At 49.1% G+C, this 536,621-nt stretch overlaps 5 protein-coding genes across 18 annotated transcripts; 1 reads left to right on the top strand and 4 right to left on the bottom strand.

The window, feature by feature from the left end:
- Window positions 1-21,494: 21,494 nt before the first annotated feature.
- On the bottom strand, window positions 21,495-33,293 carry SC5D (sterol-C5-desaturase). Of its 3 annotated transcripts, none has more exons than XM_077306140.1 (5): window positions 33,232-33,293; window positions 29,059-29,276; window positions 28,268-28,400; window positions 26,673-26,773; window positions 21,495-25,632 (listed from the first exon to the last, which is right to left on the bottom strand). In XM_077306140.1, the coding sequence occupies exons 2-5, from the start codon at window positions 29,266-29,268 to the stop codon at window positions 25,180-25,182; spliced, it is 897 nt and encodes a 298-aa protein (XP_077162255.1). In that variant the 5' UTR covers window positions 29,269-29,276; window positions 33,232-33,293; the 3' UTR covers window positions 21,495-25,179. The 3 variants fall into 3 exon arrangements, with proteins under 3 accessions (XP_077162255.1, XP_077162253.1, XP_077162254.1); XM_077306138.1 differs by having other exon boundaries at window positions 33,130-33,282; XM_077306139.1 differs by lacking the exon at window positions 33,232-33,293 and adding an exon at window positions 31,260-31,413.
- A 178-nt stretch (window positions 33,294-33,471) lies between these two features.
- Window positions 33,472-49,014, top strand: LOC143821782 (uncharacterized). 3 transcript variants are annotated; one of them, XM_077306142.1, is made up of 8 exons: window positions 33,472-33,525; window positions 36,037-36,137; window positions 36,605-36,672; window positions 37,450-37,636; window positions 44,053-44,170; window positions 46,432-46,544; window positions 47,627-47,710; window positions 48,059-49,014. In XM_077306142.1, the coding sequence occupies exons 2-8, from the start codon at window positions 36,111-36,113 to the stop codon at window positions 48,134-48,136; spliced, it is 675 nt and encodes a 224-aa protein (XP_077162257.1). In that variant the 5' UTR covers window positions 33,472-33,525; window positions 36,037-36,110; the 3' UTR covers window positions 48,137-49,014. The 3 variants fall into 3 exon arrangements, with proteins under 3 accessions (XP_077162257.1, XP_077162258.1, XP_077162256.1); XM_077306141.1 differs by having other exon boundaries at window positions 33,495-33,548; XM_077306143.1 differs by lacking the exon at window positions 36,037-36,137 and having other exon boundaries at window positions 33,475-33,548.
- An 864-nt stretch (window positions 49,015-49,878) lies between these two features.
- TECTA (tectorin alpha) lies at window positions 49,879-128,415 on the bottom strand. 4 transcript variants are annotated; one of them, XM_077306133.1, is made up of 24 exons: window positions 128,279-128,415; window positions 116,451-116,515; window positions 111,801-111,934; window positions 109,917-110,204; window positions 103,185-103,322; window positions 101,530-101,695; window positions 94,152-94,564; window positions 92,021-92,594; window positions 87,759-88,351; window positions 82,731-83,304; window positions 79,104-79,714; window positions 76,948-77,509; window positions 71,287-71,486; window positions 65,036-65,419; window positions 63,804-64,090; window positions 62,583-62,863; window positions 62,067-62,177; window positions 57,855-58,057; window positions 57,182-57,345; window positions 55,645-55,893; window positions 55,412-55,574; window positions 54,315-54,399; window positions 53,663-53,779; window positions 49,879-51,499 (listed from the first exon to the last, which is right to left on the bottom strand). In XM_077306133.1, exons 2-24 carry the CDS (start codon window positions 116,512-116,514, stop codon window positions 51,399-51,401), a joined length of 6,462 nt encoding a protein of 2,153 aa, XP_077162248.1. In that variant the 5' UTR covers window position 116,515; window positions 128,279-128,415; the 3' UTR covers window positions 49,879-51,398. The 4 variants fall into 4 exon arrangements, 3 of the variants coding, with proteins under 3 accessions (XP_077162248.1, XP_077162247.1, XP_077162249.1); XM_077306132.1 differs by lacking the exon at window positions 128,279-128,415 and adding an exon at window positions 118,648-128,114; XM_077306134.1 differs by lacking the exons at window positions 109,917-110,204; window positions 111,801-111,934; window positions 116,451-116,515; window positions 128,279-128,415 and adding an exon at window positions 106,409-106,610 and having other exon boundaries at window positions 49,880-51,499.
- On the bottom strand, window positions 128,271-153,887 carry TBCEL (tubulin folding cofactor E like). Of its 2 annotated transcripts, none has more exons than XM_077306136.1 (9): window positions 153,734-153,887; window positions 146,731-146,831; window positions 145,766-145,915; window positions 143,885-144,024; window positions 141,413-141,594; window positions 139,219-139,475; window positions 137,386-137,512; window positions 134,665-134,781; window positions 128,271-128,812 (listed from the first exon to the last, which is right to left on the bottom strand). In XM_077306136.1, exons 3-9 carry the CDS (start codon window positions 145,896-145,898, stop codon window positions 128,494-128,496), a joined length of 1,275 nt encoding a protein of 424 aa, XP_077162251.1. In that variant the 5' UTR covers window positions 145,899-145,915; window positions 146,731-146,831; window positions 153,734-153,887; the 3' UTR covers window positions 128,271-128,493. The 2 variants fall into 2 exon arrangements, with proteins under 2 accessions (XP_077162251.1, XP_077162252.1); XM_077306137.1 differs by lacking the exon at window positions 153,734-153,887 and adding an exon at window positions 153,529-153,676.
- A 13,948-nt stretch (window positions 153,888-167,835) lies between these two features.
- GRIK4 (glutamate ionotropic receptor kainate type subunit 4) lies at window positions 167,836-520,702 on the bottom strand. 6 transcript variants are annotated; one of them, XM_077305824.1, is made up of 21 exons: window positions 520,526-520,702; window positions 395,068-395,199; window positions 304,115-304,279; window positions 288,560-288,657; window positions 282,231-282,396; window positions 275,344-275,522; window positions 266,413-266,466; window positions 246,911-247,072; window positions 234,504-234,656; window positions 232,331-232,435; window positions 219,035-219,142; window positions 217,956-218,159; window positions 199,116-199,229; window positions 191,689-191,798; window positions 188,700-188,873; window positions 185,415-185,580; window positions 184,053-184,278; window positions 179,338-179,466; window positions 175,698-175,816; window positions 171,802-173,681; window positions 167,836-167,986 (listed from the first exon to the last, which is right to left on the bottom strand). In XM_077305824.1, exons 2-20 carry the CDS (start codon window positions 395,147-395,149, stop codon window positions 173,310-173,312), a joined length of 2,886 nt encoding a protein of 961 aa, XP_077161939.1. In that variant the 5' UTR covers window positions 395,150-395,199; window positions 520,526-520,702; the 3' UTR covers window positions 167,836-167,986; window positions 171,802-173,309. The 6 variants fall into 6 exon arrangements, with proteins under 6 accessions (XP_077161939.1, XP_077161940.1, XP_077161941.1 ...); XM_077305825.1 differs by lacking the exon at window positions 520,526-520,702 and adding an exon at window positions 441,341-441,543; XM_077305826.1 differs by lacking the exons at window positions 167,836-167,986; window positions 171,802-173,681 and having other exon boundaries at window positions 184,102-184,278.
- Window positions 520,703-536,621: the final 15,919 nt, after the last annotated feature.

Genomic DNA, 536,621 nt, shown 5'->3' with positions numbered 1-536,621 from the left:
CACTTCTTCAGGGGCCCAAAGACCAAGACTAACAGGCTTTGTGGCAGGGGGCGAGCTTTCGGGAGTTACACAGCTCACTTCTTCAAGTACAGTAACTGAAGAAGTGAGCAGTGATTCTCGCAAATCCTTTGTTGAGCATTTGTGCCCAAAATAACAGACTTTGGCCCGCTTTAGAGCATAAAGGGTGCTGGAACAGCTGCGGCTGTGTCATGCAGCAGTGTTCAGCGGCAATTTTGTTTTGTGGCTCAGTGGCAGGGCATCTGCTTGGCATTGCGGTGGGTCCCAGGTTCAATCCTCGGTGTCTCCAGTTAGAACACCAAACAGAAAGGGATGTGAAAGACCTCCGCCTGAGACCCTGGAAAGTTGCTACTGGTCCAAGTAGACCGTACTGCCCTTGATGGACCGAGGGCCTGATCCAATAGAAGGCAGTTTCATGGGCTCATTGTTCACAAGTGCTCTTTATCCCTTGCCACTTCAAGAGAGCCCTTGCACACAGGAGCATTCCATCGTAGATCCATCATAGATCAAATGAAGATCATCATCGATCAAACACAGAGCTGCCTTGTTGGTTTTCCAAATTGCCTCTTGCCCCTCTTCACTCCCTCCTCACACACTGCTCTGCACTTGTTCTTCCTGGGCCAAACAAGAGGTTGTTCCCAGCCAAACTGACCTTTCACTTCTCGCACTGAACCTGAAGCGTCTGTAAACATTCCGTGGCTTCCCCCAGTATTAACAGTTAAGAATGACCAGCTAGTGGGGGGGGGGGTATGGGTCCAGTAAGAGCCCAGGCACGGGGAGAGGGAGGGACATTTAAGGGGCTTGGGGAGAGGTGATAGGGCAGGATTTTAAAATCTCTGGAGATCTGAGGGTGATGCCAGAGGAAGGTACTGGTGGGGCCCATCCAGTCCACCCTTGGAAGCAGCTATTTTTTCCCCAGGGGGAACTGATCTATGTACTTTGAAGATCAGTTGTAATTCTGGGATATCTCCAGGCCTTACCAGGAGTCTCTGGCCCTACAGAAGGCTCTAGCTGGCACAAAGCTGCAAGTCCATTGAAGAGCAAACAGCCTTGCTTCCTCTCAGTGCAACCTTTCCACAGCGGCCTTCTGAAGACAGGGTCAGACCTGAAATGCAAATGCGCCTCCCCCGCCCGCGCATGATGTATGCGAACAGGCACTGGACTCCTCTGGCACTGAGAAGATGGATTTCCTGACCTTTGAGGAGGTTGCTGGTCTCCAGGCTTTGCGTGATAAAAGGATGGGGTAGAAGCCTGGCTTCTCCTTGGGTTAATGCAGCTGTCTTTTCCAGGGCCACGGGGGAATATTAACACTCCATGGCACATCCAGGTCTCAGTGCTATGCGAAGACACCGTTGAGCCGGCTGATAAAAGAGAAGAAGAGATAAGAGCTGTTTTTTTTCAAGCCTTGTTTGTTTGTTTGTTATATTTATATACCGCCCTCCCCAGGGGCTCAGGATGGTTTACGTAATAACATAAGAACAATACATGGAACAGTCTATAAAACATTTGAATAACCATGCAATAATAACTGATAATTGTAAACATATAACAGTATGGTAGTATAACCCATAAACCAGGGGTAGTCAAACTGCGGCCCTCCAGATGTCCATGGACTACAATTCCCAGAAGCATTTGCTGGCAGGGGCTTCTGGGAATTGTAGTCCATGGACATCTGGAGGGCCGCAGTTTGACTACCCCTGCCATAAACAATACAACAGTGCTTGCTTTTCACTACCTGGAATCCCAAAGCGGTTTACAGCCAACCTCCCTTCCTCTCACCAAAACAGGCACCCTGTCTGGGGGGTGGAGCCAAGAGAGCTCTCAGAGAAGTGCTCTGCAAGGACAGCTCTAGGAGAACTGGGACTGGGACAAGGTCACCCAGCTGGCGGCATGTGGAGGATTGGGGAATCAATCCCAGTTTTCCATATAAGAATCTGTCACCCTGAACCATTACACCATGCTGGTTATTTAAGGGATCCTCCCAACCTCTCTCCGATCTCTGAGAAACTGATCTCTGTCACCGGGAGATGAGCTTTAAAAGTGGTGGGTGGCATCTGTACCTCCCTCAGTATTTGGGGTCAGTTTGGTCGGCCCAAACAAAATGTTTTGCATGGGACAAAATAAATACTTCGTTAGAAGCCGTCTTTAGGGAAGGGCAAAGTTCTCCTTTTGCTTTCTGCAGGACCGATGCAACACTCAAGGTTAGCGCTCTTTGACCGAACACCTGCCAGCTCTCCACTCGAGATCGGCAGAAACCTTCCGCAAGGGAAACGGCATCTGTGCCAACATTAGACTTCCCACCTCCAAAGCGGGGAGCCCCAAACTCTGTAATTTGGAACAGCTTGAAATTGGTAACCAGCAATGCTGGCGTCGCTCTTCAATCCGCCCCCTTACCTTGCTCTCCTTTTGGGGGAGGTGGTAACCCCAGTCATGCCTTTCAGTTCATTCCCTGCAATATTCTTTACGCCCCCGGCTAGTGTCCGCCCCCACTGAGTGGGCTGCAATTACGGACCCTCCCAGTGACACTTTGGGTTGTTCGGAGTCCATCAGCAGAAATGTTTCTCCAGAGTATCAGGGGTCAGGGTGTTAAGGAGGGTCAGGGTGTTAAGGAGTTTTATGGTACGAGCAGGGAAGGACGGACGTTAGGGGCGGAGGAGAAGGGGCTGATCACTGATTCAATCATTTGGGTGATTTCCCATAGAAATTTTCTCCAAGTGTTGCTGTTTGCATAGCTGTGTGGGAGATTCACCTAGAAACCAAAGAGCTGGAGGGGAACTCAGGGGTCATCTAGTCCAGCCCGCTGCGCAGCGCAGGAAATACACAACTCCCACCCTCCTACTCTCTATCAGTGACCTCTGCTATAGGGCCAGAAGAAGGCAAAAAGTGAGACTGTATCACTTCAGACAGCTGGTGAGCAAATATTTAAAAAGAAAAGTCTAATATATTTTCTATGTAAGCTGTTCAGTGGTGACTTACAGTTAGGTGTAGCCCCAACAAATACTGGTATAGTGTTTCTTTTTGGAACACCACCCTCTAAGACAGGGGTAGTCAAAACTGCGGCCCTCCAGATGTCCATGGGCTATAATTCCTATGAGCCCCTGCCAGCATTTGCTGGCAGGAGCTCATGGGAATTGTAGTGCATGGACATCTGGAGGGCCGCAGTTTGTCTACCCCTGCTCTAAGATATGTAATATCTAAGAACACCACTCTGTAAAGGTAAAGGATCTATAAGATGACTATTCAAAATTTAAAGGTCAGAACCAGAACAAAAAACAAACAGAAGGGGGAAAGAAAAAACTTTCAGATCCAAACTGAACTAAGAACGAAAGCGTATCACCTTTCTTTGTAGTGGAATGATAAATTCTCTGTAGTTGCTCAGAGAACTTACAGATTATCTCGATAATGCTCACAGCAGTCCTGAAGGTCAGGTCCACATTATATGTGGGGAGCGGGGGTATAGTGGCTTCACAAGGGCCACCGAGCAAGGTGACGCCTGTGCTGACCTTCAGCCAAGGTCTTTCCCTCGCCATGCAGCACCAGCTGTAGTTTTTCGCGTGGGCCACGCTGCCTGCAAGCCGGAGAGGACAGCATCCAAAGGCCCCCAAGGAGCACCATTTTCAATCCGGTCCCCAATCAGCCTAAAGAGGCCATTTTTCTCTTTGCCGGAGGAGATTACGGAGACGTCTTTCAGGCGGCTCCTCCATCCCACAGTGCAAGCGAAGGGAGAGTGAACGCAAGAGTGATTGGGAGGTACATCTGGATCTCATCAGCAAAACGCAGCGTGAACTCAGAGCACCGAAGGTAAGGAGACTTTTAAAAAAGAAGTCTCCTGCCACATCATTTAATTGAAACAAATGCTTCGGACGGAGCACTGCAGTCGCTCAAGTAAGTTCAAATGCAGGGGGGCTTCCCCGCACTGGGGTGTGCAAAAGGGTAAGTGTATTATTTTGGTAAAGCAATTTAGAAGGGAGGGGAGAAACACCCTTTTTGGTACCGAGGGGTAGAACGGCCTCTTCTCTCCTTTCCTGCTGGGGGACCGGGCTGGCTGAAGGCAGGGCTATGTCCAGATGAAGAAACGGGATCGGTGTCAAAGTCACATTAACATAGGGAGCGGCCTTCTACTGAATCAGAGTCAATACTGTCTGCTCAGTTTGCAGGGGCAAACATCACCCACATCCTGGTCTTTTCAAACTGGACGGGGATTGAACCTGGGACCTGGTGCAAGCCAAACCGGATGATTGCTACTGAGTCACCAGTTTGGTGCAGTTGTTAAGAGCGATAGCCTCCAATCTGGAAAGCCATGTTTGATGCCTTGCTCTACCACATGTAGCTAGCTGGGCAACCTTGGGCTAGTCACAGTCCTGGTGGTGCTGTTCTCACATAACAGTACATTCAGAGCTCTCAGCCCCCGCCTACCTCCCACGATGTCTGCTGTAGGGAGAGGAAGGGGAGGTCATTGTAAGCCACCTTGAGACTGCTTTGCACAGTGAAAAGTGGGGTATAAAAACGAACTCTTCCCTTTCTTTTTCTCCTCCCCTTATTGAACACCTCAGCAGAAGAAAAAGATCCACTTTCCTAGTCTCTGTTTTGAAATCTGAATGCCACTTCAGAAGGTACTTCTATCTGCATCACCCTGTTGCTTCCCTTATGTCAAGTTTTAGACTTCAAGCTGGCAGCCACCGGGGCACAGAGGGAACCTGGCAATTCTAGGGACAGTCTTGCGCTGTGTACCAAGAGCTAGCAACAGAACAATTTCGGATTTAGAAGCTGGCAACGACATGGGGCACCTGGAAAAGGGCACATGCCATGAATCCAGCCCAGCCTGTAATGCCTGCTCGACCTGTACATTTGTCGTAGGCAGTGGGTACAAAGGCACTACTTTTACATCCATAACTTTAGGGGCCGCCGGGCCAGCTGTCTCCATCTAAATGCAAATTGCTTTGCAGCCATGTGTCTCTGCAATCGAAGTCAGATAGCGCATCAAATCTCGGGAAAAGCCCGTAACGCCACGATATGCAAAATCACGCTTTGCACTTCTTATTGCAAAGAAGCACACATCAACCCTCCCCCCCCGCGCAAAAAAAATGTCTTATTAGTTTGACGTATCTTAAATCCGCACTCAGCACTCACCCGGAGATTACTTCCCTTTGCCAGCGCCTTACTGTTGCTCTATTATGTTAATAATACGATCTCCAATGGGTGGGAAACAATCGAGCCCTTTGGTTTGCAAGCCAAGAAACCTTGGCAGGACCGTGCTGAAAAAGAAGATTAAATGGTAAACGGCGTGGCTAGTTTTGTGACCACCTTGTGAGATCTGGCAGGGTGAGAAAGAGAATGCGAGAGCTAATCTGGCGAGCCGGGTTTGATTCTGCGCTCCCCTACATGCAGCCAGCTGGGCGACCTTGGGCTCACCACAGCACTGATAAAGCTGTTCTGACTGAGCAGGAATATCAGGGCACTCTCAGCCTCACCCACCTCACAGGGTGTCTGTTGTGGGGAGAGGAAAGGGAAGGCAATTGTAAGCCGCTTTGAGACTCCTTCGGGTAGGGAAAGGCGGCATATAAGAACTCCTCCTCCTCCTCCTCCTCCTCTTCTTCAATGCAGGGTACAAAAAAACAGATCTTTTTACACTCCTCAGGCTCCACCCCCCCCCCCCCCAAAATAAACTTCAGATAGCTCCCCAACCCTGAGCTATGGAAGTAGGGTTGCCAACCTCCAGTTGAAGGCTGGAGCTCTCCCAGAATTACAACTAATTTCCAGACAACAGATTTTATTGTAAACCTCCACAAGCCGGCTTGGACCAGGAATAACTGTCAATCAGTCAGTCAATCAATTCCGCTAGAGACAATGACTGCTTTTTGAGGGGAACTCTAGGGCATCCTATCCCTGCATTTTCCTCCCTTCCCTTCTGCTCCGCAGACTCTGCCCTCCCCCTGGCTCCCCCCCCCCTCCAAGTCTCCGGGAATTTCTGAACTCAGAGCTGGCAAGCTTACAACTGAGACTAGCAAGCAATATCTCTGCAATATCAGATGCAAGGTCTTGAAGAGATCACGAGTTGCCGGTTCCCAGGACAACTTGAGGATGAGCGGTTTAGGAGCCAAAGCCCTTCCTGTTAAACACCACAGGAGGCCAGGACAGACCTGGGAAGCAACCAACACCTCTTGGAGGAAACTGGGGCAGCTTCATTCTTCTTTGTGTGTCGGATGGGTGGACGCTGCAGGAGATGAAGACATCTTTGTCCCTAATTTCAGCCTGCTCTTTTATGCCGTGATTTATGGGCTGCTCTCTATCGTCCAGGGAAACAAGAACAAATTTCTTGGCAGGCGCTAGGTCCTTTTGGCCCTCTCTTTTGCAAAGCAATTTAAGAATCCCTTCCAGCAGCTTCCCTTTCAGAAAGCAGGTGGATGGCTCTGTGTGATAATCAGCCTTGAGTTCCCCCCACCGCAATACAGTGTTACTCAGTGCAAAGCATTTACAGTAACTTATTGTGGTTTATCATGCCTTATGTTTGATCCTGGCCTCACTGGTACCATGGAACCAGGGGCTGGCACATGTGTGGTTCTGTAGTTCTGTGGCTGCACTAATTTGCAGTTTACAAGGCATACTTTTATGAATCAAGAAAGAGATGAATAGTTCAAATTGAAATACTGTTCTAGCTGTATTTACCATATTCAGATAGCTCTGCCAAAATTATTTGTAATTTGTTGGTTCATATTCCCAATACTTAGGGTCCATAGGAAAGTTGAGTTTTAGTATATTTTGCATTCTCCGAAGTATTTCCTTCCAGAATTTCTGGCTATTTTACAGGCCCACCACATCTATTTCTTGATATTTCCAGCGCTGTTCAATATAATTTTCATTCATCTTTTCAATGCCCTCAGGAATGATATACCATCTAAAAGTGTTTTGCACCAATTTTCTCCTAATGTCTAACTAGCTGTATGTCTAATTTGTTTATCCCGCATTGTGACATAGGTATTTGTTCTCTAAAAGTCCACATCCATCTGATCACATACTTTTTCACTTGTTCTTCTTCTGTTTCAGATTTAAGAAGTAATTTGTATATCCATTGTGGTAGATGATCTTTTGCTTTATAATCATCTGATACCCGGAATGCTAATTGCTACATGTCAGGATCTCATACTGAAAAGCGATCTGCCTCTTCAGAAAAAAGGGGGAAAAACCTCTAAAAAAATAGTTTATCAAAAATTGCAACTTGTCAGGAGCTAATACCTGGAATGCCACCTGCCTCTATTGGGGGGGGGGGGGGATAGATACCAGTTTGTCAGAAATGTCTACATGTAAGGATCTGATACCTGGAATATGATCTGGCTATTTAGAAACAAGCAGATTGACAGAATTTGGTGCACACCTGGAATGCTACCTGCCTATTCAGGGGGCTGGAAAAGGTCAAAAATTGCTGTTATCTTGACTGCTGTTTGCCTCTCCAAGAAAGACATAGCAAAACACAATCTCTTGGTTTTTTTTAAAGGTAGCCTTTCACATTCCTAAACCCACATGGACCGAAATGTTTATGAAGTACTTAGGGCAGTCTTATACGTCATCAAAAATTGCAACCTGGCAGGATTTCATATCTAAGAGTGCCCACTATTGGAAAATAATATCCGGGTGCTCTCCTGGGTGGGCCCCACCATCTGGGGAGGGGGGGGGGTGATCAAAGAGCACTGCTTCTCCATGGTGGGGCCTTGGCTGCAGAATGCCTGACCCGCCGCTTTCTACCTGAGATCCGGCCCATAAAGGGGAAAAGGTGGCTGTTTGTCCAGACATGGTGATGACAATGGGGTCTGAACATACAATTGTGCTGCATTTAGTTTGGGCTGCCCTTGCTGAGATTTGTTTGTGTGTTTTTAATTGCCTGTTGAAACCGTCATGCTGTGAATCTATGCTGCTGTTTTCTCCTTCTAGCCATCTGTTATAAGTTCTTTTAATACACGGCTATGCTATTTTTATCTTGCAGTATTATTGCTTTATTATGGTTCGTCCCTGTATTTTGAGGCTGTTCATGTAAGCTACTTCAAGCTTGGTTTCGGTCGGAAGGAAGGAAGGAAGGAAGGAAGGAAGAAAGGAAGGAAGGAAGGAAGGGAGGGAGGGGGGGAGGGAGGGGGGAAGGAAGGAAGGAAGGAAGGAAGGAGAGCTGTTTTTGAATACCCCACTTTCCACTACCCAAAAGAGGCTTGCAAATACCTTCCCCTTCTTCTTTTTACAACAGTCACCCTGTGAGGTAGATGAGGCCTAGAGAGCTCTAAGAAAGCTGCTCCAAGAGAACTATGACTAGCCCAAGGTCACCTAGCTGGCTGCATGTGGAGGCGTGGAGAATCAAACTTAGTTCTCCAGATTAAAGTCCTCCACTCTTAGCCCTTACACCACACTGGCTGTCACAGCTTTGTACCTGAAAACTGGGTCGGTGGGTAGATTAGAATGACAGACAGACAGAAGAAAGTGCCGTCAAGTCAAAGAAAACACGTGGCAACCTCATTAGGTTTTCGAAGCAAAAATTGCCTTCTTCTACAGACCCTTCCTTGGTGGTCTCCCCTCAATCCCTTCCAAGATCAGATGCAATTAGGCGACACTACGCTGCCTTCCCTCCCTCAAAGGTGGTGCTATAGAGGGGGGAGGGATTGGGGCCTTGCTGTTTTGAGCTGGGGAGGGTTTGATTAGCATGCCAAGCTGCCTCGAACCAAGAGGAAGGCCGGATGTAAGCGTGTCAATTCATAAATAAACAGATGAAAACCACACATCCTTCTTCAGACAACAGACCTCTGTCACCCTCACGAGAAGGATCCGTCTCGTAGCAGGAGGTAGCAGAAATCTTGCATCCTGTCAATCATTCTCCAAGAACCAGCAGGCATGAACGATGCGTGGCGATAACCCTCCTCCCTTCTCTGCTCCGCTGCAGCTGTCTAGCCGAGCCTTTGTGGCTTTTATGAAAAGGTTGCTTTGCCCTGGCAGCCATGCTGTATCATCCCAAACCATAATAAACGGTTTGTTTTTCAAATCCCAGTTCTCCTCTCCCTAAATAACCACAGGCATCTGAACGCAGGGAGCGCTAATTAGCTACTGCAGTTTCTGCTCTGGGAATCAGAGGATGCCAAGTTGTTAAGGAACTGCGGAAGGGCAGAATGATTCTACATCTGCCTGGTGGGTTAAGCAGGTAGCGATGCCATCCACGGCCCCCCACCTGAATCCACTTTCTGGGGAGTAAGCCCCGCTGAGCAATCGTGAGTGGGGTTTCTTGAGCAGCAGCCAAGATGCTTGTTGGAGCGTTGGGCCAGAAGAGAATTTTACTGACGCTAATTTTTGTAAATATTGAGAGTTATATCCACTTCTGGATATCGCGGGGGAAAGGGAGGGTCACTCCGGATCAATAATGTATGTTGCAGAGGGGAAATTTAAAGCACCCCAAATCAAAGTGGAAATCGAATTCAGTGTAGATGGCAGGGATTTATTCGAGCGGGCAGTGGGTAAAAATGCAGACTACACCCTTAATAAAATAAATCAGTCTGGCATGATCCGAACCTATCTGCCGATCAAATGCTCAGTCCAAGCCTGGGATTTCACCAGCAGCGATGTAAACACGTTTCCCCCTCCTGGAGGGCCTTGATTTGCTTCTCTTTCATCCAACATGAAAACGTTTAATAATTAAAGGAGTCCGCGACTCCCCCGGCAGCGCCGACAAACACAGACAACACCGGCTGCGAACCAGAGACAGAGAAGGCGGCCTTGAGGAGTCCCTCTAGACTCTCTGGTTACCGGACCTGTTCAGCCTAATCAGACCACAAGCATCACCGGTCGATGGCCCTCATCCACCTCCCGCCTCTGGTGTTTGGCACATGGAAAGCAGGGAGGCATCTGACCAGTTCCGCTCCGCACATTGCCCATGGCGCTGCTCCCTCCACGGGGAACCCTTTTATCCTGCACATGCAAAAGCTGACGATTCATTTAATTTATAAACTTACTGCCCCTCACTGTGACTTACTTACAAACCTTGCATGCCGCTTTCTGGCCAAAATCAGGACACAGATGCAGCTAAAAGTCAAAACACTGTAAGAACGTATCATAAGGCTGCCAGCTCTGAAAAATTCCTGCAGGGGATGGAGTCTGGAAAGGGCAGGATTTTGGAGGAGAAGGAGAGACCCAAGTGCCAGAGAGTCCATGCCTCAAAGCAGCCATTTCCTACAGGTGAAATTATCTTTGCAGTCTGGATTCTGGGGGATCTCTCACAGAGTTTTGTTTTTCTTGTTTGCATTGCCCACCTCTGTGACCTCTGTTTATGTCTCCCACCTGAAAGCTGGCAGCAGTAATATGATGTATGGTTAAGAGCAGAGAACGTGGTTTGATTCCCTTCTCCTCCACATTCAGCCAGCTGGGTTATCTTGGGCTAGTCACAGCCCTGATAGTGCTGTTCTGACTGAGCAGTGCTGTCAGAGTTCTCTCAGCTTCATCGACCTCCCAGGGTGTCTGCTAAGGGGAGAGGAAGGGAAGACGATGGTCAGCCGTTGTGAGACTTGAAGCAGTCACATCACCGTCTCTGTATTTTTATAAGATGTCCTCATTAAAGAAGTGTCATTTTGAGGGGCCACCTTGCTCAGGTTTTTGAACAATCAGCTACTTTGGGGAAGGGAATGGCACTCTAGATACGTTCAGAAGCATTTTGACATCCATTCTTTTAAACTAAAAAACGGTGTTCTTCTCAAGGCACTGTATATGCATATTTTTGACACCAACCAGGACCGGCCTGTGGCTATCGTTCATTCGGTAGAAGGTCCTTCAAAGGCACTTTAAAAGGCTTTTGAGGATATGAAAATGTGTTTAAAGGTAACAAATTCATTCCTTGGTCAAATGCGCAGGGAGCTGTCGCTGCAAGCCACCAATGCTCATTAAATAAATCTTTTAACGCTATTAGCTACACAAAAGACCGACCACAAGGTCAACTTTCCACCAGGGCCACAAAAATATTTCTTAAGCAGCAGCTTCCTACTGGGGCCCAATCCGGAGAACTTCGAATGTGCCTGGATCAAGTCTGAGGGGATCTGATGGGACAGGTATGCTTCTGTGTGTGTCCTGTAGTGTATTCCGTGTTCCTCTTGTTGTTGTGAGCAGTGCTGATCCCTCTGGCCAGAATTGACAAAGGATGGAAACCAAGCATCAATCTATTTCATTGGGCGAGGTAATTGAGGGAATGTCAAGGGACGTCCAGGTAACAGGGATGGGAAGAATCAAGAATTCCTTGAGCACAGCTCCTCCATCAAAGGCATGTCCTCTGGCCAACGTTTGCACAGTCTGTCTAATGCCATTCCCCCAGACAGATGAGAATGTCACTCCAGACACACCAGCGCTGCAGGCAGGTGAGAGGAAGGAGGAGGGGACAGCCTTTCTAGATTTGTCCTTGTGTCCTCTACACTCTGGAAAGGAGGAGGGGACAGCCTTTCTAGATTTGTCCTTGTGTCCTCTACACTCTGGAAAGGAGGATGGGACAGCCTTTCTAGATTTGTCCCTGTGTCTCCTCTATGTTCCGGATTGATTGCTGGGGAGGGCAGAGAGACCACTTATAACTCTTATCAGGAAAAAAAAATTGGAATAGGCTGCCTAAGGAGGTGGTGAGCTCCCCCTCACTGGCAGTCTTCAAGCAAACGTTGGATACACACTTTTCTGGGATGCTTTAGGATGCTCTGGGCTGATCCTGCGTTGAGCAGGGGGTTGGACTAGATGGCCTCTATGGCCCCTTCCAACTCTATGATTCAATGATTCTAAGCAAGGAAAGAAATATCTTTTTTCGTTTACACACGAGGAGGCACACTCAGGATTGAATCTTGGCTCTGGGCAGAACTGTGATTCTTGACTACTTTGCTTTTTGATTGTGAGATCTACGTCAGAAATTCATAGACAGACAGACAATCTTTAGTTATTTCCCAATTCATATGGTAGTGAAGGAGGGAGGGAGAATTTAATTGTTTAGACTCCGAAAGGTCACTGTTCTTCAGTTTTACCGAGTCCTATGTTTTGTTTTTTGAAACGATATGAGGCTGAGTGGAAAGGGAAGCTGTTCTATTCTCTCTGAATGATTGCCGGATTCATTCCAAGTCCTGCCCTGCAGAACCCACAAACGGAGGTTACACACTTCTCCGGCTTCTTCCCGGTCATCAATGTGTTTTTTGTTTCCTGGCACAGCAGCGACGCAGCCGGATAAACATGCTGGATTTAAGATTCTTTTCGAGAGACAAAAGGAACGTTGTTCACGGGGGAAATGTTTGCCTAATGCCAAGGTTGTGATTCTTAGCCTCAGACAAGCACACCGGACAAATAACACTGTTTCAATCCGCTCCATTTGCAAAAACTCTATGGTAGAATTGGCTTGTACCCTAGAACAGGCGTAGTCAACCTGCGGTCCTCCAGATGTTCACGGACTACAATTCCCATGAGCCCCTGCCAGCGTTTGCTGGCAGGGGCTCGTGGGAATTGTAGTCTGTGAACATCTGGAAGACCACAGGTTGACTACCCCTGCCCTAGAACAGCAGTTCTCACCCTTTGGGGGGGTTAAATGACCCTTTCACAGGGGTCGCAGCAGTGCAAACAGTTTGCCCGGGGCCAGGGGGGGGCGCCATCTACACAACATCCTTGTGGGGAAGATCAAGATAGAGCATTCATCTGTCTGGAGCAGCGGAAAAGAGCGAGATTGGCATGATGGGACAAGAGGCAGAACTCAACGGAGAAACCCTGAAAGAAAACCAATTCATATACAATCATGAACCATGGATCTTCATGCCGTTGGTCAGTTTTGGTTTAATTTCTGTGAAAGAACCCTTGCCTAATTTCATGGTTGGGGTCACCACAACAGAAGGAACTGTATTAAAGGGTCGTGACATTAGGAAGGTTGAGAACCACGGCCCTAGAACCTTCTCCCAAGTACTACAGCATCACCTAGACGTCACAGGTGTGAGGACGCCACTTCCTGCACCCTCCCTGCTACTGCCTGAGATGGATGCTGGGCAAGCGGGACCACTGGTTAGATCCAGCAGGGCTTTTCTGATGCCCCCCACCCCCATCTGCCAGCCCTAGCAATATTATCTGCTTTCCAACATAAGCCTATGCCTATTTACTCTGAAGTAACTCCCACTTGATTCAGTGCCGCTCACTCCCAAGCAATGGTGCATAGAATTTCAAGCTAAGATATGGGGGATCGGGGGGGGGGGCAAGAGACGGGAACGATTCATTCTAGGGAACGAAGGCTTTGATTAAATGAAGAGCGATCACTTGAGTGCGACACTCTGGCAATAAAACAACCCGCCAAAGCAAGGCTATAAATATTGCTGCCTTTAATCACACGTTCCGCCCCCACAATAAATTTGCTTTTCTTTCTAACATGTAAATATGGGAGGAAGATGTTCGCATTCCTAAGAGCCTGGAGGGGGAACCCGTCTTTCCCCCTATTCAAGGAGGAATTGTAAACCACAGCGGAAGCACATTGAGAAGATGCGGGCGGGATCCAAAATGCCTTTTTGCCAGGGGTAGTCAACCTGTGGTCCTCCAGATGTCCATGGACTACAATTCCCAGGAGCCCCTGCCAGCAAATGCTGGCAGGGGCTCATGGGAATTGTAGACCATGGACATCTGGAGGACCACAGGTTGACTACCCCTGTAGACTCTGTGGCTGTTTTCCAAGCAGGCATATCATTACAGAGTCCTCAGATGGGCTATCGGTGCCTGAGAATTAACCTGGCGTTGCCATGTTTGGCAAATGGTGGGATATTCTCATGGGTGGCTTGGTCTTAAAGTGAAGCAGTTGGTGGGTCGCCACCTTGTTCTGAAGTTGCAGAACAAAGTTTGAAACCAATGGCACCTTTAAGAGCAACCCAATTTTATTCCAGGCGTAAGCTTTCATGTGCATGCACACTCCTTCAAACAATGCAATGGAAGACCGCACAGATACGCTCTCTGGAAGACAGGTGGTCATGCCCAGAGCGGAGTGGCCAAAACTCTCAAGCACACCTGCCGAGACCAGCCCTCCTCTCCCTGTCCTGGCTTACTGGGGGCATCTTTTTGCAAAGCGGGGTCAGCTCTTCTCCCACCATAACTGCTTGGAATCAGCAGGAAGAAGGAGAAGGAAGGACAGGAAGACTTGCAATTGGTCCTGAATGGGGGGGTGCCTGCTCCCTATTGGGCACATATCCCCCATTGAGGGCCAATCCAGGTGAGTTTTACACCTTGTGTGTCATTGGGAACACACCCTTCTCATCCTCCACATCCGAGCCAAGACGCGCAAGTTACATCTACGCTTGAGAGAATATGTGCTTTAGGGGAAGAAATTACATGTAATAGACAATTTAGGAGATGAATAAAGGTACATGGCAAGGAGAGATAACAGGAAGGATTTTGACTTACTATAATTATTTTTATTTGGAAGCCTGATGTGAATAGAATTCAAATTAGATGGCGGATCTAAATAATATTTATTAATATGCATGGATGCTCTGTTCCGAAGAAATTATAAATTAAGATTGTTTTCCTCCAGTGCAAGAGTTGCTTTAACACCATATTTCACCACAGGCTCAGAAACAGAAAAATGTGTGACGAGCCAAATTTGCCTTGGGTCAAAGAGAAAAGGGTACGAAAAATCAAGTGTCTGCACAAGAGCGAGGCAGAAATGGGAGCCATGCTGTCAAGAAATCTGCAGTCATCCCTGCCTTAAAACCTACTCATTTGGGCAATGTCCTTTGTCACAATTACATGTTGGAGAACTCACTTAAACCGAGAAGATTAATCGGCTAAAGGACACTTAAGATGAAGGCCTTCCAGGAGTAACCTCTTTTTTTTTTTGGGGGGGGGGGGTTGTTAAAGAAAAAAAATTGGCTTTAATTTATTCCATCCAGTATCTCTCATTCTTCCTTGGACCTTTGACCCAGCTATTGATCTCAAGTTAATCTGCCAAGTGCCGTCCAAGTTGCCACACGTGCTGGGAGCCCATCGGGAGACTAGCAAGCAGGCGGCTTCCATAAAGACACAAGGTCGCTGGCGGGGCACGGTAAATATACCCGCCGCTGCTTCCTCGGCAGTCTCCCGGCAGCAAATCACCTCTGCTTACTGCAATGCAGCCCTTCCGCATGTTGTATTTCCTTGCAACGGAGAAAATGATAGGCTCCAACACATAATAAATATCCACCGCTGTTTTGGAACAGGCGCTCTGCTTGACTGGGGAGACTTTGCAGAAAGGTCATGCAAAATCTTTCGGGAGGGAAAGGGGCGGGGGAGAAAAAAAGGGATCTTCATGAGGTTGTTCTGCAACCAAGGCTGCAAGTCCAACCTTGAAAAAAAATCAGTAACAATTCAAGTATAAACTGGAGGACGTGTTGCGCCCAGAGGATTGCTTGCTAGGAATGTGTTCGTAGGCTCTGGACGGGGCCAGGAGATCTCCCATACGTTGCCTCTAGACCAGGGGTAGTCAACCTGTGGTCCTCCGGATGTCCATGGACTACAATTCCCATGAGCCCCTGCCAGCGGGCAGGGGCTCATGGGAATTGTAGTCCATGGACATCTGGAGGACCACAGGTTGACTACCCCTGCCCTAGACAACAGAAATCAGTCCCCGGGAGTAAAATGGATGCATTGGAGGTAAGCAAAATGTGGAATTTGGAATGTGGAAAGAGAGCGAGCAAAATGTGGAATTTGGAATGTGGAAAGAGAGCGAGCAAAATGTGGAATTTGCTGCCAGAGGATCTAGTGAGGGCCACAGGAATGGACTCCTTTAAAAAGGGCTTAGGTAGATTCATGGAGGAGAGGTCTAGCAGTGGTTACTAGCCAGGGTGACTAAGGAGAACCTCCACATTCAAAGACAGTCAGCCTCTGGATCTCAGCACCAGGCGGCGACTTCATGGGAAGGCTTCGGCTTCTCTGCCCTGCTGCGGGCCCTCCAGAGGAAGTGGTTGGCCACTGTGGGAGACGGGATGCTAGACTAGATGGTCTGATCCAGCAGGGCTCTTCTGATGTTCTTAAGCAGGGGTAGTCGAACTGCGGCCCTCCAGATGTCCATGGACTACAATTCCCAGGAGCCCCTGCCAGCATTCGCTGGCAGGGGCTCCTGGGAATTGTAGTCCATGGACATCTGGAGGGCCGCAGTTTGACTACCCCTGTTCTTAAGACTCTCAGTGGCAGGGGTAGGCAAACTGTGGCCCTCCAGATGTCCATGGACTACAATTCCCAGGAGCCCCTGCCAGCATTAACCACAGTTTGCCTACCCCTGCTCTATGGCATTATAGCCCCCTGAAGTTCTTCCCCTCTCCAAATCCCACCCTCCTGAGGCTCCGCCCCAATTATCTAGGACTTTCCCTACCCAAAACTGCCAACCCTAATTTTAAGTGGGACTTTTACTACTAGGCTACAGCAGGCCTTGTATTTCCAATCATTGTCACCCCATCTATGTTAGAGAAGGCATTTTCAGTGTGCTTTTGCAAGCTGGATTTTCCGGTGCAAAACAGGAAAATCTACTTCTAAAGTACATTGAAAGGGCACTAAACCAACCTGTGCAGAATGAGTAAGTCTAGCAAGAAGTCTTTTAGCAAACGAAGCAGCAGGAAGAAGAAAGCCCGGGACATTAAGAGGGCCCATTAAATGCTTAAAATGCATTTTATCTCAAAAGCTAATGAAATATCAGCTCAAATGCACATTTAATCACCAGCCAATAAACAGGGGGCAGCTAATGAGCGTTCGGCTAACTGGGCTGCATGATAAATGGAAGCAGGATAGGGAAGAAAGCAATAGAATTTTGCCCAGGTTGCTTCGGATGTCACTTTAATTCCGTTATGGGGCCATTAGAGGGACTGCCTGCCTATGCAAAGTTATGGTAATTATAGCCAGGTGCAATTAATATATTCTTTAAAAGGTCAGTTCAGAGGAAGTGCCAATTTGTCAGCCACAACAGGGAGAGTTGTGCTTCTTTCCTTGGGGCCTGCCATCTTGCAGGTCTCAAAGGGTCACCTGCACAGCATCAGCACATTAACTGCACAGGTCTGAAACCGCCCGTGTTGTCCCCTCCCCCCCTGCATGTGGCTTTTCCTTTACAGAATCTGATTCACGTCACTGCCTCCCTGCTGAGAAACGGCCCTCGACTTCCCAAACTGAAATCTTGGTGGCAGGAAGAGGATTCTGGGTTACACAAGCAGTCAGCCTCTAAGTGGGACCTGCATATCTCCCAGGATACTGTTGTGATCCCCAGCCTACAGAGATAGGTTCCTGGGGGGGGGGGGGAGGAGGAATGGCTGCTTCAGAGGGTGAACTCCTTAGTGTTACACCCTGCTGAGGATTACACCCTCCAACCGGCTTGCCTGTCTGTCCAGCAGGCAGCCAATCACCATGCTCCACTTGAGGGCTGGCAAACCTATGAGCAAGACACACCACACCGGAAGACAACGGAGATGCTTGAAGAGCAAGCAAACCAGGAAAAGGTTTAAACCCACTCAGAACACCAAGTCCCTGGATCTGACGGAAACTGCATTCTTTTTAAAAAGCCCAAATGCATTTGATGAAACAACTTGCAGGTTTTAGTATTGGGGAGAGGGGGGGGCTGGGTGCTTTTTTCCCATTTGGCCCCTGAGAAAACAGAAGGCCTCTTTTTTTCCTGATCTTTTGTTTTGAAAACAGACTCAAGGGCTCCCCCTTGTGCTCAACCTGCTTCTGATTAGGACCTAGATTCACCTTTTTATGAATCTGAGCCACTCATTAAAATAAATTAAAAGGAGATCTGCAATGCCTGAAGGGCAAACATAATGAAGCAAAACTTCTGCTTCAATAGATCCGTTCAGGGCCACGGGATTCCCTTTGGCCTTTGCTGCAACAGGCCAGCATGGCTACCCCCACTTGCATTTGAATGCATTAGGATACAGCGGGGATCTGCAACGTGGTCCCCATGTGCACCATGGTGCCTACCAATAACTCTCCAATAACTGGTTGACAAATTGCAGAGTAGTCTTAGAAAGTGGGTGGGGCCAGTTGTGCCTTTTGCCCAGCTAGGCTTTTGATTGGCCACTAGAGGTTTGATTGCCAGCAGCTGCCATCCTTGACCTCCGGGATGCAGTGGAAGTCCCTCACGGAAGTGACATGGTGCAGCCAGGAGAGGAAGGAGTGAGGGGAGAGGACAAGGCCACCAGGCTGCGTAGCTTGGCAGGATAAATTTGGAGTCCTTCCCTTGGCGGATGTTGGGGAGGCTCCATCCTGGACCACAAGGAAGCCCGGGTCCATATCATCCTTCTTGGCTACCACGGCCATGACGTTTTCAGAGTTTATGGGATAATCTGATTCTCCAGCTTTTCTCGCCCCCCCCCCCCTCTACCATGTCACAGCTGAATTATGGGGACCCTGTGGGGTTTTCAAAACAAGAGACATTCAGAGGTGGTTTCCCATTACGTCAAGAACCTGGATTTCCTCGCTGGTCTGCCATCCAAAATACCAGCTATGGCCCAACCTGCTTAGGTCCCGAGATCTGAGATCAGGCTGTCCAGGTCAGGGTAATCTAATGAATTCTATCTGCAACATTCAGGCATTCCCACCAGAGGAGGTAAAAAAATGGATAGAACAAAAGGAGAGAAAGGAACAGAATGTATGGGACATTTTCTTGGAAATGGCAAGCTTCCCTATGAACAAGCACCCAGGTCTTAAAAGTTGCATGGTTAAATATAAAACGGAAAGGAACTATTGTTTAAACTCAGCATGGTCCAAGATAGACAGAGCGGGCTTAAATATGAACACGATTGATGTTCTGACCTTCAATTCTACACGTTTGAAGGCAGGCATGCAGTCCTGAAGGCAGGCATGCAGTCCATCTGGAACGCCCGGCTTCTATTTTTAATGCCAGTGGTTTTATTTGGGGGCGGGGAAGATTAATTTAACTGCTGTGAAGCTAAGGGAAACATCATGGCTCGCTTCCGAGACAGAGCGCAATAAATCTTCAAAGCGCTGTGCAAACCTGAATTCGGTCTCGCATATGGACTGGTGCTTTGGGATTATATAATTAAGCCTGTAATCCTGCGGCTGCTTAATTGGGAGCAAGCCCCATCAAACTTTACTTCCAAGCAAACAGGCAGAGGGTCTTGGCGATACACAAGCTCCAAGCTTACCTTTCATCGTGAAATCTCTTCCAGAATTCCGGCCGTGTACAGTCTGGATCGTGTGTTTTGTTTTCCTAGTTCAGGAAGCCATTTTTATGTAAGGAAACTGTGATGAGCTGCTCCTGAAGATGCAAACACCTAAGCAAAACCTGTTTGAAGAGCTGTGACTCCTATGGTTGCCAATCCTGAAGCGGGGCTTGGTGATCTCCCAAAATTGCAACACAGACTACAGAACTCAGTTCTGGAGAAAACTGCTGCTCTGGCAATATGCCCTCCTGAGTTCCCTCCTCTCTCCAAAATCACGCGTCCTACCCACCGAATCTCCAGGAATTTCCCAACCCAGAGTTGGCACCCTTAGTGAGACCCAATGTGGCACCACGATATCCTCTGATATTTATCATTTATGAGTTTTGGGGTTAAATCCAGACGTTTCTTGAATTCACACATTACAATATTTATATTCCACCTTAACCGTGTGGCTCAAGGCTGCTTGCAGTTCCAAACATTGAAACCTCTCTTCAATAAGCACTGACAGTGTAAACCCCATTAAAACCCCTAATAAAGGACTTGTAACGCCTCTTAACCATTTCTGGGTACCCCTCTCCCACACATTTCTGTACAGTAAGATGAGCATATTCCACACCTTCCATAGGAAACTGAAACCTGTGACTTTTCCCCCCAACTCCCAGCATGCCTCCACTTCCTTGGGGCAAGGGTGTCTCAGGGTGTCTCAGAAGAGCGGGGGGGGGGGGTCACCTGCGCGTCCAGAAGGCACCCAGTCAAACTGAAGATGTTCAGTTCAGAACTTCCCCACAGTGAGATTTAACTCATCCCCATGGGCAGCCATTTTGTGTTGACATCCTCTACTGGTCCTCACATTTCCCAAAGAACCAACGGGTTCAAAAAGGTTGAAGGCCCATCTTAGACGCAGGCTGTGGGGCCTCCACATGTCCCACTTGCTCTCTGACCAAAGGACGACCATCAAAATAGGATGGTTTCAAAGTGGATACTGTATCAGAAAGAGGGACCTATCCTGAGGCAATACAATGAACTTAACACAATCCAATACAATACAAGAATAATCTCTCCTTATGTATTAAATAATATACAAATGGCTTTTTAATATTATAATTGGTTTAAAATAAGATATTAGACAGAGATCCATTGTTTTTGAAAATCAACTTTTGGAGAACTTTCCACTGAGGAAAGTTGTTTTCCACTGAAAACAGGCATTACCAGGATGCTCTTCCGGTAGAAGTCCCGAGAAATAAAGGAATAAGAAAAGGAAGACTACATAAGGAGCTATTACTCTTGGTTTTGATTGTATTAAGTTTAATGTATTGCCTCAGGATAGGTTTCTTTTTCCTGATACAGTATACTCTGACCAAAGCATGACTTTCAAGTGGCCACACCAAACACAGCTCACCAGCCATCTATTACAGCTGGGCAGAAGGTTGACAGACCAATATGCCTCATTCTCTCTCCAGAGGTAGTCAAACTGTGGACCTCCAGATGTCCATGGACTACAATTCCCATGAGCATTCGCTGGCAGGGGCTCCTGGGAATTGCAGTCCATGGACATCTGGAGGGCCGCAGTTTGACTACCCCTGCTCTAGGCCCAGGCAGGTCCAAAGAATCTGTGGTGGACCATTACACAGGGCCAGAGAGCCGTGATCAGGTTGGAAGAGAAGCCATGTAGACATGTGGGGCTGTGGCTCACAGGGAGAGAATCTGCTTGGCCTGCAGAAGTTCAGTCCTCAGCATTCCCAGCTTAAAAGGTCAGGTAGTAGGTGATGTGAAAGACTTGAGATCCTGGAACCTGAGAAGACAACACTGATCTTGATGCGCTAGGGGCCTGGTTCTGTAGAAAGCAGCTTCACGTGTTCAAAAACGCAAGCCCACCTATGCCATTGACTGATGGCAGGCAATCCACCAGCAAATCCATAGAGTCAGAGCCACCTGCCAGCATTGTCACAAGACAAATGATCCAGCCTTCAGCAGGAAGCTTAGGGGGACCTGTTATGTGGCTAGAAGGCAGACCTCCTAAGGAGTCCCCCAGATGCTATTTCAGCCTGCACCTGGGAAGAAAGAGGAGTTATAAATACATACAAATCTGCACATCTTGTGACCCATCAAGCCAGACATCTCCTACAGGAGCTTGGACTGCAAAAGAAAACAAAAGTGGGTGTGCAGGTTGCACAAAAACATCATTATGTTGCCTAGAGACACATCATCTCTTTGGAATAGCTCTTGAATCCCTGCTCCAGAGGAGTCGTCCTGATGTTCTGTCAAGAGACCCATTGTACTTTCAAGCGCAAAAATCTTTGCAAGACCATTCCTACAAAACCAGTCCACAGCCAATTCATTGGGAAGGTCATCTTTTTATTCCTTGTCACCAGGAAAACACACACGCACACACATATATTAGCATAAGTGAAAGATCAAAGAGGTCAACAGCTTTACATAAAAGCACTCAACAGCTTTCTTGGTTTTTGCTTGCACACACAGAGGTTCCGTCTTGTTCAGTTGCTGGAACCGACAGAATGCAAAGGCCCTGGAAAAAGGGGTGTGTGGGGGGCACCACCATACGAAGGGGGCAGCAGCAGACAGCTGGGGACAGGACGCTCCTTTCCCCTAACTCAGGGGTAGTCAAACTGCGGCCCTCCAGATGTCCATGGCCTACAATTCCCAGGAGCCCCTGCCAGCATTCGCTGGCAGGGGCTCCTGGGAATTGTAGTCCATGGACATCTGGAGGGCCGCAGTTTGACTACCCCTGCCCTAACTGAAGCTCACTTGCAGTGACCCAGCACCAAGACTAAAAGAGATACTTTGCCATTGCCTGACTTTGTGTGGTAACTCTGGATTCCTGGGGGAGGTCTGCCATCCAAATCTGGGCTGACTTGGCTCAGCCCCCGAGGTTGGGATAACCTGGGCCATCCACGTCAGGGAACATTGCACATAGTCAAGAACAAAGATAAATAGCATGCATTTGTTCCCCTCTTCCTAATCACATTCTGCTCATCCCCAAATCTGGCCTAGTGGACAAGTTTCCACGTCCGGTCTCCCTGCTTAGGAAAAGACTCAGCTACAGACGCTGTTTTTCCAGTGCCCAGCTTCAAGAATTCCTACACCTTTACACCACACGCATGTCATTGTACAAGATTTCTTTTTGCATCTTCAACTGAGGATATGGGAGCAGTTCTCCTTAGAACCTCCAGTTCCCCCAAGAGGCAAAAATTATTCATTATTCTGTGAGCAACAGCAACCGTATGAAACCCTGTGTTAACCCACCCATCCCAGCAAACTCCAAGCCTCCTCCCCACCCCCAGCTCTCTCCTTTTCTTTCAGTGGAAGCAGCCTGTGTATTTCCATGGTTTCTGGGCACAATAAGGGCTAGCATTCTTCAACACGAATTCTATCCCAAGACTGGACATGTCACTCAAGTACTGGGGGAAAACGGCAAATGTGACCATATAGGATCAGTCTTACAGCCCTCAAGTGTGAATTTCAGTCTCCTTGAGCAAGAGACTATTAATCTTAGGTTCTCACCCCAGTGGACACACACCTGTCAGTAGGAACTGTCACCCACCCTATGATTAATAGAGGCCTCTTGGTCAAAGGGACTGAATGAACATAAAGTATTACTACTGGATAGAGGGGACGCATCCTATAGAAAGTGAAGAATCCTCTTTGTAGGTCTCTTGTACTTGGGAAAGCCTGCCCCAGGAAGGACCCAAGGGAACTTACAGAACCTCTCAGTATGAATCAGCCAAGGTGCCTACGGTAGATTCTCAACTGGGGTAGAAAAAAGCTATTCCCCTCCTTTCCTGACCTCTTATCAGAGCGATTTGGCCTCAAAGCTACAACAGATATCTTTGTACCTTTATTATTATTATTATTATTAGATTTATTGTGTTCTGGATCCAAAGAAACCCCTTCAGTGCTACTCACTAGCTGATGCAAGTTTTCCGGACTGCATGGCCGTGGCCTGGTAGTTTTAGTCCCTGACGTGGTGGCACGGAGAGAGTTCCCTCTTGCTGGGTCCCAACTCCGAAGATACCAGCCCCACTCACTGGAGCACAGCCACACAACCCAGAAAAACCACAACCGCCAGTTGACTTTGACGATTCATAACACTTACTAGCATGCTAATTAGGACAGCATCAAAAGGTTTGCACTTTACAAAGAGAGACATTCTTCCTTCTTGGTAATCCATGGCAACCTTTAAAATCTGGAAGGTCAGCTGTACTCATACTCTGATCCTCTGAAAGCATTTACAAAGAAGGGCAGCTTTTCAATCCTATTTAAACAAAGACTATCTTGCAGGAGATAATTATAGGCAATTTTTTAGCAAGATAGATGGATATGTTGTGGAAGGGAACTTTGTTTTGCTGTCTTGCGGTGACCCCTGGTGGGGTTTTCAGAGACAATTTACCATTGCCTCCCTCCATGTCACTCCTTGGTGGTCGCCCATACAAGTACGGGATCACAGCTGACCTTACCGAGCTTCTAAGAACTGCTGAGATGGCACTAGCCTGGATTATCCAAGGCAGGGCAGGAGTGGAGCTTGCTACAATAATGAAAAGCACAGTATTGCCCAGCCACTGCATGCTGAATCTTATCTCCCCCTCCCCATACCTGGGATAAAAAAGTACCATCAAGGATTTGAAAAATCAGAGCGCCAAGGAGAACACGCAGAATCCTCACTGGCTGTAACATACCAGCAAGTGATTCTAAACTTGACATTACCTGATATGAAGATTGCCTACAGAAGATGTGACACAGTAAAAGCTCAACACGGTAGCCAACGGATCAAAACAATTAAGCATACGCCTTCCAATGTAAAATTCAGTTGGCAAAATGTTTCTTCCTTCTTCCTTACACAGACACACGCACGCAGACACACACACCCCACCCTCTTGGCAAAACAAGAGAGAGGTGCACAAGAAAAACCTTCATCTGAAAAAAAAAACCTTCATTATTCACCTGAAGCAAATCACGAGGCCTTCTCGCTAGAACAGACACACCTCCTATGGGAAGGCAAAGATCTCAAACTCTCCAGTGCAATTCTCTACAAGGCAGAGGCCAACAGCATTTCCCAAGGCCTAATAATAAAGACCTCTTTTCCAAAAGGACTGAGTTCCTATATTGGGTTTCTGTATTTTCCATGGTGATGCTTTTGAGTTGAGGACTAGAAGATAACCCTCAGCAAGGCTTAAGTCTGCAACGTCGACGACACCAGAAGCCGGGCCTGTCGAGATGTCACAATTCAAAAGCATGTCAGGCAAACTACCACCCTCTAGGCATCTGACATATACCCCCAAAAAACCCAGGGTATTTCAGTATTTTTTTTAAAAACCTTCCTTTGACAACAACCTACAAGACATCTGCAATATTTTTTTTTTGCTTCCCATAAAACCATTCCTTATATTTCTTTGCCTCAACAGACGTTTGGAAAAAAATGAGCTACCGGCTGCTACCGGCTTCACGCTGGTAATCCATCCTGTGTGCAAAAAAAGCCATTATCTTTTTATCCACCCCCCGCCTCCATTGTCCAAATATTCCTTTTTGCTTTACTCTAGGAAATGCAAGACCAACTCCATGTTAACGGCAGAGCAGACTGGCCAGTGTCTTCAGAGCAAATGCTGGTATTGCACGTGAGCTACTTCTAAGCGTGGGCTCCAGAGCTGAAGGGACACTTTGACGTTGTGCAAAGCAGCATGGGGAAGCTGACACAGGGCTTCTCGTCTCCTCCACTGGCAATGGCAGAACTCACCTGTCAGATTTTGGCTCCTATGCATCTTGGCAGATAAGGGAGGCATTCTGATGTGGAACATACTGTCATCATTAGTATGGATAGTCTATTGTTATCGGCATGGGAGGCATCTTAGTAACTTTTGCTTTACCATGCATGATCTATTGCATGACGTTGCAAAATTCTGTCCCTCAGCAAGATCGACAGTGCCAGAAGCCTCCCAGTGTCATCCAAAAAGTCAGTTCTACTTTGATGTAGTTCTTTCAAAAGTCTTGATTTAAGACTTTCTACCTATTTGTTCTTCAGGCTGTCTCCATTGTGCATCTTCTCATCCCCGCAACCATTTCTCACGCCTCTCAACTCGCTCTCTTTCAGCTTCTTCAGGTAGTCGTGTGGCCCCATCCCTTCGAAAGAGGACGGGTTTTTAAACGAGCCGCCGATTCTATCCCAGAGCGTGAAGTACTGGCCATAGTTGTAATCGAAATACAGGTGGTGGTCGGTGTGGTGAGCGGCCCCGTTGATGATGGGCTTTAGGGCATCGGGAACGCGGTAGTCCCCGTCGTGGATGGAGATTGTCCAGACATTGACGACGATGTAGAGGCCTAGGTAGGTCACCTTGTGCAGAGGGAAGAGGAACGGGTAGATGTGGTAAGGGAGGCTCTGAAGGAAGCCGTCCGCAGGGTGGAAAGCGTGGCTAGCAAATGGAGTGGGAATCTTCCACAAGTGATGAGGCTTGTGCAAGTGCTGTGGGAGAAGAGAGAATTAGTGCCTGGACTGAACATGGAAATGGATCAAGAGCTGATCCCAGGTGGCTACATGGGCAAAGTTTAGCAAACTAGAACTGGGGGGAAGAGGGGGAGATTCACAACCTCTAATGGGATAGTAAGAATTGTTCCTGGCTTGTGTGCGTGGGTGTCTTAAGCAGCACTAAATCATTTCTAACCCTATGAATTAACAATGTCCAAAGTGTCCTATCATTAACCACCGTTCTCAGGTCTTGCAAACTGAGTCAACCTGTTTTGTTGTCTTACTCTTCTCCTGCTGCCTTTATCTTTTCTTAGTGTTATGGTATGTTCCAGTACCTCCTATCTTCTCACAAAATTATCTGCAAGATCTTTATTTTACTGGCATGCAAAAAATGTTTATCATAATGTTGCCATGTACATTTTTACCTCTTAGGGTGCTGTACACAGCTCCAGGGTGGCATGAGTTGGGAAGAGATACAGAAACGGGGAAATAAGAGGAACAATAGGCTACAGCAGAACAATAGGCTACAGAAGGCCTGGAATATTTGGGAGTTTTAGTTCAGTAAAAGGAAAAGTAAAGGACAGCTAAAGGACAACAGAAATTTTTAGCTAAGGACTTTAAAAAATCATTTTATGCTGTTTTATGGTGTGCTTTCAGTTGCCGTAAAATTTTCTGAGTAAGGTCTCTTTAAATATATATATATATAATGTCATAACAATTGTTAATTAAAATTTTCAGACTTTGCAGGTCGCATTTGTTGATAAAAACTTAATTGCTTTAGATGATTAGCAAGTCTTTGCTATCGGCATCATCAATAATCCATTGTTATAAAAGCAATTAATGAGCATCCTAAGAAGGAAGCTCTATTTCTATCTGTTCTACATGGGGGACGCCTAGCTGCGCCATTAAGCTGGCGGAACTGGAATGGCCTCTTCTCTGCAAAGTAATTGTTTATTATAGAGTAAAAGTTTCCACACTTTTCTGGTAGAATAGCCTTTCTCGCCCAGCTGTTTTCATCAAACCCGGCTCACTCCTACCTTATAGATAAACCTATGGTGGAGAAATCGATGAATCCAGTAAATGCACATGTCGGTGAAGAAAAGAAAAGAGAGCATGCTGAAGATAACACCAAACCAACCTGTAAAGAGAAAAGAAAGCAACTGAACATAAGAGGATTGGGAGCAGGAAAAGAAGGACAGCTTTCAAACTTTTCGGAACATCTTCCAAAGCACGTTAAAAAAGCCAACAAAAAACCTCCATGCATCTATGTCAATGAAGAATAACTGGAATGCCAAACTAGGTCATTTACTACGAGTTCAAATCATGAGCCTTTCTGACACGTTCAGGGCACTTGGGCCACTGATTGAGATGCAGACACCAGTATGAGGGGAGGGAATAAAGCCCCACCCTAATTGAAAGTGACACTGGGGAGTTACTCTCTAGAACAGGTCCCCTAAGTTTCTGAGCCTGCAAACACCTTTGGAATTCTGGCACGGACAGGTGGGTGGCAGAACCAACAAAGTGGATTCACATACACTGACAAATCTATCTACCATCTGTTTGTCTGTCTTCTATCTATCAATCTACCTACTGTCATCACTTACCTAAAGGGTCTTTAAATCTATCTATTAGAACAAAAACATATAATATAAAAAACTAACTACTAAAATATGTGACTATCACCACAAACAAAGATTCAAATGGGTAGCCATGTTGGTCTGAAGTAGCACAATAAAATCAGAGTCCAGTAGCACCTTTAAGACTAATGAAGATTTATTCAAGGCGTGACCTTTCAAGTGCAAGCAGTCTTCTTCAGACTGGGTATAGCAAAAATGTATTTATTTTATTTTATTTATCATACTTCTATACCGCCCTCCCCGGAGGCTCAGGGCGGTTTAGTAAACTGTGTCACACATCCAAATACAACCATCAGGTGTACAACTAAATATAAACAGCTTAAATGTTTCCACTTGATCTTTTAATATCATGTAGTGCAAAGTAAATTCTGTATAATTTTATGAATGGTTTTGCATAACCCCCTTTTCTCTATCCCTTTTACATCTCTATTATATGCAAAAAACATTTGATAGTCTTTTAAAAAATCGGTGTGTTATAGTGGCCAGGCTGTTGGGCTTGGATAAGGGAGACCTGGTTTCAAACCCGTGCTATGAGGCCAAAAAGGTAATTTCAGACAGCAACTCTTGGTGTAGTGGTTTGAGACAGAAATTCTACGCAGCTTGGTGCAGTGGTTAGGAGTGGCGGTTTCTAATCTGGCAATCCCGGTTTAATTCCCTGCTCGTCCTCCACATGCAGCCAGCTGGGTGACCTTGGGCTCACCACGGCACTGATGAAGCTGTTCTGACTAAGCAGTAATCACAGGGTTCTCTCAGCCTCCCCTCCATCATAGGATGTCTGTTGTGATTGTCAGCCGCTTTGGGACTTCTTTGGGTAGAGAAAAGTGGCATATAAGAACCAACTCCTCCTTCTTCCTTTTGACCTACTCTATTGGGTTGTTGCAAGGGCAAAAATGGCTTTACCCCATATGCTATCCCAAATTCCTCAAAGAAAGGAAGACATAATTGGGAAAAGAAAGAGACTGGGATACAGCTGGTGTGCTAAATTATTTCCTTACCATAAGGAGAGTCTTCGATGTTATCATACAGCCTGCTGTAACCTCTCACTTCGGCAAAGAAGATCGCAATGGTGGGGATGCTGATCCAGGGCAGTGATTGGACACTGTATTTTATCTCACGTGCCACCTGATTCTAAAGACAAAAAACAGATCTTTCTTAGAACTCTGCACATTTAAAGTCCTCAAAGTAGTTTATACATACAGTAATTTGCCACTTTCATGCCTCTGAAAGGTATGTGTATTTATAAATATTCCTTATAACTATACTGATGTATTATTCTCACTGGATTTATAGACTACCTGTCTCTGCAAGTGTGTGGCTTACAAGTTAGATTAAAACATTCAAAATAACATTTTAAAACATCCCAAACCAACTTGGTTGGGCTTAAATGTGCCACTGAACTCAAAACTGTGTTCTAGCGTGGAAGACTCAGAATGACTATACTAGTCACAATCCAAAGAACTCTCTCCTGTGCAGGCATTGGGATAGTCTGGGACTCCCTCTACATTCTCCCGCTCTCCAAGCCCTTTATCAAGGGACCTTCTGGCATAGCACTTGATATAATGCAAGAAGCTGCATAGATGTGCACAACCAAGAAGTGGGATGTAAGACACAAGAATGCAATTGAGAGCAGTGAAGAGGCATTGGTAAAATGCTAAATTCTAACAATCCTTTCCCTAGGTATTGACTCTGCCCCAATTTCTGGTCTTCATCAAACAAGGATACTTCGGGTCAACAGACTTGAGAAATTAGAAAAGGAAGGCATCCCAGCTGTAAGCACGCTGCTCACCTCTAAAAACTGGGAATGTTTCTTCAGACTGTGATCAAATATGAAGTAGTAGCTGAGTGTGCCAAACAGAAAATAAATGGCAAGTCCACCGAGGTTTGTTATGATAAAGAGGCTGATAAGTTGTCGGAAAGCGTTCTCTTCTGGCCACCATGTTGGATAGACATAGGGCGTCAAAATGTAGCTGTCTGCGTAGTTCAGAACAAGGTCCATTGCAGCTTCTGGGGAAGATACATAAAGAAGAGAAGCAAAAACTTAGGATATTGTGAAGACAAACAAATTACTCGTGGCATAACTTTTGTGAGCCAGAGGCCATGTGGAGCATTGACCTGAGCACGCTGTTGCAAAATACAGGCAGAACTATGGCAGGGGAGGGAAGCAGAAAGGAGATTTAATTACAAAATGAGACCTGAACCAATCCATGAATAGATTTATTAGTATTACTCAGTAGCAATTAATGGGTTGGATACAACCATCCTCCAACAGCAGAGCCACCAATCTATCAGCTGGCAGTGTTGCGATCTGAGACACTGATGATGAAATATTTATTTCATTATGCAACCGAAAGATCAACTGGGCAGTTTTCCAAATCTTTGATGAAGTTTTTGAATGGACCGGCCTTCCCATTCAGACTGATGAAATTGAGTTACCACAGCTACTTCTGTAATGCTGACATAGTTCAAGCGTATCTGAAGCATCTGCAAATGAAATGCTCACCACAAATGATTCACTGAAAGGAGAGAGATCCAGAAGATCCAGAATCCAGGATCATATTTCAAGAATACAAAAAGTCCTACCTTTCTTCCAGTCCACTGCAACTACTTCATCAGTTACAAGTTTATCCAGTTGTAACTTGATACCTATTAGTGCGTTCTTTATGTTACAATAAAACAGAGCTCCAGGGGGCTTTCTCAATCAGGGTTTCATCAAACCCTGGGATTTCTTGAGAACCCTGGAAGGGTTTCCCAAATGGGTGGGAATTGTTTATATATTTTTAAAAACTATTAAACATTTATCGGGTGATAGGACCATATATGGCCACGTAGACTCACCACCCTTCCCAAACTGGCCAGTGGTGAGCCTGGATGGGGTGGAAAGGGAAGAGGCCCCAGGTGGGCACATACACAGTTCTGCTTCCCAACCATTTTCTGCATGATCACACTTCTGGGGTTTCGTGAAGCCTGAAGAATGTTTCAGGGTTTTCTCAATGATAAAAAGGTTGAGAAAGGCAGGTCTACTCAGCCTGGCGGCAGCTCTCAAAAATCTCAGGTCTTTCACGTCACCTGCTACCTGATCCTTTTAACTGGAGATCCTGGGGCTTGAACCTGGGACCTTTCATTTGCTAAACACAGGTTCTACCATTGAGCCATACAGGTATTTTATTTATATATATATGATGTTTACATATATAGGAAAAGTACATGATTGTCACATGTACTAAGTGCATATTTGTTCTGGATCTAACAAGTATAAGGAGAGGAGATAGGCCTGCCAGGTACCCCTAAGCCACTACTAGAGGGTGGAGCAAGGGGACGATGAAGCCCACAGTGGGGTACTATTTGATGCAATCTGCCTTCCAAAGCAGCCATTTTGTTTTCAGCGGAATTGAACTCTATTATCTGGAGATGAGCTACAGGTATCATGAACACATGAAGCTGCTTTCTACTGAATGAGAACATCAGTTCATCAAGGTCTGAATTGACTACTCTGACTGCCAAAAGCTCTCTCACATAACTTACTGCCCAGTTGCTTTAACTGAAAATGTTGAGGATCGAACCTGGTCCTTCTGCATGCCAAGCAGAAACTCTGCCACTGAGCAATGCCTTTGATGTTTACTGGCCACCTACGTTTGGCTTTTTACATGCATGGTGAAACTGCTTTTCATCTAGCCTTTTAAATACATTTTTTACCGAACTTTGGGTTTTCCTCCCTACCTCCTCAGTATGGTCTGCCATAAGTTTTATACTACTGATTTCACTATATATTATTTTAATGTTGGATATTTTATTACTGTTTTTTTAAGTGATATGTTTGTGACTTCCAAACCACTTTGGCCACCTCCAATATAAAAGATCAACAATTTGTTTCCAACGGACATTAGAACGTCCTGTTTTCACTACCAGTCTCAAATCTGCACACAAGTACCTACACCACTGGAAAGTAAACAAAAAAGGCGATATGAATCTAGAGCAAAGGTGCCTTACAATCTAGCTTCAAAGGCCACTGATACGGTGGTCAAGGTCTCCTCTGGCAGCTCTTCTGAGGAAGAAGAATTGCTGGAAGAAAGAGCTCAGACCACCCAGGCAGCATCTAATCAGCAGTCAGCCGAAACACCTGCAAGTGATAAGCTGCAGCTGGAAACAGAGGAGGAAAAAGACTTAAAGAGGTCTTGCATGAGAGAAGATTTGCAAGGCTAGCCTGGAAGCAGCTACAGTTATCTGACACTGAGTAGCCACATAACCAATGGCTAGGCAGTCAGCAGGCTGCATTTAAGCCAGCCTGGGGGAAAAGCCAAAATGGAAGCAACTGAGCATCATGCCAAGAAGCTGAAACCCTTTCTGGCCTTTCCTGTCAGAAACCTTGTTTGTGGGACTCTTTAGACTTTTCACCTTGCACTGGACCTCATGGCTATGTCTCTGGAATACTTCTGCCTGCCTTGTACTGGCTGCCAACTCCCGGACTGAATTTACAGCATCAACTTTGGACACTCCCTCCCAGCTACTTGTGCTCAGCTGTGATTACACAACTCTGACTCCATACAACCTTGGCTGCGGGAACCCAGGTTCTTGTTCCTTCCTTGAACTCAGATGTTGCCCAGCTAGAACTCTTCTCGAAAGCAGCCCTGTGCCGCAGGCCTGCCCTGCCAGCTCAATGGCGCTCAGATAGTGATTGGAAAAAGGGAATAACAATTTCAGAGTGGTTCTGTATGTCCTGAACTGATTTTTCCTTGGGAGAAAAAAAACCAAACTGTGGCTTTCTAAAAGAATGAGCTCATGTTTCATACCAGACCGGCCCCAGATTTAAAAACACTAAATAATCTTACTCCAATTTATTTTTCCTACCATCTTACAAAGCAAAATTTGAAACTTTCCCCTTCCACCAGCCTAAACCAGGAAACAACCCAATCCTTATTCTTCCTAAAAATTATTACATTTTTAATGTTTCTTTCCCTCGGGTGTCTTACAGAAATTTGTCCCTGTGAAAAATCCAGTACAAAGATTTTTTTAAAACTTTGTGGCATAAAATGCTGCAATCTGCAGCCTAGTCTTTTCGACGGATGACAAACTACTTTACTTTCGGTGGGCAAAAACAACAGGAAACTACATGAGAGAGACAGGATAGGCCATACTGATTTTGCTAATTAGATTTTAGAAGCAAAGAGGAGTCAGTCTCGGTTACTAGCTGGATGGGAGACCTCCAAGGAACACAAGGGTTGTGACACAGAGGCCAGTAATGGCAAACCGCCTCTAACCCTCTCTTGCCTTGAAAACCCTATCCGGTTGTAGGGCTGCCAGCGCTGGGTTGGGAAATACTTGGACCCTTTAGGGGAGGAGCCGGGAGTGGGCAGCATTTGGGCCATGGAGGGACCTCAGTGGGGTACAATGCTACGTACTCTAGAGCAGGGGAACTGAGCTCTGCCCCCGAAACATGAGCTATAAAACGGGGGCATGCCCACCTGGGGACTGGCCTGCAGGTGTGGCTGCCATCCATCAGGTACGACTCCACAGCCTCGCCTAAGCAGGAGCAAAAGGAGGGGGGGAGCAGGGTTGGGAAACACCTGGAGTTTTGGGAGGGGCACAATGCCACAGAGCCCACCCTCCAATTTCTGCAGGAGAACTGATCTCTGGGGGCAGGAGAGGCGCTGTCATTGCGGGGGCTTCCCACCTAGAGGCTGGCACAGCGCAGAGCCATTTTCTTCCGGGAGACCCCAGGGGAGCTCCCGCCGCCACCGGGAGGTTGGCAAGCATGGGAGGGGAAACAAGGAAGCCCAGCACCGTGCGCCTTTCTATAGCAGAGCCAGGTCTGGTCAGGTCTAGCGCGGCCCTTCCCGCCCCGCAGCCCTCGGCGCCCTACCTGCGGCCAGGTGATCCCCTCTCTCTCCCGCCCTTCGCAGGCACGCGCGAAGAAGAAACGGTGAAGCGATGGGCGTGTCCGCCTCAACGGCCAAACGCCTACCTCTAAGCCAATCGCCGAAGGGCAGGGCGGGGACGACGGGCCAAGCCGGCGTAGCCTGATGAGACGTCAGAGCCTTAGCAGGAGTCGCGCGACGCTGGCCTGTTGCGTGACGTGTATGCCGCGTGACTTGGAGGGGCCGGCTTCGATTGGAGGAGCTGGGCAAGGGGCGGGGGCCGGAGGGCCGGGGGTAAGGAGGGGGCGGGCGCGCGTCGCACGTCTGATCTTTTGATTGGAGGAGCGGCGGGGAAGGGCGGGGCCGCGTGTTGCCCGGGCAACGGTGAGGGAAGCTGTCAGGTGAGGCCGTTGGAAATTCTCAGGTAAAAATAGGGAAGGAGCGGGCCGGTTGCCTAGATACAGGTTAAAATATGGGACTCGACAATTTACACGTGCACGAGTCAGTAAATCTAGTTTGACTCCCCAAAAATCCTACCCGTTTCCCGAGGATTTTCGCTTCACAACAACCCTGCGAGGTAGGTCCGGCAGGGCGCGATTGGCTCAAGGTCCCCCAGTCACGACGCATTTGAAGCTGGGCCTCCTCCATCATATTGACCACTGTCATGTGAGTGAAGCGCTCTTCAAGGGCGAAGGCGGAGTGTAAATTGGAGGAAAGGTCACTTGGGAGGGTCAGGAGACGCACTGTTATCGTTAGAAGACGGGGAGGAATTGAAATGGCTCCTGCGGAAGGCTCAAGCAGCAGGTGCCAGAGCAGGATTAGAGCTGGAGGGCAACAAGATGAAAAGGCATGCCTACTGGGGAATGACATAACTTCCAGGCAGACGAAGAAGCAATTGAAATTGTGAAAAGTTTTTATTCTTTGGCTCCATATCAACCAGAAGGGAGACTGCATTCAAGAAACCAGGGGATTGACTTGTTGAAGCCCATCTGAAATCTTGCTTTGACCTGTTCTGCTTCCACCTTCAGCAGTAGTCATTTCAAGGGCAATTCTGCACCTGATACAAATAGTGAAATGCTTACCTTATGTAGACACCATATGTTTGGCATTTTGCACAACGTCACCAACCTTCTGTGTCCATCCAGCAAACCTCAAGCAACGTCTGCCATTTTAAAGCTCTAGTTGGGGAATCACATGAAATGGATTCCCCATCCTAAAAAGCACAAGCTACAGGAGAGCAGCCAGCAGGCCACATTCTAAAGAAATGTATGGAGGTGAAGAAGCACTATCTCTGCCTCCAATATCCCGCCCTGACATTAGCCTCCTTCTCCTGGGGACGGGTGTTTCTCTTAAAGAGCAAACTGCCTGAAGCAACGCATAGGCATTCAGTTGTTCAGGTGAAGCCAAAAAGATTTTCCTCCTAAAGTTGTCACACAAAGCATGCATCTCTAAAGTCCCCCCCCCAAAAAAAATCAGGAATGAGATTAATTTACTCATGATTCCATAAGGGGTGGCATTATAAAAAGCACTATGCACCCATGATTAGATGCATGGACATTTCAATGGAGAAGTTTACTTAAAAACAATTAGTGGGCATTGCAGGCCCTTAAAAACATTGTGAAAGGGGACTGGCTGCCTGGCTTGCTTGACAGGCGGAAGACAGTCGGGTCTCCCGCCATTTCAAGCAGCGCTTGCAGAGTGTAAAAAGTGTGAGAAGGTAGCAGATGCAAGCAAGATAGCCAGAAGATGAAGAATGGCCGGAGGCATGATAATTTTTAGCGCTATGCCATTTTGTTGGCATCACTGTTTTTTTCAATGTGCGGAAATGCTCCAAGTCTTCACTGTTTGCTAATGTGACATCTGTATATCTCATATTGTTTCTGTGCGATCCACCAATTTTCACTGCACATTTATCTAAATCGAATCCCATTTTCCTTATTTGTTCTATATATGGAGGATTGAAGAGATGGGGACATCAAATACATTCTTGTCTGGTATCTTTGTTAATTGGAAACCATTTTGTTTATCCATTGTCCTACAGTAGTAAAGTTTGGCTCTTTGACTGGAGCTTGTGCCCCTGCTTTGCTCTCTTGTCTTCCCCTTCTTGGGTTATTCACATTGTACAATATGTGATATCTTGGGAATACTGGCATGTGTCTTTCCACTCTTGCCAACAAAGTCTGATTCTTTCCTCCAGCTTCTTGAGTGACTCTTTCACAGGCCATTTACTATGTCCTTGTAATTAACTTGACTGCTTGAGTGCCCTAATTATTATTCCTCTCAATAAAGCCATATTTGATTTTTGCACACCCTCAGCACCTCTCCCACACATGTAAGGCGGCTTTTTTGTCTCTTTGTGTAGATCTTTTTATAACTATTTGCGTGTGTTATTGACCAGAGTGGGTGCATACCCTTAAAACTAATGCTGATATTTTAAGGGTTAAATGATTCAAATTCTCCACATAAAATTTTAAAATCATCAATTATATGAATACATATATTCCTTGCAAAATGATTAAAAACAATTTATAGACCCAGATGATAGCCTCAAAACTGAATAAAATTGTATAGTATTCTTGAACAAGGGCCATATGCGACCCTGACCATAGTCATTTTGGCCAAACGGCCTTCAGTAGTGAGTCCTGCAAATTACACATTATACAATTTCAACTGGATCCAACTTTCAGAAGTTATTGTTGATTAGTGCAAAGTCTGGAGCTACTGTGTAATGTGTTGTCATGTGCAGAACCTCTCTCTGGTTTACAACCAGGGTCATTAACAAGTAAAGGCACTCTCTAATTTATAGCTGGAGCCATCAACAATTCCTCCCCCTAGGAATTACAGTTCATTGGGTTAATTCTGGATGACCAATAACCAGGTTGAATTGGACTTTGTTTTTCTAATCCCTGTAGTAATTATTGACCTGGGATATCTGCTTCTGTGTTGGTGTCTTATTCCTTAAGATACTTGCGAAAGTGCTGCACTCATGGAACCCTTCAGGCTTTTTCGCAAGGTAATTGATAATTGCCTTCATTTTCTGCTCAGGGAATTCCCCCCCCCCCCCCCATGGTTGGCAGGATCCATTGGGAAGTCCTTCCAATGTCCTCTGAAAGGCAATGTTTTTTAAATCTGATGGATCTTTTTGCATTAGTTTGTATGTTTGTTGAAATTGTCTCAGTCTACTGAAGAATGAGACTGTTGCTATATGTACATTTCTCTCTTAGCTAGGACCCAAACCTGAGCCAGAGCTGAGAAGTCAACCTCCTGTTTTTTTCACCGTTGCTTAGCTAAAGAGCTCAGTGGAGACAGTACCTTCAAACACGGGAAAAGTGATTCATCAAAGATTAGGACTTCCATGCAGACCCAAATGTCTTTAGAGATTAACTATTATGACCCCCTGCATCAGAGCACATACATTATTAGACAAGGCTGCCCTTTAGATTTTATTGGAGATTTATGTACTTCCCCTCTATTATGCAGGGTCAGAGACTGCAACAACTGAAGTTTACTTGGAAGGAACCTTCAAAAGGTGAAAATGAAAAATCCAAGTGAGTAATTGAAAATGTCTTTTATTTACTTTGAGAATTATTGAACTGTTTTTCCCGTGCCAAATTGTAATTGATCTTATCTTTTGCGAGCTTGGCTGTCATCAGGCCCTTATGAAATATAAAATGATTTTTCCCCCTTTGCAAAATGAAACAAAGCACATATGTCAGAAAAGGCCATGTTCTTTGCCAGCGTTTCAATTACAGATGCTGAGGATCAAATCTGTCTGGAAGCAGATTTTGTTGCCTTAAGGTCCCTTACGTTCAGACACTCTGTTCTCCAGGCGACCCAACATGTGCCAAGAAATTAATGTGCCTGGTAATGCATATGATGGGAGAAGCCAGTTCTGTGATCTGGAAAAGCCCCGCCATGCTTTAGCTTCTCCCTTCTCCTTTGCAGCCTCTAATCGGGAATAGTGCTGGCCACTGGCCCTAGTTGCACAATAGGGAACCTGTAGAGACTTGCAATGGACAGCTCACTTCCCCCTGTTTCCCTCCCTCCCTATGCTATTTCCTCTTTCCCTTCCCTTCTCGGAGTCATCCCCATATTCTCACCTTTCCTTGCCTCTTTCTCCTTGATGGGCAGATGCATCCTTAATAGAAAGAGCATGTATTCAAGCAGTTGACAGGACAAATGGCAGACAGGGGAATGATATAAGCAGGCAGGAGAATGATGTAAGTCCCCGCTGGGAAGAAAAGCAGATATACACAAAGTAAATACAGTTTTAAAAAAATCATGGCTGAGATTTGATTTGCTTTGCTTGCTGTCTTGTTTCCCAGGCAAGAGGCCTCAGCAGACATGGAGAATTTCTGTCACTCATTAGCAGAAGCAGAAAGAGGTTTGTCTGCCAAAGGATCCAGAGGAACTGCGCAGGTGTTTGCCAGTGACTACCTAAACAGGGCTGTTGTTTTCAGCAGCGCAGATGAAATAGCGACTGGAGTGTTCCACCCAGCTCTGCCAGAACAAGTGAGTAACAAACAGTCTACTTGTAAATGCATGGGAGACAAAATGGTTATTGAAATATTTATCATTTCTATAAGAACCAGGTGTGACAACCCAGTCCTCTAAGGACCCATTCCCTTCTGGCATGAACTTCAGTGAGGGGGTTTACCTTGGAGTTGGTCCCAGTCACCACTCACCTCGGCAAGAAGCAAGTGTGCAGGGGGAACAAACAGAAGGAAAGGACTGCTGATTCCTTTGGGGGTTCGGTGCTCTTCCTGGAAAGTAGGGACCAGTTTGAGTTCAATGGTATCTTTGAGATCAACAAGGTTTTACTCAAGGTGTGAGCTTTTATGTACATGCACATTTTTTCAGAGAATGAAATGGAAAGGACAAGACCACATATATAAGGAGAGAGTAAATTAGCAGTAAGTTAGTAAGCAGCATCATGAAAATATTATTATACTGCATATTTGTTGGATGCTTAAGTGATTCAAAAGCCTTGCTAGAATAGCAATCTGTATAAGGTCATCAATCCTTAGGGTTCAGCTCCTGTTTGAAAACATAGTGGAGTGAATAAAAATGTCAAGTGATTAATGGGAGGGGGACGGAGGGCGAAGTGCTCTCCAGCTATACTTAGCCTCACCTTCTCCCTATCATGGAGTAGCAAAGGAGGAGGGGCCTGAAGCCGAGGCTTGGTGGGAAGAACATGGAAATGGGTCATACCCGCTCTCTTGTACCATAGCCTGTTAAATCAGGAGTGGGGAGGCCAATGAGGACAGCCCCATAATTCTCTCATGAAGCAAAGGGAGAAAGAGGTTCAGGAGATCTTAGTGTTTCCTCACATGCGAGGCCTGGGGTAAACAATAACGGGTGTGATATATTGACAGATGGAGGGGCACTGGGTCCTGTTTCTAACAAAATGTTATAACAATTCATCCACAAGATTTGGCCTGGTATCGGTCACTTGGCACTGTGTCTTTGCTCTGGCATTGCTTCGTAATTGCAGCTGGTTTCTCTCTCCCTTACGCACAGTATCTGTTGCTTTCCACTGTTTTATTAGAGTTTTCCCATGTATTTTTTCAGACTATCTTTGCAGTGATAGTCTGATCTTTCTCTGTGTGTGTGAGGGTTGTGTAATGTGTGAAGTATAATTCACAAATAAAAGGAAATTTGCTTAGCTTATGCTTGTCCAGCTCTGGATTATTCCCCCCCCCCCCCAGTTTGGTCCCAAATTACCTGTGGTTGCTCCTAGAAGAAAGCAAAGCTCAACTTTGCCTCCTTTATCCCTCAGCTCTCATTTCCCCCAAATCCAGTTTAAATGTAAATTGAAGGAAAGGTGATGTCTGCCTGGAAATTTTTAAACAGCTTTCAGTCTGGAGGTCTGTGCAGTCTGGTGAGGTCGGTCCCAAGGGACCTCCAACTGTGAAAACACACTGGGTGGCTGACAGGCTTGTGCCCTGTGACCATCTGCAATAGTTGATCAGAACGTTGAGACAGAGCGCACTAATGCAGCACATTCCATAGAACAAGGGGTCATTCACCTTGTAGATTAAATTGAAAAACTCTTTTTAGGAAGAAGCATGAGCAGTGGATGGGGGGGGGGGCGCAGAGGGAAGAAAGTGGGTTGTCTCAGTGCCAAAGGACCAAGATGTGACATTTTTGCCCTTCTGAGAGCAAATTTAATCGACATATCCTGAAGCGTTTCTCCCCATTCCCCTCTCTGGAGCTCTTTGGCCTCCAGCTGCAATTCCAGGTTTAATCTTAATTGCCATTAATAATGTGAATATCATTGCTTCTAATTGCTCCCCGAGAGCAGCAGGGGATTGCACATTCCCTCTGCTTGCTACCTAGAATAAGTTCACCTCTCCCGCTGCCCTCCACTGTCCGTTTGGCACAGATTCTCTTTGAGATTCACTTCACTGTTAAGGCACATCGCTCAGTCCGGCTCTGTCCCCCACATTCTAATTACTTGCAGAAAGACCAAAAGAAAGAAGGAAATTGCCATTACAGTCAGGTCCAATGCAGAGACCTGTCTTCATTTATTTGCCTATCAGGCAAAAGCGTATCAGCCTCCCCTCGTCTGCCAAGGCAATCTTGACAAACAAGCCTCTCTGCGTGGTCGTCAGCAAGGAGCTGCACTAAATAGCAATGCCCTTTTTGCCTTATTAGGAACCAAATCTATTACTATGCATGCTGAGTTTTCCCCTCCATGACAGGATGTAATCTATAAATCATGTGCCACAAGTGTTTACTCTGCCTGTCAATTCCTCTTCCTGGTGCCCAACCAAACCATTTTCCTTTTTAATATATCTCAGCATCAAAGTGGCATTTTAAGTTCTGTTTTTAAACTTGGCATATTTCAAAATTCCCCTGTTCAAAACTTGGCAGTGTGGGAACCTAGAATCTGAACCAAAATAAACTAAGTTTGCTGTCTAAACTTCTGTATGATGCTACATATGGTTAACACAACTTAAGTGCCTTCCCTGTGCAGTTGTTGTTCTTTTGGAATATCTGGGCTTGGCAGTGATGAAGGGAGTTGCTCAAACAGAAAACACCTAGGCTGGCGAGGGCAGCCATGAAGGAACTAGAAAAGATCCTTAAGTGGAAGGGTGCGTTGTTGGCGACCAAGATTAAGTTATTTCATGCCATAATATTTCCCATCACTATGGGTGTGAACAGACAATGAGGAAAGCTGATGGGAATTAAGTTCGTAGATTCATTTGAAAGGTGGTGTTGGAGAAGAGTTTAGGGATATCATGGACTGCCAAAAAGGAAAATCAGTAGATTCTAGGTTAAATCAACTCTGAACTCTTTTGGGAAGTGAAAATAATATATATATGAGGTTATAAAAAAAAAAGAGGGAGGGTGTTTTATATAATCATAGTGTAACTGATAAGTAATTTGATTTGAATTCATTGTAGATAAAATCAGAAGCCTCTCTTTTAAATATCAATTTTATGTTATGTTCTAAAATCTTTAATAAAAGTCATTTTTAAAAAGTTGAAATTATACTATATTATACCAGAAACCAGCGGCTGGGCAAACTTATTTACATGCCTCCAGCTACCACCTCAATCCTATCAAACAATCAATGTCTATAGCTAAGTTATACACTATAGTCACATCTGCTCCAACTCCTCAAACAGAGATACTCATTTGAAAGATCTGCAGGAGTCATTTTTGCAGCTACAATATCCTTCTGATATGGTAAGAAAGATAATTGGAAAGGCTGTACTAACTGTAGCACATGTAGCATGTGCTACAGCCCCTGTGCTTTGAGATCTAATTAAGGACAGATGGACTCACATTCTCGCTGTAGCTGAAGAAGTGAGCAATGATTCACCAAAGCTTTTGCCCTGCCACACCTATTGTTAGCCTTTAAGGTACTACTGATCTATTGCTCTTCTCTGTTGCTACAGACAGACTAGCACAGTGACCCATCTTGATCTATTAGTTAACATGACTAAACTGAGGCTATCATACTTTGGTCGTGTTGTGAAAAGACGGAATGCTAGGGAAAGTTGAAGGGAGACCCAGCAAGAGATGGAGTGATTGAGTCCACAACTCTTGTTTTCCAAGTCTTGAGCAGGACTTTATAATGGGACTAGTAAAAAAAAGCCCATTGTATTCTAAAGACAATGGGCGCTAGCAGGGGGGGGGAGAAATCAAGGGACTGGCGAGGGCTGGCTGAAGAAAGGTGGCTTACGGTCAAGAAGGCGACAGGGACGGCGGGAGGCTCCAGCGCAGCGGCTTCTTGGCGGCGGCCATCTTCTTTTCGCGGGGGTGTGTCCTTCGGCGGCGGGGACTCCGTGGGCGGCGGCTTTTGTGCGGCGTTGTGTCCTTCGGCTGCGGGGACTCCCTGGGCGGCAGCTCTTGCGAGGCGGTGCGTTCTTCGGCTGCGGGGACTCCCTGGGCGTTGGCTCTTTTGAAGCGGTGTGTCCTTCAGTCCGGGAGCAACTCCTTCGGCCGCGGGGACTCCCCGGGCGGCTGGTTTTGCGCGGCGTTGTGTCCTTCGGCGGCGGGGACTCCCAGCCCAGCGGCCCTTCGCGCCTCTCGCCGCGTCCAACCGCCGGGCAGGGAGTCCCCAGCAGCCGCGCTCCACGCGACTGGCAGGGACTCCCTTGAGGAGAGGCAGGCGGCTTCTTGGCGGCAGCCATCTTCTTTTCACAGTTGTATTTCCTTCGGCGGCGGGGACTCCCTGCCCGGCGGCTTGATGCGGCGAGAGGCGCTTTGCGCCTCTCGCCGCGTCAAGCCGCCGGGCAGGGAGCCCCCGGCAGCTGCGCTCCGCGCGACTGCCGGGGGCTCCCTCAGGCGTCAGTCCGGGAGCAACTGCGAGCCGCGCTCCACAGTTGCTGGGGCTCACGCGGCTCACAGTTGCTGGGGCTGGGAATCAGAGGGACCAATCGGCAGGCGCTTCGTCCGGACCCTTCCTCATCTCGGACACATCCCGCCCCAGAACCCCTTACTGTTTTATTTAGTCCGTGGCGCCTTTTATTTAGTCCGTGGCGCCCGCAGCGCCACGGGCGGTGTACAGATGTTTTGGAGGTCATTAAGTCATAGGGTTGCCATATATCTGAAGCAACTTGACGGCACTTAACAAGCGCATAGAGAAGTGGGAACAATAAAACAAGGCGTTGCAGGAGACAGAGCAACACCCCAGCTTTTTAAGCTACCTCGAAGTCTCCTTTTAATTTCCAAGACTTCATCAAAAGTACTTGGAAGAAATCACACTTTTCCTGCTTAGGAACTTGCTTTTCGAGGCAAAACAAACAAAAGAAACCAGATGATGAGCCATATGCCACTTTTCAGACCTGGTATGATTTTGTTTGTGCCAAGGAGCATGGAATAGTCACCATTCAGGAGAAGGAAATCAGTAAGTTGGAGTTGCAGGGATTTCTTGGGCTGGATCATAGTAGCTTTTCCACTGGAGTAAGAGGGAGTAGCTCTACCCTCATGTCATCTTTGCTGCGACTTCATCCCACATGACTTTTTTGTATCTCAGTCCCCACACAGCCTTTGGTAAAGGAAGGTCAGAAAGGGCCAACAGAAATGCTGGTAGGATCTAAGCTTCTGCCTCTGTCCCTCAGGTCACCCAGCTCAAGGACATAAATGGTTGAGGGGGCAAGTAGAACATAAGGCTGAGGAAGCAGAGTTCATTAACAATTTTACCCTGTGCCATTTGGTCTACCACGGATCATTGTCTCTTGTAAAGTCAGAACATTTGTTCAGATTCCTGGCAAGAAGCAAGCTGGTGCCCACAACGGCTAAACCATGGAGCAAAGGATTAGACCTGTATAAGAGGACAGTTAAATGCCTGCCACATCACAGTTAGATTTCTATTTATGTTAATTAGTGCTGATTATAGATTCAGTCAGACATAAGAACGTCTCAAGGTCATTGTATGAACTTGACTTTAGCTTGGAAGGAGTGAATAAGCCCCAGGTGTAAGCAGGTGTCTCCAGTTCTGGCCCCAGGGAAGGTCACACTGATCAGTGCAATCTCTATTGGGTTTGGGGGTTTTCTTTCTAAATTGTGCAAGGAACAGGCATATTTCTATAACCTATGGCAGGGATCCCTAGACTTTTGGAACCTGTGGGCATCTTTGGAGTTATGGTACAAGCTGAATGGCTGGTGTATTGGGTTGCCAACCTCCAGACAGTGGCTGGCGATCTCCTGCTCTTACATCTGATCTCCAGATAATCGAGATCAGCTTACCTGTAGAAAATGGCCACACTGTGGCATTATACCCTGCTGAACTCCCTCTCCTCTCCGAACTCCGCCTTCCTAAGAATCCACCTTTCAAATCTCCCAAGTATTTCCCAGCTCTGATCTGGCAATCCTACTGCTGTAGGAAGGTGCCGCCAACCACAAAATGGCCACCACAGGAGGCAGGGCCAACGACACAATTTAGTGAAGTTATACATAAAATCTAATAGCAGTTCCTCAGTGTTAATCTGTACAATCCATCAGAATCCCTGCTGGGCAAAAGCTCCTACCTGGCACCACCCACTTTCTGAAAATACATGGCAGAGACCAGGAATGGTGTTGGCAGGCTGCCCATGGCACCATGTTGGGGCCTTTCCGTTTTCAGCAAGTTGGACTGCCTGAGCTTGCATTTTGATTGCAGAGCCAGCGTGGTATAGTGGTTAAGAGCCGTGGCTTCTAATCTGGAGAGCTGGGTGGGATTCCTCACTTGTCCACATACAGCCAGCTGGGTGACCTTGGGCTAGTCACAACCTTGTTAGATGTGTTTTCACAGAACAGTTCTGTCAAGAGTTCTCTCGGCCCCATTGTCCTCACACAGTGTCTGTTGCGGGGAGAGGAAGGGAAGGTGATTGTAAGCTGCTTTGAGACTCCTTTGGGTAGTGAAAAGCAGTGTCCAGAACCCAGCTCTTTTCCTTAAGAAACATGACGTGGGTGTGTGTTTCTGTCTCCCACAGGTTGCGACTTTTGCTGCTAAACAACTTATTGACATAGTTCTTCTGGAGTGCTTGATAGGCAAGATGAGCTCACCAGGCCTGAGGTTTTTTGAGGAGCACTCAAGCATGGCTTTAGATAGTGAGTATTGAGCAGCAGGGAGGCGGCAGGAGGCCTGTAATTTGGGGGGAAAGCCACAGCATCCTCGGTTTATTTAAAGCCTGAACGTCTAAGAAGACTTGTGCAAGCCATTAAAAAAAAGGCCGGGGAAGATGCAGTCTTTGATTATGTTTCCCAGGAAGGTAGTAAAAACGCAAATGATCGCTAGGCTGGAATCTGAGGGATCTTGGGCACACCTGCTCCACAGCTATTTGAAATAGCTTATTAGCCAGCTGGCTCTCTGTAGATGCTGCTGTGGACAGGATTCGGCCTTCAGCATGGCAGCACAGGAGCGGGATGCCAGCTCTGGGCTGGGAAATACCTAGAGATTTGGGGAGGCGGGGGACCCCAGCAGGGAATGATGTCATGGATCTCCCCCTCCAAAGCGTCCATTTTTTCCAGGGGAACTGATCTTGGTCTGGAGATTAACTATAATAGGAGCTCTCCAGGTGCCACCGGGAGGCTGAGCAAACCAAAAAAACAAAGAGTCAAATCAGCTGTGATAAATGTTGCTGTTCATTCATAACAATGGCTGGAAACCTAACGGGTTTTTCAATTCAACCGGTATGGTTTACAGGCATTGTTTTGAATAAACAGCCACATTTATCATGGTTGATTTGGGAGCCTCACCTCAGTGTTTTGTTCCTTCGTTTGATCAACTTGCCAGTGAGTTGGACCATCCTACTGGAAGGTTGGCAACCCACTCTAAATACTGCTTAGTAAGTTAGAACCAAAATGTGCAGGATTTGGTTCTCCACTCATATACAATTGGGTCTTCTCACGTCTACAGATTCTCAGGAAGCCGGGGAGGGCAGTGATAGGGATCAGGGCCTGCAGTGTTGAGATGCAGGGAGGCTTTCCCTTTTTTAAAAAGGCTGTATCAAAATTGCTTAGCCTTTGGTAGAGGAAAAAAGACAGGCAAATTGAAAGGAATGAAATGTTGGCCTCTGCAACCAGCCATAGATTTGAGAGGATTCTGGGAAGTTTTTTCTGGGGGGGGGGGTAGGCAGGTGCATAATGTATTTAGTGAATTCTTTTTAAGCTTTGTTGAGGATCATTTGCTTGAAAAACGAAGTATACATTTTCATGAAAGGTACATAATGCACACATACACAAAGGTTTTTTTTGAGAAAACTGGATGATTTCAGGGATGCAAGCACATGTCATGAACCTTGCATTTCAAAGGCTCATCCGCTCTCATTCTCTTATCTCAAGGCTGTTCTCACTGGGAGCTCAGTCTAAATACCTGATGGCTGGTTGGGTTGTTTTGGCACCTTGTAGATCAAAGGAAACTGTATTGCTCTTTCTGTGTGAATTAATGATCCCATTGGAGGGGGAGATCCCCTCCCCTAGCTAAGGTATATATGCTTTGCAACCCCCTTCCTCAGTGTGTCAAGATTCCTGTCTAAGAGCTTATGCGATGTGCTGATCTTTGACCTGATTCTCCAAATAAAAACTTTTACTTAAAGCTTCATTCTGAAGCCCAAGAGTGATGTCTTTGGTGCGAATCTGCTGGGTCTCAACTGCTTGGTTCCTGACAGCACATGGATCGCTGGCTTCTTGCCCAGTTAAACGGCCCAAGACTCCAAATCCTCCGATGTTTAACTCCAACAGAAAACTGATTTTGCCAAAAATAAAACAAAAAAAAACACTCCCTCCTCCTTTCCTGTTCCTTAAATGAAGAGTAGGATTGCCAACTCTGGGTAGGGAAATGATTCAGAAGTTTTTTTGGGGGTGGGGGTGAGGGGCAGGGTATAATGCCATCAAGTCCACTCTCCAAAGCAGCCATTTTCCTCCAGGGAAACTGATCTCTGTTTGGAGAGGAGTTGTAATTCTGGGATTTCTCCAAGCCCAACCTGGCCATTGGCAACCCTAAATTTGAGGGTTCTGAATTTTGAGGGAAGTCAACAAGTTTGAAGGGAAGTACTCCCCTTCCCTTGCTTGTTAGTGGATTTTACTCTAAAGTGAAATTCAAATCAAATCAGGAGGTTCTGCCTGAGGTTAATTAAAAAACCTGCATAGAATTTCGGGGAAATTGAAAGAAGTTTTGATACGATTAGCAGACTCCTTCAGAAGGTATTCAATCACCCGGTAAGAAAATCCCTGAGTGCTGAGTTTTTCATAAAGTTGTATTGATTGATTTTTCAGCGGACAGAGGGTAATAAGAACATGTAACTCTTCACCTCACTCCTTTCTAACAACTTGCTGTACCTAAATCTCCCTCACCCACCTTTGCCTTCCAGGTTTGATGTTCGATATTCTTCTTTGGCAGTACTTTAGCATTCAGCACGGGCAGCAAGCTACCTTTGAAAACATCCCCCTGAGAGATTTCCATCTGAAAGCTTTTACCGAGGTGGTAAGTAGACCCATAATTTCTGATGTTGATTGTTTTGGCTGTCTTATAGCATCACTGCTCTGTAGCTGGGGTCGCCAAATTCCAGGTGGTCACTGAAGCTGTACTGGGATTACAACTGGATAGATTCAAATGAGTAGCTGTGTTGGTCTGAAGTAGCACAATAAGAGTCCAGTAGCACCTTTAAGACCAACAAAGATTTATTCAAGGCATGAGCTGAAGAGTGCTTGCACTTGAAAGCTCACTCCTTGAATAATTCTTCGTTGCTCTTAAAGGTGCTACTGGACTCTGATTTTATTGGGATTATAACTGATGGTCAATTAAATGCAATGCAGAAGTAGTATGGGCTATTTCTGCACTGTTGCTACAGTTTGATCACCTTATTTCCTAAATACCAAAATCAATGATCAAAATAAAGGTAGTTGCCCTTATGTGTCCTGGGATGGCCTTTTAAAGGAATTGCTTTTGTTCTTAGTCATTTCAAATGAAGCCATGTTACCATCAACATTCCAGCTAGCCTGAAGGAAAGAGATGTTGTTTTCTAAGAGCTTGTCGGCGCTGTTTCAGAATGGTGACTCTGGAGACCCGGGTGGCTCTCTGACACTCAAAGTTTGAATGCAATTTGCATTATTAGGAAGGAGAAGGAGATTGTATTGGGAAATTACTGTGAAAACGCAGGTTTGTAAGCTCTGTTGGGCAGTAGATGGCAGTAGAATAAGCAAGTTTAAATTCTCCTTGTAGTGCATGGCATCTTAAAGATGGATCTATCGGCAGGGTGATTTCTCTGGACTCTGGCATATTCGCTTGACCTTAATCTAATGGGATATCACTTTGTCTCAGATTATTCCAGTAGCTGCCACTCCTTTTGTTATGGAAACAACGGTGTGGTTCACATCAAATCAAATTCCCCACCCCCCCTCTATTTCCTTCTTTTTCTTCTGCAAAGCATGAAGCATTTGCAGCTTAACCTGTCTTTAGAAAGGCCTAGAGAAATGTTAAGCTTTTTGCTTTCCCAGGATCAGCTCCTGCCCTTATTTTTTCCCCTTTCCATCTAAATTTCGGGAGGGCTCCCTTGTGTGTTTCAGGCTTTAGATGTTATCTTGACTGAGCTAAATAAGCTGGCAGTAGAGGACATGGAAGATCTGCTGGAATATGAAACAGGAATTCAGGTAGACATTATATGTGCTTGTGGCAAGGGAGTGGCGTTCATCAGTGTCTGTGCTTGGGAACATTAAGAAATCTCATAGGGGTGTTACCCCCTCCACCAGTGATTCTGAAATCACATGGTCACAGAAGTACATGGCCATGTGCACATGATTCCTGTGGAGATGGGGAGGTGGGATTCAGCCTAAACATATCCAAGGGATATGACCTTGATTTGATCACAAAATCTAACGTCATACAGTTTCACGGCTACCCCAACAAAATGTTTTGACAGCCCCATTAATTAAATTGGAAAGGCTCTGTTTATGTGGGATAAAATCTTTTAATGTATTCAATTTCTGATCTGCTCACAGGAAGAAGAAGAGGTGCATCATCAGAAGCTTCAGAAAGCTGAACGAAAAGAAGACCTCTTAATATTTAGGGATTTTTGACATGCTTTTGTTTCATCTCAGGGAATGATACCCATGCAGAAGTGAGAACTTATTTACTGCAAGCACGTGGTGAACAGAGAGTTACCCAAGCTAGAGAGGGAACAGGAATGTTATGGAAAGAGCACGTGAAGTACTAATGAGAGTCAGTGTGGTGTAGTGATTAAGGATCAGCAGCTTCTAATCTGGAGAACTGGGTTTGATTCCTCACTCCTCCTACACCTGCAGCCAGCAGGATGACCTTGGACCAGTCAGTTTTCTCAGAGCTTTCTCAGCTCCACCAACCTCACAGGGTGTCTTGTCGTGGGGAGAGGAAAGGGAAGGTGATTGTGAGAGGTGATTGTAAGATTCCTCCAGGTATTAAATGACAGGGTGTGAAAAATCCCAGCTCTTCTCTCTTCTAACTGCAGAACTGGCCTTAATTGGCCAGATTGTAAAGGTGTGAACTAACTAGATCACCTTCACAATGAATAGGGTTGTCTGCTATTACAATTGATTTTCAGCTAATCGAGATCAGCTCCCTTGGAGAAAATGGCTGCTTTGGAGGGTGGGCTATATGTCATTGTGCTCTGCAGAGGTCCCTCCTCTCCCCCAACCCCTCCCTCCCCAGACTCCACCCTCGAAATCTCCAGGTATTTCCGAATGCAGAAGGCAATATTCCCTTTATTCTTAGATCATTCATTTGATGAGATGTGGGTGTAGAAATTCCTTTGTTTTGTTGCTCCAAGTGCAAGCCCCCAAATCTTTCCTGACATGCCATTCAATAGCAAATGCAATGTAGATAATGATGAATTATATCATGTTTCAAAACACAATTGGAATATTCTCTACGACTGGCTAGCTAGCCAGACACTGTTAAATCCTTGGTTACTGGCTAGATTTTTTAAAAAAAATTATTCTGGAAAACTTTCCTTTGTTTGTACCTTTTCCCTTGAGTTAAGCTTAGCCAAGCACAGATTGTTTCTTCCTGTCCTCCTTTAGACCAAGGTATGGGGTCATCTTCATTTTGAATCGGTTTGTACAAAGGCTGTCTGAACCTCACCTGACTTGAGGTCCTTATCTAGCTAGGCAGTAAAGGAAAATGCTCTTGACCTTGTCTTTTTCATAGTTTTTACTGTTTTCTAGACACATTCTGCACCTTCATGCTTCACTCAAAGTGCTGTTTATTATCTCTGAAGCTCTTAATGGCTACAGAACCATCTTGTCCCATAGGTTCCTGCCTGTTCTTTTTCCTTTTCACTTTTAATGCCACAGAAATGATTATTTCTTTTGTTTATTTTGCCTCAGCCGACTTATGTGGCTTTCAAGGCAAGAGAGGTGGTTGTGGTTGGCCATTGCCTGCCTCCTTGTCATGAACTTGGTATTCCTTGGTGGTCTCCCATGCAAATACTGACGAGAGTTGACCCTGCTTAGCTTCCGAGATCTTACAAGATGAGGCTACCCCGGATTATCTAAGGGCATTTCCTTTATAATGACTACTAATTTTTAAGTGCAATAGTACTCCTTTGGAATCTTTCATGTTCTGGATAGCCTTGCTGGTTACTAACCGGATAAGAGACTTAACAAAGGTGCCCTCAATGAACAACTTAATTCTTTGAAAGTCTTTCTAGGTGTGGGGTCTGTGGTTGGGTCATGAAAGTGGGAAGGGGCAGGGGTCCCCAGCATGACCTCCACCATCTCCACAAGGACCATGTAGGAAGAACTGGTCATCCTCAACTCCCTATGAGAAACAAGAACAAGCAAGAAATGAGATTCTTTGAACACCAGAGTTTTATTTAAGAATAAACCATGTTTAAATTATTTGGCTGAGTGTATAATAAAAGGGAACAGACGGCTCACCAAGACTGGATCGGGAGGGGGGGGGGGAAGACGAGTCTCAGCAGTCCGCCCCCACCCACTCCCACCCCTCAAATATGGAGCTATTTACCGAGTTAAAAGGCAACAAGTGAGCATAGCTAAAAGGCAGAGTAGCTCTGGATGAAACATGATCCCTCCTACACTAGAAACCTATATTGGCCACTTTAACTGAAATGGCTTCCTCCAAAGAATTCCTCGGAAGTGAAGTTGGTGAAGAAATAAGAATGTCTTTGCTAGAGATCCTATTCCCATCCTTGTGCCCAAATGACTGGTCTGGTTGCCCCGGGGAGATGGAATGGCTCGAATTCTGCAGCATGGCTGCGCTCCCCGCACAATAGCTCGGCCCCAGGTGGCCCCAGGGGCTCCTCTTTCACCGCAAATGTTCATAACGCCACAATACAAAGCTTGATTGTATGAGAATGTGCTTCTCCCAAATCCAAGCAGGGCTTCCAAAACCATGGAACCAAACCCAACTCTCAGTGCCAAAGCTATCTGAGCAGAGCTATTAGGCGGAATCAGACTGCCCCAAACTCAAGAACGGAATTGCTTGTTGTTTGCCGAGCTAGCTTTATTATAAAAACGTTGAAGTTGCAGAAGTTGCAGAGATGTTGCTGTGGTCACTGTACATTAAAGAGGTTGGGAAAGTCTCCCCTACCCACAAAAAAAACAAACAGTTTCAAGTGATCCCCCCCCCCCCCAAGACAAGGTTTCCCACATCCATCAGACTCTTTACACACACACACCCTGGCATGGATAGAAACTGTTAATGTTATTCTATTAAAAGGATTTTAAATTCCCTCTCCCCCCCCCCCCTTTTGCACGTGCAAGATTCATAGCAGCCACACAGAAGGGCGAAAACGGCTAGAGCGTGATCTAAATCCCAAACTCGAAGAGCCTTGAAAGCAGGCACAAATGAGTGATTTTAAAATTTCAGGACATCAGACTCGGAACTACTTCACCCCCCCCTCCCCCCACTTTTCTTCTTTTCTCCCAAGATCAGGCAACAAGCACACAAGTAGATAAGACGTGTTCCGCCCACACATAAACACCAAGAGTTGGTGGCGCTTTCTCTAAAAATGAAGGTCAGACAGGAGACCCAAAGGGGAAGATACAGGATCGACTATTGGTTATGTGTCAGTCACATCCCTGATGGCTTAGGTGAGTTTGGAGCCCTGTTAAGATTTGTTTTTTTCCTTCCAGATTTGGCTGCTAACGCCTCCTTTAGCGTGAAGACTGTTTAAAAACAGCCCGGCGACTCCAGCGCGGCTATAGGTTAAAAGAATGGTGGTGGTTGTAGATGGTGCTGATTGACAACAGTTCAGGTTTAGGGTTGCATGCGTTTTTATCCTACAGGGTCTTAGAAGGGTGAAAGTAAATTACAGTACTTGAGACAGAAGTCAGGAATGAATTATGAGGTTGGGTTTGATTTGTAGATGAAACACCATAACAATAGCTGGATAACAAGGAGTGGGAGCAGCCCAGCCTGAGGTCCAGTTGAAGAGCTGGTTGCTACAGAGAGAAAGAGAGAGAGACAAAGGGAGAGAAAACCCATTAACCACATTTGAAACAAGCAAAGTCTGCATTTCTTGTAAGATGGACCCAAGCTAGTACAGACGTTAACACAGGAGTCCAGCGGCACCTTCAAGACTAACAAAATTTATTCCAGCATAAGATTTTGTGAGTCAGAGCTCACTTCGTTAGATTACAGGAGCACATCAGGCCCGATTCGGAAACACACGACAAAAAGGTGCGGGGAAGGGGGAGATGTTACAAAGAGAGGCCAGCTCAGAACAAGATTCTGTCCCAAAAGGTTTTAAAAGTTTCACTTGGCATCGGCATGAAACACTTCCAAGCATCGGCTAATCAAATTATGAACTATATATTGTGGTAGGATGAGGCAGATAAAATATGAAGTTTACAAAGGTGTAGCTGAAGAAGGTAACCTCTGTATGAGGTGGGAAAACATGAGATGTTAGCACCTATAGGGAGCTCTGGAATCTAGTCCAAACTTTGGCACCCTTTGAAATAGTTGGTTGTGGTCCTTCCTGTCTCAACAGGGCTATCAGTTGTACTGATTCACTATCATCCCGTAGCACTATTGTACAGAAGATCCCAACCATTGTTTCTTCCTCAGTTTTGCGTTTGGTTTCCCAGTCAGGTACTAAAGAGTAGGATCAATATCCCCTTCCTACGTAATATAGTCATCTCACGTACAAAATAAGAATGTATGAAAACAGGAGTGTTGTGGAGAAGCCCCACACTAGAGCAGGAGGGGTGGGAATAACTCTTAAGAACGACTGAATGTTTCCGTTCTGGCCATGTACGTTACAACTAAGGTATGCTTTATTGATTAAAACAATCATGAACCGCCTTTCACAAAAGTGTTTCAAAGCGATATACATAAAAATCAAGATTGATTTTAAATCATCGAAACAAAATCAGATCCATTACACATCCGTAGTTACCTTAAACAAGAAGACCCAATCAACCATTAAGAAAAAGCTTGTTGGATTACGGCCCCCGTCTAAATATATGTAGAGAAGGTTGAGTCTGAATCTCAGCACTGTGTAATGCAGAAGCAATTATGAGAAAGAGCCCTAGATAGGACTGCCGTTGGGTAACTTCACACCCGTTGTTGAGTTGACAACGAGGAAGAGTGTGTATGGGGAGGGAGGAGATACTGTGGACCAGTGGCAGAGCATCTGCTTGGCATGCAGAAGGCCCCAGGTTCAGACTCTGACATCTCCAGTAGGGTTGGGTAGTGGGGTGATTGGCATCACGTAGTAGGTGATGTGAAAGACCTTGAGCTGAGACACTGGAGAGCTGCCAGCCAAAGAAGATGCTAGTGACCTCGATAGGCCAATGGTGTGACGCAAATTAAATATGGGTCATGGCTCAAGCCTTGAGCATCTGATTGTATCCAGATGCTCCCAGTTCAATTGCCAGCATCACTAGGTTGACTGGAGGTTTGAAATTGGGAAGCAGGCAATGTGAAAGACCTCCATCCAAGAACCTGGAGAGCTGCTGCCAGTCTGAACAGACAATACTGACCTTGAAGGGCCTTGACTGAAGTCTAAGGCAGCATCATGTGTGAGGAGCTCCTGAGAAGAATGTAATTTGCCTCTGCGCACATATTTTATTATCTCCTGTTGTTGCTGTTCCTTTCACTGTAGAGCCCACAAGACTCAGATTCAAATCTAAAAAGTCTTCAGTTAACCATCCTATCATCTGGTTTGCAAATTTTGTTTGTCATTATTTTCTATACATGTTCATGCAGGAAAAGGAGGCAGGCTGTCCTTAAAGCATTTTATGCATAAAGGGGGACAAGCTCAGTTGGGCACATACAGTCCAGGCAGTAAGGGACATGCTTTGCATTCAGAAGGTCCTGTGTTCAAACTTTTGGCCTCTTAAAAATGGAGCCAGAAAGCTGTTGCAACTCAAGATAGACTACGGAGGGCCAAATGGGCCAATGTTCAGACTCAATCTAAACCAGCTTTATGTGTCTAGAACAACATTGGGGGGTGGGTGAGAGGATGGAGAAGATACTGGCAAAACTACAATAAAAGAGAGGATTGTGTTTAAAAGGCATTTTTAAAAGGCGCGACATAGCTTATGGGCCATTCCTGGCTCTGAAGGCCCTTCCCATCCCAAGGGAGCGCTTTGATCGGTTACCTCTGCAGCTCTTGCCATCTTCCTGCAGCGTTCCCGTTACGCAGCTGCACAGTGGCCCATCCACTTGACTTGTGCATATTTGCTCACAGCCGCCATTGTCTTCACACCAATCTAGACCTATAAACGAAAAAAGGGACCTGTCCAGTGGGTGGGAGTTGACCCCGCAGGAGATGTCTAGACAATGCCGGGTACAAAATGCTTCACTGTTAAAGCCTCACTTGGCACATGTTGTTAGAACAAGCCAAAGCCAAAACTCCACACCACCTTCACCCCCTGAAGAATAAATGCTGTTCTTTTAAAACCTCAGAGGCCAGCAAGATTTCAGGATCTAAGCCAGGGGTAGTCAAACTGCGGCCCTCCAGATGTCCATGGACTACAATTCCCAGGAGCCCCCTGCCAGCCTTCGCTGGCAGGGGGCTCCAGGGAATTGTAGTCCATGGACATCTGGAGGGCCGCAGTTTGACTGCCCCTGATCTAAGCTTTTGAGAATCAAAACTCCCTTCATCAGAGTTTTGACTCTCAGAAGCTTATACCGTAACAATCCTGTTGGTCTTTAGGGTAAGAATGTAGGAAATTGGAACAAAAGAGGTTGAGAGGTTTAAAAATTATATCATCATAAAATATATACACATTTTGAAACCGCGTCACTTACGTTTCCTTCTGATCGGCCCCACAGAGATGATCTGCTCATTGGGATCTTTATAGTCACTGGCTCTCCTGCTGTTCTGCGGGCAGGTCTGGCCAAAAACAAAGGGAGGTTACCATGAGAAGAGTACGTTCCAGAGAACTTCAAAAACCAAATTGAAGTGATTGAAGGGCAAATCGTTCCAAAGTTAAGAACATAAGAGGAGCCCTCTTGGATCAGGCCATCGGCCCATCCAGTCCAAAATTCTGGGCCAAAACCCAGGTGCCATTAAGTGGTACACCAGCAGGGCCAGAACTCCAGAAGCCAGCACCAATAATACAGAGCACTGCCCCATTCAGAGTATTCCAACCACACCTTGGGGCTAATAGCCACTCATGGACTTCTGCTCCATATGTTTATCCAATCCCCTCTTGACTCTTTGGGTGAAGAGCTTTCTATCTGTTCTAAGCCTACTGCTCATTAATTTCATCTCATACCTATGAGTTCTTGTAAGAAAGAGAGAAAAATACTTATTTCTCAAGCATAATTTTGTAAATCTCTATCCAGTCACCCACTCAGTTGTCGTTTCTAACTTCTTTAACCTTTCTTTATAGGAAAGGTGTTCCATCTCCTTAATAATTTCAGTTGCCCTTTTCTGCACATTTTCCAAAACTATATCTTTTGAGGTGTGGTGACCAGAACTTCTAACATTATTCCAAATAAGGCCACACAGGTGCATTATGATACTGGCTGGTTTGTTTTCAGTCCTTTTCCTAATAATATGTTTTGAGAGGTCGCTACGGAGAAGACTACCACACCAGCACCTTCCCTCCCCAAGCCCCACATACTTCCCTATCAAGCAGGTACTCTCCTGTAAGACATTAATACACAGTGGGGGCTCATCTGAGGGTAGGTATTCCATAAACTCATACTCTAAGCCAGGGGTAGTCAAACTGCGGCCCTCCAGATGTCCATGGACTACAATTCCCAGGAGCCCCCTGCCAGCATTCGCTGGCAGGAGGATCCTGGGAACTGTAGTCCATGGACATCTGGAGGGCCGCAGTTTGACTACTCCTGCTCTAAGCCTCACACACCAATAAAAACCTGCACATTAGTCCACCTACTATTTTGCATGAGTATTTTTCGGAGTCGCACAACGAGACAGCACAGTGGAGGTGAACTTCATCATAATCCCCGATGAACTTGAATACTGTCACGTGGAAGCGGCAGGTCAGTGACACCGCATTCTCTTCGATCCCGATGGTGTTGTCCTTTAGATTCTGGCACCTGAAACACATGGTACAGCTGTGAGGAATTTGCAGTCACAAGCGATCAAGGGGGGAAAGAAGTCACTTACCCTTCTTCGATGATGAAATATCTGAGCTTATCGTTGCTATCCCGAGAGGGCGTGGCATAGCATTTGTTCAGCATGAGGATAAGGTGGGTGGCATCTGCCCCAAGGACGAAGACGCCAACGTAAAGGACATCCCGTGTGGTCAACACGACTTCCCCTTGCCTGTAAGGATGCTTGTAGGAGGAATTTTTGTACAGCGCCATCTTGGTGGTGAAGCTCCCTTCTTGCGTGGGCACTGTCAGATTAATTACGCTTAAAGGAGAAACAGAAGACTTCCACACAATGAACAGAAAGAACGGATGGAAAACCCACAGTTCAAGCACTCATTTGAAAAAAAACATCTAGTCTTGTTGGCTATGTGGAACCATTAGTGCAGTTTTTGGATCTGGCCCGTTTAATTAATGAGTGTAGGTGAACAAGGGCAAATTTGCCTTAAGTTTTCAGAGAGAGACATTAAATGTTCAAAGCAATTTTCTTTGGGGATTAATACGTGACCATTCAAAGGTGCTCATTGCAGCCCTAACTGGGGCAATACAGATGTGCTTTATAACATGGGCAGCAAATATCAAAGAAGCAAAGGAAGGATTTGCTAGACTGGAGGTCCCCAACAAGGTGCCTATAGGTACCATGGTGCCCAGCAACACCTTTCCTGGCAGCTGCCAAGTCCTTTTAGAAAGTGGGCAAGGCTAGGGCGGGCTTTTCCCTCTCAGGGCTTCTGATTCGCTGTGCAGATTAAACAGAATCCTGTTGAGTAGAACTTCTGCTTGAAATGTTGAAGAGTTACGATTACAATTGTATATAAACTCAATCCCTGATGTTTTATGGCTAGCCCACCTACTGTGGCAGCCATTTTGTGACTGGCACAGCTTCCTGTGGCAGCCATTTTGTGATGGTGCCCACCATCTTTTGTCAATTTTGCCCTTCTTTGACACTTTCTGGAGCTGAGCTGCTTTATAAGTCATTATAGGAGATGGAGCGGAAGAGAATGGTTACTGGTATTTCTCTGACTGCCCACCTTTTGAGAGTTCTGAGTAAAACATGAGGCATTTTAGGCTCCTTTATGAGGATTTCATATTGAGAATGAGGCAACACTGTCCTGTTGTTTCCTTTTTCTTCAGCTCCTCTTTTTTTTTTTTGCTTTCACAAAGCTTTGTTTGGGTGCAAATTCAGTTTCATCTCCACCCCTGAGTCAAAATCCTCACTTATACCCTATACTTAGGGAAGGCTTTGCAAACCTGGGAATCAGCCCTGAATCTTTATTCACAGAAAGACCATGTATGAACAGAGATCTCCCAGATTGCCCTTCCAGCAGCTTACTGCTAGTGCTGAGGTCTGTCAGCCACCAGATCCCCATGACATGGTTCCCATGATTTCATAATTGGGGATGACTCCAACATCAGTATTTCTGTGGTTCGGGACTTAGAAATCTGCCTTCTTCCAACGGGGGGGGGGGGGGGGTCAGAGAGATTTGGTTGCCTACATACAACCCACCACCAACTTACCTCTCCAAGTCCACCAATGAGCCGGGTGCATCCCTTACCTGAGCATAGGCCTAATGACGGAATCCAAAGATATTTTAATGTCAAGTTCATAGGCACAGGAGAACTCGACGTTAATAGTTCGATCACGGGTGATTATGTTTCCAGTGTTGTTAGCACTTTCAATCCAGACAGTATTTTTGTACATGATGTGGGTGCTGTTGGACTGTGCAGGGGCAAAAAGAGAGAGCAAAGAAGCGACATTTATACAAAAGAAAAGCAGGAGGGAGTGTCAAATAATGCCTGCACCCTCTTGAGTCTTGTCTCATGTATTCAATGCTATGCAGTTGCTTCTGACAACAAGAAATGGAGTCAAGCAAGGCTGTATCCTGGCCTCCCTACTATTCAGTTTCTTTGTAAATATCAGTTGTGATTTGAAGAGCCCAAACTTCCATACCCCACACATTGTGGACAGACATATTTCAATATGCTGATGGCCTAGCCAAGAGAATAGCCTGGCGATTAAACATGAAAAGACTGAAGTTATGATATATGCCACGAAGCCAAAACTCCATATTTGGAGGCTAAATGGGACTGAAATAGAGCAGGTCCAACAGTATAATCTTCCTAGTGTTATATTCCAGGCAAGACAGGCAAGATCTGCTCATCTTAATAACATTTCTTTGGGTGCCTGGAAAAGCTTGGGGGCCAACCGGAGCCCCCAGCTAATCTGACCTGCACTATGTTTCCGCAGTTGCCCTTGGTGTTATTGATCTGGAAGGAGATGAAATCTTCGCCTTCGATGCCAAGGCACTGGCGGTCGTTGACACGCACTCCTTCCCGTTCGAAGCCCAGCTGGAACAGCTTGCACTTGGAGATGGACACCTCCATCTGCGCGGCCTTGCAGGTCACCTCGGCATCCAGGATGTCATGCGTGTCTGCAAAGAGCATCGGGGTCATTGCGAGGGCAGCACGAGTTGGCACTTAGGAACGGGCAAAAGGAAGATCCTACTTGGCAAAGAGAATGCAAGTTTGGACACGGACTGCTCTCAATCAGTGTTTCCCAACCTGTGGCTCAGGACCCAAAAGCGGATCACAAAGCCTCTGAAACGGGTTTCAGGACCCTTCCTTTCCCATTGCTCTCGTTTGTATTTTGTACTCTGGAAACAGTCTCTTCCATGGCATGCCTCTTCAGAGAAGTGGGCACAGGAGCCAGCCAATCAATGACTGTTTCCATTGTGGAGAAAGAGACTAGGCCCGTAGAGCAACAGGGGAAGGGGGCTCTAGTGATGTCTAGTCATGTCAGAGGCTATCCGAACTTCTGAGAATGGCCACGTAGAAGAAGAGTCGATTTTTATGCCCCGCTTTTCGCTACCTGAATGAGTCATAAAAAAACGAAGAGTTGGTTTTTATGCTTCACTTTTCACTGCCTGGTGAGCAGCTTAAAATCACCTTCCCTTCCTCTCCCCACAACAGACACCCTGCGAGGTAGGTGAGGGTGAGAGAGCCCTGAGATTTCTGCTCGGCAGGGCTGTGATAAGCCCAAGGTCACCCAGCTGGTTGCATGTGGAGGAGTGGAGAAGTAAACCCGGCTCATCAGATTAGATGCCGCCGTACTTAACCACTACACCAAGCTGGCGTAACCCCTGGGGAGCTCCCATGTAACCCGAGGGTTCCTCAGAACCCTGTTTGGGAATCCCAGGTTTAGAAAGAGTAAAAGAGACCTCAGGTTCTTTTAGTGGAGCTCTGCTTGTGTAGACATCCCTCACAGGGTGTGCCACGGAGCATTTTAGGTGGTGGCAGTGTTTGAATTCAGAGGGGACCCTGCCCACCTTCCTTGCTTACCTTTCTGTTACCAGCTCTCTATTTCCCATCTGGGTCTTAAACTCAATTGGCTGTTTGACCAGCAATGTTACAGAAACTTATTGCTGTTCAATATTCATTAAAAACAAGCTACATTTAATTGCAGCAGCTATTTATATTGGCACATGTCTGATCAGTTACATATTATGCTCTTTAGAGAGGCATTTTTCTGGTTGACCATAGCTTGGTAAGCCTTTGTTTATTTTTTAGAGTTCTCAATTCTTTTAAATGGCAATACGGTTTCATTCAAGGTTTGTTCTATGTTGAGATTTTGGGTACAGGAGAAGTCTGTCAGGAGCATTTTGTTAGGGGAAACGGACTAATAAAATCAGCTTCCTGTCTAAATGACATTGAGCTGGCTCCTGTTCTGTTTCATCCTTCCAGCTCACCTAGGAAACTGCGTTGGTGAGAAAAATAATTAACACTTCTGTCATCCAAGAATGAGACACACAAACAGGGTGAACCATGCTCTCCTATATTCTGGGAAACCTAAGAACAATTATGGCTGTAGCATAGCCCTGAAACCACAGCGACTTCAAGCCAAGCAGGAGCACCCAAGATATTCAGTAACATCATCCCAACTATGAACAGTAGTGACAAGGATGTCCTTTCAAATTTGGGGACGATATTCCATGGCTCACCAAGAATGTTTGGAGTCTAGGGCTGGATTAAGACATGCTAAAGCTAAGTCCGAGGGTAGGTGGTGTGGTCTAGCCCAATACCATCAGATATTAGGAGCTAGAGAGAGTCAACCCTGGCTAGTACTTGGATGGGCAGCCTGCAAGGAAGACTGCAGGGGAAGGCAATGACAAATCACATCTGCTTCTCCCTTGTGCTAAAAAGCCCCCTGCTGGGGTGGCCATAAGTTGGTTGCAACTTGACAGCACTTTACACAGCCACACACAAAGCTGTGTCCAGTTCAAGAGGTTCCGTGGCATTTCCAAAAATATGTTTACTATTCTAACAACGACATTTAGTTTTTTAGAGAGCTGAGGCCAAATTGTAGCTTACATAGCTTCTGCAGGAATCCGCTTGGGTCGGCCTGACAATCTCCCCTGACTTCTCTCCCTCGAGATGTGAGACTGGGTTTTGCTATAGTTGCTTCCTCTGTTATGGAACAGCATCCTTCATGTGTTATATCCTAGCCTTCTTAGCTTCCGACAAAGCCTGGAAAATTCGGCTATCCTAGCAATCTTCTGCTGAATGTAATTGGATGGTGGTTGAGGCAGCTGAGGGGTTCTTTGGCTGTTAACATCTGTAAATTCTTGAGATCTATCCAGTGTTGATATTTACAGTTTAAAAAAATATTACAGAGGAAGCCTTAGAGTGGGTTTTTGTTTTTGCTATTTTCATATTCAAATGTAATATATAGTTGTTTTTGTTTTTAATGTATGATGTTAGCCTCTCTGAGTTTACTTTGGAAGAGCAGGCTAGAAATGTTGCAAATTAGTTAATATTCATGAGTTCCTGCCCGGTCACCTCAAAAATACTTGTGGGGAGGGGAGGATATACCAGGTTCAGGGGTCTAAAGCTGGTTTCTGAACTCCTTCTGATGAAACAGATGCCCTCCCCTTGTCACTCCAGAGCTGATGGACAGTTTGAAGTTCTATTACCACTGCCTGCGTACCGAGGCTACAAGCTATTGACGTTCGCAGACGGGAAGAGAACAAGAGCTGTGCAAAATTGATTTGGGATCTTTTTTTTAAATTTTTTTTAACGTATGCACATTTGTATGGAAATTAGACTAGGCCCTGGGGCTGAAGGCATGTTGAAAACAAGGCTGGGCAAAGCAATAGAAAATCCTGATACAGGAAACAATCCAGCACCAAGGCCCAAGGGACAAACTAGAGGAATTAATTGTCTCCCCCCCCCCCCGAGCTCCAAGGATCCGATCCCCCACTGATGTAAACTGGCATTTGCCAGAGCACACCGACAAATTTTGGCAAGGCACAGTCCTGAATTTCTGTGTCTGCCTGAAAATTCAGCTCCAAGCCTACGAAATCTCCATTTAACTCAGGCCCATCTGTAATACTGTTTCCACCATTTTCATGTCACATTATACATCAACAGTACCTTGCAAACAAAAATAACTTTAATGTCACAACACGCCTACAGAGCTGCGCCTAATCAAATGGCAGACAGGGAAAAGGTAAAGTGGTAGGAAAACGAGAATTGCATAAGACCGGGCAGAATTGACGGCATTACGATAAAAGAGTATCCTGGAAGAACTGTGTCTTCAGGCTCTCTACAGCCCCTTAAGAAAAGCACCAGGAAGATTAGAGAGCAGAAAGACAGGGGGGAACTGTTCCTCTGGGATTCTCTTTTTGTTGTAATGCTGTCAAGTTCTGCAGGGTCTCATGCCACGTTCCATCTGGCCTGGGTGAGACATTCTGCCCACTAGGGATGGTTACACCTGGTGGCGTTTGGAAGCTCAGTCCCTCGAGGGGCTCAGTATTAATTTTTATCATTCCCATTCTGTTCTCTCTGCCAAAAGCATTCAAGGCAGGTTATGGACAATATAAACAATGATGATGGCATAAAATATTCATATATTAAAATGGCACTAGTAAAACAGACATCACCTACTCCAGAACACTGAAACAACAGTGCCTTTCTCAGAAGCATCTGTGAGGAAATGCGTCTTTTTTCTTTGGAGGTTTGAAATGAGCAAAACCTTCACTCTTGAGAACAGGTAGGAAGGGGGGGGGGAGTCAGTTCCATTGCTTTGCAGACCTCAGCTTCATGCACATGCTAATAGGTCTAACTAGGGGACAATAGGAGGGTTCAGTCCCCCCCCCCCCCCGCCAAGCAGGGTTCAGACATTTGGGTGGTATATAATACTAGAGAGACATCATAAGCATATTTCTAGAGACTTTAGGAAAAGCCTCTCTGACCTGGTCTGATCTGGTCAGTGGGTGGGGAAAGGAGAAGCGCTAAATCTCAGAGGAGCAAAGAGGAAGGGCAGACAGAATTCTTAAAGGGGCACTTCAAGCCCTCTTAGTGGCTATGAATCGGCCTCTCAGCATCTTTCTTTGGCCCACCCTTTTTCCCAGCTCATTAAACCCGTGTGCTGCACCCACTTACTATTCCCGTAGGGTGGAGGTTCAATGCAGCCACACAGTTCTCCACCGTTGTCAACTTCGCACGTTCTGTTGGGACAATCTGCCCCGACACAGGGATCTTCAACCACTCCTGCTAAAAAGGAGACGGACAAAAGGCGACCAATTTATTTTAAGACCGGTGACCTCTGCTGCGGCTTGTCATGTACGTGTTCAGAGTTCAGCCCAAGAGAAGACTGGCGACTGCCCTCGATTACCGCCGCAGCACCCCCGAGAGGTGTAAATGCCTCTGTAGAGGGAGGTAGACATTACAGTTCCATTACATGCTGGATGTGTTGTGCACCTTGCACTTTGCTGAAAATGAGCACAATCTGCGGTGAATCAGCAGGCTGAATGTAGATGCTGCACAAAAGGCGTGTCGTGGCTTTTTCCCCTCTCTAAACTGCTCTAGTTTGCAAAATCATTTCCTTGATTTGGGGAGCCCCATTAGAGCGAGTCAGCAAACCCCTTGGGAGAACGGAACTAATCCTAGTTCACTTACAGCAATTCTCCTTCTCAATCCACTCGGTGCTGAGGATGCCGAAGGAACGGCAGGCCTCCCCGTAGGCCGCGAGGGAGCCGCAAAGCTGGTACTTCTTCTGGTTGTAGCAGCCGTCGAGGAAACACGATTCGTAAAAAGGCAGCGGGTCCAGCAGGCCGTAGCAGGGCTGGAAGAAGCCCTTCATGTCGGTCAGCTTCAGGCAGTAGTTGTCGTTCTGCAGGACCTGGATCTGAACGTTGTCGCAGTTGGCCGCGTAATGAGCGTACTGGAGCTCGTTGCAGCTGGAAAGGAGATTTCAAAACATTCGCTCAAGATGTGGGAAGGCAGTGGGGAGGAAGTGTGGGGATGAATTGGGTGTGAGCACTGCAGCCCCTGGCTCACGAACCCATCGAAACTCCACCACCCAGTGGCCAAAGGTAGTGGCTCAGTGGCCTCAAACCTCAGCAGCCCCAGTTACAGAAGGATCTCAGGTTCGAGTGGACCTCTGCCCTGGTGGTTGGAGAGCTGCTGTCACACAACAAAAGGGTGGCACAAGGGAAGACAGAACTAGAAGTCCAACAGCAATAGGCAGCTTTTTATATTTTGGTTCTAAGCACTCTCTGCCCACACCCGGCTGGGCCAGGGTAGCCCGATTTTATTAGATCTCAGAAGCTAAGCAGGGTGGACTCTACGTTAGTCCTTGGATGGGAGACCACCAAGAAAACCCTGGGTTGCTAGGCAGAGGCAAGCAACAGCAAACCACCTCTGAAATCTCTTGCATTGAAAACCCTATAGGGCAGGGGTAGTCAACCTGTGGTCCTCTAGATGTCCATGGACTACAATTCCCATGAGCAAATGCTGACAGGGGCTCATGGGAATTGTAGTCCATGGACATCTGGAGGACCACAGGTTGACTACCCCTGCTATAGGGTAAGTCCGCTTTGACTTGATGGCTCCATTTGTAAGCATTTGCACACTCTCTTCAGATTTTTCCTGTGCAGCCGTTCTAACCTGGAGGTCTACCCCCTTCCCTCTGTATTTTTTCCCCAAGTGAAAGCAAGGGTTGGAATCCTGTGGTCTCCAGATTATTGTAGAGGCTTTTGGTAAAAGATCGCAGAGAGATGAGTCTTTGCCCTTACCCCGGACAATAATGTATGAGCCACAACAGACTCATCCCTCAGGGACGGACAGTGAATGGCCTTGGGTTCCTTTCCCGCGTGTGACAGTTCACTCGCAGCTCACCTCTTCTGCATGCCGTTGGTCTTCCAGCTCTGTGCCAAGAACACACTGCTGACCACCGGCTTCCCTCGCAGGGTGACGTAATCATCCGTGCGGTCCCCGTTGAAATTCCCACAAAGGCCACAGACTTTATTGTGCAGCCTTTCGCCAATGCTGATTTTGATGACATTGAAGCCATTGTAGTGGATCTGGATATCAGGGCTCGTGTCGATGACCAGGAAACCCTCCATGCTGTATATTTTGGTTGACAAGCCAGTCACGAAGGGGACATTCACCTGGGTCCCATTCACCTAGTTAGGGAGATAAACAGATCTTAGAAGGAAGGGGAATTGGGAAGTCTCCATTCTGGAAGAACAAAGTCCCCCATCGGGACTCAACCACTGAAGGTTGCTCATCTGACAACCAGGACCTTAAACGTACTGATTTGGTTTCCTGGTGTTAGGTGTACTGCAAATTCAAAATACACCTATATTTTGGTTGTTGTGCAACAGCCATAGTTCAGTCTGAAAAAAAAAAGTAAGTTCTTTGCAAAAATAGTTTGTAAAAGACAGTTGGGGCCCTCATTGTGAAGAAAGGTAGACGGGGAAAGGGAGAAAGAGGGAGAGGGGGCGGAGAGAGAGAGAGAGAGAGAGAGAGAGAGAGAGAGAGAGAGAGAGAGAGAGAGAGAGAGAGAGAAGCAAGCAATGGAAAATCCCATGGCCGGAAGCAAGCACAGAAAGGCTTTTCCAGCCTCCCAGAGATGGAGACTTTTGGGGAAGGGTTGCCAACCCTGGGTTTAGAAATTCCAGGAGATCTGAGGTGGAGCCTGTGAAGGACAGAGCCTGAGGAGGGGGAGGAGCTCAGCAGGAATATGATCCCATCCAGGCCACCTTCTGCCATTTTCTTCAGGAAGCTAAGCACAGTTGGCCCCAATCAGCACTGGGATAGGAGACCAACAAGGAAGTCCAGGATCGCTACTACCCAGAGGCAGGCAATGGCAAGCCACCTTGGAATGTCTTTTGCTAGGAAAATGCAACTGCAGCAGGAAGATTCAGACTGCTGGCCACCTACTACCCCCAGAGTTCTCACTGCCCACCGGATCCCTCTAATGTCCTAAGGGGGGCTGCCGACCCACTTTGGAAACCCCTGTGCTAGATCCTCGGAATGTAGAATGCTCACGGTGGGACCTGCCAGCTACCTCCAGATGATATTTGAAAACCTCCTTAAAGTGGCACAACGAGACATCCGTGCTGTACCTTGACAGTGTTGCGATCACTAATAAGAATCTGCTCCTCGTTAATGTAGAAGTAAACAGGTGAGATGATTGTCAGGTTGGGGGAAGACCACTTATCAAAATTGATGATGAGCTGGAAGGAGACGTCGGGAAGTTTCTGGCAGATGGTGGAGAGGACGAAGGCGCAGTTAGCGGGGAAGTGGAGGAAGGCACCATCAAACGTGCGGAAGACTCCTCCGCCCGCCGCGATGCAGTAGGACGTCTTTGTGCTGAAGCATCCCCGGACTCCATTCCGGAGGGCGCACTCCTCGTCCGACTTGCACTGCCGGGGGTCGCACTGGATGAGGTTGCGGCGAAAGCAACGGCAGCGGCGTGTGCAGTCACTGCTCCAGAAGAGCTGTTTGGGCTGCAGGGGAGAAGCCAGGAAGAAAAGTGCTAGTTGCATGACTCCCCCAGGAGACGAAGCCCACAGCACATTCACTTGAAAATGCTTCAACAGGAGGCACAATGCATGTGCCATCCATCCCCAAACCACCCAAAGACATTATATACCCAGCTTCCAAAGTGATTTGATCCTAAGGAATGCTCAAAACATTCAACAACAACAACAAAATTTAATTAATACAACAGCAAATCCATAACATTTTAAAAATGCCAATTATAATCACCCTGGAACACCAGGATGTTGCTCCTTGAGGGATACAAAAGTCTCCAACAGCTTTTGAAATGAGTCAAGTGAAGCAGAAACATGAGATTCCAGAGGTGGGTGGTGACTACTGAGAAGACCCTGCTTTTGGTGGACAGGACACCTGTATTTACCCAGATTAAGGTTCTAAATGATGTAATCAACTTATTTTCGGGTGGGAAGGTTTACATGGTTGTCCATATGAAAACAATATGTTGAGATCACTGTCATATTTTGGCCGCCTGACCCTTTCCACCTAGAGAGAGGAGGACACCGTCTCCATAGTGTGCATGTTTCAGTATACATGCTTTCCCTGACCAGGTGTCTGTACCTGGGTCATGAAATATAAATTTGTAAAAGGCCTCTGGTTTATGAGAAGCAATGCTACAGACAGCATGACCCCCTATTTTGGTACATAAGAACATTGGAAGAACCCTGCTGGATCAGACCAGTGGTCCAACTAGTCCAGCATCACACAGTGGCCAACTAGTTCCACTGGAGGGCCAACAACAGGGCATAGAGGTCAAGACCTTCATGAGAACATCAGAAGAGCCCTGCTGGATCAGACCAATGACCCATCTAATTCAGCATCACATCTCACACAGTGGCCAAGTAGTTCTTCTGGAGGGACAACAAACAGGCTATAGAGGTCAAGACCTTCATAAGAACATCAGAAGAATCGTGCAGAATCAGATCAACAATCCATCTAGTCCAGAATTGCATCTCACACAGTGGCCAGCAAGCTCCCACAGAGGTCCAACAGGAGACCAGCAAGAGCCTGATTTCGGCTTTGTTCAAACACATCTGCTGAAAAGGAAGATGATGTAGAATGATGTCTTGATCAAGACAAGAGTTATTTCAGCCAGGAGAGGGCAGTCGTGGAGTACATATGCAAAGCAACTCATTCATTCTTGGCTAGCAATTGATCTTACAGCAGATGAGAGCCAATCCATTTTAGGGTGCCGTCATGCATCCTCAGTGAAATCCGTAGATTACAGACGGATGCTTCTATCTCCATAAACAGGCACCCATCCAAAAGCTATCCAGGATTATGGTTGCCTTTGGGAATGCAGTACTTTAGTGCATTGTTGGAAATGCCAGAAATTGCCCCTTCAGATATTCAATTCTATACTTGGTGGGGATTCATCATCATCATCATCGATTTTCAGCAGGTTAATTTCTCATGTGATGGGAATGGATACCCATTCATCTCTTGCTGCATCGGGTAATGACTTGTAGTCCTACCTGGATAGCCCAGGTGAGCCTGATCCTATCAGATCTCACAAGCTAAGCAGGACTGACCCTGGTGAGTATTTGGATTCGGAACACTAGGGGTTGTGGTGGCGAGGTAGGCAATGGCAAAACCACCTCTGAACACCCCTTGCCTGGCTGCCGGACGGTCCTCAGATCTCCTGGCTACACCACACATACATGCGATAAATAAATAATAGGGACTGAGCTACAGGAGAGCCAATTGTCCTTTCACTCAAGCACCATGTCCTGTCGTTCATTTGAGGGCCTGGTTCCTTAGGTTCTGTGGGACCCAGGGCATGGTTGAAAGGCAAAATGATGCAGTAGCCTTGCTAAACTTAGAGACCTCTGTTTCTATTCTACTCATGTCTGAGAGAGGGACCTTGACATGCTGTCTCTAAGATGCTTCTGGATTTGAGGCCAGGTGTTCTACTGCAGGCAAACACGACTAACCGCTGAAACTCTCTTGCTAAAGCTTGAATGAGAAGCAGATCCGGAAACCCAACATATACTCTGGAGTTCTAAGGGAGGAAGAAATGTAATAAAAATTATTATTATAGTCTCTAATCAAGCGTGGTGAGATAAGTCGCTGGACCTCTCTCCAGCTTAACGCAATGGAAGATAAAAGGAAACGAAAGAGCACCAAATGTCATATTCCAGAGACAAAGAATCTTTCCAGGAGATGTGCACGAAGGCCTAAAACAACCTCAGATTTCCTGCCGCTAATCTAGCAAGGATCAGAGTTTTATCCAGTACTCCCCCTTCCCATTTGGGCATGTTTCCGGCCAATCAAAAGGGTTGTGGCAAATTCTGAGCAGATTCTATTGGTCCGACACCAGCTTGTAAAAGTGAGGAGATGCAAAGTTACAGTTTCCACAGCAACCTCCTTCCTTCCTTCAGAGGAGAGCATTACAAATATCCTGTTGACCACCGAAGTGTACTCTGCAGAAGAGCACAAATTACATTCCACCCTTTCACTATCAGATTTATGGAATAATTGAGAGCATGAGCTGGCTCCTCCGTCGATAAGAGGCCCTGGCACCTCATTTTTAAAGGACGGGGGAAAGTGGAGAAACAGAGCTGGTAAACAAACCATTCTTCATGCAGCCATCTTGGAGCCTGGACTGGCGCAACAGATCCTTCCAACAACAAAAGAAATGGTTTGCATCTCAGAAACCATGAACATGCTGAAAGCTGCTTTCAGACAGCGAAACCCTTTTGCAACGAATCCTTCCCAGCGCTTCTCTGGCATTTAAGGTTGGCAGAGTTTAAATTTGCAAAGGAGGAGTGAAGAACCAGGCTGCTTAAAGAATAAATGAAGAGAAACCACTAGGCAAGGAGAGAAGAGAGTTCTCACTGGCTAGCTGCCTGTTGCCTGCCATCATTGGTTCTGGAGACAAGTAGGTGGAGGTGTGCTTAGAGAGCAAAGTGTCTCCTGTTGAGACAATCAGGAACAGATAATTTTAAAATCATCAGGAAGTTCCTATCTTATGCTAAATATGCATCTCCTGCAGGATGCCCCCTGGCTCAGGGACCCAACCTGGATAGGTCAAGATGCCTCCTGCAGGACACCCTTTATAGTCGGCTCAATTATGCACACTGCAGGTCTCATTCCAATATTTAAGACTTTTGTGTCGGGCCCCCCTCCCCCCCAAAAAAAATCAAACCAAGGGATGCTTCCTAAAATCACATCCTGCCCCCTTCCTAGATGATTGTCCTGTTCTTCCCACTTACTGTTTTCATTCTAAATTCAAGCTTTTGCTCTTCTCCTGAATTTATCACTTTCACGGAGAGTAAACGGCCTGAATTCTACAGCGGCTCTGGTGTAAGTAACAGGGAAGAATCTCCCCCTGGGTGTATGCAAATGGATGCCATAAAATGAAAGTTTAATTTTGTCGTATTTCCCTCCCAAAAAAGCGAGGCTGAAAGCATAGCCCTTATTACTGAGAATTTGTCATTACATTGTGAGAATTAAACTGATTAACGAGACACAATGCACAGAACTATAGCACTAAATACATTGCCGTGGTTCATTATTTCGGGATGGTACATGGAGATAATGGTGAAGAAAGCTGAAAAGATGGGAGCGGTGAAAACTAGCAAAGGAGAAGGGAGGGAGGGAGGCCTATAAGTTAGCTGCAAACTCCCCCCCCCCAAATTCCTTTGAAGAAACACAAGTTTGTTCCCCAGGGCATCGTGCTTACATCCTCCAAAATCCACCTATTAAGACAGCGTCGGCAGCAACAAATGGCTGACACGCAGCCTTCCATCTTCATCTCCTTGTTTGAAAAGCATTTACTATCCCAGGGGTAGTCAAACTGCGGCCCTCCAGATGTCCATGGACTACAATTCCCATGAGCCCCTGCCAGCAAATGCTGGCAGGGGCTCATGGGAAATGTAGTCCATGGATATCTGGAGGGCCGCAGTTTGACTACCCCTGTACTATCCAATCCCACCGGTGGCTCATAGACGAAAAACACACCATGATTTGTGTTGTGCGCTCTCCCATTCTACAGGTCTTGCTGCTGCCGCGGCCACCACTTGACAAATATAGATATAGATGAACTCCTCGAAGAAACCCTCATTGGGCCATGACAATCCTCAAGGTTCAGGACCGTTCACAGAGAGCATCGGAAACAGCGTTCGCTCAGAAAGGCCCTGATTTCTCCCCAAAGCTACTCAAAGTCCCGTGAAGGCAGATTTGGTTGCATTGCGGATTTGTTTCTGCCCGTTTTGAGATGACGTACACCTGTGCACAGCTTTTAAGGGTAAGAATTCACATTTTATTTTGAAGCACTCTCACACATTTTTTGACCTGGGTCTGTCTATAAAGGTAAAGGTATCCCCTGGGCAAGCACTGGGTCATGTCTGACCCTTGGGGTGACGCCCTCTAGCGTTTTCTTGGCAGACTCAATACGGGGTGGTTTGCCAGTGCCTTCCCCAGTCATCACTGTTTACCCCCCAGCAAGCAAGCTGGGTACTCATTTTACCGACCTCGGAAGGATGGAAGGCTGAGTCAACCTTGAGCCGGCTGCTGGGATCGAACTCCCAGCCTCATGGGCTGAGCTTTCAGACGGCTGCCTTACCACTCTGTGTCACAAGAGGCTCTTTTGGGTCTGTCTATACCGCCCCGTTAACAGAAAGAGGGTTCTAAGTGGCTTTAGAGAAAGAGAGTTGGACGCTCCCCTTTCATTTCAAAAGGAGTTCAGAGCTTTCCCGTTCAGTGTCACTTTCACAAAGGCGTTTGTATCAAAGGCATCATCAGAAATCACAAATTTGAGCAGAAATGTTGGGCATTCTCACCCCATACTGATGGGGATTTTGCCCACACAGCCCGCTCTCTAGGCCAGGCTTTCTCAACCAGAGTTTCGGGAATCCTTGGGGTTTCTTATTCTCCTGGGGTTTCTTGGCAGCCCTGGAAGGCTTTCCCGATTGAGTGGGAGTTAATTAATTTTAATGGATTTAAAAAAAATTGTTAAACATTTATTGGATGATATGACCATATATGGTCATGTCAACCACCACCACCCGTCCCAAAATGCCGAATGATAGACCTGGAGGGGGCGGGAAGGGGAGGGGCCCCAGGTAGAGATGTAAACAGCTAGGCTTCCCAACTATTCTGCATTCAAGAAATCCTTACAGGGCTGTAAAGAAACCCCATGGTTTCACAACCACCTGGTTGAGAAAGCCTGCTCTGGAGTGTCCAGTAGAAGAGAACGTTTTTTTCTACCCTGGTTTTCACTATTCAAAACCATTTACAAACATCTTTCCCCTCCTCTCCCCACAACACACAACCTATGAAGCAGGTGGGGCTGAGAGAGCTCTAAGAGAACTTCTCTACAAGAACAGTTCTAAGACAACTGGGACTAGCTCAGGGTCATTCAAGTCAGCTGCACATAGAGAAGGAGTGGGGAATCAAGCCCAGATTAGAGGCTGCTGGCCTTAACCACCATACCAGCTGCCTCTCTAATATATAATGGCCCTAGAAAAATGTCCTGCCTAGTATGAGTTCCAGTGAGGGTTGCCAACATCCTGGTGAGACCTGGATTGCAACGATCAGCTCCCCTGGACAAAATGGAAGCTTTGGTGAGTGGACTCCATGACGCTAGGCCTTGCCAAGGTCCATCCCCTTCCCAAGCTCTACCACAAATTCTCCAGGAGCTTCCCAACCAGGATTTGGCAACCTGAGTTGCACCTGTGTTTTGTTTTTGGGTATGTCACTGTGGCACAGCTAGCCTCATCTCCCATGCCCACTGCTGGCATCTCAGATGCATACCTCCCCAAAAGGCAGCCCTTCCCCCCCCCAAAGCCCCTTTAGGTTGGAAGCCACGCCTCACCTCGTAATATTTGCCGTCGGAGTAGCAGCCGCAGTTGTGTGGAAGAATGCAGCTCTTGCCATTGAGGACGTAGCCCGGGTCACACTGGCACCCTTCCACGCAGTAGTGGTTGCAGTCGCTTTTCAGTCGGATGGCGGCGCAGCGGGGCTGGCACACGCTCACGCAGCTCTCGTAGTGGCTGTTGGGAGGGCAGCTGACCGCTGGAACAAGAGAGGTCGGGCTTAGCCCTGGGTTCAAGTTTTCTTCATGCTGCTTTGGGATTAGACCCCCAGACCTGCTTGTGTCATGCTTCCCTTCCAACTCGGGGACCCAACCTGAATAGGCCACGCGAGTCGGATCCCGTCACTCCTCAGAAGCTAAGCAGGGTCGGTCCTGGGTCGTATTTGAAAAGGAGACCTCTAAGAGCTGTGATGCAGGGGGAGGGAATGGCTATACTTCACACAAGCCATATAGTAAATAAATAATCTTCTACCTGACTTGGATAGCCCAGATAAGCCCGATCCTGTCAAACCACAGAAGTTAAGTAGGGTCGGCCCTGGCTGGCACTTAGAAGGGAGACTTCCGTTATACCAGGGCCATGACACAGGGGCAGGCCCTGGCAGATCACCTCTGATCACCCACCCTCTCAGAGCAATATCATGGAGGGCCACCATGGTAAAGGGGGGAATCGATAAACTTGCCATTTTTCATTGGGGTGAAGAATCTGCCCCTCTATCTCTCTTTGCCCACCACTGCTCCTGTGGCCAGTGGGAGAGAAATTAGGTTTTAAAAATTGCCATCAGGCAGTGAGATAAGGACATTTCCAAGGAAAACTGGAAAGTGACTTAGTCCACTCTAGCAATTGCCAGAAACTTCATGGCTTGGCCATAGCGTTTCTGGTGATTCCTAGAGAGGCATGCCATCCCTTCCAAGTCACACCATTTATTGCTATCAACCCCCCCTCCCGACTCCTCCCAGTTACCATCTGGTGGCTAGCAACCCTAGGAATCAGAATAAACACCCCCTTCCCCGCATGCAGGGATCTTTTGGGGGGGCTCTAACCCATTATGTGTGCCCATGGGCAAGGGCACCTTTTTTGGGCTCCTTGGCCCATGAGTCAAGTTTTCAATCCGTTCCCCTGGCATTCCAAAGTAAACTGAGCAAATACTTCACTTCCATGCACTCCCCCCCCCCCAAAAAAAACCAATTGAGATCAAGTCCTTGAGATTAGGCAGCAAGGCTGATTTAGGCCATCAATTTGTGGGTAGAAAATGATCCCGATTTAATTTTTAAATCTTATTAGTGATGAAAATGACTTTTCAATTGATTTTGCCAGACGGCCCGTCTGCCAGGGAGGCTCTGCATCTTCATTTTACGAGGAGCGTAATTGAACAATACATTGTAATCCCATTGACAAGAGGGGCGACTCTCCCTAGAACAAACGGTAATCTTTCCCTCGCATGTTTGGGCTAATTAAATTTGCATTTGACAAATGAAGAGTGGCTGCTTTTCGGACAGGAGGTGCAACCTGCAACTTTCTAGAAAAGGGAAGACGGAGAAGAAGAGCTTCCTTTCATGAATCATCCCTCTTGCAGAGGGGTCTTCTACCTGACAGTGCTCCCTAAGGACTCTTGGTTTAAAGGCGCAAAGGGTTGGGCAACAAACGGAGTCTTGGAACTGCAATTAGCAAGTAATGGGATGAAGTCAGCCTTGAAGGGCTGTTGTTAAGCTCTTTAAGCAGCTGAGCGGTACCTGTGTGCTCACTAGTACATCAAGTGGTCAGAGGTGAGGTTGCATTGGAAAAATCCCAAGTACATGACCTGGGGATTCCTCTTATTTAAGATCGGCTCCTGCTCACTTCCTCTTTCTTCAGCATCCTCCATTGAGGCTTTCTGCTGATCTGTGAGATGTAGCCTGGCTGCAGCCTAGCCATAAAGGCTTGAAATGTGCTGCTTTTGTAACCATTCTTTAAGCTTTTGTACTCTGCTTCACTAAGGAAACTGAAGAAGATGCATATGATATATTTCTGTAAATAACCATGCTGTAAAGATTCTCTCTTTTCAACCTCAACATGCTGTGAGTCTGGATCTGTGCCTCATCCTCAAAGGTAACTAATAACTGCATGCGTTCAAAATGCTCTGTTACTCTGCAGCTCCAATTTTCTGGAGGGACCTAGGACCGAGTCTAGTCGGAAAGTCCCAACACAGAACAGACTTTCCTTGTGCTGCCTATGAACAAACTCAGCAGCTCTCGCTAAGACCATATTATTGCTTAAACCAACGGCCCACAGCCTTTGTTAGCCTGTGGGAACCTTTGGAATTCAGACCCCAGGTGATGGGCGCAATCCCAAAATGGCTGCCTCAGGAGCTGGAGCCACACACACGCCCCAAAAAAGTCTAAGCACAGGAAAGAAGGAGGATAATTTAAAACATACACTGGAGAAAATCAAGTGAGAGGGTAAAACCAACCCTGCGGTGGTAGGAGCCACCAAAGCAACCATATTCTTATCTGCACAGCTAATCAGATCTTCAATCTGAGTGCTCCACTAATTTCTGGAAACACTCAGAGGAGACCAAGTAAAGTGTCTGTGGGAACCATTCTGGGGGCCTCTGATTTAATCAGTGATTCAAAAACTAAATACCGTATTTGCCGGCGTATAAGACGACCCCCCAACATTTCCACTCAAAATATAGAGTTTGTTACATTACATTACAGTACTAGGGGCCACTATGGGCAGCTCTGTCTATCCCAACTGAAGTGCACCCGGCGTATAGGACGACCCCCCCACTTGGAGGCATGTTTTTCAGGGGGGGAAAGTAGTCTTGTACGCCAGCAAATACTGTACTTCACGACTTTGATCCACAGAAGGATGTGGATATGCGTGGAGAACACAAGTCAACATCGACTCAGAGCTGACAGGGGCTTTCAAACACAAGCAATGTCCACACCACGAACCCTCCAGGACAACAGGCCAGTTGTTAATAACCCGGGGGACAAACATGACCCTCCTGCCACTTGGAGAGACCCACGTCACTGCCTCCACCTTCCTAGCAACCAGGGCAAGGGCATCCCTCCAGGCAATGCTGTGGCAAGCTCGTAGCAATGAATCGAAGGAAATGCCAAAGACAGAAGGGGCTTCGGTGCCGAGTGCTTAAATATCTGTCAGATTTCGTGAGCAGCCAATAACTCATCCCCTTGCTGCTCCATTTCCTTTATGAAATTGGTGACATGAGAGATAATCTTCTGTGACTCCGGTACACATCTCTTTCATGTCGAGGTATTTGTCGAGCTATTCTTTTTCTCCTGTCTCCTCTTATCTGTGTCATTTTTATCCACTACTTTCCGTTTTGTCATTAGGTAGCCTAATCTGCGTCTCTCCGCCTCTTTTTCCTCTCCCTGGGAATCCTCAGGGCCTCCAATCTCTACCTTCCCCTCCCTTTGCTCATCAGAACCTCTCCAAAAGCTCAGCAGCTCACAACAATTCCCCACCTTCTTAACAAGCAGAAGTCTTCCTCAGACCCACTGAGAGTTTTGTAAAAAGGGAAGGACAATCATTCAAAGGGCAATCATGGCAGGACGCCAACCAGACAGACATAAAGGAGGTCCAAGGCAGAGTTTCAGAGAGAGGTCAGATGGCTCTCAGAGCGGTGAATGAACTGAACCCTGAAATCCCAAGGTTGGTTGTCAAGGCACTGGGCTGAAATGCGACTTTCTGAAACCAGGGCTGATTCTACACTTTATTTTTTCTGTTTGTGGATCCCGCTGAATTCAGATTGATTTGAACTTGGGTCTTCCTCTTCCCCTCCTCCCCAATTGAAGCAGAAAGTGTTCTGCACTCGACTGGGGAAGCTCAGAGAGGGGAGGGGAGCCAAGCACAGTAAGAATCTCCTTTCTTGAACTGGGCGGGGAGGAGGATTGGAGACAGCAGAGGAGGGGAGAAAAAACCAAGAGGCAAATCTCTTGTGAGAGAAGTTAGGGCTTCTGGAGCACGATCACTTTAAGACAAGCCTTGCAACCGGGAACCAGGAAGACTTTGAACTGACGCACTGGGCAATCAGGGAAGACTGCTTTGCTACCAGGCAGGGAAAAGGAAGTTAATTTGGAAAAAACAGGAGGCTGCACACTTATTGATAACGATTTTTCAAATATCGAGAGTTATATCCACTTCTAGATATCGCGGGGGAAAGGTAGGGTCACTCCGGATCAATAATGCATGTTGCAGAGAGAAAATTTAAAGTGCCCAAAATCAAAATGGAAATCAAGTTCAGTGTAGACGGCAGGGATTTATTCAGAGTGGGTAAAAAGCCCAGTGCAAAAGACACCCAAGAAAAGGACCAGCGCTGGGCACTGAAATTCGAAGAAGGATCTTGACAAGTGGGAGGGGTGGGTGGGTCAACATGATCATGTGTGGTCATCTCACCCAATAAATGTTTAACAAGCGAAAAAAACAGATTAAGAATTAATTCCCACCCATTCGGGAAACCCTTTCTGGGCCGTCAAGAAACCCCAGGGTTTCACAAAACCCCAGTTGAGAAAGCCTGCTTTAAATAAATAAAAAATATATTATTCTCGCATTCATTGCTTGGAATGTGTTTTGTATCCAGCAATTGTATATGGAATTCCTATACCTGCCTAAAACGCCTTTTTCCTTTTGTTTTAGGAGCTGGATCTGTCAGCCGTTAAACACTCAGTGGTTACAATGGTTATTTTTTATGCTGTAAACCAGGGGTAGTCAAACTGCGGCCCTCCAGATGTCCATGGACTACAATTCCCAGGAGCCCTTGCCAGCATTCGTTGACGAATGCTGGCAAGGGCTCCTGGGAATTGTAGTCCATGGACATCTGGAGGGCCGCAGTTTGACTACCCCTGCAACTTAGGGAGTTAAAACAATACATGGCACAAAGAACCACAGCCCAGGCATTTGCCTGCTGGGAACTCAACCTGGCCTACCAGGCCGGGCTGATGGGCATTGACTTCAAGACATGTCATCTTCCTGTCAAAAAACCGTAGGTCAGCCAGACCCAAAAGGAGTTCAGGAGGGAGGCACAAAGGAATAATTGTCATGGGTGGTCCTAGAACAGGAGGCTCCAAACTTTTTGGAATTCCGGCATGGCGTGGTGGGCTCAGCCACCAAACGGCCACTATACGATAGCTGCCAGCCTCGGGAGGCGGAGCAAGCCACAAAATGGCTGCCACAGCTTCCCTTCAAGTCACACTTTGAAGTGGCAGCTGTTGCCAAGGCAACATTAAAAAAAATCTGCACAGCCAATCCAATCTCCAAAGGCCAGTCAGAAGCCTTGGTGGACAAAACTCCACCTGGACCTGCTCATTATCTAAAGCACCCCTGGCAGGTGCTAGGAAAGGAATCTCAGGCCCCATGGCACCCAGTTAAGAGCGGTGGCTCCTAATCTGAAGAGCTGGGTTTGATTCCTCGCTCCTCCACAGGCTGGGTGACCTTGGGCTAGTCACAGTTTTGGTAGAGCTGTTCTCTCAGAGCAGTTCTGTTGGAACTCTCTCAGCCCCACCTGACTCACAGGGCGCCTGCTGTGGGGAGAGGAAAGGGAAGGCAAATGTAAGCCGCCCTGAGACTCCTTCGGGCAGTGAAAAGCAGGGTACCAAAACCAACTCTTCCCGTTGGGGACCCCTTGCCCTAGTGATTCAAAAACGAAAAGCTCTGCTCACAGCACGAGGTGAAGTTCCTCCAGCCTGTGACGGCGATCCCTTGCGTTTGGCAGGTGCTGGCGTAGTTCTGCAGCCAGCTGCAGGCCGTCTGCACCGCGCCCCCGTCGATGCAGGTGTCGAACAAGCAGTTCTTGTAGAAGAAGCTGGGGCTGACTTTGCTGTGGCACCTGGAGAAGACCCCGCTCTTGCTGGGGATCAAGCTGCAGAGCTGCTGGGGCTTCCAGAAGCCTTCCACCTTCCCACAGGTGGGGCATCGGTCGCCGCAGCCCACCTGACAGAAGGGGTCCCGTTTGGCCCAGCTGTGGCCGAACTCTTGGATGTTAGAGATGATGAGGCCTGTGGCGGTCTGGAGGTCGTCGCTGGGGTTGCCGTTGTATCTCCCGCAGAGGCCGTATGTGCGGTTCTGGAGGCCGCGCGGGATGGTGACGGAGAGGAAGGTCTTCCAGTCGTAGACCACCTTCAGGCCAAAGTCGGTCTCCACCACGATGTGGAACCCGAAGGCAAAGATGTTCACCTTCCCTTGGCCCAGCTTCAGCGGCAGGTAAAGGCGCTCGTTGTTGATCTGCGAAGGGATGAAAGGGAGGCCATCAAGGAGGGCCACAAGGTGGGGTGCCAATATCCAGGTGCTGCCTGGAGATCTCCCACTATTACAATTGACTTCCAGACGGCCAAGGTCAACTCTCCTGGAGAAAATAGCTGACTGGGAGGCTGGCTTTATGGCGTGATACTCTGCTTAGGCCCCTCCCCTCACCCATGCCCCTCCTCTATGGCGTTATACCCTGCTGAAGTCCCTTTCCGGGTATCTCCACCCTCCAGGTATCTCCACCCCTCTCCAGGTATTTCCCAACCCAGAGCTGGCAACTCTAGGCACACATCTTGAAAGCCAGTCCAGCGGGGTTAGCCGCCAAGCTCATATTAGAGCTTTGAGCGAGTCACCAATGCTCAGTCGGACTTAAATTATTCACCCGATATGGCTTTTGCTCTGCTCCGAGCTCCTCAGAGAAAGGATAAGGTGCATATGCAGTGAAATAAAAATGAAATATGACACTTCGCAAGGGGGAGACGAGGCCAATTTATGACAGTAAACTACGCGGGCCATAATTTTGGCTCCAGGCGGAGCTGGATTAAGCCCATGGAACTAAATATAGAGCGCATTCATTTTTGATGGCTGCCTTAAGTTATTTTGCCCACCTGACCAACTGGGGAAGTTGCAGCGCGCCAGTTTTAAGGCTGGCCGTCCCTAAAGGCTCTTGGTTTCGTGGCTCCAATGGACTCTCTATCCACAAACAGGAGGGGAGTCAAAGAGCAGCCAACCACAAAGGACTGCGGCAGCCTTGACTCCATGACTGGAGGGGAAATCCCAGGCATCTCCCGTCAAAAGGATTAGGCAGAGTGAGAGCCGGTGGGGTGTAGTGGTTAAGCTGGGTGGAGTCACAGTTCTCTTAGAACAGGGGTAGTCAAACTGCGGCCCTCCAGATGTCCATGGACTACAATTCCCAGGAGCCCTTGCCAGCATTCGCCAGCGAATGCTGGCAAGGGCTCCTGGGAATTGTAGTCCATGGACATCTGGAGGGCCGCATTTTGACTACCCCAGTCTTAGAACCATTCTCGGCCAGCCTGTAGTCAAATGGATAGCAAAGGGTTAACTGAAACACGATGAGGAGTGCAGGGAAACTCCACCCCCTCAATTTGTTTTTCCTCCCCCTTAGCCTTCAGTTCCTCTGTTAGTTGGAGTTGGTTTGCAATGAAGAACTTGTGTTCTGCAGCTCCTGCCAGCATGTAGATTGATTCCACCCTCCCATTACAAAAGAGCCATCCTGTTAGAACCCTCTCAGCCCCACCTACCTCCCAGTCTCTGTTGTGCGGAGAGGAAGGGGAAAGTGTTAGTAAGTTGGTTTGGGACTCCTTGGGATGGCCCAGGCTAACCCAGTCATGTCTCGGGCCAACGCCTGGTTAGTACTGGGATGGGATACTACCAAGGAAGCCCAGGGTTGTTACGCAGAGGCAGGCAATGGTGATCCACCTCCGTTCATCTCTTATCTTTAAAAACCCAATGGGGTCAACCATGCCACAACTCAACAGCTCTTTCCACCACCACTGCAGGTACAAGGCGGCCCCAGCAGCAGCAGCAGCAGCAGCAGCCACCGCCGGCTTACCAGAACGGTATGTTTGTAGGCCCTGTGGATGACGATGTTATAATTGAAGACGTCCACCTCCACCTGCTTCACCCACAAGGCCAGCGAAGGATCGCGGTCCTCGTTCTTGGCGGTGACGGTGAAATCCGGGAACGTCTCCGGCCTCTCGGACCGTTGCCGGGAGACGGTTGTGCAAAGGACCAGGGGGCAGCTGCTCTGGAAATCGAAGGCAAACCCATCGAAGGTCAAGTAATGGCCATAGCCGGAGACGATGCAGGAGGCGTCGGTGCGGAGCTGGCAGAAGTAGAGGCCGCTCTCTTCCAGGCAGTACTCGTCCTCCTTGCAGGGGACGCTTTCGCAGTGCACGCTGTTGTCGGAGCCGTTGCAGTAGCAGAAGTACTGGCAGTCGACGTCCACCCAGAAGGACTGGTTGGTGGCCAGCTGGTGCCCCTCGAAGACGCAGCCGCACTCGCTCCGAGGAATGCACTGGGTGTCCCGGAGGGCAAAGCCCTCATCGCACTGGCAGCCCTCCGTGCAGCTGTCCAGGCAGACGGGCCCCGCGCCCAGGCTCTCGCAGGTCTCCATGCAGGTCATGCACTCCTCGAAGTGGCTGTTTTCGGGGCAGGTGAGAGCTGAAGCAGAAGGGGGAGGGGAAGAAAATTGAGTAAGGAAGATCCAGCCCTGGCTTGGATTGACCAGGCTAACCCAATTTGGTCAGAACCCAGAAGTAGGGTCAGTCCTAGTCAGGACTTGGGTAGGAGGCCACCAATGAAGCTCAAGGTTGCTACACTGTGGCAGGCAATGACCAACCTCCTTGGCTCACTTCTGCTCTCGCCTGGACGGCCCAGGCTGGCCCAATCTGGCCAGATCTCAAAAGCTAAGCAGGGTCGACCTTGGCTAGTATTTGGATGGGAGGCCTCCAGGGTGGGGATGCGGAGGCAGGGAATGGCAAACCACCTCTGAGCAACTCTTGGCTTGAAAACGATGCAGGGTGTCTATAAAGAGGCCATGACTTGAAAGCAAAACCAAAAAAGAACGATCCAGCCCTTTTCCTGCCATGAGCAAACCCCTCTTGGTTGATAAGGTGGGGATTCTCTCTGTTTTCTAGGAAAGAGAACTTTACCTTTCAAGTTCGAACTAGTCCAATAAAGCAGCCATTTCATTAAACCCTAATGGCTCCAATTAGTTTATGAGCTCTCCACCTCCTTATTCTACATCAAGCAGACGGGAAGACAATTCCCAGGCGCTCCAAGTATTTCCCATCCTATCTCCTCTCTTCCTGATTGATCACCTTGGGTTGGAGAGAAAAACCACTAGAAGGGAGACCACCGCTGGCTGGAGAGAAAGGCCCAGCGACTGTCCACCACGCTCTCAGCACCTCAGCACAGAGAGATTCCCATCTTGTTGTGTCTTCCCTCTGAAGATGCCAGCCAGAGTTACCAGCAAAACATCCGGGACCAAAACGACCCAACCAGCACCTCAATGCCTTTGAAAGCCCTCCTGCAACCCGGAATTTCAAGGGCCGCTTGAGATGGCTGCCATCAGCAGCAGAAGGAATAGACTCAGCAGCAAACAAAGCAAAACATCCCCCCCACCCCCCACCTCTCAGGCAAATTAGTTTCTGATGTTCCACCACTTCAGCATCCACATGGCAATTTAAGAACCCTCCTGATGCAGCGGAAGAGAGCTCCCGAGGCCTCCCGAAAGACATTCTGTGAAATTACTTAACTGGGAGAGTAAGTGGAGAGGAGGACAATGCCGCTCTCCCATTACATTTGCATGTTTTTATATTAGCAAAGTGGCTATCGTTATTGCAGCCAAGGTTTGTGTGGAAGGAGGGTCTGGGTTTGGCAGAGATCTGTGTGTGTGCGGTGGAAATAGAGGAGCTTTCCAGGGCCTGCATCAGCATAGCCCAAGGTGGAGCACCTTCCAGGGATTCCGGAGGGGCCTGTGGACATTGAACCCCCCCCCCCACACACACACACCTCGCCCCTAGTGCACTCCCTCTACCACCTGTCCATGTGACCTTCCCTGCCCATTCTCTTGCAAGCGCTCCCATAGCCATGGTTCCAGCTTCCCACCATTGACTGGGAAGTCTGTGCGGGTGCTCACAGCAGTAACTTTCCTGGGATCCGCAGTAGCAACACTGCAAACTGCATGTACCACCTCCACATCGTGTTGTTGAGGAATCGGCACAGATGTGGGGCAGGTGGCTGCGGCAACAAGCAGTGGGAGGGCTTCCAAGAGGGGGAAGGAGGCCCAGTCAGGTGAGAGGGAGGGGCTCACTGGTGGTTGGGTGGAAAGGAAGAAGGAGGGTATGCAGGTGGCAGGCAGAATGGGGCCCTCGGGCACTGTCTGCCCAGGGGCCTCAAAACCTGGAACTGGCACTATTATTATTATTATTATAAAAGGTAAATGTAAAGGTATCCCCTGTGCAAGCACCGAGTCATGTCTGACCCTTGGGGTGACGCCCTCTAGCGTTTTCATGGCAGACTCAATACGGGGTGGTTTGCCAGTGCCTTCCCCAGTCATTACCGTTTACCCCCCAGCAAGCTGGGTACTCATTTTACCAACTTCGGAAGGATGGAAGGCTGAGCCAACCTTGAGCCGGCTGCTGGGATTGAACTCCCAGCCTCATGGGCAGAGCTTTCAGACTGCATGTCTGCTGCCTTACCACTCTGCGCCACAAAAGGCTCTATTATTATAATAGTAGTAGTAGTAATAAAATGATGATGATGGTGATGATGATGATAAAAGTTCTATTCTGCCTTGTCTCAACTGACTCAGGGCAGAATACAACACAGATTTAATTACATAAAATCTTAAAATACAGTTTAAAGCCTAACATAATTCAAAATCAGAAATAATTTCTCACATTGCCCTTAAAATCCTATCCAAGGATTGGGGAGGACATGATAATAAAGCCCCAAGAGAGCCTCGGGGGGGGGGGGGGTTGCAGATGCTGTGGCAGAGAGGTCTAGGAGATCAGATGCCAGCTCTTCCTGGATCTCAGCTGTAGGCTGGTCCTGCAGACCAGCTGTAGGTCCACATTTGGCAGAGCGTTCCACCAGGCTGCAGCCAGGGCCGAGAATGCCAGACTGATCTCTTTGCCTATGTGTAAAGTGCAGTCAAGCCACAGCTGACTTACGACGACCCCAGCACGGCACTTCCAAGGCAAGGGAGAAGCAGAGGTGAGTTGTCCTTGTCTTCCTATGCAGAGCCTTCCTTGGTGGTCTCCCTTCGAAGTACCGACCCTGCTTATCTTCCAGCTCCAGCAAGGAGCTTGCAAGGCAAGGGGGAAGCACAGGTGGTTTGTCATTGCCTTCCTCTGCAGAGCCTTCCTTGGTGGTCTCTCACCACCCAAGTGCCAAACGTGCTTAGCTTTTAAGATCTGATGAGATCTGGCTATCCCATACTGTCTTCTCCCCCAGAACTAGCACTATGCAAGGCATAAATCTAAGGGTAGCATCTAAAGGCCCAAACGCATGCAGTAGGATTTATAAGGCTGGCTCCTTAACCATGGCAGTCAGCTTATGGAGGAATGCAACGTGCAGAGTGCAGCAGGGAAACGATGTGGACCCTGAGCCCCAGGAGGCTGGGCTTAGCTCTAACGGCTTTGCTTTTAACAAAAGACCAGGTCAGACTTACGGCAAAAGCTGAAGCTCCTCCACTGGCCGATCTCCACTTCCGCATTTTTGCAGGCACTGGCGTAGCGAGCCACCGAGTCGCAGAGTTCTGACTGGTTCCCTCCGCTCTGGCACAAGCGGAAGAGGCACGTCCGGTAATAGGCGGACACGTTCACCACCGAGTGGCACTCCAGGAAAGAGCTGTTGGTCGGATCGTTGATGATGCCGCATTTCGAGCGGCTCCGGTAGTCTTTCAGCAGCTCCGAGTCGTTGTTGCAGGCCTTGAGGAGGTCGCCGCATTCCCCGTTGCAGATCTCGTCGAAGGTGGTCCAGCTGTCCAGGAACACCACCAGGTTGTCCGTGCACTTCCCGTTGGGCAGGCAAAACTCGTCACTGGCGTTCCCGTTGAAAAAACCACAAAGACCCCCGGTGCAGTTGAAGTAGATCGTCGAGAGACGGATCTCCATGATCCCGGAGTCTAGATACTGGATATTCACAAGTCCTTCAGATTCAACCACTGTGCCGTTTTTGCTCCGGTAGATTTCCAGTTGGCCAGAAGGGTGAAAATACGGCAATTCGGTTTTGTATCCATTGACCTACCAATGAAAGAAAAGAGTGAGAGAAGATGCCAAGAAGTGCTCTGCAAGCCCGTTATAATTCTCTCCTCTTGCTTTGGCTCACAAAGAATAAGCAGAGCTGAGGAGACAGAGGGCAGGTGAGGAAACAAGGAAGACGTGGCATGCGAGATACATTTTGCAGATATGTGGAAGTCGGATGTGACACAAGGACGGCTGAGAGCACTCGGGACCGTTTGCCACAATAGATTTGTCAAGTGGAGAAGAATCCAACTTCTTTGTGATCGAAGGACCTTTTTGTGCACTGTGCAGTGACCTTTCATCCGCTATTCATCTCCAAGGAGCTGTTCCCGGCTTCCTCACGAGCATATGGTGCATGTAAAGTACACAATTAAACATATAAAGCATTTTGCAAAAACATAAGAGCAACCCAGCTGGATTAGGTTCAAGGGTGTGGCAGGTGACAGTGGATGAGCGAGAGGGTGGTGAGCGTCCTGCATAGTGCAGGGGGTTGGACTAGATGACCCAGGAGGTCCCTTCCAACTCTATGAATCTGTGATTCTAGATCAAAGGTTCCTCTAAATTCAGCAACGTGTTTTTTTCCAATTGGGGCCAAAATCCAAAATACAAGTTGGGCAATGCCTGGTAGGAGGTGTTCTGTATTCTGGCCCTTAGTAAACCTACAAGCAGGCATAGAAAAGAAGACTCCCCCCCCCCCCCGGCATCTGTTCCTCAGGGGCAGACTGCCTCTGACCAGTGAGGTTCCATTTAGCTAACATAACAGGCATTGATAGCCATGCCTTCCACTGATCGATAGAATCCCCCCTTTTTACAAAGGCGCCTGAGCAAATATTGCCACTTTTGGGGGCAGTGAAGGCCAGAAATTAGATGCTGTGTGAAGCTGTCCTTTCTTTTTTCTGTCCTGAATCCCTGGTCCATCAGCCCCTCCTGTCTGAATCAGCCCAAATTCTCTGCATGGCTGCTCTTGTAATATGAGATGACTCACTCAAGAAAAGCAAGTCTCAAGCTGAGCAGAATGGAGGAGAAAGAGACTGATGCGGTCAGTCTGATGGGCCAGTGACCTTTGGGGGGGGGGGCTTCCTGAATGCAAAATGTAGCACTATGGTCCGCAGTGTAGCTAAAAGCAAGCCACCTAATTATCCCAAGGGAAATCTCATGGGATCTGTCTTCTCAGACACCAAAATCGACCCAAGGCAAAACGGAGCTTCAAAATAATGCACCAGGGGAGAGGTGAGCAGCTTCCTGAGTGATTCCAGTGAGTGTTTATGCTAAGCAAGTCAGCCAGACTTCCCCTTTTATACCTGGTGATCCTTGATCACAAGGGCCACCCTGCCATGGCTGGTAAGGACTTCAACACACAACACATGGGATAGAGAAACGCACACAGAACTGCCCGATACTGAATACAACCCTGAGTTCAGGTGTTCTCAACCAGGGTCTCGTGAAACCCTGGGGTATCTTGAGGACCCTGGGTGGATTTCCTGAATGGATGGGAGTTAATCAGTTTTTAATATATTTTTGAAATTTGTTGAACATTTATCTGGTGATATGCCTGTATATGATCATGTCAACTCATCCCCCCCACCTCAAAATGGCCAAGGATGGGCCTGGAGGGGGTGGGAAGGGGATGGGCCCCAGGTGGGCATGTTCACAGCTCTGCTTCCCAACCATATTCTGCACGGTCGTGCCATTTCTGGGGTTTTCTCAATGGCTGGAGAACATCTCAAGGTTTTCTCAATGACAAAATAGCTGAGAACGTCCATCAAGGTCAGTACTGTCTACTGAAGACTGGCAGCCAGGACTGAACCTGGGATCTTCAGCATGCAAAACAGAGGCTCTTCTGGTGGGCAAGAAGCACAGGTAACATCTCATCCTTGCTCTGTCTCATCCCAAAGGAATGAAGAGGTTACTTGTGAAACTTCCAACACATCCTGAGATTTGCAATTGCTCCATGGCAGCTTTTAGTACATGCAGTCTGAGCAGACAGTATGTTCTTTGATGGGTCAAAGGCCTCAAAACAGGGTCAAACATTGTAAGGACAGGCTAAAGAGATGGTGGCCAGTTGCCTTAGCCTGCAGGCCTCCACTGTAAACCTGCATTTACTGGAAAGGACAACTAGACCGTGGAGGTGCCTGAGACACAGCAGAGACAGAATTTAATTATTGAGGGTTTTTACAAGTTCTTTTTCACAGTAAAACACCTTTACAGGCATCAGGTTGGCTGGAAAGTGCCCCTGACGCTCTTAAAGTCTTCCCCCCTCTCTCCTGCTTTCTGCCATTGGTGATTAACATTCACACACCAGAATAAAGATCACGAGACCGGTAGAAAGGTGTCGTTGGTTCCAAAAAACGCTTGTAAAAAAAAAAGGTCAATTGGGTAGTGCAGACCCTGCGCGAAGCACCTCAGATTGCAGCCACCAGGGGGCAGTGACACCCTATTCACGGGAGCCAACTCTCCAGGCAAAGTTTAAACAAGGTGAAGCAACCCAGGAGGGGATCCGTTCCTAGAGCAGGGATTCCCAGCTAGGGATCCATGGACCCCCCCAGGACTTGTGGAGGGGGTCCACAGCCTTTCTGCCTTAATAGACTCAGCCACAAGTTAGGGAACTGGCTGCTTCCCTTGCTCCCTTTCCCGAGTGTGAGGTCCCTCATGGCTTATGCCCCTGCACGCCTACTCCTGCCTCAAATCGCTTCCTGTCCCTCCCTCAGCCATCCTTGAGCTGGCCTATTAATGCAGGTGGTGATGCCATTTCCGGTGACATGTCACTTCTGGGGGGTCTGGCAGGGAGGCATGGCCAGCCTGAAAAGTTATTTCAGGGGCTCTTCCGCAGTGAAAAGGATGAAAACGTTTGGCCAGGAGGATTGGAAGATGGCCCCTCCCAACCTCCATGCAGATTTTTTGTAGTTCTTCAAAAACCCGTGGATCTCGTTGGACTCTGCTGGCAGGGGCTCATGGTACTTGTAATCCATGGACATCTGGAGAGCCACCATTTGGCCATCCTTGCCATAGAGTCCACCTTCCAAAGTTTCCATTGGGGAAACTCTAGGGGAACTGATCTCTGTAGTCTGGAGACTGACAACCCTAATGCACATTCCTTCGAGGCATCATGCGTCCCCTATGGCCTCTTTGGATCATAACTGATCAAGCGAGCTAACTTACTCATGCTTGGAAGTCCTGCCACCTGGTGAAAGGAAATGGCAAAAACCTGTGGGCAAAAACAAGATTATGTCCACAGGCCACTGGCTAATGTAGCGTCAGGTCACCAGTAAAAAGCCATTTCAACTCTTGGGCAGGGGTAGTCAACCTGTGGTCCTCCAGATATTCATGGACTACAGTTCTCATGAGCCCCTGCCAGCGAACGCTGGCAGGGGCTCATGGGAATTGTAGTCCATGGACATCTGGAGGACCACAGGTTGACTACCCCTGATCTAGGGCCATCAGGCCATACCAGCATGATCACCTCTGTGCTAGAAGACATCCTACTCCAGCAGTTCTGAGACAACAAACTGTAGGGTTTGGGGGATGACAGAAGGATCAAAGCACCTTTCATGTAAAGATCACTATGGGAGATGTTTTCCTCTCTCTCTCTCTCTCAAAGCCTGAAGATTAAAACAAGAAACAACAGCACACAATCCCCCATCTTACATTCATCTGATTATTTTAACCCCTGGCAAACGTGGCTGTTTGATCACTTGCCTAAACTCTTTTCCCCGTCTTCCTTCTGCGTGTGTTGAGAGCATCCCAGAGCCGCACATCTGGGCAGACAATTTTAGCAGCAGCTGTAGCTCATGATAGACGCTGCCTTTCCTTCCTCAGATGGTGCTCGGTCTCAGCAGGATTAATTTATGAAAGGAACGAGCCTTCCCTTTTATTACCAGCAACCCAAGCGAAGACGTTCCACAAGAATACCCTTTTCTTTCGCTGGCTTCAGACTAATAATCACAGATTTTCTGCCTCCTCTGCACGCTACCTTGGTTTCTATCAGCATCTCTCTCGTCTTGATCTCCCATCGGAGATCTTGGGCCACTATCTTGATATAACGATGGGCATAAACCGTTGGAACTTTTGCCTGCGGACAGAACTTGACCTGTTAAAGCCCATGGGCATCTGGAATGACCTTGCATGGCCCTGATTAGCCTGAATTTGTCAAGGCTCAGAAACAAAGTAGGGTCGACCACGGGTAGTGCTCAGATAGGAGACCACCAAGGAAGTCCAAGGTCACTGTGCAAAGGCAGGCAATGACTAACCATCTCGACTCGTCTATTACCTTGAAAACCCTATGGGGTCGCCGTAAGTCAGCTACAACTTTTGACAGCGCTTTCTACCATCAGCTGGGCCCTGACTGCTGGTGCCTCTCAAGGGCCCAACCAAGAGTTCTGGATAACTTCAAATTGAGCCAATAAAGCATACAAGCCTTGTTCATAATCACCAGCCCTGATGCAAAGGAGGCCTACCTTGATCTCAGGGTTGTCTATGCCTCCTATCTTGACCTCCTGGCCGGCTACTTGGATCCTCAAGGCCCGCAGCCCATCAGCATTCAACTCGGACTTCTTTTTGCTGACGTCGATCTCCAAGAAGCCGGGTCTCTCCGGGCAGGTCTTGACCAGCGTGTACGAGTTGTCCGGGGGATACACGAACGTGGCGGCATCGAAAGTCTGCAGCACTTGATCCTGAGAGACCAGGCACAAGGTTTCCCGCTTGGGGTAGCAGCCTTGGTAGCCATTCTCCACGGCACAGACCTCCCCTTCCTGGCAGGTGGAGTTGAAGCAGCTGATCTCACCGCCCTCCTCGCACCAACACTGAAGGGTGCAGTCCAAAGTGGCCCAAAAGGACTCCCCAATGGAGTAGTATCTGCCGTCCACGTCACAGCCACACTGATGGACGGGAACGCAAATGTCCGTGCTGAGAACGTAGCCCTCGCTGCACTCGCAGCCCTCGGTGCAGGGGGTGGGGCAGGCCAGAGGAGCCGTGAGGTCGGAGCAGGTGGCCGGGCAGCTACTGGTGCACACGACGTAGTGGCTGAACTCTGGGCATTGCACAGCAGTCGCTAGAAGGAGAAAGCAGGCATACGAATGTTCACTTGTCATCTGCCAGGTCTCCCCCTTTGACAGCGAGATCCCCCAGGATGCTGTAATGCTTAGATTGTCAGACTGGGATTTGGGACAGTGGGGAATTTGAACCTGGCACCCTGAGATCTGCTGCGTTCGCTCAAGGGTCCCCAGCCTTTTTGAGTCTGTGGGCTCCTTTGGATGGTGGGTGCAACCACAAAATGGCTGCCGCATTAGCAGTTTCGGCCACAAAATGGCTGTCGCATTTGCAGAATTGGCCACAAGATGGCTGCTGAAGGAGGCGGAGCCACATACCCAGAGGAAGCCCAGGTATGGGGAGAAGGGGGTAATTAAAAATACACTGGGAAAGGGAATAATTCAAGCTCTGTGGTGGAAATGGCCTCTGAAGCAGAGTTATTTTAATCCACATAACTGATCCGATCTTCAACAGCTAATCAGAAGCCCTGCTCGGAAAGAGCCCCACCTCACCCCACCCACTTTCTCAAAACACCAACGGGCAACAAGAAAGGTGTGGGTCAGACCGACGGTGCCCACGAACACCACGTCGGGGGACCCCTGTTCTAACCCCTACACCATGCTAGTTTGGATAATCTGAACCAGGGGTAGTCAAACTGCGGCCCTCCAGATGTCCATGGACTACAATTCCCATGAGCCCCTGCCAGCAAACGCTGGCAGGGGCTTCTGGGAATTGTAGTCCATGGACATCTGGAGGGCCACGGTTTGACGACCCCTGATAACGGTACTTTTAATGGTTGTTTGGTGCCTTGTAAACGGAATGCAGAGCTGACTCTCTGCCCAGCGGAATGCTATTATCTGCCTGCAGGAGGGGGAGATTCACGCTGAGCCTCGTCACTTAGAAATAAACAGAAGTCCTTTGTTGTGAGAAAAGTCTGTGCCAGGTAGGCAAAGGCCAAGGAAGTGCTTCTAGCTAAGCTAGGATGGAGAGAAACTGTAGAAAGCACGTCCACGTGATTACCGCTGATGCATGATTCACACGCGCATGAGAATGAGATGGCCAAGAGGTGGCAGAGACTGTAGCACTTCAAAAGGCAGGTGGTAGTGTCCAGCTGGGAATGTTCCTTTGCGTAAGAAGAAGCCCTGTGCAATTAGAAAGCTAGCAGTCCAGTTCCCCTCTCTCAGAAGGACGTGTGGGCTTTCTATGGGCGGGGAGTTGTCACCGTGTTCATTGGAAGAAAGTGTCATCAAGATACAACCAACTTATGGTGAGATTGGGCAGGGCAGCTTTTCTCCCCTTTTTACCATATAAACATTTTTTAGGTTGCAAGAAACCCCTGAAGTGGCGCCCTCATGCAGAATACGATGGGGAAGCATAGCTATGTACACACCCACCCAGGGTCCCTCCCCTTCCCTCCCATCCAGGTCCACCATTGGCCATTTGGGGAGGGGGCAGGGTCCATGACCATATATGGTCATATCACCTGATAAATGTCTAATACATATATATATATATTAACTCCCACCCATTTCGGGAACACATTCCAGGACCGTCAAGCAACCCCAGGGTATCACAAAACCCTGGTTGAGAAAGCCCGGGGTAGGGTTTTCAAGACAAGAGGCCTTCCGAGGTGGTTAGCCACTGCCTGCCTCTGTGCAGGAAGCCTGGATGACCTTGGTGATCACCCCCTCAAGTGCTAACCAGGCCAACCTGGTTAGACGTGACAAGATAGCGCTGGTCTGTTTTGCTCCACCTGCAACCTGAAGTCCCTTTTGCCACTTCAGTCTCCCAGGTGGGTGAAGCAGGACGTAGCCATGGGTCCCCAACCTTTGTGAGCCTGCTGGCACCTTTGGTATTCTGGCACAGAGCGGTAGGCGGAGCCACAAAATGGCAGCATCTGCTGCCCAAGCAACATTTTTACAAATCTGCGCAGCCAATCAAATCTCCAATGACCAGTCAGAAGCCTTGGTGGAGAAAGGCCTCACCTGGATCTGCCTACTTGCTAAAAACACTCAGCGGGAAGCAAGAAAGGTGTCAACGGGCTCCATTTTGGGCCCCACGGCTTGCGACGGTGGTCTCCTCAGGGGAGAGACATTTTTATTTTAATGTTTTTAAGAAATGGAATCCAAAAGGCCATCTTAGCAACAAGAGCACAGACTGAGCAGATTCCGTTGGGACTCCAGATTCATAAAAGTTACCCCTGAGCGAGAGTTGCTCCAGACAGAGATCCTGGTAACAAAGCATCGTAGCCTCTTGCTCCAGTGCCAAAGGAGGAGGCAAGCAACGGAGGCCTCCGTTTAGCCTGGACAGTCAGGCGAACACAAAGCGTGTGGGTGACGCAGGCAAAGAGCAGGCCGCGGAGGGAGAAAGCGGCTCGGATGCGCTTGATTTATCGCAGCCCGAAATGTCGGCCGTAAATCACGCTGACTCTCCCTTGAATGGGGCACTTAAATTCCACTCCGCATTGGAGGGAGCAACAAGCTAAAAAGGGTTTTGGCTTCTGTTTGTCCCTTGCTCGCTCTCCCCTTAGTTACTTTCAAGTGTCCTTTTGTCCTTCTCAGATTGTAGGCCGGGAAGAGATGAATCACCTTTCAGGGTAACAATGCCTGTTGGAATCTTGGCCCTTCTGGCTTTTCTCTTCAATCCCCATAAAGCATTTTTATATACTTTCCCCCTTAATGGCTCAACAAGGTGGGGGTGTTTTTAAAGGCCCTGGAAACCATGCATATCACTCAGAAAGGACTTTGCAGAAAAGGCCTCATCCCCACCGCCCATCTCAGTACGTGAAACTATTGGCACGCTCACCCACTGGAAACCTTGTCTCTCCCTTGTCTGACGCAGTCCCGCTGGATCAGGCCAGAGCACCCTCTATTCCCAGCAGCCTCTTTCCAACAGTGCTCTGATGATAAATTGTGTATATATTTCTATATACCGTTTTACACCTAACCTTTGAGGTTCTCCCCTGATGGCCAGGTTGGGGCTTTGTTTCCCCTTTATGTTACTTGTTGCCTGTTTCCAGCAGCCTCTGGAAGGCTCGCCACCTGGGTCCAACAGCCTCCACGGCCATGAACACGCCATTTATGTAAACACTTCCAAGAGATTCGTCTAATTCTTCTCACTTCACTCAAGTTAGGGGCAGTCCGTTCGTTTCCTCCCCTTCCTTGTGTTAACCTCTCACTGTCTGCCATAGTGTGACTCCTACTGTAAGCTCCTTGGCTTACACCTGTCAGTGTTGCTCATGTCACCCCACAGAGGGCCACAGGTGTTCATATTGCTCCTTTTTCTCCCAAACAAGTCACGGATGACCTAAGGCAATCCCATAGAGTTTTCAAGGCATGGGAAACACTCAAGAGCTGGTTTGCCATCGAGGGCTGACCCTGCTTAGCCTCTGTGGTCCGACAAGATCACCCTAGCCTGGGCTATCCAGGTCTGGACACAGCAGCCATATTTTTTTATTATAATTAAGAGCCGTCAAATCGCAGCTGATTGATCCCAGAACCCCAGAGTTGGGAGGGGCCATACACGCCATCTAGCCCAACTCTTTGCTCCATGCAGGATCAGCCTGAAGCATCCATGGTAATCTCCTTAGGGCTTTCAAAGCAAGAGACGTTCAGAGGTGGTTTGCCATGGCCCATACCTCCTTGGAGTTCTCCCACCCAAATGCTAACCCCTCCCAAGGGGCCCCACTCACCACATCCCGTCTGTGTTCTCCAGTCCCCAATGGGGATCCCAAGGCCTTGGCAGGCCAAGGCGTAAGCTTGAATGGCCTGGCAGAGCCCTCCTGTGCCGTTGTCTCGGACGCTGCACAAGTCATAGACGCAACTGTGGACGAAAGCCGTGGGATCGACAATGGCGCTGCACTCTCCCAGGGGCCCCCCGGTCTTGTTGATGAAGCCACAGTGGTCCGAGCCGAAATAGAGCGCCTCCATGGCGGCGTCACAGAGGCTGCAGTTATCCAGGCAGCCGGACGAGCACTTCCATTCGGGATGATAGACGCGCCAGCTGTCTCCCAGATCCAGCACCGACGTGGCCGGCTTCCCGTCCGAGCGCAACACATCATCCTCCGGATTCTTGTTGTAGTTCCCGCAGAGCCCACAGGTGCCGTTGATGTAGGAGCCCGGAACGGAAATCGCAGCGTAATGCTCTCCATCGTAGGTCACCAAAAGGCCAAAATCAGTTTCTATGGCTGTTGACAGGCCGCTCTGGTAGATTTTTATGGCTCCCAGTTCCAAGAAGACAGGTAAAGACATGACCAGGTCGTCCACCTGGGGGAGAGGAACAAAATGCCTCTTGTTAAGAGGATGGGGAAGCAACATGGAAACAGCCAACATCTATGCATGTTATTGTTCCCAAGCATGCAAGGCAGATTAAGTAGGAGTTTTAACACAACAAAAACTGTTACTTCCACCCAAGTGTTTAAAATACAATACAATACAATAAATATGATTGGATCAGATTAGAACTTTGCTATTAAGGGGCCTTCGGTAACACTTGGCTGAATGTTTCTCTGATCTTGTTTTCAGGCCCCGAATAGAACTTTTAGCAGGGCTAAATGTGAAGGGGCTTAATTATTAGCACATTTGCCTTTCCCCTCAAGGCTATTCACTGACACTGTTTTCCTGAGCAGCTGCCACAGCAATTTCTAAAGCTTTCAATTTCTTTTTCCCCCACCCAGGTACAGATCAGTGACCACGGCTCCATTCAGGCACTTGGATATAAGACCCTGAAACTGGTCAGGAAATGCTGCCCTCATTCCTGATGGGCCTAGGCCTAGTCTGCACACATAGGATAATGCACTTTCAATGTGCTTTGGCAGCTGGATTTTCCTGTGCAGAACAGGAAAATCTACTTCTAAAGTGCATTGAAAGTGGATTATCTATTGTGTGCAGACTAGGCCCTACTTTCCCTACATTCTTGAAAGGCCTGGTTCGTTATGGGCTTACAGTTTGCTCTCCCTAGGTGTCCAAATTTATTTGTTTTTTAATGCGGCTGAAAATGTTTGCAAAAAGCAGGTGACACCGTTCGGGCTACCTAAATGAAGACAGACTCCCCAAATGTGTTGGAAGTGAAGGACTGGACAATGTTCTTTTGCACGGAACACTCCAATGCTTCAGAGTAGGCAGCAGAGCTAAGCTAGGCAGGTCAGTTTCCTGTATCCTCCTCTTGTCTGCTCTCCCGCTGTCCCTCTTCCATTTACCCAGAATGCTACTCTCAGGGCAGACCCTCCTCCAACCAAACTTGGTGCAGTGGTTAAAAGCAGTGGTCTCTAATCTGGAGAACCAGGTTTGATTCCCCACTCCTCCTCCACATGCTGCCAGCAGGATAACCTTGGGCCAGTCCCGGTTCTTTCAGAGCTCTCTCAGCCCCTCACAGGGTGTGTGTTGTGGGAAAAGGAAGGGCAGGTGATTATAAGCCCCTTTGAGACTCCTTCGGGTAGAGATCTTTCACATCTTCTGCTACCAGATCCTTTAACTGGAGATGCCAGGGATTGAACCTGGGATCTTCTGCATGCCGAGCAGATGATTTCCCAGCCGCTCCCCATCCTTGTGTGACTGAAGGTAAGCCCCGCATATGCATGAAAACATTTTAAAATAATACTTTCATTTTAAAAGACATCCTATTAAACAACTTCTATCGGACATTAGAATTATACATGAGCTCACTCCCAAATATTTCGTAGCCTTCCGTGCTGGCCATTTTGTGGTTGTGCCCACTGCCCAATTGTCAAAACTCCAAAGGTCGCCACCCATTCAAATAGCTAATTATTATTATTAGCTAACAAAAACAGGGTTCCTCCCCGTAAGGATGTTGTTGAATCTCACCATTATTTTCCCAAAGCTGCCTTTGGGGATGATTATCTTGTGCGAATAAACCTCCACGGCCACATCCTTCAGCCAAGAGACGGCCGAAGTGCCTCGATTGTCATTCTTGGCTTCCACGCTAAAGAAGGGCAGGTGGGATCCTGGCCAGCACTGCCTGGCAAGAAGGTAGGAGCAAGAACCCTGGAAGTGAAAGAGGAACCCGTCGAATGTGTGGTAGTGTGGGTCCCCAAAGACCACGCACGTGCTGCTCTCCACTGGCACGCACTGGTGGAACTTGTCCTTCGTCTCGCAGAGTTCGTACGGCCCGCAAGGCATCTCCTGGCAAAAGATTTCGTTGTTGAAATCCAGGCACCGGCATTTGGTGGAGCAGTTGGTGTTTTCCCAAAATATCTCCCCTTGTCGGAGAAACTGGCCTAAAAAGAAAGGGGGAGGGAAGTGCCACAAGGTGTTAATTTTTCTAAGCTCAGAACTCTACACGCAAAGCAGCACACACAAACCCTGACTGCTGTTCGTTCATCGTCTGGAAAATTCGCTGGGGCTTGAGAAAAACAACCATTGACTTTCGTGTTGATATTTTCTGAACTCCGAAGCATTTTGCCTATGTTGTCTTCCTCGGGAACCTCTTCTAGGGTTGCCAGCCGCCAGGTGGGGCTGGGAGATTTCCTGGTATTATAATTCAGGGCTAGTCAAACTGTGGCCCTCCAGATGTCCATGGACTACAATTCCCAGAAGCCCCTGCCAGCATTCGCTGGCAGAGGCTTCTGGGAATTGTAGTCCATGGACATCTGGAGGGCCACAGTTTGACTACCCCTGTTATAATTGGTTTCCAGACTACAGAGATTAGCTCGCCTGGAGAAAAGGGATGCTTTGGAAAGTGGGTTCTGTATCTGATTGAAGTCCCTCCCCTCCTCATGTACCACCACCCAAATCTGTGGGCATTTCCCCCAAGTTGGCAACCATATACTTCTGTATGAGGCCATATGCTCAGTCTTTCATGGCCATCTGAAAACAGAACAGCCGCTACAAAGCACAAGGCATTCTCTGAAGAGGCCCCCTTTACATAACATCATCCCAAATGTAACTTTCCATGGCCATTCTGGTTATTCCTTCAGGAGACTCCTTCAGAACGTTTTTATTCCAGCAAGCCAGCACTATAACTTTGTTAATGTCGAGTTTATTGCAGTTTCTTAGGGAGGTTCGGATGAATTCTGTTATGAGTTTAGGAATCAGAGGATTTCCTTGCTGTGTTACTTTAGCGGTCCTAGGGTTGCTAATTCCAGATGTGGAAACTCCTGGAGATTTGGGGGAGGAGGGAGTCTAGGAAGGGCAGGGTGCAGTGGGGATATGAGACTAGAGAATCCATCCTCCAAAGTAGCCATTTTCTCTGGGCCAACTGATCTCTGTAGCCACAAGTCCAGTTGTAATTCTGGGAGATTTCCAGGCCCCTCTGGGGTGCTGACAGCCCTAATCCATCCTGATGTCCACTCTGTGCGCTGCTTCCATTCCTCCTTTTCTTCTTCAGCTTGGAGAATTACTGAAAACATAATTCAAGAGGAGGAACAAATGCAACACCATTCTGTGCATTTCATTTGCATCTCCCTCCTCCCTGTGCTACAAACATATGCACTGATTAAACATAGCAAAGGTCCAATATTTATAGACACACATAAACACAAAAAACCATATCATAAGTAGATGACATCATAATTCTTTAATATAGGTCGGGTGTACATTTAAAGCCAGTTTCAGACACTGGATGGAATCACCTGACATCATTGCATAGAATTTTAGTGTTAGAATGAAACCATTAATGTTTGCTTACTGGCTGGCTGTCTTTTGTTTCATTTCTGTCCCAACCTCCATTCCTAGTACTAATCCTTGTGTTTTATTCCATGTACACACGTACCTTCCTCCTTTCAGAAAATCAGCTCAGGAATTCTAATTCATTCTCACTGAATTGTAAACAAGTGATTAAGCTCTTTGTATTTATTTTTGAGTCAGATCTGCATTCACCAATTCTGCGGTGTGTGTTGGGGTGTGTGTGTGTGTGTGTGCATATAGAAGAAACCCATTTCAAATCACTGTGCGTTGACCACAATTAAGCTGCAGCAAAGGTTTGTGGCACCTGCAAATTACTACATCCGTGCAGCCTGAGTTAACGTCTCAGAGATGCTAACACTGCCGTAGCAGAATTCTAATAACAATGGATGAGTTATGTGTGCAACTCAAGGGGCATTAATTTGCAATTGCTTAGTATGGCTCGTTTTCCCGCAATATGAATTAACGGTAATTAGACATCAAGGATCACAATCTGAGCAACAATGCTTTATTGCACTCGCAGGCTGCCGAATGTCACGTATGCTCGTAGGCTTCTGAATAAAACATTAGCCGGTAGAAATTGGAAAAGGCCTCTAAATTTCCTACCCAAGGGAAAGCATGGAATGGGGCCGTGAAGGACTCCTTCACGTGTTTTAGGAGTTGTTGCTCTGCAATAACATCATGAAGATATTCATTAGGACATGAATGTTATCTCAAGGCCTCCTGGCACTTGTCCAGTAAAATTTGTGGCCGGGGTCCACTGAGGAAGCAGTCACAAGTGAAACGCAGGCCTTACTGGTTTCTCATTGGGATTTGGAGTCCATTTCTACAGTCACACTCTTACAGTGTTGTGTTTGTGCTTTTAAAGCACTGAACTTTTTCCATATTGGGTAAACTCTTACTTAGTGGTGCTGTGCTACACAGTGGGTTTTATTCTTTTGTATAGCTGCAATCCACCGTGGACCCCATTTTGTATTGTTAGCCTCCAGGTAGTGGCTGGAAACTTCTTGGCATTCCAGCTGATCTTCAGGCGACAAAGACCAGTTCCTCTGGAGAAAACGGCCACTCTGGAAGGCAAACTCTGTGGAATAATACCCCACTGCAGGTCCTCCCCCAAACCCACCCACCTCAGGCTCCATCTCCAAAATCTCCAGGTATTTCCCAACCTGGAGCTGGCAACCCTGGCTGTAAAGTCAGAAACTGAGTAATGGAGGTGAGTGTGGTGGAATTTAATGTAAACATGCGACTAAAACAGGCAGAATGGGAAACCCTGCCTTGCCACGAAGTGCTTTGAAGCAATCATGCCTTCTTCCCATTTCTCCCTGCAAATTCTCTCTAGAGCAATCTGATCTCTCCCTGCAGTAAAACGGTGGGTTTTTCTTCCCTTCAAGAAGGTGACAGGAGGGCAACTGCGGAGTGTGGGAAGGAAGACAAGAATCCGGGAAGCTACGCATTGATATTCCGCGTGTGGATGTAATTTGTTTTATAAATAAAAGCGGCAGGGAGAATGCTTTTAGGACATTTGGTTTTCCTCTGCCGTTGCAATCCGAGGAACTCTGTCCAACTGGCTTAAAAGCTATGCTCCAGAGTACATGATGATTCACAGTATCGATTCTAGGATTTGCCAGAGAGAGATTTGCAACTGCTCACTTAGAGGGAACCCCAGAAAGGAGAAGAGCACTTTGGGCCGTAACGTGGTGGTGGCGGTGGCGGTGGCGGTGGTGGTTGGAAGCAGGGCGAGGCAGTGAAATGGCTCTGAGGACTGAACAGGAAGTGACTGAGGACTGAACAGGAAGTGATATCAGGAGATCTGGGGGTGGAGCTTCCTGACATTTCTTAAAGGGGAACAGCAGGCACGTGCCCTACATTGAATCACAGCCATGATGGGGGTGGGGGTGGGGGTCTGACTGTCCAGACTGTCCTGGGAAGGAAAAGGGGTAGGCATCCTATCTGGGGACCTTCTGCATGCCAACTAGATGCTTTACCATTGAACCCCAGCCTCATTTCATTTTGGCTTGCACCCTGGCTTGTAGCTACTTATTCTTCTAGCTTAGGCCGTAAACACTTGCAAGGTGGAGACGCATCTTTCTCTGGGCAATGGCCGGATTTTGATTGTGTTTGCGTTGGAATAGGCACGATCTGTGGTGGACACAATTCAACATCCTATGGAGCGTATCCTGCAGGCGCATCGGAGGAGATGTGTTGGTAGCAGCTTTAGATTAGGGACTTCCTGATGCTTTTCCAAATATTCTCCTCCGGAAGTCCCAGTTGGCTACGTTGGAGACTTCCTGCTCCTTGGAGCCCGCTTCCTCTCTGTGTTTCCTCCCCAACAGTTAGTCAGTTAGACAGGACTCTCTCTTTCTCCTTTACAATGTTGTTTCTCTTCTGAATAAAACAGTTTACTCTTCAAGCAGCCAGTGGTCAGTTCCTCCCTTACATATTTAAAGTCTGCCAACAGTCTGGGTGTCTCCGAAAGCTTTAGCTGTCAGTGTGGGTGTTTTTCTCGCTCCTGGCTTGCTGGCATCAACCACCTGCTCGCTTTGCTTGTATCCTGGTCCCATTTCCTCTTTGGGCAGACTTCTCATCTCATCCCTGGCCTACCAACTGACCCACCTGCAGGTCTCCCTCGGCACTTGGTTGTCTGTGGCCCAGCACTGACCCACACCAACCTACGTCTCAGTTCCTGAAGTCGGCAGGCGTCTGGCAGAGACTTGAAGTGAAAAGGTCTTGGGAGTGAGAGGAAGTCTACCTGGACATCTTTCCGTATTACATGTAAAGCCGTTAACGCTATAATCTCTATGCAGCCAGGTCCCTGCGGATTCACAAACACAGCTATACCGTGGCTTCATTGATGCTCACACAAATCTCACCCTGGAACGGGCACCGGTGTGTTTGTGTGTGTTTGAGTGTGTGGAGTGTGCATGCTCGAAGACATCTCTGATCCATAATTCACAAGTCGGGGAAAAATTGAGATCCAGCCAAAGCGTCTTTCAACGCGGACGGCCTTTCTGCCGGAATAGGCTGGCGGAACCTCTGGCCCATTATCAGCTGAGCACTGCGTTCGTGAAGGAGAAGGTTAATAGAATCCCATCACAGTGCCGGTATTTTCGAAATTTAATAGGGGAGGTTCTTTAAATCAGAAGAGGGGCCGCGGCGAAGAGAACAAAGGTTCCCTTTCCTCAGCTCTGTTAATTGCAAATTACAAGCCCATCGCCCAAACGTTTGCTCAGCTAACTGCAAATAATGGGAATAATTCGATCTCTCGGGGCCTTCCGCTCCAGACCTTCAAGTCTGTGACAGGAAGGCCTTCAAAGAGCAGGATCCAGCATCAAACCAGAGAGATGGGCACCCAAAAAGGGGAGAAGGTTGTTTTTGTTCATGTTGATCTTTCGCACATTGTTCTTTCGACGGCTCTGTGGGTCTTTAACATTTCTTTCTTATATTTGGTGATTGATTTCCAGCAGTTTCAGTGGGAAACATAATTCTTGCTACCATTTCCTGCTCCAGGATCCACTGGGAGTAAATTCTCAGGGATCGTGCCTTGTGCTAATGGGATCTTTTTTCCCAAGTTCAGGGCCCATGGGAGGAAAATTCCCAGGCAATTGAAACGCCCACGTGCAAAGCAGACATAGGGAGGCGTTTGGCAACCCCCACAAAAAAGAATGCTATAAAGTAGGGGGGCTTCGTATCTAAACTGGAGCTCAGGGCACCTCTCATTATCTCTGGGTTCTGCACCCCTCTGTCGTTTTCTCTACAAATCCCCCACACTGTGGCTGCTTTTCTCTGTGTGCACTAAGCACCATTCAGCTGTTTCCAACGTATGGCTCACAAGTTAACTATTCCTGAGAGCAAGTTGCCTGCTTTCCAGCCAGATCTGTACTCCCCAGCAAAGTGTGTCATCGGTTCTGTTTTCTTGGCCTTTTGGGTCCATTGTGCAAACTGCATTTCCCCCTCTTTGTTTTGTGCATGCAAATCCTTGCCCACTTGGGGAGCCCTTCCACACATCCCAAAAATCTGGCTCACAAAAAATGATGCCACCATTTATTTGTCTGCCTCGAACGAGCGCAAGGCTGTTCCTTGCTTCGCCCAACAGCCCCCTTACGGATTGTTAATTGTCTCCCAGAGATAAGGCCACAAGTGACGGGAAAAGGCAGATTACAGGTATTAAACGTGATCGATTTCTAATGTGGAAAGCTCTTAGGTGCCTTTTGTCCTGTGCTTCCTCGTGCGTTGATGAAAGCAAAGCGCTTTGGGCTAATTAATATTGCTAGCAACCACAACAACAAAAACATATTAATGAGTGATGATTGGAAGCCACTCACTCCTGAGGTTTCTACCTCCAGCTTCCAGATTCCGTTCCCAGAATTCAATCTGGAAAACCAGCCCAGTTAGACACGGAGCAGGGATGGATAGGCGTACCCTTTTCCAGATCTTTCTGGTTTTGTATGTCGTCACCCTGACCTAGATGGGTCCAGGGTAGGCCAATCTCATCAGATCTTGGAAGCTAAGCAGAGCAGACCCTGCTTAGTACTTGGATGTGGGACCTCCAAGGAAGTTCAGGGTAACTATGCAGAGTTAGGAAACGGCAAACTGCTTCTAAATGTCTTTTACACTGACCTAGTTGGCCCAGGCTAGCCTGATCTCACTGGATCTCAGAAACATAGAAATAAAGGCTCTCTTGGCCAGTTCCAAAGCAATGCATTAATCACTAAATCATGGGGCTGTCCCAAGAAAGCTGCTCTTTCATAGGTGATCTCTGTAGGTTAATGGTCCTCTGATTGAAGACGTTTATGGATTTAATCCAAGCATCAGGGTATCCCTGCAAAGGCCGCTCATGTTGCAAAGTGCATCAAAAGTTTGTGTGAAAGAATCATGGAATCATAGAATTGGAAGGGACCTCCTGGGACATCTAGTCCAACCCCCTGCACTATGCAGGACACTCACAACCCCATTGCTCATCCACTGTCACCTGCCACCCCCTTGAAGCTTCACAGAATCAGCCTCTCCGTCAGATGGCTCTCCAGCCTCTGTTTAAAAGTCTCCAAAGATGGAGAACCCACCACCTCCCGAGGAAGCCTGTTCCACTGAGGAACCACTCTAACTGTCAGGAACTTCTTCCAGAGGTTTAGACGAAATTTCTTTTGGATTAATTTCATCCCATTAATTTCATCCCGGGGCAAGAGAGAACAACTCTGCTCCATCCTCGATATGGCAGCCTTTTAAATACTTGGTTATCAGATCCCCTCTCAGTCATCTCCTCTCCAGGATAAACAGACCAAGCTCCCACAACCTTTCCTCCTACCTCTTGGTCTCCAAACCCCTCAACATCTTTGTTGCCCTCCTCTGTGCACTTTGTCTACATCCCTCTTCAACTGGAGTGCCCCAAACCGAGCCCTTGAAATTCTTAAGATGCTTTGTCTGAGTAAGAACGTCAACTTTCCAATTTACCAGACATTGACAGCGACAAGTTCAACATGTTTAAAAACTGGGTTGATTTTATACACGGCCCACATGTATCAGCTGAGGCAGTAAAGGAAGAAGTGTGTTGTGTGTGGCTTACCCCGGGCGCTGCATCCATTTGCCGGGTCAATTTCCCTCCCGTCAATTCGGAAGACCCAGCGGCCAGGCAGGTTAACGTTGGTCGTTTCTTCGATGTTGACGATTTCTCCGGTTCTGGAGCCAGGGATGCTGAAATAGTTGGTGTTGTTTCCACCGTTGAAGCCTGCCTGGAAGATGGAAACAGTGCAGAGTCGCTCAGAAGATGCAGTGGTGGCTCTCCATGTTGGAGGAAGCACCAAACCACTGAATTGTGGGTAGACATTCAGACTTTCAGTCTCTCTCGTCATTCTTGGCTGAAAGCCCTTCGACTGCAGTGTGCAGTGGAAAGAGAGACATCCTTTTCCTGTCCCTATTCCCAGCCCCCTGTTTCTTCCTAATAAGACGGTGAGGTCTTCCCAGGCTATGGGCAGGGGATGGGGGGTTAGGGCTGCCAGATCCAGGTTGGAAAACGCCTGGAGCTTTGGGGGTGGGGCCTGGGGAGGACAGGGATCTCAGTGGGGTATGATGTCATGAAGTCCGCCATCCAAAGCACCAGTATTGCCCATGGGAACTGATCTCTGTAGTCTGGAGTTGAGCAGGGGAATTATGCTGGCATCCGTCCTTCCCAACCCCATCTTCTCCATTCATCACGTAGGTCATTGCTGTAGGCCAAGCATGATAGTTTTGCAAAACCCTTCCCGGCCTCATGCTCCCAACTGAACGTGGGTTCCATATCCTGAGAAGAAGAGAAGGTATGCTTCCTTTCCCCTCGATCCAGAAGCTGCATTTGGGAGAGGGATGGAGGAAAAGAGAGGATGCCTCCACCTCTGGAATGCGGTCTGTCTGAGTGGAAGTTCAGGAAGCCTTCCCCCCACCCACATGAAGCTGCCCTCATTTCCCATGGGCAGGGGTCATGGCCAAAGTGTGGTTCTCCAGATGCCCATGTACTACAATTCCCATGAGCTCCTGCCAATCTGTGCTGGAGCATGGGAACTGTAGTCTATAGACACAGTTAGACCACTCCTGCCCTGGGGCTTTCTTCCCCCTCCCTTATACTCCACAAGGAATAATAAGATCAGGCGGTCTCAATCTGCTTAGGGTCCCCAGACGCAAAGAGATAAAACTGGCCTCAACCAGGGCCAGGGTGTTTTCATCCCTGGGCCTGGCCTGGTGGAGCGCTCTGCTTGACGAGATCAGGACGCTCCAGGATCTTAAACAATTCCAGGGGGCCTGCAAAACTGAGCTGTTCCATCAGGCCTATTACTGAGGCCAGGAAATAACATCCTGAGATCCTGGCCTCCCGATTAGAAACATCCACTGGCAGGAACCCCTCCAAACTGTGATCGATCCCCACAGGGAGACCAATAATAGAAGGTGGCTTTTATGCCGGATCTGCTGTTTGATTGTTTTATTGCTTACTATGTGCTTTTTAAAAATGCTAACAGAGATGGGGCGGTATGAAATATTTATACATTTATACAGAAGATCCCAGGTTCACTCCCCAGCGTCTCCCGTGAAATGGACTCTGGAAAACCAGTGCCCATCAGAGTAGAAGGAAACTTTGTGTGACCACCTCTCTGTGGAACAACATGGACATGCAAGGTGCCTGCTCTGGCCAACAAGCACTGACATGGTCCTGGAAGCAGATAACCCAAGGGGATGAGCTTCAGGTCTTACCTGAGCCATCACACCACCCAGACCAGTTAGAGGGTCTCCTCCACTCGCAGTCCCTGTGGTCCAGTTGATTTCCTCATAGTTAAACATGGCGAAGGAGGAAGTCCCATCGGTGGTCAGGACAGCCTGAAAGGTGTTCACCTGTCCAAAACAGAAAGCCTGGTTTAGTAAGGGATAAGCATTTGGCCAACCAAGGGTCGAGATGGTGACAGCAGCATCCAACGGATGAGTTTCTGGTTGGGCCAGGAGAGCCAAGGGCAACACAAGCAGGTTGAAGATGCAAGGAAGACTCGAACTCAGGAAGGATGAGCTAAAGGCAAGGCAAAGAAAGCAAAGCAAAGAGGCATGTTTGAGACTGGGGATTCCGCATCCTTTTAAAAGCACTGATAATTTAACCAATACTGATCACAGAATTCGGTCTGTTCCTAGTAAAGAAATCCCAGTTTCGAATGCGGGCCTACTTCTGAGGATCTGAAATAAAATCTATGTATCTATTTCCCAAGTGTGGCCCCCATCTGCAGATGCCTAAATCCACAGATCAGGGCCACACTTACCCATAACAGATTTTTTTTTTTTTGCAATCTTAGATGATTTCCCCCAAGTTTGCAGAAAAATCTGAAATCTTAAATAAAAATAAGAAATGGTGGTTAATCCCCCCCTCCATAAAATAGCATTCTTTGCACAAGCATAGAGAATACATCTCCCTCCAGTTGTTTCTAGCTTCACTGGGCCCAGAGGTGGTGGCATTACCAGGGAAAAAGAGCTGTTTTTTTTAACACTGTGCTTGTCACTCCCCAAAGTGGCTTACAAACACCTTTCCCTTCCTCTCCCCCCCAACACATACCCTGTGATATAGGTGGGGCTGAGAGACCTCTGAAAAAACTGTTCTGCAAGAACAGCACTAAGAGAACTGGGATTGGCCCAAGGTCACCCAGCTGGCTGCATGTGGAGGAGCGGGGAATCAAACCCAGTTCTCCAGATTACAGCCTGCCACTCTTTAACCACTCCAGCACGCTGGCTCTTTGGGGAGCTGCAGTAGGTCCAGCAGAGGTGGCACTGCAGCCTGTCATATGTGCTGGGTCCAGCCTGGGAGTGACGTTGGGCCTTTCAGCAGTGCAGTCTGAGAGTCACTCTGGGTCTGTCAAGAAAGCACAGGGGACCCAAATCTCACCAGTCCACAGTTGTGATGCACAAACTGAAATTTTGTTTTGTTGTTCACTGTGCTGGCAACTCAGCCGCGGAGGGACTGTTCACAAATTTACTCATGGATTTAACGACCTATAAAAGCTTCAATAACTAACAAACTATTCTTCCAACCTGAGTTTCCAAGTCAGTTTAATTTCAATCGGTGCAAACTGTAATTTATGAACTTCAAGGCAATACTGATTCAATACAGGTTCATCTGAGTCCATGGTTGTTTTTTAAAAAAATTAATACAATACCATCTTTACTGGTAATGCTGGGGGGAAAACTGGAAATGTAAACCATTGGAAGCAAGATTGAGTGAAGTGTTCATACCGTTCCAAAAATGCTCACCATCAATTCTCTTTACAGATTATTAGACTTCCTTTCTCTCCCCACCCCATTTCAAGGACAACTCCCCCTCCCACACACACAATTACACCCCATCCGTTCCCCCTTTCCTGCTTGTTCCAGAATATTCAAGGAGAATATACTGGAGAATCCATCCACACACCAACAGCGGCTGGTTCCCATGCAAGGACCTCCTCCGTGGTTTTATGCCTCTCATCTCCTACAGATGGCAGTACTTGAATAAGCATGGAAAATCCACAAGATATCTGCTTTCATCCTCGTCCCCACCACTGCATTTTTATCCAGCCTCACTTTATCTTATTTGGTCACCTTCCCTGTTCAAATGTTGTGTTCCTATAAGCGATGGCTTTGGTGAAATAATCCACAGGGCAGGGGTAGTCAAACTGCGGCCCTCCAGATGTCCATGGACTACAATTCCCAGGAGCCCCTGCCAGCGAATGCTGGCAGGGGCTTCTGGGAATTGTAGTCCATGGACATCTGGAGGGCCGCAGTTTGACTACCCCTGCCACAGGGTATCATGAATTGTGAAAATTCTACTCTCCAAGGTCAGCAAATGAGGGCCCCAGTTGGGCCAGGCCTGGGTCACCCTGGCCCAGAGATGACGTCATGTGGAACTGGGAATTTGCACTGCCCCCCGGACAAGTAGTGAGGCGGGGCAAATTTCCCAGTGTGGAAAAGTTCTAAGCTCCACGGCATGCAATGGGAGAAAGGAAACCTTCTCTGGAACCCGCCCAAGTCATACAGAACCTAGACTGGCTTTCCCACGGGCCCTTTTGCCACACATCGCCTTAAAGGAAGAAAACCGGCTGCAGCTAAACAACGCAATCATATTAAACAAACGTGGCTTAATATTCATGGGCCTAATGTGGTTGCAAGGAGCTCTCTGACAATCTATTTGATTTATCCCCATCATAGACCAGAAGATTGGCCTATCCATAATTTTGCAAGGTTAAAATGTGGCCATTTCCAGCAACCCATCTTGATTTCTTCCCCGCTGGGACTTGCCACGGCCCCTTGGGATGCAGTCGGGTCCCGACTGGCGAACCAATCAATGCCCGTAAAGCAGTTTTCAAGTCTCCTTGTGAAACTGAGAAGTTCAAAACATGAATCACCGAATATTAAAACGGTCCAATGGAGAATAGATCAAAAGGCAGCCGCGCACTCCGGCAGCTCCAGAGAAATAAATGCAGAGAGATTCCAATTTACATCAGGGCTCAGGATCTGGCCCACCGTCTGGAAAAGACCCAATTTCAAAGCAATTTTGGTGGCACCTTAACTTTCTTTTTATGGTCTCCCCATGACATGTGTTTTATGGAACCTACTATTTCAACCACTGTAAAAATAGGTCGGAGAGGCCGTTTTCTTCCCTCCCTTCCCACCGGCCCGGCTTCTTTAATTCCCCCGCCTTTAATGGAACGATTCAGCCAAGGATCAATTTGGCCCGATAAATCCACAAGGAACACTGGCAGGGGGACGGACGTCTCAACTCCTGAGGACTCTTTAAAGCCGGTTTATATTTTGGGGAGGGGAGAATTAGGAGGCCAGTTTTTACAGCCCATGATCAGCCTTTAATTTCCAGAGCAGTCGATACAGCTGCTGAAGCTTCCCTATCCAATTTTCGACATGGTGAGCACAAAGGCATTGAAGGTTGCCAACTCTGGCTTGGGAGATACCTGGAGCTTTTGAGGGTGGAGCCCCAGGAGGGCGGGATTTGGGCCATGACATCATAGAGTCCAAATTCCAAAGCAGCCATTTTTTTTCCGGGTCAACTGATCTCTGTCACCCGGAGAGCAGATGTAATGGTGAGCGATCTCCAGGGACCACCCGGAGGTCAGCAACTCAATTGAAACAGGCAGATGGAGGCACCCCCAGCCTGGCTTGGTGTCAACAAACACTGTAGCTGCAGCCGCCAATGAAACAATGTTATTTTAATCTGCACAGTGAGTCAGATCTTCAGTGGCCAATCAGAAGCCCCGCTTGGCCCTTCTCACTTTCTAGAAATTCTCGGGGGGGGGGGTGCCAAGAAAGGTGTCATCAGGGAGCCACACCTTCTCTGGCAGCCATATTAGTTACCACTGCTAAAGAGCCCGCCCTTCAAAGCTGCCATTTTATCCAGGGGAACCTGCCTCTGTAGTCGGGAGAACTGCTGAAATTCTGGCTCCACCTGGAGGTTGGCATGCCTAAACTAGGCCCTGACCTTGACCGCATGATTGTTGATCATAAGACACCATTCAAAGCGGAGGGAGGAGAAAGCGACCTTTTCGTCTGGGTGGGGCAGCAAAAACGGCTTGGCCTGGCTTGGCCAGCATAACAGATGCCAGTTTCATAAGGAGCCAAATATCTGATCTCAGAGGGGGGTCAAATAGCTGTGGTCCTTGGGCCAGCATCGGGGGAACAGAGCAGCCCCCCACCCGGGATACAGGAAACTGGCCCTCCCCGACCTGGGTCAGCCCTTTGGCCAATCCTGATCAATCCCCCTTTGACTGGTCTTCGATCGGCCCTGCGATAACGTTGCAAGCGATCGCTTTGATTTTGCTTTCCTTCTCTGCTTCTATGAATTCTGTTGGGATATGCATATTTTTGGAAGGCACCTGTCTGGCCCTCCCCCCCCCCCCCTTTGCTGAAATGGGCCCACCTCCTGTGCCCACTTCGATTAACATCACAGGGGAGTAATTCCATCTGTGCTTCTAATTAGGAGCCAAAAGAAGTTCTGGAAATCAGATCAGCCACTTGGGCCAAATTTTAGAAAAAAAACAAAACAAAACGGCCCCCTCTCTTTTCTCATCTGACAAAGCAGGTTTTTTAAGAAGAATGGACTTCAGCCAAAGATTAATTTATTGCGGCAGAGGGGACATTGAATGTTGGGGTTTTCTTGTGGGGAGGGGGAAGGGAGAAAAAAACTTCATTTATAGACGGTATCGGGAAGATCTCGCTTGGCTTCACTTAATATGCACCAGGGATCACTTTGGGAATTAAGTAGCTGAATTTACTATGACTGGGTCAAATAACATTCTCATACAGTAACTCCCAGCCCCCCCATAACATCTCCTCTCCCTCCTCTTTAAAGTGCATATAAAGCCTGCCCTTTTTATGACGCCTCTCTTCAATAGAACCCGCCCCCCCCAGGCTATTAAGAACAGAGGTGTGAATAGTGAAAATGCAAATGAGATGGAGCCAAGCGACAGAATCTGCTTTCCCAGGCCTCCGTACTAATTGACACACCGCAAACGAGAAAGCCAACGTGTTGGAAGCCGGCCGGCAGGAAAGGCAGCCAAGCCATATAGGAGAGATGCAACATGTGGGCGACCTTGTTCCCATGAGCCATTTGATCGGGCAGAACTCTAGAAGCATAATGGGAGGGGGGCTCTTTGAGAGCATAGAGAACAGCATTTCAAACTTCCGTGAAGAAACCCTGGGGAAGGGCCCTGTGGCTTGGTGGTAGGGCCTCTGCTCTGCATGCAGAAGGTCTCAGGTTCAATCCTTGGCATCTCTAGTAGAAAACTCTCAGGTGGCAGCTCTTAGGGGGGAACCTGGTTTTTTTTCTGCCTAAAATGCTGGAAAGCCACCGCCATTCGGAGGAGCCGACGCTGACCCACTGGCCTGACTTGGTTCAAGCGTCATGTATATACCTGAAGTGCAAACCTGAATGTCATTTTGCAGGTGAATCTTGTACACACAACACCCTTGAAGGGGCAAAGATAGCAATATCTTGGTAAGTAGGTGGTCAGTGTGCTACAGTGGTTAGAAAAGCCCTTCTCAACTTTGTTTCCATTAAGAAACCCCTCAAATATTCTTCAGGCTTTAAGAAACCCCAGAATTGGCTTGATTGTGCAGAATTTGGTTGGGAAGCAGAGCTGTGGACATGCCCACGTGGGGCCCCTCCCCTTTCCCCTCCAGGCCCATCATTGGCCATTTTGGGAGGGGGGGGTCGACATGACCGATAAATATTCAGCAAATTAAAAAAATATACAAAATCAATTAATTCCCATCCATTCAGGAAACCCTTCCAGGGCCCTCAAGAAACCCCAGGGTTTCCGGAAACCCTGGTTGAAAAAGCCCAGGATAGAGTGTTAGACTGGGATCTAGAAGGCCCAGGTTCAGATCTCTACTCCGCCACGCAAGCTTGCTGGGGGAATATACACCATTCATACTCTCAATCCAACCTACCTCGCAGGGTGGTTGTGAAGATAAAATATAGGAGAGGAGAAGGGGGAAGCCTCTTTGGGTCCCTATTGGAGGAAAAAGTGGGAGTAGACATGAAGTAAATCAATCAAACCTCAAATGGCAAAAGAGAACTTCAGAGATAATCAGCAGGCTCGCTAGGAAACGTTGAGGTTTTTCCAGGGCTGAAGGAACCAACGTCTTAAGAACCTACTCCAAAGCTGGACTGCTACAGGAAAAATATCTGGACCGTGCCCTTGGAGACCTCCAGAGCTGGCACACTGTGATGACGTCATTCCTAACAGGCGGTCCTCAGAGCCCTCAGTCTTTGCGGCACCGTTGGTGCCATAAAAGCGCTCCTCCCCGTCGCCACCCTTGCCCCATGTCACTCAGCATGATGCAGTCATCAGCATGAGACCAGGTTTTTGTAAGCACTGAGACAGCGTGGTCCCTTCCGGCCTCCTGCTGAATCTCTACGGAACAAACCTTGCTTGACAGAACTGCCCGGGCAAATGCCAGGATATTTTGAGAGAGGTGCATGGGGAAGGCAGAGATTTAAGAGAAAGTGACATCACTCTGGCGTGACACTCACAGGGGTAGTCAAACTGCGGCCCTCCAGATGTCCATGGACTACAATGCCCATGAGCCCCTGCCAGCATTCGCTGGCAGGGGCTCATGGGAATTGTAGTCCATGGACATCTGGAGGGCCGCAGTTTGACTACCCCTAGGAGCTTCCCCTACTGTCTTTGGTAGAGAGCATATTGACATAGGGATGCCAGCCTCCAGGTGAGGACCGGGGATCTCCCAGAATTACAGCTCATCTCCAGAAATACAGAGATCAGTCCTTCTGGAGGGGGTGGCTGTTTTGGCGGGAGGATTTTAGGATATTCCACCCTGCTTAACTTCTTCCCCTCCCCAACGCCTCCCTCCCTAAGCCCCACCCCCAAATCTCCAGGAATTTCCAAGCCCAGAGTTGGTAACCCTTGCGTCTGTGTTTTTACCCTGTCGCTTGGCTCTTACCGGGGTCGTGCTGCTGCCTCCGTAGAAGGTGACTTCTTCCCACGTGGCCACGAAAACCGAGACAGGCGTGAAAGCTGGCAGGTTCTTGAAATACTTGTGGACGTCTCTGGAGACTTTCTTGAGGAGAGCTGGGTCCGAGCTCTCTCGGTAATAGACTTCTCCTCGGATCCCGTTGTGGACGTCGGCCCAAAAGGGGGCAATGAACGCCCTCCCGTCGTTCAAGGGGAAGGACTCCGGCGTGAACTGGCTAACCAGGGCATTGAAGGATAGGACGCCATTGTTGTTGACCTACAGGAGAGAGGAGGAAGGCTTGACTTAAGTGGATGGGATCCTTGGCAGAAGGAAGGGGGGAACGTCAGCCTGGAATTATGCAGGCGCTGGAGCAGTCCAAGGGAGAAGCCGGGCCATGCAATTATGGGTTGTAAATAGCTCCATATATCTCGGCTTTGCTCTGCCCCTCATCTCACCCTGAAGCTGGGATGGAATTCCAATGGAAGACTCCACAGCAGAATGAAACCCCCTGGAAATTACCAGACGCTGCGTTCCGGTGGTTAAATGCCCACAGGCTAATTCAATCAGATGCGTAAATGAGTGAAAGAAAACACACGGGCATATTGTCACGCGCAAGAGATTCTGCACAATTTCTCCCTGCCTTGGGTAACTGGCCAGTCAGTCCTGGGTATCACTCACTAACCATACAGAAGCAAAACCGGGCTAGGCCGGGCTGTGCCTAAGTGGCAGAGCTTGCTTGGCATGAAGAAGATCCCATGTTCAATCCCTGGCATCTCCAGTTAATAGTACCAGGTAGGGTTTGTTTTGGGGGGGGGGGTTGTGGGAGGGGTTTTTGCTGCCAAGTCACAGCTGAGCTAGGGCAACCCCCTAGGGCAGGGGTAGTCAAACTGCGGCCCTCCAGATGTCCATGGACTACAATTCCCATGAGTGCTGGCGAATGCTGGCAGGGGCTCATGGGAATTGTAGTCCATGAACATCTGGAGGACTACAGGTTGACTACCCCTGGTCTACAATAATGATCTTGAGAGACCAAAAGTCTGGGAAACTCCTGCAGATGTGGAGATGTAGGAGGGGGGGGGAGGGAGGGACCTCGGTGGGGCACAGTGCCATAAATTCCATCCTCCAAGCTGTCCATGTTCTCCAGGGAACTGATCTCTGTCACCTGGAGATCAGATGAACTCCCAGGAGGTCCCTCTGGAGCCCTGGTCTGGAGATGAGCTGGATTCAGGCAGAGCCCCAGGTCCTGTCTAGAGGCTGCCCCCCCCTTCCGGAAAACCACACCTCCATTTGGGCTTTGACCCCCACAAGTTTTAAACAGCTGGGCTGTATTCTGTCCAGGCGGTTTGCTCTCCCCTCGACCCAGCCTTGGAAAGCTGGTCATCCTTCCCTTCCAAGCTCCCGCGCAGAAGATCGAGAAAACAGACAGCGTCTTTAACCCCCCGAAATCCCTGAAGCGGGAACAAAGTAATCCTTTATTTTCCTGCAGCTCCTTCCATATCCTTGTTTCCTGACATACAACAGGAATAATGTTCAGCCAGTCAAGGCCCCAAGTCTTGCTTCGGTGTTTAATCACCTGCAAAAAGCAATTTATTGCCTTTTATATCCCAGTCCTACGAACATTAGCCCATTAAATATACCTTTGACTTTCTTAATCATAAAACCTATCAGTTCATGAAATCGGAGAACTTGTCAGTGGGTTCCCGATAAATCTTCCGCACACGCCGGAGGAGAGCGGTGTTTAAAATGCAGGTGCTAATGGGGAGGAAATGAATAATACGACCCGGGGGTTGACAGAAGCCCGGGGCTACAGTCCTGAAGATCCGTTCTGCACACGGCGGCCAGCCTTTCCGATCGGAGCGGTCCGATACTTACGAAGACGGTCCTGTACGTGATGCCAAAGAAGATGATGGGGAACGAGAGCTTGACCTCTGGGGAACTTCCATCGTCCACCTTGGGGGTTTTGGTGTCGTTCTGCCAGTAGGGGTATAAAATGGCCCTGGAGAGAGCTGCAACGGGGACAAAATATATTCATGCTCTACCCAAAGAATAGTTTTTATACCCTGCTTTTCGCTACCCAAAGGAGTCTCAACGCAGCTCCCAAAGTATCCCAACATCCTGACAGAGCGGTTTCTCAGTGGAACAGGCTTCCTCGGGAGGTGGTGGGTTATCCATCTTTGGACATTTTTAAGCAGAGGCTGGAGAGCCATCTGACAGAGAGGCTGATTCTGTGAAGGTTCAAGGGGGTGGCAGGTGACAGTGGATGAGCGAGAGGGTTGTGAGTGTCCTGCATAGTGCAGGGGGTTGGACTAGATGACCCAGGAGGTCCCTTCCAGCTCTATGATTCTAAGTAGGTGAGGCTGAGAGAGAACTGCTCTGTGAGAACAGTTGGAAGAGAACTGTCACTGGTCCAAGGCCCCCCAGCTGTCTGCAGGGGGAGGGAAAGGGGGGAATCAAACCTCCCCTCCCCAAGCCCTGCCCTTTTGCCCTCAAAGTCTCCAGGTTTTCCCCAAATCACGGCTGGCAACCCTAAAAGCAGCCTTGAACTGGCAATACCAGGGGTTGAGCCTGGGTTCTTCTTCCATCAACAACAATACCTTGACACTTAAATGGCCCACATCTTTAAGCAAGCCAACCGTGGCTATAACATAAATTCAACAGATCTAGGGCAGCCAGGTAACCTTCCCACATGTTGACTTTTCACTTGAGGGAATCGGCCGTCTCCGGCAGAAAATAAATTCACTGTCCTCATTATATCCAATGAATGCAGACCTGAGCAAAACAATCCTTCCTCTGTTCGCGGCTCTGCGGCCCCAAAGAGCTTGTTTTCTAGCTTTCGGCCTACAACTTCTCCACCGGCTCTTCCTGGATCCGGGAAAGGCAGAGAACCTCTCCCCCCCCACACACACTGGCCTTCAGTCACTGCCTCGCCTCTCTGCTAGCACCAATTCCTTTAAGGCGGAACTTGGGGGAATTGGGTGAGAGGGGAGCCCCAGTTGCACCAGCTTCATCTGCGGAACAAACGCGGCCCCCAAAGAGTCACCGAATCAGCAGCTGCCTTTAGCTCCCAAGTTAAGCATGGTGTGGCTAGGAAGAATGGCAGTCTCTAATCTGGAGGAGTGGGTTTTATTCCCCATTCCTCCACATGCAGCCAGCTGGGTGGCCTTGGGCCAGTTCTTGCAGAACAGTTCTCTCAAAGCTCTCTCAGCTCAACCTACCCCACAGGGTTTCTGCTGTGGGAAGAAGAAGGGAATAATGTTTGTCAGCTGCTTTGGGGCTCCTCCGGGTAGTGAGAAAAGGGTGGCATATAAAAAAACAGCTCTTCTCTTTTAAAAATCACAATCAAGCTGGGATCCTTAGTAGCTATTTGATTCCCTTACGATTTTGAACCACTTATTTAAAGGACATCTATTTACTCATTGTTTTGGCTAATTAGAGAGATTTGGGGATGGATCCTGGGGAATGCAGGGGCTTCAGTGGGATATAAAGCTAAATAGTCCACCTTCTGGAGCAGCCCTTTCCTCCAGGGGAACTGATCTCTGTAGTCTGGAGATGAGCTGTAATTCCAGGGCATCCCCAGGTCCCACCTGGAGGGTGGCATCCCTATTTAACTACAACACTACCTGTTGCAATGCTTGTTGTAATCACCACCTTAACCACCCCCTTTTCTTGTTGATGGAGACCCCCCACGGCTTTTTGCTCTCTCCCAGAATGACAACTGATCTTCCAACAACAGGGGAGCACTCTATGGTATACCATAGTGTCTGGGAGATACGGAAGTCCTAGAGTGACATCATATCCCTCCTGAACTTCCCCTCCTCACCCAACTCCAACCTCCCACCTGATCTACCCCCCCTAGGAATTAAGCAGCCCTATAGGAACGATAGGCGCTTTGCCTGCGGATCAGAAAGTTTCCTTCCCGTAAGGAATGCAGTGACAACAAAGGGAAAGGAAATGTCCCACCCTCCTTCTCTGACATCAGCCTGGGAGGGAAGAAAATCTGCAAATGGGCATCTTCCTTCACCCCTCCATCGGCAACACAGCCCACTGGCCTTTGCTAAGGAAGCCTCCTTAGTAACTTTGGCCACAGCCCATTAAGAACATGTTGGCTAATGTACTTTCAATGCACTTTAGAGGTAGATTATCATCTTCTGCACAGCAAAAGCCAGCTGCAAAAGCACATCGAAGGTGCATTACCCAGTGTGTGCTTAATAGACCCTAGTGATTCTTTCAGAGCCTTAACTGACCTCACAGGATCATCATTAGGGTAAAAAGGACCTGGGAGGACACTGTAAGCCCTTCTGACTGTGACTTCTTCCAATCAATGGAAAAAGTTCACCTGTGTTTCCTTTTGCAAAAACACTAAATGGCATATCCTTATTAAGAGGCAGAGCACCCCGAGACTGCAATTTCAAAATTTTAAAAGCTGCATCCTGAACATAGGTACATAAAGCTTTCTGTGCAGTGCACAGCGGAGGGACGAGCACATGGCACAGCTGAGCCATAAAACAAAATACCTTTAGCATAGGGATGTAACAACTTTTAACGGCCGCAGCAAATCAATCTCACCAGGTACGGGAGGGGCCGATCGCCCAGCTGTTATGTATTGCTGAACTGTTACGGTATGGATCATCACTATGAAATTTAAACTTGTGAGACATTTGGGGGGGGGGGGGCTGGGGGACTCCCCAATCCAGCACTCCATCTGACTTTTTCCAATGCCATGTTTTAAGAGAACTCAGTCAGATGGCTGGTTCCCTAACTTGTGGCTGAGCCCATTAAGGTAGGAGGGGCAAGACCATGGACCCCTCTGAAGCTCCCACAGACACCCGTGGTCATAGAATCAGAGAATCCTAGAGTTGGAAGGGATCTCCAGGGTCATCTAGTCCAACCCCCCTGCACTATGCAAGATGCTCACAACTACCTGCCCACCCACAGTGACCCCAATTTCATGTCCAAGTGATCCCTCCACCAAAAACCTCCAGAATCCAGCCTGGCCTGGAGGAATTCATTTACCATCCCACAGTGGGGATCAGCAATTCCCTGGGTCTGCAAGGAAGGGCCACAAGAGACAAACCCTGGCATATCCCTTCCTGCCCGCCCACTGACAATCTGCCTAAATTCATAAAATCAGCATTTCTGTCAGATGATTATCCAGCCTCTGCTTTAAAATGTGCAAAGAAAGAGAACCCACCACGTCCTGAGGAAGCCTGTTCCACTGAGAAACCAGTCTGTCAGGAGATGAAAATTCTTTTCAGTTAATTTAAAACCCAGTGGTTCTGGCCCGACCCTCTGGGGCAACAGAATTCAACTCTTCTCCATCTTCTGTATGGCAGCCCCTCAAGTATTTGAAGATGGTTATCATGTCACCTCTTAGTTGCTGTTTCTCCAGGCTAAACAGACCCAGCTCCCTCAAGCTTTCCTCGTACGACTTGGTCTCCAAACCCCTCACCATCTTTGTTGCCCTCCTCTGGACACACTCCAGTTTCTCTACATCTTTCTTCAGTTGCGGTGCCCAAAACTGAACACACTACTCCAAATCAAACCAGAGTGGAGTAAAGGGGTAACATTACCACACGTGATCTGGGCACTATACTTGTTTTAATCCAGCCCAAAATCCCATTTCCTTTTTTAGCTACCAAGTCACACTGCGGACTCACGTTCAGAATATGGTCTACTAAGACCCCAGATCCTTTTCACACGTACTACTGCCGAGACAAGTCTCAGCCATCCTATAGTGATACATTTGATATTTCCTACCTAAATGCAGAACTTTGCATTTTTCACTATTCATTTTAGCCCAGTTTTCCAGTCTGTCAAGATCATCCTGTATCCTGATTCTGTCTTCTGGTGTTTTTGCTACTCCTCCCAGTTTAGTATCATCTGCAGATTTAATAAGCACCCACTCTATTCCTTCATCCAAATCATTTATGAATATGCTGAACCCCACAAGGCCCAGGACAGATCCCTGAGGCACCCCTCTCTTCACCCTTCTCCAAGAAGACGACAAGCCATTTACAAGCACCCTTTGGGTCTGATGTGTCAACCAGTTCTCAATCCACCTAACCATTATAGGATCCATACCTCATTTTACCAACTTGCCAATAAGAATATTGTGGGGAACCTTATGAAAAGCCCTACTGAAATCATGGACCCCTGGTTGGGAACGCCTGCTGGGAGGTTTCCAAGGCCAGAGATGTTCAGAGGTGGTTGGCCGTTCCCTGTCTTGGCATAAGAATCCTGGACTTCCTTGGGGGTCTCCCATCCAAACACGAACCAGGGCCGACCCTGCTTTAGCTCCCAAGATCTAACTTACTCCCAGGAAAAGGCACTTGAACAGTGTGATCCTGAGCATGTAGAAGCAGGCCCCACTTTCGTCCATAGGATTTACTGTCAGGTAAATGCACACAGGACTGCAGTCGCAGACGAGGAGCTCTTATTTATATACTCTGTATTCTTCTACGGCACTCTACTCAAGAGACTGAGATGCTTATATCACGTGTTGCATATGGGTGATCCACTAACCTTGCTGCTGTAAAATCATGATGATAAAAGAGACCCACGTCCTAAGGAATGATGGACAGCCCATCCTAAAGGGGAAACAAAGAAGAGTAACAAACAGCTGTCCTTGCGGAACAAGATCTAATATGTAAATTCCACATTAAAAGGTTAGATTGCCGGCAAATTGTTTGATTAGCCGGGATCGTTTGAAATTCGGGGAATTAAGCTCATTGTCTGTGTACACAAACACGAAATCTCTTAATTAGGAAGCAGTTAATGGCACGCTCTTGTTATCAAAAAAGTAAATTGCTCAGCTGACGTTGTTAGGGCTCAGTCTTTGGGGTGCGAGAACAGAAAACGCCTCCCAACTTTGCTCTTAATAGAATCGTTTGCAGAAACGGCTCCTGGGAAACAGTCAGTCCCTAATCATCCCAAACAGTTCCTTGGTGATCTCCATGCAAGAAAGCTTTCCGCCAAACCTGCTTTTCATTGTAAGGCGAAATTGAGAGCCAATTATCAACTGTGAGAGCTCTCATCTTTGGAAGATTTTCAACATTGCTTTAACTAATCCTTAAAAGAATTTTTTTCCCAGGGTACCAGCTGGCGAGACGATGAACACTTACCATTTATTGACTGGTAGGAGGGGGGGGAAGTATAAATATTGACACAGCTACCCGTCTTCCGCGTTAGACGGATATCAATTTTATAAGGGAGAGTTCCGTAGGGTGGGAGGGGGAGAGATAGATGAAGTGGCATACATTAGAGGGAAGTCTTAACAAGGCCTTTGAATTCCTTTCCTGCCTAGCGTCCCTCCATCTCGATTATTCAAATAAAAAGGGGCAAAATAGTTCTAAAAGAAATCACTCCCTAATTTCATTGTGGGGGTATGTTAAGCGCAGCCAAATTATGGCAACCTTAGAGGAATTTCGCGGCAAGAGACTAACAGAGGCGGCTTGCCAAAATGTGATTCCCTTCCTCTGAAATCCCTTCCTTTCTCCTTTTTATTCTGTCTGGGTCACATTTTATTTAGTTTTTGTCTCTGATCTGTCGCAGGGAATGGTGGTGTTGACTTATGCCCAAGATCATGTGCAGACCTCCCCATTCACTCCTATTTGGGGGAACAGCCCAGGGATGCACTGTTGACCCATCACTGAAGAATGATCCCCCCCCCCCCAGGTTCAAAGGTTTTTCAGTGTGGATCTGGGGGACAAGATGGAGCCATGGGTCATAATTAGGGTTTCTGCAGAAGATGTGAAATTGAGAATTAACGGATGTAATCACCAAGCCATGAGCCCAAGTGCTTTGAGGATAGCTGGGCGATACAAGAAGATATGGGCAAAGAAGAGAATCCTTGGTTGTCAGTCTTAGGCAAAACCTAGGAATGTTTAATAAAATCAGAGTTCACATGCTCTATAAAGCCTTCCCCGGAGTAGATTGGGGTTTTGCTCATGAATAAACATGCAGCGGATCAGACTTCTACCCAAATCCTAGAAAGCAATAAAATAGAACTTGGGCATAGATGTGCCCACTTTCTACGCCGAGATCTATATTGTTCTGCCTATCGAAAATGCAGGTGCGCTCGATACGTGTTGGGTATAATTATCCATCAGATGTAATCCCTAACTGATCCTTGGGGCACCAACAGTCGATCCGTGCCACGTGCAAACAACGGGATTGAAATACAGCTTCTGCCGTTTCCGCCCGTGAGCCTGGGCCGTCAATCATATTTTCTGAAATCTCCCTCTATAACTGAAGGTACTTAAAAATTGATTGCCCTCTAATGTTCTTTTCAAATCTGTATCGGCGAAGCCGTTTTGACAGACATTTTCATTTCCCTTTTATGAAGCAGAGAAAGAGATCTAATTATATATAAATGCACATTTCTTTCTATAGACGAAACCAGGATGTGATGCTGATCGAGCAAATTGCCATTTAATTATCAAAGCATTGCATCATTCCCATAAGACAGACACTTCCCCCCCCCCAATTCCATTTAGGGGTACGAGTCCTCTCCATCTCCCCCCCCCCTCCCCAGCTTCCTAACTGTTAAGACAAAGAATTTAAAGTTTGCTCCCCCCGACTGTCCTACAGCAGGACACGGAAATGAGCCACATAAGGATGCGGGCCAAAGACAGACGTTTACCGTTTTTAAACGAGAGCAAGGAAAACACAGACAACACAAAATATTTGTAATTAGGGACTATAAAAAAGGATCACCAACCTGGTATGTGGCAACACGGAGAACAGGAAATCTGAAATTTAAGACCCGGACTTTGATAAACCTGGGGCAAGTTATGTCAATGAAGGACACATGTCAAGAGCTTTTTGCCAGTTACTGATGCCGGCCGACGTCTCCTCTTTGGTCTTCCGAGTGACAAAGGCGAGAGTTTCCCTTACGGAGCCGTGCCAAGTTTTCAATTAGCAATAAATCCGCTTTTCCCCTTCTATTGATTAATGGCAAAGTCGGTTAATCAAAAAGCGTGCATCAGAATCTGGGCTGCGCACCGGGAACAGTTTCCCTCTCTCTCTCTCTTTCTCTCTCTCTCTCTTTCTGAAAAGTTAGACCTTCCAGGAGATTGGGGGGGGGGGGAGAGGAAGGGATATCAGGAACCAGGTATGTGGCTGTTTTGATCAGAATCACTTTACACGTAGGGGGGGGGAACCCTACAGAAGAGAAGGCACCCCCTTCCTCCTTTGTGTTAGCGAGGGAGGGTCTAGATAAGGTTACAGAATTAGCATTAAGCGGCATAGGAATTAAAGAGAGGGGAAAAAACAGTCACACATGAAGTACAAAGCTGCAGACCTTGGAAGCTCAGCTAAGCTACCGTCCCTTTGCTGTCTCTTGCATTTGGGCAGAGGCAAAGAAATGGGTGCAGGGCTTGCTCTTTTGTTGACTAAAGTTATACCTGTCGGACTTGCACGGCAAAGAGCAGTGTGGAGGGGTTTGCCTCCCATCTCTCCGCCTGACTCCAGGGAGTGGATTCCGGCTTGGCCTATGCATTTAACTGCATATAGACATCAAGCAGTGAAGCTTTGCACAGCCTGAGAAATAAAAAGCCATCACCGACATAACGTCCGTACAAGAAATGGTTGCTCAAGGGAGGCCTGCAGTGAGCGGCTAAAAAATCGGCACTCTCTTGTCTGAACTTTTCTTCCTAAGGTTTCGCATCTGGAAAGATCCTGCAAGTCAGACTTCCCTGAAAAGTTTGACCATCCTTTGATGAAACAAGAAGGAGCTCTTTGCTCGGGTAATTTCAAGCCAAGATTTCACGGCAACAGTCTAGTACGATGAATTATTTCCTCTTGCAGGAATCTGCCGGCTATAGGAAGACCCACTTCCCTGGATTTGCAGCTAGGCTCTGGGGGCATTTCGGTCCCTTGAATCCAGCAGGCCAGGTCTGCACAGCCAAACTAGGGTTCAGGACTAGACAGCACCGTCTTGTCATTCACAACGTCGTCCTGGCTTTGCTCAGGTCTTGCGAACTGAAGGCCAGGGCCACCTTGACGGAGTCCACGCCCCCATGTCAGGTCTTCCACTTTTCCTGCTGCCTTCACCTTTTCCTAGCAGTACTACTGTCTGTTCCATTGAGTCTGGTCTTCTCATCATGTGACCAGAGAGTATCAGGAAGAAAACAGCTAAAGTGCTGTCTTCCACCTTCTACCTGGAACCACCCTCACCCTGGAAAGAAATCCAAGTGACTTTCACCCTTAACATATTTGGATCGTGTCCCTACACTAGGTTAAGGCATCCCCCCCCATTATCATGGAGATTTTATTGTTTTATTTTGTAAATTCTATTTGTTGTGAGTCGCCTGGAGCCAGCTGTGCTGGAACTGGCGGCAAATAAAGACAGGCAGTCCCCAGAGAGCTGCGGCCAGCCTGACTGGACAATCCTTCCTCTGATCATGGACCAATGGTCCGACTCAGTAGGAGGCAGCTTCGTGTGTGTTCATGCATTTAAACAGGAAAACAGGGTGTTTTTTCCCCCCCTACTTGCAGAAAGGTCAGGAATGGATGCCCTAAGGGATCCTCCGGGACGTGGCTGAAGTTAAATCAAGCTCATCAGCCGGAACACGGCCCTTTGCCAGAGATTCTGGGTTCTCAGGTTTTGCCATAATGTGCCCACTGAAATCGTTAAAATGGGGCCCAAGCTGCTTAAATCTAACTCCGATGATTGCTCTGGCGGGAGACCAAATCTACCAAAAGATAAAGGACCCCTTTTCAGGTAAAAAGAGACGCAAGCAGTGCCTTGGGATTTGTCAAAGGATGAAATTAGCATCGGAGTTAATGTGGACCCAGAAGCCATCCCCAAAGTGGCTCTCTTCCAACTGATAGGATCAGGAAATAGTGGGAAACGGTTCACGTCTTCTTTGGCAAATCAGTACAGGATGGTGAGACGTCCACCTTGTTAGGGGACTGTTAGCATCAATAGGTTCGTGAGCTGAAGCAGTCTATGCTGCCGTTCGGTATCCTGCTTGCACTATGATGTCCACGGACTACAATCCCCCGGTGTCCCTGCTAGAAGCAAACTGGCAGGTGTTCCTGGGAAATCGTAGTCTACGGACATCTGACCTTGGGCCAGTCACTGTTCTCTCAGAGCTCTCTCAGCCTCACCTACCTCACAGGGGAGAGGAAGGGAAGGTGATTGTAAACTGTGCCGAGACACAGGAGGCATGCAATGTGACCTTGGCCTGGTTGCAGTTCTCTCAGAGCTCTCTCAGCCTCACCAGTCTCACAAGGTGTCTGTTGTAGGGAGAGGAAGGGAAGGTGATTGTAAGTCGCATTGAGACTCCTTTGGGTAGTAAAAAATGGGGTACAAAAGCCCACCTCTTCTCTTCAACTGGAAGGATCCAGCCCACATATCTGAAGTCTTCTTCAGAGGGTTACATGAAGCTGCCATATACTGAGTCCACCAAGGTCAGTATTGCCTACTATGACTGGCAGCAGCTCTCCAAGATCTCTGGCAGAGGGCTTTCACATCACCAAGCACCCAGTCCTTTTATCTAGAGTTGTCGGGGACGGAAGCTGGGACCTTCTGCGCACCTAGCAGATGGTCACCTTGAGTCATGGACCCTTTTCTTCATCTCTCCAGAACTTCCCAGGTATTGGGGCATCACAAAAGACGCGAGGCTATTTTGTGCTGCAGTGGCAAAACTCATGCATGCTCCTGACATCTGTCGGAGATTCCAGTGTTTTGAGAACGCCAGCTTTGAAGGAACAAGTTTCAAGCTACTATGGCTACAGATTTTTAAAATGTATTTTTGAACATGTACATTTTTGGCACAACTTGAAAGAAAGCTAGGCGCACCCAACTCCCATTGGAACCAATGGAATTTAAGAGCGCATGGTTATGCACATTAAGGACAAAATCAGCAAGCAAGAATATGCCTTTCTTCTGTCTATATCATTATGTTCCTTGTGTCCTCAAGGGCCTTGAAGCCCCACACCCTTTCCCTCCTGCCCTCCATTCTCTGTGGGCACAGCATGAAAATGAGTTTTATCCCCCCTCTCCCAACGAGCCGATGGGGATGGAGCCGAGAGACTCTGCCATCAGTGCTCTTTCTCGGGCAACTGAGGGCAAAGGATGGTGTTTTCACAGAGGCTGCCTCTGCTCCACAGCATTGTTGGCAGAGTTTAAATATGCAAAGGGAAGCGGTGCACCAAGCAGCTTAAAATAATGCAATAGTTTCATTAAGAGAAACAAGTTTTGTATAGAAAGAGAAGAGACCCCAGTCTTTTTCAACCTTTTGACCACACAGAGGAGGCCCCGAAATATTTTTTCAGGCTTTGAGGAGCCCCGAAAGTGAAGTCACGCCTCCTGACCACACCCCTAGAAGTGACATCATCACCCACGTGGATCTTTTAACTGGGGATGTCTGGAATGGTGCCTGGGACCTTCTGCATGTCTGGCATGTATTTTAAGTGTTTTTTTTTTAAACTCTTGTTTAATGATGTATATTTTTTGGAAAACAATTAATGTACTTTTATCCCGTACACTTTAAATTGTTAACCGCTTCGGCCGCCATTGTAAGGGCATAAAGTCGGGAGGCATTCATTACCACAACAGGGATGCCGCCAGCACTTTGGCTGAGTTTAAGCAATGGAAAGGCTGTCCCTTGAAGGAATGGTTCCTGTCGGCAGTAATGGTACCAGCTAGATACCAGGAAATCCCCCCCCCAGAGTAGTTACACTGCCTCAGGAGGTGGGGAGCTCCCCCTCACTGGCAGTCTTCAAGCAGCAGCTGGACAGATTCTTATCCTGGATGCTTGAGGCTGATCCCGCATTGAGCAGGGGGTGGGACTAGATGGCCTCTATGGGTCCTTGCCAACTCTATGCTTCCAGGGTTGTACCCTTCATTATTGTATCTAGCTTTGACCACAGCTGGCATACATTCGCTGTCAACACATTTCCCCAAATTGCAGCTCTCGTTGTTCAGAATGGCAATCCAGTGCTGGCCTTTGGGAGCGTACTTGCAGGCTGCCAGCTGCATGCCACAAGAGGAGTTCGGGAGAGGGACAGCTTCTCTTTCCACGGCTCGCTTTCTGTGCCCCCAGGGATCTTCAGCACTCCTCGCTTACTCCAATATTGGCCGATTTGTAATGATGGCAGAACTCCTGCTTTGGCTTAAGAGCCACTCTCTGGTTGGAAGGTTGAAACCGTGTGCACCGATTCCGACCCCCGTATTTGAAGTACTTTGGATAATTGCGTATACATTTATTTGCGAAATCTGTTTCACATACTTCTATTTTTTTATCCTGCCCTTCCTCTCCTTTGCCTGAAGCTACCTTCTCACCAACCCTGGGAGGTAAGCCAGGCAAAGAAAAAGCAGGGGAGACTTGAACGGTAAAATTCAAGATTTGAACCCAGAATGCCTAGCCTCAGTGTCCCTAAAATTTCTGAGCCTGCTAGCATGAGGGAATTTTGACCCAGGGTGAAGAGCTCAGCCACGCAAGGTTTAGCTGGTGCATGCATAACCCTGAGAGTAACTCTTCAACATTTCAGGCAGAAATTCTGCTGAACAGGATTCCTTTTAAAATGCACCTTTTGTTTTAAAATACTTTTGTCTTGCATGCACAAAAAAGAAGCAGCAAGCGAAGAAACCATCAACCGGCAGTGTTTACAGGCAGCTAACCTGATATCTGAGCAACCCCCCCCCCCCCGGCCAAGTTTCTACAAATACATGGCAGGCATTGTGGCACCCATGTCGGGAGCCCTCTCCCAACTCAATATTCTTAACCATTTACAGCCCATTGATCACCAATGGGTCTGACAGTAAGAATTACATACAGCGGCCTTGCAAGAGTTAGGTACATTTGCGATGCAACCTCAACACAGCGACTTTTATGGGTTTTATAACCGTTATAATTTTATTGTGTTTTTGTCGTGGTTCATTCGATCGCAAGAATCTTCGACTTCCGCAAGGCAGAAAGGCGGCGAATAAACGGTTTAAATAAATAAACTGAATATCTTTCTTTTTTAAAAAAAAGAGTTTGACATTGGGACGCATTGCCAGACTCTATTCCAAGTGACGGCCAACTCCGGATAAGCTGACGATTTCCTAGTCTGGTTTCCACGGTTCAGTGACTGTCCGATGCCACGAGCAGCAGCCACCTGCTAAGACTCTCAGGGACGACGGCTTCACAGACCCAACAGCCAAATGGCAAAATACGAACGCCACGCATACGGGCCTTGACAAAACCCAGCAGACGAGACCGGGTTTCATGTCCGGAGGACGCAGCCCGGGAAAACGACCCGGCGTTACACGCTTTGCAATGGCTGCAAACTATTTTGTGCAATTCCACAAACACATCCCAGCGAAGCACAGCAAGGAAGTATAAATAGGTTTGCCCTTTTGGGTGCATCCGATTAAAAATCAAATCAAATATACGTGCGTTGTGACAGAACACCGGCCGTGAAGTGGGTACCTTGGTCTTTGTGCGTACCAGGAAGGATTCCTCTGTGCCTTCAAAAGGAATCTCTGGAGCAGGGGTAGTCAAACTGCGGCCCTCCAGATGTCCATGGCAGGGGCTCATGGGGATTGTAGTCCATGGACATCTGGAGGACCGCAGTTTGACTACCCCTGCTCTGGACCAAGAAATAATAAACCTCTGGCAGATGTGCATTTCTAGCCAGATCGACGCGAGAAAGCCTATTTTTCCTACTGCCTTCTTCACCCCAGAGGAGTTTGTCCAGGACAGCAGGAACTCTGCACAATTACAGAAAACTAGGAATGAAGACCGATCAGTCAAGAAGCCTGCAGAGATAAGGAACAAGCTGACAAAGGCTCAATATGAAGACATTGATAAAGGAAATGAAACATTCTGGAGCCAGAACAAGCCCCGGGACCACACTCGTTTTCGGAGAAAATTCTTCCTCGGTGGCTCAATATGAAGCCTCTACACCATTTTCCACTAAGAGCCTCTTGTGGCGCAGAGTGGTAAGGCAGCAGACATGCAGTCTGAAAGCTCTGCCCATGAGGCTGGGAGTTCAATCCCAGCAGCCAGCTCAAGGTCGACTCAGCCTTCCATCCTTCCGAGGTCGGTAAAATGAGTACCCAGCGAACGCTGGCAGGGGCTCATGGGAATTGTAGTCCACAGACATCTGGAGGGCCGCAGTTTGACTGCCCCTGTGGTAGAGGCTTCATACTGAGCCAGTGAGGAAGAAATTTCTCCGAAAACAAGCACGGTACCAGGGCCCGTTCTGGCTCCGGAATTTTTCGTTTATTTTATTACCGTCTCCAATTACAGAAAACAGGTAGGATGCTCAGGCGTAGGCTTCCTAAACATGTCAGCGTTTGCTTGACCTCCACACCACAACCTTATGGAGCAGAAGAAAAACAGGTGGACCATCGCTGGAGAAATACCAGGAGGCAGAGGGATGAAAGGCCTGAGAGCTGGAGGCCTCGAGGTAGCCTGATCTCATCAGCTCTTAGAAGCAAAGCACGCCTCTGCTTAGTCCTTGGTCGGGAGGCCACCAAGGAAGACTCAGGCCAGTATGCAAAGGAAAGCAATGGCAAGCCGCCTCTGTTCAACCCTTGATGGGTTTTCGTAAGTCAACTGCAACTTCCTGGCTCTACCAACACTACAGGGGTGATGAACTTTCCCAGCAGTTACGGGCAGGAAACGGATCATACATAGCCCCTCCCATGGTGAACGGCGGAATAAGCTACGCATTGACGTTAACGCAGGTTGCAGAGTTGCAATTCCGGGGTGCGGAGTTCGCACAAGCCTGCGGAGATGCTGAGATGGCAACGTGGCATTCTCTTATGACATCAGAAACGTATTCAAAGATCTTCCAGGAATCCTTTGCAGACTTTAAATACGTGGGATAGTTCCTCCTATGAATCCAGCACCTGTGCTTTGGGCTGTCGCCAGCCACAGCAATTACAATAGTTCCTCAATTAACGCCTGTCACCACTGCATAAATATTAGGGGGAAGGGCAGTGGGAGGAGGGGAGAAATACTGCTTCTGACAATTCACTTGGCTGGGCCTTTTTGCTCAATTCAGTCCTCTGGCCCAGGCAGCCGGGCAGCTGCATGGCTGGTGCCATCTATACAGCATGTCCATTGATTAGTTAATAATTTAAACTATTGCACTACCTTATCTTCAATAAATCTTTGCTTCATAATAAAATAGCTTATTAACATGACCGTTTCCCCCATATTTCTTTTTGTGTAAATATACATATACACACACATCATACATAAAGCATTATGTTTCGGAGCTCCGCTGAGGGATAATTAAAGGAGCACTTTACTTCCCCTCTGGACGGGAAACCAAAGCGCCTGGGCTACACTACAGATTATAGCAGGGGTAGTCAAACTGCGGCCCTCCAGATGTCCATGGACTACAATTCCCATGAGCCCCTGCCAGCGAATGCTGGCAGGGGCTCATGGGAATTGTAGTCCATGGACATCTGGAGGGCCTCAGTTTGACTACCCCTGGCTTATAGGACCCAAAGTAATTTCAACCCATAGCCTGGGATGACTCCACAGATACACATAGAAGCATTTCTTACTTGGAGCCGGTGAATTCGTTTTTTAAACACGGGCTACTGTGTTCCACATGCAAGCCTTGATTTGCTCTATATTGCTCATCTGATTCTTTTTTAAAGGAATGTATGTAAACAGGGGTAGGGAGAGGATAAGCTTCACGTGACAGGGGTCATAATTTTATCTGACTTTCAACGGTACTATCTCTACTTTTAGCAAACAGGTGGTTGGGGGGGGGGGGGAGACACCATTTTCAGCAGAACTCCACTATCCTAAAAAGAGAGTAGAGCGCAAAATTACTGATTTTGTTTTCCATGCTGCAGACCTTAAGGAGGGGGGGAAAAAAACCCCACAACCAAATTCTTAAGAGGTACAAAAAAGGGAGCCCGTAGAGAACAGAAACATCGTGGGGAAGGGAGGGGATATGACCAAGGTCAGAAGTTCGTAGGTAACAAGATCCCTGTTTGGAAAAGATTTGTGTGCTCCATCTCTCTCTCTCTTAAAAAAAATATAAGGGTGCAAAACTGAGTAATCCTCCAGTTTTTAACATGTCGATCAGACATACAAGCAAGGCAGGGCAACGTGGCGGGAAAGCCTTACCTGACTTACTAAGCAGACGCAAAACAATTTCTTTCAAGTTGGTTTCACAGAAAAGCCAAAAAAAGTGATTCCGCTTTATAATGGTGGGAAAGGAAGGGGGTCTGTAAGAACCATGGGCAATTTTGCACCTCTTCTGGTGGTTTCGCTCAATAGCTGAGGCACCCTTTCCCCTGAACGAGGAGCCAAACCATACGCTGCCCTTCAAGGTTTATTTTTAAAGAAAGAAGCCCACTCAGGTTAGTGCGATGCCTTGGAAAGGGTCAGGACACCCCTCCTTTGTCTTTGCGCTGGGAGCGACTCAGTGTTCAAATCACGCTCCAGATGGAGAAGGGGAAACGTTTTAAAAACTATTCCTTGCAACATGGAGTGGCAGGAGCCTCATCATGCTGCTGTCTTGGATGCCCTGATTTTATAAGGAAAGGGATTCCAGCCCGCTTGAGTTTCGGCTTTAAAAAGTGCAAGGTACAAGCAAACAGCTGGAAGGGCTTTGACTTCCAGTGTGAATCCAGGCATCACAGGCGGCAGAGTTTCCCTACAAATAGCTGGGATGGTGATAAGGGGACCCCACCTACAACTCTGCTTTTTGGTTGTCAAAAGCAGGCCAAGCCCCTCTTAAGTGGGGCATGCCGCTCAGCTGCCAACACGAACTGGCCCATTGCACAAATGCCTACCCAAGCCACCTTTCTGCGATAAGCGTGGCCTCAAAGCTACCCTAGAAAGCTTGCCAGCTGCGAGAGTTAGGGCAGAAGCACTATGCTTGACTGGTGCGCCCTGGTCACTGTGCTTTGGAAGCTGCAGCTGTGTGAGATTCCGTGTCATCTGTTTGATCTCCTGGACCTCACTGAAATGCAGAAGTGCACAGACAGGATAGCCTGCAGACCTCCACTGAGGAGAACGGTGCTCACAGAACTCCCCGCCACCCCCTTCCTGGTCCTAACCTCAGAGAACAAAGACGCGACAGGCCACCCAGGTAAAAGACCAGCAACGAGGCTGTTTGAAATTGGAGTCCGACGGCCGACGGAACAAGAGCCACACAGGGTCTTTTTAACATGTACTCCATGTACGGATTTAAACTCCCTGAATGAGCGACTGTTAGTTACCTCCTTGGCTTTGAAGGTCTTTCGTGCTCGGTTAACAAGTATGCCGGAGAAGACAGGAGGGAATGTCAAGGCATTGGTGAAATCGTGGGGGTGGTGGGGAGGGAAGGATAAAGTTCACACACACACACACACACACACACACACACGCAAAGTCAGTTACCTCCTCCGAAATCATTGCCATCTGCACCAGATCCTGGGGAGCACCTCACAGATCCAGACCCGCTGCCCTAGGTTCAAGGAATTACCCAGCACTTAGATAAGATCAAACCAAACCTCTACTGACAAGCCAAAACGAACCGCCCCCCACGGAAGTCCTTGACGTGTGCATGAAATTGAGCAAACGTGGTCATGCACGCCCCTGAACACGAGAGCAGACTATTTGGCTTTGGAGTCCACGTAAATGATGTCTCCGTCTCGAATGCCGTAGGAGTGGAGTGCCCGCGAGTTGTACTTCATCTCCTCGGGCCCGAAGGGAGCTTCGTGGTCACAGTGGGTAACGAGCATGCTGCTGGTTGGCAGCTGGACCAACGCTTTCAACTGTTTCTTGAGTTCTGCTACCGTCTGATCCAGACGAACGGTCATCTCCTCCACCTGGTCCTTGAAGTGGACCTCCACTTTGGCGCTGCTCTGGGGCCGAAGGTCTACGACGGCCAGCTTCTCCAGCTTCCCGTATTTTGTGACTAGCTCATGATACCTAGGAAGGTGAGAGAGGAAAGAAAACACACACAGAGAACCTCAAACAGGAATTTGGCTTGCAAGAATTTAGGGAAGGCCCTTGACCTTATGCTTCCCCCTGTTATATAAACGTCAAGAAAACAATGTTGGGGGATTGTACGTACAAGTCATATCAAAGTTCTGGCCTCTGTGCCCAAAACATCCGTTGATTTACCATCAAATCTCATCGTTAAATTATCACCCCCCCCTCACTAGAGAGAAGGAAGTAACTTTTGGAACAGAATGATTTTCATCTGGTATACAGCCAAATTAGGATTTTAACATGAATGGTTATTTTTGATCGTTATGTTACTTTATTGTTGATATGATTTTGTTACTCTCCCTGAGCCTTCACAAAAGAGCAGGTCATAAATTTTAAAAATATTACTATTATCATCATCAACATTATTATGCCTTCGTGGGACAGATTCAAAGTCTACATATTGTCAAAAACAGACCCAGAGGAGGACCAGCCTATTGCAGCAAAAGCGAACAGTCTCAAGGTACCGAAAAACAAAACCAATTTTTCATGGATTCGACTCAACGAAAGCTTCTGCTGGAATGAACTGTACCAGCCTTTAAGACCGGCTTTCTCAGCAAGGGTTTCATCAAAACCTGCAGTTTCTTTATGGCCCTGGAAGGGTTTCCCAAATGGGTGGGAGTTAATATTTTAGGTATTTTTAAGATTTGTTAGACATTTATCGGGTGATCTGACCTGTATGGCCACGGTGGGAAGGGGGCAAGGGGCCGTGTCCACAGCTCTGCTTCCCAACCATATTCTGCTCAATTGCAGCACTCCTGAAGTTGCTTAAAGCCTGAAGAATATTTCAGGGGTCCCTCAATGGTTAAAAATGTGAGAAGGGCTGCTTTAAGGTGTCACAGGACCACTGTGCTGATGAAGCCCCCTACTATCACAGTTCAGATAGACTGCTCCTGCTGCTGCTCTAGAAATGACAGCTCAAAAAAAGCTGTCATGCAAAACTCTTTTCTGGTTACGACCCTCCAAACAGCAGCCACCAGCCACGGCCGCACGCATCTTCCAGTCTTCTCAACTCTGCTGGCAGGATTCAGCGAATGAACTTTTATTTGCTTTATTTATATCTCACTATCAATCCCAATGGGGAAACAAAGCAGCTTTACGTCACTCTGTTTTATCTTCCCCATGTGATGCAGGTTAGGCTGAGAGCGTGTGACTGGCCCAAGGTCACCCAGCAAGCTTCCACGGCACGAGTGGGGATTTTAACCTGGGTTTCCGAGATCCTGAAAGTGCTGCACTGTGCTAGGCTGCAGGCAGCATCAATGCAACCTGGCTACGAAGCCTCTCTGCCTGGCCGGCTGCCCTCACTAAGCCCCTAGGGCAGGGGTAGTCAAACTGCGGCCCTCCAGATGCCCATGGACTACAATTCCCATGAGCCCCTACCAGCATCCGCTGGCAGGGGCTCATGGGAATTGTAGTCCATGGACATCTGGAGGGCCGCAGTTTGACTACCCCTGCCCTAGGGGAAGAGCAACCATCTGCTTCCTCTCTTCTAGTATCTGGAGAACTGACAAATCCAGATATGAGAACATGACTTTAAGTCATTTTACATCCATGCTGTGCATGAAGGCAGACACCCAGTCACTGGGAATGCCGGGCTCGGGGCGGTCTTCACCAATGGAACCCTGGAAGCAGCAGAGGCATGAATGGCCTCCCCGACCTTCTAGAAATGCTCCTTTGCACAGCGCCCCAAGGGAAGAGATTTCTGTCTTTACTCCACCCCCAACCCAGGGCTTCCTTCCTTCCTCTCCTGCAGGTTTCTCTCCTATTAGGAACGAGAAGACAGCGTCTCTTCTGCTGGGCTGGGAAAGTGGCAAAAAGTCAATGCAAAGTACAAGGTAATTGAAATGACAAAGACGGAGAACGGCAGAGAGAAGGTAACATTTCAGAGTCTCTAGGCGCTGCCTGGGGCTGAAAGCTCCTTTTGTCTGCCATCGGACACTGCTGTGTCACTGCCCCCTGTCAGAGGATGATGGAGTCTGGCAACTGGGGAGGGAGCCCCCCCCCCTCCAGGGACTCATGTTAAATGTAGGAATGTTCCCTCAACAGCGAAGCCTCTGTCTGCCCGGAGCATGAGGTAACTGATGCAGTGCGCTGTGATTTCCCCGGCCACACGGACAAAACCGGCCTTCATTGGGGACGGAGCGCAGGCCGCCCGGGCCCTGATCCCACAATTAACACCGAGATCCGATCGGCGGGGGGGGGGGAGTGGGCACCGCATTGAGAAGACGGTAACATAATTTTCAGAAATGCCACGATGGTCAACGCTGGTTGAAGAAGAAGTGTTGGTCTTTATACCCCACTTCTCACAGCCCGAAGGAGCCTCAAAGTCAGTGGCTTCCATTTGCCTTCCCTTCCTCGCCCTGCAACAGACGACCTGTGAGATGGGGCTGAGAGAGCTCTGTGAGAATAGCTTCTAACAGGACTGTGAATAGCCAAGGTCACCCAGATGGCTGCAAATGGAGGAGCCAGGGATCAACCCTGGTTTGCCAAATGAGGAGGAGGAAAGGGAGACCCACTGATGCTGTTGTTTGCTCCTGTTGGAACATTCATATCTTATTTTAAATATTTCAAGTAGAAATTTGTTTAACATTGGCCGTGTTTTTAACCATGTGTGTTTTTACAGGTTGTTAACCATCCCAACACTGTGGCTAGAAAGGGTGGCCTCCAAATAAGAGAAATCAATAAGCTTTTGAGAGTCCAAGCTCCCTTGGTCAGATCTGACAAAAGGAGGTTTGGTTCCTGAAAGCTTACACCCCAAAGTTCTTCTGGGTCTCTAAGGTGCTAATGGATTTGAATCTAGCTGTACTTCCACACAGGGTGCTTTCAAAGACTAACAGGGTATTACGAGCTTCGGTGAGTCATGCATGGCTCACTTCTTTCATGAGGGGCTCTCAGTCACATAAGCTCCTCCTCTGACACTAATTTTGTTAGTCTCCACAGAGCTCCTGGACTCTTGCTGCTAGGGACCGATACTGCTACGGACCGATTCATCCGAGACGACCTATCTTGATCTATCTTCGAAGAGAATCTGTGACAGGTTACGCACTGCTCAGACAGAAGGGCTTGATGAACTGCGTTTTCTCCTCTTGCAGAGGCAATCTGGGAACTCTCCAGCAGCAAAGCAGGAGGGGAATTTCTGTGGGGAGGGAGATTCAGGGGATTGACGTGGGTCTGTTGAATCGAGACTGGGGAGACGTTTATGCTGATATGTGGGCTGCAGAGAGAAATGCGGGATCAAAAGCAGGTAGCGGGAAGGGGGAAACATCCTGCAGGTCCAACGCCAAACAGGAACCCAAAGCCCAAGATGTGGGACCTGAACTTGGCCATTTGGGATGCATCACTCAAACCCTATGCTGCACGGTCTGACGATAGCCTGAAACAGCACACGGGCTCCGTGGAGCGGAAAAGCAGCCTTCAATGACTGCACAAGTTTCCGGGGGACCCCGTACAGATGAGGGCGTCGGGACAAAGAGTCTATTGAGAAGCGAAGGGTAGGAGGGAGATGCAGCTCTGTTTGAAGGCTGCGGCCCGGGGCGAGGCCAGGCGCAAGCTCCCCTCCCCTTCTGAACACAACCCGTGCAGAAGGGTCGGAAGCAACTTGCGGGGAAGTAAACAAGACTTTTTTTTTTTCTTTTTGCAAAGGGAGTTGCAAAGATTCAATATTAAGCATTTCAGACCGGCACATGCGCTGTTGCTATGGCAACAGGGAATCTGCCACAATGCCCACTCTGGTTTCTAATACCGAGACCCCTCCCTGCACTTTCCGCGCCAGGTATTGCATCCACACGCACACACACACACACACACCACAAAAAGGCAATGCACAAATGCAGAGCAGAAGGCTCCCCTGTGCATTGAGGCTAATGGAAAGTATTATGTTCCCGGTGCACATCACAGGCAGAAACCCTTCAAAATCCACAAGCGGTTCTCAACTCATGAGACCTCCCCCCCAATCCCTACCCCCGTACCACAGGGCTGCAGAACACATAGGGTCCTTGTCAACTCAAGAGACCTTTCGCCCTAACAGGGCCGCAGAACACACAGGGCCTTTGTCAGCCTGTGAGACCTTTCCCCCCAACAGGCTGCAGAATACACAGGGCAACAGGGGCTCTTTTCAATGTCATTAGCTGCGAAAAAAATCCTCCTTTTTGTGCACCTCGCAAATCTTGAGCTGCTTCTCTTCTAGGGCTCGGGTAGTCAACCGGTGGTCCTCCAGATGTTCATGGACTACAATTCCCATGAGCCCCAGCCAGCGAATGCTGGCAGGGGCTCATGGGAATTGTAGTCCATGGACATCTGGAGGACCACCGGTTGACCACCCCTGTTCTAGGGTACGCTGATCTATCAATGCCATCTTCAGCACAAGACCGAAAGCCCCACATCCCAGCTCTTTGTTTTCCTCTATAGGTCATTCAGGCAGACTCAGAGAAGATGGCTGCCATGGTGGCCTCATGGTCAACTCTCTCCTTGAACCCTGTTTCCTTCTCCCAATTTCAAGTCAATCTCTGTCTCTTAGAAAAGGCTCTTCTTATGTAAGAACGGAAGGGAAGCCATGTTGTATCAGGCCAATGGCCCATCCAGTCCCACACTCTGTGTCACCCAGTGGCCAAAACCCAGGGGCCACCAGGAGGTCCACCAGCAGGGCCAGAACTCCAGAAGCCCTCCCACTCTTGCCCCCCAAGCACCAGGAATAGAACGTCGCTCCCTTAGCCAACTGTTTAGAGAGGTGACTGGAGGCATCCTCTAAGGAAGCAACTCTTGCCCTTTGACCTGGGGAGTGCTAGAGCTTCTGCTTGGCATGCTGACGGTCCTGGGCTCAAGCCCTGGCATCTCCAGGCAAAAGGAGAGGCATGTAAAGGTGGGGTGGGGGAGTACAACCGGCTAAACATTCCAGCCATTGGCCTGAAACTTGACTGATATCTTCTTGAAAAAAACTCCTCTGTGCACGAGAAACAAAAAATGGCTTACAGGCAACAAAGGCTGAAGATGGTCGGGTTTCGGCATGTAAATCTTTGCAACTTGAGGTTTCCCACAGGCAAAAAGAGATGGGGGAAGCTTTTATCCCGATGTAACCCTCCCTAGCAGCAGATGGCAAAAGGATTAGCCACTTAGCCTGGGTGCCAAAGGAAAAGATTAACACTGGCTGCTGAAGGATGCAGGCTTCTCGGCTGGCTAACCCGTGGGCGGAGATGGGAAGGGCAACGGCCTACCGCCAGGACCAGACCGAAGCAGAACTGAGATTCCCACCTCTCTCCCGAAGCTTGCTACGCAAAGGCCGATCGGTTTATCCCTTGCAAGTTCAGTCGTGGGAACGTTTCAAAGTCCTCGATCCTGACATCCCTAGTTGAGGCTTCACAGCGACATGGGGCTTAGTCTCTCAAGGCCAAAATGCACATTACTTGTGCTCCGAGTCAGGTCATGAGTCCCCGCCCTGACTCTCAATCACACACATAGGCAGGGAGTAACCTTCCGAAACCTTTCAGTTGCTCCGAGCAGCTCCAAGTGGCTGAGGGGGGGTGGGGACATCAGGACGTGTGGCTCCCAAGGAAGTGCTAAATTTCCCACCAACAAAAGCAGCATGGAAGAGAAGCCCGAAACCGCTCCTTTCCGCTTGCAGTGGCTGGAAATGTTCAGAGCAACTGTGGGGTTTGAAAGTTTAATCCCGGCACGTGCACGTGGCCGATAGTTGGGTCAGACACGCCTATCGTGTACCGTGGCCCTTGATCGCAGTGAAAACTGTCTCTTGGGAAAACCAGGTCCCTGGACCAGAGTTCTGGGCCAGGGCATCTCACCTGAAAGGGACCTCCTCCTGTGGAAAGTCCACGTAGTAGCGGATGAAAAACCTCTCAGAGTCCTCCCGTTCGCCTTCTGCAATGACGCTGCCGTTCAGTTTGGTGATTGATGGTAACCTGGGCAGACAACACAGAGGAGTGAGAAGGGGGGGGGGGAGAGAACCTTAAAAAAAAGTCCCCTCAAACTTAACAGCGATCAGCAAAATGAGAATTTCATTCCCATGAGACGTTCCCGTGGGATCAGATAACCCAAAGCGCAGCTCGCGAAAAGGAAAGCAAATTTCATCCCATTTCCTTGTAGAGGGGATTTGATTAAAAAATCCCCATGGCAACGTGAATATCAATTCCCCTCTCCATTCTTTAAAAACCCCTCGTTTCGGTGGCTTTTGGCAGCGCTTCATAAACACTGTCGTGTTAAAAAACCACCCCGGGGCTCAGGGCCACGTTCATTCGTTCGTTCATTCATTCATTCGTTCATTCATTCATTTAGATTTATATACCCCCCTCCCCGAAGGCTCAGACGTTCATGTCTTTCTCCTCCTCGATCGTATCCTTAAAAAGCACCTCGTAAGGTCCCCAAACCTTTTGAGCCTGCAAAGGCCTTTGGAAGCCCTAGGCGTAGCCACAAAACCGTCACCAAAAAACAGCGGCTCCAAGAGGCGAAGCCACCTACAAAATGGCAGCTGCTGGTAATCAGTTATTTATTTATCTTTATATTTATATACCGCCCCTACCAGCAATGCTGGCTTGTGGTGGTTTACATATATGTAACCAGCCACGTTCGGCAAAGATTGTTGTGCTGTGGCAGCCAAAAAAAATGGCCTAGCCAATCAAATCTCCAATGGCCAATCAGAAGCCTTGCTGGGCGAAAGCTCAATCTGGCCCTACCCGGTTTCTAAAACCCCTTGGTGGGTGCCAGGAAAGAGTTGGTAGGCAGGACGGCACCCACAGGCACTACAGTCGGCTTACACGTCTTGACTAGCACTGGCTCCCTTCATGGCTGAGTGGAGGTTTGAAGCGGGACCCCCCTTAAAGACTGCCTGCAATCCCATTGAAGGCTAGTCCTGCATACTATATAATTAACTTAAGTCTTAAGGCTCAGTCCATATAGAAATGCACACAATCTTCCTCCAGATCCAGTTAATACCCTCACATGGTCAACTAAGCAGGTTAGGTGCGGCTAAATCAGGGGTAGTCAACCTGTGGTCCTCTAGATGTCCATGGACTACAATTCCCATGAGCCCCTGCTAGCGTTTCCTGGCAGGGGCTCATGGGAATTGTAGTCCATGAACAACTGGAGGACCACAGGTTGACTACCCCTGGGCTAAATGACTTGCCCTAGAGCAGTGATTCTCAGCCTTCCTAATTCCGCGACCCTTTAATACCGTTCCTCATGTTGTGGTGACCCCAACCATAAAATTATGCCAGGGTTCTTTCACTGAAATTAAACTGAAACTGACCAATGGAATGAAGATGCATTATTCATGATTGCGTATAAATGGGTTCTTCCCCAGGGTTTCTCAGTTCAGTTCTGCCTCTTGTCCCACCATGCCGATCTCACTCTTTCCCGCTGCTCCAGACAGACGAATGCTCTATCTCGATCCACCCCGCGAGGCGCCCCCCACCCCGGCCAAGCTGCTTGCCTTGCCATGACCCCTGTGAAAGGGTCATTGGACCCCCAAAGGGGTCCTGACCCCCAGGTTGAGAACCACTTCCCTAGAGTGTACAATACAGGAAAAATACCGGTGGGTCTAGCAAGCAGCACAACGTCCATCTCTCGAGAACAGCTGTGTGAGATTTGGATGGGTGGGAAAAATAGGGGCGCTTACGGAATGTGCCCGCATGCAAGAGATTTCAAACGGCTTCACGGGGTCCTCCGATAACAAAAGTCTGCCTGTTATGGACTCTATTTCATAAAGAAGATGCCGTGTAGGCATTGCATCACGCAAATGCCTTTTAATGCCATAATTTATTAACTTAATTGTGCCTCTTTACTACATAATTATGCCTGGGCCGCAATTTTTGAGAAGTCTCGCTTTAACAGATACTCTTGGATTTGAGTCATTATGACAGTCAGATTCCCAACTGGCCAACAGATCACGCATGATTTAAGTTATGCAATTAGACCACCATTTATGCAGAGCGGCTGGAGCTGGAGCAACCTGATTTTCCCTACATATCTGAAAATAAACCATCTCTCGCTTCTGCCCGACACACCACCCTACGTTGAAGTAGACCCGTTAGAGCAGACCCATTGAAAGCTGTTGCCTTCCTCTCGTGCATCAAACTACAGACTGTGCTCACCAACTAACCGCTACCCCCCCCCACACTTGGAATCTTTCATAATCCTCCCCCCCCCCTCCCCCAAGCCTTCAAACCTTGTAATCCAAACAAGGCATATAGGAAAATTCGGACAAAGACGCTCAACTTGAACAAGGTGCAGTTTGGATTTGAGGGGAAAAGGGATGTGGCACCCGTGAATCCCCCTGTACAAACAGGAGACAGGCCAACCAATGGGGCAGACAGTGAAGGCCAAAAAGCAAGGAAGCCAGGAAAGACGGTCTCATCAAAGATCCTGCAAGCTAAAGACCCTCCCACAACATGGCGCCTTCCCTGCAGGGGTGCCTTCAGGATACGGACTTTCTCATAGTGCCCAAACTGAGCATCTTGAATTTAGACCCCACGCAAGCAGAGAATCGAAGCGGAGAGACGGCTCCTGACCTGGCTATGACGAGCTTCCTGCGCTCCTCATTGGTGTATGGCTGAAGGAGAGGGATGCCCAGCAGTCGCACTTCTTCGAGCTTGGGGAAAGAATTGAGCTTGTCTATGTCCGCCCAGCTCTGCAGACCTGCTTTAATGAAAGGAAGCAGCGGGAATCAAGCACACGCTAGACAAAACCAAACCGGTTGCAGGACTGTACAAGCACAGGGGAAATCAGTGGGTTATTGTTCCCATCAAACCCAAGGAGAATTGGGAGGCAGAGATGGCAATGCCCTCTCCAGCATGCCCATAGAGCAGGGGTAGTCAAACTGCGGCCCTCCAGGTGTCCATGGACTACAATTCCCAGGAGCCCCTGCCAGCGAATGCTGGCAGGGGCTCCTGGGAATTGTAGTCCATGGACATCTGGAGGGCTGCAGTTTGACTACCCCTGCCATAGAGGCTATAAAGAACTCTCAGTGACTGATAGCCTGACAGATTTGGGTACCAGAGGGAGAAAATCCAACACAGCATCCCATGGGGTGTGACTTCCCCATCTCCTATCTTCCATGCAGGTCTTGGCTGATATGCACAAGAAGCCAGCCCCAAGTAGAGCCAGAAGGGGCAGTCTGCTCCCCTGGCACAGTTCATCCTTGGGCTGCCTTCTGCAGTCTCTTTAAACTCTAAAGGGACTGCGGTAGAAGCCCGACAAACAGTTGAGAGAGAGATCCGCTGAGAGGTAGATCTGCACAAGAAGCCAGCCCCAAATAGAGCCGACAGGAACACTCTGCTCCCCCCAGCACAGCTTATCTTCCTGCTGCCTTCTGCAGTCTCTTTAAACTTTAAAGGGACTGCAGTAGGTGCCTGACAAACAGCTAAGAGGTAGATCCGCTGTTTTGGGACCGACCAGTAATTCCCAAAGATATACAGCAGGGGTCCCCAACCTGAGGCCCGTGGGCCGCATGTGGCCCCCAACCACTTTCTGTGCAGCCCTCCAACCTGACCCATACTGTTCTTCCTGCTGTTTTACTGCTGTTCATCCTGGCCCTTTCTTGCAAAAAAGACAATAGCAACATTATTTGTTTGGGTCTCCAGGGTTCTGCCTAAATAAGTATGTTAATAATTTTGTTCGATTTTGGTTTAAGATGTTGCCCTCCTTAGGGACTGGGCACGCTAATGTGGCCCCCGCATTCCAAAAGGTTGGGGACCCCTGATACAGGATTTTCTCGGGATTCCCCTACCCCAAAAAAGTTTTCCTGAGAAAACCTGGATACATTTAGGAAGCCAAAATATACACCCAATATACCAATAAGGTATTTCTCAGGTCTATTTGTGGCTGAGATAGATCCAAATACACACCCCTAGTCACAGGGGAACTCCTCGTAAGTGGCTGGATCCCATGGATCTGATCCGACAGCGACACACTTTCTGCTGGCGGAAATAGCCTTCCCTTTGAATCAGAGAAAGGCTTCTTCTGGAAGAGAAAGAAACCCCTCCACTATCTGAAAGGATCCGCATTATCCAGCCCTTCTTTAATAAAATCCTAGAGGTGGGACCTCATGGGTCATCTAGTCCAACCCCCCTGCACTATGCAGGACACTTACAACCCTGTTGCTCATCCACTGTCACCTGCCACCCCCTTGAACCATCACAGAATCAGCCTCTCTGTCAGATGCTTATCCAGCCTCTGTTTAAAAACCTCCAAAGACGGAGAACCCACCACCTCCCGAGGAACCGCTCTGACTGTCAGGAACTTCTTCCGGATGTTGAGACGGAATTGCTTCTGCATTAATTTCATCCCACTGGTTCTGGCCTGCCTTAGGTTTCCAGACACCCTTCCATTCAGCGGCACCTCACCTGACTTGTGCAGGCTGATGGATCTCAAGTTTGGGAACAGGCGTCGGAGGGAGTCTTCCGAGTCCTCGATGGTCGTCAGGTAGTTGTTGGCCAAGACGAGCGTGTCCAGCGATGGAAACATGACCCCCAGTTTCCTAATCTCAGGCCAGTCTTTGAGATCATTGTCAGTGATGTGGAGCAACTTGAGAGAGTGGCAACACACCGGAGAACAAGACACTGTTTTGTAGTCATTAAGGCACAGAAAGAGCTCCTCCAACCTGCGGGGAGAAAACAATTTAAAAGCCTCTTCTAGCTAGACTTTCAGGATGAGCCGGTTTACACGGACAGTGATTGAAAACATTTGGTCGCTGCCTTCTTTAGGGAGTTGCCGGCGGCTTGAGATGTTGATGAAACAGAAAATAAAATACATTTAAAAGTAACGTTTAAAATCAAACCTCGGGGCTGCTAGCAATCTTAACCAAACAGTTCTAAATAAAACTGTCTTCAACGGCCTCCTAAAGGTTGAAAGGAAGGGGAGTCGGACACACCTCCCTGGGGAGGTGGTTCCATCACTGTGGGGCTACCAACTAAAAGGCCCTCTTCTCATGTATCCCCCCAATGAACTTCTTTGATTGATGGGTCAGGGTGTTCTCTCCCTGTGATCCCAGTTCCCAGGCAAGCGCATCTGAGAGAAGACAGTCCTTCAGATTCTTATCCTTTGGATAAGTTGCCCATCCCCTTCCAAACTGTACCCCCTTTAGGTAACAGGTGTGAAGTCAGAAGGGTTAAAGATGGGGTGCTCTCGCTCGGGGTAGAACACCAGCTTTGCATGCAGAACTATCTCAGATTTCACCTGTTAAAGGACCTCAGATTGCAGGTAACCTTTCTCTGCTTGAGAACCTGGGGAGTGACCCTTTTTAAGCCTGTGGGCATGTTTGGAATCTTGACATCGCAAGGCTGGGCACAGCCACAAAACAGCGGCCAGAAAATGGCCGCTGCAGCTTCTCTTAAGACACCCAGGTAAGGTCCTTGTGCCGGGATGGCAGCTGCTGCCAAAGCAATGTTGTTCAAAATCTGCACAGCCAATGACCTTGCTTGGGCAAAAGCCCTACTTTCTCAAAACTTGGCTAGTGCCAAGAAAGGTGCCCACGGGCACCACTTTGGGGACTCCTGCAGTGGACCGTCCTGAGCTCGTTGAGCTGATAGTTGGGACTTCATTATACAGAGTTTGGCTGTTAAAAGGCATGCAAGAACGCTCCCCAATAAAACACTTCTAGGGCAAAGCAGTACATCAGGAATAAGGGTTCACCCAAATCCTCTTCCCAGCCCGTTAGAAGCAGGGGTTTTCTTGGAATGCTGCCCCATGGCACAGTGCCCCATGGCACAAGAGACAACTCAATGCATGTCGAAAAATGTCAGGAAGAACTGAAAGGAGGCAAAAGGCTGCTGCTGATTTGGAGCCTGTCCAGCCACTTTACAGCCAATATCTTACAAAAATGCAAGGCAATCTCCAAGGGGCGGTGGGCGGCCAAGCTTTCCTGCAGCCCTCCCCCCACCCCCACTGGTCTCCTTCAAAAGCCAACATCTCCATTAGCAGAGCATTTCACATCGATAACCGAGCGCAGCCCCAGAAGACGGCCCCAACACCGATACTGGGCTATCGCTGTCATCTGTCAACTTGACAAACTCGTGTAAATTTAGAAGATTGCGTCGGGGAGCTCCGCACGAGTACCCTGATAGGTCTGGCGTTATCACAGATTCGGAAATAGCATTGCCCGGAGGTAGCCTGAATCCTCTTACTTCAAACTTAGGCGAATGTGGGGGAGACGAGGTCACCGGTGGCGAAGAGACTGAATTACAAGTAAGAGAGCCCACAGTTGAAAGCCCAGTGCAGTGACAACCTCACTGGGTAACTTTAGACAAGCCATCGTCTCTTTCAAAAGCAGCTTCCTCATGCGTCTCCAACAGGGGGGCTCTGGGGGTCCAAAAAATATTCTTTGAAAGTCTGCATAGCCAATCAAATCTCCAATGGCCGATCAGTAGCCTTGCAGAGTGATATCCCCACCTAGCCCTGCCCACATTCTAAAAAACGCTTTGGAGGGTGCTGGGAAAGCCGTAGGGGGCCACCACGGTGCCCACAGGTACCACATGGGGGGGGTGGGCTGATGTATTTGGGATGTAACAGGCACCTGCTTGCCTGCCCTTCTGAGCTTACTCTGGTAATTCTTGGAGTATTATGTGGACTGTTTCCCAGGAAGCTTTGCTGTTGTTGAGCACGAGTTTGCGAACGCCAGCGAAAGATCCAGCACACGTCCTTTCTAAAACCGACAAATTCAGAGGGTTGGAACTGAGGTTTAGAAATTCCAGGTGGGGAACATTTGACACAATTTTACTGACCTGGGAGGGAAAAGGAAGAAGAAAATAAGAAAGAAAAGCATTATCAGGCGGCAATCAGATCTTCTCAAGTAATATTCTGTCATTTTGGAAAAAACAAAAACAAAAAACCCCGAAAGACGCAGCCGGGGTTTTCAGCCCGGCTCATTGAGTCGGAGAGCGATATGGATTCTAACAGCATTCGAGATAGCGATCTGTAATTCATACTGCAGCTATTTGCTGATCTAGATTGATTGGCTAATTGCTTGTTCACCTCAATGCTTCGTTTAATTACACGGGGAAGGGGGGGGGGAGAGCTTGATAAGGAAAAATGCTGACTGTTGGCAGCCTTCATTAGACACCCCCTCCCCATGAAAAAAACCAGTATCGGAAGCTAACATTTTTAAAGGGCTGCCTGGACTTGGAGCGATTCATCTTCCTGTAATTTTGAAAGAGTTGAGTCCCGTGGCTAGCAGAGAATTTTGATTGCTGGCATTCTTTTATGGATTTTCTTGGTTTGAGTTATATATATATAACTCATTATATTATATATATATAATATAAATATATTATTTATATAAAAAATAGGTTCGTCAGCCATCTTGTAGTCTCTGTCTGAAAACCATGAAGATCTGCCAGCAAGCAAAAGTCCACCCTTGATTCAAAATATTAACCACTTGCCCTTCCGGGATGGCAAAGAACAACCAAAATGAAAATCAGTTTCTCAGAACAATCGAGCTAAAAGTACGAGCCCTTGATGAAACAGGTAAGTAAATCCACCTGTATTGTAACTTCCACAACTGGGTAACACTGCAAGGTTAAGGACATAGTAACAGAGTAACAACCCTATGAATAAGGTACCCTGGAACAACATCTGCTCCCATTAGAATTATAGCGTTGGAAGAAGTAATCATAGAATCATAGAATCCTAGAGGGGGAAGGGGCCATACAGGCCATCTAGACCACCCCCCTGCTCAATGCAGGATCAGCCCTAAGCATCCTAACGCATCCTAAAGTCATCTAAAGCAACCCCATACTTCTCGCCTCAAGCATTCTCCAGCTTGCTGCCTGAAGACAGCCAGTGAGGGGGAGCTCACCACTTCCCTAAGCTACTTGTACTGCAAAAAAAGGAATTTATCAGGCCTGCTGCACTCAGTCAAGAACAGCCACCTGCCCGGTAATGTCGGGGGCATGGGGGTGGATCCAAGGCCCATCAGGTTCGCTGTCCCATCTCCAGCAGGGGCATAACCACAATAACAGTTCCCCATTTGCAGGCCCCAGTGATATACCGCCTCTGGATGTGGAGGTTTCATTTTGCTTTCATGACTGATAGACCAATCCTTCGTGGGTTTGTCACCCCTTTCCCCCTGCTTTTATTATCTGTCTCCCTATCTGAGGCGAGCTTAATCAGAACTGTAAGCCCACAGGCAGGTTTTGTTTGCGATCCCCTTCCGGATGCTGTCTCGCGTATTTTAGGTACCTGTTAAATAATGCACATCAACCGTTCTTAATCAACCATCTAACGGACTGTGGGCGGCCAGCTCAAATGAATCAAATGACCGGGCTCTGAAAAGCTTCTCCTTTCTCTCAAATGCGGTTTTGCAGCATGGAGCAGCCTGAATTTCTTCCAGGGTGGAAGGAATGGCGCAGCAGCAATTTAGCAATAGCTACCATGCAATTTATTTTATGTTATTTATAGTTTGCCTTTCTCACTGAGGCTCATGGAGGAATCAGAAAATCATAGAGTTGGGCCTCCAGGGTCCTCTTGTCCAACCATCTGCAGAATGCAGGAAATTCACTAGATCAGGGGTAGTCAACCTGTGGTCCTCCAGATGTCCATGGACTACAATTCCCATGAGCCCCTGCCAGCGTTTGCTGGCAGGGGCTCATGGGAATTGTAGTCCATGGACATTTGGAGGACCACAGGTTGACTACCCCTGCACTAGATGACCCAGGAGGTCCCTTCCAACTCTGTTGTTCTATGAAACTATTCTCAGAGAATATGGGAGCATTGCTAGAACAGCTGAAAGGAGCAGCCTATTGCAGGAGGCTCTCCAGTAGGGAACAATGTGTTGAAAGATGAAGACAAGGAAAGCAAGCCTTCTGAGGAGCAGGAGGGAGAAGCTGAAGCTCTGGGGAGGTTGGGAGAGATCCAAAAACTCCTAATGGAATAAGCACCACGTTTTTGGAGTGAGAAGCTTAAATCTGACCTCCTCTGGCACTAGAACCCGCTCAGAAGAGACAGATCTACCTACAAGCAAAGGCAGCCGTTCTTGCTGCCGTCCACAGCATGGGGTACCCGGGTCCCTTTTACCTCGTGCCAGTCTTCGAGTTTATTGTCAGAGAGATCCAGTTCGGACACGTGAGCGCAGAAGGCGGCAATCTCATTCTCATCCCCAGCGCAGGTAATTCCACAGCTGTTCAACACCAGCACGCTCGGGAGGTTGAGACGATCTGTAAAACAGGAAAGCCGCCGCATTATTTGTGGGCTGATTTCACGACAGCAGACACAAACGGCGCCCCTCCTTAGGTGAGCCGAAGAGGAAATCAGCCCCGGATGATCAAGAGACAAAGTTTTGGTCCTAACCTTTAAGGCCATCTGCAATTTGGGCCCTGTGTCTCTCCCAGTATGCCCCCCAAATTATGCTAAATTCATCAAATATTAACTTGTTGATGAGCCCCAGCCTGAAAGAGGATATTGTCTGGCCTCAACCAGGGTCGGGACCTTTTTCGTCATGGCCCCAACTGGGTGGAACGAGCTGCCAAATGAGACCCGGGCCCTGACAGAACTACCCAATTACGCAGGCCACTCTTTCGCCATGTGTCTGGTTGAGGCCAGAACAAACTGCTAGTCAGTACAAGTCTACAAAACCCACGGGCTTGTCCCCATTCACGTCCTGGCTATTCCCGCCGCTAAACTGAATACAAAGATGCAGTGCAGAACCTGGAGGTTGGATTGATAAACAGGTAAGAAGCGGAGCATTATATGGTTATATTATGGTTTTAATTGAGATTTCATGGTAATGAGTGCTGAAATATGTTGTGAACTGCCTAGAACCCGCTTGTGGGGACGGGCAGTTTATAAGACCACCACCACCAACAACAACAATATTCCTGGGCTGTTCTACCTCACCAGACGGATTGCTGAGTCACTGTCGATTCACACCTCATAGTGACAGCTTCAGGAGGGGAACCCACGTCGATTCACAGCAGAAGAGCTAGATTTGAATCCAGCAACACCTGAGAGATCTCTCCTGTTAGGCCCTGTGGCACGCATAGCAATATGACCACTGAGCATGTGAAAATGGCAAACTATTAAATTCGATTCCCTGTTGGGAAACTGCAGAAAGGACTTTAAAGAGGAGCAGCCCATCTATCGCTGCACACATCAGGTTATTTCAGCTACGGAGTTTCTGCAGATGCTGCCAGGGAGACAGGTGGAACATCCTTTTTACCTCTGATCTAGTCGCTCAAATGGAGACATGAGAAAGTAGCCTGGAAGTTTTTATTAAGGTGACTCTGTTGTGGTTAATTCTGAGTGACATACGGTGCTTTTTGTCCTTGACTGGCTCAACTTATTTCTGCTCCTTTCTGTCAGACTCCGTTATTGTCATTTCCACCCAAATAACTTTCTTGTTTTTCCCCTTTCGGGAAGGTTGTGATACAAATCAAACTGACAAGAATGTAAAACGACAGTGTATGGGAACACGTGTGAGGAGGAAGGCATAGAACAGTCTTTCTCAACTTTCGTACTGTTGAGAAACCCCTGAAACATTTGTCAGGCTTCACGAAACCCCAGAAGTGGTGCAATCGTGCAGAAAATCGTGCAGAAAATAGTTCGGAAGCATTGCTGTGTGCACACCCACCCAGGGCCCCTCCCCTCCCCCCCCCAGGCCCATCACTGGCCGTTTTGGGAGGGGTGGGTGGGTCATCAAGATCATAGATGGTCGTATCACCCGCCAAATGTTGAAACAATTTTTAAAAATATTTTAAAAATTAAGTCCCACCTATTTGGGCAACCCTTCCAGGGCCATCAAGAAACCCCAGGGTTTCACAAAACGCAGGTTGAGAAAGCGTGGCGTAGAAGAGTCTTTTACATTCAACTTTCATATAACTGGGTAAAAAAGGGAAATTCCCAGCAGAGTGCCTTGGAATGAGAGAAGCCACAGACAAACTTCTGCATATACAACAATACCTTTCATAGGTGACCCCTGAGGCGTTGCCGGGACGTGCACTCCCATCCCAGGACCTCGGCGATACGGGAAGTTCTCGGGGCTGTATTTCTCACAGAGAACTTGCATAAAACTCCTCCCGCTTGGCTGATCCATGGTCCCTTCCTGGGATTCTACAGTTGCAGAAACAGAAAAGCAACACCCGCAAAGGAGCTTGCTTCTGACATCCATACTTGGAAACATGAGCAGGTACCCACCCCCGATTAAGAATCTGCTATCCGTCTTTCCCAGCCTTTCCGGCTCTTGGATGCAGTGGCCCACAAACACACAGTCGGTTGACCCTGCATCTCTAGCAAGCTTCAGGCAGCCCTGAGCACTTATAATCTCCACCAGTGCATTATACCCTGCAAATCCACGTACTTCAGGAGGGCAGCAGAAGTCCGGACTCACAATTACGGGTTTAAATTCTGAGTGAAAAGGCACTGGCTGAATATTAGGACATTTTCTTTTATGGTAAAAGTACGGCAGTGCCCTTCACTTGCAGCCTTCAAGCAGCAGCTAGATGATTATTAGGGATGCTCAAGGCTGATCCTGCAACAACCAGGGGGTTGGACCAGATGGCCTGCATGGCCCCTTCCAACTCTACGGTTCTATGGTAATGAGCTGTGAGCCCCATGAACATTCCCAATATGAAAATTCCCATGAGCCCCTGCCAGCACATACTGGAAGGGGCTCATGGGAATTGTAGTCTATGGACATCTGGAACACCACAGTTTGGCTGCCCCTGTTATAGACCACAGTGACTTTCAGGGCATAAGGTTTTTAGAGTCAAAGCTTTGACAAAGGAAGCTTGAAAGTTTATACCCCCAAAACTTTGTTAATCTCTACGGTGCTCCCCGACTCGAATCAACCTGGGTACACCTGTGCAAGTCCCCCAACAAGCTATGTCAGACCTTCTCCCTCCTCCCAGTTGGAAATTGCCACTTACTGGTCTCTGCATCAGCACTCCCTAGGACAACAGTTTTGAATCTCCGGAGAATCAGCTCTTCATCATTTCAGAGGAGAAACATCTTATTTCCAGGTGACTCACTACAAAAGGAAGAAGAGGGAATATATTAACAAAGTATTACTCATAGAGACCAAGCCCCATGAGGAAAGGCTGAGGGACTTGGGAATGGTCAACCTGGAGAAGACAAGGTTGAGAGGGGACATGATGGCTCTCTTGAAGTCTCTGAAAGGTGGTCACTTGGAGGAGGGCAGAGGAAGTGCTGCTGTGGGCAGCAAGGATAGGTTTAAACCTACATGTAGAACCATACTGGCTAGATACACTGGCAAACTGTTCCAAGACAAGAAAAGCATTACTGTCCCTTTAACAGCAGCAAACCTTGGACAGCTCTGCAGAGCTCCTTGGGCATGCCTGGGAAGTTCATTCTTTTGCATTCCTCTTCTCAAATCCACTGCCCACTAGTATCCCACAGCCCTTGCCCAACCAGTGATGGACACAGAGTATGGAAGGAGACAATATAACTGGTCGTGAACTTCTGTTAGCATCCCTTACCAGTGAAACACAGTGCTAGAAGGGACTCCAAGGGTCATCTAGCCCAACCTCCTGCATGATGCAGGAAACTCACGCTACCTCCCCTCATTCTCCAATTGACTCCTGCTCTATTCCCAGAGGAAGGACCCCCCCCCCAAATAAATAAATAAAAACACCTTCGAGATCCCTGGGCCAATCCGGCCAGGAGGAAAATTCCTTCCTGACTTGAGTTCTGATCAGCATTACCCTGGCCATGTAAGAAAGGGCCACGAGAGCCAAACACTGGCTCATGCCAACCCCCCAACTCCCCCCAATCTGCTTATGTTTACAGAGTCAGCATTGCTGTTAGGTGTCCATCTAGCCTCTGCTTAAAAACCTCTGGTGGTGGGGGGGGGACGACACCACCTCTGGAGAAAGCTGGTTCCACTGAGGAACTGCTCTGCCAGCAAGCTCTTCCTAACATCCAAGTCCCCCCCCCCCCCCGTGCCATCTTTTTTCACATCTCTCCCCTATATCCTTTCACTGGCAACACCTGGGCAGCTGCCAACAGGCTTGCAACTCCCACCACTAAAGCCAAATCACCCCCTACCAAAGCTCCAGAAGCCTCTTTTGGGTCGCAGCAGCTGCACCTCCGTCTAGACAAACCGTCCAGCCTCCAGACCTGCTTTCTCTGCAGACTGAGGACCAGGACACCTTCGTGTCACATTCCACACCTGGTGATGCGCAACTGCTAATTACACAAAGGCAGGAAGAGTCGGATGCTCAGGCAGGCGGCACCCGCCACTTGGCCCAGCCGAGCCTTTGCCCTTGGCTAAGGAACTAATTTCTTGGTCTGGGAGACAATTCCGATGTTTGTCTGGAGTGTCATTAAGTCGCTTCAACCTGCTTTTAATGGCCAGCTACGGCTAGTTCTATGTTGAAGCTATAATGACGGTCTGCTCACTTCCCCACAGCCCAACCTCGGATTTAATCCCGGTTTGCGGGCATGAGAACAAGCCACGGTTTGGGGTTTAGATGTTAATCAGCGAGGGCCGTCCGCGAAAACGGAAGCCCCATTAATTTGACTGCGACAGATGAGGAGTCGAAGCGCGCTAGCCCCAGGATCGCCCCGGCCTCATCCCCATCGCGACAAACCAAGGGCGGTCATTACACCTGAATCGGCGGAGTTCACTTTAGTGCACATTTGCGCAAACAAGGCAGAAGAAGTGCTGTAAATTGAAGGGGGGAAAAAGTGGTGTGGAAGAGTTATTCAACATGAAAGGAGGATCGAGGTCAGACACCAACCGCCGCTGCTGAGATTCACGAAGGCATACGGTATCGATCCCACCGGCTTACTGAAGCAATTTAGTCTGGAAAACTCAGAAGACGATAAAGCCTCCGCACTGGGGAAGGGTAACCTTTTCGTGTGTCGGTTTCTCTCCGCTGAGAAGCAAAGTCGGCTGGAAGCCCCCTCTGCTCTGACACGCACAAATAGATCGTTCACGTCTTCAGTCTTACGGAGGGAAGCGCAGGGAGAAAACGCACCCACGCCAATGGAATCAGAAGCAAAGAGTCATGTCGTTTCTCCAAGATACAACTTAACGCTATCTAGGAGATTTTCTGGGTATTTGAAATCCATGTTCTTCTTCCCCAAAAGTCAAGGTTCAGTTAAAAGGAACGGAATGTTCTTAAGCAGACAGGGGAAGACGTGCCTCTGGCTCAATCAAACAGAGGTACTTCTCTGACATAACGCTGATAAAATGATTTTCTTTTTTTTTTTTTACATGAGCACGCATGAAACTGCCTCAGACCAAACCAGACCCTTGGCCCATCAGTCTCAGCATTATCCGCTTGGTCTAGTCAGACTGGCAGGAATTCTCCAGGCAGGGACAACTTTAATCGTGTTCCTATTACCTGGCCCTTTAACTGGAGAAGCCAGGGATTGAACCTGGGATGTTGTATGTCAAGCAGATGCTCTACCACTTCCTAAAGGACGGGTCTCTAGACCCCACCTGGAGGCTGGCAACTTATTCCCACTGCAGAAAAGGCAGGACATAAATGAAGCAAATAAATAACTTTGTTATCCAGAATCCTAGATACTGGACAGCGAAAAGAACAATAGAATGTGTATATGTTATGGCAGCAGCTTGAACAGGCCAGATGACTAGCCTGAGCTTGTCCAAGCTTGGAAGCTAAGCAAGGTTGGCCAGTTAGTACTTGGATGGGAGACGACTAAGGTTGCCATGCAGACGAAGGCAACGGCAAACCACCTCTGCTTGCCTCTCGCCTTGACAACCCCACGAGGGACTGCCATAAGTCAGCTGCAGCTTGGGAGCACTTAATTATTACACTTATATGTGTTGTGGGGCCCTAGAAACAGTAAGGACTGTTTAGTCCCACTGATGATGGGTTCAAAGGCAATCATTAACTTGCACCAAGAAAACTGATTCTTACATTCCAGCTCAATGAACTCAAGACTAGCTACAGAAATGCCTGCCACGGACTTCAGTACTTATGAGGATGAATGAGATAAAGACTTGGCACCTGCCCTGAACTTTGGCCAAGTTACAAGTTGGGCCAGGAATATCAACGCACTATACGGGTCCAGAAGGCTCCACGATTCCAAGGGATGAAATGATGAAGCTGAGAAGCGCCAACAGGAAGTCAAAGCCCAGAGTCCAATATCAAATGCATCTCAATTGCTTTCTTCCTGAGTGACTTGCCCTGCTCCAGAAAACAGCAAGGAATCCAGTATCATCTTAAAGACTAACACAATTTGTGGCAGGATATGAGCTTCCATGAGTCACTGCTCACTTCTCCTGCCACAGATTTCGTTAAAGGTGCCACTGGAGTCTTGCTCTTTTCTACTTCTACAGACAGACGAACACAGCTATCCATCTTGTAACCATGTCCTGGGCTCTGTGTTATTAAGTGCCTGATGCTCTGCCACCCTGGCTATGACAGCATTTGAGTGCTGTATAAACAATATATGAGATTTCATTTAATATCACAATCAACTAAGGAGGTGCAAGGATGATGGAAACATATAGATAATGCCATTTCTTTATCCAGCGGCGGATTCTAAGAGCAAGCAACTTTTGCTGAGTATTTTTGTGAGACACCGACCTTTAGTGACCGATACACAAATGGATGTTACTACCACCCCCCACAGAGGAAGACAACTGGGATGCACATAAACCTGGCTCAACTACATTCCTGGGTTTTGCTCAGTCCGGTGTGGAGCAAAATGAAGACACAAATTCCAGTGATGTAAGAATATAGGCATGGAGTTAACCAGCGACAGAATCCCAGTTTGTGGATTAAGCTTGGGTCAAACCACGGTTTAGAATGCCAATTTTTTTTTTGGGGGGGGGGGTGCAATTCTGATTAACCTGTATTCATATGTCACTGGAGACCAGAGTTCATTTTAAACCAGGGTTCTTTCATCCCTAAAACACAGACATGATTAGTCTTAGATTGAATCTGCAGGGCTGTTCTTCTGGTTCTTTTTCTTTGTGATGGAAGGACATCTTCTCAACGTGGCTTCCCATATCTGGAAACAACTGCTAGTCCATCTCTGCATCTGTACCCTACCCTGCTTCCCAAAAGCCCAAGGAGGCATATATGTCTCCCTGCAATATTTTATCCTCCCAATAATCTTGTGATTATTGGAGAAGGGAGAGGAAGGAGAAGGACTAGCCCAAGGGCACCAAATTTGTCCACCACAGAGTGGGGATTGGAATCTAAGCCTCTGAGATCCTAGTCCAACCTTCTAAACATAGCATCAGACTGTCACTCTCTAATTCTCTTGATCTAAGGACTGTACTATTAAATGCAGTTACAGTCAAAGCAGGCAGCTCGATATTTGTGTGTGTATGTTTGTTAAGTGTTGTCCGGTCACTTCTGACTCATGGTGATGTAATTAATTAATGACCTCCAAAACATCCTTTCCTCAACAGCCTTGTTTGGGGCTAGCTAAACTCAGGGCCCTCATGGCTTCCTTGATAGAGCAAATCTGTTGGGTCTTCCTCTTTTCCTTCTGTCTTCAACTTCTCCTGCCATGATTGTCTTTTCCAGCTACTCTTGTTTAGCTTTATCTAAACAGGCCCCTTAGAGGAAGCAATACTTCCTTGACGCTGTGATGGAATAGTAATGACAACCATGTGATTGATTACTACCAAAGGCAAGGAAAAAAAACATGCACACACACCAGTGGTGATCAATACCTACAGACTGGGGCCTTGTGGCCTTTTCATCTGGCCAGTGATGCACCATGGTTTTAAAACTAGTGCCTTGTTTCTGAAATGTTGTTACACCACACTGGAAACTGAAGTCCAGTTCAGCCATAGAAACACAGAACACAGCCTTGGTCAAATTGTGATCTGTCAGCCTCAGTTTCCCCTTTGCTAAAAGCAGGATGAGTGAGCTCCCTGGCAGGAGTATTGCGAAGTAACTGGCAACCAACAAAAGAGCAGCCATACTGAGTTTGTTTCCTAGGCACGGTTTAAAAGGGCTATGTGCTGTAACTGCACAAGTGTCAATTGAGAGGCCTTGTGCCGCAGCATGGCCAGGATATGCCAATGAAATAAGCATAGAGTTCAGCTCTTCCACTTCAGCCACATCCGCCTATGGTGAGAACATGTGCTGGCTAGGGGTCACAGTAATCACACATGTTCTTGGACTACACAGAGTTGTGTAGAACATGTATTTCTAGCAAGAGTCAGACCAGCTGCACTGTTTTAAGAAGTTATTAGAACAAGTAACTTCTGAATGGTACACACCTGGCATCCTCAGGGACATTTGGCTGCCATTGCTCAATGCCAGTGAGCTGACCCACACAGGCTTCCCACACTAAGGACTGTCTTGCTGGATGCAACCTCAGAGTTCCAGAAAGCTCATCATCCTGTTTCCTAGAGCTGCTAGCCACATACCTTCAGGAAAGTCCTTAAAACCCCTGCAAGACAGGCATTTTCACCAGGAAAATTGATCTCTGTAGTCTGGAGAGATGAGGGGTAATTGTAAGGAATTCCCTGGTCCCACCTGGAGGGTGCAATCCCTAGCTAGAAGACAGCTGAGCTCCTTAAGCTTTGCCACCAGTCTTCTAAAGATGAAGGATGGAGCTGTCTATCTGTCCCCCACCCCAGCATGGTGTAGTGCTTGATTAGGTTCTGGAAGACCCAGGTTCAAATCTCCACTTGATGCCATAGAAGCCTTAGGCCAGTCATACACCCTCCAACCAGCCTACCTCATAGGATTACTATGAGGATAAAATGGGTCTGCACTGGGGAATAAGAAGGATATAAATAGATTTAATAAATAACTAGACAATAAAACCTCACTCCCCTGTTTACTGTGTGAGTTAACCCCTGCCACTCCATACTGAGACATCAACTTCCTTCCAGCCACCCCCTGACTCGGACTGGGCAGAAGACTGATCTTCTACCACCTAGCCTTCCCTGTGTTGGACCCTGCAGGACTTCTCCTTAAGCCTTTCATCTCCACACTGAGCACAGCCAATTCATGGACCCAACTCCTCCTTCTCCTCTTCTATGTAAGGCACCAGTGTGGTATAGGACTTAAGCGTGGTGAAGTTGTTAAGCACGACGAGTATCTGGAAGACCTAAGTTCGAATCCCCAGCTTGTCCCATAGAAGCTTGCTGGCTCCGCTTGAGGCAGCCCCAGTCTCTCTGCCTCACCTACCTCACAGGGTTGTTTTGAGGTTAAAGCATCCAGGTACAACTGAATGAAACAAACAAATAAGCCACACACTCCCAGCCTCTCCTACCTCACAGGGCTGTTGCTGTGAGGTTAAAGCAGCGTGGGTAAAACTGTTTTAAGCCACTCTGGCCCGCGTTGGGAAGAAAGCACTTGGGGAATGCCCTTTCAGAGGGCTTTTGCGGCTGGCCTTTCCTGTGCGAAGCAGTCAGATCTGCTTCTCATGTGCATGGGACGAGCGTCTCCAAGGCGTGCGGAATGACAGGCGCAAACGAACGGGACAAACAAGCAAACAAATCAGCCACGCTCTCTCTGCCGCGCCTACCTCGCAGGGTCGTTGTTGCGAGGCCAGAGCACAGGGGGAAAGGACGCCTTCAGCCCACTGGGGAGAAGCCCAGGCGCAAACGAGGGGATGAAGCCGACCAATCAGGCGCCGCGCTTCCTCCATCCCCAGACCTCAGCCCCCCCCTCCCCGGCCTGAGGCCTAAGGCAGCCCCCTCCCCCGCCTGGAGCCCCCCTCCTGCCGCCCCCCCGCGACCCCTCCCAACTTCTCACCGAGCCCCGCGCTAGGCTCCCCGGCCAGCCGCCGCGTCCCGCATTGACCCGGAAATAGTTTGTAAAGGAGACGGTTGAACGGGGGGGGGAGAAAGAGAGAGGGAAGAGAAGGGGGTGAAAGAGCCAAACGTCACGTGACTTCCCCCAGCCCGCGCGGTCACGTGACGCCTCCCGGCGCCGAAGGGCGAAAGAGGCGCGCGGTTACCATGGAGACCGGGCTTCCGCGGCCGGGCCTGGCGCCGGTTCGCCTGCCCTCGTTTCCCGGCAGGCCTCGCGCCCGTGGGGCCGCTTCCCGCCGTCCTTCGCGCCCGCCTCTGAGGCGGCGCCGGCCTGGCCGCGGCTGCGCTTTGTGATGCCGCCTCCGGCCCGTTGGGGAGGGGAGGGAGGAAGGGAGGGGGGCGGAGAGGCGCGTCATCCGCGAGGCCTGCTGGGTCAGATCAAGGAAGGTCTAGTCCAGGGGTAGTCAAACTGCGGCCCTCCAGATGTCCATGGACTACAATTCCCATGAGCCCCTGCCAGCGTTTGCTGGCAGGGGTTCATGGGAATTGTAGTCCATGGACATCTGGAGGGCCAGCAACAGGCCAGGGAGGCCAAGACCTTCCTAAGGACATCAGAAGAGCCCTGCTGGGTCAGGCCCGTGGTCCACCCAGTCCAGCCTCCTGCCTCCCACAAAGGCCAACCAGTTCCTGTGGAGGGCCAAGGACACGGGACAGAGATTGCGGCCTTCATAAGAACGGGAGAAAAGCCCTGCTGGGTCTGACCAAGGTTGCCACCTAGGCCAGCATCGCATCTCGTACTACAGCCAGTCCGTTCCTATGGAGATCCAAGGACAGGGGGGGCCACCTAGGCCAGCATTGCATCTCACATGGTGGCCAACCAGCTCCTCTGGAGGGCTAACAACAGAAGAACCCTTTTGGATCAGACCAATGAGGGTCCATCTAGTCCAGGGGTAGTCAAACTGCGGTCCTCCAGATGTCCATGGACTACAATTCCCATGAGCCCCCTGCCAGCAAATGTCCCAATGACGGGACAGAGGTGGAGGCCCTCATAAGAACCTTAGAAGAGCCCTGCTGGATCAGACTAATAGTTCATCTAGTCCAGCATTCCATGTCACACAGGGGCCAACCAGTTCCTCAACGGCCAACAATGGGACAGGTTGAGGCCTTCCCCTGATAACATAAGAGGAGCCCTGCTGGATCACACTGGTGGTCCATTTATTGATTTGATCTAAAACCCACAGTCTCTGTCCAGCACCACAGTAGCACTGGCTACTGATCCCTGGCCTCAAGGAAGCATGTTTGGCCCCAACCAGGGCCAGGTAGTTCTCCGTCCTGATCCCCACCTGGTGGAATGAGCTCCCAGAAGAGATTTGGGCCCCGTCGGGTAATGCAGTTCCGTAGGGCCAGCAAAATGGAGCTCTTCCATTAGGCATTTGGTTGGGGTCAGCAACAATATCTTTTGTGCCCCAGAATCTCCTCCCATTCATACAGGCCCTCTCTGCAAGGCTGCGGGTGTAATATTAACTGTTGAAAAATGTTTACTGTTGCCAACATTGTTATTGTTGATGATATGTTATTGTTAATGTACAGGATTTATATTGTACTGTTAATAATTCACATTCCCTCTAAACTGTTATGTGCTGCAATGGAGGGTGGAATAGAAATGGAAAAATAAATAAACATTTCAAATCAATCAACTTTCTTCCTGTCAGCTTTCTTCACTTCTTAGCTTTCTTCGCTATCAGGCCCACACATAGTAACAGGCAATATTATGAATATTATTGTATGAATTATATATTATGGTATGGTATGAATTATCTTGATCTTTTGACATTTTCAGCTTTAACTTCATCATAGTCATTTCAAGTCTTCACTGTCTTCTGCCAGTAATGTGCTGTCATCTGCATAGCTCAAATTCTTAATGTTCTCACCACCAAATTTGATTCCATCATCTCTAAATCTAATCTAGATTGTTTTATGATATCTTCTGCATATGGATTGATCAGACAGGGAGTTAAATACATCCTTGTCTGACACTTTCGCCAATTGAAAACCATTCTGTTTCTGCATATTCTGCCCTAACTGTAGCTTCTCCACAGTACAGGTTGCACATCAAAAAGATCAGATGTTGTGGCACACCCATGTCCTTTAAAACCAACTATTTTTATGATCTACACAGTTCAAAGGTATGAAAGACAAACTGATTCTCTTCAACAGTTTCCTGCATGCTCCAGTAACCAATTTAAATTTGCAATATGATTTCTAGTGCCTCTTCCCTTCTGAATCCAAATTGAACATCTGGTGTTTCTCATTCCATATATAGTAACAGTTGTTACTCCAGTTTCAATGCTGTTGGGGGTGGACGGAGAAATCCTCGAAGAATAGCTCTTGAGCAGCAGCTGTAGTGGAAGGTGACATTGGCAGAGGATCTTTCATAAATAAATGGCACTTCCAGTTCAGCTAACCTGGTTAATAATGCACAGAGGAAGGCAATGGTCAACCACTTCTGATCATCTCTTACCTTGAAAACCCTTTGATGAGACAATTTATATGTATGCACACAACACATGGCTGATGCATGCCAGTATTATTTCAGTCACCCTCTTACATTTCTCTAGTTGATGTAATTCTGCAGTGCGTTCATGGAATACTTTCCACTTTTTGCCATTTGTGTATGGATTTCTATATTTTCAATACCATCTCTCTGATGGAAAATGTGGGCAATTTCATGGGCTTGATTACCTTCAGAGGAGAAACTACAAAATACTGGAAGACTTCTGGGCTGTTTATTTAGACATATGAAATGGAACAATTAGCAAGTTGCCGTGGGCAGTGAAAATGCAGGCATCCCCCTCCACCTGAGATTCTAACTACCATTTTCTTACTCCAAAGATTTACACTGGAGTAAATCTGCATTGGATTGCAAATTCAAATCTCAGTTTCATCTTCATATAGAGTCCTGGCTTGGGAGAGGAAGCAAACTCTGATTTGCCCAGGCACCTGTATCATCTTGGTGAACTTTTGGCAGAGTTCATCATGTATGACCATGGCTTTTCAAAACCTTCAGTCATGCTCCACCCGTGAAGAGAGAGAAGAGGTCCAATTAATGACTAATAAATTTACTGCAGCATAAACGTTTGTGAATCAGAGCCCTATGCTTTGTCAGATGTGCACGTGCATACACACAGGATCTGTGGGCTGCAGAATGACAATCTCTCTGGGACTTGACAAAAATTAAATCTGTAAAAAAAATAACACTAAAGTAAGATAAAGGTAATTGTCTTCAGTAAACTCCAGAATATAATATATAAATTCAGTTGTGCAAATTAACAGCGTTAATATTGTTTTGCCAGTGCCAAAGCAAAGGCAAACCAATTTTATCTTTGCCTTTCTCTATCGCTCACTAGAGAGCTGTTTTCACTTTTAAATTGTTTAATGGTTTGACTGCCTAATTTTAACTTAATTTTAACGGGTTTGAATGTACTTCTATAGGTATTTCATACACCACCCTGAGCCAGCTTGCCTGGAGGGCGGTGTGAAAATCTAATCAATCACCATCATAAACTCAAGCTTTTGCAGATCCACACAGTATTCATGTCCTGCAGGAGTGGAGATTTATTTCACTCTCTTCCAGGGGTGGGACGTTCATATGAGTAATACGGACGAAGAAATGCTCTCTTAAATGAAAAGTTATTTAAATCATCCAAATTTTCTTCAAAGCCATATTTGTCTTTTATCACTGCATACCAGGGAACAGTTTTTAGATCTGATAATACAAATACCACTGCGTAAATATGTCACACAATCTTTTCTTTCAATGCATTTTAGCAGCTGGTGGCTTAACCCCAAAAAACCAATTAACTGGAAAAACTATGGAAACAGTTCTTGACAACCAATAAGCCTGTATAGCAAGACCTGACTGTGATTGCTCATCAAACAAATCTCGAAAAGTCTGTCCTTGGGGAGTGAGTTTAGTTCATCCTAAAAGTTAAATACATAATTGATACATTCTCATTTCAACAGTAAAAGGTCTGTTTCTAATCTCAGTTGTACAGATGGCATTTCTCTAGGGTGCCTAATATTCTTTTCTAAAGTTATTAAGAAAACTCCCAGATTCTTTGTGCATTCGTAACTTGCTACTTTATAAAACTTGTGGATATAATATAAATCGAAGATTGGGTTTTTTTTTAGGATGGGTTTAATTTCTTTGCTCTAATGCAGCTGTTTTCAACATTTTGACCATGGAGGAACTCCTAAAATATTTTTCAAGAGTCAAGGAACTCCAAAAGTGGTGACATGCCACTTCAGAGACCTAGGTATGGAAATAACATGGAGGACCCAGCCCATCAATTGATTGATTATTTACCAAAGAGGCTAGGCCGGTAGATCAACAAGGAAAGTGGGCTTCAGTGATGCCTTGTGATGCCAGCAACCATCAGAACTTGGGGGGAAGGCGGCTTTCACGTAACCCCTATTAGAATCCCTGCTCTACTAGAATCTTATGATACCCAGAGCAGACAATTTTGCATTAGGTTTCACCTGTTTGCAGTGTAGTTTCTAACTGGCAGTAAAGGTTTGGCTCAATTTGTATCCTACACAAAAGAAGTGTAACCCATGAAGAGCCAAAGTCTGTAACTGTAAGATCCATTCTGTTTCATTATAGTTATTAGATTTATATTAACACCCCCCAATAGAAATCCGTCGGTCCGTGTTGGTTTTCCATAAAATGATGTACCAAAGATGTCCCAACTATTTTTGCCAAGTGTGTTGTGTCTATGTTCTTTATCCTCAAATAATGGCAACCATGGTAAGTGTTTCTGGGGCAGACTGCCCCTAAAATAAGTTAGCATATTGAGATGTGGGGTTGGAGAAGAATTTTACAGATTCTGTGGACTGCCAAAAAGACTGGTGGGTTCTAGATCCAATCACTCTTCCTGGAAGTTAAAATGACAAAACTGAGGCTATTTTGGTCATGTTCTGAGAAGACAAAAGTCTCGGGAAAAGACAGTCATGGTAGGCAAAGTTGAAGGCAGCTGGAAAAGAGGAAGACCCAACAGGGGATGGATGGTCTCAAGGATGCCCCGGCTCTCAGTTTGCAAGACCCGAATAAGGCTGTTAATGATGGGAGATTTTGCAGGCCGATTCAGAATGTTGACATTTGTCAGAAGCAACTTGATGGCGCCCCCCTCTCTTTCTCTCACCCACACACGCATGTGCGTACATGCACAAACACAATTTAATAAATTATGGAGAAGATCAGCTATTAAACTAGTTAAGCCCAGATGGTAATTTACATCTGCCTACCACTGGTGGGGGGGGAATCTGGTCTCACTATGTTGTGTTTTGGCAGAATCCCCTTAGGACATGGGATAGATGAAAACTGATTGTTTAACAAGCTCTCAAACGTCTCTTTAATTTGAAAAACAAATAAACGAGAAGCATGTTGAAATGACCATCCCAGGCTTAGTGTCAGGTCAGCCCAAGTCCCCCTGAGGCTGGCTTTACAGTTGCCACTCAAACTGCTTTCGTCTTTGAGCACGTGTGAAAAAACGGGAAAGATGGATGGAGATGTGTGACTGTTCAGGTTTGGATGTGTGAAAACCTGGAAACCCGTTTTAAATAATACTTCTATTGGGTTTCTAAGTCTGTCGATGAACAAGCAGGAAAGTTGAGTCACATTTTGGTCTTCCTGTTTATAGTGTACGTGTGGTTGGTTCTGGTCTAAGTTGACGGTGTGTGAACACAGTGCTAAGTTAAAAGAACCTTATGCCTTTTAACAGTGAATGACAGGGAGAATTTGAGCACACAGGTCTTGTCCTGAAATGGTGACAACAGTGGAGATGGGGAAAGTTTTGCCTGTTGAATTTTCACCCATCGTGCAGCTGCCAACAGCTGGAAATCCCTGCCAAGCACAGAAGCGGCTGGCTTATCAACAATACACCTTCGTTGATTATCGGTCTGTGACAACCTGTGAATTTTCTCATATACTCAAAATTATCAGCAGCAGAATTGACCTGCAGAGTTCTGAAGCCGGCATAACCATCCAGGCTGAGACCGTTAGCGGTTGCCTCACAGGAAAGAGGCAGAGAATAGGATGCAGGATGCTCGCTTTCCTGAACTTGCAACAAAAGGTAACTGCATCCTTGGTGTTCTTTGCTACGCAGAGGGGACTCACCTTCCTTCCACTGTCATTGTTTTTCTGCCCACACTTAACCTAAGTGGTGCAGCGGTGAAGAGTGGCAAACTCTAAATCTGGAGATCGGGATCGATTCCCCACTCCTCCTCATGCAGCCAGCCGGGTGATCTTGAGCTAGTTGCGGTTCTCTTACAGCTGTTCTCAGAAAGCAGTTCTGTTGGAGCTCTCTCAACCCCACCTACCTCACGGAGTGTCTGTTGTGGGGAGAGGAAGGGAGAGGTGTTAGTAAGTCACTTTGGGAATCCTCCAGGGAGTGAAAAGCGGGGTATAAAACTCCAGTTCTTTTTCTCTTCTTCAGCTGATGGACAGGCCGGCCAGGAACAGGGCAGGCAGAAGGAAACACTGGCTTGTGCTGTTATTGCCACTCCGGAATGCCTGCAAGCTTTGCTTGGCTGCTTTTAGAACTGGTCTTGTAAGCCTTTGTTTGGCCGCTGAAATATTCTAGGTTGTATACTAATACATATCAGATGTTGGAATCCCTGGGAATCATTACAGGATACTTCTTATTAAAGAAATTTTGTTTTGAAGATTGAAGACTCTCTGCTGGATTGAGCGATCTTGTGCCACCACCTAGGTGTCCCAGTGCCCTCTGGTTTGCTTATACCAGGGGTAGTCAAACTGCGGCCCTCCAGATGTCCATGGACTACAATTCCCAGGAGCCCTTGCCAGCATTCGCCAGCGAATGCTGGCAAGGGCTCCTGGGAATTGTAGTCCATGGACATCTGGAGGGCCGCAGTTTGACTACCCCTGGCTTATACTATAGTCAGGCAATCCGGATGATGTATTTCTGTTTTGTAGGTACTAATTGGTTTATCCTTGTTGCACAGAAGCCCACATGTTAACATGCCACCACGGAACTTCTCCACAAGGCTGACAAGGGGCTCGCGTACCAGCCGGGTGGGTAGTGGAGCGTGCTAATCGGAAAACGGCCTGCAAGGGGCAAAAGCGGTTTCCCCAGCTGGCAGCGCAACTGTTCGTTTCGGCCTTTGCCCGCTGCCTCGTGCTGCTCTAGATGAAGGGAGCTTGTAGCAAAAGACGCACCATCATGTTCCAGCTGTCACTTTTATAAAAGCCACAGCCGTGGTGCCTAGCCATGCAACAAGAGCGTGGCTTGCTGCCAGATGTGCGCAGTGCCACTTTCACACGCACTTCCTTGTTGTGAACAGCTAGCTTTGTGAAATATGTCTGGTGGGGCCTATAAGACAAGAAACTAGCTCGGTGTTCCCTAGTGGCCCTTCACCCCTGCTTTCAAAGGGTATTCTCAAACGCTAGCGCTTGAAGGCATCGTAATCTATGCGCACAGCTCCCTGCCTAGACTTAAAAAAAAAATTTCAGACAATAAAATTTTCTTTACGGCCATGTTTCTATAATGCTGGCATTATTCCTCTTTCTAAAATGTCCACTGCAAACAAGCAATGACCCAGTAATCTCCTGTTAAAAGGCACTTCATCTGCATTCCTCTGAAAGGCCTTTCTCGTCGTCTTTTCGGCGTTCCTTGGAGGTCATTGTGCCTGTTTGTATTTTTCTGGTTTCTGTTTCGCAGAGATAAAGAAGGCCGTTGCATTCAGAATGGGCGAGCAAGCCCTCCCACTCAGGCCCCACTCACTCAAGCCGCTCAGAATTGCCGAGACACAAACACTAAGGGGAGCTTATGATGTCCCATTAAGTGACATTTCAACAGAGCAGTTTTCTGTACCTCCCGCTCCCAGCATTTATGGACTAAATTGAAAAAGTCAGTGCTGTTTGTGAGAGATTTTGTTGGTCATAGATCTGGAGTTAGCGCGGTCTAGAGAATACAACGCTGAGTGTAGAAGAGGGACCTCCGACTTTGCATCTATGAAACGGGAATAGTAATGACTTACTGGCTTGAGTTGGGGTGAATGAACCAAATAAGGAATTTGTTTACAAATACCCTGATCAAATCCCTGACTTGTATAGCCCAGGAAAGCCCGATCCCATCAGATCTTGGAAGAAGAAGAAGAAGAAGAAGAAGAAGAAGAAGAAGAAGAGTTGGTTCTTATATGCCGCTTTTCTCTACCCAAAGGAGGCTCAAAGCACCTTCCCTTTCCTCTCCCCACAACAGATACCCTGTTATTTGGGTGAGGCTGAGAGAGCCCTCATATTACTGTAGAAGAGTTGGTTCTTCTATGCCACTTTTCTCTCATATTACTGTAGAAGAAGAGTTGGTTCTTCTATGCCACTTTTCTTTACCCGAAGGAGGCTCAAAGTGGCTTACGATCACCTTCCGATAAAACATTTTAAACTCGAGACTCCCCGCCCAATAGGAACACTATAGAAGCTATTGATAAGGTAAGATATAGGATGTTTTTAAGGATCTATATGTGACTCAGTTTTGCCTACTCTCACATCTCTACTTCTTGGTGTAGTGGTTAGGAGTGCAGACTTATAATCTGGCATGCTGGGTTCGATTCTGCACTCCCCCACATGCAGCCAGCTGGGTGACCTTGGGCTCGCCACAGCACTGATAAAGCTGTTCTGACCGAGCAGGAATATCAGGGCTCTCTCAGCCTCACCTCCCTCACAGGGGTGTCTGTTGTGGGGAGAGGAATGGGAAGGCAACTGTAAGCCGCTTTGAGCCTCCTTCGGGTAGAGAAAAGCAGCATAGAAGAACCAACTCTTCTTCTTCTTCTTGATGTCTTTAATAGTTTGTTCATAGCTATTATAGTTGAAGTCTTGTCTTCCTTTCTCCCCAACTTCCTTCTCTGCTTTTTTCCCTCCACAAACACTCTTCATTCCCCCTTCCTTCTCATCAGCTTACCCTGTATTCTCTTTATGCAGCTCATGTCTAGCAATATATTCCGGAGACTCTTTAAAAACACATCAGTCCATGCTGCGCCTTTCATTATCCCCTCTATGCATATCCTGATTCATATTCCATGCTATTCGAAGGTTTCAGGGCAGATCGCAAATTTCAAATTCTCTCTTTCTTGATGACTCAAATTTAAAATTAAAAAAATACTTGAAATGGCGGATGGGGAAACGATCGCGGACAAATACATGTATGCATCTTGGCAGATCCCATCTCTCTTCCCCTTGGAGATTATTTCTCAATTCTTCAAAGAGATCTAGATCTTTTCGCAAATCTCTCTTCCTTTCACTTAATTTAAACATTTTTGCCCATTTTCATGATTTAGTAATGAGAAGTGAAATTGGAGCTTTAATAAGCTTCAAGAGAAGGACTCTCTCACTTTGTTGGAGGATTAAGATAAGAGTGAAAGGTGAGAAAGTCCTCCATTAGCCATGCTGTTCTGACAGGGCAATCTCAATTGATCAGCGTTTGCAGCTTCCACGGGAGCTGGGAAAGTGGTCAGCCAGTGTATGTTTCGGGACGGGGCTTATGGTTCCGTAATACTGTCATTCAAAGTACATAGCAACAGCAGCAGATCTCTGACATCTCTCTGCTTCAAAACCCTTTTTGAATCTAGCCTCCCTTACAGCTTTGCTCAACTGACTATCAGGATGGGACTAAATGTCCTTCATTCTACCCATCCCATAATGGTTTTGTAGTTCTGATTCATCCGGTGTTCTATCCTACTTCCTTCCAGTGAATCACTGCTGAATTTTCTGCGAACTCCAATTGAATTCCACACGTTGCAATCCATCATACATCTAATTTTGAACCTGGTCCTTGTGCAGGTAGAGAATCTGAAAGAATGGAGCAAGGTGATTTGCAGGAAAATGTTCACCTTCTCCAAATTGAAAGGTGGGCTTAAATCAGGGTTTCTCAAGGTCATTCTCTTGATGACCCTGGATGGGCTTCCTGAACGGGCGGGCATTAATATTTATATTATTTTAAAAATGGTTAAACATTTATTGGGTGATGTGACCATATATGGCCATGTTGGCCCACCTTCACTCCCCAAATGGCCATTGATGGGCCTGGAGGGGTGGGAATGGGGGGGATGGGGGGGCGTGTACAAAACTATCCTTCCCAACCACGTTCTGCACAATTGTGCCCCTTGAAACCCGAGGGGGGGGTCGCTATTGTCTCCTTTGCAGAGCAGTTTTCGGACCAGAGCGACACCAATATTTTGCATTCCATGAAGTGGTGCCAATGTAGACACTGTTGCTTGCATTTCAGGATTCTCCCCAGGACCTCTGTGGCCAGCAGTCTAAAAACAAAAGCTGTCACAACAGATAAACAGTCGAGGAATCCATACGGGACCTGCATGTGCATGTAATTGTCCTAGTTCAGTCCTGCAAATGAGAACAGGAGTTTCTTTTCTGACTCTGCGCCTAGATGCAGTAGAGGCTACAGAATTCTCGAACAACAGCCCAATTTGAACAGATGAATCCGTCATCTTAGCATCCACCTGGGAATCAAAGCGATCTTTTTCTCTCCGAATTCATTTGCATTCCCGTTCGGCTTTGAAATAAATTACATCCAACCTCCGTTCGCTGAGAGCTAAGCCCGGAAAAGCTGCAGTGCTAAACTCATCAATGTTACCAAGGAGCGCTGACAAGCCCTGACGAGGAATGTTCTCTTCCCCAAATAAAGCAATAGACAGCTTCCAGAAGCCAATAGGACGTTAGAGAAACAAGGCCAGACCCCTCCCTAAGTGCAAATAAAGGGGGAGGAATACCTTATTTACATCATCTGGAGACCTGGTCTACATTGATTCCCTGCCACGTATCCTGCGTCTTAGTAGCTTGAATATTGGGTTCGATTCTTAGTATAAAAAAAACAAAATTAACCCCAAGCATCAAGCAGGGATCTGACGGCTCAAGGGAAGATTAGCAGATTGTTAGCAGTAAACTAAACATAATGAAATAAATACCATACTCAGCATCTGTGTGGGGCTTTTGGGCTGTTTAAAGTGTGTCACATTCATTATCCCTGTTCTCTTGATAACAATCCTGTAAGGCAGGGTCGATTTTTTTATGCCCTTATGGCAAATTATTTGCTGACATTACTTCAGCAAGTGTAGCCTTACTGGTTAGGCATTTGCTTTTGCACAATATTATGATTCATGGTTTAGGTCCCTTACCTCCTGTTTCTCTCTCCCCCCCCCCAAAACACACACACACACACACAGCTTCACGCTACAATGCCCAATGTGTGGAAAAGCCCATGGAGTCACCATAACTCTGAAGGGATTTGATGGCGCATAACACCATCTTTGGAAATTTTTTAACATCTGACAGAGAGGCTGATTCTGTGAAGATTCAAGGGTGTGGCAGGTGACAGTGGATGAGCGAGAGGGATGTGAGTGTCCTGCCTAGTGCAGGGGGTTGGACTAGATGACCCAGGAGGTCCCTTCCAACTCTATGATTCTATGAACACACACAGATATCATATGTTGTGGCTTTTGGGGGATACTGTATACAGTCCTGGTCACCATATTCAGAAAGGAGGTTGCAAAGCTGGAAACAGTACAGAAGAGGGCCATTAAGATGACAAAATGGTTGGAACCTCTTTTCTTTTAGGGTAGCCTGAAGAATCTGGAACTAAGGGGAGGCAGCATAAAAGGTAATGAAGTTATACGTAGGGTGAAGAGAGTGGGGACTTTTTATCCCTCTCCCCAAACTCAACGAATCATTAACATTTGCTGCCAGAGGATGTAGTAATGACTTTAATAGGGGTCTAGACAGAATTGTGGATAGGACTAACTGGCTATAAACTCTGGTGATTTAAGGGAATCTCCAAATTTGGAGGCAGAAAACCTCCCAATGCCAAGAGACAACATGAGGGGAAGGTCTTGAACTCTAGGCCCTGCTGTTGGCCCTCCAGAGGAACTAGCAGGCCACTGTGTGAGACAGGAGGCTGGACTAGATGGACCATCCCTGGTCTGACCCAGCAGGGATCTCCTGATGTCCTTAGGAAGGCCTCGGCCTCTCTGCCCTGTCGTTGGCCCTCCAGAGGAATTGGCTGGCCCCTGTGTGAGATGGGAGGCTGAACTAGATGGACCATCCCTGGTCTGACCCAGCAGGGCCCTTCTGATGTTCTTAGGAAGGCCTCGGCCTCTCTGCTCTGTCGTTGGCCCTCCAGCGGAGCTGGTTGGCCACTGTGTGAGATGGGAGGCTGGACTAGATGGACACTTGGTCTGATCCAACAGGGCTCTTCTTATATTCTTGCTAAGACCCCCGGTCTGCCGCATCCAATACTGTCTCCTCTGGGTCCAGTGTCTTTGTCCGCTTTTCAATATCTTCCATTCAAGATGGCAGAGGTTGAGTGTGAGACTTTATACATGCAAAGCATGTGCCATTCCTCTGCCCTACGGCTCTGCCCATAAATTTAAGTCCGGAACTAGGGAATTTGTAAGAATTATTCAGTGCTGCAAAAGGCTGGTACCTTAAAAAAAAAAGTTTGGAGTAAAATATAACACTGACACCTAGGCTAAGAGCTAGAGATATTTTTGAGCTCCGAAAGAGCCGGTGGCTGGCAGCTGCTGTGCCAAACATTAGGCCTTTTTGAGAAATCAATCTATCCACGTTGCTTGATGCTTTCAAAATATAGTCCATCATGTTGGATCTATCGCCTTCTAAGGAGATTTATGGCTCTTCGTGTTTTTCCATAACTGGCACACGTTCATGAGCATTGATTTGTTTCTGTACAAGAACTGAGTCAGATCTGAAGGGTTTCAGCTCCCCCCTCCCTTGCAGAAATGTTGCCCCGTTCTTACCAGGAAGTTCAAATAAAGCATTTGGTCTCTTCATCACGGTCTCTCTTATTTTTCCAGGCAGATCTGAGAAAAGCCTCATTCTTACTTTGTTTCTTAAATACACATCAAGAACCTTTGAACATTCAAAGTGCTTTCCGATCCACCGTCTGCCACTTCATTAGCCTTCGTGAAATTTCTGCAACATTTTCTTAGAAACGAATCCTCTTCACAGGGAACTGGAACTTTAGCAGTTGGTCCATTGCTCAGCATCTTGTCTCTCCCAGTGGCCATCCAGTACCTCTAGAAGTCCAACAACAGGGCACAGAGACTGAGGCCTTCTCTTGATGTGGTCTGCTGGATCTGGGATGCAGAGGCTGACTGCTTCTGAACATGGATATATTTGTAAATTTTGTCATGGAAAACAAAGACATACATACTTTCAAATTTTACAGATATGCCAAATGGTACAATTTTATATACTAACCAATTTTGCGTTGTCTTATTAGTAAAATTTGGATTTGATAGGAATAGGCTGCCTAAGGAGATGGTGAGCTCCCCCTCACTGGCAGTCTTCAAGCAAAGGTTGGATACACACTTTTCTTGGATGCTTTAGGATGCTTAGGGCTGGTCCTGCGTTGAGCAGAGGGTTGGACTACATGGCCTGTGTGGCCCTTTCCAACTCTATGATTCTATTCTATTTATTGAATATCTTACCTTTCTCCTCCAAATTTCTACACAGCCCCCCTCCCTAACAAGATGGGTATTGTGCATCTGTAGTTGGGACGATTGGTAGTGTGGAAGTTGGTGGAATGGTACTCAGCAAGTACTCTGTGTTTCTGATCCTTCCTCTCACTTGGTCTCCGATGTAGTAGCTACTTCCTGTTTGAGGTAGGGAACGGATACCGAAAAGAATTAAGGCCATTATGCTTTCAGCATTCTATCATTATGAAAATTCTGCTTCTAATTTCTCTTTTGTAGATAGAGAATTGAGGCTGTGAGACAGTGACATGACTGGGGCAATCCTGTCACTTGGAATGAAGGGATTTGAACCCGGATCTTGTAGCTTAAAGGTCACCGCTTGCTTCACCTAGCCCGACTGTTGTTAAAGTCCAAGAGAATCCCATGACCTTTCGCAATTACTTTGGTCTAGGTTTAGAGTCCGGTCCTAATTACAGAGTCAGATTCTCCGCTGGCATAAAACCAGTCAAGTCAAGAAGCCGCATGGCAGCCCCAGAGGACATGCTCTGAGTTTGCCGTCAAGGTCGTCGAAGTGAGCTGGTAGAAAAAGCGAACGAATTTCCCGTTAAAAGCAACTAAGCAGGGTAGGAAAGAAAGAAAGGCGCTTGTATGTCCTTTCACTGCGTGAAAAGACCATTGTGCTGTCCTTTCTTTAAAAAAAACATCAAAAAAATGGTCAAACGGTAGTTCTTCTGGCTAGAGGGGCTGACCTACATAGAGGATCAGTCCCACTTGCCTTGTTATTCCACTGATCTTTCTCTCTCCACATAAATTCTGAAACGATTCTAGGATGAGCTAATCGAACCAGAAATCTTAGTAACGGCACCCATGGAATTCAGAGGCAGCTCGCAGACCTTCATCAATATATTACCGCCTCCAGAAGTCAAGTCCTGGGCTGGATCCTAAGGGGAAAATAATATCCCTTTAGAGCTACTGCAAATTAACTGGCTTGGAAATCAAAACTCATAAAACATTCATTAGCACAACGAGCTCCGAGTATCTTAGTCATCATTTTGGAGTCTCACCTAACCTGCACGAGAGCCAAACTTGGCAGCCCCCCAGGATGGATATTCTAAGATGGAACACGGGAGAGAATTAGCTACAGAGGAATTTGAAATCCTCACTTTAGGAGCCTCTTGGGGTTCTTGGAAGCCAAAGGCTCGTAATGGACAGCAGGTGTGGCGAAACAATTAAAAGGAATAAAGCAATTATATTTGAATTGATCTAATCGCCTGCTCCCACTGGGATCTGGAGAGATATCTTACTAGAATTACCCCGTTTTATCAATAGGGAGGCATTCTGGGAAAGCGCATTTCAAACGACAAAACCATGAACTTCATTTGCATGTGAGTGAGGCCGGTCAAAGGAAAGAGGCCGCCAAAAACCCACTTCCCGACCGCCAGCGATCCGGCCGGTGGAGAAAGGGAATGGACCGGTTGTGGCATCAAAGGCGCTCTTCCTCACCTGCAAAGTGTGTTCTATTCATCCACAATTATTTTTTTCAAGGGGGGATTTGTTTGCATTTTATTGCAAAGATTGATTAAAATGGCAAACAAAGAGAAGAACTTGGATGGACTGAGCTGGGTGCAAAACGTTTTAGCCATGGGAAAGGAGGCCCAACAACATTATTATTATTATTGCAATATAATAAAGAGAGGAAAATGAGGACTCATTTGTAACTGTCTTCTTACCATCTCTGTGCATCGTGTTGCAAAGAATCCCTAGTTACCCTAGTGGCTCAGGCCTGGCCTCTCATTTGAGAATCAAAACCGTGTACTCCTTAGCTATGTTGCTGGTGTGGCCACTTCTTTGCTGTCCCTGCGCCTACGCTCTTGGTAGCAGCATGATGTGCAAAAATTAAGCATGATTTGTCTTGATGTGCAAAAACGTGAAGTGAGATAAAATAATGGAGGAAAGCCTCAGTGGATTAATCTCTGAACAACAGCACTATGTGGCACAAACCGCTCTACCGGCGGCTTATTTTCGGATTTCATTAACACTTCCCATCATCCCCGAAAGGGACCACTTGTCTGAATGCTGGATCGCAAACAGGCCACGTAGAAAACAATCAGCAGCTCACATTGCGGATGTGTCCAAGAGCCCTGTGGAGCACCCCGTACAGTTTGCCTCTGGTTTTGGATCAGTGACTACAAAATGGCTGGATGAAATCTTTGGTACTGGATAGTACCTTCTCCTGACTAAATGGCTGTTGAGAGCATTATGGTTATTGTTTCATGTATTGTTGATTAGTTTAATGTAAACCGCCCTGAGCCTTCGGGGAGGGCGGTATATAAATCTAAATAAATAAACAAACAAACAAACAAAAAACAAATAAATAGTCTCTGCCCCAGACCCACAGTCCTTGAATTCTATATAGGGTTGGCAAGGCCTCCCCTGTCCCCCAGTGGGACGAGGGAAGAGTTGAGTTGCCAGATCCAGGATGGTGAACTCCTGGAGATCTGGGGTGGTCAGGAACTTCGGTGGGGATCCTGCCGCAGAATCCACCCCCCAAAGCATCAGTTTTCTCCAGTGAAACTAAAGAGAGGCAGCATGGTGTAGTGGTCAGAGCAGCAGATTAGAGACCAAGCTTGATTCCCCACTCTTCCACATGCAGCCAGCTGCGTGAGCTTGGGCTAGTCACAGTTCTTAGGGCTGGTCGTACAGAGCAGTTCTCTTAGAGCTCTCTCAGCTCCACCTACCTCATATGTGGTGGGGAAAAGTAGGGAACGGTGTTTGTAAGCTACTTCAGGACACCTTCAGGTAGTGAAAAGCGAGGATGACCAGCTCCTCTTTCTCCTTCGGATTTCTGTAGTCTGGAGACGAGCTGTAATTCCACAGTATCCCCAGGTCCTACTGGCAGGATGGCACCTCTAATTCACCAGGAAGTAAACATGGAATGACCCTTTTCTCAGCACAAGATGCATTAAACCAGAGGGAAACACACAGATGAAGAACAAAACGTACCAGGGGAAAGTATATGCAGCTGCTAATATCAATAAAAAGTTAGAGGGGGAAAAAAGCAAACCAACAATAGCACAAACAAGTGATTTAAATTGATATGTGCCAGCAGAGCCAGCCTCCTACAGGGTTTGCCAGAGCTTTGAAGCTTTTCTTTGTTAGAAAGGGTTTCATTAGTTGCCTGACTTCTCTTTATTCACGCCTGTGAAAGGAAGTTCAGATTCAATTATTCATGGGAGCCTTTTCCCCCCTTGTGGGTAATTTGTAAATAAATATGAAAAGGCCTATGTTCTTTCAATGACTTCCCTTCTGCTCGAAATAACATGTTGGTCTTTGCACAAAAAGCCGTCACGCTCAGAAGGGTTCCCCTTGTTGCTGTCAGGAAGGTGGGACATGACACCAAACATTTGTAAGAACAAGAAGATACATTCGGAACTTTTTTTTTTTGGACAGCAATCTGTAGAACAGGGTTTCCCTGCCCCGGAAGTCAGAACTGTCAAGTTGGTTCTGCTATATTACCGGAAAACCCGGGACATGAAGCCTGCCGGGAAATGAAAAATTCACTTGTGAAGCCTAGTTTATCATTTACAGTGGTTGCGACTGAGTGGCACGGACTGGTGGTTGTAATGCGATGGGGCTAAAACACATCTCAGAAGTCACAGGGTTCTAGGGAAGAAATCTTGAGTCCAATTCTAGCAAGACAGATTCAGGTGGGTCGCATTTTGCTGGCAGGGGCTCGTGGGAATTGTAGTCCATGGACATCTGGAGGGCCGCAGTTTGACTACCCCTGGCCTAGAACAAAGTTTGAGTCCAGGAGCACTTGTAAGCTCTATGGAGGCCTGCCCTTGTCCTTGATCTGTAGACTCCAGCTGGTGCAAAATGCAGCTGCTGGGGTCCTTGCAGGAACACCGTGGAGGGCCTACATCCAGCCTGTGTTGAAGCAGCTACATTGGTTGCCATTTGTTGTCCGGATCCAGTTTAAGGTTTTGGTATTAACCTTCAAGGCCTTACATGGGTTGGGACCCACATACATGAGCAACCGCATATCGCCCTATGCCTCCCTCCAGGACCTTACACTCTATAGGTGATAATTTACTGGTCATTCCTGGGCCCAAAGAGGCACACCTGGACTCAATCAGGGCCAGGGCCTTTTCAGTCCTGGCCCTGACCTGGTGGGAATGAGCTCTCAGGTGAGCTGCGAAGATCAATGGGCCCCCCTGGTGTCTAGCTCCAACTTTCAGTATCTTGTCTCTCCTGCCTCCTCCCTCTGGAGGTAGGAGTTGGGGGCAGGAGTTGGGTTTTCTCCGCCATGTTGCTGGGTTGCTGGTTATTATATCAGTATTTCTTGTCCATTTTAATGGGGTTTTAATGGGAATTTTTTAAACTGGACACCTGTAACCTGCCACGAGCCTGCTTGGGAGTGGTGGGTAACAAATTAAATAACAACAACAACAACAACAATAAAAGAACAATAACAACAACAACAACAATATCGACCAGGTTTAATTCTGAGTTAAAGCTTTCTGTGCCCGCACACAAAGGTTTATACCCAGAATTAAACCTTGTTGGTCTTAAAAGAGCCACTGGACTTTGACTTCATTCTCGTGCTCTAGGGCAGGAGTTCTCAACTAGGGCTCCAAGAGAGCTCCCCAGTCTTTCCCCGATATCCTGCCTTAATGCTCGGCCAGAAGCTATTCTTGATATTGCAGTGAAAGCAGGAAACCGGCCCTTTCCATTGACCTGGGGGTGGCAGTCTCACCTGGGTTGATTATGCAGAACAGGAAACACCGTCGTAAGGTTGTGGGTAGCAGTGCTACAGTCCTCAGACCACTCTGCAAACTACTATGGCGTGAGCAGAAAGGATTTAATACGTTGCATTTGCCACAGGCAACTACAGGTATTTCCCCCCATGATCTCAGACACCGGCTACCTCTGAACGTCAAGGGTATGAAGGGAAAAGCCCTACATTTATAGAAAGACAAATTTTATTCAGTACATTCAAAAAACAAACAAACAACTCTGCCCTCCCCCAAACAGGATATCCTTAGACCGTATTTGTTCGTCACCCACCTTTTTGATCTTCTCCCTCTTATTTTACAATCAGAAATTGCATAGAAATCAGGAAATTAGACTCTCCCAGGGGAACCAACCCCCCCTCACATCTGCAGAGCTGCTGCTAAGAAGGATTTCCTGACCATTGACCAGCTCTGCCCTCTGAACCGTTTGAGAGAAACGCCCTGGACTTGTGCGTCCAAGGTCCTTCACCCAAGGGCATTGAGTAGCAAAGAGACCAGGCGTCAGATACAAGGCGTCGTCAAGATCAGGAGTTAGCTCCAGAGGGAATGACTAGTCTACTGGATCAGAAATGGATCTGTGGGACTGGTGGTGCTGGGCAGGGGCGGTTTGATGATACCTTGTTTTTAAATGACTGAGCCCATCACGGATACGAGTCTCCAGCGCTAAGATGGTGTCTGGAAGGTGACAACCTGGGTGTTAACTTCTGCCGCCCTCTGGTGGTGGGAGAAGGCAAACACCCCTGTCTTCCCCTCGACGTCTTCATGCCGTTCTCGAAACCTGGGTTGATGGCATGTGTGCACGCACACACAAAAATAAAAGGGAAGATGTTATTTTTTGTTCCCAGTCTGTTTCAAGGCCTCTGGTTCAACTGGTGCTAGTTGGTTTTTGGTATTTATATACTCCTTGAGCGGATTTCCAGTGCCTTCACCCATGATCCCCCCTCTTATCTGTCACCGTCCCCTTTGAGAACCTGTGAGTTTGGCCCGTGAACCCAGGTGATGCCAGACCCCTCTAGGTCTTGGAATGGGAAAACAACATCAATTACCCTTCCCCCCATCTCCAAAGAAACCCCCTCCTGCGAAGTCCATCCAGTGGCAACCTTGTCACCCAGTGTAGAATAGTGACTCTTCCCTACTGTGACTCTGGTGACATCCTCCAGGTAACCTTACCTATGCACCTCTCTGGTGTCTGTGTAGCAAGTGGCCAAGGAAGACCCCCTCCCCCTCCGGATGACGCCCGGCCAGAGGGGCTTCCTCCTGAGTGCTTCCGAATGTAGGCAGGTGAGACACTCTCGCATACAAGACAGGTAACAAACAGTTCCCGTGGGGCTCATCCCCCAGCCCAAAGCTTCGATCCGCCCTGGGGAAGCTGGGGAAACAGCTTTATTAATTTAAAAATAGTTCAACACTGTGTACAAGTCTCATGTTCTGTAAAATGGAACAATTAAGCTTCTGACGCCTCCCAACAAAGCTACTCGGGCTCACTGCTGTTTGTCACTTTCTCCCACTCCAAGCCCTCGTCACTCTGCGCGGGGGACCCGGGTCCAGGCCGCGGCCGGAGGCCTTGGAAACGCCGACATTCGGGGCACACCCTGATGTGGGTGCAGCCTCGAGCTACCAGGGCAGCCTCTTGGGCCAGTCTCTGCGCCAGCGGATCCGGGTCGCCCCCACCGCAGAGCTTGCCGTTGCTGAGCGTGGTGGTGGTGGTGGGGCGCGCTCTCCGCTCTTCCTGGATAACGGGGCGAGTTCGTATGACCCCCCCTCGCCTCCGACGAGGGTGGAAACTGTCCTTGCAGAGAATGATGCTCCGCAGCTCTGTCACCATCTCCTGACAGACGGACACCTAGAGCGAGGAGATAAGCGTAACGTGAGTTCCCGACAGCTGGGTCTTCAGCGTCAGCAGGCTTTCTAAGACCTCTCTGGTCTCAAAGCCTTTTAGAATAATAGAATCATAGAATCATAGAGTTGGAAGGGGCCATAGAGGCCATCTAGTCCAACCCCCTGCTCAACGCAGGATTAGCCCTAAGCATCCTAAAGCATCCAAGAAAAGTGTGCATCCAACCTTTGCTTGAAGACTGCCAGTGAGGGGGAGCTCACCACCTCCTTAGGCAGCCTATTCCACTGCTGAACTACTCTGACTGTGAAAAACTTTTTCCTGATATCTAGCCTATATCGTTGTACTTGAAGTTTAAACCCATTACTGCGTGTCCTCTCCTCTGCAGCCAGCAGAAACAGCATCCTGCCTTTTCCATTTGTTCAGTATCTCGGAATCTTTGGCCAATGTTTGCTCAGTGGGGATGGTGCTACACAGGTTCGATAGCGGATCGTTGCTCCGGACTCAGGCAAAACTTCTTATTTGCATTGGGAGTGAATTCTGTGTTGTCTTTTCAGAGCCCGGAATCAATCACCCCCTTCCCCTCGCCTCTTAAACCTCAGTACCACTTGGGCCTGCTTCTTACCGGAGAGGTAAAGCAGCGCCGCCACGTCATGCAAAACAATCACAAATAAATATGCAGGCGCCAAGGTGAGAGTTTTAGCCTGGCCTTCACTTGCCGGTTTCCTGAGCACAGAGCATTCGCGACAAGAAGATACACTCCGTCAGTATGAAATTGCACACACTCAAGCACAGTTCTATCATCTCGGTCGGGATGCGGAAACCTTGACTCTTTCACAAGCTCTACAGGCTGAGTAATGAAACGTACAGGGGCTCTACCCTGAGCTCTTTTGCTGTCCTCACTATTTCGTCTTGTGCGTGGTTTATGCCGCACAATTAAAAACAGGATTGGTTTGTCTTCTGCAAACAGAAATGCATCGAGTGATCTCACCAAAACAAGCGATTCACGATAACCCCATTTTCTCTGCAGGAAGTGAAAATTGCAGATGTCATATAAATATCAGCCCAGAAATGGGCAAAAGGAACACATTTCTCCATCAATTCAAAAACCAATAACGGGAAAAACATCATAGTGGCACTCCATGTAATCTCAGGAGTTGCATATAATGTCTTGTGGTGATCCTAATGTAAATAAATTGTTTCGTACTGATAGACCATATTTACTGCCTAGTGCTTCGTTTTCTACAAATCTGAACAAGAATGTTTGCGTTAAATTTCATCCTCTGCTTTCTGTAGTTTGATATCTTTTTGCTGTTCATTTTACTGCAATGGTTGCTATTTTCACTGATCTTTTTACTATTTCTTGATTGTTACCCATGGTTATTTATTCGTTGCCTTGTTGCCGTACTGGTCAATTGTTTAGCACAGGGGTAGTCAAACTGCAGCCCTCCAGATGTCCATGGACTACAATTCCCATGAGCCCCTGCCAGCAAATGCTGGCAGGGGCTCGTGGGAATTGTAGTCCATGGACATCTGGAGGGCCGCAGTTTGACTACCCCTGGTTAGCACCTTGAGCATTTGCAGGATACCACTATTTTACCCTATTTTTTTTCCTTATAGAGATGTGAAAACTGGCCCGTGAGATCTGTGAATAGCAGTAAATTAGCACACAAATGTCAGAGTGAACAAACAGATCTGAGAACTGAGTCTGAATCCAGATCTTTAATCCGATCTCAGCTACCATCACCCAGTTACTTCAACATCTGGAACCCTCAAAGAGCTCTACACTTCGCCACCTCCAACTGGCCGGTCATCCCTGGCCCCAAGGAAGCCCGCTTGACCTCAACCAGGGCCAGAGCTTTCTCCATCCTAGCCCCCACCTGGTGGAACGAGCTCCCGGAGGAGATCAGGGCCCCGACAAAACTTGAACAGCCAGGACTCAAAGTGACTGAAGAATAACCAAAGGCAAATTAATATAATTAACCAAGAAGAATTAGAATTCGCCCTCCCTGCAGGGGCTCTTACCTCTGAGTGTTCGGAATGACGAAGGCTCCACAAGAACTCCAGCATTGCCATAAAAATCGCTACGATTAAACCACAGATCAGAACCACAAAGATCCCACCTATATTCTCCATTCCCAGGCCTGCCAACAGAAAGAGCAACCAACGTTAATATGGCAGAGTTGATGTCTACGGAGCTGTTTGTAAACCGAATTACACCGGTGGTTCCATCTGGCCCTTTCCCCGTTCACTTTGGCTGGAAAACAGTTGTCTTCAGCTCCCCAGTTCAGGCTTAAGGAAATAAAGAGAAGGTGTCCTGGCCTTTCTCCCCTAGGACACTGGACCAGAGCTGGCTGGAACCAAAGCCAAGGCCTCCAACCTACACAAGATCATAGAATCATAGAGTTGGAAGGGGCCATACTGGCCATCTAGTCCAACCCCCTGCTCAACACAGGATCAGCCCAAAGCAGGATCATCTAATAGTGTTATACCTGTTTATAGTTGTCTCGGCTGATTGTGAGAAAAGGCTAGTCCCAGGATGTCCAACTGTTGTCAGCAAGCCATAGGGCCTTTCCTCCTAGGGATGCCAGCCTCCAGGTGGGGCCTGGGGATCCCCTGGAATTACAGCTTATCTCCAGGCAACAGGGATCAGTTTCTCTGGAGAAAATGACCACTTAGAAGGGGGACTTGTACTGCATTCTACCCCATTGAAGTCCCTCCTCTCTTCAAACCCCGCCCTCAGCAGGATCCATCCCTCTAGTCTCCTGGGTTTTCCCAACCTGGAGCTGGCAACCCAACACCCCCCTGCAGACCAGAACTTGTTGAATCGGTTACTACGGATTGTCCTGGGGTTCTCATGTAGGGCTATTTATCACCTGGGATGCCTATAAAATCTCTGTCCCCTTCCTCGGGAGCCGTAAATCACAGCATGAGAATCCAGGATATATTGACAATCTCTTCCCTGGCTCCCCCCCCCCCCCAAGCCATTGACATATTTTGTTTGTTGTTGCAAGCTTTGTTTGCTTATTTAATGGTGGGTCCTCTCTCTCTCTCTCTCTCTCTCTCTCTCTCTCTCTCTCTCTCTCTCTCTCATTGTTTCTGGCAGCCTCTGTGGGGCTCTCCAGCCATCGATCAATCACACCTTTGCAAGCAGACTTCCACCTGAATGACAAGTAAAGGCATCTTGGAGGGGGGGGGGACAGAGAACCAGGCAGCGTTTGCCAGAGGCAGGGCCTATATATCGTGTTCTCTGCCAAGCACCGGGGAGCCAGTAGTGAGAGCCAGCGTGGTGTCGTGGTTAAGAGCGGTGACTTCTAATTTGGAGAACTGGGCTTGATTCCCCACTCCTACTCCACATGCAGCCAGCTGGGTGACCTTAGGCCAGTTAGAGCTGCTCTCATAGAGCAGTTCTCTCAGAGCTCACTCAGCCTCGACCTGCTTCATGCATGTTTATTGTGGGGAGAGTAAGGGAAGGCAATTGTAATCCACTTTGGGTAAAGAAAAGTGAGGCATAAAAAAACAACAGGGGCTCATGGGAATTGTAGTCCATGGACATCTGGAGGGCTGCAGTTTGACTACCCCCTGACTAATCCCCTACCCCCCCCCACACACACACAAACACACAATGCACAAATCGGTCCTCCTACTGGGTTTTCTGCTTGGAATTTGTCAAGGCCTGCTCTCTGCTCTCCGCTGAGTGACAGCTCTCCATGTGGCGCCTCCTCCTCCTCCTCCTCCCTCTGCCGGTAGTCGGCTTTTCATAATTTATCAGTTTTATTTTCATCCCTTTGAAGCTCCCTTGTATGTTTGAGATGTCAAGATAAAGCAATTAGTGCTCTCCAGACACAAGTCTCCAGACGCCCGATGGATGCTGGCCGAGGGGAGGCACTCAAGGCGGCTCCAGGAATGCAATCCAGTCTGTGCGGGATTCGAGGCGAATTCCTGGACCTGGCTTTGAATGGGGTCTCAGAAGCAATAGGAGAGCAAAAGGAGAGCAGGCGAGACCTGGGCAGACCCTGGAATTACAGACTTCAGAGATCAGTTCCCCTGGAGAAAAGGGCTGCTTTGGAGGGGGGACTTTATGGAATTATATTCCACTGAGGTTTGGGTCCTCCCCAGGCCTCATCCCCTAAATACCTTTAGGAATTTCCCAACCTGGATCTCTAAATACAAGCCCCCATCCCCAGCTGTTGACCAGGGGGGGACCTGGCATCCCTCGTGTTTATTTATATATATATTTATTTATTTGGATTTTTATATCGCCCATTCTTTACAGCTCTGGGCGGTTTCCATGGAACATTGCATGAATTTACACGGAACATTATTTGTTATAGGAGAGTATTTCAGAACTTTTTGGGGAGAGATGCAAAGAGCTGGGAAGGAATCGTGATTTCCAACTTCTGTTGTCTTGAAAGGGCCCCCCTCTCAATTTTTCTACAAATTTCCATTCGGGGCCATTGGGCGGGGAATGCTTATTTCCCCCCCAAATGCCCGCCACGCAGATTCCTCTCCTCTCTCCCTGTGTCCCGATTTAAATTGTGTCACCCGCACAACTCCCCGTCGCTGGCTCCTTTCCTTGACGGGCATCACAGCGCAAACAGAAGGTGATCCTTCCAGCCAAGCCTGTTTGTTCTCGTCTTGTTTGCATTTCCAGGCGAAAGCCGCTCTCCTGGTTCATCTTCGTAGTGGAGACCACAAGCCCGCTTGGCTTTTATCCTGTGCTCTTGTAAGGGTTAAAAGGCCCTTCTCTCAGCCAGCAAACCTTTTAGCCTCCCTAGGAGGGGAGAAAAATGCTTTCCCGCTCCATTTCGGGACAAGTGCCAAAAATATTTAGCAGTAGCTTTGGGCTGGCAACAGTTCCTGGGGCGGAGACATCAGCCTAGCACTGTGCCTTTTAGAAGAGGAGGAGGAGGAGAAGCTGGTTCTTATATGCCGCTTTTCTCTTCCAGAAGGAGTCTCAGAGCAGCTTCCAATCGCCTTCCCTTCCTCTTCCCACAACAGGCACCCTGTGGGGTGGGTGAGTCTGAGAGAGCTCTGAGAGAATGGTGACTGGCCCAAGGTCACCCAGCTGGCTGCAGGTGGAGGAGGAGCGGGGAATCAAACCCGTCTCGCCGGATTAGAAGCTGCCGCTCTTAGCCCCTACCCCAAGCAGGCTCGTTTAGGGTTGTCTTTGCACACCTCTCCCACCAGGCCTCGTCCTTCAGCGCCTGCACTAGTATTAGAGTCTCTGGCTTTCCATTTCTAACCGTCCTTTAGAATGGGCCATTAGCCAGCAGCCACTTTCGATACAGCCCCCCCGTCCCCCCCCCCAAGAATCTCCGGATTTGGATGGTGTCCCTCAAGTATTCTCCTTCCTGCCGCAGCACCGTAGACATTCATTAGAAGCCCATTTTGCCATCCGTCCGTCCCACTATTTGTCATTTCGTTGTTTCCCCTCTCTTTGCCTCGGGCAAAAACACTCTGCGTGATGCACGGCAGCCCTGCCTCAGCTCTCCCCTCGCGTTATTAAGAAAGATATTTCAGCTTAGGAGGATTCTGAAATCCGAGTGCCGCAAGGGTGACGCGGCCCCGGAGCCTCCGCCGTTCTCGTTGGCGGCGGCTTCTGCAAGGGGCACCTCCGTCGATGGAGGGGTGTTACGGGCCAGGGGGCAGCCGCGGCTGGTACCTTTGGCTCGGTGGTCCTCCTCTTTGGGGCACTTGCCTCCTTCCCACCACTTGCGCTTCAAGATTTCGAGACGGTTGTTCTCTTGCAGCTGGAGAATGGCCAAATCAAACTCGTCACGGAAGACTGAACCTGCAAAGCCAAGAGAGATGATGGAGAGGGCGGCAGATGCGGCCCCTGCTCTCCGTTGAACATATATATATATATTAAAAATGATTCATATATGTTTGTGTGTGTGTGTGCGCACACACACACACATGCACAGTTTATTATAGAGCTGACATTTTCAATGGTGCACTTAACCGTTCCCATTTACATACACTTTTAAGTTTGTTTTTTACAAATGAGCAAGTCTGACGTGTGGTTTCTTGCTTTGTTCTGGCAGCACCCAGTTCACCCACAGGGTTGCCAGCTCCAGGTGGGGAGATATTTGGAGATTTTGGGGGCGGAGCCTGGGGAGGGCGGGGTTTGAAGAGAAAAGGGACTTCTGCCATCGAGTGCATCCGCCAAAATAGCCGTTTTCTCTGGGGGAACTGATCTCTGTCATCTGGAGGTCATCAAAGGTGGCAGTGCGGGAATCTCCAGCCACCACCTGGAGCTTGGCAACCCTTTTCACACATGCAGGAGAATGCGGCAGTAGAATGGAGGGACTATACCACTTGGGACTGAATATGGTGGGTTCCAGCTTTGCATAGGCTTCAATATCAAAACATTCATGCACATGGAAAACTAACAGAGCAGGAAGGGAGACTCCGGCTCCTCGGAGCTGGTTTTCTGTTTGTGGGGAGTTTTTACTATTCCCACATGTGATCCTCCACCTGCCACCTGAAGTTGTTCAGTCCAGTTTATCATTTCAGGTCCGTGTCTTCACACTACTCCCTTTCCTCCCTTGCTCAGAGGAAATCCGCTTAAATTTTGCCCTTTAAACTGTTTGCCCTTTAAACAATTTGCTTACCTTGACTGAGGAAATCTCATACCAGTAATCTCATACCAGTAATAACTGCATATATTCCCATTTCCTAAAGCGAATAGGTCACTTTAACCCGTTTTCCCATGAAAATATGACTTCTGCTTGTAGGGCCCAAAGAGAATTCGACAGCCAGTACGAATATTGGGCCCCCAGGCATGGCTCTCTTAGCAATAGGAACTAAGTAACGAGCTTTTTCTTTGGAGCTCTTAATTCTCCCTTGATGCATTTGCATTTATTTATTGATGTCCTGCTTTTCTCCTCAGTGGAGACTGCACGGCGGAGGTTCTTTGCTAAAGAATCTGTGGAAAGCTCAGGATTGAGATGGATGGGCTGGCACGGAAGATAAACTTTGGGGGAGGGGGTGGGTAGAAGGGCAATTTTATGTTGCAAAGAAACAGCCAGATGACGCCGAACTTTTTCCCAAGACAAGTCCCCCCCACCCAGCTCCAGGGTGGGCTCTGACAGAAAGCCCTACTTCAAGGGTGGCCAAACTGTGTCTCTCCAGATGTCCATGGACTACAATTCCCATGAGCCCCCTGGGCTCATGGGAATTATAGTCCATGGACAACTGGAGAGAGACAAAGTTTGGCCACCCTGCCCTACTTGTCGAAAAGTGTTTGGGGAAGAGAGGCATTTGTGATGGAAGAAGCCAAAACAGGGAATGTGTTCAGCACACACACACACACTCCCGGTCGCTTGTGTGCCCCTATTGCTTTGGGTTCTCCTTTCTTTTCCACGCGTTTTGCTCCCTCTAAAAGCTGCAGGCATTTATGCCAGACCTACAGCGATGTAATATAGAACCGACCACTAGAGGCAGCAAAACACACGCCGAAAGGAAAACCGGAAGTAACAGTGACACACCGGTGACGGAAATGAGAGTGTGAAAGAGCACAAGAGTTTCTGGCACAGCAGGTTACAGAACGCTGCTCTTTGTATAACATGATTGACCAGCTGCAAATAATTTCTTTTCAAAAGGTTGCTAGGTAGTCCTTGCTTTGCCTCCTCATCCTCCTTATTGCCTAGCACCTTACTGATTTTGGACTGCAGTTCCAAGAAGGCCCCAAAGGGTCTTATCGAGTCCAGAGAGCATCAAACCAGTCTGAATATTTCCATCCCGCTCCACCCCAAGCCCCTGTTCATATTCAGTCTCAATAAGACAAAATTAGTGTGAGAAAGGCAAAATTAAGAGCCTCATGTGGCACAGAGTGGTAAGGCAGCGACATGCTATCTGAAGCTCTGACCATGAGGCTGGGAGTTCGATCCCAGCAGCCGGCTCAAGGTTGACTCAGCCTTCCATCCTTCCGAGGTCGGTAAAATGAGTACCCAGCTTGCTGCTGGGGGGTAAAACACTAATGACTGGGGAAGGCACTGGCAAACCACCCTGTATTGAGTCTGCCATGAAAACGCTAGAGGGCGTCACCCCAAGGGTCAGGCATGACCCGGTGCTTGCAAATTTGGTGCTCACATTATGGACAACAGGAAAAAATGATTCTTGGTGACAAGAAACATTCAGAGTGTGGTTCATCCTGCCCCCCTCCAGTAGCTGGGAGCATCGTTCAGTTCTCAAGATTGATGCTCAGTTATGCAAATTAACAGAATCCTGTTAGGTCATTTAAGAGCGGAGCAGAGGTTAAAATAAAAAGACACACGGACTATCGATCTGTCGGCTTTGACTCTGAGCCTTTGAAACACTAACCCTCCTTCCCCCATGCACACTCAGGGTCATGAAAATATTAATTATTAAATTAATTAGCATTCATTTCAGCCGGGTTCACGCTGGCACCTTTCCTTATTGCTTGTGCTCCACAATACTTACTGGTTTAAGTTTCAGGGATGTAGCTGTGTTCACCTGTAGTAGAAGGGTGAAATCTGAGTCCGATAGCACCTTAAAGGCCAACAAGACTTCCAGGGTATAAGCCAGGGGTAGTCAAACTGCGGCCCTCCAGATGTCCATGGACTATAATTCCCATGAGCATTTTCTGGCAAGGGCTCATGGGAATTGTAGTCCATGGACATCTGGAGGGCCGCAGTTTGACTACCCCTGGTGTAAGCTGTAGAGACTCAGATCTGACAGAGGGAACTTTGGCTCTTGAAAGCATCAACCCTCAGAATTCTGTCGGTCTCTGAGGCAGAGAAACACATAGAGCAGAGGTCCACCTGTGGCTTTTTATTAGCCACAAGGTATAGATGGAACATTATACCTGGGGCAGCGATGTTCTGTTTTCTTGGAGGGCTTCAGGCATTCTCGCCCTGCTAGTGGACCTCCTGAGGGCAACTGGGTTTTGGCCACTGGGTGACACAGGGTGTTGAACTAGATGAGCCATTGGCCTGATTCAACGTGGCATCCCTTCTGTTCTTATTCCCTAGGTGCTACAGGACTTGAATCTAACTATTCTCACAGAAGCTCATTTGAATGAACAACCCATGTGGGTACAGCCCTTCCAGAAGGAGAGAATAGATCTTTAAAGGAAAGGAAATGCTTTTAAAGAGGGACACAGGTAGCCATCTGACAGAGAGGCTGATTCTGTGAAGGTCCAAGGGGGTGGCAGGTGACAGTGGATGAGCGATAGGGATGTGAGTGTCCTGCATAGTGCAGGGGGTTGGACTGGATGACCCACGAGGTCCCTTCCAACTCTATAATTCTATGATTCTAGATACAGCTGTATTTTCACAGTGGAGACAGTGCTGGCAGGCATTATCAGGGACAGCCAGGAGCAGAGGCCTCCCAGAACTTGAATCTAGCTCTCAAACTGGCTCAAAGAAGGGGCTTACAAGGGTTAGACATCTCAATTTCTTTGTCAAGATTCCCTTGAATGATTTGTATTTCTAATTGTATTCTGGCTTGCTATAGAGTACAGGTACTTTCCCTTGTTATTTTCTTTGTTTGCTGCTGATCACTTGAAGCTACTGCTACAGATGGTCCAATGGCTATTTAGGACCAACGTAACTTTGCTCAATCTGGCAATTTCCCAACTACTCTGCACTCAGATTCTACTCCTTCCCCCTCAAACAAGTCGAGCCTGCTTCTTTCCCCAGGGGAAGCCAGATTTGCAGCTGAAAGGGCAAGGATCTTTTTGGTGGTGGCCCCCGTCTCTGTAGAATGGGCTGCAGGCCCTGTACAGTTCCCCCGGGCAGTTTAGGTGGCAATGCTGCCTAGGCAGAATGGGTTTTATGGTGTTATCTGTCAGGAAATGTATTGAGTTGGTGTTCATTTACGTCTATGTCTTGACGAATTCTAGAATGAGGTTTGAGTCTAACAAAGTGATATTCAAGGTCCAAGTAACAGATCTGAAGAAGTGTGCAGGCACACAAAAGCTTATACCTTGAATGAAACTTTATCGGTCTCAAAAGTGTCTAAAGTTTGTCCTTCCGTTTCAGACCAACACGGTGACCCATCTGAATTTACCTTGGTGAGTCCTAAAATGTCTGCCTAGGCTTATACCAGGAAATCGCACAGTGCATCGTGAAGAAGCGGAATGGAATAAACAAATCTGGGTCGACCAAAGAGTAAACCAGGTACCAAAATGAGCGTCAACAGAATACTCTTAGGCCTTTCATCTGAGATGCCGCCCAAGGGAATGCGTTGAGGACGCATGGATCGGGCCACGTGATCCCTTTGAAGGCGAGTGGCACCCAGGCAGGGGCTGTGGGACGCAGCTGGCATCTGTTCTGAAAGCCTCTCAAACTATTCATGCTCTGCTCCTCCACAGACAGCCCGGAATAGCTAGAATTTTGCTTCACTGCCTACCGACGGGCATGCCAATCCCGTAGCCCTTGGTGTCCAGAAGGCCCCCGACCTGCGTGAGGTTGCAATTGCGCTGACGGTAATACTCGTTCATGGTGGACTCCAGCAGGAAGGCGTAGTTGGAGTTGAGCACGCGGGCGATCCCTTCTTCGGTGCTCTTGACAAAGACACTCGGCTGTTTGGAATACATGTAATTCCACATTCGCTGGTACGTCTGGTACCGGGAGTTCTGCAAAAGAGCAAAAGGGCGGCCAGGATGAGGTAAGTTCAGGCTCCAGGGGACAACGGCGGCTCTGGGCCGGAAACGGGAATTTGGGGCCTGAGGCACACGCCAGGGAGTGCTGAATCCTGGCTGAATCTTGCACCCGATCACTGAGTCATCCAGAAGTCCCAGGCAGCTTTAGACAGTGGGGTGGATGCGGCTATAAGATGGCTGCCACAAGAGGCACAAAATGGCTGCCACAACAGGTAGAGCCAGCCACAAAGTGACTGCTGGAGGCGGAGCTTACTTACATTCATACAGCCAAGATCATACAATAAACCATCAGAGGGGAAGGCAACATCCCTGGAGGCCACTGTGAGCTCCAATTATTGAGAGCCAGTGTGATACAGTTGAGAGCCAGCATGGAGTTGTGGGTAGAATAACAGAGTAGGATGGGGGGCAACCTAGGTTTGAATTCTCCAGTTTCTACCCTGAAAGGTCACTGGAGACCTTGGGCCTATCACAAACTCTTGGCCTGGCCTACCTTGCAGGGTTGTTGTTGTGGAGAGCAAGTGTATGGGGGAAGAACAGAGTTTTTACCTTTTTCTTTTTACCATTGAGAAACCCGTGAAACATTCTTCAGGCTTTGTGAAACCCCAGAAGTGGTGAGATCGTGCAGAATATGGTTGGGAAGCAGAGCTGTGGACACGCCCACCTGGGGCCCCTCCCCTTCCCACCCCTCCAGGCTCATCACTGGCCATTTGGGAGGGGTGGGTGGGTCAACACAACCATGTATGATCATATCATCCAATAAATGTTTAACACATTTAAAAATATATATTAAAAATAATTCCCACCCATTTAAGGTCCTTCAAGGCCCATCAAGAGACCCTAGGGGAGAATCTCCAGAGATTTCCCAACCCAGAGCTGGCAACCGACCCTATCCCAAGGCACCCCCAGTCTCAAATCTGTTGCAGAGCAACAGAGCGACTCTCTGGAACTGTGAGAACAAGGCTACCGATGGGTTATGCAATTGAAGTATAGGGCCATGTACATGAAATCTGATGCTCTGTTCCTGGTGCATGAGCAAGGTTGTACCCAGCTAGGCTGTTCGTTGCTGTCCCAGCACCGAGAGGCCCTTCAGCATTTTCCGGACAGCTCACCTGGAAAAAGGTCATGCTGGAGCCTCCGTGGATGGTGCCGTACTCAATGGCGGTCTGGTCTGCGAGGTCGTCAACGGATTCGATGGGCACATCCATGCGCTGCACAGTGAGGAAGGCGGCCAAGTTGGCCGTATAAGAGGATATGATGATCAGGGTGAAGGCCCACCTTGGGAGAAAGAGGCACAGTCAGAAGGAGGCTCGCCACGCATGGTTCGCTCCCCAGAAGAACCACCTCAACCCTCTTACAGAAACATGAACCAGGTTCTGAAAGATGGTGAGCCTGCACCGCCCAACAGGTTTCTGTGCAAAGCCTCCTTTGTGACCAGGAAGAGCAATGGCTTAAAGCAGGGATCTCTCCATCTACCTGAGCCGGTGGGCACCTTTGGAATTCTGGCTGTAGTTTAGGCCTGCACAAAAGGGGCTGTCGCAAAATGGCTGCTCCAGAAGGCGGAGCTAGCCACAAAATGGCTGCTGCAGCTTGCTGCAGCTTGGCTTTAGTCATGGAGTGCAGATCTTTGTGCTGTGGTGGCATCTGCTCCCAAAGCAACATTAAAAAAAAATCTCCAATAGCCAATCAGAAGACTTGCTGAGCAAAACCCCTTCTTGGCCTGCTCCAATTCCTAAAAGCTACTTGGTGGGCACCTGTAAAGGTCTTGGTGAGCACCATTTATTTATTTATCTATTTAGTTATTTAGTTTGTATACTGCCCATCTAGCAAAATGGCTCAGGACACCCACAGGAACGACTTGTGGGAACCTCTGTTTTAAAGGGGGAAAATCTTCGGCAGTGACTAATCTCCAGCTGTGAACGGAACACTCTGTAGCATGGGTTGTATTAGTTTTTTATTTTTTATTTATTTATTTTTATTTATCATACTTATATACCGCCCTCCCCGGAGGCTCAGGGCGGTTTACATCATAACAGAGAACAATACATAAAACAGTCTGTAACATGTATAACTGATAATTGTAACCAAAATAACAGCACAATATAACGGTATAACAATATAGTACTACAAACAGGTCCAGGGCTTATTGCTGGGATTAGTGCCCGAAGAGAACTGTAACGGGCCCAAGGTCACCCAGCTGGCTGCATGTGGAGGAGGAGCAGGGAATCAAACCCAGTTCTCCAGATTAGAGGCTGCTGCTCTTAAGCACGACACCACACTGGCTCTCTATGATGTAAGCCTCTTTTATTCCCACTGGGGGAAATACGGACAATGGATGAAATAAATAAATAAAATGAAGGATATTTGCATTTTGCAGCCAGAATTTTGCATAAAATATACATGTATTTGGACCCAGGGATTTGCCTGTTTACCCACTCTATCTAAAACCCTCTTAAAATCATAGAAACCAGGGTCATCAATCCAACCCCTTTTCTCTCTCTCTCTCACATCCATAAAAATGGCTTCAGAGGGTCAGGACCCCTTCAAAACAGTTTGTTTGTTTGTTTATGTTTGCATTTATTACCTGCCCTCTCCCCGGCAACTCAGGGCAGGTTTCAACAAAACAAAATACACAAAGAGGATAAAACAGAATGCAGCATTTAGCTAAATTAGTAAATTAAAACCATTAAACTATTACAACTATTGCCAAATTTTCTCTACTCTGCAAGCGGAATAAGAATAAGAATTGCCCGCCTCCTGAATCTCCGTTGCTTCTGCCCTTTTGAGATTAAAATCTACCACTAAAGGCTGCTGATTTGCTTTCAAGAGGTGGAGATGCCGAGATATCAGATTCACAACCAGATGCTGCATTAGCAGAGTTGGCTTGCTGGCGTTTGGAATACATAAAGCCGTACTTATAGTTTTGAAAACAGACAGAGCTGCTTGAGAGTAAATCAGAGACTTTGGAAAGCACTTCTCTGAGAGAGAAAGTTCACCCTGAGCAGCAAAACGGCACCTCTGCTGTTTTCGCATGAGAAAATTGCTTGTGGGGAAGGCAGGAGAGCTGCCTTCTTGCCTGTTTGGGCTCTTTCTTTCTTTCTTTCTTTCTTTCTTTCTTTCTTTCTTTCTTTCTTTCTTTCTTTCTTTCTTTCTTTCTTTCTTTCTTTCTTTCTTTCTTTCTTTCTTTCTTTCTTTCTTTCTTTCTTCCTTCCTTCCTTCCTTCCTTCCTTCCTTCCTTCCTTCCTTCCTTCCTTCCTTCCTTCCTTCCTTCCTTCCTTCCTTCCTTCCTTCCTTCCTTCCTTCCTTCCTTCCTTCCTTCCTTCCTTTTAGGAGCAGTTCCTCACACCTTCAGGGAACCCATTAAAACAGGTGCGAAAAACCCTCATGTGCAGCTTGGTTCTTAGTCCCAAGGAAAGTGAAAAATTCAGCAGGCCTCTTCATGCACCTTTTACAGGATCAGCCAAATACAGAGTCAGCATGGTTTACGGTAAGACTGCTGGACTACGGGTAGTGGAGACCTGAGTTCGAATCCCCACCCTGCCATTTAAAAAATCTAAACATTTATTAGCTGCCTTTCTTCCTTGCAGAGCTCAAGGAGGCTTAGAAACCCCGGTGAAACCCATAAAATAAAATATGTTACAAACATTGACCCACGGTTCTTCTGGAAGCTGTTCTGAGCTTCAAATACAAGAATAAATAAATGCAACAAAAACAAAGATTTAAAATCGCCATTTATCACTATGCTGGGGAGCTTGGTTTGCCAGTGCTGGGTTGCCAAATTCTTGGAGATTTCAGGGAGGGGGTGGAGCCTGGGGTGGGCGGAGTTTGGGGAGGGGAGGGACCTTGGTGTGGTATAATACCATAGACTCCACCTTCCAAAGTAGATGTTTTCTCCAGGGGGACTGATCTCTGCAACCCGGATGCTGGATGTACACCAGTGAAGCTGCCCTAACACTGAATCAAGTCAGTTTTGCCCACGCAGACTGGCAGCAGCTCTCCAGGTCTCAGGCAGAGCTCTTTCACATCACTTCCTGTCAGATCCTTTCAACTGGTGATGTCAGAGATGGATGCCCTCCCATCTCCTGCCTGGAGATCTCCAGCTGTTACCTGGAGACTGGGCAACCCTACGTGGAGCTCCGCGGACAATCCTGGGCCAGCCCCTTTGCTCCATTAGCCTAACCAACCTTTCGAAGGGATGGCGGCTACAAAACAGAGGAGGAAAGAGCCACGCAACGCCCCTGTGGATCAGCGGTTGAGATTTCCAGCAGCCCAGCAGTACCCGGGACATTGCTGATCTCGCTCTGCTCCAAGTCTCCAAAGCTGGTTGACGTTCCCGCGGGCCAAGCGGCGGCCAAACTCCACAGAAAGGAAGAAAGACGACGCAAGGGACGACTTACCAAACTCCACTGACGCAACGGGTGGACAGAGCCCGGGGGGCGATGGTGGAGCCCTGCTGCATGAACCCGCCGACGGGAAACCACAGGCTGTTGCCGAGGGAATACTGGTTGACCAGCAGGTTGCATCTCCCTTGGGAGCAAGGGTGGGGGCTGTACCACTCATAAGGTGTCAACCTGCACAGGGGAAAACACATCCGCTCCCATTAGGCCCGTGCATTAATAATACACGCAACTGGAAACTGCGTCAAGAAGGCCTCCAACTCTATGGGAGGTGGCGCTTCACTGCTGTCTAATCTGCAGCTTGTTCCAACAAAGGTGGGGAAGATACAGACCAGAGGTTAGGGAGAGTTCCGTTCTCCGTTCTCCCGTGCATGAGTGAATAATCTACTGTCGGGCTACAATTGGCTTATGGCAACCCCATAGGGCAGGGGGGGGGGGTCAAACTGTGGCCCTCCAGATGTCCATGGACTACAATTCCCATGAGCCCCTGCCAGCGAACGCTTACCAGGGCCGAATCTGTTTAGCTTTGAAGATGTGATGCAATTGGGCTAAACTGGGCTACCCTGACTGCTGCCCTTTGGGCAGGCCTGCATTACAGAGAGAGGGTAGTTCTTCACGCACATTTTAGGATTCTAGGTACGAATGTTTCGCTAGAGCAGGGGTAGTCAAACTGCGGCCCCCCAGATGTCCATGGACTACAATTCCCAGGAGCCCCTGCCAGCATTCGCTGGCAGGGGCTCCTGGGAATTGTAGTCCATGGACATCTGGAGGGCCGCAGTTTGACTACCCCTGTGCTGGAGCGATCGGCTGTTCTTGGGGCCACAGCAGTTCAAGGGCCACAGTCTGGGTGGGCCTCCCCACGCCTTCCCAGGGAAGCATCGGCCTGAGTCCCAAGGCGTCCTTACGCAGGAAAGCTTTAGAAAAAGTTTGAGGCCCGTGGTGGGATTATTTTGAAATTTCAACTCCGCTAAATAAAACCAATGCCAGGGGAGATTCTGTGACTCTCAGATAACTGTGCTTGAAAATAGTTCAGGGATTAGCCGAGATGTTTTCAGACATGGAATTTTATATGGCTTCTCCGTCCCTGCCGGGATCTTTAGGACTTCAAGAGAACTGTTATTTCTCTTGGGAGGGTCTTTCTTTTTGTGTGTGTGGAAGAGAGTTTCTCGCCGTTTTTTTTAATACAGTAAAAGGCCACCTGGGCTGAAGCACTCTGACAAATACATGGGGCGGGTGGGGGGCGGAGGGAGGTATCAGGACTCTTAGCGAGAAATGCCTGATCTGGCTGACATTGTTGGGCATTATCTGAAGCCATGTCTCCCCGGTGGCCCCAAAAGAGATCACACCTTTGGTTAAGCATCATGCTGGAGATGCACCGAGGGAAGCCATGCCTCAACGCAGATGGGGCATCGCTGTGTTATCGAGTGGCTTTTAAAAGCCGTGCATTACTGCCCGCGAACTCTATAACTCCAGCCGTGCCACGGGGCTCAAGGGATCGTCCGCTGACATTTTGTAACAGTTCTGCTGCTTTATAGCAATGTCACCACACCTGTAAATGGTATACAACACCCCCCCTGGGGCCTCTTCCACTTAAGGGATGAAGAATGCCACCGAATGTCAATTGAGCAGGACAAGAGATGTCCAGCTGATCCTCATTTGGGCAAAAGCTCTTCTTTTTAACCAGTGATGCCATGCAGTATTGTATTAATGTATTAATTTATTATTATTAATTTGGAATGGATTACACCAAAGGTTTAATACACAGTTAAACACATAAAAACACAGTTTTAAAAGATTCAGAAACCAGTATTCCCATGAATAAGTTTCTGGGATTGTTCAGTTTTTTAAATATCTAATATTACTCCTGGTGGGAAGAGGGGAGGAAGGAAGGGGGGGGACTCAAATGGATGTCCTACTTACAGTCTGTCCTTGTTATTCAAGGCTTTGATCAGGTGGGAATTTGTGTTTGTTGGTCTTTTTGTTTTTTAGCTTCTAGAGGGGACTTAAAAACTTATTCAGCTGTATCATTCTGACACATGAAGAAGGATCTAGTGCAGATGCAGACTGGAAATCTTTTGAAAATCCTTGGTTTATTCCTCCCCAACTCCAGCCAGTTGCTCCCCGCTCTACAACTTCTCCTTCCGTTTCAGTTACGGTGCCAGAACACAGCTTAGTTGTTCCGTACCACAGATCTGATGCCCAAACAGAGCTGTCTGTTTACACTTTATGGACATTAATCTCCCAAGATTTCCCTTTTTAAAGCTCCTTCTGCTTGTCGCCAGCCCAACTCAAATACGGAGTAATCTTACGGTTCAGTTTCTTGTATCCTGTCAATGTGTTCAGCGCATGTAAGACCAGGGAGTTTAGGCGTTTGCGTTTTACAGCAAGGACAAACTGTATTTTTGACATTATGACACCTTAGGGCAGGGGTGGGCAAACTGTGGCCCTCCAGATGTCCATGGACTACAATTCCCATGAGCCCCTGCCAGGAAATGCAGTTGGTTCTTATGTGCCACTTTTCTCTATCTGAAGGAGTCTCAAAGAGGCTTACAGCCGCCTTCCCTTTCCTCTCCCCACAACAGACACCCTGTGAGGGAGGGGAGGCTGAGAGAGCCCTGATATTCCTGCTCGGTCAGAACAGCTTTCTCAGTGCTGTGGTGAGCCCAAGGTCACCCAATGGGTTGCATGTGGAGGAGCAAGGAATCAAACCCAGGTTGTCAGATTAGAAGTCCGTGCTCCTAACCACTACACCAAGCAAGGCACTGGACATTATAACTTTCCCTCCCTTCTCTTCCAGCGGTCGAATGGAATGACACTGTAAACCTCTGGAATTTTCTACCCTGACTATTCTGAAATGCCCCCCTGGAGATCTCTCTCACCCCTGCACCATTGTGAGCGTTAGACTTTCCCATGCATTCTTAGCAGAGGGCAGTAGGTGGCACTGTGAGGATGGGGAAAGCATGGAGCCAGCAAAGGACGTTCTCCCTACCTGGCCACCAAGAAGAGGACACAGCTGACGGCGAGGTAGGCGAGGAGCATGAAGAGCCAGACACCGGGAGAAAAGGGGTCCAGGAAGGAGAAGTAGCCAGGCTTCCGCCCCTAAGACAGAGAAGAGGGAGGAAAAAGCTCAACACGGGGATTCTTGCTCAAAATCAAACCTTCCTCCTATGCAGTTACGAACTAAATGGCAGAATGACGGGGGGAGGCTCCCAGCATCTAGAGCAGGGAGAAGAGAACTGGATGGCACCTCTTTTGCCATCTTGGGTGCCTCTTAAGCGTGCCCGGCCAAACTCTTTGACAAAGCAATGGAGGTGGTTGGCGCCTTTCACACTGCTGTTGTCTCTTCACTGTTTTGCATTCATCCAGCTAAACCCTCTTCCAGAGGTGCCCACTGCCTGCACCCCACATCCACGTTGGCTTCCCAGCCCCCAGAGATTCTCTACCGCAGCCGAGCCTCAATACCTGCTGGAAAATTTGCTAGTCCGCAAGGCACCTGCGGTTTCCTCTGCTGGAACTGATGAGATCAGCCAGGGGGAGTGGGGGGGGAGGGCTAAAGAAGAGCCAGGAAGGGATACGGCATGGTAGTGAGACACATCCCTGCTCCTTCCCAGCTTATTTTTACGGGTGCCAGCTCTTGGTTGGGGAAAACTGGGAGACTTTGGGGATCGAGCCTGCAGGGGGCAGAGTTTGGGGAGGGGAAGGACTTCAGCGGGCTCCAAGGCCATACCGTCCACCCTCCAGAGCAGCCCTTTTCTCCAGGGGAGCTGATCTCTGTGGCCGAGAGATGAGCTGTAATTCCAGGGGATCACCAGGCTCCACCTGGAGGCTGGCATCCCTGCTTTCTTTCCACCATGTAGTGTAGATGGAAAGGAAGGCATGGAACCATGGTCAGGACTGCAAATGTTTTCCTTCTCCCCAGCATCTCACGTATGTTCCACTCTTTGAGTTGACACCTCGGACTTGGGAAATAGCTGTAAATTTGGGGGGGGGGGGCAGAGGCTAAGGAGGGTGGGGTTTGGGGAGGGACTTCAATGGGGCAGAGTGCCACCGAGCCCACCTTCCAAAGTGGCCACTTTCTTCAGGGGAACTGATCTCTTTTGCTCGGAGGTGAGCTGTAATCACAGATCTCCAGCTACCACCTGGAGGTTGGCAATCCTATTCCACTCTAGTCCAGATGAACCAATGGCCCAGGAAGGCCAGCTCCTTCCGGCTTCTAGTGTTGATGCTCAAGTTTCAAGCCCGTTTCCTCCTTATCCCTGTTAGTCAAAGGACAGCAGAGGCCGTAAAGCAGGGGTGGTCAACCTGTGGTCCTCCAGATGTCCATGGACTACAATTCCCATGAGCCCCTGCCAGCGAATGCTGGCAGGGGCTCATGGGAATTGTAGTCCATGGACATCTGGAGGACCACAGGTTGACTACCCCTGCGGTAAAGCATGTGGGAGCGATGTCTCCACAAGGCATGGACTCCACTGGCACAAAGATTCACGGAGGTTCTTTCAAGTTCATCATGCCGGTTAATTGGGGCAATGTCATCACCGTGCCCTCGTGCCTACCAACTCAGAGAGAGGCCCTGTCGGAACGCATGAGCCCTCTCTTAACTTGAGTAACCGTTAACGCCAAACCAATTGGACAAAGGAGAAATGGGATGTCAGAATGCAGTCAAGCGAGGGAGAAGGTGGAACATTTGACCAAGTTCTCAGTTCCTCCCTCCTCCTACCAGCAAACCTTCACTGTGTTACTGGTTTGGTCTTTGGAAATAATGCAAAATGGGCTTCAGCTTTCTGGGAAGGCAGCCCAGCCTTTCCCCTCTTGGCGGGGAAACAGGCGGAGGGACTTTCCTTCAGGAATAAGGGGATTGAATGAACAGGACCGTGGCCACTGCTCTGGTCAGGTGAAAATCTGACCTGGGGCAGGAGATCAAAGGCTCACGTTTTGTATTCAACTCTGGGTACCGAAGAAAGCAAAGTATGCAGCACATTCCATGGATGTACAACAGATCTGGCTCAATACCATTTTGGTTAAGAGAGATTATTTTACTCGATGCCATGTTACGGATTTAAAAAGGGCCTTTTCGGTCTTGGCCCGAATCTGGTGGAATGAGCTCCTGGAAGAACTCAGGACCCTGCTGGAGTTGTGAACTTTCCACAGAGACTGCAAGATGGAACTCTTCCGCCAGGTGTATGGTTGAGGCCAGGGTGGGGTCTTGGTGTTACCACCAGAGGATCCCCCTCCAACGTATGATTAGATCTGGTCCCTCACTCCCAGTGAGAGAGAACTTGACTCATTAGCGCAGGGGTAGTCAAACTGCAGCCCTCCAGATGTCCATGGACTACCATTCCCATGAGCCCCTGCCAGCAAACGCTGGCAGGGGCTCATGGGAATGGTAGTCCATGGACACCTGGAGGGCCGCAGTTTGACTACCCCTGCATTAGCTGAACGGGATGGGAGATTAGAACTCTTCATAGGAATAGATTGCCATCTGTTTAACATAATGTAAGGGGTGTTTTTAAGGGTTTTTCTGTATTTTATTACTGTTGTGAACCGCTGGAAGACTTTTTGGAGAGCGGCGGTATAGAAATGTAAAAATAAAATAAAATAAATTAAATTAAATGGGGATGGGTTTTATATTGTTGTATTGTGGGGTTTTATACTTATCCCCCCACAAGCCAGTTTGCTGAGAGCAGCGGGATATAAATTGAAAAATAAATAAATCTCAACAAAAGGAAGGGGACTACGTTCCTCCTTTAAAGAGAAGTAAGGTCTCCTATTCTTCCCCGGTTCTTATTTTAACTCTTCTTCCAGTGAACAGTCAAAGGGCTTGCAGCATGGAGGAAATGTTCATGTGAGCAAGACTCACATCCGCAGCAACTAGATTGCCAGGAAGAGGACGTGTGAGTGCTGAGTGCGAATTACAGCAAAGAGGCAGGGAAAGTCTGTAAAGCCACTCTCTCTCCCTGTTGAACTTCGCCTGTTGAAAACAGACACAGGCCGAGCACACCTGTCCAGATCCCAAACCTGATTGCTTTGCTCCAAAACAGGCCATCCGAAGGGGGAAAGAGAGGCCGGAGTCGTAACGTGGACACCTTCCTTTCGCTCTGCGAAGTTTGCCAGTCAGAGGCCCCATTAGGGCCCCGTGTCAGAAATCCGTCCTTGATTAAATCGCAAGCGAAATTGAGAAAAACGACAGGCCCATTTGAACCTGCCATATTTGGTTACTCGTGACGAGAAAGACGTGCGCGGGAGGGCAAATGGGTGGGCAGGCTGGAGGGGCACAGAGAAACGGCAGGAGCCACGGTTCTATTAAATATAAAACGTCACTCAAATCAGGACGGGATGGAGCTGAGGAGACGGAATTTATTTGTAGTTGTTTGTTAGGCAATGTTTGATCAGCACGGCCGGTTAACGCCACATCGGCTGCACTTCCCCACACGGAAATATGAACGTTTACATTAAAGCTGGGGTAGTCAAACTGCGTTCGCTGGCAGGGGCTCATGGGAATTGCAGTCCATGGACATCTGGAGGGCCGTAGTTTGACTACCCCTGGCTAGGAGCATGAATGATCAAGAATGATGGGAATTGCAGTACATGAACCTCTGGAGGACCACAGGTTGACTACCCCTGGTGCAGAATACAGGCAATGTCTCTCCGTCCTCATGACCCAGACATCTTCATTGCATTCGGGAAGAAGAAAACGTTGAAGGTCAACTACTGTGACGCACCTGGGTGGAACGCTGGATGGATGCTTCGGGGAGGGAGGGGAGGGTCTCATGCTATGAGCGCATAACAGCACACAACAATCCTACGGCGTGTGTGTGTGGAGATGGACACGTTGGTGCACGAAGGGAGGGAAATGTGGACAAAGGCTGGCTCTTGCAAAGCAGGGGCGGGAGGCCGGAACCTCTCCGATGAGCTCACTCATTGATCCTTAATTCCACACGTAGCGGAGGAAGCGGAATTTTAAGTAGCTTTTAATTACTTGTTTGTTCTTGGCAGTCAGATGGGGCAGCCACGGAGAGAGGGGGAGAGAGGGATGGGGGGGGGACGCGGGAGCTCTGTTTGTATTGCTGAGGAAGGCTGCCTCCTCTCACCAGCCACGGAGATCGCAGGGGCGGAAAGGGGGACGGCTCTAATTGTGGCAGCCGCTTGTGTTTGTGTTGCTGTTCAACTGACGGGGAGTCAAGAGTGCTTTCTCATCGCCCACGTAACAGATGGAGTGCGGGTTGCCATGCAGAGCAGGTAGACAGGCCGGGTGCCGGTCCCACTCAATTCCATGCGAGGATTCCGAACTCAGCTCCCCTCGGGAAGCACGTAAGACGTCCGGTGTGTGAGGGGGGTGTCATTTGGATGCCGCTGGAAGAGGATGGCCACTCTGGTGTGGGGGGCCATTTATTAAGCCCAAAGCACAAGAGCCATAAAAGTTCTGAGAAGCCATCATAATCCAGTGGGGACCTTTTTGTTTTTGTTTTTTTTAAACTTTGGTTCGTTTGCAAAAAGGGACTCGGATGTCCAGAGGAAATAATGAACAAATGTCTCCAGCATGGGGCGGTGTCAAGAGCAGCAGATTCTAAGTTGGAGGACCAGGTTCATTTCCCTGCTTCTCCACCACAAGCAGCCAGCTGGGTGACCTTGGGCTAGTCACAGTTCTCTCAGAGCTCTCTCAGCCCCACCTACCTCACAGGGTGTCTGCTGTGGGGAGAGGAAAAGGAAGGTGTTCTCTCAAGAGAATATTATTATAGATTAATGCTGTAAACCGCCCCGAGGCAGCAGGCCGGTAGGGGTGGTCTAGAAACCTGATAATAAAGAAACAAATTGAATGAAGGCCACCCGGGGTCTTCAAGGTAAGAGACGAACAAGGGTGGCTTGCCATTGCCTGCCTCTGCAGAGCAACCCTGGACGTCAGCGATGTCTCCCAGCCAATAGTAACCAGGGCTGACCCTGCTTAGCTTCTCATTGGGGATGATATTGGGTTAACCTGGGCCTTCTGGGTCAGGGCACAGACACTCAGAGGTGGTTTTGGCATTGCTGGTCTACTAGGAATGGAATTCCTTGACGGTCTCCCATCCAACTACTAATCAAGGCCAACTGTCCTTAGCTTCCAAGATCGGGCAAGATCAGACTAGCCTCGGCTATCCAGGTCAAGGCATAGATAAGCAGAGGTGGTTTGCCATTGCCTGTCTCTGCATGGTGACCCTGGACTTCCTCAGTGGTCTCCCATCCAAATCCTAACCAGGGCTGACCCTGCTTAGCTTCCAAGATGTTACAAGATCTGGCCAGCCTGGACCCTCCCAATCAGGGCAAATGAAGCTGTACTGGTGGGATCTCAGTTCTGCAGGTCCTTCCCCCCCCCCCAGTCACCATCTTCTTTTCTGTGCAAGGTAAGGTCCCTATAAAATGTGCATGGCAGACAGATATGCAACAGGTGTAGTTGTTCCTGACAAAGGAACACTGAAGGGGGAGGGATCATCTGAAAGGACCCCTCACTCTGCTTTGGGGAGCAGCACCGAGTCCAGTCCCGCAAGGAAGCCCAGCAATGAAGAACTCTCATTTACTTCCCGCCCCATCCATGAGAAGACCTCCACGTGCTCAGCCTTCCTTGGTCTACAGATCTAAGCGTGACAATCAAGGTAGCAACAGTCCATGGCCAACTCAACCCCCCCCCCCCGGCCTCTGAAACCCATAGGAATTATGCACACCTTCGATAATGCACTTTCAATGCACTTTCGAAGTAGATTATCCTGTTTTGCACAGGGATATCCGGCCGCAAAAGCACATTAAAAATGCATCATCCAATAATGGGCCCAGGCTGGAGAGCGCCCTCAGGCATGTCTCTGCTTTCTGCCTCTTCTTTTTTTGTATCTGCCTCTTCTGCTCCAAATAAACTTGCTTTCCGTATTGATCTCCCCCCCCCCCTGTGAACCAGGAAATTCCTGGCAGCTTTCTCACCTAAGCACAGGTCTGTTCAGGGGCAAAGACAGGATTAGTAGCCAAACATTTTGTGTTTGACAAGCATCCTGTACAGATCTGATACCGCAGAGGGGTTTGGGAGGGGGGGGGGCGAGCGGATTGTCAGGTGCAGCTCTAAGTCCAGGGCAGACGCTGCCGACAGACCTGCCTCCATTTCCCTTTCCTGACTGCAAACCTGCCCTTGTGGGCGTCACTCCTCAGATGCAGGTCTTCAGCTGCCTCCGCCCATGGGCCGTGCCTCTTCCCCACCGCCTGGCTTTCCTCATCAAAGTGCTTTTCATGCTGAAGCCCCCAGCATGTCCCCTTCAGGTGGTTTCAGATCTCAGACCACAGGGCTACAAAAGGACCCCTTCCAGTCGAGGGGCTGTGTCTGCCATGGGTGGACCATGAGCCTGTTCGCCATCTCAAGTTGTGGTTGTGTGTCATGTTTGAATGAGGGTTTTCCCCCCAATGTTTCCCATGTGGTGTTGCTATACTACTTTTTAATGTTGTCGTTTGCTAGCTGTAAATGAAGTCTCTGTAAATGGCGAGAAAGTCAGGATCGTAATGGTGCAGTGAATCCATCATTTCCTCGTTGACCAGGCTAACGACAATGCCTTTCAATCCATCTCCATGGAAAAAAAGGCATTCAAATTGCTGGAGAGAGATGGACAGACTGATCCAGAACATGCCGTGTGGCCATGAGGGATAAGAGGAACGAGATGTCTGCCATATGTGCTTCAAATGGAAGGAAGGGAGAAGGGGGAAATGTTCTCATAAATTCGTGCTCGCCGCTCCCTGGTTTTCAGTGAACGTTGGCATGTAAAGATTTTAACCTTTGGAATTCTGACAAAGGGCAGTGGGCAAAATCACAAAACGTCCGCCACAAGAAGCAGAGCCAATCACCAAATGGCTGCCACAGGAAGCAGAGCCAGTCACCAAATGGCTGCCACGGAAGCTGAGCCAATAACAAAATGGCAGCTATAGGAAGCAGCGCCAATAACAAAATGGCTGCTACAGGAAGCAGCACCAATAACAAAATGGCTGCCACAGGAAGCTGAGCCAATAACAAAATGGCTGCTACAGGAAGCAGCGCCAATAACAAAATGGCTGCCACAGGAAGCTGAGCCAACAACTAAATGGCTGCCACAGGAAGCAGCGCCAATAATAAGATGGCCACCACAGGAAGCTGAGCCAATTACAAAATGGCTGCCACAGGAAGCAGCGCCAATAACAAGATGACTGCCACAGGAAGCTCTAATAGCAATTCTTGGACATTTTATCCAAATGCTCTCCTTAACAGGATACTGTTTAATATGCATAGCCAGTCAGAATCCCTACCAGGAAAAATGCCCACCTCGCCTTCTAAAACCACTTGCAAGGTGCCAGCAGAGATATCAGCAGGTGCCATGATGCCCAGGGACACCTTCTTGGGGACCCCTGACATAAGGGGTTCTAAACGGCGCCTCTTACCATGTGAACTCGGTAGAGAATGCTGATCCCCAGAGTCATGAAGGGCTTTGAGAAATCAATCACTTTCTCTCGCTCCGCAGTAATTGTCAGCCCGGCCACTGCCAAATCTGCTTTCTGAAAAAAGAAATAAAGAAAGAAACACAGATAAACTCAAAAACTCTCCTCAGGTGAGTGTGGGGTGGAAGAAAGGGTGGAAGCACGTAAAGGGGAGGGGTCCCCATTAGCTATCAGGTATATTAGGTTGGGTGAGGAGTGCAAATGTGGGGGCCATTTCGCACGGCTTCAAAATAGCACAATGGTTGCTAATTGGAAACGCTACTAATTTGCCATAACCCACGACGTCGTAGACAATCTGCAACAATCCTGAAACCGACCCGCCAAAAGCGCTTCGTTGTGGCGCTTTCAGGGGAATCCAGAAAAGTGGATTCACCCTCCGGATACACTCCTGCAACCAATCTGCAACACTAGCGCTAAAGACCTGTGCGTTACCATTGTTGCTGGTTCTTCAAAGTCCCTCCCCCTGGCTCTCTCCTCCAAACTTCCGGCGAAGCGATCGCCATTTTTTTTTCTCCGAGCGAGCGGGGATAAACGCACCGGCGAGCCTCTTTCTGTTTAGAGGCTTCCCTGGCTTCAGTCCTTCACCTTTAGTCACTAAGCACAAACCACTTAAAAGCCCGTTTGCTGAAATAAAGTCCCTTTATTTTTTACACATAAATTCAGCCGAAAATCGGGCCCGTGAGAAGGGGGGGGGGAATTTTTTTTTATCACTCGAGGCAGCGTGCAAACGATCATACAATCAAACGACAGCTCACATTAGGCAGCTGGATGGGTCTCTCCGTAGCAACGAATCTACCTAGATTCGTTGCTATGGGTCTGTTTTTTTTTTTTAAAAACCTTTCTTAAAGGGAAAGGGGCTGTTTGGGAGCATGCTAACGGCTGCCCATTGGCTGCTTGACGGCCAGGGGCGGGACGAGCTTGGCAATAGCGCTTCCTTTCTAGCGATTTCTGCCGAGACCGGAAGCCTGTGGGAAACGCTAAAAAACGCAACTGATTCCACTACAAAGCCAGGTGTGCAAAACGACGAATTCCACTATTTTAAATGGCGATTTTTCATTCCGCAAACAATTTGCAACAAAGATCCCCGTGCGAAAAGGCCCTGGGTTTCCACGATACTGTTGATTTTTATTGTATTTTGTGATGTCTGGTTTTAATGGGGGTTTATTGGGTTTTTACGAAGGACTACTATAACCTGCCATGAGCCGCTCCGGGAGTGGCAGGAAGTAAATAAAATCATCATCATCATCATCGAGTCGCATGCTCCCATGGTCTTACCCCTTGTCGCCTTGAGCTGCCAAGGAGACCCATAACATCCACCTTCTATGGAGTCAGACTCTTGGCCTCTCAAGATCAGTCTTGTCTACTCTGACCATCAGGCACGTTCCAGGGATCCCGGGTGTCACGTCTAACCTAACCCTTTTTAAAAAGTTGTTAGGAAGCAAGAGTAGGGAAAAGCTTCTGCTTTCTTGCTTTTCTTAGGAGTTTTCTAAAAGGGGCTGTGGCTCAGAGGTGGAACCTCTGCTTGGCACGCAGAAGGTCCTGGGTTCAATCCCTGGCATCTCCAGGTAAAAAGATGATGCAACAGGTGATGTGAAAGGCCTCGGACTTTGGAGATCACCTGCCAGGCTGGGTAGACCATACTAACTTCGATGGACTAGTGATGTGATGCAGTATAAGTCAGCTTCATGTGCATTCAGAGCCTCTTGTGGCGCAGAGTGGTAAGGCAGCGATATGCTATCTGAAGCTGTCTGCCCATGAGGCTGGGAGTTCAATCCCAGCAGCCGGCTCAAGGTTGACTCAGCCTTCCGTCCTTCCGAGGTCGGTAAAATGAGTACCCAGCTTGCTGGGGGGTAAACGGTCATGACTGGGGAAGGCACTGGCAAACCACCCCGTATTGAGTCTGCCATGAAAACGCTGGAGAGCGTCACCCCAAGGGTCAGACATGACCCGGTGCTTGCACAGGGGATACCTTTACCTTTACCATGTGCATTCATGTGCAATAAGCGGGTGTTTGGTCTGAGCTAGCAGGACGGGTCTATCCTCAAACAGCACTTTTGTTCCATGGATAGAACATATCCCCAGGACTCAAAAAGATAAAGGAACATCACTAAGGGAATTGGACCCTTTCCTTCACGATGGTACATGTCTTGCAGTGCTACCACCAGTTCTGCCACCCCTTTCAGAGGAAAAGGTCACTGCAGGAGCATCCCCAAATAAACAAGATGCCCCCACCCTCAGCTCGCCCGCCGACGGAGGCGGAGACATTGTACTCTTAATGAGAAGTAAGAGCTGTCAACGGCGGGGATGCAAATTAAATTTTAAAAAAACTCTTTCCAATTTAATAATCATGTCACACGGATAAGGATTTTAATTTTAAATATGATTTTATTGCTATCGCTCTCTTCTAATGACTTGGAATTGCTTTCCTTAAAAAAAAAAAAAAAGCCCGAATGGCATCACGCCCTCTCTCTCCTTCGCTCATCAGAGTGACTTGCAAGGTACGCGGCAGCTGTAGCGTTTCGGAAAATGGCTTGTAAATAAGCTAACGTAGACTTTACGGCTCTTAGTTGCGTGAACTCCTTGCTGGAGGCAGGCTGGTAGAGGCCGTTAAAGGGATTTATCACTTAAGACAGGGGTAGTCAAACTGCGGCCCTCCAGATGTCCATGGACTACAATTCCCATGAGCCCCTGCCAGCGTTCGCTGGCAGGGGCTCCTGGGAATTGTAGTCCATGGACATCTGGAGGATCACAGGTTGACTACCCCTGACTTACGATTCATAACCTGAGTTGTAAATGTGACCTGTTAGAAATGTTGCACGTGCATCTTGCTGTGCCGTGGACCAGATCCTGCTCCTGTTGCAAGACTCTGATAAAACGACTGAGTCCATCCCGTGCTCACCGCAGCCTGCAAAAAACCCTTCGCCCCGTTATAAACGGCATTCGGAGAGAGCAGCTATAAAAACCAGGCGGTGGCACAGGAGAGAAAACAAAAGCATCGGCTTGTGGGGATGTCTCCTTTGCTGCCCCTCTTGGAAATAAAGGTAGAAGAAAATAAAAACTAGTCAAGGAGAAAGAAGCCGGAGGTACGTCAGGCTGGCGTTAGGGTCAAGGCCGCCGCAGTGTTTGAAAAATCTGAGCCAGTTGAAACTTCTGCCTCTATTCAAGATACTTTTGAGGCAGCGGCCGCTGCAGACGCCGACTGGGATTTTTGGCCTTTGAAATAGGACAAAGGCAGCTTGGCCAACAGACCAAAGAGATCTTGTGCACAAGTGGAATGACCCAATATATCCTGATGCTCTTAGCTTTAATTCTATATCAGTGCATTCTATATCCCTCCCAATCTTTTCGGCAAGTCAGAGAGACATACCCGCAAACTTTTGTTAAGATAACATTCTGCATAACAAATAGGGAAATGGATTGACTTCCTTGGACCCCCCAAGATGTGTCTGGGGAAGGCCTTAGACACAATAACTGGGGCAGCTTCCCCAAACCCCAGACTGTGGGGTCTGCAACCAGCCACACCCCCACATCTGGATTGGAAAGGAGAGGAAGAGCAGGCCATGGTCATGCTCACTTGCCCCTCCATGTCCCTTACTTGCTTGAGCCGGGGATGGGGAAGGGGAAGGGGAAGGGGGAAGCAGTTTGGTGGCAGCTGCTCTGGGGCCCCATCTTGGACCTCCGACCAGGGTCTCTGAATCATTAAGTCAGCCCCTAGTTTTACCGCTCCTCTTGGAATCCTCATCTTGGATCAAAATTGGTGCAAATAAATTTTCTTGTTATCCTTCGTTTCCAAGCAAGAAACGGTTTAGCTGGAGAAACAGTATGACAGTCCTCTCCCCTGACATTCTGAAAGGCTTCCTCCCGAGGTTCCGATTCCAGGTGTCAAATTAAATCCCTCTGAGCTCCTGTTTATTGAACAAACGGATCATCAGCTCACCTGTGACTGGAGATTAAAGGAACTATTTTTTTACGCATCCATTCCAGTGACAATGAAACATAAGCACCCATGCACACACACACACACACAGGCCCCACACAAAGAAATGCCCTTTCGTTCCCTTCCCTTCCCACACCAGTTAAAGATTCATAGAATCATTGAATCATAGAGTTGGACGGGACCTCGTGGGTCATCTAGTCCAACCCCCTGCACTATGCAGGACACTATGCAGGACTCAGATATGTCTTCTCCAGGTGAGGACTGATTGCTCCTGGGCAGGGTTAAAATGTCCGTATCCGACGCATCCTCGGCGGGAGCAGTTCAGAACGAGGCGCTGATACATGATAGCAGTTGCTAGAGTTTCCGTCAGCAGATATTTGGGTCTCGTTGTGGATTGCAAATGATATAAAATTCATTAAGGAAGCATGCGAGTGGAATCAAGCACACGAATGTCAGCAGGGCTCTTGGCTCCGACTGATTCACCGGCAGCTGTTAATTATGGGTGGGTGGGCCAAATTTAAGCACGGTCCTGCGCTGGGAAGGATTAAAACGGAAGCAGAGGTCCACATGGCGGAGAGCATGAATGGAGGCCGAGCAAATGTTCGGTCCTAAAAAGCTTCCTCCTGACTTCAAGAGGTCAGGCTGCACTTGGCTACCTGATGTCCTGCTTTGTCAAAAAGTGACCTCAGATTTTGTCTGCTTGTCGCGTATGCATGACATTTGGGGCAAATGTCCTATTTTGGGCAAATGTATATATCTGGAGCTTTAATTTGACACCTCGCCCTATTTGCAGAACTATCAGTGGCTGGAGACTGACATCTGTACAGCCACTTGAATTGTTTTTTTTTAAATGCATACAGATGTCACAACCGATTCAAAATGGCCCTGAATTTTAATGCAAAAGCTGTCCGGGAGATGAGAGGTCTGCGGCAGGTTGGCTAACACACATTGGCTGCCCATGGGATCTGGGGATCTGGAGCAGGGAGGCAGCCACTCGGAACAAGGGGATCTGCTGAGCCTTCCGCTATGCCTCCGGAAAAATTGGCTCTGAAAGGTCAGCAGGTCTAGTGGGGGAAGTCGTTGATATGTGTCCATCTGTCCTGGCTTGTGAGTTGCTACAAAGTCATGAATTTTTATTTATTGGCTCAAGGCTTTGCTGGAAATAGAGGAAGCTGCGAGGTCCCTTGGCCTCTGGCTTCAGAGGAGGGGGCTATGAGAGTTTTAGAGATACAGAGATGAGTACCCTAGCATCTTCTCTGCCTCTACTGTATGGCTACCCCTTTGATTTGAAGACAAAGGGCCATTCCGCACTCCTTCAAAATTGCACAATGGTTGCCAATTGAAATCGCTACTTATTTGCCGTTATGATACTCTTAGGCAGGGGTAGTCAACCTGCGGTCCTCCAGATGTCCATGGACTACAATTCCCATGAGCCCCTGCCAGCATTCGCTGGCAGAGGCTCATGGGAATTGTAGACCATGGACATCTGGAGGGCCGCAGTTTGACTACCCCTGCTCTTAGGGACCAAACTTCCTTCCTCGTTCTTTTATTTTCCGCTCTTGCACAAACTGACTCGTCTCCATTTTGGCATCTATCCTAGCTAGATAGACTAGATGAGGACTCTGTCTCCTATCGGAAATGCAGTCCCTGTAACGAACCACTTCTGTTCCTTAGAAAGGATAAAAATTCCCCGCTTGTTATGTTTCATCTTGCTTGCACACATAGGGGTTGTGTGGCTTCTGCTGTCGCCGTGAGCCATTCAGGCCCTTTGCTAAATATCAGGAATATTGGCCAAATGCTCCAACAGGTCTTGGATCCACGGACGTAATTATAAAGAAAAATAAAGTCAAGGGGGAAATTTCGAGAAACGGAAAGCATTTATAAGCAGCATCAGTCTCTCCACGGGGCTCCTAGGCAGAATGAGAAGAAAACGCTCTCTGCATCAGAGGCTCCCCGGACAGACTGCTGTCTGGAATTAAACGCATGACCCTACTTGGCTGTCGTTAAGTGCCAGCGTGGTCTCCAGTTCAGCACGCACAGTCAGACGATGCGCCAAGGCCGTTATTAACTGCGGAGGCCGAAGCTGAATCCCTCAAACTCGACAATTAAACAGTCTGGAAGCGAAGCTGCGAGGACAGCGTCCCACCGGAGGATCCTGCTACCGTGGGCAGACGAAGCGTATTCCCGGCTCTAATGGAGACGAAGGGCCTTTGACAGTAATTGAAGAAGGGCAGCCTTGGTGAGAGGAGACCTGCTAGATGCGACTCCTGCTGGATGCCATGCCACCCCCGGGGGGGCATGTTTCTGCGCCAGCCCCTTCAGCTGTTCGGGGGCTTCGTGCCAAGCGACAGAAACCAAACTCGCCCAAACACCTGGCTGGGTGGGAAAGATTCTTTCCCTGGAGGCTAGGCTCTCATCTGTCCCACCCATGCCGGGAACGACTAGCAAGAGAGGGGTGGGGAGAGCTCAGAGGAGCCCTGTGATTCCAGGTGTGCATCTCAGAAGCAGAGCTCTTTGTTAGGATGTGACATGTCCCCCCCCCCCCCCGCCTCATGCTGCAGGTGTGCCTTATAGGGGGCAATCAAAGAGACATGCCAGCTGCCTCTCTCTGGAGGAAGGCATAAGGGAATGAATCACTGCATTCCCCTTGTCTTCCTTTCCGTTGAACAGGTACGATGGGAATCGACAGCTGGTTGCTACCACTCCTTATTGCTGTGCATTATGCATTCTTCATGTGTTTTGTTTTAAGTATAGACCAGGGGTGGCCAAACGGTAGATTCTAGATGTCCGTGGACTACATTTCCCATGAGCCCCCATGGGGCCAAACTGTGGCTCTCCAAATGTCCGTGGACTACAATTTCCATGAGCCTCAATGGGGGCTCATGGGAATTGTAGTTCATGGACATCTGGAGAGCCTCCAGTTTGGCCACCCCTGGCATAGACCATCACTGCCTTTCCTTGGATGGGCCAGGTTCATCCAATCTCATAAGCTAACCAGGCTAGTACTTGTATGGGAGACCACCAGGGGAATCCAGGGGGGCAGTGGTAGACCACTCCTGTCCTACTCTCTTGCTTTGAAAACCTTCTGGGGTCACCATCATGCAGCTACAACTCAATGGAAACAAACAAGAACACTCAAGGAGAACTGGCAGAATGTGAACGGGCTTTTAGGTACCCGAATGCACACAGACCTTGACTGACGCCGATTTCATGGGTTTCCTAACTAAGCACGTGAATCTTCCTAGAATGGACGACAGATAAGCGAGGACAACAGATAACATCAGCCGCCACCCAAAACGTCATTGCAGGCTACCCTTTGCAAAGACCGACCGTCTCACCTCCCCTCTCCCCCTTTTTTCCTTGGTCATCCTTTCCCCTGGTGGGATCAAAGATCTAATTCCAACCTGCTGTTTTAATCCGAGCCGCCCTCCCCACTGGGAGTTGTGATGAGAATGAAAATGGCTGGATGGCTGGGAAAGATATCCGGCTTAAGGCTCAGCAAGGGGCCGAGAACTGAGCGCCGTCTCTCCCGGATGGTAAGTTTAGATTCCATCGAGGAAGCTCCTTCTGACTCTCACCATAGTGGATGCCAGGATCCCAACAGTGGTGTGCCTAGTCCATTGGGCCCCTGGGGCAGTTGGGCAGGGCTTGGTGATGCGGGGGTGATGTGGGACTTGGGGGCTGGGGACATGTCTTGCCTCTCAATCATGGGGGGATGTGGTGCGCCTTTCTCTCTTGGCCAGGTCCGCAATTCTGGTGGGGAAGGAGGCCCTGGATGGCTTGGCATGAAGGAGACTGCTCCCCGGTTTTCCCTCCACCTGAGAGACAGGCACAGCATGGTCCTGTGTTTTCCAGCCAGCTCTGAGCACTTTGGAACACCAGCTTCCCAAAGGTGGCCATGAGTCAGGAGTGACCCTTGTTGCCTCTGTGGTGTCCTCAGTCCCACCCCTCCCCACGGTGGCTGGCTGCTGCTCACTGGCATTGCTGAGAAGGAGGTGTTGGATGTGGCCAGCAGTGGGGGAGAGGGCAGCGGGGCAGTCCTCCTACGCTCCACCCAAGTGGCACCCCAGGCATGAGCCCTGGCTGCCCGACACCGGAACGCCATCAGTCCCCAATTTTTCCGATTTCTGTTCCCAGGTTCCAGATGAGAGGGGCTGTACAAATCACCCAGGAAGGGGTTGGAGCAATTTCATGAGCGGGGACAGGGGCTCCCTTGCCCCCTTCTGGAAAAAGAAACATGGCCAAAGTGTGCTGGAATAAAAATGCGCAGCTGTTATGTTGACAGAGCCTCGTGTTTCATTGACAGATGTGATCAGCAGGAACAAAGAGGAATGCAAAAGATAGAATCAACAATTATTTTCAAGCAGTACTTCCCTTTACCTAGAAAGGGAATCCTGCAAGGATCAAACGAACCCTCTCCCATGTCTTCCGGGCTCCTTGCATTCCATATTCATGACTTCACCTGCAAACCCCGAGTAACGAGATGGAAGAGCGCACCATGCTCGTGAAGGGGCTCGGACGTTTCCGGGGCCAGAGCTCCAAACTTTGATCACGCCGACTTGAGCTGAAGTATTCCAGAGGCATTCACAGTGATAGGAAGTAACTTATGCTAATGGATTTCTTGCCGATCTCCCCTCTGGATTCCGGTTTGTTTCAATTTATGCACGCAGAACTAAAAAGAAGAAGCCGATTCGTGGGAATCGGGGCTTGCTGAGTTCTGCAGAAAACACGGCGGGGTAATTAAAAGCCAGCTCTGCTGGAAAGAAGAGAGATCGTGGGGAGCGTTTTTTGTTATCTTGGCAAAGTTTGTTGCACCGGATAAACCAGGGGTAGTCAAACTGCGGCCCTCCAGATGTCCATGGACTACAATTCCCAGAAGCCCCTGCCAGCGAATGCTGGCAGGGGCTTCTGGGAATTGTAGTCCATGGACATCTGGAGGGCCGCAGTTTGACTATCCCTGGGATAAACTGTTTACACGGCGGGTTGTTTAAGGAAGAACCCTTTCCTATTATTTTCTCCTTCTTTAGCAGGCCAGGGGTGATTCTCTCACCTTTACCAGGCGGGGCAGAAAGCATTCACCCTAAGGTTCAAAGCCAAGGCTTCAAGACTTACCCGATGGTTTCCCTGGTTACTTGCCACCATGGAGGCTCCGGGGTTTAAGGGTGGACATTGCAGCAGGGAGAGCTACAGTGAGCCTCGACAAAAGATTCTGTTCAAAAGGCAGGTTGAGTCACTGGCAGGCAACTCCCAGCTAGCTGCCGATTGATCTCTGATCCTATAAAATTGCAGCCGCCTTCAGTCTGTAGAATGACTACTCAGCTCGGAATACGTGCGTTTTGTAATAGCTAACTCTAGATCTGAGGCTCTCGCGAAGGCAGTGAATTGCATTATAATCCTGCCTCTAGTCTCAAAGCAAATTTTAAGCGGTGAAGACTACATTGGGATTCAATAAAGTATGATATTTCACATTTCATCGCGGTTGTCTTTCAGGCACGTTATAATTTCCTGCGAGGCGCCAGCCTTCTTTGTTCTTGTAATGTGTCCTGCAACGGGACGGTCCCTCTCATTTGATTGCATTGTTGTGTTGGACGGGCTTGATCACGGCAAATGATTGGGCAGGGGCCCAACCAAAAGATGTTAATGTTTCTTAATAACTTCAAATGGTCCTCTAAATGGGCAACTGACTGGCAAGGGACAGACGCTGCTGAGATGCTAGAAAAAAACGAGAGGGTTGAAATCAGAAACAAGGAAACAGAGATGGCCATAGAAAGCAAGCAAGCAGAAAGTCTGTTGCCTGAGTTACTTGCAGCCATATTGGGGAAGGCCTTGGCCCAGAGAGCCTGTTCTTGTTACACCTCAGAGGCTAAGTAGGGTAGGTCATGGCTAGTATTTGGAAGGGTGGTCTCCAAGGAATATGAGGGTCATGACATGGAGGCAGGCAATGCCGAACCACCTCAGAGTGTCTATGCCCCTGAACCTTCCCCCAGGGGTCACCATAAATCAGCTGTGACTCGATGGCATCCCTAAAGAAAAGTGGGGCTGGGGTCCACATGTGTGGGGGCATGAGGGTATGGTCTCTGCAGGAGAGACCTGCAGAGACATGTGTCCCTGTGGAAGGCCATGTGAAGCTTGTGAGAGGACAAAGGGAGAGGACAGTTCCCAGGTTACGACAAAGAGAGGCATGCTATTGGGAACACTCTCCGGCATCTGGGTTCTGCTGACCGCTGTAAGAGTGCCTGTTTACTCCCACTATGCTCTGCTTGTAGCTACTATGAAGGTATTGGACGTCTCCTGTACTCTTCACTGAAGGAATGCTAAAAATAGTAAGGCTGCTCTTGGCATTTCTCACTGCTTGGGGAGCGTGTAACAGTTCGAGACATTTTTAAAGGACGTGTTTATTATGGGAGATCTCTGGCTAAGCTGTTGCCTTATCTATCAGAGCCTCCCTTCAGACTTTCTCTGGAAGGCGGGAAGGGCTGTGACTCAGTGGAAGAGCCTCTGCTTGGCATGCAGAAGGTCCCAGGTTCAATCTGCAGCATCTCCAGTTGAAAGGACCAGGCAGTAGGAGATGGGAATGTTGTTGGAGTGAGAGACTCAGCATGCCTGGATGTTGGGTGTGTTTGTGTGTGCTACATCCCTCTAAGTGAGTATAATTGTTATCTCCTTGCACAAGATGCCTCTTTTTGTCTTAACCTGGGAACTGCCCTCTGACCCTTCCTTTCTCTCTCCCTTTGTCCTCCCCCTCTTGCCCGTGGCTTTCCATAGAGACACACGCTTCTGCAGGTCTGTCCAGCAGGACAATCCTCTGATATGCCCACACACGTGATGCCAAACAAGCTGGCCATTTGGTACAGGGAAAGCACTCTTTAGATTTGCCTTGCCTCCTTCCTCTCGACTACAACTCGATTGCAAACTGGGGCTATTTGAATAAATGCACTTTCTTTGCAATATACTTCTCGGGAAATTTATTTACTGCACTCAGCATCACACTTATAGGACTGAGCAAAACTCTGCTATATTAATCACATGTCCCAGTAGGAAAAGCCTGAAACGCTGGAGACAAGCTGCTGGTGTGAGTGGGCAATACTCATCTGGATAGAGCCATCATTTGATTCCGGATAAGACGGCCTCATGTGTTCATTTGTTCGCCGTTGAGCTTTGACTTAAGTTCCACAAAGATCCATCCATGTCGTAAGGCGCACCTGAGCTGGAAGATGGGGCTGCCTAATATTGCATTTGCGAATAGTTTTATCAGCGGCCAAGCGGGCCTGCCATTTTTCACGGAGGACGTTTCCCCACTCAGAGCAAAGTACAGACCATTTGAAATCGATAGCCTTCGCAGAGCGGTGTCAATTTTGATGACAAATGCTTATGATTATCCAGCAAGAAATGTCGTAAAGGGTCATTTCCCCTTTTGCAGGGTTTTTTTTTTTTTTGGCTAATACAAACGACGTATTTAGGACAAAATGTCAGTTACAAATAATAGTTTCAGGCTCTTTGCATTTATGACCGTTAATTCTTCCAAAGTGAAAAGAAAAGAAAAGAAAAGAAGATTCTTCTACTTTGCCGATGTGTCTGTGTTGTGTCTGATTAAGGAACAAAGAACTACGGACTGCAGAGGAAGAGAACTGGGGAGCCATGCTTCCTTGGGACATCGGTGCTGGATCCGGATTGGGATCACAGTGTGCAGGATTGCCCCATTCCACCTTGCAGTTTCCCCATAAATGTCCCCCAAAGCCACCATGAGCCAGGGGCTGGATGTGTACTGACACAGCTCCAAGGCAACTGATCTAATCACAGCAAGCAGCAACTCTCCCAGGACTATCCAAGATGAGAAATATGGGATGGGGAGGCAAATCTAACCCCCTTTCCCTTGCCCATTGTGGTCTGCATGTGAACCAGGCACTTATGAACCTGGAAACCATGACACTCCCCAAATTATCTGAGCTGGAGATATTACTGCAAATAACAACATGTCTAGGTATGGTCTCCAATTGAGACAGCAGCAGGGACATGGGTGAGAACGTAGGGAGTGAACCCTCCCCCGTGCTGTTGTCCCCAAAAGATGCTCTCCAAGTTGCCTTGTTGCTTTCATCTTACAAAATGAAAAAAAAAATATGCAGGAGATCTGGCAATGACTTTGTCCTCAAGTCAAATGACTGCTTTAGCTTCTAAAATGGTTGCAGGAGTTCCTTGGAGAAAAGGTAAAATGGAATATGACTGGGGAAGGGGAGGGAGACAGTCTGTGGTTCCTTGCACCTGCTCCTGGGTGAGAGATGTCAGGCCAACCCTGCTCTCAGACCTTGGTTGTGCCAGACCTGGTTGGGTGCAGGGTGGTGGCAGAAGAGATTCTCCCCCTCCCAATCGTTGCTTAGCGCTCTGTATTCTGATACTACCAAACCAGCAAGGCCCAACTCTAGCTAGGTGACTGGATGCAGGGCCCTTCACCTTCTGCTGCCCCATTCTCCTTCTTTCACACAAATTAGGAAGGCCAGCGAGGTTACCCACAAGGGAAACTCTGCTCTTCCGTGTGCGTTTCTCACCCTGGCTCAGGGTGAAGCGTTCTAAGGTCACGGCATTCAGGGATTTGATCGACTGCGTTGGCTCTTCTTCAGAACGCCTCTTAAAATTCCTTGGCGCTTACCTATTTGCTGCTACTATTTCAGGGGGGGAATTTTAATCAGATATATTTTTAGAATTTTAATCTGCCGATCCTAATTAATTTTGAAAAAACTGCGGCAACTTCAGCGTTCATTCGCAGGGCTGTTTTCTGCTCCGTATCGATCGACGTTGCCCGTGCCCAGCCGTGTCCTTGGCAGCGGCCCATCCAAGCGCTCTGATGCAGGGGTCACAATTGTTCTCCATAACTGGGAGTTTGGCTATCAAGAGGAAAGGCTCACATTGAACGCGATATAGAAAGCACGGTCTGAGATGCGGTGCCAGTTTGCAGCTGGATGTCTCACAAGTTTTGTTGTTTTCAGAAAGTCCATAGGCCAGGGGTGGCCAAACGGTGGCTCGCCAGATGTCCATGTACTACAATACCCATGAGCCCCTGCCAGCATGCTGGCAGGGGCTCATGGGAATTGTAGTCCATGGACATCTGGTGAGCCGTAGTTTGGTCACTCCTGCCATAGGCCCTGCTTGGATCACTCTTAGCGGTAGAGGACTACCTAGGACAGCACTATAGCAGCTGGAAGGCCCTAGACTCCTGTGTAGCTTTGAAGGCGAGAGGTGTTCCGAGGTGGTTCGCCATCACTGGCCTCTGTGTTCATGAATCTGGTTTCCTTGGTGGTCTCTTATCCAACTACAATCCAGGCTGGCCCTGCTTATCTTCCTGCAAAAACCAAAATGTATAGGAACGGTTTCCAATTGAGACAGCAGCATAGACGCGGGTGAGCATGAAGAGAGTGAATCTCATGTCGCTGTCCCCAAAAGAGCTCTAAGTTGGCTCATTGTTTCTTTACTTTTAACCAGAAAGTGCTCATGTTTCAATAATGAAAGTGCTCAGTTCCAGTTGATCCGTACCATTCTTTGTGATCCGCTTGTTTGTTTGCAAGGCTATAGAGGGACTGACCCAAAAGAAAGCTATCCAGGATCATGGCAGGATTTGGTTCTGCAGGACCTGGGACAGCTCCTATGGAAGGCAGACTTTGCTCTCCAGGAGCTCAACCTAACCTGGGTTATCCAGGTCAGGGCAGACTACCTTGATGTTATCAGAACCTGGAAGCTAAACAGAGATGGTACAGCAGCTCTCCAGGCATATGTATTCAGAAAAGTTGTTTATGTTATGGATTGTTTCATGTATTGTTTATACGTTTTATGTAAACCGCCCTGATTCTCCGGGGAGGGTGGTATATAAATATAATGAATGAATGAATGAATGAATGAATGAATGAATGAATGAATATGCACAGAAGGGCAAGTCTGCCATCGCTTTGGCACTGTGAGTGGAGGAAGGGAAAACTTCCACAGTTCTTGGCAGGCATCCCAAGCTCACGATATCTGGAGAAGCTTAATGTTTTGCCTAGAGCTCTGTAATGCCTAAAGCTATCCCCGGTCCCTTACCCTCCTCTGCTCGGTTTATCAAAATTCATATGGTTTCTATTTTTCGCTTTGCTATGAATTTTAAACAGATCAGCCAACGGACGGGCGTGGAGCCCACCGTACCGTACCCAGTTGACAATAATGAGACAAGTGGCAGAGAGCAGAGCGAGCGAACATGAAAGCCGGCTTGTACTTTCATCACCTCGCCTACCCCCCACCCGCAAAACTCAGTTTCCTCTCTGTTCCCCTCGTACCTTGCTATTAACCTAGATTATTAGTTCCGTTACGGGAATCCAAATGGTGCCTCAGTAGACTGCCAATCACAAAGGGGCCCTTTCCCTCTGAGCGAAGCATCTCCAGTCTGGTGCTTGTTGCAGCCATGAGCAATAAATAACCTCTGTGATGCAGCCGAGGGTCGTTTGTTCCAAAGGCAGCCGTTTGCGTGCCAGCTAATTAAGTTACATGGCATTTGACAAAGCCACTTCTCAGTCTGGTTTCCTCTGTTGGGAAGATGAGTGATGGGCAACAGGTAAATTGAGCCTTTTTGGGAACTGCTTTCTGAAGAATCTCTTCCAAAGCATCCCTGGATTCCCAAGAACAGCAAGGGGGTTCACTGCTGACATCTCCTCACTGGATGTGGCGAGGAAGAGACATCGCTGAACGGAGCCAGATACTTAGGACCAAAGAGCAGCTAATAGAGCTAGAGCAGGATAAAGGAAGTGCTGTCACGCTGCTTGGGAAATTGAGTTGCTGCCCAGCCATGCTGGTTTCATGAAAAGTGTAGGATAAAATAGTGAGTGAGATGGGATGCCTAGTTCAGGTAGACCATCCTTCTCTCTGGCAAGCCTTACTGTCCAAGCAGGCCAATACCTTTTTTTGCTCTAACTTGGCTCATTGTTCCTTTACTTTTAACCAGAAAGTGCTCATTTTTTAAATACTGAAAGTGCCCAATTCCGACTGATCCACACTGTTCCTTGTGATCCGCTTGTTTATTGACAAGGTGACAGAGGGACTGACCCCAAGACAAAGCTATCCAGAATCATGGCAGGATTGATTTCTGCAGGACCTGGGACAGCTCCTACGGAAGGCAGATAAGACCAGGTTCCATCAAGAGGTCCACCAGCAGGGCCAGAACTTCAGAAGCCCTTCCACTGTTGCCCCACAAGCACCAAGAAGACAAAGCATCTCTGTCCCAGACTTGAGAACAAAATAGAAGCCATGTTGGACCAGGCCAACGGCCCATCCGGTCCAACTCTGTGTCACACAGTGCCCCAAACCCAGGGGCCATCAGGAGGTACACCAAGTGGGGCCAGAACTCCAGAAGCCCTCCCACTCTTGCCCTCTCAAGCACCAGGAATACAGAGCATCACTGCCCTGGACAGTAGTCCCCTGTTTCATATGTTTATCAAATATCCTCTTTGAGCCATCTGTGCTTGTAGCTGCCACCACTTTCTGTAGCAATGAATCCCGCATGTGAATGACTCTTTGGGCAAAGGAGGACTTCCTTTTATCTGTTCAAGCTGACTTCTCATTTCATTGAGTGCCCACGAGTTCTTGTCTTGTGAAAAAGGGAGCACTGATCTTTTTACTTTCTCTATTCAAAGCATAGTTTAGGAAATGGCTGCTTCTGAGCCCTGGTTCTCAGGGACTCTCAGGTATGATGTCCTTCGACCCTTAGAGGACCAAGAGTACCTCTTGGCCAGGCTCCTGAGAATCTGCCTTTCCATACGCTTCTTCCGAGCCTTTTCACAGCGGTGATAAGAAGGAACACAAAAGCACCACTATACTATTATTAATAATGAATAATAGGAGTGTCGTGGCTTTGCAGCTTCTCGAGATGTCCGTTGACAGCACAAGCAGGCTCCCTTTCATCCATCCTGAAATGCTGCTTAGGAGCCGGCTGATGTTTCCCAGGCCATTAGAAAGCAGAGCAGATCTGGGACGAGAGGCCAAAAGCTCAATTGCCTTTCTACCCAAAGGTGCCGTTCGGTCATCCGCAAATGGCCATTATGCCTCACTGCTCTGCCTTGAACGCAGGAGGGGGGCAGGGAGAGATTTGCGCAGGGTCAGTCAGACCAGCGCTGCTGATGAAAGCAGAGGCCTGTTCTCTCTAAAGCACGAGGCAAAGGAAAGGCTGCTCCTGCCCAAGGAGGAATAACACTTTGGGAACGCAGTGCCACCGAGGGTCATTCAGCCTGATCTGCCGGAGGATATTAAAAAGGTGCAGGGCCTTTGCAGCAGGGCATGCTTGGAACTCTGGCAGTCTCAGCGCATGCTGCCAAGTCAGATCTGGCTGTCACATGAGTCAGAAGAGCAGCACATGAAATTAAGCTTCTTCACGTAGTACCATAGAGCTGGAAGGGACCTCCTGGGTCATCTATTAGCATGATGCTGGCAGGGGCTTATGGGAATTGTAGTCTGTGGACATTTGGAGAGTCACAGTTTGGCCAGTTCTTCTAAAGATGCCATTTTCTCCAGGGGAGCTGATCCAGGGGAGCTAATTCAGAGTCCAGCTGTTATTCTGGAAGATCTCCACCTACTACTTTTGTAGAGATTTAGACTAGATGACCCTGGAGGTCCCCTTCCATCTCTATGATTCTATGTATCTGCTTGGAGACTGCCAACCCTAGCTCCTGTTCCAGGGAGTCACAACAGGATTTGAACAAATAATAATAATAAAAAAAAAACAACCTGACTTGGGAGATCGACATTCCTACTTGCTGAGCTCTCTGTGAACAGCTCTCTTGAGCCTGCTGACTGCCGTTTATCTCTTCCCAGTTATTTCTGCTTCCCTGCCTCCCTTCCCGTCCCCAGAATGGAACGTATCGCATTTTTCTTCCTTGGCAATAATCTGGCAAATCTCATTCTTGCCCTTGGCAAGTCAGGAATCAGCATGCAAAAGTTCCCCAGGAATCCACAGCTTGGAGAAAACATCAAGAGTTCTTGTGAAAATTATTGCCTCTGCTTTTTCTCACTTTTAGTCTAAAAGGAAACGTGGCCAGAAGGGAAACGTTGGCTTTTGGCCAACCCATTTCGACCAACGTTCTCTGTTGCCCAACGAATAAATAGGAGGATGCAAGGAGGGGAAATATTGCCCTATTTTTCAGCTCGGGTGGGTCGGGTGGTACGCATGTTTTCACGGCACGTCTTTCTACCGGCTCTGTGCTCCCCACTTGAAGTCTTTTCGATCATTCTAATTAGCACACCATATGAATCTCAGCCTGTTTCTTTCATCTGCTTCCCCACACAAAAGCCCGGCAAAGTAGAGAAGTGTTTGTAATTAACCCCGCACCGTGGCGGCCTGCGCTAATTGTTTCCTCCTAATTTTAATGCGTTTGGAATTTCTCTTTCAGGTAAAACGCTCAAGAGGTTTGAGTTTGGGTTTCGCTCTTTACAAAAAAATAAAAAATAAAAATCATGGGTTCCTACACGGCCAGGACGACGTTGGTTTTAGCGACACGTAAATTTCTCCAAGGTGATTTTTGTGTCCCATTCCTCCCAGGGCACAAAGCACCAGAGGGGGGACCGGTCCAAGAAAATGCTCCTTCGCCACCCACTTTTCTTAGAGCGTCTTACAAAACGAACCATAGGTCTCCAATGGACAGTGGGATCCCTGTGGTTTACCTTCCTTCCTCCTGCCTCCGCCTCACACCAGCAATTCAAGTCTCTCTTTCCCACCCGTTTCTTCTCTAACTAAGAAGAACCCCATCCGAAATGGCGGGCAGGATCATTTGTCTCTGTGAAGAGGCAAGGTGAAAGCACTTATCGCCGCAAACCCCCACGGCTACCACTTGACAGAGAGCTATGAAACGCAGCCCCTTTCTCCTTCCTTTTGTTCCCAGACATCACACGCTCCTTTGTGACTGTCCCTCCTCACTTCCACGCTGGCAAGAGCTATAGAAACCTATACCAACAGCCCGAGGCGTCCGCAAATATTTCGTTGACAAATAGCAACAATGGAAGGCCAGGCTGGCTCTCTGGCTGGTGTGCAGCTTTTTCTGAGAAGGCGCTGGGGTGGGAATAGGCCCTCTTGGAGGGGAGGGCTGTCCAGCGTTAGGGTTGCCAGCCTCCAGATGTGGACTGGAGATCTCACGGAATTACAATTTGCAGATGACAGAGATGACTTCCCCCCTGGAGTGGGGGGCGGATTACTGCTTTGGAGGGTGGAAGCAATAGCATTCTACCCCGCTGAGGTCCCTCCCCACATCCTGCCTTCCCCAAGCACCCCCCCCACCAAAATCTTCTTGAATTTCTCAGCTTGGAGCTGGCAACCCTACCAGCTGTGCCCCCTCCCACTAGTAGATGACGATCTAGTCCAGATCTAGTCCTAGCACATACAAGATACTCTCCCCTTCTCCAGAGGGGTGTTATGAGCATGGAAACAGTTGTGCCTGAACATCATCCTCAATCATCCACAATAGTCATTCATGCTCGGCATGGTCAGCGGCAAAAGGGAATGTGGTCGCCAAAGTATCCGCTTGCTCGACACAATCAAAGCCGATACAGGGAAGACCATGAATCAACTAGAAGAAGCAGTCAGAGACAGGGGCGCATGGCGGAGACTTTCCTAGAGAATCGCCAAGGGCCGGACACGACTGAACGGATGACATCATGATCATGTGATTCTGGTCCGCAGATAGGGTTTAGAGCAGGGGTAGTCAAACTGCGGCCCTCCAGATGTCCATGGACTACAATTCCCAGGAGCCCCTGCCAGCGTTCGCTGGCAGGGGCTCCTGGGAATTGTAGTCCATGGACATCTGGAGGGCCGCAGTTTGACTACCCCTGGTTTAGAGTGTACTCACCCGAGCAATCAGCTCCCCCACCATCCCGGTCCAGGTCCCGTTCGCCTCGGGTACTCCGTAGACTCCGTCGCCCACCAGATGGATCTTGTAGTTGAAGTGCAGGATCTCGGCCAGCTCCTCCAGCATGTCCACGCAGAAGCCCTGGTAGCGCTCGTTCCCTTCCAGCTCCTGATGGTTCCCCTTGAGCATTAAGTAAGGGTTTTCCTGCATCGAAACTGGGCAGCTGTCATTCTCATCTTAGGCATGGAGTTGCAACACCACTGCATTTAGCACAAATGGGAAAGCCAGGGTGGGGGACGGGATGGGATGACGGGGAATGGCCAGGAGGGGAAGAAAAGGAACCCGGAAACCATCCCCCCAAACTCTTCTCTCTTTTATGCTGGCCTAGATTCCGGGAAGAAGACCAACAATGTTTTCAGGGGGGGTAAGTTTTCAAGTGTCGAAGCTCTTTTTTGTGAGACACCTTTGGTATCTCCTAAGCTCATACTCCTAAAATCTTGTGCGTCTTTAAGGGGGCTACTGGACTGGCATCGAAATCCTCCATTGCCTGCCAACATGGCCACCCTCTGAAATGCTTTCATGTTGTCTGGGATGCAGCCATGGTGGACACACTCAAACTGGACTCGCCCCTTTTGTGGTGGGTTGAAATTATGCAAGTTCCATCCACTGATATCCATAATGGGAAACAACCCATCATGGGTTGGCTGGTCCACTCTGGCAGAGATGGGACAGGACGGGGAGAAGAGATTTAAAAAACATTTATTGGGTTCTCTTCTCATCTTCTCCATATCCCAACTGTTTTCATAAACAAAACAATGCCTGAAGAGGGATTTCAGGAACAACATGTTTCCACTCCTAGCCCTCCCTCTAGCCACTTGTAAACTCATCAAATATCAGCTCAGTCATGAGTATTTGTTGGCGTGCCATTAGTGACTTGGTCGCCCATTCTTCAAGGACTTGGTATCTATGCACAGGTTTAGAGTATGGTGATGAAGAAAGGTCAGGGTTAAAATCTGGGGGCCACCCTAAGAAACCCCCATAGAAAAAACATAGATCAGCATGTTCCCCCCCACGCTTACCAGGATGGTGGTGACAATCAGGGTGGTGTTGAAGAGGGTCTCCGAGACATTTGATGAGAAGAGTTGGTCGTCCATAGTAAGGCCTTTGGTAACATGCCAGTGACCGATCTGCAGGGGTGAAGGGAAGAGCAGATTCATGACATTTATTGAGCAAATTACTGCCTGAGTCTGCCATATGGCTGTGCTGGCTGACACTGATCAGGCCAGGACCATAAAAGTTGACTCCTGATGCTTCATGAGCTTTATGGCACACCCCAACGACATTATTTCAGAGAGAGGAATATTGGCTACCATTGGGCTTTGGCTTAGCCAACCAATGCAACCGTCTCGGCTCTAGTTGTGGGCCTCATTCCAAGGGGTGCGCAAAGGGGAGAGCTGGAGATGAAAGCTTTTGTGTGCAGGGCCTTGGGGGGGGGAAGTACCAAAGATTAGAAACCAGAGCTGCCTTACCTGCGCATCCTCTGAGAGGAACTCTGCACTGGCCCCAGCATACCTGGGATGCCTCCACTGACCCCGCAGTTGCATTTCAGCAATCTGCTTTGAAGCTCACTTCTTGAAGTCTTGTTCAGCCACTGCTTTTGCCTCCCCAATCCCCCATCCTCTAATGCTGCCGCCAGGAGATTAATTAACCCCTTCCAAAAGACACCATTCGGGCTAATCAACCCCAGCAATTCAACAAGGAGTCTAATCCTCCCTATCTAAGCTTCCATGTTATACGTATTAAAAGCAATTTACACTCTCCAGTGGAAATGGAATGGAGCCATAAATCCTTCCTGACAACACAGAAGGGTCTTGTTTTTTTCCCTGGGCATGATAGAAAATATCAAAAGGCCAAGGGAAGAAGGTATGGATTTCTAACTCTCACCGTTTGGATGGCGATCATTTAGTCTTAAGACGGAGCTTGGAAAGCTATTGTGCCCCTGGTTGATCTGACCCATTTCAACATCCCTCTGGGTTCGTACGCAAGGGGACATAATCAATTATGCTAGGCTGCCCAACGGTGAAGATGGCAAAAGCAGAACAGAGGCCCATGGAATGCGGCTCGATCTCACCCCCAGGGTTGTCATGTGATTGTGCATTACAATGAGTTTATTCAGGCCAAGCTAGATCCGACAGCATCCTTGTGGTGGCCACAAAGACACCACCGCCCCTTAGATGACTTTAAAATGGCCGTAGTGTCCTGGTGGGAGGCCACCATGTCGAGTTTGGCTCAAACTGTGAGCTGTTAAGAGAGCACAACTCCCAGGTCTCCCAAACACACCTGGTCAAGTTTTAAAGTGGAGCTAACTAGCTGCTTGGGTCCAGCTTCATAACATAAGAACCACTGAAGAGCCTCGCTGGATCAGATCAATAGTCCTTCTAGTCTAAGATCCTTTCTCCTACTGGGGTCAACCAGAACAAATTAGAGTCCAGTGGCTCCTTTAAGATCAACACATTTTTATTCAAGGAATGAGCTTTTGTGTGTACACACTTCCTCAGTTCCTCTGCCTGGCCAGCAACAGGGCATAAAGGCCAAGACATTCATAATACTCTGTTTAGTCAGTTTGGTGTAGTGGTTAGGAGTGCGGACTTCTAATCTGGCATGCTGGGTTCAGTTCTGCGCTCGCCCACATGCAGCCAGCTGGGTGACCTTGGGCTCGCCACGGCACTGATAAAGCTGTTCTGACCGGGCAGTGATATCAGGGCTTTCTCAGCCACACCCACCCCACAGGGTGTCTGTAGTGGGGAGAGGAATGGGAAGGCCGCTTTGAGCCTCCTTCGGGTAGGGAAAAGCGGCATATAAGAACCAACTCTTCTTCTTCTTCTCTTCTAGTCTAGCATCCCATCTCACATGGTGGCCAACCAGGACTTTTTGAGGGTCCAGAACAGGGCACAGAAGCTGAGGCCTTCATAAGAACCAACGGAGAGTCCTGCTGGATCGGATCCTGCATCCTGTCTTAGCGGCCAAGCAGTTTCTCTGGAGGGCCAATATAGGGTACAGTGGCCAATCCAGAGGCTGACTCGGCCACCATGGCTAGCAGCCATTGATAGACTCATTGAAGACTTCTGCCTCCAGACCCAAAGGAGCTGAACTGCTGGTGACCCTCCAGACCCCAGGAAGAAAGAAGAGCCTTTGGATCTTAGTTGCAGAGGGCAGCTGTTATCGGTCAGCAGTAGAGTAGCTAGATTCCAGTCCCTGAGCACCCGAGAGGCCAACAAAATTCCCACAGAAGCTGTCAAGGGTCAGAAACTCCCTAAGCCATTTCAAAAGCTTGCAGCCCCAAACTCTAGCGCTTTGGATCTTGCCTTTCCTAGACTTTTCACCATCTCTTTCTTATCTCTGCAGCTGGAGATAATGGAGGAGGGGGGGGGGAGAGAGAGACAAGTCTCCAGGGCTGTTAAAGCCCATTGAAACCACTTGTCTTGTGAGTACTTCATGCCAGTTAACTCACAGAACCCCATGAACGCCTTGGGAGATGGGGAAGGGCCGGGAGGCGCTGGCAAACGGAGAGAGACGGCCTGTCCCAGGAGCACGAGAGCCGGCGGGACGAAGCAAGTCTCAAGACAGCCGGCAGGCAACGTGCCTCAGCATCGGCAATGGGAAACATGCCTCGTGCGGGCAACTCAAATCAATTTACCTCGGCTGGTGCAAGTCTCCCGGCGCAAATGCTCTTTAGCCACTCCAGAGCCCACTTCAGTTTAATGCGCTAATCAGTTTAAGTGGAATCTAAACTAGTTTAAGTGAGCATGTAATAGAAAGGTGGTCTGGCACAGCTAGATTGGCGTTGGCCACGTGGGCACAAAGTTTTCAGATAAAGTTGAAAGGCACTCCTCTCCCACGGCAACTCCCGGACCTTGTCTTCAGCGGCCAATGGCGGATGATGTAGAAGAGCCGGGACAAAACGGCCTCGCTGTTCTCTAAGGCAGGAGTAGTCAAACTGCGGCCCTCCAGAGGTCCATGGACTACAATTCCCAGGAGCCCCTGCCAGCATTCGCTGGCAGGGGGCTCTTGGGAATTGTAGTCCATGGACATCTGGAGGGCCGCAGTTTGACTACCCCTGCTCTAAGGTTTCAGGGTATTAAAGAAGAGGAAGGGATTGTACTGCTGCTGGGCTGCCAGAGAAGGGTGTGTGTGACCATGTGAGTAATTCTTTCCCCCATTAAAAGTGCACTCCCCTCCAGCTGTTAGTAATGGCTGGAGGGGGGGGAACAGAAGCCCATGGGGAAATTCCAGATGGAATGGCACAGATTTTGTTTTCATACTGCAGTCTTTTTCTGCTCCTGCTGTTTTTAGAGGAGGCAATGGCATCTCAGGCAAGAGCTGGACCATGGTCCCAATCCAATTCAACCTTCTGCAGTTGCTTTTTCATAAGAACCTAAAGAGGCCTGCTGGATCAGGCCAGTGGTCTATCTAGCCCAGCATCCTGTCCCACATAGTGGCCAACCAGTTCCTCTGGATGGCCAACAATGGGGCGAGAGGCCAAGGCTCTGCCCTGATATTGCCTTCTGGCTCTGGGATCCAGAAGATTAATGAGCATTAAAGTCATCCCTTGGAGAGCATTAAGGCATTTGCCCACCTGCAGCTCATGGATGGGATAGAAAACCTTTGGGTTCTCCAGATGAAGTTTAACGAAAACAAGGTCCTTACCGAAAATGGTTTGAGCACTAAAAACCCGGGAATTGATCCCCTAAACAACAATATGTTTTATTCAAGGCGTGAGCTTTCGAGTGCAAGCACTCTTTCTCAGAAGAGTGCTTGCACTCGAATGCTGACACCTTGAATAAATCTTTGTTGGTCTTTAAGGTGCTACTGGAATTTGTTTTTATTGTGCTACTCCAGACCCACGCGGCTACTCATTTGAATCTAACACTATGTTTTGTTCATTTTGAAACAGAAGCTATTTGATTATACTATGAACATTTCTTATTTACATTTTTTGCCTCGCATGGACTCTTTTTTTTTTTTAACCCACCCGGAGGGTGGTAACCCGAGTCTTGAGTGGAACTGTTAGGGAAAAGGGATCACGCAGACTTGCTACGATTTTGTGATTGGCTTTATTAGCTGTTTTGGCAGGCAAAGGCTTCCCGACAGCTAAGTGAAGAGTTTACAGCTGAGTTGAATTCAAAGCTGAACTTTTGGCAGCCCCCTTGTACTCATCGCCATTATCCCACACCGCGGGGATGACCCGACCACAGAAACACTTGACTCTCATTTCTTTTCTTCTTCCCTAGATCCTCCAAGTATCCTAACCAGCCGCTTAGCAATCGATTAAGTTTAATTCTGACAATGTTCTAAGGTGGCAATTCCTTCCTCCCTTGCCGGTTATGCTGAAACTAATTGGCTGCCGCCCGAGTCACCAGTGCTGATGCGACCCCTGGGAGTTTGCTGGGGTCAGGGCTAAGTACGCCAATGCTGCAAGGTCACCCCGCCATAACGCGCTTGCAGTGGCTCGGAGATGACTCTCTTGATGGCACAGCGGTGATACTAATTGACTCCCACGGCCCTCGGATTCCGAATGCAGCCGAAAAAACAAAGGGGATGTACCATCTCTCCCAGGCCGGGAGCAAAAGGGGTCTCTGGTTGCATGGCAGACAACATTTCTGCCCACTGAGGTTTCTGAAGGGTGCCCTGGCCAGCAGACAGACAGTATAGAAATGGGTGGGTGGGTGGGTGGATGGATGGATAGATGGATAGATGGATGGATGGATGGATAGATGGATAGATGGATAGATAGATAGATAGATAGATAGATAGATAGATAGATAGATAGATAGATAGATAGATAGATAGATAGATAGATAGATAGATAGAGTGGGAAGACATAGAAATCATGCAGAACAGCCAGCTCTGTCTCTCATGTCTTTTCTTTCTTCTTTGCTCTGTTTGATTATTCCACTGCCTAGCTCTGAGTACAAAATTCATGGCACAAGGACTACCATTGTGGGAAATCAACAGGCAGGGCAGAAAGCAGATTCTACCTCCTGATTCCTATTCATTGCAGCTATCTCCAGCATAAGAGCCTAAGAGCAGCTGTGCTGGATCAGGTAGAAGGACTGTCATCCTGTTCGCCCCTGCAGCCAACCAGGCACTTCACCTGATGGTAGAAAATAGCAAAAGGAGGAGACAGACAAGTCTCCCTAGGAAAAGAGTTCATGTGCTTTGGGGCCATGTCTAAGAAGGCTCTGCCCCAGTTGGCCATCTATCCTGGTTGGGTGACTTCCTAAGGGAGCGGGGGGCTCAGCTTGAAAAGCCCCTTGGAAATCTGCATCCCCAAGGGCAAATGGAACCCGTGGACAGATGACGTCAAACCCTCCATGCCCTCCAGTCACAGAAGCATCGTCTCCCATCTTCCAAGCCGAACAGGTGCCCAATAGGCATACGCCTGCATGGGATGACTTGCGCTGGTACGGCTGTTCTGCCTGAAATGAAGTTAAATTTACTCTGAGCTTGTGGCACATTTATCATGCTGGCTCTTTTCTCCTTTCCTGGGAGGAGGTGGGGGGGGGGGTTGGAAGAGCAAGTATCATTTGCTTTTGAAGATCCTTGTCGTTGCTAATGCAAAAAGAGAGAGAGAGAGAGAACAGGAGGCAATCTGGCCAGCGGTGCCTTATCAGTCCAAGGTGTTAATCAGAAGGGATTAGCATCTTGCGCAAAAATGCTAATACGGATGTGACTGCAGAAATCCTGGCATGGAGCTGGCAAAGGACAATGGAAGTTCATTGTTTGGGGATGAGGGGCACTGATGTCTGGCGTGTTTTGATGCTTTCAGGGACAAACACAACCTTCAGACAAACTCTGGGATGTACAAATACGAATATGCTAGCCCAGCTGGGTGGAATATGCTGGCAGCAGAGACACAGGCCCTGATGGAGCTGCTACTATTACTATTACTATTACTATTACTATTACTATTACTATTACTATTACTATTACTATTACTATTACTATTACTATTACTATTACTATTACTATTACTATTACTATTACTATTACTATTACTATTACTATTACTATTACTATTACTATTACTATTAAGCGGCCTGTTGCGGGGAACAATAGTCTGAATAAATCCCCAATAAAACCTCAGACATAAAACACACAGATCTATAATCGCAAACAGGCTTCCTTGGGAGGTGGGGGGTTCTCCATCTTTGGAGATTTTTAAACAGAGGCTGGATAGCCATTTGATAGAGAGGCTGATTCTGTGAAGGCTCAAGGGGGTGGCAGATTAGAGTAGATGAGCAATAGGGTTGTGAGTATCCTGCATAGTGCAGGGGGTTGGACTAGATGACCCAGGAGGTCCCTTCCAACTCTATGATTCTATGATTCTAAATCAAGGAAAGATATGGAAAAAAAAACAATTCAACAATCAATCCATTCCCCCCACCAGCAATCTCACAGAGGGAGGAGGGAAGAGGGGGGCAGATAGAACCCGTAGCCGCCATGCACGTTGCTCTATCTTGGAACATACCGATGTTCTGCAAACTGGCGTTACCCCACCAGGCATATGGGCGAGGCCGGGACGCAGAGACAAACTGTACAAATCACCCAGGATGCCCCACACCACCCGCATATACTGAGATGGAGTGCTGTGATAAAATTTCGCTAAGATTTATTATTACAGTTTTCCTATTCTGATTTTAATGAATGCTCTGCTGCTGTAGGGAATTGGGTGCTTCCAGGTGCTCAAAGGGCCTTGGACAGCATTGCCGAAGGGGGCGAGGCCCTGCCAGGCAAGTTGCCCACAGCCCAAGAGGGAAGTCCCATTTCAGCCATGAAATCCCTTTTCCACAGTAGAAAAGAGATTTGCCAGCGTGGACCTCTTCCAAGCCGAGGCAAGGGAATGAGTCTGAATCTAGCAGTGAAGACGGAGCGTTTCCCTGACCGCTGGAGAAATCTCCTCCCACGGATGCTTCGCTTTCTTAGGCTAAATAAGAAGCCACGTTGGGACCCAGAGTATAAATATATTAAATATTAAATCAGTTAACACCGCAGGCTCCTCTGGCCGAGAGCGCCGAGGAGGAAGATGAAAAGCTTTAAGCGCCGCTAATTTGCTTGCCGGTTGAGGGCTGATTCTGCTTCAAGATGCACCAAATATTCCATCAAGGCTGATGACGGGGAAGGGCAAGGAAAGAGATCATCAGGGCAGGCAGAGTCTGTCTGGCCCTTCAGAAGTAGCCCCGGCGTCTCCAGCATCCCTGAGCAGCAGCTGGTTAATTCGCCCTGTGGGGTTGCCTCTGGGATCCATAAACCGCTATCCTTCTGCGGTGGGTTGAGCCAAACAGTTCTTCGGGATCTCTCTTTTAAAAGGATATTGCTGAAATTTATTGTAGGTCCGACCGGCAAAGAGGAAATGGACAAATAATCAGCTGCACTGGAGTCCCACGAATAAGGCTCAGGGGAAGGGAAGCTCTTGAACTCCTCCTGAATCCAGGGGAATTCCTTTGCACTTCTTCAAAGAGTTCATTAAGGTGTAGTGGTTAAGAGTGGTGGCTTCTAATTTGGAGAGCCGGGTTTGATTCCCCACTCTTTTACCGGCAGCCAGCTCGGTGATCTGTGGGCTAGTCACAGCCCTGATAGTGCTGTTCTCATAGAGCGGTCCTGTCAAGAGCCCATGCAGTGCAATGGCACTTGAAAGGCCGTGAAGTTGCAACACAAACCACTGTGTCACTTCTTTTCAAGTATTGTCCTCCACACCTGCTTCTCCAGGAGGCCATGCAAAAGATGCAAGATCAGAAGGGAAGTTGCTGTGCATATTCGGAGCACCTTTCAGCATTTAGCGAGGGCCAGCGTAGGATGGCGGTCAAGAGTGGCAGACTCTAATCCGGAGAACCCGGTTCGATTCCCCACTCCTCCTCTACATGCAGCCGGCTGGGTGACCTTGGGCCAGACTCAGTTCTCGCAGAGCTGTTCTTGCAGAACAGTTCTCTCAGGGGTGTCTCACCTACCTCATACGTTGTCTGTTGTGGGGAGAAGAAGGTGCTTTGTAAGCTACTTTGGCACTTCCTTGGGTAGTGAAAAGTGGGATATAATACCCAATGCTGCTTCTCTCCGAGTGGAATCCCCGCTTTGACCTCTATATCTGTTTTTTATCAAATGGGAGGATTTCTCATTTAAAAAAAAATACAATGCAAAACCTTTTGAACATGATGCTTCAGTGGGCGATATTTAAGTATCCATTGGGAACTTCCGAAAGAGAACAAATGTACTTTGTGCCGGGCGATTAGACACTCTCCGCGTGGAAAGTGGTAATGTACTTTCTCACTCCCTGCTGGTGTAATCTCAGCAGCTAGAAGACTCCGGGCACAGAGGAGAAGAACAAAAGGACACATCTTCGCAAGGAGGCAGAATCTACCCCCAGCCAAGCATGCATCTGGATTTCAAGGTGAGCAAAGCTAAAAAGCAGGGGGCCGTTTGGGAAAAAATATATTTTTTTCTGCCTCCTACCTGGAGAGCCAGTTTGGTGTAGTGGTTAGGAGTGCGGACTTCTAATCTGGCATGCCAGGTTCGATTCTGCGCTCCCCCACATGCAACCAGCTGGGTGACCTTGGGCTCGCCACGGCACTGATAAAACTGTTCTGACCGGGCAGTGATATCAGGGCTCTCTCAGCCTCACCCACCCCACAGGGTGTCTGTTGTGGGGAGAGGAATGGGAAAGCGACTGTAAGCCGCTTTGAGCCTCCTTTGGGTAGGGAAAAGTGGCATATAAGAACCAACTCTTCTTCTTCTTCTTCTTCTACCTTTCACAAAGCGCTTGGCCAGAGCTCCACTGAGCTCCCCTTCTTTTTGGCTAACCCATGAGAACCCACTCAGAACTGGATCTTGGCCCACCACAGAATGTCGGTTCTTGGATTCTATAATTCCTGACTATGAACTCCATATAAGAGAATAGGACTGGATATAGGGTGTGAAGCTTTACTTTTTATGACCTTTATAATACCTACTGGGCCTGCAAGAATATATGTGAGTATATAGTGTAAGAATATATGTAAGTATTGTTTATTTGACCACTGAAGAAGACCCTAGGGGTCAAAAAACCTCTGTTTATTGGTCACAGCATATGCATCCATCGATGTTAATATGTGGAACTGTATTTGCAACATTTTATTGACTGCTGTGAATGAGAATTTATGCTTTTAACGGTGTTTTAAATCAGATTTATGTGCAGTAGAAAATAAATAATGGTGTTTTATTTTAACCTCTTTTATGCTCAACCTCTGGGTTCCTAATGTGACTTTTCGGATTGGGGTTCTGTTCCCTTTTCGTTTTGCTCCAGTGAGCAAGGCTTTCAGCACCATGGACAGCTTTCCTGCTCAATCGCTCCTTGTTCATCCATGCCCAAACGGTCCAGTAAAATGCAACATGGGTCAGAACCACAAACCGATGAAGGCAAGGACTCTTGTAAGAAACAACAGCCACCCCATTCAGTGCCCTGAAGCTGCATCCGACTTGTAGTGTATTTGGTTTTATCCCTAACCTTTGTGCTTCTCACCTGTCCTCAAGGTTGGGTTTTTATTTCCCCTTGGGTCATTTGTTAGGTTTTGTGACCCCCTGCTTTGGGGTCAGGCAGTCCAAGAGCGCTCCTATGGGCGATTCCCTGTTGAATTGCAGCTGACTAATGGAGACCCCAGAGGGTTTCCATGACAAGAGATCAACAGAGGCAGCCTCCCATCCAAGTAGTAACCAGACCCTGCTTAGCTCCTGAGGTCTGGTGAGATCAGGCTAGCTTGGCCCATCCAGGTCAGGGCAAGGCATGATTTGCCATTGCCTGTCTCAGACTCTGGACTTCGTTGTTGGTCTCCCATCCAAGTACCCACCAGGCCCGACCCTGCTTAGCTTCCAAGATCTGACGACAGAGCATGCCTTACCACTGTTTTCACTCACAGGGGGTATAAATATAGAGGAGAACAGTTCTGAGCTCTACCTGTGTGGCCACACTTCCCACCTGGACATCTTTTTACCCTCTTCTCAGCTGCAGCTTAAAAATCTGTCCTCTTGTCTCCCTGCCTCGGGCTTTTGGCTCCTTTATTATTTATCAGCCGACTGCATTATTTAATTCACAGTAACCCGTAACTGCACGGCACAGAGCTGGTGTTTGTTCAGCCCTTTGAATATGTAAAGCATTCTAATGTGGTTATTAATAATTCGGCAGGCTCGAAAGGCTTCTAGGCTACAGCGGGAACGGAAAGTGACGGGCAGGCTGCCCCCTGCCTGATGTGCAGCCTTGGAAGGAAAACCCAAACAAGCAGGAAAGGGGTCAAGTCAAAATAACTGGAAGGCACTGGCAAGGGGCCAAGCTGTCCCCGTGATGGATAGCTTGTCTTTGATGCCGCTCGGTAATTAACAATGCATCGTAATTAATGAGCAAGCAAGACACTCAGGGTAGCAGTTGGAGACCTTGGCTACAGCCAGAGATGCTGGGGTTCAAATCCTTGAGAACCAGCATGGTGTAGTAGTGGTTAAGAGCGATGGGCTCTAATCTGGTTTTAATTACCCACTCTTCCACATGCAGCCAGCTGGGTGACCTTGGGCTAGTCAGAGTTCTCTTAGAGCTGTTCTCACAGAGCAGTTCTCTTGGAGCTCTCTCAGCCCCACCTCCCTCACAGGGTGCCTGTTGTGGAGAGAGGTGTGAGCTGCTTTGGGTCCTTCCTTCCTTCCTTCCTTCCTTCCTTCCTTCCTTCCTTCCTTCCTTCCTTCCTTCCTTCCTTCCCCTTCCTTCCTTCCTTCCTTCCTTCCTTCCTTCCTTCCTTCCTTCCTTCCTTCCTTCCTTCCTTCCTTCCTTCCTTCCTTCCCTTAGCCCTGAGTCCTATTCTCCTTCCTTCCTTCCTTCCTTCCTTCCTTCCTTCCTTCCTTCCTTCCTTCCTTCCTTCCTTCCTTCCTTCCCCTTCCTTCCTTCCTTCCTTCCTCCCTCCCTCCCTCCTGATGCTGCTGTTCATGGTCAGCGGGACAAGACGGTTAGATCGCCTTTGCCACTTGGACGGCCAGCCTGCAGCCTCCTGTAGGGATGGGAGGAAGAGGCTGTGCTTGCCTGTCTTGGAGCGAACGAAGAAATGCTGACAGCAACGGAGTTGGAGTTTCCGGGGAAAGTTGCTGCAACATTGCTGGAAGATGCTGCTGTCACTTTGGATTGATGTCGACATGAGTCGAGCGAGACAAGCCTTGCGTGGGGGCGCTTCCGTATTTCCTCCCCAGCTGGCTTGATGCAAGGGATAAAACCGGCCTGGCAGGGTGTTCCTCGCACACATGAAAAACACAAGAAGCCTCCTCATCCAGCATCACACCCTTGGCCCATCAGGAGTCGAGCATTGTCCACTCTGGCTGGTAGCAGCTCTCCAGGGTCTCTGGCAAAGGCCATTCACATCACCTGCTACCTGATCCTTTTACCTGGAGATGCCTCGATGAAACCTCAGACCTTTTGCATGCAAAGCAGGGGCTCTGCCACTGAGTCACAGCCCCCCCCCCTTTTTCTCCATCTTTACTCTCCGATCACAAAACCCTGGTTGAGAAAGCCTGGCTTAAGTGCATGGTCCGTGTTTCCTTTGTAGTTTAGTGGTCTGCAGAATTTCGGGCAAGTGTTTTTTGTTCCTGAGACACTGGGGCCTAGAAACTTGCTCTTTGCTGTAAAACAGGGGTAGTCAACCTGTGGTCCTCCAGATGTTCATGGACTACAATTCCCATGAGCCCCTGCCAGCAAACGCTGGCAGGGGCTCATGGGAATGGTAGTCCATGAACTTCTGGAGGACCACAGCTTGACTACCCCTGCTGTAAAACACAAGCTGAAAATGTAGAAGAAAACCACCATTGCACACTCTACTGATGGCCATGAAAACATTAAAAGATTCTCCGTTATCAGATTGCTGGTAGAATATTTTGGGGGGTGGGGGGGAGGACAATTTTCCTGCAGACAAGTATTATTTTTTTTTAATCGAGACTAGGCTTAAAAGATTATGGATGCGGCTGAAAATCTCATGCAACAGAGCAAATTCAATAATTTCACCCGACAAGCAACTCTCTGCAAGGCAGCCTTGTTAAGCCGGAAGGATAAAGAGCTTCCTGAAGAACAGGAAGCAAAAACGGACCGGTATGCAGGGCTGTCCTAGGCTGCTAATTCCACAGACGGCTGCTTAAGTTATGCACACAGAGAGTCTCTTGCAGAAAGCTTTGAAATGGAGGTGGGGGGGGGAGAGAAAAGGGGGGAAAAAATCTTGCTTTCTCTTTCTGAGCTGCCAAACAAACAGCCCAACTTGTCTCTGTCAACAAAAAGCAAAACCGACTTCTCTGCACTTGCTCCTTAGCCCTTAGCAACCGGCACTGAAACCTCCACAACCGCAAGTAGTTTTTCCCCTTTGGGGTGGCGAAATCCATTACAGCTGTGTGAACTGAACCTCTCCAGTTCACCAGCTGCTTAAAAGCTGAAGACTCCTGTGCTGGATTCAGCAGTAAAGCCCTTCACTTACTTAGGGCAGGAAAGTGGTGAACAGTGTGAGTCAAAAAGTCCCCACTTCACATCCCACTGCTGCAATTAACTGCCCAAGACTCGCTGTCTCTCTTTCAGCCAGGCTCCTTTCTGTGCCTCACAAGAACCCTGGGCAGGCATGCAGGCTTCTAGTGAGAAACAGAAACACGGCCAGGAGGCAATATCGGGGGAAGGCCTTGGTCTGTCCCTCCAGAGGAACCGGCTGGCCTCTGTGTGAGACAGGATGCTGGACTAGATGGACCACTGGTCTGATCCAGCAGGGCTCTTCTTAGGTTCTTATGAAGACCTGAGCCTCTCTGCCCTGTTTTTTACCCTTCAGAGGAATTGGTTGGCCTCTGTATGAGACAGGACGCTGGACTAGATGGACCACTGGTCTGATCCAGAAGGTCTCATGTTGTTATGAAGGCCTTGGTCTCTATGCCCTGTTGCTGGTCATTCAGAGGAATCGGCTGGCCATTATGGGAGACAGGACGTTGGACTAGATGGACCACTGGTCTGATCCAGCAGGGCTCTTCTGAGGTTCTTATGAAAGTCTCAGCCCCTGGTCATTCAGAGGAAGTGGTTGGCCACTGTGTGAGGCAAGATGCTGGACTAAATGGACCCTCCCTGGTCTGATCCAGCAGGGCTCTTCTGATGTTCTTATCAGGTGAGAGCCTCAACCTCTATGCCCTGTTTGTTTGACCTTCCAGAGCAACTGCTTGGCCCCCGCTTGAAGCATGATGCTGGGCTAGATGAATCACCGGTCTGCCCCAGCAGGACTGATCTGATGTTCTCCTCTGTATGGCAGGACCCCAAAGGACAAGCTGCACCCCACCAAAACATCAGGACGTCGCCTTACCTGTCTGAAGCCGTTCCGTGTGTACTGCAGGATTTTCAGGGCGTAGTTGGAACGCTGGCCTTTGCTGTTGAATTCTATGTGGCCGGTGAGACCTTCCAATTCTACCTGTCCAAGAGAGAATGAGTTGCAGCGCAAAAGAAGAAGAAGAAGAAGAAGAAGAAGAAGAAGAAGAAGAAGAAGAAGAAGAAGAAGAAGAAGAAGAAGAAGAAGAAGAAGAAGAAGAAGAAGAAGAAGAAGAGAGACGATTCCCCAGGCAGCCTCTAACAAAGCACCCATGGGCGCGTAAATGTGAGCCTTTGGAGAGGACGGTGTATAAATATAATAATAAATAATAATAAATAAATAAATAAAATAAAGCTGCCTAACACTGAATTCATCAAGGTCAGTATTGTCTGCTCAGACTGGCAGTGTCTCCTTGGGGATGCAGGTTAGAAGGTTTTCACATCACCTGCTAGCCAATCTTTTATAAAGGCCATGCTGACGATTGAACCTGCGACTTTCTGCAGGCCAAGCAGATGCCCTGCCACTAATTCAGGGCCCCTCTCCTAAAGGCTGCTGGTTAACAGCAAATTGGACTACCAACCATTCCTGCTGTGAGTCTGGAGTCATGTAACCGATTACTCCTTCACCTTTAACACTCCCTGCACATGGAAAGCTAGCATGTCAGGGAAAGAAGCAAGGACTTTGGTCATTGCAAACATTCTAAGGTCTCCCCTCCCGTTTTATCCTGCCATATCACAGCTGTCCATATAATAGATGATCACATCACCAGATAAATGTTGAACAAAGTTTTAAAATATCTAAGACAATAATTATCTCCCACCCCTTTGGGATAAGTCTCTGTCCAGCTGCTGCTTGAAAACCGCCAGTGTGGGGGGGAGCTCAGCACCAGCTTAGGTGGTCGATTCCACTGCTGAACTCTGCAAACAATTTTTTTCCTGATTCCTAACCAAGGCCATGCTACATGTCGTTAAAACCCTTCACTGCAGGTCCGATTCCCTGGTGCCCACAGAACCTGCTCCCTGCCCGCCTCCGGGTGAGTCAAAGCACCCTTCAATACGGTATCTGACTAAGGGAGCTCTAGCTCTCAAAAGCTGACGCCCCGAAAGTCCTGCAACCCAGCTGTGGCCAGATGCAAGGGTCCCATCGCCCTCCCCCTTTCCCTGGACTCTTGTCCTCTCCTTCGTTCCCCGCGCAAACCCTGACAACTCGTTTCTTTTGCCGTCACAGAGACCCACTCGGCCAAGGCGGGTGATTAATTGCGCTGCGTTAATTCCAGCCGTCTGGGGCCTGGGGAGGAAGGAAGCCTCAGCCGCACGGAGCACGTGGAGGCCCACCACGCCGTGTTAACACACAGCCATGTTGTGTAAAGGGCTGGCAAGCGCAGCGACACTCTTGCCGCTAATTGCTGTCAAAGCATGACACCACCGACAACCGCCCAACACAAAGAGCCAAGGAAAATGAGCAGGGAGAGAAGGGAAGTTTGGCAGTCACAGGGCTGGGGGGGAGGGCGGCCAGGCTGGGCTTGGGATGCTCTGGGAAGGGGGTACATCCCATAACATGATGCTCTGCCAAGCTTCAGGCCCTGCGGGACTTTAGAGCGTTCCGCAGGGCCTGTAAAACGGAGCTCTTCCGCCAGGTGGACAGTTGAGGCTGGGGCAGTGGGGGAAGATCAAATCCGCCCCCCCCCATGCTCCAACTTTGATTATTTTGTCTCTCCTCCCTCCTCCCTCTAGAGGTAGGGGTTGGGGGTTTTCCGTCATGTTGTGGACCGTTGGATTTACTGTGTTGGTACTTTTCTGTCCATTTTAATGGGGTTTTGATGGAGGTTTTTAACTGGACATTCTGTAACCTGGAATGAGCCTGGTTGGGAGTGGTGGGTAATAAATATCATCATCATCATCATCATCATCATCATCTTCATCATCATCATCATCATTATCCCTCTCCTCCCCAAATCCCACCTTCCCAAGCTCTATCCCCAAATCTCCCTGAATTTCTCAGGCTGAAGTTAGCACCCCTACCCCTAGCCCCTGCCATTAGCCAGGGGAGACCGAGCAAGACTATTGACCACTCTCTCTGACCCCTACCAGGCCGGCCCGGTTTGCCTCTGGAACCAGAAGCAAACCGGCCCGACGCCACAAGGCCGCATCGACATCCCGTCCTTTCTCACCATTCTCAGGTAGTTCATCAGGCTGGTGCCGTGTTGCCAGATCTGGGCGGAGCCGCAGGACAGGGGCTTCACGCCGATCTCCTGGCTCCGGTTCAGCTCCTGGACGGCGCTCACCACGGCATAGGCGGCGTCAAACAGCAAAGCAGAAGAAAGCTGTGGGTGCAGGAAGAGAGGGAGAAGCGAGAGGAAGGGTCATCAGGCAATCCGAGAGGGACAGAGGCGTCTGCTTATTATGGGTGGGCTTTGGTATTTCTCATCTGTGGACAGCAACCGGTGAGGGATGAGAAGGGACTTATTAGGTGCAGGGGGCAGGCCCAACCTCCATCGCCATTGATGTCGTGACGTCACTTCCGGTGTGGACTGGAAGTGATGCCATCACGTTGGAGGCCACCTGGCGACGCTCTGGTATTGGGGCAAAAACTCTATGGTGAAAATGGCTTCCGTCTTAGTTCTTTGCCAAAATACCAAAATGTCAGCCGGACATCGCTGATGTGTGGACAGCGCTTCTGGTCCAAGATATTGTGCTAGCAATGTAATCTGGGGGTTCCTTCTTGCTCCTGGTGAACTCACCCATCGGGGGCTGGACACCCTATCTGGGAAAGCACGAATCTTCAAAGGGAAGGCTCCCCCACTTTGTAGAATGGGACCATAGTTCTCGAGTCCTATCTCCTTATTTGCTCAGCTTAATTGGCATTATTTTAAAAAAACAGGAAACATGAAATACATTTAAAAAAAAATCCTTTCCAATTACAATACACCTGCTAGCAAATGGAAATGTTACTCATGGGGTGCTCAGAGAAGGTGACACAGAAATATTAGATCTGTCAACCCTTGGCAAAAATTTTTAATTGACTATGCTTAGGTTTTCCGAAATTCACAGATCAATTAAATGTAAATAAACGTACGCACTGCAAAAACCCTTTTGAAGATCCTGACGGGAGAAGAGAAGATTGCATTTTTAACTTTTGCATAATTTATTCTGTGTCTCTTAGTTCTGTGGGCAAGGGAAGGCTATGTGTGTCCTCCACCCAAGGCCTGATTCTGACAGCCGCAAACAGAGGACAGGATTACTTCCCAGGATTACAGTTCTTATGCTGGACACTCTGATGCGGTGCAAATAGAAGCTCTTTTCCAGCTGCTTCCGCAGAAACACTTAAGCCTTTCCTTTGATACACTTTATCTATTAATCTTGGCGATATCCAGAACTTTAATCACTGCATAATCGCTGCAGTTGAAGTGGTTTTTAATGACAAGTGAATATGGTGTTGAAGGCAGGTTTACCGTTTGCGCACCGATGTTTTAATAACTCCTTGAACGGCAACCTTGACATTATTTGAAAGTTGATATATCAACAATGGAGCCTTCATACAAGTCTATGAAACAAGACCGATAGGAGAGGAGTCCAACCATCCTCTCCTCCAGGGTAAACATTGTTGTGGCCGGCATGATTTCCCCAGCATCGAAGAGTGTTTGCATTCCCTTCTAAAGATTTGATTTAACCTTGCAGGGGGAATGCATTAAGCTTCTTTTAGAGATAAAGCTGTCTAATTGATATATGGATCACTCCCCCAAATCCTGCCTGATAGGCGATTCCCCAAGATTCTCACACAAAGAAACTTACAAGGGTTTCTTTTAATCTCTAAACCTCAGGGTTTTTCTGTAACATTGAGACAACTGCCCTTTCTTTCCAAATTGTTTTTTTCCCCCCAGTCGTTCTTCACACTGCATTAAATTTGTCAACCGACTTATTGCGTCTTTATTTCTGTCCCACTGAACACTGGACCGGAAAACAGAGATGCCACGGAGGCATCCGCCCTTGTCAATGAGTGTTCAACTCTCGTCCCTTGGTGAGTAATAAATCTATTAGCCCACGCTTAATCTTCAAATCTAAAAACATTGTGCAGCTCGCACAAAGGGGGAGCCTCCTAAAGCACCTTCTAAAATTAAATTCAGAGTCCTTAATAGAAAGTGCCAATGGAGATGGAGATAGACCCAGACTTAGGTACATTTCTGTATTTATCCCAGGATTTTCACAGCTGGGATGGTATTAAAGGCCGCCCAAGTAACCTTTGGCGCTTATGTTTATTGATCTAAGAAAAGGCCTCCAAAGGGACGTATGTCAACACTGGTCTCCACCAAAAACTGGCATTGAACTAATCCTGAGACATCTGTAAGCCAAGCCTCGAAATCTGTGTTGCCTCCTCATTCTACAGAAGGTTAGGAAGGGCAGGAAAAAACTGACAAAATAGGCTTATTTTAACCCCAGTGAATTTCCCCCCATCCAAATTAACATGGATGCCATCAGAAATTCACTGGCCATGAAATCCTAAGCAAAGCCCCCCTCTCCCTTCTAAGTCCACCAAAGCCAATGAGGTCTTAGGAAAACCCTGAAGGCCAATTGTAGCAAATGGAGGCAGTTGGCAATAACACCCCTTTCCTAAACTCTATGGTGGCCAAACTGTGGCTCTGTAGATGTCCATGGACTTCAATTCCCATGAGCCCCTGCCAACCCCGTTACTCAGCGAAAAAGAAACCTAGTCCCTTCTGCATGCCAAGCAGATACTCAACCAGCGAGTCACAGTTTCTGCCCATTCCCTTCTGAAATAACAGAGAGGCTTGACTCGGCTCTCTTTGTAGTGAGGAGGTAGCAGGTTTTTCCCCCTGCAAAATGCACATCCTGCAGGCGGGGGCAGCTTTCAAAACAGCTGTCTCCAACAGTACTAATTCTGTCCCTAGGGAGCTCCATGGCTGTGCCCACGGTTATGTAAACTTTACAAATTTACATGCATTTGACAATTTGCACACCCAGAGTTTGGTATCATTTTGCAGAAGCGGAATGTGTTTTTTTCTGCAAGACAGTAAAGGAATAGTCAAGGATGTTTGCAGATCTTGAGTTTCTGGACCTCAATCCTGGTTGACAGCTTCTCTGCAATAAAGAACCTACCAAGGAAAGGGAAGAAGAGGTGATACCAGAAGAAGGAGGGTTGACAACGTCCTGGTGCGCTCTGGAGACCTCCCAGAATCACCTCTCCAGACAGCTTCAAAAATGTACGGGAATTAAGATTTATTACGGACCAGTGAAGAAAAAAAAGGAACCCCTCCACATTGGATGAGTGGCTATTTCCTCCCAAGGGATGCCAGCCTCCAGGTGGGACCTGGGTTTCTCTGGGAATTACAACTCAACTCCAGACTGCAGAGATCAGTTCCCCTGGAGAAAAGGGCTGCTTTGGAGGGTGGGCTCCGTGGCTTTGTACTCTGCAGAGATCCCTTTTATTCCTCAGCTCGACCTGCAAAACTCAACCTGGATGAGAATACCCTATAGCAGGGGTAGTCAAACTGCGGCCCTCCAGATGTCCCTGGACTACAATTCCCATGAGCCCCTGCCAGCGAATGCTGGCAGGGGATCATGGAAATTGTAGTCCAGGGACATCTGGAGGGCCGCAGTTTGACTACCCCTGCCCTATAGCCATTCCCCACCAGTGCTCATGGGGGACCTAGTAACATTATTCCTTCTGCACAGGTGTGCCAGCTTTCCTCCAAACTGGCACAAGGGCATGAAACCTGTCGAGTGAAAGCTCAAATACGGAAGTCCCACTTTGGTGGTGAGCTGTTACGGAAGGCGAGATCAAACCAACATACCCCCAGGGAGCCCAAATTTGTTAATGCGCATCCGAAGCCTGGCTCGTCCTCGTTAATTGTCTCCAGTCTGTTTTTCATTTCCTCCTCTCTCCCCTGTGCACTTAACGATCTCTTATTAGCTACCATAAATGATGCTTGTAGATCTTAATGAAGCATGTGACACTATTGATGAGGGTATTTGACAGCAACCTCCAAACAGGTCCTGGGATTGCCGGAGAGGTTTTAATGTTTACAAATGTCTCTTTTTCTTTCTTTTTTTTTGGGGGGGGGGGAGATTGGATTGGATTAGACAAAAGCACCAAGGGTGATGTTCTCAGAAGCGCCATGAAGGTCACCAACATCTGATTCTAAGAGAGGGAAATGAGCTTTAGCAAATGAAGCAAAACTGGACTGCTGTTTAGAATCCAGTTCTAAAGAAGGATTCTCGCCCACCAGAGATTTCCTGCTATTTCAACTGATCTCCTGATGACCAAATGTCTGCTTGGGAAGGTAAACTCTATGCCATTGGAGACCTTCTCCTCCCCATATCCCACCCTCCTCAGGCTCCACCCCACCAAACCCAACCCAGAGCCAACCCTAAACCCAGAAACTCTTTCCCTTGGAAACTCAATTTTTGGCATTTTTGGTAGGTACAAGGAACAATTATCAAGGCTTATCTTGGATACCTTGGAAGTAATTTAACAAAAAACACCAAAATATTTTCAGAACTTTGGCAATACTTACATTTGAACAGCTAATAAGGACAATAGCATATGAATCTGCCTAGTGCTTAATCAGACCCTTGATCCATTAAGATCAGAACTGTCTACTCAGATTGGCAGCCCCTTTCTGGAGTCCCAGGAATTGGTCTTTTGCATCACCTCTTACCTGGTCCTTTCAACAGCAGATGCTAAGGACTGGACTGGGATTTGCTGCGTGCAAAGCAGAGGCTCCTCCCTTGAGTCCCAGCCCCTCCCTGCATAACCACGATAACAACCATCATTCCCTAACAGACTGCATTCCGCAGTTGTTCTGCAACTGGCTTTTACTGTGCGGAATGGAAAATTCACTTGCAAATGGTCACTGAAGTGGACTGAAGCGGCTTTATCTTGCCTGTGTGAGTGCCCAGTGTCTTCACCATAGCAGGAGCCCCTGTAACCCTGAGCTCTCCCGCTCCCTCCTCCAGTTTATCCTCACAACAGAACCATTCTGGCCTGAGGCCGCCCAGTGAGCTGCATGGGGGATTTGAACCGGGAACCTGCATCAGCCCAAGTCTGACAGTCAGCCAGCACATCATGCTGGCTCTTGCGGGGTCCTGAGCAACCCCTTTCTCCCAGTTCTAAGGTTACACATCCTTCTCCTAGTTTTAGGTCTCAGTTGCCCTCGGTCGTCCTGCCCAAAGGCAACCTGGGGAACATTTGGTGCTTTTTTCCTCCTTGTCAAGCCGCTCCCCAACCCCCCCTCCCGGCCTGCCACTGGCTGGAAGAACCACCCTAGTTTCGTTCTGGCTCATCAGCTTTTCAGATCATTTCAAGTCTCGGCTGAAAACAATATTTCCTACTTCTTCGAGGGTTCTTAATTGCCATCTCCCTCTGCCACTATTTATCTCGTAGCCTTATTTAACGCAATAAAAGCAATTTGGGATACAGATGACATGGAAGGCGCCAACTGCAGCCAATATGCCCGTGCAAAGGCTGCTCAAAGGTTCCACAGGGCTCTCCGTCTGCCAGCCGCCATGACAGACGCTCCCCTCTTTCCTTCCCCCGAACCTGAAATCAAATCTCCCCCCCCCTTTAGCATTCAAATCCGTTCCTTGACATTAATTGCCCTTCTGCAAATATTGTCTCATTTGTTCATTAGCGTATGTTCTTCCACTGTTGTGGGCTTTCGTTTTTCTTCATTGGTGGTTGTAAACAATGCTGAGAGTGCGGGGGGTGGGTCTCTTGCTCAAAGTTCCCTCTTCTCTTGGTCCGGCACCTGGGAGCTGAATCCAAGATCTTGGCAAAGGAACCAAACAGGCACCTTTCAAAAGAGCTCAGCTGCATTGTGGCTTGAAGATATGACTTCCCCTGGGAGGTGTTGCTAATGTGGTCAATGTCTCTCACCCAGCAACTTTGTGTTTTTAAGTCCCAGAGAAAGTGAGGGGGCTGGACTGGATGGCCCTTTATGGTCTCTTGTAGCTCTGTGTGATTCTGACCTAAGTTGAGGAATCTGGGCCATGCAGGTAGTCCTTGCCTGGAAATCAGTGGTGGGAAATGGCTTAACAATTTTTTTTCTTCAGGGGGAGCCTGAGGACGGTAGGGTTTGGGGGGGGGTGAGGATCTCAGTGGGGCCTGATACCACCCTCCAACGCAGCCATTTTATCCAGGGGAATTCATCAGGCTTCCTCGGGAGGACATTTTTGGACATTTTTAAGCAGAGGCTGGAGAGCCATCTGATGGAGAGGCTGATTCTGTGAAGGCTCAAGGGGGCGGCAGGTTAGAGTGGATGAGCGAGAGGGTTGAGAGTGTCCTGCCTAGTTCAGGGGGTTGGACTAGATGACCCAGGAGGTCCCTTCTATGATTCCCCTATGTCCTCTGGAGATTAGAGTTGTGATGCCAAGAATTCTCCAAACCCCAGGCTTAGAGAAAATCCCGTGAAAGGCAAAAAAGAAAAAGAATGAAAAATGAAAAATAGATGATCTTCTAGAACACAGTTTATTCTGACCAAAAACTCTTTTCAAACACCAGTGGAAGCGTGTTCAAACTGGTGAAACCTTCCAGAATGAGTTAGAGATGAGGGCTGCAGTCCCAGATGGGCACTTAACCCCATCAGGCCAGGGAACTACCACCCTCTCCGCAGCTCTGGGCTGCCTACCCGCCCCGCCCTCTGGCTTTGTCTGGCTTTTGGGCTGCCTGTTTAACCTTGTCTGGGCTGCCTGTTTAACCTCATCCGCTTGACCGCTTGTCTCCAGGCATTGAGTCGGAACCAAGACTTCTGCTCCGGCACGCTGAATCGGTGACATGCTGAGGCGGGAGTCATCCTTGGCGAGAGCTGCCTCCAGATGGTCCCTTCTCAGCAGCTTCATGTCGATGTTAAACGGCACCGGAGAGAGAAAACACCCGGCCTTTGGAACGGTCACATGCCAACCCCTTGGGCCCGAGCCAGCCATCCCCGAGAATAATCAGCAGATCATGCTCAGATTTAAACAATGATGGAAGCCTTTGGGAGCAGAATGGACCATTCGGATGGGTAACCTACGAGACAAGGACTCAGTCCCTCTACACCAGGGGTAGTCAAACTGCGGCCCTCCAGATGTCCATGGACTACAATTCCCAGGAGCCCCTGCCAGCGAACGCGGTGGGGAGATGGGGGGGGTGTTTCCGCCATGTTTTTGGTTTAGTGTACCTTATATATATATATTTTGTCCATTTTAATGGGGTTTTAATGGGGATTTTAACTGGATGTCGGCAAGGGAGTGGTGGTAAGGTAAAGGTAAAGGTAAAGGTATCCCCTGTGCAAGCACCGAGTCATGTCTGACCCTTGGGGTGACGCCCTCCAGCGTTTTCATGGCAGACTCAATACGGGGTGGTTTGCCAGTGCCTTCCCCAGTCATGACCGTTTACCCCCCAGCAAGCAAGCTGGGTACTCATTTTACCGACCTTGGAAGGATGGAAGGCTGAGTCAACCTTGAGCCGGCTGCTGGGATCGAACTCCCAGCCTCATGGGCAAAGCTTTCAGACGGCTGCCTTACCACTCTGCGCCACAAGAGGCTCTTTGGGAGTGGTGGGTAACAAATTAAATAATGATGATGGTGAGGAGGATGATGTCACTAGAAGGGCAAATGGTAAGCATGAAGTAGGTGAAACATAAAATTTACACCGGAATGATAACCCCCCTCGGGCCATACGGCAGATTCAGGACAAAACTGCTGAAGAACTCTCAAGGGCAGAAGTTTTGGAAAACACGTTTTTATCACCTCTGCAACAATGCTGCGCATCCCTTTGCCCATAAACCTCACACGCAGAATTAAAAGTGTCTCAATCTCATGGTACAATCAGGGTTTCTGTCAATGAAATAAACAGTTAATTACAAACATCTGCTTTAGCCTACCCTCTAATTACCTAATCTAGCCATCTGTAATTTTAATGATTTTCTCTGATTTCCTTTCTTTGCCATGTGATTAATGTGAACGGTGTGGTGAGCAAATGGCTCCCCTCCTTCCTTTTTGCAAACATGCGCTTCCATTTCATAGCGAGAAAAGCTTGAGGATTTCCTGTGTTTATGTGGCCTTCCTGGCAAACCCAGCTGTCGGGCATCAGTGCTCAGATTTCCCTGAGGTGGTTTGGCTCCCCGGAGGGAGACAAGCAAAGCCCCAGGTCTCCAGACAGACCGGCTCTTCCTCAAGATATGGCCTTGTTAAACGTCATTGGCACCAAGAGTCTGACAGGACGGAAACAGGGAACCATGCCCTGTGAGTCCATAACCACGGGTAGCAAATGGTCCCTCCCCACAACAGAAAACAATCTGCTCTGGGTGTTGCAGGGGATATTATGGTCCAGCTTCACACCGCAGCCTATGAATCAGCCACCACCTATCCAGGGGCCTCCAGGTGACTGTAGCAGCAGTGACCAAAATGGATAGCTACAGGCATTCACTGAGAGAGGGCCTCCCTTCTGGCCATTCCAATGCTGCCATCTGCTGCTGGACACTCACATTTGGTAGCGCTTGGTTTGTAACAGCAGCAAGGAACAAGACGACACACAACTCCTCTTCATTGCCTCTTTCTTAGTCCTCCCTGCTGTTAGCGGAAGGGTAATGCAATGCTGGGAATTCCATGCATTTTCCTACTTAAATGCAGTATCTGTACATTTGCCCCAACATGGCAAGCAGCAACTCCATGGGTCTATTTCACTGGCAGATCTTGAGAAATAGTCCAATCCCATGATTTTTACTGCAACAATTTCTGAAAAGATGAAAACTGTATTGTACAGCGGTTAAAAGAGTGTCAGACTCTAATCTGGATGCCACTCTGCAGAGTGGCCTGGGGGGGGGGGAATCTAGCTGCCCAAATCTGGGCCCATAACCTGTTGGCAGAATTTAAGAAATATTCCAATCCTAGCTTTGGCATTTGTTTTCAATGAACTTTACTGCGACAGGATTTGCAAGAAGGCCATAACTGACTATAGGTTACAAACACAACAGAAATGCCTTCAGAGTATAAGAACAAACACACTCCAACACAAAGCAAAGAGAGAAAACAACAAGAGGCAGGCTGAACTGCAAGAGGAAACATTCAATAAGCCCTGAACGACAGAGCAGGCACCACAGCTCCTCTAAGGGTAAAAGTGGACTAAACATCTCTTTCAGCAGTATTTACGTCAATTAGATTGATTCTGTTGTGCAGCCATGTTGGTACCAAGCAGCAGAACAAAGTTCGAGTCCAGCGGCACCTGGTGGTGGCGAGGAAAAGGTTAAAGCCCTTCCCCCCAGCAGCAGGGACTACCTCAGGGTTCCAAGGGCCTGCTGTCTAAAGCAGAGAAGATCCTTGGCGATCTATAAAGGGAACTCCGAAAACCATGTCTATTTGGACCCCTGGCAAATAAGCAGCAACACTGAGAAGCAGCAGCATTGGAAGGAGGCTTCCCTGCAGGTACTGGTAGCTATCAGTTGTGACAGCTGCTGCTACAGTCACCTGGAGGCTTGGAGAAGCATGTCTGCTCCACAGATCACTGAGTGGTTTTGTAACACCTGCTGTGCCCATGCCCAACGAAAGCAGCAACATCTCACAATGATAGGCGACCCCCCTCCGTCTTCCAATTTCACGTGGAGGCTTGAAATTTCAACTCGGGGTGACTAGAGCCCCCCACCCCCCTTCCCAGCTGGGATTCACTCGCTTCCCTCCTTTGGTTTCTCTCGGATCATCTTTTAATTTCACGGAACTTTGAGGAGAAAAACCAAAGGGGGAAAGGCCTCTCCCTGTTTTCGTGGTATTCAGGGAGACTACCCAGATTGGGAATCTTTTAATTATAATCCAGTAATTGTATACATTACACCAGGGGTAGTCAAACTGCGGCCCTCCAGATGTCCATGGACTACAATTCCCAGGAGCCCCTGGCTGCAGGTGGAGGAGCATGGAATCAAATCTGGCTCACCAAATCCGCTCTTAACCACTACACTATACTTTGGAAGGTGGACTCTATGGCATTATAACTCCTTAAGGTTCCTGTCCTCCATCCGCCCCCAAATTTCCAGGATTTTCCCTACCCCCATCCTCCTCGTGGCCAGGAGAAACCTGGCAACCCTTAGCAGGGTTTGGGGAGGGATCTGAACCAAAGAAGAGAAAAAGAACTGGTTCTTTATACCCACCTCTTCTCTACCTGAAAGGAGTCTTAGAGAGGCTTACATTCGCCTTCCCTTCCCACAACAGACACCCTTTGAGGGAGGTGGGGCCGAGAGATCTCTGAAGGAACTGTGACTCTCCCAAGGTCACCCAGCTGGCTGCATGTGGAGGAGGAGCAGGGAATCAAACCCCATTATCCAGATTACAGGATACCACTCCTAACCACTACACCACACTGGCTCTCGAGAGCAAGGGTAGTCAAACTGCGGCCTTCCAGATGTCCATGGACTACAATTCCCATGAGCCCCTGCCAGCGTTCGCTGGCAGGGGCTCCTGGGAATTGTAGTCCATGGACATCTGGAGGGCCGCAGTTTGACTACCCCTGCTCAAGAGCTTGCATTAGGGACACAGCATGTCTGGACAGCACGAGCACCTGCAGCATCGTCCTGAGCTGAAGGAGCGGGCAGACAGTGACGGAGGGAGGGTGGAAGCTTAGCCGAAGCACATGGCACGAGCAAGTGGCGGCAGCCTAGCATTAGCTGTGCCACCGGTGAGATGTCAAGCGTCCTTGGTATTTAAGGAGAGGGGAATGGTGACGCAAGCAGGGATCCTAATTTGTCCGCTTCTGGTCACTCTGACCTTTCACGTGAGCCGGAGGGACAGAGCGGGGCTCGTGGAGGTGGCTTACTGATGCATTAACATTTAGAGTTCAGTTTGGGAGCAAGCGTGTGCCTTTCATGTCCCTTTCCCATGCAAGGAAGAGTGTTTGCAGTCAAAGTTGTTTGGCTGCGCTGCTCCGGATCACTGCATTCTAGGGAAGACATGCTCCTTTCCCTCCACTCATGAAGGAAGCCCTCACTCGAGGGTTACTAACAAGGCCTTGAAGAGGCCGGAGCAGGAATACTCTTGAAAGGGGGTCATTAACAGGTGAATCCACAAAGCTGCCTTATACTGTATCACAGTGGTCCCCAACCTTTATTTGGCTGGGGACTGGCAGGGCGCCGGCCACGCCCGCGCTGCGCGCATGCGCAAAAGTGCCGCGCATGCGCGATTTCAGCCGCGCAGCACACAAGTGCACATGCGCGGCCGGGCCGCGCATGCACGATGCGCGGCACGGCCCTTATTCCCTCTCCCTGCCCTCCCGCAGTAAGAAGCTTCCAGGGCCGCAGGCTTGCGGCCTGGGAAGTTTCTTACTGCGGGCGGGGGGGCGGAGAGAGGGAACCGCGGCCCGGCGCCCTGGCCTTTGCAGCCCGGCAGCGGGCCCCGGACCGCAGGTTGGGGAAAACTGCTGTATCAGGCCATAAATCCCACAAGTTGCATACTGCCCCCTCCACCCACCAGCAGCAGCCCCTGGGAACTCAGAATGTAGAATCACTCAGGGCAGTGTCCCTTCCGATGATCTAAACCAGGGGTAGTCAAACTGCGGCCCTCCAGATGTCCATGGACTACACTTCCCAGGAGCCCCTGCCAGCGAATGCTGGCAGGGGCTACTGGGAATTGTAGTCCATGGACATCTGGAGGGCTGCAGTTTGACTACCCCTGATCTAAACTGAATTAATGCCATCCACAAGCCATAAAGGGAACCCAAGGTCCAATTAGATTGGTTCTCGAATTTTTCAGTAGGGTGACCCACAAGTCCAAATTCAATGGGTCCAAATTCAAGTCCAAATTCAATGGAATGCAGATTCCATCTGGTTAGCCACTGCAGACAATGGACTGCTCCACCAGATGGGTGCTCAGGGCATAGTTTGCCTAGAGCTCCCCCACTTTTCTGAGGAGAGCTCTAGGCAAACTATGACCTTAGCACCCATCCTTTCAGTACTGGCTTTTACAGCTTCCTTTACAAAGCTGCCAAAGGCTTAGGGGAGAAGCCCTCCAGATTCATGGGCATTTAAAAAAAACCAAAACACCACAATTTCACACTATTCAAGGCAATTAACAGCAACAGAAATCCACGTTCATGTCCAATACATCGGTCAGGAATGCAGTGCGCAAATCTTACAGATCAGGTGTCCCCAAAATCTGCAACCCGTGAGCACTTTAGGAATTCTGACACCAGAGTGGCGGGCACAGCCGCAAGACGGTGGCCACAAAGGAACGCTACAGGAAGTAGCTACTAGAGTGCTGTGGCTTATCTTCAGGAACGCCGTGAAGATCCTTGTGCTGCATTGGTAGCTACTGCCCAAGCAAGACTGGGAATGATCTGCAGAGCCAATCAAATCTCCAACGGCCAATCAGAGGCCTTACTCGGCAAAAGTCCCGTTTGGCCCAACAGGGGTCAGCAGGCACCCTGACACCCATGAGCACCATGTTGAGGACCTCTAATCGAGACTTTATCCAGAAAGATGCCTAAGAATCTAGATGCGTTGCCATTCCAGTCCCCTCTTTAAGTCTGACCCCTTCTTCCCTCCCAGTATGGGCTCTAACTGGGGAGAGGGAATAGGGCTGGGGAAATATTTCTACTTACCGCAGGCCCGGTAAACGGAACGTGGTCGCAGTTTTCTTGCCATGACTGGTTGAGGCTCTGTGCAAACTCTTGGAAGAAAGCATGGGACTGGTTGAAGATGGAGAACCCCAAGATGTTCACTCGGTCATCCAGAAGGCTGTCCAGTCGCTGGAGGGAAAACTCCTAAAGGAAGCCAAGAAAGGAGAATTAGGAGGCGCGGAGAGAGCTGCGTGCTCCTTGGCAGCTCATGGCGTGGATGAAGAGAGCGGATCTAAGGAACTGCAAGAACTGGCCGTCAGTGGAGCCCAGAAGGCGTCCAAATCTTATTTCAGTTTGCCCCACGAAACTTTTGCACTAAACATAGAGAGTTTCAGACAGCTCCTAGAACAACCTGCGAGCTTGAAGATAGCTCCCAACTCTATGATTCTATGATTCTTTCAAGATTCTTGAAAACTCAAGATTCTTGCCAACAGTGTTCTCCTCTCCTCCATTTCATACTCATAGCAACTCTGAGAGAGTCTGAGACTGGCCCAACATCACAAAGTCAGCGTCCATGGCAAAACAGGGACTTGAACCTGAATCTTCTGACACCATTCTGGCTAAGCTGCTGCCACAATCCAGAAAAAGAACAGACACCCCTCTGTGCATCGTCCTACCGTACCTCCAGTGGTGGTTGTGTTGGAATATAAGTTTTTGTAAGGAAAAATAATTAGTCCATGACCAAGGACATCATCTCCACACTTGCTGAATCTCTCTGTACATAATGAGCCAGTTTAGGAGGCCCCGAGACGGCCTTTTGCTGAACGAAAGTGCGGTTCCAGTTTGTTTCCTTCTCGGCAGGGTCTTTCCAGGGTTTCAGACAGAAAAGTATTTCCCAGCAACTTCTGATCCTTTTAATGGGATCTGAGCCTCGGGCTTTTGCTGCATCAGGGTTCCTGCCTGGGCCAACTTTCCCGGACAATGACATTGTCATCCATTTAACACCAAAGAAAGTAAATTCATACTCTGAACGGGGTAATTACGCTTTTTGTCAGGATCTCTAGATGAAAAAACCCCGAAAGAATAGCTACAGTTGGAACTCTAAGGGCTCTGTAAGAACAGCCTGACTGGGACTTCTCCAGCACATGCAGCGCTGAGGAGAACAAGATGAGACACGGGATTAAGTGGTAGTTTGGACACAATCGCATTATCATTAGGGAACGCAGAAATTGCCTGTGTGCTATTGATTCTGCTTGAATGATACTATCCTCCCTGCTTCCTGACAGGCGATCCTTTTTGCTGCGGTGTGCTGTCAACCTGAAGCAGGAGGGCAGGTGGCGAAGGGGACGCGGGCCCTGAGGAGATTTTTTGCACATGAAGAGTGCGGCAACAGTCTGGCCCGGAGGTGGTCTGCCCATTTCCCCACTGAGGGCTGCCAACCTCCAGGTGGGGCCTGGAGTTCTCCCAGAATCACGACGGATTCTCAGCCCGCTGAGAGCGGTTTCCTGGGAGGACATGGCAGCTTCAGAGAGCAGACTACATGGGGAGGGATGCTTAACCACCTTAACTTCCCCAGGTTGATCTTGAGAGCCAAAGAGCACATCTGGAGTCCCACTCACGGAGAACCAGTGTCACGCACAGAGCCCCAGACAGAGGCAAATCAGGGCAATCTGGGACTTCCAGCCAGGTACGCCCACTGCCTCTGCTCCCACAGCCACCAATGGCCTGCCCCTCTTGGACAGCAGAGCCGCCAGCCTCCAGGCAGGGGCTGAAGATCTCCCCGATTTAGAACTCATCTCCAGACAACAGAGATCTCCTTTAGAGGGTGGCCTAAAGGTAAAGGTAAAGGTATCCCCTGTGCAAGCACCGAGTCATGTCTGACCCTTGGGGTGACGCCCTCCAGCGTTTTCATGGCAAACTCAATACAGGGTGGTTTGCCAGTGCCTTCCCCAGTCATTACCGTTTACCCCCCAGCAAGCTGGGTACTCATTTTACCGACCTCGGAAGGATGGAAGGCTGAGTCAACCTTGAGCCGGCTGCTGGGATCGAACTCCCAGCCTCGTGGGCAAAGCTTTCAGACAGCTGCCTTACCACTCTGCGCCACAAGAGGCTCATTAGAGGGTGGCCTAACCAAGTTCATAAATATCTGGAGATCTGAGGGTGGAATTTAGGGAGTGGAAGGAACCTTAGTAGGGAACAACGTCACCGAGTTTGCCTTCCGAAGCTGTCATTTTATTTGTTTATTGGTTTATTAGTATGCTCTGAGGATACTAATTTGTTGGGGCCGTTTCAGTCCTGGCCCCAACCTGGTGGAATGAGCTCCCGGAGGAGCTGCAGGCCCTGTGGGAGCTTCCAGCATCCCACATCCCTGCAAAACAGAGCTCTTCCACCAGGTATGTGGTTGAGGCCGGTGTGGCAAGGAAGATCTGTATGACCCCCCTTCCAGGACAGAGCAATGTGCATGGCGGCTGGGGGTTCCATCTGCCCCCCTCTTTCCATCTCCTTCTATGAGATTTCTGGTGGGGGGGGAATGGATTGTGGTTTGATTTGTTTTTTCCGCCGTATCTCTCTTTTAGTTTGTGATTATGGATTTAGGTGTTTTTATGTCTGGGGTTTTAATGGGAGTTTTATTGGGGATTTTATCCAGACTACAGTAACCCACCACGAGCCACTTGGGAGTGGCGGTTAATAAACTGAAATATAATAATAATAATCATACTTCTGTACTACTCCTCATGACAGGTCATTTTGGGGCAGTCTACACATCAAACCAATAAAAATACAGCATAAAAACCCTTGATTATACAAAACTAAAATTACACCAAGAAAAAGATGGCGGCATAATTTCTACAACCCAGTAACTGTTCCAGCCAGACCAGTGTGGATGTCCCTATAATCCTGACCATCCGGGGCAGGTCATACATATGGGGAGGGATCCACACCATCCCTGGTGGTCAGAAACACACCAAGTCCCTCCGGTAGATTGGAACTCCCTCCCTGTTGTGCCGTCCCAAGCAGCGTCCGGGGGGGCTTGGTCGGAAAACTGGATCCGTCCTCCAGAACAGCCGAGCCACCTGTTTCGGGAACAGCCAAGCAGGTCTTGAGTGCCCTGCCCCCCCCCCCTTGGCCTGCGCTTTAAGCAGGCAGTTAAGTGTGTGGATTAAATAATAACATCACTTTGCGGAGATACGGCAGGGCTGTTTCCAAAGTGCCAGGCTGGCGTTATTAAATAATAGAACAGAGAGATGTTCCCTGGGAAACAGCACGCAGGAGGCACTACGGGGCCAAGTCTCTCTTTGGCAACCGCTGTTAGCAGCAGGGGGCCTGCCCTACACGCTCGCTTTTTCTTACACCCTCAGAAAAAAAACTCCCGAGAATGGCTTAAACCTCTGACACCTGGAGAGGTTCCTTTCCCATCAAGGCAGGGTGGAAATGCCTTTGCGGGACGGACAGAGAGCAGCCGGCAGCCTCGCCCACGGCCGCTTGTGACTCAGTGCCTAACTCTGATTCTCTTGAACGTACAAAAAGCGCCACATCTCTGCTCATTTGCTCAGCGCAAATATGAACGGAACGCATGCCGGGTGGATCATGGTGGGCTGACCCTGAATGGCGCGAGACTCACCTTGGTTATAGACGGCATGACCAAATTCTGCATGGTCAATGTAACTGATTTGGAAACTGATATTTAGAAGGTAGGGTCAGGTGGGTTGCCATGTTGGTTTGAAGCAGGAGAACGACGTCTGAGTCTAGGGGGCCCATTAAGACCCACAAAAGCTCATAGCCGGAATAAATTTTTGATGGTCTTATAGGTGCCTCCTGGAGACAAACTTTATCCTAATATCTTGAACAGCCTTTTTCGATCTTCTGACCATGGAGGAACCCTTGAAATATTCTTCAGGCTTCAAGGAACCCCAGAAGCGATGTCAGCTGGCCAGGCCTCCCTGCCGTGTCCACCGGAAGTGACGTCACCCATACGTCCCCCCCTGGAGGTGACCAGGGTTGGGAAGGACCAATAGGATAGAACAGAAGTGGATGCTTTAGGTCTGCTCTGTGTAGGGCCTGTAGAGCATCTGGGGAAATGGGCTCCAGTGATGTCTAGTGACATCTGTGGTTACCGAAATCTCTAGGAAAGGGTGCAGAATCCCCGGGGAGCTCTCAAGGAACCTCAGTGTGCTGGTGGGGGCATGACATTCAGGGCTCCAGAGAACCCTGGTTGGGAGTGATGGATTTAGAAGGTAACTAGTCTGCTTACAAAGGTGTGTGCGTGTGAATAACTAGGAAGGTAAGTGTGGCTTAGGGCCGGGGTAGTCAACCTGTGGTCCTCCAGATGTCCATGGACTGCAATTCCCATGAGCCCCTGCCAGAGAATGCTGGCAGGGGCTCATGGGAATTGTAGTCCATGGACATCTGGAGGACCACAGGTTGACTACCCCTGCCTTATGGTTTCAGCCATAGGTCCACCAGTCAGGTTACTCCAGCTCACTGGCCAGGTTGCACCAAGCTGATGCAGGATCTCTGGTTGTGGTTACACAGAGAGAGCTTCGCGCTGCTTGTCGCGACCCAAGGAAAAGCAGAAGCGTTGCCAAAGATTCCTGGGGAGGATCTCTCCGGCCTCTCAAAGTGCAGCTGCCCCCTGTTAATTACTTCTCTCTGAATGGCAAGGAAAGGCCAGGTTGCTATTGTGAGGCTACAGGCCCCAGCAAGCCAGCCCTTTTCGTGCCCATCGATTCGGCTGGCAAAGAGCCCTCCTCTTCCCCCCTCCAGGGTCGCAGATGCTCTCATCTTTTTGTGTGTGTGTGCGTGAGAGCCTTATCCCGGTTCTAATAACCCTGATCGCTTGCAAAGCCAAGAGGCAGCAGGGCAGCTCTCCGAGACAGGAAGCGAAAGGGTGCCAAGGTTTTGCTCGTTTTAATGTCTTGAGCGGCCGCATCCTTCCCCCCTCTGGTCCCCAACACACGCATGCAAGCTTACTTGTATCTTCTGTTAATTACTGCAAGAGCCTTATTGGATTTCCAGATCTGCTGCTGATTAACAACCTCCCGACGGCTTCCCAAATGCAGCCAACGCTGCTACAGAAGAGCGTCAAGGCCTGATTAGGGGACGGATCCAGCGCTGGAGAAAGCAAGGCCAGCTGCTGGGAAACAAGCCCTCCGCGTTCACAGAGCTTTTCTCCCGCCATCTGCACCGGCATTTTTGCTTTGGAGAGACGGACGAAAGAGCGGCTGGGAGAGGATCAAGAACGGCTCAGGTTTGGGATCCCCTATTCTGTCTACACCTCCAGCCAAATCCCCTTTATTCTCAATTAGGTGAAGGAGAATTGTCAAGCAAGCCGGAGAGTTGTTCCTCTGCAGCCGCAGCTTCCCCTGCCTCCTAGCCTTCTCCTGACCTCTCGCAAAGAGCTTTCAGAGTCTGGACCTGCCTTCCTTGTTGAAGCAGAAGAGAGGGCTTGCTCAGTCTGAGCTGGTTATTTACCTGCCCCCAAACCACCTTGCTGCAATGAAAGGACTGCATTAAAAGTGTATTGTTCAACAGATATTAAAGCACCTATAAACAGGGGTAGTCAAACTGCGGCCCTCCAGATGTCCATGGACTACAATTCCCAGGAGCCCCCTGCCAGCATTCGCTGGCAGGGGGCTCCTGGGAATTGTAGTCCATGGACATCTGGAGGGCTGCAGTTTGACTACTCCTGATATGTCTGGGGCAGGGATGCTCTGCCTTCTTGGTGCTTACGGGCAGCAGTGGGAGGGCTTCTGGAGTTCTGGCTTTGCTGGTGGACCTCCTGGTGGCCCCTGGGTTTTGGCCACTGGGTGACACACAGACAGCTGGACTGGATGCGCCACTGGCCTGATCCAGCATGGCTTCTCTTATGTTCTTACGTCTGGGGCAGGGATGCTCTGTCTTCTTGGTGCTTGGGAGGCAGCAGGGGGAGGGCTGCTTGGAATTCCGGCCCTTCATGGCCTGATCCCTCATATTTATCGAGCGGTGTAAACCCAGGCGATGGCTGTGCTTTTCAGACAGCCTTCTCTTCAACGTGCCATCTCTGTCTGACCACAATCAGGCCATGTTTTTACCTATGGCAAGATTAGACCCTTGAAATGGCTTACCGGAATAGGTGCAGGGGGCATAGCGATGCCGGCCTCCAGGTGGGACCCGGGGATCCCTCGGAATTACAGCTTATCGCCAGATTACAGAGATCAGTTCCCCTGGAGAAAATGGCTGCTCTGGAGCAAGCTTTCTCATTTTTTTTTTTTTTACTGTTGAAAAACCCTTGAAACATCCTTCAGGCTTCAAGAAACCCCAGAAGTGGTGTGATTGTGCAGAACATGGCTGGGAAGCCTACCTTGGGCCCCTCCCCTTCCCACCACCCCAGGCCCATCACTGGCCACTGGGGGTGGGTTGACAAGACCATCTACGGTCCTAGCACCAGATAAATGTTTAATAAATTTTAAAAACATATCAAAAATGAATTAACTCTCACCCATTTGGGAAACCCTTCCACAACCATCAGGAAACCCCAGGGTTTCACAAAACCCTGGTTGAAAAAGGCTCTATGGTATTTTGCCCCACTGAGTTCCCTGTCCATCCCCGAATCTCCAGAAGTTTTCCAACCTGGATCTCGCAATCCACTTCCCCATCCCCCACCCACCCCAGGAGGTCTCTGTGTGTGTGTGTGTGTCCGTCCTTTGCATTCAGGAACGTGTGTAAAATGGTCTTATTCCAAAACAGCATTTTGCTGAAGGCTAAATTGTGTTTCCCCAGATCTGGCTGCGTTCTTCTTATCTCCTTATCTTGCTAATCTGTTGTTTTCATTGTGTTTGCAGCTTGCTGCCCTGAGTCTAAGGCAATAAGGCAGGAAACAGATATTTTTAACATCATTTCTAGCCCACCTTTCCCTCCGAGACTCACGGTGGGTTACAAAACACAAGAAGCAAATTCACTCAGACGGCACGAGGCCGTCTAGTAAACAATGCAGTAGTGCTAGGATTGCAGAATTAGGAAGCGGTGCAAACAAAGAAGGGTCTCAGGCAACTAAAATCGGCTACGAAAGGACATTGCAGGGAAAAGGGAGGGGATGCGCACAACAAGCATAAAAAGACTGCAATCCTGTCCCTTACGGAAGTCATAATTACCAGCTCCAGGGTGGGATAAATCTGGAGACTCTGGGGGTGGAGCCTGCAGAAGGGGGGTTTGGGGAGAGGAGGATTTCAGTGGAGTATAAAGTCTCCAGGCATGGTAGAGAGAGATGTGCAAGCAGCCAAAATAGCCCAGAAGGGAGTATGCAAAACTGTAGTTACAGAACAGTGGCTGTGATGTCAGTACCCAGAAATCACTCACTCATAAGCCAAAGCCCGAAGTTGAAAGTCACAAGCCGAAGGTCAGTCAGGGAAGCAGGGGCTGGAGGCGTGGGGGTCCGGTAGGAAAGAGGTTGCCGGCACAATGGATTTCAGCCTCCCACCACTTTTTTCAGCCCGACACACAGCTAATAATGAACAGCTGCCTCAGCATCAGTCTGGACTCTGCAAAGAATCTCGGAGACCACTTGTGCCCCGTGCAGCTAGCCTCTTGCTCCTGCACCTTTCCTATAAGAAATGCTGCTTCTTACACTGTTGCTCTTTAGGCTCAGCAGATGAGGGTGGGAAGCCAGCTGCTGCTGGGGCTTCTGCCACAGGATGGGTGTCTAGAGTCTGGAGGGGCTGGGTGCTTGCGCCTGGTTGTGGCTCAGGTTCTGGGCTGGGGGCCCTGGGTAGTTCTGGTACTTCTGAGGCAGGGTCTCTTGGCCGTGGCTGAAGCAGAGGAGCTGGTCTGAGCTAGACTCTCATTACTGCCTCTTCCTCAGAGTCACGCAGGGTTGCAGCTGGCTGGCCCCTCTAAGCAGTCCTTTTCTCCAAGGGAACTGATCTCTGTTGCCTGGAGAGGAGCTGTATTTCCAGGGGATCCCCAGTCCCCACCTGGAGGCTGGCATTCCTAGGAGAAGAGTTCTATCAAGGAGATCCCCGATTGGTCTCTTCACTGACCCCAGAGATGCTCCAATCGCTTGAGGCACAACCATCAGCCGTCTCTCTGCGTTTACTAGCAGCGGAAAGCATTCCTTTGGGCGGTAACACCCTCCCTCCGCGAATCCAGTGGCCTTCAGGGTCTATAAATGCTAAACTGCTCAGTCAATTTATCACTCTTAGCTGCCTGGAAAACATTTTCATTTATTCATTAAACTATATAAGATTACCCTAAGTGCTTTATGGTGCTAAGGGGGGAAAATGTTTTGAGTACATTCATAACATGCTGTCTATCAATAATTGCATAATAAACCATGTATATGCAAAAATCAATTCCTCCTGTAAATAGGAAGTTGTCTGGATAATAAGATGCGGCCATATTTTCGGAGATGTTAGACGGTTACGGCCCTGATCTGGATTACCCAAGCTCACCTGATCTTGTCAGATCTTGGAAGCTAAGTTGGCCTTCCTCAGGATTTGGATGGGAGACCACCGAAGGAGTCCAGGATAGCAATACAGAAGCAGGCAGTCGTATGATCCTAGAGTTGGAAGGGGCCCTTTAAGCCATCTAGTCCCGCCCTTTGCTCAAGGCAGGATCTGCCTAAGCATCCATTTTAAATATCTGTCCAGCCGCTGCTTGAAGCTCATCACCTCCTTAGGCAGCCAATTCCACTGCTGAACTATTCAGACTGTGCCATGAATTTCCTCCTCATATTGAGCCAGTACCATTCTACATGTAGTTTAAACCCATTACTGTTTGTCCTCTTCTCTGCTGCCAACAGGAACCTTTCCCTGCCCTCCTCCAAGTGACCACCTTTCAAATATTTAAAGAGAGCCAACCTGTGCCTTCTCAACCTCCTCTTTTCCAGGCTGAACATTCCCAAGTCCCTCTGCCTTTCCTCTCAGGATTTGGTCCCCAGACCCTGGCTCATCCTTGTCGTTCTCCTTTGCCCCCCTCTCCATTTTGTCCACACCCTTTTTGAAGCGAGGCCTCCAGAACTGCACACAGGACTCCAGGTGGGCTTTGACGAAGGTGGCATACAGTGGGACTGTGATATCTTGTGATTTCGATGTGATGGGGTCGCCATAAATGAGCAGTGACTCAATGGCATTTTTTTAAAAGGTCATACGTAAAGGGGGGTGGGGGGTGGAATCCCAAACCTAATGAGAAATGATGGAATTAATTCTCTGATCACTTTTCAGAGTCATGCAAAATCTCTTGTGTTCCCTATTTGTCGTTTCAGGCACCTCTAGGCCCATGAAAAACCTTCATCGCCTCGCTCTACAATTTCCTCTCTGCACATTGTCTCGTGATTATTATAAATCAAGCATCAACGCAGTTACAACTTGCTTTATTCTAGGGCGTTCCTAGTCAGGGATTTCAGCTGAACTAAGTGTTTCAATTAAAACTTTTCATCACAGATACGAACCGACCGCTGCAGGCCAACAATAAAATGCACCCCAAGGCATACTTTCTCGGGAGTAAGGCCCACTGAATTCATTTCGACGTAAACACAAGGCAGGGCTGTGCCAAGAAGCTGCTGCACCGTGCAATCAATGCATGCTTCACCAGGACTAAATCTCACAGCGATGCAGTGAGAACGAGTCTCCAGCGCAGCATACCCAAGAATGCAAATTCAGCCTCTCATCGTTGGGAAAGGAAATAGCAGGCGATTGTGCCCAAGGTGGGGACAGTGTGTTTAGTGGGGAGTGCATCAGGGAGAAATGGGACTGCATGTTGAATGAGGTGAGGTGAAGTGGCCTGAGAGCTTGCGATGCAATGCTTCAGGTCCCCTGCAAAAGGCAGATCCTGTGACACGGCTTAAGACCGCTGCAGCTGAATCCTCTGAGTTCCCAGTCCTCTCCCATGTTTAGGGGTCAGGTTTACGGTTGAGGCCAAGGCTAACATCTATGCCCCCCCGGGACTCGGGACTTGGGATTGGGATTAGAGATGGGTACCACCAATACCCCCTTCTCCACCTGCTAGGAGGGGAAAAGGGTAGTGGATTAGCCAATCTTGCCGGGTTAGCTTGCTAACTAATAATTGCTGGACTGTAGTTGTTTTAATTGGATTTTAATGGATTTTATGGGGTTTTAGAATGTTGTAACCCGCCACGAGCCGCAAGGGAGTGGCGGGCAATAAATCGAATAATAATAATAATAATAATAATAATAATAATAATAATAATAATAATAATAATAATAATAATAAAATAATAATAATAATAATAATAATGTTTTGCAGTTGCAGTTTTGCATTGGACTGGTTTACACATGAGGCGGGGAGTGGGGGATCCTGAAACCAGGGGCTTCTCGGAAGGGCTCTTTCCCTCCAGTCACGAGCATGACCCCCCCCCTCCCCACTCCCCAATCTGGTTAAAAAAAAACGTCAGAGAAGGCTGCGAGATCCAGGCGATATGAACACGGCTCCTTCCCAGGACATCCTAAGAGAAATATATATACGATCCAGCGGAATGTCTAACTGCAGTTGAAATCCCCATTAAACAAAGAGAGAAGCTGTCAGAAGATGGACGGGTGATATATGTATATTTTAAAGGGGGAGGATATTAAAATAATGGGAGACGGGAGGAGCACATTATAGAGGAAAGATAACGGAAGGATTTTTGATGCTGAATAGCTTGTGGGAACATGGTTGATTGGCTAGCTCTACGGGGGAGGGAAGTGGCTCAGTGGCAGAGCATTTGCCTGGCATGCAGAAGGTCCCAGGTTCAATCCCCGGCATCTCCCGCTATAAGGACCAGGGGGTAGGCGATGAGAAAGACCTCAGCCAGAGAGCTTGCAGAGCTGCTGCAAGGATGAGTACACAATGCTGACCTTCATGGACCCAGGGTCTGACTCAGCAAGAGGGGACTTCATACATCCATGTTCAAAGGAAATGCCCATCATGGCACCCAAGCAGATCCTTCCCAGATGAATTACCTCCCAGCTTTTCCTCTCATTTTCCAAGGGTGAGAAACAGGGCACTCAAGAGAGTGGTCCCCACCCTGTCTTCTGGCAGCCCGTCCCACAAGTTCATTCTGCACTGGGGGAAGACGGATTTTCTTCACTTCAAGTGAACTTTCTGAGGTGCCCCAAGTTATAAAGTGATATGGGAGAGGAGGAGAAAAATTTCTCTGCAGCTGCTTTCTCTACCTGAGGGATAATTTTATTAGCCTCCACCGTGGCCTTCCATCTTCTTTCCCTGGAACAGAAAAGCCTCAAGCGCTTCAGTCTGCCCTCCCAGGGAAAGCGGTCCAGCCTCTCCGTCATTTTGGTTGCCCGTCGGGGCATATTTTCCAGCTCCATTAGACCCTTACACAGATTGGGGGAGCAGAAGCGCGTGCAGGGTACCAAACGTCCCTGGGCCACAGATGGAGGCAAAGGCATGACGATGCAAAACGATAGTCTTAATCATCCTCAGCACAGAATTTGCCCTTTTCTCTGCTGCCGCAGACTGACTCGACATCTTTTATCGAACTAGCAGCGGAAACTGCCACCGAGCCAAGAGATTTTCAGAGGTGGTTTGCCATTGCCTCCTTCGGCCTGCCCTTGGACTCCTATGGGGGTCTCCCATTCAAGGGCTGACTAGGGACAGCCCCGATCTGCTTCTGAGATCTGACACAGTCTGTGCCAACCGGGTCAGGAATGTATCGACTGCAGTTCCATTCATAGCCACCATTTTGGACCCCATCAGCGTCTGCACATGAAGATGCCCAGTGAGCCAGTTCTTCCTGTGATGTGGTGAGTCCCCAGTCCTGCAACTCTTCCCTTGTGGGCTCCTTCCCCCCATCCTCAGGAAGGGAAGAGGATGGAAAGGAGGTGGTGCATTATACTTGGGAAGCAGTGGCAAGGAGAACTCTCCCAAGCCTTACCTGGTGTCGTACAGATGTTAGGATGCAGCACAACTTTTGTGTCGAGAGGACAAACACCAAGCCAGTCCAAAGTTCAGGAGATCCGGCTCCTGCAGTTGACTAGGAAGCTTGGGGTCTTCCACAAGACCAAAACAAGGCTCCTCGTTGGGTCAGCACAATTACTTCCAAAGTATTTAGGTTGCTGGAAGATGGCTGAGGAGGCCCTTGGTTTTCTTTTCCCAAGAATCTGCAATTCTCATTCATTCATTCATTCATTCATTCATTCATTCATTCATTCATTCATTCATTCATTCATTCATTCATTCATTCATTCATTCATTCATTCATTCATTCATTCATTCTGCTTATATACTGCCATTCCTGGCCAGTCGGCTCAAATCGGTTCACTTCAATGTAAAAATACAGAATTATTTTTGATCGCCTAAAGGGCAGTTCACACAAAATCCTGATCTTCACACAAGAAGAGAAGAGCTATTTTTCTGTACCCTGCCTTTTAACTACCGAAATGAGTTTCAAAGCATCTTTCCCTTCCTCTTCCTACAACAGACACCCTGTGAGGTAGGTGGGGTTGGGAGAGCTCTGAGAGAACTGGGACACTCTGAGCCAAACATGCTCCAACAAACTGTTCTCACAACGCGGAAGGTTCTGCCTTGAGATAATTAACCTGCACGGCCTCATTCACACATGTAAACATGAGAGATTCTGCAGGGCTAGTAAAACACAGCTGTTCCACCAGGCCGAAAAACACAACTGATTTCAACCGGCCTCCCTATCAAAGGCCCAGTTATACCCCATCTGGGGGTTGGTCAAGCTTCTCTGCCCCATCTCGCCTTCCTTACCATTGTAGTCCCAGAATAGGCAATGCAGAATGGAACTTTGGCAGACTTTTAGATTTTTAATTATTTATCGCATACAATATTTATACGTATTTTATTCTTCTGTGCGTTTCATGATGATGTGCCCGAAGAGAAAGGGCGGGTAGCAACCACAAGAAAAACTGTACGGAGAAAATTCTACTTGGCTTTCCCAGTCCTTGGGTGTCGGAGAGACACCCCCTTCCCCGTACCCTGAAATGTAACCCGTGCAGGACCCCCACAGACGTTTGCACCGGGTTCCAGGGCAGCCATGAACTCATTCTGCCCCCGCTCCCGGGTGGAGACAGCTCCGATCGGCCCAGTCCTAACCTCCTGCCCGAGGTCTCCGTCTGTTTTTCTCAAGCTGCCTTTTCTCTCCGCTGAACTGTCTAATTAGTGGGATTTAAAGTCGCGATGAGTCACCGATCTTGATGGAAAGCAGCCAGCCTGGCATCTCTTCAGCGTGACGTCCCCAGATCCACAAGGATGCAGGGGGAAAGGAACTAATTTCCATCAAGTGCAACGAGGAGGTGGGGGGGGGGGGGGAGAGCAGGAAGAGGAGAGCGCTGGACAAGAATATGTTCCCAGCTGACCCTTCTTTGCCAATGTAATAAGCTCTCTCTGCTCTCCGAAGAGCTGGCCTTCATAACGTGCTCATGTGAGAGAGTCAACCCCACTCCTGCCTTTTCCGTCAAATGACTCCCCCCCCCCTCACCCCATCTCCTTTTCATTTAATATCCTTGCATTTAAATATACATCTCCTCTGCCCTCTTGGCACCCCCCCCCCCACCCAGAAGGCCTGGCTTGTGCAGCTCCCTCTCCCAGAAAGCCCCCTCATGCTGATTTTTATCTTTTCCTCCTGCTAAGACAGGATTGCAAAAAAAAAAAAAAGACCCTCAGAGGGTTCATTAGTGGCTTGATAATCCCTCCAGATTTATTAGTTTCAATGGCTCCTCTCCTATCTCGCTCTCCCTCATTTAAATATTACTAATTCCCTTAAATTTCTCTTCCGTCTGCTCCGTTTTGCAGCCACCATCTCCTCCCTCCCTCCCTCCCCTAATGGCCCCTGTCAGAAACGCAGGAAGTCTGAGGCGGGCCTTTAAATTAATCTATAAACCAGGGTGGAAAAGGGAGTGCATCGTCTTCTTTTTTTAAGCCCTAAGCTTTAAAGTGGCTTCATCGGGGGGGTCCGACATTTCATCCAGAGCAGGGTAGAAACCATCCCTGTCCGCAGACGCATGGAACTGTCGTCATTAATGCAAACTCTGCACGCGCTCAGAGGGAGTGGCTTCAAGCTAGGAATGGCGATTTGCTTGGAAAGACGTGAGCCACCCCCAGTCACATATCTCAAGAGCCTCAAACTAGGAACAAACCGCTTGGGATGCATATGATCCCCACCCCACCCCACCCCCAGGCCGCTGCATTAACAGCCTCAGGCCGAAACAGAATGCATCGCCTCAAGCCGGAAAGGTTGCTTTGGTTTATAATAGTGGTATATTCACAAGCAAGGCCAGGATACCCAGGAAGTTTAGGATTGCCAACCTCTAGGGCAGGGGTAGTCAACCTGTGGTCCTCCAGATGTTCATGGGCTACAATTCCCATGAGCCCCTGCCAGCATTCGCTGGCAGGGGCTCATGGGAATTGTAGTCCATGGACATCTGGAGGACCACTAGTTGACTACCCCTGCTCTAGGGGACACCTGCAGACTTCCTGCTGTTACAACTGGGCTCCAGTTGCCCAAGAGAAAATAGTGGCTCTGGAGGATGGGCTTGTCCTTGGGTTGCCAGCTGTGGGTTATGAAATTCCTGGAGATTTTAGGAGAACAGGATTCTGGGAAGGCAGAGACCTCAGTGGGGTGTGAGGCCATACGGCAGAGTAGTAAAAAGAGGGATTTAAAAAAAAACCAGCTTTTCTGTTTATGGTGAAGAGCAGTGGCCTGTAATTTGGGGAACCAGGATAATTCCCCCCCTCCTCCCCACAGCAGCCAGCTGGAGACCTTGGGCCAGTCACAGTTCTCTCAGAGCTCCTTCAGGCCCACCTCCCTCACAGGGTGTCTTGTTGTGGGGAGAGAAGGGGAAGGCAATTGTAAACTGCTTTGAGCCTCCTTTGTGTTGTATAAAAGTGAGGTACACAAAACCAGCTCTTCTTCTCCTCTTCCTTCTGCCCAGCTTCCAGCATTCTATTTATTTCACTGCCCTAACTTTGGATTACTGTTCTTTCTAGCTTTCTTCCATATGTTCCTGTCTCTAGACCACCCAAACGCACAGCATGCTCTCCGCTTCCCTGCGGAGCATGTAGACGTAGCCACACACACACACACACACCATAAATATTCACCGAAATTACAGAGCACCGTCAGGTTGGACAGCACCTCCAGTTAATCTCCCAGCCTGCCCCATGGCAGCGGAGGTTTCATTACCCCCAAACCTGCCTTTGTAAACAGGTGTCCGATCTCATCTATCCCACCTGGCCTCCACCTGGGGTTAGCATTAACCCTCCTGACTCCTTCAGGCAGGATGGAGGGAAATTAGTCTGATGCTCATCCTGGGCTTTTGGACACTGCTGCTTAAGCCCATTATGGTGCGTTTTAACTCTGAGCCACTGCAGGGGGCCGGATTTAACAATGTGGCTCCCCACTGAGGCGAACGGGAGCTGTAAAACGCAGTGCTTCTGTGGGTGGCGCTGAAAATGCCACTCTCAGATTCTTCCCAGTTCCACCCAGATGCGCGCTCTCTCTCTCTCTCTCTCTGGACATGGCAACACAGTGGGTGTACACAATGCAGCTCTTTCCTTTTTTGTGTGGCTTCACACCCTTCAAGTGACAACTGTTCCCATGAATGTACTGAAGTGCTCCGTAGAAGGATGCACATTGAAGTGTACGGGGTTGCCAGCTTTGGGTTGGAAAACCCTGGGATTTGCAGGTGGAGTCTAGGGTGGCAGGACTTAGGGAGGCCAGCCTCCAGGTGGGACCTGGGAATCACCCAGAATTGCAGCTCACCTCCAGAAGAGAAAGATCAGTTCCCCTGGAGAAAAGGGCCGCTTTGGAGGGAGGACCCCCACTGAGGTCCCTGTCCTCCCAGGCTGCACCCCCAAATCTTCAGAGTATCTCTAACCCTGGTGCAGGCAGTCCTACCTCCATCCCCCTGGTTTGGGAAGGGGCCACCACAGGATACAATGTCACATAGTCTTCCCTCCAAAGCAGTCATTTTCTCCAGGGGAACCGATCTTTGTTGCCCGGAGAACAATTATAACAGAGGGGGATCTGCAGGTGCTAACTGAAGGCTGTTAACCACATGGCTAGTCTAGGGCAGGGCAACCATGGCTCTCCTGATGTCCATGGGCTACAATTCACAGTTTGGCCACCCCTGGTCTAGGGGGTGTGTGCAGGGTCTAAATGTCTGGAAATCTGAGTAGATCCCAAGGGAGGTTTAGCCAGGAGATGCCGCTTGGCAGGATGTAATGCCGTGCTGGTCACCTTCCAAAGCGCCTTCTTCTCCAGAAGTGGAATAAATGCTTTGAATAACCAAACAATAAACAAATAAGTGATTTATGCCGTCTGGAGATCAGCTGTACATCTGGGGAATCTCCAGCCCTCCAGTGGAGGTTGGCAACTGCGTATGTGCAAACGGTCCAGTTAGACTTCACCGCACGCCTGCCGTTTTGAGACGTCTCCCTGCAAGTCTAGGAGTACAAGATAAGCGCAGGGGCCACTCACAGCTGCTGTCGACAGCCTCCGCTTAAGCCCTGCCTAATACAATTAAATCTGTCATTAAATTCTAATTCAGCATTTATCTGTGCAGCAACGAACCTATTAGCGATTGATAACGCCTTGTTTATAAGGCAGGAGAGCAATTGTGACTCCCATTAAAAGGCATTCTGCCATGGAAATATTGTCCCTGGCCATGAAATAATAATTATGATATATTTAACGTGAAAGACGTCAAAACGAAAAGAAAACCGCATCTCAGGAAATGGAACGCTCTGCTCCATTAACGGGCATTGGGCTGCCTAGGAATATACCGGCAGAGTGGTGGGGGCCGTGTCAGCAAAGGAGCACCTGGCCTAGAATGGGACACCTTGATCTTGCCTTCTGCCTCCTGAACTGGGGAGCGTGTCAGCCAGCGCCAGAGGTCCCCAAGAGGTCACTGACACCTTTCCTGGCACCTCCACCCCCCAGTGTTTTTGGAAAGTGGGTGGGGTTCTTGCCCTCCGGGGGAGTCTGACTGGCCACTGAAGATTTGATTGACTGTGCAAATCAGGACAAAATGGTCTCAGTAGCCGATGACTTCACTGTGTTGTTCTGTTCTCCTACACCTCCTTCTCAGGGGATTTTAATTACCCCTCTTCCCTCCTGCAACTGGGCTTTGCATGGTAAGGGCTCATGGGAATTGTAGTCCATGGACCTCTGCAGAGCCACAGTGTCTTTTTTCCAAAGCAGTCATTTTTTCCAAGGGGGGGGGGGGGAAACTGCTGGGAGATAAATTATTTTATTTATCATACTTTTGATAAATTATAATAGTGTAAGACCTTCAGGCCCCACCTGGAGGTTGGCAACCCATGCGGAGGGCCACACTCCATAGTTTTTGCCACACAGAGAAAACGGCCAGCGCAAAGCGGCCTTTCGGTTTTGGGGAGGGTGTGGGGAGGCGACAATCCAGAAGCCGTCCTGATGGATGGGCACGTTTGGTTTAATGGCTTTGAAGCACCGCAGATAAAACTGCCAAGGAAAGATTTTTTAAAAAATCATTTATGCGGCATAATGGAGCTATTGAGAAACCCACCCGAAGAGTCTCAGACGCGGAGGATTTGCCAATGGCAGGCGAAATTTCTCAGGAAAGTTAATTTCAAGAGGGGCAGGAAGGAAATTTGATTCAACGCCTTCCCAAAGCCAAACTTGAATTACACCATTAGAAAGCGAATGTCAATTTCAAAGAAGCCAGAAAGGGAAGTGTAGCTAATTCCCCTTTATTAACATCCTCCACCCACCCGCAGAAGACAGAGATCAACCTAATTTTTTTCTCCCCAAAAGCAGAAAGCCCCCACCTCCTACGCCCGTTGAAAAGGCGGCGGCTTTGTTAAACTAAAAGGAAGCTCCAAATGCAGTTGAAATCTCTACAAGGCAGGCAGCCGCACCAAATAGCCCTCTTAGTGTCAAAGCCCCAAATTACAACTGATTAGAAAAGTGCTGGGCTGGATCCAGACTGAGTCTTCCAAAGGCAGGAGGGAGCCTTCCTCTGTAGGACCGCCCACTCCCAGTACAGATGCCAACCTCCAGGGAGCTTGGAATCCCAGCTCATCTCCAGACTACAGAGATCAGCTGGGGAAAACGGATTCTTTGGAAGGTGGATTCTATGGCCTCATACCCCACTGAGGTCCTTGTCCCGCCCCCCCCCCCCCAGCCAACACCTCCGAATCTCCAGGAGTTTCCTAACCTGGAGATGGCAAATCCTGTAACCACAACATTTTGATCTAGGCTTGGGAATGAACCGTTGCAAACATGGATGCCATCAGTGTCCCTCCCCCCCTCCCGATATCCATATGAACAAGCGTGGGCAGTTGTGCAGACCTGCTGTTTAAGGGGGGAGGGGGAGAAATACCAGATCCTGAATGTGATTGTGGTACAGCCCACCAAACTATTTCCTATCTCTCATGCGAATGCGAACGTCGTGCTTTCCAGGGAGATGTGACGGAGCTCTTTGTACTCTCCCCGCCAGCGATGGATTGCACTGAAAGCTTGAGATGATTTGCACACCACTGCACCTACTTGACTACATATATTGTATTATTAGATGCTTCCTGTGTGTAACTCTGCCGTATGATAAATATATAGTCTGCAGATTAGCTGTAATTCTAAGGGAGCTCTGGGCGTCAACTGGAAATTGGCAACCCTATTCCTGCCACTGGTCTCCATCAAATTCTGGTCGTGGGACAACAGTACTCTGAGGAATGACACAGGGGGAGGCCTGCAGTGGGGAGGGAACCTGTCAATTCAGTCTGGTTCCAGCACATTCGATCCTGAAGTCATTGCTTTGATAAGAACAAGAACAAGCTGGATCCTGTTAATACCCCTCAACTTCTTGATGACAAAGAGCCCCCTGAACCTCACATGAGGATATATTTCACTTTCTGGTTGTGTTTTGTGGCATTCCGAAGAAAGGAAGTTTGGGCCAGGTCACAAGGAGAAGAAAAATATAAGAGCAATTTTTCCAGATCAGATGGAGGGCACTTACAGCCTCTGGAAAACCCACGAGCAAAGCATGAAGACTATTCATGTCCCCCTATTTGTCCTTTTGACCGGGATTCAAAGGTAGATTGCTTTCAAATATGGAGGCTTTATCGAGCTCTCAAGGCTATTAGCCCCCAGTAGCTTTATATTTCACACCTTTCTCTACTGTTTCTCTACTGTTATGGAAGCAAAAGTTAGCAGAGTCATTATTGCTTTACTCACCTTTTGCAATGACTTAAACAAAACCCCGGAATTGCTAGAAGATACTGCACATTTTAGAAACCCCCCCCCCCAAAAAAAAAATGATTATGAAAAACTGAATAGCATCAGAGAATCATAGAGCTGGAAGGGCCCGTAAAACTTGTCTCTGGGTGCATTTCATGGATCTCATCTTCGCTATTTCACAGCTGATCAAGCCTTTAAAAAGAATTACCAGTTTGCACCTCTGGAGACACCTCTGGATTTGCCTGCTCTCCCTCCTATTTGGAGGCACCGCCAGATGTGCCAGACGCCTCAGAGACCCTGAGACCTCTAGCAAGTCACCATTCATCAACAGAGCCCTTAGGCAAGGGTCGAGGCAGCTGAGAAAACGTCTTACCAGATTAGTGAAGATGTAGGTGTAATAAGCCGACGCCATTCCCAGTTCCGCTGCCTGCAGAAGACAGGAGGAGAGAGGTTAGAGGGGACAGAACAGCACTTGGCTCCATCCAAGACAAGACATCTGCCTGGAATAAACTTTTTGCGGGCTCTGAATGCAACCTGGGTGGAAGACAACGCCGGCTTCTGCTGTGAGCCCAATCCTTTCAACACTTAGGTAATGAACTGGTATTCCACTTGGGTTGCCAACCTCCAGGTGGTGGCTGCATATCTCCTGCCCTCACTATTGATCTCCTGGCAGCAAAGATCAGTGCATCACAAGAAAACAGCTGTTCTGGAAAAGGGACTCTATGCCATTATGGCCCCAAGCCCCGCCCTTCTTAGGCTCCACCCCCAAAACAGCCTGGCATTTCCCAACCCAGAGCTGGCAACCCCGTAGCAGGCCTCTCTCCTCAGTGGGGACCCCAAAGTGGCTTATACTGATTTCCTTGTCTCCTGTTTATCCTCACCACAACCCTGTGGGGTGGGGTGGGGTGGGCTGAGAGAGGTCGCCAGGCCCAAACTCACCCAGCATCCTGTGTAGCTGAGATCCATCCCTCTCTCCAAATCTCCAAGGATTTCCCAATCTGGAGGAGGCAGCCATAGTGGGGGAGGCAGAGTACTTGTGCTTCAGATTTAACTGTGCCTTCCACCACTAGGAAGATTCCTCCAAGGTTTCCAAAACAATTTAATCCATTGCCTAAGCTGTCAGAGCAATAAACACCTAATAACTGACTTCAAAGCAGGGGTCAGTAAGGGGGAGGGGCTGTGACTCAGTGATAGAGCACCTGCTGGGCATGCAGAAGGTCCCAGGTTCAATCCCCGGCATTTCCAGTTAAAAGGACGCAAATGACTTCTGCCTGAGATCCTGGAGAGCAGCTGCCAGTCTGAGCGGGCAATACTGACCTCGATGGACCAAGGGTCTGAGTCAGCATACGGCAGCTTCATGTGTTCAAGGATGCTCTCGGGCCCCTGGTAGGCTGAACTTTCTGGCAGCAGCCTGGGTTTTCTGCAGCCCAGGGTTAAATGGCTTTTTTGCCAGCCGAGAAGCTGTCGAAAAGACTGATTGTAATTGAGGAGGGCGGGTGTGCTTCTCTCTATTTAGGGGTTTGTCACCTGGATGGGGTTTTTTTTTTTAGTCCTGCCACGATGCAAGGCAACAATTTTAAACGTGCTACGCTTTGATGCATTAGCATATGCAAACGAGCAACACCTTCACCCACAACTGGGATGAGTTGGCAGCGCTGATCCGTTTGGTGTTTCCCTTTTGGTTCAGCAGCTTCCCACCACGTTAGGAAGTTGGGGGAAGCGAGAGAAAACACAGACAGGCCGGGGTTCCTGCAGAGGCGGAACGCCAGGAGCCCTCCCACTGCTGCTTCCTCCCAGCACCGAGAAGACAGAGTGTTACTAAAAGCCACTGAGGCATCTCATGGCAATGTACAAACAGCCCTGTTGAATCAGATGGACAGTTCATCTACTCCAGCATCCTGGACCCTGCTGTGGCCAAGCAGATGTTTTGGAAAGCCAGAAGCAGGATATAGAGGCCACATGCCCTCTTGAGCAGAGTTACACACTGATTTCAGTGGAATTTGAGCCAGGGATGTCAGAACATAGATGTGCTCTTCAGCTTTAATAGCCAAGCACCCTTGGAAGTCCTATCCTCCATAAATATGACTGATTCTCTCTGAAAGAATGGGGGGGGGAGACACCCAAGACTTTTCTTAATTGCAAGTAAGAAGGAAGCGTCACACGAAAAGGAAATCATAGAGTGGCCAATCTAGAAGCAAGCCATGGGTGCCAAAATTAGGTGTTCTTGGCAATCAAAGGGTCAGGAGCTCAATGAGACGCAGTAAGGCAGGAAGTTAGCTGGCTGCTTTTCCTGGACTCCTAGGTCTATTGTATTGGCTACCAAAGGCACTTGGACTCAAATGCAACAGGGCTCAAATGGCAATTAATAGCTTGGCTGGGTGATGGTATCAGGTTGAAAATGTTGAAAAGTTGCAGCAATGTACTCAGTTCTTTCAAACAACCAAAGCCAAGGGAGGCGATGTTCCCAGGTTGTTTCCAGGGATCAGGCAAGCACAGTGGTCTAGTCAAAGAAGGTTTTCAGACAGGGAAGTATCAGCATTTCAACGCACCTTGAGAGGTTTTATAGTTGAACACCAGCTGCTGCGATTCAGTCCTGCAACAACTCATCATCACTCTCTGCAGGTAGCTGATGTCTAGCCATAAGGCAAGTGCTTCTCCTTTTAGCCTGCAGCTCTGCTCTAAGCCTGAACCTTCACCTCTCTAATGGTGCAGGTGGTCCTGGAGGGATGGAAAGCGGCAGCTGGTTTCATCTGCTGGATCACAGCTGTGCGGTGGAGGTGACTCTGTGCAAGCTCCCCGCTGTATGTCTTGACATGCTCACACCCCCCTCCTCTTGTTTGCTCTGGACACGGAAAAGGGCCTGGAAATGGGTTTTTTTTCTCACAAGGGAGAAGCAGAATCGAAACTGGGAATATTTGACTAGAACCAACCCAACTGCAACATTCAGTCTTGTCCTGACTGGGAAACAGATAAGGTGGGGCGGAAGGCGGCCTCCTATGCATTTGGCAGAAAGGTCTGAAGATTAAGATTTTCTGTCAAAGCACCTTATTGACCAAGTCACAGGTTCCCTCTACTCCTGGGGATTTAGGAGGCAGGATATTATTGGTCTCCCAATGCAATTGCCTTAGAATGAAACAGCAGCGGTGAAGTTAGGGACGTTTTTGTGATTTATAATCCTCCAGGCGTATCAGGTTGCAACGGATGATCTTTGCTTAGAATGCAGTTCTACTAAACGTACTTTACATTATTGTTATGCTGCCTCGTAGCCAGGAATTGCAAACACAGCTAACAATGTAATCACTTTATAGAATCTGTCCAAAGAAGTAAACACAATGAAACCTGAATGATCCGTACAAACAACGGCACGGCCTTGTATTTTATTCAATGTTTTATCTACGCTTCTGTGCCACCTTGGGGGAGCCCAGCTTCTCTCAACTTTTTTTTCACCATTGAGAAACCCCTGAAATATTCTTCAAGCTTTGGGAAATCTCAGAAGTTTCATGATCATGCAGAATAGGGTTGGGAAGCACAGCTGTGGACACGTTTTCTCCAGGGGACCCGATCCCTTTAGCCTGGAGATTGTCTATAATTCTAGGGAGTCATAGGTCCAACTTGGGGATTGGCATCCTTTAAGACAGAGGTAGTCAAACTGCGGCCCTCCAGATGTCCGTGGACTACAATTCCCAGGAGCCCCTGCCAGTGCTGGCAGGGGCTCCTGGGAATTGCAGTCCACGGACATCTGGAGGGCCGCAGTTTGACTACCCCTGCTTTAAGGCCAGGAGAATGGGAACCGAAGGGTTGCTTGTGACAATGGCCACATTTCTTGAGATGACTTATCATCCACTTGGTGCATCAGGAAGTTCTCAAAGAGCACAGACCTATATTGAGCAGCTACACTTCACAGGTGGGTGTAGAGGCCGGGGCAGGAGGTGCTCAGTCTGGGTTGATCCTGACGCGGGGCAGAAGCCCCCCAGCACTCTCCATTCGGTCACAATCCCTCCTTTCCACTCTCTTCTCTCTCTCTGCCAAACCTGCTTGCAGCCTTCCCTGCAAAATTCAGCACCTGGTCTTTAGCGAGGGATGGGCAGGCCTGTGTGTTCTTCCTGCCAGCCTGCTTTGAAGTCTGCAGCTTTCCATTCCAGGGCAGGGAATCAAAAGAAAGCCCCAAAGCCCCCCTCCCCCCTCTGCGACCCTGGCCGTTCTCCACGCAGACACTGGCAGGTGGGACAGGCAAGACGGGGCTGTCAGTCAAGGAAGCAAGTCTGTGATGGGTAAATGACAGGAACTGAGAAGCCACTTTGGCAGTTTCGTTGTCTGAGAATGGCAGCGCCAGAGAAGAGAGCCTGGTTGGAGCTCTGCACATCAAACAGAGGCCATGATCGTGCTTGCTAAGGGGTGCCGGGAGGCGACTGGGCCAGAGCAAGGCACTGTGGCACCCAGAGATAAAATACAGGCGGTTTGGGTTGCCGGAGCTTCATCAGACTGTGAGACCAGGCCGAGGGCGAGGGACTGTCTCTGTGTCAGGACGGCCTCACGCTGTGTCATCTCAGCATGGCGGAGTCAGGAAAGAGAAACAACGCATGTTTGAGTGAACGGACGTGGGCAGGAGAGGAGCTACGACAGGCAGGTACCGGCTGAGGGGCGCCACAGAGTTGCCAGCTTCCAGGTGACCCCAAAAGAATTCCTGGCGGCCCAACAAAGTAGAAAAGAAGAAAAGAGGAATCGACAATGGCCGTGCAATGAAGTCTGTTGTTTATTGAAATTGATAAACAGGCATAAAGGCCAAATCGAGTTTCCGGAGTTACAAAATGTTTGTTTTCAAACACTTTGTCAGTATTTCCACTATCAGGATGGTCAGTTCATAGTCTGAGGAAGGGTGCTTGCACTCGAAAGCTCACGCCTTGAATAAATCTTGGTTGGTCTTAAAAGTGCTCATGGACTCTGATTTTGTTGTTCTTCAGTGGCATTACCTTTTAGAAGTAAAGTTCAAACGCTCTTACATTCATTATATTTCCCTCCCAGCATCCCCTCGGCCACAGGCCCTTCAGAGTCACGGAGGTCAGAGTGATGCACCCCACTGTAGTAAGACCCCTTCGAAAAATCGTTTTGGGCTTTCTCAACCAGGGTTTCGTGAAACCCTGGGGTTTCTTGATAGCCCTGGAGGGGTTTCCCCAAGAGGGTGGGAGTTAGTTATTTTTTAATATATATTTTCAAAATTTGTTAAACATTTATTGGCTGATATGACCATACCTGGTCATGTCGACCCCCCTCCCAAAATGGCCAATGATCTGCCTAGAGGAAGAGGCGGGCCCCCAGGTGGGCATGTCCATACCTCTGTTTCCCAGCCATGTTCTGCACGATCGGGCCGCTTCTGAGGCTTCTGTGAGCCTGAAGAATGTTTCAAGGGTTTCTCAATGGTAAAAAGGCTGAGAAAGGCTAGTTTAAAAGATACTCATAACTTTATTATAGCATTGCACATTCTAGCTAGTAAGTGCAGAAGGGGCGCTGTGTTTCTGTCACGGCTAAAATGTCTGGTTGCCCCTTAAAGCCTAAACCATTTAAATTCCAGACTAAGCTTTCATGGGTCATCAGAGGCATATTCCGGCACTGATTCTCAGCACCGAAAATCAACCTTCCCGGGCTAAGTTCCGGCTCACAATAGTCAAGGCTTGCTTCCCACTTTGTCGAATTGCGAGAAACCGCTCTGTGCTATTCGTCATCTTTGCCAAGTTTGCCGGCCTCCTTTGATCGCCCGGCTGAAAGCCCTGGAAATTCTGATCCTGAGACGTGGCTAGTTCTAAAAACGGAGATGAAATGTCATCCTGTATATACGTTTCCTGCTCATGTACCCCCACCTCCAAAATTGTACTGCTGTTCGGTTGTATAGGGATACAGCTTTCCCCCAAAAAGGATGAGAAATCCTTTCAATCCTTGACATCTTTATGTTGGTCACAGCAGGAGAATACCCCAGAGAAAGGAAGGGGAGAGGGGGACGGTGTCAAAAGAACCGCTGGTTGTGTAGCTGTGCTGCATTGCCATAGCAACAGGATGAAGGGAGAACCCTCAATAGTGAGAGAATTCATTCAGATCCTTTATTAACTCAGCAGAGAGAGAGAGAGAGGCAGGGGAAGGAAGAAACACCATGTTTTGGCTTTGGTTTCCTCACACCAGAGGCGAAACACTAAAGGTCAACACACAACATTTGTCCCTTAAACATACACACACACACAAACAGACCCAGTCAGCCACAGCTCGGGTAATGTTCGGACGTGCAATTAAAGCAGCGGTGGATGAGTTGTGTTAACATCCTGAAAACCTGTCTGATCTCTTGGAGAAGTGGGCCGCCTCTGTTTGCAGATGTATGTTTTGACCTTCGCCCGTGCCGAAAGAAGAGCCGTCTGCATCGGCAACTTTGGCCCAAATACAAAAACCTTTCTGGCGTGGCGTGCTCAGGAGGCCAGGGTTTCTATAAACAGATACTTTTTTACATTCCCCAAATGGCCCACTCCATCTTTGCGCCCCGGGAGAAAATCAGGCATTCGTCACTGTCAGAGAAAGGCTGGCAGAGACAGGGAAGGTGTGGCAGGGAACTCTCCCTCCGGCACTCAGGGGCAAACTACTCTTCTTAATTCTCGGAGAGACACCTGACGAAGCAGAGGGGCCAGTGAACTCATGGGGGAGCTGAAGAAAGAAAGAAAGAAAGAAAGAAAGAAAGAAAGAAAGAAAGAGAGAGAGAGAGAGAGAGAGAGAGAGAGAGAGAGAGAGAGAGAGAGAGAGAGAGAGAGAGAGAGAAAGAAAGAAAGAAAGAAAGAAAGAAAGAAAGAAAGAAAGAAAGAAAGAAAGAAAGAAAGAAAGAAAGAAAGAAAGAAAGAAAGAAAGAAAGAAAGAAAGAAAGAAAGAAGCATATCCTTCCTTGTCCTGCAAAGAGGGGGTGGAGGGAGCTGATAGAAAGAACTTTTGCTCCCTCTCCCCAAATACTAGATCAAAATCCCAAAATAATACAATGAACTGACTCTTCCGAATGCATAAAATCTCTATCATGTCACCACTTGGAGCGCCAGCGTGGTATATTGCTTAAGAGCAGTAACCTCTAATCTGTAGGTCAGGGTTGGATCCCCCACTTTGCCTCTATACACAGCCAGCTTGCGCCCGTCCCAGTTCTCTCAGAGCTCTCTCAGACTCACCTACTTCACAGGGTGCCTATTGTAGAGAGAGGGAAGGCGCTAGTAGGCTGCTTTGAGACTCCCCCTATTTAAAATAGTTCCCCTTCTTGCCTCGGATTGGTGAATTAGGTTTCTCCCTGTTCTTCTGAGAACAGTTAGCTAGTTCGCTTCCTCTCTCCAGCTAAGGCAGACAGACGGGTCCTTCTCTTTCCTATACAGCTTGTTCTCTTCTTCAGTAAATCGATTTTGTCCTTAATCAGCAAGTGCTCGGCTCCTATGCTCATTTAGACTCTGCCAACCGTTTGCAGTTCGGCCCCCAGGTCTCCAGGCAAGTTGTTATGCAGCACAACTGGATTTTGCATGCTGGCCCACTCTCCAAACCTCTCGCCTCTGCCTCTCGGTGACCTGGGAAGCAGACAAAACCTCTCTGCACCACCACGGCACGCTTATTGAACGACTAGCCTGCGCTCCCAGCATGGCGGTGAGGCTGCAGATCCAAAGTGTTGTTCATAAATTGTTAATATTGTTTCCTCTTCTAATGGACTGCCCGGGAACCTTGCCAAAAAACGAAATCCGAAGGGGCCCCACGGTTCAGACTCTCATATGTTGGGAACAGAGAGGCGGGGGAAGAACCCAAACATTTAAAGAAATCAATTAAACACGTAGGGAAAAAATAAAATAAAATGACCAGCTGCATAGGTAGAAGGCAAATAGCATTTTTGTGGGTTAAGGTTGCCAGTCTTCAGGTTTTGACTGGAGATCTTCTCTCATTACAACTGAAATCCAAGGACTTTTCTAATCTTTCTTCTAAGGCCACTGGCTATCACCACGTTCATAGCAACGGATTCCGTCATTTAATTTGTTGAAGAATCCTTTGGTTCTCAACCAGTTCCAAAGCTACTGCTGGAGGGAAGGGAGCAGGGTGTGGCCTGTTCCCATCGGATCTCAGAAACTAAGCTGGGGCCAGCTCTTGGACAGGAGACCATCAGGGAAGACCTCTGCAGAAGAAGTCAACCACCACTTTAGGATGGTTGCTTTAGGATGCTTAGGGCTGATCCTGCGTTGAGCAAGGGGTTGGACTAGATGACCTATATGGCCCTTCCAACTCTATGATTCTATGATTCTATGATTCTATCACTTGCCTTGAAGGCCTCTTGGCTTGGATTGTTGTGATATTCAATAATCCAGCCTTTCTCAACTTTTTCAGGGGTTGAGAAACCCCTGAAACGTTCTCCAGGGTTTGAGAAATGCCGGAAGTGGTGCAATCATGCAGAATATGGTTGGGAAGCAGAGCTGTGGACACGCCCACCTGAGACTCCTCCCCTTCCCACTCCTCCAGGCCCATCGTTGGCCACGGGGGGGGGGGAGGCAGGTTGATATGAACATTTATGGTCATAGATAGATGTTTAACACATTTTTAAAATATAGAACATTTGGGAAACCGAGAACCACCAGAAAACCCCAGGGTTTCACATAACCCTGGTTAAGAAAGCCTGCAATAATCCATGGCAGATTTTATGTGAGTAGGAGGATTCTAGATTCCGGAGTTGTTCTAGTCCAGGCATTACTCATGTCTGGAGACAAACCAGCTAGAAGAACAGCTGTGAAAGGCTCTGGGAAGCCTTGCTTTCCTTCCTTCGTTTATCTTGTATAAAGGCCGTAATGATTGTCCAAGAGGCCATCAACATCATCCAGAATAACTGCTGCATCTTACACGTTGCCCTAAGTCAGCTGCAACTTGACAGAACATCAGGGTTGCCAGCTGTGGCTTGGGAAATACCTGGAGACTTTGGGGGTGGAGCCAAGAGTGGGTGGAATTTGGCACAGGGAGGGGTCTAAGTGGAGTCTAATGCTCTGAAGCCCACTCTCCGAAGCAGCCCTTTTCTCCAGGGGAACTGATCTATGTTGCCTGGAGATGAGCTGTTTCCAGGGGATCCCCAGGCCCACCTGGAGGTTGGCATCATTAAGTCCACCCTCCAAAGCAGCCATTTTCTCCCGGGAAACTCATCTTTAGTCTGGAGATGAGCTATAATTCCACGGTGTTCCCCACAGCCCACAAACATGCCTGGGTGACCCCGAGGCCAGCTCTGTGAGGCATGAGCCCCACTTGAGTGAACGGAAGCCAATCCCCCACCACTTACCTTCTGGAGGATGATGTGGGACATGGAAGCATTGGCGTGCACGATAATGGTGGCCGTCTTGTCGTCCCTGATCTCCTTCAGCAGCGGCGTCGGGTCCCAGCTGTCGTCCAGCATCCGGACTGAGAGGGTTTCCTTGGAGATGAGAAACTGGCGGAGCAACTTCTCCAAGTTCAGAAGGCCTGTGGGCGAGAGAAACACGTCAAAACAGGACCTCCTTGGAACACGCCAGCTTCACCCCAGTGTCTCTATAGCCTTGGTAACCAGCACCAGGTAGTGGGCGTGGATATGGTAAGATGATAAGATGCTGCAGTATGAATACGGCCTGCATACAGAGCCCCTCTTTGACAGCACCTTGGTTGGTCATGGGGGATCAGGCTGCTGTCCTTAATGAGTCTGCCAGCTGGATCTTATCACGTCAGTCTAAGCCGGTCTACACTGGCTACCAATTTTGTTTCTGGACACAATTCAAGGTGCTGGTCTTGACCTTCAAAGCCATGTGGTTTGGGACCAAGACACCTAAAGGACTGCCTATTCCCTTATGACTACTAGAGTCCTGCTTCTCGTGCCTCCACTACTGAGGTTAGATGGGGGGGGGGTGCAACCCAAGACAGAACCTTCTTGTTCAAGGCACCAAAGCTCTGGAACTCATCTGTCCCCTTCTGTAGGCTGTAGCCATCTTCCACCAACAGATGAAGACTTTTATTTGTTTCCTTTGGCATTTCCTTTATCGTCTCTCTTTCCCAATCAATGTTGTTTTGATATCTTTGTACACGTTTTAACTCCTTCCCCCAAATCTCCCGGAATTTCCCAACTCAGAGCTGGCAGTTGTGACAGAACAATAACAACAACAAGACTAAGAAGAAGAAGAGTTGGTATTTATACCCCGCTTTTCACTACCCAAAGGAATCTCAAAGCAGCTTACAATTGCCTTCCCATCTTCTCCCCACAACCGCCACCATGTGAGGTAAGTGGGGCGGAGAGAGCCTGGGCAGCACTGCTCTGTGAGAACAGCACTATCAGCACTGTGACTGGCCCAAGGTCACCCAGCTGGCTGCACGTGGAGGAGCGGGGAACCAAACCCGGCTCGCCAGATTAGAAGCCACCGCTCCTAACCACTACACCAAGAAGGTGAGGATTAAAAGTTATTTTTTAATGCCTTGCTTTTCACTCCCCGAAGGAATCTGGCATCCTGGGTGGTTTCCAACCCAAACACTTACTCAGACCGACTCTGCTTCAGAGCTCTGATCAGATTGCGCTAAATCCTTTATCTGCTGCCACAAACTCAGCTCGACAATTGTGTGCAATGCCACGCCATTGCTAAAACGTCTCTGTCCAAAACCCTCTCCAAATCTATGCAAGAAGGCTTTCAGGTTCCGATAACCGGAACCCGGTCTCTGTGAGCCTTTCCTCCTCCGATCGATGGCTTCTGCAAGGGACAAGCTTGTTGCGCTGATTAACTCTCTGGCTGTTTAACTCTGGGGTAGGCCAACTGTGGCCCTCCAGATGTCCATGCACTACAATTCCCATGAGCCCCTGCCAGCTTGCTGGCAGGGGCTCATGGGCATTGTAGTCCATGGACATCTGGAGGGCCACAGTTGGCCTACCCCTGGTTTAACTGATTGAAGTCACAATTACAAAAACTTGCTACAGGTGACGGTTTGAGGAGGTTTAAGGAAAACAACTGTTTTTCTCCCATGACTAGCTCAGCAGATTATACCTTGTACTGACAGAGGCTCCCACGAAACCATCTCCCCCACCCCCTCCCACCCAGCCCAGCAATTTCCCCCTCCCCCCCAATAGCACAAAACCAGAATGGGAATGAAATCTGATTTAAAACCCACCATTTTTATTCAATGATAAATGGATTTGTGACTAACGACCGATCGATTTAAAGATCTCCGCCATAAATTAAAACTCTGCAGCCTTGGTGTGGTGGATTCTCCCCACCACCCTTTTTATTAGGAAGCGTCAGAATAAATCGGAAGAGGCTGGTTTCTACTGGGCCCCGATTCAAGGGGATGGCTGTAACCCCCCCCCCCCAGGTCTCCCAATGATTCATGGAAGGTCACAACAGTAATTCACACCAGGAGATAAGGATGCCAGCCTCCAGGGGAAACCTGGGGATCCCCCCAGTTCAACTTCAGGCAACGGAGATCAGCTCCCCTGGAGAACATGGCTGCTTAAAAGGCGAACTGTACGGCATTATCCCCCCCCCCCTGAAGTCCCTCCCCTCCCAAAATCCTACCCTCTGCAGGCTCCCCCTCCAAACTCAACAGGTTTCTCCGAACCTCCGATGGCAGTTCTATCTAAGATACTGGCCTCCCTTCCGGAGAACCCATCCACCCTACCTAACTCACTAACCTACAACATCTGCCCCCCCTCCCCCAGTGAGAGTCCATCTCGAATAACTGGAGGTGGATTTCAAACTGTTTTAATGACAGATCTGTTTGTTTAATGATTTACCCCACCGTCAGATGGTTCAAACTGCTGTGGAGCTGCCCTGAGCCTGAGGGGGAAGGGTGGTATATAAAAATAAAATGTATTTGCTAATTTTAAGTGACCCTATTTTTAAAAAAAGGAACTGAAGGTGAGGATGGGGGAGCAAAATGGAAGTGGTTTGCCAGCCCCTCCCTCCCAGTTTGCCACGTTCCCTGCTAACGCTTCACTTGGGGATTAATCTTTCTCTTGCAGCCTTCCGAAAGGCCCGGCATGGCCCGATGAGGGGAGGGATTGGGGGGGGGAGGCGGCTTCGGCGTCATTTCTGCTGTCAAAACAGCGCTTAGCCCCATTGCCTGATTGTGCGGGATGAAAGCTCCCCGTTGCTTCCATCTCTCTCCCCTTGAGCCTCAATTAAAAACATTTATTTGAAGGACAAAATTGTAAAAACAGCCATTTGGTTATCTCATCCTCATCCCCCCACCCCAGTCCCTGGGAAAGCATTTTACTATAAGGGGAGGAATTATGATTTCTCTGCCCCTGCCAAAGAAGCTATTACAAGATGACATACCCAGGATTTGTACCCCCACCCCTACCCCCAGCTCCAGGCATTTCTGTACCCTATGTGGCAACCCGAGTTCTTGGAAAGGGGCTTGCTTCTGATCTTTTCACCCTGTCTGATTCCTACAGCCAGTGGCCACCTCTCCTGTTGGCAGCTCCTTGGAAGCGGGATCCTGCCACACAACAATGACCAACTATGGGGCCCTGCCGTATTCTGCCGGCCAGTGCTATAAGGAATGGGCAAAGGAGCAGAGATTTACACTTTGTGAGAGCCATCCAGCCTCCAATGAGGCAGAAATTCCCTGTGGCGATTTCTGGCTTGATGTCTAAGCTCCCACCCCCCTACACCCCGCAAATAAAATTAGATCCCGTCCCTTAATTTTACAGCCCCGCGTTAACGAGGCAGTTTGGGAAGAATCACCTAGCCTGCTCAGAAGCTAGACGGAAAAGCAATTTGGAGAGATGGCCCATCAGAGCGTCTTCTTTCCTACTTGGACAATTGCCTGTTTCTAGCCCAAGGTCACCCAACTGGCTGCACGTGGAGGAGCGGGGAATCAAACCCGGCTCACCCAGTTAGAAACCTTTGCTCCTAACCACTACACCATTCAGCCGTTTTGTGGCTATGCCCACAAGCCTGTGTCAGAATTCCAGAAGTTTCTGCAGGCTCCAGAAGGCTGAGAAGCTCTGGATTACGGCAATGGCATTTGGGTTGACCCCAATTTCAAAATGTACTCAGTAGGTGCCCCTAATGAAAACAGGTATTCCATAAAATTGTCTTCTGCTGGATTGTTCCTGGGCCTCAAGTGTTCTTGGCAGCTTCTCCCTTCAAAGACAGCTGGGTGCAGTCTGGTGCTGATGGATATGCCACGAAACCCAACTAGTCACGAGAAGGGAGAGCAAGATGGGCAGGAGGGCTTGGAATTTCCCCTTCGCCGCTCAAGCGGAAGAGCGATCCCTGCCAAAACGCAGCCACCCCAGCCGAATCCCCCCCACCCACCCACCCACACAAGAAGAAAAAGGTCTCCTGTCGGAAGAGATCCCCGTCTGTTCCGACGACACAGGGCTGTGAAGTGCCCCGGTGCTGGCAGACGGAGGCGCTTCCAAGGGGCTGCTTTACAGGCAGAACATGAGCCAGGGCTTGTAGACGCCTCCCTGCAACTTTGAAGTGGCTCAGTGAAGACCACCGAGGAAGGAGAGGCAGGAGCAGACGTGGGCTGCATGAACAAGGGCGCCTTTGCCTGGTGCCATCGGAGACGGCGGAGAAACCAGCCGGAAGGAATCCCGCGCAAGCAGAGCATGAAGCGAAGGCCGGGCTGCATTTACTGAATGCCCTACCCCCCTCCTCCAATTAAATCCTGTGCTTAGGCCACCCGATTTTGCACGAAGAAGGAACAGTTTCTGGGATCCGAACAAATTATTCAGATTTGCATCAGCAAGCTGGCATCGCTGACGTTTGCAAATACCGCTGGAATCCTGCCAACAGCCCATGCAAATGCTCATTTCGGTGCCCTCTCGCTTCTAAGATTTGAGCAGTCTTCGTCAATGCGCATGCAAAGATCTCTTCTCCCCCAGAAGATCTAGAAACTTGCTGAATGTGAATTCCAGACATCAAGACTCCAGCAAACAAGTTCCGCCCTCGCCTGGTCTGCCTGCTGTCTGGTAAGAATCTACCTGTCATATCCGGATCGCTCCCTCCAGCTAAGGACAGCATACATAAGTTCCCCTTTCCCCATTTTATCCTCACCACAACCCTGTGATGTTGGTCAAACTGAAAGGATGTGATCAATCATGGAGCTTCTTGGAAGAATGTTTTGGAATCAGTGAGCCTGTGCCAAATGCCCCTGCCCTCCTGGAGAAAAAACAAACCAGGTTGGATGTTCTTAAAACACTACAGATGTTCCGTTAGGCAGGGGTAGTCAACCTGTGGTCCTCCAGATGTACATGGACTACAATTCCCATCAGCCCCTGCCAGCGTTTGCTGGCAGGGGCTCATGGGAATTGTAGTCCATGCACATCTGGAGGACCACAGGTTGACTACCCCTGCCGTTAGGGATGCCAGTCGCTAGGTGGGACTGGGGTCTCCTAGAATTACAGGTCATCTAAAAACCTCATTTTCTCCAGGAGCGTGCCCACTCCTAACTCCACCCCCAAAGTCTCCAGGTATTTCCCAACCCAGAGTTGGCAACTCTAAGATCTACATGAACCATGACTCTCCAGAGTCTACAGCAGTTCTCCCAGAGGGCGGAGGGCGGCTGATACCCTGTTGAGCTTCCTCCTGAGGCTCTATCCCTCCAAATCTCCAGAAATTTCCCAACCCAGAGGTGGCAACCCTAGCCACAGGGCTTCAGCCGGCCATCGGCCTCTAGGCATGTTTGTAGGAGTCAGACCCCTGTCAGACTGACAAGCCCTGAGAAATCACCAACTCCATCTTTTCTCCTTGTTGAAGAGAAAGACATTCCCCCATCTCTGCTGGCTGCACACTGAAATGTCTTTATCCCACAATGAATTGGCAATCAGGCCGCTGGGAAGAAGAGGACCGGGGACAAAAAGAGAAGATTATCCACAGCCCGAGGTAGTTGGTGCCTCGCAGGAGATGGGCCGTCCCACGGCGCGGCCCCTAATCAAGGCTTGCCGAGGGACGCCATCGTTGCTGCGGTGAGTGGAAGGTTCCCTCCTCCCCCGTCCTCCCCCGCCTGCCATCGGCTCATCCAGTCGTACCTGATTAAAGCAATCAAACCCGACTCAATTAACGGCTGGGTGCCGTGCTGTTTGAACAGCCATTTCGGTCCCTGAGATTTCCTCCGATCCGGGCAAATGAGGGATCACATTAGCAGAGGGTGGAAAGACCCAGAGGTGACGGCTGACCTGTCAGCACTTTTCCCGTGCTTGTGCGATGCATGCATATGTTGCTGCAGCAAATGCCAGTCCACCTGCAGAGCTGTTAATATTCTGGGCCAAACACACCCTCTGCTCCAAACCTCCAAAATGTGTACCCCAGGAAAATCTGTCCGCATGGCTATTTTGTTCTGCCTTGCCTTCAATATCAGTGCAGTTCCACCCGGGAGTTCCACCTGGCCACTGTGAGGGGAGGGGGAGAGGGTCACTAGCTCCGTGGATCAAGTGACGGTTCCTTCAACAATGGCTGAACCACCGCCTCCATCAGACACCCCCGGAATGTCCCTGAGGACAGGGACAGAATATCTCCTGGAGAAGGTTCCTAATCCTCTCATCGCCTGCTTTCATGAGCCACGATGGGCTGCGATCTAAGGGGCAAGGGGTCAACACTATCAAAGTCAGCAGCATCCTATCCACATCAGTTTGGGTGAGACCCTGAAGCTGTCAAAAATGACTCCTGGAAATGACCAAGGGGCCTCCAGTTCATTCATGTTAGCTATGGTTGAGTGGAGGCCATGGTGAAGTCCAAGAACTTTAAAAAGCTGTAAAAAAAACTCACTGCTAATATTCAACTGAGTACATTTTGATTGCCTTTCTTCCAGAGCTTATTCTTCTAAATAACTGATCTGGGCATAAGCTTGTGGATGCAATGGAGCCTGAAACCCCTTAAGCATTTGGCACGTGGTAATTACAAAAATGGTCCCCAATCAGAATCGCCTTTGGGGGCAAATCCCCATGTGTGATGCAGCCATGCTGGCCTCTGCTCTCACCTTCCAACTTTATCTTCCTAGAACAACTAGCACAACACAATTCAGGAGAAGTTGGGGGGCTGGACTGGATGGCCAACTTGGTGATCCCTTCCAGCTCTGTCTAATTCTGATTCCTCATCACAAAAATACACCTCAGCCACCACCACCTTGACCGGTCGATGCAATTCCTCTGGAAGGCTGCAGGGGGGGACATTGAGCTTTGGGCAGCCCGAGAGGGTCACTTACATTCCGCTTTGGCACAAATGAGGCAGGCAGTGGTGCAGTTGAAGAAGTTCAGGAGGCCAGCCACGGCCACGCTGATGTCGGTGTTGCTGGGGTGCAGGTTCAAGGTGGTGAATCGCTGGGACTGAAGCTTGATGAATTCTTCTGGGGCGACCTTGAAATGGGGCACCTAAAAGGACAGAAGGAAGAAAACCATCCCTGAGGGAAAACAGAACTGTTGACCCACCACTTGGTCCCAGAAGGTCAGGCCCAAACCGACAGGGTGAAATTAAACCAGAGTTTTCAGCTCAACATTCAATTCATTTATTTACGGTCCTTTGACCAGCAATCAGCTAAACATTAGGAATGAGTTCCTGGCAGTGAGGAAAAGAAGAGCTGGAATTTATATTGCGCTTATCATTACCTGGAGGAGCCTAAAAGCAGCTTACAATTGCCTTTCCTTACTCTCCCTGCAACAGACACCTTGTGAGGTAGGTGGGGCTGGGAGAACCCTGAAAGAACCGGGACTGGCCCAAGGTCAGCCAACTGGATACATGTGGAGGAGTGGGGAAGCAAACACCCATTAGAGTGGTTCCTTGGTGCAACAGGCTTCCTTGGGAGGTGGTGGGCTCTCCTTCTCTGGAGGTTTTTAAGCAGTGACAGCTGATAGCAGTGCTGATTCTATCACTCACTATGACAGGGCGGGCAGAAAGAGATGGACCTGTGACAGGGCGGGCAGAAAGAGATGGACCAGTTCCTGTGGCCCTTTCTTATACGCCCTGGGTAACGTGGTTTGACACTTGGGGGTCGATAGTGATTTTCCTCCAAGCCAGATTGGCCCAGGGATCCTGGAGGTCCTGAGAGCCAGCAGAGTTCACTTAAGAGTGACAGTCCCTTATCTGGAGAGCCAGGTTTGATGTCCTGCTCCTTCACATGCAGCCAGCTGGGTGACCCTGGGCCAGTCACAATTCTCTCAGAGCTCTCTGAGCCCCACTTGCCTCCCAGGACATCTGTTGTGGGGAGAGGAAGGGAAGACAACTGTCAGCTGCTTTGAGAATTCCGTCAGGTAATGAAAAGCAGGGTATAAATCAAACTCTACTCCTCCTCCTTTTGCCTCTCTCTGGATATAAAGTGGGGGTTATCGGTGTGTGTGTGTGTGTGGTATTTGTGAATTCCCAACATTACACAGAGGGTTGGACTAGATGACCATTAATGTCCCCTTCTAGCCCCATGTTTCCACGTTTCCCCTTGCAGATTTCAGCAATGTTGAACCTATTCTTGCCGCAGACTGAGTGGGACTGCTTAGGTTGCAGAATAGTCCCCTTTCTTTGGGGGGTGGCATGGCTGCAAAACCATCAAAGCCGAGATTCTTCCTTTGGTTATTTCCCCAAAAGGAGGAAAAGTACTCCGTGGCTGCCGGTTAGACTCACGCTCTGATATTTGCAGAGCAGGATCTGTTACAGTAAGGCTGGTTCTCCAGAGGGACCCCAGCCATGAGTCCTAATAATAGCTCATTTGCCTTTAATAAATCAAAACACAGGCAGGGGAGCCGGCCTGCTTCCCTGGGACGGACAGCCTGTTGGATAACCTGACTGGGGAGACACCAGTGACTTCTTCAAAGCCGATTTCCGGTGCTCTTGGGGAGCAGAACACCGTGGGAGGAAGATGAAAGGGAACAACTTGGATTGGGAGCGTTGTGGGATTGGAGCAAAAAGGAATCTTCCCCCTTTTTTTGCAAAGTGCACATTTTGGGAAGAAACAGAATGTGGCAAAGGGAAAACAGCTGGTTCTATTCCATTAGGAGAACATCAAGCCCTCTTTGCTTCCATTACGGGGACTTCCCACGCCGGCAACTGTGCTCCACTTGGGGGGGGGGGGGGAGAAGCTGTTAACCAGCTGCAATGGCGGCTTTATTGGCGGAGTCAGCAGCTTGGTTCGTAACAGGAAAGCTAAAGAGCAATCAGCCGCTCTCGGCCTCGATTCCACTCCATGTCGTTCCACCCTGGCTTGTTTAACAAGGAAGGCAGCAGGCTGTGAGCCTCCGGCAGATTCTTTTAACTACAGCAGACGGGGCACCCACAGGATGGCTTTGCTGATCCTTCCGTCGCACCAGATGGAATCTCCGCCTCAGTGTAACAGCTGCAGAGAGAGCAGAGGGAATAGGAGGGAGGACTCAGGGCCCGTCTCCTAGCCCCATGCTGGAATCCAGCATGACCTTGTGCATCCTTTGCTGCCTCTCTGCCTCCACTCCCAGCCTGCAACGAGAAAGTACACTTCTTCTCCCTTCCTGTCTAGCCCATACGAAACAGCTGTGGTGCTGAGCAACAAGTTGGGCCTCCGGGAGGAGGTTTTCAGAAGTGTTCTGCAAAATGTACAGCAGACAGCACAGGTTGACCTTGGGTCACTCGCAGTCCTGTTAGAGCTGTTCTCATAGAGCAGTTCTGTCAGAGCTCTCCGAGCGTCACCTACCTCGCAGGATGTCTGTTGTGGGGAGAGGAAAGGAAGGCAATAGTAAGCCGCTTTGAGACTCCTTTGGGTAGTGAAAATTGGAGTATAAAAACCAACTCTTCTTCTTTGGGGGTGCTCAGTGTGGGCGAGAGAACCACTGCCAACTCCAAATTTATAAAGGATTTATTAAAAGAACAAGGTTTATAAGCATGTCTTTGGCACAGCACAGAGTTAATCAAAAGAATCGAAATAAATTGCGTGAAATACAATCCTTTTGTCCCTCTGCTAAAACATACCCTATCTGATGTTAAATATGGAAGCAGAAGAAGCATTCTAGTAGAAGGTTGCTTTGATCTGAGTAGCTGTGAGTAGCCATCTTGGACATGTGCTGCCAGGTGAGTGCTGAACATGCAACAGGAACTTGGAGCCCCTTAAGTCTATTCTATATTTAGCACCAGATAGGGTATGTTTTAGAAGAGGGACAGAAGGATTGTGCTTCACACAGTTTCTTTTGACTGTTTTGCTTAAGAGGTTCCAAGTTCCTATTGCATGTTCAGCATTCACCTGGCAGCCAGATGGTCCAAGATAGCTGCTCACCTCTGCTCAAAACAGAGCAACCTCCTCCTTTCCCCATTTCAATGTATGGCCCTACCTTTTCTGGATCCTACTGCCCTCCAAGCCTAGTATGCAGTTGTTCCTGGGACATCCACACCTCCCAAATTCTCCTGCCGAAAGAGAGCCACACCAGCCTCTTTGACAGTACTGCATTCCGCGTCCAGAGCGAGATGAAATGCCACGTGTCCGAATCTGCAACCCAAATTGCCTGGCGAGTTCTCCCTATGACAGTGGCTGGCTTACAAAGGAGCACAAGCACTCGGTGATGGAAGAAATGAAAAATAGCGGAGATCAATGGACTGAGTTAAAAGTAAATTAGGACAAATAGAAGGAAGAGTTCCTAACGATGGGTGAGCTGACACTGAAGGATGTTCTCAGTCTGAGCCGGGCAGGCAGGCGGCCGGAAGCGGCGGCAGCAGGTTCGGCAGAGAAATGGGACAGAAACCAGGAGCCGGCAAAAGGGGGGTGAGATATTCCCAGCAGCAGGAAGGGCGGGGACCAGGTGTGGGGGCTGGCGGGGGGCATTCCTGGGGTCAGTAGGATGCCAATATGGAAGCCACAACATAGTCAGAGGCAGCTTGGCGCTTGACCAAGATCCTGCATTTTTCATCCAGGATCCCCTGCAGGGCTTAGAGCGGCCTGTCTAGCAAGACAGCGAGCGACGTTCATAAAGAAGGGCCGAACTTAGCTGACAGCAGCAGGTTGTGATTTCAGCAGCTCCCGTTGAGTCCTGCTGAGTAAAATATATTGGTTGCAATCAAGGAAACAGCTGAAGACTCTGTCCAAGTTATTGGAGACCCACCAATCAATTGGGAGAGACACCAGGAGAGGCTACGCATTGTGTCTCCGACCACAGACGGTACAAGGACGCCCTGTAGCCACCAGAGAGTATCTGTGATGTATCATTTCTGACAACCAAATGCCTCCCCAAGCCTCCGCCTCCTTTGAATGAGGTTTTATTCTTCTGGGCATCCCAAAAGGAATTAGTAATGCAGAAGTCTATTATACTTACAACTTACAAGGGACTATGAGCATAAAATATATACCAAAGCAACAGCCTAAGATATGCACAGAACAGGACAGCAATAAAAGTCTACCAGTTTCAGTTTTGACAGAGATGTAAATTGTTAAAGCATAATTTTTTCCCCACGCGTTGCAAATTTCACTGGCTTAAAGGAACAACAGTAGGAGAGATCGGTGGGAAGGACTTCAGAATGAGAAGCCTCAAGTGATTTGGGTCAAAAAAAAATCCACGTCCAACTCCAGAGGTTCTTCTAAAAGGACATCATCCCATGAAACCGGATGAAACGGCCCTGGTCATCATAGGACGGCCCATTCTGTACTGAGAGATGCTGGGGGCGGAGCCTCAGCAGGGTACCTGGAGATTTGGGGGTGGGTGGGGGTGGAGCCTTGAGTGGACCCTCCCCAATGTATCATCCCACAGAGTCCATTTCCCCCCTTCAACCTCTAGCCTGGAGATCTCCAGCATCCACCTTGAGGTTGGCAACTCTAACGGCCACACGTACAATGTGTATCAGCCACGTGGGGCTAGAAACATGCTTATTTTGCTTTCAAATGAAAGCAGGAAGCAGAATCCTGTGCCCACATTCTGCCCTCTTCCTGTGCCATCCTGGCCTAGAATGGAGCTCAAAATAAAACGAGAGTTTGAGTCTCAAACAAAAAGCCAAAAGCTTCATGGAAGGGACGGGCCAAAGGGAGATTTCCACTTCACCTGCCTCCCAGAAGGCAGTGAATGACAGCAGTTTGTTGGTGGATGCCTCCTGTGGACAGGCTGGCTTTCAGACAGACCAGGGGATCGGCGATGAGAGAGATGCCCCAGAGCCCTGCTAAACGGCAGAGAGACGGTCGGCAGGATTTAGGCAGATGAAATACGAGCACCAGGCTCCGTTTCCTGGGAACAGAGACGGATCAGAACGAGGCGGTGCGAAGTTTATAAAATATTAAACCCGGCTGCCACTTGGAAACAGATCAAATGGATTTTCTATTAAGCATAAAAACTCCAAAACAAAGGATGCTGCGAACTTTCAGAAGGGTCACGGCATTCCAGGGAGAAAGCTAATGGGGTTACCGGAGAGCGTGGGTGCAGGTTTTTAATCTTTTTTTTTATTATTATTATCACAGAGCCAAAACCGAGATCCGGGGCCGAACTGTGGAGAAAGCTTTCAGCGCGTGTTTTTACGAGAGCCGAAAAGCTCCTCTTCTTCAGCACCTGTCTGAGGAACGCGGAGAGAGGAGGATGAAAGTGAAGCCGATTGAGTCTGAACTCCTTGCATCTTCCCTTCTGTGACATCACCGCGTAAAATCAGTGGTGTCATGATGTCATCCTGTTTGCTATCTGATCCCTAATTGGCTGAGATTGCTCAGAAAGAAGAAAGCCAAGGCAGGAGGAGAACGGCAGCACTGGAGCTGCAGAAGCCGAGCGGAGAGGAAAAAGTGGATGAAAGGCGGGGATGGGGAGGGGCTGGTCACAGGTGCCTGTTGAGGAAGGCAAGGCAAATGTAAGCCACTTTCAGACTCCTTCGGGTAGTGAAAAGCAGGGTATAAAAAACAGCTTTTCTTATAGAGCTATAGAGTTGGAAGGGGCCATGCAGGCTCAATTCAGGATCAGTCTAAAGCAGGGGTAGTCAAACTGCGGCCCTCCAGATGTCCATGGACTACAATTCCCAGGAGCCCCTGCCAGTGAATGCTGGCAGGGGGCTCATGGGAATTGTAGTCCATGGACATCTGGAGGGCCGCAGTTTGACTACCCCTGGTCTAAAGCATCCATGGTAAGTATCTGTCTAGCCACTGCTTGAAGACCACTGGTGAGGAGGAGCTCTCCATCTCCTTAGGCAGCCCATTTCACTGTGTAACTCCTCTGACTGTGACCCCCCCCCCGGTATCTAAATGGGGCCATTCTACATGTCATTTAAACCGATTATTGAAGGTCCCATTCTCTGCTGCCAACAGAAACCACTCTCTGCCTCCTCCAAGTGACAACCTTTCACATACTTCCTGTCCCCTCTCAACCTCCTCTTCTCCAGGCTGAACATTCCCAAGCCCCTCAGCCTTTCCTCTCAGGATTTGGTCCCCAGGCCCCGGATCATCCTTGTCGCTCTCCTCTGCCCCCTCTCCATTTTGCTCATATCCTTTTTGAAGTGGGGCCTCCAGAACTGCCCGCGGGACTCCAGCTGTGGTCTCACCAATGCAGTCAGGGACGATGACTTCTTGATCACAGATCCCAGCACTCCCTTTGGAGGAAGCAATGTCTCCAGCACCCTTCCACTCACCTCTTTCTCTCCGCAGATATTGCTGATGATGGAGCTGGAAGCAGGGCTTGAAGATGGTCCCAGGACAGCTACCACCCCTTTCGGTAGGATCTGGCACACTGATGGTCCCCGCGGGAGAGCCAGCCGGAAGGAAAAGAAAGAAGAGTTACTGGTAGTCTTGATGAGAGCATAAGTATAGCCCTCTGGGTCGGATCACAGCCTCCCCTATTCCAATATCTTCTTCCCAACATTGGACAGAGAAAAGTCTCTGGGAAACAAATAAACTTGAATCCTGCTTTCTCTCTCTCTCAGGCTGATATACATAGCTCATTCCCCTTTTCACCACATCCCTGTGTGCTCACAGATAATCCAGTGATGACGGCCAGGCTAAAAGGTACCCGTGAGCTGGGTGGCCAAGTGAGGATCTGAACTTAAGTCACTCAAGGAGCAGTGCACTATGCTAGATTTTGTATTCAGAAGCACACTCATTTGGCATATTTATATTCCACAGAGCTCACTGGTGGAGGAGGGAAGTGACATCAAGGGGCAGCCAACTTCTGGCAACCCGCTGGGAAAATCGAGGAGAGCAAATGTAGAGCAGGGAGAAGCAAGCGCCACAGAAACCTCTAAGAAAAGTTTCTTATAAATCCAGCGAAATGGTTGCATGGAAAGAAAACCGCGACAGTCTCTCACTCCCCGTCTAGTTCTGACCTCCATCTGGCTTGAGAACTTGGGTGGTGTAGTGGTTAAGAACGGCGGCACCTAATCTGGCAAGCCAGGTTTGTTTCCCCGCTCCCCCACATGCAGCCAGCTGGGTGCCTTTGGGCCAGTCATGGCACAGATAAAGCTGTTCTGACCAAGCAGCAATATCAGGGCTCTCTCAGCCTCACCTCCTTCATAGGGTGTCTGTTGTGGGGAGAGGAAAGGGAGGGCAAATGTAAACCACTTTGAGACTCCTTCGGGGAGAGAAAAACAGCATGTAAAAAATCCACTCTTCTCCTTCATCTATGGTTAATGGATGATATTAACTGAGGAAATGACCCAGGTTGAAGCAACACACTGTGGAGGCCCTATCTGCATCCAGTTCCACTTTCTGTTCAAGGGCAGAGCTAAATTACAGCAGGGATTAACTATTTTTGGTCTCAGTTTCTTCGTACTGAGTTCACAAGCTACGTGCCGTAGGGCCTCATGTGATGTTAACCGGGCCCGACAGGAGATGTCCTCACAGTCCACAGGAGATGTTCTCACGCCAGAAACAACAAAATCCATCTTTCTCGTCCAATGACAAAATCTCAGATTCAGGGTGTGCACACAGCAACCATGCAGTTCAACCATCACCCAAGATCAACAGGGACCATTAGATCATCGAGATAGATTCTGCCAAGAGATGTGGAAGAATCAGAGATGATAGGTAGAGTGACCGGAAACTGGTGTGCAGCAAAGAACTGCTTCCGCAATAGAGATATTGTTCAGATTTGCATTCTTAAAGGGTTGCCTTTTCCCTTCACTGGCAGTCTTCAAGCAAAGGTTGGATACACACTTTTCTTGGATGCTTTAGGATGCTTTGGGCTGATCCTGTGTTGAGCAGGGGGTTGGACTCGATGGCCTGTATGGCCCCTTCCAACTCTAGGATTCTATGATTCATTTCCGCACTAAAATGTCCTTCTGGTGCAGTCTGGAATTGTCCCCTCACTTGCCCTACAGCAAAGGAATCCCCAGAAAAACAGATTTCATATTTTCAAGCAGGGTTGAACAGGATCTAATTTAGGGCAGCCCCATGCAGACATGTGGGCAACCAGGTTTTTCCCTGTGCCCAGCATCTTGAGTCATTTGGGAATGCCTCCGCGCTGTCTTCCCTCTTCCCTTTTTCCCCCTCCCTCCCTCCGTTCTGAAATATCTGCATTGTTTTTAAAAGGGGGGGGGGGTGACTGCATAACAACACTGTATCTAACTTTAAAAAAGCAGTCCTGCAGTCTTGCGCAGCATTGTCATGATGTTATACTGTTATAACGTTATTACCCAAGGTCTTTTTGGTTTTTTTAAAAAATATTACATTCAGGACAGTATGGGGGGAAGGAGATCATGGGTAGACAATGGTGAGATTAAGCGGTGCCATGAAAACAAATGTGCAAGCAGGTGCCATTTTGCCAACGACACATTTTTGGAAAAGGGGAACAGAGCAAAGCATGATGGGAGGCTGCCTCTGTCGGACTCGGTGTAGAAAGCATGTCACAATTTTCAGCCTGGGAGGAAAGCGGATGTCTCCAGGAGGTTTGGAATGCAAGAAACAGGAGAGGGTGGACCAAAAGTGACCTTGGGAAATCTAGAGGAGCCACAGACACAGAGGGTTTTAAAGGGGGGTTTAGACAGATTCATGGAGAACAGGCTTATCAGCGGTTACTAGCTTTGGTAATGAAATGGAAAAGCTGTAAACCTTTGAATTGCAGTGTCAGGATCCAGCATGAAGGGAAGGCCTTGACCCCTCTGCCCTTTTTTTGGCCAGCCTGAGGAACTGGTTGGCCAGTGTGTGAGATGGACCACTAGACTAGACAGACCACTTGTCTGCTCCAGAAGAGCTCTACCTACGTTCTTATAAAGGCCTTGGTCTGTAAACCCTGGGATGCTGGACTAGATGGACCACTAGTCTGGTGTTTTTATGAAGGCTGCGGTCTCTCTGCCCTGTTGTTGACCATCCAGAGGAACTGGTTACAAACTGTGAGACAGGATGCTGGACTAGATGGGCCATTGGTGTGATCTAGCAAGGCTCTTCCATTGAAGGCCTTGGCCTCTGTGCCCTGTCGTTGGCCAGCCTGAGGAACTGGTTGGCCAGTGTGTGAGACAGGATGCTGGGCCAGAGGGACCCCTGGTCTGACCCAGCAGGGCTCTTCTTATTATCTTATGGAATGAGGTTTCAGATACACACACACCGCTCTAACTTGACAGGACAGGACCTCCAGCTCTACATCAGTTAAATGACACCATCGCACTCTATCTACTGCCTTCTGCCAACTCCTCAATTGTCCACATCCCTCCTAAAGGAGAAGACAAGGAAACCGTGAGCAGAAGCCATGCCAACAGGATCATTCCTGCAGCAATGGGGCAGCTTCTCTGCCATTCTGAAGCTTTTTGGGGAAAGTTCCTGCAGCCGCAACATGCATTATTGAGAAATCACTGAAGAAAAGGCGACAATCTGCGTTGTCAGGAGATTTGGACATTATCATAATGGTTACTCTCAGTCTTTCTTTTTTTTTTAAGGCATGAATGTATAATGTAGCGGCACGAGGCGTTGCAGAGAGCCGGGACTCCTGAGAGTTATCTGCCATTCTGCCTATTAAGTCATCCTGCTTCTCCGTCCTGCCTCATAACGAGGGCGATAATGTGGCTTGAAGAAAGGAAGTCATGGAATTTGCAGAAGTTCTGAATAGAAATCCCTCTTGCCCGACAGCCCACTGACAGGATGAGAAGAAATGACTCCGGGCCGTCTCCCTCACGGTCTCCTCCCAAATGTATGACTTGTCTTTCCATCTGTCATTTTCAGACTCCGGATCGGAGGGACTTTGGCGCGGACAGTGGGGGGGAGGAGGGGAGCACTGCAAAAAGACAGCATCCGTGCGGTTATCAGGCCTAGGCATGTCCATGCTACCTCTCCTTCACTATTTCTGCTAAATGATACCCTCTCTGTTAGAAAAAAGCAACTGGGAATCTGCTAAACCAGATCTGAGCTGAACAATCCCAAGCAGAGTTTGACCTTTCTAACATCATTGACTCCAAGTGCCATACAAGACGATATTGCTGATTGGGTGGCCCCACATGCAATCAGCCGGGTGACCTTGGGCTCGCCGGAGCACTAAGAAAGCTGTTCTGACCGAGCAGGAATATCAGGGCTCTCTCAGCCTCACCTCCCTCACTGGGTGTCTGTTGTGGGGAGAGGGGTGATCTTGGGCTCGCCACAGCACTGATAAAGCTGTGCTGACCAAGCAGTTCTTTCAGAGCACTCTCATCCCCACCCACCTCACAGGGTGTCTGTTGTGGGGAGAGGAAAGGGAAGGTGACTATAAGCCACTTTGAGACTTCTTCGGCTAGAGAAAAGCGGCATATAAGAACCAACGCTTCTTCTTCTTCCAAGAGTGTCAGCCTCTGATCTGGAGAATCAGGTTTGATGCCCCACTCCTCCACATGCAGCCAGCTGGGTGACCTTGGGCCTGTCATGCTTCTCTCTCAGGCTCACCTCCCTCACAAGGCATCTGTTGTGGGGAGAGGAAGGGAAAGCGATTGTCGGCTGCTTTGAGACTCCTTTGTGTAGTAACAATAACGATACAAACCCCCAGGTCTTTTTCTCTTCTTCTTCTGAGGATGAGGAAATGGAAGAATTATGTCCTGCCCACCTGAGTTAGCTGGATTTAGAATTAGAGCCAGTGAAAGAGGCGTCAGGAAATGAGGAGTCAGGAAACGAAGAAAAGTAAAACAGAGATCAGTCTCCACCTGTGTCTCCTGAACGAGCTGAAGGCAGGAGATGTCAAGACAGTTTGACAGCTCAGGAAGGATGGAGAAGCACTCTTTTAATCGTTCAACAGCAATCAACACAAGCTGCTGAAACAGAGTCATTTCAGGAGCAGGAGTGACAAGCTATGGAGAAGCAACACCAGTGCTTCAGGAGCGAGTCAGCTAATAAGGCTGATAAAAGGGACATGTTGAGCTCATTGTGGAAGCTCCTTTGGTCCCCACCTCTCTGGGAGCTGATTCTCTCAGTGAACAGAGCATCGCCTTTCTTGCTGCCTTGCACCCTTGTCTTGCTAACTTACATTTGCTTTTCAGCTAAATCCCCAGACCCTATCACCAGTCTCGGCTCCCAAGGATTGAGCCCTGTACTTTCCTGTTCCCCTGTCGTTCAGATAGAACCTATGGCTCCCTGAGTCGGTACTGCCTTGTTGACTTTACTCTTGACTATTGTTTTTGGATTAACTGATTGTGATAACATCAACACATCCTGGATAGAGTAAAAAGCGCCAGACTCTGCCCCAAATCCGACATTTGCTTTGTTTGCCATCAGCTTGTTTGTGCATTCCGGAGGTTGTGTTTGGTTAACACCGGGCTGAGCCTTAAATGCGACATCGGGACTGCACAGTTCCTTCAGCTACAAATTATTTTCCAAAGAAGAAATGAAAGCCTGAGCAACTGTCAACCCTTCTCTCCCCCCCCTTCCCCCCCAGCTTCTTCAGACTGCTTTAAACTCTTGTTTTTTCTTCTATGCATGGAGATTTTCAAGTACCTGGGCCCCTCGTCTTGAATAGCCCTCTTTACTTAAAAGAATGCGAGAGATATGTCAGAAGTGTCTTCTGTTTAAGAAATCTCCGCCGTTCCCCCACAAACGCTGAGAGCTTTCCATTGTTCCTCAGAAGTATCAATCTCTGAAGTGAAACCATCTTTATTTAAGGGATGCTTTTGGAAGGGCGTCACTGAAGTCCTGAGGTTGGCCATGCACGCATCCATTCTTTGGCTCGCAAGGCAAAAGGAGGGGATCTGGTACGTGCCGCGTCACCTTTCGTCTCAATTTGGCAGCCGTGGAAGAGAAAAAGATGTTAGGAGAAGGGGGCAAGTAGCCATAGCAACGGAGTTCTAACAACCATCCGAAAGGACCAGAAGAAGAAGAAGAAGAAAAAATCGAGAGAAAAAGCTTCTCATTCACCGGGAGGAAAAACACCGGGAGGAATTAGGAGTACGGAAACTGAGACAAAGTGAAGGGGCCTCCGGCAAAGGATTAGTCCATGTTGAGAGAGACCGTCTTTGCTGGTAGCACAAGCTCCCTTTGATACCAGCTTCCCAGAGAGTTGCCGCACACCGAGGGAGATCCTGGCTTGGAGCTGTGCTCTTCATCCACCTCCCAGGCAAAACGTCTCCTCAGAGTCAATGCTTTTAGCTCACCTGTGATTCCCCCTCAGGTGGTACACGTGAGGGCCTGATCAATGTGGAGGATTCTGGGTAATGGGACACAGGTGTGCGAAAGGCTATAAGCTGTTTGTCAAAGGCTACCCTGCCGGGTTCCTCCTATCAAAGGCAGGCAACAGCAGGCCTTTTGAAATATTAATTAAAAAGGAACCGCTGCTATACCACATGTTCTGCTTGATACGCTACGCTATACACACCCGCCTCTGTTAGTGTTACAGCACAAACAGCACACGGCTGGACTTCCTAAATCCAAATTCCTAAACAGAAAAAAGGAGGGGGGGGGGCAGAAACCACCCTGAGCCTTATGGGAGGGCAGTATGGAAAATCAATCAATCAATCAATCAATCAATCAATCAATCAATCAATCAATCAAATAAATCCTACCTCTAGACCAGAGTTTCAGAAGGTCATCGTATTGGTCAGCGATAGAAGAGCTAGATTCAAGTTGCTCCTTCAAGACCAACAGGATTTTGGAGGTATACACCTTCAAGAGTCAAAGTTCTCTTTGTCAATCCGACTCGGGGAGCTTTGACTTTCGGAAGATTATACCTCAAAAATCTTGCTGTGTCCACACTGGCTAGGGTGGCCAGCCCTGCACGGGGAAATATGTGGAGATTTGTAGAGAGAGAACCTGGGCAGCAGAGGAATCTCAGCTGGCTAAAATGCCGTAGAGTCCACTCTTCAATGCAACCCTGGTCTCCAGCAGAACTAAACTCGGTCATCTGGAAATCAATTGTGAAAGCAGACCTTAGCATCGGCTCTTTGACTCCCGAATATCCGTTTTTCATAAAGAGTGCAGCGCAATCGAGCTCCTCTTAGGGGCCCTTCTGTGACCCCAGGGACCTGGATAATGGGCGCAAAGGCTCCCCCCCTATGAAATGGCTCCCCCCCCCCCAATTTTCAACTAGATTTCCCTCTAGTTCTGTATTGTGCTCTGTTAGGAGCGGGTGGCTTGATCTGTGTAGTCTACTCACATAATCCCTTCTGTTTCCCACTGCATATATGGACCAGAGCGACTTGGTTTTTGGAGGCAACCAAGACACTGCGGTTTATAACATTGTGGCAGTCTCCTTCAATGAAAGGCCTCTCTGCCCATCCTATCACGCCTGCCTAAACTGAGCCTCTTTGAAATATTATTTCTCCACCTTATAATTCAAGCCAGAAATCCTCCCTTTGTTTTTTCCGATGAAATGCCTCCAGGTGCTTATAATAAGAGCAGGAGGACAAAGGAGGATCCTAAAGAAAATGGACAATGCACAAAACCACAGGAGACAGACTGGTACCCAGGAAGAAAAGAGGGGGAGGGGAAACCGACATCCCAGAGAAGACAGCTGTTGGAGAAAGGTGTTGTAAACCAGGCAAACTGGGGCTTCTATAAAGAGCCTTAGGAAGTCAAACAGACAGGAAAGCTGAACTTTATCTCTGCCCCCATCAGTGACCTTTCTTTAACCAACCGTCATTTTAAATCACGGTCATTTACAGACCTATGATTTATTAAAATGTTTATATCCCATCTTTCCTTGTAGGTGGTTTGCAGTAATCGTTACAAACATTTTAAGTTTAAAAACCCGAATTAAATAGCAACCCCCCATCTCTCTCCCTTCTCCGCCTTATAAGATGTCTGCCGGTTCAAGCTCCCCCCAAAGGTCTGGAGAAACAGGCAGGCTGCCCAGGACGTCCCACAGATCTCCAAGAGCCCCCCCCCCCACCTCTTCAGGGAGCCCATTCGATGGAGAGGGTCCCATTCCACACACACTGGATAATGCAGTTTCCAAGTGCTTTTGCAGCTGGATTTTCCTGTGCAGAACAGGATCATCTACTTCTAAAGTGCATTAAAAGTGCATTGTCCAACCTGTGCAGAATGGGCCCTGGAGCCACCATGTACAAGGCCCAGGCTCCAAGCCATGTCAGATGGCCCACCCTGAGCGGCAGAAGCTGAACTCAGAAGCAGACTAATTGTTTGGGTCCAGTGGCACCTTTAAAACTGACAAAGTTTAGTTCTGACCCACACACAAAAGCTGACACCCAGAATCGAACTCTGTTGGTCTTAGGGTCTGCCCTACCAGGATCTGAACCCGGATTCTAAACGGTGGGTTTGTGGACCATTAAGGCGGTCGGTTCTGGGTCAGGAAATATCTGGAGACGTGGGGGGAGGAGACTTGGGGTGTGTGATTTGGGGACGTCAGAGCAGCCATTTTCTCTCTGGGAACTGGTCCCTGTCACCTGGAGGTCAGTTCTAACCCTGGGACATCTCAAGGGCCCAACACTATCCATAAACCATGGTTACATGTATGATTACAGACTCCCTGGCTTAATCCTGGCTTGCAGTTCGCCGTCACCCCCCTGGGCTACGGAGAGAAGAGCAGAAAAGGACTTGACCAGGTAAGCCAGAATTTTCCAGTTTCGCAAACCGTAGCTAAAATTATGTATCAGCTAAGCTCTCTACAGAGGCCTGCGGTGCCCCCCCCCCCCCCGCGACCCTCGAGGCCAGAGCTCTGGAAATTTTATGTTTTGGCTGAGCGAGACCAATTCTTCAGTGTCTAGTTGGCGTTAACAAATGCCAATTCCGTCACCTTTATGCCCCCCTTTCCCCCACCCTGTGTTATCACCTTCTCTCAGGTTCAGAGGAGTTCGGGAGGGTTTTATGGTAATGGGCAAAATGAGATCGGAAAGGGCCGAGAATCGCACTCGGATAATTTTATTTTGGAAGCAGATGACATCATATTTCTTCCCCCCCCCCCCGCCCCTGCAAATCTTACCCTTCAAATTGCTTTCAGCTGAAGGATACATTGGCGCCTTTCTGTATTTATATATTACGGCCATGGGGGAAAAAAAAGAAATTAATGAGAAAAGGGGGGAGGAAGAAATAGAAAAGGGAGAGGAGGAAGGGAGGAGCAGCGGGTGAGGGCAGAACAATTGTCTCATGGAACCCTCTCAAAATGCTAATTGTATGGAATACAAAATGTCACCATTCCGGATGGACGTAATTGTGAAAATACGAGATTCGGGGGGCTAGGAGTGATGCACAGGAGCAATTGAGAACGCCTGAAATCTGACAGTGGTATTAAAGATGACTCTGAAAGCCACTCTGGCAGAGGTTAAAGCAGCGAAATGGCTTGTATTAATATTGCATGCCATAACAAGCAATTGCGGGGGGCCAAAGGTGAAAAGACAGGGAAAGTGAGCAGATCCTTGGACGTTATGGATCTCATCTCTGGGATGAGCTGGAGGGAAGAGAACGAAGGGCAGCGGAGAGGGTCCTGCATGCCCAGTAGGGTTTCCTGAGCTCTCGCCAGACTTTTGGAAATCCCGTTTGCTCAGGCACAGCTCGCAGTCCTCTTCCAAAATACCTGGAGCAGGGGTAGTCAAACTGCGGCCCTCCAGATGTCCATGGACTACAATTCCCAGGAGCCCCCTGCCAGCAAATGCTGGCAGGGGGCTCCTGGGAATTGTAGTCCATGGACATCTGGAGGGCCACAGTTTGACTACCCCTGACCTGGAGAATGAGTGCAGAAGGAATGCTATCTGCTCTGGCTCCTGGTGGGAGAGGAGTCGTGAGGATGGGTCAGAGTGGTGATGGGGAAAGACTTGGGCTCAGCGGGAGAGCATTTGCTCAGCACACAGAAGGTCCCCGGTTCAATCCCCGGCATCTCCTCTTAGAAGAATTATGCCATAGATGCTGTGAAAATTCCTCTGGGGAGCTGCTGCCAGTTTGAGTACACAAGACCGACCTTGATGAATTGACAGTCCAATTCAGTATAAGAGAGCTTTGTATGAGTTTGGGCCCTGTTGGGCACCTGCAGGTTACGCCCTTTCCAAAATGGACCAGTTCCACCCCAGTCAATTACAAGGGAGCAGGAGAGAGTGGAAACCTGGGGTGTGTTGGGAGAATCCGGTCCTCGAACTGCTTGGTCAAGGGAGCCATCTCTGCTTTTACATTATCCTCGACCCCAGGGATCCACAACCTTTTTGAGCCAGCATGCACCTTGAAAATCTTACATGGTGTGGTGGGCGCAGGCACAAAATGGCCGTCATGAAATGGCTGCCACAGGAGGTGGAGCTCGCCACAAAAATGGCTGGGGCATATTAGCTCCTGTCAGACAGCGAAGATTCTTGTGCTGTGGTGGCTCAATTTCATTCATTCATTCATTCATTCATTCATTCATTCATTCATTCATTCATTCATTCATTCATTCATTCATTCATTCATATACCACCCTCCCCTGAGGCTCAGGGCAATATATATCTGCACAGCCAATTGAACCTCCAGTGGACAAAAAGAAAGCCCTCCTATGCCCCCCCCCTACTTCCCAAAAACCCTTGGTGGGCTACAGTGTATGCCATGAAGGGCAATAGTGTATGTAGGGTAGGACCCCCGCTTTTGCCCCCTTTACCATGCTCTCAATCACAGTAGAAGAAGAGAGCTGGTTTCTTGTGCCCCACTTTTAACTCCCTTTAGGAGTCTTAAATTGGCTTGCCACTGCCTTCCCCACAACAGAGCCTCCTGCGTGGTAGGTGGGACTGAGGGAGCTCTGAGAGAACTGTGACTGGCCCAAGGTCACCCAGATGGCTGCATGTGGAGTGGAGAATCAAACCCGGTGATCTAGATTTAGAGGCCACCACAATTAACTGCTACACCAAACTGACTCTCACATTTAGCTAATTTTTTTAAGTAGAAACAGCTGCCTCAAACATTAGAATCCTGTTAGAATCTTAGGAAAGGAGGGGCAGACCCCCCCTCACACACATCTACTGCAGGGGGGTGGAATATCCATTGCCCCATCCTGGCCACAGCCCCTGACAGGTAACCGATCTCCTTTCCCAACCTCAGCCACCTGCTGAATCCCCCCTCCTCTTTGCATGCTGTCTTCCGTAATGCTTATTTTTAAAAATTAAAAAACCCACTGACCTCAACGCACTTGGTGTGTTTTAAAATATCTAAATGCAATTGCCTATTGTATTCCCCATTGTGGGTCTTTCAGCTGTTATTGGTTTTTATATAGTTTATGGTTTTAATCAGGGAAAACTGTAAGCTGCCTGGGAAGTTTAATTCAGCCAAGGAAAGAGGGTGCAAATATTTTCAACTAAGCATCTGTTTCCCTGTATCCGCGTCCATCCGAGAGAGCAGAAGCATCGCTCTAAAGATGCTTCTCCAAGGCTGGCAGAAATGGGGGGGAGGGGGGATCACTGATTGCCTCGTTTTGCTGAGCCTTTATATAAAGTAGGATTTTAATGAAATAGCCAGACTAATTTCAGCGCAGGAACGGGAAAGAAGTTTTCTTGGGGCTTTTTTTTTTAAAAAGGAGAAGACGAAAGGAGATTAAAATGGATCCTTCTAGGGACAAAGTAATTGTTATACACATCGTACCCAAAGGCAAGATAATCATAATAAAAAGAAAGCTTACCTAATCGTCTAACTAGAAATCTTGAAAATATGTTCCCTTGGCCACGTTTACCTGCTGTTTGTGTTCCTGTTCCTAGAGGCTGAGGACTTCTAGGAGAAACCCCGGAAACATTCTTCAGGATTTGAGAAACCCCAGAAGTGGTGCAATTGTGCAGTATAGGATTGGGAAGCAAAGCTGTGGACACGCCCACCCAGGACCCCTCCCCTTCCCACCCCCTCCAGGCCCATCATTGGCCATCCTACATATTTGGGAAACCCTTCCAGGGCTGTCAAGAAACCCCTGGGTTCCATGAACCCCTGTTTGTGAAAGCCGATTCAAGCTGCTCAACTCTGGGTTGGCCTACTCTGCCTGGAGATTTTTGAGGAGGAGCCTGGGGGTGGTGGGGTTTGGGGGCGGAACCTGAGAAGGGCATAGTGCCATACAGCTCCCCACCAAAGCATCCATTTTCTCCAGGGCTCACCTGGAGCTCAATTGTAATAGTGTGAGTTCTCCAGGTGCTACCTGGAGGTTCGCAATCCTACTCAACCCCCTTGACTGTTTGGCCTTGAACAGGAACTACCGCTTGGGGCTAGTTGTGCTGCCGCTAGCCAGGGACATTCCTCCACCAGTAGGGTTGCCAATCCCCAGGTGGTGGCTGGAGAGCTCCCACTATAGCAACCCATCTCCCGGTGAAAGAGATCGGGAGGGAGGGGGGCATTTCCGCAAGAGCTTCCCCCTATCCTTTGGGCCATTTCTCAAGCGGAGAGGAAAGTTCAGAAAGGGGTGAAGGCATTTGTCTGTCCAAAACATGAATCAGAGGGCAGGAAACGCAGCCTTGCTTGACTTTCGTTCAGTGATATCATTACTGTGTCTGGTCGGGGCCGTAACACCATGACGTCACCATCGTGAATCAGTTAAGGAAGAAGAAAGCAGGGTGGGCATTTGGGGAGAGACGGTGCAAAAGCCGGAGGAGAAAGGGGGAAAGGAGCTGGGTCTGTTTAGCCTGGTGAGAAGTCAACTAAGAGGGGACAGGATAGCCAAATACTTGAAGGGCTGTCACGTAGAGAAGGGAGCGGAATTATTTTCTGTTGCCCCAGAGCAGGGGTAGTCAAACTGCGGCCCTCCAGATGTCCATGGACTACAATTCCCAGAAGCCCCTGCCAGCATTCACTGGCAGGGGCTTCTGGGAATTGTAGTTCATGGACATCTGGAGGGCCGCAGTTTGACTACCCCTGCCCCAGAGGGTCAGACCAGACCAGAACCGATGGGCTGAATTTCAAACAAATGAATTTTCGGCTAAACATCCGGAAGACGTTTCTGGCAGTTAGAGCGGTCGCTCAGTTCCTTTTGACCAAAGATGCCAGGAATTGAACTTGGACTTTCCGCCAAACAGATGCTTGTCCACTAAGCAGCCGATCTCCCCCTCAAGGTATTAAAATCTACTCCACTTTCACTTTGGAAGATACGTAAAGTCCCCCACCAAGTGACAGCTGACATGGCTGAGCCGTAGGGTTTTCGAGGGAAGAGACGTTCAGAGACGGCTTGCTGTTGCCTGCCTCTGTGCACTGCCTACCACAATATTCCCTTGTGGTCTCCCATCCAAATACAAGGCACAGTTGACCCTGCTTAGCTTCCGGGCTCCGAGGAGACTGGGCCAGCCTGGGCCTTCCCAGTTAGGGATGCAAAAACTCTAGTGCAGGGCTAGTCAAACTGTGGCCCTCCAGATGTCCATGGACTACAATTCCCATGAGCCCCTGCTGGCAGGGGCTCATGGGAATTGTAGTCCATGGACATCTGGAGGGCCACAGTTTGACTAGCCCTGCACTAGAGGCATATTCATGTGCTCATAGGGGCATTTCCCCATATAGTTAGGAATCCTGGGGAAAAACAACCACGTCTACAACTGCAAGGAGAGGGCCCGATGCACAGGCAAGCACTGCATGACTGTACGTCTGGGTGGAGCCTGCATGCGCAATGCTGGATCTTCCCCACATGCACATTCAGACTCAGCATAAAAAGGACTCTGACTTCCAGATTGGCAGCTTGCGGTACTCCGCATGGATCGGGCGGACGTCCTGAGGAAAGCAAGGAAGTCAGTTTGGGAAGCCACCTGCCGGTGGAGATTCGGGCCGTTCTCCTCGGCTGAGAACTCCGGCTCAAAGAGAAGTCCGCCAACGCTGATCCAGATTCCCAAGAGCCCCCCCCCCCCAATAAAGGCTTCAAAAGGCCCATCAACTCTGCGCTCAGGTTCCGAGCAGGGTTTAACAGCAGGCTAACCGGCGAACATATTTTAAAATCGCAGCCACTGTTCTAGTCTAGACGTGCTTGATGCGGCAAGACAAATTTGGTGATGGAAATGTCACGGTCTTTATTCATGTGCGTTGCGCAGACATAAAGAGGGATTCGGCTGGAGGGGGACGGGCCCCCTCAGAGGTCATTATCAAACCGCATGACACAGTCGGGCAGTTGCAGAGACCCCATGTCCTGCGGGCATAGACACAGCTCAAGAGCCGCGGAGCGACCTCTCCGACTCCGCTGCTGCCAGGGATGAGGCTTAACGTTGTGAGTAATCCCATTGGTTCCAATTTGGTTGCTTCTAGCAATAAACATGCCCAGGAAGGGCTGGGGGGAAAAGTCTAATTGGGATGAGACGTGGAAGGGGAAAACGGTGTGTGTGGCGCATGGATCTCAGATGATGCGCCTCAAGGGATGGGCCTTCTGCGCTTCAGATTTCTCGAATCCATGCATACCGAAAGCCCCCATGTTCTCATGCGCATGGGTCTGGGCTTTGGTCTTTGTGGACGTTTCACTGTTCGGCATTTGAGTGAGCCGGGTAGAGGACTTCTGCTTGACCTGGAACTCAACTGGCAGCCAATGTAGCTGCTGGAGGGCACATTGCATACAGGTCCTCCAGGGGGCATTCTGCACCAACTATAATTTCTGGGTCAAGGGAAGGCCTGCCTTGGTCCATATGCCACCAGAGAGCATCTATAAGAGTGACCAAGGCCGTTTTCACTCCATGGCCAGGTTGGAAGGCAGAACAGAATGGATCCAGAGCTGAAGTTTCCTCTGCGTATGCATGTCGAGCAGCTGCTCTGTCAGTGTGAGCTACATCTATCCCCATCACCAGTCTGTTCATTGCTGGCCATTCGGTTTACTAGCAACATTCTTCCAGATGTTTAGGAGTGGTTTGCAAGCCGTGCATGACAGGGACAGCCAGCCCCTGCTGTTGCATTGGTTGCATTCTGCCTCTGAATATGGAGACAGCCTCCTTGCCACAGGCAGCCGCCGCCGATAAGCCTGACGTTCATGAATTTATCGAATCCGTTATGGTTTAGAGCTAAAGCCATTCATGCTAGTGGCCATTCCAACAGCCTGGGGCAACAGGTTCCACAGGATGATGGTGCATTCTTGCCCATGGTTCCTTCGTGTTGGTGGAACATGTCCGGCTTGTCATGCCAGCACTGGTATCGGAAGGAACCGCAATGCGCATTTTAATTTATGATCAAGGCTTTGCTGGGTTCAGCCTTGACATTCATTTTCAGTGCCACGGAATCAGACCTGGAACAATAATAGATGAAACCCACCATTTGAGAACCCCATGAAACATTGTTTGGGCTTTGAGAACCCCCGGAAGTGGTGCAATTGTGCAGAATATATTTGGGAAGCAGGGCTGCGAACATGTCCACCCAGGGCCCCTCTCTTTCCCACCCCCTCCAGGCCCATCACTGAGAGAGTGAGCAAATGAGGAACTATATTCAGTGGCTTGGCCCCTAACCTATATGCATGGATTGTAAAAAAAATTTCAGCATGGACATGGAAAATGTACACCATACATAGAGAGAGCCCTGACCTGGCTAGCCTAAACTCGGCACATCTTGGAAGCTGAGCAAGGTCAGCCTTGGTCGGTATTTGGAAGTTCAGGCACCAGCAAACCACTCCCTCTGAATATCTCTTGCCATTAAAACCCTTAAGTCCCCTTAAGTCAGATGTGACTTGACCGTGTGTGCATGTAGAAGAATCATAGAATCATAGAGTTGGAAGGGGCCATACAGGCCATCTAGTCCAACCCCCTGCTCAACGCAGGATCAGCCCAAAGCATCTTAAAGCATCCTCAAATGTGTGTGCAGAAGGGCCCAGATGTGAGGGATCAAGGAACAGTTTCCAGAAGAGAAAGCATTAGCTGGAGCACTTCAAAAACGCTATACCGTGGGGGTCCCCACCCAGTCCCTAGAGAGGCACATACTGGTTTCCGCAGTCTCGTATTCACTGTCTCTCAGGAGTTCGAAGATGTCCACCTCGACTTTGGCTTTCCCCGCCCGCTCTGGAGCTCGGTTGATCCGGTTTTTGGCCAGCGTGATGGACAGCCTTTCCCCTCTGCTGCACTCCATGGGGTCGTCCAAAATGGCAGCTGCGAAAGAGGGAGGGGGAGAGAGAGAGAGAGAGAGAGAGAGGGAGAGAGAGAAGAAACAGAGTTGAAATGCAAACGAACAGGAAGCTTTTGCGGGCTTCAAGATGAGCAGGCCGGCCGATTCTGCTCTCGAACTGCCTTGCGGATGCTGACGGCTCCCTTCCAAATTGGCGCACGGAGCCCATCTGCCCGCTCCTGTCTGGGGCACTGCAGCAGGCTAGGAAGAGAGGCTGTGTTTTGTTGGCTCGTAGAAAACATGGGGCGGGGGCGGCGGGGGGAGGGGGAAGTGCAAAAGTTTTACAAACACCCAGCCGAAGTTTGACATTAATCTCAATGTTCGGTTGCATGCCAGGAAGGGATCCGCGTCGTCGTTTGTCAAGCCTTGTTAATAAAAGATGCTGCTCTTGACTATTCAATTTGAGCTGGAGGAAAGGGACAGGAAGGGCTTTCTCGGCGCATGAATTATTCTACTTGGTCATGCACGATAGACCCCCATTCTCTCTGGCAGCCATTAGAGCCCAGTGGACTTTGTGCAAAAAAGGGGGAGCTGAAAGTACTTTCTCCCTAGCCCCACGTTTCTCTAGCTGCTAGGGTTGCCAGCCTCCAGGGGCAGCCTGGAAATCTCCTGGAATGACAACTGATCTCCAGAGCACAGAGATCAGTTCACATAGACCAGTGGTTTTCAACCTTCCTAATGCCGTGATCCTTTAATTAATTAATTAATTAGATTTCTATACTGCCCTTCCATATGACTCAGGGCGGTTTACATACAACATCATAGGGGGATACGTGGAACAAGTCAACATACAACATAGTCAAATACAACAATAACAATCCAACAGTGGTTCTAAACAACACAACTTCAGTGATCCCAACAACAACAATTTAACAAGAACAGAGACTTATCGAAAAACCCCTGGTGAGGTCAGACTGGTTCAGGCCATGGAGGGGACGTCTGTGGGGGACCTGCGGTCGGTCTCAGGCAAATGCCTGATGGAGGAGCTCCCTTTTGCAGGCCCCGTGGAACTGTAGGGGTCCTTCGTGTTGAGGAGACCCCCAACCATAAAATTATGCAAGTGTTCTTTCACAGAAATTAAACCCAAACTGACCATTGTTCATGATTGTATATAAATTGTCCCCCCCCCCCGTGTTTCTCAGTTCAGTTGTGCCTCTTGTCCCACCATGCCGATCTCGCTCTTTTCTGCCTGCAGGAGTGGCAACAATGCCCCCCAGCCAAGCTGCTCACCTTGCCCCGACCCCTGTAAAAGGGTCATTTGACCCCCATCTACCCACCAGTAGAGCCTCTTGTGGCACAGAGTGGTAAGGCAGCCGTCTGAAAGCTTTGCCCATGAGGCTGGGAGTTCAATCCCAGCAGCCGGCTCAAGGTTGACTCAGCCTTCCATCCTTCCGAGGTCGGTAAAATGAGTACCCAGCTTGCTTGCTGGGGGGTAAACGGTCATGACTGGGGAAGGCACTGGCAAACCACCCCGTATTGAGTCTGCCATGAAAACGCTGGAGGGCGTCACCCCAAGGGTCAGACATGACCCGGTGCTTGCACAGGGGATACCTTTACCTACCCACCAGTACTTTCCCTAGTGGCTCTAGCAGCCAATCTGCCCCTGGCGGGGTGGGGCATCGCAGTTCAGATGGTGCTTTGAGCATTGCCCCCCATGCGCATCATCGGCCACCCGCTAGTAGCAAACCCAGCATTCCTTAAACAACTTGGGTACTGCAGAAATGCCGCAATGAAAATGACCAGGTCTCAGAGCAAGAGGATAAACAAAGTGGGTGCATATCGGGTGCCTGTATCTCCCTGCAGGCACGCACCGATCTCCCATTAAATTTAACAGCATCGGTGTGGATGAACCGAGAGGCGGCCAGATAAATGAGCCGATAACGCTTGTGCAGCTTCCCGGAGCACTCTTTGTGTGCATCCCTCCCCCTCCCAAGCTCGGATCCAACCTCACAGAAGGCTGGCCGGGCCACCCGCTTGCCTGCCAAGCATTTTAAGCAAAAGCGGGATAAAAATCCACAGCTATCCGCCAACTTCTAATGAGAAATGCTCAGACCCATCTCGACGTCAACAAAGGCAGTCGCTGGGTGGGTCATGCACTTTGGCGGAGGGAAGAAAGATCCATGACCGCACCATCATGTCTTCTGAACCAGATGAATACATGGAGCCACCTTATATGGAATCAGACTGTGACAGGGCGGGCAGAAAGGGATGGACCAGTGCTTGGCTCTTACAGCCCTTTCTTGTACGCTCTGGGTAATGCGGTTTGACACTTGGTGGTCCATAGTAATTTTCCTCCAAGCCCAGGGATCCTGGAGGTCCTGTGAGCCAGAGCGCTTTACTGGTTAATCTGGCGAGCTGGGTTTGATTTCCTGCTCCTCCACATGTTGCCAGCTGGGTGGTCTTGGGCCAGTCACAGCATTGATAAAGCTGTTCTGACCGAGCAGTGATATCAGGGCTCTCTCAGCTGCCTCCCCCCCACCTCACAGGGTGTTGTGGGGAGAGGAAAGGGAAGGTGATTGTAAGCTGCACTGAGACTCCTTTGGGTAGAGAAAAGAGGCATACAAGAACCGACTCTTCTTCTTCCTCTGCGTGCCTAACAGATGTTCTACCACAGAGCCATGCCTCCATGTTCAAGCTGCCTCAGACCCCCGGTTCATCAAGGGTGGTCTTGTTCAGTCAGTTTAGCAGTGACTCTCCAGGGTCTGGAGCAAAGGTCATTCACATCACCTGCTACCTAGAATCATAGAGTTGGAAGGGACCTCCTGGGTCATCTAGTCCAACCCCCTGATTCTGTTAACTGGAACTCCCAAAATTAACACTCAGGACAGCTGAAGGCCATAGGGGGTAAAAGCCACAGGATGACATGGCTGGACTCAGTCAAGGAAGCCACAGCCTTCGGTTTGCAAGACCCAAGTGAGGCTGTTAAGGATTGGCTGTTTTGGAAATCACTCCTAAGCCAGAAGCAATTTAGTGGCACACAGCATAACACAAGAGAAAAGAGAGAAGCCTCTGTCCCTAGGCACCGTTAAACTCCGAGTCACCTCGCATTTCCCTTAATCATTATTGCCAGTTTTCATTGCAGGTGCCCCCAGGTTCTGTCCCGGGCATATCTGATGTTCAGAGCTCCCAGGAAAAGCTGTTCTCAGCCTGAGACTTTGGAGAGCTACCGTCCATCAAGGCAGATGCCGCTCCTCTTGGCAAGCTCCTCTCTGACTCAGCATAAGCCCCTGAGCTGCCACTGGCCAGCTCATGGTCTCCTGGATGGATGGGGAAGGGAGACGACTCAACAGGAGTTGTGGAGATGACATGGCAAGGTTGGCCGTTATTTTAGCCAGACAGCTTTCAGAGGGAGGAAGCTGGCTGGAATGCGAGAACCCAGAGAGGTGGAAGCTTTCCGGCCCTCCTCTCCTTTCTCCCTTCCTCTCCTTATGATTTTTCAGGCCGCCCAAGAAACCTTCTTGTTCGGGTGACAGGCCATGCCCAGGATGAATGGCGAAGGCGAGGGAACACTGCAGCGGCCGCTTAGATGCTCCATCAATCAGGAGACGACATTCTCGGCACGGAAATATCCTGCTTTGTACAGGCTTTCGGGTGCTCTATATCAGGGGTAGTCAACCTGTGGTCCTCCAGATGACCATGGACTACAATTCCCACGAGCCCCTGCCAGCAAATTGGGAATTGTAGTCCATGAACATCTAGAGGACCACAGGTTGACTACCCCTGCTCTATATGACTGCGCTATACATTACTGGAGCCAAGTCTAGAAATGCAGGACTGGAGGGTGATAGAACCGGGAGGGGGAGGGGTGGTGGCAATGGAAGAATGGCTTGGGTTGCCAACCTCCTGGCAGGGCCTGGAAATCTCCTGCCATCACCATGGAGATCCAGATGACAGAGATCACGTCTCTTGGAGAAAGTGGCTGCATAGAAACATGGACTCTACAGCATTGTATGATGCTGAGGCCCATCTCCCCCCCCCCAAACCCCACCATCTCCAGACTCCACCCCCCAAATCTCTACATATTTCCCAATCCAGGTATGTCCCATCCTAGATTCAACAGTGTTGTTGTTGTTCTTGTTGTTTTTGTTCTTGTTCTTGTTGTTCTTCTTCTTCTTCCACCTATCTGCTGAATTTCCAAGCCAAGTTCCATACGCTTCACATACACCCTAGGGAATGCCAATCACCAGGTGGGACCTGGCGATCCCCTGGAATTATCACTCATCTCCAGGCAACAAAGAAAATTCCTCTGGAGAAAAGGGCTGCATTGGAAGGTGGATTCCATCATATTATGCTCCACTGAGGTTCCTCCCCGTCCCAAATCCTGCCCCCTCCCACCCCCAAAGCCTCCAGTTATTTCCCAACCCGGAGCTGGTAATCCTGTTTTGCGAGACAGAGCCCAGGCGTGCATGCAAGGGCTGCTTCCGTTGAGTAATGTTCCCGGGCCCTCCCACAGCCCGCAACAGATGTCCTTTGTCAGAGAACCAAGTGCGGCACCGAAAATTAAGGCCGCCGATTCCATATTTCTATCTTCTCTACATGCAGGGCTGATGGAGGCATGGCAGCGCACCAATTGACGGCTGCAGCACCAAGTGACGTGAACACAGAAAGAACTTCTGTGCCTCCCTTCGAACACAGCACTTCCCGAGCAAGTGGGCGGCCCCGTACTTTCACCTGCCAATCATGATATTGTCATTGTCATTGTCATTGTCATTGTCATTGTCATTGTCATTGTTATTAAATGCAATACCCCCAAAGGCAACAAAAGCATCATGACCATTGATCAGATATCCCAAGCGCAACAGCTCTCAGATCGCCATGTAAAAGATTGTTTCCAAGGCCGGCCGTGTTGGTCTGCTGTAGAAGAGCTAGATTCGAATCCTGTAAGAAACTTATAAAGCAACCAGATTTCCGAGATATTCGCTTATATCCTCCAAATCTGGTTGGCTTCAAAGGTCCTAACTGGACTCGAATCTAACTGAGTTAAAACATGGCGAGCCTATAAGGATGTCGCTTTGCATTTAAAAGGGCTGGGGCCACCACCAAGAAGACCCTGCTCCACATCCTCAGCTATTTGACTTCCGGCAAGCAGAAAGACTGGGACAACACCATCTCTGAAGACCCGGAGGAACATACAGCAGAAAGGTCTTCTTCCGACACATGGAAATCTAGGCTTTCTAGTGAGGAAGATCCAAGCAAGAACCACCCCTGCAATTCATAAGCATTCCTAACTCTTCTGCCAGGCAGGGGGGCAGGCATACAAAATTCATTCAGGTTTATTTAAAACAACAACAACAAGTGTTTCAGTTTGATGAAAATGAGCAATGGGAAAGTGCGAACTGGCTCCTTCTTGCACAGGCGTCTTGGCAAGCATCCCCATCCTGGAGGCTACGCAGTCTTTTCCGCTCCGGTTACACACAAGTGCTATCATTAGGTGCAAACCATGAGTACTTAATCTTTCACTTGTTGGGCAATTGAGCGTGGCTGAGGGTGCCAGGAAGGCCGGGAATGCAGAACTATGAAAAGTTCACAAGCGTGGAGACCATGTTTATTTATTATTATTTAATAAGGCTTTAATAAGGAGAGGTGGGGGGGGGGAGGCCAAGAAGGCTGATATTTAAAAAAATTAAAAAACAATGGATAAAAGTCATAAGCATTAAACAGCAACATCATGCGCAGAAATCAACAGGTGAAGCTTTTCCCCCCCTAAAGTGATAGGGAAGGCTTTTCATTTGGGTTTCTGCCTGTTGAAGGGCACAGCGACTCTGCCCGTAAGGAGGAGGCCCCTTCAATGGGCTGCCCCATCTCCCCCCCCCCACAAACCTTAGTTCCTGTATCTTTGACAGCAGTTGGCCATTGATGAACTTCAAAAGTGATGCTGTCTAGAGTAGCGATCCCCAACCTGTGGGCTGCTGACCACATGTGGTCCGTCGACTAATTGGAGGTGGGCCCCGAAGGACGCCTTCTCCCCCCCCCCGGGCCCTTCACAACACACTTTGGGTGTCCTTGTCTCCCATCACTCCCAGATGGGACTCTCTCGTTGCAGAGAAACAAGCTCAGGGTTCCCACTAATTTGTCATTGTCATGAGTTAAAATTTCCATGAAAATATTTATTTATTTATTTTATTTATTTATCATACTTATATACCGCCCTCCCCGGAGGCTCAGGGCGGTTTACATCATAACAGAGAACAATACATAAAACAGTCTGTAACATGTATAACTGATAACTAATAATTGTAACCAAAAATAACAGCACAATATAACGGTATAACAATATAGTTATACAAACAGGTCCAGGGCTTATTGCTGGGATTCTGAGGGGGGTGGTTTATTTATTGAATTCTGAGGGGGGGTGGGGGGGGAGCAGGGGCCCTTGGTCGCTGTTGATTACGTCTGGTCTCAGCCAAATGCCTGGTGGAGGAGCTCCTTTTTGCAGGCCCTGCGGAACTGTTTAAGCTCCGTCAGGGCCCTGATCTCTTCTGGGAGCTCGTTCCACCAGGTAGGGGCCAGAACAGAGAATGCTCTGGCCCTGGTCGAGACCAGACGGACTTCTTTAAGGCCAGGGATCCTTAGCTGGTTGGTGGTAGTAGAGCGCAGAGCTCTTTTGGGGGCATAGGCGGGGAGGCGGTCCCTCAGGTACACTGGGCCCTGACCGCGTATGGCCTTGAAGGTAATAACCAGAACCTTTAGTCTGATCCGGAATTCAACTGGTAACCATTGCAGCTGGTGGAGAATAGGCCGGATATGAGACCTCCACGGTGTTGCTGTGAGGATCCTGGCTGCTGCATTTTGAACCAGTTGTAGTTTCCGGGTCAGGGCTGAGGGCAGGCCTGCGTAGAGCGAGTTACAAAAGTCCAGTCTAGAGGTGACCGTCGCATGGATCACTGTGGCTAGGTGTTCCGGGGCCAGGTAGGGCGCTAGTAGTTTGGCTTGGCGGATATGGTAGAATGCCAGCCGCGCTACCTTTGTGATCTGGGCCTCCATTGTCAGGGAGGCGTCCAGAATCACGCCTAGGTTCCTGGCGGAGTGAGCCGTAGAGAGCTGCACGCCATCCAGGGTAGGCAGGCGCGCTTCCTCGCATGGGCCCTTCCTACCCAGCCACAGGACCTCCGTCTTTGAAGGATTGAGCTTCAGACGACTCTGCTTCAGCCATCTCGTCACTGCTTCCAGGCAGCTGGCTAATGCTTCTGGGGGAGAGTCAGGGCGGCCATCCATCAGGAGGAAGAGCTGGGTGTCATCTGCATATTGGTGGCAACCCAGCCCAAACTTCCGTACCAGTTGTGCGAGAGGGCGCATGAAGATGTTAAATAGGATAGGAGAGAGGACCGCTCCTTGTGGGACTCCACAAGTAAGTTGCCGGCGGCCTGATGTTTTCTCTCCTATTGCAACCCTCTGTCCACGATCCTGGAGGAAGGAGATCAGCCATTGAAGGGCTGTCCCTTGTATTCCAGCATCGATGAGGCGGCGAGCTAGAAGCTCGTGATCGACTGTGTCGAACGCTGCTGAGAGGTCTAATAATATCAGCAGTGCCGACCCGCCTCGATCTAACTGGCGACGGAGGTCGTCCGTCAGGGCGACTAGCGCTGTCTCTACCCCATGGCCAGGCCGGAAGCCAGACTGGGATGGGTCTAGGACCGAAGCTTCTTCCAGGTACTCCGTCAGTTGGTTTGCGACTGCCCTTTCTATCGTCTTGCCCAGAAATGCTAGGTGTGAGACGGGCCTGTAGTTGTTAGGCTCTTGTGGATTTAGAGATGTTTTTTTCAACAGTGGACGTACCACAGCCTCTTTCAAACCCTCCGGGAATTCTCCTGTTGTGAGAGATAGGTTGATTATCTCCCGGAGGGGGCCCTTTATTCTTATGCCGGCTGTTTTTAAGAGCCAGGATGGGCAAGGGTCTAGTGGGCATGTAGTTGGTCTTGTTGTCGCTAGTATCCTGTCTACTTCGGCCAGCGTGAGTCGTCTGAAGTTACTCATAGTTTTCTCCAAAGATGGCCAAGGGGCCTCTAGTTCACTTTTTGTATCTAAGGTTGGAGGGAGGTCGTGGCGGAGTGTTGAGATTTTGTCTGCAAAATGACTCGCAAATGCCTCACAGCTGATGTCCAATTGGCTACTGTTTTGTTGCCCTTCAATCAGGGCAGTGAGGGATCGAACTACCTTAAACAATTGAGCTGGGCGTGAGTCTGCAGATGCGATGGTAGCCGAGTAAAAATTGCGTTTTACTGACTTCACCGCCATCTCATAGGCTTTCATCTGCATTCTATAAGATGTTCTCGAGGCTTCGTCACGAGTCTTCCTCCAAACTCGCTCTAGCCGTCTCAGTTCCCGTTTCTTGTCGCGAAGCTCCTCGGTGTACCAGGGAGCTCACTTGAGACGGGGCCGGAGAGGGCGTCGGGGAGCTATCTCATCAATGGCAGTCAGCAGTCTGTCATGCCAGTCACTGACCAGGCCATTGAGAGAAGTGCCGGGAGGCATTGGTTCCCGCAGAGCGTTCAGGAATCCTATTGGATCCATAAGTCTCCGCGGGCGAGCTAAAATTTGCTCGGCGCCCAACTGAGGAGGTGGTGGAAGCCTTAGCCGAGCCTTTAGAGCATAGTGGTCTGACCATGGCACGGCTGTTGTTGTGACCAGATCCACATCCAAACCTACGCCGAAAATAAGGTCCAGGGTGTGGCCTGCTTGATGGGTGGGGCCAACAACAAATAAAATGTTCCTTATGTTCCTTGTTGTGGCGTGTCTGTATCTTATTTTGAAGGGATGTTTAAACATGACCTTAGCGATCAGAGAGCGTTAGGGCAGTGGTTGAGAGCAGAGGAGTAAACTACCCCCCCCCACCGGGCCTCAGTAAAAGGCGTTGAGTGGTCCCCGGTGATAAAAAGGTTGGGGACCACTGGTCTAGAGCACAAAGGTGAAAAGGGAGGGGAAGGTTTTGGGCTTGCATTTGGGGGTGCCTGCTGCTTTCAAAGGCAGGAGTACAACCAAATGAAAGACACACCGGTCTGTGACTAGCAAGCTTTGCCAAATATGAATATTTTAATACAATAACTTGAAATAAATTAAACTTATTAAGCAACCTATGACGTAGATCACGATAGATACATGGACACAAACAATAGGTATACTAATAATAATGAACACAGTTCCAAAATTTAAATACATGAATATTTGGAACAGATTTCCTAGGATTTCCTAGCAATTCAAGGCATTCAGAGGTTTGTCATCCATCAGTATAGCCCTCAGCCATGTTACTCAGTTTGGATTTCTTCCCTTTTCGAGAATCCATTTGGGAGCTTATTGGTGATCTTTACCCTTCTGTAAGTCTAGATTTGATTCTGTATTGAAGAGAAGACTGTCCCCTGAAGAAACCCGGGTGGGGGTGAAACACGTGTTGGCTTGAGAAGTCTTCCAGTTCATTTCTGTCCCCAAAATTGACGCATTTGAACTTTGGAACTGTGATTGTTATTATTAGTATAACTGTTTTTTATGTGCCCGTGTGTTTACCATGACCCACATCAGAGGCCGCTTAATGTATCTTTGTTTCAGTTTCATTTGTTTCCAGTTATTGTATCAAAATATTCATAGTTTGATGGGCAAGCCTCGTTATTCACAGACTGCTGCTTCTTTAGTTTGGTTTTATAACCTCCTCTGTGGTCCTTTTGTGTCGGTGTTTAAAGGCGGAAGAGCAGGGCCGATTAGAAAAGGTGACGATCTGACCCTGCCTTTATTTCCCAAATGACCAATTCTTGAAAATGCAGGCCAACTCAGGAGGCTAATCCTGGGCTGGAAAACTTCTGGCTATAAATATTTCAATAAGTAAAAGGCAATAACTGAGGGGCTGTAGGGGGTAGTTAGGCCTCCAGGTGGGACCTGGGAATCTCCTGGAATTGCAATCTACTCCATACTACAGAAATAAGTTCAACTGGAGAAAACAGATGCTTTGGAAGGCAGAGTCCATAGCATTGTACCAGGCTGAGGTCCCTGTCCTCCCTAAGCTCGACCTTAAAATCTCCTGGAATTGGCAGCCCCCACCCTCAGCTGGAAGTTCAGGGGGACCTAGCCACCCCACTAAGATTGGGAGCTCTAAGACAAAAGCTTGAGCAAGAGAATATAGCCCGAGTCAAAGCTACTATAATGCTTGGGGATTTATGCTGGAACATGCATAATCTGCAGCCCGCATGATAGAGCAGAATATAAACAGTGCCCTGCAGGGGGCATTGGAGGAGATGTGCATTTAGCATAGTTAGACCAGGAGCATCCTGAACAATTGTATTGTAGGAGATGTGGCTACAGTTCTTTCTATTCAACTGCCTGCACACCACCAGGCATAATGTTATAAACCCCTTTCCTTACTTGCCTTAGACACCTCTTTCCTAAAAAAAAACCTTATCAAGCTCTTTAGCTTCACCTTGTACGGAAGGTGTCCCAACCCCTTGATCCTTTAAGCCGCACTTTCCCAATGCCACAAAATTCTTTTCAGAGATTTGGTGACTTTAATAGCACACAGTATTTCGAAGAGAGATGCCTTACAGATCTGTGCAAGGACATCACGATGCCGCCTATTCTTGTGTGAATCCTCTTTTCCCCTTTGACCTCCGCAGCGCACAGAATAGACATTTTATTTGAACCGTTCGTTCCCACACTAACATCTCCTTTCTGGTCAGACCACGTAAAGTCAAGGCAAGAAGTTTTGCTCAGTTACTTACATCAAACCTGATATCTCACCTTATTGCTCACTCATGGACCAGCACCTTGCATGAAAGGAACACGTCCATGGAAGGTGCTGATTGTTTCGCTAGCAAAGGAATGGATGCTGAGGAGCAATATCTGCAGATGGAGCATGAGGAAACAAGTCATTTGGATGCGTCCTGTGCCAAATCCATGAGTTACGGCAGCCCAACTCTCCATCTGGTGGGTGTCAGACGGGTCTTTGGGAAAAAAATAACTCCTTCGTTTCCTGTTCCATAATTATGCAGAGACCCCAGTTCCCCACAGAATTCCTGTAATTTTGCACCATTAATTTCTCTTGCATATCCACACGATTATTATAAGGGTGGAGAGTTTTTACCAAATATTAATCCAGCCGGTGAATCAGAGTGGGTAATGAGACTGAGCAGAGCTTTATTTATCATCAGAGCTGGCAGACTGGAGGGGTAATTTAATGTTTTAAAAGGTTGATTTTTTTTGGGAAAAAAAAAACACTTTATATCGGGGGAATACTTTGCCAAAACCGGCATAATAAGCACATAATTAAGAGGCAACTGAAATCTTTATTTAAATTCGCTTTCATCTATTCTTGTCAGTACAAGGGCATGAATAAAACGTGTCTCTCAGCCTTCCCAATTTAAGGAAGAGCCTTTGAACTGGGCTAGCCATGGAATGGCTTCACAATGTCAGGTTGTCCTGCCGAATGGCGTAAAACACTTTCTTGGAATTTCCCGGGCTTCTCTAATATGGAGCGTCAAGAATTCAGGCGCTCTGAATTCCTAGCACAATGTGCACGGACAGACAGGATGACAACCTTCTTCTGGATGTTTTATGTGCTGAGCAATTTGGGAGCTCTCTGCAAGAGTTTGGCAGCAAAAGTTCTTGGAGAGAACTTCAGCCATAAAACATAACTATTCTGTCTGCTGGAATACACACGTTATGTCTGGCAAGGGTAATTCACCGGCAATAGCTCCCAGGGGCAAGCCATCCGTGCCTGGCCTATAATATTTGCAAAGCCTCGTCATTTGGCTTGTTTTTATCTTGCCACAAGACTCCAGCCTAAGGATTTTCTGAAGCTCTCCACATCCAAGTTTCTCCCTGGATTTTGGGGGTTCAGGGTCATCTCCTTTTGTTTCCAGAATGGATCCCATACATTGAGAACAGAACATCAGAAGAGCCCTGCTGGATCAGACCAAGTGTCCATCTAGTCCAGCATCCTGTCTCATGCTGTGGTCAACCAGTTCCTCTGAAGTCACAAGGAACAGAACGCAAAGCAAAGTGAAATTGTGTGTGTAAAGGCTACCGTGCTTTGGTCACATTGTGAGAAAGCAAGAATCCATGGAAAATGCAATAAAACTAAGAAAAGTCAAAGGCAATCAAAAAAGCGACGGATGGACATGAGATGGTCAGACGCTGCCACGGAAGCCACAAGTTTTGCAAAACCCAAGCAAGTCTGTTAACCAATGGATGTTTGGATGTTATTCAGTCCTTGGGTCATCATATGTTGGAAGCAACTTGATGGCGGTTAATAAACACACATGACTTCACACTAGGGTTGCCAGCTCTGGGTCGGGAGCTGGAGACTTTGGGGGTGGAGCTGGGGGTGGGCAGGATTTGGGGCAGGGAGGGACCTCGGGGAATTTAATGCTATGGAGTCCACCTTCTCAAGCAGCCATTTTCTTCAGGGGATCTGATCTCTGTCGCCTGGAGATGAGCTATAATTCCAGGGGACTCCCCAGGTACTACCTGGCAGCTGGCATCCTTTAATGAGATCTTTGGGATCCCCTCAAGAGTTGTGTTTCTAAATGAACTTCCTGATAATAATTTCAAATAATTTCCTTCTGAGTTCTGATTGGCTTCATCGGAGGGTTCCTGCTCCTTTGAGCATAACTTCCTCCCTGATTGCTCCCAGAATAACAGTCAGTCAGACTGTTAGGGCCCTTTCTCTCCTCTCCTCCTTACATAATTGTTTCTCTTGTCAATATAGCTATTTATTCTTTGTGCAGCCCATGCCCTTCTGTTGCATATTTAAAGTGTGAGCTGGTATAGAGTTGTTCGCCAGGGATGGGATATTTAGTTCGGATCGTGCCTTCAGAATGAATTATGCAAACAGAATGGCCTGGATATTGTTTATCCAAAAGATTTACGCTCCATCATACTTGCATTTTGCAACGGCTAACAAATCTTATTTGAGAAACACAAAATCTCCTAAGACGACATTGTAACTATAGCAATCATTCGAAATTCAAGCTGCAATTTAAAAACAGTCTGATAAAAACATCCCCGTCATCTCCAGCTTAAAAGGATAACATAGCAGGTGATGTGAAAGACCTCCACCTGAGACCCTGGACCTTGGAGGCCCAAGAGTCGGAGCAGTATAAGAAGAAGAAGAGTTCGGTTTTTGATACTCTGCTTTTAGCGACCCAAAGGAGTCTCAAAGTGGCTTACAATCACCTTCCCTTCATCTCCCTACAACAGACACCTTGTTAGGGAGGTGAGGCTGAGAGAGCTCTGACAGAACTGCTGTGTGAGAACAGCTGTAACAGGACTGTGACTAGCTCAAGGTCACCCAGCTGGCTGCCTGGGTGGAGGAGCAGATTAGAGGCTGCTGCTCTTAACTGCTACATCAAGCTGTCAGCTTCCTGTGTTTAGAGCAGGGGTAGTCAAACTGCGGCCCTCCAGATGTCCATGGACTACAATTCCCAGGAGCCCCCTGCCAGCGAATGCTGGCAGGAGGCTCCTGGGAATTGTAGTCCATGGACATCTGGAGAGCCGCAGTTTGACTACCCCTGATTTAGAGCATGGCTATTGTGATACCCAAGAGAATGCTGCATTCCTAGACCCCCAACACCACTTTTGACCATGCAGACTGGGCTCTTCTGTGGGTCTCTCATTCAGAAGCTATGTTTTAATTTTTAACCAGGGACCGGAGGGGGGGGGGGGAGAGAGAGAGAGAGAGAGAGAGAGAAGGTTCTCACCAAGGTTCTCAGACAGGACTTTTTGCTTTTTCCAAAAACCTTGGGTCAGCATCCTGAAAACAAGGTTAAAAACTTCTTTGAGGGTTAGCTTGGAGGTGAGGGGGCTTTAATCTGGAGGTCTGGGTTTGATTCCCCACCCCTCCTTCCCATCCAGCTTGCTGGGTGACCTTGGGCCAATTCCCGTTCTCTCAGAGCTCTCTCAGCCTCACCAATCTCACAGGGTGTCTGTTGTGGGGAGAGGAAGAGAAAGGCGATTGTCAGACGCTTTGAGACTCCTTCAGGTACTGAAAAGCAGAGTACAAAAAACAGCTTCCCATGGCTAAAAGAATATGTGGCATATCTAAGCGCACCCCATTTTCTGAAACTGTTCTTCTTCTTCTTCTCCTTCCTCCTTTTCCCCTTCCTCCTCCCATGGCTAAAAGAACACATGGCAGGCTTATCGAAACCAACCACTTCCTGAAACGATTTCCGTAGCCCTCGGAGTTTGCTACTGGAAAAGGGGACCTCAGTGAGCCATCACACTGACAGGATGAAGTAGTGTCTCCTTTATGTAGTCTCCCGGCATATAAGCAGTATATTTATAACAGGACCACGACGGTGGCTGGTTTTAGTGGCACATCGATCCCTAATTCACGCTCCAGCCACAGCCTGATAAGAAGCGGCGGCAGCAGCCGGCCATCGTGGCCCCGGCCTCTGCGCTCCTTGCTTAGCTGCCTTTTCTAATGGGAAGCGAAACCTACCGGCTGGCTGTCCCTGGATGCCTCTTATCCATCACTGCTGTCTACCTTATGGAGTGCTTGTCCTTGACAAGTCCCAGGCGTCTACTGGTTCCTGCTCGGGCTTCCCTTCCAAGGTTGAGTCAAGGTGATGGAGATGGGTGGAAAAAATCGGGAGGTGGTGGGTTCTCCATCTCTGGAGATTTTGAAACAGAGGCTGGAGAGCCATCTGACGGAGAGGCTGATTCTGTGAAGGTTCAAAGGGGTAGAAGGTTACAGTGGGTGAGTGAGATGGTTGTGAGCGTCCTGCATAGTGCAGGGGGTTGGACTAGATGACCCAAGAGGTCCCCTTCCAACTGTGTAATTCTAGGATTCTAAGATGCTGTCAAGCTGCAGCCAGTTCCTGGCTTTGGGTGAACTCAAGGAAGAGCTTGTGCACTGCTGCCTGAAGGAGGAGATCCAGGCCCTGCCTCTTTGGTGGCTGGTACTTAAAGGAGCCACGCCTGGTTAGAAGGTGAGTGTGATGAGGGGACTGGAATGGCTCAGGGCCTGAGTCTGATGGCAAGGCCGGGTCCCATGGAGACTAGGCTGGGTGAGACGCTTGGGGCTCCTCCAGTGCACCAGTGGGTCTCCTAGAGGTGTCCCAACCGTGTCTGTCATAGAGTTGCCAGCTCTTCCTTGGGAAATGCTTGCAGACTTGTGGGGTGGAGCCTGGGGAGGGCAGGGTCTGGGGAAGACAAAGGCTTCAGTGGGGCCCAGTGTCACAGAGACCACCTTCCAAAGTGCACATTTTCTCCAGGGAATTTTGGCAGGTTGCAAACACACAAAAAGGCCACTCTCTCCGTCTAGCTGGCAAAAACTGGTCATCTTCTTCAAGATGTATTAGTGGTGTGTTTTCACATTAGAAGTCTCTTTAAAAAAAATCATAGACGTATTCAGATTTACAGCATCGGTCTGCCCCTTGAAGAAGCCGCATTGGGTGCGGATTAGAATCAGAGAATCATAGAGTTGGAAGGGAACTCCTGAGTAATCTAGTCTGACCCCCTGCAGGGAATGCAGGGAATTCACAGCTACCTACCCACCCACAGTGACCCTAATTCCATGCCCAGATGATGCCCCCCCTTCTCCTTGAGCACTGTTTAGCAAAAAGGAGATAAGACAGCCCGTCTTTGTATTGCGTTTGGCAGGCAAACTGTGGTCGCTGTGTTAACATTCTGTCATCCTCCTCTGGATTCTTCATTCCTGTATTATCTGTCGTGTAGGTTTTTATTGGTTTGCTAGAGCCACGCTCATGCTTCATATGTGTCTACATACTAATTGCATTGTTCATTAATATAATCTTGCTAAAAACACACTGTATGTTCGACACTATTTCGTTAAGTAGGCGGGAGAGGTGGAAGCTTTCCGTCCCTCCTCTCCTTTCTCCCTTCCTCTCCTTATGATTTTTAAGGCCGCCCAAGAAACCTTCTTGTTCAGGTGACAAGCCATGCCCAGGATGAATGGCAAAGGCGAGGGGACACTGCAGTGGCCGTTTAGATGCTCCATCAATCAGGAGACGACATTCTCGGCACGGAAATATCCTGCTTTGTACAGGCTTTCGGGTGCTCCATATCAGGGGTAGTCAACCTGTGGTCCTCCAGATGTCCAAGGACTACAATTCCCATGGGCCCCTGCCAGCAAATGCTGGCAGGGGCTCATGGGAATTGTAGTCCATGGACATCTGGAGGACCACAGGTTGACTACCTCTGGTCATAATGATTGTCCAGCTATGCTGGTCCATGACGCACAAACATGCAGGGCCCAGCTGTCTTCCTTCCCCGCTATCGGCCACCGGAACAATCCGGCCGCATCGTACTTCGATCCTGTCCCCACCTTGGTTGACCTGGCCACTTCTACTCCAATTAGTATTTAGACTGGGATTTCTGTTTTCAGGGAAGAGAGAAGCATTAGGATGGATTTCTTTCTTTCTTTTTTTTTTAAATAACCCAATTCCCCTTTCCGTTTGTCACTTTGGCGGGGTTAAAGATATTTGCGAGATTTGCTTGCTTTTTTTTGCGAATTTCCCCTCAGCGGGAAGCAGTCCCGGCCTTCAGGCTGTCAATTCAGTAAACTGTGAGGAATTTGCAAAGACTCTCATTACGGGACTGTCAAGTGGCGCTCCAGTGGAGAAACAGGAGGCATTAAGTTTCTGCGACGGACTCTGCTGCTGGTTCCTTTAAAAAATACCCACTATTACCCCCAAACAGATGGGATAAGATGGAGGGCGAGTGAGGCCTACGGAAGCAATTACCCAGATCTTCACCTCTTTCCTATCCAAAGAAACCCAATAACATTTGACTGGTTGCGGACACCTTTCTTTTCCCCGCTGCTTTCGGACAGGGCCTGAGATCTGCATTTAGATGGACCGTTCCTTTATAGAAACCAGACAGAGAATGAATTTAGGAGAGGGAGGTGGGGTGGGAATGGGAGACCGAATAGCAAAATGGCCCAGGGCTTTTGCAATTCCACTGGTGAATAATAGACTCCATTTTCCCCTTCTCTTAATCATTGTTTTGTGTGCAGCAAGTCTCCCCCAAAATAAAATAATCACCAGCTTGTTCAAATTGCCTGGGAGGGAAGACAAAGAGTGCCGGGCTCTCTCTCCACGTCTGGGGACACTCCGGAGGAGGCTCCGTCTAGGGCCTATAGACAAGGTTTGTTAATACTCGAAATGTCATTTACTCGCCAAAGCCTTATCTTTCTGCCCAGGTAAAAAAGCCCATCTGGCTCTGCCCAAGGAAGCGTGTTGCCAGGATACCCACGGCTACTCCCCCCTCGGTGCTTTTTGTCATCCCAGGTGCAGCATTTCTAGCCAGAGTTCCATCTTCCCCTTGGGTGCTCAAAGTACCTGCCACAGGCGTGTGGCATTGGTGGGCCCACGGGGTCCAGATCAGTGAGTCTCAGATCAAATCAAGCCTGAATTTCCCCTTAAACAATTAAACTGAGGCTACTGTCCTTTGGCCACATGAGAAGACAAGAGTCCACAGAGAAGGTGGTCGTGATCATAGAATCATAGAATCACAGAGTTGCAAGGGGTCATACAGGCCATCTAGTCCAACCCCCTGCTCAACGGAGGATCAGGGAATTTGGAGGAGACCAACAGCTCTTGGCTGAGATGGCACAAGCAAGTGTGATCTTGTTGGATCTCAGATGCTAAGTAGGGTTGGCCCTGGTCAGAATCTGGATGGGAGACCACCAAGGAAGCTCAGGATCTCCACACAAAGGCAGGCCATGGCAAACCAACACCTCTGGCCTTGATAGCTCTATAGCAGGGGTAGTCAAACTGCGACCCTCCAGACGTCCATGGACTACAATTCCAATGAGCCCCTGCCAGAAAACGCTGGCAGGGGCTCATGGGGATTGTAGTCCATGGACATCTGGAGGGCCGCAGTTTGACTACCCCTGCTCTATACGGTTGACAAAAGTCCTAGAGAGTTGCAATGGATAGCACTTTGCACACAGGTAATGTACCTTCATGACAACTGTGGGTCCTTTAAAACGTACAATGCTTCCTTAAGGGTTTTGAGGCCACGGCTTCAAACACATTTCTAGCATTGTTATCTTTTATTCATTGCCCTGATTCCTCTTCATAGGGGAAAAATTTGTGCAGGAAAGTTCTAATAAATTAATAAACCTCCGTTTGGAGCCCTGGCCGGTAGTTCTGATGTTCGCAGAAATCCCAAGGAAAACGGTACGCAAAAATGCATTTGCTTACAAGGATATCTTAATAGATCATCGAGTTTAAGCGGGAAAAAACTGGCTAACTTCAATTTGCAGGGACTGAAATGTACACAGTGAAGCCAGGCAAAACCTGAGATGAGAGACATAGCTAAAACTAATCAACTTGCACCTTAATTGTTCGCTACAAGTCAAGAAGATCATAATCAAAGCTACATCCTAAATTTGCCTTTCTCAACTGTTTTTTTTTTACCATTGAGACACCCATTAAACATTCTTCAGGCATAAAGAAACCCAGAAGTGGCACGATCGGGCAGAATATGGTTGGAAGCAGAGCTGTGGACATGCCCAATTAGGGGCTCTCCCTTTCCCATCCCCACCAAGCCCATCATTGGCCATTTTGGGAGGGGGAGGGGGTCGACATGAACATACGTGGACATATCACTCAATTAACAAATTTTAAAAATATATATAATATTAGCTTCCACTCATTTGGGAAACCCTTCCAGCGCTGTCAAGAAACCTCAGGTTGAGAAGCCTGTGGGCAGCCAGGGAACTGGCATCTGGTACTTTGTGACAGAGGAAAACAAGCCAGCTTTCTAGATAAGAATCCAAGAGAGTGTGAATCAGAGAATCTCAAGGTTGAAAGGGCTGGACTAAGGACCTAATATTTAACAGGGACTTCCTTACACCCTGGGAAGTCCTGATGTCATTTTAAACTTTGTGGACTCCTTGAAAACATTCTCTTGGGGTTGGCCCGGTGGCCACCCTTCCCAGACAACTGGAAGTCCGTAACTAGCAGAACTCCAGGCTATATTATGTCTAATCTGCCCCCTTCACCCTGCTGCGTTCATCATAATTGTACGAAATCCCAGTTTAAAGCTTACAGAGCCGGCCGGCATATTTTGGCTCGGAGAGAGAATGGAACCGATTTCGGATGAAGCCACTTGGCACGCGTATCGGACGAGCAAGGATTTTAATTAAACCAAGAGAGGATTCTAGCACTGGAGGGGAGGAAATAATAAAGCACTCCACCAACTAAAACCAGGAAGCACAAAAACGATACGCAGAGAGAGAAAAAACAAAAAGTGCAAGACATCCGAATGACAGGACACACCTGTAGCAGTGGTGATGATGGTGGGGAGGGGGGGCAAGATGTTTGCCTCCCACCATTTGATGGATAGCAAAGTTTCCCAAAATGCCTATGAGTCTGACAGCAAAACAAAGCGGACAGCATTCATGGAGCAAACCGGGGCTCAGCATGTCTGATACTCAGCAGCACAATCTGTCTAGATGAGACATGCTAAGCAGAGGCACGGAAGCGGCAGACCAGGAGAGAAGAGCTCCAAAGACAGGAAAGAGACAGAGCGAGATCTGCACCTGCTGAAGAATTCTAATACGAGAACAGCGGCAGGAGGCAATCCTCTGGCAAGAACCTCAAACCACAGCTTGGGGAAGCTGGCCTCCAGGGGGTAGTAGCAGAACAGACCAGAAATCACTGCAAACTCCCCCCCCCCCCAATAATGGACAAATACAGACAAGGTTTAGAAAACTCTCACTTTTTTGAGACTCCCCACCTAGACAGGGTCCCAGGTAAACCGGAAACGTGATGGGAATTTCGTAACATGGCTTTTGAATTAAATGTTGCGTTTCGTTGTAATTTTGTTGCATCGATCGCCATGTTTGTTCGGTGACTCTGCTGAAGAACTACGAGCCTGGAGAAATGGAGGTTTACCGGGTCTTCGTGTGAGCAACAGCGCGACGTACGAAATAAGAAGTGGACAGCAGTTGGGTGAACTTTATCCGGATTCGTTCAAAGAAACTGAATATAACAATTTATTATTGTACAATATCTTTAACCGCTCCTGTGGAGCGGAATAAATAAAAGAGTAAGCCCTAAGGGGGAGGAGAAAGGGCGGGCTCTGTCCAAGATAAAAACTCAGAGGGCCCAATTTTGGAGCTGAAGCTGGGGCTTCTCCTTCAGCCCCCCCCTCCCTGCCCAGTTTCCACTGAAATCTCTCTAGGAAACATGAAAGCAATCCTCTGTGCAAATCAGAATCTATAACAAAGCCCAAAACCTCCCCTCTCGGTGGGTTGTTATTTGCGACCAAATGAACTTATTTGTTTCCAAATATTGCGTTTGAATTTATGGTTTCCTTTTATCATCGGATGCCCTTGCTGCTGCCAGCATCTGCCTTCCCCGCGCCTTTTTAATCATGCGCTCTCTTATTCACCTTCTTTCAAAAGTAAACAATCCCTGGTCTTGCTTCTTACCGAGGATTTCACCCCTATCTTAATCATTTAATTAAATCGCATAATTACAACTCCTGCTTTCCTATATGCCCTTGAATTTTGCAGTTTCATATAAGCACCCCCCCCCCCCGGCTCTGAAATAGAGAACTTTCATGTACCATCTCAAAAATGGAGATTTTTTTTTAAAGGAGGGACCAGAATTTACAGTGAGCCTTTGACAGTCTGGATTAAGCAGCATGCTAACTAAATTACCGTGTAGAACCAGGGTGGAGACAGCTGTTCCTGCAGCGTAATTAAGTAGGAGTCTCCTGTTTGGTGGAGTCAGGAACTGCTGGAGGTGCAGAATATATAGAGAGAGTGGTAGGTAGGGTTGCCAACCTCCAGGTCAGGACTGGAGGTCTCCCAGGATTACAACTGACCTCCAGATGACAGAGATCATGGACTTATAAAGTTGGAAGGGCCATAGAGGCCATCTAGTCCTGTCCCCTGCTCTGTGCAGGATCAGCCTCAAGCATCCCTGACCAATGTTTATCCTGCTGCTGCTGGAAGGTTGCCGGTGAGGATTCCACTCCTAAACTAGTCTGTAAAGAATTTCTTCTAATATCCAGCCCATAATTTAAACCTATTATTGTAAGCCTCTCTGCTGCCAACAGGAAGCATTCCCTGCCCTCCTCCAAGTGACCACCTTTCAGGTACTTCAAGAGAGCCATCCTGTCCCTTCTCAACCTCCTCTACTCCAGGATGAACATTCCCAAGTCCCTCAGCCTTTCCTCCTAGGGCTTTGGCCCCAGGCCCCGGGTCATCATCACTCTCCTCTGCCGCCTCTCCATTTCATCCATGTCCTTTTTGAAAGGAGGCCTCCAGAACTGCACACAGGACTCCAGGTGCAGCCTGACCAACGGCAAGACTATGGCATGTTGCAATTTGGATGTTATGTCCCTTTTGATAGACCCCGAGATGGTATTAGCCTTTTTTGCTGCTGCATGACACTGACAAACAGGAAGAAAAAAGCAAGACTTTACAGAGTGATGGAACTGGAGAGGGGGAGGGGTCTGCTGTCGGAGGATTGAAAAGTTTTGGAGACAGTAGACTTTTGACAAATTAATTGTCAAAGGGGGGGTGCAAGATTGGCCTAAAAGAAGGAGGTGCCATGGACTGCTGCAGAGAGCTGAAGTCCACAGAATGTCCCTTTTAGCTGCACTCGTTTTGTTTGATCGCAGCCATTAATGACAACACTAACAAATTGATACAGGTCCCAAATCAAATATACTTGCATAGTTCTATTAATAATTCACTCAGGCCTAATTGCATGTATCGATTCTGAAATGCGTCCGTCCAAATATTTTGCGGTGCGTCCTTCTCACAGAATCCAGGGATCGTCTGCTTAGCAACTCGGTAGCTAAGGTAGAATCCAGTTTCTCCTGCACCTGATTATTAAAATCATTAGTGCCTGGGGAGTCTTTGTGTCTAACAGGGGCAATTATATCACTAGGCTTGCTAAGGATATATGCCATCATAGCCTTGCTTTCTCCAAATGCCTGGCGGAACTCCTGGACGAAATGACACGTTTTAAGTACTATGTACTGGTTAGAGCAGGGGGACGCATCCTTTTTGGGCCTGCTGGCACCTTCTGAATTCCGACACAGTGTGGAGGGCATGGCCGTACCTTTAGTCGCCCAGGACCCTCGTGCTGCATGGAAACGTCTGGCAAAGCAGCATTTAAAAAACTCAGCCCTGTCAATCAAATCTCCAGAGGCCAATCAAAAGCCTTGCTAGGCAAAAGCTCGATCTTCCCTGCCCATTTTCTACAGACATTTAGCGGGTTCCAGGAAAGGCTGGGGAACGATGGGGAAGGGTTCTGGACTAGGATCTCTGAAATCAAGGGCGAATCTCCATTCCACCATGGAACTTAGATGGGTAACCTTAGGCCAATCAAACACTCTCAGTCTAACCCACCTCACAGGGCTGTTGAGAGGAAAAAACAGAGGAGAGGAACATGATGCTAAGCCCTGTTGGATGCTAAGCATGAACTTACTAGCTCAAGAGCAACCAAAATCTGATCCCCCCCCCAAAAAAAACTCTACATACTCAACAAAACACCCAACGCTGCAGAACCCTCCAGATGAATCACAGAATCATAGAGTTGGAAGGGACCTACAGGGTCATCTAGTCCAACCCCCTGCACAATGCAGGAACTCACAACTACCTGCCCACCCCCGGTGACCCCAGTTTCATGCCCAAGTGATCCCTCACCAAAAAACCTCCTGAATCCAACCTGTCCTGGAGGAAATTCACCCACAATCCTGCCAGGTTTCTGTGTGCTGCTTTGGAAGGTGGAGTCTGATGCTCGCTTTAAATCTAGGCAGGTGCTGTGAGGGAAGGCAGGAAGGGGTGAGACCGTGCTCAGCTCTGGTGGCCCTTCCTTACACACCCATGCTAAAGCCGATGGACACCTCAGAGTCAGGAAGGAATGTTTCTCCAGGCCAGATTGGTCCAGGGTCACTGGAAGTTTTTTCCTCTGGGCATCAAGCAGGGGTCCCTGGGAGAGTGTGCGGGAGGCAGCCGCTGTCTCTCCTGCATTGTGCAAGGGGCTGGACTAGATACACGGTTTCCAGGTCCCTATCCCTGTTGGATGGAGCTGGGGGTGGGTGGGATGTGGGGTGGGGCGGGGCCTGAGTGGAGTAGAATGCTATGGAGTCTGCCCTCCAATTGCAGCCATTTTCTCTGGAGGAATAGCTCTCTAAGTCTGGAGATGAGCTATAATTCCAGGAGAAACCCAGGTCCCCCCGGGCAGAGAAGCCCTTTGGCATCCCCCCCCCCCCGCCCCCAGATCTGTGTTTCTAAAGGAAACTGCAGGTTCCGGGGCTGAACAGAGGGACGCCTGGCCCAGACAACAGAACCTGCCCAGCTCTTTCTGAACTCAAACAAGCGGCTGGCTTTGAAGGATGCTAGCGCATTAGATCCGCTCCACAGCAGCGTCTGTGCCAAATTTAGTGGTTGGCAGGCTCTTCTCAATTGCGCGCCGCAGCGTTTCGAGGGACAGGCCGACAAAAGGCGCTAGGTATGTGCTCCAAGGTTGCCATAGCTAATCGATTCATCCCACTTGCAAGGACCGTAGCCGGTTTGGACACGATTGCAGAATCTCAGCGGGGAAACAGTTGCAAAGGGGCTCATCTAAGCAGCTGGTTCTTAGCAGTCCAGCACAGGGAAGGCCAAAATAAATATTTGGTGGGTTTTGCTTCATTTGTGTATTAATCTGGACATCGGCTGTAATCTCAGGAGGTCTCTAGCTACGACTTGGAATTTGGAAAGCTTAGAGTGAACCCTTTTCTGCAGAAGGCTCAGGGAAAACAATGCATCTGGCCTCCAAAGCTCATAAGGTCTGGAGTCAGGAGAATGCCTGGAGGGGGGGTTCGTTGCACAGTCAGGGTGCCACGTCTGAAAAGGCTCTGCTCCTGAAAGCTGAGCATGCCAATGGGAGAGATTTCCCAGCTCGGACGGCAGGAAAGATATTTGGACGGTCCAAGAAGCTATAATCGATCGGCAATTGTTGCATATTAAAACCTGCACTGGTGCCTCAGGTTCCTCTCCGTTGAAGAGCTTGGATGTAGTTATCTGGAGCAGGGTCTTTTTGGTCGCGGCTTCACAATTTTGCAATGCTCCCCCCCCCCCCACACATATTCCCCTGGTCCAGACCTTCTGATCTTTGGATGCCAGATAAAGACATTGTTTCCTGGGGCCTTCTGTAGAAAAGGGTGAACTCTGGAGTTGCCAACTCCAGGTGGTAACTAGGAATCCCCATTGTAGCCCCCATTCCCTTCCCTCCTCAGCTTTGCCCCTCCCCTCAAAAAATCGCCAGGTATTTCCCAACCCACAGCTGCTGTTCCTTAAGCAGGGCTCCGTAACCGCGCTATTTTGATTGGTGATTAATTCATATAGTCTGTGAGGCCCCAGTCTGCAATTTTCCTTTTGTTCAGCTCTGTTTTTTTTTTTTTCCTTTCTGGTGCTTATATGTTTCGACATGGGCTCTGGGGGGTTGTTTCTAATCTAATTTAAATTGCTTATCTATGGTTGTATTGTTTCCAATTGCTTTGTTGTGGAGATTCAGATGGGACTTTTAATCTCTCTCTGGGTTTGGATGTTTTATTGTTGCGAGTTGCCCTAACAGCCTTCCTTCCTTCCTTCCTTCCTTCCTTCCTTCCTTCCTTCCTTCCTTCCTTCCTTCCTTCCTTCCTTCCTTCTATAACGCCCCCCCCCAAAAAAAATTTGTTGTTCCACTTGACAAGCACTGCAGGCACTAGAGCAGGGGTAGTCAAACTGCGGCCCTCCAGATGTCCATGGACTACAATTCCCATGAGCCCCTGCCAGCATTCGCTGGCAGGGGCTCATGGGAATTGTAGTCCATGGACATCTGGAGGGCCGCAGTTTGACTACCCCTGCACTAGAGAGTTCTGCCCCAGATTAGCCAGGGATCTATGAGTCATGTTGCCAACTTGCAGGAGGAAACTGGAGATCTCCTGAGATTACAAAACATATCCAGGCAACAGAGATCAGTCCCCCAGGGGAAAATTGTTGCTTTGGGAGGTGGCGTCTAGGGCTCTAGGGCATGATACCCCATTTCCCAAATCTCCAGGTATTTCCCAACCACGAGCTGTACTACATCCATACCAAGACTTCGGAGGGGCCTACAGAGCTGTCTTGGTGTAGTGGTTAAGAGCAGCGACCTCTAATCAGGAGAATTGGGTTTGATTCCCCACTCCTCCTCCACATGCAGCCAGCTGGGTGACTTTGGGTCAGTCACAGTTCTCTCAGAGCTCTCTCAGTCTTTACCTTCCTCACAGGACGTCTGTGCTAGGGAGGCGATGGTTAGCTGCTTGGGGAGTAAAAAGCAGGGTACAAAACCCCAGCTCTTCTTCTTCTATAGAATCAGAGAGATAGCAAGCTCAGGACCCTTTGTATCTTTCCTTTCCCACTGTTTGAGTGCCATCCCTTGGATGTGCTGACGGCTACTTTCAGGGAATCTTCCTCAGTTCCACCTGACATCTTCCCTCTCTCTCTTCTCCATCTTTCCACCATAAGAACATGGCTCTCCTGCATCTCTCCCCCTCCTAGATAGCTAGAATGCTGGCTCTGCTCTACTCTATCCTGAATGAAGATGCTTCTAAGAAAGGGCTCCTATGCGTTGACTAAGGTCAAGAAAGGCTCCGTGGGAAAATTATCTCCTGAGCAGCATGCAAATACAATCCTCCTGCACACTGCGACAACTGCAAACAGCGCATAGGCCGGCAGTTAGCTTGGATAGGTAGCTTTCCATTTGTGCATGCTGGCAAATGGCGAATGATTGCTCTGGTTTTTTTTTTTTCTTGGAAGGGTGGCCGCTCTGCTCTCCTGACTCCTTCCCCATTAGCGTGAATGGGGGTCAAGCTTTACAATAGTATAGATCAAATTCCTTGAGCATTGGATTAGATCCATAAGCCTTCTTAAATCTTACAGCCTGCCCCACTCTGAAAGATGGGGATTTAAGTTTGTTTATTTATAGTATGGCATGTGTGTAACGTAGCCAGGAGATGTAAGGAGAATCTGGCAGCCAGGTAAGGGATGTTCGGGGGGGGGGGCCTGCCTCTGCATCACCTTGGAGGAACCACCATGCAAATCCTCGGAGGTCTAGCCAGGGTCTGGGAAATGACAGGGCTATCCAGGTCAGAGCAAAGGATGGGAAACGATACATTCAGTGTCCAGTTCTATTCTTCCCAAAACCAGTCTGAATAAGAATATCTCAAACTACTTCTGGAAGACTGACACGTTCTGGTTTTGATGAATCTCCAGGGAATGGAATTCCAAAGCAAGAGAACACCCTTTAACGATCCATCCCTGGGCACCCAAGAGGAATTGTCAGGGTACAGGTAAAAGGTGTTTCGGGGTGGGACTTAACCGGTCTCATAGGAATGGAGGTAATTTCTGAGGTCTTCTGGTCCTTGCCAGTTAAGCTGTAGCCTCCCAGGTGTCCCTGTTACCAAAATACCTCTTTGAAAACTGTTGGAAACTTCGATTGATACAAAATGCAGCAGCTGTGCTGAATACATGACAGAAAGGCAAGTCAGGCCATCAAAGAAGCCCTGCTGGATCAGACCAGCGGTCCATCTAGTCCAACATCCCATCTCACACTAGTTCCTCTGGAGGGCCAACAACAGGGCATAGAGGCTGACATCCTCCCTTGATAATAACCTAAGAACAGCCCTTCCAGTAAGAGGACATAAGCGGCCAAGGCCTTCATAAGAATATCAGCCCTGCTGGATCAGACCAGAGGTTCATCTAGTCCAGCAACCTGTCTCGCCCAGTGGCCAACTAAATCTTCTGCAAGGGCCAGCAATGCAGCACAGAGGCTGAAGCCTTCTCCTGAGAAGAACATAAGAAGATCCCAGCTGGATCACACCAGTGGTCCACGTAGCCGAGCATCCTGCCTCACACAGAGACCAGGCAGTTTCTCTGGAGGTCAAGTAAGAGGACAGAGGCTGAACCTTTGCCCTGATGTTGCTTCTGGGCTCTGGGATTCAGAAGTTTACCTGCCTCTGAACATGGAGTCTGCTTTTAGACATTCATGGTTGTTCGCAGAGATCCCACCTAATCTTTTGTCTTTTCACAGTCCCCCAAGCGCAAAATATGAAAAAGGATGGAACCAAAATGGGTACAACCCCCACATCTATGACGTATCGACGCAAATGCCTAAAAAGAACAGTGCAGTTCAAGGTATTAGCAAAACAAAGTGAAAGGGAACAATATAGTGGAAACGGGGCCAGCCAGGAATGCTGTGCACAGATAGCCCCATTTGTCATGCAGAGAAGGCCGGTGGGATGAGCCAGGGACCCAGCCCCTCCGCAGCCCAGGAGAGAAAAATAACAGAGCGCTGTCCCTACCCTGCCATGAATTGGAGGTTGAGTGGAAGTTCTCATGCAGAAATAACACACACACACACACACCCGTACGGCATTTATTGTGATACTTCTTAGGAGAGGATATTGAATTAGTTACATTAATCCATCGGGGACTGGGATCAGGTTTGTGGCGATAAGCTTAATTAAACAAGATCCGTCAGGCTGCCCTGTTCCATTGTAAATAATCCCCCCCCTTTGGGTTGATTAATAGAATAAAGTCGCAGGTCAGGTCATTAATTCCCTCCTTGCTCTCTGCAAGGCCCTCCAGCCCCCCCCCCCATGCCTGGCAGGTGTGAGACTTCCATGCAAGCCTGGAATCATGGGATGAGGACAACGAATGGCTCCGATGAAACTGCTGGATCTTTTAGTGGGCGGCACAAGAGCCCCCGGACCTGGCCCGCTGCAGAGTCCCTCTACGTTAGGACGGTGGTCCAGCACAGGCAGGTCAAGGTGACAAATTTATGTCTGCTCTTTCCTAGCTCAGGCCAAGACTTTCCCCGTGCTGCCCACAAATCCTGGCCACGGTCGTTGAAGACACACGCGAAAGAGTCGCTGGGATGACACCCCCCAACCTGGAAATTGTCTGTGTGTGTCAAGGCCCTTCTAGCTTTCTGTGAGTCTATGAATGAATGAGCCCCTAACCTCCTATTGTGGAAGCATTTCCAGTGCTGGACTGGGAAAGACCTGGAGGTTTGAGGATGGAGCCTGGGGAGGGCAGGGCCTAAGAAGACAAGGGCTCCAGTAGAATTCAAGGCCATAAAGCCCACGCTCTACAGCAGCCACTTTCTTCAGGGGAACTGATCTCTGTATTTTAGAGCAAGAAGAAGAGTTGGCTTTTATACCCTGCTTTCCATTGCCCAAAGGGGTCTCAAAGCGGCCAACAACTGCCTTCCTTTCCTCTTCCCACAACAGACACCCTGTGAGGGAGGTGAGGCTGAGAGAGCCCTGGCAGAACTGCTCTGTGAGAACAGCACTATCAGGGCTGTGATGAGCCCAAGGCCATGCAGAAGCCTGCATGTGGAGGAGCGGGGAATCAAAGCCAGCTCACCGGATTAGAAGCCTCCCCTCTTAACCATACCACCATGCTGGCTCGACTGTAAAAGCATGCGATCTCCAGACCCCACCTGGGGGCTGGCAACCCTATCTTCTCCTGGTCTTGCAAACTGGAGGCTATGGCTTCCCTTGCTGAGTCCAGCCATCTCTTGTTGGGTCTTCCCCTTCTCCTGCTGCCCTCAACTTTTCCTACCCTCATTGCCTTTTTCCAGCAGTGAGTCTTTTCTGCCCAGAAAGTGACCAAAGGATACAGTATTAAAAATTGCACCCTGTCCATACCGTTTGCCGGTGCCTCTGCCTTAAGTCGGTTTGCGTTTCATGATGTTGACGGAAATTCTGAGCAGGCCGGGTCAATATCCATCCAGCCAGGTGTTCAAAGGCAGATGCTTGATGGCTCAGAAGTTTGTTAATGAGAACTGTTTATTCTTGATGGAACTCTCATTGATTGCTGGGAAAGGCAGGAGCAGGCCTGCGGACCAAGCAGACTCCCCTTAGGGAAATACCGTCTCTATTTGGGTCAATCAATTCTCTTGATTGTTTCTTGCAAACGTTTAGGCAGCTGAGGTTTCCTCCCTCCAGAGCTTAACTCCTCTCTTGTTCTCGGGTGTGTGATTTGTGCAGAGGGGGAAAGAGAGCTGCACTCCCAGGCAGCTGTCCATCAAAGTAGATGCTAGGACAAGGGGGGGGAGCAGGACAGGAGAAGCGGTAATGTTTCTGGGAGCCAACACAGCAGGGGTGGGCAAACTGTGGCCCTCCAGATGTCCATGGACTACAATTCCCATGAGCCCCTGCCAGCATTTGCTGGCAGGGGCTCATGGGAATTGTAGTCCATGGACATCTGGAGGGCCACAGTTTGCCCACCCCTGCAATACAGAGACCAGAAGGAGGGGGACTTTAAATCTAATGAGGGATTTCCAAATCTAAATAAATAAACAAACAAACAAACAGATTTATGTAACTGAACCGACTACCTGAATACGTGACCTTATGGAAAGTTCAAGTGGGTCGCTGTGTTGGTCTGAGGCAGCACAACATCCTATGGCTGCATTTGGATGTTGTGACACAGTTTACTAATTTGCCATAATTTGCTTTTGCCTTGTATCTCCACAGTTATGATGGTTGTTCATTTCGTCTGAGGAAGAGCGCACACACTCGAAAACCTGAAAATGTATTCAAGTGGTGTTATTTTGGTTATATTATCTTGGAGGTATATAAATAGAATGAATGAATGAATGAATGAATGAATGAATGAATGAATGGATGGATGGATGGATGGATGGATGGATGGATGGATGGATGGATGGATGGATGGATGGATGGACTGATTAAATGTATAAGTCCGAAGCAGCCATTTTCTCTAGGGAAACTGACCTTGGTCAGCTGGAGGTCAAATATAATAGTGAGAAATCCCCAGCTGCCACCTGGAGGTTGGCAGCCATAGAGATTACTCTGTCAACCTGCCGTGCCTCAAGTTCTCCAAGAAGAGAAGTGACAACTCCGTGGAGGCCGATGAGAAACGCAGAGGCGTTTTCAGTGCAGAATGGACCGGGCTGGTACCATCGACCTCTCCTGGCGGTTTCTCGTCCGTTGGCCCCGTCATGATGATCGCTTCCTTGCCTTGGTCGCGGCTTTTGTGTCATTTCAACCCAATCGGATTAGAAAAGGCCTAATAAGGAGGGGGCGTTTTTTTTTTAATGTACCGACTGCCTATCTTTCTCCGGCTGTTCTCCCTCTCCAGTCCCCATCCCAGAATTGGCCTTTTTACTGGGCGATGGTGATTGCTGAGGCCCGGCTATTACCTGGAAACCCTGCATTTCTGTGCCGCCCAACGCCGCTCTCCGATATAAATAACTGTTATTACTGCAAAGTGATTCCTCCCCTCCCCCCTCCAGGCCGCACTTCCAAAAGTGTTCCTGGAGGAGACGGCTGGGAAATGGGTTCCATTAATATCACACTTAAACCAGGTTGGCTTTACAGTCTTTAACTCCCATCATTAATCTTCCCATGCAGCTTTAAACAAATGCCATTTGTCCCACATTGCTTTGCTTTCCTCCTTCTCCTCTGCTGGAAACCCCTTCCCTGCTTGCGCCTCTGCCCCATGAATTGGCAGCTCCCCCTTTCCTCTAGCCATTCATCAGCTCCTGTCACCTAGGGAAGCCAAGGGGAGGGCAGAAGGGTCATAGTCCAAGCTGTTTACTAGTAATTAAAAGAAGGGGGGAGACAGAAAGACCCTTCTATGTTTTTTTGGGGGGGGCACTTTTAGCTTTCCAAATTTTTTGGCGTTCCGCTGCCTTTTAAATATTGTTCACTGCTTTGGGGTGTATTTAAAAGAGGTAAAGTATTTTGGGGGTAAATTTTTTTAAATTAAATTATCTCCATTCTACAAAACACAATATATACAGCTGATTTTTCTTCTTATGTACAAATCTTTCAAGTAACTAACTCCAGCTTACAAATTACACAATTCAACACTAGCAACTTTGAAATTTAAAAGAGGGGAGGAAATCCCCTCCCCCAGTTTCTGTTTGTGAACATCCTCAGTGTCCAAAGCATACCTTAAGTAGAGATTCAAATGAGTAGCCGTGTTGGTCTGAAGAAGCACAATAAAATCAGAGTCCAGTAGCACCTTTAAGACCAACAAAGATTTATTCAAGGCGTGAGTTTTCGAGTGCAAGCACACAAAAAAACCTGCCCATCTCTTCCCTATTGCTTTGAAGGGGTCTCCCGCACTTTGCTTCTCTGGAATTCCAGTTTAGCAAGGAGAATTTGCAGAGAAATCATTTCTGGATTTGGAATGGGCAGGCTGCCCCACTTTCAGTTCATTTACTTTTTCTTCTCCATATGCATCTCTCTCTGTCTCTGTCTCTCTCTCTCCCCCTTTGCATGCGGCACACAAACACACAGAAAGTCCACCTCGCTCTGATTGCATGTATGAACATACCTGGATGCTTTCCTAGCCCCTGTTTTCAGAATGCATCAGTTCTGCTACTAGAATCATAGAGTTGGAAGGGGCCATACAGGCCATCTAGTCCAACCCCCTGCTCAATGCAGGATCAGCCCAAAGCATCCTAAAGCAGCCAAGAAAAGTGTGTATCCAACCTTTGCTTGAAGACTTCCAGTGAGGGGGCACTCACCACCTCCTTAGGCAGCCTATTCCACGGCTGAACTACTCTGACTGTGAAAATTTATTCCTGATATCTAGCCTATATCGTTGTAGTTTAAACCCATTGGTTCTTATACCCCACTTTGCACTTCCCAAACAAATCTCAAAGTGGCTAACCACCTCCTTCCCTTCCTCTCCCCACAACAGACACCCGGTGAGGAGGAGGAGGAGGAGGAGGAGGAGGAGTGGGGAATAAAACCTGGCTCACCACATTAGAAGCCACCGCTCTTAACCGCTGCCCCAACCCTGCTAGAGAGGGGTGATTTATAAATCTAAGAACTAATAATTTCGTACACCAACCGGGCTCTGACTATAGATCATGGACTTCCTTGATGCTCTTTGATCCAAGGACTAACAAGGGTAGGGCCAACTATGTTTAGCTTTCACGATCTTATGAGATAGGGCTAGCGGGGCCATCCCCGTCAGGGCTGGAAAAGCCTACCCTTGCAGAAACCAGAGCATCAGTGCTGCAAACGAAAGCTCCAAAATGGTGAGAAAACTGAGAAGTCATAAAAGCAAGAGGAAGGATTTTGGCCGCCTCGGGAGGGGGGAGTTCAACCATTTATACTCCAGCCTGCTGCTCAACTTCGAGCATTTTGGTTATAAACATGCTGGGTGTGCCAGTGGATGCCCCTCAGTGTTGGGGGCCTGTGGGGAACCCACACAATACCCAATCTTCCCTGCCCTTGCTTGCCCTCTCGTTCCAGGAAGAAGGATTAATGACTGCCCTTCACAAAGGGTTGATTGCTCCAAAGTGTTTGCAGAAGTAAATAAAAAAAAATGCCCAGTTGCCAGGCGACCGAAGATGTGGCTAACATCTGTCACCCACCCTCAGGAAAACCATTATCCGCATCTCTTCCAAACTAGAATAAAACTATGAGATGACAGGAAGGCGGAACGTCCAGCAGAGACGTAGGATCAGAAAACAACCCTTCAGGCTTTCACCTCTTTGACATCCCAGCGCGTTATCGAGCGTATCGCCTTAAAAAAAAAACAACAACGAAGGAGCCATCCTTGAAAACTCCAATTAATAGCTCTTCAGGGAATAGCCGATAATTACTGGGAAAACAATTAGTTACAAGAGACCGTACGTTGCTTTAATAAATCAAACAAATAACGCTGGACTCTGCAGACATATCACATCTGAGCCTTTTGCACCAAAACAGAGACAAATTAAAAAAGAGGATAAAAAGTATCGAACCGCCCGCAGAATGGCCGACGGGGTTATGGGAGGCGATCAGCTCCGGCCATGCAAATGGCAGCCGGCCCCTTTGAGAGCAGACGAGCTTCAGTCGTGATAGAAATACAAGTCACTGTTCAGTCTTCGGAGGCCTTACTGAAAACTTAATTAACAATTAAGTGTGAGTGCCATCAAACGGGGGGGGGGGGTTAGTGAATGTCCTAATTGCTGAATTTATATCCAGCCTAGAACATGACTCATCTGAGGCTATCATGAGTTGGTCGCATCACGAGAAGACAAGTCAGTAGAAAAGCCAATCATGGCTGGGAAAGCTGAAGGAAGACTCAAACCTGAGACGGGTGGACTCCACGGCCTTCAGTCTGCTATACCTGGACAAAGCTGTTAACACCTGTTCATTTTGGAAGATGCTAATCCTTAGGGTTGCTTGAAGTCAGAAGAGACTCCGTGGCACGTAATGCACATGGCCCCAATTGTGGTTCTGTTTACATATGTGTTCATGAAAGGGAGAAGAAGGAGAAGGAGAAGGAGAAGGAGAAGGAGAAGAAGAAGAAGAAGAAGAAGAAGAAGAAGAAGAAGAAGAAGAAGAAAAAGAAGAAGAAGAAGAAGAAGAAGAAGAGTTGGTTCTTCTATGCCGCTTTCTCTACCCGAAGGAGTCTCAAAGTGGCTTACAGTCTCCTTCCCTTTCCTCTCCCCACAACAGACCGCCTGTGAGGGAGGGGAGGCTGAGAGAGCCCTGATATTACTGAAGAAGAAGTGTTGGTTCTTATATGCCACTTTTCTCTATCAGAAGGAGTCTCAAAGTGGCTTACAGTCGCCTTCCCTTTCCTCTCCCCACAACAGACACCCTGTGAGGTGGGTGAGGCTGAGAGAGCCCTGATATTACTGAAGAAGAAGAGTTGGTTCTTATATGCCACTTTTCTCTATCAGAAGGAGTCTCAAAGTGGCTTACAGTCGCCTTCCCTTTCCTCTCCCCACAACAGACACTCTGTGAGGGAGGTGAGGCTGAGAGAGCCCCAATATTACTGCTCCTTCAGAGCAGCTCTAAGAGAACTGTGACTGGCCCAAGGACACCCAGTTGACTGCATGTGGGGGAGCGGGGAGTCAAACCTGGCTCGCCAGATAAGAAGTCCGCACTCCTTACCACTACACCAAGCTGTCTCTCGTTTGGAGGGGTTTTGCCATTGCCTGCCTACACGTCATGACCCCTAATGTTCCTGGGAGGAACTACCACCCAAATCCACGGAGGTCCCCCATCCAATTACTAGCCAGGGCTTCTGAGATCTGACGGGGGGTCAGGATTATTAGGCCAGCCTCAACAGCCTCTCCTTCCCCTCCTACCCAGCAGGCAGCCTCCAGGAAGCAGGTAGATCTTGGCCATGAGGCATTATTAGGAGGACGAATCCCATTTCCTCCTGCTGCTCTCAGGGCTGGAATCGATGTCAAGGGAGGCTGCTCTTTGGCTGGGAATCAGGCCTGCTTTGTTCCTCGCTCTCTTCTGCCCAACCTCTGGATGGCAGAACCAGGAAAATTCCCTCCCCGTTTCTTGCATCTGTTCCAAATCTCCCCCCCCCTTTAAATCAAAGCACGCAGCCACTGCCATTATTCCTCTGGAAAGAGTTTGCGCTGAGCGTCTCCAGTCTGTCAAAGCCTAACATCTCGTTGTAGAGGGTTTGACCATGAGGCTAGATTGCTCCTGATTAAGCGCCTAATGAGCAAACAGGATCATTGGAACAAAACGGAGACCGAAGTGCCAGATGGAGACGCCGGCCAGACGGACACTCAAACTGTCCTGTTTAAACGGCTTGTTTTGTGTTTCGGGGAGAAAACCGGCACACAAAGGCCCCAGCAAATAAATAAGCCCTGCTTTTCACCCTCGTTATGTCTCCACCAGGTTCGGACTCCTTTCCATGTAATTCGTTTATCTGCAGAAAGGGTAGAACCCGGAAATCTCCCACTATTACAAGGGATGCCTAGAGGAGGGGTAGTCAACCTGTGGCCCTCCAGATGTTCATGGACTACAATTCCCATGAGCCCCTGCCAGCATTCGCTGGCAGGGGCTCATGGGAATTGTAGTCCATGAACATCTGGAGGACCACAGGTTGACTACCCCTGCACTACACCACACTGGCTCTCTGCTACACACATGCCAAGGTGCAACCAACTTAAGGTGACCCAGCCCACAGCTTAAAGGCAAGGGAGAAGCAGAGTTGGTTGGCCAGCGCCTTCCTCTGCAGAGCCTTCCCTGGTGGTTTCCAAGTAAGTATAAATATGTTCTCTTCTCTTAAGATAAATATGTTCTCTTCTGTACTGAGGAAATAATTGTTGACGAGCATGTATTAACTGTATGCTTTTATATTTAGGAAAAAGAACCACTGATGAAAATGCCACTTTGAAAACGGTTTAAATCTGGAGGCTGTTTTGGTTGTTTTATGACGATTAAAAGAAGAGATAAGACATTTCTATTTGTATTTATTGTTAAATAGTTTAAATGTTAATGATAGCCTAGGGGAGGTTCTTTTTTCTGTTATCAGCTTCCAACTTATGGCAACCCCAGCCAGGGGCTTCCAAGGCCAGGGAGAAGCAGAGGTGGTTGGTCCTTGCCTTCCTCTGCAGAGCCTTCCTTGGTGGTCTCCCTCCCAAGTCCCAACCCTGCTCAGGCTATATCATGCAGCTAAAAGAAAATAAGAGTAACTTGGAAGTAAACAAACAGACTCACAGCGGGCTTTCGCTTTGATGCCTTCCCAAACCCAAACAGTGCAGAAACGGGGACAAGCCCCAAGGTGAAGCTTCACACTGGAAAGGCAAATTCCTATGCTGTGAAATTTTGCATTTGAATTTTGCGAAAAAACAGAAGAAGAAAGCATATTTTCTCGGATTAGGAAAGAGGGAAGGCAGGCTTCTCAGAATGGCCTCCGTAGCACAAATGTCACCCTTGCTGGCACACGGAAGCTTTCCCGGGACAGTGAGATCAGCCGGCCAGCCTGTGTTGTAGCTCACCTACCTTGGCACGGCCAGTGTCGGCTTTAAGTCAATTAGTGGGCCCATGGGACGGGAAGGGCCTTCTAGCCCAGGGGTAGTCAACCTGTGGTCCTCCAGATGTTCATGGACTACAATTCCCATGAGCCCCTGCCAGCAAACGCTGGCGGGGGCTCATGGGAGTTGTAGTCCACGAACAACTGGAGGACCACAGGTTGACTACCCCTGGCCTAACTTGCTGTCCTTGCATGGCTATTGGTAGAACTGTCCTGGTGGGGGAACAAGAGAAAGGTATGAACAGCCCCCGTCCCCCTTTCTCTTCTCTCCCCCACGCGGCCACCTTGAGCCTTTTCGTTCCAGCCGTTTTCATGATTTCTTCCTTGATTTATGCTTTTCAGTTAAAAAATTGCCTCCATTTAATGGGGTGGGGGGAGAATCAGCCTGAGGAAAGAGGGGACGGAACAGAAAATAAACACCCAACTTTATTCTTACATAAAAATGGAATTTTTTTCCACAACTCTCCACAGTGGGAAGGAGTGGCAGGGAGAAAGTAGGTTTATTTTTTAAATATATATGTATATGTTATTTCTAGTTTCCTTTCCTTTCCTCACCGGGACTCAAGGTGGACCCCACTGAGTGTGTCGACAGAATCAAGAGGGTGGGGCATTCAAGAGAGGAGGCAAAGGAATTGGGGTCGTGGAACCCACCAGAAAACGGAACTGAAGCCAAGCAAATGGAGGAATCACAGGTTGGGATGGGCACTGAGGCACGAATCAGATTTTCCACCGCAAATGCACCGGTTTGTGTCTCTCCCAAGCATTTCGTGAGGCACTTTCCCCAAACATTTAATGGACCTTTGTCCAGTTGGCGGGTTCAGGATCCTGCATTGAGCAGGGGGTTGGACTAGATGGCCTGTATGGCCCTTCCCACTCTATGATTCTATGATTCAGCTGGCAGCCATTTTGGGCTGACAGCAGTTCTGGGTGGGGTGCCCCGCTGTCAGCCCCAAAATAGCTACAAGTGGAGGAGGGTGTAAACGATCTGGTACGTTGAAATGGCTTGCCCCAGGCATAGGAACACACACAAAAAAGGCATGCTGGATCAGGCCAATGGCCCATCCAGTTCAATGCTTTGTGCCCACGTGGTTTGCAACCCAGTGCTAATGAACACACGAAGCTATCTCATGCTGGCCCATCAAGGTCAACCTACTCTCCTCTGAGTAGCGGTAGCCTCAGGCTGAGGTCTTTCCTGTCCTCTGCTACCAGTACTGGTGGTGCCTGGAACTGAACCTGGGACCTTCCGCATGCCAAGCAGACTGTGGCTCTTCATTTCCTTCTCCCCCGAGGCTCACGTTTCCTGCTCCTGGCTGTTCATTTCCCAGGATCAGTTCCCCCTCGGGCTCTTCCAGCAGGATGGATGAAAACACAGCGCTATGAGCAAGTGTAACACCTGCAATTTTATTTCCTCCATGTATTTAATTAGAGTCTCGAATATATATAAGCTTTTAAAAAAAATCATGATCCTCCTGGTCTGGCAGAGTGGATAGGCCTCTGTTACGAGCTCCAGAACAAATCAAGGTTTCGAGATATAAAATAGGAAAAAAAAAACCAAAACTGCCAACCGAGCTAAGGTGATTTTCAAAAATATGGAGAGGTCACCTTTGAAATCTCCGAGGGGAAGCGCCGTTTTGAAGCTGCGCTTAAATTGCGAGAGGACAGCATCCTTCTCTATCAAGGGCTGAGCCGGTGCCCCTGTTCCACCTCTTTTTATATCATCTGTTCATCAACCGTCTCGGTCCTCTGCCTTCGGCTGTTGGTTTTATCGGTTCATTTGTATTGTGTGCGAGTGCGTCTTGCCGTCCTTCTACACAATTGATACAGTATTCATATGTGCATCGTAGCCATTTATATGTATGATCCACCCACCACGCTGATTTATTGAAGCAGAAATAATGTTGAAAAATGTGTACATTTTATGGGGAAAGTTTGCTGCTAGGAAACAGAACACCGCACGAAAATAAGGAGTCATGGGCTCATTCGGGAAAAGAGGGCAGATGTGGGGTTTTGTGGATTGAAGTAGCCAGGATCCGAAGTTCAACCATCATCCCTACTTGAATTTCAGATTGCTGTGGAGCACGCAAGTTTGTGCCTTCTTCCACACTAATCTGGGCCCACGTTCCTAGGTCTTTTAGTACTGATGACACACCAAAATTTGCCAGACAGGGAAACCGTGATCCAATGACCTGGCCAGATGGCATGCAATCAGTAATTGAACCAGTTCCATATGGAATGCAACCACTGTTCTATCAACGTCAGTATTGTACACAACAAAATCATTCCAATACCACCTTTAAGACCAACAAAGATTTATTCAAGGCGTGAGCTTTTGAGTGCTTACGCCTTATATCTCCACTGTCCTGATGGTTGTTCATTAGTCTGAGGGAGAGTGCCTGCACTCGAAAGCTCACGCCTTGAATAAATCTTTGTTGGTGGCCATGGTAGGGGTTTATGAAATTATGCACAGGAAGGAGAGGGCTGACAAAGTGACGTTTTCCCTCCCTCTCCCAAAATATCAGAACCCAAGGACACCCAATGAAGCAGTAGATTTCAGGATGGACAAAAGGAATGACTTCTTTGCACAGAGAAATGATTAAAATGTGGAATTTGCTGCCAGAGGAGGTAGTGATGGCCACAGGTAGAAAGCTTTGAAAGGGGGTCAGGGAAATGTACAGAGTGGCACAGTGGCTACCAGCCATAACAACTAAAGGGAACCTCTGTAGACCAATGTCAGAAGGCGACATCAAGGAAAGGCTTCGATCTCTATGCTTTGATGTTGGAACTCCGGAAGAACTAGTTGGCCACTGTATGAGACAGGATGTTGGACTAGATGGACCACTGGTCTGATCCAGCAGGGCTCTTCTTATATTCTTATGATGGTCTCGGCCTCTATGCCCTGCTGTTAGACCTCCAGAGGACCTGTTAGACCTCACACCATGTGAGACAGGACCCTGGACTTCTAGAAGGATCCCTGGCCTGATCCAATGGTGTTCTTATGTTCTTATAGGGTTTCTTCTGCATATTGGGTGATAGGGAAAATAGTTCCTCTGAAGGATGGGCATTTCAGAAACTGCATATGGCAAAACTTCAACATTTCAGTATTCCAAATGCGCAGCCAAAATCAATCGCTCTGCACGTAGCTACACCAGCGATCGACTAGCTAAGGCTATGTCATGAATAACAGCGACTGAAGGGTCCTTAATTATCTCTCTTCCCCCCCCCCCCAATACACACAGAGAAATAAAGACACAACAGATAACAAATAGCTCCATGGCTGGCGCCGGTTGCTGTGTCTAGCCATGTATGTAAAACATAAAACCATTGCCTTGAGCTTCGCTCAGAATTTCATCACACCCCTTGTTCCAATGGCAGGTGGCATATTTTCCACCTAAGGCCGGACTGATAGATGAGTCTTCTGGGGGCATCATGTCCTTTGCTGTGAAGCCATCCTACTGAATATTTTGGGCTCAACACACCCTTTCTTTCTATATTTTACTTTATAAATTTAGACCCCACTTTTCCAGGCCAAGCGTGCCTGAAGCGACTCACAGAAGACCAAAAAACCCACATCAACGCAACAACTGTAAAAGTGCAACAAGACAACAACAGTCACACAAACCTAAGAACCAGGGAGAAGATGAGAACTAGAAGACCATGCAAAAAAAGAGAGGTGCTCAAGAGATACCAGAAGACCAGGAGATGAGGCAAGGCCAAGGAGTCAGCCAGGGGAATGGGTTCTGCCACGTGGTTCCCTGTGATGAAATGTCAGGAGTCAGGGGTGGCCAAACTGTGACTCTCCAGATGTCCACGGACTACAATTCCCATGAATTGGTAGGGTCTCATGGGAATTATAGTCCATGGATGTCTGGAGAGTCACAGTTTGGCCACTGCTGCCTTGAATAATCTTCTGGGGTTGGGTTGCCAACCTCCAGGCGGCACCTGGAGCTCTCCTGCTATTGCAATTGCTCTCCGGATGACCAAGATCAGTTCCCCTGGAGAAAACGACTGCTTTGAAGCGTTCGTCTGTCTGCAGCAGCGGAAAAGAGCGAGATCGGCATGGTGAGACAAGAGGCAGAACTGAATTGAGAAACCCCGGAAAAAAAACAATTTATATGCAATCATGAACAAGGGATCTTCACGCCGTTGGTCAGTTTCGGTTTAATTTCTGTGAAAGAACACTTGGATTATTTCATGATTGGGGGTCACCAGAACATCAGGAACTGTATTAAAGGGTCGCGGCATTAGGAAGGTTAAGAACCACTGCTATAGATGAAAAGCAGCACGGAGCATGTGTAAGACTTTTCCAGCGATTCCTAATTTCTTGCCTTTGAAAACCAAAGCAAACTGAACCATGCCGTCTGAAGGCTGATTTTCGCAGCAGCTCTGGAGAGAATCTGATTTGCTGGGCAGAATCCGATTGACACTGTGACGATCACATCACACAGCCTGCTGAGGGCCACTGTCCCTATTAGGATCGCTGCCTGGCATCCCCTCGGCCTTCCCCGCAGCAAGCGTAGGACGCGCTGACGTCACGCACGCACGCAAGCCGCAGGTGGGCAGCCTGATTGGGCAACCGTGGCTTCAAGATGCACACATGCTTCGGGCAGGGCAACCACACAGGAGGCTCTCTGGCATGACTCCCCAGTTCTCTGCCCAAAAAGGCTTCCAAGTTGGCCGCAAAGAGATGCCATAGCCTAGGAGGACTTGCTGCGATCTTGCTTGGGCAGAAATGGGGAAAGGGGGGGGGGAGAAGAACCACAAAAGCCACCCCCGAGAAATGTGTCTGGATTGTGACTCTCTCTCTCTCTCTCTGCAATGTGTCAGTGGCCCTGCAGGGAGAGAGATTGCTCTGCCCCATTTCTAGCTCAAATGCATCTGTGGCAAACTGCTTTTTCACCGACAGTGGGAGAAGTTCCAGGAGTTGTGTATCTTCCCCCTTGGTCCCCCCCCCTAAAAAAAGGCAGTTTGGTCCAAAATGGACTGGAGAAAGAAAGGCCCCACCATGATTCGACAAAGGCTAATGTGAGAGAATCAACACCCTTCCAGCTCAATGCATCTACGACCCCTTCTGTTCCTATCCTGATTCCTTGAGCGAACAGGACTGCGCTACCAAACAAAGTTCTTCCAGCTGGCACTGCCAACCCTCTCCAGGAATCCGAAAGTCAGAATGGTAGGGATAAAGGCAAAGTGAAATCAGATGTGGCCTCTGGCCATGCCGAACGCTTTGCTCCCGACTCCCCGCCACGCAGTTTGGATCTGTGTCTGCTGTTGGACTCTGTTTGGCTTCCCTTCCGTATGTTCTGCATTTCTGTGTATCAGCGTCAGGCTGCTGTCGGAGGCTGGCATTGGAGGCTGTCCACTGGTCTTGCGCCTGGCGCGGCCCCGGTTGTTGGATGCGCTCAGCCATCTTGCAAACGCCCTCATTGACAACCTGCTCTTCTCGCCGATGCTCCAGGCTTCGAGCTGCCCGTCAAAAGTCCACTCGAGCGAGTGTCCAAATGAGCGGATGGCAGCGGCCAAAGTGCTGAATGGACATCTGCCTTCCAATGCAAAGATCATCATCACCGTGTTTCTGGAGTTATCAATCCCCGCTTGGCCCCATAAAGAGTCGTTCCTTAGTGGCGGCCTCTGATCTGGAGAACCGGGCCCGATCCCCCACTCCTCCTCCGCATGCAGCTGGCTGTACGGCCTTGAGCCAGTCACAGTTCTCACAGGGCTCTCTCGGCCCCACCTACCTCGGTAGAGTAGAATGCCCTGGTTTCCACGCTCCATAGTGGCCCTTTTCTCCAGGAAAGCTGCTCTGTTTAGTCTGGAGATGAGTTATGATTCCAGGGCAGGGGTAATCAAACTGCGGCCCTCCAGATGTCCATGGACTACAATTCCCAGAAGCCCCTGCCAGCATTCGCTGGCAGGGGCTTCTGGGAATTGTAGTCCATGGACATCTGGAGGGCCACAGTTTGACTACCCCTGTTCCAGGGGATTCTGCGGTCCCATCAGCAGACTGGCATCCCTACTCATAAAACCACCAATGCAAATTTTGGACTCCTCTTGTTTAATCATTTGGCTCACTTTCCCCTTCTCTCTCGCTCCCTCCAAGAAGCAGCAATGCAAATTGTTGTTGCTGTTTTTTAAGTGCTCATTTCCAGGATAAGAATGAGCTCCATATCGGTGCTGGTGAGGACGGGAGAATCCTGGAACCGCAACATGAGGAGAGTATGCAGACAGAGACGGATGCAGATGGTACAGACGCTGCATTAGGTGTCCTTGGGATCCGGGCAAGGACAGGCTGTGGGCTGGAAAAGAGGAGAACGGCACGACCCGTCTAACCAAGGAGCGGACCAGGGGAGAGAGATATCGGACAAGGGGGCAAAAGCAGGTGGAGAGAAGGACCTGTGCAGCCTTGCAGCTGAGTCACTTCCACACAAACAGTGCGGTCCCCTTGCAATCCTGTTTCCATACCCGGAGCAGTCATGTGAGGGACTTGATACCCAAAGTCCTGAGTTTTAATAAGATGGCCAAACCTTGGTTCCCAGCTCTAAGTGTGGTTTGGATTTTGGCTTCTTTACAAGGCCTCCCTAGAGATTTCGTCCCTAGAGATTCGACCCTGGGAGCTGGTTCTGTCCTCCCTAGTTTTATTCTCCTGCAGAGGAGAGGACATGCAGTAATGGGTTTAAACTTCAAGTACAACGATATAGATTAGATATCAGGAAAAATTCAGTCAGAGTAGTTCAGCAGTGGAATAGGCTGCCTAAGGAGGTGGTGAGCTCCCCCTCACTAGCAGTCTTCAAGAAAAGGTTGGATACACACTTTTCTTGGATGCTTTAGGATGCTTAGGGCTAATCCTGCATTGAGCAGGGGGTTGGACTAGATGGCCTGTATGGACCCTTCCAAATCTATGATTCTATGATTCTATGATTCTATTCCCCCTTTATAGTTGAAACACAAATTAACCACTGGCTTCAGTTGGCTGCAGAGTCCCTGAGTGAGGCATTGTTTGCTAGAAAAGATGGTTTTTAATGGGCTGAGATTTGGCATTTTGTTCTTCCGCCCTGGTCTGCATCGGTATGCACCTGTCGACCCTGGAGACATCCGATTTTGTGAGATGGACAGCTGAACCCGGGATGCTTCAAGATAGTAAGCCTTAGAGAGGTGGATTTTTAGATAGCAGCTGTAGGGTTTATTTATTTATAATCCATTGCCTATATTGGAACGATTTATGCCGGGCAACACTCTTTAAGCTAATAAACCTGATGGATCGCCAAGCTGAGCCTTCTCCCATCCTGAACTAGGGGAGATGTAAGTCCAGTCGGGCTGCGGTGATTTGCAACATGGACATCAAGAGTTAATGCAGCACATGGGTTAAATATATGAGTTTGTCTCCATGCAAAGGTTGCGGCATGGAGCAGTTTAAAGCAAGCTCAGAGCATTACGCATAAGTGGGCTTTCATAACAAAACAGTACTTGTCTTCGATGCTTCATTCAACACCTTTCAAGAAGGTTTCGTAACACTGGTGACAAATGTCAAAGTTAGGGGTTATCTAAAGGACAAAAACTGAAGTAAGTTTGATGATGAGTTGACAAAGTCACAGAATCCTAGAGTTGGAAGGGGCCACACAAAAGCCATCTGATCAATGCAGGATCAGCTTAAAGAATCTGGGATAAGTATCTGTCTAGCTGCTGCTTGAAGACCACCAGTGAGGGGGAGCTCCCCACCCCCTTAGGCAGCCAATTGACCTGCTGAACTACTCTTTTCTTTTCCTGATATCTACCCGGTATCATTCTCCATGTAGTTTAAACCCATTACTGAGGGTCTTGCCCTCTGCTGGCCAAAGGAACCTTTCCCTGCCCTCCTCTAAGGGACAGCCTTTCCAATAGTTCAAGAGACCCCTCATGTCCCCTCTCCACCATCTCTTCTCCAGTCATGAAGGAAATAAACTAGAAGGCTGGGGAGTAAAGAGACCACCTGTACGTTTGCAAAGGTGACTTGCTCCTCCATCCTACCCCCCAGATCCATTAGGCATACATTTTTCTGACTCAATTGCCCTGGAAAGCAAAGCAATATATCATGCCAATGGGCATGGCGAGCAACCAAGAATACCCACATCTCATGGGAAATAGGGTACCGTTGTGATAGGCAACCTCCGATCACCCTCGCTGGCACCACATGGAAATGGGACATGGGTCAACGTGTTCCAGCTGAGACCCAGTTCTCTCATTCTGCCGCGTCACACTCAAATCCCTCACAGATATTTCACAGTTCTGCTGCGACCGCTTCAACTACCCACCGCCATAAATCCTGCTCAGAAAAGCCACAAAATTTAGCAAGGACTTTGTGTAGCATGAAGTAATCACCAAGGAATGGTTGAGCCATCCTCTCCGGCTAGCTGTACTGCAGAACAAGAGGATGTTCTGATGATGTGACAAAAGGTCTTAAAGATGTCTAGAGGAGATGCTCTTGCTTGGAAGGTCAAGTCCAAAACTGTGGTTACTCTACAGAAAATTTCTCTAACATGCTACTCATTCTTAGCTTCAAGGACCATGAAGACTCAGCCTTCCATGCAGATCTCCTCAAGTCATGTCCTATTTCTTGGAAATGAAGGACTTTTGCAATGTCTCCTGGCGCCAGACTCTAGAAGGGATCTATGAGAGAGTTAGAAAGATAGATAGGCCATCTGCGTTACCCCTCCGATGCGTAGAACTGTCCCTGGGGAACAGACTTCCTTCTGTCCGTCTTCGTTGACACCTCTCTCAGGTGCACATTGCCAGACTACAGTTTTGGCAGTAGGAGACCAGGACGGATCCTGCAACTCCCCCCATCCTAGTTAGTTAGAACAGATGAGCACTCTTTCTCTCCACTAACCTATGCAGAAATAGATTTCCTATAACAAAGTAGTTAAATTAGACAGAAAATTGAAAGGATTCTCTATTTATCTTGATTGTTGTTTTCTTGCCTGCATGCCCACGTGGACCACGTTAGGGATGGGCGATTCAGTTTGGATAAGCCAAAAAGTATCTGAACCAATGCTGATTCAGGTACTTTTTGGATGTACAGGCACTGAATCTCCCATCCCTGTTCATAAGCCGGCCAAATCCGCAGTGGTTGAATCATGATTTGGCCATTTGGCCCTGATTCGGCCAGTATAAACATCTCTCCCTCCCAGGCTTCTCAGGCAACCGAAAGTGTCTCCAATGTCTAGAAGGCAGAAGAGTGAGGGAGAGCGTGTGCAAAACACCTCATCTGTCATGATCAGCTTTTTGACGGGCCCCTTAATGTCTCCCGTATTTAACTGCCCTACCAACCTTCAACTTCATGGAGTGCCCCAAGTTCTACTAATATGGAAGAGCAGGATAAATTCCGTCTACCCAATATCTGCTGATTATGCATCATTTTATGAACATCCATCAGGCAGAATAGAATCCTAGAGTTGGAAGGGGCCATACAGGCCATCTGCTCAATGCAGGATCAGCCTCAGGCTTCCAGGATAAATATCTGTCCAGCTGCTGCTTAAAATCTACCAGTGAGGGGGAGCTCCCCACCTCCTTAGGCAGCCTGTTCGACTGTTGAACTATGTCAAGTTTTCCCTAAACTGAAATCCTCCAACTCATTATCTCTGATATATCCTGCAACGTCTTTGTCAACATTGTTGCTCTTCATCTGCTCTTCAGCATCCCTTTTAAAAACTAACTAAAATATTTATACTCTGTCCCTCCCTTGTGGCTCAAAGACAGCTCACAATTCCAAAAACAAAAAGCATACAAATCTACTAGCCCCTACCTAAGAAAACGCCTTCAACTTAAGCACCATTAAAAACCCTCACAAATAAATATGGCATCTCCTACCAACTTCTAAAGATGGCGCCCGCTCTCCATCAACAACTTCTAGAAGCTTCTCGAGATGTTTAACCTCCTCCGGGACCCATTTCTAACAAGTAGGAGCTGCTACAGCAGGGGTCCGCAGCCTTTTTGAGTCTGCTGGACCCTTTGGAATTCTAAGTCAGTGGGGCAGGCAGGGTTATAAAATGGCTACCACAGAATGGCTGACAAGGGAGGTGGAGCTAGCCACAAAATGGCTGCCACGTCTTACCTTCAGTCACCCAGTGAAGCAACATGCTTAAAAATCTGCACGGCCAACCAGAAGCCTAGCTGGGGGAGGGGGGACTGTGGAAAGGCTGCAGGCAGCTGTTAGGGAACTCACGGGCAGGGGTAGCTCTCACAGCAGGGATCTGCAGCCAAGTCTCGGAGGGAAGTGGAAGGAGGAGGGGGTGGTCAGGGGTGGGGGATGGAAGGCGATTTGCTGGCCGTTGGACAGACAGGCAAGCCGGTTGGAGGAGGCGGCACTCAGAGGAGGGACAGCCACCCTGGGTGTTAAGTGTGGCACTTAAGCCATGAGACTAGCTCCTCCTCCAAGGCCTTTTCAGAAATATATAATGGAACAGATATGTCTATTATTTGTGCCTGTTCTACCACATTATCTGCTTTCCTGGATCCCCAAGGGCTGCTCTGCATCCTGCCTACAAAACGTGGATTTTCCTAATGGCTATTAGAAATTGGGCACCCCCTTTGGGTGATGAGAACAACATGTGAGAATGCTATCCTAAATGTCTAAAATATGAAATAAAAGGCTGCAGCTGCAGCCATAGAACAAGGATTTAGTCCAGGGGCAACTTTAAGGCCAACAAGTTTAAGTCTGGATATCAACTTTCGTGTGTGCACGTACACAAACATTAACATCCAGATTTAACCATGTTGGTCTTAAATGTACCACCGGACTCAAGCTTTCTTCTGTTGCTCCAGAGCAACACGGTGACCCGCTTGACTGTATCTCGCTAGAGCTGTGTTGCACTTCAAATCCGACAGGCTAATGCAACAACAGCTGGCCGATAATTAAAAAAAGAAAAGAAAACCCAATAAATAAAAATTCAAAGAAACGGCACACCTCTGCGCAGTCTAATCAATAGTAATACTTGTTCACTTGTTTGAAATGTTAACAGCTCCCCGAAGTTTTGATTTCTTTAAATTAATCACCAGCCAGAGCTCATGTTATTCCTACAGAAGCCCACAAGCGAAGGCCAAGTTATACGAGCAATTGATCTACGGTTCAAAATTATTTATAACTGTAACTTCATATTTAAGTACAATGGGCTTAAACTAAGATTATCTGTACAGGGGGAGTTAAATTAAACAAGCAGGGAGGAATGTTACGCTATTAGCATCAGTTCTACAATTACATCATATTAGAAAAAGAAGAAGAGCTGGGCTTTTGCACCCCACTTTTTCTACCAGAAAGAATCTCAAAGTGGCTTACAAGTGCCTTCCCTTTCTCCCCCCACAACAGATGCCCTGCGAGAGAGCTCTGATTGGCCAAGGTCACCAGCAGACCTCATGTGTCTCAAAGTGGCTTACAATTGCCTACCCTTCCTCTTCCCACAACAGATACCTGGTGAGGTAGGTGGGGCTGAGAGAACTCTGAGAGGACTGTGTGACTAGCCCAAGGTCACTCAGCTGGATGCATTTGGAGGAGGAGTGGGGAATCAAAGGTGGTTCTCCAGATGAGAAGCTGTCAATCACTGCCACCACTCCAAGCTGGCTCTTTACAGTGCGATCCTGAATACACTTACATTCCCTGGAGACCATTGAAGTCAACAGGCTTATATAAGGGTGAAACACTCTTTAGGAATGCACTGGGCAATTAAAAAGGCAACTTATCTCTGCTACTCAATACCAAACTCTTGGGGCCCCAGCCATGCTAACTGGGAAGAAGGAATACACAGGAGTAGAGCATGATTCTAAAAAGTTCTCCTGACCTTCTCATCCTCAGTGAAATGCATATATGACACTTGTGGGTATGCAGCTCTCCTCATCAGACAGGAACACTATGTTTTTAAGGGTTTCTGACCCTGCACAGAGAGATGCATGTGTACAGTCTCTAGATATATTCCAAAAATCTTCCACAGGGTGACTGGTTACGCCCTGTAATCCTGGTCCCCAACACAGGCATGCTTGTTCTCTACCACGAAAATATTTTGAGATGGCTGCTAGTTGCCAATCAGTAGACATCAGGCTTTTACCGAAAACTGGTTTATATCCCACCTTTCTGGTTTATATCATGCCTTACACCAGTCTCCTCTCCTCCGGATTACCATCACAACAAACCAGTGAGGTAGGCGAGGCTGAGAGAAAGTGACTGGCCCAAAGTCAACCAAGCAAGCTCCCAAGTCCAAGTGGGGATTCGAATCCAGGTTTCCCAGGCCCTAGTCTGACGCTGACCACGACACCACACCGGCTGTCTTAATGCAATGCCAAAACAAGCCAGCTCTCATGGGCGTAGAAGGATGCCTGCTTCACTGAGCACCATTGAAACACTCACCAGCCCCGTGACTCATGGCTCTGTGTCCATTACTCATCCCAAGGGGGGAGAGGCCCAATCTTTGGAAACGTGTCACAGATGGGTCAGGATTAAAGCACGAGGTTGTCTGGCCGGATATTGAAGCTAATGTTCCATGCCCACAGCAGAAGCTGGTCTGTCAGATAAGCACCGGGGCTGATCACGTCTACCGGGGAACGGAGAGAGGCAGGAGAGGCAACCCGAGGGAGAGCAAACGGCTGCCCTTCAGAACAAGGAGCGTTGGATTTCAGCACCACGGCCAGCGACTGGTCACTCTTCTTCCAGCCAGACTAAATCGGATTGGAACAGTTTCCTTATCTGACACAAAGGGATCCAGAGAATTAACCGACCCCTATCCCTGCCTTCGGCCCGACTCCACACAGCAGTGTTAACACCGCAGCGCTCCGAAAAGGAACATTTCCCCTCTCCCTCTTTCTTGTTTATCTGTCTCTCTCTACAGCAGCTATTAATATTTAATGCCAGTGGAGGAAAGGTTTCCTCTCTGACACAACAGGCCCTGCTGCAGCGTTCATCAAGGCCTCAGAGCTCTCTGACAGGCAGCCGTCCGTCCCCATCCCCCCCCCCCGTTCCCCAGGGCAGCTTTACCTCTTGTAGGTGGCCCAAAGGCTATGAGGCTGGCCCACCCCATAGCAGAAAAACACCCACCTTCTCCACTGCACGCCCTCAATGGAGCTGATACCCAATGCACTTAGGTGGCTATCACCCGCACAAGAAGAATTCACCTTTGGATTCTTGCACACAGTCAGCGGCTGCAAGCCACAGGGAAGGAAAAGGGTCACGACAGAGGGACAAACAAAAAATGCCCTAAAATGCCCCTTAATACAAAAATATAAACAAGATGGCAAACAATAGAAAATACTGATTCTTCTCCCTCCACCCACCCCCCACCCCGGTTCAGCATGTGGGTCAATAACTCTCTCTGGGAGCAAGGGTCCTAGTTGACCTCAATTTAGAGATCCTCAGTAAAACTGGTATTCCGCCCTGGCCTTAACCATACACCTGGCAGAAGAGCTCCATCTTGCAAGGCCAGCAGAAAGCTGAAAACTCTGACAGGGTCCTTAGCTTTTCAGGGAGCTCATTCCACCAGGTTGGAGCCAGAGCCAAAAGAGCCCTGGCTCAGGTCAAGGCTAGGCAGATGTCCTGGGGGCCCAGGACAACCAGTAGATTCATACCCATGGAGCGGAGAGCCTTGTGGGGGGCATAAACAGATAGATAGGACCCAGGAATTAACCCCAAGACTGCAGATCACTGCCTTGATTGACATATGAACTTGAACAGTTCTGCAGGGCCTGCAAAACAGAGCCCTTCCACCTAGCTTTCCGCCAAGGCCAGCGACAAGGACCTGCCTACAACCTGGACCCTTACCAGGCAACTCCTGATATCCAATAACGTCCCTAACAGAAATTGTCTTTTCCCTAACTGTTATACCTACCCAGGGTTACCACTGTTCTGTTTGGTCATTCATGCTTCCAAAAGTTGCAGTGTACCTTTCCACTCCCCGTTGGTTCCATGCACACCGCCCTGGGATGTCACAGTAAAGGGTGAGATACAAATCGAATGAATAAAAATAAATACATTTTATCCCAGGAGAGCTTTCAGCACAACGTACCCAAACACACAGTCTCTGCAGATTCAAATCTGGCACCCGTTCAGCCTCCGCATGTTCCGGGAGAAATCTGTACTGCGGTTCTGGCTGCAGCCAACAACCTTCAAAAAGTCAGCAAATCCACATGTGTATGGCAAGTTCTTACGCGTTCACCTACAAGGATCCAGGCAGCAAAAAGGGGCTCTCGCTCTCCCAATGGGGCTTCAGCAGCAAGAGAATTTCCCATCCTAAACGCGAGCTTGCGGCCCAACACCAACCGGAGGCAATTAACCTTTGGAAGGTCTCACTCCATTCAGTCCGTGCAAGCAGATTCTGTCCTCCAGAACCTTTCAAGAGATTTCCCCAGAGGGGCCAGTGGGTGTCTTCACAAGGGGAGGCAGAGCTGGCCCCACTCCAGGCACTGCCAATTTAGAAGAAGGGAGCAGCTGCAAGAGGCAATTTATTTGCTGTCCAGATGAAAACCTCCATCAGATCTTTTTGAACCTCGGAGCTCATTTCCCCCACACCGCAGCACAAGTCACCTCGGTGGTGCATATTAGGAGCATTTGTAAAGAGGAGGGAGCGGAGCCACTGATGGCTGGGAAACCTTCTCGCATCTCCCTGACTTATTCAACACATTTTGCACTATTTGAAAAGGTTGCAGAGGGGCAGGTTTGGGAAGAAACCTCTCTCCATTCACAGGGGTTTGCGGCAAGCCACCTAACGGAGCGGCCTGCGAGCTTCTCAAGGGTGACAAAAGAACTCGGGAAGAACAAAGCCAAATCCGTCAGTGGGAAACGTGCTCCTCCAGCTCTGATGGCTGGATTAGTGGGACCTGCACCCTTCAAGAGTGCCTGTCCATCCTTTTGCCTAAAACTATGGCCGGCTTCTCTAATTAGGTAAAGGGGCAGCTCCAGGCAATGCATTTTGGGAAATGGAAACTTCTGCTTCCTCCTGAACCCCTATACCAGAGTATCAACCACCTCCTCCACTTCCCCAGACTTCGCCCCCTGCTCCCTACGAAGGGCATGCAACACGTCCTCCCTCCTTAACCCTCAGGTACTTACTGAAGCTCAGCGTGTCCAAGAGAGCATGTCCCAGACTCTTGAAAATGGCCGATGTCCAAGAGGGCTTCCCAAGCCCTTGAAAATGGCCCATGTCCAAGAGGGCTTCCCAAACCTTTCCAAACTGTCCCACATCCACAAGTGTTTCTCAATTGCTCTGATCCCACACCTTAATAGGAGCAGGGGGTTGGACTAGATGGCCTGTAGGACCCCTTCCTACTCTAAAATTCTACCCAGGGAACACAATCGGTCCTAACAGTTTGATGCCGGTGGCATCGAAAATGAGCACTGACAACTCTAAAGGGCTGGCCGCCGTCTGAGAGTGAACCTCAAAGAGTTCTGGCACCGAAACACAATGTGCTCCCGGCTCGGAACGGTGCTCTCTCTCAGGGGGAGGACACCATGGCATCGTTGGTGCTCTGATTAAATGAGTCAGATTAAAGCAACATCAGTTCGCAGTAGCCAGAGAAACACAGGCCTTAATGGCTTTTCTTCATCCCGAGAGTACCATTACCCTCTTCCGGCAAAGACTTCTGCTGCAGTCCCCAAGAATCTGTCCCTTTATTCGTTAAGAACCGTGTGCATGCAATGCCCCCATTCCAGTTTGGCTGACTATCTGCTTTGAAGCTTCCCCTCTTCTGGGATATGGCCTAGAATCATAGAGTCATGGAGTCATAGAGCTGGAAGGGACCTCCAGGGTCATCTAGGCCAACCCAGGACATTCACAACTACTTGCCCTAACTTCACAAAAACCAACAGGGTTTTCCTGGAGATTGTAAAGTGGTTCTTTTAGTGCAGAAGCTGCAGATAGGTGCGGCAGGGACAGCTGAGGCCAATGACGACATGCCACAAGGATTTAAAATAAAGTGTTCACGCATGCTCTTCAAGTAGCAATGCCACTGATATTTTGCTTAAAGTCCATGCTGGCACGGTTGGGCACCATGACACACCACAGAGAAGGGAGACTAGGATGGTTAAGGGGCTGGAATCCATGCCTTATGAGGAGAGGTGGAGAGAGCTGGGTAGGTGTAGCTTAGAGAGGAGGAGGGCAAGGGGGAAAAGGTAGACATGATGAAGAGGGGGACAACCTTTTCCAGCAGCTTTAGAGACAAGGACTAGGAGCCATGGGTTCAAATGACAGGGAAGGAGGCTGCACTTAAATATTAGAAAGTGTTTCCTGATGGCAAGGTCTCTTCGTAGATGGATTGTGCTGCCTCGGAGGGTGGCGGAGGCTCTGTTGGATGTTTTTAGGAGGAGATTGGGTGAGCAAATGTCAGGAGCGTGCGATTTTTAAGTCCCTGAGAACGTGTGTGGGGGGGGGGCTGGACTAGATGGCCCTTGGTGGTCCCTTCCGGCTCTGAGTGATTCCGAATTCCAGCCATGAAGGGGCCTGCATGAATCCACCTTGCGTCTGCCTCGGAATCAATGCCTCTCACCTGGGCTGGGATGGAGGGGGAGAAATTTGCTTTATGAAAAAAGATTCCGTGGTTCTCTTCTCCCAGGCGCTTCCTTATCTGGAGATTGACCGTCCTACCTTTCAGCAGTTTCAAATTTGCTATCTGTCTATTTCACCTATGCCGGAAGGGGAGATTAGTGTGTGTGTGTGTGTGTGTGTGGGATAACCTGCAGATTAACACAACGCACCAATTTGTCCAGGAAAGGATAGCCACGGGAGGCTTAAGCATCTTTAAATGCTTTAAAAGAGTAGCTTTTTAATATTGTGTAAACACGCACACACGCGCGCGGGTGAGAGATGTCACTGGAAGGATGACAAGTTATTAACCAGAGAGGGACCTCAAAGGAGAAAAGGCTGCTTCTTCCCTTCTCCCTCCACCTCGGCAGATGAGAGGATAAGAGATGCCAAGAGTTGTTTATTTATCATGTTGTTATTCTGCTTTACCCTGGGAAGAAGACGAAGAGTCGTTTTTTTATACCCTGCTTTTCAGACTGCCTAAGGAGTCCCAAAGTATCTTATAATCGCCTTCCCTTCCTCTCCCCACAACAGACAGGCAGGGCTGAGAGAGCTCTGACAGAACTGGTCTGCGAGAACAGCTCGAACAGGACTGCGACTAGCCCAAGGTCACCCAGTCGGCTGCACGTGGAGGAGTAGGGAATCAAACCCGGCTCAAGTGGTTAGAGACTGCCACTCTTAACCACTAGACCAAGCTTGGAGGGATTTCCCAGGGAGCTTCAAGACGGAGTCCCATCCACCAGGCCCAGCATCACCATACACTGCAGTGGAGGCTGCCTTGGGCCTTCTGGTGGTCCCCACTGCCATTTCCTTGTTGCCCAAATGCCGCCCCTGCCCCTTGCCTGGGTGACACTCAAGGTATAAGTTTTTGTGTGCCTGCCTAAGTGTGATTCAGGTAGGTAGTTGTGTCGGGCTGAAGCCATGGGACAGAGCTTGAGTCCGGTGGCACCTTTAAGGCCAACACAGTTTAATTCTGGGTACATGCTTTCATGTGCACGCATGCTTTGTCTTAAAGGTCTTAATGGTGCCCCTGGACCCCAACATCATTCTGCTGGCTGCTGATTCTGCTACACACCAAAATCCTCTTGACTTGATCACTGAAGCTCTCGCCTTGCAGTTTGGTGAAGGAACAAGCCCCACCCAAGAGCGACGGGCACTGAGTTGACCTTCAACCGCATCAAAGTTGGTAATTAAGCCAGCGACGGCTCGTTCGCACAGATCCATCCATCCCACAGTCGCATGGGTGGGTGCTGTGATGAGCAAAGGGCACACAGGTGTGAAGTGGGACCTCGCAGTATCTCCATTTTGGCAGTGAAATAACAGAAGAGCCCTTATTAGGAAAGAATCAGCATCCTAATTACAATCCAGGGCTGTATGCAAATTTGGCACGGAGGGGAGGGGGAGGGGCCTGAGAGCCCCGACAGGTAAGGAAAATTGGATCTCTGTTCTTGCTGTTCAGGGATTTCCTTTGTAACGGGAGCGGAATAAGAATGGGGTGGCTGAAACCCAAGTCTATTATTAATTACAGTGTTAATAATTCAAAAGCACTTGGCCCGCATCGACACAGCAGCTTGCGTGGCCCAGCGAGAGAGGAAAAGAGGTTGCCACCCAGACAAGCCTTCGGCACATTTAACTGCATTTTGCTTTTAGTCCTCGCTCTCAATATGAGTGTTGGTGTGTGTCTCATACTGATGGGCACATATACACACACACAACAGCAGAAGAGCCCTGCCGGATCAGACTGGTGGTCCATCTAGTCCAGCTTCCTGACTCACACAGTGGCCAGTCAGTTCCTCTGGATCAGGGGGAGTCAAACTGTGGCCCTCCAGATGTCCATGGACTACAATTCCCATGTGCCCCGGCCAGCAAACCAATTTAAGGCCTAGGTGCCTGGCTGCAAGAGGTCCAGTCCCCAGAGGCTGCCAAGCTGGGGGTGGCTGGTTGGATGGTAAAGCAAAACGCCTTGCACAGAGACAGTGGTGACCCCACAGCCTTCTGGGAGAGATTCGCTGCCGATGCGGAAGCCGATGCGCTGCTAACCTAATATGCATCAAGATCCCTGCAAATATACATTAAGAAGGCTGCATTGTTGGGGCTTTGTTTGCACACAGCCTGGCCCTGGGAGATTAAGAAATTAGTTTCCTCTGCGACATTCAACACCTCGGCCCACGATAACAGAGGAGAAAACAACAGAATAGATTATCTGGCTCAGACGCAAGCCGCAGCCCAGACAGGCCCTGTTCTCATCCGTCTGAGATGCCAGAGGTCCACCTTTCGCCTCTCTGGCTGACTTCAAAGACAGCTGCTTTGAGGGCCAAACCAAAACCTCAGCTGCCTCCCTTGACCAAAGCTTTCTCACCATGGCCATGTTACCTGCACTCCCCTTAATGCTTCCTCTGCTTCCCTCATGCATTGGATGGGAGACACCCCCCCCCTAAATTATGCACCTCAGTGGCCTTCTCACATGTAAGCTAACATTCTGGCTCAGCTCTGTTGGACTTTTTCCTCCCCTGGGGAACAGAAGCAAAGCCACCTGGTTAGCTTCTGGGGGAAACATAAAGGAAAGAGACTCAGCCAAGGGTCCAAGTTTGGTGGTTTGTGTGTTTCCGTGTGTATTTCAGGGACAGTCTGTGTAAAAAGCAGGTTTTAAGATGAAAGGCATACTGGGATCTTCCAAATGCAAGAGGCAGGGAGAGTGGGTGGGTTCCTTTCCAGGTTTTGAGATGGCTGAGGGTTAAGGACTGCCAACCTCCATGGGTACCTGCAGAACTGCTGCCCTAACTGCTCTCCGGACAGGCAAGAACATGGCTGCTTTGCCAAGGGTGGGGGACACTCTGGCATCCTACGCCATGGATGGCGCTCCCCTCTAAATCACGCAGCAGAAATCATGCTAAGTGTGGATATCGATCCTCCAGTGAATAGCAGCACATTCATTTACATTTATCAGACGCTGCCTCTCCCGGATTCATGATCGAGGCCATTCGCAACATAACAACACTGATAAAGGTATTCCCTGTGCAAGCACCGAGTCATGTCTGACCCTTGGGGTGACGCCCTCCAGCGTTTTCATGGCAGACTCAATACGGGGTGGTTTGCCAGTGCCTTCCCCAGTCATTACCGTTTACCCCCCAGCAAGCTGGGTACTCATTTTACTGACCTCGGAAGGATGGAAGGCTGAATCAACCTTGAGCCGGCTGCTGGGATTGAACTCCCAGCCTCATGGGCAGAGCTTTCAGACAACATTTCTGCTGCCTTACCACTCTGCGCCACAAGAGGCTCTTTAACAACACTGATAACCGTTTGCAAACTCCTGAAAGTTTGCATTTGGAAGCAAATCCCAACTCCAGCAAACTTCAGAGTCAGCTCTAGCATCACTAGGCCAAGAATGAGACCCCCCCCCAGTGTGCAGGGGGCTTCCCTTCCCTTATTAAGCTCAGTGGGGGTTGGACCTGATGACCCTGGAGATCCCTTCCAACTCTATGACTCTACGACCAGGGATCCGAAGCATAAGAAGCCAATGAAATAAAATAAAATGTACGTGTAAAGTACTTCCAAATTTGGTGCATCTTGAAGGGGCTGTTGGACTTTCTCCTGCTGCTTCCAAACTGTTGTGCTCAGCTCTGCTTTCTACCCAAGACGCCAGCTGAGCTCCAGGCAAGAGCCCTTGTGCCCGTGCAAACTTGACGAAATTTGCTAACGAGGCGCCACCAGCGTCCTCATTAGTGCCTGCGTCTTCACCTTCCCTTATGTTTGCAGCCTGCAATCTGGGCACACCCTCCTGACCTGTTCCCACCACACATGAAAGCAGTGCTTGGTGAACCTGGGGTCATGAGCGACCTCCGTCCCAGAAGCCTGCCTAATGAGCCTGCAGAAGCAGCCTCCGTCACGGGTTCTTCGGGTGGGATTCCCATCTTGCAAGAAGAGAAATATTAAGAGGAAACCTTTACCTCTTGGGGCTGCTCTGCACGGAAAAACCCCCCAAAACCAGCAAAGCGGTAAGGAGAGGAAGCAACCAGGACTGGAAGAGCAGAGCTGACCGGCTTTGGTAACACCGAGTAGCGCCCAAAAGTCAGCCGTGCCGTGAAAGGGCCTCACCGGGGGATGCAGAGAGACGGCATGATGGGATTTGGGGAAAGGGTGTGGAGAAACGCAGAGAGAGAAGGAGGGGAGAAGGAATCAGCCCCTCGCAAGAAAACGGTGACATTAGAACAGGAACACAAAGCAGAACTCATTCCTTACTTCTAATTCTGCCGCGCTTAGAAATGTAGGGGTGGACCTGGACAAAAGGGGCTTCCCTCCAAGCATTGCCTGAGTTGGGAAATACCTGGAGGTTTTAGGGGTGGAGCCTGAGGAAGGCAGAGTTTGGGGAAAGGGTCAATCTAATAGTCCACCTAGTCCAGCACCTTGTCTGTCTCACACAGTGGCCAACCAGTTCTGGAGGGCCATCAACAAGGCATGGAGGTTGAGGCCTTCATAAGAACATCAAAAGAGCCCTGCTGGATCAGACCAATACTCTACCTATCCCAGGATCCTATCTCGCAAAAGTGGCCAAACAGTTCCTCTGGATCACCAACAGCAGGGCCTTTCCCCTTATATTTCCTCCTGGTTTTAGGACTCAGAGGTTTAGTGTGTCTGTAGGAGTTCCCCTCAGTCACCATGGCCAATGATAGACTTATCCTTCATGAATCTGTCTAATTCCCTTCTAAAACTGTTTATTCCTGTGGCCATCACTCCCTTGCTGCTATATCACCAAAGTTCCGGATTTGATCCTTTCTCCACACAGGGCCATTTTTGCGACCCACATCTGACACCAATCTCAGCATCCAGAGAGGCATGAGAAGAAAGCAGTGTGGTAGCCCTACTGAAAAGCTTGGGGTGGGAGACCTCAGTCATGAAGGCCAACATCTTGAAATCGGACACAAAACTGTGCGATGTTCATTTCCAATAGATCCTGGCTGGTTTGTGGATTTCATGGGGTGGGTTGCATTCATAATTTCATTTCTATTTTTCAAAACAACAGCCCTCTTTTGTTGCGAGGGAGTGTAAAAATATCCTCTGTGAATAAATTCTTTTTCATTTGAAGCCAAACCTCAGTCTTCTGGCCTCGCTTGATTGCCTGCCTGTGCTTAGAGACCCTGGACTTCCTTGGAGGTCCCTCCTCCAAACGTTGAAGATACGGAGTAAGTAGAAATCCAGGCGATGCTCAAAAAAGACGCTCGTGGCTTTCAACACAAGAGGCTTTTCATGAACGGGAAATGTTAATTAAAGATAAATGGTTAACTGATCATGACATATTGGACTTCTCCCAAAGGGAGTGTAAAATGAAATCAAGAGAAGACTTAAAAATGTAATTATCTATGGTCTTTTAATGTCCAATTATTAGAAAGAAGATGTAAAATAGATAAGACTACGTTTTTGAAGAAATTAAGACTGTATTTGAAATGGAATAACGTTCAAATGATGAACGCACTGCTCAAATGTAGACTCTTGTTGAAACAGGAAGCAGGAGAGGGACAGGTGAAAGAAGGTGTAACCCAGTCAGCTAAGACCTATGATATCATATACAAACAGAACGACGGGAAAGACAAGTCTTAAATCACAGAATCATAGAGTTGGAAGGGATCTCCTGAGTCATCTAGTCCAGGGGTAGTCAACCTGTGGTCCTCCAGATGTCCATGGACTACAATACCCATGAGCCCCTGCCAGCATTTGCTGGCAGGGGCGTATGGGAATTGTAGTCCATGAACATCTGGAGGACCACAGGTTTACTACTCCTGATCTAGTCCAGCCCCCTGCACTATGCAGGCCACTCACAACCCTCTTGCTCCTCCACTGTCACCTGCCACCCCCTTGGACCTTCACAGAATCAGCCTCTCCGTCAGATGGCTCTCCAGTCTCTGCTTAAAAATATAAAAGGATGGACAGCCCACCACCTCAGCAAAGGATCCAGTGTTTCTGGATATACTCCGCTCCAAAGCAGAGGACTCTATAAATTGGGATGTGACCTTAGAATTAAATGTTGCTGCAGCAGAAAGATGTCCCGTTCCCCCTGGAGCAATAGCCTTAGAAGTTTCCAGGTCCTTTTATTCTGAGCATTCCTGAGATGGACCTTCCATTGCAAATTTCTCTGGAAGTAACAAGACTGACAAACCTGCCGGAACGTTTGCTTGCCACTTCTCCTGGTGAATTTGGGAGACCATCATGCATTGTTACATAACCTAACACTGTCCTGGCATGCATTTAGGGCTGCTGCCCTCTTAGTGGTGCCTGGAGACCACCCAGGATTACTACTTTGGTCTCCAGACAAAAGAGCTCTTGAAAAAATGGCTTCTTCAAAGTGGTGTACGGTGCCCCATGCATTATACCCTGCTGAGGCCCCTTCTCTCCCCATATCCTTCCCTCCGCAGGATCCTCCCCCTAAATCTTCAGGGATTTCCCAACCTTACACACAACACCTTGTCCTCAGCATAAAGTGATATTGGAACTGCAGATTCAGCCAGGACCGGAACATGGGAGTTTATGGGAATTTATCTTATTGCAACCAGAAAGATGGAGAAAGCTGCAGGATGCTAGGTGGATTGTACATTGCATGGTTTTGGTTTATGGCCATTTCTATACAGGTGATTTGCCCAGGTTGGATGATGCTGGGAAGCATTCCCAGGTTATTCCCCACAGCATTGTCACCCGTGATAGCTATCAGGCAACCAACACCTGTACCCCCAAAAAAGAGAGAGGAAAAAAAACATCTAGAGATTCTAAGCATGCCTGCCAGGAAATCACTGAACTAAGCAGGGCTTACTTTTGAGAAAGCACGTTGCAGATTTGAGCTGTCCCCCATTACTCAGCCTAGAGTTATGTCCCTGGGAAATGCATTCACCACGCCGCATCTACAGAAGCATATGCCTTTTTGCAGGGAGCATGCAGAGAATCTTTCTCCACTGGTGATTTATAATGGAAAAATATTCCAATGGACTGTTCCAGCCGCCCAGATGAGGAGTGATTAGAGAAAGGCCTGCAATGGGGAACAGCCCAAGAAGCTGATGTACCGAGTTTGTTTATTCATCCGTCCTTTATCTTTTAAAATAAAAAACAAACCTGAGCAACTTTTGAAGTCCTGCAGTCTTGCCTGGATTTCTAAAGAAGGAAATTTAATAGGGAGGCATGACAGTAATCTAGCAGAGCTCCAAAGCCAAGCAACAACAATGATTAAAGGAATGAGATGGGGTGATGTAGGGGCCGGAGTCCAAGGGAGGTGGTGCGTGGCGCTTGAGGGGCCAATAAACGAGGCACAGAGGCAAGCGATCACCTCCGCAGGACGAACCAGACAGGGATCTCCCATAAAAGTAACGAGAGAATTATTTAAGGCAGTTAAGGACAGTGTTATGAGACGAAATGGGCCGAAGCGTCCAAGGATGGGTTTCCAGATGGAGCAGGGAGTTGGGGGGGGTGGGGGGGGACGCGGAGCGGGGCCCGCATGAGCGCTCATCAGTGAGAGGAGCCAAGCTGGGTTTGAATGCCAAGAAAGGGTTAGCCAGGCAGAAATTCACCGGGAAAGGAAAGGAACAGCCTCACTCATTGGCATTCCAGGAGAGGACGGAGATGGTGTTCCAGGAGAGGACACGGGCACCAGCTTCTTGTTAACATTATACTCCTGTTACACTTAAGCCCTTTCAGCCTTCCTGGGCCCGGCTCATGGTTGGAGAATCTGCAAAGGGCCACAAGCACACACCGCAGGGTTGTTTCCAGGTGGGGCCTGGAGCGCTCTGGGAATGACCCCCAATTTCCAGACCACAGAAATCAGGGAAGACTTGGACAGCAGGCAGAAACTGTGACTCTCCACGGCCTACAATTCCCATGAGCCCTTGCCTGCAGGTTTGGACAAGGGCTCATGGGAATTGTAGGCCATGGACATCTGGAGAGCCACTGTTTGGCCAACACTGCTCTATGGCATTATGTACCACTGAGTAGGGTTGCCAGCTCCGGGTGGGGAAACACCTGGAGAATTTGGGGGTGGAGCCTGGGGAGTGCGGGGCTTGGGGAGACAAGGGGACTTCAGCAGGGCACAATGTCATAATGCCGTCCACCCTCCAAAGCTGCCATTTTCTGCAGGGGAACACCAATCTCTGGAGATCAACTGTAATAAAGGAAGAGCTCCAGGCCCTATCTGGAGGCTGGAAGCAGGAGGAATGTCCTCTGCATGCTCTCCCCCCCCCCCCCGCACATGCCTCCTCTCCCTCTCCAAGCACGACAGCCCTCCCAGGACAGAGGGGGTTTGTCCTAGTAGCACATGCAGCTCATGCTACAGGCCCTGCAGTTTCAGGGACCCCAGGATGCTGTAGAGTTAGGGAGCCTCCATGCTGTGATTGCTGGGGGGTCTTCCTACTTACACGGTGTGTGGGCCGCAAGAACGAAATAAAGAAGTTGTCAGTTCTTCCCAGAGCTCCAGCTATCCTTGGGGAGGCTGCCCTGCTGTCACAGCACAAGTAACAGGGGGCCAGTTTTGTCACTAAATTTATGCTACTCTCAGTGTTATTCTGGCGTTCATTGCACATAAATGTTGTACAAATAGCTTAGAAACAGCACAGAATATATGAATGGTGCAAAAACACCAAGGAAGAAACAAACAAATCAAGACCAGGGCGGTTGAAAATGGGTATGATGGAATGATTCATGACATATGGAATTTTTTTTTAAAGCACCCTCCCCAAACACAAGAAAAACCGGGGGTGGGAAGTGCCATCAAGTCATGGCCAGCTTCTGGTGGGCTCCCTTGCTGGTTTCCAGGGCCAACCCTGCTTAACCTCTGAACTCTTGGCAAGATTGTGCTAGCCTGGACTAGACAAATCAGGCCATCAAGAATAAACAAGGCGTGCACCTCCAGCATTTATCCTCGCAGCGACCCTGAGAGGTAACATATCGGACATCAGGGTAGGTGCGACCAATCGCAAAATGGCCACCGTGAAAGGCAGAACCACACAGAAAGAAAAGCTAAGGGCAGGGGAGGGGAGGAGCCCTTTCAAAAGATACCCTGGGAATGAGAAAACCAACACTGCAGTGGGAGCTACAACCCAAATGATGTTATTTTTAAATTGGGCACAAACAATGAGATCTTCAGTGGCCAGTCCGAAGATCTGCTGGACAAGAGTCTGAACTGGTCCCACTCACTTTCTGAAAACATTTGGTGTCTGCTGGCACGGATTTCCTTGTAATTCTCTAGGAATCATTCCTCATCTCCCGACTGCAACTCTGGCTCCCGTGGGAAAAGAGGATGACTACAGAGCATGACTCAGCCGCCTCACATCCATGCGGAGCGCCTTCCCCTCTCCAAATCCCACCCGCCTCTGGGGCTGTCCCCAAATCTATCAGCCCTACCTCCAGGGCAGCAGATTGCTGGGACCTCTCCTGGCAAAGGACAGAGCCAGTTTGCTCAAACAGCCCTATGCAATTCCCCCCCAGCACCAGCTTTTGTTAGCTCATCTTACGGTATTCTGTAAGGAGAGCATTTCCATTCAGTCCCCCCCCCCCAATCCCTGAGTCAGCCCGAGATAATTCAACGCCCGAGGCAGAAAGAGTAAATCTCAAAATATAGCAGGAATAAAGCATTCCTGTCACTTCCTACACAGCTGCGGCTTCCCCCTCCCTCCTTTCATATCTTTTGCAGCTGCTGAAGCTCTCTCCTTGTTTCGATTTTGTCATTTGGATCTATCACAGGCTCAGATAAACTCCCTTTATAGACCTGGGCGGGATCCAAGGAAGGGAAGTCGGTGTGGAGCTCGCTCCATAAATGCCTGGCCAAGGATGCCTGCAGCACACAAGATACCCTGGCGATTGGAGGGGCCGCAGCTTGGGTAAGAGAGGTCACGGAAGCCGAAACACAGCCGGGGGGGGGGGGCTTGTCCTCTTTTTTTGCCCAATGATTGGAGGAGCTGCAACTCTGACCCGTTCTGACCGGATGGTGCTTTTGGGTGCGGCACGTCCCCCTTCTGGATCCCACTCATTGGGTATGACGATTAGGAAGCTGGTCCTCACCAGGGCCAATGTTGACAGCCTCCAGGTGGTCTACAAACCAAAACCTGCTGCTCAGCAAGAAAGAGGAGGAGGAGGAGGAGGAGGAGGAAAAGGAGGAGGAGGAGTTGGTTCTTATATGCCGCTTTTCTCTACCAGAAGGAGTCTCAAAGCGGCTTACAGTCGCCTTCCCTTTCCTCTCCCCACAACAGACACCCTGTGGGGTGGGTGAGGCTGAGAGAGCCATGATATTCCTGCTCGGTCAGAACAGCTTTATCAGTGCCGTGGCGAGCCCAAGGTCACCCAGCTGGCTGCTTGTGGGGGAGCGCAGAATCAAGTCCGGCTTGCCAGATAAGAAGTCCGTACTCCTAACCACTACACCAAGCCAGCGATCACCAACTAAAGACCAAGCAATGCTCGCCGAAGCCAGAACAAGGGCAAAGTAACAATATTCAGCAAAAGACAAGCTATTCTGCTACTCCTTTTCCTGTTTGTCCATTCCATTCTCTGCCAGAGCAGCGTCCGGATGTGACAGTCATTTTCACCTGCATTTTCATCCGTGGCTAAGAGCACCTCCTCTCAAGACTTTGTGTTCCAACATTTCACTTTGCACTTGTACGCAATATGCAATAGGCATTCATAAAAGTCAAACAGTTTATATTCATCCACTGATCCCACGGGGGACCAAGCCTTCACCTGTGCTGATACATAAAGCACCTCCAGGTGGAAGCTGAAGAGCTCCAGGTTCTCCGTTCACCAGGAGAATGGCCACTTTGGACAGTGATCTCTATGGCCTTGTGCCCCACCGAAGCCCCTCCCTCCTCAAACAGCACCCTCCTCCTCAGGCTCCACCCTCAAAATCTCCAGGTATTTCCTCACCCTGAATCAGAATCAAACACAGCTAGAAGGGACCACCAAAGGCCATCCAGTCCAGCCCCCACTCTTTTTGGAGACTTAAAAATCACACCCTCCTCCAATCTCCTCCTAAAAACTTCCAATGAAGGAGACTGCATCAACCTTCGAAGAGGCATATTGTCATGCCTGCACATATATTCCATCTACTAACAGCTTTCTAATATTTCAGTGGCATCTCTGTTCCCGTAATTTGAATCCAGGGCTCCAAGTCATTGTCTCTAAAATAAATAAGTTGGCCCCCTGTTCAACAGGTCAACCTTTCGCGTGATTAAACCCTAGTGGGGCCGGAAGGTCTCCCAGAATAAAGGTCTCCCTCTGGGGCAACTGGCTGCTTTGGGGAGGGGGCTCTCTAGCAACCTACTCTCTGGAGGTCCTCCCCTCTCCATGCCCTCCCTGGGCTCCACTTCCAAATCTCCTGGAATTTCCCAGCTCAGCGTTGGCAACCCTGTTCCCCACCCCACCCCATCCCCATGGAACATTTTTATCAAAGACAGACACAAGTAGAAGCCGGCTGCCCCCCCTTCTCTCCCCCACCCAGCGCGCACTGCGCACACCAACCACTCATCCGAATGTGACTGACACCCGGCTTGACTGACGTCTCTGGGCCCCATTGAGAAGCTGATGGATTGTTTGGCCCTGCCATGCCAGACTCCATATTGGGCTGTCTACCTGGCAATGTGATTTGTTTGCCAGAGATCAAAATGCAGCTGCTCACCCCTGGATTGACAAAATCATTAGAAACCTGATGGAGTGCTGGAGGCCTCCTGCCTGGGACCCGTTCCTCAGCCTAATGAATGCCAACCTCCCACACAGGCTTCCACGCCTCCATCTGTTTTCCCAGGCTCCCTCCTGACGACCTATACATAGAAATATCTCATTTGGAGGCCCGTCTCTCCCCTGGAGACCCTTCGAGAACAAGCACAGAGTTTCCGACATTCAGAAATCTTTAAAAAGATGCAATTCTCTCCTGCACCACCCCTTCCTACTTTCCATGCAAGCCTTTTTCATCCCGGGGACTTCTTTCGCATTGATCCCCTTTGACACACAGAGGATTCTGGGAAATATCCTAGAACTGCACACCTTGTTCAAACGGAGCAGTGCTTGAGCACACAACATGAACAGTCTCCGGCTGCACATTGCAGGGAGGAATAGTGGCTAGGCAGGCCAGCAGTGGAATAGTACGGTACGGCATGCTATGGTACGGTATTGTGAGACTCCAGTCAATTCTTCCCAATAAGCAGGCTTTGTTGAAGAAAATCTCTTTATTGGAAATAAAATGAAGCAGGCATCTCTAAAACCTTGCTAAGACTTACACATGTTGGGCCAGTTCTCTTAGAGTTCTCCCTCACAGGGTGTCTCTTTTGGCTAGAGAAAGGAAAGGGTGTTTCTAAGCTGCTTTGGGACTTCTTTGGGTAGTGAAAAGCGGGGTATAAAAAAAACCAGTTCTTTTTCTTCTGCAGGTCTCTCCTGTAGAGACAGTGCCCTCAAATTTCCACCCACGTGATGCCAGACAAGCTGATAAGCTTTTCCTTTAACTGCAACCTGAATGTGAACTGGATCAACTTAATAAATTTTCCATTTTTTTTTTTTTGCAATATCCTTCTTGGAGATTATTTAGTGTGCTCAGCATCACGCATCTACGACAGGGCCAAACTCTTCTACATCAACGAAGTCTCCCAAAATCCGTGGACGCCTGTGCACGAGGCCCTTGTACTTCTTTCCTTTGCATGTATCCTCCAGCGCTCCAAAAACATGCAACCTCACTGCCAATGAATGACAATGAAGGAAATTGCTTCCAATTTTTACAAAATTACCCTAGCAGCTGCAGTTCATTAGCAGCTACCAAATGATGTCTAATGACTCCATCCCCTAGAAAGGCTCTGCCTCCAAGGTAACCAACATTAGCAATTCCTAAGGTCAAAGACATGACCAGAGGAGTTCGCCATTGGCTGCTGCAGACGGCGGCGCACCCTCATTAAAGACGCCAAAAGACATGGAACTCCGGAGGGCCATAGAAATTGCTCTGGCACCTGGGTCAAGGAGAGAACATGTGAGGGAACGTGTAAATAGGACTCCCAATGGAACCTCACTGCCAGGCCTCTTGGCTTAACCCCACTCCTGCCTTGCTCAGAAGGAAGCAGGTAGGAATCTCCAGTTCGGGTGATTTTTGCCTTATATTTGAGGAGCAGTTGGAAAGTGTCCAAGTGGGCTGGCGATTTGAGAGACTCATGACAGGTTGCATCGAAGCTTTCTTATGATAGGTTGCCCGTCACGGAGATAACCTGGTGCAGAGTGCTCCAAAGAGCTGCATTTTTCAGCACTGCAACTCCCGTCCCCATTCCGGGGGTTGCTGGCCAGTTTTCAAGCGGGGGGCATTACAGATATTGGGGTGGGGTGTGGGAATCCCCAGTTAGTTCGGCAGTGGAATGGGCTCCCTAAAGAGGGGGCGAGCTCCCCCTCACTGGTGGTTTTTGGCCACGACAGAGCATGAAAAGGGCAAGCTGTGGATCCCAAGTGAGAAAGAGGGCTGCCAACCTCCAGGTGGCACCTGGAGTTCCGCTATTCAAGATCGGTTCCCCTGGGAAAAGTAGTTGGATCGGATCTATGACATTGTACCCCTCAGGGGTTGCTTTCCTCCCCAAACCTCACCCTCCCTGGACTCTGCTCCCCAAATCTCCAGGTATTTCCCCACCTGGAGCTGGTAACCAAGTGAGTAGATCAGTCCGGCCTCCCTTTGTCTGACATTACTCCCGTTTACACCAACTGTTTCTGGATCCATCGTACACACCTGAAATGAAGGGCCCCGAATCACCAGCGGCACCATTACCCAGGATGGATGCAGCACAACTTCCCCGGAAACTTAATTTTTAAAAAAAAAATCCAATTTAATCAGGATGTCACCCTTCCTCCTACAAATCCCCCCCCCCCCTTCAACTCTTCTTTCTCAGTCCTTGTCTGGGTGGATGAGTCTATAAAAATTAAATGAGCAAGCAGGGCCAACAGCTAAATGGCACTTAATCAGAAACGAATGTATGCCCCCAGTGGGAAGTAAACAGCTATTAGGCTGGGAGGGGGGGGAAGAGCGTGTGTAAGTGTACCGGGTGGGGGGGGGACAGGAAGACATCAATGGGCTGCTAAACAAATTGCTTACCCCTCTGAGCTGCAGAGAGATCTTCTTAACGTCCCACTTGAGCAAAGCACAGATTTGTCACCAAGGAGGAACGGCTGGGGGTGGCATGGGGGGGGGGGAGGAGGAGAGGAAGTGCAGCCACAAGAGGCAAAACACAAGCTGCATTCATGCCCCGGCTTATGCCTTTGCTGCCCCTTTTAAGGCAATATCAAAAGGTGAGGGGTTGGCCTTTCCAGATTTAACAAAATCCAATCGGAAAACAGTGACCTTTAAACGCCGGCATTTTTGCAGGCGCTGCGCAATTACACCCGGACGCACCGGGGTTCTCCTTCCACGGGGGCTCATCTCCACGCTCGGTCCTAGAATGACACCAGAGAATCCTGGTTCCTCAGACTTCCTCGGACAAGGAAATAGGAATCTTCACAGTGCAGATATATAAGATCAGAGTCCAGTAGCACCTTTAAGACCAACAAAGATTTATTCAAGGCGTGAGCTTTCGAGTGCAAGCACAGAGTGCTTGCACTCGAAAGCTCACACCTTGAATAAATCTTTGTTGGTCTTAAAGGTGCTACTGGACTCTGATCTCATTGTGCTACTTCAGACCAACACGGCTACTCATTTGAATCTATCCAGATATAGAAGGACATCTACACTGTGATTATGCCTATTCCATTGTCCGAGGAAGTGTGCCTGCACATGAAATCTCGCACCTAGATCAAAACTTGGTTGGTCTTAAAGGTGCCACTGGACTGCAGTTCCGTTCTGCCACTTCAAACCCACCCGGCGACACACCTGAATCTTTCCTATTCTTGTGCGGAGCAGGCTGGGACCCCCTCCATGAACTGCGCTGATGAAGCTTCTGGGGCCACTGAACTCTCGACAAGAACTGAAAACTGTAACACTAAGCATTCCACCCCCCCAAAAAGGCACCCAACATGCACGTAAGGTGTTGCATGTATCCAAAAGCAAGCAGATAATGAAAAGTTGCAGCTCCCTAGTTAGGGCCCCCAACCTCCAGGTGGGGGGTGGGTGTCTCCTGCTATTACAGCTGATCTCCAGAAAGCAGAGATCACTTCCCCTGTAGAAAAGGACTGCTTTGGAGGGTTTGCTCCATGGAGTTTCACCCGGATGAGGTTCTCCCCCCCCCCCCAATCTTTGGATATTCCCCAACACTTCATAGGCCGTACGGATGCTGTAATACAGGGGTAGTCAAACTGCGGCCCTCCAGATGTCCATGGACTACAATTCCCATGTAGCTCATTTGCTGGCAGGGGCTCCTGGGAATTGTAGTCCATGGACATCTTGAGGGCCGCAGTTTGGCTACCCCTGCTGTAATATCTTGTTTGGCCCTGAATTAACCCTGATCAAACTCTGGTGCAAGCACCACGACAGGAGGTGGTTAAGGCAGGACGTGTTGTGGGGAGAAGGGCAATCATACTGTACCTGACTCCTTCGCCTTGCTCAAGGTGTGAGCACCACTGCACATGGGAACGGACTTGGCAGCACTTGTGCTTTGCAAAAGGTGCGCCCCCCTGCCAAAATGACAGAGCTTCTCACCTGCACGGCCAGGCAAGAAGGGTAAGAGGCAGAGAGAGTGCTTTATCCAGCAAGCGAGAGGCAGCGACATAGATAGTTAACAAGCCCTGGTTTTACACAGCCTGCTGGTAATGATGCTCTCCATCCCTGTCCGTTCCAGGTACTCAGCAAACATAGATCCAACCCACTTTCATCCCGGCACCTTCAGCTTTTATCGCCCTTTATAAAGCAAATCGTGGCAGCTGCAGAGGAACAAAGTGTGCTTGGGAGATTTCTTCGCCCTCACTTACAGCCTCCGTATAATTCAGACAAGGGGGGGGGGTGAAGCCGGGGTTACCCGCAAGACGCTCTATGAATAACTGATATATCAGGAGTGCACCCATGTGTTGGCAAGCAGTTTTCATGGGTTATTCTGACTCGCCCGAGCGCATCTGTTCTCCGGCAGCCGCCAGAAGCATCACTTTTTCCTCCCCCTTTCGGCTCAAGCCAGAAAACGAAATCCCTCGTGGGATGGGTTGTGTTTGTTGTGCACCTGCTGCCCTTTGGCACACGGCCTCTGAAACGTCTTGCCCTCTGCTGTGTCTCCATTCTGAGCACCTCGGCTAAAGCACTGGTGGGAGGGGGGGGTAGCACATGGGCAACAAAGGATGCAAGTTCTGCTTGCACACAAGCTTAAAAGGGCCTGTTGCAGCCATCCTGCAAGCAGCACCACCTAAGATGCCTTCATCTCTAGCTTCTTTCAGCCTTGCATGCACTTAAACAGACACACAACACAGATGACAAGCTCCCGAATCATTGGTGGTGGTGACATTTCAAGTCACAGACAAAGTGCACTGATCCTATAACGTTCCTAGGCAGCAGGCCGTTTCCTCTGCGCAGGCACCCTGGGCTGCCTTGGTGGTCTCCCATCCAAGTACAAAGCAAGGCTGATTCTGCGTAGCTACAGAGATCTGGGAAGACGAGGCTAGCCCGGGCCATCCAGGACAGGGATCTCTAAACGTAGGGTGGGGGAACCTTTTATGGATACCCACCAAAGTGGGTTCTGGGTCGAATCAAGCCTGAACTCTCCCTAAAACGACTAAACTGAGGTCATCCTATTTTGGTCACATTCTGAGAAGACAAGAGTCTTGTGGTGGGAATGATATTCTACAACTACTTTAAGCCAGGGGTGGCTCTCCCGATGTCCATAGACTCCAATTACCATGGGTCATGCAGGCAAGGGCTCATGGTCATTGTAGTCCATCGACATCCGCAGAGACCCTGTCCTAGACCTATTCTTTGCCAGCATGTGTCCCATAGGGAGATTAGGATGGTGGCTAAAGGCCTTTTCCAGTAATTGCTCGGAAGCTCTGGAAGGGGCTGCAGGTAAAAAGTTAATGCGGCTTCTTCCCTCCCTGTCTTTGCATAAGAGGCAGTTCTGTTGAGGAGAGCTTTTAGTTCACTTCTCTGCTGTTGGCTTCCCCGCCCACCCCCCTTCTAACCGCTGGTGCTTGGCGGAGTGCATTTGGCTTTTAAATGGTGAGTTGTTATCGCTTCAAATGCGGCTTTCCCATTTATGTTTTTATGCAACCCATGCCAGGCAGCCACCAGGGGGTCACTCTTTGCGGGGAAAGGTGGTCTGGAAATATTTCAGGGAATAAATAAAAATAATGAGTGAAGGGTTATTTATAAGCACCAGACCCTGGGATACGCCGTGCATGGAAAGAAAAAGAAGACAAGCCGTTTGGGTTTTTTTTTTAAGTCCTGCTTTTCACTACTTGAAGGAGCCCCAAGTGCAATTTGACAACCCCTTTCCCTTTCTCTCCACAACAAACACCATGGGAGGTAAGAGGGGTTGAGAGAGCTCTAAGAGAACTGCTCTGTGAGAACAGCTCCGAGAGAGCTGTGACTGGCCCAAGGTCACCCAGTTTGCTGCACGTGGAGGAGTGGGGAATCAAACCTGGTTCTCTAGTGTCCACGGACTGCAAAAGTCACAAACAAAGAAATACTAGAACACCAAAAGCCTGATATATCACTAGAAGGCAAAATCACAAAACTCCGGCCCGCTTACTTTGGCCATATCATGCGATCCAACTTGATGGAGAAAGTAATAATGCTGGGTTTGGTCAGCGGTAAAAGAAAAGCAGGTCAACAAAGAACACAATGGTTAGACACAATCAAAATGGACCCTGGCCAGAGCATTGTACAACTAAAAGAAGCAACGCAAGATCAAAAAACGTGGCTATAGCTGAGCCATTGGATCGCCAAAAGTCAGACACAACTGAATGACTAACATGATATACAAACAAAGTGCCCCTACAAACCTTGGTTTTGGCCGCAGAATGAGGAAGAGGAGAGAGCTGTGTGTTTTGCACCCTGCTTTTCACTACCCAAATGACTCCCAAAATGACACCCTGTGAGGGAGGTGGGGCTGAGAGAGCTCTAACAAAACTGCTTCATAAGAACAGCTCTAGGATAACAGCCCCAAGACTAGCCCAAGACTGCATGTGGAGGAGTACTGATGCAAAGTGTTGGACTGGATGGGCCATTGGCCTGATCCAACATGGTTTGTCTTAGGTTCTTCAATCTGAAGTCACACGCACAGTCCTGACTGGATTTGTACTGTGCGTATGCCAAACCAGCCAAATTCAGCCAACCTTCCCTAATTTGAGAAACAATTGCAAATACTGGTCTTGGGTTTTATTTTCTACTTCCTGGTCGCCATTCTTCCTTTTGTGGCTGCCTTCGGTGTGAACGTTACATGGTCATGGCAGAGGTCATTTCTGGGTAAGAAGTCCCACAGGGCGAGGCCTGGCTTTCACAGTGGAATCAGGTAAGGAGGAAGCTCGGTAGAATTCCAGCGTCTGACGGTTCAGATTCGCCTGAGCTGCGTCTGTGCTGCTAACCACAACCGACTAGCTGTCAGAAGCAGTAAGGAAAGAGAGACTATAAAGTCATAACACGCCTGGACTGGCTGTTATAGGGGGACTCGGCAAAGCGTCGATGACATGTTAGAAGCCCCCTGACACGGCAATCGCTCCCCCCATTACTTCTTGCACACTAACCAAAGTGGGGGGAACTAAATCAGCTACCTGAATGGCTGAATGTGCCACAAGATTCTCCCGGGAGAAAAGATCCAGGTAGCTCTAGTGATCTGATGCTGCTGGAATCCCCCAAATCAAGCTTGGTTTGGGTAGGCCAGCTTACTCAAGCGGGTTTTTCACATTGAGATCTGTTTTCTGAAGATTAATTTGGGGAAACTGGTGGCTGGGGACAGGAAAGGGGTACAAAATTCCAGCCCAGGTAGTTTGTGGCTGAGGGAGACGCAGAGGCTAATTTTGCACAGCAAGGGTGAACACTAAATGCATGCTATTGGGGTTTTTCAAAAGCTATTTTGGTTTTGCCATTAGGGGGGAAAAAAACATTGGGCATAAATCAAGATCAAGTAATAAGGGAGAACTATTTTCAAAAAACAACTTTATCTTCTAACCGCAAATGGCCACTTTTGTTCATTCAATGGCAAGATCTCTCCGAAAGGCACCAAATGGAAGTTCTGCTAATCTGAAAACCTGTATAAATTTAAATGATAAATGTGCTAATTGGTTACAGGCAGGTGATTAGTCAGTGCGCCATCCTGTAATGAGGGGCCAGCCCTAGAAATAGCACAGCATTTTACAACAGTGCATGACTGCGTTTATTCAAAGTCTCCAAGAAACTATTGGTAAAATATCACAGAGAGAGAGAGAGAGAGAGAGAGAGAGAGAGAGAGAGAGAGAGAGAGAGAGAGAGAGAGAGAGAGAGAGAAATAAGCATTAGCCTGGGTGTTCATTTACACCCGTGAGCACCCAGGGCTGCCATTTTTTCTGGCTTGTTATCCCCGAGCAAACAACCCCTCTGTCTGTGCAATTGAGGAATTCTGTTGGGGGTCACAGCCCCACCTCTTGCCTCATTTGAGAGCCAGTTTGGTGTAGTGATTAGGAGTGCGGACTTCTAATCTGGCATGCCAGGTTCGATTCTGCACTCCCCCACAGGCAGCTGGGTGACCTTGGGCTCGCCATGGCACTGCTAAAACTGTTCTGACCGAGCAGTGATATCAGGGCTCTCTCAGCCTCACCCACCCCACAGGGGGTCTGTTGTGGGGAGAGGAAAGGGAAGGCGACTGTAAGCCGCTTTGAGCCTCCTTCAGGTAGGGAAAAGTGGCATATAAGAACCAACTCTTCTTCTCATTTGTTGTAGCTCCATGAGTGCACCATCTGGTGCCCAGGAAAGGCCCAAATTTCAGGTTCGGCCTTGTGCCGGGCAAAACCAAACCCCAAAGTTAAATATTTGCAGCACGGCAACCGTCACAGCATCACATGTCCAAGAAACCAGACGCAAAGGGGGCTGCATGGGATGTGGGGAAGGTGGCTGATCATCTTGCATTGCCTCTTTCGGGGCAGGGAAGAGCGAAGACGGCGTTGACAGGCTGCAGATGGCGGGTTGCACAAACAAATCTGCAAGGAGATCGCAGAGGTGGGCAGGAGCGAGCCCATACCGTGGCTGTAAAATTAAGTTTCTCCCCGAAAGCCCTGGCGAAGAGCAGATGCCAGCAAGAAGCAAGAACAGCTGTAGCACGGAGCATCCCCAGCCTCGGCAGGTAGCTACCGGTTATTATAAATCACTCTAAGAAGCTGAAATGGGAGAAAGGGACAGAGACGGCTTTTTAAAAAAAAAATAAAGGAAACTGGAAGTCAAACTCTTCTCCTCAAAGGAAAACGAAATGCGGAGCTGGTGTCTGCTCCGTCATAGCGGGGAGGGGGGAGGTAGAAAGTTATCCTCTGGGGCTGCCAAGTTTTTAAGCAATTTCTTTTGGCAAGCTTTGCCAGTCGTCGGTCTCGTTTTCCAAAGACCACACTCCGAAAATCACGAGGATCTGGCCTTCGGAGAAGAATGAATTAACAAAAGGAGAAGGATGTACAAATTAGAGAGAAAATGAATGGGGAGCAATCACATAAAGAATAATTACAGCTTGCAGAAGAGAAGAAATTGCTTTGCCGGATCGGGCCAAAAGGGCCGGCCGCCTCAGCATTTCCCTCCCAGCAGCTGCCAGCCAGAAGCCGAAGGGAGGGCTCCCCAGCAAAGCACCAGGCAGACAGAGACTCATGCCCACCGAAAAGGAGACTGCCCCTGAACATGGAGGTTCTATTTAAAGTTTCTAACGACTGATGTTCATTTGTCAAATCCTTAAAAAAAAAACCCGACGATGCTGTTGGCTGCCCACACATCTTGCAGTCTCAGAAACATAACTATTTTATCGCAGGGAGAAAAGGGAATGTGGGAGAAGCCATATCCTGACTTTTTGTGATAACGTGTCTGCACAGAACCGCTTCCCACATTACGCTTTGAAAAAGAAAGCCTAGAAAATGAAAGTAACAAAGGGAGACAAATGAAGCTCTCTTAAACCCAGACACTTGGTCCATCAAGGATGGTATTTCCTGCTCAGACTGGCAGCCGCGCTCCATCGTCTTCCCCAGCACACTTTACCTGGGCCATTACACTGGGGATTATGTTGCTTGAACCCAGGACCTTCACCCTGTCGAGCAGATGCTCCACCCTTGAGCCATGGCCCCTCCCCCAAATTCATAGGAAACTGCCTTGTTCTGAGCCAGACCCTTGGCCCATGAAGGTCAGTATTGTCTACACAGACTGGAAGCTGCTCAAGCAGAGAGGTCTTTCAACTGGAGATGCTGGGGACGGAATGTGGGACCTTCTGCGTGCCAAGCAGATGGTCTTCCTTGGAGCTCTGGCCTCTCTCCTGCATCAAAGATAGAATCGCAAGTGCATGGCTCATTTAACGATAAGTCCCACTCTAAGCCTTGGGAAGGTGTGCTGGACCAACTCTTCTTGAGGGCCGGCTCAGGTAAACCTGGCTTCTGAGCAAAACAGCTCCCCCAATCTATTAGCGTTAAGTTACACTGCTTTGCTTTCGGAAGACAGCTGACGGGAAGGGGCTGGGGGGGTCAGGAGTCTATAAATCAAACTGGTTGGCATGGAATTAATTAAACCTCGGCAAGGTGGCGTGCAGAGACCCCAAACAGAAACTCTCCTCTCCGCCAAATCCTGCAAAGATATCGATTTATATATTAGGTTCTTAAAGTCAATGACCCCCCCACACCTGTGTGACGAGGGGGCCCACCGTGCCTGCCCCCTTGCAAGATGGGGCTCACCAAGAGACGGGCAAAAACCACACAGCCCACTAAATCACTTTGACAAAGCATTCTGTATGAGGCATTCTCGTCTGCAGGATCCATTCCCGCACTCCGTGTCGTTTGGTTTCAAATCCTAAACCTGGTGTGACGAAGCTCCCGGGAAAGTAATTGGCTTCTTATCATCTGTCTGTCTGTTTTTTGTCACAAATACATACAAGAGAGACAGAGCATTGACAATACACAAATATGAGGGGGGGGGGACCGTGATTAGACAATAGCCGAATCCCTAATTATACTGTAACAGGCCTGGAGATATGCTGTATCCTCAGTGTAGCAATGTATAAACTCCAATAGCAATTCTTAGATTAGCAGTCCCCGTTTCCTATGTAAGACTTCTTTGGAAGCAGGAATTCGTTAGGAGAACATGTATGTAGATTACCTGTCGTGCTTATTACATACTAATCCAGGCTTTTTCAACTTTTTTGCATCTTCAGGGGTAGGACACGGCAAGATGGGAATCTCTCCGTATCAAAGTCCAGGGTGTGTAAACAGTTGCTGGGCATTTTGTTTACTTCTCCAGGTGTGTATGTGTGTATATAATATATCACATTTCTGTCTTGCCTGGAAATCTCGCAGGGGATGGGAACGAGGAAGCGCTTTTCCTATGTCTGGGTGGAGTTCATTAGCAAGGCCATTAGGAAGTGTTTTACTATGTCTGTTTGGAGTTCATTAGAAAGTCTATGAGGCAAGCTCTTGCCTGTCTTATCTGATGAACCTTGCCATTTTCTACCATGACTGTTGTGTGCCATGCATAGACAAGAAGGCCCCTGGATTGAAGGCAGGCTTCCTGGTGCTACCGGAGGGGAGGGGCAGACACCATTCTGGGCCGGTTTTTACCAAAGGCAGCCGCCAGGTTTTCCCTTTCAGCTAATCACCATCGCCACCAAATGAATTACGGATTTCCTTCCAAAGCCTCCAAAAGTGCTAGGTGCTTTCCCTCCTTTATCAAGCAGCACAAAATAAAAGCAGCCTGCTGCAAGCGGGTTTTAATAGAAGCTCATATTTTAATTCGTTATTAATCTGTACCTTCACACACTTCATATTAGCTTCAGCCTGCTTTTTAATCAGGCTTACTGTTCGCACACACTGTAATTTACATCTTAAAATGGAAAGATTAATCATGAACTCTCTTCCCTCGCTTGAGGAACCGGATCACGTAGGAAGGCGGTGGTGCGTATTCGGTCCACCCTCCGAGGCGCCGGGGGGAAAAGTTGTTGCAGATCTGCCAGGCACATCGCTCCATGCCGGATGCCCACGTGCATCGTAGGCCGGTCCCCGTCTCTGCCCCTTCGGCCAATGTGCCCGCTTTCCCCCAATCTAGCAAACGGAGAGACATCTAAAGCTCCGCCGACTTTTCATGCTCAGCCCCAGCTGAGTAGCCTCCGGGAAAAGGCAGAAAACTCTTTTGTCTTATTCTACTGCTGTCCCCGATTTTGTTTGCCTCACTGCAGCTCTTCCATGGGCTAAGCCGGCAAACGCTCTCTTGCCCACAAGCTCCAGTTGGTGTCAGATTCACATAGAGCTGGAAGAGACCCCCAAGGGCCATCTAGTCCAGCCTCGCACCTTCTGGGAGACTTGAAAATCACACACTCAATCTTTGCCTAAAAATTTCCATTGAAGGAGACTCCACCGCCCTCAGAGGCCCTCAGAGGCAGCATCTTCCAGCTACGAACAGCCCTCACTGCTAAAAAACGCTTTCTAATATTTCAGTGGAAGCTCCTTTCCTACAATTTGAATTCATTGCTCCTTGTCCTTCTCTAAAGCGGCATGAAACAGGCTGGCCTCCTCGTCAACATGTCTACCTTTTCCTAATATTCTACCTTTTCATATCACCCCTTGCTCTCCTCTTATCCAAGCTTCACAACCCCCCTCCCTCTTTAAGGACACTCCTAGTGACCCTCGCCTTCTGCTGTGGGGGGCCTCTCCGTCCCCAGTCTGGCAGCTCCCTCTGCAACTGTCCTCTTAAAACTGGGTCTGCCACTATGTGCCCCATCCTTCAACCAGTCCCAGAAACCAGTTCTGCCCTTTGGACGCCGCAGTCTTGGAAGCCCACAGACTCCTTTCTCTGGCCTCAAAAGAACCCTGAGCTAGCAAAACTGGGGTCGTGCTTCTGGCTGCCCTCTGCCCTTGCAACCCCCCCCCCATCACCCCATATGCGTTTTGTCCAGCCAATGCCACATGGACCAGGAGAAAGCTGGCTCTCTGTCCCAAATACTTCCATCAGTTTAAGCCACAGTTTATTAAATAAAGTGGTGCTCTAACAAGGGTAATCCACCGATAATTTTCCTCGTTTAAGCCCTATTTCATCTCCCCCAAGAAGACTCCTTCCTTCCCGTTTAACTGTCTTAATTCTTTTAGCCCTTTTCTGCTTCCCAAATTGGCTTCGATAGAGGAATTGACATTCAGCCATCATTTTCAGATAAAGTTCTATTTAGCCTCCCACTGCTTGGGGGGGGGAGGGAGGGATGGGGGGGGATCACACGCGGAATTCATTAACTGTGTCCTTGGGTAGGATTAGCCATTCTGCCCGGCAACCTCGAACTCACAGGAAGCCCCCGGTTGGCAGGGAACCGAGCAAGGACCGGCCAGCCGCCAAAGCTGACGTTTGCCCTCGGGTTTCTTTCTTGCAAGTAGACATTGCTTCCCCCCCCCCACACACACACACACATACCTGGGGACTGACATCCCTACACAGAGTTGCTGGTTTTAAAGGTCACTGAGATATGAACTCTCAAAGTCTGCCATGTACAAGCTCCTGTTTATATTGGTGTGGGTGGGTAGAGCACCTCGGCTATTTCCTTGCGACGGCTTTACTCTTGCAGCCTTGGATCAGAGAAGAGTTGCCTTTGGGTGCCGTGGCAATCCAAAGACCACCTTGCAGCCCTGAGCAGAGGGATGGGACTGCGGCTCAGAGGCAGAGCGTCTGCTCAGCGTGCAGAAGGAACCAGGTTCAATTCCCCGGCATCTCTAGCTAAAAGGACCGGCCAGTGGGTGACACGAAAGACCTCAGTTGGAGAGTGCCGACCAATCTGAGTAGACAGTACCAACCTTGATGGGTCAGCGGGGTGATTTAGTATAGAAATATGTGATGGTCTCTCTGATTAAGAAAGACTTGACTCATAGAATCATAGAGTTGGAAGGGATCTCCTGGGTCATCTAGTCCAACCCCCGCACAATGCAGGACACTCACACCCCTGTCGCTCATCCACTGTCAGCTGATACCCCCTTGAACTTTCACAGAATCAGCCTCTCCGTCAGATGGCTCTCCAGCCTCTGTTTAAAAATTTCCAAAGATGGAGAATCCACCACTTCCCTAGGACTCTCCAAAACTTATCCTCTGAAAACCTTCTTGGTTTCTGAAGTGCTGCTGGATTCCCACCCAGCTGACTCTCTCCCCCCTATAAACCTTTCTTTCTCAAAACAGGAGGAATGTTTAGGAAATGAAACCTCCCAAGGGCACACGTGAACATGGTCCCCTCCTCTGACTAGCAGTAATTAGTGCACCTCTTGGTTACTGATCACACCTAGGTTGGAGATGGTGCCTGTTCTGAAGGGGAAGAGCTAATTGATCCTGTCCTGAGGGGGAACATAAAACGGGGGAAGAACTAATGAACCGGAGGAGAAGTAGGTCAAGAAGCAACACTGGTGTGCCGTTGGCTGCCTGGCTTTTCCCAGAAAGGAACCCGTGGAGCGGAGCTTCTAGGAAGGCGAAAATGTCCCTTTGGATCATGCAAAGCTAGTCAGAGGCATCCCGATGGGATGCTGACGGTAGCATTTTGGGCGTCGAAATGAAACAAGAGGCTGCTTGAGTTAGCCAACATCCTCCTGGGCCTGCCAACCCTTCACTGGTGGCTCCTTTTCACAGTAGCTGCCCATGCCCAGATTTTGTTGTTGTTAGGTGCGAAGTCATGTCCGACCCATCGTGACCCCATGGACAATGATCCTCCAGGCCTTCCTGTCCTCTGCCATTCCCCGGAGTCCATTCAAGTTTGCACCGACTGCTTCAGTGACTCCATCCAGGCACCTCATTCTCTGTCGTCCCCTTCTTCTTTTGCCCTTGATCGCTCCCAGCATTAGGCTCTTCTCCAGGGCGTCCTTCCTTCTCATGAGGTGGCCAAAGTATTTGGGTTTCATCTTCAGGATCTAGCCTTCTAAGGAGCAGTCAGGGCTGATCTCCTCTAGGACTGACCGGTTTGTTCGCCTTGCAGTCCAAGGGACTCGCAAGAGTCTTCTCCAGCACCAGAGTTCAAAAGCCTCAATTCTCTGACGCTCGGCCTTCCTTATGGTCCAACTTTCACAGCCATACATTGCAACTTGCCCAGGTTTGCCCACCAGTTAATGTGTCCTGCAGACAGGAATAGTTGTGTGGTGTGTTAGAAGCAGTCTGCCCCTGTCGCCACCAGCCTGGGAATGTGCGTGGCCTTTCGGTTCATGTCTTTGGATGTGCCTAATTCACCAAGCACTGCCTCTGCAAGGCCGGGATGCAAACAGGTGATTTCCCCACCACCTTCACCTGTGATGCCATTTTGGCCATTCGGAGCTTCACATGCAAGAGGCTTCATAATGCACAGTTTGCTGTCTGAAGACATGGGACAATCACGTGGGACAATCACAGCTATAACTCACATGTGCTTAATGGTGCAATAGCCCCCATTCAAAAGCATAGCATTTTGTGGCAGTTTTTGCGTGTGGTGTGTGCGTGTGAATGTACGGTCTTACGTTTAGGAGCGGTAGCTTCTATTCTGGTGAGCCAGTTTGATTCCTCACTCCTCCTCCACATGCAGCCAGCGGGGTGACCTTGGGCTCATTGCAAGAGCTCTCTCAGCCTCTCCCCCCTCACAGGGTGTCTGTTGTGGGGAGTGGAAAGGGAAGGGGATTGGAAGCTGCTTGGAGACTCCTTCAGGCAGTGAAAAGCGGGGTATAAAACCAACTCTTCTTCTGTCATGTGCAATACGTAAAAAGTAGGGACGTGGGGATGCCCCAGTTTTACTGCTCATCTCCAAGCAACAGAGATCAGTTCCCCTGGAGAAAACGGCTGTTTGGAGGGAGGACTCCATACCAATATGCCACACTTTGGCCCCTCCCCCGCCCCAAATCCCCCCCACTCCCAACTCCCCAAAGTCTCCAGATATTTTCCAACCCATGCAACCCTAAAACTAAGCTGCCCCTGTTCTCCACCCCACCCCACCCCAAAATTCCCATGCCCGTGTTTTCCATCCTGCCCTTGTCCCTTATTTGGGACTGCCTGGCCCCCGCTGCCCTGCTTCCTACACAGATATCTGTAGCAATTCCCATCTCCCTCTTTGCACGAGGGCTGCATAAAGGTCGTACAATAGGGCTTGCGGGGTGGGGGTGCTGCAAAATAAGGCTCCCTATAGAGAGCCCCCCCCCCAGGCTTTTTGCTGTCTTTGACATTAGAACTATAGGGACAATTGTGCCGGCACATAAAACTATTTTTAGGCGACGGCTTATGAAACGCGAGTCCCCGTGAAACTCTGTGGGATTTGTGTTCATAAATTGCTTAATTGCCTTTGAAAACTCACCCACATATGCTCCGGAAAGGGCAGTCCCTTTCCCAAGGAGCCTGCGCAGGAGACCAATGGGAAGGGAGCAGAGACGGAGGGCGAGAGCTTGGAAAACTGCGAGGTTCCTCTGGGCCTTTTAATGCAGAGTTGTCCAGTCTGGGTTGATGCACGTGGGGGGCCATGTTGGTCTGAAGGACAAAAAGTGAGTCCAACGGCAACAAGGATCATGAGAGTCAATCTTTGTTGGTCTTAATGGTGCCATTGAACAAATCTTTGTTGGTCTTAATGGTGCCGTTGGACTCGACTTCTTGTCGATCTGGGTTGAGAAATTTCTGGAGATTTGGAGGTTGGGACCTGGGTAGGGAAGGACTGGGGGGGAGGGCAGGGAGGGACCTCAGCCAGGAACAGTGCACAGAGTCCATCCTCTGAAGAAACCATTTTCTCCAGGGGGAACTGATCTTGGTCATCTGGAGATCCATTGTAATTGGGGATGGCCAGCCTCCAGTCTTGACCTGGGGACCCCCCAGAATTACAGCTCATCTCCAGGCCACAGAGATGGCTGCTTTGGAGGGGGGATTCTGTGACACTGTGCCCGACTGAGGGCCTGATCCTCCCCAGATCCCTCCCCAACCTGGATCTAGCAACCCTTCCCCCCTCCCTGACTGCCACCAAGGAGGCCCTAACAGGGAGGCCTAATCCTGCAGTCACTTACTGGCCTTCCCCACAGTCCAGTTGGAGAGAAGCCACCCTGAATCATGCCTTGTCTTATCCAGCAACATTTCCCTTTGCCCGCCAGAGTCTGATTTATCACTCGGCCGAGCTGAGCTGCCTGACCACCTTCTCCTCTGGTTCAGTTTGGCTTTGCGTTGCAGTGGGAGAGAGTGACTCACCCTCTGGCCTTTCCCCGGGAGTCATGCAAGTTCCCTTCCCACATGCTCCATGCACCGCTGAGTGGGCTCACACTGCCCCTGTGCGCCACGCTCGGTCAGGCTGCTAGGCTTCATCCAGGTTCCCCCGTTGACGGCCGCTCTCCTCCTGCATGCCCAAAGGAGCAAACAGATGAGCGGGGGCAGCCGAGAGGGAGCATTTCCCTCGCATAAATAAGAATCTTTGCCCATGCGAGTCATGGTGGGTCGGCCTGCTTGGGACATTATAAATGTTTCTATTTTCCTCCTGTATAAACCCGAGTCAAGCCCATTATGGGGAAATAAATTCATTGTTTTTATTTATGTCGCCAGAGTGTGCAAGAGAGGCGCACGGCCAGAATGCGACATTCATTTGTAACCTCTTTGCCCCTCTTAATTTTGTTCCCGCGGCAATGCTGGAGGAGCTGTCTTGTATTTATGTCTTTCCCATTGCATGAATAAGTCTGGTCCAAGCCCCCACAAACCTATCAGGCCCTCTGGGGCTAACTGTTATCCAGGGATGCCTTTTAGACTCTCCTTCTTTGATCAGGAGGGGATGAGTCAGGGCTCCGTTTGTACAGCCCTTCCTTACCTGCCCAGGTAATACTGGGGCCATGATAACCATCTTCAAGTCTTTAAAAGGCTGCCATGTAGACTAGAGGATGGTCAGACTTGTTCTCTCTTGCCCCGGAGGGACAGACCAGAACCAATTGGATGAAATTAATGCAAAAGTCCAAACATTTGGAAGAAGTTCCTGACAGTTAGAGCTGTTCCTCAGTGGAACAGGCTTCCTCGGGAGGTGGTGGGTTCTCAATCTTTGGAGATTTTTAAGCAAAGGCTGGAGAGCCATCTGACAGAGAGGCTGATTCTGTGAAGGTTCAAGGGGGTGGCAGGTCACAGGGGATGGGCGATAGGGTTAGAATCATAGAGTTGAAAGGGACCTTCTGGGTCATCTAGTCCAACCCTAATGGGTTGTGGGTGTCCTACATAATGTGGGGGGTTGGATTAGATGACCCAGGAAGTACCTTCCAACTCTATGATTCTAAAGAATTTTCCTCCAGGACTAATTGCCTGGGGATCCTGGATGGATTTTTTTTAACCTTCCTGTGGGCACAGAGCAGGGGTCATTGACGCAGAGATCAGTAATCCTACCAGGTTCCCTTGTGAATGCATGACGTGAACTTCGGCCCACCTAACCTCCCTGCAGAAGGAATAAGGAAGGTATCTTGTGTGCAAATCCGCTTGTGATTCTACTGTAGGACCCGTCCTGTGTTCCCCGGAGCACCAAACCCACTGGGCTGACCAATTGACGATGATTTATCTCAAGAACAGGAGCCCAAGACAAATTTCCCTGTTTCGATTTTTGGGTGTAACTCTCTGTACTTTGCTTTCATTCTGCTACAGCTGTCTCTTGCTATTGTCAGGCTGCGAGATTTGCTGTCCCCGAAAGGTCGTTTGATTCAGCTGATGAAGCTGGATTTTTCTAAAAAGGCTTTGGGATAATTTTACAACTGTTAATAACTATTGTAATCAGGCCGGCGAAGATAAGGATAATCCTGCCTTTTGCGGGGCCTTTAGAAATTGCCGGCTGCAAAGGAACCGCGCACGGCCACCCACGGAGGGGCACGGGCTTCGCTCTCGGGGGACAAGTTTGCGCTGGGGCCCTGGCAAAGCGTAGACAGGATGGCAGGCTGAGAAACACACGGCAGCAGCTTTTATGGAACGTTCTAGTCTGTCATGTGAAGCTGCCTGCCCCTAGCACGCATGGCACATCTCCCAGCAAGGAGCTGAAGGGATCTTATCCAATGCAATGTGTAAAATGCCATGTGGTGACTTGTTCCATGGTGTGCAGTAAGAAGAGACCCCGTATCGTGACTCTGCAAAAACGCTGGAATGTCTCCATAGAACAAACCTAGCCTAGAGATGGTGGCTCCATCAGCTTCCGGTGGGCTTGGACAGCCGGGATTTCAGAGTTTCCCTCTCCAATTTTGGGGTGGAGCCTGGGGAGGACAAGGACCTCAGGGGGGCATGACCCCATAGATTCGGCCCTCCAAAGCATCCGTTTTCTCCAGGGGAACTGATTTCGGTAGTAATTACAATAAGCAGTTATTCTTGGGGGAATCTTCAGGTCCCACCTGGAAGCTGACATCCCTATGGGATTTCTCTGAGCTGTCTGCTAAAGTAAGTTCACACCCCTGGGCAGTTGAAGAAGAAGAGTTGGTTTTTAGATGCCACTTTTTATCTACCCAAAAGAGTCTCAAAGCCGCTTACAATCTCCTCTCCCCACAGCAGACACCCTCTGAGGGAGGTGAGGCTGAGAGAGCCCTGAGATTACTGAAGAAGAAGAAGAAGAAGACCTGGTTCTTATATGCCGCTTTTCCCTACCCGAAGGCATCTTCAAGTAGCTGCCAATCCCCTTCCCTTCCTATCCCCACAACAGACACCCTGTGGGGTGGGTGAGGCTGAGAGAGCCCTGATATTCCTCCTCTGTCAGAACAGCTTTATCAGCGCTGTGAGAGCCCAAGGTCACCCAGCTGGTTGCATGTGGGGGAGCACAGAATCAAACCCGCCACATACTCTCATGCTAGCGTACCTTGAAGGGTTGTTGTGAGGGGAACATGGAGGAGCGGAGAAAGCTGGAAGCCATCTTGGAGAGAAGGATGAGGTTGAAATGAAGAAAATGAACGAAAGAAACAAAATGTGCAGCTCACCAGCTACGCTTCCGCCAGTCTTGCTTGCCAGGGTTTCTCCGCCTCTCCGTAATTTGTCTGGATAAACCTTCAGATGAGCGTTTTTGGCCAGCCCTTGATCCCCTGTCGGGGGTGAGGCAGGTTTGATCAACTTCCTGGGGATTTAAGGGCCTTTAAATTGGCTCAGTAATTTTTCTGCTGCGTCTTGCAAATGAGAGTGCCCAACGACTTTTTGTGGCATTCCTCCCATTAGTTTCCTTTGAATACAGGCTCTCCTGGGGAAAAGGTGGAGGCCTCTCCCTCGGAGGTTTCGGCAGCTTGCCCCCAATTAGTTCCTAACGCAGGCCGGAGTCAGCCAAGCCACACTTTGCAAATGAAGCATGAGATGGACTTGCGGTCTCATCTGTGTTGTGGCTTCCGCCCAGCCTGTTCCTCGGCCCCAGCCAAGGACAACGGCTTCACTTCTAGTCTGTCATCCTCTCTCCTCCTCTTTCTGCACAGCATCTCAACAAGGGCCCTTTCAGGAGCATGGGAGCTCAGGGTCCCTGGCCCAAAGGATCCTTCACTGAGGCCAGGGCCTTTTCAGCTGTGGCCCCGGCCGGGTGGGACACTCTGCCAGAAGGGATCAGGGTCCTGTGGGACCTTCGTCAGTTCTACAGGTCTGGCAAGATTGCTGTTCCAACAGAGCAATGGTTGGGGCCCAAGATGTGCAAGCCTCACTGCTGGAGATGGGAAAGACCAGCTCCGTAACTTGAGAACCCCCTTACCTTGTATATTATTAGTTGGGGGAAATTGGAATCCGTGTTGTAATCTAATAATTGTTTTAACTATGTTGTTTACCTGCCCTGAGCTGTACTGAAAGGGTGGGCTAGAAAAAAAAATATTAATTAAAGGCCCATTGTATGCTGGAATGCAATGGGTACTAGGTAGGGGTTTCCTTTAAATGCTCCCCCCACACACACACACCTTTGCAGGTAGCTTTGCCTGCACAAGTATGGGGAGGGATTTAAAGGGATCGGGAGGCTGCCTATCAGTTGAGAATGAGAGCTGCACCACTTGATCCCTTAAAGATCCTCCCCAATCTGGTAGGTGGCTGCCTGGTCTCTTTAAATGCTCCCCCCCACCACCACCATCACAGGCAGCTTGGCCTGCAAAGGTGGGGGGACATGCTTCAGTGGGCACACCAAACATTCCAGAGCCTCTTCATGTGGCCGGGGCTCTGCCCAGAGGCCTTGGAACATTCAGCATGTCATTGAAAGTACGCTCACTCCTTTATATGTTATAGATGAGAGAGCTCCTTCCCACGCTCCAGAAGTACAGCCAGCAGCCCGAAATACAGGCTGTGCTAAGAAGGCCGTGGCTACTTCATACACCAATATCGTAACGATGGTACGCTAAATCAACTAACCAGAGAAATATTGCCAATATTCCTTGAAGTCAAGAAAGCCTATTTGCAAATGCCAGTTTCTCCTCCTCCACTGACCTAGGAAGGTGAGCAGAGGTGGGCCCTGGTTTGTACTTGGATGGGAGGCCACGAAGGAAGTCCAGGGTCGCTAAGCAGAGGCAGGCAATCTATTGCCTTGACCCGGATAGCTCAGGCTTGCATGATCACATCGGATTGTGGAAGCACAGCAGGGTTGGCCCTGGGCACTACTTAGTTGCCCACACAAGTCCAACATCACTCCTCTGAGTCCAGCAACGGCAAACCTCCTGTGTGATTCTGCCCTGACTTAGATGACCCAGGCTGGACTGGTCTTGTTAGATTTCAGAAGCTGAGCAGGGATGCTCTAGTGCAGGGGTAGTCAAACTGCGGCCCTCCAGATGTCCATGGACTTCAATTCCCAGGAGCCCCTGCCAGCGAATGCTGGCAGGGGCTCCTGGGAATTGTAGTCCATGGGCATCTGGAGGGCCGCAGTTTGACTACCCCTGCTCTAGTGAGTATTTTTTTATTTTTATTTTATTTATTATATTTATATACCGCCCTCCCCGGAGGCTCGGGGCTGTTTGGAGAGGGGACCCCCAAGGAAAGCCAGGTGAGGTCACCATCACTCCTTTGCAAATTAATGGCACTTTCCGCCACTGTCAAAATAATTGTGTTGCCATTTGTTAGCAAGGGCAGAAACAGGGGCCGTTTGCCCCCTAGTCCCACAGCACTTTGGGGGCAACGCGGAGAGAACAGCATTGCCCACCCTCCTGGCCACCTTCCCAGTAGGAACCACGGGGCTTGCTGCCTGCTTTGCACAACGGCCTTTGGTAATGTCTTTTGGGTTTTTTTAAATAGAAGCTGCTGCTTTATTTCTGTGATAATTTTATTTTTTCAAAAAAGAAAAGAAGAAAAAAAGAAGAAGTGTAACTGTAGGCTGGTTTTCTAGGACAAAAGCCAAAAAACAGAAGAGCTGTTCAGTGAATCGTTCACATTTACAGAAGCTTTGTCTAACCTTGGCGAAAGTTGCAAAAACCCATTCCATTTTTTTCCCCTTAGATTCTGCTGTTTCACAATAAGTTACCTAATTTTTATTCGTCATTCTCCTAAGTATCAGATGCGTTCACTGCAAGAAGAATCGAAAGGCCTGGTTGAATCCTGCCACCCCGGCCCCCACCCCCCTTGAGGGAGTACGCTTTAAATCCTGCATGAATGGGTGTTTTCCCCCATTAAACAACAGACTTATTTTTCATATTTTTGGTTGCGGAGTATTGCAAGGGTTTTAAAATGCTATATCTCACCTCTGCCTTCGGGAACAGGGCAGGTTCTAAATCTAAATAAATCAGTTAGGTTTTGTTTTCCTCCCAACGTGGGTGGGTAATAGCAGTGCTTAGCATTTCTATGGCGTTTTCAAGTGTTCTATGGTGCTTCAAGCGCTCCCCATATATTATCGCGGTAATCCTAATAATTTTGTTAGGTAGATCGCTATCCCCCGACTGACGGCAGGGATCGGAAGCAAGCTTCTCCCTTGCTTACTTGATGAATTTTGAGTCTGGAACTGCTAAGATCAGAGTCTCTTTTGAAAAAAGAAGAAGAAATAAAATAGAGTAGGGAGCGTGTCCAGAGGAGGGCAATGAAGGTGCTGAGGGGTTTGGAGACCAAGACATGATGGGGAAGGGTGGAGGGAGCTTGGTCTGTTTAGCCTGGCGAGGAGATGACTAAGAGGGGATAGGATAGCCATCTTCAAGTACTTGAAGGGCTGTCATGTAGAGCAGGGGTAGTCAACCTGTGGTCCTCCAGATGTCCATGGACTACAATTCCCATGAGTCCCTGCCAGCAAATGCTGGCAGGGGCTCATGGGAATTGTAGTCCATGGACATCTGGAGGACCACAGGTTGACTACCCCTGATGTAGAAGATGGAGCAGAGTTGTTTTCTGGTGCCCCAGAGGGTCAGACCAGAAGCAATGGATCGAAATTAATTCAAAATAATTTCCGGCTGAACATCTGGAAGAAGTTTCTGACGGGGGCCTTGGAGAGCTACTGTGAGCCTGAGTAGACAATATATACCTTGATTAAGATTGCCAGCTTCTAGAGATTTAGGGGGTGGAGCCTGAGGAGGGCAAGATTTGGGGAGAGGAGAGACTTCAGTGGGGTATAATGCCACAGAGCTCTCCTTCCAAACTGGCCTTTTTTTGGGGGGGGGGGGGGTTGAGAACTGATTTCTGTCACCAGGAGTTCACTTTTATTCCCAGGAGTTCTCCAGCCAGCACCGGGAGATTGTCCTAAGCTTGATGCACCAATGGCTGGATTTAATAGAATCATAGAATCATATAGTTGGAAGGGGCCATACAGGCCATCTAGTCCAACCTGCTGCTCTACCTTCTAGAAGGAAGCTCCGTTTGTGTGACCTCTTGTTCTCTCCTTCCTCCTTCAGCCTGGATGCCCTTCTCACCATGAAGCGACTTCCGTTGGCATACGTCTATTTAATTGTATTTATTTTCCTCCGGCTGATGTCATTCTCTTCCACGCCATGGTATCCGCACAGCAACCCTGTGAGAGAGGCTAGGCAGAGAGCATGGGACTGGCCACCAACCAGCTCCCAGGGTGTGCATTTGAACCTGGGTCTCCCAGTCCGGCACCCTAACTGCTACATCACACTCTGGCTCCCAGTTGACCACCAAACCTCCACTGAGTCTAGCAGGTGAATGGAAAAGCCAGTTTCTTTTGCATTTCAGGCAGCTTCATTGCATGTCCCGGAGGATTTCCTGATATGTTCTAGCCAAAAGTGCCTTTAAATTATGCAGTGGCATAATGGGAAGGGGCAAAGGGAAGTTACGCTGATCTAGAGCCGCAGGCGATGCTGGCAGCCGAGCCCAAAATCCGTTTTTTGCAAATGCTTCTTTTGCATTACGAGGTGCCCTTTTTGTTGGCTTCTTACACTAGCAGATGGCTCATCCTGCAGGCCTCAGCGTGCCAGAAGGGTGCTCCGTGCAGACCCCTGGAAAGAACACAGCGACATTCAGATGGGGCCGTCATTTTGAGGGCTTTTGTGGTTTCTGGGCAGAATCCGAAGAGAGAAGTGATATAAAGCGATTCTGAAAACTTTTTCAGGATTCAGAAGCAGTCATCCTCTGAATCCCAGAGCCAGGAGGCAACATCTGGAGAAACCTTGGCCTCCACACCCTGTTGTTGGCCCTCCAGAGAAACTGGTTGGCCACTGCGTGAGACAGGAGGCTGGGCTAGTTGAACCACTGAGCTTATCCAGCAGGGCTCTTCTGACATTCTTCTGAAGGTCTCTGTCTCTTCTCTGTTGCTGACTGTCCCAGAGGAACTGGTTGGCCACTTTGTAAACCAGGATGTTGGACTAGATGGACCACTGGTCTGATCCAGCAGGGTTCATCTGATGTTCTTATGAAGGTCTTGGCCTCTCTGCCCTGTTATTGGCCCTCCAGGGGAACTCGTTGGTCACTGCGTTAGACAGGATGCAGGACTAGCTGGGCCAATGGTGTGATCCAGCAGGACTCTATGGTTCTTACAAGCCAGTATGGTCTTGTAATTAGCTGGCAGGACTGGGATTGGGGAGTCCCAGGTTCAACCCCCCCCCCCCAACCTGCTCAAACAAGCTTGCAGTGTGACCTTGAGCTAGTCAAATTTTCTGTTTCTCAGACTAGCCCTATCTTACAAGGTTGTTGTGAAGGTAGAATGAGGGAGGGGAGATCCATGTATGTTGTTTTGCAGCCCCAAGGACAAAGTTTAAAAGTAATGGCTAGATATATATTTCTAAATTTGAATTCGCTTGCAGCTGTGATCTGTATTGCTGCTCGTGCTTTCAGGAAAACAGAATAAATAGGGGAAGTTGGCAATTTAATACAGTCAAGCAAGAGTTAAGATGTGTTTTTCTTTTTTAAGTCACCTGAAAACACTTGAAATGAAAATTTTAATTATGTATATATGTGTTTTTTTTTAAAACCCTCAGACATAAAAACTTTGGAGCCTCAGTTGATCTTGCCTTTCTCTGAGAAAGCAACCGAAATCATTTCAGTGTGATGTCGGTGGCCAGCAGAGGGAAGGCAGCAGCGTATTGCCCAGTCTTAGAGGCACTCATCTGCCAAAAGCCCGAATTTGCACCCCACCCCAGCAAGGACTTACTTCCAAGTCAAGGTCAATTTCCAGCTTTGCAACCCAAGAGGTTCTTGAATGGAGCTGCCACCCCAGGGGTAGAATCCTGGCCCTTGTGCAGGCAAAGCAATTACCTGTGAGATTTCAGCCAATTGTCTTCAATAAGAAAAAATCTTCATCCCCTCTTCTCCAGGCTGCACCTACCTAACTCTTTCCACCTCTCCTCGTAAGGCCCCTCAACCATCCTAGTCTCCCTTCTCTGAACATGCTCCAGCAGTGTGGACACTCCAGAAGTGGACACTCTATTCCTAATGAGGTGTAACCACAAAATCCTGGGGGGGGGAAACCTCCAAAACCATTTGATTCCAGCAATGAAAGCCTTCAACGATACAGGATTGTTTTTATTCCTAAACAGCCTCTGGGCAAATTGGAAAGCAAAACACAGCCAAAGGGCATCGACAAGGACCTGACCTGGCCAAGGAAAGGTGAGGAAATCTCCTTGTTTGTAGGATACAAGATAACTGCAGCTACAAGAGCAAAAGGGGCACTGCTGCAGCCACAGCGGAAGGAGAGATTAGGCTCTTATCGGCCACAAATGGTTAATAAAATCAACTGGCAGCAGGAAAGCGGCTTCCTTTGCTCAACGGCAAAACAAGGCATCGGGGCAAGAGCTGGTTTGAGAGAGAAGAGCTGTGTTTTTGTACCCCGCTTTTTGTTCCCTGCAGGAAGCGGCCTACAATCGCCCTGCCTTCCTCTCCCCACAACAGGCACCCGGTGAGCTCTAACAGAACTGCCCTGCCGGAATGGCTCGAACGGGACTGTGACTGGCCCAAGGTCGCCCATCTGGCAGCACGTGGAGGAAAGAGGGAATCAAACCTGGTTCTCCAGATTAGAAGCCACTGCTCTAGGCCACTACACCCAGCTGGCTTAAGTGCAAGGAGACACATTTCAAGGAGAACGTTTCCGCTTACCAGCGTGGCAAATTCACGTCAGCCCCGACGCCATTGTAAATTCAACACCTGTGCTTATTAACAGCCTGGGGCTTCGATGCCATTTTTGTTAAACATCTCCCTTGGATCACCCCCCCCCTCCCCACACACACACCAATAAAGAGAGGTTTAAAGACGACAAAGCAAAAAGTTACTCAAACACACAACACCGTTCTTTGGCGGCTGCCTCTGCGGGGCCTGGACTGCAAATTTAGATATTAAAAGGCTCCCGTAAGGTGGCATTATCTTGATGAAAACTGTGCACAGGCCCATGTTGGCCCATCATGCACGCTTTGGAAAGGTAGGCCCTGCCTGATGCTCACAATTAGACCACACAAGGGAGACGGCTGCGGTTTCTGCCGACTCTGCAAACAACACACATTGGCTACGTATCCCTTTAAAGGCTGCAGCTTCCCTTGCCAAAAAGTGTAATTTGGGGAGGATATTGAAAGCGCTGCTCAAAGGGTCCTCTCTTGGCAGAACCCGTGGCTCTGTGGGGCTACTCAGCAGCAGGAGGGACCACTGGACCATGCTTAATGCTCTGGAACAGTGGTCCCCAACCTTTTTGAGGCTGGGGACCGTCAGGGCAACTGCCCGCTTGCGCATGCGCACATGTGCCATGCGCGGCCGAAATCGCGCATGCGTGGCACTTTCGCGCATGCATGCATGCGCGAAAGTGCCGCACATGCACGATTTCGGCCACGCATGGCACATGTGCGCATGCACGGCCCGGCCGCGCATTTGCAATGCGCAAACGCGGCCCTGATTCCCTCTCCCCCCCTCCTGCAGTAAGAAGCTTGCGGCCTGGGAAGTTTTTTACTGCGGGGGGGTGGGGAGAGGGAGCCCGCGACCCAGCACCGTGCCGCAGCCCACGGGTTGGGGACCACTGCTCTGGAAGCCTCGTGAACACATGAAGCTGCCTTGTATGGAATCAGAGCACAGTAATCTTATTCGAAAGTTCGCCCCAGTGCCTTTTGAACCCAAACAAGGGGCTGCCTGCCGCCCCCCCCCCCCAACCTTTCAGGAATTACTCACCAATCCGCAGAGAGTGGGGGCTGGCCGCGATCTCCATCAGCCACACCAGAAGGAGCACCAGAGGCGCCAAGATCGGGGGCATTTTCTATAAATCCTCATGGAGCCCTGCGGTGGTCTGGGCATGACATAACTCTAGAAAAGAGAGCGGAAAGGGCCGTGAGCGGAAGCACTCCTCCCGGGGGCAAACAAAGCAAGCCGCCCCGAATAGATTCCCTGCCCCCCCAACCAGAACAAAGTATCCGACGACCCGCTTTTCAAGAGGAAGACTGTCCAGGAGGGCCAAACCCCAACGGGCCCACTCAAGCTTAGGCCTAGGTTGGGGAGGGATGCCAGGCCCCCAATGGTGCTGGGGGAACCACCATTTTGGCGTTGCTGCCCCTGCTTTGGGGGTTTCTGAAAAGGGGGTGGAATCCCCTGCAAAAATCAGCCAGTTTCATGGCAGTCCTTGCCCCCTGGACCACGTATACCCCCCTCCTCGCAATCATAGGGACCAGGAAGAATGTCCCGACATGCTGACCTTACTCGGGAGCTGCATGGGGCTGAACCCCACCCTTCCCAAATCTCCAGCCGTTTCACATCCCAGACTAGGCAACATTGATCTGGTTATTCTGAAAGGTATTTAGTACCTGCAGCAAATGATCTGGACCTGCATTTAGGGATCCCCTGGAAGTTTAGCTCATTTCCAGGCAACGGAGATCAGCTCCCCTGAGGCCCCTCCCTGCCCACTCCCACCTCCCCTCCCAAGTCTCCAAACCGCAGCTGACAGCCCCACCCTTGTTGCTCTGGCTCTATTGATCCAGGAACCGATTTCAGCCTAGCTGCCAAGTGCCTTCCGTACCACAACCACACCTGCCCAGCCTCAAACAGTTTCTGCAAAAGAGGAAGGACCAATCCAACGCTGGAGACCAAAACCTTGGGGACTTTTGCCAGTTCCTCCTCCTTCCCCTTTCTGCAACAAGTGTAGGTACCTGGTAAAGGCAAAGGTATCCCCTGTGTCTGACCCTTGGGGTGACGCCCTTTAGCGTTTTCATGGCAGACTCAATACAGTGCCTTCCCCAGTCATTACTGTTTACCCCCTCCCTCCCAGCTGGGTACTCCTTTTACCGACCTTGGAAGGATGGAAGGCTGAGTCAACATTGAGCCGGCTGCTGGGATCGAACTCCCAGCTTCACGGGCAGAGCGTTCAGACTGCATGTCTGCTGCCTTACCACCCTGCACCACAAGAAGCTCCTGGAGGAGGTTAATCGGAGGGAGCCCCTCATTATCTATCCCTTCCCATCAGCAATTCTTGGGCTGACCCATAGCAGGAGCACGTCTTGTACATTCCTTCATGCTACTTCCTCCCATCTTGAAAAGGCAGCTGCAAAACCAAATCACGGTCCAGGAGAAAGCCGGGAGAGACGTTCGAAGGAGGAAGGTTTAGAGAGGGGGGCACTGAAAACATGTTGTCTTATCCAGCAACTGCCAACGTCGAGCCGATAAATTATCCTTCCATATGTCCCCCCGGGGGGATCATACAGGATTTACCATCCCTTCTGCACTCTTTTTTCAAAAAGTCATATAAACAAATTAAGGCTAATTCACACATTCTGGATATGCAGGAGCTTGCCAAGGAAAATAGATGGCAGACTCCGTTTATATTACTTTGCTTGCATTTGCACTATTCTAACGGGATGGATAACAAACACTGTTGTATCTTTTCAGCTTTCAAAGGCTGTCAGTCAGTAGGGATGTGCCACCCCCCACTCACCCACCCACGAACTGTTCACATATTAGGAAGAGGCCTTTAAAATGAGATCAAAAATCCAATGGAGCCCATTATCCTGCCCCCCCAGTGGCCAGTTAGACGGCCTGGAAAGCCTCACAAGCAGCAAAGCCTCCCCCTCTCTTGTTGCCCCAACCAGCTGGTATACTACTATTGAACATGGAGGTTCCATTCAGACATCAAGGTAACAACCGGTTATCGTCCTGCCCTCCAATTAGGGACGACCTCTCCTCCAAATCTCCTTTTAAAGCAATCTGAACTAGCAGCCTCCACTATGTCCCCGGGAAGCAAATTGCACAAGTTAATTAGATCGGGTGCAAACCAGTGGTCCATTTGATGCAGCACCCAGCTTGGACCAACCAGTTGCCCTGGAGGGCCAACAAACAGGGCACAGAGGGCGAGGCTTCCCCAGTGTTTCCTTATAGCATGGAGATCCAGAAGTTTACTGCCTCTGGATAAAGTGGTTCCTTGTAATCATTATATCTAGTTGTCACTGATGACCTGTCCTGTATGCATTTGTCTAATACCCTCGAAAAGCATGTTGGCACTGCAGTGGTAATGTTATTCTGACCTGGAGAGCCCAAGCAAGACTGATCTCATCAGATCTTGGAAGCTAAGCAAGGGCCAACCCAGGGTATAAGGCCAGAGAGTCCCTCCAAAGGGGCCAAGGGCCAACCCAGGTTTCAGGGTTCGGCTCTCTACTGGAAGTCCAGGAGCTGACTTGAAGCCAAGCTGCAGACCACTCTGGAACTCCCGCAGACCCCTGGTTGGGAATCCCTGCTGTCGAAGGTTATACGGATTTGCACCAAAAAGGCGATTGTTTGTTTGAAGGTCTCTGGAGACAAGCAGATCCCCCAAGTGCATCTTTAAGGGCTATTTCAGTTCAGAGGTTTAAAAATGGAAGTTGAACATCAAGCTGGCCAGGAAACCTACGACTGGAGGCTGAATTAAGGATGGTGGAAGACCAGGCTGGTCGCTTAGAGTAGCGATCCCCAACCTGTGGGCCGCGGACCACATGCGGTCCTTTGACTAATTGGAGGTGGGCCCCGAAGGACGCCTTTCCCCCCCCCCCGGCCCTTTACAACACACTTCGGGTGTCCTTGTCTCCCATCACTCCCAGATGGGACTATCTCATTGCAGAGAAACAAGCTCAGGGTTCCCATTGATTTGTCATTGTCATGAGTTAAAATTTCCATGAAAATAAAATGTTCCTTGTGTTCATTGTTGTGGCGTGTCTGTATCTTATTTTGAAGGGATGTTTAAACATTACCATAGCGATCAGAGAGCGTTAGGGCAGTGGTTGAGAGTAGAGGAGTAAACTACCCCCCCTCCCACCGGGCCTCAGTAAAAGGCACTGAGTGGTCCCTGGTGAGTGGTCCCCGGCGTTGAGTGGTCCCCGGTGATAAAAAGGTTGGGGACCACTGGCTTAGAGGACAGCAAAGACTCCGTGCCACGTGACAAGCCAGGAAAAAAAAATCCCTGGCTGCTAACTTCAGCAACGAGAGTCCAAGAACAGCCTTTCCGCTCTGGGGCAGCAATGATGCTAAGCAAGGGAGACGGAGGGAAAGGGAGCCTCGGGGCAGAGCTGAGCCGTAAGCCCCCTGCGGGGTGCTGGTAATTGCAGCCAAACGGCCAAGCAGCATGCAGCAGAGTGCTTCCAAAAAAGACTTCCGGCTCAGGGCTCTCGTCTGCTCAAGACTGAAATCTCCCTGCCAAGTATCTACTGGCTTCAAATTTCACCTCGTCTTTTTACTAAGTGAAGATGCCGGGTTTTCTTTGGCAACATGAGTTATGCTGTGGCTCTAAACCTGAGGGGAAGTTGTGCTCTAAAACTTGGAACGAGGATTCCTTCATCCAGGAGTGTTTTGACAGACTGCAGCGAAAGAGGCCCTCGACGCATGGTCCGTGGCATCGTTTATGGGTGGCAGGCACAATATGCTTGAGGACTGCTTCTCTAGCCCAGATTTCAGGCAAAGCTCTTCCCGTTCTATAGCTGGTTAAATGTCTCACTTGCAAAGCGAGCATAAGAAATCATGAATGGATGTGAAGACGATTTCCCCCTTTCCTTCCTGGAGATCCTAAGCCCTGCTGCCAACAACACAGGACAGTAAACTCTACTTCTTTCAGTGTTTTTCTCCTATCCACACTGATTTTGGGCATCGGAGCCTGGGAAGGAGAAAATATGTTTTATGGTGGGACTCTTGGGCTTGGGCTCAGTCCTGAGTCCCTCTAGAGAAATAGAGCTGCAGAGCGTTTTGAGGCACAGATCCAGATTCACAGTTTAAAAGAGAGTAATCTTTACTGGGAAAGACTATTTACAGAAATATATCATGTTCATCTGCTCCATTCCCCTTAACAAAGCAGAGTATAAAAGCTTAAATAGTAGCTATAAAAAAGCACATTGCAAGCTCCTATGGCTGGTTCAAGCAGACTACATGTCCACACATCAGCACATGGAGATAGAGCTGAGCCTTAAAGGCGGATGTTGCTCCTTGCTTCAGAGCAAACACACTGATAGGCTCTTTCTCTTCCTGAAGAAATAGCAAGTGGGTGGGAGCCCATCTTAAACAACGAGATCTCCCAGGCATGTGCTGGAAATCAAACCTGGCTCGCCAGGTCAGAAGCTGCCGCTCTGAACCACTACCCCAAGCATGTCTGATGGTTTGACTAGGAGGATCCCCAGTCCCCAGAAACAGAACGTACAAAATATTCTCTCTTTACTGGAGCTGCGGGAGCACAGAAGTGATGCATTTCCTTTTACAATCTTGCAAGTTCTCCTTGGCAGACACCAAGTCAAAGAAACGGCATTCAGCCTTGGTAGGGTTTTCTTTTTTTTGTTGGTTTCGTTCTTTTGGCTCTGAGCATCCAGGCTTGAAGATTGATTGCAAAGTTGGAATGCCTCCTACATGAGTTGGTTCAATAAAAGATATCATCCCATCAGTTCAAGGGGGCCCATCAGGACTTACAAATGCCCCTAAGTCCCCTCTATTTTCCCCCCACCCGCAAATATATGGTTTAATTAAAGGGTGAATAAATTCTTAAGCACACAGTGAAACGCATCGTGTATCAGAAGGGGCTGCTCCGCTAATTTGCTGGTTTTAATTACATGTAATTAACATAATTTGCATATCATTTTCTAAACTATGGTGGGTGCCAAGCCACAGCTGGTGAGCACGTTACTAGTTATCTTGAGTATAAAAACCTTTTCTTCTTGCCTCTCTTGAAGAAGGGCTTCTGAAAACCACAAGATCTCAAGAACGTGCTCAGCTCCGCTGCATTCTTGCATTTACAAATGTTAATTTTCTCGTGAAAGCTTGGTATTTGGACCAAGGTATTTCCGGGGGCTGCCACAAGCGGTTTTGTAAAATGCTACCTCTCTCACGGATCTAACCCCCTCCCCTTAAAGCACTTTATCATGTTTTTTAGGTATTTGGGGAATGTCCGGGTAATAAAATTCATAAACATGAATTACAAAGGCTTCAAAAGGACTGGCTAGGGGTAGTCAAACTGCGGCCCTCCAGATGTCCATGGACTACAATTCCCAGAAGCCCCTGCCAGCGAATGCTGGCAGGGGCTTCTGGGAATTGTAGTCCATGGACATCTGGAGGGCCGCAGTTTGACTACCCCTGGCTAGGGGGACGGAAACGAAGGTCTTTGTAACACGAAAATATGTTCTGCTAACATTCAGCACACCTGTTGGTTTGGTAGGGACAGGTTGTGCCTTGCTCACCCTACAGCAGGGGTGGCCAAAACTGTGGCTCTCAAGATGTCCATAGACTACAGTTACCATGAGCCCCTGCCATGGACATCTCAAGAGCCACAGTTTGGCCACCCTGTCTAGAGTCTTCTTGCTCCAGTTTTGAGCTTCGCAGAGGAGATTCTTGGAATCCGAGGGGGTGGTTAGAGAGAGTCATGGAGAAGAACCGACTAAGGCTGGAATGCAAAAGCTGTGTAAAGGGTTACCAGCTCTGGGTTGGGAAACTCCTGGAGAATTTGGGGGTGGAGCCAAGAGTGGGTGGAATTTGGGGTGGGGAGGGGCCTCAGTGGAGTAGAATGCTATGGAGTCCACCCTCCAAAGTAGCCATTTTCTCCAGGGGAATTGAATTCCAGAGAATCTGCAAGTTCCACCTGGAACTTTAGGATGCTTAGGGCTGATCCTGCGTTGAGCAGGAGGTTGGACTAGATGGCCTGTATGGCCCCTTCCAACTCTATGATTCTGTGATTCTGTATTTAGTATGCCACTGACATGGCTCCTAATGGAGCAATCATAACTAGGTTTACTCAAAAGTCCCATATTATTCATTGGGGCTTACTCCACCCCAACCCCCTTCGGAGCCCTTAGAGTTGCAGCCCATGAACTGTAAGCCAATGAAGTGACACAACTCAAGAACTTGGCTGTAGGAATGAGAGAGTTGAAATTTCTGGAAATTTTTAAAACTGTCCGGTCAAAAATACTCCCCCCGTCGGAAAAAAATGGAAATCAAGGAGGAAAAACTGAAATATATGCGCTATTTACTTTCTTAGCCAGCCTGAGCTCATTTAACAACATAAAATGCATCATTTATTACTTAGCCAGCATATAAAATTGTACTGCTAGCATATTTGTGCAATTTAAATGTGTACATGCTGTACTTTTCTGCAAGCAAAATTGCAAATACAACTAATACTAAAGGCGGAGACAGCTACAAACTGATGCGCCCCGTGCTACCATAAAGACGGAAGGGGGGAAATAAAAGGTGGAAACAGAATGCAATTTTAATCAGCAAACTCCACTTTTATTGGGACAGTCTCATTCAGTCAAACTGTGGAGAGCAAAAACATCTAGATGCCATCAGACTTTTAGAACAGTGAAACCATGAAGTCTTTAGTACTGAATTATCATTGTGTACACTGTAATGTGTGAATTGTGGGCAAAATTAGCCACCTTGAAACCATCAATCTATGCTTGAAAATATACTGTAGTAGAGCTATTCAAAATCTTCATGCAACACATTCAAGTTTGCTATGAAGCCAGCAGGGTGGTCATGATTAGGAGCAGTAGCCTCTAACCTGGAGAACGGGGTTCAATTCCCCACACCTCCTGCATGTGAAGCCTGCTAGGGGATCTTGGGACAGTCAAATTTCCTCCAGGCCAGGCTGAATTCTGGAGATTTAGGATGGGAGGATTACTTGGGCATGAAATTGGGGTCACCAAGGGTTAGGCAGGTAGTTGTGAGAGTCCTGCATTGTGCAGGGGGGGGGGGGTTGGACTAGATGGACCCTGTGGGTCCCTTCCAACTCTATGATTCTATCACCTGACATCATCAACGTCCCTAATGTCACTTTCAGGGGATGTAGGCAGGTCATGTTTCTTTCCAGTTTCTTGCCTGCTGGGGAGTGGGGGTAAGAGGAGAACCCAAAACAGGGGCATTCCTATCCCCATTGGTGGTGGTGGTGGTGGGATATCGGGCAACCCTAGATACAATTCCGGGCCATTTTGGGGCTTCACCTAGACATTGACAGCCCTACTGACACCTGACCCCAATACTCTCTTCCTGCAGTGGTGGTGGTAGAAAGTGGTGTTAAGTCACAGCCAACTTATACAGCGTTGTGAAAAGATACTTGGAGGTGATTTGCCATTACCTGCATCTGCGTAGGAACCCCTGGTGGTCCCACACCCAAATACTACCTTCCAAGATGTGACGAGACATGCTGGCCTGGCCATCCAAATCAGGGCCTTGCCAGGGCCTCTACCTGTCCCTCCTGCCTCGGTTTCCCTAACTGAATCCCTCACGCTGCCATTAAAAAAAAAACATCAGGTGTCTCCCTGTAAAAGAATACCAAACGGAACCGTAAAACGGCCTGGAAGACATTTCAAGGGGAAAAAAATTAATTAGCATATTTGCCTGACTTATCCCAATTGCTAAATTTGGCACGGCTTGATTGACAGAGCTGAATTGCCGGGGCGGGCTCGTGTGTCTTTAGAGCGTCAGAGTCCTCCAGAAGGCCGCAGCGCACCGGGAAACGCGACGTGTGCAATTAAATGAGCTGCCTCTAAGTCAGGGGTAGTCAAACTGCAGCCCTCCAGATGTCCATGGACTACAATTCCCAGAAGCCCCTGCCAGCATTCGCTGGCAGGGGGCTTCTGGGAATTGTAGTCCATGGACATCTGGAGGGCCGCAGTTTGACTACCCCTGCTCTAAGTGTCCGCAGCAGCCCCGTCAGGCAGCGGCCCAACGTCACCCTCGTTTCAAGGTCTTTGCAGCAGTTCTTGGAGAGCTTTCCTGGTCAGCGACCAACCAGAGGGAGCAGCTCCAAATGCACTCACATGGAGGCTGGCGTCACAGCGAGAGAAGCTCAGAGCTGCCGGTGGCTACAGTCCTGTGCACAAGCCGGCCCGATTGCCAGCAAGGGCCCTGAATGGCAGCGTCATGAGCCCAGAGGGTTGCAGGCGGTCGGATGCATTGACTCACCCTGTGCGTCAGTGGGCTTCTTTGCCTTCGGGTTGCCAAAATCCAGGCGGCACCTGGAGATCCTCCACTATTTCCAGGTGCCGCCTGGATCTTCTTCTATTGCAATTGAGCTTCAGACAAACAAAACCAGTTGAACTGGACAAAAGGGCCCCTTGGAAGGACTCTTGGGCATTGTCCCTTGATATGGTGTCTCCTTTTCCCAGACCTTACCAGGACAAAGGGGCCCCTTTGGAGGACTCTCTGGCCTTATATCCTGGTGGGGTCACACCTCTCCCCAAAGCTTGCTCTCCTCATGTTCTAGCTCAATGGAGTGCTTAAGAGTAGCATCCTCTAACCTGGAGAATCAGGTTCGATTCCCCATTCCTCCTCCACATGCAGCCAGCTGGGTGGCCTTGGGCCAGTCACAGTTCTGTCAGATCTCTCTCAGCCTCACCTACGAAGGAGGAGGAGGAGGCGTTGGTTTGTATTCCTCACTTTTCACTGCCCAAAGGAGTCTCAAAGCGGCTTCCAATTGCCTTCCCTTTCCTCTCCCCACAACAGGCACCCTAAGAGGGAAGTAAGGCTGAGAGAGCTTCTGACAGGACCGCTCAGTCAGAATAGCCCTATCAGGGCTGGGATGAGCCCAAGGTCACCCAGCTGGCTGCAGGTGGGGGAGCGGGGAATCAAACCCGGCTTGCCAAATTAGAAACTGCTGCTCTTAACACCAAGGGTCAGTGATTGTATGCCGCTTTGAGACTCCTCTGCGTAGTAAAGAACAGGGTACAACAGAACATCTCTTCGTCTCTTTCCAGCCCCCAAATCTCCAGGTGTTTCCCAATTCAGAGCCGGTATCCTTACTTTGCCTTTCAGGCCCCTTGGAAGTAGCCAGTCCCTGAAATCAGGGGCAAAGATTCAGAGACACCGTTTCATCTCCCACCGGCTTTAATTCTTCCCAGCATCCCTTTTTAGTGGACAAGCTAGCCCACTATTCCATTTTACTTACTGCTGTTACAGACAAGCAATTTGCAGGATGCATTTATTTCAGAGGGTAAACCTTCTTCCTAACTCCAGGCTGAGTGTTTTATTATCCAGCCGGTACAGAGCAATTTAGAGGTAATGCAACATAATATAACTATATATGAAACTCATCGTTCTGTTTTGTACAACACTCCCAACGAGGGATACAATAACACTCAGATTTTTTTAAGGACCTGCTAAAAGCAAAACAATTAAAACCAGCAGCAGCAGTAGTTTTTTTTCTTTTTTACAGAACTCTCATCTCTAAAGTAAAAACACTTGAAAACAGCCATTCCGTGTTACTGTCTGTAAAAAAGATTTGAGGGGGGGGGGCGTTTGCCATGTTGGTCTGAAGCAGCAGAACAATATTTGAATCCAGGGGCACCTTTAAGGCCAACAAAGGCTTATGAGAACCAGTTGGGTGTAGTGTTTAGGAGTGCGGACTTCTAATCTGGCAAGCCGGGTTTGATTCCCCGCTGGGGTGACTTTGGGCTCACCATGGCACTGATAAAACTGTTCTGACTGAGCAGTGATATCAGGGCTCTCTCCGCCTCACCCACCCCACAGGGTGTCTGTTGTGGGGAGAGGAAAGGGAAGGCGCCTGTAAGCCGCTTTGAGCCTCCTTCAGGTAAAGCGGCATATAAGAACCAACTCTTCTTCTTATTCAAGGAGTGAGCTTTCCTGGGCAAGTTACCAAGAAGGGTAACTTCTTGGCGGGTCAGTCTAGATGTTCTCAGGGGGAAACAGAGTGGGGGCAGCAGGTTAGTAGGTCATTTCCAGGAATCCCTTGGTTTAAGGGAGTTTCCTGGCAAGGAAAGGCACCATTTCCCCTTTCCTTCCATAACAAAAAACCAAGCACTTTCTTTTAGCCTAGCCTACCTCACAGGGTAGGTAAGAGCCTCTTGTGGCGCAGAGTGGTAAGGCAGCCGTCTGAAAGCTTTGCCCATGAGGCTGGGAGTTCAATCCCAGCAGCCGGCTCAAGGTTGACTCAGCCTTCCATCCTTCCGAGGTCGGTAAAATGAGTACCCAGCTTGCTGGGGGGTAAACGGTAATGACTGGGGAAGGCACTGGCAAACCACCCCGTATTGAGTCTGCCATGAAAACGCTAGAGGGCGTCACCCCAAGGGTCAGACATGACTCGGTGCTTGCACAGGGGATACCTTTACCTTTACCTTTACCTCACAGGGCTGTTGTGAAGGTACAATGGGAAAGGTGGAGTTATGAGCGCCACTCAAAGCCCCTTGGAGGATGGACAGGATAAAAACTCACCACTGAGATGGGGGAAAGATTTCCAAATTCTTAGCACCACTTGTATTTGGTTTAAACGTTCTCTCTTTAGGGATGGGTCCCTACTTTGCCAGTCAGTGGCTGCCATTACAGGTGTCTCACAGCCCTTCATCAAGCTTGGCACGGATCCCCTCGGTTGCCCTCCTCTGGTTCTGCACAAAACACTAAATAAGGAGCCGTCCTTTTCCCAGACAGTGCTGTTAAGGCGTGCCGACGGGATCAATAACAACCAAGAAATATTCTGTCTAGCCCAGGATCGGTCTTGACCTCAGAGGGCGACTTCTCTCCCTTCCAAGGAGAAACCTCTTTGGCAGAGCAATGAAGAGAGGAAATCTGACTCCTGCAAATCCACAGTGAACAGCCAGTGGCCAAGGGAGACCTGCCAAGCCTCACAGAGACACAGAACCCACTCCCCCAAATACATACAAGGGGTCTTCCCCAAGAACCAAATCAAGTCACAGAAAGTGTTGCAAAAGTGGAGCCGATGTTGTATTTCAATCAATTTTAAGAAAGCTGGCCATCCTCCCTTCCAAGGTCTCCTTCCATTTAACTCCACCTTCCTAAACATTACTGTGAAATGTTATTTTATTGAAAAGGCTTACTGTCCAGTTTTTACACTTCCTGAATGAAATAAAAGGCACTCTCCTACTTTGTATCAAATACCATGCAATGTAAAATTGTGGCCAAAGCTATCACAATCTTTACCAAAGGCATATACATAGTTGCTGGTTGTTTTGGGTTTTTTCCCCACTTTCTCTTTTTTATATAACCCAGCACAACATAAATGAGGTTTAGTTGAACTGAATTGCTGCGTATTGCTTGGAGTACTTCAGATAGCTTAATAGATGCATTCCCACCATATATACCTAGAAGTGTATAGGGGAAGAACTCAATGTGCAGACCAGCATTCACTGGCAGGGGCTCATGGGAATTGTAGTCCATGGACATCTGGAGGGCCACAGTTTGCCCACCCCTGGTGTAGACTATACGTTTTCTCTATTTCCTCTTGTTTCTAAGGTTTAAAAAGGAAAAGACACAAGATAATTGTTTGAAATTTAGCCCAGTTTTGAATGTAAGCAGAATCTTTATTGCTGGTGTAAATATTCAGTACGCTATCCTCGTCTTGATTTCACGGCACTGACAAATTCAAAGAGGGTGCTAAATCAATGACTAATAACAAGTCGAGGAAGAAGAGCTGGTTTCTGTATCCTGCTTTTTACTACCTGAAGGAACCCCCAAAGCTTTCCCTCCCACAACAGACATCCTGTGAGGCAGGTGGAGCTGAGAGAGCTCTGAAAGAACTGTAACTGGCCCAAGATCACCCAGCTGCCTGCATGGGGAGAAGTGGTGAGTGAGAGGCAGCATGGTAAAGTGGTTAAGAGAGGCAGCCTCAGGGGTAGTCAAACTGCGGCCCTCCAGATGTCCATGGACTACAATTCCCAGGAGCCCCTGCCAGCAAACGCTGGCAGGGGCTCCTGGGAATTGTAGTCCATGGACATCTGGAGGGCCGCAGTTTGACTACCCCTGGGCAGCCTGTATCCTCTCTCTTCACCACAGGCCATAAAGGCTTTTCGTGCACTTAGCTAAGAAAGAACTCCGGCGCATGCGATAGAGCCTCCCTCCGCTCCATGAAATAATTCTGACAGCTTGTTGAGACATTTTTAATGCGAGATCTGCTCCTCAAGAGGGAGAGACTGCTTGGGGGGGGGGAGGGGGTGGTATTAAAAAAAAATTCTGCATATTTCTGCATATTTCATATGATCCACTTTGTTGTGCTTGGTCACATTCTTCAATATTTCTGTTGTGGCAACTTTGAGAGAGCTAGAGACGTTTGCCTGGGAATTGCTACTCCTCGCGGCGAAAGCTAAAGACGGAATATTCAGCTAAGGCCGGGAAATGAGGCATGCAGTTATGGGGATCCTTCTGCCAGTGGTCCTAAAAGCAGCTTTTAATGCCTGATCCATCTCCTGCTCTGATGACTCCACCTTTCTGCGTCCAAGATCCTCTTGTATGAGAACTGGGGTAGTCAACCTGTGGTCCTCCAGATGTTCATGGACTACAATTCCCATGAGCCCCTGCCAGCATTTGCTGGCGGGGGCTCATAGGAGTTGTAGTCCATGGACATCTGGAGGACCACAGGTTGACTACCCCTAATTTAGAACATCTCTGCCCCCCCCTCTTTAGGCTCCTGATCAAGGTGGTTTATCAGTCACTGTGGCATTACCCTTTAACCCAAATTCTCTCAACCAGGGTCTCATGACGGCCCTGGAGGGGTTTCCTGAATTGGTACGAGTTAATTCATTTTAAATATATTTTTGAAATGTGTTAAACATCTGGTGATGTGATCATATAAGGCAGGGGTAGTCAAACTGCGGCCCTCCAGATGTCCATGGACTACATTTCCCATGAGCCCCTGCCAGCATTTGCTGGCGGGGGCTCATGGGAGTTGTAGTCCATGGACATCTGGAGGGCCGCAGTTTGACTACCACTGATATAGGGTCAATGTCAACCCCCCTCCACAAATAGCCAATGATGGTCCAAGGAGGGGCTGGGAGGAGGAGGGGCCCCAGGTGGGCGTGTCCACAGCTCTGCTTCCCAACTATACTCTGCACGATCATGACACTTCTGGGGTTTCTCAAAGCCTGAAGAATGGCAAGGCACGATGCCATAGAGTCCCCCCTCCATAGCAGGCATTTTCTCCAGGAAAATCGATCTCTGCAAACCAAGATCTCCAGCCTTTGCCAGAATCTTGGCAACCCAATCAGCACCTGTGAACCAAGCGTGTAGGGGGAAAGGCACAAACCAGCATCCTAATACCGTGTTTATTTTTGAAAACGCTACCCACCAGGATCAGAAATTTCCCTGCGATAACACACAGTTCAAGCGTTCTGAATATCTGAAGCTCCTTATCTCTGGCTAAAAAGAAACAGCACTGTTGGTCTCACAGATCTTCGATCCATGGGCAAATAAAAAAAAACATGTAGATGCCGAGGCTGCTCCTTCATCTGCTTTTTTTATCAGCCGCTTTAAAGGGAGGAGGTGTGTCAGTCAGTCCACCTGATGGCTGTTTGCAGGGCTTCCAACAGGACAAGAGTCTCTCTCTCTCTGTTTCTCCCCGTTTTTATTCTGCCCTTCTTCTAAGGAGCTCAGGTCCTTGCCTCCTCTCCCTGTTTTGCTTTTTCAGTCCTTTCAGCAACCATGCGCGACCATGCTAGATTGGTAGAAAATGGAAATATGGGGCGCAGAAAATTGTCAACTGGAATATTGCTGTTTGGCGGAAAGCCGGTCTACCTGTCCTGATGGGATGACACGCCGACCAGTCAAGGCCATCAGCTGGAAGCGGCCCAGGGAGACCCTTTTCGACTTGCTGAGACAACTGGATCATCGCTGTGCCTTCTTCCATTCCCTCTGCTTATGTGTCTGCTGCTAGAGAGAGCAGGCCCCCACTAGGGCAGGGGGAGCCCCTGCTTTGGCATTGGTCTTCCTGTTTGGGGGGGGGGTCAGAAATCAGGGGGAACCCCCCCTCCAAACTGCCATTATCATGGCAATCCTCCCTTCCCGGATCTCCCCCCCTGCAGTCAATACAATACAAAAACCTTTAATGGCATCCACAAACCCCATGCAGGCTCCAGGAGCAAGGAACACATCCCAACATGCCAGTGTCACCTGTAAGTGATGTCAGTACGCTGGGGTCATTGGTGGGTGACACTCTGGGCTTTGGCAAACCTCTATGGTTTACCATAGTGTTTTCCCAAAGGCCAGAGCATTGTCTCTTCTGGGTGATGTTAGCACTCCTGACACTTTTACAGTCGCCTTCCCTTTCCTCTCCCCACAACAGACACCCTGTGAGGGAGGGGAGGCTGAGAGAGCCCTGAGATTACTGAAGAAGAAGAGGGGACATGATAGCCCTCTTTAAGTATTTGAAAGGTTGTCATTTGGAGGAGGGCAGGATGCTGTTTTCGTTGGCTACAGAGGAAAGGATGCGCAGTAATGAATTTAAACTACAAGTACAACAATATACAAGTACAACAAGCAGTGGAATAGGCTGCCTAAGGAGGTGGTGAGCTCCCCCTCACTGGAAGTCTTCAAGCAAAGGTTGGATACACACTTTTCTTGGATGCTTTAGGATGCTTAGGGCTAATCCTGCGTTGAGCAGGGGGTTGGACTAGATGGCCTGTATGGCCCCTTCCAACTCTATGATTCTATGAATATATGCTAGATATCAGGAAAAAATTTGTTTCACAGTCAGAGTAGTTCAGCAGTGGAATAGGCTGCCTAAGGAGGTGGTGAACTCCCCCTCAATGGCAGTCTTCAAGCAAAGGTTGGATACACACTTTTCTTGGATGCTTTGGGCTGATCCTGCGTTGAGCAGGGGGTTGGACTAGATGGCCTCTATGACTCCTTCCAACTCTATGATTCTTGGATGCCGCTTTTCTCTACCTGAAGGAGACTCAAAGGGGCTTACATTTGCCTTCTCTTTCCTCTCCCTGTGAGGGAGGTGAGGCTGAGAGAGCCCTGATATTACTGCTCGGTCAGAACAGCTTTATCAGTGCTGTGGCGAGCCCAAGGTCTCCCAGCTGGCTGCATGTGGAAGAGGAGCAGGGAATCAAACCTGGCTCCCCTAACCACTACAACCAAGCTGACTCCTGGTGACTCCACCAAGGAGCTTTTAAAGGCAGATCAGAAGCGGAGGCAGTAGGCCATTGCCCTCTTCTGCAGAGTCTCCCCCATCCCCTTAACCCACCCAGGCCAGCTCCCGAGATTGAGCCTTCCCTCCATCGTCACCGCAGGGACATGCTAAACAGCAGAAGCTACTGTTGCCTCGCAGACATTCTCATTGCTAAGCCATGTTTACTGTGCTATCGCTCGGCCCACATCTTGCTAAAAGCCTCCTTAAGTCTTCCCAAACCCCGGGGAATTCGGATCAGCTTCTCCAAACACACCGCTAAGTCTTTGCATCGGGAGACCAAGGTGCATGTCATCTCGCATCCTGTCCCCGACGCAGTCTTGCTTGCCTTATCACTTTTTCCTCTGCTGGCTTAATATATGGAAATTCCATGTTGCTGTCATGGCTAACATCCACGAAGGCCCTCCCCGCCACGAATTTGCCTAATCTTTTGAGAAACCTTACCTGTGCTAAACACACCCATCGCCACATCTCATCAATTCCACATTAGCGATGCATCGGGAGAAGAAGAAAAGCCCAGAGCCGCCCCCCCCCCCCGCCCCACCACTGGGTCACCTCCTTATCAAAAACTCCGCATCCGGTAGCTTCACAATGCAGGAGACGGCACCCAACGTGTTTGATTTTGATGGATTGCAAGGGGAAGAGTAAGCAAGGAAATGCAGCCCAAGCAAAGAGCAGTAAGCCTCTCCGCGCTGAAACAACACATTTTACAACTGCTGTGCGGGAAGGAATTCAGAACAACTGTCAGGAAAAATCAGTAAATAACTTTTAAAGAGCTCTTTCTCCCTCCTCCTCCTCCTCCCCCAGGTGGATGAAGCGAATGATTTCTCTTTGCAAAACCTGAGCTGGAGACAGGGTTCGATTTAAATGAAACGGGAGAGCGGAGGAGGAAAATAAAAAACGAGGGATTGAGAAAGCCGTTTGCCAGATGCTTCCAGACGGCGAGCAAAATTCAGGAGGGGGAGCAAGACATAAACCGGTTCCTCAGCGTTTACATTGATATGCCAAGCTGACCCAAACTGCAAGGCTGCTGGGTTCCCAACGGCTCCCATTAAATTGTATAGAACAAAGGCAACAATTTGCAATTTTTTCTCTTCTTTTTTTCTTGCTTTCTTACTAACGTTTTTTTTTTTTTTTATCAATTAATCAATTTTTATTACAGCAATTTCCAGTGATAACAAAACTATTAAAAAGTAACTTAACTAGATTAAAAATTAGTGCTTAATAAAACAGATCAACCAAGAAGTAAAAACTATACAGAAGCTATACTTAGTTTTCTGATCTTAATTAAAGTTGCACAATACTTTGTAACCTGGAAGGTGGTGGGAGTGTAGTCTGCTGAGCCTCAAAGGAGAGGGTGAAGACATGGTGTCACTGCTGAAAGGCCCCATCTTGGGTGTAAACTGCACGGAGCTTTTATTCCAATCCCAGCTCGATTCAGTCCCTGCCGTCTACACAGAATGCGATTTCCGTTTTGATTTTGGGCAATTAAAATTCTCCTTCTGCAGCAAGAAGGATTGATCCAGAGTGACCCTACCTTTCCTGCTTACTAACGTTTTATGCTGCCTTCCCACCCGATCAGGGTCCATGAGGTGGCAAACGGGCAAATGGTGACTCACGATAGCCCCTCAACTGCCACAGGTTTTGTTAGTTTTCAAGGTGCTACTGGACTCTTGCTCTTTTCTGCAATTAAAATACGGTTAATTAAAAAAAACACCCAATTCCTTTAAAAACACAGTACACTAGAAGGAGGGCCAATCCCCTCTACTTGGGGGAAACCAGATGAAAGAAAAAAGTCTTCACCCGCTGGCAAAAGACACCAATAGAAGGAGACAGATGACTCTCCCTGGAAAGGCATTGTCAAAGTTTTGGTGCCACAACTGAAAAGGCCCCTTCTCAATTCACTCAGACTGCTGAGGCAGGCAGGGCAATCTTGATTCCCCCCATGGAAGTGTGACGTCCAAGTGTAGCTTCAGACCAGCAACCACACAAGGTCCCTGAAATTCACGCTTATGGGGAAAGGACCAACGTTACCTTTTATCAATCAATCAATCAATCAATGTTTATTTACAGTCATTCAGACCAAAATTAAAATACAAGCAATTAAAAGGACCAACGCTACCCTTTAGCAAGAGTTCAATAGGAGGCTCTCCTTGGCAAATTTAAAGGGAGTTAGCCCCATAAGCACACAGCCGCAACATGGCTCTGAGTCACCGTTGCAAACTGCAGCCAGACCTGTTTCCGCACTGAAATTCACCTCTTAAGATGCAAACCTGAAATCTGCCCCCACAGCAAAGAAATCCCCAGAAAACTGGCTTTCATTATTTAAAGTGAGGGCTAATTTGCAGAAATGCAGAAATGTGTGCAGTCAGGGTTTTCCCAGTGCCCACCATTTTGGGCTCTTTAGGAATGCCTCTTTACTCATTGCTGTCCTCTCTCCCTCTCCCTCCCTATGCACTGAAAAATCTGTACCTTAAAAAAAAACTGTTACAACTCTGTTTCCTTTTTTAAAGCAATCTTGCAGATTTATACAGCAGCGCTGATGTTCTAATGTTCTAACAGGGTTTTTTTTAAATAAAAAACTTACATTCAGGATACTTTTGGGGAAGGGGGAGGCGATCAAGGGTGCAGAATGGTGGGATTGAGGGGGGCAATGAAAACGAAGGTGCAAGAAGTACCATTTTGCAAAAAAAACCCACCTCTTTGGAAAAGAGGGAGGGAGCAAAGCATGAGGGCTGGTTGCCTCCGTCGGACTCAGTGCAGAAAGCATGTCATGAAATTCAGCCTGGGAAATACGGGGAAAGAAAGCCCAAATGCAGAAAGGTTAGAGTCAAAGAGCCATGGCTGGGAGGGAGAGGCTGGGCAAAAGAGAGTGGCAAAGTTTTTTTTTTTTTAAGACTGGTTATTGTGGTTTTCCTGCTTGTTGTGGCGGGCATCTCCAGAGAAGGGACACTGCAAGATGGAAATCTCTCCGTGCCAAAGTGCCCTAAGCTCAGAAGATGCCAGCCACATTTCCTGGCGAAACCACACGACGACAGCCACACAGCCTGGGAAACCCACAACCAGCGGTTGACTCCGGCTGTGAACGCCTTCGACAGTTCTTGGAAGAAAAGACTCCCTTCCCCCCACGTGAAGGACAGCGAGCTAATACAGAACAGGAGGCAATTTCCGCTCGCTAAATGCTCCACTTATTTAGACAGCTATAAAAACTCAACACCGCTCTGAATATTTAACCACTATAAATATGCCGGTAATGATAATTACTAGGGTAATGGTTGCATCATGGATAAATTCCGCCTGATTCCATATTAAAAAAAAGAACCCTCTTCCTCCAGGCAGATGCCCATTCTGTTAGTGCGTCAGTCCCGCATTCATTGGCTGCCCATCCCCTCAAAACGCCCCTTCCCTCCCCGTCTCCCCTCCCCTTCATGCATGCACCTTCCCCGTCAGTTGCTCCTCCACTCCAGCGCATGAAGACTCCTGCTGTCATTTTAATGAGAAAGACCTTTGGCATCCTCTCTTAAAGAGAATCCTGCAGTGCTTGGTGGGTCACCACTTCAAGGTAACCCACCCAGGGAGGGAGACACAAGACAACATGCAAAACGTCAGACAGGCCATCAAAGGAAACATGATGACAAATTCCGCTCTTGCTTGAAATCACCAGGGCAGGCAGGCAGGAGGTGAAATGTAATTACACAACCCGCCCCCCCCCCCACCAAAATAAAAAAACCCAACCCACAACCGACACTCTGCTGGAATTAAAAGAAGGCGGAGATGCTAGACAAGGGGTAGTCAAACTGCGGCCCTCCAGATGTCCATGGACTACAATTGTAGTCCATGGACATCTGGAGGGCCGCAGTTTGACTACCCTTGTGCTACACGCTGGGTTCACCCCTTGCAGGGTCACGATCCACCCGCACCTCATTTTTTATCCCATTTAAATACTTGTTGGAATCAAGGCTTTGAGGGCCAGGGCTGGGAAGGGTGCAGTTTGGGATGATGTTCTACGAATTTCCCCTCAACCTTATGGAAGAGACCATAGAAATGAGGGGAGATTCCTAGAGCATCCCTCTCAAGGTCCTCTTCTGGCCATTTGTTTCTTCTGCTCCTTCGCTTCTTCTTCTAATGGATTACATATGTATTTTTACAAAAGGTTTGGTTATTTGCACACTCTTGCCCTGGGACCCCCATGGGGTTCAGGTAGAAACCCCTCAAGCCTGAATGTATCTATGCTCAAGAGATCTATCTCCATTCCCACATTGTGAAATAGTGTCACTCATCTCTGATCCTACGGCATTCTGCCAGGGTCCACCTTATGCACAGAACATCAAACCCAGGGGTATTCAGAATGGCCATTATTAATTATCTGTATGCACCTTCCCATTAGGTGAAGACATCTCCCATTTCCTGATTGGCACTGGTCTCCCAGAGAGTAATTTGTGCTGGTTCTAGCCTAGAATCTCCCTCTATTCCAGAAAGCATCTTTTCCGGAACTGCCATGACATTCCCTCCGCGTCTATTTCGTCCTCTGGCCATTACATCACTTCCTGCCGGGAAGCTCCCACCTATGTTCCCTTAACACACGTCTCATTGTGTTGTCTGAATAAAACCAACGGCAGCACAAAAGAACAGTGGCCACAGGGGACGTTTTAAGAACCACAACTCCCAGATAAAATCCATACCCCCCTTCCTTAAGACGCATCCAGGTGCCCTCCTAAAAACATGAAAGAAGCCAGCCTTGTCATTATTCCTGAGAGGGGGTACCCGAACAGATAAAAACCTTTGTAGCTTCCAACCTTCCATACAAAATTAGCATTTTGAAAGAAATGTGCTAATACACCACCATGTTCCCACAAGACAAATCTGATACCAAAGGTATCAAAGGATGTGAAAGGGCGAGACACAGCACAGGTCGTTGCTGAATGTTTTTAGCGGAGCATGAGATCTGAGATTGGGCCTTTCTGGCCTGTTTTTCTATAACCATCTCCCATCAGAGTACAAGATAAACACAGGCAGGCAGTCCAAAGGGTGAAGCGGCAAGCTGAGAGATGGTGGTAAACATCATGCTCCCGAGAACAATAAGCCCACAAAAGCCCTTCTCCCTGGCCTCAGCGTGTCATTAAAAGCAGCTTAGCAAACTTTCCCAGTCCTTAAAGAGTCAGAAATCTCCCGTGCGAGCGCATACAAACACACTTCCAAAAGAAACTTCAAAATGGTATCTGGTCAAGGCCAGGAGGAGCGTTACTCTGTATTTATTATCTTTCTACAGCAGGCTTTCTCAACCAGGGCTTTAAAAAATCATTAATGCTCGGCATGGTCAGCAGCAAAAGGGAACGTGGTCGCCAAAGGATCCGCTGGCTCGACACGATCAAAGCCAATACAAGGATGACCATGAAGCAGTCAGAGACAGGGGCGCGTGACGGAGACTTTCCTAGAGAATCACCGAGGGTTGGACATGACTAAACGGATAGCATCATCATCATATATTTTTAAATTTGTTAAACATTTATCGAGTGTTATGACCATTCATGGTCATGTTGACCTGCCTCCCCCCCAGCATGAAGGAAATGGATCAGGGGAATTGATAGTGAATTGAGGTGAGACTGCACAAAAAGAAGAAGATGGTGTCAGGTAGGGTTGCAAGCCCTCCAAGTCAAACCTTGAGATTCCCGGAATTCCAGCTGATCTCCAGATGATAGGGATCAGTTCCCCAGGAGGAAACAGGAACTTTTGCAGGGGGGATGAATGGCATTACGCCCCACCAACATTCATCCCTGCCTCAAACGCTACCCCTTCCCCTGGCTCTATCCTCCCAAATCTCCCAATGTTTCCTAACCCGGAGCTGGCAGTCTATTCTCAAAAGCAGTCACTTCCTTCAGGAGAACTGAGCCATCACCTGGAGAACAGCTGCAATTCTGGGAGATCTCCACTCCTCACCTGGGGCTGGCAACCTTCCCTTGACTTCTTTACCATCACCAGAAGCAGGCCACCAATGGCTTCCAGTCTGCCCTTGTAGGAGGAAATCCAAGCAAAATGAAAGAGTCAGGTGGGTCACCATGCTGGCCTGATGTAGCAGACCAAAATCTGAGTTCAAGGGCAACAAAGTTTTTATTCACAAAAGCTCAAACCTTGAATAAAACCTGGCTGGTCTGAACGAGGGAATTGGACTCAAATTTTAGTCTTGTCTAAAGACCCGGGGATTATGAGCTCCACAACAAGGAAAGCCAAGTTGGTGCAGCAGTTAGGAATGGCGGCCCCTAATCTGGAGAACTGGGCTTGATTCTCCAGTCCTACTCTGCACAAAGCCTACAGGGTGACCTTGGGCCAGTCCCAGTTCTCTCAGAGCTCTCTCAGCCCCATCTTCCTTCGCAGGGTTTCTGTTGTGGGGAGAGGAAGGGGAAGGTGATTTGTAAACTGCTTAGAGACTGCTTCGAGGAGTGAAAAGCAGGCTCCAAACAACCAGCTCTTTTTAAAAGGGCCGTGAATCCTGTCTGTGTACGGACCGGCACCAGGAATGTGGCAGAGAGAGGGAGGGAGGGAGGGAGAGGATGAACAACTGCACCTGGGGGGAGGTGAATCTCCCAGATTATGAGCTTCAATCCCTCACAGGGGGCTCGCTTTAAGAGAGATTTATTTGTGCCGCCGAAGCTTTTAATGTGAGCCACAGCAGAAGTCGCATCAAAGATTTCCTGGCCCCAAACCCCGTGTTTCATTAACAGGCAGACGCCAGGCGGCATCCAATTAGCGGAAGACGGCTACGGCAGTTCCCAGGAATTCTTTAAAAGGTTCCAATCCGGACCGGGCGGGGCGCAAATGGACAGCAGCCGCCCGCTTCCCTCGAGCATCTTGGACGGAGGCTGACCCGCAAGGGGCCCGGGCACCAGTGGGCGGACGGGGAAATCGAGGCTGCCTGAAGGCAGCAACAAAGAGCCGCCACATCATTACCAAATGCTACCTTCGCAAGGGGGAAGAAGTGCAAAGAAGTAGTGTCCCCAGCTGACCCGGGCGGCAAAATCTTAGCCGGAAGAAATATTTAACTGCTTTCTCACTCAGTAAGGAGAGGGAAAAAGAGCTGGCAGGCGGCTCTCAAGACTGCAATGTGAGAACGTGAGAGCTCTTTTAGAGGAAGGGAGAGGTGCTCGGAAGCTGCTTTGGGACTCCTCTGGGTAGTGAGAAACGGGGTATACAAACCAGCACTACTACCTCTTACTTTATTCCAAATGGCACATTTGCTGCCTCCCCCTGCGGCTGCTTTGGTGGCAGCTGTGGTCCGTGGGGCCCTTTGCACTGGGCATGGCCTGCTTGCCCCTGAGCCCCCTTTGGTGACATGAAGCCTTAGGCCAGGGGTAGTCAAACTGCGGCCCTCCAGATGTCCAAAAATCCTACATACTACAGAGTGCAGTAAGTCTGGGGAATACATTGCCTGCCTCTGAACCCATGAAGAATAATATTCTGACGTTTTTGCAGAATCTGATGTGTTTAGAGAAGCCCGGGCCTTTCTTCTCTTTGAATTTTACTTCTGATTAAAATTGATTCAAAATAGGCTCCCCATTACTAAGGGGGATGGGGATGGGATGGCTTGTTAGATTTCAGGGAAGGGGGGAAGAAAAGTCCACCTAAGAGCATAATTCAACGATTAGCATCTTTTATAAGACAATTGCTGAAATGGATGCTTCAGTCATTCCGATGTGCGACAACCAACAGAGAGCCAGTTTGGTGTAGTGGCTAGGAGTGCGGACTTGTAATCTGGCATGCCAGGTTCGATTCTGCGCTCCCCCACATGCAACCAGCTGGGTGACCTTGGGCTCGCCACGGCACTGATAAAACTGTTCTGACCGGGCAGTGATATCAGTGCTCTCTCAGCCTCACCCACCCCACAGGGTGTCTGTTGTGGGGGGAGGAATGGGAAGGCGACTGTAAGCCGCTTTGAGCCTCCTTCGGGTAGGGAAAAGCGGCATATAAGAACCAACTCTTCTTCTTCTTCTTCTTCTTTGCAACAAGCCCATCAACTGAAGCAGCTGTCGGGGTTATTGGGGTAGGATGAAGTTTGGAATCTTCCAAATTCTTACATGACAACAATGAATTAGCTTCCCTCAAACCTTATGGGCTAAAAATAACAATGCTAAATTCCCCGTCCTCCTTTGCAAACTGCTTTCTGCCCTCCCGACCCTTCATCGGTGGAGCTGCCAGCATCGAATGCTCACCTGTTTCCACGCGCATAGAGTTATCACACTAAAGACAGCCTTGAGTTGAACAGCACCCTCCCCCCCCCCTCTCAAGGAGGCCCTTGCGCACCTGGATCGTTGAAGAATATCTCAGATCCTCCAAGGTGCTCAGAAGCAGATTATTAATTTGTGAAGTGTGTGGCACAATGGGAGAGAGAGCTCCAAACACAAAGGCGGCAGGTGAAGAGCGCTCGCTTGCTTGCAGGCACGGAAGAGTTTCTGCACAGCATTTGCAGAGCCATTGGGTGGGATCCAGCGCACAATTTCCACTTGTGCCACGAGGTCTGGCACAGGCAGAAACACTAGAAAAAGACTGTGGCAGACTGGGGAAGCTGATCACATCAGCTCTTAGCAGCTGAACAGGGTTGATCCTGGTTATTTTTTTGCAGGGGAGGTCCAGGGTCACCACCCAGAGGCAGGCAATGGCAAACCACCTTTGTTAGTCTCTTGCCTTGAACACCTTATGGGGCTGATGTAAATTGGGGGCAAAGATGGCCCAGGCTGGTCTGCCCTCTGCAGCTTAGTGGGGTTAACTCCTGGGAGACAAAGTCCAAGGTCACCACCCAGAGGCAGGCAACGGCAAAACACCTTTCTTTTTAAATAAACTTTAAAAAAAGGCTCATTAAAACTAACAATACACTATACCAGGGGTAGTCAAACTGCGGCCCTCCAGATGCCCATGGACTACAATTCCCAGGAGCCCCCTGCCAGCGAATGCTGGCAGGGGGCTCCTGGGAATTGTAGTCCATGGACATCTGGAGGGCCGCAGTTTGACTACCCCTGCCCTATTACATGAGATACAGCTTGAACAATCTTGCCAAAAAGAACCAATATCGGGAGGGGATCTCACCACCTTTATGACATTTTGGGATTCCCCCCAAATAAGGAATGAGAAACACCCACTCCTCCCCAAAATGAGATGGAGTAGAATCTGAATCGGTAGGATTAACCATTAAAGAGATCTTGTCTCCCCAAGACAAGATCCCCAAGTTTTAACCTTCCACAGGAACTTTTCTCAATGTTTTTTTTACCGTTGAGAAACCCCAGGAGTGGCAGGATCATGTGGTTGGGAAGCACAGCTGTGTCACCCCCACCCGGGAGACTTGGCAAGAACCAAAAACAGACACAAGCAGCAGCTCTACCAGTTTGCAAAATCCAAGTCCTCCCACTAGTACCAGGGACAAGAGAAGTGTGCCGGGACAGTCCGGGGAATGCAGGGCAAACTGCAGGGGGCACTGGGAGATGTCCTGCGATTACAGTTGGTCTCCAGACTACAGAGATCCATTCGCCTGGAGCAAATAGCTGCTTCAGACATTGGTGGAGCCTACGTACTGCTAAAGTCCGTCCCCTCCCCAAGCCCCACCTTCCGCCCCCCAGATTTTTCAGGCACTTCCCAACCCAGAGCTGCCAACTATAGAGAATGGGACAGGAAGGCCAGAAATCGCACCCCGTCCCGCTTCCTGAAAACCGTTGGCAGGATCCCAGATACTCCTCTGCTTCTTAGTGACTGATCTCAAGTGGATCTCCCCCCTTGTATCAGAACCATCTGAACTTCCTCCGAGTTTTGAGGCAGTGGTGAGGCTGTCTTAACAAATGGGCATGCTGGAGAGTTGCCCAGGGTCCCCACAAGCACAGGGCTCCCACCCAAATCCATGTATGCCTTGATAGTTAGTGAAATGCAAATGGGCAAGGTGTTTACACAAGATGTGAACATTATAGAATGGAGACCTAGCCAGAAATGAGGCTGGGCCTTGCGTCACAGTGTTGTGAGTCAGCAAGCACTCGAGAGTTTGGATTAAGAATCAATACTGAAGTGTGGTGGAAGAACATTTACGTGCTAAAATCTGTCCAGTGACTCAAGTTTATGTTTGAATTCCCATGAGTGGTTGTGTAAGTAGAACTCCAGTGCTTGGCCTCAACTCAGAACTAGGCATGTGAGATTCACTTCGGATAGTCCGAAAAGTACCCAAATCAATGTTCATTATGGCACTTTTTGGACTGATCTGGTCCAAATCGACCTTCCCCTCTAGTTAAACTGCTTGAATCAGCGATGGCTGAATTGCCAAACTGTGATTCGGGTGCAATTCAATTGTTTGGAGTTTGGCCGGTTTAATATTTAAAGGGACCAAATTTTTTTCCAGGGTCTGGGGTTTGAGCTAGGAGCAGCAAATTTGCAGCATAGCTCCTCAAAAGAACCACGGAGTTTCAAAAGGCTGGACCAGGGGGTCCAGTTCTCTGGGTACCCAAAGAATCTGAAACTGTTCAGAGATTTTTTTTTTCACCCGCTTACTCAAAACCTTGTTGGTTCTGCTGCAGAGCTATAACGCGCGCTGCTACTGAAGCTGGTAAATTTGCAATCTGCTGATGGGGTGTTGTAAAGGCTGAAACCTCGAGCCGGGCAAAAAAGAGAGGGAAAGGTAAGAAACCGAAGTATGACTCTTGAGCTCAATATTTTTGAAAACTCTAGTATGCAAGAACCATCCTTTGGGTAAAGTTATGTTAAGAGGATGGAAATTAAGGTGTTTCTGGAAGAGCAGAAGCAAGGCAGAGGGGAGAAACTTCAGCATAATTTGATGGAAGACTTTAATTAATTCAAAGTGTCCAAGAAAAAGGAGCATTTAGGAAGATTTCATGTTTGAGGGAAATCTCATCACAGCAAAAAAAAAAAAAGGGGGGGGGATCCATTTGCATGAGCATCCAGAGGTGTAATGTACCCTGAACGGCGCTTGGAGAAAAGGGGAATCATAAAACATTGCCCCCAAATCCTAAGGAGGCCAAATCCTGCTTGGGAAACTGGTTTTTCCTCCTCTCTGGAATTATCCTCACACTCACCCAAAATTCCCGTGCAGGTGAGCTAAGCAAAGGAAAGATTTAGGCCCAAGAATGACATCTATTGCTGACAAGCTATTAAATTCTCACTTGCCTCCTTAAAGAGTTTGACGTATTTACAGAATAAGAACACAGGAAGCTCTCTGGGTAACCCGAGGCCAGTCATGTTCTCTCACCCTAACCTACCTTAGAGGGTTGTTGTTGTGAGAATAAGATGGAAGAGAGGAGAACAATGCTGTATGTAACTTTGGGCCCTATTGGAGAGAAAAGTGGAACAGAAGTACCTATGTAAATAAGTATTCTGCTGGAGGACTGGTCCATCCAACATACGTATCAGTGGATTGCTGAGGACTTTGGCTGATTACAGGCCACTGCTAATCATTATACCAAGCTGGCTCTCTACAATACATCTACAGATCCTACACATCTTCAGTGGAGTGCTTGCTGGCCTGTCCTACGGTACAGAATATCTTCCATCCAAGGCCGAGAGAACTGACGGAGCCCTGTAGGGTACAATGCAGACTGCATGCCCTTGAATTTTTCAGCAGGACGCTTAAAGGCAAAATACTTCACTGGCCGGGCTCCTGAGTAACCTCCGCTTTCAAGCAGCATTCCTGAGCAGAGATTCAGCCTCCCCACGCTGCTTTCAGGCAATTCCACACTCGGTTGTCATGTAAAAGAGAGAGGAGGTGCCAAGCCCAAAAGGCAATCTGGAGTGAGGGGTTTGCTGTTCTACTGCTCCTGTTGAAATCTGGCCCTGGATTTTCCAAACATAAAATCTCAATGAATAGCACAGGAGTGTCTTCCACAATGCCACAGCGGGAAATGTTCGCGGGTGCCTGCCAAATTTGCTTGTGCTCGGCAAGCGTACAAGCCGAAGAATTTAAACTCAGGCAAGAAGACCAAGCAGACCACCTTCTATGATGGGGAGGCCGCTGGCATGAAAAACAGAAGGATAGGCAGACAGAAGTCCAGCTGTCCTCAAGGTAAACACACTTCACTGGGGAAAGGGCAATAGCAATATTCATCGTTAACTGGACGACATTTTGCACAGGATGGGGAAAAACGAATGGATGGGATATGGTTTGGAAGATTACAAAGAATAGGAACTGATAGGAAAAAAAGAGGATTTCATAATAATAGTGTACCTGATAAGTCATTTGATGTATCTGTTGTAGATCAAATCGGAAGCCTCTTTTTTAATGCCTTTCTTCTCACCCATTTCTCTTGTGCATCGAAACGGGTGTGCCCATTATGACGACTTGGTCCCCCTGAGGGGGCAGGGGGTGGAGAGAACTAAACCATTTGAATTTTGCGAGTTTCTTTATCATACAAGAGAAAAGTGAAGTGCCTGGAAACAGCGTGAAAACGACTGGTGTATTAGCCAAAGGGGAGCTAGATCCCCTTCTGCAGGGTCTAGTCCAGGGGTAGTCAAACTGTGGCCCTCCAGATGTCCATGGACTACAATTCCCATGAGCCCCTGCCAGCATTCGCTGGCAGGGGCTCCTGGGAATTGTAGTCCATGGACATCTGGAGGGCCACAGTTTGACTACCCCTGGTCTAGTCAGTTTCAAGTGAAACTGACTAATAGCTCACCCCTGCAAGATGATCCTTTTGCCTGTGCATGTAACATTAACTTGTGGTTTTCAGGGGGATTTTCAGTTTTGACTCTTGTGCCATCGTGCTGGGGTCACAAGAAAGAGCCAATTAGACTCCCAATATTCTGGCTTCCTTAAAACCCACAGGTCTAACAGCTAGGCCCCCTCTTCCTCCCTGATAGTGGGGTCGAGTTACTTTATCGCCTTGTTTGCTGCGGTTTTCGGTATTGTATTGGTATGTCCTTTTAATGGGGTTTTTAATGAGGACTTTATGACCCACTGTATGGGAGCGGCAGGATATAAATTACTAAATAAATAGAATCTGTGGTGTTCTACCCCAATGAGGTCTCTTCCCTCTCCAAATTCCACCCCTCCTAGGGCTCCACCCCTGAAATCTCCAGGTTCCAAGCCTATACTGAGCTGAAACTGCCTGGAGGGGGAGATATACCTTTTAGTGTTGCCAGCTCTGGGTTGGAAAATACTTGGGAGACTTTGGGGGTGGGGCCAGGAGGATGCAGGGTTGGGGGTGGGGAAGGACCTCAGTGGAGGAGAATGCTACGGAGTCCCCCTCCAAAGCAGCCATTTTCTCCGGGAAAATGATGTCCGTCACCTGAAGATGAGCTATAATTCTGGGGGATCCCCAGGTCCCACCTGGAAACTGGCATCCCTAACACCATTTGCCTCCCTGTTGCTTCCACGTGTTCCGATAGGGCAGGGGTAGTCAAACTGCGGCCCTCCAGATGTCCATGGACTGCATTCGCTGGCAGGGGCTCATAGGAATTGTAGTCCATAGACATCTGGAGGGCCGCAGTATGACTACCCCTGGGTTTTCCCATCCGTACATGTAGAGCCCACCTCTCTCCTTTCACACCACAGTCCCAATTGAATTGGGCTTGTGCACAGCTGGGAATTAAGTACTTAGCACAAGATATCCCGAGGCACATCTGGATCATGCAAAACCAAGGATAATCTAATGTTTAGCTTGGCCCTAGATAATCCTGTTTGAGAATCCCATTGCAGGCAAGGAAAAACATTCACTGATTTGAGTGCCCAATTTAGACCCTCATAACCAACTGAGGTTAGTCCTTAACCACAAAGTCTTTTGTCTTCAGCTTAGCACGAACACCCAAAGAAAAAGATTAGTCTGAGAATTTATGAGGCTCATTTCTGGACACAATAAAGCATGCCCCTCCCCCCCCCCATTAATTGTTATTCCTTATGGTGCTATTGGACTTTTGCTCTTTCCTGATTTTTAAGTGTATTTTTGAAATTTTATTCTGCTGTTCCTTGCCGCTTAGGGAATACCTGGCACTCTCAGCCTCACCCACCTCACAGGGTGCCTGTTGTGGGGAGAGGAAAGGAAAGGCGACTGTAAGCCACTTTGAGCCTCTTTTGGGTAGTGAAAAGCGGCATATAAGAACCAACTCTTCTTCAAAAAGAAGAATAAAAATGCTGAAGCTAAAACAAGGCCAAACGCCACTGGAAAGTCCCTTTGGGCAAAGATTTTGAAGCCACTTCTGCTGTTCGAAGGGAGCCCTTTCCTGAATGAGATATTCTAGCTTCCTCCAGGGAAAACGGAGATGCTGGCAAAGCTGGAAACTCATTTGCAGCTTGCAAAGGAATTGTTTCTCTGCACATTAGCTGTGGATTTTCAAGCAGTGCTACAAAGCCCTTTCCCCCAATCTTTGTGTATTGGGGGGGGGGTCCCTTTTAAAACAGCATCTGGATTCTTTGCCGGTGTTGTGACTACACTACAGTCACTTAAAAGACTATTTTACAGAATGCCCAGGAGGAAAAAGTCTGCTCCCCAAACTGTGTGTCCATCTGTGCATGGCTGCATGCATGAGCCAGCTTCCAAAAGGACAAGTTTAATAATGCTGAAGATTATGGGATGTGCATCTCAAGAAGCCACCCAAGGAGCATCCCCGCCCACCCCCTGACATGTAGTGCAAATCAAGCCCAGAAGGCAAATGGGGACCAGACCATTCGCACTGGGTGCTCATTGAAAACTTTGGGCCTTTTCTTGAGTGACAGAGAGGGGTCTCTATTGGGGCAGGTTGAGCATTTGGGGAAGCCAGGCTCCCAGTGGGACCTGGAATTACAGCTCCTCTCCAGACTATGGGGGTCAGCCCCCCTGGAGACAGTGGATGCTATGGAGGGGGGACTCTTATGTGGCATTGTACTGAGATTGCCAAACTCCATATGGCTTGAAAACCAAAAAATATATATTGAGCCAAACGGTGCAGTTAACAAGTAATGCAAAAACCCATTAAGAGGCAATAAAGATATGAAAAAGATAAAGATATAAAGGAAAAAAAAATCGGAGTGTGAACAGACAACCTCGCAGTGATGAATTACTCTGAGAAGCTAGACGCTGGTTTAAAAAAAGTTCCTTGTGTGTTTGTGGCTCACAGAATAGATTTATTCTACAATGAAGTCATTAAGCACGGGGATATGCTAATGTAGGCTCTGACGAAGACTCTGATGCAACCAAGCAAATGCCGGATGCCAACTGGCTTTCTTTGTTTATTTGTAGATTGTTTTACTCATTCAGAACGTTAAAGAATCAAGATTGAGGACATTCAATTATTTTTTTAAATATATCTTTATTGCTGCTTACTTTTTTTTTTTACATAACTTGCAGCCTCCGAGTGATGTCTGGAGTTGGCTGGGATTACAACCGATCTGCAGTTGACTACCAGCTCAGCTGGAGAAAGTAGAGTGTTTGGAAGGCAGACTGAAGCACCCAACCTAAGTTGTAATCTATTCAGTCAAGGCCTCATATGCAAATGAAGGACTGCAATTCACCCTTTCAGAGACTGCCTGGGCTTATGAACCAATGGGAACCATCCATTAAGGACCAATCAGGGCTCTTGACAGGCTGGTTGGACTGTACATACATTCATGGTGTTCTTATGTTCAAGGTTTGGTGTTTCTGGATGTTAACAAAGAGCTGATTGTTTCCAAACATCTACCGAATCCGCAGACTTAACAGTCACAATCCCATTGAAGTCCCTCCCCAAACCTGGCCCTTCTCAGACCCCACCCTCAAGATCTCCAGGTATTTCCCAACCCAGAGCTGGCAACCCTGCATTGTACCCCCTTTAGCCCCCTGTTCTCCCGAAGTTCCGACCCCAAATCTCTAGGAGTTCCCCAACCTGCATCGGCAACCCTACCTCCCCCCGCCCTATCCCCGGCCAAGGTTGACCTGTCTTTCCCAGCCACTGATCTATCCCATAAGGTGTGGATGCATACTGGCTACCAGCATAGTAAAGAAATAAAATTCTTTTCCTGATCCATTTGCTCAAACAAAAAGAAATGTGAATGAATGCCAAGCCCTTTAATGTCTTTTTCTTTTCGCCTATCATAGCTGTTTTCGACGGGTACTATTTTCCCAATCGCTATGAGATCTTTTGCAGAGACGCTCCCTTTGTACAATCCCTGAAAATTTCATAACAATTGGACGGCAAACAAAGGAATTGGTGTCGGAAACATTTCCCATTACAGCCAGTGAAAAGGAAGCGCATGCAATGAGCAAGACGGTGGATATGAACCAACTCTCGAAACGAAAACCATTTTAAAACCTGACCCATCCTTAAATAAGCAATTTCCTTGCTGTGGGCCTGAAAAAGCTTGGAACCAAAGGTATTAATATGGCAAGGGTAATTCCACTTGAGTTCAAAAGCTGGCGTTTGGTGTGCTCAAGATTGTCCTCTTATTAGGAAAAAAAATCTGAAAGTGAGCCACATCCTTAACACTATTTTGCTCCCTTATATATTTGGGAAACAGCCACCTGGGCGGAGACTGTCCAGGGCCCTATCCCTCTAGGCCAGCCCTGATTGGCCCTACTCCTCCAGCTCCCGCCCTCCCTCCATGCCTGCTAGAAGCCTTGTGGCTGCAGCCTCCATTGTCGCCCACAAGGCGAGAGGCAGCAACAGGGCTTTGCGGCCCGCAGGTACGCTCCTGCTGGGAGGGAGCCCAAGGGGGGAGTTTGGAGGCTCCCTGCGGGCTGCAAAGCCTTGTTGCCGCAGCCGGGGGGGGAGCTTCCCGCTCCCTTTAGCCCACTTTGCGGGCCAAAGGGAGCCGCACCCACCCTCTCACACCCTCCTGCCTGCCGCCCCTTTCAAACCCCATTTTTAAAATGGGCTTTGATACCTGTGTATACGTGTATACACATACCTGTATACACATACAGCCAGTCAAATGTCCAGAGGCCAATTGCTGGACAAAAGCCCCACCCCCTTTCTAAAACCAGTGGGTAGGTACAAGGAGCCCTGCCTTAAAACCTTCAGCCAAGCCTGCCTGGGCGAAGGGGACTGGGCAGCTTTTCTTTCTCAGGCTCCATCCCGCCAGTCATCCATCTCGAATGTGAACCTAATGAATTCTACGGGACAATTTCTGCTCAAGCTCTCGTCTGCTGCGCGCACACCAAAACAAGTGCGCAGTAACCGATGATCAGGGGATAAATGATTCCAATATTTCTTCTCCTGACAGCTCCGGGATGAGGAACTTGGCGCTCATCAAAAAGAGTGATGCTTTATCTGGGAGCGGCGGCCGGAAGAGGGGGGAGAACGGAGGCAATTAAACCGGCCACTATCCAAACATGCTGGACGGGCCATCGTGGATGCTACCCGACGGTTTCCCGAAAAGGCCAGAGATGCAGAGTAAGGTCACTGGAGTGCAAAGACCCCCTTTCTAAGGCCCTGCGGCAACACCCCGAGTTCTGTGACAAACGCACACAGAGAAACAGCGCAAGCACACTGGGTTCAGGGACCTGAACAGGTCCTAGTGGCAGATAACAGCAAACGTTTCTCCATAGCAGCTACTGAGGTTATTCCAAATAGGTCAGGCTGGGCTAGAGACACATAAAGGGATGGATCATGGATAGATGACATGGGTGGGGCCATAGGTAGGTGTTAATTTTGGCCCCAACCAAAAGGCTGGCAGGGCCCAGCTGGGAGCTCATTCCACCAGGTGGGGTCTGGGAAGGAAAATGCCCTAGCTGAGGCCAGACACAACCCTCCTTGGGGCCAGGGGACCCCCCCCCCACCCAAAAGGTTGGTATTTGGAGAGTGGAGTGTCCTTCAATTCTGTTACATCAGTAGACTGTGTCATACCACCAAATGCAGCCAATGATAATTCTTTGTTAAAACAGCCATCAATCCCCTGGAATTCAGTGTGGTTTACAAAAACACAAGAGGAAACCTAACTGCCTGTATCAGTCAGATTTACTTTGCCAATTCACCCAGAGCAGTAAAAGTTTGCCCCCACTCGGAGCAGATAATTTACTCCTCTGGATTTTGTTTGCCTCCATGTTTTGTAACATTTAAGTGCCACCCACCTTGTCTTAGGAAGCTGGGAAGAGAGCCAGCTTGGTGTAGTGGTTAGGAGTGCGGACTTCTAATCTGGCATGCCAGGTTCGATTCTGCGCTCCCCCACATGCAACCAGCTGGGTGACCTTGGGCTCGCCACAGCACTGATAAAACTGTTCTGACCGGGCAGTGATATCAGGGCTCTCTCAGCCTCACCCACCCCACAGGGTGTCTGTTGTGGGGAGAGGAATGGGAAGGTGACTGTAAGCTGCTTTGAGCCTCCTTTGGGTAGGGAAAAGTGGCATATAAGAACCAACTCTTCTTCTTCTTCTGGGCATTCTGGCCTCTCTTGAAACCCCTTCCAGCCATTCACAGCCCAGGGCATAAATCTCTCTGCCACCCGAATGTAACACTCCCAGCTTCTAACAAAATGAGCTGCGACTCACGAAACAGTCTGCCACAAACAATTCATTGGTCTTGGAAAAGTCACAAGGCTGTGTTGTTTTCACCGCAACAGGCATTTCAAATTACTCTGCATTTGTGTTCACACGCACCCTAGGCTGTGGGGGTGGGTGGGAGGAATTCCCTATTGGGTGAGACCTCAAGCCCAGGGTCAAGCAGGAAGGGCTTTCCAGGTCTCCAGATTCAGCTTGAGAACTAACAAGAAACCGGGCTTCTGAACTGGGGCAATGTCAGATTTCTTAACCAAGCTCAGAACTGGCTACTCTAGTTTGGGAATGTCCAGGAGGTACTGGGAGTGCCGCTTGGAAAGCGCAGAGGTAGGGGATGTAAGGTTGCCAAACCTTCGTGTGCTGGCTGGAGATCTTCTGGGATTATAACTGATCTCTGGATGACAGATCAGCTGCCCTGGAGCAACTGGCCTCTACGGCAGGGGAAGTCAACCTGTGGTCCTCCAGATGTCAATGGACTACAATTCCCATGAGCCCCTGCCAGCAAACACTGGCAGGGGCTCATGAGAATTGTAGTCCATGGACATCTGGAGGACCACAGGTTGACTACTCCTGCTCTATGGCATTACAACCCTCTGAAGTCCAGCCCCTCCCCCCACAAAAGCTCCACGTACTTGCCACCCTGGAGCTCCCAACCCTATTGGGGAGAGATTTCAGTGGAGTATAAGGCCGTGGAGTCCACCCTCCAGAGCAGCCACGTTCCTCAGGGGAACTGATCTCAGACACCTGGAGATCAGGTGAAACTCCAAATCTCCAGGCCTCATCCAGAGGATAGTGACCCTGCCTATGCTCATGCAAAGCAAAGAGCTGGTTTCAGTTTCTCCCCCATGGCCCACAGAACTTGTGAGTTCCATTTTCATGCCCTTTCCTCGCATCTTGTGTTTGCCCCCTACACTGCAGGCATTTTCTAATGTAACTTGCACATCAATTGTGTGCGAATGGCACAGAACGTATCAATGATGCATAAGTGGCATAAAAGAACAATGAGTAGGACAGATTCATATATCCCCGTTGCCCAGTTGGATCCTTCAACCCACGCTGCATCTGCGAATGGCTTCCAGTGCTTGAAACTGATATCGCTTGGGACGCTTGGGGAGAGGAAAGGGAAGGAGAATGAAAGCCGCTCTGAGACTTCTTCAGGTAGAGAAAAGCGGCATTACAAGAGCCAACTCTTCTTCAGATGAAGAGGCCTTTTCCTGTTGCCCCCGTTGCTATTTCTCCATCTATTTAAGACTTCCGAGGTGTAAAGACGGGTCCAACTCTGCGCAGACCAAACGGTCAGCTTGCGGCGAGGAGAAAAAAAAAACTGTCTGTGAAAATTCACCAGCCGCTCCATGGATCACCTCCAGACCCCTCCGACATCCTTTTATGATGAGTATTTGTGGTTTAATTTCCTTTCTTTTACTGTGCTAATAAAAAGGCAGGTTTCAATAATAGCGCTATGAAAATGTTTGGGGACAAAAGGAGTGCAAGATTGGAAAGCCACAGTAAAAGCCACAGCTCAGGGGTGATAAGAGGGGAGCCAAGCGGAGGCACGTCGGAAGGAAGGAAAAAGGAGACGCCTCTGCAGCACAATAACGAAATCAGGGACAGATCGCCGCGGCTCCCTGATTCGGGGGCCGATTCTGATCAAAGCTGAAACTTGAAGTGACAATGCAGGCCAAGACCACAATGGTACCAGGAAGTGGCAGAAAAAAGGGACAAGATTGGTGGGGAAAGGTGCTGCTGAATTGCAAGGGACTCTGCTGAGAACCATCCTGGCATCATGGTGAAGAGCAGTAGCCTTTAACCTGGAGAACCGGGTTAGATTCTCTACTCCTCTTCCACATGGAGCCAGCTGGGCAATCTTGGGGAAGTCCCAGCTCTCCCAGCTGTCACAGGGTGTCTGTGATGGGGAGAGGAAGGGCAGGTGATTGTAAGCCACTTTGAGACTCCTCCAGGCAGTAAGAAGTAAGGTTAAAAAAACCCTGAGACATTCAGAGGTAATTTGCCACTGCCTGTTGCTGGACTCCTTTGGCGGTCTCCTGTCCAAGCATCATCAAAGACCCCAGCATTGTCCCGGCTCACAAACCTTTTGACCAGATGGATGACAGACACACACACGCACAAATGTGGAATCAGGCAAGTCAGAGACGCCAACGACTCCTGAGGAAGGGATACCACAGAGGCAACAGACGAGAAAAACATCCTTTTGTTTTACATCTCAGGGATCATAAGTGCTGACTGATAAACAAGATATCTGGGCAAACAGTACCGATCTTGAGACTCCGTATGAAGGCAGCTTTGCCAGTTCCTGCGATGTGCATGCAGTGGCTTTGGGCCAGCCAATCTCTCTCAGCTGAGCTCCCTTGGAAGATAGCTGCAGGGATAAAATGAGGGATGGAGAATCAAGAATGCTGCCATGAGTATCTCAGAGGAAGGGCAGGATAGAAATGTCACAGATAGGTAAAATACAAACTCACTCGGAGTCTTGCGTACAAGTCGACAATTTGTCTTTGGAGAAGGATCGCTTGCCAGTAATGACAATCTCTCTGAGGAATCCTGGATTTGCTCCTTTTATAGGATCCTAGAGTGGGAAGGGACCCACACAGGCCATCTAGTCCCACCTCCTGCTCAATGCAGGGTCAGCCTCCAGCATCCAGGAGAAGGACCTGCCCAGCCGCTGCTCAAAATTCATCACCTTCTTAGGCAGCCCATTCCATTGCTGATCTGATTGGGATCCCCCCCCCCCGCCCTTATATTTAGCTGGTACCATTCTACACGAAGTTTGAAGCTATTGCCACAGGTCCTCTCCTCCACTGCCAAAAGGAGCCGCTCCATTCCCTCCTCCAAATGACAACCTTTCAAATACTTCAAGGGAGCCATCCCGTCCCCTCTCAGCCTCCTCTTCTCCAGGATGAACATTTCCAAGTCCCTCAGCCCTTCCTCACAGGGCTCGGTCCCCACCCTGGAGCATCCTCGTCACTCTCCTCTGCATCCTCTCCATTTTGTCCACGTCTTCTTTGAAGCGAGGCCTCCAGAACTGCACCCCAGATGTGAGCTGACCAACGAGTTACATTGTGGGACTAGGACATCTTGCAATTTTGATGTGATGCCTTTGTGGATACAGCCCAAGCCTGCGTTCGCCTCCCTTACTGCCACATCACTCTGTCTGCCCAAGTTTAGTTTACCGCCCACAAATACCCCAAGTTCTCATTCGCACCCGCTGCTACCCAGAAGCATCTAGTATGCGCGCTTCTCATCTTTGTGACCCAGATGTACCACTCCGCACTTCTTATTGAATGGCATCTTGTTCTCACTTGCCCACTTTTCCTGCGTGCTCTAAACGAACCCCAGGGCTTCTCAGAACTCCATCTGAACATCGTCGCTCTAATGCATTAATCCTTAAAACACCGAATACTCAGAATTCAGAGATTAAAGCGAGAAGGGACCACCCATGGATCCACCTTACTTTATATGCACATTAAAAGCAGGTTCTGAGACAGAAAGAGTACGGGAGCTTGTTGGAGGCGCAAGTGGCGCAATGCGCTTCCCCCTACAGTCGCCGTGGACCATTAGGCTCTGAGCCTGAAAGACACCTCTGGTGATCAGGCCATTAACCTCAGAGCAGTTCAGTCGGATGCTGTCGGAAGCCCCAGTTCAAGCCCAATGGTGGCCTTTTGAACCATCGGCCTTGGAGGTGTGCTGGAGAAGCATCCAGCCTGTGAATGTTCATTGATGTCGGGAGGAGCAAGGAAGACGGGGGCAGCCGCCCCAAGGCAGGTTTGGGTTTCTACAGTGTCACCCTCCTTGTTCAGTCTGACTGCACCAGAGTCGCTGAGCTAAACCTTGCGACTGCTTTCAACTCCTTCACCCAATGAGAACGTGGGAGCCCAACGGAACTTGCAGCTGCTTTTAGTGAAGCAGCAAACTCTCAAATGGGGCGTCCGTCCCCAACACTTTTCCCTTCCTCTCCCTGCAGCAGACAGCCTAGGTGGGTAGGTGGGGCTGAGGGAGCTCCGAGAGAACAGCTGTATGAGAACTGTGACTGGCTGGTGGAAAAGGAGCAAAGAATTAAAGGAGGTTCTCCAGATTAGAATCCGTCGCTCTTCAACCAGGGCAACTCGCTGGCTCTCCTTCTGCGCCGTTGGAGGCTGAGCTGGCCTGTGTTACCCTCGGATATCCTGGCCATGGAGAAACAAGCAAGCAGCGAGATGCAGACTGGGTAGAGCAGGGGTAGTCAAACTGCGGCCCTCCAGATGTCCGTGGACTACAATTCCCAGGAGCCCCTGCCAGCATTCGCTGGCAGGGGCTCCTGGGAATTGTAGTCCACGGACATCTGGAGGGCCGCAGTTTGACTACCCCTGGGGTAGAGTGTGCAGGATTCCAGTTGCACCTCCGGGGCTGCACTGGAGGCTCTTCGCACCATGGACAAAAGGGGAAGAGGCAGCAGAGAGAGTTGGCACGCCTCCCCCGCATACAAAGGTAAGGCTCAGCCAGGTTGGAGGAGGCTGCGGTTGGCCAGGCCGGGATGCTTCTGCTGCTGTTCTCCGTGGCGGCGATGCCGTAGGTATTTTCACTCACGACAGGCACTTCCACTCATCCGCAGTGAAGCGGTCGATAAATACTAAAACACACCAACTAGCAAGTCATTAACTTGCCGGAGCCTCATTTTTTAAGTATCTTTTTTTCAAGAGGGGAGGGATAATGTCGGCAGCAGCTGGAATTTGCTATTGCATCTGCTCACAACTGGAAGATCCTTGCAGGATTTTGAGCTGGTCCCTTTTTTCTATGGAAGACCACAAAACACTCCGACTTCTGTTGCTATGCAGTACCTAAACTCCAATTTCCCCAAGCAGAAGCATCAGGAAAGATATTTTTGTTGTTGCTAAAATAACAGGATGCTGATGAAGATGACTCACGTAACGGCTAAATGCTTTATACATGGTCAGCAAGGTCAGTGAAGGACAGGTCTTAAGATATGAGGCCTCTGCTTGCCTCCCAAAAAGTCTTTTAGATACCCGATGGTTTCCACCCCACCTGGGGCCAGACAGGGGGTCCAGCTGCAGATATTCTAGCTGCTACACAATGTCTCTGCCCAATTATTATTAGGTATTAAGAAGAGATTGGGCGTTCAGCCCATTTTGCAGTCACTCCATTGGCTACCTCCATTAATTCCCAGTCACTCTGCAGATCTTGATCTCTGTGCTTTGAATCTAACTCATCAGTTATTAGATTGTACCAGCAGGATCTCTGGAGTTGACTTCAAAAGAATACCCATGTTGAATAGACTTGTCATAACACACTCTGTTCTTGATGCGATGGCATGGCTAAAGCACTTCAGTTTATGGCATTTGTCTCTTCTTTCAAGGAGTTCAAAGTAGCAGGAATGGTAGCCATGGAACCCCAATTTTAACTGTGCAGATCTTCCCCCCTACCCTCCCAGAGATAAGTTTGGGTGAGAGAGTCACTGGTCAATCCCCTGTTGAGCTCTCATAGCTAGTCCACAGCCACCTGGCAAATTTTGCAGTGAGTGCGGACGTGGATTTTGGCTACCTGAACCATTGTTCCCACCCCAAGGGGGTCACACACACGAACAGGCTTAGAACTACTCTGGCAGACAGCAGCTCTGCGCTTTTAACATCTGTGTGGCAGGCATCAATTCAACAGGAGCAGCTTTCTTAGGGGACATGGTGATAAGAGCATTGATTCTCAGCTCATTTTGGGTTGCCAGCTCCAGGTGGTCGAGAAGGGGAGGGACCTCAATGCGTTATAATGCCACATTGTCCACGGCAGCCAGTTTCCTCAGGAGAACTGATTGCCATTGCCTGGAGAACAGTTGTGATACCAGGTCTCCTGGTATCAGGTCTCCATGGTACCAGGTCTCCATGTGCCGCCAGGAGGCTGGAGACACTAAACCAGGGGTAGTCAAACTGCGGCCCTCCAGATGTCCATGGACTACAATTCCCAGGAGCCCCCTGGACATCTGGAGGGCCGCAGTTTGACTACCCCTGCACTAAACCTACCCCCACAGGCCAAAATGGCAAAAAGAAAAAACATGTTTGTCACCCTAAAGCAGGGGTGGCCAAACTGGGGCTCCCCTCTCCAGAGGTGTCCACGGACTACAATTCCCATGAGCCCCTGCCAGAACTGGGAATCGTCATCCCAGGACATCTGGCGAGCCAGAGTTCAGCCGACCTTGCTCTAAAGCATGAGCTTCTTTAACGGACGTGAGTGGGGGCTGCTATCATTTGAAATGCAGATAGGCTTGGCCCCCTTCCCTCTGCCAGAACCACGCTGAGTAATTTGGCAAAATGGCTGCCGCCCACACCCCAGATCCATCCAGATGATCAACACAACAAATGCCACCCAATCCCGTTGCGACGCTCCGGTTCAGCTCAGTTCATTTCTCCGCATCAGCTGTCAGTCATCGTAAGCATCCTCGGAGCAACCTGAGCGCGGAAGATCCTGGAGTACGTTTTGCGTAATGCTACGCTTGTCCTTTAACGCCGAACCCGTTAATGCAGGCAATCCGTTTAGCAGTTACAGAAGCTCTGCATGTAATTACCATTTGCACGTATCTCTGGCAAATTAAAACATTTCGAAAAACTCTGGGAAGGAGGGGGGAAAAGCACAGCTGCTGAAGGAGGAACAAAAAGGCACTCAGACACCAAAACTGCCACATCAGCAGGCCCGGAAGCCCTAGGAGGAGGGACGTCTTCCGTAATGAGCAGGGAACGGTCCGTCCCTGAGGGAGGCAGAGCAGGCCCCCACTGCTGTCTTTCTAGAGGAAGAGCCCCTTGAAGAGCCACTTATCTTGAGACGTCCCGCAAAAGCCGTCTCCGAGGGCCGTTTTAGTCCTGCAACAAAACGCCTGCCGCCCACCCGGCAGAAATCCAGCTAGGCCGAAGAACAGAACAGGCTGCAGAGTTTGGAAGAACGCAATGCCAGAGCTTTAAGTTGCTTCTGGACAAGGAGTTCTCTCATCAGCGGGAGCCCAGAATTTGGAAGGCGCTCTTTCAGAGTTCATTGAAGGGGCCTCCGTTTAGGAAAAAGCCCACCCTGCAGTAATGTGCCGTTAATATGAAAGGCGATCCGCTTATCTTTCCCAATTTAACAAGTTGGGGGCGGCCATCTCCAGTTCCTGGCTGCAGCCATTCCGCAGACCCTTTTCAAGGAAGCCAAGTGGAACCATGCGCAGTATAATGAGGCACATTAGGGAAACAGAGAACTAACCACTCGTGGTGGAAAGCTCTAAAAGGAATCAAAGCCAATGGCCGGCAAAGTCGGTAATGAGAATCTCGCTGGCATGGAAGCCAGCCAGAAAGAATGCGCATCCCCTTCCCCCCCCCCCCCCCCCCGTACACCTAGGAACTCAAGCGCATTTCTGCTCCCTCCAGTGGCTGGAACATGTAAGATGTTGGGGACATTTCAGCTCACTTTGGAGTTCCCCCACAGTTCTTAGAGAACCTGGTGGAAAGAATACAAATTGGCCAGCAACCAGTGCTAAGGTGGCGCTAGTCAGAGTCCAGCTGTAGAAGACCTAGATTAGCCTCTCTCAACTTCATTATTATTAAAATTTATTATTCTATTTATTATTTAAATTTACCCCTGAGAAGCCCCTGAAACATTCCTCAGGCTTTGAGAAAACTCAGAAGTGGCCCGTTCATGCAGAATATGGTTGGGAAGCACAGCTGTGGACACGCCCACCCAGGGCCCCTCCCCTTCCCACCCCCTCCAGGCCCATCATTGGCCAGTTTGGTAGGGGGAGGGTGGATCAACATGACCATATATGGTCAGATTACCCAATAAAAGTTGAACAAAAGATATTTGGTCACGTATATGGTTAGGTAAAGGTATCCTCTGTGCAAGCACCGAGTCATGTCTGACCCTTGGGGTGACGCCCTCTAGCGTTTTCATGGCAGACTCAATACGGGGTCGTTTGCCAGTGCCTTCCCCAGTCATGACCGTTTACCCCCCAGCAAGCTGGGTACTCATTTTACCGACCTTGGGAGGATGGAAGGCTGAGTCAACCTTGAGCCGACTGCTGGGATCGAACTCCCAGCCTCATGGTAAGAGCTTCAGACAGCATGTCTGCTGCCTTACCACTCTGCGCCACAAGAGGCTCATATATATGGCTATATCACCCAATAAAGATTGAACAAGGACGGGAAGCAAGAAGGCCAACCGGGAACACATCCAGGAGGAAGATGGAGCTGGATCTGGAGAGTTTTCCTGGGCCCTGAAAGCCTCTTGGAATTACCCACCATGACTTTTCAAAGGACGGTACCAGTTCCTTGGAAAACAGTTTTATTACAAAAACACTGGGTGGATGGCAACACGATGCCAGGCTCCACTAGCCTGACAGGCAACTGTGACATTTCTGGAATTTGCAATTACCTGGTTTGGTGGAAAGCCTCGTCCAGCTCTTAATGCTCAGCCGAGTCATTAACTGAGCCTTATTTCCCCAGGAAGCTCTTCCCCAGCTTAGAATGCTAAGTGGGACTGTGCACCGGCATGCTCAACAGACCGATTGCTCCAAGACAGCTGCCTAGGAGGAAGGACAGGCGAGCCTGCAAATGCAGGATTTGCAACACGTGGGTCTCCAAAACCCTCACTGAGAAAGGCCATCAGTTCTGAGATAATTCTGAATCCACTTAAGGGAACACAAAGAATCATAAGAGTTGGAAAGGGACCTCCAGGGTCATCTAGTCCAACCCCCTACAGAATGCAGGAAAGTCACAACTATCAGATGATTCCCACCCACACCGCCCCCCCAAACAAAACAAAATAGAAACCATGGCCAATTTGGCCTGGAGGAAATTCATCTTCCGACTCCACAGTGGTAGCCGGCATTTCCCTGCGCATGCAAGAAAGGGCCACAGAGCCAACTACTGACGCAACCCTTCCTGCCCACCCACAATCTGCCTAAATTCACAGAATCAGTATTTCCATCAGGTGGCATCCAGCCTCTGCTTAAAAACTTCCAAAGAAGGAGAACCCACCACCTCCTGAGGAAGCTTGTCCCACTGAGGAACCACTATAATTGTCAGAAACATCTTCCGGTTGTTTAGCTGAAAATTCTTTTGAATTAATTTTAACCCATTGGTTCTGGTCCGACCCTCTGGGGCAATAGAAAACAACTATGTTCCATCTCCTACATATGGAGAAGGAATAAGGAATCAAACCTGGTTCTCCAGACTAGAGGCCACTGCTCTTAGCCACAACTCCAAGCTGGCTCTCACTACACCAAGCTGCTCTCCAGCCCATCCTCCAAAGCAGCCTTTTCTTCCCAGGAGAAAGAATCTCAGTAGTCTCAAGATCAATTTCAATAACAGGAGTTATCCAGGTGCCACCTGGAGGTTGGCAACCCTTACTCTGCTTGGGACCCTTCTTGGGGATCTGGTTGGACAGGGCAGGAAACAGGATAGTTGGGTAGGAGGCCTGATCCAACGGAAGCGGGGCAGGGGGGAGTCCTGAACTTCTGAGCGATGACAAAGCATCTTGATTTAGTCTCACGCCTGGCCTCGCCCCAGCCATCCCCAGCTGGATTTTGCAAATGCACAGCTTTTTTGCAGCTTTCTCCCTCCCGGTTCTGGAAAGGTTGCTTGACACTGCAGAGGGAGCAGAGACAGCAATGAAAGGATACTCCCAGCAAAAGCAGAATGGGAGCTTCAGAACCAAACAAGTCCTATTAAAGCGAGAGAAGGCAAGCAGCGTGTCCGACGGAAAGCTTCAGGCCCCAAGGCGGAAGACATCTTGTCCCCAAAGCTTCCCAGTTTATCAGGGACCTCGAGCAGGCCTCTGCTGTCAACCCCCTCCCCTCTGATGGATTTCCTCCCCCGGGCCTTAAAGGGCAGTTCCAAAGACACAAGCAAGGACCAGGCAATTAAATTAAATTATACTTTATTGGCCAGAGCTGTACAAGCATGGCCGGAAAGTACGCCCAGAGAACAGCTCCTAGAACAGGGCGGAAATTAATAGGCCGCTCCAAGTCGGGTCTCTGGCACTGCACTCGCTTGCCTGCACATAAAGAATTAAACTTGGCGGGCTTAAAGGTGCCACTGGACCAAACAAATTTATTCTGGACACAAGCTTCTCCAATATGCGTGTGCACACAGAAGCTTACAGCCAGAATTCAACTTACAGCCACTGGATTCAAACTTTATACCCATCTCTCCACTGCTCAAAAGCGTGGCTTTTACAATTGCCTTCCCTTCCTCTCTCCACAACAGACACCCTGTGAGGGAGCTGAGAGAGCTTTGACAGGACTACACTTTGAGAACAGCTGTAACAGGACTGTGACTGGTCCAAAGTCACCCAAGCTGGTTGTCTGTGGAGGAGAAGTGGGGAATCAAACCCGGCTCGCCAGATTAAAAGCAGTCGCTCTTAACCGCGACACCATGCTGGCGAGCACTGGCAAACCACCTCACTATCAGCACAGATGTAGGGATATTGCATTGCACACCTAGCCTTTCTTCTAGCTACCCGGAGCGTAAGAGGTGGCGTTTTGAGCCATCTTGCCTAGTGGTTAGAGTGTCAAGCTAGGAACTGCAAACCCCCATTCTGCCGCAGAGGCTCATGGGTGACTTAGAACCAATCAAACACACAAAACTCCCTCTTTCTCTTAGCTTAACTTAGAACCAATCAAACACACAAAACTCCCTCTTTTTCTTAGCTTAACCTACCTCTCAGAGCTGTCGTGAGGATAAAAATGGCAGGACATTCGTAAGCTGTTCTTGGATCCCCACAAGGGAGAAAAGTGGGGTATAAATAGCTAAAGGAACAAATTAGATTCTTTTTAAAACTTCAGTTGAGAAATCTTTACTTTCTTGTGGAGTACTTTCTGACTTCTGAAGCCAATTCTCTGCCCCACCCCACAGATATTATCCTTCTTCCTGCCCTGTCCAGGCATTACGCGGTGAAGAATGTAGGGTTTTCGAACTAGGGAGACCTGGATTCGAATCCTCACTTATTAGATCACCCTGGGGCAATGATATGCACCTTCCCCAATGCAAACACTAATTTCCCTTCAAGGGCTGTAGGGGGGCTAAAATGCAATAAGCCTGACATGGTGGGGAAACCGTCTTCCTTATCTAACCGCCCCTTGCAAAAGGCCTCCTTCTACCCTCCACCAAAGGGACCAATAACTATTTGACAGTTCCAGCACATCCCCAAAGGAGCCCATTAAAAATCAATACATTACAAAACCTGACTCCTTTCTAAGAACCAAACCAACCCATTCAACATAATCTATTTCTCGGCTGGCGGGTGGCAAAAAAGAGTAATAATAAGAGGATAGAGAAATAAACTTGCATTGACTGATTTAAAATTATACTTTAAATCAAGTGCCTCTGAACTAGAAGCCTTGTATTTCATTAAAGGGGGGAGGGGGGAAAGAGGGTGAAAACAATATCAACCCAGAGAAGAAACAAGCTAAACGCACAACAGATATTTTCTCTCCATTAAGCCACGGAGAAGGTGTTAATATACAACGTACAACGTATTAATCACTCCTCTAACTTCCAAACACGAAATGCATCATTAACAATCATGTTGTTTTCAATTAGCTTCCCGCATTGCAAAAGGGGTGGGGGGGAGGAGGTGGAGAAATTCCTCGATGCATTCTGGGCACATCGGGGCTTTTGGAAAACAAAAAAAGTCCAGGAATGATCTATAAGCCTAGTCGGGGTGAGATTCTTCAGACACACCTTTCCCTCCAACCAGGTGCAGGGTCCCTGATATACTGATGGAACCTAGAGAGAAAATATTTCCCCAGGGAAAGACCACCCAAGACAAAAAGTTATGAAAGGGATAGGAGCTGCCTTGACATCCCCATCCGGAACAGGAATGCAATTTGCAAGGGAAAGCTGGATCTCTTTGGGCCAACACATGATACAAGGTTCTGGAAAGTTCTTCAACTGATACTCCCCTTTCTGGCCCAAACCAGGCACCCCACCACCCTTGTGCAATGGGAAACAGGGCAGCAGGCAAAATGCCAGGAGATCTTGGGAGGAGCTGCTGTTGAGGAATGAAAGACTGCCAAGTCTGCATGCAGCCAGTCCCAGGTTCCATCCCCAAATAAAGGTAACAGGTGCTGCGAGTTTCTCACCTGGTGAAGGGAGCTTTGTATTGTGAGAGTGGATTAATCTTGAAGAAGGGCTAACCAAACCCAACCTGGATAGCCCAGGCAAGCCCAATCACACCAGAAGCTAAGGATGGTCAGCCCTGGCTAGCCCTTGGAGGAGAGATCTCAAGGAATACCAGAAACAAACCAGCTCTAACCTGACACCTGACAATCTTAGGAACGCCTGGCTACAGTGCACACATGCCAGGTGATAAAAATAAATGGTTACCAGAACAGAGTTTAGCCCAGGCAAAACAGTATGATGCTACTTAACTGGAATCACGGTTTATGGACCACCCCTCTTGGCTGCCCATCGCAGGGCAGTTTACATGGTCTAAGAGCTCAATAAAAAAAGATAACGCACAAAGATAAAACCAGGCTAAGAATTATGTAAAACCACAAGTTAACACTGTTGTATCAACCCTAATTACAGAGATCAAGTTATGGCAGCAAGCTGTTAGCTTACTGGGAAGAGACGGGGAGGAAAGTACAGCCAATAAATCCCCCAATGAGGATATCACAAAAAAAACACATGCATAAACTTACATTTAATTCAAGTAGATCTAGTTGACATTCAGGCTGCAGCCAAAAGAGAAGAAAAACTCATTGTCCAGGGTTCAAATCTGACTCTGCTCTTCCAGAAATCCAAGGGGGGAGACAAGTGACTTGCTCAAACAACAGCAGAAGACAGAGGCAAAGCTCTGAAAGCAACCCACAGCAGGTTTTATGGGGAAGGATCCTGATCTCTCTGCTAACAAGGCAATCAGTGCTAAGGAGGAGGGGCTGTGTCAATTAGCACAGCCTGCAGAAGCAGAGCCCAAACCTGGAAGCCCTGAGGCTGAGCCCCAGAAGGAAAAGCTGGGTATATTGAGAGGAATCAAAGGCCAAAGGTGCTGCTGGGGAACCAGCCATTGGCTGGGAAGGATGGTAAGCGTCCAATTGGAGGTGAGGGTGGGACCGCAGGCCAGGAGGAGGCTGAGAGGGTGTTCCTGCCAAGAGGCAATGCCATGTGCTAGCAATGGCAAGGTATGTGGCAGTCATGAATAGTTGTGACGTTCCCTAACACAGGCCTGCCAGCTTGTCTGGCAATTGGTGTGCAGGAGTAGGAGGGCACTGTAGCTACAGGAGAGATGTGCACAGACAGGGGTCTCCATGGAAGAGGGCAAGGTGAGACAGGAGGGGTTGAAGGCAAGTGAAGGCAAAGAGAGGCCTCCCATTCAAGGAGATAACATGTAAACATATTGAGAGAGGTGTAGCCTCCTTCTCCCCAATGCCAAGGCATGCTGGGTTTTTCACTCCAACACTTTGACTCTTAAAACCTGGAGAACTTGTTGCTACTGAGCGTGAATCCCCCTCTTTCAGTGAAGGCTCTGGCAACATTACGCCCCTTTTGAGCAGATAAGGCTGCAGCTACGTTGAAGGCAGCTTGAATGGGCAATGGGGCCTGTTAGACCTTTCCTGGCCTCAGTACTCCTCAGCCTCCCAGTGGGGGCTCAAAGTAGCTTAAATTGTTCTCCTCTCCTGCATTTTATCCTCACAACAACCCTGTGAGGTGGGCTAGGCTGAGTGGGGATTCGAACTCGGATCTCCCAGGTCCCAGTCTGCTGCTCTAACCACTGCACCACGCCGGCTGTCTTTAGCGTGTGTTCTCTTACGGCAAGCCCCCGAGAGCCCTTCAAACCTGAGAGCAAACAAATCACATTGGCCTAGAGAAGTTGACACTGTTATTTATATTGAGCTTTTTAGAGAGACATGTAAAAAGGGGGAGGGGGAGGGGGAGGGGGAGGGGAAGGGGGAGGGGGAGGGGGAGGGGGAGGGGCGAACAACCCTAAGAGAATAGAATTTTCTTCTAAATTACCCACAACTTCATCGTCTGCTGAAAGCAAATCTGAAGTGGCTCTTGGCAAATGAGGCATGACATACATCACCACGCCAGAGTCAATATATATGGACATGCATTTAATATTTTATGAGGCTGATTAAAGAAAAGGACAATACATCAAAAAAATGGCAAAATATCCGTAGAAGAACAGGCAGAGGAAGCTATGTTTGAGTATCCAACTTTGGGGCAGGCACAGGACCCACAATCTAGTGGATGGCTAAAGACCAAAGTACTCTTCCTCCAGGAAGCCAAAAAGACCACAAGCTGCCCGAAGCAGGACTCCGGAAAGCCAACCTAGCACAATCCTTCTGCAAACACCAGAGCTATGATCACAGCTTAAATGCCTAGACTTCGCTTGACTCCTCCTGTTTATGACAAAGATAACTTTCTTCTCCCTCTCCCCAGATACTAGAACTTCAGGGCACGATGCCGGCAGATGGTAGATTCAGGAGAGCCTAAAGGAAATACTTCTTTTCTCAGCAAATGATTGAAATGTGGCCTTCACTGCCAGAGGATGTAGTGATGGCCACCATCACAGGCATCTTTAAAAAGAGATCAGAGGGGTGGTCTATCTGTCGCTACCAGTCTAAGTAGTCTATGTGAAACTGTTAGATCTGACCCTACGAAGTTTCATGTCAGTCAGTGGTGAATAACATGAAAGCTCTGAATTAGGATCTGGAAGTTCAGAGGTAATAAAGTACTGAATCTCAGAGCCAGGAGGCAACATCAGGGGAAGGCCTTGACCTCCATGTCCTGTTGAGGGCTGGCCAGAGGAACTGGTTGGCCTCTATGTGAGACAGGATCCTGCACTAGATGGACCCCTGGTCTGATCCAGCAGGGCTCTTCTGATGCTGTTATGAAGGCCTCAATCTCTGTGTGCCCTGTTGTTGAACCTCCAGAAGAACTTGCTGGCCACTGTGTGAGACAGGATTTTGGACTAGATGGATCCCGCAGAGTTCTGCTTATGTTCTTGCGAAGGCCTCTGCCTCTACGCTCTGTTGTTGGCTCTCTAGAGCAAGGGTAGTCAACCTGTGGTCCTCCAGATGTTCATTGACTACAATTCCCATGAGCCCCTGCCAGTGTTTGCTGGCAGGGGCTCACAGGAATTGTAGTCCATGAACATCTACACAGGTTGACTACCCCTGCTCTAGAGGAACTGGTTGGCCTCTGTGTGAGACAGGATACTGGTCTGATTCAGCAGGGCTCTGCTTATATTCTTTTGTTCATGTGGGTAACCATCACTTGAAAAAGGGTGTTGGGTTTGCCAGACACAATAGGAAATAATCAGCTTCAGAGCAACAAATGCGGCTTTCCCCTTATACATCCTGGGAATAAAGCTGTCACAGACTCAGAAGGCCTCGATGCGACTGTAGTCGTTTCCACTGATGACCGTGAACATAACCGTCTGTCTTCGGACCCATTCCCAGCGCCCTACCATCCAGCAACATCTAATGATCTTCGTGGCACTGCAGGGCCCTGCCAAAAGGTGAGCAGATGGATGAGTCAGCCACAGCACTGAAAGGGAAAGAGAACGCCCCACATATGTCTGTAGAACTGCTCAAAAACTGACACCTGCTACAGTCACCTGGAGGCTTCGTGCCTTATTCAGAGCTCCCAAGCTATTCGGCTGGCTGACAAGACCCTTTGTATGGTCAGATCTAACAGGTGCATATAGACTCACCAAGCCGTTCTGTTGTATGGGGGACGACATCAATACTGTAGCGTATTTTCAGCTATGATTTGTAGGGTTGTGCACGGTGGCATCCAAATCGGCCGTTCCAGGCCGACGCAGCCAGCGCTGCGGGGATGGAGGAGGGGAGGGGAGGTGCGGTGCATAACTCAGCGCATGGTCAGATCTAACAGTTGCATATAGACTAAGCTTATTTGTTACCAGATAGTTGGATATTTCACAGGCACTCCAAAAACCTAGTCATCTGCTTTATAGAACCCTCAGAATCTGTTGCTATGATTCTCAAGAGTCTATCATAAAGTCTTGCTTGATGTTTCCTGCTGAATCACGGCAGACTAGTTTGACCTTAGAATCTGGGCCAAACCCGGAGACAAAAGGAGGTATCGCTTATTAAGTATTACGGCAAAGGGTCTTAAGGACTAAGTGGCATGAAATCTATAAGCTGGCCCTTGTGAACTCGTGGCTACCCCTCCAGAATGTATTAATTGATGTGATGCAGTCAGACATACGTGTAATACGTGTAAATATATGAACAAAGGGTTTGTTGAGCATTGCAATGTCTTAATACTGTGTGACAAAAAAAAATCTGCTGCAGAAGATGGCAAGGTGATTGTGAATGGAATTTCTCATTGAAAGGATTACAGCAACAAGATATTTGCTTTGTTCGCCGTCTATAAATATCCGTGTGCTTTTTAAATTTTTTCTCTTGCCTTCTTCGAAGGGACGTTAATCTGTTTGGTTCTTGGGAAAGGCTGCAAATTGCCTCGCGTGTCTCTCTTGTGGAACCGGGGAGCTGATTAGTTTGTAACATTATTTTGCTATTGATTAATAAGCCAAACTAAGCCTGTCTACCGGAGTTTGCTGTTGTCATTAATACCTTGAACAAAAACAAAAATAAAGCGAGTCTTTCCACGCTACTCAGCGCTCCAAAAGGATGAGTCAGACGTTGCCTCTGGAAAACGGGCCATTCCGGTTTTGATTGGGGACGTTTGAATACATCCCTGGGGCCAAGGCAGGAGAGGAGTACAAATATGTTTTTTTTCCTAACCATGGCGCCTAGAAGTGGCACACCAAACCATTCAGCTGGTCTTCAAAGCCTCTGCCGGAGGACGTTTCTATCCATCCAGCCAGAGGTAGCCAACCTGTGGTCCTCCAGATGTCCATGGACTACAATTCCCTGCATTCACTGGCAGGGGCTCATGGGAATTGTAGTCCATGGACATCTGGAGGGCCACGGTTTGGCCACCCCTGAGCCGATATCACTCTACACATAGTTTAAACCCACTGAGGTCCCTCCCCTTCCCAAACTCCATCCTTCTCAGACTCCACCCCCAAAACTCCTGGTATTTCCCTGTCTGGAGCTGGCAACCCTATAGACAGATCAAAGGCCCCTAAACTTTTCCTACAATTTCTTGCCCATCAGGTCCCTCGCAAGCTCCAAGCCCCCCCCCCCTGAGTTCCCTGCATGCTCCTCCCCACAAGAACAGCTGTTTTTTATACTCTACCCAAAGACTCTCAAATCAGCTTAGAAATACCTTTCCCTTCCCTTCTTTACACCACAACACCCTGTGAGGTAGGTGGATCTGAAAGAGCTCTAAGAGAACTGTACTGCAAGAACAACCCTAAGAGGACTGTGACTAGCCCAGGTGGCTGCATGGGGAGGAGTGGAGAATCAAACCCAGTTCTCCAGATTAGAGTCTGCCACTCTTAACCCCTATCCCAGCCTGGGCCAAAGAACTTGCCTGTTGGTTCAACCCCAAGGGGAAGGTCAGTTGGCCCCAAACATTATTTGGGGGAAAGTCACATACCAGAGAGAGACACACACATAAGGGAGAGTCACACACCAGAAGCCTAGCTCCAACACAGCTTTTTGGTCCCCTTTTTGGCTGTTCTCTTTTGCAGGTTAGTTCTTGGGGCTGAACAATCTTTGGCTTATTTTCCCTTTCATTTATGAACAGTTTCCAGTTCTTGGCCTCTGTCCTCCTTGGCTCCCTGACCAACATAATGTGATCATGTGTGCCTTTTTTTCTGTTCACGAAGACCTAATTTCAGCCAAGAAAGAAAGGGAATTATCAACAGAATGAAAGCAAACCTGGGGAAACATTATCAGAAAAGGAAAACTACCCAGTTTGGCTTTAATGGACTCTATAACTGTGTTCATTGCCTGCAATTTTTTTTTAAAAAGCACATTGTTAACAAAAACTCAAAGGTGCTATTGTTCACCCTTAGTCTGCAACTGAATGGTGTCCATCCTTCAGCACTTGAGAGAAACAAGGTAGCCTGTTCCTGCATTTCCAAAAACCAATCACATCTTGAAATCACTCTAGAGCAAGGGGTAGTCCACCTGTGGTCCTCCAGATGTCCATGGACTACAATTCCCATGAGCCCCTGCCAGCAAATGCACAGGTTGACTTCCCCTGCTCTAGAGCCTTAATAAGTATAAGCAACAGAGAGCCAGTGTGGTGTCGTGGTTAAGAGCACTGGGTGCTAATCAGGGGAGCTGTGTTTGATTCCCCACTCCCCCACATGCAGCCAGCTGGATGACCTTGGGCCTGTCACAGTCCTGATAGTGCAGTTCTCACTGAGCAGTAATATCAGGGCTCTCTCATCTATCTCATACGCCATCTGTTGTGGGGAGAAGAATGGAAGGCGATTGTAAGCTACTTTGATACTCCTTCAGGCAGTGAAAAGTGGGGTATAAAAACCAATATTCTTCTTCTGCCTTAAATACTATTAAAACCACAGCAGTAAAGGAACTGCTGGACAAAAAGAAAAAACCCAGCAGCCAATGAAAACCAAGGACAAGAAGAAAGCTGATGAAATGCCTATCTATTCTTAAAAATGAAAGCCAAAAGCCAAAACGAGATCCGGTATTTAACTTGTTTTCAAGGGAAGATCTCTTCCTCGGTGGCTTCTGTTTCTTACATCCCAATGATTCGACCAATATGCTCAAAATCCCCACCTTTACAGAGGTAGGCCGTGGCCGCATTGATCTCCCTTCCAAAAACACTGGAATCAGAGGTCAATCGGATACCTTTAGTTGGACAATCTTTGCGACTGATTGTGAACATACTGCTGGAATCACTGGAACTTAAGAAACAGAAGCCACTGAAGAAGAGACATTCCTTTGAAAATGAGCTCTATACCGGACCTCGTTTTGGCTTTCATTTTTACAAATAAAGAAGGGTCTGTTTGTCCGTGGCCATTTTGTCAACCTCTGGTTGGAGCCTGAAAATCTCTGGGAATTAGAACCGGTTTCCAGGCAACAGAGATTGCTGGAGAAAATGGATGCCTTGAAGGGTGCCCTCTGTGGCATTACACCCCACTGAAGTCCCTCTCTTCTTCAAACCTCATCCTCCCCAGGTCCAACCCCCAAAATTTCCAGGTACGTATTTCCCAACCCAGAGCCACCAGGCCAGCTGGCATCACAAAGCGACACATGCAGGACACATGCAGGGCACCTTGGAGAATGTTCTGTGTATAACAAACACCTGACCCAACTGGCCTTCAAAGCCAGGAGCATTCAAGAGCCGGGCTATGGAGATTTCCTAAATCATCCAGCAGGATTATATGCGGAAGCGATTACCATAAAGATCAAACGCAGGGAGATCCGGACTGAGACAAGCGTTGCACAGTTACTGCGGCGCCCGTCAAATCAGTTCAATATTTAAATCTGTTCTCTCACACACACAAAATTAATTTCTCATTCCTAAAGAGGGGGAAGGAAACCAAATGAGTTACAGAAAAGAAAGGGAAAGAAGAATTGTCAAACAGTGGCTCGCTTCTAACACCTAATCCACAAAGGAAAGATTCCGAGTCAAATGAGCAAAGATCTTCGGAAGGCAATCTTCCGGCGAAATAGATGTCAAATCCAGCCCTAGAACTCCAATCACAACTATTGATCTCTCTAAGCCTTGCCTTCAAAAGCCTTTTTAAAAAACTATCCTATCTCAATTTTTCAGATGATGAAAGCAAATTAATTCTAAGTAGAGAGAGAGAGAGGGTGCAAGGGAGGGGAGGGGGGAAGAAAAGACCCTTACGTCATAACTTTTGAACTTGGGAGAATGTGTCTGGAGACGCATCACAGGGAGACTAGGCCACGGAAGAAACCTCAACCTTCTTTTTGGAATCAAAGTTACATGAAGAGAGAGAATGAAAGCAAACCTGTGTTTTAATTATTCTGCTAGAGCATCAGGCTGTTCACTGGAATTAGTTAAAAATGTGCTAACTAGCTTGCTCACGGTGGGCAGCTGGCTCATCGGGGCTAATTCGTTTGCAAAGTAAAATCAGCTAGAAACAGCAGAATTGCAGTGTAGGAGACAGAAGAGTGACCTTAGGCAAACTCAAGGGTTTAGAGCAGGGGTCCCTGACATGGTGCCCTCTGAAACCTTTCCTGGTGGCAGCAAAGTGCTTTGGGAACGTGGGTGTGGTTAGTCACTTTTCTCCCCAAAAGCTGCTCAGATTAAAAGGCATCCTGTTAGCCAGAGTATTAAAAAGCCGAAGAATTACTATTAGACTTGTACACAACCTTGATCCCTGACAGTGGATCCCTGATAAAGGTCATTAAGGTCATCTTACGCAAACCTACTCAGGGCCCCCAGCCTAAAGGAGGGGAGATTGACCTCAACCAGGGCCTTCTTGGCAGTGGCCCCGTCCTGGTGAGATGCTCTGCTATGAGAGATCAGGGGCCCGTGGGAAAGAAGATTTGCACTCTAAAGACCTGATCCCTCAGCCGAAACCAGTCAGGGGCTACTGAAATAGAAGGTTTTAATTTCTATGGCATTTGTTGTTACCCGCCCTGAACATTCAGGAAAGGGTATATCAAAATAAGGATTTTTTAATTTTGTGGTTGACTCCAGTTTCTTCAGAACCCATTTTTTTGTGATTGTTCCCACTGTCCTTTTTCAGAATTCCCCCGATGCCCTTGGGCCCAAAGGGGTTGAAGGCCCCTGGTTTAGAGAGAACCAGAGTTAAAGCTAAACAATGGAAATGGGGTCATTAAGGGTGGGCAGGAAGTTGTGAATTTCCTGCATGCTGCAGGGGGTGGACTAGATGGCCCTGGAGGTCCTGATTCTATGATTTGGTTGCTTATTTTGACTTTGGGGTAACGTGCGCACACCATCCTTGATCAGTATACCCTTTCCTTCTCCTGGCTACGGACCCTGAACATGGGAAGGCACCTTATACTGAGTCAAACCGCTGGTACATCCAATTCAGGGTGGTCTGCTTTGAAATGTCATCAGCTCTCCAGGGTCTCAGGCCACGGAGACGGTTTCCCAGCGCCTCCTCACCTGAGCCAGAGGTGCCAAGGGCTGGAAGAGATGCTCTGTCTCTGAGCTCCAAAAGGAATCCGTGTCCCCATGTGCAGTGTGCCAGAGGGTCCAGTGTTCTTCGACCTTTGTTATCAAGAGATTCAATAAAAGGCGGGATAGAATCCTTATCCAATTTGCAAATGGCACACAAAGCTGGGAGCGATACTAACTCTTCGGAAGAGAGCCATAAAGAGAGGAGGCAGCACGACCTTGGCAGGCTGAAAAGCCGGGCTGAAAATAACGGCATGAAATTCAACAGAGACACGTGCAAAGTTTGCAGGAAAGGTTTCTGAACCACAGTATTGATCAGGGGTGACCAAATTGTGGCTCTCCAGATAGCCATGGACTACAATTCCTCTCCTCTCCCCTCCCTTGACAAAGTTGTTTCTCTTCTGAATAAAACTATTTTAGTCTTTAAGCTTCCGGTGCTTTGCCCCTCTTTGCATATTTAAACTCTGCCAACAGACTGAATCCGAGAAGAAACTTTCTAAGGGTGGTTAAACAATTGACCCAGTTTGGGGGTGAGAAGGTGAGGCATCTTGTTTCAAGCAGGTGCTAGAACTAGCTATAGTTGGGAATCTGACTTGAGATTCCCGGCTTTTAAGGGGCGATGGCCTAGAACAGGGGTAATCAACCTGTGGTCCTCCAGATGTCCATGGACTACAATTCCCATGAGCCCCTGCCAGCAAACGCTGGCAGGGGCTCATGGGAATTGTAGTCCATGGACATCTGGAGGGCCACAGGTTGACTACCCCTGGCCTAGAAGGCCCTTCCCGTCCCATGTTTTGTTTGATGCACCAGACCGGCCAGGAGTTGGGGCACCGAAACCAGTCTTAGGAGGCTAGCCGGGGTGGCCTTCTTCCTTCCCTTCCTGCCCCAGCTGCTTCAGACTCCCTTTTCATTTTAAAATCATTTTTAGAAGAAGGCAGCAAGGTTGGGCAAGGGAGAGAAAAATCACATTTCGCCCCAAATTTACCACCTCAGCAACTTTGTAAATTAATATATATATATATATATACATAGTTTCGTAGGCAAATGTCTTTATTCATTTCATCAAGTGGTAATTAGCTGCGCAGATCAGAAATCTGCAAGTCTAGACGTTCTCCTTCCTTCCAAGAAGTCAGATTTCTAATTATGAAAGGGATGGGTGGCCACAAGGTCCTCTCTCCGGGCAGTCCTGGCGTTGGGAGGCTTTCATGCGATTTCTTCCCCCCCACCCCTATCTCAACAAATGGGCATTAAGAGGGAAGGGCATCCAAGGAGGTTATGTACCAAATTAAGGAGGCAGCAGCTAAGGAAGAATTAAAGAAGGGGAAGTGAGGGGGGAAAAAAAACCCTGCTCTTGGAGTACAATGCTCAAAGCCAGGCACGCACGTGCAGGGGGGAGGGGAGGGGGAATCAGTCTTTTAATCTCCGAAAGCAGCCAAGTAAAACCGAATGGCAATTTTTTCCCCCCACTTGCAGATAAAAGAGAAGCTGGAGAAATTGACTTTTGTTACCTGGTTTCAATTTCACCCTGGTACCTGAAAGACGATCACCTTATAGGTTCTCAAAGAGATAACAGCCAAAGGTTTCAGAATCTAAAATTTAAGCAGGAAGGGACAGATGCCCGTCATGTTGCCAACCCCCAGGTGGTGGCTGGAGAGCTCTTGGGATCAGTTCCCCTGGAGGAAACGGCCATTTTGGAAGGTGGACTCCACGGCGTTATACCCCACTGCGGCCCCTCCTTGCCCTCCTCCACACCCAATATCCAGGTATTTCCCCACCCCAGAGCAGGCAGCCTCGGCATAGGAGTGTGGGCCTTTGGCACAAAGGAGCCATTTCCACAAGCTTGCTAAAGGGTGAGGGGGAAAATTGGTGTTGTGCAAATCATGGGTTCGGCATATATTCCCCAGCACAGGGGTCCCCAACCTTATTGAGCCTGTGGACCCACTGGGAATTCTAAGACAAGTACGGTGGGCCGAACATGGCTGCCACAGAAACATCTGCAGAAGGAGGAGGACCCAACTACAAAATGGCTGCTGCTGCTTATTTTCAGTCTCACAGGAAAGATCCTTGTGCTGGGATGACAGCTACACACACAAAAAAAAACACCCCCCAGAAAAAGGTTTTAAAAATCTGTAAAGGTAAAGGTATCCCCTGTGCAAGCACCGGGTCATGTCTGCCCCTTGGGGTGACGCCCTCTAGCGTTTTCTTGGCAGACTCAATACGGGGTGGTTTGCCAGTGCCTTCCCCAGTCATTACCGTTTACCCCCCCCCCAGCAAGTACTGGGTGCTCATTTTACCGACCTCGGAAGGATGGAAGGCCGAGTCAACCTTGAGCCAGCTGCTGGGATCGAACTCCCAGCCTCATGGGCAGAGCTTTCAGACTGCATGTCTGCTGCCTTACCACTCTGCGCCGCAAGAGGCTCTAAAAAATCTGTATGGTCAATCAAATTTCCAGTGGCAAAATCCCCAGCTGGCCCTGCCCACTTTCTGAAAAGACTTAGTGGGTACCAGGAAAGGTGTCAGTGGGCAATTAGGGAACCCTTGGCCAGGAGTTGGCAAGGAAAGGACAAGGCTGAGTCAGTGGTAGAGACTCTGCTTTGCCCGATGTGAAAGTCCTGTCCCTTCAGACCCTGGAGAGCTACTGATGATCTGAGTAGACAAGAATGACCTTGACAGAGCAGTGATCTCATTCTGTACAAGGCATCTTCAGGTATGTTCGGCTCTTCTCTTAGCAATTTCTCCAGAATTCTGGAGAGGTAGCTTCTATTGTAAATCTGCGGCAGGGAAAACAAAACAGGAGTCTTGGGCCTTTTAAAGAGTAACACATTTTTATTCCAGCATAAATTTATGCATGAAACCTTATGCTAGAACAAAAACGTGTTAATGTTTAAAATGCCACCAGACTCCTGTTTGTTTTGCCTGGGAAGGAGCCCTTTCATTGCAAAGCACGCTGGGTGAGGCTAGGGACACACCCACACACCCACACACACACACACAGACAATTCCATGGAGAGCTGCCAACTTCCAGGTGGGGCCTGGAGTCCTCCTGATATTATAACTGAGCTCCAGACGCTAGAGATCCGTCACCCTGGAGGAAATTGCAATTTTGGAAGGCAGACTCTATGCCAGGGGTAGTCAAAGTGCGGCCCTCCAGATGTCCATGGACTACAATTCCCAGGAGCCCCTGCCAGCAAATGCTGGCAGGGGCTCCTGGGAATTGTAGTCCACGGACATCTGGAGGGCCGCATTTTGACTACCCCTGCTCTATGCCTTCACATCTCTGCTGAGTCCGTTGCCACCTCTGGGCCTGGAAATTTGGAGGGTAGAGTTTGGAGGGGACTTCAGCGGGATATAGTACCATAAATCCACCCTGCAAAGGAGCCATTTTCTCCAGGGGAACTGACCTCTGCTGCCTGGAGACGAGTCATAATCCCAGGGGAATCCCCAGACATGGGGTTGCCAGCCTCCAGGTGGTAGCTGGAGACAGAGATCCTCTCCCCTGGAGAAAGCAGCCACTTTGGAAGATGGATATGGTCCCTCAAGCAGTTCCTTAGGGCCTGCAAAACGGAGTTGTTCTGCCCGCTGTCTGATTCGGCTGGCCTCCCTGCCTCCTTTCTGTCCTGATTCCCATCAGCTCCGCAGGAGTTTTGTTTCTACCCTGCCCTCCCTCTTTCTCCCCAGAAAGGTTAGGTTGTCGTTATATAGAGAGCTATATATTTTAATGCCTTTTTACAATGTAATTTTTAGAAGTAATTTAATGTCTAGGTTTTATTTGCAGCTTTCATGAATTGATTGTCTCTTCACTTCTTGTAAACTGCCCTGAGCCCTTGGGGAAGGGCATGCTGCAAACAAACAAACAATGCCCAACTGAAGCCCCTCCCCAACCCACCTCTCAGTCCCCCCCCCCCCAAAAAAAATGTCCAAGTATTTCCGATGCAGGGTTGGCAACCTGAAGGCACTACCTGCAGACTGGCTGCCCTACTGCTGAGGTCCCTCCTGTTTCGAAACTCTCCCCTCCCTGGCCAATATCCCCCAGTCTTGAAACACAGAGCTGCCCACTCTAACCCCCTGTAGGATTGTGCCCAGAGAAGCCTGTGATCCTCTGCTCATGAATATACACCCAAGAGCACACCCAACATGGTTCAAATGCATGGTAGGAATGGCAAAGCCAAGCATCTTTCTTGGGGGATGGCCTAAAGTCAAGGCCCCTTCCAATGACTATGGATGCCAGCCTCCAGGTGGGGCCTGGGGATCCCACAGATTTACCACTCATCTCCAGGAAACAGAGATCAGTTCTCCTTGAGAAAATGGCTGCTTTGAAGGGTGGACTCTACAGCAGGGGTAGTCAACCTGTGGTCCTCCCAATGTCCATGGACTACAATTCCCATGAGCCCCTGCCAGCATTTGCTGGCAGGGGCTCATGGGGATTGTAGTCCATGAACATCTGGAGGACCACAGGTTGACTACCCCTGCTCTACAGCATCATACCCCACTGAACTCCCTCCCCGCCCCAAACCCCACCCTCTGTAGACCCCCAAAGTCTCCAGGTTTTCTCCAGCCAGGAGCTGGCAACCCTTCCAGTGACTGGTGTTTCAAGAGCAGCATGCATTGACCATTTGGCTTTGGACAGCTGAAGGAAGCCCCCCCTTCCCTCTGCATCCCGTTTATAATCTGGACATCGTCTCTGCCTGTTTCATAGCCCTCCTGGAGGGACTGCAGAGATTATAGACACAAAGCATTTAAAAGACATCTCAACCCTTTTGACAGGCGCATGTGGAAATGCTAATTATTTCTATTAATTGCCACCATGAATAAATATGGTGAATACCTGTAGGCGGTGGGGAGGTTTATATGAATCCTATTACATGGAGATACGGGGATATTAATTGATCACTGACAATTTTTAAATGCTAACGCAACCAGCTTTTGCTTTTGGGGGACTCTAGAGGGATCAGTCCAATATAAAAGGGGATCCCCTCCCTCCCCCTGGACAAAGGTAAAAATTAATACCGCTTGCTCAGCAGGAGAGAGAGAACAGTGCGGATCACTAGGTCTGTGATCAGATCAACGATCAGCTATTTATTTCCTATCTAGCTCGGCAGACACTGGGCAGAAGTGGGGGATGGGAGGGTAGGGTTGCCAGATTTGGGGATGGAGTCTGGAAAGGAGTGGAACACCACCGGGGTACAAGGTCATGCAGCCCACCCTCCAAAGCACCCCTTTCCTCCAGGGGAGCTCATCTCTGAAATATAGAGGTGAGCTATAATTCCCGGGGATCCCCAGGCCTCGCCTGGAGGCCGGCATCTCTAGCTGAGACCAAGCTAGATCAGAACAGTTCTGACCCTAATAACATTCACATGCAATTGCAGCTCTTTAAGTAAAAAAAAAAAATCCAAAAAGAAATTTTTCTCCGACTGCCCCATGAAAAGCAGAAACTCGAGATTTCATTCCCAAAACCTAGCTATCATACAGGTGGGCTATTTTTCATCTTGGCTGAAGTGTCTGACCACTTTGTGGTGTGCAGAGAGATGCTGCAGAGGTCATCTGAAAACATTCCGATCGGGGGGAGTAAAGAAAAGCAAAGTCCGGCTATGCCAGCCACAAGGAGGTCACTTTTTCAGCCGACTTCAAAAACCTTCATGCTCAAAAAGCTGGAGCCGGCCGGCAGGAGGCCAGACGCTTCCTCCTCTCCTCTCCTTTCATGCTCTATTTCTACCCAAATGCCAGTTTTTATTATAGAGATATATATTTAGTCTTTTCTTTTAAAGGGGTATGCGCACTGAAAAGGCTCTGAGGAAGCCTCCTCCCTCGGGAGAGAAGAAGATGTAACGTTGGGCAAGAGATGCAGAGGCTCAAAAGGAGATCCAGCACTGACAAAAGGCAAACATCGGGGTTTAAACATACCACTGAAGAAGGGGGGGCAAAATAGATAGTGGGAAGTCCCCAGGGGTCACTGACGTCTTTCTGTTATTTTCCCATCTTCAAAAACAGGGGTAGCCAACTTTTGGTCCTCCAGATGTCCGTGGACTACAATTCCCATGAGCCCCTGCCAGCGTTTGCTGGCAGGGGCTCATGGGAATTGTAGTCCACGGACATCTGGAGGACCACAGGTTGACTACGCCTGTTCTAAAATATAGCCTTCTAAAGGCAAAGCCAGACCATTTGAGACATCCCTGGCCAGAATCTAATGGGAATAATAAAGAGCAGAGGTCCCCATGACAGCTTCTCCAACGCATGGCCGTTCCCACCATAAACATCTTCCAGGTATAACCTGCACAATTCTTGACCAGCAAGACAAACTTGCCAACCTCTTCCTCAGACTATGCTTGCACTCGAAAGCTCACGCCCTGAATAAATCTTTGTTGGTCTTAAAGGTGCTCCTGGACTCTGGTTTTGTTGTGCTCCTTCAGACCAACACAGCTACCCATTTGAATCGGTTCTTCTAGAGACCATGGCTGCTTTGGAGGGGGACCTCTATGGCCATGGGCCCTGCTAAGGTCCTTCCCCTCCCAAAACCCTGCCCTCCCCAGGCTCCAGGAATTCCCAGGATGCTCTAGGCCAGTGGTTGCCAATCTTTTCCCGGCTGCTGCCCCTTAGCCTCTCAGACCGCCCCCCCTAGGGTCCCCTCTACCTACAAAAAAACACCTCTTTCCTGGTGATAGGTCTACTGTGAATTCAAAACACTATATTGCCTACACTTCTTTTTTGGATGTCTGGTGCTATTTTAATCTGGAAAAACATATTTGTAAAAGTCCTTTGTAAAAGGCACATTTGGATCCTCATGGGGAGAAAGATGGGGGGAGGAGAGAGAAAGAGAGAGAAGCAAGCAATAGAAAATCCAATGGCCAGGAACAAGCAGGAGAAGGCTTTTCCAGCATTCCCAAAGATGGAGACTGTTGGGGAAGGGTTGTCAACCCTGGGTTAAGAAATTCCTGGAGGTCTGAGGTGGAGCCTGGGAAGGACAGAGCCTGAGGACAGGAAGGAGCTCAGCAGGAATATGATCTTATCCAGCCCACCTTCAGAAGCTGGCTCTTGCTACCAAGAAAAGATGCAGCAACAAGCTTCTGGATGAGGAGGGCTGCCACCCACCCTGTGTCATTCTTGGCTTCACGGAACATTGAGCAATATCAGGCCAGGGTTAAATGAGGCCTGGTCCATGCAGCTGAACTGGGTGGCAGAGAAGCAGCAGAGGCTGGAGGAGTAAAGCTGACTGCGGGCCACAGGTGAACGGCTGAGTTGCCAAATTCCCTCCTCCTGAATAATACTTTGCAGGGAGAACAGTAGCAAAAGGCTAGCCTATATTCTTTCCTCTAAACAGGCCAACTGTTCATTTGCGGGGAAATTGTACTTGCTTATTTAAAACATTTGGGTGCCCCCTTTCCAGCTGAACAGAGTCCCCAAGGCTAGGGTTGCCAACCTCCAGGTGGGCCCTGGAGATCCGCAGGAATTCCAATGGATCTCCAGATGAGTACATTCCTGTTAGAGCTTTTATCACATAGCAGTTCTCTTAGAGCTTGCTCAAACCTCTTGGGCAACAGGTTCATTATTTATATCTTAAGATTCTTCCTTTCAAAATCGCCTTAAGCTTCTTAAGATTCTTCCTTTCAAAATGGCCTAGTTTTCTATGTTACCTATTAAACATCTATCAATAAGAGAGGGGCAAATTTTCGACTGCTGAAAACAACCCCTGTACTTAAAAGTTGTTTTAGTTAAACCTTGATTTTAACGGCTGTGTTTCGTTTACAGGCGAGATTCTTCCTTTTAAAATAGCTTCGTTTTAAATGCGATCTGAAATTCATGGAAACGTGAAGCATATTGCAGGTAAGAGGGTCCAGATGCACCAATATATAGCTCCTTGCAATTGCTGGGACGTTGCCACATGGCCAGGACACGTGCCTGTTGACTCATCCATCACACGGAGCAACAGGCGCCATTCAGATAGACTTGCAGAGCACAGACAATTCTATGAAACTGAAAATCTGCACAGGCACAGAACTGACTTGTTGGTTCCACTCCACACTGGTGAACCAGTGTTCCCCCAGCCCTCACACTAGCCGGGCCCCAGCGCTGCAAGGAAACCGTAGCAGGTAGCAGGGTGGGCATCAGTAAGCATATCCTGAAGTGGGGCATATGTAGGCCCATGGATTCTCTAGCGACCCATGGCTGCTGGCTCCCTACTCACCCGTTTCTTCATGAACTCTTTAAAAATAGGAACTTTTATGGGATAACACAGTTCGTAATTCAACAATCGCCAACTCAGCTTTTCTGCATGGTGATCCTGTTTTTTCTGTTAGTGCTAGTGGATGGTGGCAGACCACAGGCTCTGCTTGGTGGTTGGTGGCTTGTTCATGTCCTGGCCAAAAGCCTGGTGGAAGAGCTCCCTGTTGCAGGCCCAGCAGAATTGGTTTAGCTCCAGAGGGGCTCTGATGTCCTCTGAAAGCTCATTCCACCAGGTAGGGGCCAAGACCGAGAAAGTCCTGACTCTGGTCGATGACAGATGAGCTTTCCTGGGGCCAGGGATCACCAGTTTGTTGCTGTTGGTGAATTGCAGTGCTCTTTGGGGAGCCTAGACAGGGAGGCAGTTTCTCAAATACTCAGGGTCTAGACTACGTATGGCCTTGAAGGTGATCACCATAACCTTAAACCTGATCCATTGGTCAACTGGTAGCCGGTGCAGCTGTTGGAGTGTGAGCCAGATGTGGGTCCTCCAAGGCAGGGGTAGTCAACCTGTGGTCCTCCAGATGTCAGTGGACTACAATTCCCATGAGCTCCTGCCAGCAAATGGTGGCAGGGGCTCATGGGAATTGTAGTCCATGAACATCTGGAGGACCGCAGGTTGACTGCCCCTGCTCCAAGGCATTCCCGTGAGAATCCTGGCTGCTGCATTCTGTACCAGTTGGGAGTTTCTGGGTCAGGGATAAAGGCAGGCCTGTGTAGAGCAAGTTGCAGAAAACCCGGCCTAGAGGTGACCGTCACCTGGATCACTGTGGCTAGGTGTTCTGGGGCCAGGTAGGGCGTTGGTAGCTTGGCATAGATGGAAGAATGTCAGCTTGAGATACTCTTGCCAGGGGTAGTCAACCTGTGGTCCTCCAGATGTCCATGGACTGCAATTCCCATGAGCCCCTGCCAGCAAACGCTGGCAGGGGCTCATGAGAATTGTAGTCCATGGACATCTGGAGGACCACAGGTTGACTACCCCTGCTCTTGTGATCTGTTCCCTCAAGGAACAGATTCCTGGCTGAGTGTACAACTGTCAGCTGCTCCCATCCAGGCCAGGCAGTTGAGCTTTCTCGCTGGCCCTTTCCTACCAAACCTGTTGGATTTGGTAGGTCACAGTCTTTGAAGGACTGAGCTTCAGACGGCTCTGCTGGAGCCAGCAAGTCACTGCTTCCAGACAGATTAATTATCTTGTAGCCTCAGTTAGATTGCTTATTAGCCAGTGCTGGAAGCACACTCTGGGGATCTCCTTAGAGAGATGGCATGCAAAAAGAAGGGACAGAACTGCACCGGAGAAACGCACAAAGAAAATTAAATTAATTCAGGGGAGAAAAAAGAAAGAAAGGCAACTTTATGATAATCTGGAATGGATTTGTAAAGAGTCTGATGGAATGTCCAGAATATATTTCATTTTAAGAATCTTTAACAGGAAGGAGGCCTCGTTCGGCTGTTTGATGTTGCATTAAGGCGATATATATAGAACATTGTTTAGAATTGGATTCAATATTTTATGTAGCAAGAATGGCAACTTGGATGGAATCCCCTCCCACACACACACCACACACACACACACACAGATCCTTCTACTAAATCATTTGGAAAATGCAATTATACTGGTAAGAGACGGTGATTATGTTACCTATACAAAAGAAAATGTGAAGGAAGCCAATGTCTTGCTCTTATTTCTCGCCAGCTATGGCGAGCCACACTGTCCCTGAACATGGAGGCTCCATTTAGCTCATCTGGTTAATACTACTAGAGCTACAGAAAGACAGGCAGCTATAGAAATGGCATGTATTATTGCTTCTGCCTAGCATTTGCAGAGAGATTAGAACTAATTTACTTTAAAAAAAAGCTTTCCAAGAGCTGGAACTGCATTTAAAAGACAAGCGGGCTGGTAATACCCAGACAGACTTAAAAATTCCCATCATGACCATTTCTTTTCTTTCTTGTTTTTGGCCCCCTGCCACTTACCTAGAGTCGCCATTTGCACTCCCCCCCCCCACGCTGCCTATTTACATGCACTCCATCAAAATATAAATACGAGAAATCAGGCCATCATAAGCAACCCCGTGATTGTAAGGGCTGTTGCCACTAATGAATGAAAGGCCGAAAATGCACATTCAGGAAGTGGAGAGAGAGGGAGACACCTCTATATTTTTTGGATTTCGCAGAGACAAATAGCCCCAATTGTTTAATCAATACAAATGCCTCTCCAGCTCCTTCTGTTATTACAGAGCCATCTCAGACGGAGTGAAAAAGTACCACCGCTGTGTCTATATTCCTTGTCGAGTTCCAACAATAAATGGACTCTCCGACCGAGACTCTGCTTGTTGGTTTTAGGATTGCGCCTGCACCGGCATCTGTCCTGTCCTATCCCTTGGTGTGCAGCCCCCAAAGCCTCAGTCTCATCCACAAAAATATCTGAATCAGAATCCGGCCACAACCTTCCATCTGCAAACAAAGAGCAAGGCTAGATTCAAGTGGGTAGCCGGGTTGGTCTGACGCAGCACAACAAAACAAGATCAGGGTCCCTTGGCACCTTTAAGACCAACAAAGATTTCTTCAAGGGGGTTTGGAGGTCATTCCTGCAAGACGGTGGTGGAGAGAGCTCCCAAGCGGCAGCCCCTTTCAACTCTTGCGCACACATTGGATAATGCGCTTCCAATGTGCTTTTTGCAGCTGGATTTTCCTGTGCAAAGCCAGAAAAGCTGCTCCTTAAAGTGCATTGAAAGTGGTATCCTTCCCAAGCAACAGTGTTCCAAAAGAAGGCAGCAGGGCTGAGATAAATCACCACGAACAGATGTGGAAGAAGCAGGCCGTCTGGTTGCCACAGCCGTTCAGAAGTCCTGGTGCCGAAAGAACGCAGCAGGAAGTGACAAGCAGCCCGGCGTCTCTTAGGAGGAGGTTCAAACTCTGTCATAAAGATATGAGCCAGCCCAAATTCAAAGGGAAGAGCCTGAAAAGTGGTGGGGAAAAGGCTGGAAGCTTTTGAAGAAAGCAAGTCACTCCCTTGGGAGAATCCCTGCAGTAGCCACCAGCCATGAGGACTAGAAACTTACTTTCACCTGCAGTACAGCGTAGAACTGCAGAGAATGCAGGGATGGGCCTGTTCCCTCTGAGGAAGGGGTAGTCAACGTGTGGCCCTCCAGATGTTCATGGACTACAATTCCCATGAGCCCCTGCCAGCAAACGCTGGCAGGGGCTCATGGGAATTGTAGTCCATGAACATCTGGAGGGCCACACGTTGACTACCCCTGCTCTGAGGCATTGACAAGCGGACTGTTCAAAGAGACAGGAGCAGCAGCTCCCTGGGTTACCGGAAAGGTTCTGTCTGCGTTTCTGTTTCAGGGACTTAACCAACTGTGTGAAGTTGAGGAAACAGAGAGTCTATTTCAATGACTAATTTATTGGAAGTAACCTTCTTTTAAAGCTGCTATGAAAAGGGGCTTCTCTCTCTCTTCTCTCCCTCCTGGAGGCTCTAAATTGACTGTCAGCCTCCCCGTCTCTTTGTGAAACATTCTTCCCGGCTCCCGGCCAGATCTCTGCGGCGCTCCCTTTCTTTCCTTTCTCCGTCTCCCTCTTCCCGGGGGCACTTTGATCTCAGCACTTATTGGCGGAGAACTGGCCTTCGACCCAACCTCCAGCGATGCTGACCAAACGCGGCCAAGTTTGTCGTCCGGCGTAGCTCCATGGGAAGCCTTGGGGAGCCACTCCAACAGTTTTGTCTTTTTGGAAACTTTCTTCCACCCCCCAAAAAAGGTTTCAGAAACTTTCTTCCACCCCCCAAAAAAGGAAGCCGGGGAGTCAAGAATGGGGCGAGAGGCTTGGTGATGTAACACCTGCTTTGCACATAGAAGGTTCTGGGTTCAAATCCTTGGGAAAGACTCTTCCAGGCCCAATATTCTGGAGAGCAGCACGTAGACGATTTAAGGCTGAACAGACTAAGAATATTACTCAATGGGAAGCTGCTTCAGGTACGTATGAGAAAGTGAAGGCCATACCTGAACCAATGGACTGAAATTAAACTACACAGATTTCCAGCTAAGCATTAGAAAGAACTTCCTGACAGAGCTGTGGAACAGGCTTCCTCGCGAGGTGGTGGGCTCTCCTCCTTCGGAGGTTTTGAAGAAGAGGCTCTACGTTTCCTTATGTTTCCTCCCCTAGCCCTGAAAATGACTGGAGGGGTGAGTGGAGGAGGGGGGGGTAACTCAGGCAAGATATTAATTTTGTGGCTGGTGCCGCCTCGCAGGGTTGTTGTAAGCCCGTCAGCCCACTTGGAGCGTCAGAGAAAAAAGGGGATGAGGAATGAGAAAATAATGGCTGATTTAAAACTTATCTGGCCTTCCGTCCCCCTCCCCCCCATCCCCACCCCCACCCACTCAGCCTCTTGCAATATTTGCTGCTGCACGTTGGGCTTTTTTATTGTTTTTTTAAATTTTGTTTTAATTTTCTCTCCTCCAAGCCCTCAACCGACTCCCTGGCTCAGCCCTTTCCTCTCTTCTCCAGGTGAGCCTCTAGCAGAGGTTTATTGTGCAGCTGGGGACGGTCGACATTCTTCAGAGCTTGGAGCAAAATTATATCCATGCAAAAGGATATGAGAGGGGCAGCAAGCTTAACAGTTGGCAAATAGACCCCCCCCCCGTCACAGTATCTAAGCCCCCTTTTCTGTTTGGCAGACTGAACGGGGTCACAAAGTCTGCTTCACCAAGACCCCCCCACACTTTTTAAATAGATTTTTTAAAAGTAAAAAAAGAAACAGATAAGAAAAATACAGGGAAGAACAGGATCATATATAGCAAATCATCACATTAAAAAATTTCTAGGCATTGTCAAATATATATGAAAAGACAAACAAAAAGCAAAAGATTTCCCTCCACCTCCTCTGCCTAATTCTCTCAGTTGTCCTTACTTCATATTTTATAACGAATCTATTTTACTGCTATATTATTAATTTTTATCATTACTTATTCTATATTAAACACCTTATCACCTCTGCATATGAACTTTAACATGTTCACTATGGCCATTAATAGACCATAAAGAGAAAGTTAATCATATATCACGTAATAAAGAGGGGAAAATAATAATAATACAAAATAATTCTTATTATTCAACTTCCCAGGCCCCAGATCGTCCTTCTGCTTCCCAAAGATGCAGCCAAAGAGAAATAGCCTGTTCCCCTTGTTTCCCTTTGCTTTGTATCCCCCTGCTCCTTTTGTCCTTGAATTTTAGGTTGTATGTTCCTCGGGGCAGAGATCTGTAGCTGGGCACCCCGCAAACCATTCGGCATGTCGATAGGGCTACACAGAATAAAAACATCCAGCTTTTCTTCTTTCTCAAGTCCCCGAGGCAGTTATTAGGAGAACAACCTGAGACATTTGCTGCTAACCACAATTTGAAAAGGGTGGGGTGGGATGCGGGGGGGAGACCCAACCACTGCTGAGGCCAGGCCATCAAAACAAGTGAGGGTGAAGATGGGATATGCTTCATTTGGCTTATGAGTGGCAAAATGACTGTCTTTTTTTTAGGAGCTGCAAAACACTCACTGGACGAAGATTGGACAGGAGCAAAGAGGGGGAGGAAAAGAGAAGAAGCAACTGGGCAGGTTTCCTGCCCCACAGGACTGTGCTGGACCTAGGAAGGTTCTTCTTTGCAACGTCACCCCCTGTGCCAGGCCACGACCGCTGGATTGCAAACATCATTCAATTTTCCAAATTGCTTCTCCTCCATGAAGTAATTGTCGCCAATCTCCCGATCTTTATGTATTTTATCTGTCATTACTTTTAAATTGTCCTTCCCTTTCATCGCTCCTCTCATCTTTCCATCTCTGTCCTGGTTTTCTTCTTCTCTCCCCCCCCCCCCCCCCCGGCGTGCTGATTCTTCTCCATCCTGCCCCAAAGTTTAAAGCCCTGGGCCAGCTTCACAGGTGATACTTCTGAAAGAAAGACTGCAAAGAAGAGACACCTGCCCGAGTCTGCACATGGCGATAACCCAAAGCAGCTCCGGCTTGTTCCCTCTGCCATAAATTGTGGCAGAGGGGGAGGACGGGAAGGGCTTTTTCCGGCCCAGAGTTGGAGCGATAAATAAAAAGGATAGAAGGTCCCATCTCGGTTCCATCAATTCTCCCCTTCCTACTCATCAGTCCACGGTTTAAATCCAATTTCAGTCCGGGGGAATTTGCATCTTATCAATCCGTCAAGGGAGTGACAGGCAGGGCAAAGGGGTGGAAGGGATTCATTTCAAAGCCTGCCTGGTGACTGATCCAGGCTTGTGAGCTGTGGATTCTAAAGCCCACGGGCTCAACGTGTCCAATAAAAGAACTTTCACTTCTTCTTTTAACATAAGAACATCAGAAGAGACGTGTGGATCAGACCAGTGGTTCAACTCATCTAAGAACCTGTCTCACACAGTGGCCAAACAATTCTTCTGGATGGCCAACAACAGACATTGAGGCCAAGGACTTCCTCTGATAGGAACAAAACAGACATTGAGACCTGCTGCATCAGACGGGTGGTCCATCTAGTCCAGAATCCCACCTTACACAATGGCCATCCAAAGGAACTGGATAGGCCTTCATAAGAACATCAGGAGAGCCCTGATGGATCAGACCGGTCATCCATCTAGTCTGGCATTCCGTCTCACACAGCGCCCAACTAGTTCCTCTGGAGGGCCAGCAACAGGGCAGAGAGGCCGAGGCCTTCCTAAGAACATCAGAGGAGCCCTGCTGGGTCAGACCAGGGAGGGTCCATCTAGTCCAGCCTCCTGTCTCACACAGGGGCCAACCAGTTCCTCTGGAGGGCCAACAACAGGGCAGAGAGGCCGAGGCCTTCCCCTGATAGGAACCTCAGAAGAGCCCTGCTGGGTTAGTCCAGGCAGGGTCCATCTTGCCCAGCCTCCATCTCACACAGGGGCCAGCGAGTTCCTCTGGAGGGCCAACAACAAAGCCTCAGTCCCTGGGAGTCTAATGCAAACATTCCAAAGTCCATGGGGCAAAAATGTCATGCAAAATCATCTTCAGTTCTTCAGGTGGATTCTCAAAGCAGCAAACTAACAACCCAACATGCCCCATATGCGAGATAACTCCAATAAATGAACCAATGGACAGATTCCTACGCTGTATATAGCCAGGGCTCAAATGGAACAGCGTGCAAAAACTTGACCAGTGACCTGTGCCCTGTACTGCCATTCATTACTGGTCAAGTCAAAGAGGAAACAGAGTGAAAGTTTCAAGGGGAGGAGAGAGTCTAAATCAGGGGTAGTCAAACTACGGCCCTCCAGATGTCCATGGACTACAATTCCCAGGAGCCCCTGCCAGCATTCGCTGGCAGGGGCTCCTGGGAATTGTAGTCCATGGACATCTGGAGGGCCGCAGTTTTACTACCCCTGGTCTAAATCATGCTACGTCCAAGCTCCCGACATAGGGTGCCTCCTCCCCCGTCTGTTCAGCAGCAATTGCATTAGTAGATTGGGCCTGTCCATAAGTTAAGACAAGGAGCTGTGTGTGTGTGGGGGGGGGGGTGATAAACCCCTTGACTCTCCAATGCTATTCCTCTTACCGTCACCTCACCACCATCTCTACCCCTGGCAAGGCTGATGCGCCTTCCCCCCTCCCTCCCATGCCTCTCAAAACCCAGTGCATGAAACCATGTGCATGCTGGAGGGCTTCTCAAACTCCCAGAATTTCAAGCAACCTCCTGCTGAATTCAGATCAAGAGATGTTAAGAGGATCACTTTTGGCCTACCGGAACCCGCTAACACACAATTACCAGAAAAACAAGCAGTAAAATCTCCATAGGAAACATCAAGCCCAGCTGCTCCGGTTTTTACAAGACTTCTAAATGACTTCTAACTGCAGGTGAAACACTTGCGGTGCTCCTAAAGCAGGAGGGCCTGATTGCCATGCAATCGACAGGCAGCAGCAGCCCCTCAGAACGACCTTCACAACAAAAACCATGTACTTCTTCCCTCCTTGCCAAGGAGGGAATCGTCCTCCATTTCCTTCCTGGGCCTGAAATCCCTCCCTCCTCAAGGACCAGGGGAGCTTTGTAAATAAAGCCAGCGGCCATGCTGGGGTTGCAGCCAGGGAATCAGGCCCCTTGGCTCTTGGCAGAGTTTGACTAGGCAGAGAGAGGAGCACTGGGCTGCTTAAAGAATAAAATAGTTTTATTTATGAAGAGAAACAGACTATGTATGGGAAAAGAGAGACAGAGACCCCGCTATCTAGCTAGCCGTTGTCTGCAGTCATTCTGCTGATCAACTGCTGTTCTGGGAGCAAGCAGGGAGGAAGTGCATCCAAAAAGCACTCCCGAGTATGAAAGGGGCAGTAACCGCCACAGAGAAATATAAGCTAAAGAGGCAGAACACAAAACAGCAGAGTTCAAGAACAAATTTAAGCCAAGGCCCTAGAAACTCAAGTCTGCCCCCTTAAGATTAAATGGCACAAAATATGGAGATAATGAAATTGATCTTGGCTTTCAGGAATGGCCAGGCTGTGGCTTTCTAGATGCCTATGGACTACAATACCCATGAATCCCTGCCAGGCAGTGGGTGGGGTCAGGTAGAGCTTTTGCTCAGCAAGGCTTCTGATTGGCTATTGGGGACTGGATTGACTAGAGTATTTTTTAATGTTGCTCTAACAACAGCTACCACATCACAAGGAGCTGCACTGCGTCGCTGAGGTTAAGCTGTGGCGACCATTTTGTGGCCGGTTCCGCCTCTTGCAGAAGCCATTTTGTGGCAGCCGTTTTGTGGCTGAGGCCACCACGCCATGTCAGCATTCCAAACCTGCCCACAGGCTCAGAAAGACTGGGGACTCCCAGAACAGGCCAAGGAATCTCCTCATCCCAGCCAGCAGCATCTTTGCAACGCGTGCCGATCCGCAAAGAGCCTTCCTGCTGCACCCCTTCACGAGAAGCCGAACGCCAGGGCTCCCTCCCGCATCGCTCTGCAAAACCCGCCTTTGGAATATGGAGAAAGCCCCAAAAGCTATGGAAAGTTCAGCTTGTGGAGCATCACTATTTGGGAAGGAGGGAGGGAAAAGGAGAAGACTTTGTTGTAAAGGTTAGCACGTTACATTTTGATATCCCCCTAATGACTCCTGAACAGATCTGCTTGGCGTTACTTGCTGGTGCTGAGTGTATCGTCTCAGCAAATTCACAGGCAGCTGCAATAAAAGCCACATCACAATAAACCACCCCCAAAGGCTGTTAAGACAGAATATACTTTCAATTGGAGGGGGAGGAAAATAAAAGCAATGCTTTCCCCCCCCTAGACTATTGAGTTTGTCCTTCTTAGTCACCTTTGCTTTCCAGAAACGTGACGTTCCCTCTGGCACAAGCAAAGGAGTCCAATCCCACTGGCGGTTGGGGGTATGGGGAGCTGAGTGCTCATGGCCTGGTGTTCCCCAGCAACATTGGCCGGGAGAAATTCCCACCCTGCTGTGTCTTTGAGTATTCAAAAGGCTGCTATGTAGAGGATGGAGCAGAGTTGTTCTCTCTTGCCCTGGAGGGACGGACCAGAACCAATGGGGTGAAATTAATTCAAAAGAAATTCAGTCTAAACATCTGGAACTTCCTGACAGTCAGATCGGTTTCTCAGTGGAACAGGCTTCCTCAGGAGGTGGTGTGTCCCCCATCTTGGGAAATTTTAAAAGAGTCTGGATAGCCATCGGATGGTGAGGCTGATTTTGTGAAGGTTTGAGGGGGTGGCAGGTGACAGTGGAGGAGCAAGAGGGTTGTGAGTGTCTTGCATAGTACTAGAGGGGTTGGATTAGAGGTCCCTTCCAACTCTATGATTCCACGATTCTAACTATGACCTTAGCCCCCATGATTCTCTACAGTGGCTAACCAGATCTTATGGGGAACGAACAAGCATCACAGAAGGGCACAGCGGCCCCTGCTATGAACCTCCAGCATGAGGCATATGTACCTGCACAGCCGTTGCACGTGGAGGTCACATCCCAGGCTCTGACCCCCATCTCCTTCTCCTTCACTCCCTCTCATCCCCTGTAAGATGCCCACCCACTCTGGGAATCTTCAGGCGCATTTTATTTGATCAACATGTATGTGCAATGAAGAAAAATTGCCACTTAACGTATGACGTGGAAGATCTTGTTCACGGTGTCAGACTGTAGATTCCGACATGCAAACGGGCACCACAGAAAGGGGAGAGGGTGGGCCAAGACCCACTTTCAGAAGTTTCCCAACTCACTTTGGGTCCCTCAGATTGGGAAGCTCTGCCATAGAGGAGGAAGGGCAGAGAATCCTGAAGAAGGTCTGTAGCACCTTGGAGAGCTCCTTACTTGCCCCTCCATCCAAAGCCGGTGCTGAACTGAACGGAAGGGCAGCAAAAGAGCCCTGAAAACCTGAAAGCGGCCAAGGACTCTCTCACCAGCCACGTGACCTCAACCTTTATATTATCTCAAGAGGGGCTGAGGATGCTGGGTGTGCAGAGAAATTGCTCCTTTTATAAAGACTAGCCAGGAGCATTGTGCAGCTCCAGCGATCTGCAGGTTGGCTCCCTGCCCCACCCCTCTGGGCCAGTGAAGGATCAGTGAAGCCAGATCCTTTACTTCAAGGCTATTTCTCTTCCCATCCCTCCTCAAGAGGCTGATTCTGTGAAGGTTCAAGGGGGTGGCAGGTGACAGTAGATGAGCGATTGGGATGTGAGTGTCCTGCATAGTGCAGGGGGTTGGACTAGATGACCCATGAGGTTCCTTCCAACTCTATGATTCTATGAAATGCCACCAACGCACTTCCCAAGCACGTGTTGGCCGCAGACGTGGTGAAGAGAGCCAGGTGGTTATGCCGCTCCCTCGCATTCCTGCAATATTCTACCTACAGAGTTCTATGATAATCTCTGTCGGAACACCTACCACTTTTTATGCTGGGGTGGAAAGCAGGAAACGCAATAGGGGGAAGTGGAAGAAGACAGACGGAACAGAAAAGTCTATGCCAGGAGGGGATTCTCGCATTCTTCCTCCAGCCGCCGAGCGACAGTCGCCCGGTCTCAAGACATCAATGCCGAGGAATCTGATTGTCCTCCTAATTAATTCTGCAATCTCGGTGTGATCATCAGCAATGCAATTGCCAGGCGGAACTCTCCCCTTCGACCCTGGAATCAGCTAATTAAATCACAATCAGCGACCGTCGTTCACATTTTGAAGATGGACTATTCCTTTTTTTTTTAATTGCCGCCATTAAGGAGCACGCTCAATAATCATGTCGAAACCCAAATTTCCCTGCGAGCCCAGTAAATTATTGCCATTTATAGACTTTGTTTTCGGCATGTTCCGGCCCCCCAAAGGGAGGACAGAAATCTAGGAAAGGGCCATTTTGCATCTCTGCGAACAGGACGGTGGAAGGACGTTCAAGGCGAAAGGCCGGCTTCTGCCTCGGGCTCGCTGGCGGGGGGCTGTGCATGTTTGCATCCGGGTGCAGATAACCTCTGTGCCGTTGCTCAAGTGCTCCTGTAACATCTGCGCACCGAACGCCGCGATACAGAGAACAGCGGAAGTCAAGGAGATGTGCTGAGGAGGCCTGCAGCCACCAACAGAGACCGAATAGAAGAAAAAGAGCTGGGTTTTTTGGACCCTGCTTTCTACTACCCAAAGGAGTCTCAAACCTTCCCCAGGAGCCAGCGTGGTGTAGCGGTTAAGAGCAGCGGCCTGTGATATGGCAATCCGGGTTTGATACCCCCGCTCCTCCTCCACAGGCAGCAAGCTGGGTGACCTGGGGATAATTGCAATCCTGTTAGAGCTGTTTTTATCTAGCAGTTCTGTCAGAGCTCTCTTAGCCCCGCCTACCTCACAGGGGGTCTGTTGCAAGGAGAGGCATGGGGAACCAAACCTGGTCTCCAAGCTAGGTGGATTCTAAGCCTGCTTGGGGAATTCATCCAGTCCCCATTCTCACTCAGACCCCTCCCCTCCCCACCTCCCAAGCTGCCTGTTGTGGGGAAAGGAGGGAAGGCGATTGTGTGCGGTTCATCTGCACCGCCCAGCGTCCTCCGTCCCAGACTCAGTGGCGGTGACCTTCTAGGTAGGGAGACAATGCATCCGGCTGGAGACGCCCCGAGATGTTCTTTCTTCTCAAAGGCAGATCATAAACACCCAGATTAGATTCTGACTCAGACCCGCTCTTGACAGTTTGGAAAAATGAATGACAGCTTTTTGCATTGTGTTTAACAAATGACGACATGCCTTTCTCTGCTACTCCGGCTACAGAGCGTCGAAGCTGAGTCTTGTTGCTGCAGCTGGGTGGGTGGGTGGGTCAGAGGGGCCTCCTTCGCTCCCCTAAGGGGCGATTGTTGATGCTTGAACCAGGAGCTTCCAGTCCAAGGCTTGGAGGGAGATCTTCTGGAAGTGCGATGTTGAGCACCCCCCTGAAGAATGTGCCTGAACTATAGCCCACCTTCCCTGCTGAGACTCGGAGAGGATTACAGAGTCCAAAAACAACACCATCGTGCAGCACGTGGGAGAAGCCCCCAGCTTTTTGAGCCTGGGGGCACATTTGGCACTCTGGCCCAGAAACAAAATGGCTGCCGCAGGAGGCAGAGCCAGCCACAAAATGGCTGCCACAGCTTGACCTCGTTTTAAAAATAATAATAAACCTACACAGCCAATCAAATCTCCAGTAGCCAATCAGAAGCCTTGCTGGACAAAAGCCCCAACTGGCCCTGCCCACTTTCTAAAAGCTTTTGGTGGGCACACGAAAAGGTGTCGGGGGACACCGTCATGCCCGTGGGCAACGTGTTGAGGACCCCTGGCATATGGAATCCAGAGAATAATGCAAGTAGAGGAGCCGGCAATGCAAAGACCCCACTGCCTAGGCAAACAATGGGAGAACAACAATGCTGCAAAGGCAAGGAGGTACCTAGAATATCAATTTGAGTGCCCTACAAGCCTGTCCTGTTCTAAAGGTGTCCTCATGGACCCTCCCATTCTATTACGGGTCTATAAAAATGCCCAGCTGAACATTCTGTTTTATCCCAGGCCTCAAAGAGATAAAATTGGCCTCGGCCAGGGTCAGGGCCTTTTCGGTCCTGGCCCCAACCTGGTGGAATGCTCTGCCAAATGAGATCAGGGCTCTGTGGGATCTTAAACAGTTCCACAAGGGCTGCTAGAGAGATCAGTTCCAACAGGCCTATGGTCAGGCTGGGGAACAATACCTAGCACAGGTTGGCTCCCTGCCGAAAATCCACACACTCAACCCATCCTCCAAGAATTTATTATCTCCCCCCCCCCCCTCCCTGGTTTCCAGTTTTGAACTTCTTGTGAGGTGGTAGCTTTTATGTGTTTTTAATCCTAATTTTTTTTTTAATCTTTATTTTTTCCCTTTGTATGCCGCCCTCCCCCAGGGGTCTCAGGGAAGCTCGTGACAAGCGTAAATAACGCATGAAAGCATACAAAATCTTCTGGTTTTTTACATTAAAAATATTACATCTCAACAGATTTAATTTTCAGATAGGCTGCCTCAATCTCTTTAGAGAGAGGGGGCACATAAGGACCTCCCCTGACTATTGCTTGGAATTAAAATGCTTAATTTATGCTGTGTGTGTTAATATAAAGGTATATTTAATACTGTGTTTTTTAAGGGCTGTCATGAGCTGCCCTGAGCCACCGTGGAAGGGCAGAATACAAATGTGAACATCAATGAATTGATTAAATGAATTCAATTAATTAACCTGGGTCTAGGCCAGATCCTGCTGGTTGATAACCTTATCCTGGGTTGCTGGACATCTTTCCATCTCTAAGGCCTCAGTGTTTTGATTTCCCATTCTTTGGATTCTTTTACGTTAGGAGAGAAAGGAACTGAATCTCTCTACTACGAGATTATTTTTATTAATTACTGCATCCTGGCTAACCCCCCCCCCCCAAAAAAAAAAAGCACTCAAGGCAGTTTAAGAGTTCTCAAAGGAATTGTATACAAATGGCACAATAAAAAAACAGCAATGAAACGCACAAATCAAACAGCAGCAAGCCACAGTCTGTTTTGCAATACACACAAAATATTATCCTGGATTGAGATAGAGGCTTCCACAGAAGCACAAAGATAGAGGCTTCCACATAAGCATTTCCACTGTTTCTAGAAATGAAATAGCATGGGGGAGGGGGGTGAGAGTGAGAGAGACAGGGGCCATAGCTGGATAATCTGTCCACATTCGCCACCCCTTGGAGCTTTGACCTGGATGGTTTCTTAAGAATTTTCAAAGCCCCAAGCCCTCGTCATGGAGACAGATCAAGATGGGTAGCCTCCTTAGTCTATCTAAAGCCAGCTTGATGTAGTGGTTGGGAGTGCGGATTTCTAATCTGGCGAGCCGGGTTTGATTTTGCACTCCCCTACATGCAACCAGCTGGGTGACCTTGGGCTCGCCACGGTGCTGATACAGTTGTTCTGACTGAGCAATGATATCAGGGCTCTCTCAGCCTCACCTCTCTCGCTGGGGGTCTGTTGAGGGGAGAGGAAAGGTGATCGTAAGCCACTTTGAGCCTCCTTTGGGTAGAGAAAAAAGGCATCTAATAACCAACTCCTTTTCTTCTTCAGTAATCTCAGGGCTCTCTCAGCCTCCCCTCCCTCACAGGGTGTCTGTTGTGGGGAGAGGAAAGGGAAGGTGACTGGAAGCTGCTTTGAGCCTCCTTCTGGTAGAGAAAAGCGGCATTTAAGAACTGACTCTTCTTCTTCTCCAGTAATCTCAGGGCTCTCTCAGCCTCCCCTCCCTCACAGGGTGTCTGTTGTGGGGACAGGAAAGCACCACACCTGTGGTCAGCAAAAGGCCTTTCATTACACAGATCCTCCTGCTTCCTTGTACAGAGAGGATCGGCATATCAGGTTTGGGGTTTTCAGGTGGCTTCTATGGCTTTGGGTGAAAAGGAAGGCGGAGAGCGCAGCTCAAAGCATCCATCGAGACTGGGCACGTGGGACAAACCAACCACGGTTTGTACAGCCAAATCGACACAGACAAAATGCTCCTGGAAGCAGCACAACAAGGTGTGGGATTCAATCAGGTAGAAAAGCCAGCTTTGTGGAGCGCACCGGGAAGGGTGGGCAGGGGGAGAACTGAGCCCACAGCCCAGCCAACTGCTAAACAGGGAGACGTGGACATTTGCTCCTGTCACCAATGCTTCCCGACATTTGTAAACCGCTCATGTCTGCCGCGCCTAGCGGGAAGCAAGAGCAGCTCTTAAACTGCATAATCCAATCACCACCCACTGGCCAGAAGGGAAGCCGGCGGCGCCTTCAAAGCCAGGACCCACGGCTGTTTTGCAGGCTGGAGCCGTGCCGTCAGGAGGAAGCGGGTGGAGGTGCCGCCCAAAAGGTCAGACAAACAGAACGGTGACCAGGTTGGGCTCCACGGCAGAGAGGGCGGCTTGGGGGCAGTATTCAGTTCAGGACCTTGAAAAAGCACAGCATATCAAGCCGCTCCGCTGAAGGATTCTGGGATCGGTGTGTACACAAACGTTGCTTGGGGGTGATGCAGTGACACGGAACTCTTACAATGCTGCTCTCCTCTTCCCAAAGGATGCTTGATGCCCAGAGCATGAGTAAACCTCACAGGTACCTCTGCAAACAGGTAGCTTTGAATCACCTGCCATACCTGTAGGTGCAGCCAAGCCCCAAAGGGACTGTCAGGATAGCTTTCCGAGATCCCAATTCAACTCCTTGTTAAGGACCTTCTCGGTAGCAATAGTTTCCAAAATTCTCATCCCTCCTGTTTTGATTGGAAGACCTTCACTTCAGTTTCGCTCCATAAACTAGCATCAAAAGAATTTAACCTTGAAAATCCACGCAAAGTGTGCCCACATTACAAACAAGCCCACAAAACAGTACAAAGTGGAGAACTGGAAGTGTTGACCAAAACAGGTACAAAAATGGAATGGGCTAATCATGAGGCCTGTTCTCAACCGGAAGGGGCATTTCAAGCTCTGGCACTTGTTGGAGCAACATCTGAATTCTGAATTCCCCTGAGCTCTCCATGGTCCTGACATGCTTGTTTCCAGCTCCCTGAGGGCCATTAGGCACTACCTGCATTCAGCGCTTTGCTCTGCTGATCTCACAACTTGTCTTCATTCACTTTTTCAGCACCAGCTAAGATGGACTGGTCTGGGACCCTTGGAACATTCCAACACCACAAAGGATGTGAGGCAGAAGCAGAATTGGTCTCACTTCCTGTCTCAATATTGATTGGCTGAGGCTTCTGGTCTCATTTCCTTTCTGATTGGCTGAGGCGTGTGGTCTCACTTCCTGTCTCAGTCTTGACTGGCTACGTCTTAGATGGAAAGGGGTGTTAGAATGGTGCTGTAGCCCAGCATAATTCAAAGACACACTTGAAGCTGGGTCCAGTTCAGTATTGCCCTGCTGTGGTACTTCTTCTCTTGGGGATGGGAGGGAGAGACAAGGGTGTGTATATCTTCTCCTGGGATGGGCAATTTCACTGTGGTGTCCTCTTAAGACTAGTTCAGCATTCGAACTGGTAGCCTAGGGTGGTGATGAGCTCCCCCTCACTGGCGGTCTTGAAGTAGTGACTTATCCTGGATGCTTTAGACTGATCCTGCCTTGAGCAGGGGGTTGGACTGGATGGCCTGTGTGGTCCCCTTCCAATTCTTATGATACTGTCTCATGGACTTGTGTTTTAATGGCAGTCGGACCCTAGTTTCCAACAGTTACAGGGCATAACAGAGCCAAGCAATGCTGTGATGATGTTGGTTTTCATGGATCAAAACTCTTTCTGGCCCTGATGTCCATGGAGCAAGAAGGGAGCAGTTTCGTATAAGGTCAGGCAGCAAGAGAACTTCAGCTCCTGTCTTTGGGGCCAGGACCCTCCACTGAACACCCCCCTGAAGGACGTTGCCCAGAGCAGCCTTCCAGAAACGCAGCTGGTATGCTGATCTCCACTAACTTGGTTGATATTCTGGTCTGCTAACACAATCCTGTACGCTGCCCGATTACACTATTTATATATTACAGATATAAATTTTTACGACTTTCCTGCATACTTAACAGCACGAAGGATTTTCTTTTAATGCCAGCACCCCAGTCATCCCCTCCCTGACTGGAATACGAATGACGGAGGGTTTACTCTCAGACTCAAATCTCTCTGTCTCTGCTTCTAGAGACAGAATACCCCAAACGAATGGCAGTGTAGGTCAGGGAAGAGACTCTTTTTGGCTTTTCTACCAACGTGACCATAAGTCCTTGCATCTACCCTCTTCCTCAATGGGTCTCTGTTTCTTCTTCCCTCCTCCTTGGGTCAGTGGCAATCCCCCTCCCTAAAGAAAAAACCTGTTTCCCCCCCCCCTATCAGTCATGGCATTATTCACAAGTCCTCCAGATCTGATACAAGCTTTTTCTCAGAGCTGGAGAATCCAAAAGCTGCTTCGTCGTTTTGCTGCTGGCCAACCAAATTTTGTTGAATTCATTCATACACCCCACTTTTCTCCCCAAAGTGGCTGATGCCATTCCCCTCCATTATATCCTGACAACAACCCTATAGGGTAGATTAGGTTGAGAAGTTTGACTTGCCCAAGGTCACCCAGCAAACTTCCATGGCAGAGGGGCCCCATGGAACAACCCCCTCCTCACCCTTCCTCAGAAGAAGGAAGACCTGAGGGGAGAACGGGACCACCCGGTGACTAAGGAAAGCCCAGGTGCTTCTTAGCAGAAAACCTTTTCCATTTGAAAGAGGGCAGTTGGTGATTTAGGACGACCCTATTTTCTTACGAGGTCGATGAGCACCCTGTTAGAGCATCAGAATGAGACCTCGTCCGTCCTGGCTGGAATCTCTTGCTCAGCCATGAAAGAAAAAGAAGAGCAGCTGTTTTTTTTTTTTTTTTTTTTGGGGGGGGGGGTTTGTGTGCCCTGCTTTCCACTGCTGGGAGGAGTCTCAAAGCGGCTTCCAATCACCTCTCCCTTCCTCTCCCCACCACAGACACCCTGTGAGGGAGGTGGGGCTGACAGAGCTCTGAGAGAACTGGGACTCACCTAAGGCCACCCAGCTGGCTGCACGTGGAGGAGGAGGAGGAGGAGGAAATCAAACCCGGTTCTCCAGCTTTGAGGGTGCCGCTCTTAACTCCCACACCTTGCTAACTTACCAAATGACCTGGGACTCACAGAAGGGAGGGGAACAATTTGGAACAACATTTGGGCCCCCAGCTCATGAAGAAAAGCTGGATACAAACACAAAACTAAGCATCTTTAGTTTCTCTACGTGAGGCCGAGGGCCTAACAAGACAAACGGCCAGGACCACCCGCTAACCACCTGCTCCCTGCTGCCTCGGTTCTGTTGGATTAATCCCTCAACCCACCGCCCTCCTCCAAGCCTCAGAACTTGATGGCTTTCAGTTGACGCCACAAATTCCCCTGTACTGAGCAAACACCGTGTTCAATATCATTGCCTGGAGGTTTTGATCTGCGATGGCTGTTTCGTGTAATCCTGATGCTCAATGTTTGTGGCTCGATCAGAGCCTTGTTAATAAAGCCAGCAAAAGAAAACTTCTCCTGTTTCAGGTCAACGGAGTGTGTCTCAGCATCTAATGGAAACGGAGGCCCCCACGAAGCATAGAAACGGCAGAAAGGGGGACTTCCCCAGCCCCGTGGCTGCCAATTCATGTCTAAGGACATGAGAACATGAGAAGAGCCCTGCTGGATCTGTCCCTCCAGTCCAGCCTCCCGCCTCCCACAGTGGCCAACCAGTTCCTCTGGATGGCCAACAACAGGGCACGGAGGCTGAGGCCTTCCCCTCGTGTTGCCTCCTGGTTCTGGGACTCAGAAGGTTAATGCCTCTGAATGGGAAGGCATTAATGCCCCAGCCACCCTGACTAGTAGCCACTGCTAAACTTCTCCTCCATTGATCTATCAAATCCCCCTTTGAAAGTGGTTTAGTCCTGTGGCCACCACAATATCCTCTGGCAGCAAATTCCACAATTTAATTATTCTCTATGTAAAGTAGTCTTTCCTTTAGTCCCTCCTGAACCTACTGCCCATTGGCTTCTTTGGATGCCCTCAAGTTTCAGTATTTTACGAGCGGGAGAAAAGTTTTTCTTTGTCCAGTCTTTTAGAAACCTAGAACATGCCGCTGTGCACAACACAGCACACGCAGAGAGACTGAGATGGCCGTGGAGGGTGCCTGTTGCTGCTAGGGATGCCAGAAACCCGTCAGGTTCTTGAGGCCAAAAGCGCTCAGAGGTGGTCAGCCAATGCCCTGGATTTCCCTTGGCAGCCTCCCAACCAAATATTAAATCAGGGCTGACCCTGATTAGCTGCTGAGATCTGACAGGCCAGCTTAGACCATCCAGGTCAGGGCAGAAATCCAGACAGAAATGTCATCCAATGAACAATATTTATCATGCTTTCATCCTCCTCTCCTCGAGGAGTAAAGACATCAGGCGATCCACCGTGTCATTGCCTGTACTGTTCTATATTTTGAGAAAGAAGTTGGTTTTTATATTCCACTGTTCACTTCCCAAAGAAGTCCGTGAGGTTGGTGGGGCTGAGAGAGCTCTGATAGAACTGTTCTGCGATGACAGCTCTAACAGGACTGTGCCAAGGTCACCCAGCAAGCTGCATGTGGGGGAATCAAATCTGGCTCTCCAGGTTAGAGGCTGCCCCTCTTGAATCACTGCATCTTACTGGCAATTTAATAAAATCTATTCAAATTGTGCGTTTAGTCAAGGCTATGGTATTCCCAGTTGCAATGTATGGCTGCGAAAGTTGGACCATAAGGAAGGCTGAGCGTCAAAGAATTGACGCTTTTGAACTCTGGTGCTGGAGAAGACTCTTGCGAGTCCCTTGGACTGCAAGGCGAACAAACCGGTCAGTCCTAGAGGAGATCAGCCCTGACTGCTCTTTAGAAGGCCAGATCCTGAAGATGAAATTCAAATACTTTGGCCACCTCATGAGAAGGAAGGACTCCCTGGAGAAGAGCCTAATGCTGGGAGCGATCGAGGGCAAAAGAAGAAGGGGACGACAGAGAATGAGGTGGCTGGATGGAGTCACTGAAGCAGTAGGTGCAAACTTGAATGGACTCCGGGGAATGGTAGAGGACAGGAAGGCCTGGAGCAGGGATAGTCAAACTGCGGCCCTCCAGATGTCCATGGACTACAATTCCCACGAGCCGTTGCCAGCAAATGCTGGCAGGGGCTCATGGGAATTGTAGTCCATGGACATCTGGAGGGCCGCAGTTTGACTACCCCTGGCCTGGAGGATCATTGTCCATGGGGTCGCGATGGGTCGGACACGACTTCGCACATAACAACAATTCAAATTGTAGAATTATAATGCTGTGTATGTTTTACCTGCCCTGAGCCTTCAGGGCAGACTGAGTTAAGAATGCAAAAATTAATAAAAGAACAGCAGAGGTTTGCCCTGGCCTGCCTCTGCGTAGACACCCTGGGCTCCCTCGGTTGTCTCTCATCCAAGAACTGACCAAGGCTGACCCAGCTTAGCTTCCAGGCGCTGACACATCTAGGCGGCCTGAGCCATGGGGAGAATAAACCTGCAGGACATTCAGTTTCCAAACCTCGGTGGGAAACTCAAGAGGGTGAACATCACCACTCACCTAACTGCATCTATGCTGCTCTGAGCTGCTCCAGTTAATTAAGCAAAGGTGAAACTTCATTCTTCTCCCTCCCTTCTGGATCGCTGACCTTATTGACGGGAACATCTCAGTCTAAGCTGTTCTAATCCAGCAGGTCCAGCGTCCCCCTCCCGGGAAGGATGCCCGCCTCCCCCCTCCCTCCCCCATGCTTATGAAAAATGACAACGTGCCGTTTTGTCTCCCACCCGGCAAATGAAACCACTCTGCTGTTGTTTTTTCCTTTCAATAACCAGAAGAGGTTAGCTAATTGTGCTGGGGATGGACTTCTCCGAGTTTATTTTTATAGCTTCATAAAAAGCAAGGGTCTTAATAAGCATCTCTGGTTTTGTTCTCCTCGACACAGATCCTTGGGTTTGCAACGGGAATTATCCTGCGGGGGTGGGGGGGGGGTGTCCGGATCCTAGAAAGTAGAGTCTTTGCAATGTCGTGCAGGTCACAGGAGATAGGACTTCAGCCCAGAGGATCCACCCTCCTCACCAAAGACAGAGCCACACTAGCTCCCCCCCCCCAAATAAATAGCCATCAGGATCTTCCTGGTGGCCTCTTGCCATGGTCATTTGGTATTGTCCATTTGTCCATAATTTCGTGTAGGGTCATCTGTTGGTGGGGAGTGGGCCCGGGCAAGTTAACTGATTGTTACTGTTTTCATTGCTTTGCATGGCTCCCTCCTTTGTGTGGTCCAATTTCCAACCTTGGGAGAATGAAGCGATGGGAGAGGAGAGCATGGAAATTATCGGTGAGGTTGGCCTTGAGTCTGCCTTGCAAGAATGATGTAACGTGCACCTGAGCACAGGACTAGTTTGTGCGCTTTGCCCTGGGAACGGGGTGGGGGGAGCCCACATTTTCCTGGGAACAGAAGAACCCCGCTTGTTGTTGGTTGGGGGTGGTGTTTCAGGGGGTTATATTTATCCCTGTATTGCCTATCAAATCAGTTTCAGCAAGAATAATCCTGAGCTTCATATCGCTATCTCAATAAACTGCTTTTGCTGCTAGTGCCAAGTGTATTCATTGAGAAAGGCTATGGGGATCTGGCAATAGCTTGGTCCAAGCCCATCTAAGGGAACAAATTCTGCTTGCTCGTTAGGGCTGTGACAGTCCACCAGGATTCTCTGGAAAGGCCTGCAGGGTATGTCAGCTAGAAACTCTAGAATTTAAGGACATCCAATGAGACTGCTGGGCAGTAGGTTCAGGATAGACAAAAATACATTCTTCTTTTCAAATGATTAAAAAGTGGAATTTGCTGCTAGAGGATATAGTTAGGGCCACAGGGACATCCAGCTTCAAAAGAGGATTAGACAGATTAATTGGCAGATGGGTCTATCAGTGAATGGAGGATAGGTCTATCAGTAATGGTGAATAAAGACAATTTCTAGCCTGATCCAGCAGGGCTCTTCAGAGGTTCTTAACCAGGGGAAGGCCTCATTCCTCTACGTCCTGTTGCTGGACATCCAGGGCATCTGGTTGACTATTGAATGAGACAGGATGCCGGACTAGATGGACCAGTTCTCTGATCGGGCAGGGCTGATGCTCTTAAGCTTTGCTTGTGGTAGGGACCCAGGTTCAAATCTCCACTTGGCCATGCGGACCTGAGACTAGTGGCTCTTTCTCTCCGCCTTCCCTGCTTCACTGAATTATGAGGATAAAATGATCAAAAGAACCACAGAAGTTACCGTGAGCACCCTCAAGAGAAGACAGATACAAATGCAATCGATAAAAGGGGCAGGCAGACTCATTCTGCATTAGATGCATGGCTTTGATCTCTCTTAACCAGCTCGCATTCAAAGGCCTTTGCAAATTATCCTCCCCCACTCTCTGGAAATGCCACCGCATTAACCGTGGTCGACGGAAGAACAGTTCACAGATCTATGTTTATTTATTGAAAATTGTTTCCCAGCCCCGTCCTGACAGCCGAGGACAACTGACAAAAAGACGGGAGCCATGTTCTGATCGCTCATCGACTTGACCGCAGGGGCTGCAGAAATTTCCCAGCATGGAGGTGCCAACCCTACCCCACCCATCACGCTGGCAGCCCCTCTATTCCCCATAGCTGCAGTGGGGCTGCAGAGAACCTAAACTGGGTTTATTCATTAGCACCCCACACCTGTAGAGTCATTGCAAGTCAACCTCCTGAATGGTCAATGAAGCCCGTTCAAACACAGCCCTTTTCAGCTGAGGCCACTTGCTGGTTCAGCAGAGAGTCCTGCTGAGGCATCAGGGAACATTCACGCGGACCGAAGAGGAGGAATTATGAGGCCCGTTCTAGAAACCTGGACAGGAAGAAGCAATGAAAGCTGAATCGGGAATGAAGCAAGAGGCGTGTATGTCTTTGATCACAGTTGTGTGGGATTAACTCTGTGCTCTGGCATTTCCTGTTGTGGCGGACGGTTAAAGCATTTTTATGCTCTATCTACCCATGTGCAAGGGTGACAACTTAGAGAGCAGGCTGCTACCCTGTTCTGAAGGTGTAACGCAGGCTTTCTCAGCCTCAGATTTCATGAAACGCTGGGGTTTCTTGATGGCCCTGGAAGGGTTACCTAAATGGGTGGGAATGGAATTGTGTTTTATATATTTCTGATGGGTCTGGAGGGGTTGGGAAGGGGACGGGCCCCAAGTGGGCATGGACACAGCTCTGCTTCCCAACCATATTCTGCATGATTGCACCACTTCTGGGGTTCCTCGAAGCCTGAAGAATATTTCAGGGATTTCTCAGTGGTAAAAAGGTTGAGAAAGCCTGAAGTAAGTAATGCCCCAGGATCAGAACACAAAACAGTCATAAAGGTAAAGGTGCAAGCACCGGGTCATGTCTGACCCTTGGGGTGACGCCCTCCAGCGTTTTCATGGCAGACTCAATACAGGGTGGCTTTGCCAGTGCCTTCCCCAGTCATTACCGTTTTACCCCCCAGCAGCAAGCTGGGTACTCATTTTACCGACCTCGGAAGGATGGAAGGCTGAGTCAACCTTGAGCCGGCTGCTGGGATTGAACTCCCAACCTCATGGGCAGACAGCTTCAGACAGCATTTCTGCCACTTACCACTCTGCGCCACAAGAGGCAAGGCAAACGTGTTAAAAAGTCAAGAGAGGCTGGTGTAGCATAATAGCTGCTTGATGTATTCCACTCAGACCCATTTCTTTTGAACAATACGACCCCACTAATTACGCAAAGAGAAATAAAATAATACAAATGGAATAAACAGAAGAAATTGAAATGTATTTGCCGCCTGGATACCAAGCTGGCATACAAGGGCCTTTCCCACTAGTTGTCCCGATCTTTGTCTGCTATCTGAAGCAAGAAGGAAATTACCTAGTGCAGGGGTCCCCAACAGGTGCCCAGGGGCTACATGGCACCCACCAACACCTTTCTGACCAATGTTTCTATTAAGTGGGTGGGGCCAGGTGGGGGCTTCTGATTGGCTGTGGTGATTTAACCAGAACTTGCTCCCTGACATTTCTGGCAGTTGGCTCCACCTCTTATGGGAGCCATTTTGTTGTTGTATGCACCGCCCATTGTCTGAATATGCAAGGTGCTCAAGATGGTTGGGGAGCCCTGATGTGGCTCCTCGTGGTTATCCCCACCTGCTTCAAGGATTTGTATAAAATCATTTTTGCCACAGTTACAGGATTGGTTTCTGGCACCCCCCTGAATGCACCGCACACAAATGTGGATGTAACACAGCGGAATTTGCTTCCTATCGGTGGCCATGCGCACCATAATGAGACAAGTTGTTCCGACCTTGAGCATGCAGATCTTTGAGTAAACAGAACACATTCAATTTAAAAATGACTTCTGATGTCCCTGATGTATTCCGAACATGAAGAGGGACTTATCTAGTGAATAAATTGTCCTCGCTGCTTCTGAGTGTTTCTGAGGCTCTGAAATTATATATATTTTTATGTGGTGATTAATTGTATTTTCCGGTGTGTGTTTTAATTATCTGTACCACTGAGGAAGGTCATTTGGCCAAAATGTGTCTGGTTTTAACAAAAAGCTTCACCATTTGCTCCGTATCAAAGTGTTGCTAATTTAAGTTATGTAAACGCATTATGATTTATTTTGTTTTTCGGCCTAGTGTCAACCTTCTCAGTGACTTGGTGCTCCAGGGCTGAAGTTTTCTTCCTCTACTCCAGGGGTAATCAAACGGTGGCCCTCCAGATGTCCATGGACTACAATTCCCATGAGCCCCTGCCAGCGAATTGTAGTCCATGGACATCTGGAGGGCCACCGTTTGACTACCCCTGCTCTACTCTTTTGGTTTTGGTTTTGCTTCCTCTGTGCTTCCTGGGGGGTCTCCCATCGAAGTACTAACCAGGACTGACCCTGCTTAGCAGCCAAGATCAGAGGAGATCAAGCTAGCTTGGGCATTCCAGCAATGAGGAGGACCTAAAGTAGCCCTGATGAGGCTGATTCAGACCTTCCTCTCAAAGATCGCTCTCCAGGATCCAAGCCACAAGCCAGGAGGTCAGATTTAGCCTGGGTGGACTTCAGTTTGGGTGAGTTAATACCTTTTTCTTATTCAGTGGCTTCCAACATTAAGAACATAAGTGAATCCATGTTGGATCAGGCCAATGGCCCATTCTGTCCAACACTCTGGGTCAAGCAGTGGCCAAAACTCAGGTGCCATCAGGAGGTCCATCAGCAGGGCCAGAACTCCAGAAGCCTTCTCATGGTTGCCCCACAAGTGCCAAGAACACAGAGCATCACTGCCCCAAACTCAAGAACAAAAGAGAAGCCATGTTGGATCAGGCCAATGGCCCATCCCATCCAACACTCTGGGTCACACAGGGGCCAAGACCCAGGGGCCCTCAGGAGGTCCCCCAGCAGGGCCAGAACTCCAAAAGCCTTCCCACTGTTGCCCCCCAAGCACCAAGAACACAGAGCATCCCTGTCCCGGACATCAGACCAAAACAGAAGTCATGTTGGATCATAACAGAAATCATGTTGGCACCACGTGCCGGAGGGAGCGCTGCCGTTAGCAGAACAGTTCCACGGGATCCTCCCCCCCTCCCCGAAAACGGTAGGAGTCATGTTTATTTTAACGATCGCTCTTAAGGAAAAGCCTGCTGGCTGGGAGCCAGTTGATCTAGCGCACAAACGCCACACTTTTCACGTCGCTGTCAACATTTACAGATTCTGCCGTCTCCATCTGTCCAGTTAATTACTTTGTGCACTAGCCTGTTGGCTTCATTTTTTGTATATTTTTTAAAAAAAGGAATCGAGGGGAGGGGAGAGTCAATTATCATTCCGGGCAGCTCCCCACAACCCCGTAGCTGCAGCCACACATCCCCCGTGCCATTAGACCTTTGTTGCCAATTTCAGCTGACAAAACAAGAAAGAGAGCAAGAAGGTGCTTTGCTCGACTTTTTAAAATCCTGCCTGGGGGGAAAGAGACGGGCTTGCATTTTCTGCAGACATCCGAAGGCTCTGTTTGAACACCTCTTGCAATACGGTGGGAAGATATCTGGGGGGGGGGGTGGGTTTGCAAGTTTCTTTCCTTTTTTATTTTTGCACTTTACTCTCCTTGCATTCTGCTGTCCCCCCCCCCCCACCTGCTCTCCTGGCTGGGACTTGCAGGGTCAACCACACCTAAGATCCAAGTATAAGACCCTGCAGGGGTCGGGACGGAGGTGCCGTTTCATATTAACTCTCTCCCTCTTGCAAAACTATGCTCTGTACCCAGCCGTGTTTTTAGCCTCACTTGTGGAAACCTGACAATTCATTTCCTCTCTCACACACACACCCCTTTCCACGAGGCATGTGGCTGAGGCCAGGTTGAGAGAGATCGTCTCCTCTCCCCCTTCAGTCTCCCAGTGACCTACTCCATCAGGTATCGGTATTAACCTTTAAGGCTACATGCAGCTTGAACCCTACTTATCTGCTCTGAGACCAAGCGGAAGGAGCTGGCTAAGTTGGAGAGGGGGGCTTGGGGACGGAGCCAACACAGATCAGCGTGTGGGTTATTTGTGATGCCTGGCAGACTGCGGAACCCACGGGCTCCTCCAGCCAATCAGGGGCTGGCTGATTGGCTAGGCAGAAGAAGGGGGGGAGGACAGCAGGGGCTCCGGCCCAGCTGATTAGCATGCACCGAGGGCCGTCGCTCCCTTTCATTTGCAGCTTGGCCTCGCCTCGCTCGCATTTCCTGCGCTCCTGCTGATAAGAGTCCAAATGGCTCCTGGTGGAAGGCCGGGAAGAGGCTCTGCCCAGCCTCCTCTTCCATGAGAGCCTCTTCCCCATAAAAAGGGCTCCGATTCAGCCACCTGCGGCCGTCTGAAGGCAGCCTGTTGCTAGAGTAACGAGGAACCCAACCGGAGCTTCCAGGGTGACCCACCGTGGGGCCGAAGGAGAAGTCCTTCTGCTTCCGGTTGCATCTCTCAAAGGAAGATGAACGGTGGCTGTGACACTCAAGGAGGCCAAGCACAGGCAAGGCTTCTCCAACGGCCCTTTGTAATGCGCAGGAGCTCTTCCTTGGGTTTGCTTCCCCGCTCCCCCACATGCAGCCAGCAGGGTGGCCTTGGGCTCATCACGGCACCGATAAAGCTGTTCAGTTGTGAGGAGAGGCAAGGGAAGGTGAATGTAAGCCGCTGTGAGACTCCTTCGGGTAGAGAAAAGCGGCATATAAGAACCAACTCTTCTTCTTCAGTAATCTCAGGGCTCTCTCAGCCTCACTCACCTCACAGGGTGTCTGTTGTGGGGAGAGGAAAGGGAAGGCGAATGGAAGCCACTTTAAGTCTCCTTTCGGTAGAGAAAAGTGGCATCTGAGAACCAGCTCTTCTTCTTCTCCAGTAATCTCAGGCCTCTCAGGCCCACCTCCCTCACAGGGGGTCTGTTGCAGGGAGAGGAAAGGGAAGGCGACTGTAAGCCGCTTTGATACTCCTTCTGGTAGAGAAAAGCGGCATCTAAGAACATCTGGGTTGCCATGTTCTCCAGGCCAGCTCCAGGTCACTAATTTCCTGGATGTTCGAGGATGGAGTATAGTGAGAACAGGGACTTCAATGGGGGTATAATTCCCCCCTCCTACAGGGGAGGGCAGTATATAAATTAAAAGTTTGAAAGCTTTTTTCAACTTTGTTGCCATCGAGAAACTCCGGAAGCATTTCTCAGGCTTTGAGAAACCCCAGAAGTGGCACGATCGTGCAGAATATGGTTAGGAAGCAGAGCTGTGGACACGCCCACCCAGGGCCCCTCCCCTTCCTTCCCACTCCATGCCCATCATTGGCCACTTTGGGAGAAAAGTCAGGTCAATATGACCAAATATGGTCATACCACCCTATAAATGTTTAAGCAGTTAAAATATTAGCATTAATTAATACCAACAGACTTGGGAAACCCTTCCGGGGCTGTCAAGAAACCCCAGGGCCTGAGCTGAACCATTCCTTTTCTCCAGAGGAACTGAAGCCTGGAGATGAGCTGTTACTCCAGGGCAGGGGTAGTCAAACTGCGGCCCTCCAGATGTCCATGGACTACAGTTCCCATGAGCCCCTGCCAGCGTTAGCTCATGGGAATTGTAGTCCATGGACAGCTGGAGGGCCGCAGTTTGACTACCCCTGCTCCAGGGCATTTGAGGGTCTCCCCTGGAAGTTGGCATCCCTACCGAGATTCAAAGCTGATCTGTAGCACCTGCAAAGTCAAGAACTGCTCCAGAAACTCTTAATTGCTGCGCTTCTCCCCCTACCTCCAACCCCATCTGCCGCTTTGCTCTCTCTTCCACACCCAAGCAGGCTTCTTCCCCTCCTTCGTCTGTGCCTTGGCTTGCATGGCAGCCATTTGCCTTCCACCTCAGTCCCCATGCTTGCTTCACTGAGGTTCAGCATTTGACACAAAGGTGTCCTTGTTTAGCGCAGAAGAGCCAGGATCAGAGGGGCTCTGCCACACCGCAGAAACGACTGGATCAAAGGCAGGCGGTGGGCTGGCCCAGGGAGGGCCCTCTGCCACCCCTCTTTATGCCCCTGCTGTGCCCTTCTCTCTGCCTGGGAATGGGGGGGGGGAGAGTCGGCTTGGCAGCCAGTTCTCTCTTGCCAAGCCCCGTTCCTGCAACGCATGCCTGAAGAGCCCCAGCCAGCTCAGCTCAGCTCAGCCTCACACATGGGCTTGCTCCCTCGCCGCCTGGTTTGCAATTTTAATTTCTCACCTTCCTAAACAGCAAAGATTTATCATGCACTCGACAGAAATATTTAATTTTCCAAATGTCTCTTCTACGTCTGCTGTGGGGGGAAGGAATAAAAAGGATTCGGAGCGCCTGTTTCTGCAGGAACAGCCTTCTGACTCGAGGCCCAAAGAAAGGCAGCGCCCCACACACACACACACACCCCACACCCCTCCAAAGATGCCCGCCTTGGCATATGCTTGGAGCCAGGCTTGTAATTACAGCTCCTTCACTCGGAGCTGAGGCATTCAAAGAGGATTCCGGAGCTGTACTCAAAACTCAAAGGAATTAGGGGAAAGGAGATTAAGACGATCAAGATGAGAGGTCTCTGTGGGTTCCTTTCCTTTCGGGTTCCGAAATTTCACTCTGCTCTGCATTCCACTTGTCCCGAATTTTCAAGCATGCGGATTTCTAACATTGATTCTGGAAATGAAGCACATGACACATCCAGAAGCTGTTCCTACAGTTCTTGCATAGACAGTAATCATCTCAGCAGTGAGAAATTCTGTCAGGTTACAGCTGACTTATGGCAACCTCTTACGGTTTTCAGGGCAGGAGGCATTCAGAGGTGGTTTAGGGTTAGGGTTAGGGTTAGGGTTAGGGTTAGGGTTAGGGTTAGGGTTAGGGTTAGGGTTAGGGTTAGGTGGTTTTCCAATTCCTGTGAAATGGCCCTGGACTCCCTTGCTATTCTCCCTTCCAAAGACTAAACGAGTTGAACCCTGTTTAGCTTCCAAGACCTGATAAGGTCAGGCCAGCCTGAGCTGCAGTGGTTTGTGTCAAATCCCACACAAGAAGGCAAATTCAAAGTTCAGGCTAGAAACTTAGTAGTTTATTCAGGAGATTGCAAATGGCCACACAAGACATCAGTGTAGCCGAAAACTAAGGCAAAAGGGAAATGGAAAACAATTACAGAGGCAAAATCTCCCCCCTCGCACAAACACATAATTCTGTCCATAATTCAGTTTCACCAAGAATAGTTCTTATCATCAAAGGGTGGTACAAACAGCTATTTAGCTACGTAGCAGCTGAATATCAGCAACGTGGGTTCAGAGAACAAATTTCGAGGGTGTCACGGCCACTTGCCCGGGGCCACAAGGGTTCTCAATCTCTCCAACACCCGGACTACACTGCTAAGCGCCTCCTCCTTTGGGAAGCAGAACTTTAAAAAACCTTGGCTCCCGCCCTTGAACAATGATCCGGAGTGAGAGGAGCAGCAGATAGAGCTGCCAGATATCTGGGACTCAACAACAGCCAATCCCTCCCTTTGGCAGAATGAGCTCTGCAGGGGGAAGAAAAACGGATATAATATATGGAAAATCTGAGACATGCCAGGGCGGGTAACAAAGAGAGAGAGCGCGCTTAGCATAAAAAAGTCTCCCCAAAGCATAGTTCTCGGAATAATAGCAATGCGCACTTGGAACGAGACAAACAACCACACACCTGTCGTGGGAGAAAAGCTCCAAGTTACATTTTGTATTCTCTTTCTGTGCCAAAGTCCTCCGTGAGTAGGGAGTAGGCACACATTAGTGGAACTTCCATGTACAGTGGCAGTATGTCTCTCTATGCCCGTAGCCCCACCTACCTCACAGGGCGTCTGTTGTGGGGAGGGGAAGAGAAGGTGATGGTAGGCCGCTTTGAGCCTCCTCCAGGAAGCCAAAAGTGGAGTATAAAATCCAACCCTTCAGGGTTCACAGAGGCCATCTAGTCCAACCCCCTGCTCCAGGCAAGATCAGCCTCAGGCATCCAGGATAAGTTTCTGCGCAGCCGCTGCTTGGAGTGCGCCACCTTCTTGAGCTCATTTCTCAGGGTCCCTTGGATTCCAGCCGATGCCAAGGCAGAGGGCCTGACACGGTCAAAGAGAAGCTTTGAGGGACAGGAGATGCCTGGCATCAGCCCAGGCAGGGACCAGGCGGCCAAGAGGAAGGGTGCCGCTGCTCCAAAATCACCCACTTGAGGCCAGCGCTTCGCCTCACCTCCTGGGTAGACTGCGCCCAGTTGACAGCTTTGGGAGGGATTTTTGGTTTTTACCAACCGCTAACAGCTAGACATGAGCCTCTTGTGGCGCAGAGTGGTAAGGCAGCTGTCTGAAGCTGTCTGCCCATGAGGTTGGGAGTTCAATCCCAGCAGCCGGCTCAAGGTCGACTCAGCCTTCCATCCTTCTGAGGTCGGTAAAATGAGTACCCAGATTGCTGGGGGGTAAACGGTCATGACTGGGGAAGGCACTGGCAAACCACCCCGTGTTGAGTCTGCCATGAAAACGCTGGAGGGCGTCACCCCAAGGGTCAGACATGACTCGGTGCTTGCACAGGGGATACCTTTACCTTTACCTTTAACAGCTAGACAGACATTTAGCAATGATGACATCTAAAGGCACAGCTCCCAAGGCTTTAGCAAGAGCCCTTCGTAGGCCAAAGCACCCAGCCCTGTTCCACCCAGCTGAAGACACCGCACTTTCCTCTGGAGACTCCGAGGCTAGGAGAAAAGCCCTGAAATTCCACCTCAGACCCGGGGGCCTTGGCCCTGCTCCCCAGCACCTGCCAGACTATGAACAATCGGTGGGCCCCATGCCCACCGATTCCCCCATCCGTCTACCCAACAGATGCAAGAGAACTGCAAGATCAGTGCAGCTGCTGCTGCGGCTGACACAGAGGAAGGACGCTTGCCACCCATCTGGATCACTCTCCCCCCCTCCCCCCTCCCGGCTGCATTTTGTTCAAAACTATAGACCAGACTGACTCTCTCCGAAGTCATTCAAAATATGTAAATGGTATTGCCTGAATGAGAGCCGGAGGGGCGGGCAAGCGCACCTGCTATATAGCAATCATCTCCTTCCATTTTCACAGACAAGATATTTTCCTCTTATTACTTGGAGATCCTCCCCCAAATGCAGGCCCGGAGCCGTATTGAAGGAGCAGAGGAGTTCTGCGCAAACATCGCTTCCTTGAATCCAGCCATGGCAAGGTAAGATCTCACCTTTAGACCTTGAAGGTGCCAGCCTCCCAGGGGAATCACAAAGAATTCTGAACAGGGGCTGAATACAAAGTGCCATAAAGGTAAACGGTAACCCATTGGGAAAAGGTCATTCCTGCCTTTGTCTTTCTTCTGATTTATTTGTGGTCATCACCAAAGCGTTGACTGGTAACAACCGGTTTCAAAAGCAGCACTGGCTCCAGATTGGGGACTGGATCAGGTTCAAGGTTTGGGTATTAACTCTTAAAGCCCTAAATCAGGGGTAGTCAAACTGCGGCCCTCCAGATGTCCATGGACTACAATTCCCAGGACCCCCCTGCCAGCGAATGCTGGCAGGGGGCTCCTGGGAATTGTAGTCCATGAACATCTGGAAGGCCGCAGTTTGACTACCCCTGCCCTAAATGGTGTGGGATTGGCGTACCTGTGGGACCACCTCTTCTGCTACGTTCCCCCCCCCCCACCCCCAAACAGCATTCGGATCATCTGACCAAAACCTGATCAGGATCCCAGGCCCAAAGAGGTGAGATTGGCCTCAACCAGGCTTTTTCGGCCTGGACTCTGACCTGGTGGAACTTTCTACTGTAAGAGGTCAAGGCCTTGCAGGACCGTGGTCAGAGCAGTTCCACCAGGCCTGTGGTTGAAGCCAGAAAAAACCTGGAGAAATGCCACAACGGAGGAAAGCACTGCCTCTCCAAAGAGCTGGAGACGTCCTCCCACCACCCCCGAGTTCAATGAAATGGGGGCTGATGCAATGTATGAAAATGATTTTAAGGACTATCATCAGATTTTTATGCAATTGTTTCAACCCATGTTCTCACCCGCCCTGCGCCATCTATGAAGAGCAGGCTACAAAATTAAATATTTATTTTACTTATATTTCACCCCACTGAGTTTCCTGTCTTGTGCAGGATTCATCCCCAAATCTCTGGAGGTTTCCCTACCCACGACCCCTGCTGGTGGCCAAGGGGCCAGGACCTGGCAGATTATTAGAGCATTTTAAACTCTCCCCCCCCATCAGATCCTGCTGTTTGCTTGCTAAAACCATCCAGCAAGAGGCAGGGGACACCAGCCCCTAAACAGCTGTAGGAGGAAACAGCAATGATCCACTAAATGGATTTGCTCCTCCTAAGCTGGGCTGGATTGCATTTTGTTATCCGCAGACACACACACACACTCCGACACCCGCCACGCCAGGCTGACTCTATTTCCGGCCTCTCCCTTCTGCTCAGGGTTCTCATAAAGGGCTCCCCCCAACACCATTAAGGGCTTTTTGTCCTTTCGGGTTCGCTGACTAAGGGCTCCCCATGGCTCCATGTTCTTTCACTCTTTTCAGTGTGGTCCTTGTTATTCCACATCTGAAATAAAAACTGCAGAGTCCCCAAACCTCTTCACACACTGTATAAATCCAGTAGTTGGAGGGGAGGGAGGCTAGATGACCGTTCCAAAGGCAGCCCCTCCCTCCCTCCCTCCCTCCCTCTGAAGGCTGGGGCAGCCAGCCTCTCCCCCCACCATCTTGTGCTGGGACAGCCTCTAGTGGTGAATGTCCAGCTCCGACATTAAAGTTGGAGCACCTTCCCTAGGACTTTGGAAAAGAAACAACTACAACAACAGTGCGTCTGTTGTGGGGAGAGGAAAGGGAAGGTGATTGTAAGATGCTTTGAGACTCTTCCAGGTAGAGAAAAGCGGCATATAAGAACCAACTCTTCTTCTGATTTGACAGGGTTCTCCTGATGCTCTTATGTTCAGCGGGAGCATTCCTCAAGGTGGAGGTCCCAGCAGTGAAGGCACACGTACAAGCAGTTGATGTTGCCCATTAGGATGCATCTGTACCATCACTGACCAAAATAAAGCCAAGAACCATCCCACAGATCCCCAAGCCAACAGCAGGGCCGGATTTCGTTTCCAGCTTTTGTCAGCAGACCTGCACGGCTGACAGCAAGAAAAGTTTGAGCCGCTTTCTGCAGTTGGCTCCTCCACCAGGCCAAGCTCCCCCCCCCCCCCCCCCATCCACAGGGTTCCCAACAGAGACAAACAGGCCCCAGCCGAAGCCGGCTTGATTATTCTCTTCCACTCGAGTGCATTTCCCCCGCTAATGAGCGGCTTCTGGCTGCTATAACAAGGCAATCCTCGGTTCCCCCCACAAAGCAAAGCCTGGGAAAAGAATCTCAAGCACATTTGGGCAAATTAAACAGAGGCCCGATGCGATCGGCCAACCTGCTGGGGACACCTGAGTTTCCAGAATTACCCCAAATTGATGGGATTCTTTTAATTACAGGAAATGGCCACTCAAGCATGGTCCAAGTATCAGGCTGTGCTTCTGGGTTGAGCTTCCACGGAGCTGGGAAACCTGACTTAATTAGGCTGGCCTTTGGAGGGGAGAAGAAGAGCTGGGTGTGATACAACCCACTTTTCACTACTTGAAGGCATTCCAAAACAGTGAACAACCCCCTTTCCCTTCCTCTCCTCAAAACAGAGACCCTGGGAGATAAGTGGGGCGGAGAGAGCTCTGAGAGAACAGCTCTGAGGGAAGACTGTGACTGGCCCAAGGTCATCCAACTGGCTGCATGTGGAGGAGTTGGGGGGTCAAGCCCAGTTCTCCAGATTGTCTCTCAGTGGACAGCACACAATTCCCATTAACCTAGACCACAGGCTCGAACAATTTATCCAAGCAACTTTGTGAATTGTTTGTGTGCTCTCCTCTTGCCTGTTCCGGAAAGCTCTCTTGAAGAATGCCAGTGCAGATGATTTGGGGGAAACCAGGAGAGCAGAGTAACCAAATGTTTGGGCTGTTTTAATAGCTGTGTAGTGATAACCACATCTCTTGATGTTAATATTATAGATTTGCCATTTTGTTTTTATGTTTTGTTTTGTTTTTTTACCTTATTGGCTTCAGTACTGTAAGTCGCCATGAGACCCTTTTTTGGGGGGAGACAACTAAAAAAAAAATCAAGTCCATGAATTAAATAATTGCTTGTTTTATGCCTTTAGGTGTGTTCTGACTTTGTCATTCGTTTTAATGATCGGCGTTGGGGAGGTGGTATTTACTGTTTTGAAATGTGATTTTTAGAACGTCAATTTTAAATCATTAGCTGCCTGGGGGGGGGGGAGTGGGGAGGATAACTATGATATGTGAAGCTTTCCTGGGGGCTGCTAGTGCCCACTCCAGCCCCCCTAAGAAGCCCTGCTGAGTCTCTTCTGAGCCACAGGAGGCTTGCTTGGCAGTTCTTCCCGGGAAACCTTGGGAAAAGGCACAATCCAAACACAAGCCCTTCTCTCCACAAATAGAACAGGCTAGCAATTGCCAGCCTCCTGTTGCCCCTTTCTCCTGCAGGGGCTCTGTGAGGCCTTGGCTCTGCTGAAATGACCCCAAGTCCCCTCGGTGCTTACTGAGTGAGCACGGGCTTTTTATCCCAGCAAAGCTTTGGCGGGCTCGAGTCCATTTTGCCAGATGTATGGTGCCCGCTGGAGAAACCAAGCTTGACACAGCCTTTTAATTAAAAGAAAGTTTGGAGAGAAGACACAGCGCAAAGCAAGACAAATGCCAAGCAGATGGGCCAAGGGCCACCCGGGGTGAGCCGGCTACGGCTACGGAGACGCAACCCGGATCCGCCCAGAGCTGTTTATCACCTGCTCCCACGGGGTGCGTGCCTGAGCATTTATGTTCTCTTGACAGAGCACTCCAGAAAACAGTGGGCGAGGAGCACAAATTAAGGCCAACCTGGACTCCTTTGTTGCCTGAGCAGAACGCCTTCTGTGAGCCCTTCAGCATGCTTCATTAGCTAGTTATGATTGCAAAGTATTTCCTTTTCTGTTTGGGTTAGGGGGAAGAATTATTAAAACGGAGCCAGAGGAAGCTAGACAGGCAGAGAGCAGAAGGTGGGAGGGAGGCTAGGGGGAAATAAGCAGGGCGAGGGGGGTGGCATTTCTGCTGGGGAGGGAAGAGTTGCTAGGTGACCTTGTGGTCTAATTATTATTAGAGGCAGAGGATAGGATCCCGGGAGCAAAAGGAGCAGCTCGGAAACCGGCACTCTTGTTCAGATTGTTCTAATTACGGCCAGAATTGGGAGTAGTACAAACAAGTCCGTGTCGGAGCAAACGCAGCTAACAAGCGCGGGGAGGGAGAAAGGTAAGGGAGTTTCCTTTTCAAAACACGGCAAGTCTGACCCCCACTGGGAAAATAAAGGGGAGTGCAGATTCCAGCCAGAGAAACGCAAGCCGATAATAAGGCAAGCCCAAACAAACAAACAAACACACATCAAGAGCAAATTGCTGGGAGTTCTAAACGCCAGCAATAGAGGCGGCTTTGAATACATCTGAAGCGAGAACTTCGCTGAATTGCATAGCTTGTCTCTGCAGTTGACAGGAACCCGATGCAATCCCAGTCTCCTGCTGTTTGCCTCCCAAGGTCTGGAATTTAAAGGTGTACTGCCACTGAGCATGGAGGCTCCATTTAGCCATCGTGGTCGGGAGGCATTGGTAGATCTCTCGTCTTCTTCTGATACTGGCCATGACCACGTCTTGTTATTTCTGTATTGCATTGAGTAGCCAGCCCCACCACCACCGGCCACCAGCAGAGGATAGGGGACAAGGTTGCCAAATCCGGGGGGGGGGGAATTCCTGGAGATTTGTGGGTGGAGACTGGGGAGGGCGGGGAGCTTACAGCCTACTTTTCAAATCAGGGGAACGGATCTATGTCGCCTGGGGGTTCCGGGGGGGTCCCCAGGTCCCACCTGGAGGCTGGTAGCCCTACTTGACCAGGAACGCCTTCCTGACACCCTCTTCTCGGCCCTGGAACGTTTCCATCCTCTGCAGCTCAACAAGATGTTCTCAAGATGCCGTAACCGGCCCCCGGCGTCCCAGCTGCAAAGCGATTCTGGATACCGCCAGATTATACCGTTCGTCTTAGCCTCCTCGGGATAAACATGTCAAGATAGGGAAATCAGTTCGTTTCCCCTTCCAGCGAGGCAAAGATGTGATGGAAAATGTCTTGCTCCGGGCATAGAAGCAATATCCTCATAAGTCATTGTTCCAAATAAATCATGCCATCATTTGTGTCATTTAAAACCGCCCCGCCCCCTCCAAAACAGACAAGCCGGAGTTTAGCCGTGCAATCCGAGACAGGCTTACTCTAGTCTAAGGCAGGCTGGTGTAGCAATTAAGGTGGCGGCCTTGAATCTGGAGATTCCTCCTTCACACGCAGCCTGCTGGGAGACCTTGGGCCAGTGACAGTTCTGTCAGAGCTGTTCTTGTAGAGCAGTTCTCTCAGAGAGCTCTCAGCCTCGCCTACCTCATAGGGTTTCTGTTGCAGGGAGAGAAAGGGAAGGTGACTAGAAGCCACTTTGAGACTCCGGGTAGAGAAAAGTGGCATATAAGAACCAACTCTTCTTCTTCTTCTTCAGTAATCTCAGGGCTCTCTCAGCCTCATCTCCCTCACAGGGTGTCTGTTGTGGGGAGAGGAAAGGGAGGGCGAATGGAAGCTGCTTTGAGACTCCTTTGGGTAGAGAAAAGCGGCATATAAGAACCAACTCTTCTTCTTCTTCTTCAGTAATATCAGGGCTCTCTCAGCCTCATCTCCCTCACAGGGTGTCTGTTGTGGGGAGAGGAAAGGGAGGGCGAATGGAAGCTGCTTTGAGACTCCTTTGGGTAGAGAAAAGCGGCATATAAGAACCAATTCTTCTTCTTCAGTAATCTCAGGGCTCTCTCAGCCTCCCCTCCCTGACAGGGTGCCTGTTGTGGGGAGAGGAAGGGAAAGTGATTGTTGGCCGCTTTGAGACTCCTTCGAGTAGGGAAAAGCAGTGTATAAAAACATCTGGGGGAACTGTTTCCTGTCATCTGGAGATCCGCTGAAATTCCTGCAGGTCTTGAGAAAGTTGACCATCTAGACCAGGGGTAGTCAAACTGTGGCCCTCCAGATGTCCATGGACTACAATTCCCAGGAGCCCCCTGCCAGCGAATGCTCCTGGGAATTGTAGTCCATGGACATCTGGAGGGCCGCAGTTTGACTACCACTGATCTAGACTTTGAGCGAGGAGTGTAGACTAGTCCGCAAACTCCCCAGCTTCAATCTCAAGTTCACTTTTTTGCCACAGTCGGTTGGTATTTCGGGCTGTTTTATGAACACACTTGGAGAGCAACAACCGCACAAGAAGCAGGCAGGGCCAAGCCGGAGCGAGCTGACTGATTTCCTTGCGCTTGCTGCAAAAAGCCGAGGCTCAAAGAAATAATTGGATGGCCTGACGGATGCATGCACGGCTGCTGTTCCCCCCAAAAGTGCATCCATAAAACAAACCCCATAATTGCCAAGATGCTTCAAAGTCAGAACACAAGGAAGCCGGTAACACTGAAGGCCACTTTTTATTTATTCGGCTTCCCCACCGAACCTCTCTGCAAAGACCGGGAGCGGGGGAGGAAGAGGGTGCCGCTACAGCAAGAACAGTTAAATCTGGGATCTCCAGAATTCTGCGGACGGAAATAGGGACGCAGCGGCCACATGTTGGTTCCCATGATTAGGATCCCAGCCCGAACATCTTTGTCTTCCACACTGTGCATGCTACACTGATTTACACTGCCCCTGCATACCTTTGGCAGATTTGAGAAGCTAGGAGGGAGCTTGTTCTTGGGGGGGGCAGGGATTGTTCTTGGGGGCGGGGCAGGGACATACTTTGAAGACACAACTGGCCTGCCCTGCGTTATCAGAAACAGACCTCTGCAACGGCAAGATACGGATTTGCAGGCCGTTCACAGCAGAGAGTCTCAGTGTCCCTGCACATTAATTGACACTCAGGCAGTGCATCCGTCCCCTGGCTCTGGCTTCTCTAAGCTCTGCAGAGGGAGTTAAACCGTGAAGAATGACAAACCTTGCAATCCACTCTGGAAAAATGTGAACAAGGCATTCCCCGCCGGCGACAAAACAGAAGAATGATGTAGCAGGGACAAAGGCCGGAAAAGGAGTCAGAGAGTAGCAGATACATTTCTCAAAACAACCCTCCTGCCAAGCCAAAAAGTTTAGCACCATTTTGAGGGAGGGATGCTTCAGACAGGCAGGGTGTGCGGTAGTCACAGCAGGCGTCCTCAACCAGGGTTTCGTGAAGCTTTGGGGTTTCTTGATGGCCCTGGAAGGGTTTCCCAAATGGGTGTGAGTCAATTAATGGTTTATATGTATTTAAAAAATTGTTAAATGGCTTGCAAGCACCTTTCCCTTCCTTTCCCCACAACAGGCCCCCTCTGAGGGAGGTGAGGCTGAGAGAGCTCTAGGAGAACCGTGACTGGCCCAAGGTCACCCAGCTGGCTGCATGTGGAGGATTAGGGAACCAAACCTGGTTCTTCAGATTAAAATCCACCACTCTTTAACCCCCGCATTACGCCCACTCTCAATAAAATAATTTTTTTTTAAACCTGTGGAAGCAATCTAGTGAACGTACAGGGATTAGAGATGTAAAATTTCTGGAAATTTGGATGCTGTGAAAGAGGGGTTTTTTTGACAGCACAAAAAGCATCTTTTATAACTCAGCACATAAAACTGTACTACTTTGCATATTTATCAGAGACTCACCGGCAACGTATTTATTAGGGACGCACCGGCAATTTTATTAAATTTAAAAAATATGGATGTCTTGCTGCTCTCTAAACGGGACTGTAAATACAGCTGGTGTGTGTGTGTGTGTGTGTGTGTGTGTGAGACAGAGAGAGAGAGAGAGAGAGAGAGAGAGAGAGAGTTGCAAACTGATGCACCTTGTACTTCTTCAAAACATTTATTTTAGTTTTGGGCACCTCAGAGGTTGGGGTCAGGCACTGAAAAGGGAAAACAGCTTTGATACTAAGCTCTCATTGTGTATGCCCATGACACTGCTTTCATTCCTAAATGATATTATATTTCTACAGTAGTCCAATGAGTTTTCCAAGGCACAAGCTTTCCAGAGTCATAGAATCAAAGAGTTGGAAGGGACCACCTGGGTCATCTAGTCCAACCCCCTGCACCACGCAGGACATTCACAACCCTGTCGCTCACCCACTGTATCTGATGAAGGAAGCTGTGACTATCGAAAGCTTTTCCTTCCAAGTTCTAGCTGTTCTACAACAGAGGTCCCCAATGTGATGCCCATGGGCGCTGGGGCGCTAGCAGACACCTTTTCCTGCACTGAGACACCAGATGCAGTAAGGGGCCGGGAGGGAAGGCTGCTGCACACCTGATCCAGCAGGGCTCTTCTGGTGTCCTTAGGAAGGCCTCGGCCTCTCTGCCCTGTTGTTGGCCCTCCAGAGGAACTGGCTGGCCCCTGTGTGAGACAGGAGGCTGGACTGGATGGACCCGTGGCCTGATCCAGCAGGGCTCTTCTGATGTGCTACAGGACTCAGCTCTAGCTTGTCTCCTGTAACCAAGCAAGGCCACCCTCTGAAACTGTATACAGACAATTTAATGCTTATTCATTGGTGCACAGAATGCACACATTTTATGGAGATAATTTGACACAGGGAAATAAACAATGGCATGACCATAAAGACTAAAGCAAAACTGAAACACGGATTTTCAAGTAGAAAAGACAGGAACGAGAAATTGGAAATCACCTTCGAAAGCCTGCAAGCCAAAAAACACACTTAGCTCAGTAGAAGAGCCCCTGCTTTGCAGGCAGAAAGTCCCCGGTTCAATCCCTGGCATCTCCAGTTAAAGGGACCAGGCAGGAATTGATAAGAAAACCTCAGCCTGAGACCTTAGAGAGCTGCTGCCAGTTTGAAGAGACAATACTGACCTTGGATGGGAGACCATTGGGTGGCCTCTAATCTGGAGAACTGGGTTTGATTCCCCACTCTTCCTCCACATGCAGCCAGCTGGGTGACCTTGGGCCAGTCACAGTTCTCTCAGAGCTCTCTCTGCCCCACCTTCCTCATTGTCCATTGTTGGGTGGGGAAGGGTAGATTATTGTAAACTGCTTAGGGACTCCTTCAGGTTGTCAAAAAAGTGAGGTGTAAAAATCCAGCTCTTCTTCTTGCTGGACCAAGGAGAAAGCAGCTTCATATTTGAGTTGGCCACCTTCCCTTCCTCCCTGTGAGCACTGGCATGGATCGGGCCCACAGGAAGAGGACAAATGAGAGGTGAAGGGCATCTTGGAGCCAGGACTCAACACTGAACATGACAACGGCAGAATCACTTCCCATTCTGGAGACCTTGTTGTCCTCCCTCATCCATCCACGCATTTAATCTGGCCTCCCGCCCTGCATAAACACCCTTCTCAGTATTTTGGACACTGCTTATAAATATTAAATCAAAGAGTTGCAGAACTCCAGGGAAAGGCATCAGATGAAGTCAGTCACAAGCAGATGACCTTGTTAACACCCCACAACGTGTTCAACCTTCGAGAAAGGGGAAGCTTTGTTTCTTTTAACAAAAAAAAAAATGGCTATTGGAGTCTATATAGCTCATCTCACCCCGCTCATGAACTGACCTCTAGCGAAGGGCTAGGAAAACAAGCCCTTTAAACTCAGGCAAGGGAGTATCAAATTCACACACGGCATGAGGTCCTCATCTGCACCCCCAACAAACCTCTGAAGCACTCACTCTTTTAAAACGAGGTTTGCAAAAAAGATGCCAAAAGAAGGATGCACCAAGGTCCAAATTTACAAACACAGACACACACGCACACAAAACCTGGAATGTATTTGGCTAATTATATAAATCCCATAAAAACACACACCCGGGGAGAAAACTATCAGAAAGCAAAATCCAGGAGAACAGAACCTTTGCCATAAAGGCTGCTTAAGAAGCGATATAGATGTCCAGGCACGCCTCTTTCACTGCTAAATGCATTGCCACCAAAAGCACATAACGGAGCAGCTGTCGGCAGACACCCCCACTGAGACTGGGCCACGTAGGGCAGGAGCTGGGTTGCCAGCTTCAAGCTGAGGCCTGGAGATTCCATGGGATCTCCAGACTACAGAAACCAGTGCCCTCGAAGGAAACAGCTGGCAGGGGATCATGGGAATTTTAGTTCATGGACATCTGGAGGGCCGCAGTTTAGCTAACCCTGGCACAGAGCTTGCTCAGGTCTCTCCCCTCCCCCAATCCTGCCCCCCTCAGCCTCTGACCCCAAGGATTACCCAACCGGGACTGGTAGCCACAGCGGCTTAACAGAGCCTCCATGTTTAGAGGCAGCATGCTGAGGATGTGCAGTGGACAGGGTCGCCTTCATGTCTTGGCTAATAGGTTTTCTCAAAGGCTGGCCACAACTGGAAATGGGGAGCTGATGGATGACGTCTAGGGAGGGCTAAGCATCTTCCATGTGCTGATTTCTGTGCACAAGTTCTGGGAGAAAGCCCGGTTTTAGGCCCTCTTAGCAGTCCTCAAAAATGGGCCACACCAGGATGGCTGAGCTAGATGGACCACCGTGGTCTAATCCGGTAGGGCGATTGTTCAAATCCAGCCTAGAAGCTCCCATTAGAGCACTCTCACATCACACCTAGCAATTTAGTCACAGATTTCAATGTGTGTGAGTAGGGGTGGGGGGACACCCTCTGGAGTCTGATATCATTGGCATCCAAGTGTTTACTCCGGGATTATCCACCCACTTCCAACCTTATCATTATTAGCTTAAAAGCCAAGGTCTCTGAATTTTCTGAATTGCCAGGAATAATCCGTCGCAGGAAATGTTTGAGCGCTGACATCTGACAAAAAAAAGGAAGAGAGCTAGTTTTGGAGGCTGTTTGCAAACTACATTATGGAAAGACATTCTTGGGGACAATTAAACACAGGGATTTGTCGACCGGCGGAGCTTTAGCTCCAGTGAGCCTGCCTGCATGGCCAACTTTAGGAAATTCTCAAAAACCATGAAGATTAATTACCACGCACACCAGAACAAATGCACACACGCAGAAATGCTCAGCTTCTGAAGAACTTGTTGCAGGAAAACAACGGCCCAAATCAAAATGTCGATCCAGGTCTGCATTTCTGATGCAATAGAAATGTTTTTCTGGTGCACAATTGGAACCGGAGATTGTGTGTGTGTGGATTAAATGTACTTTTGCAGGAGTTTGAATACTCAGCATTTCGGACCAGTTTCTTCTGGCCCCCCTTTTATCAATAGATTTCCCCTGAACCTCGGGTAACTCACAGGATTATCATAATAAAGAGGCGCTTCTGAAGAGCTGGGGAAATGTCACCTTTAAGATCCCCGGTGTTAAAAGGCCTAATCAGGGAGTCTAATGGCATGAAATTGTCAAGTCCAGCATGTTAATGAAAAGCTCTCTGGAAAAGAACAGGCAGGAAATGCTTATGGACTAGGAACGCAGTCGTTGGGCAAATATTGGCTACACTTCATTTAGGCTTCTGAAAAGCCCTTTTTTTCTTACTCCCTCCAAATCTCCGAGCAGAGAGAAAGGAAGAACAGGCTTAATTGGAACGGAGCGAGGATTCTTTCAAGCCCACACATCCTCCGTGAAAGCGAAGGAGCGTTCAGGGCAACGAGGACGAATTACGTATCTAGGTGGTATCCAAGCTCCCTGCCTGGATCTAACTTCTCTTGGAACCGGGGAGGAGAGAGCAGGCAAGATTCATGACACCTGGCCACAGAATGGCACCCAGAGCTGGCTGGCGATTTGCCACTTGTGTGTGAAATCAAGCCCTGCTTGCCTCTCCTTAAGCAGTTCCTTGAATGGCATCCGACCAGTAGCTAAGCCCTGGATAAGATGACCTTCCTCAGGTAAACCAGAACAGGGGTAGTCAACCTGTGGTCCTCCAGATGCTCATGGACTACAATTCCCATGAGCCCCTGCCAGCAAATGCTGGCAGGGGCTCATGGGAATTGTAGGCCATGAACATCTGGAGGGCCACAGGTTGACTACCCCTGGGTTAGAAGAACTGTCCACCAGAAATGAAACCAGAAATGAAAGCTAGCCTAGTGGGGCATAGAGATAAGGGGAGAAAGGGCAGTAACAGGAAGCCCCACAATTCTGGCTCTTCATTAACATATTCAAGTCGTCATATGCAGAGTGTGGGCAAAGGAGGACCTGTTCTTGTGTTTCTGTGGCACGTGGTCTCATCTACCATCACTGCGGGCACCGTGGCTCAGTGGCAGAGCATCTGCTTGGCATGCACAAGGTCCCAGGTTCAATCCCCGGCATCTCCACTTGAAAGAATTGGGATGCAGCTGAGGTGAAAGAGATGAAACCCTGGACAGCTACAGCCAATTAGCCAGGTCTCATCCTGATAAGCCAACCATCTTAGTATACCCTATGTGTTCACTGCCTGGAATATGACTGTATTCAAACCAGCACACACAAACACACACACCACACACACACCAAGAGCTACTCTATCACATTTGTTTCCGCTCCTACAAAAAGGCAAGCAACAAGCCTTTCATTTTCACTGCCACGATGTCTGCTGCCAATATGCCACGCCTGCCCCTCTCACTCATCCATTCAAATGTTTGTTAACATTCTATAAGTTCACACCAACTCGGTGAACGGCCAGAAATGGGAGAAACAGAACTGATGACTCACAGACAATTTCATAGTTACTGTAAGTCCCACATAGCCTTTCCTGGGGGAAACCAGTAGCTGGGAGATACAGCCCTCTTCCAAGGCTATTCCTTGACTCATCATAAGAGCTGCAAAGAGATCTATTACACGAACGTTTTCCCTTCCTTCTCAGGATGTAGAATGTGGGATTAGAAAAAGAACAAAAAGACAGCGAATCTCAACAGAGAATCTCAGATTCAAATGGGTCGCCGTGTTGGTCTGAAGGAGCACAATAGAATCAGAGTCCCATAAGACCCATAAAGATTTATCCAGGGCGTGAGCTTTCGAGTGCAAGCACTCTTCGTTAGACTAAGAGAATCTCAGCACTTCTATGCAGCCCCCGAAACTCGAGCTGTGAAAGCAATACAAAATGTTTTGTTTTTTAAAGCTGATCTCACAAACATCCATGCACTTGATCAGACTCATCTGGCTGACAGACCGGCCAAAGATTGGGAAGAGACCTGGGTTCAAATCCCAACTCAGAAAGCTTGCTTGATGCTCCAAGGCCTAGTAACCCCCTTATCACCTCAGCTAATTTACAGGGCAGCTGTGAGAGAATGGAGGAGAGAAAAGCCAGGTGAGACACTCGCTGCTCCTTAGAAAACAGGTGGGATAAAATAATAGATCTGCCGCTGCTTCTCCTACCATCCAGCTCATTTCTCTTCTGCCTCCATATCGATGTGATATCAGGATGCGGCCTTCTGAGGAATCAGACCTTTGGGCTGTTTGTCCTTCACCCAGCCCTCACCTGGCCCTCCCAGTTCTGTTCCTTATTCATCCTACAGATCCTTTCATTTATGATGATCCTACAAAGGACTTTTGCGAGGGCTGGAATGGAAGTTCAGAGAAACCCAGGGGAAGCGTTTCAACATTCAAACCGAGAACTCCACAAGAAATTTTACGTACCCCGTTTTTTACTCCCCAAAAGAATCTCCAAGTGGCTTACAATCACCTTCCCTTCCTCTCCCTACTACAGACCTCCTGTGAGGGAGGCGAGGCTGAGAAAGCTCCCACAGAACTGTGGCTGGCCCAAGGTCACCCAGCTGGCTGCATGTGGAGATGGAGCGGGGAATCAAACCCACTTCTCCTGATTAGAGGCTGCTGCTCTTAAAAACCATCTTAAAAATGGGGGTTTTTTTAAATAAAAAATCCACTTTCAAAAACTTGACCTTGAGTCTGGTTGATAAGGCTGAAAATAAGTATTCAATATTCACTTGCAAATTGCATACACAACCTACAAATGCAGGGGGTGGGGGGGGGTGGAGGAAGCATTAGGACAGGGGTAGTCAAACTGCGGCCCACCAGATGTCCATGGACTACAATTCCCAGGAGCCCCTGCCAGCATTTGCTGGCAGGGGGCTCCTGGGAATTGTAGTCCATGGACATCTGGAGGACCGCAGTTTGACTACCCCTGCATTAGGAAGAGGGAAAATGCAAGCCACCCACCTCCACTGACAAATTCACAGCCAACGTATGCTGGTCCTTGCCTTTGCCCCTATGCTAAATTTGAGTTGTCATAAACATCAGAGGAAGGGGAGAAAAGACAGGCAATGCTTACATTTGCTCATGCTCCCTGCAGCCATGTTTGATGCCAAGCTACCAAAGACACAGCTGGGGAGAAGGGATAGGAATAGAGGTAATCTGGCTGACCATCCTGCCCCCACCCCCCTGCCAGCCCCCCACCCCGGGAAGACAGGAAGGAGACTCTGAAGCAGGGAGATCTCGGTGGAGGTGCAAAATTGGCCTCTCTGCCGCCTCAACGGCACAAGCCGCTTCACCGTCCCTGGCCGAGAATTAGATTATGCAGCTCCTTCCAAGCAAGCGGAGGGTCAGAATAAATATCGTGACTCGCCGCCATCCGCTGGCTGCAATCCGATAGGAGGGCTTTCATCCGAGCAAGGAAAGTCACCTTTCCATCTTGCTCATCTCCAGCTCCCGTTCGGTACAACACAGCTTCGTTGTAGCCGCCGCCTCTCCTGTCTCCCTCCTTGCCTGGTTTGGGAGAACTCCAGCGCCCACCTAACCGTTCCTCCTCTGCTTTAAGCGACTCACGGGAGAACCACTGGCATCTTCACGCACTGCTTCCAAAGGCTCCCCAGCACGGATGCTCCAGACTCCCAGCTAGGGGAAACTCCTCAAAGGATGGGTCAAAGGCCGTCTTACTCAACCTTTCCTCCAAGGAGACAAGGGTGGCATACATGGACCTCACCCACCTGCATTTGTGTCATACAACAGCCCTGTGAGGGAGGTTAGGGGAGAGAGAGACTGAGTGGCCACCCCAAGGTCATCCTGCAAACTTCAGGGCGCAGCAGGGATCAGAGGAGATCTGGGAGATCCAAGTTCGAATCCCAGCTTGTGCCATGGAAGCTTGTCTGGGTGGCCTTTGGTCAATTACACACATGCAACCTATCCTACCTCAGAGGGTTGCTATGAGGATAAAACAGAGGAGAGGGGAATGCTGGCAGCTGTTTTCAATCCCCGCGGAGGTGAAAGACAGGCTAGAAATAAAGTAAATAAATATCTATCCAGCTTCTGAAGCCAGATTTCAATCCAGGCCTTCCAAATCTCTGTCCAATACTGCAGCGACTACCCCCATGCCACTGGTCCCACTTGCTGGAGCAACACAGGTTGTGAGAGAGGCAAGCAAGCTTGAATTGGCTAACGATTTACGTCAGACACAAACACTCATTCTGATCACCTCCTTTGTAATGTATCTCTTTTACAGCCAGCCAACCTGGGCAACTAGAACCAGCTAAAAGAAAGGCGAGGAAATTTTTCAGACCAAAAAGGCTCTCCCAGAAAGTGCCGCATTCCAACTCAGATCCCTCCAAAGTGGACAGGGATCCCGATCCAGCCCTGTTTCCTATGGCGATTCTTATGCCATGCAACCATTTTCAGGAGCACTGGCCTGTCCACCAATGCTGCCATCCAGTGTGGGCTAATGTTCCCGAGAAACCGGTATGCAGCCTGTGAGCCAAACAGAAAGGTCCTATGGGCCAGAAGCAGCCCCCAGGGAGTAACTGGCCCTCCTCTGAAGTCAAGGCTACAGCATAGCTTGTGATTTGAAGGAGAGCTGATCCACCTGATATAAATAGGAGCACAGCTTGGCCATCACCCTGACCTGGATGGCTCAGGCTAGCCCAACAAGCAGGGTCGGTCCTGCTTAGTACCTGCTGGATGAGAGGCCAGCAAGGAAATCCACACAAAGGAAGCCAGGACCATTGGGAGGCTAATCAGCTTTTTATTGTAATTTCAGCATGATGCTACTAGCGGCAAAACTGAACCACGAAAGACTCATCAAGTGTCCCAACTTATTTACAAATACAGAACAAAAGGATCTCTCCACCCGGTAACCTCACTGGTCCTAAGCCGAGACCTCTCATTGGCTGTCAATTCTGGCATTTCATTGGTTACAGGACAGCGGTAATCCTTGTTCCCCCATTGGCTTTTCCTACAATCCCCAGCTAGGATCTCAATCTCCTGATCGGATGCTTTACGATCCCAGCTCGGATCTCAAGCCCTGCGCCCCTGGGGAACTGCATACGCAACACGACCCTTGCCTTGACAATCCCACGTGGCCGGCTATGGCTTGGTGGCACTTTCTGCCGCCAGCTTTGCTCTCTGAGTCCTCGATAAACTCATGGGGGGTCCCACAGAATATGGACTCCGGCACAGGGAGGGGAGCCATAACCAGCCGAACAAAGGCATTATTCAACAGGGAGGATTAATTACTTTCTTTCGTCTGTACGAGTTCTGCAGGCATCAAACCACCTGCTAGGCACGAGTCATTTTGGAAAGATGTAATCACGATTTCATTCAAATACCAACTTTGTCACAGGAAAAACACACACAGCCCTTTATTCTCCCGGCACCGGGAACTCTGCATGCTTTGTTCTCGACCGTCCTCCCCGAGGAACGGTATCAAGTCAATCTCCTCTGCGTCATTTTAATTATTATTTTCCCTGCTTCATTGAAGCAACACGAACAGCTCTAATAATAATAATAATAATAATAATAATAAATTAATTATGGTTGTGCCAGCTAAGAACCCCTGAATGCCCCCAATGTCTCTTCTGCGCCTTTCTATGGATGCTCATCAAAGAGGAGGCCAGGAAATGAGGACTCCGGGCTGGACTGCCCGCCCTGGGTTGGAAAATAGCCAGAGATTTGGGGGGCGAGTTGGGTGAGAGGAGGGGCTTCGAGGGGGCACAATGCCACCGAGTCCATCTGCCATGATCTTGCGATGCACTTCCACACAGTCTTTGAGCTGGAAGTCCCTAAGAAGTTTTATTCGGTCCAAGAGAGCAATGACGGCAAACGATCACAGCAGGCGGTCCTTGTTAAAGACAAAATACAGTGGCCGAATCAAGATATGCAAAGGCTTCAGCCCAACACACACCCTTCACTCGTGTGTTCTTGTGCCAAAAGAGCCAGTTTGGTGTAGTGGTTAGGAGTGCGGACTTCTAATCTGGCATGCCAGGTTCGATTCTGCGCTCCCCCACATGTAACCAGCTGGGTGACCTTGGGCTCGCCACGGCACTGATAAAACTGTTCTGACCGGGCAGTGATATCAGGGCTCTCTCAGCCTCACCCACCCCACAGGGGGTCTGTTGTGGGGAGAGGAATGGGAAGGCGACTGTAAGCCGCTTTGAGCCTCCTTCGGGTAGGGAAAAGCGGCATATAAGAACCAACTCTTCTTCTTCTTCTTCATTCCCACAGAGAAGCACTTTCACCTTCCAAAGTGAAAGTAAGTCAGGATTTGACACCTGGTTGCTGGACCCTCCCCAAGGACGTTTACTCCCCTTCAGGCACTAGACAAGGGTGACGTGACACCATCATCCAAAGGGGCCATCTTCTTCAGAGAACCTGATCTCTGTCTCCTGGAGATCAGTTATAATCTCAGGGAATCTCCTAGAGATAGTCCTTGTAGCTGACTTATACTGAATCAGATCCTTGGTCCATCAAGTTCAGTATCTCTACTTAGTCTGGCAGTGGATTTCCAGGGACTTGGGCTTCTTTTACATCACCTGTTCCCTGGACCTTTTAAATGGAAATGCCGGGGACTGAACCTGGGACACTTTCTCAGCCATTTATCATCCGGCCCCAGTCCACTCCTCCTCTCCTTCGGCTGAGAAGAGGGCCCATTGGCAACTCTGATTGGCAGGCTGGCCACAGACTACAGCTGATTATTGACACACATAAAGTTGCTTTGGTCCATCAAGGGCAGGATCGTTTACTCAGACTGGCAGCAGCTCTCCAGGGTCTCCGGCGGAGGTCTTTCACATCAGCTATCGATTGGTCCTTTCAATGGCAGATGCCGGGGATTGAACCTGTGTGCCAAGCAGAGCCTCTGCCACTGAGACATGGCCATGATGCCTTCAGTGGCTAAATGCCTCATTTTTAAATAACTGTACAACTCTTAGACCAAGATGGGCAGCCGTGTCGATCTGCCTGTAGCAGAAGAGGAGAGCAAGAGCCCAGCAGCAGCTTAAAGACTAACAACATTGGCGGCAGGAGAGGAGCCTCCAGGAATCACAGCTCACTTCTTCACATACCTCTGAGGAATGTTTCTCCCTGCCAGCCATTTTGCCAGCCTTTAAGGTGCCACGGGACTCTTGCTCTTCTCAACTGTACAGCTCCTTCATAAGCCCAACAGCAACCTCTGGAGTTCCCACACTCTCAAAGCAGGACCCAAATATAGATCTACTCCAAACTATTCTGCAAAACAATCCATTTTTTCCACATTATTTCAATGTTCTGCAAGTTTCACCCATCTGTTCGGGAAGAAACAAATGTTCCCCAATAAACCGATATCAAAAGAAATGTATCTCTCTCTTTTTGTCAACCATTGGGACTTTCTGCTTTTGCAAATCCATTTGTTTTGTGTACCACGCTCGCTGGGTTTTATGTGCAACATATACAATATTTATATAGCCAACGTATGTCGTTTGTACAAACAATGTACATTTAATGCTGATTTATTGCTGCACAAACCAGGTTGGAAAGGCTTACCTATTACAGGGAAAACCGAGTCCGAGGCAAGAGAAAATGATGCCAAAAATAAGAGAAAGATAAAGGGCTTTGAATCCAGGCAACAGAGAAGCAGAAGCCAGACTTTGGGGAGGCCGGGGGGGGGGGAAGGGGAACCAAAGCAGCAGGGACCCTCTCTAGGGAGGTTTTCATTCTCCAGAGACCACCCATGACCACCACCACCCATGTTTATTGGACATTGCAAAGTTGCCACATAGCTGAAAATTCCTACATGCCAGCCTACGAACATACAAAGTGACCTAATACTGAATCAGTAGGGTTGCCACCCCCAGATTGGGAGAAACTAGGAGGGGAGCCTGGGGAGGGACCTCAGCAGGGTCAAATGCCCAGTCCATACTTCCAATCAGCCATTTTCTCCAGGGGAACTGATCTCAGTCATCTCAAGTTCAACTGTAACCTCCTCCTCAAGGGAGGTCTCCGGGTGCCAGCTGGAGGTTGGCCACCCTGTTGTCCACTTAGATGGACAGTGTCTCAGGCAGAGATCGTTCCTATCACCTGCTACCTGCTCCTTCCCACTGGAGAACTGAACCTGGGATTCCTGAATGCCAAGCAAGCATCCTGCCTCCAAGACACAACGCTTGGCATCTAACTCCCTTCCAGCCTTCTACATCGATGACATGCGCCGCGCAATGCTGGGAACTTGTCCCTATTCAAGTTCTCTAGCAGCCGGTTGAGAAAACGCAGAACTAAATTTGCCAGGGCAAATTACTCTGTACATCTATAACACTTAATGCTCCATCCACCACTGCACCACCTAAATCCCCCCCACGCCCCAATCTGCTTAAATGTAGCTGACCTGTCACATCTCTTTCTCCTGTTATGGATTTTCCCCATCCTCCCCTTCTGCACCCGTGAAACATTGATTGCCTCTCCTATGCAGTGAGTGAGTCTCAATCTCACGGTGGTCCCAAGGGGTTTTTTTTTTATGCAAGAGGCAAACACGGATTGGAGCCGCCGCCCCCCCCCCCCCCCAAGTGGAAAGGAGAGAAGACTGAGAAGTCCGGAATGAATGTTTTGCTTCCTGGGCATTGCAAATGAACAGCACTGAAATGAAAATAGATGAACCCTTCGAAAGCTTTCCGAGTTCCATCTGAGCAGCCATTGAAGACCAGTCCGGAGACTCTAGACTCCAGTTAACATCCAGCTTCCCTTCAAACCAGTAAAGGAGACTCTTCTCATCTTTTGGACACCCCGAAAACTCTGGTCCCCAAGCCCAGCCATTCCCAGTCTTTCCAAACCTGCAAGCCCCTTTGGAATTCTGATCCAGTATGGTGGACAATATTGTTTCCTCGGGTTGGCAGCTGCTGCTCAAGCAACATTTTGAGAAATGGGCACAGCCAATCAAATATCCAACAGCCAATCAGGAGACAAGCCTCCCTGCCCCCCCCCCGAGGCATGCCCACTTTCTAAAACTTCTGAATGACACCAGAAACGGAGTCGGCAGGCCCCCTGAGGCTCCACGGCCTAGGTTTTCACAGCTGCTGACCTGGCCCTGCTCATCCCCAGGGGAGCCTTGCCTCCATCAAACCCACACAAACTCTCTCCCCCCAAAATGACTGTCTTCCTTTTCAGTCCTAGCATGATAAGAACTTTGCAAGCTAAGACGGAACCATCATCTTAAACGCTTCCAGTGGGACCTTTAAGACTGTCAACATTTATTTCAAATATGAGCTTTCTCTGGTCTCAGCAAACTGACAGGCAGGCAAGTGATGGACGGACAGGCAGGCTGGTCTGTCACCGATGAAAGCTCACACAGAAATAACTGTTAGTCCTTAAGGTGCCCCTGGACTTTTGCTTTCTCAAGCCATGACAGAACAATATTGCAGAATTATGACTGACAGGATAAGACGGACATGGGACGGCATCTTGACTGAGGAGACCTGGTGAGTTTGCAGCAGGGGCGAGATCCGAGCCAGAGAATCCACGACTGCCAACCTGTGCCCCGCAATTTTCTCCTGTCAATCGGTGAGGTTTGTCTTCTTCTGCCTTCGTTTTTGTACAAGCGTTTGTTTTGTGCTCGCCGGGATTTACGTGCAATGCCCACAATATTTATACACTCATACACGTGATGTGCACTGAATGTCTTACTGGCGCACAAAGAATGTTGGAAAGGTACACCGGTTCCTTGAACAATCAAGAAAGGGGAAAAGAGAAGGGAGTGTGAGAAGAAAAGGATACAGAACAAGGGATTTTCCGTGCCTTCAGAGAAAACGGCCTTGGTGCTTTATCAGTGCTGGACTAGAGGCCAAGTAGGAGGCCCCAAATAGACGGGGGCGCAGCAGAATTCACTACGGACTTGTAGGTTGGGGGTTCAGCTTTGACAAATGAACACGTGGGATTCATTCATGCTGCTGAGCCCGAATTTTGTGTCCATAGGCCAATGTTGTCTTTTTAACTAGGATTGATTCTCTGAAGTCTCTTCTGTTTCAGCTCAGTTCAAACCCACGTGCCTTAAAGCAGGGGTAGTCAACCTGTGGCCCTCCAGATGTCCATGGACTACAATTCCCATGAGCCCCTGGCAGGGGCTCATGGGAATTGTAGTCCATGGACATCTGGAGGGCCGCAGTTTGACTACCCCTGAACTAAGGCAAGAGTGACATTCTGAGGAGCAGTTTGATACCTCCTTGCCTCCTTCTGCACCATTATGACCACAAACAGGTTTTCACTGGGAGACTGCCAAAGAAACCGGTTGCAGCAAAGCAGATCTGCCTCCACCCATCTCCTTAGTACACATTCTGCTCTTATTCCACCCCCCCCCTCCCCAGACAACTAAATTTAGAGTTACTGACTACTCCGCGGGTGCCAAAGCAAGCCCTCCTAAAAAAAGCAGCTCTCCTTATTAATCTCATAAATTGCTCCTCCAATCCTTGCCTAGCGTACCGTACAGCCACTTAATATCCGGGCAGTTAAAAGTGCTCATTAGAAGCGAGTAGATTTTGCAACCCCGCTAATCTCTCGCAACACGCCAGGTTCCTCCTGCATTGTCTGAGGCTTTGGCCTGAACTCCCACAATTAGGATCGCGTTTCATTAACCGAGATTTAGAACCAAACAAACCGGGTTCAGAGTGGAGCGGTCGGCAATTGCAAAGCGTTTCCAGCTTGTCTTTTTCAGGGGATTTCCATTTCCACAACAGACCCAAGAGCGTACCCCTCTGGGACCCCAAACAAGTGATAGGAGCTACGTCTGTGGGACTGGCCTCCGGAATTCTTTGCCAATAACGTCACGCTTAAACAGGGGTTTTGTTAAAACCGTTGATGAATCCACAGGAAATAGACTGATCAGTTCCCCCTATGTCCCCCACCCTTATTCCCACCCCCAGATTCTCCTTCCAGCGAAACCAAGCACAGCAGTCCCCATTTGACAGGAATACTTCACCTTCAGGTCTCCCCTGCGACTGTCTCAGAGTCATTCCTCTGGCCACTCAGTCGCCACCATGCCAAGTTCATGGAAGAAACACCAGATCAGCAGTGTATCTATTCCCAAACTGCATCATCTTCAAGTCGGGGGGGGGAGGGACTGGATACCAGAAAATGCCCCCTAGCGTTGCCAATCTCCAGGTGGCACCTGGAGATTTCCAGCTAAGACACACAATCTCCAGAAACCAAGACCAGTTCTCCGGGGGGAAATAGGAGCCGAGGCATTGCACCCTACCAAATTCCTTCCCTCCCCCAAATCTCGCCTTTCCCACTTTGGAAGGCAGCCTCCATGGCATTGTGCCCAGCTGGGGTTCCTCCCCCTCATCCTCCGAGGCAGGATCCAATCCCGCACTATAACTGACCACTGTGCAGCTAGATCCCGCCTGCCAGATCCAGTCAGTTTCAAATGAAACTGACCAATCAATCGCATGTCCTGATGGGAAGATCTCTTGTGAGCCTTGTGTATGTAAGTTGGGTTTGAAGAAGAAGAAGAAGACAAGTTGGTTCTTATATGCCGCTTTTCACTACCAGAAGGAATCTACAAACGGCTTACAGTCACCTTCCCTTTCCTTTCCCTACAACAGACACCCTGTGGGGTGGGTGAGGCTGAGAGAGCCCTGATATTCCTGCCCAGTCAGAACAGTTTTATCAGTGCTGTGGCGAGCCCAAGGTCACCCAGCTGGTTGCATGTGGGGGAGCGGGGAATTGAACCCAGCTCGCCAGATTAGAAGTCTGCACTCCTAACCGCTACACCAAACTGGCTCTGGGTTTCTCCGTTCAGTTTTGACTCTTTGTACCATCCTGCCGGGGTCACCATCAAGAGCAAGAAAGAACTCCCAGTGCCCCAGTCTATGAAGCCACGGATCTAACACCATCATTTGCACGCATGATGTCAACCAAGTAGCAGAGCTTAGGGAGATGCTGGTGGTATACTTCGCCTCCCCAACTACATGCAGCCCTTAGGATTTCTGCTCCCCCTTCCCCTCCCCCCTACCCCAATCCCCCGAGTCCTCAAAATCTCCCCTCTGCCGTTGGGCCGAAGCTGCTTTACCAGAATCAGGCCCGCAGAACACTCAGATCCAGCCCTTTGCTCCGTTGTTCGCCCAATTATTTAAACGGTCACGTTAACTACTCTCCCGGTGGCCGCTGGCCCTAAATTTCCAGCTGCCCGCCCTCCCTTATTGATTTCTGAGCCTATTAAATTCTCCTCTCTGCTTAAGCCCTCCACACTAACTAATTCTAAGCGTGTTTCTCCTTCCCGCTTGGGGCTTCCAGAGCTCAGAGCTTGCGCGGCTTCTGGGCCGCGGTCTCCTTTCTTTCTGCTTCACCAACAGGAGAAATACCCCGCTGGGTCGCCACTTTAACCACAGACTGTAAAACTTCGGTTCCCTCGCTACGGTTTCACAAGATCCAAAAACATCAACAGGGACAGTCGTGACACTGGGGGTGCCCGCTTCCAGGTGGGACCTGGGAATCCCTGGGAATTACAGCTCCTCTCCATAAGGCTGCCTTGGAGGTGGACTCTGGCATGGCGCCTCCCCAAGCTCCGTCCCTAAATCTCCAGGCATATCCCAAACCTGGATCTGGCCACACCACCTCCCCATCCCCTGCTGGTAGACAAGTCCATGGCAATGGTCCTTGAAACCATGAAGGGTGTGTTGGAGAGCTTCCCCGGCGAGGAGCTGGTGGGCTTTATGGCAGCCTAAGGCCTAGGTAGGAATTTGGGCATCTTTCTAATCCCTTGTTAAAGCTGTCTATTCCTGTGGCCATCATGATGTCCTCTGGCAGCAAATCCTACATTTTCATCATATTTTAATCCCCTTGAGGTACTCCACTGAGGACCCAGACCTCCCCAGGTCACCCTCCTCCCCCACCCGTGACTGCGGAGGGGTGGAGTGTTTGCAACCCTATGGGAGGCACAAGTTCAAGTCACTGCCATGAAGTGTGCTATCGGGTGACAATGGGTCTGTCACTCTTACCTTAGCCTACCTCACAAGGTTGTTGTTAGAAAAATAAGTTTTATACCCCGCTTTTCACAACCAAAGGAGTCTCCAAGTGGCTTTCATTCGCCTTCCCTTCCTCTCCCCACAACAGACACCCTGTGAGGGAGGTGCAGACAGACAAACATGGCGACCCAGCTGGCTCTGCATATATGCCACCCATCTGGGACTGGGGGGGGGTTCCAGGTCAGGATGTGGGGTTTCCAAGAAGACCGGTCTGGACCCATCCAAGTGCAGAGCTTAAAGTACTACATTCATTTCCCCTTGGCCGCCTCCCTTCTGAAAGGGACCGGAAAAAATAAATGAATAAAAAGACTTTGTTTGCTACGGACAGAGCCAGAAATTCTCCTTCCACCTCCAAGTTCCCTGACAAGCAGGGGCTACGGGAGAGCAGGCGCCAGGGCGTAAATCCTCTTTGCCCTCCTCATCCGAATGCATCTCCTGTGCTGCTCCCTCCCTCCCTCCCTCCCTCCGCCGGAGGAGCCGTTCATCACATTACTCTGATTCCTGCCCGCGGCTTGTTATTTTAGGAGGGGCTCTCCATCTTCTCTCCCAACTTGCTTTGGACCACTGGCGGCAGGAAAGGGCAGGGGGAGAACTGAGGCGGGACGGGAGTCACGGTTAAGAGAGCCGGGCGGGGAGGGCTGCGGGGGGGAGAGGACAGACGGTGCTTCTACCTTCCAAGCTGGCAAAACCCAGGAGGCGTACTCATGTCGTGCCTGCAGCAGGTGCGTGACGGGCTGGGGCTGGAGAGCGCTCCACAGGTGCAGCAGCTGAATCACCGGAGGCCGTGCAGCTGGGGGAAGCATGGGGCCTCTGCCAGCTAAGCACCCTCAAGGTTTCCCCCTAAATGAGCCCAGGGTCACAAAGGACATTTGATCTTGAGGCCCTACAGCAGGGGTAGTCAAACTGCGGCCCTCCAGATGCCCATGGACTACAATTCCCAGGAGCCCCTGCTAGCGTTCGCTGGCAGGGGCTCATGGGAATTGTAGTCCATGGACATCTGGAGGGCCGCAGTTTGACTACCCCTGCCCTACAGCCTTGCTGGAGACTCCAAGTGAGAAATCCCAGGACAACTCACCTCAGCTCCTGGCAAAAATGCTGAAGCTGATTTGGGCGATCCTCTTTCCCACCTGCAAAATAAGAGTTGCATTGGCCCCACCATGCTTCACCTGGCAGCCAACTGGGTTTTGCAGAATGCCGGGAAGCCGCAACCATTGCGTGTCTGTAGGATCCGATCTATATGGGAAGAGCAACAGACAGACTCGTCCTACTTCCTGAAGTGGGACACGCACAAGCAGGGCAGGAAGACCACAGCCTTCTCCTGCTGTTCGCCTCCCAGCACCTGGAATGTTAAGATACACTGCCTCCGAACATGGAGGTTCCATTTAGCCCTTGCGGCCATAAGACATTGGTAGATCTGTCTTCTTCCTATGGCATTGGTCATTACCACTTTTCATTCTTTCGGCATTGGGGAGGGTTGCCAGCCCCCTCCACCAGCACGGGGGGGGGGGGGTGTGGTTGCCAAATCCAGGTGAGGAACCTCCTGCAGATTTGGGGGTAAAGCAAAGGGAGGACAGGGAACCTCAGGAGGGTGCAGTGTTATACAGTCCACCTTTCGAAACATCAGCAAAGCTGACCACTGTAGCCTGGAGAAGAGCTGTAATTCTCAAGAGTGGCATCCCTAGACGGCATTACAGTTCCTCAGATTGCATTACGGTTCCTTCGGTCCGTCCTTAGTCAACCAACCAGTTTCTAAGCAAATGCTTGTCTCATTCCTTTTTATTTATTCATTAAAGCAATTAGACCCGACCTCCCCGCCTGGTTCAAGGCAACCTGCCGTTAAAGCCAGAAGAGGATAACAAAAGCCGAATCTCGCCTTCCAACTCCTCCTGTAAAGATGTGTGCCATCAGAAAATCGGAGGTGTGCACCTCCAAAGTAGTTTGCACAGAAGATCTCTGAGAAACTGCAATCTCAACAAAGCCGATCCAACCTGGCAGGTTATCGGAACACTGAAACAAGCCAGCATTTGTGCAGCATTTACTCCCTGAGCGATCCAACAACAGGCCTGGAAAAAGCAGCAGAAGCAGCAGAAGCAGCAGTAGAAGCAGCAACAGGAGAAGAGTAATTCTCATATGCTGCTTTCCTTTGCCAGGAGTCTCAAAGCAGCTGACCATCACCCTCCCTTTCCTCTTTCCACAACAAGCACCCTGTGAGGGAGGTGGGACTGAGAGAGCTCTGGCAGGAGTCCAACCGCTCTGTGAGAACTGCTCTGACAGGACTGTGACTGGCCCAAGGTCACCCAGCTGGCTGCACGTGGGGGAGTGGGGAATCAAACCCACCTTGCCAGATTAGAAGCCACCGTTCTTACCCGCTATATCAAGATGGTGGGAGGCTAATATTTAACGATGCCAGCCTCCAGGTGGGACCTGGGGATCTCCTGGAATTATGGCTCCTCTCCAGACATGGAATTCCATCAAACCTCCAGAGCAAACCCCATTGCTGTGTCTGTCCTCCTTGACTTCGGCTAATCCTAAACTTAGATTTAAATAAATTAGCCCCATTCGCATTTACGTCCTGAATTTAATCACTGTCAATCATCTCCATTAAGATACATCTGCCCTGGTACTTTGGAGAGAGGGAGAAAATGTATTTATTGGCTTCTTTACTTCATTTTGACTCCACCTTATCCCCCCCTCCCCGACACGCTTTCCTTGTTCTCTCCTCCATTTTACAACAACCCTGTGAGGTAGGACAGGCTGAGAGTACTCTTGTACTCCATCTGCTTACATCACTGCAGCTCTCACAGCCCTCAATGTTATAACCTTCTCTCCTGTCTCCTCCCCACCTGTTCCTTGCTTCCAATCACCCCAATTGTGTTCTAAACGAAAACCTGCTGTGCTCTTCAGCCTTCCTTCAGAGGGAACATGCCCCCCCCCATCTCTTAATTGGGGAAGTTGCAGGCCTTCCCTCTTGCTCTGGGTTGGTGATGGGCCTTTGGTGGGGAGGAAATGGTTACAGGAGCACTTACTGGCAAAGCTGTCTTAGGCTGAGCCCACCAAGGCCAGGACTGCCTGCTCTGACTGGCAGCTGCTCTCCAGAGTCTCAGGCTGAGGTCTTTCCCATCCCTTCCTGCCTGACCCTTTTAATTGGAGATGTCGGGGATTGAACCTGGGACCTTTTGCATGTCAAGCAGACGCTCTTCCACTGAGCCATAGCCTGAGCATTGCCTACTCTGACTGGCAACAGCTCCTCAGGGTCTCAGGCAGAAATCTTTTACATCGTCTGGTCCTTTTTAGCCAGTGATGCTGGAGATCGAAGCTGGGACCTTCTGCATGCCCAGGAGATGCTTTTCTACTGAGTCACAGCCCTGTTTCCAGATTACGAGAGAAACACCCCTGGTGAATTTATTCAGAAATCTCTTTGAAAAGGGTCTGTGGCTCTTCCCTTCCTTCGTTTCCTTACTGGGCCTTTACCAACGCCATGAAAAAGCACCACAGCAACAAGATGAAGCAACACATTCCTTTTCATTCAATTAATTCCACAGCTACGACTGTCGGGATGCTTTTGGCCAACATTATCGTCGGGCACAAGAACAAGGCTGTCCTTGTCTCTCTGGCATTTTCCTGGCCCCACAAAAGGCCCTGCCACTACTCCTGGGGGAGCATCAGGACACCCACTAAAAACGCCTGGGGTGATCTCTGCGGAGGTCCCACACAGAGGGTGATCTACTCAGAGGGTGTGTGAATGCACATTAGATAATGGCCATTCAAACCCCATTGCAACTGGGTTTTTGCAGGAGGGCTTTTCCCTCTGTGAAACAGGAAAACCTGCATTGAAAGCGCCTTCACTTTCATGCGCACAACAGGCTGTGAAACAGCAAAAACCATTTGCAAACGGTGGCCAAAGGGGATCGAAATGGCATTATTTTGCAAGTGTGGACGTGCTCCCACCAACCATTTCCTATACTCCAAGATAGTGCAGCTCTGAATTCTCCCCACCCAACACCTCCCCCCCTTTAGAAACCTAGAACAGCTGCATCGTAACAACACCATTTAGCATGGCCTCTCTGAGTGGCTGCAGGTGGACCTTCACGCAGGGTCTCACCTAGGAAGCTGCTCTCAGATGCCAGCTCCCAGCAGCCACGGATACTGGGCAATCACCGCTTGTCTCTCGCCCAGGGCTGGCAAGGCAAGGCACAGCTCTAGCTCTCCGGGCAGCGGCTCGCTCCGCCACAGGAAAGGAAGGCAACAGCGAAAATTAAGCCAAAGCTGGCAGCAGGATGCCTGCATATTAGATTAACTCTCCCAAGGGATCACGACCTTGAAGGATGAGGCCTGCCAGTTTGGGGGAACAGCAAGCCCGACCGACGGCCAGCGATGCAAAGCGTCTGCAGCAAACATGTCCAAACGGACAGCATCACGGTCACAGCAAGCCCGCTCCCCTCGTGGGAGAGCCGGAGCCGCGCGACGGCCGCAAGACGCCAAGCAGGCGTGCCCCAGCTCTGATCTGGGCTGCAGACTTATGAGGAAAGCCTCTGCTCCCTTCTCTTGCCTTTTGAAATCTGCGGGCTACACCTGACAAGGCCATTGTGACAGTCTGATCTAGTAAGATATGTGAAAAGCAGTGAATAATTGACAGCTCTGTGCTCTCTCTCTCTCTCTCTCTCTCCCTCTCTTTTTATTTATTTAACATACACCCCACATTTCTCCCCAAGGGGAACCCCAGAGCTGCGTACATTATTCTCTTCTCCACCATGGTATCCTCACTACAACCCTGTGAGGTAGGTTAAGCTCCGAGCGCAACCGGCCCAAGGTCACCTAGTGAGTTTCCAGGGCATGAGTTGGGATTCGAACCTGGGTCTGCCAGATACCAGCCCGACAACCTTAACCGCTAGGCCAGGCTGGCAGGGTGCCACTGTCTCAAACACACACACACACACAGGGACACACACACACACGCATGGATAGCAAGCCTCAAGGGACTTGAGTTTTCAACATTCTCCAGGTTCTGGCCATGGCTCTTGCTAAAGTGTCATTTATGCGCAACATGCCCCCACCTTCCCCGATCAAACATGATCTATGACGAAGGCGATGCCAGTGTTCCTCGCCCAGGCACGTCCCACAGCACTGGCAGGCTTTCTAGAGAAGATTTGTTTGCAGTGAACAGCGCCGTTGCTTGCCATTCCCGTCTGGGGGAGGGGGGGGGGTCTCAGTTCTACACCAGTCCCTGCACACCAACACTGCATGCACACAATGAGGCTCACATGCCCCTCTCTCCCCCACCCTGTTTAGCCTCGACAGGGGCCTGACTGTGTTCGACATGCAAGCACCGTTGGACGACAGACCAATTAAAAGCTGCAACAGCAGTTCTCCACCTGGCCTCCTGCCCTCACCAAGCCTCCCTGCCACACACAGTACCACCTGGACCTCAATCTGACACCTGGACACATCTCTCTCTGTTCCACACTGAAAAGGGAAAGATGGGAGGGAATTTCACTGACTATCAACCAGCAGGCCCAGTGGGTTGCACCTGTGCCCTCCTAGCCAAGTAACGCGCTACGAGAGCAGGAGGACTTTACGGGGGAAAAAAGCTGCAACAAATTTGCACACGGGTGAGGGGAATTATTTCCGGTCCTCTCCTTTGCCAGAGTTTCAACTCTGTCCAAAGTGGTAACTCCAATAAGATTGTAGCAGAGACACACAGCAGGGCATCATGGGAAAATCCCTGGCCTGCTTTAACGGATGGGAGAGTCACCGTGATGGTTAGAGAGGTGTTTATAAAGAACGCTGAGAACACACACACAATATCCAGCGGGAGGGATGCTGTGCATAGATGGCCAGAGGTCTCATGCGCGTATGCACCAGGCGCCTGGACTCCACCAGGCAGCTTTTCTGACAGGACAGGACAGGGAGATGTACACAAGACCTGCCAGCACAGTCTTGCAAGCTCCACAGGGACCCAGGGCCCTTCTCAGCTCCCCCCACAGAAAAGATGTCTGTAGCATTTCAGGGGCATTCAGCTATTGCCCACCATTTACTGGGTGGGTCACCCCCCCCAGCCCTGGCACTGCCCATCCAATTAGGCCACTGTAGCTCCTCCACACACACACACCTGTCACCCCCCCCCAACCTCTTCCATCACTCTCCTCCAAGTCCGGCCCCCAGGTGCCATGACTTCCCCCAGATGATGCCGGGCACCCACACCCCGCCCCTCTTCCTGGTCACCCTCTGTCAGGCCTGGGAGGAGGACAGCCTTCTATTGATATGCCCCCCCTCCCCAAACCAGAGCCAATTCAGGCATGCCAAGAACCCACCCCGGAGTTTGGGGGTTGGTCCTTCCAAACCGGGGACAGCTGCAAATCCGGACTGGGGGTCCATCCAGCCGGCAGGATTGGATTGGGTGGGAGCGGAAACCTTCCTCTCTCGTCCCCTCTCCCATGAGAGTGTCCAGAGACTCAGAAGTGGGGCTCCGAAATGGGGCACCGGGATGGGGGGGGCAGGGAAGGAGAAGGCAGAGCTGGAGTTCTGGGCGGGCGGGCGGGCGGGCGGGCGGGGGGGGGGGGGGGCGGGAAGGCAGCTGGAGGCTCCGGGACTTTTGGCAAGGGAGAAGGGGGGAGATGCTGCCCATCCGGCACCAGGGGTATAAGGGGGGGGGAACCCCGGGTGGCGTCCTCGGAGGGCAGAGGGGACCTCCGGATCGGGGCAGTCCGGGAGGGGGTCCAGCCCGCAGGAGCGAGGGCAGGCAGGGAAGAGAGCCCCCCCCCAGCCCAAAGCAGACCGGGGTCCGGGCAGCCGGGAAGAGGGGGGAGGGGGCGGGGACCCCCTGGCTTCGCCCCCGGAGGCGCCGGCCGGAGAGCGGCGTCTGGGGCTGGTGCTGCAGCGGCGCCTCGGCAGGCTGGCTTGGGGGCTGCGGCTGGCCGGTGTCGGGGACCGGCGTGCAGCCGGTGGCGGCGGCTTCCCCTACCTGAGTGGCTCCGCGGGGCTCGGGTGCGGGGCTGCCAGGCTCTTCCCGCAGCCGGAGAGGGAGGCGGGCGGTGGGCGGCTGGCGGGGCGGTCGCCGGGAGCGGAGCGGGGAAGCGGCGGCGCGCTGCGATCCGGCGGCGGCGGCGGCACAAGCAGCTGCGAAAGCGCGTCCGGCGGCGGCGGCAGCGGGGAAGGTCTCTAGGGCGCCCCCGGGTGGGGAGCGAAGGGATTGCAAAGTGCAAAAAATTCGGAAGGGGAGTCAGCTGTGCAAGGGGGCTCATTTGCGCGGGGGAGGATATATGAAGCCCAAAGGAAGCGCCGGGATATATAGTTCACGTTGGGGGGGGGGGGAGATTCCCGGGTAAGTTATATTCCCCCCCCCCCGCCCCCGAGAATCGACTCAGGAAAATGGTGTAACAACAACAGCAACAGACGCGAATCAATGCAAGGGACGTGAAATGCAAAGGGGGGGGGGGATACGACAGTCATATCGGGTGCGACCAACTCAGGATTCTTGGCTCGTCCTACCGGGAAGGGGGGGGGCTAATGGGGTGGGGGGGTGGGGGGAGACCCTTTGGTGCGCCCCCGAGTGGAAGAGGGGCACGGGACCCTGCGAAGCTCCCTTCTACGGAACCAGACCTTTAGTGCTTGAAGGTCACAATCGGGCTGGCAGCGGCTCTCTGGTCGAAAGGAGCCTTTCCCAGCACCTCTGGCCGGACCCTTTTTAAACTGGAGATGTCGGGAATTGAACCCGGGACCTCCTGGCCACCAGACACGGGCTCTTGCACTGAGCCAAGGACCATTCCCAGAGGGAAGCTGGAGGAGGGGGGATTAGGGGTCCAGCCCACGAAGACCCTCAAGGCGAGAGGCGCCACCTCTCCCCTCGTCGGCTCGAGCCCCATACCTGCAGCAGGTGAAGCAGGGAGAGCCGGGAACAGCTTCAGCTGCTTCAAATGTCTCTTCAAGGAACAGGAGAGGGGCTGGGAGAAGGTGGCAACCTAGGTGGAAGAAGGGAGAGGAGACGGCGGGAACCAGAGTCGCCCCCCCTTTAAGAACTGGGGGGGGGGGAGTATTAACTTTGTAAAGGACTTTTCAGCCTTTATCATCTGCCTGACAGACTGCAGCGCAACGAGCATCCCGTTTCTGAGGACTCTCCTGTTGAATTTCGGCCTGCTGTTTTCTTTTTAAAGGGCCGTTCCAAGGAAATGGGGATCTATTTCGTACTCGGCTGATAGGAGGGAAAGCGGACGTGGAAGGTGCAAAAGAAGAGCGCACCTTCGGAGGAGAGAGCCGGACGCGCGTTCAACAGGTGCAGCTCGTCGCGCGAGGGCGAGCAACTGCGCCGGCGGAAAGTTTCCCCCTTTCCGCACGGCTGCGCACGAAGAGCAGAGGCAGCGGCCCCCTGCGGCCATTGGGGGAGGGCTTGGGGGTCCTCCCAGCCGTCCGTCGGTCCGCGCCCCCCCCCCCCCCCGGGTCTTCCGCGCCGGGCGGTGATGGGGCCGGGCTGCTCAGGAGGGCCGCGGGTGCCCCCTGGCGGTCAGCAGCCGAAGAGGCCACCGGAGAAAAGGGCTTCCAGCGGATGCGGCTGGAGAAGACAGTGGCGACGGGACGCGGAACTCGCCCTTATCTCCTCGCGGGGCCTGGGATAGAGGACGAGCCACGCCAAGCGGCAAGGGTGCCTGGCACATGGCCGAGGCCTTCCCGGGGGGCGCTTTGCCGGCCGTAAGGTTGCCACCTCCAGCTGGGGTCTGGAGATCTCCTGCGAGCATAACTAAATAGCAGCTTCGGAGGGGGGAAATTTTGGCGTCAGAGCCCCAAACAACAGCCGCACACCGTGCCTGGGGCTTAAAGTTGCCAGCTCCAGGAAGGGAGAGACCTGGAGACATTGGAGGTGGAGGCTGGGGAGGGGGGGGACTTCAGGAGGCGAATAAACCTATTGAGTCCACCGTTCAAAGGGGCCATTTCCCCCAGGTGAACAAATCCTTGTTACCTGGAGATCAATTGTCAGCCCAGGAGATATCCAGCCGGCACCTGGAAGGTGACAGCCAGCCTCCACCCCCAAGCACCCATTGCCAGGTATTTCCCAACCTGGAGGTGGCCTGGCTAGCCTGGAGCCAGCCCAGAGAGAAGGTCTTGGGTCCTTCCCGAAAGCCTCTTGTCATTTGGTCTGACTCCTCTTTCTCCCGCTGTCTCCCCGGCCCAGCTCCTTTCCCTTCCAGCTGCTGTTGCCAACTCCAGGTTGGGAACTTGGTGGGAATTCAGGGACGGAGCTGGGGGGAGGCAGGGTTGGGGAAGGGGAGGGAACTCAGCTGGGTCCAATTTACTGACTTATATTTTTTCAGTTTACATTTATAGCCTGCCCCTCTTGATCCAGTCCTCTCGGGGTGGGCTCCATCATGCAGCCATAGTGATGGGAGACCATGCAGGAGGCCCAGGCTTGCGAAGAGCAACCCACCTCTGAAAGCCTCACTATGAGCTCTGAGAGAAGGGTGACTGGCCCAAGGTCACCCAGCTGGCTGCAGGTGGAGACGTGGAGAATCAACCCCGGTTCTCAAGGTTAGAGGCTGCCACCCTTAACCCCTCCACCCGCATGAACATTATATGTGTCCGTGACATCCATTGTGCTTATATAAAGGCTGTTCCAATTGCATAAACAGCCTGACAAGCATGCAAGAGCAACCGAGAGAAGCACAAACCCAGTGAAGCTGCCTGTTATGGGGGGGGGGGGGGGAGAGACACACAAGTCCAAATCTCCACTCTGCCACGGGAAACCTTGGGCTGGCCACCCACCTCAAGACTTGCATGAGGATAAACCGGAGAAGCAGAAAACAATGCCATGAGCAGCTTTGAGACCCCTATGTGGGAGAGAAGCATTGCAGAAACATCTAAATAAAATGCAGCGTTTTAAACATCTTTTCTTCCTGGCCAGGCTAAGGAGCCCCTTTTGGCAGATGAGGCTTTTCCCAGCTGGTGTGTAAACAACAGGAAAACCTTCCCCCCCCCCCACTTCCAGACATCAGGCTGCTGTTAAAAGTCCCATAAAGGAGAGAGGCAGAACGGGAGAGGAGGGACCTTGAACAATCCATGTATGCCAAAGAGCAGCCTACTTCCACCCCAAAAAAGAACACCAATTCGCAGGAAAGGCGGACAGCTCAGTCCACTGACAGCTGAGTACATAAACCAGCCAATTTATGAGCGCCGTATGGCTGTCACTCCATTAGGCCACTGGCGGCCCTGACAGACGTCCCAAATATACCAGGCGAACTGGGAAAACAAGCAACAAGAGCAACATCGGCGCCACATCTATTTGGCGATTATGAAGCCGGACCAGGTGCCGGGAACCTCACCCACCTTTTGCTCCTGCAGCAGTGCAGAAGAAGGCCCTGGGCTCACAGCACCTTAGGCTGCCTGCCTCCCTCCTTTCCTGCCTCTCCAGCTACAATGAAAGAAGACAAAACATGGGTGAAGTAATCCCGTGCGTATCTGCCTCCATTTTCGTACTTCCTGTATGCAGATCTCTCCTCCCTCCCCCCCTTAACATCCTGCACCGGACTTTCCTCGACCTTTTTAACCCAGTATCTTGTGCCGCTTCTATTAACACTCTAGCTGCGTTGAATAAAATGTCTTATTAATCGTGTCTTATTAACTGAAATCCCTCTGGGCGTAAATGTTCAAAAGAGCTACACTAGGATCTTTTCCTCTTTCTATATGCATCATTTCTCTGGCTTAATATTTGGATGGGAGACCACCAAGGAAGATTGGGTGGCCACAAGAGGGGTTTGGAGACCAAGACTTATGAGGAAAGGTTGGGGGAGCTTGGTTGGTTTAGTCTGGAGAGGAGATGATTGGGAGGGGATCTGATAACCATCTTCAAGTATTTAAAAGTGCCATGTAGAGCAGGGGTAGTCAACCTGTGGTCCTCCAGATGTCCATGGACTATGATTCCCATGAGCCCCTGCCAGCATTTGCTGGCAGGGGCTCATGGGAATCGTAGTCCATGGACATCTGGAGGACCATAGGTTGACTACCCCTGATGTAGAGGATGGAGCAGAGTTGTTCTCTCTTGCACCAGAGGGACGGACCAGAACCAATGGGATGAAATTAATTCAAAAGAAATTCCATCTAAACATCCAGAAGAAGTTCCTGACAGAGTGGTTTCTCAGTGAAACAGGCTTCCTCAGGAGGTGGTGGGTTCTCCATCTTTGGAAATCTTTAAACAGAGGCTGGAGAGCCATCTGACAGAGAGGCTGATTCTGTGCAGGCTCAAGGGGGTGGCAGGTGACAGTGGATGAGCGAGAGGGTTGTGAGTGTCCTGCATAGTGCAGGGGGTTGGACTAGATGACCCACGAGGTCCCTTCCAACTCTATGATTCTAAGTGCAACTTCCCTGTACATTAAGACCCTTTCCTCCTTTGCAATGGAAGTCTCCCACCCAAAAACTACCCAGGGCTGATGCCCCGTAGCTTCCAAGCTTTTTCAAGATTGGGTCAGCCTGGGCTGCCAGTGCTGCTTGTTTGTTTTTACAAGCTGTTCCCCCCCCCCCTGCATTCCCAAGGAGTTCCCAAAATATGCAGCAACCTTTCTCTTCTGTCTGCGCATCTCCCCTGATACCATCACACTGACAGGGTCTTGGCCGTTTGCTAGTGGAAGGATGAACGGGATCGTAGCAAGCAAACACTGGCAGCCTGCTAAAGGCAGAGAAACCATAAATCTGATTGTGGTTAGCCCAACCTCATCTGATCTCAGAAGCTAATCAGGGCCGGACCTGTCTAATATTTGGATGGGAGACCCCCCCAAGGAATGCCAGGGTTGCTACACAGAGGCAGGTGATGGCCAACCCCCCCTGAACATGTTGTTTCTTGAAAACCTTAGAAAGTTGCCATAAGTCAGCTGTGATTTATGGGGAGGGGGGGGGGGCTCGAATGCATGTTTTCAAACACCAGCAGTCCAAGACAGGCTTTCAATTGTAACAAATGCATTCTCATCTCCTTCCATCCGTATTGTTCCGTTCCGTTTTCTGTGCTTTTGTAAGGGAGATAATGTTTTGGAGCGCTGCCACGGACGGAGGGAGGAGGGGGAGGGGGGGTTCCTTCCCTCCTTTATCGGCAAGGAAGCTTTAAAACCTTCAATTAACTGGACTCCTACATTAAACAGAAATGAGTTTTGAGTGAGAGGCTTGTTTCTCCCTCCTGCTGGGAAGGAGAGGAGAAGAAAGGGGGAGAGAGAGAATCGGCATCACCAAAAGTGGGCTCTACCTATTCTGCAGGAAGGAATTGCTCCCAAGAGCCAAAGGGGACCAAGGCCGGCATCCGAGCACCTGGGCTCCTGGCCCTTTCTTCCTTTCCTTAGGACCGCTTGGTTGGGCAGATGGGGTTGGCCATGGCCTTCCTCTCCAGAGCCCCTGCTTAGCTTCCAACCCCAGCGAGGGGCTTTCAAGACCAGGGAGAAGCAGCGGTGGCTGGTCATCGCCTTCCTCTGCAGACCCTAACCACAGCCAACCGTGCTTCGCCTCTGAGATCTGACAAGATCGGTCTATGCCCCCCTTTCCCTTCCAGCCTTACAGTGAAATTCTGCTCTCTACACTTTTGTAAAAGATATAATGTTTGGGCGTATCGCCACGTACAGTGTTGGACTGGGTTTCTTTTTCGCTTTCTTTCTTTGAATGCCAAACAAAAGCTTTAAAACCTTCAATTAAGTGGACTCCTACATTAACACAAATGAGTTTTGACGTGAGCATTTTGCTTCTCTCTCCTGCTGGGAAGTAGCAGAGAAACTAAGTGTTGGGGGGGGGGGAGGGAGAGGAGTGAGCATTAAGCATCACCAGGTTGGTACTCGACCTCCTCTGCAGGAAGATCCAAAAGAGATCAGGGCTTTGAGCTCCAGGTTTTCTGCCCCTTTGCTTTCCTCCGAACAAGAGACACAAGCAAAGCCTCTTACCACTTGGCTTCTTCCCCGCTGCGCTTACACTGGCCGTGGGCTTTGTGCTAGGAATGAAATCTACTTTCTCCTTTGGGGCAATCCAAACTCTGCACCAAGAGGTGTGGGATCTTGCAACCAATGTGCCTTCTAATTGAGCCAGTTTGGTGTAGTGGTTAGGAGTGCGGACTTCTAATCTGGAATGCCAAGTTCGATTCTGCGCTCCCCCACATGCAGCCTGCTGGGTGACCTTGGGCTCGCCACGGCACTGATAAAATTGTTCTGACCTGGCAGTGATATCAGGGCTCCCTCAGCCTCACCCACCCCACAGGGTGTCTGTTGTGGGGAGAGGAAAGGGAAGGCGACTGTAAGCCGCTTTGAGCCTCCTTCGGGTAGGGAAAAGCGGCATATAAGAACCAACTCTTCTTCTTCTTCCTCTAATTCCCACCCACTGAGCGGATCAGTTCACATCCTGAACAGAACTGCTGGGATCTTAAAATGCACCTTGTCCAGTCCCAGCTTGCTGCTGAGTGGGGCTTCCGGGGTTAATGAGCAGCCTCTCACGTGCATAGCTGAGAAGGAACACTGCCTACAACCTACGGGGGGGGGGGGATAATGTTTGATTTTATAAAAATGTTAAAAAATACCTCTCCATTTCCCATAATGTACGAAGGACTGGGCACTTTGTAGGATATAAAAGGCCTGCCAATCATGTGGGTTTTATTTTTTTTTGCATTTTTCTCTTTAGGACTGTTGGGTTATGCAATGTTACTTTTGCTGGGAAGGCAGAAGAATGCACAAAAGAAATCTCCAGGGCAACACCAGCATGCTGTGATGCTTCAGAGGGGCGGGCCCTGAACGGGAGAACCGGGTTTGATTCCCCGCTCCTCTTTCACATGAAGCCCGCTGAGTGACCTTGGGCCACTCCCAGTTCCTGCCCACACAAGGTGCTTTTGGTGGGGACCTTGAAGGCCAACAAAGCTTAATAAGCAAGAGCTGAGTGACTTTGCATGTGTAGAGTGACTTAGCACTTCCTCAGAGCCTACCCATCTGAATTTATCTGCAATATCCAAGTCTGTTGAGGTCCTTTTGTGGCCCCAGGAAAAGAGGTCGTCTTCTCCGATCCAAACCTCAAACAAAAGCAAATGGACTCCTAGCTCTGTAGGATCTGGCAGTTTTTTTTGGCAGAACTGACCCCGGCCAGCTCTCTGGGAGCCCTTCTCTGGACGGCCCAGGCTAACCCCATCTCACCAGATCTCAAAAGCTCGGGTCAGTATTTGAGCAGGAGGCCTCCGAGGAAGCCCAGGGTCACTCCACAGGGGAGGCAACGGCAAACCGCCTCTGAACCTCTCTTGCCTTGGCCTGGGTGGCCTGAATCTCACCAGATCTCGGAAGCCAAGTAGGGTTGGCCCTGGCCAGCCTTTGGGTGGGAGACCACCAAGGAAGCTCACGGTTGACGGGCCATGGCAGGCCACCTCTGAATGTCTCTTGCCTTGAAGTCAGCTGCAACGGGCCGGCCCTTTCCACACGCACACCACCCTCCCTAGAGCCTGCGCTGAGAACTGGGCAACAGGCAAATCTGTTTAAAAACAAGTTACTCCAGAGCAGTCCCCACTTATTTGATGGCATGATGCAGCAAGCAGTTCTAAGAACGTGGGGAAAGTTAACTCATGTTACGGGGAGGTGGTGGTGGGGGGGGGGCAATTTCTGTGCCAGTTCTGTCCCCTCTCCCACCAGGTCCACAGTGCTTTCTTGCTAGCATTTCCAAATGCCATGATTTTTATAGGGAGGCCCAGCTCGGAGAGATCCAGTGTGGTGCAGTAAAGCACAGGCAGAGGAACTGTAAACCATCCACTCTCAGTCTCTCTCTCCCTCCCCCACCCCCCAATTATGTGCCTGTCTCTGAGAGGAGCAGCCAGCTTGGCTGAATGAGAAAGGCTGCATGCAGATGGGAAGTGGCGTTTGCGACAAATGCCTCCGAGATGTTTCATCCAACTGAAAAAGAGGGGAGAGTATTCAGGCGCTACAGAAAATTAGGGTTAGCAACAAAGAAACACTTGAAGGAGCCTCAAAGTGACCTACAATCACCTTCCTCTCCCCACAACAGGCACCCTGTGAGGTAGGAGAGGCTGAGAGAGCTCTGATAGGACTGCTCTATGAGAACAGCTCTAACAGGACTGTGACAAGCCCAAGGTCATCCAGCTCAGGGGTAGTCAGCCTGTGGTCCTCCAGATGTTCATGGACTACAATTCCATGAACGCTGGCAAGGGCTCATGGGAACTGGAGTCCATGGACATCTGGAGGACCACAGGTTGACTACCCCTGATCCAGCTGGCTGCATGTGAGGATGCAAGGAACTGAACCTGGCTCACCAGGTTAGAAGTTACAGGCCCTCCTTCTAGTGTTATGGATGGGTTTTGTTTTTTCCTGTTGCTCAAATGTTTGGATGCATGCCACCTCATGGACCCCGATCAGGTATGAAGGAAGGAAGGAAGGAAGGAAGGAAGGAGAAATGAATGAATGAATGAATGAATGAATGAATGAATGAATGAATGAAGGAAGGAAGGAAGGAAGGAAGGAAGGAAGGAAGGAAGGAAGGAAGGAAGGAAGGAAGGAAGGAAGGAAGGAAGGAAGGAAGGAAGGAAGGAATCCGGAGACATGAGCTGCAGGCTTTTAGCTTTATTGAAGTGCAGGGAAAGTTGCAAGCCTGTTTCTTTCTTGCCGGCATTTTGGCTGCAAATCATCCCTCCCCGCCAACATCTGCCCAAATCTTTCTTTATTCTGGTGCTGGTCTGCCTTGTAATTACTCCCATCAAAAATGTTTACTTCTGTCTGCCTCGCTTGCGTAATGAGAGGAAATAAAAACTGTCATTCTTAAAAGCCTCTTTGAAATGCAGGCACAAGAGTGGAGACTTTTGGAGGAGGGGGGAAATGGAAATTCAAGGAACAAACAGCCGATGCATGTCTGGCAGGGAGTTCACATACGGGTCGGGGGATGCCTCTCGGCTCACAGCAGGCTGTGCGTTGGGGTGAGCTCCACCTCTGGAATGGGCAGCAGAACTGGATATCAGGTTGCTAGTCCATAAGGGCCGGGTAGGCTGGGAAGGCATGAAATCCTGACAGCAGGGAGTGTGTGTGGTTTGCACAGTCCAAAACAACCTCATTGTGTTCTAAGTCCATTGACTTCAATGGACGTAGAGGAGTGTCACGATGTTTAGGATTGCACTGTAAAAATTCCAAGGGGCTCCCGGGATGGTTAAGCTCCTGCTGAGCAACATGCACGGCAAGGTCCTGTTCTGTTTTATTTGGACAGGCAAGCCAGAGCTGACTTACTGCGACCTTGGAGATTGTCCATGGCAAGAGATGCTCCGAGGGGGTTTGCCATGGCTTGCCTCTGCAGAGCAGCCCTGGAATTCCTTGGAGGCCTCCATCCTAAGGCTTGCCGGGCTGACCTTGCCTAACTTCTGAGGCCGGGGAGCTTCTGCTCACTTGGGCCATCCAGGTCAGGAGTGGAAAGTGCAGGTTTGCCAACTATGGCCAGCGGCTACCCCTTCTGTTCTGCATTTTCTGTTTGGGACCTTCTCCCTGGTCTTTTGTGGTAGGCAGATCCTCAAGAAACGTCCGACATTGGCACTGCCATCTCCCGTGGAAGCCAGCTTGTGGTGGGATTTTGGAAATGATTTGCTCCAGGCACCTCTGCCTTCTGAACTGGCATGACAAGAAGATGCAGTCAGCTTGGTGTAGGGGTTGGGAGCGTGGGCTTCTAATCCGGCAAGCGCCACATGCAGCCAGCTGGGTGACCTTGGGCTCCCCACAGCACTGAGAAAGCTGTTCTGACCGAGCAGGAATATCAGCAGAGCTCTCTCAGCCTCACCCACCTCACAGGGTGGGGAGAGGAAAGGGAAGGCGACTGTAAGCCACTTTGAGCCTCCTACAGTAGAGAAAAGCAGCATATAAGTACCAATTCTTATTCTTCAGTAATATCAGGGCTCTCTCAGCCTCACCCACCTCACAGGATGGGGAGAGGAAAGGGAAGGATATTGTAAGCTGCTTTGAGACTCCTTCGGGTAGAGAAAAGCAGCATGTAAGAACCAATTCTTGTTCTTGTGGTGGTGGTGGCTTGACACCAGCTCTGGAACAGCCCCTTCCCCTTGTTCTTCTTTGACTTTTCCTTGGTTGCTTTTAGAGATTTATCTAGTTACCAGCCCTTTCTCTAAAGACTCAGGGAGGGGGACATCATAGTATATCATGCAGTAGAAGAAAAATATGCATAAATATAAATACAGGCTACCATAAAGAATTTCAGATCTAATCCATCTGAAACAGTCCTATTCTTCATTGGCTTTTTCTGGAATTACAATGGCAAGGAAGGAGAGGGGGGGGCAGGGAAGCTTGGCTGGCCCCAGATGGTACATCAATGGGGCTATGGCAGCGAGTCCAGTTTTATTCAGTGCTGTCTTTAGGCCTCAACCGCAGGCTTGGCGGAAGGTCCCTTTTACCAGCCCAGCGGAACTGTTCAAGGTCCTGCAGGGCTCTGATCTCATTTGGAAGAGCGTTCCACCCGGCTGGATCCGGAACGGATCTAAATCGGGCCACCCCCATGGCTGGTTTTGTGGCTGTGTGGTGTTTGCTTTCAACATGCTTGTCAGCCGCTTTAGAAAAATGAGATGGGAATGTTTAAAGCAAACTGCACACCCACCCACCATCAATCTGGGGTCGATCCAGTTCTGGGCATAGAAAACGGAATTGCACTTACCTGGAACGGTCATCTTGATGCTCTCCCATGTCGGACTGCAAAGAACACCGATTAAGTAGGGTTGCCAGCTCCAGGCTGGGGAATTCCTGGAGATCTGAGTGGAAAGGGAGGGTGGAGTTTGGGGAAGGGAGCAACATTCGTTTGCTGGCAGGGGGCTCATGGGAATCGAAGTTCACAGACATCTGGAGAGCCACAATCTGGCCACTCCGGCTATAGTGCAACGGAGTCTACCCTCCAAGGCAGTCGTTTTTCTCCAGGGAAACTGACCGCATGCCTCTACTTAGGTTTTGCCATACTGAAAGCAGGTCTCCCCTTGGGAACAGAGTTCTGCATAATTTCAGGCAGTAATTCGTAGGTCTCTTCTGACACCACTTCTGAGAAATTTGCGTTTACTGTCTGACATGCACTCCAGGGCCTGTTAAAACTCTTGTGAGATCTTTGACACTGAAGAAAATACTTTGAAAGCAGCTGTTACCAGATGGTGCTTTGTTGGAAGACTGCAAATAAATTAGAAATAAGAAAAAAAAAACAGACGCCCCCCCCCTTCCCCCAAATCATCTTCTTTCAGCAATTGGCTGCATAATTTTGACTGTACCCTGTTCATTATTTAGGGTGGTTTCTGTATCATTACTGAACAAGGTTGCTTGGTGGTTTTTTGTCAACTCTTTAATGTTTTTCCCTTGCATTGCTTTTTGCAGGGCACTGTGGATGTCAGTAATCCTGAATGGAATAGTTGGTTATAAAACAGAAAAAGCCCTGAGAATGTGTAGGGCAGGGGTAGTCAACCTGTGGTCCTCCAGATGTCCATGGGCTACCATTCCCATGAGCCCCTGCCAGCAAACGCTGGCAGGGGCTCATGGGAATGGTAGTCCATGGACATCTGGAGGACCACAGGTTGACTACCCCTGGTATAGGGGATCCCCTGCCATTCAGCTTCCAAACCGGAGCACCAGCTTCAAGAGCCAGCAAGGACAATACAGAAAGGCAACGGCAGGAAAGAACATGATCCATCGACACACTAATAGGAGAAGTGAATTACCTGCCAGGCGCAAATGTGGAGTTACGCCCCAGTCTACTGGAGATCCACATTAGCTGCAACGGAGTCTGTGCCTCGGGTAAATATCAACGCAAAGGTTAAACTATTGATCAGAGGGGAAATACTTCATGCCGAACAAGTCCCAGACATCTGGAAACAAACAAACCCGTTTAGAAAGAAAGCCATCGGAAAGGTTTAGGAGTACCTCTCCGAAATGGCATGACGGATGTGCTGCAGCTGTAAAATCACAGCTGCCCTGGGCTCTCAGCAACGAGGAGCACAGCAGATGCTTGCAGGCTGAAGCGAGATCGAGATCGCCCAGGGATACAAACCGACGCGTTGGTTTATTGCTTTGGTTTATGAACCAATTCAAGAGGCCACTGACGGAGCGGCGTGCAGCGCGAAATGAGACTTTGCAAAGGGGCGGCCGGCAGGCTGGGGAGCTCGGGGACAGAAGCTGAGCCATCGGCCCGCAAGGAGGAGTCCCCCCGCATTTCAAGGTCACTCGGGAGAGTCGCCTGCCCTGGCCCATAGTGCTCTTTCCCCTTGCAATTGGTTTCTGGACTGCTCAGCTTTTAGATCACTTCGGCTCTGGGCTCACAGGACGGAATGCTCCGCAAAGGCATTTCACATGGAAGAAGAAGAGTTGGTTCTTGTATGCTGCTTTTCCCTACCCGAAGGAGTCTCAAAGTGGCTTACAGTCGCCTTCCCTCTCCCTCTCCCCACCACAGACACCCTGTGAGGTAGGTGGGGCTGAGAGAGCTCTGAAAGAACTGCTCCGTCAGAACAGCTTTATTAGTGCTGTGGCGAGCCCAAGGTCACCCAGCTGGCTGCATGTGGAGGAGGAGCAGGGAATCAAACCTGGCTCACCAGATTGGAAGTCCCTTTCCCCTTCACAACAACCCTGTGAGGCAGGCTAGGCTGCAAGAGAACGGCTGGCTTGATCACCCACTGGAGTTGCACGAATCGTGGCTTTGGATCAAGGTCTCCCCACTCCCCCATCACCCTTCTGGGCACAGCCCCACGCTGGCTGCTTCATCGGAACGAAGGGAGACGAATCCCCCAAAGAATGAACCGTGAACCGTTTTCTCAAGGCGTTTTGTGAGCACTCCCTCCATCAAGGGCAAATGCTTATTGTGGAATTTCAGGCAAGGAAATGTCGAAGGCGGGGGCAAGGTTTCTTCCCACAGTCCCGTCTGTTAATCCATTCAACATTTGTTTCTGGGTGCCTTTTGAAGCTTCCCCCGCTATGAAGTCTTCCTGCCCTCCCCTTCACGGTTCAAATGGAGGCGGCCACGGAAGGGACCCAGAGCATCCCTGCTAACCCCTTCTACTTCCTGGGTATCTTTGAAGCCTCAGCATCAAAACGGAGAGTGCCGTGGATGCCCCCACTCCCCCCCCCCCCGTGCATCGGGCCTGTTTTCTCTCCATCCGTATCTAATAGCCTTTTAAAACGGGGGAGCCATTCAACGCTGCCGGGGCTCTTGCTGGTGGGAGCTGCTACTCCGCTGCTGATGCGCCTGCTTACAGAAAGCACCAGAGCGGCCGGTGCAGTTCCCTATCGAACAGCAGAGAGCTCTCCCGGCAGGGCCACCTGCGTTCATGTCTGAGCAAGGAAGCAGGCCAGGCTTCAAAAAGGGAACTCAACGCTCAGGAGAAGTCCCCCCCCCCTTTGGAAATTGCATAAGAAATAATGCCCAGGGAAAGCCACCGTCTAGAGCAGGGGTGGCCCCACAGTGGCTCTCCGGCGGTCCATGGACAACAATGAGCATCAGTCCCTGGGAAGGCACTGGCTGATGGGAATTGTAGTCCATGGCCCTCTGGAGAGCCACCGTTGGGCCACCCCTGCTCTAGAGGGAAACGGCACCCACCTTGAGTCTATCTGCTCAGCTGGTCACACCACAGGAGGCTTCTGCTGTGACTTCTCCACCCACTCAGCAGAAGAGCACTGGGGAAAGGTTCCATGGGAACTCTTGCCAAGCACGGGAACGGCAGTACGGAAACAGATATCTGGACCTTTCAAGATACAAAGCGATGTTAATACATATAACAGAATTCTAGTTTTGCATGTAAGATGTTGACGGTTGGGTCCTTTTACGGGGGGGGGGCGATGTCGAGTCACACCCAACTTATGGCCACCATGACCCCGAAAACTATTTCCTTGTCGGTCTCCTATCTGGGGACTAATCAGGGCTGCCCCTGCTAGGCAGATTAGGGCATTAAGCATATTACAAGTTGCCAGTTTTGAAATGCATAAAACTAGTATAACACATTGGTTTTAAATTAGAACTCAGGTTCCCTTTTAAGGTGTACATTGTATCTTATAGTACTTGGGACAGATAAGATTATATCGCTTGGAATGCAGAATATTGTTACAGTGCAAATTATCCCCTGCTTTTCATTCCAAGTCCTGTTTCCCCCTTCATCCAAGGCTATTTATTCTCTGCCTTCCCTCCGCCACACCCTCAATTCCTTTTTGTGTGTGTGTGACACTCTAAAACTGATCACCTTCTTTTTTCACAGAAGCTACACTATGAAAAGCAGTCACGCTAGCGCCAACGCTGACACTTTCTCCTCAGCAGTTAGAATGTTCATGAACACTCCATGGCACCCCTGCATCTCAGCCAGGGCTCTGGGCTGTAGACATAGCAGGCAATCTGGACCTAACATAGAAAAAAAATACTATTTGGCTGAAGAAGAATCTGTGGAAGGCAGCAATTTTTTCTCCTTAGCTGGAGTAATTTATTTACAACCACGCAGTCAGAGTGGGGGGGGGGGGGAGGAAGTATAAAACAATGTTCAAGAGCAACAGAATTTTTTTAAGGGGGGGGAAGAATCATCACCAGGAAAGCATAACAGAGCGCAAATTAGCAATTACAATAAAAAGTAGATTGCACAGAGTTTTATATGCACATTTCCGAGCTGGGGTGGAAAGGGGGAGGAAAACTTTTAGGTGATAAAAGCAGGGAGGGTTTGCTGCTGGAGGGAAAAAATGAATTGTTAATGTTCGAAAAACTGAGATGGAAAAGGGGCAAACAGAGCAGGAGACTTAAGTTTACCCTCTGAAAGCCCCCCTCCCCCTCCAACCCCCTCCATAGGACGGCGCCTGGCAATGAAACCTCAGCACAGATGTTGGCTATTAAACATGTGGCACTTTGCTCAATAGGATTTGAACTCCATCCAGGACAAGGAACATGGAACCATTAAAATGGGCAATAAGGAGCAGGCATGAAGAATGCAAAGTCCACAAAGCTCTCTGGCCAGCCTCCTGTTATACAATGCTTCCGCTACTGATGTTTCAATTAGGCCTCTTTCACTCGTCCCGACGGAACACAAAGGAACGGCGTCTGCCCCAAATTAACGGAGGAAGCTCATCTTTTTAATTTCCCCGTACGCAAGCGATTCAGGCCGATGTACGGAACTGGAGCTCTCCCGTGTTCCAGCCCAAAGGGAAACCAGCCTGCGCATGCCAGGAGCTCCACGGTCACAGGTAGAGGGTGCCAGGGCCTCCTCATGTTTTTTAAATGTGCATCCAAATGTGCAAGCTACAGTTGGGGCAAACAAGCATTTGAACATGACAGCTATCATACTGGCGCACTCACCGGAATTTGGAGGGAAGGGGTCTTCCTGTTGGTGCATACAACCTCGGCTTGTTGCCGTTTATTTTCTTAAACAACCCACCCGTTATGCAGCTCTGGCATCTACTGGCCCATTTTCCTCCACCTTTCAGGGCAAGATGTGCTCCCGGTAGATAAACCATGAGCTTCCTTTGCTAGCTTCCCCCTTCTTGACCTGTCATGTATTCTCAGTTCTGTTCCATACCAACAGTTCCTCTCCTAGAACAATGAATTTGGACAGGGATCCCCACGCCAAGGTTCGATTACAAGATTCCCTTGGAGGAGCAGATCCAGCCTTCCAGTTTGAATTGAAGCCTTAGGTCAGGGGTGGGCAAACTGTGGCCCTCCAGATGTCCATGGACTACAATTCCCATGAGCCCCTGCCAGAATTCGCTGGCAGGGGCTCATGGGAATTGCAGTCCACGGACATCTGGAGGGCCACAGTTTGCCCACCCCTGCCTTAGGATATTTTCAGAACTCTAGTCTTTTTTTTTGGGAGGGGGGTGGCAGGGGCATGGCATCCAGCAACCATTCTCCTCTCCCTCAGTACACCCAACAGCCTATTGCAAAAATAAATGGGCAATTAAATCCTGGTAAGCGACTGATACCTTTAATTAATTAATTGCGAGAGAGCAGAAAATAGTACAGATGGTGAAGAAAATTGAGATGGATACTTTTTTAGCTGAGCCAGGTCTCCTGGGAACGCGTTTGAATCAGTTTTGGACCTTCTCCAACTGAAAGATGGAAACCACGGAACAAGAGTAAGGCTGAGC

This window comes from Paroedura picta, chromosome 12, assembly GCF_049243985.1.
Source record: "Paroedura picta isolate Pp20150507F chromosome 12, Ppicta_v3.0, whole genome shotgun sequence".
NCBI lineage: Eukaryota > Metazoa > Chordata > Lepidosauria > Squamata > Gekkonidae > Paroedura > Paroedura picta.
This window is presented reverse-complemented; position numbering and strand designations above follow the sequence as displayed.

Bases quoted from the DNA above. Each gene is read 5' to 3' on its own strand.
- SC5D (XM_077306140.1), bottom strand. From the start codon at position 29,268: ATGGACCTTGTTCTGAACTACGCAGACAGCTACATTTTGACGCCCTAT. The intron at 28,401-29,058 runs GTGAGCAGCGTG...TTTTGTCTTTAG, and splicing joins AACATTCCCAGTTTTTAGAG to AATCAGGTGGCACGTGAGAT. The intron at 25,633-26,672 runs GTAGGAGTGAGC...CTTCTCCCACAG, and splicing joins ACCATAGGTTTATCTATAAG to CACTTGCACAAGCCTCATCA.
- LOC143821782 (XM_077306142.1), top strand. From the start codon at position 36,111: ATGGAACCCTTCAGGCTTTTTCGCAAG. The intron at 37,637-44,052 runs GTGAGTAACAAA...TGTCTCCCACAG, and splicing joins ACCCAGCTCTGCCAGAACAA to GTTGCGACTTTTGCTGCTAA. The intron at 44,171-46,431 runs GTGAGTATTGAG...TTTGCCTTCCAG, and splicing joins CTCAAGCATGGCTTTAGATA to GTTTGATGTTCGATATTCTT.
- TECTA (XM_077306133.1), bottom strand. From the start codon at position 116,514: ATGGGCTGTCCATCATTCCTTAGGACGTGGGTCTCTTTTATCATCATG. The intron at 58,058-62,066 runs GTAAGTGGGTGC...TGCTCTTTGCAG, and splicing joins ACCTCCACCCTACGGGAATA to ACACGCATGACATCCTGGAT. The intron at 57,346-57,854 runs GTCAGATTAGCT...GCCCCTGCACAG, and splicing joins ACTGCGGAAACATAGTGCAG to TCCAACAGCACCCACATCAT.
- TBCEL (XM_077306136.1), bottom strand. From the start codon at position 145,898: ATGGATCAGCCAAGCGGGAGGAGTTTTATGCAAGTTCTCTGTGAGAAA. The intron at 137,513-139,218 runs GTGAGGTGCCGC...TCATTAAAGCAG, and splicing joins CATCAGCCTGCACAAGTCAG to GTCTGCAGAGCTGGGCGGAC. The intron at 128,813-134,664 runs GTGAGATGCCCT...TCACCTTCCTAG, and splicing joins CAGGAGGAGGTCCCTTTCAG to GTATCATGAGCTAGTCACAA.
- GRIK4 (XM_077305824.1), bottom strand. From the start codon at position 395,149: ATGCCCCCGATCTTGGCGCCTCTGGTGCTCCTTCTGGTGTGGCTGATG. The intron at 247,073-266,412 runs GTAAGACGTTTT...GGCTTCCTTTAG, and splicing joins CCTACATCTTCACTAATCTG to GAGTTTTCCCTCCAGCGACT. The intron at 199,230-217,955 runs GTGAGTACACTC...TTCTTTTTTCAG, and splicing joins TGGGGGAGCTGATTGCTCGG to AAAGCAGATTTGGCAGTGGC.